The sequence below is a fragment of the Perca flavescens genome, chromosome 1 (genome assembly GCF_004354835.1).
Source record: "Perca flavescens isolate YP-PL-M2 chromosome 1, PFLA_1.0, whole genome shotgun sequence".
In the NCBI taxonomy this organism is placed as follows: domain Eukaryota; kingdom Metazoa; phylum Chordata; class Actinopteri; order Perciformes; family Percidae; genus Perca; species Perca flavescens.
Window position 1 is genome coordinate 24,853,786 of NC_041331.1, and position 487,587 is coordinate 25,341,372.

The 487,587-nt window shown below is 40.0% G+C and overlaps 16 protein-coding genes and 1 long non-coding RNA gene across 34 annotated transcripts; 6 read left to right on the forward strand and 11 right to left on the reverse strand.

Annotated features, from left to right (window-relative positions):
* Positions 1–258: 258 nt before the first annotated feature.
* LOC114559139 (uncharacterized) lies at positions 259–21,117 on the reverse strand. 2 transcript variants are annotated; one of them, XR_003693016.1, is made up of 5 exons: positions 21,006–21,117; positions 19,707–19,833; positions 15,175–15,266; positions 1,966–1,998; positions 259–745 (listed from the first exon to the last, which is right to left on the reverse strand). It is a non-coding gene; the product is annotated as an uncharacterized LOC114559139 (long non-coding RNA). The 2 variants fall into 2 exon arrangements; XR_003693017.1 differs by lacking the exon at positions 19,707–19,833.
* A 36,812-nt stretch (positions 21,118–57,929) lies between these two features.
* crispld2 (cysteine-rich secretory protein LCCL domain containing 2) lies at positions 57,930–74,698 on the reverse strand. The gene is made up of 15 exons (XM_028575932.1): positions 74,456–74,698; positions 71,960–72,313; positions 70,664–70,782; positions 68,039–68,171; positions 66,133–66,248; positions 64,955–65,055; positions 64,685–64,867; positions 64,542–64,602; positions 64,368–64,434; positions 64,143–64,273; positions 63,942–63,985; positions 63,753–63,825; positions 63,293–63,368; positions 61,804–61,934; positions 57,930–59,281 (listed from the first exon to the last, which is right to left on the reverse strand). Exons 2-15 carry the CDS (start codon positions 72,233–72,235, stop codon positions 59,230–59,232), a joined length of 1,563 nt encoding a protein of 520 aa, XP_028431733.1. The 5' UTR covers positions 72,236–72,313; positions 74,456–74,698; the 3' UTR covers positions 57,930–59,229.
* Positions 74,699–92,347: 17,649 nt separating this feature from the next.
* Positions 92,348–123,344, reverse strand: usp10 (ubiquitin specific peptidase 10). Of its 4 annotated transcripts, none has more exons than XM_028566329.1 (15): positions 123,049–123,344; positions 110,987–111,055; positions 110,437–110,482; positions 109,978–110,037; positions 106,932–108,194; positions 105,110–105,201; positions 104,500–104,609; positions 104,353–104,411; positions 104,160–104,263; positions 103,589–103,688; positions 102,302–102,482; positions 98,977–99,142; positions 97,612–97,756; positions 96,728–96,793; positions 92,348–95,415 (listed from the first exon to the last, which is right to left on the reverse strand). In XM_028566329.1, exons 1-15 carry the CDS (start codon positions 123,067–123,069, stop codon positions 95,228–95,230), a joined length of 2,670 nt encoding a protein of 889 aa, XP_028422130.1. In that variant the 5' UTR covers positions 123,070–123,344; the 3' UTR covers positions 92,348–95,227. The 4 variants fall into 4 exon arrangements, with proteins under 4 accessions (XP_028422130.1, XP_028422196.1, XP_028422333.1 ...); XM_028566395.1 differs by having other exon boundaries at positions 95,228–95,415; positions 106,932–108,191; XM_028566532.1 differs by lacking the exon at positions 109,978–110,037 and having other exon boundaries at positions 95,228–95,415; positions 106,932–108,191.
* Positions 123,004–127,335, forward strand: marveld3 (MARVEL domain containing 3). 2 transcript variants are annotated; one of them, XM_028566651.1, is made up of 4 exons: positions 123,004–123,133; positions 125,587–125,853; positions 126,014–126,111; positions 126,448–127,335. In XM_028566651.1, the coding sequence occupies exons 1-4, from the start codon at positions 123,105–123,107 to the stop codon at positions 127,050–127,052; spliced, it is 999 nt and encodes a 332-aa protein (XP_028422452.1). In that variant the 5' UTR covers positions 123,004–123,104; the 3' UTR covers positions 127,053–127,335. The 2 variants fall into 2 exon arrangements, with proteins under 2 accessions (XP_028422452.1, XP_028422527.1); XM_028566726.1 differs by lacking the exon at positions 123,004–123,133 and adding an exon at positions 124,947–125,120.
* A 5,482-nt stretch (positions 127,336–132,817) lies between these two features.
* phlpp2 (PH domain and leucine rich repeat protein phosphatase 2) lies at positions 132,818–179,304 on the reverse strand. Its single transcript, XM_028573169.1, has 20 exons — positions 179,219–179,304; positions 178,013–178,356; positions 168,471–168,751; positions 163,216–163,349; positions 152,730–152,920; positions 150,613–150,738; positions 146,862–147,016; positions 145,033–145,179; positions 143,056–143,286; positions 140,883–141,085; positions 140,662–140,722; positions 139,323–139,418; positions 138,555–138,710; positions 136,669–136,869; positions 136,142–136,304; positions 135,925–136,055; positions 135,334–135,447; positions 134,650–134,844; positions 134,256–134,487; positions 132,818–134,104 (listed from the first exon to the last, which is right to left on the reverse strand). Exons 2-20 carry the CDS (start codon positions 178,223–178,225, stop codon positions 132,818–132,820), a joined length of 4,317 nt encoding a protein of 1,438 aa, XP_028428970.1. The 5' UTR covers positions 178,226–178,356; positions 179,219–179,304.
* A 2,459-nt stretch (positions 179,305–181,763) lies between these two features.
* ap1g1 (adaptor related protein complex 1 subunit gamma 1) lies at positions 181,764–204,088 on the reverse strand. 4 transcript variants are annotated; one of them, XM_028595988.1, is made up of 24 exons: positions 203,234–203,316; positions 197,642–197,845; positions 197,381–197,505; positions 196,995–197,136; positions 196,717–196,813; positions 194,407–194,483; positions 193,989–193,997; positions 192,654–192,749; positions 192,169–192,249; positions 191,980–192,078; positions 191,840–191,895; positions 191,627–191,740; positions 191,382–191,522; positions 190,288–190,342; positions 189,872–189,994; positions 189,659–189,748; positions 189,412–189,536; positions 189,173–189,277; positions 188,881–189,022; positions 187,967–188,093; positions 187,676–187,780; positions 187,350–187,510; positions 186,504–186,602; positions 181,764–186,340 (listed from the first exon to the last, which is right to left on the reverse strand). In XM_028595988.1, the coding sequence occupies exons 1-24, from the start codon at positions 203,234–203,236 to the stop codon at positions 186,239–186,241; spliced, it is 2,478 nt and encodes an 825-aa protein (XP_028451789.1). In that variant the 5' UTR covers positions 203,237–203,316; the 3' UTR covers positions 181,764–186,238. The 4 variants fall into 4 exon arrangements, with proteins under 4 accessions (XP_028451789.1, XP_028452027.1, XP_028451948.1 ...); XM_028596147.1 differs by lacking the exon at positions 203,234–203,316 and adding an exon at positions 204,012–204,088 and having other exon boundaries at positions 186,239–186,340; XM_028596070.1 differs by lacking the exon at positions 203,234–203,316 and adding an exon at positions 203,402–203,708 and having other exon boundaries at positions 186,239–186,340.
* On the forward strand, positions 203,445–220,375 carry znf821 (zinc finger protein 821). Of its 4 annotated transcripts, none has more exons than XM_028596500.1 (6): positions 203,445–203,707; positions 212,804–212,935; positions 213,077–213,195; positions 214,483–214,581; positions 217,356–217,522; positions 219,422–220,375. In XM_028596500.1, the coding sequence occupies exons 1-6, from the start codon at positions 203,704–203,706 to the stop codon at positions 220,368–220,370; spliced, it is 1,470 nt and encodes a 489-aa protein (XP_028452301.1). In that variant the 5' UTR covers positions 203,445–203,703; the 3' UTR covers positions 220,371–220,375. The 4 variants fall into 4 exon arrangements, with proteins under 4 accessions (XP_028452301.1, XP_028452226.1, XP_028452149.1 ...); XM_028596425.1 differs by lacking the exon at positions 203,445–203,707 and adding an exon at positions 207,046–207,248 and having other exon boundaries at positions 213,080–213,195; XM_028596348.1 differs by lacking the exon at positions 203,445–203,707 and adding an exon at positions 207,047–207,248.
* A 4,490-nt stretch (positions 220,376–224,865) lies between these two features.
* On the reverse strand, positions 224,866–237,772 carry atxn1l (ataxin 1-like). Its single transcript, XM_028580122.1, has 3 exons — positions 237,657–237,772; positions 233,426–234,612; positions 224,866–231,689 (listed from the first exon to the last, which is right to left on the reverse strand). The coding sequence occupies exons 2-3, from the start codon at positions 234,488–234,490 to the stop codon at positions 230,244–230,246; spliced, it is 2,511 nt and encodes an 836-aa protein (XP_028435923.1). The 5' UTR covers positions 234,491–234,612; positions 237,657–237,772; the 3' UTR covers positions 224,866–230,243.
* A 3,662-nt stretch (positions 237,773–241,434) lies between these two features.
* mtmr10 (myotubularin related protein 10) lies at positions 241,435–268,605 on the reverse strand. 2 transcript variants are annotated; one of them, XM_028574285.1, is made up of 16 exons: positions 267,844–268,605; positions 257,926–257,986; positions 255,040–255,176; positions 254,401–254,473; positions 252,798–252,940; positions 250,696–250,789; positions 250,459–250,606; positions 250,036–250,123; positions 249,722–249,810; positions 249,312–249,442; positions 248,845–248,914; positions 248,255–248,325; positions 247,744–247,916; positions 247,478–247,648; positions 245,654–245,836; positions 241,435–244,731 (listed from the first exon to the last, which is right to left on the reverse strand). In XM_028574285.1, the coding sequence occupies exons 1-16, from the start codon at positions 267,898–267,900 to the stop codon at positions 244,135–244,137; spliced, it is 2,286 nt and encodes a 761-aa protein (XP_028430086.1). In that variant the 5' UTR covers positions 267,901–268,605; the 3' UTR covers positions 241,435–244,134. The 2 variants fall into 2 exon arrangements, with proteins under 2 accessions (XP_028430086.1, XP_028430075.1); XM_028574274.1 differs by having other exon boundaries at positions 241,435–244,734.
* Positions 268,606–271,089: 2,484 nt separating this feature from the next.
* Positions 271,090–323,759, forward strand: myo1ea (myosin IEa). 2 transcript variants are annotated; one of them, XM_028574426.1, is made up of 29 exons: positions 271,090–271,422; positions 286,602–286,745; positions 289,920–290,009; positions 290,873–290,967; positions 294,496–294,583; positions 296,275–296,364; positions 297,797–297,928; positions 298,247–298,381; positions 298,671–298,803; positions 302,340–302,536; positions 302,651–302,731; positions 303,127–303,213; positions 303,305–303,388; positions 305,212–305,379; positions 306,420–306,505; positions 309,261–309,342; positions 309,604–309,710; positions 310,769–310,867; positions 311,292–311,436; positions 315,036–315,150; positions 315,240–315,409; positions 315,497–315,642; positions 317,436–317,582; positions 317,906–318,063; positions 319,158–319,247; positions 319,364–319,562; positions 320,586–320,621; positions 321,929–322,098; positions 322,238–323,759. In XM_028574426.1, exons 1-29 carry the CDS (start codon positions 271,420–271,422, stop codon positions 322,312–322,314), a joined length of 3,354 nt encoding a protein of 1,117 aa, XP_028430227.1. In that variant the 5' UTR covers positions 271,090–271,419; the 3' UTR covers positions 322,315–323,759. The 2 variants fall into 2 exon arrangements, with proteins under 2 accessions (XP_028430227.1, XP_028430235.1); XM_028574434.1 differs by lacking the exon at positions 320,586–320,621.
* A 2,824-nt stretch (positions 323,760–326,583) lies between these two features.
* On the reverse strand, positions 326,584–362,592 carry rnf111 (ring finger protein 111). 3 transcript variants are annotated; one of them, XM_028578737.1, is made up of 16 exons: positions 362,465–362,592; positions 362,064–362,126; positions 357,975–358,934; positions 353,522–353,654; positions 343,453–343,604; positions 341,806–342,000; positions 339,922–340,301; positions 336,808–337,060; positions 334,874–335,237; positions 334,643–334,768; positions 334,378–334,495; positions 332,987–333,067; positions 331,976–332,071; positions 331,618–331,704; positions 331,077–331,180; positions 326,584–327,988 (listed from the first exon to the last, which is right to left on the reverse strand). In XM_028578737.1, the coding sequence occupies exons 3-16, from the start codon at positions 358,849–358,851 to the stop codon at positions 327,871–327,873; spliced, it is 3,084 nt and encodes a 1,027-aa protein (XP_028434538.1). In that variant the 5' UTR covers positions 358,852–358,934; positions 362,064–362,126; positions 362,465–362,592; the 3' UTR covers positions 326,584–327,870. The 3 variants fall into 3 exon arrangements, with proteins under 3 accessions (XP_028434538.1, XP_028434547.1, XP_028434556.1); XM_028578746.1 differs by lacking the exon at positions 362,064–362,126; XM_028578755.1 differs by lacking the exon at positions 331,618–331,704.
* A 2,150-nt stretch (positions 362,593–364,742) lies between these two features.
* Positions 364,743–377,151, forward strand: sltm (SAFB-like, transcription modulator). Of its 2 annotated transcripts, none has more exons than XM_028589686.1 (20): positions 364,743–364,889; positions 366,051–366,144; positions 366,232–366,287; positions 366,996–367,023; positions 368,401–369,145; positions 369,738–369,781; positions 369,908–370,017; positions 370,434–370,583; positions 370,689–370,801; positions 370,880–371,040; positions 371,145–371,245; positions 371,344–371,400; positions 371,500–371,639; positions 371,741–371,921; positions 372,931–373,055; positions 373,354–373,527; positions 374,534–374,845; positions 374,933–375,083; positions 375,483–375,637; positions 376,397–377,151. In XM_028589686.1, the coding sequence occupies exons 1-20, from the start codon at positions 364,755–364,757 to the stop codon at positions 376,506–376,508; spliced, it is 3,144 nt and encodes a 1,047-aa protein (XP_028445487.1). In that variant the 5' UTR covers positions 364,743–364,754; the 3' UTR covers positions 376,509–377,151. The 2 variants fall into 2 exon arrangements, with proteins under 2 accessions (XP_028445487.1, XP_028445405.1); XM_028589604.1 differs by having other exon boundaries at positions 364,748–364,889; positions 366,051–366,123.
* A 1,291-nt stretch (positions 377,152–378,442) lies between these two features.
* On the reverse strand, positions 378,443–398,946 carry mindy2 (MINDY lysine 48 deubiquitinase 2). Of its 2 annotated transcripts, none has more exons than XM_028589879.1 (9): positions 397,932–398,946; positions 397,432–397,489; positions 395,126–395,190; positions 388,014–388,172; positions 386,654–386,756; positions 384,840–384,982; positions 383,800–383,973; positions 382,650–382,841; positions 378,443–381,801 (listed from the first exon to the last, which is right to left on the reverse strand). In XM_028589879.1, exons 1-9 carry the CDS (start codon positions 398,826–398,828, stop codon positions 381,616–381,618), a joined length of 1,977 nt encoding a protein of 658 aa, XP_028445680.1. In that variant the 5' UTR covers positions 398,829–398,946; the 3' UTR covers positions 378,443–381,615. The 2 variants fall into 2 exon arrangements, with proteins under 2 accessions (XP_028445680.1, XP_028445604.1); XM_028589803.1 differs by having other exon boundaries at positions 378,443–381,804.
* Positions 398,947–401,904: 2,958 nt separating this feature from the next.
* Positions 401,905–429,902, forward strand: adam10a (ADAM metallopeptidase domain 10a). Its single transcript, XM_028603024.1, has 16 exons — positions 401,905–402,140; positions 406,167–406,317; positions 415,517–415,635; positions 416,212–416,370; positions 420,255–420,355; positions 420,633–420,794; positions 421,218–421,310; positions 421,456–421,639; positions 424,754–424,917; positions 425,048–425,231; positions 425,317–425,467; positions 425,598–425,784; positions 425,902–426,013; positions 426,146–426,366; positions 426,471–426,597; positions 426,896–429,902. The coding sequence occupies exons 1-16, from the start codon at positions 402,089–402,091 to the stop codon at positions 426,997–426,999; spliced, it is 2,271 nt and encodes a 756-aa protein (XP_028458825.1). The 5' UTR covers positions 401,905–402,088; the 3' UTR covers positions 427,000–429,902.
* A 1,222-nt stretch (positions 429,903–431,124) lies between these two features.
* Positions 431,125–440,481, reverse strand: lipca (lipase, hepatic a). Its single transcript, XM_028603152.1, has 9 exons — positions 440,400–440,481; positions 438,163–438,347; positions 437,662–437,841; positions 437,388–437,505; positions 437,031–437,264; positions 435,196–435,438; positions 434,719–434,833; positions 433,833–434,051; positions 431,125–431,239 (listed from the first exon to the last, which is right to left on the reverse strand). Exons 1-9 carry the CDS (start codon positions 440,479–440,481, stop codon positions 431,125–431,127), a joined length of 1,491 nt encoding a protein of 496 aa, XP_028458953.1.
* A 1,983-nt stretch (positions 440,482–442,464) lies between these two features.
* Positions 442,465–458,597, reverse strand: aqp9b (aquaporin 9b). Its single transcript, XM_028574090.1, has 6 exons — positions 458,385–458,597; positions 457,447–457,573; positions 453,044–453,181; positions 452,555–452,673; positions 451,334–451,551; positions 442,465–444,338 (listed from the first exon to the last, which is right to left on the reverse strand). Exons 1-6 carry the CDS (start codon positions 458,484–458,486, stop codon positions 444,176–444,178), a joined length of 867 nt encoding a protein of 288 aa, XP_028429891.1. The 5' UTR covers positions 458,487–458,597; the 3' UTR covers positions 442,465–444,175.
* A 3,080-nt stretch (positions 458,598–461,677) lies between these two features.
* On the forward strand, positions 461,678–487,297 carry aldh1a2 (aldehyde dehydrogenase 1 family, member A2). The gene is made up of 13 exons (XM_028592688.1): positions 461,678–461,920; positions 470,917–471,021; positions 472,048–472,188; positions 473,523–473,652; positions 476,088–476,149; positions 476,883–477,011; positions 478,468–478,581; positions 481,419–481,521; positions 482,163–482,347; positions 482,471–482,635; positions 484,287–484,444; positions 485,786–485,860; positions 486,098–487,297. Exons 1-13 carry the CDS (start codon positions 461,804–461,806, stop codon positions 486,168–486,170), a joined length of 1,557 nt encoding a protein of 518 aa, XP_028448489.1. The 5' UTR covers positions 461,678–461,803; the 3' UTR covers positions 486,171–487,297.
* Positions 487,298–487,587: the final 290 nt, after the last annotated feature.

Here is a 487,587-nt window from a genome sequence, read left to right on the forward strand (position 1 = left end):
ATTTGTTCATGGCCTTTACAACGTTATATACAAGTGATCTGACGTCCCTAGTGGCAAGATGACATTAATTTACAAATCACTGTTGAAAAAATAACTTTTGTTTTATGATGTCAAAAGAAATTCTGACGCAAAAAATAGTTTTCTTCTCCAAGTTACATAATTTTATCAACTTTATTGTAATGCTATAAGTTTAGGGCCCTAACTACTATAGCATATCCAATTTTAGGAAACTGGATGGATTATATTGATAGTCTAAGGCCTAAGGCGGAGGAGGTCATGTTGACTTGTTTATTTTTATAGAAAATGATCACAAGAGCTGAAAGGCTTGTCTCACATTAAAACATATAAGTCAGACTTTGTAGTTTGTAACAATAACCATAGAGCTTCAATGAATATGAACTGGTAAAGACAAGACAGAAGGGAGGGACAGATGAGGTGCGGCTAATCAACATCACATGGCAAACTAGTGCAAAAAAACATTGGACAGAAAAAGAGAGAAAGAGAGCGAGCGATGCTTGAGCAACTCTGAAATGTCCCTGCCAACTAATACTCCCCAGCTCTCCTCCTGCTGTGGACTAACTTCTCCTCTTCCTTCTTCTGTTTCTGTTCAAAGTCAATGTGGAACTAATGCGTTGTTTATTTCCCCACAAAGCTAGTGTCTGAGGTGTTCTGCTCACGCATTCCATCTTTATCTGTAGACATCCTGGCCCAAGAGTGATGGGAGATGCGGTATGTGGACCAGAGGCTGTAAAATAATGTTTCACACACATTGTCCCAAAACAAAAATGAATTAAGATTAATAAATAATCTTAAATTGTTCTGTATCATAATGTATCCTTCTGCAGTACAGAGTTTGTGCCTTTGTTTTAGTTGATGGAGAAGAAAAGCTGAGCATTTTTGAGACAGGGCCCAGTCGGTTGCTTGAGGCACAGACAGTTTTTTTTTTCATAGGGTGTAATGAATGCTCTTTCATGATTCTCTTGGTGATAAGACGTAATCTAAGATTGCATACACTGATAAAGGTCCTCCTGCACACCCTAGTGGAAACAGAAGGGGATGTTTGAAGTAAGGACATTGGGGATACCGCAGTCCCCTTGTTACTCAGAGCATCAGAAATCTAATCTAGTCCCACCTCCCTTGAACATTCATAAATAAAATATCAAGTAACTGAGACTCTAAGACAATCCCCGCCATGTCACAGTGGCAGAGAAGCAAGCATGGCTGGCCATGAGGAGGGCAGCCAGGGGAGAGTTTGAATCCCAACCGTGTTAGATAGTTATAGTTAATGAATTGAAAGCAGGAGCAGTTTTGCTGGGTCCCTGTGCCCCAGGTTGGCCCCGACTCGACCAGACCCAGCCTTCAGAAAAAAGGTGCTCTGTCTAATCTGGCCTCATTTTATGCCTCTTTAACTATGACCAATGTATTTAAATGGCTGTTTCTTTGACATATGCTCAGTTCAAATTATTCCTAACTGGAAACTTGTAGGGGTGATATTAAATATCCTTCAGGCCAGGCTGCCTAAAGAGAACATAGGAACATCAAAAGGCCAAACACTTCAAAAACTAAAACTAATGATCCTAGCCCACCTCCAGGGAGAAGGAGGTCTTCAACTTTGTCCGACAATCCCCCTGGCCACAAAAAAATATCCTTTTAAATCTCCTTTAAATGGAGATTTGACCATTCCCCCAACCCTACTGCATTTAAAGTGATTTAACATGAGATACATAATGTATATCTCCCTATCACTAAATCCACATGTGGGCAGTTGGGGTGAATTTGCACCATTGTATCGGACACATCTAGCCCTGTCTTTGCTAAATAAAATCTACAATATCCTACAAAATGAGACACTACACCGTTTCTACCCTTTCATCTGTATTGAGTGGACTTTTTGACCATATCTTTAGAGAATTTGAAGAACTTGTTTGCTGAGTCTACAGTCTGGGTTTACAGTAAAGTACTCACCACTGAAGGAGCTTGACCACCACCCTCAGGCCACTGCATGTGGAAATCAAGAAAAGAGAGAAAAAGCCACAGTCAGAAAAGAGAAAAATAATTAGAGAAGGGAAACAGCTGGCAACATTTATCTTAAACCCTGATGGGAGCTGACGGCAGCGATTAGGTAATAATAAACTACCCAACCTGCAGTTGTGAATGGGGTGACTGAACAGACACACCTGGTCAATCGGGGCAGAGGTGTGAAAGAAGTGAAAAGGATTAGAAGCAGCAGGGAGGGTAAAGTTGACACGATGCCATGAGTCCTACATGCACGGGTAGATGTTTAAACACAAAAATGGATTGATTCTGACAAATCAGTTGTGATGGTTACCCCTGTTGTGTTGTGTGTAGTCAAGTATCCAATTTAAAAGATTAAATAGTTTTAGCAGTGCAGAAAAAATAATACAATGTTTGATTTGAGACCGTAAAAGCATTAACATTAAACATGGCACTGCTAAAAGGTAAGTCATCAGGGTTTTACTAGTCTACATCCACGACGTTCCACTTCTGGGATTACTCTTGTTTTGTCGAAAATTCCGTTGGATTTCACTCTTTTCCTCCGCAGCACTGCGGAAGAAGGTCAGGGAAAGCGAGACTAGTGTTTTACTAACATCCAACTATAAAATTCGAAACAACAAATGCAACTTAATTTTAAAAAATCTACTGAAATAGTGCAAACAAAACATCTTGAACATCAGTAAATGGTTTCAGGTTTCCCACATTTCACGTTTCTACCTTTAAAATATAAAACACCAGACTCTGCTAACATGTTAAAACTATTTTCTTTGACAGATTCCAAGAACACGTCATACAGTACTTAGACAGAAAAACTGAAGCATTGCCGTAAAGAATAACCTATGCACATTAGCAGGCGCGGATTAATGCACAGGTTTTTGAGGCTGCAGCCTAGGGGCCCCACGTGTGCAGGGGCCCCGGATTAGCCAGACAATTTAAAATTATTTTGAATTTACTTCAGCGTGAAAAAAAAAAAAGACCCTAATTGGCCCATAAGAAAAAAATATTTTTTAATTGGCCCATTGTTTTTTCAATTGACTCTGGGCTCGCCAAAAAACACTTTAGTCAAAAATATCACATAGAATATTTTTTTCCATACACCCCCTACTTTGAAATTGAAATGGACTAGTTCTTAACGGTGCGCAGCGCGAAAGATAAACACAGCGACAGGAGAGCTGGGAAGTAAAGAAAGAAAGAAAAAAAGACGCCGATAAGTATTTGGCAACGCTGCCGAAGATGACAAACTTTTTTTACGACTACTGTTAGGGATACAGACATGAAGAACAACAGTCCAAAGTGATGAATATGCCGCTACAGCAGCGACTAGCTGTGAAGTGGCGCTAGGTGAGGATAACGTTAACCAAGACAATGAAGAGGGCAGCATATCTTTAAACAGCACCCTCTTTGGGATTTCTGCCTGCATGCAGTTTCAGGTGTGCATCTGCCAGGCTAGAACAGTGATAGAGATCATGGAGAAGAAATGCAAAGGAGGTGCTGAGAAGCTGCGTGAGGAAAAAAACGCTGCCAAATGTCTCAAATGGACAGACATGTTTTGGCCAGTAGCAGGACCTTCATCAGCTCCCGTGGCCGATGATAGCGTTGCTGGTGTCGGCTACAGTGACATGCACAGTGAGGAGGAGACTCAGGAGGAGAGGGACAGAGATGAGGGAGTGAGGCTACAACCGGCTGTGGTAAACACAACTCCCCTTAAAACACTTAACCCCTTGATAAAACTGAGTGGTGGACAAACTGTTGATGATAACACTACAACAATAAAAGAAATAGGCATGCTATACTGTATCATTGCATTAGTTTGGCTACGTGCGCAGGTATCTGAGTCTTGACTGATCATTTTCTCACCGTTTTATTATTAGGCTATATTAGCCTACCTTTCATTCAACAAAGTAGCCTACATCTTAATAATAAGCAAAACACCACCTTAAGGTTCATCAAACCTTAAGCTTGTGCTTGTGCATTTGTGTCCTTAAAGTAGCCAAGATAAACGTTGCGCATTATGCAAGCTTTCTTAATGAGAATTGTAGCTTTTCTATCTGCATTGGCAGACAAAAACTCATGCTAGACATCTTGAAATTAAAGCACAGGGCCTCTTCAGTCGTGAAATGATAAAAAAAAATATATATATATATATATATATATATATATATATATATATATATTTATGATTCATGAGGAGTATACCGTTTTATCATATTAATAAATGGCACTTTTTTTTATTTAAATGTGTCAACTCTCAATGATTCTTGCTTACCCCTTACATGGCGTTAATAGTTTTAAGGACTAGGAGTTGCTATACACATTCAGGGGAGAGCAAGGACAGGGGGGTATTTGTGATCTTACCGGTCTGGGCCAAAATGCCAGGGCCAATTTTTGGTCCCAGTCCCTTCTACTACCTATAACTCGGATCCTGCATCTGAATTCTAAAAAAAAAAATTCTAAAGGCGTGATGATTATGCAACAATATGTAGCCTACATGTTGTGCTGCTGTTTCATTATTGTTGTTAATAACAGTGTTATGTGCTGCTGCTGCTGTTTTTTTATTTTTATTTTATTCACACTTTAGTGTATTGCACAGTGGTTTGTGTCTCAGTAATGATCAGTGGTGGAATGTAACTAAGTACATGTACTCTAGTACTGTACTTGAGTCCAAATGTTGAGGTTCTTGAGGCTTTTCTTTTCATGCTGCTTTCTACTTCTACTCTGCTACATTTCAGAGAGAAATATTGTACTTTTTTCTCCACTACATTGATCTGGTACAGCTTTAGTTACTAGTTACTCCACTACATTGATCTGTTACAGCTTTAGTTACTAGTTACTTTAGTTACTCCACTACATTCATCTGTTACAGCTTTAGTTACTAGTTACGTTAGTTACTCCACTACATTCATCTGTTACAGCTTTAGTTACTAGTTACTTTAGTTACTCCACTACATTTATCTGTTACAGCTTTAGTTACTAGTTACTTTACACATTAAGATTTCTGCACACAAAACATGTAATTTATAAAATGTGATGTTTGATTCTAAACTAAACTAGCCAACAATATAACGGCCTACAAGTCAGCTGAGATGAATAGACCATTAAACACTAGTTGATCTGAATACTTCTTCCACCACTGGTAGTGATGTTGTGATTTTGCCTCAGTAAAACCAGGTGTTCTGCACTGCTGCAGATGCTGTAGCCTACCTGTTGGTTTATAAAGATAAAAGTGATTACCAGCTTGCTGTTGAACTGTGAATCCAGGGAATTCTGCTGCTTTTCTGTTTAGTTACATTTTCATTGTAATTGTTTTGGTGCTGTGGTGGCAGAGGATAATATCTGGTATTCTTTCCACTTACATCTCTGTTGATGTTAGTTTTATGATGTAGTTTTCTCATTTTACCTATGTGGTGTGGTGGTAGTTGGTGTGTGTGTGTGTGTGTGTGTCAGTTAAAATTATTATTATTATTATTATTATTAGCATGTGGACCATGTATGGCACTAAATACATTTTTCCAGTAAAGCACAATGATTAAGGGGGGGCCTCACACAAAGAGCATCCTAGGGGCCCCTGACCACCTTAATCCGCCCCTGCATATTAGTGACATTTTGAAATATTAACAGTGAAATGACTGGGCACCGTATGTTTTGAAGAGTGTTTTTTGTTCTAACAAAGTGCTTTCTTTTCCAGAATATTTTCTTTCTATAAGCAGTGGGGCTAAACAAAAGCAAATGTTAAACTTCATTTCTGTGAAGTTGTGCCTGGCTTTGAAAAACAAAACTTACACTCTCCAGTCTAGAATCACCCACTGCTTCGTGAGTCGGAACGAGTATCTACATGGATTAGTGCAAATAATTTATGACACCACGGTTTTAAACAATACTGACATGTTTTTGTTGCAACAGCCAAAAAGCCAAGAGAGGCAGAGTGTAGAGACTGTAAAATTTCAGGCAGCTATTTCGAATAAACAGAGTGTGGTTGTTTGAAAAGAAGCTAGTGAAGCAAGAACCACACTTGGGCTGCCCAGCCAGTGTGCTAATATTGAGTTAAGGGATGCCACACAGAGACATACTTAACACAATGCATTTCATTTGATAACTCCCAGCCTTCTCATTTCTTACCAATGTCATTGCTGTACTTCATACAATGCCCAGAAAAATAAATACATGAGAATATGTATAATTTTAAAACAATTGAGGCGGTAATTCAAAAAAGGAAAAGTATATTGAATGCATTGTACTATGGCAAATGAAAGCTAGGAATCTACGGTCAGATTTCACCAAAAACAAAAAGGTCTACCAAAGAACAAATTCTTCTATTTCAAGTTCTAAATGCACCAAGTGTCTGCAGGCCATAAAAAGGATCAGGTTGCATTGTGAAATATAACGTTACTTATTATGGAGCAATGCTTTTCTCAATGCTGACCACTTAAGTCGTTTGTTTATTTCACACAACAGAAAGAAATTGCCATAGTTATGCCACGGTGTATCAAGGACAACTTCACAAGCACCATCTGAGGGCACACACAAAGCATCAAGCTACTTCTGCCAATCAACTTCAAGCCTTTTCAGCAATTTAAAGTAGAACCAGTTGGCCCTCATAGACTAAAATGTTTCAGGGCTTTGCCTGAAACATTCTGAGCTCTCTGGGGCCATGAGTCTTTAAGAGTTTGGTTTCATCCAACCATTTAAAGTCTATCAATTCCCACAACCAGTTGTACTCCGTTGCAAATTCCTAGACAATTTTATTTAGGACTCAGACTTGATATGTGTACTGTTGCAAACAACAGTAGCAGACCATAGATATGCAAGAAAACTGAAGTCAGTTTCCCCTGAAGGAAATCCATTTAAAAAAAAAAATCTTAGCTGGCTGGATGTAAACCTGTAAGTATTAACCCGGAACAGCTGTCCTCTAGTCCGCGAGAACTCCAGGGTCCACCATCAGAAGAATAAGCCCCACAGTCCTGTTAGCCACATGCCACATGTATTTAATTTTCAACATCTGCTGGCGTCATGCTTCTATGCTTTCCATTCCCACTGCACATTCTTCACAAATTCAGTAGCTTCCTTCTTCAGCATTTGTAAATGTTGTTGATTGTGGAAACCATCCATGTTTACTTTGACTCCCAGGCCATTCCTGGGCAAGCTCTAATTACCTGCAGCTGTTCACTTTGCTGCTTTCATTGGCTATATTCTTTAAACACAGACTTAGGGGTTTTCAATATAAATTATACATTTCCAACACACTGAATAAAAAAAGTCTTGTTACAAGCATAATCATAGTACTTTTCTGTTATGCTTTGACAATTATCACAATTGGTACACATTCACAAAAGGGCAAAATATTGGGTGAATTAAATGTTCCTATCATTGGGTTTTGCACCCAGCTGTAGATTCTTGGTTGACCTCTTGCTCAGCCATAAATCAGTATAATGACTAAGTGAACTAACACTGTCAGTTTCAATATACAGCACGTACATTACACATGCTTTCATTGCTTGCCAACATCACTGTTCTCTACAGTATAGAAAGTCCCACCCTGGAGACAGTACACTTTGGTATTTTTCTTTCATTATCAGACTCTTGAATAACATGTTTATTTATCCTCTCAAGCCTCTAATGTCTGACTGCAAAGAGGGAAGAGAAAGGTAAAAGAGAAGGAGAGAGAGCGAGAGAGAGAGGAGCAGTCAGCTGCTATTTGCCTGAGGACCTTGTCTGCTCTCACCTGCTCTGTTTGGCAGCAGTGTAACAGCAAATTTTACACCGTCTAGGACACAAATTGGCATTCTGAACTCTGGTTATTCCTCCAGTATAATCTAATTAAAAGACACTGCCAGTGGGGTAGAAATCAGAGCATTATAAAGTTTGATCGACAGACCGACATAAAAGTGTTTGCAATTTCAAAACATACTGGGCACGAGCGTAAAACTTCAGAGCCTTGGCTGGAAGAGGTTTGGGATAACCGAATTAGCCCAACTACACGCTCTGTGGTGAGTATAAGCACAATATTAGGTGCTGAAATAAGATTTTACCGTATTTTCACCTTTGAAGTCCACCCGAAAACTTTGTGACTGACATCAGATATCAAGTTATGAAAGGACTAGTGAACTGGGTGTACCGTGTGCAACAAATGTGTTTTTATTTTCTTTAAAAGCATGGCTAAGTATGGAGTTTCCTGGCCACATTCCAGTTTTGATATTGTGAAGTAAAAACACAGCTGAAAACAAAAAGAGAAATGCACATCATGACAACTTTATATGAAGGAAAAAGCTATAAAAAACGTACAGGTTCAAGTTGAGAGTCTTTTGGAAATCTGCTGCGAATACTACAATCTATTTTTCAAACAATTTACATCCACTTGAGATGCATTCTTGTCTAAAAACATTCCAGTGTTTGTACCCCCGTATTTCTATTCACAAGGTTGCAAAGGCTGGAGCTCATGTGTTAGAGTTAGGGTATGAGCCACAACGTGACATTTTACAGTCAGTTCTGATTGGGACAATCTATAAATAGTCCTAGTAAAACATTGGGACAGCCAATCCAGCCTTAGTCTTGATTCATTGTCTTGTTCTAGTGTCCAATGTTTCAATGAGGAACAAAAATGTGTCCAACCTAGCTAGAAAGCTAAATCCTAATCATAGAAAGTTTTGAGGAAAAACTATTAAGCACTGACTAATAACGAAAAGGCAGGTATTAGCCATGATGATCCTGAATGGTTTTTAAAAATGTATCAACCCAAAAAAAATTTCATCTGTGAAAATAGTGGTTGCAATCAAAATTGTCTCATGTGCTGGAAAAGAGTGTGTGGAGATAATGTGACAGTAGGGTCAGTCTCACAGTTTTTAGCTCTCTTGTCTCTGGCCACGGAAGATATCAATGCTATATCGAATGATGTCCTACAACAACCATACGCCAATACAGAAGTTGTCTCAAATGTCTAATAGGGCAGGTTTATAGTTCCTTTTCACAACTACTCTGTAGGAAAAACTCTGCTGGCAGAAAATGTGGCATTCATTGACCATAATCAAAATTTGTCTCAGCACAACTCATTGTGTAAAAAGGCTTTCAAAACATTTTTTCCCCGAAAGAAATGTTTAACCATTTGACATAATAGTCATAGTCAGTATTGGGGAGTAACGGAATACATGTAACGGCGTTACGTATTCAGAATACAAACTATGAGTAACTGTATTCCGTTACAGTTACAATTTAAATAGTTGGTATTTAGAATACAGTTACATTGTTAAAATCAATGGATTACATGACGATACTTCTGTTTCACAAGTTTATTCACTCTGAATAAATTAAGGCAACTTAATGCATTTTCCAGGAGCCCCAATATGAAATAGAAAAAATAGCTATTTGCGTGATCAGTCACAATGGAGTCGGAACCGGCACTACAGGGCCAGGGCAGCAATAAGTTTCTATCTTGGAAATTCAAACAGCATTTCACATTAAAGAACGAATGGGGAGAATGAAATACAGCTAACTGTGCCGTGCATCCTCTGCTTGCCAGCAACCAGCCTCCTTTCAGTGTCCAAATTACTCCACCTCCAACCTGAAGAAGCATCTTAAACTAAGTTATTTTTTTAATTAGCCAAGGGTAGTCGTCTGCTGTAGTTTTACTGGTCACCTTGCTATTTTAACGCTGACGTGCGACTTTATATTCTCCTAGGTGCTGATTTACTAGCTCCAGAGCCGTTTAAAGACTATAGCCCCGTTTGACATGCTAACTAACGTTAGCTAAAATTAGCTTGTGGTAGCTTAGACCGCGGTTAGATTTTTGTAGTATGCAGTTCGGGACTACCAATACAATAATCTATCTGCTTGTTCAGGTACACATTCAGCTAGTTGGAATAAAAAGAACACACCAGTATAGGCCTGTTTAGTAAGCTGGATGTGATGGTCGCATTCCTACACTTATAAAACGCATTTCAATGTGGAAGTAATCCTGAAGTAATCCAAGTATTCAGAATACGTTACTCGGATTGAGAAACGTAACGGAATATGTTACAAATTACATTTGTGGGCATGTATTCTGTAACGAAATACGTTTTGAAAGTATCCTTCCCAACATTGGTCATAGTCACGCAAGAGATTGATCTAGGGTGTTACGTATGGGGAAGGCTAATCTCAAGTAACAATAAAGCTACCAAACATTCCATCTAATCATCTAGTTACATTACCAAAACTCATTACACAAAGTGGCCCAGAGGCTTATGCAGCTCAAAAAGTAGCATTCAAAAAAATAGTTATGAGTACTTTACCACAACATTAACCACTTTAAGGAAAGTTGTATATCTGCATCTAAAAAAAAAAAAAAAAAAAAAAGAAAAAGAGACTAAATGTATTTTCCCCCTCAAACTCAACATAGACAACATATTATAGCCAAAGCCCACAGCACAATGTGGGACTTTTTAACAGACATAAATAATAAGGCTCTCCAAAATGTCAAGGACAGCTGTGTGAAATGTTAAAGGCAATAGTAAAACAAGGCAAGTAGGCCAAAGACATTTTCTATCGTGGATAAAACACAAAACAGTGTAGTAAGGGAGATGCTTCACAAGAGCAGGATATAGTAAATCCTACTTGTCAGGAAGCATGAGACAAAGGCTGTCAACATAAAGAGGAAAAACCCATCGAATATTTTGCCGTACAAGACAAATGTGACCCCTGAGAATGTCCAAACAATGCCAATACATCACCGCTCCCATTAGCTGTATACAGGCTGAAGGAGGAGCTGTTTAATTCCAATGCTAGCCTTGCAGGCCAACCACATTTGACCTACATATTTAGTGATCTGCACACTATTCTCTTAACCCTGAGGCTTGTAATAGTTGTGAGGCATGACCAAAAAGAGAAAGCATCAAAAAGAGTCCTATAAAGTGAAGGATGGCTGCTACTAACTTAACAGTTCGGAAAGATATTATTATTAGAGGATGTACATCTGAATACATCTCTCTCAATGCAACTTGTATAACACCATGTATAGTCAATGTTTTGACACCGTTTTAATGAATTACATGTTCTCCACAGGCAACTTCTAGGAACTGTGGATTGGACACTTTGTAAATTAGGATTTCTGGTGGACTGAACACTTTCTCAGTCTGGAGTAGTCAGGCTGAGGCCAAAACAACCCACTGGCATCTCTTCCAAAGAAATTCCTTGTGAAATCAGCAAGATATTTATTTTCAGAGAAACCTCCTTCAAGGCCAGTACCAGTTCACCATTCTGATTAGACGGTACAATAATTCCTTGAGCCAATGCAGAGCACACCACTCAAGTGGGGGACAAAGTGAATGTAAAACCAATGAGTATGTGGTACACGGCCAATGCAATACTGGTAGATATGCAGGTTGAAAAAAGAATATCTGATGAGGTTGGGTTTCTTAAGTTTTATTCTCTATCTGTAATGTGCTATATGAATAAATATGCCTTGCCTTCTACCATACAAGTAAGTAGTCTACGTAGTTAAATGGTTTCTTCCATTTAGACCAGTTACAAGCGACATGAATCAAAGATTTGTGGCTGTGTTTTAGTTGTTCAATTATTGTAGTGATGTGGGTGTTTATTTTGACAATTGACCTGATGCTCCAGCAATTCCACTTCCTGCCCGGCCAGTGCAACGTCTCACGGCTCCAGCAAAAATAGACCTAGCGTGTATTTTTAACAGAGCAGAGGAGAGCTGCTTTTGGGATGCGCCGCTCTGCGGCTGGTGGAATCACAAGCATCGTCTTGAGTGGCTGCGGTTCCTCTGTCGGCCTCCAGAATGCAGCACAGACGCGCCTAGTGGAATTTAGGGGTTACTGTACCTGTAGGAATTTCTACAGGCTGTTCCAGAGCCATGACAAAAAAAATGCACTCCCTTTAGTCTTTAGGAGTAGTTAAGAGGTTCCTGCATGAGGCTGCACACAAGCTCACAAAGACTTTAGAAAATAAAGTAGAAAACTTTAAAGTAGCCTGTCCCTTGCTCTCAACTGTATAAACATAAAATTATAAAATACCGTAAGTTAGACGAATAATTATACTACATCTTTACTGATATAGATCAACTTTGTCAAACAAGTTTAGAAATTACAAAAATGTATTACTATACTGTTGGTTTGAGTCATGCCGAAGCTTAACCAAATGTAATTTTAAATAACAATAAGCACATTTAATTTCTGTGAATATGAGTGTGAAAAAAATGAATGTAATTCTGTCTCCATTTAATATCCATCAATATCTTGTAGACATTGTATCCCTTTCTTCTTTTCATAATTCCACATGGTAAATTTCCTGAAACCCTAATGAGAAAAGCAGAGCATGAAAATGGCTACCGGGTCTCCTCGTTCTCCCATTCTTCTCAGTCTATGCTAGCGGAGTTTATTTTTTTATTAATTTTATTTAATTATCCCACAAAGCTCTTTTTTTCTACACTGGGCCATCTCTGTCTGTGTCCTACTCCCACTGTGTGAGCTTTGTAATTTAATAAAGCTTCATTTAAGAGAGAAGTTGATTAAAAAATTAAGCTCCAGTGATCACCACAGCCTCAGCCCTCCCCGTTTTATGAAAAGATCCAATATTTCATATTAAGAACATGTCAGCTAGAAATTATCACCGCAGGACAGGTTAATGCTTTCCATACAATCATATGACAATGACAGCAAACCTCACTACAGACAATGACCCACTAAAATGTGGGGAATTACAGGAGTTTAGACAATTTCACTCCTTTACTTTAGGTCAGGCATTTTTTTCCCCCTTTTCCCCTTGTCCCTGCTGTCCAACACATTCTCACTCCCATCACATCAAAAACCAACGCTTGGTCAGGTACCTTTGGTGTTTGTTATTTATGCAAAAAGTCTCCTTTAGCGTCAAATTTAGATGCGCTTGGTCGAGACTATTGGAGTCAGTTTTTGACGCTCTGGGTCGGGACATACGTTAAACTTACATGCAGCACAAGAACGGGACAGTTTGGTTTAGGAAAAACTGGCCTCCTAGGTGAAAAGCCTGTGTTGTTTGACCCATCCACCACCCCAACCAACCTCCTTACACAGACTTTCGGTCTTTCATATTACTCGCTACCGTTGTCGCATTTAATACTACGTCATCTTACAGTGCTGCGGTCAAGCTGCTGCTCTGCCCGGTGCGTTCCATACAGACGCCAAAGGGCGATTTTTGCGTCAGTATCCGACGCCGAGAGCCACTGACCAAGCGTCAGTATTTTACGACTTGGGAGTGAGAACGGGCTGTGCTGTCATCCTATCATCCACGTGTTCATTTTTCCAGTCATAATTCAAATTTTTCCGCTTCACCTGACAGCAGGTGACTGCCAAAACTTCACACAGGTGTGAATGAGATTTCTTATATTTCTACCTCTTTAGAGCGAATGATGACACTGTGCTGCAATACTGGATTGAGGAGAAGAACAAATTCTACTGCCCTCTGCTTGTTTTCACTGTACAGCATAATTACTTGTACTCATACAAAGTCTTTGAAATACAATCTCCCTAAGTTATCCCATCTGTGCAGCAAAGTGTACACAGGCACACAAAGTCACTAATATAGAAAATGTGCAAGCTGTCAACTCCTATTATAAAAAAGAAAGAAAACTAAATGATAGATCCAATATCTGCACTGCAGCTTAAATGCCCTCTCACTGCTGGAGAAACATAATCCACACAATTAATGCTTGAAAATTATAGCCTGGATCTAGTGGCAGTTTTGAACCATAAGTTATTGATTTGGAAATGAAAACCTGTACTGTTCAAGGTTAAATCCAGTCCACCCTCATTACTGCTCTGTCCTTGAGAGGCCCGCACCAGGGCTGCTGCAAGGAGTAGAGAGGACAGCTTTAATGAAGGTGAATTTAATGGGATTTAATGTAGCTGGGGGCAATGGAGCAGCAGAGATATAGTTTTAACAAAGAGCAAGGGACCAAGGGTACAGCCAAGAGAGCAGCCATTTTCCTTTCTTTTTATTTATTTCACATTTGGCCGAGCAAAGTAAAAGCACACCACATTTTCGTCTGACTCAGCCCCAAGAGACAGTGGTTACACTTCTATAGTCAGGACAATACAGGCCTCTAGCTTTCCATATTTTATAACAGGCCATCATTTTGACAGATTGTAATACTCAGACATTGTGTTGGAATTAGGGATGGACGATGTATTTTGTCAAAAGGATATAAAAATGTCTCCCGTATATATTTTTCTATATCGTTTCTATAGCAATGTTGAAAAACCAGAAACCGAACTGTTACAATATTTATATAATTTGTATGCTTTCATTATGATCCTTGCACATTATGTTCATTTTGCACTCAAGTTCTTAATAAAATATTCAGTACTTTTAGTTTGCACAGGAATATACAAAAACAGGCTTTACCATGTGGTTATTTCATATATATTTATTTATTTAATTAGCAGAAAACATATATTGTGATAATTATCGAGACATGAAATGATCTTTATCGGGATAGAAGATTGTGGCCATGTCACCCAGCCCTAGTTGGAATTACAATGTTTAACACTTATGATCTTTAAATGTTAATCTATTTTTTTGGCGTTTTAGTTTTTTTTCTAAGATGGGACAGCAAACATTTGATCCTCAGTATTAATCTGTTTTAATCCTGCAGAAAGAAAAACACTATTGACCTAATACTGAATATAATGTGATTCAAAATAATGTGATGATGCAGGCAGTATTTCACATTTACGTCATGTGTAAAACATCTTTAAAAAGGAGCCTACACACAACTTACTAAGGTCTATTCTCCCTCTCCTCTTACTGAGCAAGTGTTTGATACACTAAGGCAATTGCATATTTGCATATTGCATATCATGCTTCTCCAGTTCAGCATTGTGTGGGTGACTTAGGCTGCTTAACACAAAGCTTTAGGACAAGTAGTGTTCCTAAAAAAACATTTCCATAACATGGTTCCATTATTAATTGTGTGGAACCCTCACAAATACAGGATGCCATAGTTTGCCTCACGAAGCTTGGCCCCTCAGTTTGCAAGGTCATGATCACATGGCTATCCCCTTAGTCTTTGTGAGCTTGATGTGAACAACGTGTGGTTTCTGCAAATAACATTACATGGCCCGCTCCTACAGTAATGCCACATAAATATGCCAAAATCTTGAAAAGCAAAAAAAAAAAAAAAAAAAAAAACTTTCATACCTGGATTTAAGACCCTTGCACAGTCATTTCTCTTATTTTTTCCTTTCCCTTCTCTTCCCTCTCTGAAGATCTGCAGAAGAGCTGAGAGGGTACTAATTCACATACAGAAAGAGAGCAGGGAAAGAAAAGATGCAATTACAAATGCCAATGCTATGATATAATTCATACAGTGTGTGTTGTTATCAGCAGCAATTCTTAATAATCATTCTGGGCCAACAGCCAAACTCATTACTGATCATTGCCTTGCCTTCCTCTGGAGCTGGATGCAGTATAAAAATTAACTCCACTTCTATCCTTCACTTCTTCCACAGTCTCATCAAAACAAGCAAAAAAAGGTTGTTTTTTTTTAATCTTCTGCTTGAATTGAATAATACCCTTAACTGCATGTTTAATGCTGAATCCCACTGTAGGTTTTTAAAAAGAAAAGCATCTCTGAAAGATCAAATAAGGAGCACATATTTAAAGACATATACCTAAGGTACATGTACCAACTGATTAAGGCATGCTTTTCAAGAACACTAAGCCTGTGCCAGTGTGAATATAATATTTGAGCAGAGGGCACTAAGAAATGAGTAAGGGGCAGAAGGCAGAAGGCCTGAAACGTTTGAGAACATTTGGGGAAGCTACGAGACTTGACTGATAGGGGTACTAAGCCTACATCAAGGGGGCACCAACAATTCACATGCATACAGACAAGATACAGCATAATAACCTGATAAAATGGCCATTATGAGTGTGTTTCCATCCCATACAGAAGTTATTAACTGACCAGATGATATCAAGATGCTGCTTATACACCTGTATGATCATGGTGACTCTTTGTCTAAGTATCATTTTGTTTCAAGTTAAAATGTTCCAAAATAAATGGTCACAAAATAAAATCAGGCCATCTTCCATAAAATAAAAAAACAATACAAAATCATATATGAAATACATGGATTAGTAATGTTCAGGTTTTATTGGGCAGTGATGATAATGTGATTGAAAAGTATCAAATGTTTTCTGAGAAATCTTTAAACTCCGTTGAAGAGCTCCCCTGCTGACCCGCAACCAAGAAACCTCTTCCAGATTTTCCTTTTGCCAAAGAATGTCATGTTTATTTTGAAATGGACTTTAGAAACCACGTCAATGCTAGTTAATTTTTCAAAAAAAGAAAAGAAAAAAAGCTGCGATAGCTATAAAAACGAGCCGCATTGTTCACACATCTGCATTTTCCATTTAATCTTTGACTTTCATTGGTGCCGTCTGTAATCCCTCAAACATGACTAATGGGAAACATCAAGTACAGGTTTGAGAACAACTGTTTTTAATTAAAATGCTGTTTTACAGATGAATACGTTTTTTTTTTTTAAACCATTCCGCACAGTACTATGTATGTTTTTCTTTAATATGTTGTTGTTGTTGTGGACACACTCCGACCTCAAAAATAAAATACGAGCAGGAAGAAAATGATTCAGATTCAACCACAGCTCAGCAAATCAAATCGCATTTTCTCCACTGACACTTTAGAAACAGCAAATATACCGCTTCAAACTAGTATTAACCCTGACACACAAAGCTCCAACGCATCTTAGGATTTTGGGTTTCCTGTTAACATAACCAAAAAAAAAAAAAATGTCCTTAAAACAGATGGGTGGCATATGAAAGCATCTTGAGAAGGCCACGCAATGATTTTCTTTATTAATTGTGACAAGGAAACAGGCAGAAGGGCTTCTCCACTTGAGCCATTCTTTAACATGGGTTTGTAGTGGTTTGTTCAACCCACACATCTCAACTTACCTCATCTACAGCACTCAAGGTCATACTGAGACTTTAAAGGATATAAGGGTCACTAGAACAGCTCTGACTTTGGGAGTTACTACTCAAGCACTGGGCTTTGATGTCACCAACTTGTTTCATCACTATCAAAAAGTGTCAAAAAGTAACTTGAGTCATCAATATTGTTTGTGAGGTTTGTATCTATAACATAATCTGCACTTGTGATTTATACTGGCAAGAGTATACCCTAAGACTATAAATACACTTTCAGAGAATCAGTCTCTGGTGCAGGGAGATGGTGCAGGGCCACGCACAGCTATTCTGTGAGCCCAGTTAAGGAATAGTTTGCCATTTTGTGAAATATGCTTATTTGCTTTCTTGCTGAGCATTAGATGAGATAGATACCACGTATGCCACTTTCATATCTGTAAATATGAAGCCAACAGCCAGTTAGCCTAGATAGCTAAGCATAAAAAACAGAAACATGTTTAAACATCCTATCCTGACTTTGTAACATCTTATGTTGTTTTATGTTGTTTAATCTAGGCTATACTGAAACTGAAGTGTAAAAGCGACAGTTATGTGTCAGAACGTTTCTTGGCCGGACGCAGTGAGTTCCGGACTTCATCACTGTGAGTACTTGTCACCATCAGTACGTTTACATGCACACAAAATATTCTACTATTATTCCAATTGTGACAATATTCCGAATTTGATACAGATCATGTAAACAGCATATTCCGGTTGGATATTCCGAATAAGGCCTTTTTCCGAATATAGCAATTTCTGATTAAGACGTGGGATATTGCGGTAGGCCTATTATTTGGGTTTTAGAGGCATTGTTTGGACATGTATACAGCACATTTGGAATATATGTGTCTCAATCAGGGTTTTTTAAGTTCAACAGTGACTGCCCACTTTTTTAATCGCTCTGACTCCTGAAGTGTTTTTCCCCATTCAATTGTTTCATTGACGTTTCAAAAACTGCTTATATACATATATCGAGTTTTAAGTCTGGAACCAAGCCAACCAGCTTTGAGATGAATAGTGAGCATAACACATTTGATTTGGTGAAAAAAAACATTTTGAAAATGGCAAAAAAGGCAAAAGGTACAAGACAGTGTACAGAAACTATCATAGACTTCAATGGTAGAAGCTCGCTCTAGCTGTTCGCAGTTTCGCGGTACGGTAAACGTTTCAATGGTAAGAGAGAGTTGGACCAATCAGAGACGTTGCTGTTACACTTAGGATTGTGGGTAGTCTAGTTTTTCTCCATAAGATTGCGGATAAAACGTTTTTCTTAAAACAAGGTTGATTTCATACAGACTTCTAGCTTCTACAGGAGCAGAAACTTTCGTTTCACAACTTCGTTGCTCGTGGTCAGTCTACCTTAGATGGTTTAGGCATTATGACTGATATTCTAAATCCTTATGGAGAAAATTAATGGGAAGAAAATCTTGTTTTATGAGGATTTACACGATTTACGACATTGCACTAGCGGTTAGCCAAATTAGCTTTTAGCTATATAAACTAATGTTAGCTTCCCAGTGGAGGCTAACAGCAGACCGCTACAACTACGACCGGACGACAAATCGTGCAGTGTCCAGTATCCTCAGTAAAACCATGTGAGAAACAGGATTACACTGCACGATCTGTACGACGCTTCCGGTCGTTGGTTTAAACATTAGTTTAGCTAGCTAGCTAACAGCTAATTCAGCTAACCGCTAACTGAGACAGCATTTAATAATTTTAAAAGACCCTCAAAATAAAACCTGAAAATAACCGTTATATAAAATATATATATAACAGCTGTAACGTCAGTTCTACTTTACTTGTGCTCATTCATTTGAAATACAATCAATCCATACTTGTCTTTATTGTTATTACTGTAAAGTCTTAATTTAGCTGTTGCCTGCTTTTCCGTGTTTAGCTTGAGTTAACATTATTTTAGACTGAATCAAGCTGTCAGCTAGCTAGCAGTTAGCCAAATTAGCGGTTAGTTTAGTTAAACTAACGTTTAGCTTCCCATGCAGTGTTATCCTGTTTTACACATGGTTTTACAGAGGATACTCAAGAGGATACTGGACACTGCACAATTTGTTCCACGCTTCCGGCCGTAGTTGTAGCGGCCAGCCGTTAGCCTCCACTGGGAAGCTAACGTTAGTTTATATAGCTAACAGCTAATGTCGTAAATCCTTGTTAAACAGGATTTTCATCAGCGCATGCACAGAATGAATCATGCAGGCAGAACGGATCGTGTACCGACAAGCTTCTCCTCGGAACGCGTAGCTCCTATGGCGCCATTTTGATGCTAACAAGCCATCACCTCCCGTTAGCATTCCATTGACTACCATTCATTTTGGCGTCACTTTGACAGCGAATAACTTTACATCTGATACGTTTAAAGATTATTTGTCCATTGTTTATTTCTAAAGAAACACGACAATGTATAAAAAGCTCCATTACCTTGTATCTCACGTTATGGCTCCGTAGCAGACGTTTTTGTAAAAATAAGTTTGCAAAAAAACGATTGTGTCATAACCACGCGACTTACTGTCGCATAGTAGAGGAATTACCGTATAGTACAGGAGAAGCTCGCAGGCAGTTTCGACTTACATTAGCTATTGAAGTTTAATTACTAATGTTAACTAGCATTTTAGTTAGCAATAATTAGCCTGTGCCTATGTTATCTCCTTACATATACCTACACTCTCCGTCTCTGCAAGATTCGGAATGTTTGAGATTTCTCTTGGCACAGCTACCAGAAGACTTACAACTTTCAGACAGGTTGCTCACGTCACATCTACGTCTTCGTCTTCTTCGTGCTCAGTTGGAAGCTGCGCAGTAACGCTCAGCCATCACCGGAAAAGTGCATCTAATATCCGTCCAGAGCAACGGGATCTGTTGGTCCATTTTATATATGTCAATGTGGAGACCCGATAAGGAGAAACACAGCTAAAGTTACTTTTAAACAGTATCAAAGACTTGGATATCAACAGGTTTAGAGGTTACTCACTTTCATCAGCCACGTAAACAGCTTAGTCGGAATATTGTTTTTTTCGGAATTAGGGCAAAAAACTGAATATTATGTGCATGTAAACGTAGTCAGTGACTCACTGTGCCAAAACTAAATAAATTTAGACAGCCCTTATTTTCCAGCACACTCATTGGCCCAAAAAGCATTTATTTGGTGATTTGCTTGCCAAACAATATGTAGACATCTAGGTCACCTGGATTTTAAATTTGGTTGAAAATTTAAATTTGTTATACGTTAACAGCATTTCAATGGCTATATGTAGGTGTCAATATAATACTGTTAGAACATGCTTTACATTGATGTGCAGTCACCTCATGCTGTTGAACAATGGATACAGTACAATGGATAAACGGTTTAGTTACGGAGGAGCAGAGTTAAAAATGTTCTACCTACCTCACCTGTAATCTAATATTAATCCTGACTGAACTGATCTTTTGTTGTCCTCCAAAGCTTTCTAAATCAATACTGAATAACAGAAAACATGGACCCTTTCCGCACAGCACTTTGACTGAAGAGAACGGACTTAAATACTCACTTTCATTTCCCCTGTATACCTATTTGAGCAACTGCTATTCTGTTAGTTTTGTTTTTCTGGCAACTTCATAGTCATAAAAGCTGCGTTAACCAATTTTGACCACTAGAAGACAAAAACGTAAAATACATCAATACAGCCCCTGGTAATACGAGTTTATCAAGACCGTATATATGGCCAACAAGTTAGCTAGAAATAAATTGCCTAATTATCTAACAGACACAAAACATTAACAGTAGCCTATCATCTAATTAATGTTGTGTTTGTGGCCAAATGCTAAATGGAAGTCTGGTTAATTTCTTAGTTAGCTTTAGTCTGGTTTTCTAACTCTTCAGACAAATCTGTTGGTCTTCAACGTTAACTTAAATGTTAGCTTGCTAAATGTTCACCTGTAACGTTAGCCTACCCGGTAACTTACTTGGGTCAAGCATCTGTTTTCTGAAAGAAACGTTAACATTAAAAGCTTACTTTAAAAAAAAACGCGGGTCGTTTGACGGCACTTACTGCTGTTTTGAAGACATTTTTCGGATTTGTTAAAGACGATTCCAGCTGAAACAAGCAGTGTTCCGTATGCTGCGCAATAAACAAGATGTTTGCAAAGTTGCGGCTGTTTCAATTAAGCCAAAGATGACAGCCGGAAGTTACTTTTTTCTTTTTTCTTTTTTTTTGCTTATTGAAAGTGAAGCACGAAATATAGCGATAGGCTGTGGACAAAAATATTGCATAAAATATATCCAACAAACATCTCGAAGTGAATGCTAACAAATATAACAACAATAACAAATGCACCTTGTTAGAAAGAACAAGAAACTCTAACTCATGTTTTATAAATGGTTGTTCATTCTGTATCACATTGTGGAAGGACTTTGAGAATTACACAGGCTACTATAACGACAACTGTAATCACCGTTGAAGGAAAGAATGTCATTAACGATACTTAAAGATAAGAACGTATGTACTATTGTAAATCTCTTTATTTTATTGGGCAAGTTTCACATTCACAAAGCTATAAATGCTCTAAGTCAACCCCATGTTTAAGTCATTCTTAAATGACATTTGTACTTTGAGTCTCTTTAACTTGTAACGAATAAGAAAGGCCTTTCAATAACTACTCAGAACTATTGACTTAAGGAACACCTTCTGTCACCACTTTAAAAAAACCTGTTCATTTATTAAGCTCTCTCTCCTTTTTATTTATTTATATTATGTCGATTCTATAATTTATGTTCATGAACTGGAATGATTTTCTGTAAAATAAATTCTAAATAAACTTATTGAAAAACAACAAACATGGACATTATTGTAGCTACATGGACATAAAAAATGGAAATGAATGTACATAGCCTCAATAATCTGATTGAAATAGCCTACCTTTAGGAATAAATAAATGTAGGAGATGTGTCATACTGTCATATAGGACAGTTTGGTCAGCTTTGATTTCCTAGACAAGCAAATCTGGGAAACTAAATTGTGCAACCCACTGAAGATTGTGATTATATTCAACAAGGACCATAAAACTAAAACACTGGGCTGTTTTTTTTTTGTCTTTTGTGGTGTTTCTTTCTTTGTTTTGTTTTTTGTCGTTGCTGCCTTATGGACACAACTCGATGCAAGCCAAATTGGAGTTATTTTTTGAGAGACATTTGCTATTTCTTGATTAGGGTCAATGTTTTCATTATAATCCCCTGTATTGTAATGTAATCTGAAGTTACCCCAATAAAGCTTCTTCTGTTCCCATTATAGCTGGTTCTGCAGCTCGAAGTCTGGTCCTCTACTTTGCAGTTAACAACATCCATCCCTCAACGCATGCTGTGACAATGGAGTTGCAGAGCGGCAAAGACAAAGCACTCGTCACCCATCTGAGGTCTGTATGTGTCCATCTGGAAAAGACATTGGGACAACAGGTTGTAGGGGCAACTGGAGGCTCCATCACCCTCTCAAAATGCCTCACAGACCTGGTGGTGTCTGTGACAGGCCCTCTCCTGGTGAGCTAGCCTCTATGATGAATGGCCACCTTTCGACTCTTTATCGCCCCACTAAATCATGCGCTTACCATGCTTTTAAGACCAATTTTTGCTGCTTTGTTTTACTCTCCCCCCATTTTTGAATGGAACTCCAAAGGTTTCATTTTTTATACTGTACATCATATTAATCTTAAAGGGTTTATCATTGCATTGGAATTCATGGGGAGAATCTGAGATCTAGCTTTATTAATCAAATTCACTGAGACAAATGTGTCAAACCTTGTTTGGACTGGAGAAATGCTCCACAGAAAATGCTCTTATCTAAAGAGCAGATATTTCCAGAATATTTCATTTTATTTATTTACTGTTTTCTAACCTGTATCTGTTATGCAGCACTCCTGTCTTTTGTTTTCTACGGTAATTCTGGAAAACCATACATTATTTATGTGAGTGAGGGTCAGACTTGGAGCTGGTCAGAGCCAGTCAAAGCCCAGAGATTGCCAGGCAGACAGTATGTCAGGGCAGGGGAGAGGGCCTGAGAAGATGCGTGATAAATTACTAGACAATGCTCTGTTTATGAATGTCCTAGTCTTTATGTGTACCTGCATCTAGCTTTTAAAACTGCATTCTGTGATGAATACAGAACATCTAACTTTGCTGTTTAGGCACATTGCAGGCTTTAATGTTTTCTTTTCACAAAATATAAAACAAAATGAAAATATAATGTTATTTTAGCTTGTAGTTGTGGCAGTGTAGTTTAGTGTGTAGTTATGTGAGTGTAATCATCCCTGTGGTTAGCTTTTTTATTGTAAGGTTAAAAACAAATACCTCTTACTCCTTTAATATAGATGTATAAAAGTCAATAACAAGTCTAAATGATGTGACTTGGAAGTAATCTTGAAAGCTAACAATGTTTCATTTAGGACAAAGAATCATGATTATTCCAACACATCTCTAATATGGTCAATTAATATTACCTAAAGAATGCTGTTGGCCAGATTTGTTGTACTCTCTCTCCCTCTAGTGGACAGAGAAAATCCTGTCTTGTCATTTGTTCTGAATGATTCATCTGTATGACTGATTTCCTCATCCACAGTGAATCAATCAATACAGATGGACAGAATTAAATGTTTTTGTTGCAATTGATTAATACCATATTCAATCAAAACAAATTGTTAAGAGTTTAAAAGCGGAAATGAAAAGTTTAAGAGTTGGAAACATTTGTAGTTAGTTGTAGTACATAGTTCATGGCATCACATATCTTTTATTTTGAAGGTGATGTTTTTAGATTCACAGACAATCAATATTCATGAGCCTTTTTTTTTACCCTTGCCTGTTATAATCTCACAGAGCAGGAAGCCTATTCTGCAGTCCTCATACTGTAGTCTTTGAGGTTCTGAAGACCTATCAATCACCTAGACAAAGCTTGGGTGTGCGAGCCACTGCCAGGGGAGGTCTGACCTGCGGCCTAACGTGACATTCAAGGAAGGAGTTCTACTCACCCAGGAAATCCCATTACACCAAAGTGTGATGGATATCAGTACTGGGAAAGCTCATATGTTGTGTGACATGTAATTTGTTATAATTTGTAAAAAATAAAATAAAAAAAAAAATAAAAAAGAAGAAACAACTATGACCATGTTCAGCTTTATCCCTGTCTTTCACTTTTTTTAAACTCTGCCCCATTACATGCACACTATCTGATATTCTTAAGGTCTAGAACACAATCTTTACATCTTTGTTGTGTTTGAGGTCATATAGGCTACTGAGATAATGAATTGGGAATTTTAATTAAATAAAATGTTAAAAAAAATAATGTTGTAACACTAGATTATTACACAGAAAGTAAACATAGACATCTAGAAATTAACAATGAGATATTTTTTTCTTTCTAAACCTGACCATAATGTACTGCCTTTCACACAAAGAGAATGAATACAAACTACCTATTCATGTTTTCAATGAATGAATAATGAATGCACCATGGTGAATTGTTTACAGTATGTTTTCTGAATGGCATTTCTCAAATGTAACATGGCATTTATAAGAATGCTGAGTGAATAGTTTTGCTGAGCCATAATGGCTTTTCTGGAGATTCAGGTGTGATTGAACAGAAAGCCGAACTATCTTGAATATATGTTATCCGAATCAAAAGGTATTAGATTAGCTTTATTTGTAAACTCCAGTGTTGAACAATAACACCAAAGATATGATGGCATGCTACTTTTGGGCAAAGGTGAAAAATGGATTGAAGTCCCCCTCCATCATAAAAAAGTAAAATATTCTTTATTAACACTATGGAGACCCACAAAAAAAAGTCTACACACTGTAAGCAAATGTCACCTGAACCCCCTGAGATGGTATTGTACAATACACACAATATCACTTACCTTAAAACTAAAGGTAAGGTTAATTAGACATATTCTGTACTCTTATCAAGAGTCTCCCACTGTGTTTGTTTGTGCTTTATCACTCTTCTCTGCCATATTGATTGTCCATGGTAAGAGAATACCATGTAAATCTGTAGCTAAAATTCAATAAGACATCCCAGCATGCAACCTTTGGACTTGTCCTTGTCTTTTTTTAATGACATTTGTCTTCCTAATACAATTAAATAGTCATGAATATATTGTGCAACATATTGTGCAACATTCAAGTCACATCTTTCTTACAGGTCTTCTCGGTTTACCTGTCTCTGAACTCTCCCCGGCCTTTATATGCTTTACTGATAAGAAACACGCAAACAGACACTGGGCCAAATTTCAATACTGGAGAGGACCATCACGGAGCAGCTTTTTAACTCACCACAAAAATGTTAAACGTGGCATTGTGAAGACGTTCAACACCAGAAAAAAACAAAAGCTGCCAAAAACTGTGGAGAAGGAAAGGTATCTACACATGAGATACCTGTGACAAAAAGGAACTGAGCTGAATGCATGATCTGGAAGTCTATGTGAAAATTGGTGGAGTTTTGCATATCAACCTCTCTCGTCTCAAAACCCTTCAAACCACAGAGCTTAATCAGAACCACAAAGCTTACTGGGACTATCCTTAAACTGGAGTACACTCATTGCAGCACAGACACTGAACATTTAAACAGCATGTTGATGATACGACTACAAACAAATAATAAAGTAGTATGTATAATATGATGAGAACAACTTAACTTATATCACTTTTGGATGAGTGTCATCAGCTGTCACTCCATAAAATGCTGACATTGTAGCAATGATTATTCTCAAAAAAATAACCATTTTGGAAATACATCAGTTTAAGGCTGAAACTAATGATTATTTTCATGGATCCACTGATTGATTTCTTTGCTCTCAAACAATGTCAACCTGTCAACCTGTGGTCATTGGTCTACAAAATCTAAGGATAATTTACAATAATATAACAGTTGAGAAACTGGAAACAGGTAATTGTTTGGCATTCTTGCTTAAGAAATCATTTAAACAATAAATCAATTGCACATCAATTTTCTGTCTTTCGACTAATCGTTTCAGCAGTCTACAAGGTTACATTCTGATCTAATTTCCTTCATAATCTTATCCTCTGCCAGCATTATAATTAGGGCTGAGTTGAATCAGGCCCTTCTTCCTTGCCACTTTAAACGAAGCTTTACCAACAGGCTGCTCTTCAAATCCAGATAACTGCAAGGCAAATGTATTCTAATCTCTTAATTCAATCTAACTGATCCTTGACCACGGAAAGCATTTCCCTTGTTAAATTGTAATCCCTAGCTGCTTCATCTCCCTAAACTAAATATGCAATTTACATACATTATAGCCTGCAGTCTGTACAGTGCGAGCAGTGCAGGAACACTGCACCATCAATGTGTATTTTGACGGTCAGTGCTTTTAAGAGAGACAATCCTGCAGGAATCAAACACTGGCAGGATGCAATTTAGAGCAACACGGAAGGAGAATAATTCAAACAGAGAGCCCACTGTAAAATTAATCAGAGGAGCATAGTGGACTTTGGCGTGCCGCAGACCTCTAACTGCTTTAATTAAATGGGGAGTTTCCTCTTCCTCCTGAGTAATAAGTAGCAGTGCTCCTCCGAGGCCCATGGCATTGGCAGCCACATAGAGCAGTGATATCTCTACCTATAACCCTGCTTTTATTATCATCACCACTGCTCCTGCCAGACCTATTAAACAGTGCCCAGCTGTTTCATAAGGGACCGTAAATTCACGATTAACACGTTGTTGCAATGTTTCGTCCATGTACAAGGTTATTTCTGTTCACAGAGGTGGAATACGATTCATTATGTGCCTTTGTTAATGAGAGGGATCATGAGTGATCGTCCCTGTCAAGGTGCCTGTCTGCTCCATACAAAGCTGATGTTCTCTTGGCTACGTGAGCTGTCTCAGATACTTATGGAGCTTATTAGATTACACTCAGAGGTATTTATTTATTCATTAGCAACCAAATAAAAGAGGTCTGTCTGTCTTAAAGGTCATAGAGAATCCCACTCCCTTGCAATGCTAATGTCTTTCACTTGTCACTTATTCAAACTTTTTCCTCAGACATTTTCGCGTATATTTTTTGTGTGTCTACCATCTTTTAATTGACAGACTTGCCAGTGTCAGGACCCACCTCATCACTGTCACAGCCTGATGGGGATATGACTCAGTGTTCCATATGCTTATACAGAGTCATAAACATGATGGTGCATCCAGCTGTGATGGCTGCAAGGGTTTCTTCAGGAGGAGCATTCACAACAGCTACACTTACAGCTGTGAGTTCCAGTATAGATCCTCCTCAATAAAACAGATCAGTATTCAACTACATTGTATTCATTTGATATCTTAATATCCACCTACATATTATAATAAAGTCTTGGTGACAGACAACCCACACCAGGAGCAATAATGGCGTTGAGAATGAAAATAAAGGTGTTTTATTCAAGTTGAAGTGACAAGTTATTCTGTGGTGTGAAAGTTATCACCCATTGTACAGTAGGGTGAGATAGACTTCTCTTACAGTAGTAATAGAAAAGCAACCTGGAGGTCCTAGTCAGTGAGACCAGTCCAGGCATGGAAACAATAACATATTTAATGAAAGAGGACTCTAACACAATGGTGAGATATAGCTGTAGGGTCGTATTTTCCCATGTGAGCAGTTGATTGAGAGTAAATGTAAATGCTCAGGAACACAATATGATTAATTCCTAAACCTCAGAATATTCAACATTCGTAATTTTCTTTTACTGACAAACATTAAATGATTTTGATTTCACCCATCAAAGTCTGTTTACAGGCGTTTGGGGAGTACTACTGCATATGTGAATAAAAGTTGTATAAAGCCTTTTGTGTCTCCAGAGGGAGCTGTGTGAAGTCTGATCAATTGCCTCAAGTGACACAGCGTCAGTTGGGGTTGAAGACTACAAGTTTGAAAATGAAAACAAAATCTGGGAGTGAGGAATTAGAAAGAAGTAAGCTGTAGCCCCAAACAGCAGTCACGTTGCATTGTGGGTAATGTAGTCACCAGGTTTGGGTGGAATAAAAAAGACAATATCTTGGCTCTGCTGCATATATTTTTATAATTTTTTAAAAATGTTTAAAAAAAAAGGTTATTAGAAGAAAAGATATTTTTGTGTCAGTGTTCATTTCCATGTGTGTGTTTATGTGCAGTGTGTACATCGTTATCTTCCATTGACTCCAACAGATAAGCAAGGAGTAAAAGATGCGACCAGAGGAGCCATCAATGGTTTCTACACATAAATAATTAACATGGCTGAGCATACTCAAATATTTGCTCTGCAGTTTTCTTAAAAAGATGTTGCACACAACCCCATGAAGTGAAGGCCAGGGCTATGTTTACTTGACTTATTTTCCTGGTTTGCATAATTATTTTTCAAGTTAAGCCAGGAGTACAGTTATGGCAAAAACACACAAGTAAAGCATTAAACTAGACTCCTCTGGCAGCCAGTCATTTTGCACTTAACTGTTACTTGATGTTCCACAGAAGATTCATTTGGGACATTGTCATGCAGGACCATGTCAGTGAAGCACAGAGGGGGCCTCGTGCTCCCAGTTTGATTAATACGCTCCTGATTGGTTGCTGAGAGGACAGCTGATGACTGATTACTCTGACACTCGTCCTGTTGTCTGACTTTGTAGAGCCATATTGGAATCAGTCTGACTGAGGCCATACAGATTGCTCTGTCTTTAATGACGCTCCTCTACAAAACCTAATCTACACCATCAAGCATCCAGGCAGCCACACCCACTTTTTATTGTCAGCAGCAAATGTAGGAGGCTGCTGTCAACATCAGAATATCAAATCAAGATATATCAAATAAAGATAGGTCTACACAACAGGATTAAAACATAACCTTCTAAAACTTTGTTTGGATGTACTTCATACTTCAAAGGGTGTCTCAGAAAAGGTTTATTCCATATTTGTCTTCTCTCTAAACATCACTTTTTTCAGGGAGAGTCAGAGACAGAGGAGAGAAATAATGTTAAAAAAATGTTCCATCAGTAATATAAATAAAACCTTTGGTCACTATTTGTTTTACTTTTGAGTCATGTTATTTATCAGCCCAATTTACAGCATACAATGTTAAAGGTCCCATGACATTAAAATTTCACTTTATGAGGTTTTTTAACATTAATATGAGTTCCCCCAGCCTGCCTATGGTCCCCCAGTATTTAGAAATGGCGATAGGTGTAAACCGAGCCCTGGGTATCCTGCTCTGCCTTTGAGAAAATGAAAGCTCAGATGGGCCGATCTGGAATCTTGCTCCTTATGAGGTCATAAGGAGCAAGGTTACCTCCCCTTTCTCTGCTTTGTAGAGAGAGAAAATTTGGCCTGCCCATTACTGTACGTACACACTGCCGCCGACTTGAGCTTCTAAAGTTACCGGAAGTCATTCATTTTCAATGGAAGCTGGCTTCTCTCAGCTGCAAGGAGCAGCAAATCTGTCGGCGTCACATTTCTTTCAAGTTTTGAGCGACCATGTTGGCGTGAACAGCAACTTCAATGTCACAAAGAATAGAGGGACCTTGTGGAGGCAAAGAGAAGGTCTTTTCTTTTGGAAGATGTTTACTGCCGATGTGAATAGAAAAGTGGAGAGCAGAGGTGAAGTCAGGAGAAGGCAAGAAACTTCTCTGGTGGTTATTTCCTCTCTTTAATCTCCAGCTGCTCAGAATGAGAGAGACTACAGTCACAGAGCCAAGACCCAGACAGTGGGCACTCTGTCCATCAGTGTGCTTCTGCGGGCAGAGGCCAGTTAACAGGTAACACGCTGTTGTTTAAGATCTCAGATACAAAGTTCTGTAACAGAAATGGATACTTTACATACATAGTTCTCATATATGCAGCCAAAAGATCCATTCCCTATTTTTTGGAAATCATGTAGATGAGAGCCAGAGAGATATGTGGTTTATTTAAGACAGGCAGCCATTCAATTCTGTGGAGGTTCTAGCTGTAGGCTGGATTCAGTTGCTTCTTAGAAATGACAAAATTGCTGAGGGACCCCATCTCATCATAGCCCATTTGATTGCATCAGATCTAGGATTGTGTGCAGATGTTCAATTACCTTCAAATGTATAATAACAACCAGATATACAACCCAGATATCGTACACTTTTCCATGTAAAAGGAACGCACAGAAATATGCAGAGATGATTGGCAAATGAGCCACTACAATATGCTGCTGGGTGTTTGTTTTTTTAAATTGGTCATCATGTGGTCGCCATCCAGCGTTCTTTGCCACTGGTCCATAAAAAACCTTGTCTACCTGCCTTGTCTTGCTTGAATCTTCACAGTTCACCGAGAGCCAAAGCACTCATACACCAAGCAGCATTATCCCTCCACACATACACACTCACACACCTTCTCTAAGGTTCATTCCCACCTTGCAGTATCACCTGAGCCCACTGCAAACTCACATTATGTTTTGCTGTTCTCAGTTCCCAGCTCTGGTCTCACCTGGGAGTCATGACATCAACACCAGACTTCAAGTCCATGAAGCAGCAACTCCTCCTGCTGGCAGAATGGGCAAAACACATCACAAAGTATTGTAGCATCTCGGTAGATGACAGGGTATGAAGGGGACAAATACCTAAGGGAGTTTTTATTTTGTCAATGCAGAATAATGTAACAGCAGCTGACTTTACACTTTGTTTCACAAAGTGTTTACATTTGTCAGTTCAGGTTTATGCCTTGGTTGACTAGTCGTGTGCAGCTGTATGTGACGTATAAGCCTCTGTACGTCTGTGTGCAGGTAACTATGTTATGAACCCCCTCTGCAGAACATCTTATCCTCCGACTTATCCTAGGGGCAGCAAGATGCTCTTTGCCTTATTACATATGGCATATAAAGCCTCCTAGTGGTTGTGTCCTGCTGTAGTTCACTTTTACATTATGTGCCAAGGGGAACTATTTGTTTTAGGTATTGCATATGTCTATCTTCATGTTAAAATTGCATATGAATGTCTATGTTTATGGTTATTGAGCAGGTAATAACTTTGTGAGAGGTGCAGAGATACAGTAGAGGTGTTCAGAGTAGCTTTCAGAATCCAAGAGGAGCTGGTCAAAACTCTCAGAAAGCTGGACATCACAGACAAATGAGTTTGCTCACCTCAGAACCATTTATGTCTTCTTTGCCCCAGGTCAGCCCAGTCAGTCTGTCAGTGCTGTGGAGATATCAGTCTGGCAATGCAAGACTAGTGTAAGGGTGACTGTGGGTTGTAATTTCTGTTATGCTACTTGACCTCATCCATTGCACCAGACAAGGAATACATTTTTTTTATGTTCTCTCTTGGTTTAGTTTATTTTATTGGCCTTTTGCATTTGTAGTTTAGTCTGAGTGTTCTGGCTTCAGGGAGAATACTCTAATAATATCAGGATGTGGTGAGATCCTTGGCAGTCAGGTGGCTGCCTGCTGAATGTAATGGCCCATTTACCTGAGGCAGTAGTACTAGAGGCAGGCTGGAGGACCAGAGGACTGGATAGATTCAACTCTGCCCCACAGCCCAGCAAATTAAGACATCATAGGTTTTGGGATTATCACAGACCTTTTCTTCAAACATATTTTCAATCATCCCCTTAAAAAGTTTGTGTGTGTGTATTGTTTTCTATTATACCCATTATACTTTGCTGTTCTGTATAACTGACATACAAAGTGAGTCTTAAATTAAATAATAAGTTCTGTCAGATACATATTATATGACATGATTAATACATAGTTCACTAAGCTAAAATTGCCCTGGTCTGTTTTCTTACAGTCTGCCAGAAAAGAGCCTGAGTCTTGCTGCCTTGTTTTTTTTCCCTCTTAAATAAAATGCTTGGTTTGGCTAGAAAATGAATTATTATTTTTTAAACAGCAACTTACAGTCTTCAGGAAATACTTTTGCCCATAAAAAGACTGGATGAGGGATGTGAGGGCAGTGTAGAGAATTATAATCTATGATCTCAACAACTCATTACTACATTATCCATCACCTGCTATCTTTTATGGAGAAAAAGATGCCTCACAATGGCATACTGGCAACTGCACAAGACTCTCTCGTAATTGGCTATAGTGACACTCTGATTATTCAAACAATGTAAAACCAAAAATGATGCAATAACAGACACATCTCTGAACTTCTGCACCTGCAAAACTTACACCTACTTTTTGTTGTCTTATGAAATTATATTACAGTGTATTAATTATATTACAGTGTATTAAACCTTATCACTCATTCAACAATCATATTCTTGTCTTACTGATCTTATCTACATCTCATCGCCTTTCTTTCGCTCATTGTTATTGTAAACAATTCCTTGATAAAACTTAACGTAAGTGCATTCACATAGCCTTTTCTTTACAGTGTATGCTCTCCTCTTTAGTGTGTGTCCTCATACCTTCATCTTGCTGACTGTCTGAGTTTGGAGAGTCCTCAGATGGTTTGACATCTGCGTTTTCAGGCCCATCTGCTGCTACAACAAGCAACCTGTGCAGGGGAGGCTTGGGGAGCTCCTGCTGATCCTTTCACCCCTGCAGAGTGTGGCATGGGCCGCCTGGCAAATGGTGGAGACTCTCCACTGGGCGAAAGCAGAATGGACAACATGCTGGATGCTGCTGGGGGAGGGAGCCAAAACAGGACAGGGATTGTGTACAGGTAGGGGACACTGCTGCAGTATTAACTCACGAGACATGTATTTAAATTATACAGTATGCTAAACTTTGAACTGATAAAAATAAAATATACAAGAACAAAATAACAAACATATTCACCTCAGCATTTAGTGGATCTCACCTGACATTTATTTTCATTAAATTGAAATGTATTGATAGCCACTGAACCCCTTATGTACTGTACTATTGCTGATGTCTGTCTGTCTCACACAGCTCTTTCAAGTGGCTTCCCTGCTGCCCCCACAGACTGGCACTGAGGTGTACAGACATGGCGATGCTGCCAATGTGCCCACTGCATACCAGTGGCACCCGTCCTCACCAAGAAACACCTCAACAAGAACAACAACAACTTAACCAAGGAGTCGAGGGATGTTATGAGCTTGAGACAGACAGAACACAGACTAACATATACACACACAGCCACATACATACAGTACACACATGTTACCCACTACTGGGGGAAAAAACTAGTTTTGTTTACTTGGACACACAAGACTAATACTAAAATCATTCTTCATCCAATAATGTACAATATCTTTGAATCCAGTATTGTTCATTTGTCTGATATGGGACATAAATAACAGTCCACAAATCACAAAAGGCACAGTAATAAAACTACTGACATACGGTATGCCAATAGGTTAACATTGCACTGAGCTATAACTAAGCATAACTCACTCATTCCTATCACATCTAATGTGTTTGACTTTTACATAAAGCTGAAGTGAATGTCCCAGAAATTGTCAGCAGAGGGCGCACAAAGCCTGCTCAGAAAAACAGTTGTTGGCCCCTGTGAGGCAAAATGTCAGAATGTAGAAATGGCTATATTTCAAGTAACATGGCCAAGTTGGGCATTGTAGTTATTGCAAGGGTCATTTTACTATAGTGAGGATTTACGCATTTGTATCACAACCATTTTGATGTACAGAACGCTAAGTGACATTAATCATAAGAAAACATTAGCTATCCTCTTTGGGCCTCTTGCTAAAGTCATCTTAATAGTGCAACCTTGATTCAAGAGCACTGGATGTGGATAGAGAGTTCACCTTGACAAGCATGAAGTCACAGCAATGCCATGAGAGATGAGGGTACTCAACAGCACAGAAGATCAGAGGGGCTGCAATGACTCAGTGTAACATGATGACAAAAGTGTGTTCTGCACAATGAAACAATTTCTCTTTCAAGCTACTCTGTCTGTTTTTATATCCATCCATCCATCCATCCATCCATCTTCGTCCGCTTATCCGGTGTCGGGTCGCGGGGGGAGCAGCTCCAGCAGGGGACCCCAAACTTCCCTTTCCCGAGCAACATTAACCAGCTCCGACTGGGGATCCTGAGTTCCCCCAGGCCAGGTTGGAGATATAATCCCTCCACCTAGTCCTGGGTCTTCCCCGAGGCCTCCTCCCAGCTGGACGTGCCTGGAACACCTCCCTAGGGAGGCGCCCAGGGGGCATCCTTACCAGATGCCCGAACCACCTCAACTGGCTCCTTTCGACGCAAAGGAGCAGCGGCTCTACTCCGAGCTCCTCACGGATGACTGAGCTTCTCACCCTATCTCTAAGGGAGACGCCAGCCACCCTCCTGAGGAAACCCATTTCAGCCGCTTGTACCCTGGATCTCGTTCTTTCGGTCATGACCCAGCCTTCATGACCATAGGTGAGGGTAGGAACGAAAAACTGACCGGTAGATCGAGAGCTTTGCCTTCTGGCTAAGCTCTCTTTTCGTCACAACGGTGCGATAGATTGAATGCAATACCGCACCCGCTGCGCCCGATTCTCCCACCAATCTCCCGCCCCATTGTCCCCTCACTCGCGAACACAACCCCAAGGTACTTGAACTCCTTCACTTGGGGTAAGGACTCATTCCCTACCTGGAGAAGGCATTCCATCGGTTTCCTGCTGAGAACCATGGCCTCAGATTTAGAGGTGCTGATCCTCATCCCAACCGCTTCACACTCGGTTGCGAACCGATCCAGTGAGTGCTGAAGGTCGCAGGCCGATGATGCCATCAGGACCACATCATCTGCAAAGAGCAGCGATGAGATCCCCAGCCCACCAAACTGCAACCCCTCCCCACCCCGACTACGCCTCGATATCCTGTCCATAAATACTACAAACAGGATTGGTGACAAAGCGCAGCCCTGGCGGAGGCCAACCCTCACCTGAAAAGAGTCCGACTTACTACCGAGAACCCGGACACAGCTCTCGCTTTGGTTGTACAGAGATTGGATGGCCCTGAGAAGAGACCCCCTCACCCCATACTCCCGCATCACCTCCCACAGTATCTCCCGGGGGACCCGGTCATACGCCTTCTCCAAATCCACAAAACACATGTAGACCGGTTGGGCATACTCCCAGGCTCCCTCCAGGATCCTTGCGAGAGAAGAGCTGGTCCGTTGTTCCACGACCAGGACGGAATCCGCATTGTTCCTCCTCAACCCGAGGTTCGACTATTGGCCGAACCTCCTTTCCAGCACCTTGGAGTAGACTTTACCAGGGAGGCTGAGAAGTGTGATACCCCTATAATTGGCACACACCCTCTGGTCCCCCTTTTAAAAAGGGGAACCACCACCCCAGTCTGCCACTCCTTTGGCACCGTCCCCAGACTTCCACGCAATGTTGAAAAGGCGTGTCAACCAGGACAGCCCCTCCACACCCAGAGCCTTGAGCATTTCTGGACGGATCTCATCAATCCCCGGGGCTTTGCCACTGTGTAGTTGTTTGACTACATCAGTGACTTCCGCCTGGGAAATCGACGACAATCCCCCATTATCCTCCAGCTCTGCCTCTAACATAGTATTAGTCGGATTCAGGAGTTCCTCAAAGTGCTCCTTCCACCGCCCTATTACCTCCTCAGTTGAGGTCAACAGTGTCCCATCCTTACTGTACACAGCTTGGATGGTTCCCCGCTTCCCCCTCCTGAGGTGGCGAACAGTTTTCCAGAAGCACTTTGGTGCCGACCGAAAGTCCTTCTCCATGTCTTCTCCAAACTTCTCCCACACCCGCTGCTTTGCCTCTTTCACGGCAGAGGCTGCAGCCCTTCGGGCCTTCTTCGGTACCCTGCACTGCCTCCGAGTCCTCCGGGATAACATATCCCGGAAAGACTCCTTCTTCAGTCGGACGGCTTCCCTGACCACCGTTGTCCACCACGGTGTTCGTGGGTTACCGCCCCTTGAGGCACCTAAGACCCTAAGACCACAGCTCCTCGCTGCAGCTTCAGCAATGGAAACTTTGAACATTGTCCACTCGGGTTCAATGCCCCCAGCCTCCACAGGGATGCACGAAAAGCTCCGCCGGAGGTGTGAGTTGAAAGTCTGTTGGACAGGGGCCTCCTCCAGACGTTCCCAATTTACCCGCACTACACGTTTGGGCTTACCAGGTCTGTCCAGAGTCTTCCCCACCCTCTGACCCAACTCACCACCAGATGGTGATCGGTTGACAGCTCTGCCCCTCTCTTCACCCGAGTGTCCAAAACATACGGCCTCAGATCAGATGAAACGATTATGAAATCGATCATTGACCTTGGCCTAGGGTGCTCTGGTACCAGGTACACTTATGAGCATCCCTATGTTCGAACATGGTGTTCAAGTATAGACAATCCATGACTAGCACAGAAGTCCAACAACAAACAACCACTCTGGTTTAGATCAGGGAGGCCGTTCCTCCCAATCACGCCTCCAGGTGTCTCCATCATTGCCCACGTGTGCGTTGAAGTCCCCCAGCAGAACAATGGAGTCCCCCACTGGAGCCCCATGCAGGACTCCAGTCAAGGTCTCCAAGAAGGCCGAATACTCCGAACTCCTGTTTGGTGCATATGCACAAACAACAGTCAGAGTTTTCCCCCACAACCCGCAGGCGAGGGGAGGCGACCCTCTCGTCCACCGGGTAAACCCCAACACAGCGCGCCAGCCGGGGCTTGTGAGTATCCCCACACCCGCCCGGCGCCTCACACCCTGGGCAACTCCGGAGAAGAAAAGAGTCCAACCCCTATCCAGGAGTATGGTTCCAGAACCGAGACTGTGCGTGAGGTAAGCCCCACCAGATCTAACCGGTAGCGCCCCACCTCCCGCACCAGTTCCGGCTCCTTCCCCACAGAGAGGTGACGTTCCCACGCCCCCAGAGCCAGCGCCTGCTGCCCGGGTCTGGTCCGTCGAGGCCCCTGACCTTCACTGCCACCCATGTGGCATCGCACCCGACCCCAACGGTTCCTCCCACAGGTGGTGGGCCCATGGAATGGAGAGGGAGTTGCCACGTAGCTTGTTCGGGCTGTGCCCGGCCGGGCTCCGTGGCAAACCCGGCCACCAGGCGCTCGCCGACGAGCCCCCGGGCTTCCTCCGGGCAGGGTCACTCCATCTCTGCTTAGCTTTTTCATTGGGGTTTTTGAACCATTCTTTGTCTGGCCCCTCACCTGAGACCACTTTGCCTTGGGAGACCCTACCAGGAGCACAAAGCTCCAGACAACACAGCCCTCAGGTTCACAGAGACACACAAACCTCTCCACCACGATAAGGTGATGGTTCACGGTTTTTATATCTTAATTACTAAATCCCTAAAATAATAGAGACAGAAATTCATCCTTTATTCTGCCCTGAAGCCGTTGGCAACCACATTGAATACAGTGGGTATAATCTAAACAACATATTGGTTGCCAACTTCCCTCTTTTGAAGATTGAGTATTCATGCTTTCTTAACAAATACTCATGCATCACAGAAATTAGCTAAATAGTGACGTGTTCTCTTTCCATTTGAGACAGTTCTGTGGCATTTAGCCTGAACCCAATCAGTGGAGGACTCTGGTGTTGAAAAAGGTTATATAACATTATATAATCCCATAAAGCTAAGTGGTTCAATGTAATGAGAAGGGGTAACGCTCCTGTACAGATGGTGGAGAGGCTTCTCAAAGTTTACATTTCACTGACTGGCATATATAGTTTTCTTGCTTTGTTTTTTTATGTCAGTTGCATACAGAGCATTAGCTCATATAGACCAGCCAGATTCCACTCAACGGAAGAAAGAAATACTGCTGTGGCAATGGGACACTGCGGAGGACAGCATGGACAGATCAGGTCGAGAGTAATTGTACAGCTACAGCAATTTTAAAGAAAACAGCCACAAGTATGAAAATATGTATATGGGATGCCAATTTATCACAAAGAAAATTTCCAAAAGTTACCCATTTTTTAGCCTTTTCACATGTACAGGTAGTTGGGATATTTTGCCTCTGTTTGTTTTGCTTTCTCTGCTCTCTTTCTGTGCTCTCCGCTTTACTGCTACAACTCAAAGACATGCAATTCAAGTGGATTGTGGACTATAAATAGCCTGTACTCCAGGTGCTATATAAATATGAGACGGATAACTGAATGTTACCTATTTCTTTTTTTTTTAAACTTAGTACAGCTGAACAGTGCATATGCTACAGTAAGTTCACATTAAAAATAGTGTAGCAATTTAAAGTTTGATAGCAGAGAAGCTCTACTTTAAGAACATATGACCTTCACCACAGGACTTATAATATTTGGTATAGTACCTTACAATATTTGTGCGGTGGCCATGAAGTGCAAACCATGGCAGCAAATCCCACAGTGTGACAGAAAATACCACAACACGACAGCAAATGTCACAACATTGTGGCATTTGCTGTCGTGTTGTGGCATTTGCTGTCGCGTTGTGAGATTTGCGGTTGTGTTGTGGGATTTGCTGCCGTGGTTTGCACTTCAGGGCCACCGTAGATTTGTGGATTTATTGTGGCAGGAAACTTTGAAAAGGAGTAGACAGCCTCCTTTCATCTACAGCATCAACAAAATACTGAACTTCCAGTGCCGTTTTTAACTAACAGCAGCACTTATGGGTAACCTTCAAAACACACACGACCGCGACACATGGCAGGGTGCCTTGCCTTATAATCCATCCATGTGTGAGAATTTCCATCTCTAGTCTTGTGATTGACCTTTGACCTGTCATACCAGGTGCTTCCATGCAGCCTATGCATTTGATATAGGCTCCATGCTGTCATGAGCTGAGTGCTATACCTGACAGGCCATATTTTCAATCATAGTTGATATGCATTGTTTACTCATACCAACCATGAAACAGGGATAATTGTATTTTGACATAGTCAGAGCTGTAACCTCTTGTTGTCCTGAACCTTCTTGTCCCATGTGCTACAACACCACAGCTCTGTCTGAGATTTAGGTTAAGAGATCTGTGTTGACCCGCAATAGTCATTAGCAGTAGGGGGTGGAATAAGAGGTCAAATCTTTTTACTATCTCCTCCTGTAGGAGTAAAACTTGGAAACAAAAACAGGACTGGAAGCATGTGCGTGATGGACATTCCTTCTGTACACAAATGTATGCTTCGTGAAATCTCTCTCTCACACTCTCTCTCTATCCCCCTCTTTCCTTTTACTACACAAAAAAGCAAAGCATAAAATGACATTTCAAGCCAGGCCAGTGTTCCTTTGAAAAAATATGTGTAATACCAAATAAGTAAACAAACTAGATATTTACACAGCTTAAACCTGTTAATGTAATCATTATTAAAGGGGGCAGGTTAGGGACTGTACTCGCTCAGTCATATCTATCTGAATTGTGACCTTGCATTGGTTATTATTGGCTAAAAGTTTGGTCTTGAACAAAGGTTGCTGTAAAGTAAGTTCTTGTATCAATTATGTCATTTCTTTCTAGCTTACTACTCCTCAGATCACAGAACAGAACGTACCCACTTACCCACCACTCAAACAGTAATTAGGCTTTCTAAACAGGAACATGAGAAAGTTGCAAATGGGCACCTTGTCATACTCAGGTTTCACTGTTTGTCATTGTTAACAGTGTTTCTGCTGTGATGTTGGTTTCCTTCCCAGAGGCCTGCTGTGCTGGCAGTCTTATTGATCTGTCAAGCTCAGCAGAGAGCACAGTGTTCGGTGTTAAAAACTGAACAGTCACTCTCAACTGTCAATGTCATCCTCCACATCCTGGGCGGAATGAGTCCAAAGGCAGATTCTGTTTGTACTGACGATGTTCTTTTACACAACGACTCTTTTTATTAGTCCCTCTTTCTGCATCAGACCAGCTGTCTGTTGTGAATGTTTGAACCAGGACACTGCCAAACATCTTGGAAGTCTTTGGATATCTGGATATCTCAAGTATAATTATTACACAATCTCCAAATGCTGGCCACAGACCTGCTTGATTCTCTCTACTGAAGGGCATGAATGTTTTAGCTATGCCACAGTATAATTGGATTATGCTAGTGTGGAAAGAGCAGGAAAATACTGACATCATCCAATCTGGGGTCATTAAAATCAAATTTGCTTCTGGCCAAGTGAATGGTAAGCAGTATAGATTACATGAAAAAACATCTTTATAAATATGCTGAGAATAGAACAAAAGAATATTGCGGTCACTAACATTTTCAAAGCAGTATTATTCAGACTCGCTCCCACAGCTCACAATGACAACGGAAAATATTTCAAAGACAGCAGTCGAGTACACCTTGTTGCTATTTTTGCTAAGATTCAAAACTTCACACATCGAAGCTGGAAAACTTACTTTCTATCTCATTTTACTTTGTTTTATTTAGGTAGGGATATAGCAGAAAGGCAGAGTTTCTATCAGTCCCATGAAAAATGCAGTTCCATGTATAATGATTTACTAAAATGATATAAATTAGATAAATGATCAATTTCAGAGCAGCAAGTGACAAACAGTTAGGAAATGGCTCAATTACTATAATACTACAGCCCTAAAGGAGCAGTGTATAGGATTAGGTGGCATCTAGCAGTGAGGTTGCAGATTGTAACCAAGTGAACACCCCTCTACTCACCCCTCGCTTTCCATATGTAAAGAACCTACGGTGGTCTTCAGGTAACGGAAAAACGTCAAAGGCCTTCTCAGTGTTTGGTTTGTCCGTTCTGGGCTACTGTAGAAGCATGGCATGGCAGGCTCTGTGCAGAGGACCCGCTTCCTATGTAGATATGAAGGGCTCATTCTAGGCTAACAAAAACACAATTCTTAGTTTCAGGTGATAATGCAGCATAATTATGAATATTATATTCCATTTCTGCCAATAAATCCCCCTAAATCCTACACACTGGCCCTTTGCATTGAGGGTCACATAGACCAAGAAGTGAGGAAAAAGATGGAACATTATCGTAAGAGAGAAAAGAAGAAGACTGATGAGATGAGTCCACTGCTGTCACTGCTCTGTCCCGTACCCAGAAAGTGGAATGAGACCTGATGCTGCTGAAGCACTGACACAAAGCTTCCGTTCAGTTTAATCAGGGATTTTTTCCATACGAACACTTCCCCTTTCTGGCTGTAGAACTCATATCAAGACAGCTAATTGCTAATGGTCATAAACATTCATCCTATAATAAACACTTTTCTTAGCTAGGAAGGAAAGATAGTATGTGTCTTTCTGCCCAGTCAGGTCAGTGAAGTCCACCTTCCAGATGTTTTCACTGCCCACTCAGGTAGCAGAGACAGACAGCAGTCTTCTTTGTGTTATGGATTTATGACCGGAAACCGGTCCACCTAAATATAGCTGTGCAGAGAGCTGCTTTTACCGTGGTCTGAATTTCAATCAGGGACCCGTGAGGAGAGGTAGCACTTCAAGTTTGAACTTGAATGTTCAACCGTAGGCTAAATTAGTTGAATTGTTCGAGAATGAAAAAGAAATCTTCAAAGGAGAAGTTATATTTTAAAGTACAAGTATTTGCTGTGGCAGAACAATTGGGGAAATATAAGAGCTGCTGTCAAACTCCACAAATCACCCTTTTGAAGAGAAAATATGGTCATTTCTTACCCTTCAATTTTGAAAGTACAGCCAATTATCCCTGGAATGAATTATGATTGTTTGCAGACTTGTAGACTTAATCAGGACGAGAACAAAAGGAATTTCTGCTTTGAGTACTCTTAGAAACTCAAGTGTACTGTCCTGTCCAATAACTTTTGAACCACTTAAGCAATGGAGACAGACAGACACTGGGATGTCAGTACAAATTCAAGCTTCAAACAGTATTCCACTCTTTGATCAGTGAACTATAAAGTTCAACTATAAAGTGATCCTTGCTAAAGCTACGCAAGCTTTGTGGTCCAAATCCAATTTATGAAATGGGCTCAAAGTCCCCTTATCTGGAAAATACAAGAAAACTTTTAAGCACCCTTTTATGAGACAACCGGGTCTCTGCTTTAGGTGTATAAAATTTCACAAGGCTCTTATAAATGTAAAAGGCTTTCCTGGCCACATTATACAACACAGCAAACTGAGAAAAGAGAGTCCTTACGTTACAATGACACCACAATAATTCTATCCAACAGGTTAGTTGTACTGTTAGTAGTAGTGTTGTGCTATGATATATGTTGCTGTGATGACCCAACAGGTTAATAGAGGTCAATTTAGAAAACCACTGATAACAAAGCCTTCAAGACTGTCTCCTCAGGATTAAACTTGAATAACTACACTGGTGAAAGTTTCACATTCTTACTTTTACTACTTCTGACTGAGAAAATTCATCATCTATACATTATGTACAAATGCCAATGGTAAGCCAAACGTCTCTACAGTTCATTTTATCATAAAAAGAAGCACCTGATGCCCCTGTCGGTAGGATGACATCATTTTTCTGTGCCTTCTAAGAAAGTTACACATCACTGTTGAAAAAAGGAATACGTTGTGTAACGTGACAACACTAACAGCTTTAAGGTTTAGTTTGGGCACCAAAACAACTTGGTTAGGTTTCAGGGGAAGATTGTGCTTTGGATTAAAATAAGTACTTTGTTAAGATTAGAGGAACATAAAAGACAATCGCATGAGGCTGGAAAGAAAGATGATGACATCCTACTCATGATCTCACTCTCCATTTACAATTTTCAGGATTTTCACACAGTCTTCGTACAGCTTTCTCTGCATGTAAAAATAAGGAGAAGATGCAAAAGCAGATTTTCTCTGTCCACTGAACCTAAAGTATTTCCTTTCATACAGATGGTTTTACTTTTCAGTTTACATCAATTGAAATGAAACAATGGCTGTTGTATTAGTGTCAAATGTCCCCACTGTGGATTGTGGCCATAGATGTCATTTTTAGCTCCCTTTGTTGTTACATATATCTAGATACAACCAGAAATGACTTGAATATGTTTCTATTATTTCTGCTATGGTATGACCAAAGCATTAAAATCATGATTCAGGAAAATAATATATGTATAATAATAATGAAAAAAAATGTACAGCTTTCCTTTTAAAGCTGCATTTATCAGAGCAACTTTAACATTATGTCATCAAAAACAAGCATTAATAAACACAGCCATAAAAAAACACATGTAAACAGATACTGTCAAGACAGGAGGAAATGATTCAGTCTGACCTTACTTCATTGTTACCTGCACACACAAAATGTGAAATTAATTATGTTATGATTTAACGCTAATTTGTGAGTGACTACTACTGCCTCCTCCTATACATTACTTGTGTTTATAGGCAGTGAATTGTATTATATGATACTGATATCCCTGACAAAAGCATATCAGGCACAGAGCTCACAGAAGGCAGTGCTCACCAGAGTAGCCTTTGAGCTCTAAACTAATAATTGTTCAGCACAGTTGAGCATTAACTGGCCATTGCTGTTGTGTTGACCTACATGATTTGTTTGGCCAAGGGAATACTGGCCAAAAGAGTTCAGACAGAATAGAGGGGTGACGTGGGGACGCAGGACCAGCTGTGTTTGCCAGGACAAGGCAGAGACACATGTTGAGTTTCTTCTCTATATATCTTCCAAAAAGTCCACAATGCAGAATGTTAGTCAGACTTATTGACCCACTTGTGAATGAGTAGAATACACTGGAGTTGTGTGGTGCAGTTTAACAAGTGAAGACTTTTAGGGGTTTTGGCCACCATCACACAGAGGAGTCCTGAGAGCACCTGCTTACTTAGAAACACAGAGACACTCTAAAGAGACCAAACCTCAACACAACCCCTTGCAGATGGGTTTTTCCACTGCAGAGAAGTGGACTGTGAAAAACACTGGTTTAGCATAAAAACATGGAGCAGTTAAGGACGGCACACATCATCTTTCCTACATGACATGTGCCCTTTGGTGTGTAAAGTCTTCCAGCTTGTGCATTAGTTTCCCCCAAATCAACACGTCATGTAAATGTATATCATGGTTTCAGAGGGCTTCCAATCTGGTCACTGGCAGTGGATTTCTTGAATGTCAGATATGACAGAGTGATTGTTAAAATGTTGCAGTCTGGGCTCATCAGGAATACAGCTGGAGAACAGACGTGGAGTTGAACAAGCAGTGGAGTTGTTCTTTCAAATTAATAAGGATTATAAATGCTTTGGAGAAATGAACAAGATATAAAAAGGCTTTCTGATAATGTTGTCCTCTAAGGGAATCTTTTTAGGTTGTTGCTGCTCAATTCTAGCAATACTAGTGTGGATAAGTGATATCATACACAATGTGTTATCCATGTTAACAAACAGTTGTGAAGCAATGGATTTAAAGTCAGATGATTTCCAATATGGCCATTTCAAAGTTTCTGTAAACTTTTCTCTGCCTCAGCAAATATTATGACCTACAGTAAATTTGGATCTGGCTTACCTCTGATAACTCTGTCCTTAAGCAAACATACTGTACACAGTGTACAACCTGATTTGACTATACCCGCCTCCTTTCTACACTTACCAATGCCAGTGTTACCCATGATTCTTGGACACTTAACAAGAAAAATAGAAAAAACAGGAATTTATTAGCTACAGCACACTACACCTTAATCCTATCTGGCACATTTGTTTAACTTGGAGCTACATTTGGCCCAAATCTGTAAACACATGTCTGACCTTTTGCAAGAGAGTGTTTTCTAATCATATAAATAATACAAAAAAAGTGTCATATTCTGTATTCAAGGAACATCTTTTGTGCTAATATAAGGCTGATTAGACAGGGAAACAGATAGTGTTGCAGATAAGGAACATGCTTTATGTACATAACTTGTCTTTTTTGAGCTGGCTCACACAGCTTCAACTTGACTTGAACTTGTCTCTCTAGTGTGGAACAAAAATTTCCATGAAGCTGAATATTAATTGTCAATCAGACGTTTTTTCCACATGGGCCTCAAGGCTCGGGACCATCCAGGAGCTTAGGCTGTCAGAATGCGTCATCTTCTAGGTCTCAGCTTCAAACGGATTTTATAGTCATGTTTACGTGGTGAAACCATTTTATGACTACTGTATTTGGATTGGATATATTATTACTTTATAATTCTATTTTGAATTCACGTCAGCCTTGTTACTCTGTTTTTGATCCGCTGTCATGATTTTATTGTTTTCACTGATTATAAACGTCTCTGAGGGGGCAGTAGCACCAGCAGATGTATCTGTAATAGTAGTAGTAGTTGTAGAAACAGCGGTAGGGGCAGTAGTGGCTATACAGTACAGAGGAGAACAGCACACTCAGTATCATTTAACTGATTGTTGGTAGAAATATAAAAAACACATTTTGCGGGATATAAAACAACATGTTGTCTGGACGGAGCAAAGTCACACCGAGTTGTTTACTACCTTCATTACCGTTTTACATAATGAGAGACTTCAGAGACTCATTCATTCTAAATGGAGGGGATTATATGTGGTACTGTGATAGAGCACATCCAAGACAGCAAAATTCACAAACATCAGAGCTGCCAGAGCAAAAGAAGTTATGTTCTTTTTCCTGGGAAAGACTTAAAGCCGTGAAGCAATGGAAAGACGAATGCAGGAAGACGATGACAAATGTTGAAAAAAACAGAGACATAGTGGATTGACATGAGCAGAAAAATGTGTTCATCATGTGTGCAGGTATGCCTAGTTTACAGTTTTAAAGATCCTTTTTTTCCCATTTACATTCAGAATCAGATGTTTATACAAAAGACAAACATCAGCTAAAATACATGTAATTTTAAGAGACTGACTTGTGTTTCATAAGGTTTGTGGAGGTGTAAAGAAATGAAAGCACAAATGTTGCTTAGGAAAAGACAGAGACATTTGGTCTGTCATTACTTAAAGAAAGTGACACTACAGAAGACTTGACTGTACTCAGACCAACAAAAAAGAGGCGTTGTTTCAGTTTTGAAACTCACAGCTAATTAAAGGGCTGCCTAAAGGGGTTTTGAGATGAAAACAATGGATCGTCGCCCTCTGGGAATAGAACAGCTTCATGACCTCTGGCTGTGAAGGAGACTGGGGAGGAATGAAAACACTGACTGAAGGGGACGAAGCCTTCTTGGTTCTACATAAATTCTCAGAGGAATGCACAGGCTCGTGAGGCCATGTATGAAGATTGACCTATACACTTCACGCAGTGTGATTTCCTGTCACTGCTTACTACTCACTGCAAAGAAATAATGCCTCAATGTGAGTAAGTGAGTAAGTCGGTTAGCTCAGACGTCAAAGTCCAACCACCACTCCCAAAAACATAATTTAGGGTTCTTTCTTCATTCCCCCCTCAGACTTGTCATCTGGACCAGATTTCAAATATAACTGCATTTGTAAATATAGCTATCCACCCACTATCATAATTAGTGACTATAAATGACAGAATGGAAAAAAAAGAAACACTTCTGGTTTATGTTTTATAACATGATAACATACTGGATGGCTCTGTTAACAAGAAACAGTGCATGTCAAATGAAGTCCAGATACAGCTAGAGAAACATTCCTTTAGAGTGAAAGCTGTTCATACAAAATCATGCATAATTACACAGACAAACGCAAACGTGACATACATTCATCACAGCTGTCTGGCTCTTTTGTGTAAACCTAAATGCAAGTCGCTATGAGCCTTAAATAGGAAAACTAATTGAAATTAATCGACAATGGCCCACATACTCACAAGCTCTGGAGTTGTTCACAGTTTGTGTAAAAGGTAATAAAATGCAGGAATTTGTTAAATAAATTGTTAATAAAACAAATGAGGGTAGTTTCTTTGCAGCTCCCACTAGTCAGCTGTTCAAACCTCCAAGGAAAAGGCCACCATCAAGTCTAGAAAACCTGTCTCACACTCAATGTAGCCTTTTCTGTCTGGGAACCAAGCCTTTCCCAGAGCCCCTACGCTGCCGCTGCGTAGATAGGCAACTTGCAAAGGATTTTCAAAGTCTGGTATAATAAACTCACAACCACAAGCTGGGACTTGGGCAGGGAGGCCCAGGCTGGGATTTGTCTTGGCATACGTAGTCATTGCCAACGTTAGTGAAGATAGTCCACTGACATCAGTAACATGGGAAAAGTGGCCTCACGGCACTCATTGAGATGCTGATTCCATTTGGCTCTATGAGAACCCATATTAATAACATAGGACTGGCAATGAACCTTGTTTACAATGTTGCAGCTGCAGAGGATTTGTGTAAAGTGGAAGCCCTTTTCAGCCCTGTCATAACTGACTGATTCAAATGTTGCAGCTACTTATGCATAGTTTTACTACATGGAAATAAATAACACATCCTACAAATATATAAAGCAGGTGCTGAAGCAAACATGAAAATTTAAAATTAAGTTGGCACACAGAATTCGCCCAATGCAAAAACTGCTTATTATCACCACAAATGAGTGATGTTTGATCATACAGCTCTTTCTCAGACTAATCCAAACCCAGTCTGATGAAGAGAAGTGTACTCGTACCTTACTCAGTCTTGTAGCAGTCTATATCCATGACATTCCACTTCTGGGAATGCTCCATTGCTGACAGAAATTCTGCCCGATTTCACCCATTTAGGCCGGCTATCACCCATTTAGGCCGGCTATCCGATCGATTTATGAGTTTTCTGTTGCACTACTAAAACAACCTTTGAACGTACACATGTTCCACCAAAACAAGTTCTTTACCGAGGCTATTTTGCAGAGGTGCCGTTGCTCCCTATGGCGCTTAGCACCGCCCAAGGCAATTGTAATTGGTTTAAAGAAATGCCAATAAACCAGAGCATGTTTTTCTCCCATCCCGGAATGCTGTGTGGACTCGCCAGACCCTCCTCCTCAGCGCTGTGGAGGAAGGTCTGGCAATGCAAGACTAATCTTGTAGTAATACTAAAAAGAATTTGCATTAGTAGCTTTTAGTGTGTAAACTGTACTGTTCTAGTTTATGTTGCATGAAAAGATTTGAAAAATAGGTCTATCTTATCACCTCTCACCACTCCATTTTGTGTCAAAAGGTGACCATCATCATCTCTGTGTATAAAATATTGACACCTAAAAATCACAATTTGATGACATGCAAACAAAAAAGATGTCCCTTACTCAGTATAGTATTAGTAGCAAAATTCATCATTCTAATCAGACAACAGGTCCACAAAGTCCAGTATTGTTGCCTTATGATTAGCGGCGGTCTAACCAGTTCATTCATTAAGCCATATCTGGAGAAATGTGCCAGTAAAAGAGATCACTGTGTCATTAGATCATTGGGCTGTATGCATAACACATCTAAGCATTGTCTGTTATATAACAAGTCAAACATAATTTAGAGTCTTCTTCTGCAAGTGTGATGGATGTATCACATCTGCGCTGCATGCTCTATTGAGAATACCCTATAATTAATGGCCACTGCATTAGGTTAAGGTTAGCATTTACAGATAGGGAATCCATTTTTCTCAGAATTTGAAAAGGTCAAATTAATCTGGGGTTCACTTTCCAAAGTTGGTGAAGACCAAGCTACTAGAGCTCTTCCTTTTTAAAGTGTTTTTGTCTAGAACCTAACGGAGACATGGGGTGATTTATCACCTCTTCCAAGATCCAACACATTCTGTACTCTGCAGTACATGGCTAACACGGAGTGAGAGGCAGTGGTTTTATATAAGGCAAAGGGAAACAAAACTGACAAAATACTGTAAGAACACCTGACCTAACCCTTATGTTGTCTTCCCGTCGATCATGCAATCTGCGTTTTTTTTATGACATTTTTGTTGTTTTTTCCCCACGTTTTTTAAGCTTTTTTCCGACATTTTTGTCACTTTTTTCAACATTCTTTTATCATTTTTTTTTTTTCAAATGCTATAAAATAAAAAAAAAAAACCCAAATTCAATGAAAGTAATGAAGTGATTATTTATTTTACTTGTGAAGACTGTTGTATGGAACTACCCATGTTATTTATTTTGGCAGTTTGGTTGAAAGAAACCCAAATTTCTGACATAGAAACGTTTTGAAAATGGGTTAAATTTGACCTGAGGACAACACAGAGGTTAAATGTGATAAATGTGTCACCATGTTAAAAACAAATATTCTGCATTATACACTACTCTCCATGTCCTTTAATTTCTTTCCATAAATTATTTTTTTTAGTAACATTTTTATCGTAAATGTTTAAACAGAAATGTTGTCATGGCACCATGGCATTCTTCTTACATTTATTTTTTTAAAAGGAATAATTCAATTCAATTCAATTTTAGTATCAAATCATAACAGAGTTATTTCAAGACAGAGTAGGTCTAGACCATACTCTATAAATTACAAAACCCCAACAATTACAATTAATTAATTCCCTCACACAGCATTAGCTGTGGCTGTTGCAACAGTGGCAAGGAAAAACTCCCTTTTAGGAAGAAACCTAGACCCAGACTCTTGGTAGGTGGTGTCTGACGGGGCCAGTTGGGGGTGTGATGAACAGTGGCAAATAATAGTCACATTAAAGATAATGGAATTAGGTAATTGTGGAAGTCCATGTCATAGCAGGGCACATTGTGTCATACTGAGTAGTGTAGTCTCCAATACCGGATTCTGACTACTCTGTGCGTATGAACATCACAGCAGGGCGTTGCAGATGTAATGTGGCGCTGCAGAGCATGGGTGGATGCGGCGGACGCAGCAGGACACAGCAAGACGCGGCAGGATGCAGCAGGACGCAGCAGGACGCAGCAAGACGCAGCAGGACGCAGCAAGACGCAGCAGGACGCAGCAAGACGCGGCCGGGAGTAAACTCCCCAGAGCTAGGTTAGTAACAAGCATTTCTGGGAAGGAACTTCCCCGGCAGTCTAGAATTATAATAGCATAGCTAAGAGAGGCAGGTTAGCTTAGAATAATTGCTTTCAAGTGACATTCAGATTATCACCACTGTTGTTGCACCCTGCCTCACTTCTATATTAGCTGAGGGTAAATGTTCATGCATTGATTTGATCATTGCTGTCAGGACATCAGACTGATTGGAAAAACTAAGTGCCCATAGAAGGTTGGGGTCAGTTTCTTCCAAACTCTCAGAGAGCCTCTCACAAACAGAAGACTTCAACAAACTTTGCCGAAGTCTTATTCCTTCTTTTTCTGTGTGTATAAAGCTATTTAAGCAGACAATAACACTGGCCCCTCAAGCCTTGTTTACTTCAGCTTAACTTTCCACTTGTGTCACTGCTCCACTCAGAACTCTTCTGCCACTCGTTGGATTCATATGTTCACCATGCAGGGCAATAACTGGCAGAGGAGGTACAAAAGAAGCAGCCAACCATTCTCAGCACGTGATCATGCGTCGGCTCCATTGTGTGACGCTGGGAAACAAAACTGGGCTATGAGTGTGATCTTTGTTATAACGTCTATAACAAGGGTCTTCATATTTAGACTGCTTTACTGACAGCAGGTTTATGAAACACTTTTTCATGCACCCATTATTAGCCAAATATTGGAATAATGGGAATCCTTAGAGGAAAGTCATGTGGAGGAGAGAATGAGACCTCATCATTTAGGACTCTGTCATTGTGAAAAGCAACGGTAGAGGAAAGAAAACAGCTTTCAGGGCCTTCTCTGTCCCCAGGAAATATTGAGAGATATGTTAAGGTGTTTTGTGTTTATGAAAAGGCAAAATATAATAAAATGTTAGAACTGCTCACTACTGCATTTAATGTGGATGTATACACTGTACAATATGTATGATACAATTTTAAACAAATCAATACCAATGACCTGACATTCATGGTCGTTCATAATCCCCAGAGGATGAATCTGAAAACACTGGCTGGTTGGTGAGCCCCTCACTCTTCTTATAGCGCCACCATGAGATTGACATTTGTGGTTTGTAGTAAAATGTCTCAACACTATGGGATTGAATTTGGTACAGATATCCATTGATCCCAAAGGCTAACTGAGAACAACTTTTGTGATCCTTGGATTTTTCATCTTGCAGAACCAGCAGGCAATTTTTCTTTCTCTTATCCAGTGAAATATCTCAACACAAAACATCTACAACATCAATGGTATACATTTTATACAGACATTCATTGTTCCCAGACGACAAATTCTAACAACTTTGGTGATCATCTGACATTTCCTCTCGTGCCACCATGAGGTTGACTTGTTGATTTGTGTTTTTTAGTGAAATGTCTAGATGACTATTGGTTACATTGCCATGACATTTGGTACGCACATTTGTCCAATACTTTGGTTGATAACCAATGTATTTAATATGTTATCATGCACGCTAATCTAAGGTGGATAACATACTAAACATGACAAACATCAGCATGTTAACATTGTCATTGTTAGCATGTTAGCATGCTGCTGTTAGCATTTACTGTAGTTAAAGCACCTCTGTGATTCAGTACAGTCTCACAGAGCCACAAGCATGGCTTATTAACATTAACATGTATCAGTAATAATCACATTTACCTACAGCTTATGTAAAACTGAACTATGTCACTATCCGTAACAAATGGGTTCTAAAACTGGAGATTAAAGTTGAACTCCTAATCTTAACCTTAAAATCAGTGCATGCACAATGTCAAAAGCCAAAGAAAACCTGAACAATTGGGCCCAGCATAAGTGATTTAATTACAAAAACTTGCAGTAAACACTAGGTGTGCCTATTTCTTCGATGAGGGCTTTCTGTTGGAAGAGGGTTTGATTCTTTAAAAAAGCATGTCTTATGGTTTACACCACAAAACGCTAGCTGTTGAGTGAGGCAAATGTGCACACACTTTGGTGTTTGATCATTGGGCTGTGAATCTTCAGCACACTCTTCCCAGAATGGAAGTGCGTCACGAGGGAGAAAGAAAAACTTGACCGAGATCACTGAGGTCTCATCGTTTCAGACTAATACGTGGAGCCTATAGATGTACCAACGAGGCTTTGTTTAACTGCTCCAGTCCACATTGGTTGACTACACACCATCACCACAGATTCCTCATCATCTCTCTGACAAACAGCCTTTGTTCTCTCGCTTGGGATTGCCTCCCTGTTGGCCAAAATTCACACTGAGTCCCGAGGGAACGCAGCCAGGGATTCACTGCGGTGGCTCTCAAGCTGAGAAAAAACGCAGAAGACCAAACCAAATAAAATAGTGATGGGGAGACATTACTTAGGAAAGCATCATCGCATGAATTTCCCTGAGTGGTTTGGCGGCACTAGTGCTGGATGTTGTCACTTATAACTCTGTGTTTAATGGCTTTGCAAAAGTAATAAAAAAGTTAAACATTCAGTATTAACTGACAGAAGGATTAGTTATTACCATTTACATTATGTAGAGTTCTGTATGAACAGATTCTCCTCGTCCACTACAGCATTCCTACTGTAATATTAAATGTACAAGTGAATGGGTTATGACAGAGAGTGGAAACAAGAGATATATGAACAAGACTAAAAGAGTCTACAGCATGGAATACAGCAGTCTGTGAGGCTGTACTTAACAGCAGCGCTAAATGCTAATATCTGACATTTGAAAAGTATAATGTTTACCATGTCAGTTTATATTAATTTGCTATTAGCACTAAACACAAAGTACAGGTGAGGTTGATGGACACCATCACCCTTGTGTTCCGTTTGGTCATCACTATGTGACAGAAACAGAGGCCATGTAAAACATTGCCTGAAATGCTCTCATGACTGGATGTAACTACTTTGTATTTAACAGTGAAAAATGATGAGTAGCCAGGAACCTAACCTACAGTATGTCTGCACTATAACCTTTAGATTACATAAAAATGTTATGATTAGAAAACATTTTAACCTATCAATTCCAAATACATACAAATGCTCCCTTTAGATAGATGGCCTCCTTTCTATCTACCAATCTTACCACAGTCTTAAGATGAACACGCAAGTCCTGTCATGACAACATCAGACACATCTCTGCTTCACCTCTTTTGAAAGATGTTGCCTCTATTTCCCGTGTCTCTAAATCTGAAATTCCTCCACATAAGCTGGCCAACTGGCTGTCTTGCTGTGAAATTATGTGCTGTACTATACGGCCTCTCTGTACAGACGAATATCACAATCATATAATTTGGACTCTACAACTTATTTCGGTCCAGTGATCCAGATCCTGCCTGGAGGTCCTGTGAACTAAACTGCAATAAGCTTTTGTGCTATCTTCCAAACCCCCATTAATAAAATTCCCAATAATAAATTCTAATAATAATACCATTAGCACAGCCACACACATGGCTGCCCCACTGTAACCATGTAAAATTGCACATGAGAGCACAGAACAGGCCTCTTTGTGGTTCAAATTGAACGGTGCCTTTGAGTGCCATGTGTTACTCTGAATTCATCCAATACATGCAAATCTTCTCAACAAAATGAAATCCCTGATATCATATTTAGAAGATCTCTGACTGAAAGATTGCTAAATTAAATAGATTTTTGCAGAGACTTGTGTGCGGATGCTTTTGTTCTCAATAATCCCTGATATTTAAAAGTCATCTTATTGTAAAACACTGCATGATTCAGTGACTGTCATCTAATTTCTGTGTTACCCTGTTGTTCAGCTATAGTCAGCAATGTATGCAAGGGTGAGTCAAAGCTGTCCCAATGCACTCTGACCTAACACTAATAATAACTAGAAGGGAACTCGGAGAGCACAGACCTCCACCAAGTCCATGCTCTATCTCACAATGTTGACAAAAGTGAAAAATGATTTGTGTTTCTGCCCCGTGATTTGGATCAGCTCCAAAATTGAATGGGTTCTTCCTTGGCCCAAGCTACACCCTTTCACCGAGTTTCATGGAAATCGGGCCAGTAGTTTTCCATAATGCTGCTGACAAACAAACTGAAACAAAAAAATAACCTCCTTGGCAGAGGTAACAATTAAAGCTTATATGTACACCTTAATGAAAAAGCTGCAGAAATGCTTGAAAACCATTGCTCACCGCCAGACACAGTGCTTCAGCATCCTTCCCTTTGAACTCGTGACTTTTTACACGTGGCAGCTGGTCCATAAAGCTGTAGAGTTTCACTATGGTACAACATAGATGCTGAAGCGGCTTTTTCTTCTCTAAAAGCCATGTGGTGGAGTCTCAGTGCTCAGATCACTAGAGAGAATCACTTCCAGGTCCTTTATGGTTCAGTAGATAGTTGGAAACACGTGGCGATCTCTTCACATTCAATTCATTTCATGGATTCATCTCAGCTCAAGTTCACCAGTGCAGCTGAAAGAGTTTTGACACTTCATAGACTTTAAAGACAATAATAAAACAAAAACACTTTAATGCTACTACCCTTTGAGTCCTATATGATGCAGTCATTGTAGAACCAATACAACATGTTGTGCCACGCACATTTAAGGACTAGAAAGTTAGACTGAGCCCCTGAGATTTGAGAGGGGTCTGGGGATTTACAGGCTGAGTACAAATCTTTATCTCCATTGACAGTGGGAGTAAAAAAAGTCATCACACAAGCCAGTTGCAGTTGTTTATTAGTAAGGTGTCTAGGGCCCTGTCCAACCAGGGCTTAACTGAAACTGAACATCTGCCTCTCATAAGCCCTGGAGGTTGCTCTGATCATCTCTCTTCTTTCCTCTTCCCATGTCTCTCCCCCTTTCTTAGGTTTTTAAGAATAGGTTTATAGGTTATATAATGGCATATATACAGTGATCTTACTGTATCATCTCAGTGAGCTTGTCACAAACATCTGTTAAGTGACAAATGAGAACTTCAGCCCAGAGTGTGAAATGAAGGTCGTGAACATTTAGCCGAGTCCACAGAGTTTCTGTCTTTTTTCTGAAATCATTCCACCATAAGTAAATCCCTATTGGCAGATTATGTATGTGGTCCTTGAGTAAAAGTGATTGCTTCAATTTATTGTTCCGCTTGTGTGTGTCCGCAAGAACCAGAGCCAGGTTATGAACATGGTCAGTGATATTCTTCCAAAGATGATGGACAAATCCTGGGTGGCCTGCGTCTAAATTTCATTCATAATGCATGACGCACAGATTTTAGGTTGATGCGCTGGTCAAAGTAGATTTAATAAGGTTGTGAGATCATATAACAGTCATATTGTATTTCTCATAATTTCTCACTCATTACCCTGAGGATACAGTAATCCACATACAGTATGTACTACAATTACTCTTGACATTTTATAATCCATGAAGTTATAACCTCATGTAGGTCAAAGTAAAACACTAGGTATCCTGGTTAGTTGATTTGCCTGTTTAGGCTTTGCTAAACATGACCAGTCAGTTCCCTCTGCACCTGCTATTAATTGGCAGAACTTAACTGAAGTATATTAGAACCATCAAACACTTATACAAAAAAACAAAAGAAAAAGAAACCCAGAAAAGATATTTTCTGGGTGTGCATAAATATACCCCTATATTGGCGATAGTGGGAGACATGGGATGGGAATCATGTGAGGCTCGCTGGAAGATATGTATGGCCCAGTTATGGAATTGCCTATTAGATATGGACGCAAATAGGTTGACAAGGAAAATATTTCTCTGGAATAAACACATTCTTGGTCTTTGGTCTAACGAGATATGCAAATAGTTTTGTAATTATGGTTTTGGGGATTTGTTTCTTAATAATGAAAAGCTGAATATCGGTTTGTTTAAAGAATCTGTGTTTGCTAAAGACAAAATTGCGTATTTTTGTAATGATAAAACCAGAATATGGCACTGAGAATTATGTTGTATATAATTTGTCAAAAAGGTAAAGATCCTTATGTGCTCAAGTGAGATCTGGTGTTTGCCTTTGACTATTGAAACAGGACGATATGTTAATGTAGAAGAGGAAAAACGGATCTGTCCTATGTGTTGTTTGAGTGATATAGAAAATTAGTTCCATTTTGTTTTCTATTGTCCTTTTTATTATGAACAGCGTGATTTTTTGTTTTGTAGGATAAAAGCAGAGATTGATTTGGTAAATATGGATGATGCTCAAAGATTGAGATGGCTGTTCACATATGAAACATATAAATTAGCCAATTATTTAGATAAATCTTGGGAGAAGAGGAAAAAAGCTTGTTATCGAGATGAAGTGTAGATGAGAATTTGTTGTTTGTGTACGTGTATATACATATGTGTATGTGTATATGTATATATTTGTATTCATATATTTCTCCGAATGATTTTGTACAAATAAGTAAATTTGTGGTGTCTTGTAATCCCATGTGGGATGGGCCAAAATGTTTGGCATGACACAGAAATAAAACATAACTAACTAACTAACTAACTATACCAACCATCATTCAAAAAGAATCTTTAGATTCATCATCTCAAAATGCCACTGTGGCCCAAAGTATGTGCTAAATACACAAAATAATCATGTATTCAATAGACACATCCTTACTGAAAACAGAAACGGGTGTTGTAGAATTTGTAAGACATACTTTATTTCCAAATTGTGCAAAACAATATAAAACCCATCCTACACCTGTATAAAAACAAATTCACATATTTTAATGTTATCTTAATGCAAAAAGGATTATTCAAAATAAAATGAAAAAGCATAGTATTTACATTTCCCATAACTTTACAAAACATTTAGCATTTCCCATAAAAATTCCCATATAGATAAGACTTGCGTAGCGATAGGACTGAGGTAGAATAAAGAGATAAAGATTTGTTCTTGGCCAGGTATTTGTGATATGTTTTACAACCTTGTCTTTTACTTTGAAAATACTCTCTGATGCATGTTTTGTATGCTCATGGAAACAAGCAAATAGAGTTTCAAGGCTTAAAGGAGAATTCCGGCCAATTTTTACGTTAATCTTGCTCGCTATAAATATGCAAGTACTTTCGATTGAAAAAAAACCCGACCTGGATCGGTCCTAGCAAACTGGAGTTGCTGCAGCTACCTCTACAAGCTTCCACTCAGCTAAAACGTCAGTTGTCGGGGCAGGTTTTAGAGTGCTTTTGTGCCTCTTAACAGATACAGCTAGCTGCTAGCTGTTAGCTGCTAGCTGCCATCCATGATAAGTGTGTTCAACCAGGCTTCTGTGATAATCATCACGCAGCAGTTCCGTGTGTATTTGTAGCTCATCCATTTTGTGTGTGATCGATCTGGTGTTGGTGAGTAGGAGGCTTGGCATTGTCAATCTGCGTGGTAGTTCCCTTAGCCGCCGCGCTAGCAGGCCCGACTGGGATCCTTGCTTCTCCTCGCTTTTGTCGTTTCCCGCTCCCGAAAACAATCCAGTGAGTGCCCGGTGGTCTGGCTATGTCCCCCAGAGGACAGGTCATGTCTTCGCGATGAAAACTTGAAGTTTATTCCCCCTCAAAAATAGGTAATTGAGCACTGTAGTGGTTATGACCATATCAGTGACTGTGTAACTACATGGAAACGGGCCAAATGATGTCTGTGGCTTGCACAGTGATAGCATTAGAGAAGGCTAGCTCTAGTCTCGTGCTGAAGTCCCGGTGTAGCAGGAAAAGGTAAACAGTGTGCAGATCGCTCTGAGAAGCAAGGATGGCGGTCGGGCCTGCTAGTGCGGCTAAGGGAACTACCACACAGATCGACACTGCCAAGCCTCCTAAACACCAGATCGATCACACACAAAATGGATGAGCTACAAATACACACAGAACTGCTGCGTGATGATTTTCACAGTAGCCTGGCTGAACACACTTATCACGGATGGCAGCTAGCAGCTAACAGGGCGAGCTACCTAAGATCAAGACAGGGTAGGTGAATTTAAACAATGTCCGAGTTAAAAACGCATCTTGTTGTCACGTAAGGGCCCTTTTCATGTTGCGCAGACATTTTAATTGCATTTTGTGTCTGTTAAGAGACAAAAAAGCACTCTAAAACTTGCCCCGACAACTGCCGTTTTAGCTCAGTGGAAGCTTGTAAAGGTACAGTAGCTGCAGCAACTCCAGTTTGCTAGGACTGATTAAGGTCGGATTTTTTTCAATCGAAAGTACTTGCATATTTATAACAATCAAGACTAATGTAAAAATCGGCCGGAATTCTCATTTAATGGTATAATTGGACACCCCAGTCCTAAAGCACAAATTGGACTCTACATTTGTCTCATCAGCAAATGAGGGATGCTAACTTACAACTTACTTAATATTTTTTTTATGTGATTTTAAGAGACACAGCAGAAACACCAGGTACCAGGTACCAAAGTTAAAGTGTAAAAAGAGAAAAAAAATAACAAGCTAAAAGTCAATAAAATGGGACATTGCTTTAATTAAGGCAACAGTGCCTTAATTCAGTATAGTGATATAATGTATATATCACAGGTGTCTGTATCCTGCCTGCACTGCATAGTGTAAATTGTTCCAAAGTGCATAAACTGCAGTTTGATGATGAGAATCTTAAACACATTCACACACACCTCAACATATGGTCTAGTTTCTACACATAAGACTCTCTCTGTACCTGAAATGTGACACATTCATTAGGCCTTGGTGGGGAGGGGACAAATTTAGCATTTTCATATATCTTACAGAAACAAGAGAGATGAGGAAAGCACTAAGCAATAATAAATATAAAATGAAAAATGACTGCTTGTTATCTTTAACATGTCTACTGTCTGTGATTGTTATTTAATACATCTACAATATTGCCACCATTGTGAGGAGCCATCTACACCAGCTATCTATACTCTACATAGTGAACTTAGCAACGCAACACCTTCACTAAATCACCTCCACATGTCTGGCACTAAAGTGAGACCATGCTTCATAAGGGAAACATAATCTCTCTACAGCAGTGCCTGCTGCCTGCATACACTTCCATTTACCACACTGTTTCCTCTCCTTTTGTAACTGCCTGATGAGTTCTGGTCTACCCAGCCAACAAAACATCCTCATTCACAATGAGCGCACACCACTTAAGTTATAAATACAATTTAGACTTAGATTTGGTATCACAGGCTAAATACTTAAGAGCAAAAAGCAAAGATTATTCACATGAGCAGAAAAGGCAATACAATAAAATGTTAAATCAGAACAGACATAAAAATGTTAATATATGTTACTCCATTTTTAAAACAAACAAAATATCATATATTCTGTACACGGTGATTAAATACAGTGTGATCAGTATACACTCCTGTGTATGAAAACCAATTTGAATTTGTAATAAGAACATCAATGTAAACATAATACTTTCTGTAAAGCTAGTCAAACTCAAAACTTCCAGCACCAGCTGTTCAATTCATCATAATACATAAAAAAACATTCTGTATTCACAGATTAGGTAAATATGAAAAAAATATCTGTATTTGGATTTAAAAGTTAAGAAAACAATAACAGTCTTTCAAAATATTGGACAACTTTTACTGGGTGGCTATTGTTTATTAATAAAGAGGGGAAACGTGTAAATCTGCTGGGACGTTCTTTTTCCACTGAAGGCACAGAGACAGAGACAGATGAACAGCCATGGTATCCAACCTGTGGGCACTTCCTGCTCTTCAAGAGCAGCTGAGGTGACTCTGTTGGTCTCTGGACTTCTGATCCTAAGTCTCACTCCCTCACAGCAAAGATTCGAAAAGAGCCACCCTCTGCGCTGCTCTTGCTGCAAATAGGCAATACAGAAAACATGTTACATTTGGCACCCACTAATACAGATGCAACACAGGGCACTCTAGCAATTTAGTATGTTAACTTCTATAAATAGATTGGAGAGAACTGATCAAAATTGAAGCAGCAGAGGCCAAGTTATCCGGAATGTAAATCCTTAGTGTGGGTTAAGCTCCAAAAACACTGGATCCCTGATGTAAACAGTAGCTTTGTTTTGAGTCTCAGACTTTACAAAGCTCCCTGCGGAGCCTAAGAAGACATTATACTGTACAAGTGTGGTCACAGGCAGAGTAGTACCTCCCGTGACGAGTAAAAGTGTGTAAAATCATCGCCATTTAAGTCAAATAAATACATCTTTTGTTTGTTTTAGTGATAGTTGGAAGTCTGCTTTTTAGTATTGTCCGAGTCCTCCCGGCAGCCAAGTCCTTTAAAAAGTACAATCGTGGTGTTCATGACATCTTTGGAAACGGCACGTTGGCAGTATGACTCATTGTCGGCCTATTTCTGAATCTGACCTTTTCCAGCTACCACATGTGTTAAACTTGATGGAGTCACCTTGAAGCTCTGCCATGATCAATAATCCTGATAGGCTTGTGCGATTGGTATCAGATCACACATAATTGTCCGTATAGGAAAGCACTAAATGGCTGACAGCATTTCCATCCTCGAGTAATCAGATAGTCTGTGATTACTTCCCCAGCAACAGTCTAGTCCAAACTGCCCTCCCTGCCATGATGTTGGCACATGGCACAGACTCTCTCTCAGCCGTTTATTGACCTCCTATCCCAGTGCCCTGAGTAGGGCCTTCGCAGTTTTGCATTAGATTTCATAGCAGTCAGACTTGGATTATTTTGGCGATTCAGCACTTTGCACACTCAATTGAAATGCCTGAGTAAAGTAAGCAAAGATCCCATGTGTGGCCCATCCACACACCAAACCACACCATTACTCTTACAACCCTACATGCCAGCAGAACTGCCCACAAGTGCTTTCTTGCCTAAGCGTAGTCCACTGGAGCCGGCCACAGCCATGAGAGTGATGTGAGAAACATGGTGTGCATGCAGGGAACCCCCTACATGCAGTATTACAGTAGACATAAATCAAGGTAGGGTATAGTGAATAAAAGCACCTTTCCTCAGACAATAATCTTTAGGTTTCCTTTACCACACTCCCATTGTTTAAATATAAAAGCCTGAGCTGAGCAAAGCATTGAAGATAAATATTATTCTCTATCTACACAAATATATAACCTCCAACATAAAATTCAGTCTTAAATTTACTTTAATCAAATTTTCATTCTTTTTTTTAAACCTTTCCCTTTAGCACTTACCCAACTTGCATGATTATTGTGAACTTAGTTAAACCTAGAGATCTGGTTCTGATTTACCACCCATATCTCCAATTTGTTTAGCAATTTAAATGGGTTTGGTGCTGTGTCCACTGAAGGCTGTTAACTCCAATAAGAGAAACTTTGACTAATTTGAGTTTAGTAGGCGCAGGATTAAGAATGGGGATGTCATCTTCCTACATACGTAGCTACAAATGGCAGTGAGATTGACGCCGCTGTACAAGTAATTCAACATACATAAATAACTGTAAAGTCAAGTATTTGATCAGCATGAAAAATGTTGAGTTAGCTGCTCGTAACCGCTACAGCAGCTTCTGTGTCATCTACAAAGGTATTTAGCATGGTAGATCTGTCACTCGCTAAACTAAATAGGAAATTGGCTAGCATCAGGCTGAATGAAACAAAATGGCTTTTCAGTCTGATATCTCTTTAAAGCTCCTCCACCAACTGCCCATTTACACTGGTGTTCTCAATCTTGCCTGATTAGAACTCTTCTTAGGACTGTGTGGTTGTGTTCAGAATTGACTCGCCTGTGAGCTTTGTTGCACCTGTTAGCCACCTTTTATTTTTTTATCATGCTTGTTAGTGCAGTCAGTTTGCTGGCCTTGCATAAATCCCAGCATAATTCTGGTTAAGAGACTTTGATCCATTTATTGCAAAACTCATGTGGCTAGTGGTTTGGGAAAATGTCATGACATTATTTGGGGATCTTAACCACCAAACCATACTACCTGACTGCTATGAGACAAATTACATGTTGTACTCCTCGACCTGCAGTGGCAGATTTGTATTGTGCTTATAAAATAACAAATTCTCACACTTCCCCAGGCTTTAATACTTAACTTATAGCTTTCATTACAACTAAGGAGGCTTCACAGTTTCACAGCTGCCAAATGGTTGCTTGTTGATGAAAGCTGCCACATGTCTAAACATGAATGGTTGTTCTCATTTTTAGACAAAAGAAAGCTTCTCTATACTCTACAGCCAGACTGCTCAGAGCCAAATCTAAAAATATAGATCTCAGGAACTCAGACTATCTCTAATGTCGCTGTTGTAACCTTCAACTATTTGACATGGTGCCTGACCCATCTATCTTCGTACCTTTCAATCCTCATCTGGGAAAGATAATTACAATAAAAATAGTTGACGACAAAAAAATTGAATAGTACCTCTCAGACTGGATGCCATTTTTCAGGATTCCAGCATAGTGCTTTCTCTTGTCCAGTGGCAGAACATCCACAAAACCACCGTCTGCTTTGATTGCCCCTGCATGGATGGCTGCTTTACAAATACTGGAGCTCTGTGAGGAGAAAGTGTGGCAAAGAGGAGAAATGCTTTTACAAGATGGTAAACAATTTCTTTCACTGCATGCATATCTTTGTAATTCTTTTATTATCAAATACAGTACAAAATATGATGCAATCATTTACAGACACAAGCAAAACAGACCAAAAGCTCTTATCAACAGTCTAGAGCAGAATCATTCATTTCTAGTCTAAACACAGATCACACTGTCCATACACCGCTACAGCATTTCTCACCAGATGGTTTATGTCCCATGTTTAACCAACATCCAGCTTCTACACCACTGTAGAAACACATTAGGGTGCCTGAGATTGCAAAACATTTTTGGACACATTTGTTATGAGCCTCACTGCTGCCTTATTCTGTGACTGGTGTAAGGACGTTCAAGATCTCTGGGAAACTAAGAATCACAGAGTCACCAGTGTAATGAATTAAGTCTTTATCCCGATCATCTCCCTTATATACAAAGTGGGAAATCACAGAAAAGACAGTAGTCCCTGTGCCAGACAGGAGACCATTTGAGCCATGCATATTACATTTGAGTTATTTCTGGAATCACAAGTCATGTTAATGTACTTCACATCCCTTTGTTGTGTAGAAAGCAAACGCCCTCCTAGTGTGATGTCTCCTGACGATTTGTATCGAGAAAACTAACCCTTGTTCTTATGTCTCTCAACTAAAATCCCTCAGACTAATGTAAAAATCTTTAATCTGAAATATTCATTTCTCACACTAATCTACTCTAAACATGATTTAAGTGACTTCTAAGTGATGATGTAAACCAGTTTTTATGAAACCATTTCTGTCTATATATCTCCTAAATCTGAACCACAAGCACATATCCCTTTGCATTATCTTATACATAGGAAGATTTTCGGTGGTAGGACGAAAACCGGAGCAGAGGAAACCCACGCAAACAAGGGGAGAACATACAAACTCCACACAGAAAGGCCCTGGGTAAAGAGATTATTTTGCACTCAGCATCCCTGGGATTAAACTCCACTCAGCAGTGCCTACTTGCTGTGAGGCAACAGTGCTAACCACTGAGCCACCGTGCCACCCCACTTGAATACACCTCTGAGTGGTCATGCCCCATGCTGGGTAATACATCCCTGGCGGTTTCTGGCATTACTCCTATTATCCATGAGCCATATATATACTGTGATTCAATGGCTTTCCTTAGCTACCGTGCATAGCCTGCAAAGTCACTCTAAATTAACCATGCTGCAGATCCAGATATAGTTTTCACTCCGGAGAAATTTTTTTCTGGAGGACCTTGATCTTTGCTGTGATTCATGAACAATTTGTAGCAGTTCATTTAGAACATGCACATATAAAACAGTGTTTACTTACATCTGTGTAGATGTTGTTTCCAAACACAGGTGACCAATAGGAAGGCTGAGTCTTACAGTTTGTCGGACAGAAGATTCTGAGAAACAAATTTGACATTAGTATGAATTTGCTGCTATAGATAAGTGTCACATTAAAGGAAATAAATGTATAACACCCTATTTAACATGTATAAGCACTATATAATTTTTGAATGGTTTATAACATAGTATAATAGGGTTGTAAGAAGATATAAGGATAAATTTAGTGTTTAATAATGTACAGTGTTTGTAATAATTATAATGTCTCCTATGAAGACATATTTCATATAATAAAAAACTGTATTTGACTATATTGTCATTCTTTATCAGATTATACACCAGCCTCCTCTTATAGGTACCCACAGGTGGAGTTAAGTAACACCTTTAAGTGACTATTACATCATGCTTTAGAGAATGATAAGATGGTGGATGTGAGGAAGCACCTTGGACAGTGAGAGTCAGGCTTTTTGTAAGGGCAGATTTCAGCCACTGTGGTGTAGCAGTCAGCAGTTATTTCTGTCACAGAGAGAGAAGAGAAAAACACTTAATATACCCAATATGTGTTGGCGGAGTGTGTGAATCTACATGCAAGCATGGGTCAAAGCTCTTCTTAAAAACTGTGCCTAACTTACCTTCCACTTTGGCCACCACAAAGGCATTACTGGGTTTATATTTACTGTAGAATACATTATAGTGTTTAGAAATCAGAAAAGCAAATGGTTCTCAGAAAATTCCATTATTGCACAACATGTGAATCATAGAAGCAGGGAAATGTGTTGCATCAGCAAATGTGATTTCAACCTATTTGGGAATAAAATTGACCAAACATCTACCTGTAGGACTCTATGCCATTCTTAGTGGCTCTGACAAAGAATGGCAACTTGTCCTTCCTTGTGACTTCAACCAATCCTCCATTGTTGTCGATGACACCAAAGTGGATAGCAGCTCGGCAAATACTTGATTGCTGAAACAATTAAAAATGAACACTTATAAATATGCATTTACAGTATAAATTGTTGCATGAGGCAAGATGTTTGTTTCATGTTGGACCGACTCACCACATCGTAAAAGATAGTTCCCCAGACTTTCCCTTTCTTATTTAGACAATTAGCAGGACAATTATATCTGCAGAGTCAGAAAATGAGATGGAGACAAGAGTGAGTTGATATTGTGTAAGGTAATCAGAATAAATGAGACATACTTTATGCACATCCGAAAAAAGATATCCTGACCTGTTGCAGGTTCTGCCTCTACACTTATCTCGGAGTCTAGTCTCACACTTAATGTTCTGAGCTGCAAGAACAAGAATACAATAATTAAATAAAAGTATAAAACATTAGAGTTCACGGTTATTTTTAATCATTCTTGTAGCTACCGAGAAAGGTGTTGCTGGGAGTCTTTGAAGATGGTGTCCTGTGTGTGGTGGGCTTAGGAATGGAGGGTTTAGATGCTGATTTCTTCGGTGGAGACGGTTTAGGTTTGGCTGTGGTAAGAGGTGGCAGGGGAACCTGAGGTTTCTCCACCTCGTTCATGTCCTCTGTCTCTGAGCGCTGTGAGTCTATAGATAGACAAACAGATATGCGTTCAGGTTGGTAACATGGTTATTTTTAACATCTCTGAATGCAAGCCATGTGGGTTTGCTCACCTTTGTAGCACAGGTTATTCCTACATCCTCCTCCAAAGCTGGGAGGGCACTGGGAGCAAGGGCGGCCATGCTGGTATGGAGCCTCGCCGATCCAGTTGCCCCTGCAGAAATGAACAGTGGACAGCTTGACTAAGGTGGCAATGAATCATCAGTCTAGCCTCAATGGGCTCATGGCCTTGTAATTACGTCAGCACTCTTTGTCCATGGCCAACGCTCCTAAAAGTCATTAATCCCACAAACTAATAAAAACACTCCTCGTTGTCTCTCAGGCAATTACATCTTATGGGCTGTCTGGAAAACAAGTGCCTGCTCTGCTCTTATTTTTCTTTCCCTGTGCTTCATTATTATTTTTCTATTCTGACTTCTGCAGGAATTTTAATGGCTCCAATATGTCAATACAATACAATACAAATGTTTCAGACAACTAGTGCTACATATCTGCAGTGCAGTTATATCCTCCTGAGAACCGAGGAAAATTTTGTTTTTCCTAATCAGATTTTTTTGTGATTCCATACCTGTTTAAAATTAAAAAAACATCTTACAATTTAAATTTTTTTATTTTTATTTATTTAAAGAATGTCCACTGTAGTGGACAACAGGATCATTTGAGTACAAAAAAAGACAAATTTGGTAGATGTGGAGTCATTATTTACATGAAGATAGTCCTGATGTCCACTATAATTGACATTCATAAAATGCCAATTTTTCAAAAGATACATAATGTAGTTTCTATCAGAACTCAATATATGATTCCTAACACACCTTAATGAACAAGAAAATATATGATTATCATAGTAACAAAACCATAGACAAATAATATTTGACTCATCTCTTATCTTTCCATAAAATGTGCTTGTTCCTATGCTGTCCATTTTGGATTGAAAGAAAGAGGCGGTTCCCGGCCTCCCAGCCAATCAAATAACACATCACTGAAAAGCCCAGGATGTCCTCTGTACAGTACAGCAGGAATTAAGAGACTTGCACAAACGATTCCAAGGAGAGGAATGAAACTCAAATGTCCACTACAGTGGACATAAGTCAATGGGCTGGGTCTCAGGAGGATATTAGGGAACCACATTGTAGCAATTGTCAGCAATGTAAGGACGAATAATGCAAACAGGAGTGAAGAGAGCAGTGGTGTTGATGAACAGTGGAACATGGAGGAATATTGATCTTACTTTGGGGAATAGTTGCACACAAGGTAAACGGAGTTCTCCCATGTTTCTCCCCACACGTTCATCCTTGGACACACGTGCACAGCGCAGCCCACTCGGCTAGTGGTTGCCCAGACCAGCTGTAAAGACAGAAATAAAAGAATGGCCAAAGTAAGCACAAACAATTGCTGAATGAACAGACACATAATAGAATAAACTTTTGAGCTTGTAGCCTAGATTTCCTGTCTCACATTTCCAGATTGGCCATTACTATTAATGGGGCCACTGGGACTTCCAGGAGTGCTGAGTGTTCCGGTCTTGTTATTCTGCCTCAGTCAGATGCATGTCTTGTGTGAACCCAGTTTGCCCTCTGTGACACAATAATGATCATTTTCATCATCCTGATAGAAGTGTGATAATGGCAGTTTTTGTTTTTTTAAGATTTTGTTTTTTCGGGCTTTTCCCTTTATTAAGTAGTGACAGTGGATAGACATGAAAGGGGGAGAGAGATGGGGGATGACACGCAGGAAAGGGTAGCAGGTCGGATTCGGTAGACGCTCTTACTGGGTAAGCTAGAGGTCGCCCAAGTTTTTAATATCTTAACTCTAAAGAAACCAGAAGTCAGCGTGGGCTCAAAACTGTCCAAAGTAGAATAAAATGCTTTATTAAACAGAAAGCTGCTGCAGTGGTGTTTCAGATGAATGATGTGCCATTTGACGGCAAATACAACACAGCATGTTCCATAACTCCTCCTTACTTTCCTCCCAAACTCTGAAACATGTGCACTCTCCCTCCTCAGGAATGTTCATCTTTTTCCTGGTACAGTTAGAAGCCACTGGAAGCAGTGAGTCAGCACACAGACTGATGTGTGCTGAGTGCTGGTAGTTCAGCTCAATGAACTCTCTAACTCCAGAGGGTCTAGCATTTATATGCAGAGGTAGTTATGGAGTAGGACTGCCTAGACTGCAGGTACATCAACACTTTCAGCAAATGAAGGACAGAGACAAGGTGGTGATGATGCTTAGATTTGGCACTGTCTCCTCCCTGCAGCATCTTCAGAAGAATCCAGGTCAAGCAGTGAGGGGTGTCTGGTGTGGTCTGGAAATGACTACCAGATGGCAGTGATCAGGTTTCAGAGTAAAGGCAGAGAGGACTATGGATGTTTCTGTAAACTCATCCCAGCAGCTACAAAGTAAAGTCTAGGGGAAGAGGTGGCCAGCTCACCCTTTTCTGTTTTCTTTTGATTGATTTTTTGATTTTCACATCCACTCTTCAACTCCTCTTTCTGTCTACTTGCATCTGATTTTCTATTTATCCTTCACTGTCTACAAGTTACTATATTCATGCCTGTCATTTAACCCCTCAGTCGCTCCACAACTCTGCCCATAAATACTGTGAAATATGTTGTAACCCAGCAACACCTGTCAAGTAAAATATGTTCGAAATTACAGCTAAAATAAGGCGCATGACTTGATGCTAAACATATTTCATAATGAATATAGCAGACATTACAGTATACGCTTCAAAAGGAAGTTAAAAAATACACTTTAAACAAAAATAACACCTACCACATTGGGTGCCTAATATTTCAACTTCTTGCAGTAACTGATCAGCTCGAGAGTAAGCGTATAGCTCACAGCCAAGTGGTTTAAGGGAGTACAACACCGATTTAACATTGCACTTCTATAAAATTGTCTGATTCACGATGGATATCACAAAATACAATGCAGCACAACCAGAGTTATCATCTTTTTTTATTCCATGCATATTTGATTTTGATTTTGATTCATATTTGTAGTCTTCAGCCCCCACTGACACTGCGTCAAGTTTATCCCTTTAACCTATTTTAATCTTAAATTTTCTCCTGAACTCTTTCATCTTAACTTGCTCTACCGTGTTTGTTTTTTTTTGGTTTTTTAATTCATCTCACCTGGGTGTAATGGGTGCACATGGGCCCGGAGCAGTGATCTGGACACCAGGGATTGCACTCCTGGGGGTAGGGATAGGTGTAGTCTTTCACCTCATCGTACCAGGCCTGGACATGGAAGGCAGGAGAGCGGTATCTGTAGGGCCCACACACACACACACACACACACACACACACGCATGCGCACGCACACGCACACGCACACGCACGCGCGCGCACACACACACACACACACACACACAAACAGTAGGATCAGTCACAGGCCATCCAGGTACCAGGGGCAAAAGGGAAATATCTGAGGGAGCTGCCAGCTGCTTTGGCTAGACATGAGAAACACTGCATGAACCTCACTGCCCCTCCTCCTCCCTTCAGGCCTCAAATGATGAGTCTGAATTTGACCTGGCACACAGAACAGCAGTCTGTTCCCCCGTCATAACAGGGGAAATCAAATCAGGTTGGAAAAAAAAGAATCAGTGCAAACCTAAACATGGCTCCACAGCCCAACAAATCAGTTCAAGCTCTTGTTATAAACATCTCTTTTTACGGTATTGAAAAGTGCTGAGCTTATAAATGGAGAGAGTAGAGGGGGAGTGGAAAAAATACATATCAGGGTTTGCTGGCACAGAAAGAAAAGAAGGGAATGTGGAGGGAGGAATTTGGTTGTAAAGAGGGACAGATTACTGGAAGGACACCTGCTGGGACAGCGATACACTGTCATGCTCAGAGGCCTACTGTGTCTAGTAGTCCACAATGGAAATAAGTCTTGGACTTCATTGTGTTTTCATTCTTGATTGTATTTGATGTCCTTTTATCATGTGTAAGGCACTCTCTTACAATTAAATAAATCAAATCAAATAGTATCGACTCGGACCCACAAACACACTCATTAACACAGAAATCAACCTTAATTTGCTAGCGCTGACTAGCGCTGCCCATGCTTGTGCTTTACAGATATTAATGTACCAAGATTTGTTTTAAAGGTTGTTTTTTTTACCATTTACCACCACCATCAATTCCAAGTATTCTTTTTGGCTTGAAATTTTACATTTGCATTCACATGAACTGGGGTAGACGCTCCATATTCATGCGCCATCTTGAAATACGTTAGCCGGTATGACATACAGGACATACTGTTCCGCCTTTCGCGTTTTCAATGTCACGTGATAAACTCACTAGTGCTGCTAATGCTGCTAACGGGTATTGTAGCTTCCCAGACCCAGCAAGTTTGAAGAAGGAAACATGGAGGACCATATGTATTCAAAATCCAAATTTCAGGAACAGGAGTCTTCTTCTTCGCCCAGAAAAAGAATATTGAAAAGAGCAAGAGACCGTCTTTTTGAAGCGTGAAGGCTATCGTAGCTGTAATACGTACTTTGAACTGCGTGGCGCGAGAGAGTTGATTGCGATATATGATCTCAACGCTAGATTGGAGAAATTCCTACACATTGGACCTTTAAAGGAGCAGTACTAATCACTGTAGTTTACAGGAAACAACTTCCTATGCAGCATTGACAGCTCAGAAAATATAGAAATAGGGAATAAAGAAAGAAAGAAGTACATAGAAAGTCTGTATGACTTGCTGATTATGGGACAGAATAACTCCAAACTTTGTGTAGCCTGGGTATCAAAACTTAATACTTTTTGGTACCGAAATCTGTATGTAGCATTGAGTATCAAAAACGTGTGGCATCGCCTTTTGTCTTGGCCAAAAATTAGCACTGGAACACACCGCAGAGACTACAGCCGACAGCCAAGTACCACGTACGTTCTGCGCATGCGTGCAAGGAAATAACTCTTCTTCGTCTGTACTCGTCGTTCAAAACAGGGGAAAACGGAAGCCCGACAGGAATGCGGCTATATAAACTGTTGTTGTGATCCGTGAAGACAATTTTCTCACTGCGTGTAATTTCGATTCCTGTAATCGAGAAAAATGTCTGATAAAAACTTGTAAATGGTACTGGCATTGGGAGCCCTTGGTCTTTTGTTGGTGGATGAAGAAAAGAAGAAGTGGATTGCCATGCCATCGGCTCTGTAAGGCTGTACTTGGGCACAGCGGTGCTTTGAGTTACGGTAAATGCTTATGTCAACATGGGTTATGGTGAAAATGCTAACATGCTTATGGCTAAGCATGTTTAACATGTCCCCATCCCCATATCACCTTCTGCAAAAGGGCTGCAGGGGATCTGGACCAGAATCTATTAATTATCAGCTTATTAAGCATTTACCAATGAATTTCATAACTGCAGTTATATCAACTAAAAGGGACTAAGACTGTGGTCTTATAATCATATGTCTTTTAACTAACATGTAAAGCATTAGTAAATTATTTATTAACCAATAATAAAGCTATTTGCTACTGTTGAAATTTATGAACCCTTTATAAATAAACAAAAGTGCGATAGAGTGATAAATAAATTAAAATGTTTTCTGAAAAAACATGTTTATATTTCCCAAAAAATATGTTTTGATTTTGGTACCGAATTAATAAAAGCCCTAGTACCAGTAATGGTATTTATCAAATCTGATTTCATTTTCACCCGCTATTAATAATAAAAAAAAACACGGATAAAGTCTCAGTTTTTTAATGCATAACATAGCTCACAGACGATGTGTGTTATTGGATCTCACCTTCCCCAGTGAACAGCCAGGTTTTGTCCAATAGACATGAGCAGGTCCTGAGGTCCATGGTCCCACTGACACTGCTCTGCCCAGTGAGTGGCGGACCGCTCCAACTCATCATCCCAAACCTGCACACATAAAGTAAAACGAGTTTTTAACAAGGAATTCACTGATTTTTAGACACCAATGGGAAGACTTTGCGACAATCACCTGCTGCGTCTGCCACAATATAAAGCATTATAATCCACATCTTGTTCTGACTCTGACTGAGTAGATACCTAACCGCAACTTGTTTAAGGCCTCTACTCCTGCACTTCCTTCCTTCCCACTCCAGTGAGCTGAAACCGAGTACTGAAGTACAACATTAACCTTTGACGGTGACATTTGAGTAGGGCAGCTGGCGCTTGGCACTGGTCCACTACAAATCTCCAGCTATCCCAGCTGAATTATCCACATTTCCTGAGTCGGTTTCTTTACAGTGTTGGAGAGGAGGGTGGAAAGCGGAGAAGACACCTGACTCTTGCCGTGGAGGGGGCGCTATGAAGGGAGGGAGGTACTACATACAGCACGGCCCCTCAAAGCACATCTCCTCAGTAAATTTCCAGCCTTTTGGTGGTCGCTAAAACATGCACACACAGACACCACTGTAACCCCAAACACCCATACACTAGCACAAACACACACTGCCTGTTCACTGGAATTTGAGAGAGCACTGGGCAGAGTAAATCTTCAGACACTTTCCTTCCCGGCTATAACCGCACTCCAGAGAAACACAGGCCATACATCACTGCCTCTTTCAACTTTATGGAGCTCGTGGTTTTCAGTAACCTCCTGTGCATCTCAACAATAATCCCTCTCCTACTTTACCCATTTATGTTCCACGTCGTCCCATGATTTTCCCTTTCTATCCTATCCTTCTCTTCTCTCTGTCCTCCTTTGACCCAGCCCTCCTTCACTCGCCTGTCTTGTCTGAGCTGTTTGCAGGTATACCAGAGTCAGGATTATTACCCTCCTTGTAAAAGAGCAGCACAGCAGGCTGGCAACAGCTCACCATCATTACTGCATGTTTCCAGCAAATAGAAAAGGCTTTTTTTTTTTTTTTTTACAGCAAAGCTGCTTTTCTAGGCAGAATACCACTTTAAACGCTAATCACCAGCCCCATTTCAGAGGTTGCTGACACATTAAAATGACGTTCTTTCTGAGGTAAAGCCAAAGATTATAGTTGATACCTTTTATAATAATCTTAGAATAACTTTTAGGGAATAATAGAACAATGCGTAATTGGGGTGATGGGACATGTCTCACCATGTACTCCATGTTCGAGGCAGTGGGGTAGACCGCGCCCCTCAGCTTGTTGTGCAGCTGAAGGATCTCTTCGCGGTCCGACCAGCGGATGGCTCGTCGGTTCCTGTTGCTAGCTGTGTTGTTGGTGCTGTTCTGGTCCACTTTCTCCTTGTAGCGGCTCAGCAGCTGCCTGAACTCATTGGAGTCGGGCAGGAAGAGGGAAGCTGAGTACCTGACGTACAACAGCAGGAGGGAGAGGGAGAGGACAGGGATCCAGGTCATGGCAGCACAGGTCATTCTGACACTTCAGCTGTCAGGGTTTCGACTTTCAGACTGCAGCAGACAGCAGATTGTGTGTGAAGTCCCAGACACAACCTGCAGTGAGGAAACATTTATTAAGTCTTTCCCCACTGTGTGAGTCAACACAGCAGAGTACAGATTACAAAATATAGGTGTACAACATTACTAAACTAATGTAGGAGTCACTTTCTATAACCATGTTTGTGGGATAAAATATTGACATGGAAATGTATAATTCTTTATTCTTCCACTTGTATTGTGTGATGTTGTAACTGATACTGGCACACAGTCTGTTGTGATGCTGAGGCTCAACTCAACTCATCCCTCAACTCTGAACTTTTTACTCTCAGCTGTTCTCATTTCTGTCAATTCAGCCGATTTGTGGCTGTTGCATAAAAACTATTAGTTGTTAATCAGGCACACTAACAGAACTAGAACAACTGCCTTGCACTAAGTCCTTCCCTTGAGAAGTTTTGCATGTTCAGCATTGTTTACACTGAGGTGTTAGCAATTCATGTGTCTGGTCATTTGCGAGGCTGTATGGGGGATGTTGTATTGGAGTGAATCATATTGTTATTATAAGTTATTAAGAAGTATGTTTTCCTCTTTCTCTACACAGATACTGTGATGTGCCACAGATGATTGTCTTGCAATATATTGTGCATCCCAAAACTGACTACATCACGATACTGTCAGTATATTGTGCAACATATTGTGACATACTACTTTGTGAGTGATCCTCACAAATACCGACCAAAATTTCCGAGTGTGCAACTCTGCAATTATCTTATTTTGAACAGTGTCAAATATTTTTGCACGGACACAAAAAACAACATGAACTGTACCACAATGAACCAACCAGTTGGCTTCTGCATCCAAGAGATAAACTTTGTCAGGACTGAGTTTAGTTAACCCTCGCAGCCTGATTAGCATCGTTTCATTCAGAGTCTCTCTACCCAGTAATAATATAGCTTTAATAGTACCTGTTATAAAGAGCATGTACGCTTTATCAGAAAATATTACACTGACTCGCATTGGGCTTGCTGCACCTTAGTTAAACTGAGAAATACTATCTACCTATCTGCCCGTCTTCTGACTGATTATTTTCTAGACAAAGTGAGCAGCAGGGCGGGACACTGAGGAGGGAGACAAGCTCTCACCTTGCTGAACACTGCATTCCTGACCCATCCAGGGGCAATATTCTGTAACTGACCGTACATCTGACCTCCCTCTGAAACCAAATATCAGAGTCACAAAGTTTTATAAAGAGAGAAGAGCAGTCAGTGTGATCGAAGAAGAAAGACAAAATAAACCAAGGTCTAGCTCGCACTGGTTGCTCTCCTCCTTGAATCACTTCACCTTTTTCCCTCTGGCTGAAAAGACGGCTTGAGGTCTGGCACCGGCTCTGTGTCAACCTGCTGTGCCAGCTCTGGGCACTGTGAGACAGGGCAGCTCAGGCACCACACCCTTCTCCTCTCCCTGTGCCCCCCCCACTCCCCATTTTCACACTGAACCTCTACCAACTAGTCTGTCTGGGCCCTTCTCATGGCTCTCATGAATTTTATATGAAAGTGACAGACAAAGCAGATGACTAGGACACACACAAACTATCTACATGTTGTCTATGGGGACTCAAAGAGTGGCTGACCTCCTCTCCACCTCACCACGAGGTTGAATGTAAACACAACTCATGGCACCATATAAATTGTCTGATTTATATCTACACAGTACATTTTCATAGATAATCGCTCGCTTGTTCATGCCCTTTAAAGATTGGCACTACAGTAGTGGTTTGACCCTAGAACTCTAAATTTTGTTTTTTGTGATGTATGGGTTTTTATTGTATTAATAACTTCAAATCTAGCATTACATTTTGAAATACTTTGCTCATAAGCTTACTGCCTGTATATTTATATTTTTCATCATTGTAGCTACTGCTCTCCCATTCGCATTTGCTCAGTGAAGCTGCAGACTCACAATGAATGGCAGTCTTGCCAACAGGTTTGTATGGTTCGTAACGCAGAACTGAAATTATCAGAGAAGTGCTCGTGTCATAAGTTCATAATGTCAAAATAAAAAAAATAAAATGTATTTATATTTTTGTTGGTGGAACCTGAGATCAGTCAGAGCCCATCTACAGTAAAATCCCTGGTACCACAGCGTACCTGAAACACAATACATTGCAAATACATGTGTGTAATGTCTTATCTTGCTCACCTCGATCTTTCTCACTTTGTATCCAGTTGAATATTTCAGAGCAGTTTCCTCTGCGCGCCGGAGAGCTGTAGGTATTATTCCCTTGTGAGAGGAGCGAGCTGCTGCTTGTTGGCGGTGTTCCTGGAGCACACAGGAGCTGTGGAACTCCTGAGCAGCTCCCAGTGCCTTATATAGGCTAGAGAAGGAGACCCCTCAGGACTAGAGGAAAAAATGACTGTCTCCTAACGCCCCCACTCACCAGCATGCTATGTTCTTGGCATGGCGCGCGCAGTGTGCGCACGCTGACGGGCAGCCTAATAGGAAGAAAACTACCAATACTGTAAATCAGCGGGCTGTCAGACGACTCAGCGGCAGCCAGTTAGATTACCATCTCTGAATCACGTTTAAGTGACAGTAGATGTATATCTTCACAACAACCAGCTACAGACGCTTCGAACATCACAACAGACTGAACAGGGAGAACTCAAATCACTCGTACATTTAAAGAAATGGTATACTGTTCATAACAGTGGACATTATCACTCAAAACCCATTGTCCAGGCAATATTTGGGTTCCACTTTTTCATTTGTAGAGGGCTCAATAAGTTCAATATTAATGGTTAATAAATAATTTGCTAATGCTAGGCTAAGCCATGAAAGAATTAGGGAATTTATCATTTCTATTTGGTAATAATGCACTTATAAAATGTTGGTAATACATTATTAAAGGCTCATGGGTTTCTTGTGTTCTAATAATAATAATTGTGTTGTCTTCACCGTCGTCCCTGAATTTGTTAGCCTGGAAAAACCCTGACGAACTTCCGGCAAATTTGAGATTTGCTCTGCAAGTCAGTCTGGCCAAGAGCCATAGACCGTAGGCTATATAAGAAGCCACACATTCAAGCCCATTTCCAATTTTTCCAAATCGAGGCACCAATCACAACTGTTGAGGCGGGCTTTACACGATGACGATAGCGTTTTGTTTACATGTTCTCTTAATACTCCCCCCCTCCCCAGTGTTCTCTTAATACGTCCATGCGCCAAACCCGTTGATGTTCTCTTACATCCATGCGTTGATGCCGCTGTCGCTGCTACGTCATCCGGATCGTTGGTCTGATTGGTTGAAGGACTATCCAATTGCGCCCAGAGGCATTTGAGCGGCGTCCGTTGGTGACGCCCCTTTGGAAATAAACTTTCCCTAGACCCACTCTCAGTTGCAACTGAGAAGGGTCTGGTGTCAACCAGGCAATGAACTTGTCATTCCAGGTCAAAATTGAAAAACGCGCTTTGTTTGGAACTTTTTCTGACTTTTTTATGCTTTTTTCAACGTTTTTATCCCTCTTTTAAATGCTTTTTTTTTACTTCATGGTCAATAAACCTAATAAAATGGCATTATAGGGCCTACCTATATATATTATTCATTATTTTGACTAATATAATAGTTAAAGGTCCCATGGCATGAAAATTTCACTTTATGAGGTTTTTTAACATAAATAGGCTATGCGTTCCCCCAGCCTGCCTATAGTCACCCTGTGGCTAGAAATTAACCTGACTCCACCAGATGGATTGCTTCGCATTTGCTCATATCCATCTGGGAACTTTCCGCGAAAATACTGGTTAGCTGATTGGATAAACCGTCTATCGCCACCTTTGTTGGTGATAGACAGGCCAAATCAACCAATCAGATCAAACTCTTGCCGAAACCAGTCAGGAGAAGAGCAAAAACATGTTTTCCTCCGAGAAAAGCCTCCAATGCCGTTTTTTGCTCTTCTTTCAATGAAGGAATACTTTCTAATTTGGATAAAACTTGCACGATAGCTAAGCTCATCTCATCCGTGGAAGCTGCCGTGTTGTTTAGACTAATGCGTCTCAAAACCAACGCTGATTGGTCGGTCGTTTGGCGAACGGCTCCAAATGTTCTCAATTTTCTCAATCTCATGATGCCAGAATGATCTGCGAGTAGAAAACTGGAGCTCGCGAGATCAGGACGGTCTCACGAGGCTAGCTAGAAATGGTGATAGGTGTAAACCGAGCCCTGGGTATCCTGCTCTGCCTTTGAGAAAATGAAAGCTCAGATGGGCCGATCTGGAATCTTGCTCCTTATGAGGTCATAAGGAGCAAGGTTACCTCCCCTTTCTCTGCTTTGCCCGCTCAGAGAATTTAGCCCACCCATGAGAGAGAGACATCATGGCTTTCAAACGAGCAAAGTGGCAGTTGGTCAAGGCCACACCCCCCATGGATGCTGTTTTGAAAACATTTAAACTTTTCTTTTTTTTTCAAAAGCCATGAAATTTAATAAATCGACCAAAATTCAATGGAAGTAATCAATAATTTTACCTGCGAAGAACATGGATGCATGAATGTATATGTTGTATGGGTTCCATACAACGTACATGCATGCATCCAAGTTATTTTGGGGCAATTTGGTTGTAAGAACCCCATATTTCTGATATAAAAACTTTGAAAATGGGTCAAATTTGACCCGAGGACAACACAAGTCATTAAAGCAACACTAGAGCACTTTTCCCGCTTTGGTCCCCCTATAGGTTGGAAGCGGAATTGTCCATTACCGCGGTCGTAATATCTCATTATGTCTCATTCGAACTACAGATCCGCTACCCGATCTGGCAAACTTGTATAATGTAATGTAATGGACAATTCCACTTCCAACCTGTAGGGGGGACCAAAGCGGGAAAAGTGCTCTAGTGTTGCATAAAGGCCCAGACACACCGACCAGACGGCCGACCCTCGGCAGAAAAGGCAGTTGGACTGATCAGTCTCCCCGAGTTGGTCAAAAAAGTGCTTCGGAACACATCAAAACGACGAGACGTAATACGTCTCCATAACAGCAATCGGCGCTAATCTGTATTGTCGCCCAAAACTTCAAAAGACAGAAATTCAAAGACAGACTGTCATGGCGGCTTGTTCAGAATACAATCTCATATTTATGGAGTTATATTACTGCCATTAGTCAAGAGGGCATTATTTCAATTTGAGAGCATTTCTCACTGATATTATGTTCAGATTTCTTGCTCTCACACTCAAATAGTCACTGCTCGTGCTTGGATTTGCTCTGCTTGTGCTCAAACTTTCTGCTTAGACTCAGATATGTTGTTGTTTGGACAGATTTCCTGCTCTCAGCTTTGAACCTTCTCCTCGCACTCAGGCTGATTCTGCTCGCTTGCAAATTTTCTGCTCTCGGATCTCTCCTGCACGCTTGGATTTTTTTGTGTTATAACCCTGCCAAAAGTCAACAACCAATAGAATGCCAGCTGTAGTGTTGACCAATGAAATGATCCCTGCCCCGTTGAGGGTGCGTTCACTTTACGTTAGAACGTCTGTTGAGGGCGGCTGCACTGTAACCGATAACTGTAACCAAGTTTATATACCCCCGCGCCGTTCATTGCTTTATTATAAGTATATGTCAACAATGTGCACAGAATGGTCGACGCACTTTCACCTGCACCCATCAGGAAACGGGAGATAGCTTTGAAGTGGGACGTATGAAGTTATGTCCACAACTACGAGGGTGAGTAACATAACTTAAGCACCTAGCTAGCTAGCTAACATATGGCGCTAGCATATAGCCTAGCTTGATGTCCATAAACAAATAGATTTTCTTTATTGTATAGCTAGATTGAACGACATATGACGGACTGTATGTGTATATGTGATGACCTCACTTTGTATTTTTTCCTCGTTTGGTTAACCATGTTCCTGGGGATTTGGCTAATTTCATGTTAGAGCCAGTAGTAAAACCTAAACTGTAATATAACTGAAAGAACACAAGAAACTGGATTGTTTGTGTCAGTTTTTGCTTCACTGAATTTAGTCTTCATTCCTTCATATAGCATTAGTCTGAAAATGATGAATTCATATCAGTCTGTTTAAAAAGTTGTAACATTAAGTACAATTTCACCACTATAATAAAAACAAATCTAGAAATGATATGCTATTTCTTATTTGCTCCTTAAATAGCAGTTATTTGTTTAATTAATACAAAGCAAACTGAACTGAAAAAACAAGTATTTTGTTTCACGTTCTTTTCATCCAGGTGGGGCTGAGGGGCTCGACCCCTGTTGATCTGTGTGTGTCATATCACCAACCCATGATAGCTAGAATTCACCCTGCTGCTCCAAATCTACCTACTGTATGTCTGACTACAGACTACAACCATCTGCTCCAGATCTACCTACTGTATGGCTGACTACAGACTACAACCATCTGGTCCAGATCTACCTACTGTATGGCTGACTACAGACTACAACCATCTGGTCCAGATCTACCTACTGTATGGCTGACTACAGACTACAACCATCTGCTCCAGATCTACCTACTGTATGGCTGACTACAGACTACAACCATCTGGTCCAGATCTACCTACGGTATGGCTGACTACAGACTACAACCATCTGCAAGTTTTGTTTGTAGTGAACATCAACAGCTGCACTAAAAGTCTCTTGGGTTCATATGGGACTTGGTTGTTCTCCATACTGCATCACACACTATATTATATTAGTATATTTTTTGTTTTGTTATATTAGTACAAACAACAGTAAGTATCATTACTTAACCACAGTATATATTATTCTGGTGTACACTATTGACTTGACTCTAATACAGACAACAATAAGTATCATTACTTAACCACAGTATATATTATTCTGGTGTACACTGTTGACTTGACTCCATGCTATTGATTATACGTCACTTTAGCTTACCACTACCTTATAACTTAACCTTAATTGCTCTTGTATAGTTCATTTATTTTCTAATAGTTGTATATACCTCCTATTTAATTGAATTATTATTAATTTGTGTTGCAATAATTGAATCATCCCTCTTGTGAACACTAGGCTTATCTTATCTTTATTCATAACCCTGCTCATAAACTCACCTTAACCTGGGTCATCTGTTTGCCAATATCAATGTTCCTGCTACAGTAAATCCTATAGGCAAATTGTTCTGCTTTCACCGTAGTATGAACCATACACTTTTAAGGTTTTGTGTCAAATATTGTGCAATTTGTTATGAATTACTCATTGTTTTGACAAGGTAAATTAAAGCTATTTACCAAGTGTCAGCTCTGGTCAATTTAATTGTACTGTTTTTTTTTTATAAATGTTATGGAAAATGAAAAAAACAATTTGCCTTGATCAGGGTTTTAATTTGTTGCAAATATGAACATGGTTTTAATAATCTGTATCTTATTGCTCTGAAAAACTACAATGATTTAAGAAATATCAGTGATACTTATCAACATTTATTGAGTTGATTGAATATATTGGCAGACATTACAGGCACCTATTCATGTCAACAGAGAAAACAGTTTGTTCTCTCTTTGATTATGCAGGTGATGGTGCAGAAAGAGGGGTGAAGTCCTTGTAGATCTCTGGCACTTTGAGGACAGAAAGATCCAGCAACTCTCCACTGTTGTCTTTGTATAGTGTGCTCCTATTAAAGACAAATTCATAGACATCAACACATAAGATATTAGGTCTACATAGCTTTCTTTAACATCATTACTATATATACAGTGGGGGAAATAAGTATTTGACCCCTTGCTGATTTTGCAGGTTTGCCCACTTACAAAGAATGCAAAAATCTACAATTGTAATCATATGTACATTCTAACAGTGAAAGACAGAATCCCAAAGAAAATTCCAGAAAATCACATCATATGAATTTATTAAAATTGATAACCATCTGATGAGGAAAAACAAGTATTTGACCCCCTGGACAAACAGCAAGTATTCTGGCTCCTACAAGCCAGTTAGTCTTTCTTTAAGACACAGCCCCAATCCGAACCAATTATCTACATCAAATACACCTGCCTCACCTCGTTACCTGTATAAAAGACACCTGTCAACACCCAAACAACCAGCATCCAACATCACCACCATGGGCAAGACCAAAGAGCTTTCTACGGACATCAGGGACAAGATTGTTGATCTGCACAAGGCTGGGATGGGCTACAAGAGAATCGGAAAGCAACTTGGAGAGAAAAGATCAACTGTCGGTGCAGTTATCAGGAAATGGAAGAAGCACCACACCACCGCCAACCTCCCTCGGTCTGGGCCTCCACACAAGATCTTGCCTCGTGGGGTGTCCCTGATCATGCGAACGGTGAGGAATCATCCCAAAACCACAAGGGGGGAACTGATGAATCAACTGAAGGCAGCTGGGACCACAGTTACAAAAGAAACGGTTGGTAACACACTACGCCGTCATGGATTTCCTGATAACTGCACCGACAGTTGATCTTTTCTCTCCAAATTGCTTTCCGATTCTCTTGTAGCCCATCCCAGCCTTGTGCAGATCAACAATCTTGTCCCTGATGACCGTAGAAAGCTCTTTGGTCTTGCCCATGGTGGTGATGTTGGATGCTGGTTGTTTGGGTGTTGACAGGTGTCTTTTATACAGGTAACGAGGTGAGGCAGGTGTATTTGATGTAGATAATTGGTTCGGATTGGGGCTGTGTCTTAAAGAAAGACTAACTGGCTTGTAGGAGCCAGAATACTTGCTGTTTGTCCAGGGGGTCAAATACTTGTTTTTCCTCATCAGATGGTTATCAATTTTAATAAATTCATATGATGTGATTTTCTGGAATTTTCTTTGGGATTCTGTCTTTCACTGTTAGAATGTACATATGATTAAAATTGTAGATTTTTGCATTCTTTGTAAGTGGGCAAACCTGCAAAATCAGCAAGGGGTCAAATACTTATTTCCCCCACTATATATATATATATATATATATATATATATATATATATACACCTTACCTTATCTGATTTGGTTTTGTGGATATCAGTAATTTTCTTTCCCAGGCCTGGTTGTGCACCCTGTGAATTTAAGCAAGAAACATAAATGATAAGTGTATGTAACATGATTTTACTATTATATTACAACAAGGGTACTTCAGTCACACCTAGGAGAAACAAACAAACAAAACACTTGTTCTTTTCTGCTCAGTTTGCTTTGTATTAATTAAAAAAATAACATATTTAAGTTGCAAATAAAGCATATCATTTCTAGATCTGTTTTATTATAGTGGTGAAATTGTACTTAACAGACTGGGTCCGTGTACTTTTTCGTTCATTCGATTTTAATTTCATAAACAGGTATTATAAAACAAAAAACAAATGGTTATTTGATTTTCTTTTTAAAATACGAAATTTGAAATTGAAATACAAGGCGTTTTTTCCTTTTCATGGTCAAAAGGGGATTGGAGAAATTTAAAATATTCTGTGATTTTCATTTTCTATTTCATATGACAAAAAAAAAAACACTCGAAAATAGAAATGAAAACAGGCCTGTTTTTTCATATTCAGAGACCAGATGTTGTCATTTCCAAGGCAACAGCGCCAGCCTAGCCTACCAGTGTTGCTTTCAGCCCAGGCTAAAATTACTTTGGAAACCTATACTCCGTATACACCTGCTCTCCGTGAACCATCACCTTATCGTGGTGGAGAGGTTTGTGTGTCTCTGTGAACCTGAGGGCTGTGTTGTCTGGAGCTTTGTGCTCCTGGTAGGGTCTCCCAAGGCAAAGTGGTCTCAGGTGAGGGGCCAGACAAAGAATGGTTCAAAAACCCCAATGAAAAAGCTAAGCAGAGATGGAGTGACCCTGCCCGGAGGAAGCCCGGGGCCCCCGTCTGGAGCCAGGCCCAGACGGTGGGCTCGTCGGCGAGCACCTGGTGGCCGGGTTTGCCACGGAGCCCAGCCGGGCACAGCCCGAACAAGCTACGTGGCAACTCCCTCTCCATCCCATGGGCCCACCACCTGTGGGAGGAACCGTTGGGGTCGGGTGCGATGCCACATGGGTGGCAGTGAAGGTCAGGGGCCTCGACGGACCAGACCCGGGCAGCAGACGCTGGCTCTGGGGACGTGGAACGTCACCTCTCTGTGGGGAAGGAGCCGAACTGGTGCGGGAGGTGGAGCGCTACCGGTTAGATCTGGTGGGGCTTACCTCTACGCACAGTCTTGGTTCTGGAACCATACTCCTGGATAGGGGTTGGACTCTTTTCTTCTCCGGAGTTGCCCAGGGTGTGAGGCGCCGGGCGGGTGTGGGGATACTCACAAGCCCCGGCTGGCGCCGCTGTGTTGGAGTTTACCCCGTGGACGAGAGGGTCGCCTCCCTCGCCTGCGGGTTGTGGGGGAAAACTCTGACTGTTGTTTGTGCATATGCACCAAACAGGAGTTCGGAGTATTCGGCCTTCTTGAGACCTTGACTGGAGTCCTGCATGGGGCTCCAGTGGGGACTCCATTGTTCTGCTGGGGGACTTCAACGCACACGTGGGCAATGATGGAGACACCTGGAGGCGTGATTGGGAGGAACGGCCTCCCTGATCTAAACCAGAGTGGTTGTTTGTTGTTGGACTTCTGTGCTAGTCATGGATTGTCTATAACGAACACCATGTTCGAACATAGGGATGCTCATAAGTGTACCTGGTACCAGAGCACCCTAGGCCGAAGGTCAATGATCGATTTCATAATCGTTTCATCTGATCTGAGGCCGTATGTTTTGGACACTTTCGGGTGAAGAGAGGGGCAGAGCTGTCAACCGATCACCATCTGGTGGTGAGTTGGGTCAGAGGGTGGGGAAGACTCTGGACAGACCTGGTAAGCCCAAACGTGTAGTGCGGGTAAATTGGGAACGCGTCTGGAGGAGGCCCCTGTCCAACAGACTTTCAACTCACACCTCCGGGCGGAGCTTTTCGTGCATCCCTGTGGAGGCTGGGGGCATTGAACCCGAGTGGACAATGTTCAAAGTTTCCATTGCTGAAGCTGCAGCGAGGAGCTGTGGTCTTAGGGTCTTAGGTGCCTCAAGGGGCGGTAACCCACGAACACCGTGGTGGACAACGGTGGTCAGGGAAGCCGTCCGACTGAAGAAGGAGTCTTTCCGGGATATGTTATCCCGGAGGACTCGGAGGCAGTTGCAGGGTACCGAAGGGCCCGAAGGGCTGCAGCCTCTGCCGTGAAAGAGGCAAAGCAGCGGGTGTGGGAGAAGTTTGGAGAAGACATGGAGAAGGACTTTCGGTCGGCACCAAAGTGCTTCTGGAAAACTGTTCGCCACCTCAGGAGGGGGGGGAAACCATCCAAGCTGTGTACAGTAAGGATGGGACACTGTTGACCTCAACTGAGGAGGTAATAGGGCGGTGGAAGGAGCACTTTGAGGAACTCCTGAATCAGACTAATACTATGTTAGAGGCAGAGCTGGAGGATAATGGGGGATTGTCGTCGATTTCCCAGGCGGAAGTCACTGATGTAGTCAAACAACTACACAGTGGCAAAGCCCGAGGGATTGATGAGATCCGTCCAGAAATGCTCAAGGCTCTGGGTGTGGAGGGGCTGTCCTGGTTGACACGCCTTTTCAACATTGCGTGGAAGTCTGGGACGGTGCCAAAGGAGTGGCAGACTGGGGTGGTGGTTCCCCTTTTTAAAAAGGGGGACCAGAGGGTGTGTGCCAATTATAGGGGTATCACACTTCTCAGCCTCCCTGGTAAAGTCTACTCCAAGGTGCTGGAAAGGAGGGTTCGCCAATAGTCGAACCTCGGGTTGAGGAGGAACAATGCGGATTCCGTCCTGGTCGTGGAACAACGGACCAGCTCTTCACTCTCAAAGGATCCTGGAGGGAGCCTGGGAGTATGCCCAACCGGGTCTACATGTGTTTTGTGGATTTGGAGAAGGCGTATGACCGGGTCCCCGGGAGATACTGTGGGAGGTGCTGCGGGAGTATGGGGTGAGGGGGTCTTCTCAGGGCCATCCAATCTCTGTACAACCAAAGCGAGAGCTGTGTCCGGGTTCTCGGTAGTAAGTCGGACTCGTTTCAGGTGAGGGTTGGCCTCCGCCAGGGCTGCGCTTTGTCACCAATCCTGTTTGTAGTATTTATGGACAGGATATCGAGGCGTGTCGGGGTGGGGAGGGGTTGCAGTTTGGTGGGCTGGGGATCTCATCGCTGCTCTTTGCAGATGATGTGGTCCTGATGGCATCATCGGCCTGCGACCTTCAGCACTCACTGGATCGGGTTCGCAACCGAGTGTGAAGCGGTTGGGATGAGGATCAGCACCTCTAAATCTGAGGCCATGGTTCTCAGCAGGAAACCGATGGAATGCCTTCTCCAGGTAGGGAATGAGTCCTTACCCCAAGTGAAGGAGTTCAAGTACCTTGGGGTTGTGTTCGCGAGTGAGGGACAATGGAGCGGGAGATTGGTCGGAGAATCGGGCGCAGCGGGTGCGGTATTGCATTCAATCTATCGCACCGTTGTGGACGAAAAGAGAGCTTAGCCAGAAGGCAAAGCTCTCGATCTACCGGTCAGTTTTCGTTCCTACCCTCACCTATGGTCATGAAGGCTGGGTCATGACCGAAAGAACGAGATCCAGGGTACAAGCGGCTGAAATGGGTTTCCTCAGGAGGGTGGCTGGCGTCTCCCTTAGAGATAGGGTGAGAAGCTCACTCATCCGTGAGGAGCTCGGAGTAGAGCCGCTGCTCCTTTGCGTCGAAAGGAGCCAGTTGAGGTGGTTCGGGCATCTGGTAAGGATGCCCCCTGGGCGCCTCCCTAGGGAGGTGTTCCAGGCACGTCCAGCTGGGAGGAGGCCTCGGGGAAGACCCAGGACTAGGTGGAGGGATTATATCTCCAACCTGGCCTGGGAACGCCTCGGGATCCCCCAGTCGGAGCTGGTTAATGTTGCTCGGGAAAGGGAAGTTTGGGGTCCCCTGCTGGAGCTGCTCCCCCCGCGACCCGACACCGGATAAGCGGACGAAGATGGACCTATACTCTTGATAATGCTCCCTCTGACTCTCTGTCTCTTCCCGCCGCAGACAACTTCGCCCAAAGAGAGTCGAACCAGCTGACTGAGGAAACAGAATTTCAGTTCACGGCTGTAACGGTACCGTTACGCCACCGTTAACAATCCCAGCAAACTTTCTGTTGCTGCCGTTAAACTTGCTGATCTGGCAGAGAGTCACAGGCGGTTCAGGATCAGATCATGGGGATCAGACCTCCGGTGCTGGGTCTAATATTCTAATATTAGCTGCTGCTGCTGCAGCTAGCTAGCAGCTAGCCACCAGCCCTGCGACCTCGGTCCCTGCGGTTCGCTGGCGTTACCCGTTCTAGCTGAGCTGGGAATCTGCCGCGCTTGTGATTTATTCATATTTTCTTTTCTTTGCAGTGATATGCTATGATGCACTGTTGTCAGGCAGGCTTGCTGCTGCTTTTAGTCAGAGTCTGTGAGATAACAAAACTAATAGACGGAATAAATAAAAGTTCCCGGAAATAAATATAAGTAAAACATATGTATTTAGGCTATTGAACTATAATGACTAGATAATGCCTATATATGTATTGCCTCATTTATGTATTTCATGTTCTATTTCATAGCCATATTTATTATGTAAAGGGTGGCAAAAAACAGATGATCAGTCGCTTAGGAAGTTATAGGCTACAGTTTCCCTCAACTGCAGCTGGGAAATTCTAACACTTAACGTGGTTTAATGTAACTAAACAGTCAGTTATCAGTCACATAACGTCCATAATAATTGGACTTTGGTTTAGATTTTTTGACAGTTTTCAATGGTTATGAGGAGCAATATGAGAGAGAAATTTGGTAAACATTGATCATTGCTTAGGTACATTAAACCACATTAAGCTTTTTCACGTTAAGAGTTAGAATGTCCTGGCTGCAGTGTTTTTTAATACCTGTTTATGAAATGAAAATCGAATGAACGAAAAAGTACACAGACCAGACTGATATGAATTCATCATTTTCAGACTAATGCTATATGAAGGAATGAAGACTAAATTCTGATGAACAACACAACAGTGATGCAAAAACTGACACAAACAATCCATTTTCCTGTGTTCTTTCAGTTATATTACAGTTTAGGTTCTACTACTGGCTCTAACATGAAATCAGCCAAATCCCCAGGAACATGGTTAACCAAACGAAGAAAAAATACAAAGTGAGGTCATCACATATACACATACAGTCCGTCATATGTCGTTCAATCTAGCTATACAATAAAGAAAATCTATTTGTTTATGGACATCAAGCTAGGCTATATGCTAGCGCCATATGTTAGCTAGCTAGCTAGGTGCTTAAGTTATGTTATTACTCACCCTCGTAGTTGTGGACATAACTTCATACGTCCCACTTCAAAGCTTTCTCCCGTTTCCTGATGGGTGCAGGTGAAAGTGCGTCGACCATTCTGTGCACATTGTTGACATATACTTATAATAAAGCAATGAACGGCGCGGGGGTATATAAACTTGGTTACAGTTATCGGTTACAGTGCAGCCGCCCTCAACAGACGTTCTGACGTAAAGTGAACGCACCCTCAACGGGGCAGGGATCATTTCATTGGTCAACACTACAGCTGGCATTCTATTGGTTGTTGACTTTTGGCAGGGTTATAACACAAAAAAATCCAAGCGTGCAGGAGAGATCCGAGAGCAGAAACTTTGCAAGCGAGCAGAATCAGCCTGAGTGCGAGGAGAAGGTTCAAAGCTGAGAGCAGGAAATCTGTCCAAACAGCAACATATCTGAGTCTAAGCAGAAAGTTTGAGCACAAGCAGAGCAAATCCAAGCACGAGCAGTGACTATTTGAGTGTGAGAGCAAGAAATCTGAACGTAATATCAGTAAGAAATGCTCTCAAATTGAAATAATGCGCTCTTGACTAATGGCAGTAATATAACTCCATAAATATTGTACTAAAATAGTTCACCGAAACGTGTTTCTGAAAACATTTTAAGCAAGAAATAGGCCATGCAGTTGCTGAATCTGTCTTCATTTCAGATCGACAAAGGTCAGTTTAAAAGATTTTCGTCAGATTTTGAGAGACTCTAGTCATGCTCATTCCGCTCCTCGTTTCTGGGTTAGCACTCTACCAATCAGATGTGTCATTTGAGTCCTATTGCCGGCAGTGCCCGCCCCGTTGATTATACATGTCAAATTGGCCAAAATGAAGGCCGACGGCCCCTCGGACAGACGACGGCACGGAACACACCGAACAGACTCGAGTCACTGACCTCGCCAGACTGTCCAACGGCCGATTATCGGCTTGGTGCGTCTTGGGCTTTAAGGGTTGTAATCATCAAATCTGAGGTTGTAAGTGTTACTAGGAGGTTAATAATAACTAATCTAGAAAAAAATAGTAAATGGTTTATTAACTAATAATAATAAAGCCATTTGTTAACGCTTTACAACTTTACAAAGGGTGCCTTATTTGAAAGTGGTACGGATATTTGAAATTTAGGGGACAAAATAGTGTTGATACACTCAAAAGATCAATCAAGCAGTTAGGCCATTTCTGTCACAATGTAATCAGATTTTTGTCCAGCTTTTCATTCCAACCAAACCCAACAATGCAGTTACACAACAAAGTAATCAGATCCTGATGGGTTTTGAGTTGGTTGCAGCTTGATTATCTAAACATAAACCATCCACATGGAAATAAGATAACACCACTTTGCATCTTACATAAATTCTGTAGACTTAAATGTCACTGGTTGTAGATGTGCTATTCAAATCAGCTTTTATAGGTTTTCTGGAGCAAACCCTGCAAAAACTTGTCCTGCATGACATATTTTACATCATGTGTCGATCAAACTTGAAAGTCACCATTGATATGTTTTAGGGAACGTGGTATAAAAAACATTTTTAGATCTACTAACTAGACATTACTTTTATCACATGAAAGTGTTATCAGTATGTACAATATTAAAACACTTCACATGATTACAGGATAGAGAGGACAAAGAGGCAAACAAGCCTCTCCTTTGAAAACATGGTTCATCACGTGTTACAATGGGTGTTTTATTACCCAAATAGTTTTACATTTCTTTCCATCATGAACTTGATTTCTGTCTGTAACATCTCAGATATTTGTAAGAGCACGGTCACTCAGAAGGAATGCTAGTTTGAGTGCAGTTATGGTTCTGCACTCAGTCAAAATACATGTTTAACAGGATTCTGGCCCATCATGCATCCGCTCGCTTTCTTAAATGTCCTGCAGAGATGGTAGCAATAGTGGCTTCGCTCTGAAGCAAGAAGTTCACAGGAAAATGTCATTTTTGAGACACAAGAAAAGATAAAGATCAAGTTCATAGAATGACCTCCATCTATGTTATAAAGCACACTGCCTGGAAGTATTTTATAGTCTACTGGCTTCCCTCTGCTAAAAAGGGCCTTTTCTGTATGGGATTGCAGGGATAGTGATGTACCAATCTAGAGCTATGGGGATATTTTAATCTAGTGAATGATATTGTGATTCATCCAGATGTCTAATGCTGCCAGGGGCATTTTCTTTAAACAATATGAGAATATATATATATATATAAGGGCTGTCAATCGATTAAAAAAAATTAACTAATTAATTGCACAATTTGCTGTAATTAATCGAGATTAATCGCTTTTTTAAATTGAGACTGAAGCTTATAATAATGGATATTTAAATGCTAAATCACTTAACTTTGCAAATATGAAAAAAAACGAAAACAAAGAAAGGTTCTGCTAAGTTCAGAATGTTTAATATCTTTCAGAACAACAGCAGCAACAATTTGGCTTAGTCCTGCTGAAGGCTGCTGGAAACGACTAGAAACTGTCTGACTTGAGAGCAGAGCAGAGAGAGCAGATTTTTGTCACCGTCCCCGGCTGCTGTCGCCTGCTCTCGTCTACTTTACAGGCGAGGCGCAGTTCATCTCCAACGAGCCTATGTTCAGTCGCCGGCAGGGCAGTCGGGACTCACCCGGAAATGGCGAGCAGGATGAGGTGACTAGAGTCTCTCAAAATCTGACGAAAATCTTCTAAACTGACCTTTGTTGAGCTGAAATGAAGACAGATTCAGCAACTGCACGGCCTATTTCTCGCTTAAAATGTTTTCAGAAACATGTTTCAGTGAACTATTTTAGTACAATATGAGATCGTATTCTAAACGGCCGCCATGACAGTCTGGCTTTGGATTTCGGAGAAAACAAACCCATGTGACGCTTAATCCAATCAGCTGCGGTTTTCATTACTTGGGCAACAATACAGAGTAGCGCCGCCTGCTGTTATGGAGGCGTCTTACGTTTCTCAGCCGCCACATGAAGTAAACAAACACAGCTGCGTTAATTTCGTTAATTTTTTTTAAAGAGTTAAATATTATAAAATTAACACAAAAATTAACGCGTTAATTTTGAAAGCCCTAATATATATATATATATATATATATATATATATATATATATATATATATATATATATATATATATGGCAAGTGTTCTCCAGAATTGACAAATAGCCATTGCCTCAGTAATTCCGCATTAGAATTGGCTGCAGCTACCATTACAGATCGATAATCCAAACATGAACCCATCCAGATTTAGGTGGTAAATGTGATATAATTTTACCCTTTACACAAAATTCTGTTTTCAGACATTTACAAGAAACATAAGCAGCCTTGTTCTTTATGTCCCTGTGTATACATGATCATCACAGAATCCAGGTTTCTGATCATCTGATTGCAGATGTGCCTTGATTATTTAATATCCCAGCCACTTTTTTCTGTACTGCCTGAGTTTGGCTCTCTGAACTATGCCATTCAACTTATTAACATCCTGTCTTACTGATGTACACTGTAAATCAGAATCACAAGTACATTTTTACCTTTCTTGTACTAATATTGTGACTTAAGTGGAGTTTCAGAAATCTTTAAGATACTCTAACAACAAAATCTCAATCTGCTTTTCCTGATTCTGAGCAGCCCCTTGTCACAAAGGTTTGTTAATGTGTTACTCACATCTGGTGACTGCATTTAAATGTCCAAGGGATGAGGGTTTTCTTCTCAGAAGTGTTATTCAGCTGCATCAACCCAGATACATAATTCATAGCAGGCCAAATGCAAACTGGAAACTCACAACTCTGCGTTAGTCTCAGTTGAAGAAGACAGAAGGATTACACAATTCAAACATCCTCTTCTTGTTTACTTTTTGACAGTCTATAATCTTAAGCAGGTGGGACCCTAGTTTTTTCTTTTTGAAGCTCAAGGGGAACCCCCATGTCCCCATGTCCCCCCCCACACACACACACACACACACACACACACACAGTTCTTCATACACAAAACCGAGAGCTGGTTTATTTGGACAGGGGACTTATGGAGGGCCTTGAAACTCTGGTTGCTATGTTTACTTTCCTTAGAAACTGGAGTTCTGGTGGACCTCTAAACAAGACGCACGAAAACAGATAGAGAAGGAAAAACTGGGGGAAGACTAAATGAAGAGGCCATATGGTGTACGAGGCGGATTATAAAAACAAACCAGCGGGTGGACCGTAAATGATCAGGAAATGCGCAAAGATCACTCCTATGAGGATAAAGAGGTGGTGGAAGGCCAGATCAAGTCAAACGTAAGCACACACGACGAGAACCCTGCAAAGTCCATTGTAGCTTTAGTGGTTTGTAACATCTTGAATGGAGGACTGGCACAGACTGAGTACATGCCAGGCATTCCAGCTTCAAGGCCAGTTGTTTTCACCAAGAAACTTCCGAGCCAACAGTCATTGCAAAAGTAACAGCAATTTATGGCACGCAGATGGAAAGAGTCAGTAATGTATATCAGTAACACTGTTTAAGCCTTTTTATCCCCTTAACACAGTGGCTCCTGAGCTTTTTTGGTTGGCGACCTGTTAAAATAAAGCAATACTGCATCTTCTTGTGACCCGTTTAGACAGAAGCAGCAAGGAGTGATTTTTCCTTCCTACGTCGTTTAATCTAAATAATTTGTACAGACCTTAACAGGTTAAAGCGTTCAGTATTTCACACGGGGAAAATAAGCAAAAATGAGAATTGAGTCCGATAGAAATAATTTCAAGTAAATACCATCAATGTAATCATCTTGTGACCATTCATATTTATCTTGGGCCACATTTAGGTGTGAACCACTTCACGGAAAAAGAATGATTTAGTTTCCACTAAAAACTAAATAGGGTAAAAATTCTATTATTGACTTTGTTTTTTAATCTGCACTGATCAGCCATTAGCTGGATCTCAAGGCTCCACCACGCTATGGTCTCATAATTAAGGTATAGTTTCTTCTGCTTGGTTAGGTACAGGGATTAATGGCCGTCTCCGGTCTATTAAAACACCACTCATACTGGTTGTGGCGCAGATAGGCACACAGATGTGCCAAGACCCTATTGTTCTCATCTGCTGCTGCATGTGCTTCGACTTTGCTGGGGTTGGTCATCTCCACTTGATATTTTAATTATGGCACTTCAAGTATCTAAACGGCACAATAACAAGCTCATATTGCAGAAAAGTAATCCCATCTGTTGTTTGATCTATGTCCCTGTAGATGCTGCAATACTATGGCCATTATAATTACTTGCTTGTGTTGAAAAATGTCCTACGCACTTAAACTACTCAAGAGCCTTAAAAAAAAAGGCCCATGGGGAGAATACCGAGAGACAGACACACACACACACACGCTGAAGGACACACTTGCGAGTATAGGTGGTCTATCAGTGGGTGTTCAAACATGTAATTTACCCTTCAGGCTGTGGGCCTGTAAAAAAAGATCTCTTGTAGTTGCCTTCTGACATTAACAAGGAAAATACTACGTTGATTGTGAGTTTGAGAGCAAAGCCACATTTCAGTGGACGACTGAGCTATAGTAAGGAAGGAATAAATAGTAAGGAATACTAAAGGGCAGAAAAACCTTACACAGCAATTTTTTCAATGATGGGTTCTGCTTCCCATTAAAGCAAACAGAGGCGAGCTCAGCCACGGCCCTAAAGAGAGCAGTGTGGGCACTGAGGCAGCCAGCTTGACCACAGGTAGGGGAGATACAACATACTACAAATACTACACATAGTATATGTTGACATGCAGGAACAAGAGACCAATTAACAGTGTGTGGTAGACCAAGACTCAGTGGATCGTTTTGTTGTTTTGGTTTATTGTGCACATTGTTCTGTTGGCCAGTCCAGGGCAGAGAGACTGCAGATGTTTTCAGTATTTACTGTATTATAAGAAAGCCAAGTAGTCTTCTGACTACACTTCATTAGCAAACTGCTTTTTGCACAATCCTTTATTTGAACAATTAACAAAATAGAATGCTGGAGGCTTAAAATTAAAAGACAGTAGAGATTTTTTTTTTTTAAGGTCAATATCGCAACAATTCCCAGCAGACAATAGTGTTAGGATCACACACTGAAAAGAGAGACATTATTGAAGCATTTCACCAGCACATTTCCTGACCAGCCATGACAGACTGAGATAAAACTGTACAACAGAAAGCTCAGGGTGTCCGTTCAAAGTCCAAACATTCTTCAAAAAGGGGAAAGAAAATCAACAATGTCACAATTTGTGCAGAAATGACTACAAAGTCAGCAGCACAACTGATCATTTAAGTCAGAAGATGTATTGACCGTCTAAACGACATGCCTCAGTTTCCTGTGTGGAATGAGTTGTGTACATGGCAACAAGACCTCAAAATGGAGAAGGCAAAAGAAAGTCTGAATATATATTGGAGGAAAGGCAGTAGGGCCTATATTGTTTCCTTTGGTTTACCTGTGGAAGGTTTCGGACTTTGAAACCCACAAGTCAATTGAGACTATGCACCACATAATGATGTTATATTACATAGAGGCTAAACATAATTTTAATCCAATGTGAAATTATAAAATTTAGTAAAATAGACTTAAAATTTGATTTCAAATTGAAAGACCAAATCAGTCTTTGTAAACTTACAATCAAGTACCATTCTGAAGCAGGAAAATGTGGGACAACCACCTTCTCACCTGTGTACCTTGTTTTAATTAACTATGTGGGAGACAAAAAGGAGGACTTGTGGGTTATAGTACACAGGACTAAATCATGTAGAAATACTTGAGCTGATTACATTTTGTGAAGTTGTAATACTGAGATTCTGACACTGGTGGTTGGAATGAAATGGGTCTCGAGTGGAGGAAAAAAAATATAAAAAGAAAAAATGACAAAAATGGAAATAAATATCAAGCAAAGAACTAGTTAAATTTTATTCATTGTTGTGCTTTAGCCTGTGTAATTTCTTTTCAAACACCAATTCAAATGCAAGCATATTTTTTTCTGAAGGGAGCAAGAGCATGGGAACATCCAATAAATGATCAATGACAAAAAAAGAAAAAAACTAACATCTTTTAGTAACTCAAACAAAAATCATCACAATCAATTAATGATCAAAAAAAAAAAAAAAAAAAATCTATATCTTCAACAAAAGCAAACACTATCTCCTTTTGTGCACATGTCCAGGGATTTTATGCAGAGCTTAGCACAGATGTAGTCCCACTTCCCTCAACACTCAGTTTCCCTCGACTAGGAGGAAATGCTGAGCCACAAAAGAGTAAATACATAGGTGTCAGGTACATTTCCCTAACTCTTCAGACATTAGACTTGCTGTTGGCGCCTGATTAGGGTTAGACTTGTACACCGAGTGGAAAAACATTGAACCTAAGGCAGCCCCCGCTTTCTGCTGAGTTGGGGGGGGTAAGAGGGGTGGTGTGGCTCAAAACTACACTGATAAGCCACCTATACACAGGTGGAACCTTTAGACAAGACAAAAAAAAACAAATGGATAGAGAAGAAAATTTACAAAGTAAACAAGGGAAGGTTTTGCGGTGGAATCTGTCTTGATTGGTTGCCATCTCTCCAGTGCAATAACTGAATCCAAAAACTATCAGTCCATTAGGACCCAAACAAGTTCTCGGTCAGATTTTATATTTTTAGTTTTTTCTTTCTTACATTTTAATCTAAATATTTGCAAAATATGCATTTGCCTGTCATATCGTAATCATTTATCAGTTTATACTTTGTGCACAGAAGCATATTTGTTATTAAATTCTAAAGCGCATTAATATTTTTTTTTTTTAGATAGTCTTTCTAAATCTAAACCCATAAACCATAACAAGGATCTCTCAAACAAGGAAGGTGTTCGGTTCTGTGTACCACTTTTCTTTTTTTTCCTGTTGATGGCTCAAGTTGTACCTAGATTTAAAAGCATCGTAAAAGTGAGGACATGGAGGAGTTGTTTGTGTTGGTGGCAAAGCAGACAATCTGGCATTGGGAGGAGAGACTCATGATAATGCTGGTGCTGGGCCTTTTCAATGCACAAGGGCAAATTCAAATAGGCTTTTAAACTGCTTCCAATTCATTAGGCCAACAGTACTCCTTTACTAAAAGGCAAACACTGATATTTCTAGGTAATTTCCTTAAAAAAGGTAATTCAAGCAAGAGAAATTACCCCGACGGTCCACTTGCAGCCTGTGGTAGATAGTTCTTCCTGTGCGTAGAGTCCACCGTTTGCTATCCGAGCCGTGGGCTCAGTCAGAGGTGAGTCTCAGGTCCTAACGTGTAACCCCAACCCCACCTCTGTCTATTCAACAGTCCTTTACTCGCTGCTTTAAAAGTAAAAAGAAAAAAAAAAGGGGACGAAACAAAACAAACAGCAGTGGTGCACAGAGAAGAGAGAGCAGTCACAGGGAAATCTTGGTGAATGCAGCTTGTTTCTCTTCCTCCAAAAAGATAAAAAGAGAAAGAAAAAGGTGTTGGAAAAGCTGGTTCTCAGGAAAGCAGGGACAGGAGGGAAGAGGAGGAAAATCTCGCAAGAGAACAAGTTGGGCAGTGTTCCTGTTCATTAGTTTTATGTGTGTTTGTGTCATGTGTCGATGTAATGTCCTGTCAACGAGTGCATTTGGAGCATGTGTGTTGTGTGCGCGTTTGGGAATATATTCGGGTAATCTTGCGCGTATGTTGGGATGTGTGTGTGTATGTGTGTGTGTCTACAGCAGGTCGACGCGGCGGTAGTACAGCAGGTAGGCGGTGCGCTCTGCAGTCTGCTTCACCACCTGGTACTGGTTGATGACCTTCACTGCCTGGTCGTCAATGCGCAGCCAGCCGTTAAGACCAATGTGGAAGACATCTGTGGTGTAATGACCGCCTGTCGCGCTGTTCCCATGGTGATAGACAACTGGTTAAGAGAGGGGGGGGGGGGGTGAAGAGACATTATTTAAGTCATTATCATTCATTACTTCAATGTTGGGCACAGCAGTGTCAGTGGTTTCATTTTTTTTTTTTTTTTACTATGAGCCGTTTTTAAATTGACCTACAATGCTGTACAATGTAGCTTACATAATGGATGCCTAGAAAAATTATTCTTTAAATGATTCTATAAACCAAAATAAAATTGTCTTGCCCGAGTTGACTCATGTGAATCAAACCAGTGTACTGTGAACAGTAGGAGTCCTACTCATGACTACAGGTCTCTTCAGACTCACTGGGTGTCACCCACTTGCTGGTGATGCTTGAGGGATAGAACTCAATTGTTGATTCATTGATTTATTACTAACAGCTTTTGCTCCAGCTGGATGAACTATTTCTCGGAAAACACAAACTTATTCCAGGATATACTCTAGAGTATATCCTGTTTTTTTAAATAAAAGGACTACTTTCAACCAGATGTATTTACACAGAAAAGAACAGCCGTTCTTAAATTACTCAGCATCATTATTTTGGGCTAGGGCTGAACGACTGAATCGCAATTTGAAAGAATTTGATTAGCTCATCGTGAAGAGCGCGATTAATGGAGGGCGCAATATTTAGATCAATGTTTGGTGTAACATTTGGTTTTACATTTTATATTCCTTTTTTCATTGTTTTACATAAGGTAAATACTGGAACAATCTTAAATATTACAGGTTAACAGAAATGTCCTATTTTCAGATTTTTCATAATTGTTTTTATTCCTTTAACAATAATCGTAGAAGGTGCAATATGTACATGCGGCTATTGAACTGAGGCATATCAGAAATGTAAGTTTACAGGACAGTACTGATATTTATTAGTATTGTTTTATTATTATAACTTTAGGTTTTGTTATAAATGTTTTGTTTGATTGTTCAATGTTCCATGCTTAGTAAAAGAAAACCACTTATTGATGGCAATTCATAAATACGTTCTCATCCTTGCATACAAAAACAGAGCATTTTTTGCTGGTGTCTCATATCGTTAAAATGCTCCATGACATGTTTTATCTGTTATACATCAGTTAAACTTTTAATAATAATAATAAAAATCAAATCGTTATCGCAATATCTGGCAGAAAAATTGCAAGTAGATTTTTTCCCCCCCAAATCGTTCAGCCCTATTTTGGGCCACATCATGGTGGATGAATAATTCCCACAGTGACAATAGGTTACACAAAACCAACAAAATTACAACCTTGCTTGAAGCAGATGTAACAATGTGACTGAAACTAAACAAACAACAAAACACAAACACACCTGCAAAGAGCCGGTAAGTTCTTTGGCCTTTCACAACTTTGCCCCGCACTCCAGAGGACAAGAGATCTGAAAGGAAATCACAGTTAGGAAAATCCACTAATTAGATCAACAAGTTGTAAAGCATTGCTGAAATGATAAATACAGAATGTGTTGCACTAATGTTCTGCTGCCGGGCAAGTGTAATGTACATCATAACAGAATAGATTTTCGTTTTTTTACAAAAATTGACAAAATCCGTTTACAAACTTCACTGCAACATTGTTCTCTTGATTCATTCTGAAACCCGATCCCTCCAAGGATGTCTACAGCCATGATAATGATTTTGCAACCTGATTCGATCAGTCACAATGTTGTGTCATTTTCATGAGTCACTCCCACAAGTTGAGCAGACAGACCGTTCCCTTTGAGAAAAAAAAGACACACCATTCTGTCTTTTTTAATATCAAAAAGATTAGTCTCTCTCTGGGAAAGCAATTTTTTTTCAGACTCAAGGTTAATTTGGCCAACTCATCCAATTAATCATCTACAGCTAAAACTGAGTAACATGTTGATGCATGTTTTATAGCTTTGTCCCTTTTCAAGGAATCCTGTATAAATGTGTCTTAAATGCAATAGGGCTGTGATGATTAGGTGACATCAAATTAACAAAAGCTATCTTTTCATATGTTTTTTAAATATGATTGCCCGCTGCATGCAAACGCATGTACGTAACAATACTTAAGAAGTCTACGTTGTATGTCTTTGGTCAGTGCTGGTAAATTGGATCATCAATTTCTATACACAAGCACTGTGCATGAACGTGGTGCACACATTACACATCTGTAAACACCAAAAAGTCCACGGTCAAGTTAAAGGTCTGGTAGTAGTAGAGTGTGGGTCCATACCTTTGCTGATTTCCAGGTCAACGGGGTAATCAATGTTCTTTGTCAGTTTCTGGCAGCCTCCAGTCTTTTCAAAAACAAATCTCTTGAGATGGAGCACCAGCACAGGAGGCAGCTCTTCCAGAGTCACCCTCCGACTGATCTCAATCTGAAAACGAGGACAAAAAGATGTCTGCAGTCAGAAAAGGTTCTGTGATAGTTATACAATATTATTCAAGGGAAAAGAAAGTTACATTTTCAAAGACTCTCAAGAGTTTATTTGTAAGTGTAGACTTAAGATAAAACCCTATAAACCTATTCTCAAAACAGGAAGGAACAAAACAAGTACAGAACAAGCGGTTATCATTTTCTTGAAAATGGAACAGCTGGCTGGGCACTTCAAGTATTGACTCATCAATCATCTGGTTTTGGGGCTTTAAAAGTACAAAAGACAAGAGTTAGGCTGTACACAAAGTTAACTGTCTCTGAAATTACAAAGACCAGAACAATATATATATATATATATAACTAACTAACTTTATAGTTACAAAAACAAAAATTACAAAGACAAAAATGTCAAAACAAAAAGATGCCCAGCTGTCTAGCAGATGTTTCCTGCACCAGTTCCAACTTACTGAACAAAGGGTTTTCTTCACTAGTTGTGATGTGTTGTGTACTCCTATGAAATAACTAGAATATTTGTGAAGAAAATTCACAAATTCGATTTATTTTTTATTTTAAATAACATGTATGCCTTTTTTTATTATTAAGATTTATGCCTTTTATCATGTGTAGCCAACATTACTCTTAGTCTTTATGTAAAACCATCAGTGCATACTTTCTATGACAGTAACTCAAATCTGAAATCTATTTCAAGACCTAATATTTCTGCACACCAGGGCTGGGTACCGAATTCAATACTTTTTAGGCCCCGACCGAATTGCCTCTCAAGTATTGAGTATTGAAAAATGCCTCGTCATTCAATACCCAGTTTCAATACCTAAGGAGCAAATATCATCAGTGTCAGTGAGCCAATAAGAATGGAGCATGCTTCTACCAAGATCAAATAATGATGATTGGCTGTTTAATGGTACACATCGTAGACACAGGCAGGAAAAACTGTTAGGCACAGAGACGGGGCTCACGTAGTAGGAGCTGAAAAATAAAAAGATTTGTGCCGTAATGTATGTGCAATAATGTTTTTGTTTTATAAAATTCGTATCGAAAATCTTTGAAGGACACCAGCCCTACTGCACACTCCCAAATATAACTTTAAAAAAACACAAAATACTAGTATACAAAAATAGTATCCCTCATTTTTTTGTGTAATGTAATAACATGCAACACTAACAAACTAAAACATAGCCTGAAAGTTTGCTTTATTCATACCTCCTGCTTGGTTTTAGAGGTGTAACCCTGGACTGACTCTCGTGCCACCAAGGTTTCTAGAGCCTCCTGGACAGTGCGGATCTTCTCCGACTGGATGTCCAGCTGCAGAGTAAAGAAAGGCTGCAGAGTGGCCGACTCTTTAGAGTTTTGTTGATACACCACCGATCTGACAAAGAAACAAAACACCAGGTTAGATATTAGTAGAAACAACAAATGAGGTTATAAGGAATACTCATTAGGTTATATCGAAATAATTCAATATACTTATATTTCCAGAACTTTCATTGCTCACTGTAAACACGTTTTTGCTACAAATTAATTAGTGAAGTGCTACTTGTTTTAGTGAAGTACTACTAGTTATACAAATAGTATTAATATAATTGCATCTGTATCTTCTCAAGATTAAACCGTCAACACTGGTATCATTACATTTTGTAAGTGTATCCTGACTGCAACATCTGACCTGGAATATTTGAAAGGAAAAAATCTAAATCTAATATTCTGGCTGCTTCTGATGGCCGAATGCTTACGCCATAAAGACTATAATTAGGAGAATTAACTTTCAAATAGTAACACTAATTCACAAAGCAAACACACCGACAGTGCCCAGAAAGCCCAAGGGTTATTATAGCAAAGCTCAGTGGGCGTGCACACCACACTCTGAAAACATACACTGCTGTATTCCATTTCTCTGGTTGCAACCATTTCTGAGAAAATAATCCTTTAAGACATTGTGTGCCCAGTGTAAACCAGGACTGTGCCAGACCAGAACCTCATAGAATATGTTATTTAGGCAGGCTACACCCGCACAGGTTCTTTCCGATTTGTCTGAAAGTTAAGACCTTTGTTTGTGAACGTGTGCCCCATGCCATGCTGTCGAGACTTCTGACCACAATCGGCCCACAATGGCTGTTATTCTGAAGGACTGTGGTGCTAGCAGGACAAAAGCTGGAGCTGGCTGGCAGCAAACCGATTTGTGATGCCACAGTGAACAGAGATCAAAAACGTTTAGTCAGAACCTGCGTAACAAACACAGGGTGCACAGATCAAGATGACACTTTTATCTTCTGAGGTTGGTGTATTAAGTGGGAGCAGAAGCCATAACCAAAAAGATAAAGCGGTTATGACATTTCTAAGAAACTATGCAAAAGAAAAATAAACAACTCCACCAAAAAAATTATATTTCTAAGTGCGTACTTTCAGTCATTCAAACTGGGACAGAGTAATGGATATTATAGTTGATCATTTCCTAAATCAAATGTTTCTTCTTCTATTCCTGCCTCTTGTGACAAAAGCACAAGAGACTGTCTGAATAAGAGCAAGAACTTACTGTACCACGCCTAGGAAGGGAGACTGTCATTCAGTAACACAGCTCCCATGGTAACGTGGACATACATTTATAAATAATGCATCTAATGACATATACATTTGACAACACAAATAGATCATTGGTTCGTTCAAACATGTGCATCTTTTACTTCTTACACAATTTGTCTTTTGTAAATTTATGTAGTGCAATGCTTAACACTAGAGCAGACTAAACACTGTCAAATGAACACATTTAAATATAAACTGCTTAAATGCACAGTATTCAAAACAGTGGTGCATCTTTGCCCCTGTATTTACATAACATGTACTTACATGCTTTGCAAAAACACATTGCATTATCAGAGAAGGCCAATCTCTGGCAGGCTGATTAGTGAGCTCACTTTACACTGGGACCAGTTTTAAACAGGCCATTTCTCTTTTGTAAATGTATGTAGCCCTGTTAATCATAACCTATCTTATTATGCCAGTGCTTAGATTTTTGTTGTTAATTAAGGGTTATTAAACATATCCCAAGGTGACGCGGTATTAGCGCAAAAAAGAAAAATAGCAAGTATTTAAAGGTGCAATATGTAATATTGTGTGTAATACTGGCAGCTAGCGGTTAAAATAGTTACTGCACTACCAATTCAAAATACTGAAGAGTTGTTTCCCCCGCCCCCTCCTGCCCAGACTTGAAGTTCACGGGGGTTGCCAGGCTGAGACCGCAGCATTCACAACAACATTGCTAGACGCTTTTCTCACATAGCCAGACGTTACTCCACAGCACAGCGGAGTAGCTAACGGTAGATGCTGGCTATATTGACAGTCATAAAAGCCCGTGCTCACGCAGAGCTCTGTAACCAACTGACAGACACTTTTTCAGCTTAAAATTACAGTATGAACCGCTAAAAACACAACAACCTCACTGTCCTCTCCACGCCAGTCAGGCACACTTCCTCGGCTTAGAATTACAATACGAAACGCTAAAAATACCACTACCTTGCCGACGGAACACACTTCATTGGCATACAGCCCTCCTCTCGTGGCTTAAAATAACTCACCGTTGTCAGCTCAAGCCGCTGAACTACACGTTGTAAACAGCCATGGGCTGCTTCCTCTGGTAACGTTAGCAGGGTTAGCATGGCGGCGTTAGCCAGGACCAGTCGGGATCACTTTACTGGCTATGTCTCAATTGTTTTTGCGAGTAACCAACTCGGGTACTCTAGCTATATAATTCAATGTGAGTACACAAATGTTGAAATGACAAAAAAATGCCATCCCTAGTAGCTGTGATAAATTAGCCTGAAGCTAATGCTTACCTGTTCAGGAGAAAATAAGCCAACTCCGCGTCCTTTTGGGATCTAAGCTGTCTCCATCTTTCAAATACATCTCCAATATTTACCAGGGGGTTGTTACGTCTCTGGTCACGCAACTTTTAGAAACATGCTGTTTTCTTTTTTTAGGTCATGTAGAATCTATCTCCGTTGATCCTGTTCGTTTGTGTGCTGCTTTCATGGCTGTACTACCGTTACGTTTTTACAGGTATATCTGGCAACCCGGCCTGCCTGTCAAACTGGGCCGTTGACACACAGATCAAAACATAAATTCCGTCACGGAATGTAAATTACAAAAAGAAAAAATACTGACATTAGCATTGTTGTCAGAAAACATAGTATTTCAGTTTAACAGGTTTCCTTAATATCTGATAAGGCACTGGTGTCATTTTTGGATTTATTACAGTACAAATATTACATATTGGACCTTTAAAAACAAAAAGTGACACTGGATTTTAGTGACACGCAAAACCTTTAACCGCCTCTCTTGTAGTAGAAAAGTTGTACTGTACTGGGAAATCCAACCTGAGTACAGCATCATGGAGTGCTGTACTCAAGTGAGGAAAAATTAAACACTCAAAAAAAACCAGCCTTCAGAATACCTTCCTATACATATGGCTCATTGTTTCTACTTCAGATAAAAATGAATTTCTGAATCACATCACAATGAACTGTCAACGTACCGGATGTGTCCACCAAATATGTCAGTGATGGGTGTGCGGACAAAGTCAGCTTGGCGAGTGATGGAAGTCTTGTTTCTGGGGCCAACTTGCTCCCATTCATCCTCACTACCTTCTTCCTCCTTATCAGCAACATCTTCCTCCACACCGGGCTGGGATTCTGGCCCGTTGGGTGTGGGAGGTTCTGTTCAAAAAACACAAAAGAAAATATCCTTTAGAGAATAAATGATGAAAGTACTTCAAATGGCCTTGAAGTAAGTAACATGAACTCCTCTATTGAATCTCATGTCAGTTTACATGTTTCAGGAAGTTCAATAGCACTTCAACTGATGAGTTTCATTTTAAACTTGTGAATTATTCATTAAAGCTGAAATTTGGATTTGTGTGGTAGAGTGAATATTTATTGAAGATTGAGGCACTGTTAAGAAATGTTAGGTTTGTCAGTTCACACCTGTTCAGTTGCAATGGCATCTTTATCACTTTAGTAAATATTAGGGCTATCAATCGATTAAAAAAAATTAATTAATTGCACAATTTGCTGTAATTAATCACGATTAATCACTTTTTTAAATTGAGACTGAAGCTTATAATAATGGATATTTAAATGCTAAATTACTTAACTTTGCAAATATGAAGAAAAAAAACAAACAAAGAAAGGTTCTGCTAAGTTCAGAATGTTTAATATCTTTCAGAACAGCAGCAACAATTTGGCTTAGTCCCGCTAAAGGCTGCTGGAAACGACTAGAAACTGTCTGACTTGAGAGCAGATTTTTGTCACCGTCCCCGGCTGCTGTCGCCTGCTCTCGTCTACTTTACAGGCGAGGCGCAGTTCATCTCCAACGAGCCTATGTTCAGTCGCCGGCAGGGCAGTCGGGACTCACCTGGAAATGGCGAGCAGGGTGAGGTGACTAGAGTCTCTCAAAATCTGACGAAAATCTTCTAAACTGACCTTTGTTGAGCTGAAATGAAGACAGATTCAGCAACTGCACGGCCTATTTCTCGCTTAAAATGTTTTCAGAAACATGTTTCAGTGAACTATTTTAGTACAATATGAGATCGTATTCTGAACGGCCGCCATGACAGTCTGGCTTTGGATTTCCGGAGAAAACAAACCCATGTGACGCGTTAGTTAGAAGTTAGATTATGCAGAAAGTAATGCAATTCATCTTCAACTTACAACGCAGAGAAGAGCAATCATATGCAAACATGAATTCATTTAAACAATTTCTGTAATGATCTCATCTTTCTTGGGATATGGTTTTGATACGATAGAAAAAAACAAGTGCTTACTCTCTTCCTGAGGCGAGATTAGTTTTTTCAAAGCCAGCATTTCCTCATGCAGTCCGTTGAGAGTGAAGCCAAGATACTCCTCCGCATCCTCTTGTCGACCCTGCGAGCCGAGCACCAGGACATCAGCACCAATTAGAACACTCTACCAAGAATGCTTACTGTCAAATAAAACAGTGTGCACGCATAAATGTGCAAACACAGTCGTTCATTAAGGTACACAGACAGGGACGCATGTTTTACAAGTGAAACAGGATGAGTGTAAGCCTCATTAAAAATAAAAAAAGATAACCATTTCATTCAGAGTGTTTCCATAATCTCATTCATTAAAACTGAATCAGAAGAGACTCAGCATGGGAAACGCATGAACTGCCTTTATTCAGACAAGTTGTCAAATTCTAAACTGAAAAATGTGTATTGAAAAGAAAAACAAGGACATTCCCTTTAAGCACTTTCTGTTCCAGAGGATGTGTATTCAGAGTGTGATCATAAAAAAAAAAATTTAATTAAAATAAAAACCTGACCCATTGCTTTGCAGTGAATATGGTTTTGACCCAGAGGCAGCATAGTTTACCTTCTCAGAGAGACTTGACTTGATGAGAGTGAGGAGTCTATAAATGTAGGTTGGTTCAAAAGGTACACCGGGGCGAACGTCTTTCATGACCTTATCACCAACAGCTGTGGACACAGTTACAAATCCTACAACATCAGAGATGCGGACAGAAAAATATACCAAATGTCTTTGGAAATGCTGTCTAACATCTCACCTTGCTGTTTGGCTTTAGATGGCACAGGCATGTTGTTGAACTCGTTCACCAGCCTTACACTGTCAGGGACGAAGAAATATATAGGGGATATATCTTTGCAAAACCAATTTAAGCAATTTGATATCAGCTTGCAGAAATACTACTTACAAGTTGTCCATCATGGGTGTGGAGGTACATGGTCTCTGCGTTTCAGTATGCAGAGGAATGGACTTCATCAGGTGATACATGGGAGGGCATGCTATCAGGGCCTGTAGGGTCTGAATGTTCAAAGTCAGGGAGGAACACAGCGTGTAGGAAAAATTAAATGACAAGCTGCTGTTATACATTTCAAATTTGATACAAATGGATGAATAAGTTCTGAGTTGATGAAAGCTCTGGTGTCAATTTAGATTTCTAGTTGTTTTTCCCAATCAAACTAAATCAAATTTTGAATCAGTTTCCATAAAACACCAACGGGATTAGTCATTGATAGCATGTTTTAAGCTTTCCTTAAAAAAAGAAAAATTGCATTTTCCTGGCTTCAGAGGAAATTTCCAGGCACAGCTGAAACTCACTTCTCAGCAAGTGTCAGCCAAAGACAAAAAAAATAGATTTCCCAATGGCAGTATTTTTAAAACACTTAACCCCATTTGTCCTTGGTGCTATTTTGCTTAGCTGCAATATAGGAGCTAGTTATATTACCCACAGCAAAGCATATACATGTGTTCAGTGTTGAAGGGTTAAAATAGGTGCAGCAAAAAGCAGAGTGAAAGGATACAGCGTTGATATAGCACCAGTTTCCCTTGTTGATCAGTCCTCTCGGCTGCAAAGACACTGGTTTATGTATCAACTTCACATTCTCAATAAGTTCTGGGGATTCAAACAGACACAATGTTCTTAAACATGTAGCCCTGTACAACTCTGACAATGAATGAATGAATGAAAGAGAAAAAGAGAGAGAGAGAGAGAGAGAGAGAGAGAGAGAGAGAGAGAGAGAGAGAGAGAGAGAGAGAGAGAGAGAGAGAGAGAGAGATAATATTTTTGTGAGCACATATTTCCAGTGATTAACACTTTGATACAGTGGTGAATATTATAGCAGATCATTCTTGAATCACAAGTAGTAAATATTCATTTTTACACAATAAATGTTCCTTCTTCTATTCCTGCCTCTTGTGACAAAAGCACAAGAGACTGTCTGAATAAGAGCAAGAACTTACTGTACCACGCCTAGGAAGGGAGACTGTCATTCAGTAACACAGCTCCCATGGTAACGTGGACATGTTTTACACAATTGATTTATAAATAATGCATATCAATAGCACTTTAGACAATACAAATTGATCACTAGTATGTTCAAACTTGTGCATCTTTTCACCATTTCTTAAATGTATGTAGCATAACATTTGAGCAGACTTAACACATTCAAATAAAAACCGCTTAAAAGCACAGTATTCACAGCAGTGGGGACATATTTCCATTTTCCAATTTCAGAATACAGTATATATAGTCTTACTATGTTGCATCATTCCCCAACAGAAATAAATTGAGTCTAGAGGGTCAATATGACCCACTGGTGCTTATCAATATATGTAATTCCAGCAGTTCTAGTATTTTAAAATATCTGGAATTGACTGTTCTGCAGATAAAAAACAGCCACAAGGTTTTCTGGTTCATAAGCATGCATAAGTAAAATTTTACATCTCAAAAGGGAACACATTGATGAGAGTAAAAAGAATACTTTACGTATCAAATTACACCCAATAAGGACTGGGCACCAGAAAAGACAGTGTACTGACTAAACAGGATTGATTTCAAACTAACTCAAACCATAGTGTTTGGGATGACCGACACAAATGAAGTCTCTGGTACATTTGCAAACCCTTCTGAGAGAACTACTGTACAACAGCCTCAACATGTACAATCCATACATGCAGCAGAATCAGGTTCAACTAAACAGACAAATCTCAAATACTGCACACTGCTTTTAAGACACAGAAAGCCCCATTGATAGAGATAAAAAAAAACTGCAGAATGAAGTGGCACAGCAAAATACTTAATATATTGTATCTGTTTGCAAGTTTCTAAATAAATGAACCTAGAAGTGATCTCAAATCACTAAACTGTGCTTGTTTGTGTGTTTACTCCAATTGACCCAGGCTTACTTATAATAGTGTTAGTTAATGAGATAAAGTGAGTTACACAAATGACTTAACTGACAGCTATTCTGGATGTAGTACCACCATCTAGTGTTCATTTCTTGAACTTTTTGAACATGAGAGTAACATTTACCTGTGGCAAAACGTTATTGAGCAAATTGAGTAGCTCTATATAAATATATAGGATAATCAACAGCAGATTATGATTTGGTCACTTATCCTTTATACTCTTCTAAAACATCAAATGCTTAAAACCTTAAACTCACATAGGAACACAAAGAGGAAAAAGGAACAGTACAATTGTCTCAACATTGCCACCAAGTGGAGGGGGAAAGAATTTAGCAGCAATGCACCCCTCTTGCAGCAAAACCGTTAAGCAGACACAACATGAAACCAGTACGATGGGCTATTTTTAAGAATATACAATGCATCTTTATATAATACCTGCAAGTTTAGGGGCCATAGGATCCTCTGAAACGTGGACAGGGCACTCTTTGACCTCCCCAACTTTCTCAGGCTGCTCTGGCGTAGCGAGGGAGAGAGACACAACTTCCACAACATTCTTTACCTCAACAAAGGCCTGAGGGCCCCCAGGCAGAGGCTTGGAGTTGTGAAAGAGGCTAGCCCAAGACTTTGGGAGGTTGGCAGCAGGTACAGCTGGAATTGCAGGCGAATGGACCTGCTCTGTCACTACCGACTGGGCAACAGAGTCTAAGGAGACATGCTGAGCCTGCCCCCCACTCTCACAGTCTTCTTTGTGTTCATCTGCACCGATGGGAGTATCAGGCTCTGCCTCCAACCCATTGGCCACCCCACTGTCTGCTAGCTCCTGTCCCTCCAGTTCAGTAGTCGTAATGGAAGTGGTGACACAGGGGGTGGCCACAGCAGCTGATGGAGGAAGAGGGGATTTGGAGCAGGGACTGTGTGGAGTATCTGAAAGTTCTGGGCTCTGTAGAGCCAAATGATCTGGCTGCTGATCTGCAGTCCTCGGTCCCTCTGTCATCCCTCTGCTTTGAGAGGAGGATGAAGAGGAGGAAGTTGCATTGCCATCTGATAAAGAGGCAGCTCCACTTGTTAAGTCCAAAGAAGAGTCATCAGGGCTATCACAAGTCCTCTGATTGGCAGTGGATGTGGGGGCAAACTTGGCTGCTACAACAGCAGCTGTTGATGTTGCCATGGAGACCGGTCCAGGGGTGGAAAGTTCAGCCCCCGACGATGCCTTACTGTCCACATCTTCAGCACTGTGGAGTGGGCCACCCATTGCATGTCCGTTCACAAGTGCTGTCACAGACGTCCCATCTGCTGCACTGCTGCTGCTGTTGTTGCTGCTGCTGCTACTGCTGCTGCTGCTGCCAGTTAACGGGTCCAGGTAGTTGTAATACCCCGGCGGCCGCTTTTTCTTTTTCTTCCTCTCTCGCTGTCCCAGGCTGCCAGGGAGTCCGTCCATGTCCTGGCAGGCCTGGTGATTGTCCAGGGCTGAGGCCTCCGAGTCAGGGCCATCCAGCGAGTTGAAGTCAGTTCCATCAGGGACATCAGCTGCTGGAGGAGCCATCTGTTGGGCCTTCTGGGCCGACTGGCAGCCCAGGATGAACTCTGGAGCTTGGGGGTTGAGGGTGCTCGACACCTTGAATAAAGGATCGTTCACTCCAACAGGCTTGGAATCCATCACCTCGTCAACACCAAACTCAATGCGCTGATAGTCTTCTGCTGCAGAAACATTTCAATCAATTAGAAACAAAGTTTTGCCTTTTAAACACAGCCTAAACATAAAAAACAGACTGCTGTATTTACTCTCCGCTGAAGTTTGTTATAAAATCCTTATTTCTGAACAACTAAGCCAACATAAAAGGGGTCGTGGGAGCTCTCTGACAGGATCAGACATTATATACACACCACTAAAAAGACAATCCTGCTGGACCTATTTTTAGCTTCAACAACTGCTGTTGTGTCTATGCTCAACTAAACCACATTCGTTCTGGGCTTATGTGGATCCTCTGAATGTTGCTAACATATCCAAAAGTGGGGTGATTCAACAGTTAACATCCAATGAGGCAGAGTCTCTAGCAATCTAGTCTTGGGGTTTGTTTGTTTTCCTAATCCAGCTCAAACGGCAAGACTTGGAAAGCTGTGAAACAAGTGTATGTGGTCCTGGGTTTGTTAATTGGCCTGATTTCTGCTAAATTAAATGTGGACATTATTCATTAATTATTTTAAACTGTCCATTTGCAAAGTTTTGTTATTCAAAAATGCAAGAATTAGGATTCAATTTAATCAATCAATTTAAATGTATAATATTTAACTGTTTTGCATAGGTCAACATCTTTGTACTGTTTGGGCTAAACTGCCACAAAAGCAAGACATTCAACATTTTTTTAATCTGTTTCTATATAGTAATTCTGACTAGAGGGGAAAATGACAGCAACAAGGAACAGGGGGTTTAGTGTTACTCTTCACTATAATAATTAGATCTAAAATCGCTTGAAGGTAGGCTTACGTTTAAATAATTATAGATTAAAGTGAGGCAATATAGTGCGAAAAAACAGAACAAGACAAACGGCATACTAGAAGACATAACAGGCCTACCTTACACATTCCTGCATGGCATTACACACCTTAAAATATTAATGGAGTTTTATACAATATTCTTTTATAGATGGCCAAAAGGCTGTGACAGCACAATGACAATAATGTCTGATTTGAAACCTCAAAGGACACTCAATGACTATTTCCATAATGGACTGCACATCAATGATGTACATCAATACGGATCATTTCTTAAAAACAAAATACTTTTCCAAATTCCATTTTAAAAGTGTCTCAATGTGTAGGTCATCATTACAAAACTTCATTTTTTAGTTAAAATGTGTTGCATGGCATCTTAAATAGTACATTATTAAGCAGAGGCGCAAAGTGAAAAAAAGGTGAACAAATAGGAAACAGTAAGTGCAAATAAGAAAAATCATTAAAGTGGCTTTTATCATGTCACAGCTGACTGGTCACCCAGACGGTTAACCCTGATGTTCTGCAGGGGTTAAGAGGGTATGAAAACAGCAATTACTGTACTTCCTCTACTGGGATTAGAAGATCTTCTGTTAGTGTTACTGAAATCGCACTTCATGACTGTAAAATGCATTCAGTAATAAACCATAACAATGCAAGGCTACATATGAACACACATGTTAGCAATCACATAAAACCATCAATATGCCCTTAGTAAATAAGCTGCGATTGTTAAATCATATGTAAATTCAATCTGATTTTAATTAATCTTGGAGCCCTGCAGTGGTGAAAATGCATGATATGCAAGAGAAGATAAGATACCTAAAAGTATCTTGAGCATGCAAAGCTCTACAGATTTTACCAACAGGCAAGAGAAAGAATACAGGCGCAAGGTTTAGAAAGCCACCAGTTTTTGAAACCTGGATTTTGAGTTTTACAGCAAACGTACAACAGCTAGTCAAGGCACAGGGTGTCAGACTCCTCAACTCACCGCAAACCTGCAGTCCCATAGACTCCATAATATAAGGTACAGCAGGAGTGCAGTAACTTCCTAAATAATCAATACAAATCAAGGTAAGGCAAATGTCATATGCAAACGGGTACCATTTCAAAGACAGGTGGCTGCTATTACATTTTTTATTTGGTGGCTCGAAATTTAAAGAATGAAAATAATAAAATGGTTAAGATCTACTGGGATATGTAATCCATTCTAAACAATATGAACTGTATGCATAAATATATGCACAAATAATCACATGAAAAGCATCTCCCTGCCAGGCAAGTCAGGTCAGCCTGGGCTTCTATCTTACATTATTAAGACCTGCTTTGAAAAACTAGAGTGATGTCAACTAAGACCATGAGAATAGTCTTTTGATGCTAAAAGATTTTAAAAAAGAAAAGGGAAAATAATATATTATCTAGCAATCTAGTTTGTGTGAAATGTACATACCAGAAGACTGACTGACGCACGGGACTTTGTCATTGAACGGAGGAAGCTGTGTGGAGGCAAAATGCAACATTAGGAGTTTAAAAAAAAAAAAATACCACTAGTATTGAGAAATGAAATTGTTTAGCATCATGAAGCATTAACTACCCACAGTTAAATATGTTAGATATTTATCTAGACCATTTGAAATGGAATTACCCATAAATTACAGATTTCTCGTATGCAATAACAGTCATTTTAGGCTTAGTGTTCATTTTAAATAAAGGAGCTACACAGAGCATTAAAAAATAACATTGTCACTTAATGGTGGTACCTATGTAATAACAACCTGGAGCCTCAGTTCCAAAGTAGTGTATCAGGACTAGTGTTTGTCAAGATTTTAATTCATTTCCCATGAACCCTGTTACTTTCTGTTAAAGTAGATCCTGCTGACCAGTAGAGACGACCAGATCTTGTAGAAAGGTCAACCGTTATGGCAACCCATGTAACAATAATCTAACAATGTAAAAAAAAAAAAAAAAAAAAAAAAACGGAATGTAATCCGGCTCCTTACCTCGACATAACATCGTGGTGTCACAAAAAACTGATTGATCTCATCAGGGCTGAATTCCCCAAAGATGTACTGTGGGAAGGAATCAATATAACCATTAGTTTAAAAGAAAAGCACAATGTTGTAAAAATCCATTTCTCAATTTCTTTTTTTTTTTTATTCATTGCTGTGATGAAAATTCTAAATTGGTCATGTGGTTTTAGCATATACATTTCTGGCATCCAGACTAACCTTTTTTACTAGGAGCACTGTAACCTCTAACTAAAAAGAATTTAGGGGCATAGGCAGAAAATGTATGGGCACACACCTTAAATCAACCTGCAATGACATTTTTCACATTTCCCCCCATTTTAACTGTATTACTGATATATCCTTTGGTAATAAATACATAAACTACAATCTGCTGTATTATTTTAGTTCCCAGTCACATTTTAATTGAATGGCACTTACCAGATGCACATTCAGAAATGTAAACAAATAATTATTACGGTCAATGTACCATATTGCGTCCAACTCATACAGGCTCTCCCTCCCTCCTCTCAGTCTTTTTTTAGACACTGAAATAGCAATCATATCTAAGGTGATTCAACTTCCATGGAAACGGGAGTATCTAATTATTTAACACCCAGTGTGGGAAATATTGAGTGATGATGGAGCCAGAGACAGATGAGCTCACGACACTCACACAAGCTCTATTTGTTTTAAAGTTTTTTTGTGGCATTTTAGGCCTTTATTGGATAGGCAGGCTTACACATGAAGGGGGAGAGAGAGGGGGAATGACATGCAGCAAAGGGCCACTGCGTCAAGGACTGAGCCTCTGTACATGGGTGCGCACTCCACCAGGTGAGCTACCCAGGCGCCCAGCACTATGCGTTTTTACGAGGTAAATAGTTATATATTTAGCAGCCTATATATGCATTTTTTTCTTTTTCATAGAAGCGGTCACCGCTCTCTGCTTTCACCTTGCTACCTTAACCTCGTACCGCAGCATGGGGCAAATGTCGGAGCTGACATTAGCATTGATGTAAAATGCAAATAAATATGTGAATGCAAGGGCAATTAAGTGATATCCCGCAGTTGTAAAATCCCGTCCATTTTGTCTGAAACCAAGATAAAAATGCGGTCGATTCTGTGACGAGACCGAATTCTACAACACTGCCAAGGTCTATCAACACAGTTCTGCCAACCGGAAATGCATGCAAGCTGGGTTGAGATTAGGGCTGCATGATAGGAGAAAAATAGGCGTTGTTGAATATTGCGACAACGCTATTACTTGCAATAAATAAAACAGATATTAAAGTGTCCTCAGTTAAAATACAAATTGCTTGTTGAATTTAAAACAAATTAAAAGGAAATAATTTCCAACATTTTATTGAATAAATTGAACATTGAATTAAATATAAAAGGCAGCACTAAAAAAAGCATGACAGATACATTTTAAAGTGCATTTTCTACTATTTTTATTCAACTAGCACAACAAATCTCGGTGTGTTTTTAGCAATATATTTCAGCCTTTCAAAATGTGTTTATTGTGCCAATTGATAACACAATGACAATAAAAAAGAAAAAGAAAACAATATACTGTGCAGCCCTAGTTGAGACGGTAAACAAAGTGGGGGGAAGAGAGGAGGGCTAACGTTAGGCTAAGGCTAACTCCTTATTGGCTATCACTACGCAGCATTTTCCTTGCCAATGTACAATCTTTACTAAACAAAACGGATAATCTTCGGCCTCGGATCACCACTCGTGAACGTATTATGGACTGCAACATCATGATTTTCACGGAAACATGGTAACAACATTGCTGTGCAACAGCATGTGCGGATGAGTTTAACACCATGAAAGCGAGACACAAGTATGGATCACAGTGTTGTGCAGTTGACTAACCACTCACAGATCTTCCCCCTCTCACACACACATTGCCCTCTCCTCCTTTTTCAACATGAAATAAATTAAGTCATCAAATTTTGAGGTTGCAAATGCACGAGTAACACTCGCACTCTCATTAAAATCACTAATCGGTTAGGGTTAAGCTGGAGCAGTGTGGAGCCCTGCACTTACGTCCTCGTGATTTTAGAAACTACAGGGATCCAGACAGAGCTTATTAGTTCTCCTGTCAGCTGGACATCTGAAGCAGTAAACTGTCAATAATTTAATGATTAATTAATCACTCAAGATAACAGCATTGGTGACTTTCTTGAGATAGTTTGAGATATCTGTTTAGTTACACCACAAATAAAACTACTGACTGCAGGGGTGCTATATAGTGTTTTAACACTTCGTAAACCATGTGCATTAATGTAGGAATAATCTGCTTTATGACAATAATTAACATACACAATATAAGAGCAACTATAATTAACTTGCACAACAATTGTACTAATTGAGTTTCCTTTAATACCTGACCAAGAGCACAACTACATTTCTCCTGGTAGGTCACGGTTAGGGCTGCACAATGTTTTGTTTCATCGTCTAAATCGCGATGTGCGCATGTGCAATAGTCACATCGCAGGACGTTGTGATGTTGGCGCAAAACATTTTTTGCTGCTTGATAGAACAGTAAACTTTCACCGTTCTCCTTTTACACGATTGTTGCCGGCTGACTTGTTCCCTCTAAGACAGGTAGTCATGTGGGCAACGTGTTAACGTGACGTAACATTAGTCAGTTTGTTACGGGAAGTGAGGCTCGCCCGTGTGTAGAAAAGTACCGTAAGTGGCTGCTGACACATTGATGCACATGCTTTTCCATACGTAGTGAAGCTACAGTAGTCAGTGTTTTATGTACGCTGCAAAGACGAACTAAATCACCCGATTAATGCAACGTAATCATGACATCTCCCCCAGACAGGCTTGAGCTTAAAGAAACAAGGTGTCTGGCTCAACTAACGTTACGGTTCGGAGCTGCGACGCTGGAAACGTAACACTGATCTAGACATCTAACAGAAGTCTGTGCCTGATGTAGGGCTGTCAAAATTGCACAAAAATGACGTTGGAATATTCCCTCTAAATTAACACAGAATATTCGAACATCTGGTTGTGCATGCATCCAAGGTGGCGCGCGACACCGTGACGTCAAAATTATGCAATGTCCCGAGGTCGCGCACGGCTCTCTTTTCAGCGGCGCGCGACAAAGCGGAAACAGGAGCCTGAATGAGTTTGCCAACAACGTGCTGCCAGGACTCCCAGAGTGACTGCAGGTCTCTCTGGTAAACTTACTGGGTTAAGAGGAGTTCTTTTATGGTGAATGAAAGTCTTGATCCGATGAAGTAGGTCAGTGAATCACATCGAAGCATTGACGGCAATGCTGCTGCCAGTTCTGCCGTTGTTTACCTTTTTCTTCTTCTAGTCCGTAGAAAGAGCAGCGTCGGTAGCATTTGCTCATTAGCGCCACCGCTGTTCAAGAGAAGATTGCAGCTAGTGTCGCGACCACCAGTGCAGGTATAAATAGTCACGGCGATCTCATGATGTCACATTTGTATGCGCCAGCTGGGCTGCGTCCGGTATGCAACGGCTTTCAGGCGCGCTAGCGAAGCAGACAGCCAGACAGCCTCTGCTACCGCGAGCGTTTTTTTCCACTAAACCACCAATCACAATCAATGTTGATCAATTTAACAAACAAGCCGGCCGCGCTACTCGACCACAACCTGAAATTTAGAGAAAGCAACATGAATGCATTATTAAATATCATTCACTGTAACCTGGATTTATAGTATTATATGAATACAATGGTGTCATGTCAGTGAACCAGTGTATTTCTACCCAATTTCCTTCACCAAAATCACCTCAGAAGAGCAGTCACAGCGCTTACTTGCTTTGGTGTTTGTAAAGCATTAAAGTTAATAAAGAATGGTTCACATTAGAAAAGTTCCTTTTTCTATCATTTTCTATGTAGATGCACTACCCTACAAAATCACCCCAGTAGTCTAGAATGCTTTATTATTTCCAAATAGAGCTATTCATGTTATCTTGTAAAGATTTGTCTTAATCGCAATATACATGTCAAGTTTTTATCCAATATCGTGCAGGCCTAGTCAGGGTAATACCAGCAGACAAACCGGTAAGGTAACAATTCTAGCCAAAAACCACTGCAGTGTTTGCCTACATAGCACAAATGCCACAGATTTGCCACATCAAGTATACAATCTTAAATTGACTTAATTGAGGAAACAATCTGATGTTACAGATATCGGTTTGAAGGGCTTTGATGAGGATTTTTAAGTTTGTGTACGTATGTAGGACTATATCATGAAAAAGCTATTAATTTATTATTATTCAGGAACAAGTAAAGAGAGGTGACCTACATGCATGATAGATCACTCACATGTAGCCAACAATACAACAAACCATTTAATTAGCTTATGGGCTCTCCTAAAGGTTAACCCCCAAACATACGGGCCTCAAATTAAGACTTGGTGCTCGTATCCAGCAAGTTTAACCAGAAAGTTCTACCACTGCACACAACACTGTATAGAATTTGCACTTGATGGTGTCTGTGTGGACAACCTTCATTACTGGAGTACCAACAAGTCGATACAGGCATTGGCAGTGTAATTAATAGTGAGATAAGAAGGAAGAATTACAAAAAGGTGAGCTTTGGCCAGAACTGAAATAAATAATTCCCTCATAGCAGGATGCAATATTGCTCCACCCTCATCTCTGATAATTTACCATATTCGTGCAAAACATTGTATTTCACAGTTATTACTCAATTATATGATAGTTATTAAATAGGTCTTATTTTATTATCTGTTATAGTGCCACACCCCTGACAGATGACCCTTACACCTTCAGGGGAAACACGGCACCACCCAAGTGTCTACATGTGCATGCAAAACACAAAGCAACAGAGAAAAGGTAAAATGATCTCACTAGCCATGCGGTTAATCCTCTCAGTGCAATAAACAGAGGGACGTGAAAGGGAAGGCACAGAGAAAAGAAAGTGCAGCTCAAGCATATGTAACTCTTTGCAAACGAGGCCCCACATTGCTGAAATGGCACTACAAGAGACAAACAGCCAGCCATAATCCAAAGGCCTCAGGATGGCTAATACAATCACAACAGAAAGAATGTCCCTTTGCTTCTCTCTGCAGGCGTGCCACACGTACCACACTAAGCTTCCATTGCTGTTCGTTTGGACTGAGGATTACAACAAATTAGCCATCTGTATGATTTCAACACAGTTTAACACACACACACACACACACACACACACACACACACACACACACACACACAACTGTAACTGGTATCTACATATGTGAGCCAGTGGAAATCATCCGTCAAATAAAAACTTGCTACCAGCTTTTTACAAAACACACATGAACCCCCTAAAACTGACTCTAGGGGCACAAGTGTGACATCTGTTATCACCAACACACGACACCTGATGCACAAAGCAATTCACTTTTTATCTGCATCCCAATCACACAGGTGGTATTTCAAAATACCATTAAGTTAAACAGAAACAGGTATACCGTATTTCCTCAAATAAAAAACGGTAGTCAATTAAAAGCCGGGCCTCGGATAGTGGCCGGGGGCGTGGTCAACACGGACAAATAAAGGCCGGTCTCAAATTAAGGCTGGGGGAAAAATAGTGTGGATAATCTCCTAAATGCCTTTCATATATTATTAAGTCAAAATAAAATTCAAGTTCATTGTAATGTACATTTCTACCAATTTAATTTAACAATATATTCAAGTTTTTTTCCACACTTTGTTTTTCTGGATTATTGTCAGCCAAGTTTAGTTTGCAGTAACGTACAGGTGCCAATAGATGGCAGTAGCTAGATTGGATGCAACACGGGTCTCATTTAATGCTAGCAGAGAATGACGGGCTCTGGTGCTATTGACAGACTTTTCTACAACAAAACAAAAAGAGTTTTAAAGTATGCGGAGGAAAACTCGAGTGAAAAAGCTGCGAGACATTTCGACATTGACCGCAGGAGAATCCGATACTGGAAGAAACAGAAGGATGAGCTGACAAGATTAGCTGACAAGAGCAGAGCACAGCTAGCTAGCTGGAGGTGGGAGGAAACAAGTTAGCCTGGTGCTAGAAACAAAGCTAGCTAGCTACCGTCTGTAACGTTAATCAGATACCGGTGTGCTGCAAACCAGCAACTACTGTATGCTCTTATTGTAATATACTAGGGCTTTTGCCCAAAAATCATATTTGAAGTTTGTTTGTTTATTAATATTCGAATATTTATTAATACTATTTTGACCATTAAATGCCTTCAGTAAGACCTATATTGGTATCAAACTTAAGTTTTTTTTTATTATTATTAAAAGTCAGACCCTGGATTAAACAAACACTATGCTGACGAAGGGAAGTTCGGAGCTTTCACCGTAGCCTACGTAAGTTGTCTGATGTTTATACTTGTGTCCGTCAAGCTGGCGTGTGTGTCTGCCATGTGTGGGCAGTGTTGCCAACTTAGCGACTTTTCAGACCCCCTTAGCGACTTTTTTTTCACAAAAGTGACTAGCGACAAATCTGGAGACTTTCTGTAAAAAATAAATAAATAAAAAAGTCGCTAGTATTGTCCAGCGAGCACACAAGGTATTTCTCTCCTGTGGCTGCCAAAACAGTCACCTCTCTCTTCTGTTCTGTGACTGAGGAGCAGCGCCGCCCCAAGCAAACACATTTACAAAAAATAATGTTCGAATATTAAGGGCTGCCTAATATTCGTTCGAATATCACTATTTCGGAGTCAAAGCCCTATAATATACCAGCAATACATAGTACCTGTATTTGAAATAAATACCCAGTACATTTAATACCCGGTACATTTAAAGTGTTCGCCCTTCTGGCTGTTGTATATGGTTGTATATGTTTCTTAAAAAAATGAATGATCGCTATCCACTAGAACGCTATGGTTTTTCATTTAAAACAGTTTATTTAAAATAATTATACTTAAACAGATGGAATTAGAAATAAAGGCCTGCCTCTAATAAAAGCCTGCTTCAAATACAAGCCTGGTACCTTCTGCAGTTCAGGTAAATAAAGGCCCCGGCTTTTATTTGAGGAAATACGGTAAACACTTGATTTCCTAAGTGGTCGGACTACACATTATACAAACCACTTCTTTTCTAGTATAACCTGACCATAATACCCCAAAAAGATGAATGCTGCTGAACAGTCTGTGTACTCTAACCAAAACAGAGGATACAGCCAGCACTACTTTGCTTGTACTCATAAATTGGTATGCAGTTATTAATGGACAACTTGGCTGAGCATTAAATTGCTGCAGCGCCACTACAAAGAAGGTCAGACAAGTTTTCAATGAATCTCTGGAGCATGCTTGAGCCTGCACATTGGTGTGATGTAGTAATACGGTGACATACGATTACAATGCATGAAATATAGTATGACAGCTGAAGAAAGGAATCCTTGTCATTTATTCTGCTAGAAGACAGGCACTATCAAACTAAACAAAACTTTACAGTAATGCAGCCTTTAAAACCAGAAAAGAATACGTGTCATATTAAGATATTCAAAATGTAATATCTAGTCTCATATTTCAATACCCAGCTTAGGTGTAAACCTTCATTTATTGAAGAGATGCAAGAAGGTAAAAGGTGTGTGTATTATTAGCTGCAACCACCAGCTCTAAAGCTCGCTCTGTCAGTCCATAAAAACTTTGACGAACTAACGGAACCGCTATAGCCTGGTTGACACCAGACCCTTCTCAGTTGTAACTGCTAGGTTGGAACGGCAAAGTTCATTCACAGCTCATTTCCAAAGGGGCGTCACCAACGGACCCCGCTCAAATGCTTCTGGGCGCAATTGGATATTCCTTCAACCAATCAGACCAATGATCCGGGTGACGTAGCAGTGACAGCAACGGGTTGCTGCACTTCGGTGGCAGTCATGTTGAATGTAAACAAAAAGCTGCTTGCCGTCGCTGCGCTATTGTCATCGTGTAAAGCCCGCCTCAACAGTTGCGATTGGTGCCTCGATTTGGAAAAATTGGAAATGGGCTTGAATGTGCTCTTGGCCAGACTTACTTGCAGAGCAAATCTCAAATTTGCCAGAAGTTCGTCAGGGTTTTCCCAGGCTAGAACCACTAGTGTCCAACAGCAATTTATTGCAGAGCCAAGCGGCCATGACGGCCATCACATTTTAGTAGCGATTGGAGGGGCAACGGCGCATGTTGTGTTGTGGCAAGTTCATGTGTTTTCTGGGGTGACGAGACAATATATGGCATTCTCAAAGAAAATTAAAGCTGCGCTGCTGATATGGAAAGAGGTGAGCTGAAAAAGACAAAGTGTAAACACTAGGGGTGGAACAGTTCACAAAATTCATGGTTCAGTTCATATCACATTTTGGGGTCACGGTTTTTGGTTGTTGCTTACGGTTTGCCTTCATACAATTCTTACATAAGAAACAAACTTAATGATCAAATCTTTATTAAAAGGAATAGGTTTTGCCTGGGTCTGATATGGTCGGTTTCCTAACTGCCGTTAGCATCGTTAAGTGCTAGCCAGATTTGGATTGCTATAATGATAGTGGTTTGCTACTAGCTGGCTGGGGGCTAACTGTAACTATATGTCCCGGGGCTGTTGTTAGCTCTCATTCCAACTTTAGTCTCTTAGCACCACGGGAGTGATGTAGACAGACAGGGGTGTGCTAGCTGGCTAAATTAGCATCATATTAGTTGTCTATCTATAGGTTACTGGTGAATTTATTTGTGGTTTAGCCCAGTGCTGTTAACCTTGGTCAAAACAATCATACTAAAAATAACTGAGCGTGTTGAACGATGTTGTAACCTTATAATGTTACACACCAAGCATTAGCTGCTTGTCAACCAGCACATTGTAGTAGCTCAACATTAAGTTGGATCGATTGATATTGAAATCAATCCATATCAATAAAGGTCTCTGCTGTATTACTGTGTTGCAAAGTGGCATGTAATCAAGGAAAAGATGATGCCATGTGGCAGAAAAACACATTACGGTTACTGACTATAACTCTGACATCGTATGATCTAAAATTACTCTCAAACGTATCATGTGGGTGCCCGGGTTTAGATGGAAGTTAGAGTAACCAGAGGGTTATATGACACCACTGACAGGCAACTAAATGAAACGTCCTGTGTCAAAAAAAAAGGAAACATTTGGGATAGTCTAAGGACACAACAAAATGTAACAGATATAGTCATTTTTAGAGATTTTAATGCAAACTTGTTACATAATTGTACCTTTAAGTAACATGACTAGAGTAAAGTAATGCTATTCAATTCGTAGCTACACTTCTAGTGCATTTACATTCTGTGTGCATCTGACTAAGCTAAACCTTTGGGCTATTTGTTTGTGCATACAGTGTGTAGTTTTCCCAAGTGGGATGGTGAGGATTACAATCCCACTCAAAGATTTATGCCTCTGCAAAACATTGGGCTGAACTAGACAAAGAAATTAGAAAAATAAGGAAGATGTCGCAATAGTTTAAAGTTGCTAAAGCGCTTACCGGTACAAGTAACTCCATTCCCATGATTGACGTCTTCCTTATTACAATGAAAACAGTCAAAGTGGTCTGAAAATTCAATGCCTGCCTTTTTAGAGAGTAAATCCATGTCAGCCAGACATCAATGTGCATGCCCTGGGAAGAAGTTCTCTGTTCACACTGCTTTACGAATTTGATGAGTTGAGAAGAATAAAACTAGTTTGCCATGTTCAGTGTAATAAAGTAGTGTCACCCAATTGAAATGTATGGTTCCTTTGTGTGTGTTTAATGGTTTTTAAAAGACAACCCATGTCTGTGGCATAAGCTATAACATGTTGTAGCTACAAAGGCAACCAATGCCACTGCATCTAGATGCCTGAACTAAACCAATAAGCCTAAATGTCAATGAGGACACTAAGTTGGTGATGACAACTTTAGAAAAGCCTAACATCCATACCTACATCTACAGTGGTTCACTACAAATTACTGATAAACGGTTTCATAATTCTGTCAAAACTAAACAACCGAAGTGAACAAATAACTTGTCATGCATACGTTTAAATTTGACATTTACATGCCAATTTTAAAGAAGAGTTTTTTTCATTTTTCTTGTCTTCTTAAAATCCTGCAATGGCCTTCTTGAATGTCAGCAAACATATTGAGTGTTGCCTAAATTTATATATATATATATATATATATATATATATATATATATATATATATATATATATATATATATATATATATATATATATATTGTAATCTCACAGTGGCATAGCTTTAAAAATTAGACAAAATATAATAACAGTGGTTACTTTTAGGTGACAAATTTGCAAAACAATGCACTAGCAGGATAAAAAAAAAATGTATATGCAGATACAGAACAGTATTGATAAGTATTTCCAGAATGGCCTGTTTTGCCAAGTTCATACTCGAGCTGTTGCCCTTTTTGTTGCGGGTGTGTCTTTGATGCCTTTGATTATTTGGCTGCGCCACCTGTTTATCAACTTTTCTTTCGTTGGGATTTGGTTGTCTTGATACTGCGGTTTAATATTACTCTTTTGGATGTTTGAATTTTTAGGTCTTCGGTCATTTCTCATGTGACAGCAACACTTTCATATTGTATTTTACAAAGAGGATGAGCAATTAAAAATTAGTTTTAGTAACACTGGAAACATGGTTGCCAAATGGGGCAACCAGACCAAACGAAATAGTTGACAGGGGTCCAACTCTGGTTGCCCTAGGAAACTGGCCAACTGTTAATGTAGAGCCCTTTCTGTCAATACTTAATTTATGCTATTTACAAACCTGTATATGTTATGCTATTCATTCTTTGCCATTTATACAGTTCATAACAATAAATGCCCCATCATAGAAGGATAATTCAATATTAATGTTCATGTATGTATGATTTACGAGGCAAAAGACATATACACACTGGAGGAAGCTTAAGTGGGTTATCTCCTCAAGCTTTTATTTTGCTTAACAGTGAGCCAATAGAAACACTCAATTTTGAGGCCAGGAAGAAGTGTGAAAGCATGGAGAATTAAGTCTTCAGCGAGGTTTCCCTTCACTATGGTCGTTAGTTGTGTTCCAGTTCTTGAACTGTCAGCCAGATATTAAGCCGGTGAAGCATAATTTAAGCGTCATTTTCATTGTGTGGATTTTTGTCTTTAATCTAGTCAGTAACTATAAACTCGAGACCTGCCATGTCTCTGCATGCAAAGCTAGACTTCAAAATGGGCCTTCCCACATGATAGCTAACGTTAACTTATTCAGAAATGACACCATACTTGCCAAGTTATTTAACAATCTAAGTCACACGGAGACTAACGGTGCAGCAACTCACTCGCCTCGCAGCTCAATCCTGTCTTATAACTGTTTCCATCTCAATAAATCTTCGCTATCAACGAAGGCCCACACTGTCGCATTTGAATTTAGCTAACCAGCTAGCGGACTGACTGCAAAGTGTAACGTTAACCACACTATTCGTACAAAGCTGTTCAGCAAGACATTGTTGTAGCGTGGCTCACAACTTTTTTAAAACTGCAAATTATCACACGCAAAACCGGTATTATGCTTCCTAACTGCCCAGAGCGAAACTAATTTACAGATATGAAAATGTGCGCTTGGTGAAGGCCTGTCGCAGCACTGAGCAGGTGGGCCATGCATACACGCAGCAGTTTTAAGTGTCGCTTTTGACATGGTAAATAACACGTGTCACTAATGGGATTTCATAACAAAGTGCCACTAAGATTAGATTAAGCACACTTTCATGTCGTTCAGCTAAACTTGACTGTCATATCCTTAAACAACTGCTGCAAATAGTACCGCTGTCTCATTTGAATGGAGGGAACTAGGGCCTGTTAGCTACCATGCTGGTGGTGTTTCAATGAGGCTTAGGGGGGCATTAGCAAGCACTTTTCAGTTCTTACATTTTCAATGACACGACTAGCCAGATGTTTCAAATAACAACACGGAGCTGACTAAATTGCTACAAGTAATGCACTATTTTAGGTCAGAAAGGTTGTACAAATGAGGGGCGGTCGCGAGTCTATAAATAACGTTCCACGGCGTGAAGCAGGAGTTGTTTTGCAGGCTAACGTTAGCAAGCTAGCTTAGCTACCTGGTTGCTGTAAGAAGCCATGCTCCCGGTGAGATTTCCTCTCCTCCACTGACAAGATGAAAATTCTCCCGGGAAGGTGTTGTAGGTTTGTAATGGCCGTTACCAAAGGCGTCCTACTTCGACGTCATTGTCATTTTCACAACGGTGTCCTGGCAGTCGTAAGTTTTGATCCATGTAATGCATCAGCACTTCATGCTGTTCGCCTTGCCGTCACCGCCATTTCTGTCTGGTCGCTTGCTAGCCAACCCAGCGCTCGGTCGTAGGTCGTGGTGGCAGCGTGAGCTCAAGGAGTAGCGATAAACACTTCCGGTGGTGGTTTGCTCCCGGACTTCAAAATAAAAGTCGTCATCTTTAACCATAGACCGCATAAAAAGATTCAAATATACAGTCATTGTCTTTAACCTTAGATAATCCCCTTCAGTGATGTACTATGAGCATGTGACCTCTGGGGCACATATGGAACAACACATATCAGACCTTTTATTATCACATCACATTATCATTTGTTTCTTTCTATTCGCACAGGCATGGGTAGTGTGAAGCTGTGGGATCTGTTGTGTATGAGTTTTATGAATCACATTAATTAAGGAATATGCTAAATATAACCACAAATTGAAATAATCTTGACACAGGTTCCCTTCCTTAATACATGGCTTCAAGATCAGACGAAAAGCAGCACCTGACTCTATTATCTGACCTATGATGTCAGTTGAAATTGTTGGTCATATTCCCAAAAATAATTTGACAGCCCAGAGCTCTCGGGCCCTTAGACCATGGGTCAATTGCCGGTTTTGACTGTAAATCCAGCCTTGTTGCTGCTGCAAAAAAGTTCCATTCAGTAGGGGTTATTTGACTGCTGGTAATATATTCGTTGCTGGATGTAAGATTGAGCTCTTTACTTGACAAGGACAATCCATTCTTGTATCAGAGAATTGCGTACATACACAAACACGTATGTGCTTACTGCTTGTGTGCTTTTATTTGTGCTTATGAGCTTTGTCTGTGTTTATGTGCTTTTATGCTTTTTGTCTGTGCTTATGTGTTCACTCTCTATTGTGTTATCAACCTGCCCTGGACTGCAGGTGAAAATTAGCACGTATGGCTAAATCTGGCACATTTAGGCTACATGTTGGACTCAAGTGCTTGTGTTAAATAATGTGCATTGTCCCTTCTTTAAAAAAAAACATAACATCCATAAGTATCTGGCTCGTGTAAATACAGGGTGTTAAGAATTACCTCATTGACATGGTCACAACTTTAAGTTACGTTTATTGTGAAATATATCTATGTTTCGGCGGAAACGCTGAAAGCAATGTCGTGCCGCGAACTTCGTGATTGAAGCGTGACCGCGTGCGCCGTCTGCGTTTACGTCCGGGTTGGGGCATGAATCGCAAAAATGTTGTTTTTGGAAGTTGAGCACGACTGAAAACCAACAATTTTATAGGCTACTTTCCGGTTTCTGTTCCGGTTAACACTAGTGAAGCTGCATATGTTGTCTTGTAATATTTGGATCAAACTAACCAGAAATTAAATAGTTGTCTGGTTTAGTCATATAAAAAATAAATATAATACAGTACAATGCTGTACAATCATACATATAATGTATACACCCAACACGCTGTAAACTACTATAAATTGGGGAAAGAAACCTAACATTAAAAGTAATTTCACAAATGAGTTGTACTCTAGTGGGCGTGGCACAACCTTTGACATATAGGGCACAACACAGGTGAGTGGCAGGAGGTGGAACTCAAACACAGGAAGCTGAGAAAGTTGTCTGGTTTAGTCATATAAAAAATAAATATAATACAGTACAATGCTGTACAATCATACATATAATGTATACACCCAACACGCTGTAAACTACTATAAACTGGGGAAAGAAACCTAACATTAAAAGTAATTTCACAAATGAGTTGTACTCTAGTGGGCGTCGCACAACCTTTGACATATAGGGCACAACACAGGTGAGTGGCAGGAGGTGGAACTCAAACACAGGAAGCTGAGAAAGTTCGGCTGTTTTCTTCCCGATATAAACGAAAACAAGATCACATTGTTTACGGAGTCCAAAGGTAATAACTAATTATGTTGTGTCTTTGTATTATTCACGAGCCTAGAACCATTTACTTTACGTTAAAACGTGAAACACGGATGAACTTCGCAACAAGTTAGTAGCCTAAGGAGCACTTCTCGAATTGTGGACCTCTCGCAATAATATGCTAGGCTCCCATGTTGAAATAATGTAGACGTCTGATTTAGTTTGCTGACTATTCTCATGTAGGTATGATAAAATGCATTTGTACTACTGGAATTTCTGTGGGTCCCGAAATCATCACCACCTTTCTAGCCACTTTACAAATGAAGAAACCTCTCTGTCTTTGGTCCTTCACCTCACCCAGCCTTTAATCATCATTAAATAATCCTTCATGCTGCTTTACTGTCCACTGTGGCAGTTACTGAGATAAAAGCCAACTATCCACTTTGTTTATGAGGGTCTAGGCCTATAGTACAATTCATGTCCATATTCGTCCTTTTTAGGCAGAGGAACATGCCAGAGAGGGGAAGACACCACCAGAGGAGTGACGTGTATGATGAGTACAAGAGCAGGGACAGGGAATACTCGCACAATGGAGACCACGCTTCATATGATGGCAGAGGCCGCAACCAGAAGCCGAGAGACATGGACGAGGGAGGCTCTGCTGGTGACAGAAGGGCCAAACAAAACAGACAGAGTGACATGACAACTACCTCTCACAATGAGACACCGGTTTACAGAGACCAGGACCATGAAGCACCCTCAAGACTGTAAGGGACCGTATACTTTCTATTCACAAGACCCTGCACTCCCTGTCATGTCTTCCGCACACACTTTGCACCATCTGTGGCGGGGTTATTTATTTACATTTGTATGTAAAATGGCATGTTTTGTAAAGATATAATTGATTCTGTGGTATTGTCCTTGTAGGGCCAATGAGACTGCAGGGTATCACCTTGAAGGGGAGTATAATGAACCACAACACAGACAAGCTCTTTACAATCTCAGATACATCTTAACCAGCAGAGGCAAGTATATTTATTCTAGAATTCTTCTGTGAAATGTTGGTTACAGTCAGAGCGCGTGCTCATCAGCGTTTACAATTTCTAGAATTTGTTAGGTGGCCCCCAAATATAGTAGACAATATAACATGCAATATGATTTTTTTTATTATATCCTATTTTTAATCACCCATTAAACATGCTTTATAAGTGCAAATTAAAAGTGGAAATTAAATTAAGACCAGCAAATTTATTAATTTCTTTGCTTGGTAAAATATGTATTTTTCTGTTGATCAATTGATCAATCACTTGCCATGTTGCTATACATTAATGTCAGTATTGTGTTTATCCCGTGTCTCCCAGGTCTCTGCCAGCTTATGGAGCTGTTTGTGAATCTGCTTATTGTCATCTGTGCCGGAGTGCCCTACAGCAACAACGGGGGTTACCGTGACCTGGCCAGCCTCGGTGGACTCTACTATTATCACTTTGGTGGAGCCAACGCCTTCAGTGGAGCCGATGCTGACAGGGTGAAGGAGCTGGACCGGCTGTTCCATCAGCTCTCGCGGCCTCCGTACGTCTTCACCATGGCCTGCGGTGGGGTTTTAATGATCTACGCCTGTGCCATGCTTGCCCTGGGGATTTTCAGGGTCCCTTACCGCTGGCCCCCCGTGCTGCTGGGAGAGGCTCTGCTGAACCTCCTGATTGGCCTGGGCTACATCCCTGCGCTGGCCTTCTACTTTATTAAGCTGCAAGGAACCTACAACGACCCCATCTGTATGGAGAGAGAGCAGATGTACAAGAGCAAAGGGCACAATGGCTTTCAGTGCCAGTTCAACGGTGCAGATATCGCAGGAGGTCTCTTTGGGGTGGTGGGGGTGTTTGTTTTCATCTTTGGTGCAGTGTTAGCTGTCAGAGCTTTCAGGTCAGTGCGGGAGCTAAAGAAGCAAAAGATGAATGAGAATTTTTAAGGCTTTTCTCCTGGGCATATTTGAACAAAAGTGGAATTGATTACAAATCCCTGTGACAAGAAAAAAAAAATGGAAGGTTTTTTGTCATTAGGTTTCGTGTATTCACTCTTGTTGAATGTGATCTGTAAATCAGCTTTATTTTAATCCAATTTATACTTTCAAGTTTTAAAATTTTAATTTGTTTAAGACATTTTATACCCACCACAGTTCAAGTTTATACATGTGTCTTGTCTCTTTCACTGTTTCTATAAATGTGTAGATATAATAAATTACTCAAATGGTGTATTTTTCATTGTACATTTCATTAATTTTGTGCCTACAAATACACACAAATGAAAAGGTGGATAGAAAAACAGTTTGATTGCGATAAATACTCCTAGATACTATTTATCATTCTTTCTAGAAGAGTCAGTTGTGTGGCAGAGACAAACAGCAACTTACAGCTAGAGTACATTTCCTTGGGAGGAAATAATTTGTGTTCCAGATCGAAATGATTGTGCATTCTTTCGATCTCAGAGTTTTTTGACTATTTATTGAAACTTCTCTTGAAAAGAAAATATGCAGCTAACAGTAGTCAAATGTCTTTCCTGCATCACGAGAGACAAGGGCAGCAAAGCTTCCTCTGCTTTGAACGTTGTTTTAGGACTTGACACTTTTCTATTGATAAAAGCCTAAAATATCCATAGTATTTCTAAGGAATAAGTGATATGATGGCTCCTCCATAGACTACTTGAAATGTCAAAGAGTTAGACTTTGTTCCTCCCTAAAGGTCTTACATCACTTACAAGTAAAACAATGGCTACCTTGGCTTACACATTTGAGAATTTTTTTTCAACCATTATACTATGTTCAGGGTGTCATTCTGAGCTTCACCAATAGATGGCAGTTCTACTGTGAACTCAGTTTCTTCTGATTCATTTTATTGATTTGAGCTTGCTTCTGTGCATTTAGGCTGATTGAATAGAGAAAACGTCCATGGAAACCAAGGTAAATATATCAATAACCTCATTACATTATGACAAAATAAAACTGTAGACATATCTTATGCTGACCAAAAAGAGTCCTTTTGATGCTATTTATTGGCATGAAATCATCATAAAAACGGTGAGCAAAATGGATACTCGACAAAAAAATTCACAGTAAAAAGTTTTATTGCTACTTGGCTTAAAGTTAATTTAAAAACAGCTTCTCTGCTCAAAACTAATGATAGCAGCATTTCAAATAAAAATAGCAACCATCTTCCACTCTCAAAGTTCAAGGGGAGTACAATTCTGTCTTATACACAGCAAAAGTGCTCATTGTTAGACCTTTTCCTAAATAAATCTTTTCATTAATAAACGTAAAACTCAATTTTAGCATTAATCTGCATGCTAGAATAAAAACCTCAAAATATTAGATATGTTCCATTTTGTAGAAATAATTAACATTTTGTATGTACTCTATGCTTTTATGTTGATTTATATTTAGGGCATGCTTTCAACATTAAATACAGCTTGAATTAGTACCTGCAAACAAAGTACCATAATAAGTGACCGTGTTCTGCAGAATCCCAATCACTTTAAATTCTGTAGTGGAGAGGGAAATATAAATTTGTATGGAACAATGAAGTACAAAAATAAACATCAGCTTCTTGGCATCGAGAAAAAAATATTCAAGCATTTCTAGAAAATAATGTACAGAAATGAACCGTGAGATTAAACAATGGCTACTTTGGTCACATGTTAAACAACTGGAGCATCTTGGATCAGTTTCATTCACCATACCCACACAGAATTACAGTCAATCCATTATTCACACGGGCATGCATACACTTGAACATGTGCGCTTAAACTTCATTTTAGACACAAACACAGACACTTTGCAACAGAGTTGTACAGGGAGCATGTTAAATTGTGCAAAGAGGAAATTATCCCTTATACTTAAGAAATTAATCAGCAGTTTAAAAAAAAAAAAAAAGACACTGTAGCCTACTCAAATGCATATACCCTCTTTTTTTGGTGCACAAAGGGGATTATGAGCATTTCACTACTGGACCCTCTCCACTAAAGAATTAAAGGGAATATCTTATGCCAATGCACTGTACCTTGTGCTCCCTCTTGCTGTATCTACGCATACAGTTGGCATATGTTCACGCACACTGATTAATCTACTGATGGATCATTATTCATTATACTTCAAGTTGGAAATGTATATTGGACAGGACAGTGGGTGAATATATGGTGTCAACCAGGAGACAGACAGAATGAATGTACAACTGTATAAAAAACTGACCAAGATGATTTGATATGAAGAGCACTAAATGTAGCAGTGCAATGCAATCCAAACTAATAAAACTACACTGCAAATGAGCCAAAGGAAGAGATGCACTCCGAAAACAATTAAAGAGCAATGCAATTTACACAGACAATCCCAAATTACACACATCATACATACATCAGTCATTATTCATTTTCAGACATATTGAGAAATATGATTCTTGTAGTTTTAGGTAATGGGAAATGAAGCCCCGATATACATGAATATATATTTACACTTTGCATATTTGTATGAGCGAATTCCCACCATAAATTCAATATCTCCTCTCCAAACTTGCTTATCAGTTCAGTCTTCCAACTTGTTTCAGATGTGTACCAATATTATTCACAATCATAATCTGTCTTATAGCTTTTCTAGCTCCTCCTGTGGCAGGTATACCAGTAGTGCCCATCCATGTTTTACTGCCTGACACCATGTGTGAGTCCAAGTTTGTTTGGCATCTCAGACACTGCACAGTCTGATCAATAAAGTGACTGGAAACAAATAATTAGCCACATCGTCATCATAAAATATAGTTTCCCATTCTTAATTTTAATAAACGTGGAAATCATTAAATTCCAAATAAGGGTAGTAAGGACAATACCGGCTCTTTGATGTGGATTATAGTAATTATAATCTTAGACTAATGTTTTCATTACATGTAATCAATGAATTATTTAAAAAAAACAACATTTTTAGGTATGCCAGATGTTTAGGAATCAATTATCACAATGTTTCAACCAAATAATGATACTGGGTATATTATTTATACCCAGTATCAGCCAGGAGGGGGCCCATTCATTTGTATTAATATAGAAGAAGAGAAATGTTGGCAGATAGTGTTAGAGTACTTAAGAACATATATGATGCTGTTTGTGTTGCAAATGTTAAAACTTTAAATATTGTTCTGTAAAATTCAGATGTAATTGAAAACAAACAAAAATAACCTTTCATAAAATAAATCATGTCAAGTCATAGGTCATATTAAAAACACACCAAAAAGGGAATGTTGTAAATGAACCGTCATTATGTAATTTCTGTTGGCTATGTATTCTTAGACAAGAGGTGATATGTTGGACTGAGGGAAGCCACAATAACCCCAGTACACTGTGTTGAACAATATCTCATATATTAAACTCAAATATATACAACTCTTATATCACTATTTTCTATGTACAAAGTGCTTTTAACTGTGTGAGACAAAAACTTGCAAAAAACATGAAAAGATTCAGACTCACACATCAATTAAGGCTTTATCACTGACTTATCACTCATTCCTGTGGAGCAAAGTAAGGATAGAGGAGCTGCTTTAACAAACAACACCCCCAGAGCCTCAGTCCCAAACAGAACATGAGTGGGATGAAACAAAGGGCTTCTCCCCTTAAAGAAATACTGAGTAGTGTTTACTTTAAGGCTAAAAGGGAACACTGAAAGGTCCAGTTATGCAACAGCTGTAGAATGCCAGAAGTGCACCACTACGGACTTGGAGTGGCAACTAAAAATATACACCTAATGTAGTAATCACTGACATAGGCAATTACCCAACTTTGGCCTTCTTATAACCACAGCAGCCTGGGCAGAGCTACTTTCTCTTTTGGCACAAGGTGGGAAGGGTTTGGAATCGTCAAACTGAGGTTTCCAGGGCAACTTACTTTAGGTAAATATGATTGGTCCTACACATATTAGAAAAAAAACTGATTGTGAACTGATGATACCAACTGCTGAAACACTGTATGTAACCTAATGGGAAAATCGCATTACTTGCTTATAATAAGGGACTGAACCAGTGCGTTCTTATTGCAGTACCTTGCAGTATACTGCTGCTGCTGCTGCACTGATAATCCTTTATTATATCAACTGTGTGATCTGAACTCTACAAAAGCATTGCCCCCTGATCAGGTAATGGCATATATGCAATATGTAGGAGTGAAAAAGAGAACTATATTAAATTATAGCACAACATTATTTGTTCCTATGTCCCAAATTTCTGCACGCACTTGTAGAACTGTGGGTCAAACTACGTGACATCTTGTGTATACAGACCAGATCGCACAAAATACAAAAATATAGGGTTTCGGTTCTGTTTGTAATGGACCAAAATAACACATCCTGGAAGTCATCTGGATGTGTGGGCAGTGCATTCACGAGCAAAGTTGAGTTTGCTAAGATGTACAAATGTCAATAACTGAATCTTCCTGCAAGGAGATGAATTAATGTTTACACATTTAAAAGAGTAGCAGCCTCCAACATTTGGATACATGTACAATCTTAGTACCAGTGGACATATCATACAGTACATAAAAATACTGCTTCCATCCTTCATCTCTTGTACACTGGTTAATTGCCTTGACTGGTTTGTTCAAATGAAAAAATTATATCCAAACATCCTGGAGTCCACTATCCTAAATTAAGTAAATTTTCCTTTTTTATTTTCCTATTTAGATTTTAAGGAGACTATTTGCTCATGCACTGTCACAGATTATACTTTTATAAGGATTTTTGAACTCTACAACACGTCCACTCTGTACAGTTGAATGACTTTAAAATTATTTCATTTTACAGCTATTCAAAATGAATTACTCTAAATAGCAATACTTTTTAATCTAGGTGTGTCAGCAGCTCAAGCACACCACGTCAGTTGGCTGCTAGTTGTGAGTGTGTACTATACTGTATAGAATTCATTTATCCTATATAGAAGATTCCATACATATTGTGTGGGAATGTTAAAAATAAAACCCAAGCATTACGTTTCTGGCGTTGTAAATGCAGTTATTTTGTCTTCACATCTTCTAGTCCTATGGGCCTTACAAGCATTTATACTCTGATATCTGATATCCTTTGTAAGCCAAAGGACGAGGAGGAGAGCAGAAGCTGTGCCAGTGCTGGTCTCTTGGAGAACCTGTCACTCCTCCAAATTTAACTAACAAGCTCACATTCCCAAACACAGCCTGGATAAGGGAGGAGCTCTAGGCTGAGTTGTCTGCAGTAGGCACTTTTCAAGTTTCAGTCACAGGGCTTCTCTCCAGGACCTGAGAGACCACAGAGACCCTGGAGAGGAGATTTGACCGCACTAAACATAATCTCCCGTACAAACCCTATAGATTGCTTGCTTTCCAAGTAAAGGGAAATGTTGCTGACATGTTTTAACACATGAGGTATCCCATTTTAAGTCAGGCTTGTTTTGGTCTATGATAGCCTTTTCACAACGTCATGTTATGAACTGGGATTTTGGTCGCCGCAATCTTCTTGGATACTCAGAACGTGCACAGAAACCCTTTTTTTTTCAACCTCACTTTAATGGCGCAGCATCACTTAGTGACTATCGAGGTCCCACAGGTTTGTCTTGCAAAAAGATCTGAATGTCAACTTGAATTGGAATTTCTTCCATGCATGAGAAAAATCTTCTCTTCTTTCCTGGAATGGCACAATCACAGAATTCCAGCCGCATGGCGCTGTCCTGTGTCCCCCTTCTAGAGGGCCGTATCGTAGACTTCCTGCTGTAGGATGGGGGCCGGTCCTGGACCTGGGACCAGGTTGGAGGCAAATGCAGGGGGGTGGGGATGATCCCACACTGGGTCTTTTAAGGAAGGGGGTATGGATGGTAAGGGGGGTGCTGAGACTAGAAGGCTCTGGCCTCTTAGCTGCTCCCTGACTTCCTGCTCCAGACTCGGAGGCACAATGAGCTGGTCCTCGGGGTCCTGCTGTGCTGGGGCAGTGAAGTATCCAGATTTCTTCTTAGGAGCCTCCAGGGCCACCTCAATGAGATTATGACTGTCCTCTGGGGCTACCACAGAGCCATTGGACAGCTTCTTCCCAAACAGGCTGCATGTGGAAGGAGACTTTTTGAGGTCTGCAATCTCTCTCCCACATACAGCCAGCAGGCAGCCATTTGTAGCAGAAACCACCACACTGTTCTGTCTGCGCATTTTGCCATTGGGATAGTCAGAGCCTCGCTTTTCAAGGTCCAACTCTTTGGGGCTCTCAGGGGCCCCTGACCGTAGTTGGAAAGCACAGCAGTGAATGTCTACCTCCACTTCTAGCTTGCTGCCATTGGAGATTACTCCCTCAAGCGGAGCTTCATCATCACTGTCCAAGCCGTTGTCAGAGTGGTTACTCGAGAACGTAGCACAGGAGGGCTGTCGCTGGAATAGGCCTGGGTGGGTTCCTGCCCCAACTGAGCCTGGCACCATAATCCCACACAGTGTAGTAGCAGGGTGTAGGCTACAGCGTCTCTCTGGGCGGGATGCAGGGACAGAGGATGGGTGCTCGTCTGAAGCGGTGGACCCCGCCTCACTGCCCACCTCTGAGGCTGATGTCTCACTGTTAAACTCAGAGACAATACCACTGCTGGATGAAAGGGTGGCTGGGTCACTGGGGCCTGGGGTCACGGTCACAGGCACAGGGGCGGGAGGGGGACCCCGTGGTTCAGTGGTGGAGACAGGTGGCTCACAGGTACAGCTGTCTTCAGCAATATGCAGGGATATCACTGCAGCCTCAATGTTGTCTTTGCAACCATAACTCTGAGCAAGTGAACATAGCTTCTTGGCAGCAGCGCGAGGATTTCGCACAGCCTGTACAGTGCATACGGCCTCCTGGTAGGAGACTCGTTCAAACAGCGCTCGATTCCCCAGGATCAAGAACTCATCCTGGGAACAGAGAGGCTTAGTGTGCACCCAGGGCTTTGGAAGCACCCAGGGAGACAGATAAGAGCAGCCCAGCAGGCGAGAGCAGCATGTCACTCCACTCACTTTGTTATCCTACAAAACAGAAGCCATTAGAATTGTAGATGGAAATAAAATATACACCACTGAATATGAAGCTGCACATTAACACTAGATCAAAAGTTCTACATACTGTAATGGCTTGAGTGTAAAAACAAGAACCTAACATACTTAGAATGTGCGTTACCTCTGTGATAATGGCTTTACTGAGTTTAACTCTCTCCATCTCCTCAGTGCAGCTCTCCAAGCTGTAAACCTTAGAGAGAGGTATCGGTCGGCCATCCCGGCACAACACTGCCTGGCAGGTGCCCACATTGGCCACAGTGAGGCTGAAGTAGCCTCCTGGATCTGAAGGCTCATGGTGAATATAACACAGCAAGGCAGAAGCACCCAGTTTCTGGCCAGCCATTCCTAGTTTCCTGTCCAATACAAAAACAAGCAAAACTGCTGACAAACTCTTGAAGTCACTGGTTTTAGCCTACAAAACTGCAGTAAGAGTGCAATTATTTATTTATTTTCAAGTACCAAAAGAGGTATTAACAAAGACTAACATTTAAAGTTTACAACATTTACAGTCTTACCTGTGTGAGGTGAGGAAGGTGTTGCACATATACACATTGTCAATACTGGAGTGCTGCAGTTCTTCGCACAGCACATCTCCCATGGTGCACTGCAGCAGCCGAGGCACTTCCTCATTGCGGTCGCCGTCAAAGATGCCATAACATGCTTCCACACCGTCTCCAAACCGGTCTACAGCCAGCACAGACACACACAACCTGTCCCAAACAATAGATCCACATTAACAAACAGTTGACATACAGGCCCTGACACACCAAGCCGACGGCCAGGGACTAGTGGTGACAAAGGCCGATTGTGGCGTCGCCTCGCGTCGGCCGTCGTCGCCTTTGTCTAAAATGTATTAGCACTGGAACACACCGCAGAGACTACAGCCGACGGCCAAGAACCACATACGTTCTGCGCCTGCGTGAGAGGAAATAACTCTCCATACCAGCAGACGGCGGTAATCCATTGTCATTCATCAAGAGAAACCGGATAACGTTGCTATGATACCCACAACAAACAGCGCTTGCTCGATCAGCGGCAGAACCAAACAGAGCCTAAAGACAGCAGACACCGGGAGATGGCTAACCAGACTGTGCCTCTCCCAGGCTTTCATCCGTTCTCTTGGCAAAGAAGTCCTCCTACAGGGGGGAAAATGAAGCGCCTTATTTTTTTTTACAAACGAAACACAAAGCAGTACTGACTTGTTTCTTTGGCCGCTCATTTCAGAGTAACCGTGGTTCCATGGAGGGGAGGCACTCTGAGAGTCTCCTGCTGTCGTGGTAGATTTCTGGTCCAACTTTAGGGTGGTGATGTGACTAAAAAAGGAGAAGAAATATAGTAGAATGAATTGTAGAAGAAGGTATACATATGTACGTGCATTATTTCCTTAAACAGCCACAAACTTCATCCGGAAAAAACACTGTTAGGAGAGTGTCACCGTTCAAGGTTAAGGTCTTTCTCTCTCGAAGGCCGCTGTGATCTATGCCAAGAAGGACAGAGCATAACCTGACCGCATTCTGATAAGTTATTAGTCCAGGTAGAGTGAGCTAATGCTGACAGGAAGAGAGAGGCGATATAACTACAGCCAGTTCAATACACTCAAAGTGATGATCTTTTTCACAGCTATATTATTATCTTTTCATTGCTTATGTTTTACATAAAATAGTGATGCCATAACCCTCCAGTATGTGTCCAGACAACTACACAATCTAAAGAGTTTATATTTCATGCTTGACAAATTTCAGTGAGATACCTGTAACTATTTCTAAACTGGTCTGGGTTTTATGACTCACCTGAAGAGGTTGAGGGTTTTGTGTTCCAACATCAGGCTGCTGTTGCCTGTCAGGTCCAGCTCTTGCAGAGTGGCAGGCAGCGAGTCAGGCAGCTGGATCTCAGTCAGCTCATTACAGCTTAGATCTACAAGCTACAAACGTAACAAAACACACATGAGCTGACAGGCTGAACATAATCATACACTGGTTAGGCAAATAAAACCAAAACCAGTCTGACCTTGATCTCAGGCAGGTTGAGGATCTCTGGGAAGACAGTGATGTGGTTGGAGTGTGCTATGAGGGTGTGCAGTCTCTTACAGCTGGACACAGTGGAGGGGATGGTCTTTAGCTTGTTGCCACTTAGATTTAGCTCCTCCAGCAGTTCCAGCTTACTCAGCTTACTAAAGACACACAAACATGACAGTGGAACAATCCTGTGAGCTTAAAGCTTTAGTGCGTAACTTTTTTGATATTAATGAACGTCTGTTACATTCAAGCCATCGCCAAATGAGTTGCTACAAAGCTAATTAAGACTATCAGCTCCACACAACTCTCTCTGTATTTCTCAGTATGGCTATGTTCAGAAGATTGTGGCGTCCGGTGACTTTCCCGTGAAGAAACTTGAGTGGAGATAATTTCATGTTTTTTTTTAATCCTCCGTATCCTCCTTGGCTAGTAGCAACTGCGTGGAGGAGCACTATAGCTTTAATAAGTAGAATACAAAATATTATTAACACTGATCAACAGTAAGCCAAGATAACACACCTGGCAGGGAAGGAGAGCAACTGGTTGTAGGCGATGTGAAGGACCCGCAGGTTCTGGTGTCCAACTAATAATGCACCACAGTTTTCATTCAGGTTGTTCCCCGTCAGGTAGAGCTCCTGGAGTGTGCTGAGGCTTTCCTCTGATGGGCTGCTGGGAGGAATACTTTCCAGAGCATTGGCTGACACATTTAAGTATTTTAGGCTGTGAGCAAAGACAAATAAAAACAACAGATACATGAGTTTAAAAAAGTGTATGTGAATATCCACCCTGCCCATTATTTTACAGCCAGGATTGCATCCAACGACCTTTTTACACCCAATCCTGTCTCATTTACAGTGGATTTGGAGAAGCTCAGGCTAAACGTTTGAGTTCCCTGACCGAGGCATCATTGTAATTGGTTATATTTATGTCCTGGGTTCAGGGAAATACATATTTTGTACAAAATAATTTTGTACAAAATAATACATACAAACATCATCAGATGTAACTTTCTGATTTAACCCTGTCTGTACAAGCAAGGAGGCCCTTCCCCTCCCCATGATCTCCCCCAATGCAAAATATATACAAACAGCTAACATTTGGGGTCAGAAATGAATTGTGAGAAAATGGAACGTCCAGATCAATCCAACAGTTTGTTTTGGTCTATGTAGTTTTTTCTTTTATATATACTGGGGACAATTACATTTTACTAAAATATCACGTATACTTTACTGTAACCAAGTGAATCATAAAACAACTATTTGAGTATTTTGCCTTTGTGCTTTAATTTAGTTTGAAGTACTTCAGGACTATGACTAAGAGCAGGTATAGGGGGTTAAAAACTACAACTTGCTATATACATATCAGTAAGCAAAACATATTTCCAATTAAGATGATATTCGGTAAAGTAGTATGTAGCAGCATGATTTATATTATTATAAATCATTATTATTCTAACAATAGTTGCAGCTACAGTATTGGTAGTATTATAACAATTTAATGTGCAAGTATGTAAGTGCAAGCCACCTATTATGTGCAGAATATAGGCCATACCGTAATTTAAGTACAGGGATATGTAGATTGTTAAGGTGTGGCTTTAAGGTTGATTTTTTTTCATTCTCATTGTACTAAAGAAGATACTGCTAAACACAGAATGTTAATTTATGCCTTCAAGTGGAGCATTGATTTACCTGAACCTGCGCTGAGAGGAGGGACAGTAATTTGAGCTCCACTGGTCCTGTGTAATTGATGTTGTTAAGTCATTGCCTGTGCGTATAACATAGTGAACAGTAATAAACCCTGTACTCCTGACACGTGAAGAAGTGAACCTTGTCATGCTGTTGTTTTAAAACAACAGCATGACAAGCCAGTCTTACTGGCCTTGTGGCCTTTTGGAATTCAGTGTCTACACAAATCTGAATATGTGAAAAGTGTCCTTATCAACCTTGTTTCTATAGCCATATATAATTTCCATCAGAGTGTAACTGCTTTCTCTTGTAAACTGTGCAGCTCTTTAGACAACATATCAGGAAACCCATCATGCACAAAGCAGTCTCTGCCATTACGCCTCAGGATTAGAGACAGTAAAGTACATTAAGGCATTTGAATTGCTAATGGGTGTTAAGTGATTTACCACACAGGAAATAGGACGGCAAATTAAACTCCAGCTAGGATTTAGAATGCGCCATTGATCTTGACCACAATCCCTAAACAATATAAACTTCATCTCCAAAACAATTAGATGTGATACAATAACTGTCAACTGCAACCTAACAGGGAACACACTCCAGGTAAATGTTTCAAAGCAGAGCTGCTAAAGGACTCAAGTAATATCATACATAGTTTTAAGGAAAGGATGAAGAAGGAACCAGAAAGATCTGTAGAGAGAAGAGGGTTGAGATACTCACTTTAAGGCCTTGTAAAACAGACTCTCAGGGAGCTCAGCTAGTTTGTTGTGCTGGAGGTCTAGGGCTTCCAGAGGGATGTGGTCAAGTAGGTCAGACACTCTCTGCAAACGATTGTTCCCCGCCAGGAGCTTTCTTAAACTCAAGCTGTTGAGCAGTCTGTCGGAGGCCAGAAGAGACATTAGAGAGCCAGATTAGGACAAGAAAAAAGAACAGACCAACAAAAAAGGAAACAAATTAAAGAACATTGTCTCCCTGTGCAGACTTGACTACTGGATGACCTTTTAGCTTGGCTGCCTAAACTGACTTTTTGTGCTCTCCTGAAACATCACATTATGAGTGGGTACCGTGGATAGAGGATTATCTCATTTGAAAAAGCTTTTCTGATTTCTCATTCAAATGCAAATGCCTGTGCTGAAAGCTGGCTGTAAATGATGGTAACTCTGAGCCAAGCACTTTATACAAAGGCCATATTTTACAGTTTTACACAGAGAGACTGATACCAGATGTTATTTGTGCCTTGTTATTTCCATTGTTTCACTACTATAATAAATGTTTAAGATGGACAATATGAAAAGCAGTTTGTCAATAGAGTGAGCAGTTAAAAAGCATGACCATGTGTAATGTGACACCTGATCTCCTATTTCTGGACACGATAGATATCTGTTTATTATATGAGCTGAATCCATTTCAATTATGCAATTATGCAACATAAAAGATCAAGTTTAAGCAGATATGGTTCGGGATTAGTGACAGAATAAGGTCAGTAACCTGGAAGGAAGCTCAGACAGGAGGTTGTGCGTGACGTCCAGCATCTCAATTTTTCTGCAGTCACACACCCAGTCCGGAAGGTACTCCAAAAGGTTCCTGTCTCAACACACACACAGTCATACACATAGAAAGACACACACACAAACACTCAAACTGAGCGGAGTTGGCATTTGGCTTTTAGTAGTACAGATGAGTAAACAGTGGTAAACAGGAGGCCATAATAATAGCCAAAACAATATCCTTGAGGGTTATTTAAGCATGCAAATGATCTCGATGGGCATTTTAATAAAAACAGTTAGTGTCCGCAGTCAGTACTGGAGGTCAACTAGAAAAAATAATTGGTGCAGATGTGTCCACTGGCAGGTGGTTCAGAAACACAAGATAACTTATTTGACCCCTGACATACAGTGATGTTTACTGTGCATAATCAGGCCTACAGCAAGCTGATTATGAACATGCATCACAAAAATTAAGTAGAGTAAAATATGTGATTTGTTATATTATATATGTGATGTATAGGCCAAATGTGTAAGAGGTTCAATAGCTTAATGGGATAGTTTTTTTTTTTTTTAGTGGGGTTATACAGGGTACTTATCCATAGTTGTGTATAGTTTTATCACCTACAGTAAATGGCGGTCAGCACCCAGTTTGGATAAGCAGGCAGGAGTATCGGCAAGGAAGCTAAGCAATGTGCTGCTGTGGATGGGGGCAGCAGGAAAATGTGTTTTAGCCACCTAAAAAAAGAACAGCTTCAGTTCAACTTAAACAGGACTGTTTGATGGCAAGGTAAAGCTGTGAAAATATTCTAAATATAGCGTACACTTAAACTAGGATTGATTTTTCTTTAGGTGGGCCTTTTTTTTTAGATGGCTAAAATATGTTTAGCTGCTGCCCCCATCCACAGCAGTACATTGCTTAGCTTCCATGCCTATCCTCCTGCCTGCTCTTTCAAACTCGGGGCATGCCAATTTCCATCTACTGTAGGTAATACACGGACTATGAATAAGTGCCACATACAACACCACTTCAAAAAATCTTAACTATCCCTTTAAAATGTTTTTTTTTTTTAATTGTCAAATCTTTTACTGATGCAGCATTAAGAATATTGTGTTAGGGGCTCTTTGCATTTGTTTAGCGTCTTTGCCTTATACACACATACAAGCTTCACATGGTAGATTCCACAGAATATTTGCTTTTGTTGGGTATTGATTATCCATTTCAGTATTCAAATTAATTTACACCTTAAGATAAAGATACTATTTTTAGACACCAGAGCCTCTGTTTAAAAATATGTGAACACAGAGACCACAGCCATTTCTTTTTCCCAGCCAGAACTCACTGTGATAGGTCCATGTGTGTCAGCTGGTTAGGGACTGGATAGATGTTGACTGTTGTAAGGCCTGTGGGCAGATAAAAGCAGTAATCAGCAGCTAAACATTTGGCCCGTTCATACGTGTGCTTATAAGATGAATGTATCACTTGGGACAAGGGCCTGAACATACAGACAACAGCAGCCAGCGAGGCAATAATAGCAGCTAGTTGACGCTCTGTTTGACTCACGGTTGCTGCTGGCATGAAGCATGCGCAGTGTGAAACCGCTGAGTGTGAGTGTCCCCAGCTGGTTGCGCTGGCAATGCAGAGTCTCCAGGTTGCACACAGAGCTCAGGTCTAGTGAGTCCAAGTAATTGTCCCGTAAATCCAGCTGGGTCACCTGGCTCACTGCCTCTAGACTAACACTTTTCAACCAGTGCAGCCCATTTAATCTGCATTACAGATCACAAGAGATGAAATATCACAGGTTATTCCTACAGGAGCAAAAACATTAAGGTGAGTCATCAGTCATCAAATAAAATGCTTGATACAGAGAATAAAATTAAATTTCATACTTGCTAAAATTAAGATAGTAGTAGTAGTATGGTATTTAGGGTTGTTGAAAAATTAGCTCACTAATAAAAAAAAAAATATTCCAGCAGTGGCTATTTTATTTTACAGTGACAGATGCTTAGCATAGGTTACTTGGAGAATGTCACAAGTATTGTGGCATATAGAAATGAATAATAGCAGTAACCATGTGTCCTCAACATTTTTCACACTGTAATATGTCACAGCAGTTTCACCTTTGGAAAGAAAAGAGGAGTAATACAAAATAAATATTGTAGCAATTGTTAAGGTCAATCAATGTGAATTTGAAAGTGATAAATGAAACACACCTCAGGTTTTATTAAAAATCTAACATTGGCATCCAAGATATTGTCTTTGTTGGAAGACACACTGGAACCACTCCACTGACTCTCCCTTTGTTTCACTAGGGGACAACTTCTATAAAACATTTTTGTCAGAATTGTCTACCCATATTTAGTATCCTAACTTTTATGACAAGGTGGACAACAAAACAATAAAAAAATGTTGAGATCATGGCTGTCAGGTAAGGCACTGTGCTGAGATCCAGGCTCTCCTTTACCCCATCCATCCTGTTAATAAACAACAATTCCTCTTTTATGAGAGCTGCCAGCCCGCTGATCCACCACAGGTGCACCTTGCACTTTTAAATATTGTCTGCCATTGCCAAGCTGCAACTTCACTCCCAAGGTTGAATTATTAGCTGGCTGTGGGTGGAGCAGTGGTTGCTGGTTTGATCCTCATACTGGTAGGAAAATCAATAAGTAGCTTTCCTATCCCTCATTAACCACCACAGAGGTCCCCAATGCGAAAGACACTTAACCCCCCCACTGTTCCTTGTGGAGCTGCTAAGAGGCAAACAAATACGTATGACTGTAGTTCTAGGCAGATTCCAGGTGTGAAGCGAGGCAATGCAGAAAAAAACGGCATTTGTGCTTAGCAAACATGGCATCTATAAATAAATGTTTTACTACAATTACCGCCTTGCAGGTGTATGCTTCTGCATACCAGTCAAGTTGCCATTTACATCTGTGTCTGTCCAGACTATATATATATATATATATATATATATATATATATATATATATATATATATATATATATATATATATATATATATATATATATGTAGTGAAGACTTTAAAGCAATTTAATAAAAAGCTATTAAGTATATTTGTTTAATGGCAAAACATGGATATTTCACATACATTTTCAACCCGGCTGCACAGACGATCTAAACAATCACCACAGTTTCACGGTGGGCACTTAAAATTAGTGTCACCAACTCAGTATCTGACCAAATGTCTCCTCTTCTCTTCCTGAGTTATGGTGTTCTATAATGGCCAGAAAGTGTTTTTGCAGAACAATATGATGTCACAGTAAAGTTGACCTTTGGGATGTAAAATGTCATCACTTCATCATTTTATCATATCCTATCATATTTGTGTGACACATCATAATTAGCGTAGGAATTCTTGAGTTATGGCCAAAAATGTGTTTTGTAAGGTTACAGTGACCTTGACCTTTGACCACCGAAATCTAATCAGTTCATCCATGAGTCCAAGTGGACGTTTGTGCTAAATTTGAAGGTATTCCCTCCAGGGGGTTCTGAGATATCACGTTCACAAGAATGGGAACGGCCAACCCAAAAACATTATAAAAATGGTGAAATAAAAAAAAAAATGACTCATGCCTACTGAATGATTGACAGTGTTTGGGGGGAGTCCCCTTCACATTGCATATTACATTTTCCATATTGATCCAACAGAGAAAGAAGAGAGGGAAGAGACGAAGAGAGGAAATGCAGAGGCTGAGCGCTGTTTATTCCTCTTACCGGAGGTCGATGTTTTTAAGGTGGCTCATTCTGGCCAAAGTACACAACTCCAGACTCTCCACTCTGTTCCCAGCCATGGCCAGCTTGTCCACTGCACTCAACCTCTCCAGCACAGCAGGGATGTGAGAGAAGTTGTTGAAGGAGAGCCCCAGGCTGTTGAGCTGGGAAAGGCCACCCAGCTCTTCAGGCAGGGAGCTGAGATGGTTCCCATCCAAAAACAGTGTCTGCAGGCTACAAGATGGAAAGGAGAAAAGTCATGTTTACTTCAAAGAGTGGTCAAAAGAAGATCTGCTTGTGTCCATTGTATTTACATTGCCATTGTTTACTGAGCAGCATCCTACATTAAAGTGAGCAGGTCCACAGGATGAAAAGTGCCTCAGCTTCCTGACTTAATTTGATTGCATAACAAAATATTTTAATTTAATGCATTTCACTGAATCTATTTAAACCTCAATCCAATGAGAGAAACATTATTATGTGCACTAAAAGGTGCAAACCCCAACAACGTTGGTAAAAACAAAAGCAAAAATTGAATGACAATATACACCACACGACAGAAAGCATATTACAGAGAATGTATTTATTTATTTATTTTAGAGCCGGGACTTTAACGCGTTAATTACGATTAATTAATTACAGACTTTAATGCGTTAATTAATTACACAAAAAATAACACGTTAAACATTTTTTACGCATTTTAATCACACTTATTTTTGCACCGCATGAACGAAGAAGCTGACGAGACCGCTTTGGTTGGACCCGTGGATGGGAAATTTTGTTATAAAAAACGAACGGATGGAAGCGTCGATTAGAGCATGGTTGTGTGCAAGCTATGCAACAAGGAATTCGCATATCACCGCAGCACATCGAGCCTCAAGTATCACCTCGACGCAAAACATTTAGCAGCTAGCGTGGACGTTAGCCCGACTCCGAGTACAAGGACCCACACCCAACCTACACTCCACCAGATGACTGGTTTAAGGACCAGGGTAACTAAGTCTGAATGTACTTGAAAGTATTGTGTTTTACTTAAAAAAACATAGTTTACAGAAGGTCTACCTACCTATAGGCTACCTGAATTTCTGAAATGTACTATATTTCTAAATATGGTATTGCTACACTTAATGGCAAAAATCGCACTGGTCTGCTGGACTTGGTTGAACAAAAATAAACAATATTGTGTTGCTTAAGCTTATGTATTCAGTCATTATTCAATGGTATACTAAAAAATGTGAAAAAAATTACTTCTCACTGTTCTCAGGTCAAATATTTATGGAATTAAAATGCGATTAATTTCGATTAATTAATTACAAAGCCTGTAATTAATTAGATTAATTTTTTTTAATCGAGTCTCGGCCCTAATTTATTTATTTATTTATTTATTTATTTATATGTATCCTGCTACACTAAATGGTTAAGCATTATTTATACTAGTGGATACTAGTATACTATAGTTTTATAATTCAGTTGTACAGCATTATTTATATTTATATTGATATTGTTGTTCAGTTAAAACCCCCTTCATTGGAACATAATGCCACTGTTTTACTCTTTCGTATTTTTGTGTTTATGTTGCATTTTTGTGTATTTTTGTGTTAGCATCTTGGGATTTTGGAAATTACATCTTGTTTCCAAATACTTTGTATGTGGAAATAACATATATAAAAAATAAACCTTAAAATATCTTGGTGTTTTTGCTTTCTGATTTTTCTGATATACACAGGAATTGTTGTCTCCTTTAAAGCTGACCTAAATTGCAATTAGTGCATGATTTCACTATGTGGTTGTGTTTGGGATTTACTTCTTATAGAATTAATTGGTGTGCTTTTTAATGTGCTGCTGAAATTACCTCATGCAGTTCAAATAGAATTTTGTGTGTACCGTTTGTTGATGCATATCCTAACTATTGTATTCATGGACTGTGTGTAATCTACTGTATGTATGTAGTGCATGTACATGCGTGTTACTGTTTCACACCTTTGAAGGTTGCCTATCTGCACAGGGACGGTGTGGAGATTATTACAGGAGAGGTTGAGTTCAGTCAGGGTGAGGATCTCACACATACATTCAGGGAACACACCCAGACGGTTGTGAGACAGGTTCAGGCTCTTCAGCTGAGAAAACCTAAAGAAAGAACAGAACAGCATGGAGGACCTTGCTTACCGTATACATTTGCCCAGATAATTCGCACAAATATCATGAGATAACAGATGTGTTGTAGCAGTGAGTGAACACCAACATACTGGGGTGTACCTGGATGTGTCTCCACCCAGTGTCTGACATCACTTTACTATGATCTAGCAGCACTGTTCCAGTACCAGAGAAAATGTACATTAAAAAAAAGAGAGTGCTTGCATTTCATCAACAAATCAGCAATCAAAGCCTGCGGTTTAAACTAAGAGGGACATCATAGTTTTTGTTTGTTGTTGCTTTCATATGGGTAACAGAAGGTGACTGTGATGTTGAGAAAGAGCAATAGCTACAGACACAGAAATGGCACATCCTAAGGAAAGCTCATTGTGGGACTGGCTCTAGTGGCTTTAATTCTGCACCAATGCTGAATTTCGGGAAAGAGACTTCAGATACAGTATTAGGGGACCACTAAGGCCTATATAAAAGCATCCAAATGTCATGGGACCTTTAAAAATTGGTGCCTTAGTTTTACCAGTGTCTGATTTTACCAGATTTAGATTGGCCAGTCATACAATGTCTACATTTGATGAAGAAGGCATCTGCTGGCTGTTTCAAATAGAAATACATCTAAAGCCTCTTGTCTGATGTGTGTTTGTGTACACATTAGCAAAATGTGTGGGCTGTGATGGATAAAGTGGTGCCATGCGGGTGCAGAACAGATCTTCCATATTAACTCCACCTTCCTTTTTGTTCTCCACAAGTCACAACACTGGTCAGAGTATGGACTATTTCCCTTTTATCCATGCATCCTCTTTTCTAAATATACATACAAAAAGGCTGCAGCAGCACAATGTGCACATAGAGAATTTAATGCACTTCATGTTCACCAGATTTAGATTACTGCATACATTTCTCGCAAGTATTATCTCCTGTGCTCAAAGAAAATAAACAGGGCTGTCAATCAGTTCAAATATTTAATCGCAAGATTGTCCATAGTTAACTCGCGATGAATCGCAAATGAATCACAATTTTTTTTATCTGTTCTAATCAACATGGGAGCAGACAAATATGGTTGCTTTATGCAAATGTTTATTATTATTGCAACAATCCAAAACATTTTCTCCAGAACAACCTCAAAGGTACAGTATGCTCCAAAAATATGCTGAAAGAATAATATGGCAAACTCAAGCCCATCAAGGAACAGATGGGCATATTTACCTGAATGTAACATTACTTGTGTTATAACCAAGTAATGGTTATACTAATACAATGTAGTGTCCCACTTTACACTTCCAACGGTTAACTAAACATCCCTTTTCTTTAAAGCAGCTATGTTTCAATATGCTTAAAAGCCTGGCACTTTCTGGGGGTCTGGAGTGCAGCGGTGCAGCATCACTTTCTGATTTCCCAAATTACGAAGCGGCTGGAGTCCCAAATCACAGAACGTGCGTGTATTAATCGTGCATCAAACTATGAAACATAGTGAATGAACTGTGGCCAGAGCACAAGGTCAATTACAGAATAGCGCCCAGAAATGCAGTAGAGACCTATTTTAGCGAGGCAGATACTTTCAGCTGCAAGGCCATGATCGTAAAGAACTAAAGAACCGTCTCCTACATTTCTCTGTTAGCAAATGTTGTGCAGAATTCTTCAGGTTAAGAATGTATGATTACCTGGGGAGGTTGAGCAGGCCTCCGGGCCCCTGAAGACTCATGAAGTTGTGTCTCAGGTTGAGGTGGGTGACATCCTGACTGTAAAATAGATATTCAGGCACTGCTTCCAGACTGTAGCAGGACAGATCCACCAGGCTGACTGTCTGAGACACCACCTATACACGCACGCGCACGCGCACACGCACACGCACACGCACACGCACACGCACACGCACACACACACACACACACACACACACACACACACACACACACACACACACACACACACACACACACACACACACAAAAGAAGGGAAACTTTTAGTGAGAGTACTACTATTTTTAGTTTGGCATGTCAGCATCACATCTTTCATATCACAACAAGTAGCTCATACATTAGCAAACCTGAAACTTGTATCCAAATGCCCTGTCAACATATATACTGAGCTGCCTTTTGCTCCAGCGCAGGCAAAGAAAATCATAATCAAGATGAAATCCATCTGGTATTTATTTTTTATTTTTTTTAAATAACACTATTATCAGAAGTGGTGCAACAACACAGTTAAATAATAATAAAACTAATTTCCTTCTTGCTGCCTTGCAATCCTAAGAGCATTTGATCAACACTCTAACTCCAAATACATCCAACAGCAGGCTGCACTATTTAAAGAGTGTTTACCTTAAGTGAGCTGGGACAATGGACAGTGGAAGCAACTACATGGGCCTCAGATTATGTAAGCAGCCAGCTGCCTTGCCAAAACATTACTTCAGACAGACAATGCCCTAGTTTCCAGTTCAATTAGGCTTTTTTCCCTTCTTCCAGGGAAACCCAGTCATGAATCAAGAGAGTAATCGAGTAACTTCAATATGAGGCAGTTACAGTAAGACCATAGCAAATATTTGTAGACATACACTGAGTTGCAGGTTTATTAAGTACACCTATTTAAAACTAATGCCGTCCAATACAACAGCCTGCAATAAATCCTACCTTCATTAAGGTTATAACGTTTAGTCTTTGCTGAAACCTTTTCAAGGTGTTGATTCAACTTTATGGTCAATGTAGGCGTTTTTTGTGGTGCTGTTGAATTGAACTTTGTTAGAAAAAAGAAATCCCCCAGAGAATCAATGCGAGACACACAATATTTTTACAAGTAGCAAAACTATTGTAACGTGTGTGAGTGTCAAGGAGTGTGTGATTGCTTCTACATGTGCGCTTTTGTGCTTATTTAAGCATAGTTTAAATCTTAGTCTACTCTTGCTGCTGTCAGTACAGATACACAGCGTTGTCTCACATTTTTCTTGTACAAAATGTAGCTGCACCATCTCAGAGATGATTGTTCACAGGCCAGCCATCATTGTCCAGCAACCCAGCACAGTGCTCATCCAGTCCAGTCTCCTCCATTAACTACAGGGCTGCACGCTGTGCAGTAACCCAGAAAATGGGACGGCTGCTCAGCAGAGCGTGAAATCACGTCACTGCTTTTAAAGATGACAAAAACAAAACTGCTCATCTCCTACAAAACTAATCATCTGCCTGCCACCTAAAAATCAACAACTTCTCTTTAAAAAGAGTCATTAAACGATGGGAGAGTAGGATGATGGACACAGATTGACAGAGAATTAAAGAGGGGTAGAAAGAAAAGATTTACTGAGAGATTTATTATTTAAGGTGATTTGCATAGTAATTAAAACATTGTGACTGTGAAACATGGTAAAGCAATGTGATAGATGAAGAAGACAAGGAAAGAAGACACTAAAAGGAGACCGCTGTTTTGGAAGGGAATTAAAACTTCAGAGCATGAAAGGAGGAACTGTGGTCCTTGATCAAGTCCTACACATCAATTCAATCATTATTACATGCAATCAGATAATTTCCTTTTCAGCTTAGGAACCAGGAAACACTTTTGTGTGGTTAATCAACTTGTCCTGCTAGCACAGCTGACCACAACTAAACATATCACATCTCTGACCATTTGCCTATTTGACTACTTTAATATGATATTCGAAATCCTTAAAAATATGTTTACACCACAGCTCAAAAACTGCTTGTCATTTCTTCAGGAATATCCAGTCCAGTCAGTCACCTTGGCTGTCACACTTCAGATCTCATGATGCCAGTGGCAGAAACAAGATGGTGCAGTAGTTGAGCCTCCTCTGTGTAGATCTGGCTTTTTAAAAACTGTGGAGGGTGTCCTTATTTTTGTGTGACGATTACTGAATAATGAGTTACACAATAAATATCATCCACTGAATTAATTAACTGCACACACAATTTAACTGATGTGTAGTCAGAGCTACGCTTTTAATGCAGTTTGTACAATAACAAGTAATACATCGCGTAAAATTGTTATTGGCAGGAGATTATTGACGCCATTTATGTTCTTGTATACAGAATCTCCACCAAAGATATAGCCTGTCAGCAAAAGAGGACACAAATTGCAAAATTAGAACGCAATTAACTTCATATAATAGCTGTTTATTAATTGCACAATTGCTTAAGACCATAAATAAAGTATGTACACAGCAGTCATGAGTCACTTTTCCCTTGTATTTAAGAGAAACCTTTTTTTGCAGTGACTGTCATATAGGAAACCATACATTTCTTTTGATAATATATTAAAATGTCAGTTCCTCTCAATTGTAAAACTGCACCAATTGGTAATTAGCTATAAAATTAGTACATCATTAGTTAAAAATGTAACTAATCTGCAATATATTTCACCAATTCTGGCTTGCTATGAATGAAGAAATATACATTACAATAATAAATACAAATAAAAAAAATTATGATATTCTGTCCTATAATGTATCCCTACACTCCAGTATTCAGTCCTGTCCTGCAAGCGCATTTTGCAAGCACAAATGTACTTGCTGACTCCCTCTCTCGCACACACCTGCGCACGCACACACACACACACACACACACACACACACACATTTATGCAATGTAGCATAAACACTGGCCCAAATTCACCAAAAACCTTCATCAGTCATCATCCCTAGTCTCCACAGAAAGTCTAAGTCTCAGCCTAAATACAATGCACTAACAGGCTACTCTAACCCAGTAATCCATACCACCATGGTAGAGAAAGATCCTGGACTTAGCATCAGTCTACAACTAATTGGATTTTGTTTCTTTTTTTCTGTTGGCTTTGGCTTTCTCCTTCCATGGCTAATTGTATGCTGGCGCTGCCTCAGTGGAGGCTCTCACAGAGGCTGTTCAGCTCCAGGAAGGAGCTGCAGTACAATAGCCATTAATTAGGATATTAGAGACAAAGTAAGCTGAGCAGAACAGAAACAATGATTATTTTATAGACCTCGCAAGATATTCTGAAAGAAACACTGTATATAACATAAATACAAAAATGGGTTTGGGTCATTTACCATCCTATAATCCACAGTGACTAGCATAACAAAAGCTCTACTGGTGAGGGCCTTTTTGTAAAAAAAAAAAAGAACTCAATAGAAGTGCCCTCTGATGGAAGTTTAAATGATAAACTATGTGAATAGAGGTATGCTGTTCAATCGATGCCAGACACCGCTGAGGGTCTGCCTCTATGGAGCCAATCAGACGCACTCAGAGAGGCAGTTTCTGATTGGACAAGTCAGCATGCAGAAGGAAACTGTAGTCCAAACATCTAATCTCTGCTTTAAGTACAAGCCCAGAGGGACTAACTGGAAACAAACAACTGCTGCTAAAAGAAAACATAGATAGACACATATTGTGTCCTGCACACACAGCAACACACACCCTTTGTCTCATGCTTACTTTTGAGGCCTGCCGATGCCATCGCTGGTAGTCTGCGAGCGTGTCAAAGTTGACAAAGTATGTCTGGGCCTGTGATCCGGCTGAGCTGAACATCAGACAGTGCTGCCTCCGCTTCACCTCCTCCACCTCAATACAAAGACAATACACAGATACGATGAGGAGGAACACTGGGAGAGAAAACACAAACGGAAAATGATGATTATCATTACTCATTATTGCAATGATATTGGTAAAAGAATAACTCAATTTTCAGTTATCTTAACCAGGGCTTGACATTAACTTTTTTGCTCATGAGCCTCTGTGGCTAGCGGTTTTTCAAAAGCTACTAGCCACTCAGCATCTTCACTAGCCGCTATTTTGTGGAAAATTACATTTCATGTGAAATATGGTTAAAGATGGTTTGCTACAATTAACTTGAAGAACCAGATTTACAACCCTTATAAATGTAAATGAGCACTGTAAACACCTAAAATCAAGACTACATAAAATATAACACTGCAATCATCAAATATTCAGCTCTGATAATGTGTGTAAAGATCCTTTTTGTATGAAAACATGCCATCAAATAAGACACACAGACATAAAAGAGTAGCTTCTTATGCATAGGGTAGGTGGTGCAGGGGTGTAGAAGATTAGTTGAAAGTAGTTGAAAGTGATTTGGAGCGCTCTTGTGTCACTAAACAGCCGGCATGAGCGCACAGACCAGATGTCCTGCTAAATTGTCCTGCTGCAAGCTCTCTCTGTTACTTCTTCTACAAACCTATACCTTATACAGTCTATGACCTGTACAGACGCAACTGTTGCCTCGCCTTGCCATTTCCCGCATGTGCCCGCTGAACGGAGCTCTGGGGGATATTTTAAAAGGTCCCATGGCATGAAAATTTCCCTTTATGAGGTTTTTTAAAATTAATATGCATTCCCCCAGCCTGCCCAGTGGCTAGAAATGGCGATGGGTGTAAACTTATGAGGTCATAAGGAGCAAGGTTACCTCCCCTTTCTCTGCTTTGCCCACCCATAGAATTTGGCCCACTCATGAGAGAGAGACATCATGGCTTTCAAACAAGCAAAGTGACAGTTGGTCAAGGCCACACCCCTCCTCCTCAATAGCTACAGACACAGAAATGGCACATACTAAGTAAAGTTCATTGTGGGACTGGCTCTAGTGGCTGTAATTCTGCACCAAGGCTGAATTTTGGGAAAGAGACTTCAGATACAGTATTAGGGGACCACTAAGGCCTATATAAAAGCATCCAAAGAGCACCATGTCATGGGACCTTTAAGGAATCGCAGCAGCTTGCTGGTCTGGTGTGCCATACGGGCCACTGTACTCCGACCTGGGGGCTGCCGCTGCACACTGGGTCACAGCTGTGTTCCTGTGTCAGGCACAGTAGGCTACTCCAGCCAACAGTGTTACACTATAAAAGGCATGCCACCCACCAAAGTGGCTAGTGAAAGTGACTGTGTTACCCGCCACTGCCGAAATCTACCCGCTTTGGCGGGTTGCTGGGTGCTAATGTCAAGCCCTGATCTCAACACAGTTATATATCATTCAGTGTAGTTCATCTTACTGTTTTTCAATGAATAAATACTTAGATTTGCTAAAAGACCCCCTACATTACGGCCACACCTGTACCCTTCAGCTGTGTGGCTGTAATAATTATATAGCATGCACCTACCAGGCTGTCAGGCTTTTCTTTTTCAAAGATTTTAAAGCATTTTATGGTGGATTTCTTTTAATTTCAGTGTACATATTGTAATGCGTACAAATAATCTGCACTGTCTATAGCTTCTAAACTTGAGAAGGCCAGCTGTATAATGACTTGAATTCCAACAAAAAGCATATTTTATTGGTTTCCTGTCTGTGGTTCAAGATTAAAGTAAAATCAGCTGTATTGTCTTTAGTTGAATATATTCTTTGGCCTACACAGCACACACAGTTGAGAACCATTGTACAGCGGTGCGTCATCGTTTTAACTGATCAGCTCTATGCAGCCGTCCAACCCAGCTGTGTTGTTACAGTGTATCTACACTTAGCCTGGAGTGTGAGCTCTACCCTGGGGACAGGGAAAGGTTAACACCCCTTCAGGTTATCTGATCCCCAAACATTGAACTCTCACCTTTCCCCCCACCAGGGGCAGGATGTGCATCTTCCCAGTCAGGCTGTCTTTGACAGAGGCCACGATTAGACAGGTGCCGCAGAGAATGACCTGTCGCTCTGCCCACTTGTGCAGCTGCGTCTTGCCCTTCCTGACGCTGAATACGCCTTTCAGCAGGGTCCGCTCCTGCTGGTCTGCATTCACTGGACGCTCTGGAGGGAAAAGCCCACACACAGTGTTTAGTGTAGATCTACAGACATTGACATTAATGCCGCAAGACCCCCCCCAAGCCTTCTGTGCTAAACAAATTCAGTTAATTAATTGCAAATGTTCTGCAGTTACACAGAGGATGGAGGCTTCCAGAAAATGAAGTCATATAGACACTCACATGTCAGTATGATATCACCTATAGATGAGTCAGCTTCTTGGCTTAGTACTGTAATTCCAGGAACAGATCTTACATCAGCACTTCAGATGGACACTGCCCTATTATCTCATATACTGTAATATGATTAGATCTCACTACACGATCATAAGTTTTATCTTATGTAGAGTAAGGGTGAGGAAATTAAACTCCATTATTATATATAAATAATAAATTAAAGAAGTAGGAGAATTCTGTTGTGACAGGAACCAATGCAAAACCCCATACTTAGTTGGGAACTGTGGGATATGGGTTGGGTCTGGGTTTGTTTAAAGAGACCTTTTATACTACTTATCTGGTCTGGTTTTTGATTCAGGACTCCTATAGAGCAGCCTGACATGATTCCCTGCACACTAAACGATGTAGCTCGTCGTGAAACTCTTCCCGTCCTCTGCGCACTTTCTGCAGCTCTTCTGAAAGCTGGGTTTAGGTTCCTCCTCCTCCTTGCCCCCCCTCCAGCAAAGCCCACTGCGTGACCTGTGAACGGTCATCTTCCGGAAGAGCAGCATGACCATGTAGGGAAGTCTGTTTCATTGACGAAAACAAATCCAAGAAATTAAAAGAGCCCACTGAGACCCAATGAGATCCGAGCGTTCAGAGCTGGGCAGAGCTAACCCAAGCTGCCTGCAGGGCTTACGTATAAACGCATTTACCTGATTATTTGACAATTTGTTATCATACATACAGGTCAAAATAGATGAAAATTCCAACGTACTAAGGATATTATCTCTTATTTCTCCCTGTCTGTACCAATTATCTGTATTTGTCATGTGTTCCAAGTAGGCACAAAATGCTCAGTGAGCAGTTGGAAAGAGACAGTCAGGAAGAGGTTAAATAAAGCAAAAATGTAGCTTTGGATCCAGAGTTGGGTTTAGGTCTAGTTTGGCAGTACCAATCAGGTTTAGTCAGGTTGGATCCTGAAGATGTGGGAATGGGCAGATGTCAGTTTTAGGCCTAAACATAACTCTAAGCCATAGCATCTCAATAAAAGATGCAGATGCGGGCCAAGTTCAGGTCTCAGTTTAAGGCCAGTGCAGAACTCTAAGCCATAGCATCTCAATTTATCCTTGCAATTAAAGATCCATCTCTTCTCTTTTTCCTCCTTCATATAATTCCTCCTCCCTCTCTTTCAGGGATGCACCGAGTCCAGAATTCAGCTTCGGATTCAACCGAATATTGAGCTTTTTGAAGGGGTTCGAACCCTACGCTTGCACTACACGCACAATGACGCCGCCGTTGATTATGGGATGGTGTTTACATATGTGGACCATTCAATGCAGTAGGCTGTGAGAAAGTGAAAGTGTTGTTTGGCAGTACTTTCAGTCAAAAGAAGGCGATTCAAGTTGAGCTACATGTTCAATTTGCAATGCCGATTTGTCTCATGGTGGCAAGGACCCTAAACAATACACAACATCGCCGCTGTTAAAACATTTGAGTATGAAACATCCGAAAGAATACGAGTTGTGCATGAAGGAATCTACAGACAGCAGCCAAAAATGCAGCAATTCCAGGTACGACAGTCACAGCTGAAAACTTGTGTTAACCAGACGACCATTACCAGCTTTGCTAGCCCTACACCGAACAAACAATGGGGGTAGCCTACTTTATGGGATTATAAATTTAAAAGGCTAATATTTTGGATATTGATTGGATCTTGAGATAAGGTAAACGGCCTGTGGTAATTGTCAAAATAGTTTTTCCCACTTGTCTTTCTGGCATGATGTTGCCTATTCTTTTTTTGTTTTTGTTTTTTTTACAATTAAAATAAAATAAAATGAAAAATACACTGCTGTGGACATTGTTTACTTCAGTAATGTGTTTACTGTGTTAATGGACAGAGGATGGGAGTAGGATTCGGTATTTGGTTTCGGATTCGGCAGAATCTTAACCAGTGGATTCTGTATTCGGCTGAACCCCAAAAATTTGGATTCAGTGCATCCCTACTCTCTTTATAGATCAAATTTGGAACACACCAGTAAACGCATTAGAACTAAGGTGCAGCTAAATTGTCAATGTGTCCTGTAAATGTAGTATGAATATGTCCCTATCTATCCCTTCCTCTTTTCTCTTCCTCTTTTGCTGTCCTAACCCAGCAGAAGCATAAGTTATATTGATGAATGAGTCAGGGTTTTGTCACATTAAATTTAGCTCTTTTCAATTAAATTGTGCCAACTTGCACAACAGGCAGTTTTAGGTGGCCAGTGCTGAAGGACATGTAAGACAGCAGTGCTGTTGTCTCTGTCAGGCTTCAAGTACACTCAGGTTAATGGCAGGTCAAATAAGCACAGAGGAGACACTACCTCAGTCTCTTGTCCTCTGTGGTTACATGTTTCCTTAAACCAACTTGTGCTGCCTCCCAATCTGCGCTCTCTCCTTCGTTCTGTCTGACTCGCTCTTCCTCTCCACCTTCCCATTCACTTCACAAGGTCATTCAAATGAAATGAAAGGCTGCTCATGTTTTTCTTTGCCAGGGAAACTGATAATGAACAAGCCAAGTGCTTCTGACAACAAATTGACTGCCTGGCAGATCAATAGCAGTGACTGTGTGATCCTTGGGCGTCCCCTCATTTAACGAGATAATTAGAGACACAAACCATCACAGGGTCAGATATGGGTTGTATGTGAAAGGGGGAAAACACCTGGACATGGAGTTGGATATCGAACCACAATGCTTTTTTGGCACAGACCGCAATGTGTCCGGAGCACAGAATGTTGGAAATCGGCATTGAATGTATGCTCAGATTGTTACTTTTCTTTACTTACTTTGACGAGACACTGAATTTAAATCCTAGTTTTGGACTGTTTTTAGTTTTAGATTGTATTAAGGAAAGGTTTTGCATGGGTGCTTGTGTTTAGACTATTTAACTCATTTAACATTTTAGAAGCTTATTTAGGTTAATGAAAAAATAGTTTTATTTATATTCCTCCAAGAAAGGCATCAAAAATACATTATTCTGATATTGGAACTGAAACTCAGGTATCATATTGGCATGGCACTAGTATCCAAACATTACCCAGCCCTATTGGACAATTAGAAACAAAAAATATTTTGGTGTCATTGTCCTTTCCTGTGTATCACTGTATGAAGACAAGGAATTACTCTCATGGACTGACACCTGAATCCATGCAAGGAATCCATACACAAATCCCTTCTCTGTATGCCAAATACTAAAAGAATTTCATCACATACCTAATTATAGTATTTGTAATAGTAGTTTACTGTCAACAACAACAAAGGTTTACAGAATCCAGCTGACAGCAGACAGAGTAAGTTAGAATTAACTAAAAATAATATATTCATTAAAACAAGTAATTAAGCAAAACATCAATAAGCTTGTCATCACGCACACAGACATGTTGACAAGGTACTCTCATTTGCTTCACAGTATATCACCAGAAACAAGCACACTTAGCTTTGTTATGCTGTCAGGGGGCTATACCCTTAAGAGCACTACCTGCAGGATGCTAACACACATTCTGGTCAATGCTCTGAACAGTATATATCGCAGGAAAATAATTCTTAAAACAACCCTAAGCCCCGGCAAAATGTTGTTTGGTTGAAGATTTCCAAAGTGACCTTGCATTTTATCACAAGTAATATCTTAATTTACAAGCTATAATCACCTGTACCGTCGTCCTTTAAAAAAAAAAAAAAAAAAAGATTCTAAAGCATTTCTGGATTTGTATGACACTGGTGATCTAACAAAGACTGATGCAGAACATCAAGTATTTGTGCTTCTGTGCGATTACAACTATACAACATCACAAACTCCCAACTAGAGTAGAAGCACCTTTGGCTAAATCTATCGACAGAAAATGAATCGGCAACTATTCATTTAAGCCATTCATAAAGCTACAGTGTTTGTTCTTGCTCCTAAAATGTAAGAATTTGCAGATTTTTGCAACAATTTTCAACAAGTAAAATAATACCTCTATTTAATTAGTTGTCTGCTGGAGCTGTGGGTGACAATTACACATAATATGCATACATGAATTCACGGTGTGAGCATACAGGCATCCATTAATCCATCAACATAATGCTTCCTGCACTTCCATATTAATACAACCACCCATCTGAAAACCATTGGCCTTACGCAATATCAAACGTCCCCACCATAAAGAGCCAACTTTTAAAACAAACACACATGCTATCCCTCAAGGTCTGTGGGGCTATTAGTTGCTAGGGAAACAGGTTGTTCACAAAATCAAAGTCCAATCTGAGTTGGTAAACCTCCATACTGTCTCCAGCAACCTCTGGCTGCTCTGTGTAAAACCGGGCAAATCAATCCCCTCCCACTGATGACGAATAATGTTGACCATTCCCAGCGGCTCCAGAGGGGTTTGGTGACATAGTTGTAGACATTGTGCAACACTGTTTTCTGTTGCAGGATGGTTTTGTCCAAGCTAAGGGAGACCGAAGGAGCAGGGCCACAGAGGGGCCCGTGCTGCCGCCACTAAACTAATCATCAATGTGTCAAGCGGCCTCCTTGGAGAAGCTGCCAAACCACAGGGACAGTGTGACAAATGACAGATCAGAGAGTCGACTGTATGACTTCTTATCTCTCCTCTGTTCATCTCAAGTGTTGCTGTGGCCTTCACTCGCCAGCAAACTTAGTGACATCTCACTTCCCATGACATGCCAGATGAGCGACGAGGTCAGATTCTGCTCTCTTGTCACTGAAGAATAAAAATGGAGAGAAAAACAGATGGGAAGAGGGATATGAGGGAAGAGAGAGGTGACAGAGAGAAAGTAGAAAAAGAGAACTGAGAGGGATATGAAAGGTGTAAGATAGGATGTGATTGGGTGATCAATAATAAGAGCAGAAGTGAACTGAGGAACTAGAACAGGATGGAGGGCTTGAAAAATGTGTAATTTATAGTAATATTTGTCAAAAAGCTCCTTACAAAAGATTAAAATTGGGGTAACTGCTTGCCTTCATATCTATTATTATTACTATGAACTGCTACATTAATAGTGATACATCTATTATTGAGTATTAGAAATCGGGACAATTAATACATTATTCAATAAGCTGATTGACAGAAAATGTATCTGCAACTATTTCATAAATGAAGTAATCATTTAGGTTGTTTTTCAAGCACAAATGCCAAACATTTAATGGTCCCAGTCTCTAAAATATTAGAATATCTTAAACAAAAATGGCCTCCAAAATTATCTATAAACTGCATCTCTTTGCTTTTTGACTGTTGGCCAACAAAACAAGACATTTGTGGCACTACTTTGGGCTACAGTATAGGAAACTGTGATGAACATTCACACTGTTTCCTGATGTTTTATAGACCAAACAATTAATTTGCTGATCAACTGATTATGAAAATAATTGTTGGTTGCAGCCCAAATTTGAACGATAAACAAGAGTAGTGATGTATCATTCAGAACAGCTGTTGATTAACTGGATGACAGCATACATTATGTATGTTAGTTCACTAAGTATCTGGCACCACTCTGACTTTAACCAAAGTATCTGCTCTCTTGTAAACATCTTTAAGACTTTAAGACTAAATGAACATCGCAAAATGCTTCATTTAAAATGCTCCATCATTGTAAGAGGGTTAAGGAAAATTAAATGTACCCAAAATAGGTAAAGTGGCCATTCTTTCTATTTTATGGTCAAAACACAAAAGTCATTGTGCCAATTTTTAGTCTGTAGCTCCTGATCTTGTTCTGGAGGGTGTTTATACAGTACGTTTTTGCAACTGAACCACATGATTTCAATAGAACTGTCGAGCACTCAGTTGAACACAATACTCCCTGTATCCCAGAGCTTTTTTGTCTTGCTCAAGATTGCATAGATTGTGTTAGCATGCAGTAGGGGGTCAGTGGAGGCGGAAACACAGTCTGATTTGACTCAGAACAGCAAGATCTTTTTGGCAGTAAATTCAGATTCAACCCACCACCCAGATGCCTCCTCTTGGTGATCTGTGTTTACCTCTATTTATAAAACTCTTATTTCAACTTTGTGCAAGAAATTCAACTCTAATAACAAATAAAGTAAGCCTGCACTGTGCCGAACACAGGTGGAAGACACACAGCTCAATACTACTTTTGAATGCAGATGACATCAAAAGAGACCATTAAAATGTTGGATATTTTCAGCAGCAGTAAGCCATCTGAATTGAAAACTAACCAAGAGTCTTAGATGAAAGACTGCAGGTTTCAAATAAGAAAGAAGAAATCCACAGTAGAAACGGAGCTCAATCATAAAAACAGCATGTTACGAGGAGCTGTCAGGAAACAACGGAGAGCTTGCTCTCTGCAGACCTCTTTTGCTCGGGGCAAGTCTGTGGGAACCTGGATCTGAGTTTCATTTTTCTCTTAAATCACAGTCTGAGTGCTTCTCCACTTTTTTTCTCTGTAAACCAATTATTTCTGCGTTTATACCATAAAATGAAGAAGCAACCTTGTGCTTGGTTTTCCAGTGTGGTTTTAGCCTTTCTTTTCCTCCAGGACATGCTTATTATGACTCAGTGATAAACCACTGGGCCTCAGAGTTTCAGACACTGGTTCACCATCAATGTCATCCCAGTTTAGGCATGCACTGTCTTCATTTAGGTATAATTTCCATTAGTAAACCAGCACCAGCCAAATCAACAACTTATTAGCTGAGTTCCCACCAAGTTTATTATAGTTTTGAATTTTCAATTAGTTTTTAGTTTTGACTTTTCGATTTCATATTAGTTGAGTTTAAGTTAGTTTTCAGAGTGTGTTTACTAGTTTTAGTTTAGTTTCAGTTTTTCAAAAAGGTAAAGTTTTTATATATTTGGTTTTACAGTAATTTTAGTTTGTTATTGTTAGTGCCAGGTATAATGTCTCAGAAGTATGTAGCAACATATACATACAAAATACATGGTTGAAGAACTGTATAGGAATGGCCGTGATGTTTAATGTTGGCGCTGCTTTAGTGTCTGATGTGAAGCAATTGCTGCACAGCATCATCTCCTGCAATACAAGTCTGTTTAATTTCAGTGGTTCAATGTTACGAGAGTTGACGGTAACTCCATGCATTTTCAGTCGTGAAATATTATAGCTAAAAAACTAAAACTGAAATGATTTACGTTCATTTTATTTTATTTGTATTAGTTGTATAACCTGGCAATATAGTTTCAGTTTAGTTTTAGTTTGTCTTGAATGTTTTAGTTAAATATTTTTCATTTCTTATTTTCTTTTAGTTTTAGTTAACTATAATGTGGTTGACATGGTTTACAGTGCTCGCAGATGACTTATTTCCTTCTGCTCTGACACTGAGCCTGACCTGTGCACAGCAGCTTCAGGTCTCTAAGCTCAAAGATGTAAGACAGAGATCACCCAGGCAGAGGTGGAACAGGTCTCAGTGGAGCTTACAGCAGGCCTTGTCTATGCTGCAGCTGCAAGGGCCGACACAGAGAATCACTGGCCCTCGGGTCTCTGTAGTTGTTTTCACTAGGAGCTTTTTTTTATTAAGTCAGCATTTAGAAATGTTTACTCCCCTGTCCATGTTTGTTTTCATCTCATCTGTGCACCACAGCAGGAGGGTGTGTGTGTGTGTGGGTGTGTAGAGGGAGAAGAAGGTTCGAGATGAGTTTCATGAACAAATAAGAGGATGGTAATATGGTGAAGTTTAATAAATTACCTGCTAGACTATCTGCACTTTGAAACACATTAGTGGCTTGAAGGAAAATAAGGCCATAAACAGACAAATACACATGCCAATGAGCAAATGTGCACACCTACATATAAAATAAAAGCAGGCCCTTCTATTTGCATGTAGATTATGGACTTGTTATAACAGACCAATGTCTACATGTAATCCTGTGCCTCTAGCTAAATGTCTATGAACCAAGAGTTTTAACCAAAGACTAAATTCCTTCCTCAGACTGATTCATTTGAATGCTTTGTAGAGGCCTGAAGTAATAAACCTATTTCATAAGGAAAAAAGATGGGAGAAAGATCAAAACATTCCATAGCAGAAGTATGTTTTTTCTCCTACTTTGCAATATTGTTACAGGGTCAGTTCACCCAAATTGCAAAAAAAAAACATACAGTATGTCCCGCTATCAACTGTTTTGGGAGCATTTCTTTGGCAGAAGAAATCCCAGTGAAGACAAATGTGGTCTGTGAATTATACAAATTATTTAGAGTAACCATGACATTTATTCTTCAGAAATAAATGCATTGAGCACCATAAACAAAACCCCATTCAACTGTGGTGGTGACAGAAATCTTAGAGACAGTTATCTCAATACATACCACATACAACCACACAACTAACTGCATGGCTAGATACCCTTTAATCAGCTTGCAATCCCTAAGGCTGCTTTCAGGTTGGGAATCAGTAAGGCAGACTCTCAAAGGCTATTGAATGCAGAGCTGACACACGCAGTACACCACATCAGGTGGTTCTGTAGCGACTGTAGTCTTAACTGATGGACCACAATTTCCCTCATCTGCTTAGTCAGATCATTACCCCTGACAACAGCTGTGAGAGAGCAAACACCTGGGAGAGGGATCTCAGAACAAGGCTGTTGTGTGTTTCAGCAATGCATCACAGCCCACCTACAACACACCACTGTGGGTGGGAATGAAAACCAGGTTTACCTTGTGCCAGCCAAAAAGTGAGCTCTACTGGTGAAGCTGTATGACTGGAGAGCTCCTGAAAGTTCTACTCCAAAACAGTTACTTCTCACTACCTCCCCAGTTCTACAGTTAGGGCAGCAAATGGCCAAATGAAGTTGTGCTCTCAGCCTTGCCACTGTATCAAGAGTGCAGAGTACCAGTCATGCCTGGTCTCTGGTTCTCTTTTCCCATGAGTTGACAAAAGGAGGCAGGAAGTCTCCAAGAGGCCTGGCTAGACTCTGACCAATGTGGCCTGACTACTGATAGTAGCCAAGATCCGACCAGTTTTCATGTTGGCAAGGGGCGAACAACAGTAAAGCTTCCACTGGACACATAGGGACTAAGAATAAGACTACAGTGATTTTAAGATCTGACAGCTAAACAAATGATCGGTTGTATTACAAGGCAGATAGAAAGAGACATTTGTATTCATTCTAAAGTGCCTAGCTATGTCAGAAAACATAACACTGCTGATTATAACCCAAATTTTGTGCTGATGAGTGATTATTATCAAGCAAGGTTCCCATGATATCTTATACTACATGAAAGTCTAGGATTCAAATTTTAAGCTTAAACTGAGCATCAAAAATGTCTCAGATCCCTCACAATTATACCCAACATGTTATGGGGCCTTTCTGTGACTTTCTTATTCAGTGTGACAGCACTGCATTTCATTGTAGGGAGGGTTGTGTACTTTATGTGGGAGTAATTACATGTGAGCCCTTTAGATGCTATTTGCTCAGTCTTCCTGTTTCTCTGGCACAGCAGCATGTGAGCATTTCAAACCCCAAACATAGGAGTTCTACTGACTCAACTGGAACATCAGTCGGTTAAATGCATTACAGAACATCGTTCACCATTTACCCTTAATGGCTAATCCCTTAATTGCTGCTATTGTAAGAGTATCATTAGACCAATGCACAGACTCAAACATGGAGAGCTAGAGATGTCCACGGGTTTATGTGATCTGTATTAACATGACACATGCAGGTATACAAGAGTCACATCCATTCTGTCACTGAATTAATATATCACACTGACACAGGGATACTTAGTCACTCCAGTCCTGGGGTCATGGAAGCATGTTGACAGCAGCAGGTGAAACATGGGGATGGAGAATCACCACAGGATGAAGGATGGTCACTAACTTATCATGAGGCTGTGATGGGTGTGTGTTTGTGTTATCCCTGGCTATATTGGATACTAGAGACAGATTCAGAAAGGAATCACTCTCAGGGATCTTCAAAAAACAACTGGCTTGACTTTGTCCTTGCTGAAAGCACACACACTTTCATGTGCACACACAGACACAAGATCAAGATCAAGAGGATGAAAAAAACATTTTGGAACGTTTGACCTGCTGCAGTCTGTTTTTAGGCCTTCAGGTCCGTTTTCCTCCTGCCAAGTCCCACTGAGCAGCAGCAGATAGTGAAGATTGGGGATGATGGCCCCTGTGGGTCAGTACTCACCACTGTAGAAACGAATCAAACAGCTGAGGTCTGAGTTGGCTGCTTCTTGCTGCACTCGTATAGGTTCTGTGTAGCCCATGGCAGCCAGGTAGTCATACAGCATCTGGAGTGGACGCTCAGAGGGGTCCAGCCTCCTACAGGACAAAAGAAAAGAAAGATGGTGTAACAATGCCAGACACAAATTAGTTACACCAGTTTATTTTACTCAGTGTGGGGGACACATACACTGAAGCATTAACATCAAACTAAAGGTGGACCGTTTCTTTATCCCTGGTAAAAACAGCAGAGAGTTTTTTTAATGGGATAGCAGAAGAGTCCAGAGAGAGTCCAACTCCTAAGAGAAAACTCTTCTTGTTCAGGACGCAAAGATTTTAAAGGTGTAAATACGCAGCACATCAAATATGAATATACAGCACTACAAATTTCAAAAGCTTCAACGGCAGATGACATGTACAAGCTGAAAGCACCACTGCCAGGCACTGAACCATGGTTCTTGTGGTGATAAATGCAGTTTTTGGTGTTTTTTTAAAAGAAAAAAGGTTTGACAGAGCTTTGGATAGTCATTTGGAGCCACAAACTTAAAGATATAATATGTAATGTTTCTGCATTGAAATGTCTAAAACGACTACACCTACGTTATATATTTTGTTGAGTTGTGTACTTACTTATGTGTACATTATCCCAAATGTTTCCAACAATGTTTAAACCCAAAGAAATCTGTAACCTGAATATAAAAGTACTAAAAGTAATAAATACACAAATGAATACTCTACATGCACTCTTAACATACACTCGTTCACTTTCATACCAGGCAAAAATATATGAACAAGCATTTTAAAAGCATGGAGACAGTATTGCATGGGTTGTATTTTTGCACTTATATTTCATGACACCAAGGTGAGGAAATGTTTGAATTTTGTTCAGTTCAATAAGGACTCTTCCCGCTGATACCTAACAGGATGAATGTCAACCCTAAAATCCGGTACCTCTAGCCTGATTCAAGCAGCCTTTCACATAAATGCTTACTGTTTGGTGGCATGATGGAGGTCTTTTAAGCACGACCGCAAATGCAACTCACACTTTCGCTTTTAACCTAATCAGCTGGAAATGGTCCAAACAAAGGCCTGGGGATTACTCATGCTCACTCATTTACTGAACAGCCTATCATTACTTAGACTTGTTTTGCCTGATAGTCTGAGCCATCCACTTTTATGACTTCAAATGCATTTTCAATTTTCAGTTCTACTTAATAAGGCGTTAAGCCATGAAGACGATGAGTTGATGTCTGGAAAGTTTTAGTTTTGCCAGTTGATCATTTTGAAAAATACATCAGTATCTGGATATATAATGAATGAAAGAATAAAAATCATCATGACATCCCCTAAGCACAGTAGGCAAACAAATATCAATTCTCATTCCCAACTCAAAGGCCACTTCCCTCTGTCAGCCTATATGATTTGCATTATCATGTTATTTGATTTCAGACAGCTGTGGCCCCAACACCTCAATGCAGGATTTAGGCAGCTTCCAGCAGGCAGCGAGAGGATCACTGACAGTCCCTGTTGTCCATTCATACTGATGCTTACACTTTACAGAGATATGCCTCATTTATTCACAAATCCTCCAACCTTGGGCAATGCAGCAAGAAGTTGTTAAATCTCTGTCAAATACCACCCGATGGGTTCATCTGTCCTTAGGGTGGAAGGTAAATTATGCAGAAAACTATGGAAATATGTCTCTCTATTTACAGTAAATAGGTAGGTAGAGATAGGTGGGGTTTACAGAAACAACGGTGTATGCACGCAGGTGTTTTCACTTATTTTGGCTAATTAGACCTCTCTGGACAGTGTGGGTGTTTACAGACAGTGGTTGATTGACATTTTCTTTACGCCTTTACAATTATTATTATTAGTTTGTGCTGGTAATTCCCAGCATGGTTCCACTCAACATCAACAAAAGAGTTCTAATCAGCCAAAATAATTGAAAATGGGTGTGCAAGGTGTGCATTACAAAGAAGTTAGGAGAAGTGTGTTTTAATTTCATCAGGGTGTATTTTACATTATTATTAGCTGGCAAAAGATTTGATGCCTCAGCAATCATAGATGATTTAGCAAGGTTTCAGATTCTTACCATAGAGACTGAGTGCTGAGAGAAGGAGGTTGTTGTTCACAAAAGAAGCAGAACCTGCATCTAACCAATGAATTGCTCTCTCTCAATGAATATTCACTAATTATAGGGGGAGACATGAATGCAGTGCTAGATTTAAATCAGGATAGATCAGGGGGCAACCACACAAAGGCCCAAAAACACACATCAGATATGTTTACAGCAGTTATGGAATCCCACCATCTTACAGATATATGGAGGATGCACAATCCTACTAGCAAGGATTACACCTTTTTTTCCGCACGTCATCACACCCACTCCTGCATTGATTACATTTTGTGTTCTAGTGAGCTCAAAGCAATGTTCCACACTATAGCAATACAACCAGCAATTCTGTCTGATCACAATGCGCTGATAACCACATTCCACTGTGATATGTTAGGAGAAAGATCTAGAAAGTGGCAATTTACTAACTCCCTTCTCCAGAACACAGCTTTTGATGTAGAGTTTAGAGCTAAACTGGCTGAGTTTATATCCATCAGTCATCAATACTGACTCCGTTTCGGACCCAGCATTCATTTGGCAAGCAACTAAAGGATTTATTAGAGATTTCACATCTTCCTTTGCGGTCAATTTGAAGAGAAAAAGGGAAGCAAGGATTGCAGAGTTGGAAGAACGTTGTAGATCTCTAGAGCAGTCTCTAGAGGCAGAAGAACTGGGTCAACCTATAATGTTCATTATTAAAAACAGTTAAAAAAAAAAGGGAAAACGCCGGGGTTGGATGGAATTCCATCAGAACTTATTCTACAGTACTTTGACATTAGGACCTATCATTATACAAACTTTAACCTCGGCCATAGAGATTGGTACTTTTCACCAACAAACCAACACATTAATTTGTGTTCTACCCAAAAAGGGCAAAGATCTTACAGAGTGCTCAAATTACAGGCCCATCAGCCTCATTGGGACCGATATTAAGCTCTATTCCAAAGTCTTGGTACTCCGCTTAGAACGCTTTATTGAGAGGCTAGTCCACCCTGACCAATCCGGTTTCATATCAAAGCGTCAAGCTGCAGACAGTGTACGAAGATTATTTCATGTAATAGAAGAAGCCAGAAACCTTCCAACAACGGCAGCAGTTTTATCAGTGAACGCAGAAAAGGCTTTTGACCGCCTAGAGTGGAATTACTTGTGGCAAGTAATGGAGAGGCTTGGTTTGGGGGCCAAATTCATTGACATGGTGCGTATTTTATATGTGAATCCCACAGCCATAGTCTCAACCAATGGCTAGCATTCTCAGCGATTTCCCATCGAGCGGGGCTCTCGACAGGGATGCCCGCTTTCTCCCATGCTGTTTGCAATCTCTCTTGAACCGTTAGCCCAAGCCATAAAGCAAAATAACATCTGTAATGTCCAAATTAAATCCAATAGCAGCTCAATATCATTATTTGCAGATTATATTTTGTTGTACATCTCTGATATTGAGGACTCTATTCCAAAAATTCTTAAGATCTTCAACGAATTTGGCTCAATCTGCAGCTATAAAATTAACTGGAATAAATCTAATCTTCTTTTATTGAACAACAGGCATGTGACATCAGCCCTTAGTGTTACAATACCAACCCAAAGCAAAATTACATATTTGGGCATCATCATACACGCATCGATACAGCGAGTTGTCCAGGACAACTATGAAACTATATTAAGTAAGGTTCAAAGGGATCTGGCCAACTGGTCTGCGCTGCCGGTAGTGTGGGGAAAGTTCACTTTCTACATGAACTAGTTAAAAGTTCAGTTCACAAATTTTAAAATGAACTAGTTCATTCAACTAAGTTCACAGTAGTGTTAATTTTGTCACCTATTTTTAATTTAGTCTTAGTCTTGTGCCAAATGTCCTTGTTAGTTTTAGTCATATTTAGTCATTCACATATCTTTTTTTGTTAGTCAAGTTTTCGTCAACTAAATGTCTCATCATTTTAGTCTAGTTTTAGTCAAAAGAGAACTCAAGGTATCTTAGTCAAGTTTTAGTTGACTAAAAGTCTCGTCATTTTAGTCTAGTTTTAGTCAAAAGAGAATTCAATATATCTTAGTCAAGTTTTAGTCAAAACATGTTAGTCTTTTTTTTAAATAGCAAATTATTTCTGAGATTATTTCTGATAACCATTTCAGTCAAATGGTTATATAAAAATAAATTATATAAAGTTATATAAATATCGAGCCTTTTGACTCTTTTCCTGCTTCCAACGTTAGCTACATTTTCATTGTGATATTCTGTGATTACATTCTGAATCTGCAACGTTCTCTGTCAGGTAAATATAGTTGTACAATGTCTTCCTCTGATGTACTGTAAATGTAGCCTACACTGTAAGTCAGTAGTAGGCTATACAGTGGAGTTGCATATTAAGTGGTTTGGGGTCCTACTGTAAGTAATTTTGGGGTACAATTTGGTTTTGAAGCAATCTACAAGCAGCAATAACACAGGCCAAGCAATCGGCACATTTTCAACAGGCACTGTACTAGTCATATAAATAAGGAAGAGATGTGGACATTTACAGTATTTAGCTATTTACATTGCTTCTAAACTGCTTTTGTTAGATGTTATGTCATTATACCTAGTTCTGCTGTGTTTCTGTGTGTCTGATGGAAGAGATGTGCTTCAGTTGACCTTCTGTGCAGCTGTCTAAACAAGTTGTACAACATCTTATGTTTAACTTGCACTATTCACATAACTGCAACCCAAAGCATCTTTTTTACGCTTCAAGTCATTTTTTATTTCTTTCACTTTTTTTTTGTTCGTACATAATTATACATTGAGCTGTGAGCTGTCAGATGCTTCGGAGGGCACAGCAGTACTGTCATGTATAGATCCAATTAAGACATTGCACTGCACTGAAAGACTGCAGCTGTTGGATGCATGTGCTGGCCAATTTTGAGTAACTGAGGCAGGTTTTAACCACATCACTGTGTTACTCCTGGCATGGCCCTTGACCAAGGAAGAATAAGCCTCTGAACTACAGTTGGTCTCTGGGCAGCCATCCTAAATTTTTAGGATATTTTATGCCAAATGACTCAAATGCAGAGGACACATTTGCCCACAGGAAATGATAAATTATAACTTTATTTTGATAACTTAACTAGTGTGTATTTACCTGACTAGGTCCCCATGCAGCTGAACATAGAGTCCCTGTCCGTCCCTTTGAGCACACAGCTCCTCCACTGTGGTACTGGTGGAGCAGAGCACCAACTGCAGGTCTGTCTGAGGGGTGGAGGAGGCCTGTGGGCCAGAGGCAGGTAGCTGTGGGTCCACTGTGCCCCCATACAGACACACACAGCCCCGCTGGGTGTCCCCCTTTAGCCAGTCCCGCTCTCTTGATCCAAATCTGGTCTTTCTTGTCACACAGCCACGACTCCCATTCCGCTTCATGTTGCGCTGTTGACACAGAAAGAGTTATTTTAACACACATATTGACATCAGATACATATAAGCATTTTTAACAGCCACGGAGTGCCTAAATAGCTCGAGGTTGGTTCAACATGTACTGCTGACTCTCCCAGAGGTGCTGTGGGCTTGTGCTGGTAGTTACCAATTGGATAATATCAATGATTTTTTTTTTTAACCCAAAAGTAACTTAAATCACTTTCACCCCCCACCACCACACCACTCCTCCGTGTGGTGGGTAAAAAAAGAAAAATGTACACTACGGTCAAAAGTTTTAGAACACCAGGTTCTTCCAGGTTTTAATTGAAATTCATGCAGTTCAATGTCTTATTGTACTCTGAAATGAAAGAATAGAACAAATGAACAATTTAAGTTAAAAAAGAAATCATGGAATCAATTTATAAACCAAAATGTTGTCTAAATTTTTGCCATATTTTGGCAGATATAACAGCTGAACACACACTCGTGGCATTCTTTCTACAATGGAAATCAAATATTCTTCAGAAAGTTCTTCCAACTCTGTTGCAGAAGTTTCCATAAATGTGTGCCACTTGTAGGTTGCTTTGCTTTCACTTTTCTGTCCAGTTCATCCCAAACCAGCTCAATGGGGTTTAAGTCTGGGGACTGTGCTGGCCACTCCATGTTTTTAAGCTTACCATCTTGTTCTTTTTCGCTAAGGTAGTTCTGGCATAGCTTGGACTTATGTTTTGGGTCATTATCTTTCTGTAGGATGAACCCCTGACCAACTGGCGCAGTGGCGCATACCAGAGGGTACTGCATGGCGCTGCAAAATGCTGTGGTAGCCGTTTTGGTTCAGGGTGCCTTTCACTCTGTACAAATCACCGACCCTGGATCCAGCAAAACAGCCCCAGACCATCACGCTTCCTCCTCCATGTTTGACAGTTGATGTCACACACTGAGGAATCATCCTTTCGCCTACTCGACAGCGTACAAAAATCCTGCGTGATGAACCAAAGATTTCAAATGTTGATTCATCAGTCCATAGCACCTTCTTCCAGTCTTCAGTGGTCCATTGACAAAGTTTCTTGGCCCAGGCAAGCCTCTTTTTCTTATTCTGACGTCTTAGCAATGGCTTTCTCGCTGCAACTCAACCTATCAAACCTGCAGCTCCAAGTCTTTTCTTTACAGTTGAAACTGAGACTTGCTTATTACGACCACTATTAAACTGTGCTTGAAGCTGTTGTCCTGTGAGCCGCCTATCACGCAAGCTGTTGACTCTCAGAAACTTGTCTTCTGATTCTGTTGTGGCTTTGGGTCTGCCAGAACTCTTCCTGTCAGAGTTTCCCCCAGTTTCTAAGTGCCTTTTGATGGTGAAGAATACTGTACTCACTGACACCTTGACTTTCTTTGCAATTTCTCCGTAGGAAAGACCAACATTCTTAAGTGTTATGATGGTCTGTCTCTCTTCCATTGTTAATTTTCTTTTTCCCGCCATTTTTATAGCAACACTACTTTCTGCAGTACAATACTGTTCATACAATGCTCACGAGGGTACAGTACCACAGTGTGTTCCACCAATATTTTTATACAAACAGAGGGGGTTGTAAGTAATCCAGACAAGTTGGAACACCTATGGGAATTGGTAGCACCAACTTTCAAAGCTTGATCAACCTCCATTGCTGCAGAAGAGCTTTACATTGTTAACCCATTTCTTGTTCCCTGAAAAAGGCCTTTTTGTAAAATTCGGAACACATTATTTTTCAGTTTTGAGTAACCTTATTTTTTTAACCTCAAGCAGTTCACTACTTACCTTTGGACCATTTCAAGCTATTAATTGGACTTGAACTGCTAAAATTTCAATAAAAAAACTAAAAAGATTGGGTGTTCTAAAACCTTTGACCGGTAGTGTATATTACAGCACAAATGTCTTATTCTCAGACACATGCTCAATGTCATTTTATGGGGGTGTTAAAAGATTAGAAAGATTTCTAATACATGACAAAGGCCAACAATGTGAGTGTATTAAGAGAGGATGACATTGTTGGATTAGCTTGAGGAAAAAGTACACTCCAAATGCAATTTTGATCATGAGTCATATTGTTGTAAAACAAGAAATTTGCCCCATTTGCTGTAAAAACTTAAGAGATGGCTCTTATGTGGTAGAGGTTCATCAGAAGGGAGCTGATGGACAGAAACCATCAACACTAGGCAATACAATATGAGAAATATGCAATTACTTAAGGGAAATTTTATTATTAAATTGTAATTGTATTTGCCCTTATTTTTCGCATAAATATGCTTGTAATATATATATATATATATATATATATATATATATATATATATATATATATATATATATATATATATATATATATAAAATTGTGCTTGTAATCAGTTATTTATCATACAAATATGCTAATTAGATTATTAAATGGCCAAAACATGTATAAGGTACCAGTATTCATGGTGTAGCAGGAATACAAAGGAGTCATGGTCTTTTTAAGGACCTGGCCATTTTGAAAATGGGGCCTTTCTTGAAGTCAAACTTTGGTAAACTTTTAGTATGTTTTTAAGTACATCTGATACTACTGTAAACCACTGAAAAATCTTTTGTTAGAATTTTTTTGGGGTCAAGCCATATTTGCAGCTGACTATATGTTCAAATTTGAATCATTCAATAAATTATTATTTTTTTGTCTTAAATCCACCAGCCATTTTCATATTATACCAACATTTGCAGCATCCTGAGCCATTTTGGTAAGGTTACTAGGAAAACTCAGCCCAGAGTAATTTTATTCTCTGTCCTAAATTTAGGTCATCGTGTATGTCTCATCTCCGGTTTTTCCTGCATCCACCGTGTGGGTTTGTGTGTGTGTGTGTGTGTGTGTGTGTGTGTGTGTGTGTGTGTGTGTGTGTGTGTGTGTGTGTGTGTGTGTGTGTGTGTGTGTTTGTGTGTTTGTGTGTGCGCGTGTCAGACGCGGGGGGAACGGAGCAGCAGCCCCGCCCGCTGCAGAGACAGGATTGAAAGGGCAGCACTTTCAGAAATCTTTTTATTAAAAAGTAAAGTTTTTAAAATGTGCAAATATAACATAAAGGTCACTTCATATCGTCTTGCAGCAGTGCTCTTCTGAATGAAAATGTTTCATTCTCTGGGCTGCTTGTTGGTGTAGGTGTGTATTGTTCAGGTTGGTATACAGGTCCTTACCAACTGTTACCTGGCATCAACCTCCTCAACATACAACACACTCTACAGTAAATTGAGAGAAACAGATTAAACAGGCTGATTCAGATAAAGCCATAGAGTGTGAGCATAAGGGGTCCGTAAACAGAATCTATTTATGTATGTCTTGTTTTGCCAGCAGATCTCAAGTCTACGGCCTTAAAGTGGGACTGTTCCTCATCCTGCAACTGTAAAAGCATTAAAGTGGTACCAAACAAAAGTTACTGTATGCTCATAGCTTCAGTGGACATCATGTCAAAATGTCTCAGTACATTATTTATGGTTTAAAGCTGTGAGTGAGACAGCGTGTGTTACAGCTTGTTTTTTTGGTTTCATGAGTCAGTTGGCATGTTTACATATAGATGAAAATGCAGGTTTTATCTACCACAGTAACATGTTACTGTGTGTAAATTAGATGATTTGCTGCTTTTTCTATTGCTTTACTGTATATATTTGTGAATTTATCTATTGACTGCTTTGTCAAACCTTGGGCTTCGGGAAGTTATAATGTAAATTTTTCACAATATTTTGACATTTTATAGACTAAACAATTACTTATTAAAAAAGCCAGATTACCAACACTCTACTGTTTGCTCTTGTCTTGACAACTAAAATAGCAACATATTAACCTGATGGTGATATGTCCCAGTAATATTATGACCAGCAACAACTTTTCAGTTTTCACTCCTGGTTCTATTCAGATTGAGTCAACTTTCACTACTATGTTTTCAGCCACACACACACACACAGTTTTTAAAATGTGCAAATACAACATAAAGGTCACTCCACATCGTCTTGCAGCAGTGCTCTTCTGAATAAAAACGTTTCATTCTCTGGGCTGCGTGTTGGTGTAGGTGTGGTGTTGAATGAATATATGATGGCGGGTACCCATGGAATTGTCCGCTACTGCTGGGGGTTGGGGTTGGGGTTAACAATTCCCTCATCAGGGAAAAGCCATCCTGTATGGTGCTGGTTATATTTGCAATGTCCGTGTTGATCTGCGTCAGTTGGTACCTGATTGACTGGCTCGTCCCACCTCGTTGGGGGATTGGCCTCACCTGCTGGCTGGGAGTCTATAAAACTAGGTGATTCTATGAGGTTTGGTCTCACTCTCCTTACTGAAAGGCTGGTGCCTTGCTGACACCCAACTTGGTTTTGTTTGGTTTGATTGTGTTTAATTTATCCTTTGTTCTTGTTTATGAAAGTTAGGTGAACATTTACACTTCCATAGCACCCAACACCTAGCCTGGATGCCCCACGTACAAGATTCGATTTAAGGTCGGGAAGTTTGACTAGAATCTGAGTATGACGACGTCAGGCTACCCAACACCCACAATACACTACTAATTACTGATGTTACACACAGTAGTTTACTTTAGTTGTCTTTAATAAATGTACTTCGTTGTTGTGTGGACCTCCCTTCTTTGTTCTTTGTCTCTTAAATGAGCTGGGCATAACAGTATTCAAACTAAAAATGGGGCAACCATGAAACGTGCTGAAACAGTGTCCATGGGGCCTATATATATATACAGTCATTTCCAGCAGAGGGTCTGCAACCACATTTCCTGATATCCACTAGGATACTCTGAGAAACTATGCTTTAACAGTGCTGTTGCTGTAGACCTTTCTATCTGTATGCACCTGAAATGAGAATGATGCTGTGGAATTAAGTAAAGGTGACATTGATGGAAATTGTCGCAGTTGTATTTGTAGTGAAGGAGCACTCCTCCGCCCACATTGTAATCAATGGTCTATAATCAATATTTAGTTATAAGTACATGGTGAGTAATTTCAGTCATCCAGTCAATTTGTTTCCTTGGTAGACTCAACTCCACTGAACTCTAAGTAAATTTCCTGGGTAGCATATGTCTGTTGCAGCAGCACTGCTCATAATGTTAAAAATAATCTTTAATGTTTTTTCATTCAATTACCTTTCTTGCTCAGGATTGACTCTGTTACTAACAGGAACCAGAATATCATGTTGTTGTTTGCTCCTGTCCTAATCACTTGCGGTGATGTTAGCCGGATGTGCAGTGGCATAATGTTTATCCAGAAAATTATGTAACGCTAGACTTTGAATTTGACATTAATATGGACTTATGTGCTAAAATGATAAAATGTCAGTAACATCAGCTGCTCTTGAAAATCTACCAGTCACAACAAAGGCATTACAGCATGCCACTTGGTTCAAGAGGTATACACACACACACACACACACACACACACACACACACACACACACACACACACACCTTGACCCCATATTCCATTCAGAAGATTCATAGACAGGATATGATATATATATTAAAGCACAAGTTTGGAGAGCATATAGTTTGGTGACTTAAAGGTGTCCTAAAATTTGTTGGGAAATGTTGTGATCTTCGCCTCATTTCTGCTGCTGAGTGTGAAGGAAGAGTACCTCAAAATAAATCCAAGGGTCTCACTGGAAAATGTCAAAAGAAGAGTAGTTCATTGAGTAAAGGAAAACGTCTGCTGGACCACTAGTTACAGTGGCTGCAGTAGCGTGGGCTTGATACTGGACTGGAGAGCTGAGCCACAGATGGAGATCAACCACCCGCCAAAAAACACACACACACACACACACACACACACACACACACACACACACACACACACACACACACACACACTGATGCAACATATAATCACACATAATGCACACTGTTTTCAGTGTGCATTACGACTTATTTCACCAAACTATAACAGCAACACAAGTTCAGACATCAACTCTGTCTGTCTATCTCTATTATCATTATGATTATTTTTGTGTAACTTAAAACTTAAAAATAATAACAAATCTTGGTCGCAACTTCTCAGAGCCTAGTGATGTTTTAAAATTTTTTTACCAACTGTCAAAAACCCAATTTAGCTGTAAATGGACTGTTCTTATATAGCGCTTTTCTAGTCTCAACGACTACTCAAAGCACTTTAACGTTGTACAGGAACCATTCACCATTCACACACTGTGGCCGAGGCTGCTGTACAAGGTGCCACCTGCTCATCAGATAATCAGTCACACACATTTACACTCCGATGTACAGCAGCGGGGGCAACTCAGGGTTCAGTGTCTTGCCCAAGGACACTTCGACATGGGACTGCAGGACCAAGGATCAAACCACCAACTTTGGGATTGGCAGGCAACCGCTCTACCACTGAGCCACAGCTGCCCTGTAGCAAATGAATATATGGTATTATATTATTACTTGATCATTTATTTAATAATAAGTTTCTTATCAAAATAGCTTTCAATTAATAATCACTTATAATACTATGATTTATAATTGTTACACTAAATTAATTGGGAAATCCCTTTAGTTGCAGTATTTGATGTCGAACAGAAAATGTATTTAGTTTTAAATATATAAAAAAAAATGGTTTACCACTTTCACATTAGTTGCCAAAATTGATATACACTAGTGCAGTGCCTGCTTGGAAAGGGCCGATTGCTTGGCCTGTGGTATTGTGGCTTGTAGAATTCATCAAAACCAAATTGTACCCCAAAATTACTTAGAGAAGGACCCCAAACCACTTCATATGCAACTCTCCTGTATACCCTACTACTAACTTACTGATTTACCTGACAGAGAATGTTGCAGATTCAGAATGTAATCACAAAATATCACAATGAAAATGTGGAGCAATCAGACATTAGCGTCATGGACTTGTGGCAGTGCGCTACCCACCCGGCCCATTATGAGAGCCAATCAGCACATATCTGCGTTCATCAACCACCAGAACCGGACTCTGTGTGTGTGTGTGTGTGTGTGTGCGAGTAGAGAGAGAGAGAGAGAGAGAGAGAGAGAGAGAGAGAGAGAGAGAGAGAAAGAGAGAGAGAGAAAGAAAGAAAGAGAGAGATTGTTAACGAATTTAACATTTCAGCAGAGGGGTTAATTTCCATACAGTTAACGGTGAAGTAGGGGATTTGATTCACGTGGGTATTTTGGCAACGGTAATGTTATTAGTTAGCAGTAGACTTAGGAAAAGAGTCAAAAACAGTGTCTGGTAGCCCGCCTATAAGTGGCATCAAGTTCTGTCTGCCACTTGTTGTCTGTAGCTGGTTGTGCTTTGCATGTGCGGGATTGTGAAACGTCCTTAAATTTGGGAATTGACGTTTGTTTATTCAAAGTCAAAGACAGTCCAAAGTAGTGCTACTTCACACATTTTTGTGGGTCTGAGGTGTATAGTATGTCACATTTTAGCTGCAAAAGCTCAGCTGCTTTCTTCGACCCTCTCTGTGTGAGAGGGGGAGTGGCCAGTGGCTAGAGCAGCAAAAGCCAATGTGTGCTTCTTTTACCAATATATATTTAACGATATATTTTACATTTCTAATCCAAACAACGTCAAACTTGGCATCGCACTTACTCGTGCCCGTAGAAAGACACCTGTCAAGTTTGAAATCCATCAGGCTAACGGTTCTAGAGATATGCGCATAACACAAACACACACACACACACACACGTTCCTGCAATTTATAGATAGATGTATTTTAATAACATGATTTTGAAATACCTTTCTAATGTTGTGGCCTTTTAAAATGAAAAAAACAGCAAAGTTTAGGTCAAATAATGGATGATTACAAAAAAAGATTTAATTTGTTAACTTTTTAATTAAACTTCTCAATTTCTGTTAATAGAGAATCATCTCCTTCTACTGCATATCATTGTCTTCATCAACAAATGCTCAATCAAGCTAGTAATTGAATCTTGAGTTAAGATTGTTTTGTTTTGATATTTAGTTTTACTATTTCCAAGGTCAAGAATAAACTTTCACTTATTAAATAGGTCATAAAGAGCAGCATTATTTCAGAGGTTAAAAAGGCGTGAATATAACCGGACAGAGGTTAGTTTAAATTCTACACCTGTTGAAAAAACTGTGGCGACAATGAAAGTAAGCTGCCATACCCGTTCATCAGCTACTGTCAAGGTGAAGCCTCAGTGGTCAGCCCAGTCAACTACATTACTGGGATGCTCCCAGGTTAGGATATGTGTCACTGTTTGAATGTGGAGAAGGGCTGCACTGAATAAGAGCATGCATGTTCAGTTGTGCTGAGTCAGAAAGGAGTAGATAATAAATACACTGTATATGAAATGAAATAATGACTGAGATTTATCAATGAATGATGGCTGACCTGGCTAGTCCCTTGTAGACTTCATATTGATGTTGATTTGTAACTGTATCTTGTGCTTAAGCAAATCAACAAACATGGATGTTTATTTTAATAAAGACAGGCAGGCAAGTAGGGTTTGGATGTGGCCCTTGATTTTATTAACACACCAGAGCGCATTTCTTTACGGACACTCAGAAACGTTGAATTATGGGTGAATGGTTTCACAGCCAATATCTGTTAACAGAAATATTGCAGGACTTTATCAAATCTGAAGAAAAAACAACATTTTGCTTATGGTATTATCAGGGTGACCTACTGTATATTATTTTATGATATTGATTATATTATTTTATGTGTGCCTTTTCTTCAAATACAATACCTGAGTAATGCATTCACATTTATTGAATAGCTCTGAGATTCTGTGTGTGTTTGTGGTGTGTGTGTGTGTGTGTGTGCGTGTGTGTGCGTATGTGTGTTGCCTTGTGAGCAGCTTCCTCAGAGACTTATACTGTATGTCATTACACATCATGTGTCCTTCTCTAAAATGTCAGAAGAACTGTTTAGCAGTGGGCCTTCCTATAAAAGCATCAACAGCCTACAGTCAGTGTCTGTGTGTGTGTGTGTGTGTGTGTGTGTGTGTGTGTGTGTGTGTGTGTGGTTTGTGGATGGTAATTGGCTCTGGTATATTCCTCACTGAGTGACAATCATCCACAGATCAATCATCAACCAGAGAATATCAATCACTGATATCACAGCCATTACATAATATTACAAGGATGCGTTTTCATTCTCATGCACTTTGCCCCGTTTGAATCACCAACTGCAATGTAAGAAAACCCTTGACATGTAACACAGTATAGAGAGATAGCCTATTTGTCGAACACTTTGTTTGAATCACCTACTGCATCACAAGAACATAAATCCTCTGGTTATGACTTGCCTTTAGCACTCGGATCCCCGTCGCAGCATGAGCTCCCGGACCACTGCGGCTGCCGCGACCTGCAGTCTGATTCAGCCCCGCTTGGTGTACTACCGTGTCCGGCTGCCTGTCTATGCAAGCCCCGTCATCTCCGACATCACCTCCTTTCTTGATGCCCGGTTGGGTGTTCGTCGCCACGACCGCTGTATTATTATCCTCGTCCTCCATCGCCATGTATGATCCCTATTAACAACGACAGAAACCCAAAAGTGCCGTCCCGATACGCGACTGGCAAATTCCCACGGAGAGGTAAAAATTCATCCCGTGTCGGTGCAGCGACGCCATATCCAGACTGAATCTGACTGCTGATCAATAAACATTAAATGGGCGGGTTTAGGGTATGTATTATTCAGCCACTGCCCCTTTCTGAGAGGAGAGGCGTTTTACATTAATCGTGACTGTCTTTTTACTACTTGATGCAATTCATCACGAAAAATCACGATATGCCCTTGGAGGGATCAGTGGTAACTCAGTTTTAACCTACTGAATTACCGTAGTAGACTGTACTGTACAGGCCTAGTTATGCACTATTAGGCTACATTAATGTCATAAACCTGCAAACTAGATTAATTAATAACGTTTTGTTTATGTAACATGTTGTAGCTATTTACACAATAAAGTTAATGAAAAAAATAACTCAAATAATTCCATGACTTGCAACCAGAGACTAATTGCCGGTGTTCTGACGGAACACCATACCCATCAGTAACCCAAAAGCTAGCTGGTTCTTTACAATACTAGAAAGCATTAAGCTAACTATTTATTTACCATTAATAAAGCCGCCTATATAATGTTACCGGTTTAAAGAGTTTTACGAACTTAAAATTGTACGCTATCCTTTAAATTAGTTATTAAAGGTGAAATGTTAGAGCTAAAATATGCATATATCCAAATATGGCAGCGGCTGCATCGATCATATTGCTCCAATACCGTATAGGCTATATAAAAAAAGATCCTGTATAACCAGAGAGGGTTTAGAACCATATTTATAGAGGATGGCGCTAATTAGCCTTCTTTTTGCATTCCTTTACAGAGACACAGGTTTCATTGTAGCCTATGCAACAACCAACCATAAGCAACTAGCAACATTAACATAATACAAGCTAATATATGTAGCCTAGACTTAATTGAGCTGAAATGCAGGTGGGTGTGTCAGAGATGTCATACCCAGTTAGCAGCAACGTGTATGTAAACTCTTGCAGTGTGCTTGCGCACACAGCAGGGTGTTCAGCGCACGGAAATTTGGCTTTTTAACATTAATATGAGTTCCCCCAGCCTGCCTATGGTGCCCCAGTGGCTAGAAATGGCGATAGGTGTAAACCGAGCCCTGGATATCCTGCTCTGCCTTTGAGAAAATGAAAGCTCAGATGGGCCGATCTGGAATCTTCTCCTTATGAGGTCATAAGGAGCAAGGTTACCTCCCCTTTCTCTGCTTTGCCCGCCCAGAGAATTTGGCCCACCCATGAGAGAGAGAGACATCATGGCTTTCAAACGAGCAAAGTGGCAGTTGGTCAAGGCCACACCCCCACCCTCCTCCATTAATTAAACTTCAATAGCTAATGTGAGTCGAAACAGCCTGCGAGCTTCTCCTGTACTATACAGTAATTCCTCTACTATGCGACACTAAGTCACGTGGTTATGACACAATCGTTAGCCTATTTTTACAAAAACATCTGCTAAGGAGCCATAACATGAGATACAAGGTAATGGAGCCTTTTATACATTGTCGTGTTTCTTTAGAAATAAACAATGGACAAATAAAGTCTTCAAACGCTTCAGATGTAAAGTTATTCGCTGTCAAAGTGACGTCAAAATTAATGGCAGTCAATGGAATGCTAACGGCGGGTGAGCGTTTGGTAGCATCAAAATGGCACCATCGGAGGTTCGCGTTCTGAAGCGAAGCTTACCCCCTTGTGTAGGCTGCTGTTCGTTCAAAACAACAATGGTGGATGTGATAGACAGATGCTTCATCCAATCACCTGCCAGGTATTTTTTTTTAAAGTGCCTGCCCTTTCCGAAACAGTTTCCAATGACTTATCAGATGGTTATGGTTCAAACCGTCTGGCGCTAGGTTAGCAATTTACAAAACACATTTGCAACTAATTAAATCACCACAAAGGCCACTCAGTGAACCAAGTGGTTGGGGCCACGCACCAGGTTGGTTGTCCAACCTTGATAATCCTCTGACATGCTATCTACAGTAGATATGCACCTGTATTTCTGCCTGGATGTCTTCAGTAGTTGTTTCCCCCAAATGATTTAACGTTACCCATCTAACAGGAAAATGGACACCCTCAAACATGATTTTGGCTAGATTATTAGCCTCATTGGAGCCAAGTGTAACAAAGGTAAATAAAAGAAATTCATTAAAGCAATGTTACCAATTTGTAAGTAGGTCTTCCCTACTAACACACCCACCAAATGAGAGAAAACGTACCCCAAAACCCGTTGTTTAAGTGTCCCAGTAAGCCGTGACAGTGAGCAGTAATACCAGGAGCCTGAAAACAGCTAAATGGAATGCAGCCATTATTCATTCTATTACTTGGCTGTGCTTTTCTCACTATGTGCCAAAATTACTTTTTTCGGCTGGATGTCCGTTACCTTCTGCTTTCTTTGTGTCGAAATTTTAAACTCTAGGGCGCCTGGTTAGCTCACCTGGTAGAGCGGGCGCCCATATAGAGGTTTACTCCTGCGGCCCTTTGCTGCATGTCATTCCCCCCCTCTCTCTCCCCTTTCAAGTTTAAGCTGTCCTGTAGAAATAAAGGCCAAAATTATCTTTAAAAAAAGAAATTTTAAACTCTGGTTGATTTATGAGGTCTATGGTTAACTACTCCTCAGATCTCTGCAAGGTAAATTGAGACAGCTAGCTAGACTATGTGTCCAATCTGAGTTTTCTGTTATATGACTAAAATAACTTCTGAAAGTACACGTTCCTATTTTGCAGCGGCACCATGGCTCTGTCCGGCGCCGCCCATGAGGATTGTGATTGGTTTAAAGAAATGCCAATAAACCAGAGCACGTTTTTCTTCTATCCCGGGATTCTGTGTGGACTTGCCAGACCTTCTTTAGCAGTGCTGTGGAGGAAGGTCTGGCAAAGCGACGCTACACCCTCTGTAAGTACACACAATAAGGTGAGTAAGGATTGAGTCCCACAGGGCCCTTCATGCTCCACTCTTGTGACATTGTTAGACGTAGTTAATAAAAGCAGCTCCACGGCTGCCAGTTGCTCATTTAACATTTTTTAAATTTAGTCCCTGATATAGGGTACCGACATTTTATGATCAATTAATAGTAATCTTGAAATAAATATACAGTATAATAATTATTGTGTGGTGATTTGTTTAAAGAGAGGTATAGGATTTAGTCTATCATGTAACAAATATATATTGAGCTAGGGGTGGGCAATATATATATATTTTTTTAATAAAATCTATATATTTTTTTAATAAAATCTATCTATCTATCTATCTATATATATATATATATATATATCTATCTATCTATCTATCTAATGGAGTACATTTAATACCTAACAAATGAAGGTCCATCACATTGATGCAAAAATGATAAAAATGCAATGACGCCCAAGCAAGGGGTCCTGTTCCAATTTGCAACAACCAAGAAAACAAACTACCAAAGTTCAACTAGATTTTTATTTGACTTTTTATTCGCTTGATCATTTTCTCCAACCCAAAAGACAAGAATACACAGCATAAATTGAAAATATCCCATTTAATAGTTTACAACTTTTCATCTTTAATCATCATTTCATACTTTCAGTCTGACATTCACACTCACCTTGAAGCCATGGAACTGGGATTCAGTTCAACATTTCAAACTTTACTGGAAAAAGTGAACCTCATGCCTCCACCCTTCCCCAACAAAATCAGACACCATATAGTTTTACAGTCAGGACAGATCCGGGGGGGTTACAAACCGATTGTTTCTGAAATACAATGGATGCATTTTTTTTTTTTTATTCAACAGGGAAAGTGAACATGGGTGGCAATCAGATGTTCTTCCAAGCCCTACACACTGAATTCACCGTAACAAAAAAACTAAATCAATTATCCAATTAATCCAAATGACAGATGTGGACTTCCATCACTCTTCAAAACATTAACAGTATTGTACGCACTATCTGAACAACTTCCTTTCGTACATATTAGTACTGACCTATGAAGGTGGTGTGACAGAGTTTATAACTGAACTTTTCTTGCATTTCAAAGAGTCTCAAGTCAAGAGTAGAAATTACATTATTTACACTGGTTTTCACATGCAGCTCAGAAGCTGAAAGTTGAAATTGCAGCCAAAAATCATGTCCTATCTAGATAAAAGACATGTTGCACACCATCACGCTCTCTCAAGCATGATTATTTTCCGTCTTACTCTCTCTCACTCACTCTCTCACACACACACACACACACACACACCTGATGGGTATTTGTTTCTGTTTCTTTTCTTCCTTTTAAGTTACAGTGTCCAAAGCACTTATGTTGGGTTCATTTTCATTTGTACATTTAAAACTGCATGAATTTATGGTATCATTGAAAGAACTGATCAGATGTGATTAACAAGGGTACATACTGGTTGAATGAGACAATACAAACAAACACCAACCAAAACATTCAGGAATAGATTTATGAAACTTCCTTTCCCATCCCGTCAGCCTTCCGTTTTGCACAGCTCCCCCTTGTGGTTATCAGCTTGTAGCACAGGCTTGTCTCAGTTTTGCTTGGGCTTATAAAGCAGCACTCCACAAACAAAATCAAAAATGTCCTAACAGGAAAAACAAAAACAAACTTCCATTGCATTCCTCCCTTATATCCTGCCATGTAAAGTTGAATTTAAAAACAGTGAGGGCTCAGATGAATTTGACGTGATGCGCTACAGCCCCGCCTCTTGTATTGGTGACTACAGAGAGAAACCGAAAGATGTGCCACGCAGAGGCAAACATCAGCGATAAGAGACCAAGGAAGCCGAAAGAAAGCCCTGTACTGTTCAGAACAAAGAAAAGGACACTGCTGCTCCAACATACATATCTGGAACCACTTAGCACATAATAAAACTTCTAGCAGCTCTCGTCCAGACAAAATTCGATTCTAATTTAAACCCACGGATCATACTGGGAAAAATAAAATCACAGTGAAGTTCAAAATCTCCAAAAGTAGTGGACTTGCTTAGTTGAGACATGATGCTTTTAAGAAGGTGCTACGTGGCAGACAAAAAAAAAAGGTAACCAGGCAACCATGAGAGGTACTGTGTCAAGACCCTTAGGCATCATTTCACGAAGCAAATTGTAGGTGGAAGGGAGTTTAATAGATCAAATTGTCAAGAGTGCAGAACACTAAACAACATGAGGCCAGAGTTACATCGTGGCAAGAAGCCTGCTCCTCTTCGATGGAGGGCATGGATACATGAGGCGTTTGAGGGGCAGAGAAGCAAGGTGCCACTTCTGCTGCGCAGCACTGTGCTTAGGTTTCTCAGTAGTACAGTACATCTATTAGACATCTGTTAAGATGGCTCCAACCCTTATTTTTCTACATCATAAGGAACCCCGACAAGTAGCCTACCATATTTGTAAAAGAAGTAAAGATGACACACCCGATCATGAAGAATAGTAAATCAAATGCAGCTCAATTGCATCCTTTTAAAAGGTTCTTTTTGTACATATATGCATACAATTATACGTCCTAGCTACTCTTTTATCTCCATGTGGCATTATTTAATTTGATCAGCTTTTGTTTGTTTTACAACTATATACAATGTACAGGCAGCAGATCATATATCGTTTACAATGAATGAGTGATCATACAGGGGTCTTTATAGACTGATGTTGACTCGATCTATTTAGACAACACACATTGTGAATAATAGGAATTTTTAGAAAATGGTATCTAAAAAAATGATGAAAGATAGTACAAGAGACAAAATTATAAAAGCCCTCAATATGTACAGAAAAAAAGCCAATATAGCATTTGTCAAGAACAGAAAAAAGTTAAACTGAAATAATTTTCTCCATATACACATATTGTAGCTCAAAAATATTTCCAAAGCCAATAGTCTCTCTGATTTGGTCACAGAAGTTAGAAGACAGTGAAGCATAGTGAAAAGAAGTATACAGCCGGATTAAACATCTGAGGATCTCAACACAGCATCGCAGGACTGCTAAGCTTGTTAAGTAATGAGATGTACAAACTACCATTAGTTTCTCTCATGCAGATGCTCCCCTTGCTTGCAATTCATGACTAAACAAATTTGTCAATCTACTGCAACTGAACGTTAACAGAAAGAGAGAACATTGTGAGGTATTAAGGTTACTATCCCCGACAGCATGGTCAGAATTCTGATTTAGAGAAGACGAGAGCCAAGAAACCATACTAACAGTCAGCACAGAACAACCCCTCCCAGTACCTCACTAAGTGATCCAAACTCACACTTTGTTTGTTGACAGGAGGGGGTGGGGGGGAAATCTTAACTATATTTCATTTTAGTACAATTTATACTGTTTAAAACACTTGAAACCTTGATGCCAGCCTATGGAATATCTATTAGCTGCCATAACATTTGAGATTTGCTGTTTTAGGACTTGTTATTAATAACATCCAACAGGTATTTTTACTGGAAAGTCTGCCACACAATATATAGGGAAAGAAAGGATATAGCTAAAAATATTTTTTGTCAAAATGAAGACAAAAAGACATTGCTGTGGACATCCAGGCAGGCCGGTATTAGTGCGTGAATGATTATTAACTTCTGAGATATAGAAGTGAAAAGTTTAACTTATTAAATGAAGTGATATACCAATTCAAATCCATCAAGGTCATTTCCCTCCGATTGAAAACACGATCAGCACACAAGCACACTTACAAACGAAGCTCATACAGAACTCAATAGTTCAGGGGCTTTTATCTAGCCAAGTCAGAAAGGCACATCACTTTGATATCAGGCATAAATAATTAAGTCAAATTACTGCAGAAATAAAACATACTTTCACAAAAATAGTGCCAATAAGATGAGCATCCCCATCAAAGAAGACAGCTATGAGAGAGAGACTTGTGGGGCAAAAAAAGCATTCAGTGCATGTAACTACATTCATAACAAGCGTCATTTACATGTATGTGCATGGTGACTAGGTTCAACCAGGTTAAACAAATCTGAAATGTATATTTTAAATTCCTAGCTCGACTGTGAAGACACAGATGCAGGAAAACTTTAAACGCAGATCTCCAACACAAATGTAATCAGCTTATCTTCAGATAACTTTCAGGCCTGGATTATATCCATCCTAATGAATGAACCTATTCAAGCTATGCAAAGCAATTAACTGTTGAATTTATTATACAGATCTACCAACTACAGATGACATGATTTTAGGAGAGCTGTGCGGGAAATCTCTGAAAGCAGCCACAGATGATCAAACTGGGCATACTACCAGAACCAGAAATTCCCCTCCGAGCTTGAGTCGGGGTGTGATTGTGATCCTATCAATGCTCAAACATGCTTTAAGCAAATTAATGTAATTCAAAATGAATACAACTCTCTGACAAGTTATATCACTCATTATGCAGAGTCAAAAAAGGAGGTATCCAAGAAGTTTATGACTGCACTAAATAGACCTTTCAAAGCTTTTTCTGCTGCCATCAAACAAAAGGTTCATATCAAAAAAACTGAATGCAAAGCCAATCATAAATATTGATGGAGCAAGTGTTTCAACTGCATTTTAGCTTAATTATAAATCAGAATAAAACTATGGTTACTGCAGTGCTCATAGTGGGCAACACTTTTTTTTCCTCTACAATGACTTGAGAGGGTAAGTGTGCCACAGTAAATGGTGTGAGTTATGTGCTTTTGTGGGTGGTAATGGTGCTGGGTGGAGGGTGTATGTGGAAAATAGTACTACTACACAAAAGACATCATGGAAACCAATTAAGAAAGAAAAGAGAAAGTTCATTGATTGATATGTTTTCCCAATTATTCTGGTGATGTCAATAGTCAATAGGGTCTTCGTAACATCTGCATTTTTCTCCTGTGTTAAGATGCTCTGCTGCTTCCCATGCAACTCGAGGGCAGCGGACTGCAGTGACGTCACAGGGGGATCCGTTGGAAGAAAGGAGGGAGGTGAAAGGAAAATCGTTTTCATAGTTCCCTTGGTGGGGGGCTTTTAAGAGCAACAGAAGCAGCTCATCACTGCCAGGACTGAGGGGGGAAGTTATTAACCTCAGCCAGGTCTTGCACAGGCGAGCCTTTGAGGGTGTACGTCAGCTTGATCCTCATTCGTAGCTGTTGCTGAAAATTGTGTGAGGATGATCATGTTTATAAAAAGAGGAAATTCTTGCAAATCATTTGAGACTGCACAGGTCTTAAATGTAGGCTATTATATGTGTGCTTCAAAAAGGACAAAATAATAAAAATCCAAAACTATTTGGCCAACTCAAAAGGGCAAACTCACCTTCTGTGGGTTGAGGACTCTGATGACCTGTGTGACAGTTCCCTGGTTGAGTGCTGGGACGACATTACTGCTAGGGGAGAGGAGCTGCAGCTGGAATGTCTGACAAAGAGAAAGGAGACACTATGTTAGATGAAAATTTGATGGTACTCAATATTTTCCCTCGGTTTGTGGAAGATTTAGGTGCGCGTATCTGGTGGGGGGTTTTGGGGTCCTCCTTCAAGAAAATGTTACGTTTTTCAATAAAAATAAAAAAATGAAATTTCCCCATAAATTTTGTCTCTGTGTGTTTTTGCTTCTCTTTGTAATCGTGTTATTAAATTCTAGACTACAGAAAGAACGGCTGAGTAGACTTGCGGTGAGCAGTAAAATAGCATATTACTTTTAAAATCTGTAGCTATTAGTATAGATAAACACTTTATTTTTGAGTAGTTGAGCCCAACTTTCGGAATAACACGTATAACAAACATGAGATGAAAAGGGGTGGCCTTTAAAGCATCTCTTGCACAGGAGATTTAAAAACAGCAACAAAAAAAATAAAATAAAAATGGACCAAGAGCTTTGAATTGGTTTTGTTCCCAAAAGTCAAAGCATTCCTAAAATAAATTAGAATTAACAGAAACAGTTAAAGCTACTGTAGACAGTAGAAATTAGCATATCAAAGACATGAAACAGACAGGATATACACATCAGTGGCACTGCACGTTATTAAATCTGCAGTGCAAAACTGTAGGACATTATCATTGTAATACAACACAGGAAACGTATTGGTAATGAACACTATTATGCATGATTAGGACATAGTGAAATTCAGCCACTTAATTTGATTGTCAGATTGTGCCTGCTTACCTTTGGTACTGCAGCCTGAAAAACAAAGTCTGTCATATCTGCCTCTGTTGAGTTGGAAGCATGGATAGTGATGACGGCAATGTTCGGATTGGGATTAGCTCTCTCAAATGTGAAGTCTATTTTCAGACCATTTTTGTTGTATGCCGTCATGGGAGGAATAGCTATAAAGAGAGTTAAAGTTAAAGATAGCTAACATTTCATAGGATGGGTCATGGTAATCAAAGAAGAGAAAAACACAATGACCAAGTGCTTTAATACATTAGGACAATACCACAAATTACTATATATTTGGGAGCAGATGATCAGGGGGATCAACAGACTCTCACCTGCAGCTGCAATGTCATTAAACAGGGGCTGTGAGGAGAGGCCATCCATGAGGAAAGAGGGTTGGGAAGTGGGCACAGAGGAAGCAGGAGCAGGGGCTGGGCCGCCTGGCAATAGGGGACAGCGACATACAAGGGTTTCTGTTCACTTTTTCATGCCAACACCACATTACTGCTGAACAGGAGCAGGCACAGGTTGGACATCACATTCACACTGGTGGCAAACACGTTTATACCAGGTCCTTGCTTTGCTTTAAAAAGGGGCCATAGAGAGCTTTAAGGAGAGCATCCTACCACTTAGTGAGAGGTCGCCCAGCAGATCAAGCAGCTCTCCTCCAGCTGAGGCAGGCTTGGTGGGCATCGTGTTCTGGATTACTGGTACCACATCATTACCACCCAGTAGGTCTAACAAATCATTAGCCTGGGGAACGAGGAAAAAATGTAAACATGATAAAATACCTGCAATATCTATGTATACATATAATAATATACAACTGTATTGCCTGTGCATTCGCTACTTTATTTGCATTTTACACACAAACGCTAGTGCCAATATTTTACACACGCCACCGCTTCCCTCACCGTTTTTATGAAGAAAAATAAAAAAACAAAACACATAAAGGCTGCTTTGACTGGCCATAAGCAAACTTAATAGTAATTTTGAGTTTATATACACAGTTGCTGATCAAATATATAACTTTTTACCTCGTCAAAACAAACTTGTGTGTTTTGAGTGTTGTGAGCTTCTCTTTCTCTGGTTAGCGCATCACTCAATCTTTACGACATTTTTTTACCCCTTTTCGTGAAAGTTTAAATCACCTTAAAAGATGATTGTTATTTCAATGTTAAAAAAAACAAAACAGAAAAGACAAAGAAAAGTGTAAGAGCTTGTATGAGGCAGAGGCACGAGGACGTGGAAAAAGATAGACTGAAGTAAGAGACTCTGAGACAATATATATTCAATTTGAATTAATAATTATATATTTTTATTCTGTTAGTCTTTCCATTTATTGAAGTGTTACAGTTAAGGAAGGCTGTGTTAAGTTGCCTTTTCTGTATTGTTTTTATATTACATGTGGGCCATCCAAAATGTACTTGGCCACATAAATTAGGGGCTTTGTGGCCCATACGGTCAGTTCTTAAAAATAATAGCGTCTATCTCTGCTATGGTCTTTCATTTCTTCACAATAAAGTAAAACTGTCCTCACCTGGTTAACTGGCTGGGTGACAGGTGGTAGATGTTTTGGCTCCACCACAGAGGGTTCTGTCTCCCCATTTGTCTGTACAATCTCTGTGGGGCCATTAGAAGCACTTTTCTCCATAATGGGCATTCGCTCTAGGAGAGCTGGCCTGAAGTCCGGGAACAAGCAAGGAATAAGGAGGGAGACAAAAGAGGACCCAAACTCAGCCACTGGAGGAAACGTTTTTATCTACCAACTGGTACAATGTGATCTGAATAATGTGATTGTAATTTTTTAGTAGAGTGTAATGCAGTTTCACCTCATGTGGTCGTATTTCTTGAAAAGTGCGTTGTACTCCACAGCTCTCTGCTGAAGCTCCACATCGATGCTACTGCCATAAATCGAAACCACCTTCTTGATTCGGCTAAAACAAAATTTGCAGGTTAGAAAAGGGGGAAAAAGTACCATTGGTAATGGCTAGTAAACGTTATCACCTTAGCAGCCAAATGTTTGCAAAGCTTTAAACGTATAGGATGGGTCTAAAAGGCCATTACTAACTTAACACCGCTGAACCGAGTGGACAGCTTCATGATGGCGGTAAGGGAATAACCCCGGGTCACAGGTGTGGACAGGTTGGACACCAGGAGGCCTTCCAGCACGTCCAGAACTTCATCCTCAGTCACCTTAGATCAAAAAGAAGAAATGAAAATTAATGACCTAGTGTTTCTCTCAGGATTGAGATTTGCGCATTGTGTGGTCTTCAATTTGTGTCCATGGTGTTTGGCTGGGATTCTTCCAGGTGTACCTGGATGGGCTCCTCCTCCTCACACTGTCCGGATACTAGCAGGTCCCCGTACTCTCCTATGCACCAGGACGCCACCTGCACTAGAGGTTGCTACAGAACACAGAGAGAGAAACACAAGTCCACTGTGAGCAACTTTTAAGCTAGTATGACTGTATGCTTCAAAGACAGAGATGTCCCAAATCTAGTCATGACCCAAACCAGAACTGCTCTGACCTGCGAGATGTCATCCAGGAGTGCTTTGTATAGTCTCTGTACTGTGTAGGCATGCATGTCCACACTGTTGGTGATGAGCTGGATGAGGTTGGGAACAGAATCGTCTCGCACATAGCTCCCTGCCTGTAAGGATGAGCAGAGATGTCGATGAGAAATGCTAATTAATCTCAAATATTTATTTGTACATTTCCAGTAAAACTAAAGCAGTGTTGGCTTCGAAGGTTTAATACCAGGTTTGATCAGATCAGAGGTTCTCAAGGTAATACATGTTGTTGTTGTTGTTGTTGTTATTATTATTATTATTATTATTATTATTATTATTATTATTATTATTATTATTATTCACACTGAGAATTAATTCCAACCTACAAGCAAAAGGCATTAGAGGCACTGGAGTGTTTCTGTTATATACGTACTGTTGTCAGGACTCTCATAATGGTGTCTATGTGCCATCTTTTCGACGGGGCATACCTGTAACACGATACATTGATTAGTGCCAGCAGTGGACTGAAGAAGAATCATTAACATGCTAACCCCTCTATTCCACCGGGACCCCAGGGAGCAATCGTGGCCATTTAAGTCAATGCTTGATATTCCACCAGCCACGACGCGGCACGCCTAGAAGCGTGATGGAAGCAGCTCTCCGCTCCATTAAAGATACGCGTCAGGTCTATTTTCACATGAGCCGCAGGGCGCTAGGACAGCCGGACAGGAAGTGAAACAGCGAGAGCATCCAGACACCCCCCCCAATATTGTATATGTCTCCTCTACAACACCATGGGCAACGAAAGACTCATCTTGGAGGAAACACACAGTAGACATCACAAATCCTTTTTATGAGGATGACGCGAGAAAAGAGAAAGCATTGAGCTTAATTGTAATGGAGTGCTTGGAACGGAAGGTAGATACCAGCTAATAAACATGCGATTGTTCTTTCAAGTCCTTGTAGAGAAAATACAATCTGCGAGTCAGGCAGGCAAGACGCGCCACTCCAGGTGTGGTATGGCGCGTGGCGGAGGATGGAACAAAACCGTGGCGCAGCCGGAACGCGTCCAGTGGAAAATCAGGGTAAGTTATCTGAACACTTTACAGCCGGGAGACAAAAGCTGTCAGAAAATAAATGGTATCATCATGGTCTGTCAGACGATGGATCACTCATTTTATCATCATTCAGCATTTCAATGTTCGCCATCCCGTCCACTGTGGTACCACAAATAAACCTTTAGCTTGATGCATGTCAGAGTATGTTGTATACTGTTCTCTGTAACACCACAGGGTGATTTATTCCCTCTTCACAAGCTGAAATTAAGTCTACATGTATATAATTCATGCAGATAGTTACTTTTAACAGGTTCTTGCAACTTTGTTTGTGCTAAGAGAAATATGAAAAGCTGAAAGACTATTTAAGAGTCTTGCACACGACAAGGTCACACAGGATGTGTATCAAATGATTACAAAGCAGCTGAGCACAGGTGTAATGTGTAGTGAAGTGTATGTGTCAGTGTCATACTTCTCTGCAGCTAGAAAGACTCCTGATGCACAGTCTGCTTTGAATTCTGGGTCACAGGAGTCCAGGAAGTAGAGCAGCTCTTTCATCATGCCTCTGATGTTGTTGCCATTCACCAGGGCGAAGCTCAGTTCCATTGCACGTCTACACAACAATGAAAAGTAGACATGGACAGGTTAGAAACAATACGGCTAAATAGTAAGGAAATTGAAATTGTAGTTTAAGTAATGCGTGCACTTGTGATTCACCTCTTAATGGACACATCCAGGTCTTTTAAACAATCCACAATGGTGCTCCGATGCCTCTGCACTGCATTGTGGTCTGTCTGTACCGTCTTTAGTAGAGATGTCAATGCCACGTATCTGGAGTTGTGAGTTTAATTAATGTTACCATCAGGAATTAATAAGAAAGATTTTGGATGACAACGTGTAAAAGGTCAAGTACTGTAAGCAAATAATTACCTTATATTTTTGTCATTGTTAAGAAGGAAGCGACCGAGTATGTTAATGGCCAAGACCTGTAAGTTAAAAAGGCATTTAGGCAAGAAAAAGAAAAGAAAATCAATCAGACCAAATGTTTTCTTTGTATTAAATTAACTCACCCTCAGTCCACTTTCAGACTTGATGTCCATTATAGTCAGCACAGTCTCGTAGAGAATTGCATTGCCTACATTTTTACTCGTCTCTGTGTTCGTTGCAACCTGTAAGCACAAATACAATGCATTTGTTTGAAAATTACACTCATGCAAAGAAGCTTTTAGCTAAAAACAGTGATTATGTTTAATTCTAACCTGTGCAAGAATGTCATTCATTGCTTCACTGGAGTCATCATCACTCTTGCCTAAAATTCGCAGTAGTCTCAAAATCCGCACCTAAGGAAAGAAACAGTCCAGTCAGTTGACTTGACAAGTATGATGGAGTTTATTGACCCCCACAGGTCAATTCTGGTTTCTCTTGCCGCACTCTTTGTTTGCTGCCAGTCTGATGTCATTTTGGTCCTTTTTTAATGGCACAACTTCAGCCTGTTTTACCTGTAGATGTGCCATTTAATACTTCAATTGTTTGTTAATCTGACTGTTAACTTCCCCTTTTTTTTAATGACAAAACAGCTTTAAATATACCTTTCATTTCTTTTGATATTTCTGTTCTGATGAAATGCAGTGCCAATATCACAAGTTCTAATCATGGTTGGTACGGTACAGCACAAAAATCAAGCCAAATCAAAATCTGCACTTACAATAGAGGGTACTTGCATCAAAAAAAGAAGGAGATTTACCTGCAGGAAAGGGTCACTTATGCCAGACACATCATGTTCAGGAGAGTATCCAGACATGATTAGGTTCTTCAGGATTCTCACCAACTGTGGAACCAGCTACAAAAAGACCAACAACAGAACAGAAAAGGAGAGGTGTCACAGTACTTTGTGTAGACCTCTCACATTTTCTACTTTTCCTCTTCAACATTTATATAACATTGTTCTTCATTAACTTTTAAACTTATTACTTTCTCATTTACAGTGGCAGCCGGCCAGGTAGGGATTATTGAGGTAGAGTAATATGGTTAAAAGTTGGGTGATTGAATTGCCAAATTTTTGAAGTTGTGAAATCAAATCCTTGATCGTACAAAAAAATATTAGGTTAAGGCATTTGGCTTTCAGAGAAAAAAAAAAATCTGCATTCAAACTTTTGAACGTTGCTAAATAAACAGATGTATATTTCAAACTAAAGTTTAATTCAATGCCAACAAAAATGGAATTATAGTAAGATAGGAAACATCTCTCATCACAAGAAAAAAAAAAAAAAAAAAAAAAAAAAAAAAAAAGTCATGTGTAATTTTCATCTCTCTTCTAAAACTGGTAATCAAAATGTAACCTTAGAGAAACACTCAACACTTTGGGAAACAGTTTGATGTCTTATCCAGCATTAAATTAGAAGATTGGGCATTGTTTTCATTCCAGAACAGAGAAAAGTGTAAGATGCATTAAGCCTAAATAACAAAAAGACTGCTGCAGAGAAACTGCTAGCCCAGTCCTGGAAAATTCTATGTTGGTCACTAGCTTACAGATGCAGCAGATCTTAGAAGGCTTACTTCTGTTACACCAGACTGAACACGTTTCAGACCAGATTACTTTACAGGATGCGCAGAGATTCAATTAATATAAATCTTCTCTGCTGTGGGTATGACAACAAGCAAGCAACCCAAAATACCAGAGTGGGGACCTAAGACAGTAACATAACAAATAAGCTACCCTCTAACAGTGAAACAGATACAGTGGAAATCATCTGTTCCTGGTGAAAACACCTGTGGCAATCATGTGAAAACACACCCACCCAACTGCTTTTAAATAGTGATCGAATGAGCTGCATATTGAGCAAAAATGACACTCAAAAGTAGTAAGAAATGTATCTGACAAATGGACCATAAGGTTATTATATACAGTAAAATCCAAAACACTGGTAATGATCACTGTACAAGTTAAGGAAATTAAAAGTATAAATTAAAACACAACATGAGATTACTCAACACAAATTTGGTTACGTCTGAGGTGAGTGTAAGAAGTGATTACTATTTACAGCATGCACCAGCTATGAGATTCAGAATGTACTCTTACCTTCTCATTCTAACACAATGCAGGAATTGTAACCAAGACAAATGACAGAAAAAATATGAGGTAGATGTTAGGGAGGGGAAACTGGAAATCATTCACTTTCAGAGAGCTTAAAATAATATTTAGATCATGAGTATGAGTGGTGGTGCTTCTGGCACAGTTTTACACCTAGAGAAGGAGAGGTACAGCAGCAGTTGAAATACAAGAGGAAAAGACAGTGGTAGGAGATAAGAGATTGAGACATACTTTGAATGTAAAGCAAACCTGTAGCGCAATCCAGTTTAACATGTTTGTCTAAGCTTAGCTATACTAAAAGGAAATGTGTACGCAAAAGGAGAATGAAGTGTGACGTGAGCTTAAGACAAATGCATAAATAACTACTGTAAGAGCCTTTATGAGCCGTATGATAATCTGTTTGTACCTTTCTGAAGTGTGCCAGCATGTCAGGACTTCTTTCACACATCTCAGTGAGGAGGACAACTGATGTATGGAGAACACCTGGGGGAAAGGGACAAAGTAAAGGTTAAATGAATATTTTTTTGAGTTTGTCTAGTTTTGTTCTCTACGTCACCCAATTGTTACTGGGCATTTAGACCTAAAAAAGGACTATGATGGTGGGTGCCACTGTTTTAGGGAGCTTTCACACCTGCCTCATGTAGTTCGATTGAATCGCACTACAGTTCGTTTTTTCCCCTTGGTGCGGTTCGTTTGGGCAAGTGTGAATGCACCGTGACCTTCTTGAAGAGGTGGTCTCGGTACACTGCAGTGTTTCCTTTAGGATTTGTTTTTAGCAGTGGGGGCAGGTCTGTCTGAACAACAACCCCCCCCCACACCAAATGTTTTACGTATGAAACGGAACTGACACTTGGCTGCAACACAAACTAATATATTTATTCACCTCTATTCACACAAAACAAGCCATATTTTCAGTTGTGATTTTTTTTTTTTATTTATATATATATATATATATATATATATATATATATATATAAGCGAACGTTTTGACAATAAACTACATCAACAGAACAGTATGTGGAGTTAAACTGGACGGGCCCAATAATCTCTGAATAGTTCTACTAAAAGGCAACTGCGACTAAATTTTTTGTGCAGCCCTATTTCCGATACCGTGGTGGCAGAAATTTTGCCATGGTGGGCCGCCACTATAAAATCACCATAGAGGAAACACTGCACTTTCAAACCAACTCTGGAGAGGTTTGTTTACGGGGAGAACGTGACGGGACCTCAAACCAACTGCCCCAACTACTGTATGTGTACTCCACAAGTCTGAGCTAAATGTCTCCTGTAGTCAGATGTGCATTGCAATCTGTGATGCGGCAGAACATGCAAACTGTAGCAGCTTGCAAGGTTTCTCACACAGAAATAGACTGCGGTCAAGCTTGCCGTCACTCGCATTTCCATGGTCAAACCAGCCGGGGCTAAAGTTGGAGACAGACGCAGGCAGAGCAGAGCGAAGTCTTGGTGAGCAGAGCTGACGTAGTAATGTCGCTCGTGAAACAATGTCTGAAAAATTATTTTAATGAAATGAGCTGGACCATGGAGATGCAAGAAATATGCAACAGAACACAGGACCTTTTTCCTGTATTTACTTTCTTGTTCCCGCCCCAAACACATCTGACCCATAAGGGCTAGTTGTGATGCATTTTGGTAAGCTTGGATTTTTCTCTGTGTGAAACAAAACCGAACCAATGGGAAAACGCTCCAAGTTTACAAACCCACAACATCGATGTACTACATATACCAAATCACAGACAAGAGGTAATCGGCCATGCATCAAAATGTGTTTCACACACATTAAAAAACATGCATCAATATCTAGGCTGACCAATCGCACAGAAGCCAAAGTCAGATGTCAAAAATATAATGTACTAGCATACATATGATTAACCACAGGGGACATCAGGTGACCGCATCATAAATCTGAAGATTATCACATAGGCTAATCATTTCAGAGTGACCTGATCTGAATGTTTACAAGGTCGAATAATCGTCATCATTTGAGCGACAGCAGTGGTGGCGAGCGTCGAAGCCACACTACAGAGTCATAGATATGTTATATTCTAACATAATCTTTAAAATCCGTAGTGGCTTTTGAAGTAATCAATCTGTAATTAATTTTTTACGTTTAAGAGTTTGTATAAAAGTGAATGTACATTATTCATAACAGGGTACATGGTCTAGTTACAATAACATGATTACTAATCGAACATTTCTTTTGATTTTTTATTATCAGTTTGAAGTCCAGATACCAATTCAGGACAATGCTTGGTGCATATTTGTGTTTCTTATGGCCATGTTGCACCATCTTCCATTTACTATATACATTATTCCATGGTGTACATTGCAGGACAGACAATAATGATCTACAAAAATAGCAAACATTTTCAAATTGTTTTATCTGAAGCTTTTACTACTGCATTGCTGCACAATGTCAGAGAAGATCAAGTTATTTCAGCAAAAATAAAAACAAATCTCTTTCTGTGACATACTGTGTCTCTTCTAAGTGGGGTACACATAGACCCAGAGTTTATGACAGACTCATTAATTCCACTCACCTCTGCAAAGGACATCACAAAAAAGGACATGTGCTGCCCAGCTGTTCTGAGCAAAGCACTCTAAGTGGCAGGAAATAGGACAAAGTCTGCATTTGTGTAGGACAGGCACACTTCCCCACGAGCCAACAACTGCATCCTGACAAACTGTTTAGACTTACCATGGTTTTTCTCGCTCAGCAGGTTTTTTGTTGCTGGAAGGAACATTTCCATAAGTTCTGGAACCTTCCTGATGACATGAACTGCACACAACGCCGCCTATCAACAAATATTTAAAAATAAGACACTCAATGAGGAAACGGGCCAACCTTTAACACAATAGTTTACTTTTGAGTACAACTGTTCAGCACACGGGCCTACATTTTGAATAGTCCACCACATATTTAAAAGCCTTCCAAGTCATTTATTCATGTAAACGTGCCAACAATGAGGCTTACTTTTTTTTTCTCAAGTAGGAGTTGGATGTTTTGAGCAGCTTCTCGACCTCCCCAGCCAAGTCACGACACATTTCTGAGGAACCCATGCAGCCCAAAGTACACAAGGCCAGGCCCTGGACGTATTGTGTGCTGTGATTCAAGTCACTGTGTCGGGAGAAAAGCGTTAAATGAGCCATGGAAACACAGAAATATAGATACAAGAAACATTTTGGATGACAGTTACAGTAGCAGGTAAGGTAGATATTGGGGATCCAAATTGCCATCACATCATAACTTAAATCACAGGTCATGGATTTTCATCAAGATTAAATTGCTGTGCATTGCAAAAAAGCAACATCTTTAAAGCAAAACGTTAAATATATTCACTGAGGATCTTGCCTCCACTTACTTCTTAATGCAATTTGTCATTAGTAGGTGGACGTCCTGCCTCTCGTCCAACAGCAGCATGGCTCCCAAATAACCTATTCGTTTGTCGGTGAACTTCTGGGACGCAATCAGCTTCAGGCACTCCAGCTGGAAAACAAGTCATCATGTCACAAAACTGTCCATGGCTGTAAGCTTTGTAATAATTATGTCACTGGAAATCCAAATAGCTTCTCCTATTAATTTTTCCCATTTCCAGTCATCTTCCCAACATCACCAAACATACCTGCCCAAAGTGGGCCGGGTAGCCCAACATGTGCATATAAAGTAGCTTTGCCACATTTCTGCAACGGTATGTATTGTCTTCCTCTCTAAAGGAAGAGCGGATAGCAGCGCACTCTTTCTGGATCATCTCGCGCTCCTCTGCCTGGGTCCGTGCTGTCCGGATAGTCCGGATCAGCTCCCGCAGTCTGATCGGAGCTGGCATTCTCTGAAAAACATTAAGAAAAAGAAACAGATTGGCACTCATTGCCTTAGGGATGGCACTAGACTACCATAACAGAAAACCGAAAAGCTACACTTCTAATGAGGAAAATATAATAAAAAATAGCCTTGGTTCAAGAATATGGTAGTAGGTATAAAAGAAATGTGTTTGCTGACAAGCTGCACTTAAATGTAAATGTTACAGTTATAAAATCATTGCAGTGCATGTAAACACATTCTCTGGTTTCTAGCCTTAACAAGGAATTGCCCATTGAGGATAAATAAACTTTTTTCTTATGTGCAGGTAAAACGTACTTCAACTAAAAAATTTAAATTAAACCTAAAAAGTATTACGTGATTTTTGGGAGACAACCCAACTCCTAAAAACACCACTGGCAAAAGATATGATTAATATTTGTTTTTAAGGAGGCAAATAGATGACTATTCCTTTTAGAGTTTGCAAATAGTATTAAAAGTGCAGCAGGAAAGGAGAGCGGCGGGTGAAATTCTATTCCCTCGCGGAGAAGTTTCTGAGATCACACAGGCTTTAAGCCACAGGGAGAAGTTTAAATATTTATAAGCACATGCTTAGTTGTGAGATCAAATTGTGTTTACAACTTTACATGTCCTGTATATGTACAAACATATAAATACATTACCAAACAGTCACTATGCTTACTTGTTCTAAACAGGCAACACAGGTATTCTTAAGTAATATTTAAGAAACCTGTTATTCACAGAATTTAAAATAAATAAACTCTCTAATGGAGCAAGGCGAGGCGTTTTTCTATAAGGGAGTGTATCAGCAACTCTTAAGTAGCCTACCAAGCTAGTATGAATATAGGAAATAAGGCAGGACTGTGGGGAACAATGAGACAGCACTTTATAAATATGTGATTTATATAATGGAATCTATGCATATAAATTCCCTGTGCCAAACAGGAAGAAGCTTCATTTAGGTCCTCTTTGGTTTTGTTGAACAACCTCTGTAGCGCTGTCATTTGTTACCTGTGTACCAAGATGTTGACATGCAGGTTCTCAACATCTCAATTTCACTTCTAATCCAACTGGAAAGTTATTAATGGTGGCCCCACTACTTAGGAAAAAGTACACTGTGTCTCCCATCTCATGAAGCCTTTTATCTGGTAGCATGCAGTACATAATTAAGCTGCTACAGCAACAGAAACTATGGTAATTACTTGTCGAGCAAATCCATTTTCTCCATCTAACTAGTGCTGAAGTGGACAGAAACATAAAAGGCATTGAATAGAGCACAGCATATATCCTAAAACCCTAAATTACCCTGAAAAGATCTTATGATGTCAAAATGATGCTGATATACAACCTCTCGTAATGTAATTATTTTAAATGTGAGACTGCATTGATAAGTAGCTACTTTATAAACCCTTCCAAGGTACATGATTTTGCCTTAATAATGTATTTTTATATTTTTGTTTTGTAGTTGAGCAAGTAATTCCTCCAGCTGACTTGCTGTCATGCTAAGCATCATCGAACACTTCCAAAAGGGGAGATAAGATGCTTTCTATTAGCCTGCTGATTTTCCACCTACGATTTTTAACTGCAGCGTAACACCAAAGACAGCTACATCAAAACTGTGTCGTAAGCATTTGTCTTATCAAGAAATTATGCTGCTATTGTTCTCACTAGAGCCCAGTCAGAAGTCTTATACAAATCTTACTAGGTCCTGAGCTGGCTAACTGCCAAAGAGCCTCTCATGAAAAATCAACTCCAGCTCCCACATGAGTCATGACATCAACTCCGAAAATTTCCTAAGCATTTATAGATTAAAGTGACAAAAAACAAAACAAACTTTTTTTTAATTTTGTCTTAGTAATACTGGGTCCCCCGACTCTTTTTAGACCTGTATACTGTGGATTTGCAATATTTTTAACTGAGTGGGAAAAGCGAAAAATCACCATACCTTTTCTTATCATTAACTATCACTATCAAGATCAAATGGAATTCTTTGTAACTATGCCAGTTGACTGAGAAAAACAAGCATTCAGACATGGAGCGAATGAGGGCATCCTTTGTTGCATAAGGTGGTGGTTTGTAGCGAATCTAAGAATTTACTGCGATCAAAGAGGAATGGGGAGGGTGGTCAGACAAGACCACACTTTAATAAAGGCAGAGATCTACTGTCTGTTTTAATACCATTTAAATTACCTGAGCTGAGTGGACCTAGTGTTGGGCTCCATAAATCACGACTCCTTCTCTCTTGCTGTGCTTATGAATAAATGTGTACTGTACATTAAAGAAGGTAAATCCAGCATTAGTTAAGAGCTGACTGAATTAAGTTCTTGCAGTTGCAGTACAACGGCACATTCTTCTACAATCAAGACACATTATATTTCTTATAATCCATAATTGCCATTACTTTTTAATGCCGTTACCATTTCTGGGAAGTGGAACAGTATATTTAGTTTAAAAGACAAAACTTAAAAAGGAGGGATTGAACACATTGCACGTGGATTAGAAAGACCACAGGACGGGGAGTCTTGAGCTTATTCAATAGATTGGCAGCAACAACCCCGGGTTCACTTACCAAGGTCAGCTTTACTCAACCTTACTACAGAGACAAAAAGTGAAGTGCTCTGCTGTACAGCCATATTACCTATACAATTTTCCTATGGGTGTACTTTGCATGTATTATGAGAGTTCATAACAAGCTTTTACTCTAGAGAGTTGGAGAGCCAGCCCAGATTAGCTTACAGGGCCTGACAACCAGCAACAAAGCAAAAAGCATGCCACGCCTCCTTTATATCATAGGGAGCAATCAAACTGAAGTCTGAGACATCATACTAGAAGCATTAAGAGATACAACATTGTTTTACATATGAATATTGAACACCATGAGGAATTTGTTAGAAAGTGAAAACACAGATTCAATATCCACTACTACCTTGGGAAAAAAAGAGTTGCAGTTAAACTAGACAAAAAGACCATCAGACGGATGCAAGATAAAGATACAGAGCCAACACTGGGGAGAAGCATTTTCCCTACTCAATTTGCCAAGCTATTGTTACCTGCACTTCGTCTCTTTACTCTCCCTCGGTTTCTTAGCTGCGCACTCAGATGTTAGAAATGAAATAACATCAACAGGGACCGCTCTATTCCTTCTTAAATTACCAACTCCATGTTATCAGCTGTGCAGACTGCAGAGCAATACAGGACTGATAATTCCACATACATGCACAACAAGGAAGAAATAAAAATAAAAATGAAATAAAAAAATCTGTATTGTGTAAGTTTGAACATGTTTTTATACCCTGCTTCCAACATGCACAGTCAAAGGTTGGGTCCTGTACCTTTGTAGAGAATAACACGTATTTGATAGTCAAAATATTATGAACAATGTTTCACATTTTTTTGGGTAGTCCACGCCAAATAAAGTAGTAAGCTTGTGAATACAACAATCCACCTTCCACTTCCTACGAAGGTCGACACATAAATTCTCAGACTGTTGAAGACACTATTAAATGTAGGCCTATGTGATTTAACTTGAAGTATATGTGCAAATCCTGGTGCTCATTAGAGACAGCCGAGAGCCATTAGTGAGCTTAATACTAACTTTTTAGCTGGACCGATATGGGCTCTGCAGTTGCTCAACAGATCTCAAACCAACAACTGAATGCATCATGGAGTTCGAAGGAAGAACTAGTTGTGTGCAAAAAAGGATTTGTGTCCTTAGCACCAGCCATCATTTCTGTACTTCCAAGATGTAGGCTCAGTTAACCTATACAAATATTATTTATTTGGCTGTTAGGTTGCACTAGTCAGCTGGCAAATCAAGCAAAGCAACAAACACTAGGGCTGAAAAACAACTACTAATGCTATCTCCTACAGTATTTTCTCCAACACTGACTTTGTGGGTCTGCTGGCACTATGAGGGACTAAACAATACATTACAAATGTGTGAGATTAACAATAAACTATTGTGCAAGTCAAATGTATTATCAAGACAGTGACAAAGCTCACGATATACTATGATTTGCTATCTAGCCTACTGACAATATTGAAATGCAGTTAAAAAAGATAAGTTCAAACAAATCAAATAATACAAAGAACTCTTTGGTTGTTAACATACTTCAGTCTTTTTGAGAACCTTCAGACAAACCTAGGAGTTAATTCAATTCACAGTGAGACTGATTTGTAAGCACAGTGGCAATGCAAAGTATGAATGTGATGCTGTATTGTCTGATTAATAACTGCTACAGTAAAATAAAACTATACTTATTGCACATGCTCAAGTAGGTAGTATGCCACCAAAGTTAGTCACAAAGGCAAAAAAACAAAAGGTAGGTGGTTTTAATTAAGGTCATATCTGTCCTGTTTCAAGCAGCAGTCATTCTGTTATTACACTGAATTATTTAACATCAAACGGACAACTTTGGATTCTGTTGAATCCTGGATATTATTTCACCATTGGTTAATATTAAACTGTATCCCGTCAGTGTTTTTTGGAATAGCACTTCATAAGTCTTTCAAAGCTATCAGAAAGGGATGTGACAAAAATGTACAGGAATCACCCAAACTGCACGTCATACTCATTTGATCACTTCCTACTTACAGCTGACTTCCTTAACGTGAACCCGCACGTTATTTTTATGAAAACTGGTCTTCCTCAGACGATGTATAGGCATTATTAAAAAAGGGTGTATATTAATGTTACCTTCTTATTTAAAGTCGTTGTCAACACCCAGTAACAAACTTATGAAACTAGAGCATAAAAGGAGTCCACGTCCATGCTAGCTAAACTAGCTATTGTTAGCTTCCTGGATATGTAAATGCAACGTTGACTTATTGTCTACTTAAAAAGGTTAGGAAAGTCTGATTCCATTACAAAGCTTTGAGGCAAACGTCAAATGCGTAATGTTAACAAGCTAACAACAAGCTAACACGAGTATTTCAGTGAAAGGCAACGTATTAGGTTGACACTACAGCAGTAGCTTCACCTTGGCTGACATTATTCGTTAAACGGAGGTTTATATCAACAGCATTAGAGAATATTGTCGAACTGAGACGATAGGCCACTACAGGCTGGGCATGACACCTGAATCTGATCGCCGATTGATCAGGACATGATGCAGTTAAGGCCTTCTTGAAGCATTTGGATCCTTGAGTCCTCTATGGCGTTAGCTAGCTAATTCACCTGACCACTTATTTGCTTCTCTAGTACCTAGTCCGAATACTACGTTGTCTGAACTAAATGGCAAACAATAAGTAGGTAGCTAGGAAGATATAAAACATAAAGTTGACATTACGTGTTGTCACGATGATTTGTGGACAACCACTCCAAATAAATGGCTATTGAGCTTCACATCCCTAGCCCAGCAGGTAGTTAGCAAGGCTGCAGCTATAAGGCTATACTAACCATGCTAGCTATCTTAGCTGCTGACAGGCACAACCCCGGTGCACTGAGGGCTGCAACTTCCCATGCAGCGCCACAGTGAGAGTTGTCAACCAAACCACTGACGATTACTCACACGTAAAGACATTTACATATATTTCTGCCGACATATTATTCTTAGAATATACTTACTAGCCGTAATGATGCCAGAAAATAACTGGAATCGTCTCTATTAGCAATGGAGGGAGGAACACACTAGACATGCAAAATGGTGGCTATTCCAGCCTCAGCACATCTACCGCAGGCGGAGGGTTACACTGACATATCCCAGAGGTTTGTGAAAGAAGCGCGGACTGGCTCCCGGCGGCGCACAGAGCCGAAGTTTATCATCACCGTTCAGTAACGTTAGCTTCTAGCTTCTAGTAGAGGACTTCTTCACAGTCTGTGCCTCTGCCAGAGACTCCCACCTGATATGCCAGTGCTCACTGGACACCATGGGTAATCGTTAAATTATGTCTTCATGATGATGAGAGATGTATGGTTGCTGTCTAGCTAGTAAGCTTCTTCTCGTCCATCGTTCTCGCATTGACTATAAAGGGGTTCGGTTTGTTATCTTAAGCCAGCTAGCTAACGTTATTTCATTGATCTCATAAACTGACTGACTCCAAGTAATTTTGTGTAACGTAGATTACAGTTTGAGCATTATGGCATATCTCACTTGGTATACAAACGCCCTAAATTTCATGACACGAGATTATTTTTTTGAGATGGCATATTTTCTCTTAACCCTGCGGAAGAATACCTTTTTACCCCGTCAATGTCGTGCTGCGGTCCGTTTACTCGTGGCAGTCAGTGATGACGACTACATGAAATGTTGTGACATTAGCAGTTCAGTGGTTTGGAGTGCCACCTAGTGTTGTTACTGTGCTATCCAAGAAATTATTCTGTAGGTAGGTTGGGCTTGATCAGAATCCCAATCAGAATCAGAAAGGGCTTTATTAATTGATTAATAGTTTAATAAACGTTATAATGTCTGGCCTGAGGTTTGGTCTTAAGGGTCGTTTTCATTGATACAGATTGTATTTAAACGTATTATAGGGTAAAATAAGGTCAAGTTGGTTAGTTTTAGAGTTCATTGTGATCAAACACAAGATTAACATTAAGTGATTCAAATTGTGAAATTACATTTTTTTTACACTCTGTTGCTAGTTATTACACACCCAGGACCTAAACATGCACTAATGGAGAGATGCCATGTCAGAGTGAGGGGGCTGCCCATTAACTGCCCAAGCAGTTGGGGATTTATGCCTTGCACAAGGGCACATTGGAGGTGCCCAGGAGGTGAACTGGCACCTCTCCAGCTCCCAGTCCACACTCCGTACTTGGTCCGCACGGGGAGTCACTTGAACCGGCGACCCTCCAGTTCCCAAGCCAAGTCCCTATACGGACTGAGATACTGCCACCCCCAAGTCAGATAGAAGTAGCATACCAGTTAGCTGTCATCACTGATAAAGTAACAACAGAAACAATCAAATGGGTGTGACCAAAAGCACTGGTTAAAAAATGATTTAGAAGGTCATTTTTATGATCCTATTTATTTATGAGATTAATTGCAGTGATTGTAATATCATGTGAAGACAGGTTGAGCCTGTTGTCCATGTGTTCGCAACCTGTGTTCAATTATTATAAAACTGTCTGAGTAAACAGAGAATATGCTGAATGGGGAATCAGAGGTGGAAATAAGCTTATTATAAGCCTATACTTCCAATAGTTTTCACATCTCATAAAAAAACATTTGTGTATTAATCAAATGACATTTCTAGTCATTCGATCTGCCTTTTTCCAATTTGCTTGAAGATACAAACTTGTAGTTTTTAGAATTCTCGAAGCTTCTCTAGTAAAAAGTGATTTTTAAAGCCTATTTACCCAATTACAGCACAAAGTATTGCTATGAAATAAGGATTGTCGGACGTGTTAAATGTATGGTTTGCAGTGAAAAATGTTAGATGTCATTAATCTTAGTTTTCAGATAAATATTCAGAAACTTGGGGTTGGGGCCTCGGTTTCTGTGATTTGCTACTTGAAGACATTGTAGAAATTAATTCATACATTGATAATACTTATTCCTATTCAGGCTCAAGGAGGGCAGGGAGCTATCCCAGCATACACCAGGTGAAAGATAGACACCTTGATCAGGTCACTAGTTCATCACAGTGCTACTTAACTTAACAAATTAATTAATTAATTTAATGTGGCCATTCCTTTTGTCTAGCCTCAAGACATTTTATGAATTGTATGCAGCACTGGCAGTCTTACTGTAGACTTCAGAGTGAATGAATCAACACTTTGCCAGTGTTTATACAAGTGCACACCCATCAGTCACCTTTTCATATTTTTGACCTGCCAGCCCAGAGGGTTATCATCTGGGTGGACAAACAACACTCCTATCACCATTCATCCACTGTAGAGGCCTGTATCACACAGCAGGAATACGCAGTTGCCCTGTGCCTTTGCTGTGTCAAATCTAGAACATTGTTTAAAGGGTTGGTTCGACCAAATTACATATAATATTTTATCCGTTATCTGTTGTGGTATACAGTATACCCATGCTGATGGTGTTGGATTAATGTGTCCAGGTTTTGAGATATCTGAGATTTTTGTTGCTTTGAATATTAAAAAGAAATCACTTAAAATGTTCACCAGCAAGGTGAAACAATGTTCTGGTTACTGTGGCTAATCTATGCTATCAACAGTTTTCATTGAATTGAAGACACTAGAGCCCTCATTTTATCTGCTGATATTAGTTTATCACAGATACAGTAAATCAGACAGTATCTGTCTAGGTTTTGGCCGATAAGTAGTCTTGCAATGACAGACCTATCTCCATAGCGCTGTAGCCGATAAGTGACAAAATAAATTCAACGACAGAAATGACAATAGTTGTGATTGTGGTCATTTAGAAAAAGTGTCACCATTGCGCTGTTTGTCCACCAGAGAGCACTGACGAGTGTAAAATGCCCTGCTCATAACTTGGTCACAATTAATGAATAGACCAAGATAAGTTAAGAGATCATTATCAGAAGTCTTTGAGTTAAGCACTGGTTTTAGGTTTTAGCACTTTCAACCACCTTGAAAAATGTAGTTTAACAAAACGGTGCACTTACTATTACTATTATCCATTTACTATTAGTTACCCATCTACTTCTACTTAATGTAATATATTTGAAAATATACCAAAACAGACATCTTAATTGGCATTAATTTATTCTGATTATTTTGGACAAAAAATTAATTAACATCAAATGTTGTTCCTCTCACAAATATCATACATATGCAAGTATGGCAAAGCAACATTTAGATATATTTTGAATTTATACCGCTTTTAGATTTGCCTTATCTCTTAAAGAAAAAAAAAAAAAAAAAAAAAGGTAGGCCTACTGTAGGATGTGGAAATGTGATTTTATTTATTTATTTTTTTACACCGTCGCTTTTACTCCCACACGACGTGAACGCACCATGGTATGTTTAGCATCAACCATAGACAGAACTCCCCAACGGCCCTGCATATCCCACAATCCTGTTCGGTGTAGCTTCGCTGCTTTGGCTTTTACGTTAGAGAGATCAGCTGAGCTCGTGCGTCGCTGCAGTGAGTGCACGGATGCCAGCGGCTCGGGATCGGAGCAGCTCGGGGCCGCTCGGTGTCTCTCTGGTCGGGCTTGGACATCATTTTACACCCCCGGATCGACTGGAGAATGTTTTTTTTTTTTTATTAACCGCTGCAAGAATGTGACTCTTTTATGTATCCGTTTTTTTTTTTTTTTTTTTTTTATGGTCCCGACTCTACTGATCGAGTAGACGATTTGATCACATTTTTTTAATTATTATTATTCTTTCGTTCACCATCTGTGCCCTCAGTGCGGAAAACACCTGGACTGGTCTCAGGGTAACCGTGCGGGGTTTGGAGGAGAGTCCAGGTTTTTACCGGGAGTGGGCAATAATATGTCCAGGCGAAAACAGACCAACCCCTTCAAAGTTAACTGTAGGTATTCCAGGTATCGTCTTATGCTATTTCATGCAGTATTTATCCTTGTCACGTCCATTATACGTGGATACTTTGTCTGTTTGACAAGAGTGTGTTGAATTATTGTTGTTTCTGTAGCGACCTGTATTAACGGCGTGTCGGTTGCTTTCCTTGGTGCCCGCTGTAGCTTGTAATAGATTCATGTAGATGTGTTAAACCAAAGACAGGATTTTGTCATGACATACCATCACATACTATATTATATATCCGGAGTATTATGTCAGCAGCTGACATTTCAATATAGTAGAATTTTCTGTTTGAGTTTTAATACAAAAACCGTTTTCCTGTCAGAGTGATAATGGATATCTCACTTTCATTTTAGTTTGTAGTTTGTATGAGGATACAGCATAAGACTTTATTGGCTGATTGATGATCCCCCCCACAATGGCCCCTTAAGTAGTTGTATTGACATAATTACATGTACGAAAACTGAATTCAGACTGAATAAAGTAAGTGCAACAAACATGCAAATGAGCACATCTCTGGTAAATATTCAATAGTTACTTAAAAGTAGCTGTCATTTTGACAAACTGAAATTACTTTATTGATCATGTGTAATGTTCCTCATCACCTCGACATATGTATGTAAACCTCTTTCCTTTGGAATTGATAATGTGTGCAAACTTTTAGTTGCATGTTGGGTTGACCAGGAATTTATATCACTATTTGTGTGGTTTAGACTGATTCACAAGAAGCCTTGTGATAGTATCTTCTTGTAGTAAGCCTATATGACAGGGCATTTGGTTAACCATGTTTGTGGTTTATGGGTTACGTTTTAAAGTGTCATTTCTGTCGATTAATTTAGCAGAAACATCTCAGGTGTTAAGAAGGAATCAGACCGAGAGTCTCATCACAACAGTAGCATATTGTTAAACGGTGCTCAAAGGGGACAAGCCTTTCTTTTACACACTGTGCAGGCCATAGTTTGCACTGACCCATCAGTTCCAGTAAAAGATAATAACAAGAAAGCGGTATAGAGCAGAAGAGTTGAAACATTCAGTTAATGAATCGATTAGTGGATTGACAGAAAAGAAATGCGCAACTATTTTGATAATTATCTAGTCAGCCCCACAGAGCACATAATCGGCAAAAACAAAGTAAAGCCTCAGTTCTTCAAAATATTGTCATCTGACCGTTGTTGTTGAATGTTTCTGTTGTCTCTTTTTCTCCCTTTTTTTAGCATGAGATAACTATAACTATTACTTGCTAAAATAAGTATTCATACACATTTTCTCATATTGAGGGTTTTCTGAGTGGAATATTGTCCTCAAGCATCCTTTTGTGTATGCATGGCTTTCCTATGTATCATCAATGGCACTACACTATTGTGAATTGTAGCATCCCATATTGATTTAATATTCTAATGAAATATTGGTATACAAAATTAACTTTATTGAAACTAAGGAATACTGGGGAGACCCATGGTGTAAATTTACTATTGATGTCCTTCTGTGTGCTTTGGCTTTTGGCCTTCTTCCCCCCCCTAGGATCTCCTTTGTGGTGGTTGACCTCCTTAAACATGGTTCAGTCCACAGAAGGGGATTGCCCACTGTAATCTGCTGAAGTTATGCATGCTGCAGCCCGCCTTTCTAAACATAGTTTGTTTAAACTGCTGTTGAAATGCATCTTGCACTTGAGACTGCAATAATCCCTGCGAACTAATGAGCTCATTTGTTGCTCTGTAACACTTCTACAAGAGTCCAAGCTAGTGGGAGCTAAAAACCCTCAGGTGGGCCTGAGACAATGTAATGTTGGCATGCGTTGGTGCACTTCATGCTGGGACAAATGCCAAGACATTTTTTAGACTTGACAAGCCATACCTCCCGCAGTGTCACTGGAGTGTGAGTTCAGGCACTGTGTTTTGTACCTTTTGATTTTCCTCTGCGGTGCCTTGATCGTTTTACTTGTCTTTTCTTGTGAGGTATAAATTCCAAACACAGAGCTGTCCCTCCTGAGAGGGTCAGACCAGACAGACAGACTGACCGACCAGACAGACAGGGAGACAGTCTGACAGGCAGGCAGGCAGGCAGGCAGGCAGGCAGGCAGGCAGGCAGGCAGGCAGGCAGGCACACACACACACACACACACACACACACACACACACACACACACACACACACACACACACACACAGAGGGAATTCCAGACAATAACACAAAAGTGCAGTCTGTCTAGCTTTGTGTTCCTCCTTGAGTTTAATGCACAACAACAGCAAGAAGAACAGCATTATATAAAAGTGATCTAGAGTTGGAGGTGTTACTGTAAAAAAATCATTTCTTGGAGAGTCGGCTATAATAAATACTTTGCAGGTTATTTCAGAACTTATAAATATTTGAGTAAGTGTACATATGTGCTAGTACAGAAGCTACTATTTTTGTTAATTGGACTTACATTTCATCTAATATGAAACGTGCTTACTTCTGTTTCTGTCACGCATTGGAACTTTGTTTTGAAAGAGCTATAATTAAGATGTTTTCTCCGAATGTTCTCCCAAATTAGCTCAGCACAAATGTTTCTTGATTATCTGTTGAAATTATCAATGAGGAGCAGGTTAATTTCAGGTGCCAAATTAACCAGAGAAAGTCTTAGGTCATAACCTTCTTTGCAATATTAGGTCAGAGTGAGTATTGATCAGATGTTTGGCCCACTGTGTGTGTGTGTGTGTGTGTGTGTGTGTGTGTGTGTGTGTGTGTGTGTGTGTGTGTGTGTGTGTGTGTGTGTGTGTGTGTGTGTGTGTGTGTGTGTGTGTGTGTGTGTGTGTGTGTGTGTGTGTGTGTGTGTGTGTGTGTGTGTGTGTGTGTCAGGGGGCCATAACTTCCTGCAGATTCAGATGGTGTTGTGTGTCTGTGTGTGTTTTTTGAGGGGATGACGGCTGAGAAGGAGGGGGCTTTGAATTCAACAGGACCCCCATTGCTTGGTGTTTGAGTAGAGTTTTGGCATTCAATCTTTTGTCTGTTTTGTTTTGCATGCTACCCCCCCACCCCCCTGCCCCCCCTCCCTCTCCCTCTTCTATGTGTCTGTTGGCTGATGAGTTTGTCTCTTTGTCTGGATTCAGTCAGACACTGCGTCACCTCCTGCCTACAGACACACAGACTCAGAGATAACATCACAGTGGCAGAGACTGAGGGAGGGAGGATGGGGGAGGGAGGGAGCTAGGAGAGACAGATGTACAGACACAGCCCTAGAAGTGGGGGGATGGGTATCTCTCACACATCAATCATTGGCTATGTGCCGTGAAGCCAGCTTGTTGTAGTAGTTCATAGTTCAATACTCCGACCCACTCTACCAGTGTTAATGAATGCTTTGATTTCTATGGGAAAAGTGCCCAAACTGCGTTCACATACTAACTTCTTGACAGTAGCTAAACAGTAGAATGACAAACCTCAGACACTCAGAGAGGTGTGTGTGTGTGTGTGTGTGTGTGTGTGTGCACCCGCGCGCAATACCTCAGGATTGTGACAAGGGCTGTAATTACTTCTGTCAGTCTCAGGTAACTGAAGTCAGGATCTCTCTCCCATCTGTGATCTGTGTTAATGAAGAGAGAGCCCACAATGGAAGAAAATTGGATTTTAAGCTATCATTCATTTTAGTGATCTGAAGTGGGATGTTCTTGTGTGTGAATGCAAGACAAGTTTTCAACAAAACTGTCTCCAGTGAAGCAGTGTTGGCAGTTAAATACAGGTTTGCAGGCTCAAGTGTGGTGATAATAAGAAAAGTGAAGGGATTTTGCAGAATCCTGCAACCAAGCAATAAAACAAAGAGTGGCATCACAAGGCGTTAAATGAGCCACATATTGGCTGTCATGGTATGAAGCTTTATCCTCCCCCTCAGAGCTGATGGTATAGAAATGGAAGTAGTCAGAGCTACATACAAGCCGGGAGGACAGAGGGCGAGCCAGGCTGTTCAGCGTGTGGGTGGTACTGAGAGAGAGAGAAACACACTGAGTAGCAAGGCAGTTAGCTAGAGGAAAAGAGTGCAGGCTGTATCCCCCGTGGGACTGCAGCATGGCTGTCGACAGAGCTAGCATGTATCTGTTAGTGTATATGTGTGTGAAAAAGTGGGGGTTGGGATGCAAATTAAGTTTGTGTGTGTGTGTGTGCGCGTGTACGTTTGCCTTGCTGGCTTAGCATTCATTATGTTTCAGTGTCGGATGGTTCAAATAAAAGCATGGAAAGCTATAGTCTGCACACTCCCATGAACATATATTTAATTAACACCAAGTGACGTTTAAGCGTCAAGCTTGACGCTCGAAACGCCATTTGATTGTAATTAAATATATGTTCATACCAGCATTATCTAGTGTCTGTATTCTATTTTTCCGTTTTTTTTTTGTTTTTTTTACATGTTCTTATGTCCAGCACCTAGTATTTATTGTCTGAATGTGCAGCCTAACCACCAAAGGTGTTCTTGTGGTCCACATCTAGAGTGGAGCCCAGTCAAATTCGAACAGCCAAATGAAGAATTATATAAATAATTTACTATCTGGGACTGTTTTCTTTTTTTCAGTGGACTGCTGTTCTGATAATAGGTTTAACTTTTTTTCACATATTTTATGTGTGTGGATAAAACAGAACTCTAAGCTATAAACTAATGCACCGTGTTGAAATATTCATACCTTCTCTTGGTATGCTTTGACAGTAGATGCTGGTTTTATGTTGCTATGGAGATAAAGCACTCATATGCTGGATACAATATATTGGTAAAAAGTGGCTTCTGTATTAAAACAGACTTAATTGATTGACCTGTTTACAAATTATGAATCAACATATTTAAAACAAAAACAAAAAAACCATGTCATTTGTAAAAATCAATCCCTCAACGGGAGGTCCTGCCACAATGGTGCAAGGCCATATTGCTGTCTGTCTGTAGACACACTTATCTTCTTCCTGAATGGTTCATGGTATGAAAGAAATTGTGCCCCACACCTTTTTATGCAACTGCAAACATAAAATTCCTGGATTATTTGCAAACTTCACTTGTAGTTCTTAAAATTGTACATTGATTAATAGATTAATTCATTTATTGTAATATCAACAACCAATACTAGGGATTTTCTTAAACAATGATACAAAGGATTTGAACCATAGAACTCTACTATATCGTCATCATATGATTTGAGTAATAAATAAGGGTGCCATATAGACGTAATATATTTTCCGGAAAATCAAATGGATTGTTAATGGATAAAACAGATAGGAATGTCTGTTTTTGGTAAATCCAGCTAGCATTGCCATAATTGGTCTAATATACCCAGAGATGTTAAATGATAGATACCACATAATGACAAAATCTTTGATGTTAGGCAAATTTACACTGTATATCATCATATTACCCACCCACTCCAGTCAGAGCAGGTCATTGTTTTGATTATTGTTTTGAGATTTGATTATCTCAATGGGACATCACCTGGTAAAATAAAGGATAAATTTAAAAAAAAAAAAAAAAAAAAAAAAAAAAAAAATTGTGCTCACTGGAAACACTCATATTGACTGCTACTGTCTTTCTATCTCCAGGGCCTTTCCACACTTTAGGCATTACAGGACTTCAGCACACTATTAACATGGATGGCAGGGACGAATTCACCGAAGACAGTGAATGCTGCAGCAACAACTCCCAGGAAGTACAAGAGCAGGATAGCATCTCAGGTACAGGATGGAGGGACTGGACAGGGGAGGACGGGATGGGCTCTGTGGGACGTCCTCGGACTGAGGGGTGTTAATGAGAGTAAGCCCTGCTCTGTGTTCTGTTGTCTGTCTGTATTGATAGGGCTGTGTTTGCCTCCATAGAAGACAGTGATAGTGACCTTAACAACCACGGTGAGGACTCGTCCTCCAACGCCTCCGCCGGCGACCACATGAGCACCAAGAGAACGCAGTGCCGCCTACAAGGAGCGGGAGTCAAAGAGGTGAGAGATTGTGCCACCTTTTGTTCATAGTGGTATTGTTTATTTCTTTGACAATATTTTGCCTCATCTTTAATAAGTTGAAGTACTGCCTATATGATATAGGCCACTGTACTGTGAAGTTGGTGGTGGGGCATGAACAAACAAACAAGACATGAATTATTGACATGGATCTGCCCTGCGTCATTGTGTAGGTGCCCAGTTTCAGTTTGAGATATGTGGTACATCACATGTGGCAAGACTTAGGCAGTAAAAATGATAAACGTAATAGCCAGAGTTTTTTTTTCTTCAACTCTCATCCACCAGTTGTGCGTGAAACAGCAGTTGATGTGAATATTAATTTGGATGTAGATGTCCACTCTGTATAGGAACCTATGCCACTGTAGTACAGTATATGCTGCAGTTTTAACAGGTTTAACCTCAGTTACTGTATTGTACTTACTGTGAATTCACAGTTAATGAGTTGCACATGCGAGAAATAGCAGATCATTTAGACTGAATTACTGTGAGGGTTCAACAGGAAGTACTGATATATGTTATATCTGATATGTTCACAGTGTTTTCTTTTCATGATAACTAGTTGTATTGCAGTGCACATACAGTATATATCTAACATTTATATGGTCACCTTTTTTGTTTGTCTAGATTCAAATTTGTATTCGTTAAACTTCTTAAAAATCTATTTTGAAGATTTTACTATCTTGAGATTTATGTCAAATCAGTAAAATTGGTAGATAAAAGTGATTTTCACTTTGCGGCAAAAATATCTTAGAATGTCGTATAATCACTGAGCACTTCTGTGGGATGTTAACCAAAATATACCCCTACGCAATTAAGAAAAAAAGACAAGCACTTAAATTGAATGGACTTCAACAGAACACCCCTGGTATCAGCCAATATGTTTTGTGCCAGGACATTCTGTTTGAAAATATTCAGTATTTCAGCTTGTGTGTGAGTCACATCTGTGACAGCACACAGCATCATGTCACTGTTAATGAGTTGCACACTCAACACATCACCAGATACCACTTGCAGAAATGTTCCAGCTGGAAATGTGAAGTGAGTAGTGACTCCACAAAGGCCCAGCAAGAAATAAAAAAAATATAGTTACAGTGTCAAGTGTTATTCTTTACATGAAATCTTCTAAATAAATAGATATGTTTGTCTATGTTTACTTTTAGAATTGTTGTCAAAATGGACATGAAATCCAAGCACATTGCTATGTCTTGCTTTGCATACAGCACTGGTTTTGCTTCTGAAAGGGATTTTAATGGTGCTTGGTTTCCTCAGGAGAGCGAGGAAGGGGCAGACCACGGCATCAACTTTGTTTGTCCTCTCTGCACGCTGGATTTCAGCAGCCCTGAGAAGCTCATCTCCCATGTCTACCAGGTGAGAACAACATTGTCTCGCCTGTCCTAATCTAGACCAGAACCATGAAAACAAAGCAGCTTTAGATCCTTTTATTGCAGTTGGTTTCCAATAAGCTAGAGGTGGGTCATCACCTTTAACGCCCTTAAGTAGCTTTCATCATCAGTACTTTAGTGAAATGCTGGTTAAGAGGGAGAAGGTGTGCCACATATCTTGACAATTATTATATATTTGCTGATGGCTCTTAAGAATTTTGCAGTTGCAGGTTCACCTCTTCTGCCAGGTTCTGTATCTATCATATTACAGTAATCCACACTTTCACTCTCATTGTATGTGTTCACCAATGGCTGTGAGGCTTCACTTCACATTCAGGAGCTGATTTATACTTCAGCATTTGCACAATCAACACTGTACATGTTTTTTTTGTTTTTGCAAATGTCAGGCAGTTTGTGCTTGTTACACTTAAAGTTGTTGAAAGATGAGTGTGCATTCTGTTACTATAATGTTGAGCAATTACAACAGTGTCTGCCCGTTAACTGGTGTGGAACGTATGGACAGTGGCAATTGCCACTGTTACAGTAGTAATTCATTCTTAGACTAGTTCTCGGCACTTAGGACCACATTTGAATGCTGCTCAAATTATTTGTAAATATGTGAAATGTCCTGTATTTTTTTTTTATTTGTACTTATAGACTTTATTTTCAAAACATTTAGAGCATTAAATAAGGAAGCATATTGTGAACACCACCTGCTTTTTCTATAACATGATAAAATGATTATTATTTTTATTATTATTAACTAACTTGACATGTATGTTCAGTACTGTGCATTACGTCCACACCATCAATTATGATTTTTATTTTTTAGCCATCATTAAATTAGATGTGTGTGTGTGTGTGTGTGTGTGTGTGTGTGTGTGTGTGTGTGTGTGTGTGTGTGTGTGTGTGTGTGTGTGTGTGTGTGTGTGTGTGTGTGTGTGTGTGTGTGTGTGTGTGTGTGTGTGTGTGTGTGTGTGTGTGTGTGTGTGTGTGTGTGTGTGTGTGTGTGTGTGGTCTGTCTTTGAAATATCTCATGAACCATTCATCCAATCTACATCACACTTGGTTTCCTGGGTACCCAATGATCGGGGGGTTGGAATTTGGAGTAATTTGGACAGTATTGGATATTAAAAACTGTGAATAAAACTAAACGGCAGAACAATAAAGGTTGAGGGAAAAATTGACTTTAAAAAAATAAATAAAATGAAACCTGCTGACACAGCGTGTCAACAGCATGCTGCGCGGCCGTTGACATGCTCCGTACAGCAGCGGGCGTGGGGGTGGGGGGCTCTCCGGCATTGACTCACCGGTCACTTTTTGCTGCTTCCAACGTTACATGATTGCTGGATATAGGCTACCAAGCTAACTTTTCTTCACTTCCCTGGAGCACGAGCAGGTAGCTGACAGGAACATTGCAACTGTTGTGTTGAAGAAGGTTGAGTCGCACATGCGCAGTAAGCACTGCTAGCCAGTCAGAAGCAGAGTATGAGGGCGTGCCACGCTAGCAGCTAGGCGATCATTATAACGTGTGTTACAAAGTGACGCACGTTCGTCACAGAAGTAAAGGCCGGACTACAATAGAGCTGTTTGGAGCAGTTTGTGAACAGTGTTTTCTCTGGAAGATGGTAAGTCCCTTTGGGTGGACTTTGGGCTTTTTCACTTTGTAAACCTATAATGTGCACAAAAAGATATATAACACAATAAAGGAAAGGGGAAAAGCCAAAAAGCATAATATGAGCACTTTAAAATATATTGCTCCTGATAATAAAGTAAAATTCCTTTAGGAGTAGTTCAAGAAACCTTATTGAAATGATTTGATGACAAACCCCATCAAATCCCCCGTTCATCTGTCATTCTAAAGTGGATTAATTCACACAGTTAAACACTTTTTCTAAACATAAGGGCTTTACTGTCTTCCTTGTCAGCAGCCTAAATGTTGAAAGAGCGCCAACTGCCCATTGACCCCTTGCTGTGGCTGAAAATGGTAATGCAGCTTTTTTCCCTCTGTCTCGTGGCGCGTTAGATGAGGGTTCGATTCCACGCGAGGAGAGGCCACATTAAAAATAACAAAACATGATGGGCTTGTATTTCCAGCAGACAGAACAACTAAACAGTACTACAGTGGCAGCTGTGGCTAGAGGAAATGTGATTTAGCTTACAGCCAACCTCCCCATCAGCATATACCTGATTAAAGATTCCACTTCATGTCTAAACTGTTTTAAATTAGGGTTAGCCTAACTTGGAGTTATTTTAAGTAATTTTGGGGTAGTATTTGGTTCTGGAGAATGCTACAAGCAGCAATACCACAGGCCAAGCAATCGGCCCCTTCCAAACAGGCACATTTTGAACGGGCACTGTACTAGTACAAATAACCAAACGTTTTTCAATATTTGATTATTTTGAATATTTGAAAATCGTCAGCTGGGTATGATGTATGAGTTCATTGATATATATTTTAAATGTTTGTGGTGTACTTTAAATGTGTCCTTTTTGGATGCCCAGATAGCTCGGTTGGTAGAGCGTGCGCCCATACATAGAGGTTTACTCCTCGACACAGCGGGCCTGGGTTCGACTCCGACCTGCGGCCCTTTGCTGCATGTCGTTCCACCTCTCTCTCCCCCCCTTTCATGTCTTCAGCTGTCCTGTCAAATGAAGGCCTAAAATGCCCAAAAAAGAATGGAAAAAATAAATAAAAAAGAAGTGTCCTTTTTATCCAGTTTCTTGTTCTAAACCTGTTTTACTTTTTGTCTTTAACAGCACACGACTATGATGAGCAATAGCAAGAGCTACGTGTGCCCAGTGTGTGGGCGAGCCCTGAGTTCGCCTGGCTCGCTTGGACGGCATCTTCTCATCCACTCTGAGGACCGCCTGTCCAACTGCGCTGTCTGTGGCGCACGCTTCACAGACACCAACAACTTTAACAGGTTCGCTCTACTGTAGCTCTTGTCTCGGGTCTTTAATGCATATTGCTTTCATCTTTTTAAAGGAATAAGTGTACATATATTTTGGATGCAATGTTATAGATGTAGATGCGTAATTGTAACCCCAAAGTTTCTCTGTTTTACTTCAAAAGAATAGCATATCTATAATTAAGCAGTTGAATTATGTCAAAAAATGTTTTCAAGTAGATGAGACAAATAAATCATAATAAATTAATAATATAAAATACATTGTTTACCTCACAGTGTTTTACTATTTAGCTGCTGCTGTTTTTTTTAAATTAATCTTTAAACATTTCAAACAAGAGCTAAGGGTTCAGTGACCCTTCAACAGATCCCTTTATCAGCATATGACAAAGGCAGCAGACATCACTGATTCAGCAGGAGAAACAATTGTAAATAGTGCAGTGAATGAATTAAAAAATAATGTCAAAAGACATATTTAGATTGACTGTTTTTTTTATTTGTACACCTTGTTAGAACAAGGTAGTCAAATCTATGAAAAGTACATTCTGGAAAATGAATTGTGAAAATATGTCTTTAATACAGCACACTGGAACACTATGGAGCAGTGGTTCTCAAAGTATGAGATAATGCAGAACATGAGCGATGAATAAAATTAGTACTGCAATGACAGATTTAATGGAAATAAACGTGCATGTTGCCTAGCAACTACCATTACGTTTCAGATATAAACACTGCAAGCACTGGCAAGGTCAGGACACATAGTAGAAGGACAAATATAGTGAGAAACATTTATGTAAAAGTAGAGAAAAAAAATCACGAGTTATAATAATTAGTCAGGTGGTTCTATTAGTAAAACAGCATACAGTAAGTATGTGTAAACTGAGCACAGATGTACAAAAGCTGCATCTTAGTTGTGTGTGATAACCTTAACCCTAATTAACTGTGAATAAAGTAACTTTTAAAGCACCTGGCATACAGATGTATTGTTCCAAAAGTGTTATCCTGTCACCTTCGCTTGAAATGTTAAGAGTGTGCTAAACTCCTCTCACACAGTGTCCTGCTTATCTCTGACACAACATAGCTGAGGAAATGAGTAAGATCAAATGAGTCACCATTTCCCCCACTGTCAATCGTCAATCATAGGATCTTGATAGATGAAGTCAGCATTAAAGTTAAATTGTAAATTGTAAATTGTCACCATACGGAATGGGTTGTGGTTAGAAGCTACAAGCTGTTGGCTAGTGGCAAATACAAGGCAACTGGAAGTGTTAATTGCCACGTTTATCGGTGTTTTTTGCCCCCAACGGTGCCCTCCAGGCAGCGCTGCCTGGAAGGCACTGTTGGGAGGCACTGGTTATTGTTAGGGTTAGGGTTAGGGTTAGGGTTCGGTGCCTTGAAGGCAGCGGTCGCAGCGCTGCCTGGAAGGAGCAGTTGGGGGCAAAAAAACACCATTGAGCGATTGTCATGCATATGTCTGCGGTGTACCCTTCACTGTCATTATTATGCTAGCCGTCATACAACAAATTGATGTAATTATTAGCCTTTGATGCAGACTGGTGATTGTAGCTAGGACACGATGTGCAACTCCTTCATTAAGTGTGGACCTGTAAGATTTTAATTGATCAAAGAATGCAGGAGATGACTGGTTGTGCCCAGATGTGTGTCCTGAGAGCTAAACATAAATCTAAACAAAGAAAATTTAAGCATGAAAATAAAGTTAAAATAAGCAATAACATTCACCTTTTTAAGCAGTTTTAGAATTGTGTCTTACTAAGGCCAGTGAAGAGAATCGCACATACACAAAGGGATGTGGAGATCAGGAGGTCTATCAGGGGAATAATGCTGCTAATTAAGACTCCAGACGTGAATAAGGGGATGTATTTCTTTGACCAGCTATTTAATATTGTCTTTTCTTAGGGAGAAGCTTAAAGATGTCCTCGACACAACCATGATGGATGTCCCCGATGGAAGTGACACCTGTTCCATGTCCCTCTCTAGCAGCCCCATGACCAGCCCGGGCCACAGCACTTGCTCCTGCCACGGACCAGGCCCCAGTTCATGTCAGGGCCCTCACCCCTGTCAAGCACCTGACCCCAACCCCAATCTACATCAGGCCCATCGTACCTGCCAGGGACCAGGCCACGTCCTGAGCCAGTGTCAAGGCCCCAGACCATGTCACGGCCCAGGACCATGCGCAGTCTCTGACCAAGGACCCTCCTTTCCCTCATTGCCCGACAGCCTTCTCTCCGAAGGGCCATCATTGGCATCTATCCCCGATGCTCTTAACTCCTCCTCCTCAGGCTTTCCTCCCATCCCTGACATCTTGAGCCCTATGACGGTGTATCCTGCCGGAGTGCTGCTGGTGTGCAACAGCTGCATGGCCTATCAGCAGTTAGTGGAGGCCCAGTCGCCGCTGCGAAAATGGGCCCTGCGTAGAAAGAACGAACCCTTGGAGGCCCGCATGCAGCGTCTAGAGCGCGAGCGCACCGCAAAGAAGAACAAGCGAGCGTGTGAGACGGAAGATGAGAGGGAACTGAGGAGGCTGCGGGACCGCGAGGCCAAGCGCATGCAGAGGATGCAGGAATCCGAGGAGCAGCGGGCACGCAGGCTGCAGAGGGACAGGGAGGCCATGCGTATGAAGAGGGCCAACGAGACGCCAGAGAAGAGGCAGGCCAGGCTGATCCGCGAGAGGGAGGCGAAGAGGATCAAGCGACGGCTGGAGAAGATCGACCCTGCTCTGAGGACACAGATAGAGCACGATCCTGCTGCCATGGCTGCCCTCACAGCAGACATGAGCCTCTTTCAGTTCCCCTGCCCTATGCCTGTCCCTTCCATTGATAATGGTCTGTACATGAAGCTGCCCTAAAGGGGCCAGGCCACTGGGGTGGGGGGGGGGGGCAACTGGCACCATTAACCTCTGCACTCTGCCATCAGGCTGCCATGGTCACAGTGAACCATTCCTAGCTGCTTTACCTCCAGCTTCTCCTCCCATGTGGAACAGCTTCAAAGACAAACGGCTTTGTTAAATACAGCAAAAACTACTTCAATTTGTAATTTATTACAGTTTAGAAAACCTTGGGAACAGGGTGGAGAATGTTTCATATTGTATGGATGATGACATAAAAGCATGTTGTAAAGAGATTTATCTGTTCGTCTGTGTGCTAGCAGATTTAACAGTTTGTTCTAGTAGGAGCAGTTATACTTCCTTTGAGGGGAAACGAACATATTTTTTGCACATGGACCTTCAGTGACAGGAGCGGGGACTTTGTAGCCCCCCCAACCCCCCCCTCCACCCCCATCTCTCCCTTCTGGTCCACTCTGCCACCCCAGTGACTCGGGTTTACCGGTAGCTACACCTCTCTCTTCAAGCTGCCACCATGGGTCCCTGGGAAGTTCATATTCAAGTCAAACTCTACTACCTCAGCTGGCGCCATGGTCGCACACTCTTGTCTCGTGGCTAACTGCGTTCCAACTCCAAGCTTCCAAAGCTCTACATGTACTGTACACTGCTACAGAGGATGCGGGTGGTTTCCCACAATTTGTGTTTGCATTTATCACTCAGGCACTTTTAATAGGGCACAAACATTCACAGGAGCAACTGATTTACAAACCCACCAGTTCCACTTTGATTATAATGTTTCCTAACGGATAAACTCTGAACGTTTTGTCCTATTGAACACGGCCAGTGTTGAGCAGCATTCACCTTCTGAGTTGTACAACTTCATGCATTCACCTCTTTACTTCCTCTTTGCCAATATTTCTTTTCCCTACATCGTTACACACAAATATTTTGCCAATGTACATATTTTTTTTTTATTTTACTTTTTGTTACAGAGCTGTCTGTGCTGCTGTTACTGTACTGTACAATACATTAGTTACCTCGTATATATTTGGGCTCATCACATTAAGGGATATTGTGCTAAAATGTTCCATTTAGTGGTCACAATGAAACAGTTCCTAATATGATACTTTACTTGAATTCTGCTGCAAAGACACATTTGTTTTACTCATGAGTAAATTACGACATGAAAGTGTTATTATTAATATTATTATTATTATTATTAAGAGGATCATACATAGATAATACATCCTCTGCATCCAATTTGTGTAGCATTCACATGCTTTGTAAAGCTGCAGTATGCGTGACCTGTACCATTTAAAGGGGCTGTACTCAATATTCAGAATATTAATAATATAGCTGCAATCAACTATTTTCTATGTTAAGATGTAGTGGAGTGATGTCATCCTGAGCAGAGGTGTGTGTGTGTGTGTGTGTGTGTGTGTGTGTGTGTGTGTGTGTGTGTGTGTGTGTGTGTGTGTGTGGTGTGTGTGTGTGTGTGTGTGTGTGTGTGTGTGTGTGTGTGTGTGTGTGTGTGTGTGTGTGTGTGTGTGTGTGTGTGTGTGTGTGTGTGTGTGTGTGTGTGTGTGTGTGTGTGTGTGTGTGTGTGTGTGTGTGTGTGTGTGTGTGTGTGTGTGTGTGTGTGTGTGTGTGTGTGTGTGTGTGTGTGTGTGTGTGTGTGTGTGTGTGTGTGTGTGTGTGTGTGTGTGTATGTGTATGTGTATGTGTATGTGTATATATGTATGTGTATGTGTGTGTGTGTGTGTGTGTGTGTGTGTGTGTGTGTGTGTGGGTCGTGAGAAAACGTCAGTATTTCACGAGTTGGGGGGGAACGGTCTGAATATCGAGTACAGCACCCTGAAATTGGGGTTAATTTAAATCCATTGTTAGCAGAATTAATGAAAGATATTTATTGATTCATATGACAGAGGAACTGATTTTAAACTCATGTACCTGTCTTTATTTTATTTTTTTATCCCCATCCGTTACTGAGCACTGGGGCTCATTTCATGAAACATACAGCCCATACTGGGAGAGAGATTTTATTAATCTATATTCATTAACCTCATTCCAGCACATATTTATGCAATATGATGTGAATATATTTTTCTTGTGAACATGTTTTGGGTTATTTTGTTACCGTCAGTGGTATAAAATTGTTGTAATGTTTAAATTAGAGGCCATGTCTGGATATCCCTTGTTTAATTTCCTGCTTTTAAGGTTACCTCCAGTTTTTCTTGTCTTCACTCCTCCAGATGCAAACATTTTACAGTGTCAATAAGCAGTTTCTGAAATATTCTTCAAAGAATATCAGAGACACGGACAAGTACTGGTTCAGTTTGAGTCACTCCTAGATGAAAGTCAATCTACCTGGCTGTTTTTTTACAGCAAATTTAACAAATGAAATCCTCGGAGGCTTTCTAGGAGTGCATCAAACCTCTATGCAACAGATGTGTTCTTTATTCCAAGGGAAATTAATTCACTTTTCACTGAAACTATGCAGAATGCGACTTTAATTTAAACGGACTTCAATGTAAAGAGTTTAGCTTCTCAGGCAATTTAACTCAGTGAGAGGGCTCAAAGCCTAGAGACATCACCCTGGTCCATTATAATCATTTATAGATCTATCATTAAATGTGATAGCAACAGTCTTGGGCAGTTGTGTGGCTTTTCTAGAGACACTTTGTCTTCAGAGATGTGTTTTGCTAGTTCAGCACATGAAAGCAACAGGGTCTCACTGCCATCCTATTCATGACCTACTGTACTGAGGGCAGATCAGTGTTCTCAACAGAGGCTTCAGGTGTCATTTATTTCTCTCTTCTCTCAGACTATGAATACTGGGTATTCTCAGAGGTTGCTTTTTGAAATTGCTGTGATCCCCTTTGGCCTACAGCAGACCAGTGTGATAGAAAACCGTGGCGTCTGTGGTCTGACATACTATTGCAAAGGAAGTACTCTGAACTCTGAAGTGATGCTGGTCTTTAACGAGCAGCACTTTCAGTATGGATTAGATAAGCACTGCATGTTGTGAAACTGCACTTGTCCTAGAATGGTTCTATATGAGCTTGTGTTCTGTTAGTTTATGCCTGCCTGTTTTTTTATAATTTAATCAAATGAAAAAAAAGTAAAAAAAAAAAAAGAAAAGTTGGCCTTTCTATATTAATTCTATCAGGATTTTCTCTCAATGTCCATGTTTACAAAACAAATCTCTCTGAACAAGGCCAAATGAATGAGCTTAATGGCTAATGAGAACATTCATGCTTGCTGCGATATCAATGCATTCTGATGGGACGGCACTTTGAGGATGCCGTCCTCTGTTACAGGATTAACAGATGTACAGACCATGCTGAAACCTGGTAAAGAATGTGGAAATAAACGTTGACTTTACTAGAATGGTAGTGTCTAGTTTCACATCTCTCCTCCTTTGTTTTAGACACACAAATAACACATTTGTGTCACATGCCTTTCTTTAACAGTGACAGATCTCTTAAAATGAAATAAAGTGTAGTTGGAGTTTTAACATAAAATATTTAAGAACTATGGCCTTTGTGTTTGTTGGAGGTATGCAGAGGCAGTGTGGTGTGTTATCCTTTGTACTTGTAATGGGATATTTCAGCTTTTTACTTCTACTCAACTACATTTAAAATAAATACAGAAATATTGCAGGTTTTAGGGAAGCAAATAATAGCAATACTGCAGGTTTTAGGGAAGCAAATAATAGCAATACAAGTTTGAAACATGACTTAATACCTTAATGTGAAATTAAGTCACTACCAAATACATAGTTGAAATGTAAATACCACTGAATGTACAGTATAGCAGTTCCTCATAGTATAATTATCTTAAGAGATATTACTTGTAGACAGTTTCAAGGGCTCCAGCCAAAAATCAAGTTTTTGAAATCCCATCACTTTAAATATAGATGATTCATATTTCATTGCTATATACTTCACATCATATTCAGTTGCTTGGAAGACTCAAATTATGTCTATCATTGGCTTCCATAGATTTACTGCATTTGCCAGCTGTACTTTAAAAGATCTGTAAAGATCAAGATTTGACATTTAAAACCTGTGATTGACTTGTAAAATAAGATACAGTAATACATTACATAAACTATCAAACCATAGTTAAATTTGTCATAAAGTTGTTTAGTAATGAGTCAGTGATAATAAACCAATTATGGGTTGGTAATTAAGGTGTTTTACTCTGAGGTATTGTTACTTTCACTTTAGTAAAAGATCTCAAAACTTCTTTCACCACTTACTCTCTAAATGCCACAAAAGAGAAGAAAACAAATATATACATCAATTCAACTAAAGAAACACGTTACACAAGTTGGATAATAGTTTATATTTATATATATATATATATATTGTGTTTACTTAACAAACATGATAAATGCAAAGTCTCCAAGTTAGCTGTAACAATAAAAATACAATATCTTTGTGTCCTTAAAGTACATAGAATTAAAACCGCAAAACAAAAAACGCCCTAAGTAGTTCACAGAGAGGTACAAATATACAGTACAAATTTATTTTATTCAAAAACGGTACAAATAAAAATGCAACAAAATAGAGATATTAATGCTTTGTTAAAGTCAGGTAGGTGTAGGGTAATCTAAGGGAGCACTTTCGGTCAACAACTGTAAGGCTTCTGATAAAGATCAATACATATTGGTACGGCCATAAGATATTAAAACTCACTATACAAAGTTCATACAACCTGGATTATACTTGAGGATTGAATGTTACATTTACATCATTGCATATATTTTGCAGATTTAGGCATTTAAAAAAAGAAAAGAAAAAAGATGCTGTTTTTGTGTTTTTTGATAGTTGCACGTCACATAAAAAGCAGTCACCTTGTGCCGAAAAAGTACAATATCAAATCTGAAAATACAGACTTCTTTAAAACTTTTTAACCGTTCTTGTTTCTCCTGATTAAATTGGACATCAGCAACACTAAAATCATCCTAAATTCACCTTTGCAGTTCAATATGGGACCAAAAAGGAAGTAGTTCACATAGGGAGTAAAAATCCCCGCTGCCAACATCACAAAACATGATAAACCATTACATTACCACCAATGGAAAGCTATCTGATTAATGCAGCCCGTCTGTCTCCATTTATTCAAACAGAGATTCTGTTGACCAGAAACTGTGGCACAGCACAAGACACCAAACACAATCCATTAATGCTAGGGATTTAAAAAAAAAAAATTAAATAAAACTTACTGATCTTGTGCAACAATAAAAACTACAGATGTGTGCATGTGTGTGCGCAAAGAAGAGTTTCCATTTACTTCCCTTCCACACATTTAAAAAAACAGGAAAACAAAAAAGGTAGGTATGAGCGTAAAGAGTGTATTAAAAATGTAACCGGTAAAATGAACCAAAAAAACTAAAACAAAAAACACCACACAAACGTGCAGATTTCATGGTTGAACCGTCTGAAAGAGAATAGACTGTCACCCTTTGAGAAATATGAATTTCTGCTCATAAGCACGACAAGAGTGTCAAAGCTTTGACATTTCTGATTTGCTCTTGTACAGCCTGAAAAGGTAACACCAAGTATACCAGAATTATTCATTATTCCATTTTTTAAATTTCACACATTGTACAAAGCAGAATTTAAGGCATTATTGACAAGCACCATCAAAGCTATCTACACACACAAAAAAAAACATCTATCTACAGAAACACACAACCTGTGATTTTGTGTGCTTTACATTTTGAAACTCTTCAATTTACCAACAGTTTTAAGTTCAAAACATTGTAAAAGGGCATTTAGTGCAATTACTTACAGCAACAGACTACCAGTGATGTGAGAGATTCATCGGACATTTTGGTAAAAGAAGTAGAGCTTCTCCTGCTTAACGCGCTGCTCAAAGCAGAGGGGGGAAAACAAAAAGGCTCATGGGCAGCGAAGGATGGTCTTGCTGTGAGAATCGACCGGAGGTAAAGTCACAGGCGGCACTGCTTGCACCATTTAAATCCCATCAAATGCAATGTGACCCAAAATACAATGTCAAAGTGGCTTGGTAATTGCGCCAAAATAATGCTAGGCAAACGCTTTGAGATTTGAGTGACAGTAATCTCAGCTGATTAGGCTCCGACCGTGTGGCATCGTGAGAAGACAATAAAAGTTAACCGATCTGTGAGTCAGCAGCGTGCTATACACAGGGAGATGGGGACAAAGATCCTAGAACCAGACATCAGCGGAAAATAACTGCATCAACCCAACCTGCGCCTACTGCTTCGGAGAGCTGCACTTAAGACTACAAAGAGTACAATACTGAGTTTACTGCATAGAAAATGCCAAGACTACATGAAATGTTTTCAGTTATTATGTATATTGCTTACAGCGTGAAAAAGACTCCATGTGGTGAGCTTCTGATGGTAAGAAGTATTATCTTCTGAAACTCTGATTGCAAAGTATTTTAAAAGGACAGGTTCACATTTTTTCAAGTATCTTAATACAATACTAATTCCATATGTACACTGAAAAAGTTAAACTCCACCAAGGAGGTAATGTTCTCATTTCGGTTTGTCAGCAGAATTGCAAAAAAAAACTACTGGCCTGATTTTCATGAAACTTGGTGGAAGGGTGTAGCATGGGCCAAGGAAGAACACATTACATTTTGTAGCGGAATAGATTATGAATTTTTTTTTTTTAACTTTCATTAACATTGTAAGATAGGGCAGTCCTTTTGTCCATACTGGCCGTTAAGAGATCCCTTTTTAATGTGATTACAGTTATGTGACGGGATGGGGAACAAAATGTTTGACACTGGAATAGCATCAGGAGGGAATCTTTATACGACCAGGATGGACAAGAGGAATGATTACAGCGACCAATAACCGTTTATGGGCACGTGAGAATTGTTTTAAGACAGACTTGAAAAAAAAATGTTAAACCATCCTTTAAAGCTGCTCATAATGACAGTACCAGAGGATGAGAGTCTACTGGGCCCAGTTCAGGTGACTCTGTGACAGAGGGTCAGGCTGTAGACTCCGTGAACTAGAAAAGTTAAGAGAGTTGAAAAGGACAAATAGACACACAACGGTGTCTGGGGCTGAGGGACAGCACCAGCACATTAGTCGGACACAACAATTGAAAAACTGATCATCCTGTCTGAGCGCAAGAAAATATAACAGGTAATGCATGAAATATTCAAAAGTGATCAAATGTTTTGTCCAAAGATTTTTCTTTTTTTTTTTTTTTAACTGGTGCTGTGTGATTTACATGTTTCAATGGGAATGTCTGCTTAAGGAATGTTGTCTGATTAGAAACCTCTGAATGATTTTATGTGTGGTCTAATTGCACTTATTTTCAATTTCACCCTTTTGATGTTTTATTTTGAGTAACCAGGATGAAAATCTGTTAGGACAAAACTGCAGCATTCATCTTGGCTAATTTGTAAACAGAGTTAAAAATGCAAGTCGAATTTTTTTCTCTCTTATCACAAAACAACAATAACACTTCAAACATATTCCCTTCATATAAAAGAAAAAAACAACATCTACTGTACTGTGATTCAGTCAGTGTGAAATCAATGACATTTTCTATGTGCAAGACAATTAAAAGATCCACTGGATAAAGTATATCCTAGTACAAAAGCAAAGGACCGTACATGGTCAAACAAAAGAAAGAACAGAAGGTGACTTGATAACGTAATTAGAGTCAAGCCTTTCTTGGAGATGCACTTGAGTAAAAGATGAAATAATATCAGTGAGATGGAGAATCAAAGAGACGCGGTTACATCTACAATGATTTCTTGAGAAATTTATCATGCGTCGCTTGTGTAGAAATACTGAAGAATCAATGAAATAAACACCCAAATAGTGCATCACCTTTAAAGGTCAGGGTCAAAAGAGGGTCAAGATCTCACACCTCGGAGATATAAAACAGCCGACGACGAGAGACTCCTGGGGGAGAGCAGTACAGCCGCATGCTGTGAAAAGAACTATTGCTTTAATTTGGTAACGGAGCAGAAAGTAACAAGGACAAAGAGAACACCTGGTCACTGACTCGCTCACACGCAGGGTTTCTCTCTACAAGGCAAACAACAAGGCCATTCCACTCCTCTGGGGCTTTAAGGCTCTGACACACCAACCCGATTATCGGCTCATCGGACAGTCTGGCGAGGTCAGTGACTCGAGTCTGTTCGGTGTGTTCCGTGCCGTCGGCAGTCGGAGGAGCCGCCGGCATCCATTTTGGCAAATTTGACTTGCTGAATCGGCCAGTGGGCAGTCGGACTCAATGACCAATCAGATTGGTGGAGTGCTAGCCCTTAGACTAGCGAATCAGTGCTTCTTCCACAAGAAGAAGCCCGAGAGCTGACAACGGCAGTATCTTCTTATTACTAGCCATTGTATTTTCTTCCGTTCAGCGAGTAATGAAAACAACGATCCTTCTTGACTACTATCAACATGATGAAAACAATGACTGACGACAGCGGGCTCCGTTTTTACTAGGTCTAGAGAGATGTTCCGTCATTTCCGGTTTTAATTTTTTGGGGCGACAATACAGATTAGCGCCGCCTGCTATTGTGGAGACGTATTATGTCTCGCGCACGTGCAGAACATACGCTCAAGTCGGCGTCGCTTTGGAGTGTTCCGAGGCACTTTTTTGAGAGACAGGAGCCGACTGATTGGTCCGACTGCCTTTTCTGCCGACGGTCAGCCGTCAGGTTGGTGTGTCAGAGCCTTTAGGCTAAATTGCCCTGCATCCGCTGATGTGAGAGGGTAATGTCTCATTCCCACAGGTAGCTTTTATGATGACCAGCCAGTGCGTCCTGTTAATTAAATCGTTTAAAATTGCATTAAAAGTCGCCAGTCTGGTCAGGAAAGCTCTGAGGTATAGTGAGGAAGAGGGAGGGTGTCGCTCAGGATGAAGTGATTCTCTAAAGGACAAAAAAATTAAACAGAAAGCAATGGATATTCCCACTGATGATACTAGAATGCAAGAAATCTCTAGTTATAGAGAACAAAGCATTATTCCAATCATGTATGCAAACACACTCACACACGTTAGGGCCCTCAGCCTAAACCAAAGGGCATGAGCAGATATTTTTTTTCTGTGGAAACTAATTGCTGAACAGACACACTGATTGATTTATCACTATTTTGATTGTTGAAGACAAGTGGGACGTGCCACACCTGGCCTGAGAGAGGATTCCATTCTTTGCAGACCGGCCTCCTGAAAAGGAATGAGGGGAGAGAGTATCCCTGCTGACAGCAGAAGACTCCTGCCAGAGAAGCATAATGTAAAATACACCGACAGTTAGCGCCAAAAGTGCCAACATCACCACAGGAGCCGCTGATGTCAGCGACTTCACTCTTTTTTGGGCAAATGCTTTTGAAGGAAACAGGATCTTAGGAATGGGGGAGATAAAAGACCACTGGCTGGGATCTTTTAAATACATCAGAACCTGCAGAGGTGGTAGCTTCACTGTGCTACAAACACATTCTTCTTCAGTCCTTGGTCTTTCAAAGAGATGGTTTGGTCAAAAAGGAAGCAAGAGTGTTCTGAATGTGATGGTAACCTCCAAGCATAGGTATGAGGAAGTGGCGACAAAGGAGGGAGGGAGGAAGAGAAATGCAGTGTGCAAGGACTATAGTAGGCATTTCATCCGCTACATACTTTCTATTCAGCTGTCCCTGTCAGACCTCAGCTGGCTGTGAATCCACAGGCTTGTATTCTTTGGCTGAGTGACAACCAAACCAAACCTTCTCACCAGATAGACAAAGATCTTGTATTTTTGTTTATTTTAGGTGTGCAAAATCTCATACATTCTGAGGCTACATTCGCACTCTTTTTTTTCTCCTCTTTCTCTCCTTGTCAGACTCATTCTTACTCGTGGCAGTCTATTCTATAGTTGCTACCAAATGTGATGCTACTTCCCTGCATTAGAGCGCCCCTCAATGGACAGTTTGACCTCCTGGGGGATGAAAGAGGGCCTTGTGTGGCCGGAGGTGCTTAATTGAGGGCGTGGCCCTTCGTCTCCCTTCATACTGTATCTTTGGAGGCCAGGTGAGGACCAGCGCCTCTGAGAAGCACTTAGCGCAGCCTGCATTGCTCCCGTCCCTGCCCCTGCAAAAGCAGAGCCCTCTGTGTGCAAGTGGTAACTGCTCTGGCTCCTTGGATGCTCTGCTGAGGTCCTACTTGGTCTGATGGGCATCTCAGGGTGGCCAGCAACCCCAAAATGTGTGGCTTCCTCCTTATCGACTGCATCTTTTTCCCCATCCCTTTGTCTCTCTCTGTGGATGCGGTCTAGCCTGAAATGAGACGGAGGCCGTGACTGCTGAGGGGCAGGGGGCCCCATGAGCTGGTGACCAGGTCCTGGTGTAGCGTTGGTTTTGCTTAAAGTCCTGGACAGGTTCTGCTGCTGTTGTTGTTGCTGCTGCTGTGAATGATGGTGCTGTGGTTGTTTCTGCTGCTGTGGCTGAAGCTGCTGTTGCTGCTGCAGGGTGATGGACACACACACGTCTCCTACTTGCAGATGATGGCAGGCCAAGCCGTAGAGCTGGGCTGTGCGCTCAGGGCTGCAGGACGACCAGCCCTGCCCGAACACAAAAAAGGGGTGCTCCGGGGGCACATCGATGGTCACTTTGCTCTGCTGCTCCCCCACAGTGAAGTGAAGCGACACAAGGCCTGGTCTTTGCTGGCTGGCACGGATGTCCACCACCATGCTGGAGTCAATCTTGAGCCCCCCACTCACCTCAGCGCTCCGCACAAAGTCCTGAGTTTGCAGATCCTCCACACGCTTCAGTTCCCCAGTGGCCAGCTGGATAATGGCTCCCTTCATGAAGTGTGACGGGTTGGAGGGAGTCGAGGCAGGAGCGAGGCTTGAAGCTAATGCCTGAGTCACATCTGCTGTAGGCTGGTGAGGAGGCTGCTGAGGGAGCTGCTGCTGAGCTGTGGTCAACTCCGCCCTTTCAAGGAGGCACACTCTGGCTGAAGAGTCAGAGGCTTTAAAGCTTGGGTTAGGGGAGGCCATGGTGGTAGAGGCATGGCTGGCTGAGGCATCATTAGCCTGTCCTGGGTAGTGTTGCTGTGGCGGTTGGGGCTGATGCTGCAGGTGATACTCAAAGGGAATAAGAACTGGTTGTCCGTTGGCAAGCATGACAGCATGGCCTGGTTGTCCTGTTTGCTGCTGGAGACTGGACACTCTGGGATCATTGTAACTCACGGTCTGGGCCGTGTATGCAGTCCGGTCGGACTCTCCATGGACATCTCTGGTTCTCTGGGCCCCCTGAGAGAGGTTCAAGGGAGCAAAGGACACCTCTTTCCGCACTCCACCTTGGCTAGAGGAAGCAAAACGACCAACCACATGCTGCACCTGGAAGTTGATTAAAGGAATTAAGTGTTAAACTTTGAATTTTGCTGAAACACACAAAATGTATAAATGGCATGTGACACGTTCCAACCAGACAATGTTTTCCCACAGCAGCAGCCTGAATTACAGCACGCAAGTATGAAATATCTGTGTAGCTCAGTAAATAAATACATTTGAACCATCTCATCCTTTGAGCCTCCAACGGACAATTTCTAATGATGCGTGATATGCCTTAACATCACTCTTCTCATCAGCTTTGGTATTGTTAGCATTTCTCCCTATTTGGTTGATTGAAATAAGTACTTTGCCGTTAATCATGCCAGCCAGCACAAAACAATTTGACTTATTTCGGAATCAAGATTCTTCATTTCCCTTCACACCATCACAAAAGAAGTACTGATGGCTTCAATGAGCTTCTCCGTGCAACCACAGATAATAGCTTTGGCACTAAGTGGCAATTGTGGCTGTGATTGTGGCTATGAGTGATGCCCAATTACCTACAGACCCACAGCACACAAAGGAAGGAAGCTAAATCTAAAATTAACAAGTAAAATGTAGTCTTACAAATACTGCCACAGACACTGAAATTTATAAAAACAAACTCAGATTATTAAAACACTAATACAATGCATTTGATAATAGTTACTTATTTATTTTTCATTGTGTTGAAGCATTTCTATCTCTATAAATGCTATAAAGATATTTTATTCCTTAATCAACATGAGGATTGCAAAACTTGCCCTTTAGTGATGCTGCTGCTTGCATTGTTGAATGATGATGATTTTCTTTGTATCTATTGATACTTATTCCCTTATCTGGGGTATTTCCATTTACATGTGCACACTCGAAAAATGTTTAAGAAAATAAACTAACTCCGGATTTCCACTAGATGCGTAACGGTTGCGGACCGGCTCTGCTGAGTGTCTGCTGCGTGCTCTGCCGTCCGTCAATACCCACTAGGTCCAGATTTGTTGCGGCACGGCTGCGGCCATGACTGACAGCTGTAGTCACGAGGTAGAATTCAGGTAGAATAGAACCACAAAACCAACAACAGTTAGTTTCCATCCAGAGGAGTAGAGGGGAAACTACTCTGTGCTGTGTTTTCAAGGTGTAGGTGCAGGAAAATATGATCCGCCGTGAGCACGGTGCATTTTATTTTGAAAATTAACCGGATGTTTATTTTGCTTCTTTGCTCGACTTCCTGTCCCGCATTTGCCGTGTGCCGAATTGCTGCGGAGCTCTCCAGCGTCCGGCAAAAATAGAAGCTCTGCGTATCTGCTCCAGAGGTCTGCGGACCGCCGGAGCTGTGCTGGAGTCGGAACGCAGCCGTTATGCAGCCAGTGGACATACACACATTGACTTTAATGGAAACCTAATGACTCCGCCGCCGTTGCGCAGCAGTTACATATCTAGTGGAAATCCGGGGTTAGGGTATAAATGAACAAGTAATCTGGTTTCTCCATCTCAAATTTCAAAATTGTTCACAAAACATGAGCTGCAATATGTAACAATATTATAAACATTCCATGATTGAAAAGGAGCAGAGTGAAGGCAAATTGTATATATTACCTGCCCCTTGTGTATTGGTTGTGTTAATTGGGTTGTTTTTAATCCCTTACCAAGAAAAAGGGTTTTGCATTTATAGGTTTCTATCACCCGTTTACGGCTAAAAATGAGAATTTGGGAATAGAGATACCAGGAGTCAAAAGTCAAATTAGGAGGCCATCAGTGTGCCTTACCTCCAGGTCGCTGTCTGGGGTGCTGCGCTGGCCAGGTGAGCTCCTCTCTTCCAGTCTTCGGTTCAGCAGGCCTCTGTCTTGGCTATATTCCTGGGCTGCACAGTTGGATGCTACCTGCAGCAGACGTGTATTTCTGGCAGTGTAGGCTGAATCAAGTACAACCTCCCTAGCTCCCTGCTCTTTATCGCCTCCATTCATCTCTGGTTCATTCTCCTGCTGGGCACTGTGTGGGTCTCTGGAGGCAGCCCTGGCACCCTGAGGGTGATAGAAGACAGACAACCCTCGAGAGCTGAGCTCTGTTGTGGACATGACTCCTAGTGTACCAAGGTGCTGCTGGGCAGCTTGCTCTGAAGGCAGCATCAGCGGGACACCGCTGGATACTGCAACTTTGGCAAAGGTATGAGCAGCTACCTGGGCCTGGGGAGGTGGGGAAACAACACCTTCCTGTATGACCGATGGATAGGGAACAAGGTGGGACACAGCATGGGGCTGAGGAATGGTGCCTGAGGGAGAGATTAATGATCCCGGGACAAAGCCAGGGGTTAGAGCGTAAGGTACCGCTGCATAAGGGGAACTAACAAACTGGAGAGAGGAATGAGGGATCTGGGCATACCCAAGAGGAGGATAGGGAAGGCCTGGATGCTGCAGGAGAGGAGAGTGTACAGTGTAGGCTGGAGAGATGTGGCTTAACACTGGGTGAAGACTAGTAGGCGAGTAGGTAACAGATGGAAGAGCCACTTTGTAGAGCATACCGTACTGGTCAACTGGCACTGCTGGTATGCCATCAGAATTATCCACTCCATAATGAAGCCCTGGCTGAGCGCGCAGCCACTCTCCAGATGGGGTCCCTCCCTGAGTGTCACTGTTGGCCGCAGAGTTCTGGATGGACACCACTTCATCTTCTCCAATACCACCACCAGCACTACTGCCACCACCACCACTACTACTACTACCACCACCTCCTCCAACTCCTACCGTCCCTCCAGCTCCACTGCTGTTACTAACTAGGAGGTCCCTCTTCTTAGGAGGCAGGCACTCCTGGTTCCGCTCCTGAGCTTGTTTCATTGCAATCCTCTGACCAAGCGAGTGGCTTTACTGTACTGCACAGGAACTGAAACTTACGAGCCAGTCGGCCCGCACAGGAACCAGTTGTAAAATCACCTGGCTGACCTTGTCTGCCAATTCTCCTGGAACAAAGAACAAAAATCAAAGGATCATTAAGCGCAATTCAATTTTGTATCCCTAGGTTGCATATTTTCCCATCACAAAATTATTAATACATATGTCGAGATAGATGAAAACAATAAAATGATACGATCAATAGTTTCAGGATGGAAAGCATTAAAGCTATAGTGCGTGACTATTTCATAGTTATAAATGTCTGTTACATTCAAGCCATTGCCAAATGAGTTGATACAATAATACTACTACTATAATACTTTCTGTATTTCTCAGTATGGCTATGTTTACAAAATGGTACAGTCCGGCGACATTCGCGCACAGCAGCTTGAGTGATGCGTTTTAAGTCCCCACTGAGAAAGGACAACAGCGTTCAGCTTTGGAGACGAAGAGGACATAAAAATTACAAGCTAATTACCTCTTCTGAAGAATCCATGTTTTGTTTTTTTTATCCTCCGTGTCCTCCTTGATTTGACGAGATAAACGCAACTAGCAACTGCCTGGAGGTGGTGCACGATCACCGAAGGCTTGCATCATGTGGAAGCACCGACAGTGTTGTTGTCATTACTTAGAATTGTTCATGGGGGCGACAGAAACTACGCACTATAGCTTTAATGGTGCCGCTACACTTATCTGTCACTGTAAAGACAGAAATTGATGGAGAATGTTGTTACAGGTTTTTTTGAAAATAAACCATTAGACAGGCCCTAATACAAACCTCACCTGCCCGAGATATAAGATACTTCGAACGATCCTCATTTTGTCTTGTTAGTCCGTGTCCCTTTACAGAACATACTTGAACACTGAAATGTTCTGCTTTTTGGCCGTTCGACATTTGACTGATGGTTCCCTGAGAGAGGTTCAAGGCAGCAAGAAGTTTATGTTGCCAAGTGTGAAAACTCTGACTACATGCACTTTAGCACACACCATGTCATTACAGCCGCCTCTCAAACTGAAAGAACGCCATTAAACCGTTATGACAATGTGTGATTTATTGCTTTGTTTTCCCTATAGTTACACTGAATAATATATATTGTGGAAAAATTCTTGCAATATAACACATATTGCAGAATTCCCTGTGCAGTGATTCAATTGTAATCAAGGGCAACATTTTGTCATAGTATCATATGAGTCAGCCATCAGACCTGTGATTCCTACCCATCATTCACATACCTTGACTCCTTTAAATCCAGTAGTTTCTTTTTATTTGGGAGGTTGGAAAAACCTTATTTCACACTGACAGTATCATTATTTAGGAGTTTGACCAACTCTTATTTTTCTATTCTATCAAATTTAAAATTCAGACATAGGCCTATTTGGTGTATTCGAAAACTTTAAAGTCTTAACTAAGATTTAATTTAATTTCTGGAGTTTTAACTTGAAAGTCTTAAATTGGAGAGCATGAGTTTAAATGACATGCCCACCGGAGGTTTAAACACCATGGGCAGCATGCTTCATAAGACCCCAATGTGCATGTCTGCTTTTCCTTATGCAATGTAAAAAGCTAAGATGTGGTTAATCATGAAATTCTAGTAAAAAATGTACACCCAAGAAAGTAGTAGGTACAAGTAAACTGCATATTAGTTACACTGAACTCACACAGAGTATGTAGATCCACACATCCACTGCAATAGCACCCTACAACCATCTAGCAAAATCATGTCTGACCACTGACACCATTACTTCTTGGTTTTGCATAACATTAATTTTAATAAAAATGAAAAAACATGATGCAGTACAACTGCGACTGATCTACTAAGTCCTGTCAACCTTTCTTTTTTCAACGACAAAGAGTTAAGGTTGTGGTGCCACTTCATCCAACAGAAGTAAATAGAAACATAGATTAATCTTAAGGTAATTTATTGGACACGTTTCAAGAAGCAGGTTTGCTTATTTATCATAAATTAAACTTGGAACAATCAAAATCAAATCAAAACATGCTGCATTACTGGCTCCAGTTGCTTCCAGTACTGGACATTTTATTCTGTGTCGGCACAGCTTTTATTTTGTTATATTTTCTATTTTGACCGTTTTTATCCTTAATTAGACATCTACAGGCTTGCTCCAAACAACATATCATTGTACAGTACAGTCACAATTAAAGTATCTAGTATCTCTCTTTGGTTTATAAAGCACTGAATGGCTTAGGGCCAAAATGTATTTTTGATCTTCTGCTAGATTATGAACCATCCAGACCTCTCAGGTCATCTGGTTTTCATGCACCACATATCTGAAAAAAACTCCCAGAAAACTGCAGGTCCGCTGCAACTCAGTTCCTTTAAATCCAGACTGAGGACTTATTTGACGCAGCCATTTTTTTTCTTCATTTCTTACACTGCACTGTAACTTGGCTCTTGTATTTTATACCTGTCCTATTTTATTTAGCTTGTTTTTATTTTCTATGTTTTTTTTTTTAATTGCCATTTCATGTTTTTATCTAAATCACTTTAAAAACTACCCTGTTGTTGAAATGTGCCTCTCAGTCCATGATACCGACTCGAGTGGGTTCCTGGTTTCACTAAGCACGGTTGTCCAGAAAAGTCAGTAAAGCTGCTTCCTGAAACAACCCCCTGAATAGTACTAGGTATGAACTCTCTGCTTTATAAATGTAGTTATAAGTCAGAGTTTTCTTCCAGTTGACACTACACTTCACTTCAGAGTAACCCATATACTGTAAAATGTGTTTAAAAAAAGTGTTTACCGTTAGCTAGCTAGATAGCTTAGTGGCTGACTTGGCTAAAGTTAGCTCGCAACTTGGAGTGATCATTTTCCCGTAAACACAGGAAAGTGACAGCATGACACTTCACATATTAACACTAAACGTAGATGGGGAATTCAAATGAGAGATAATGGTTTATGCGGCAATTTAATTATCACTATAATTTATCACTGGGCACCAGCCCAGAGGTTCCGGCTAGTTAGCCAAACGGCTAACACAGTTAGCTAGCTACATGTACTGACTCAAGTCCTGCTCGTCTCACATCTGCTTACAAACAACTTGGAAATGCGCAGAAATGCGTCTATCAAAGATAGCTCTGCTTTGTGGACTTACCTCCAAATGTCATCGCGAACAGGCGTTTCTTAATTAAAAAAAAGTTGATATGCGGAGGGACAATTGAAGAAATCAAGGCTAAGGAGTCGAGCCCATTTCGAAGGCCAGCAGAGGCGCTCACCAATGACGTCACGACGTTTATTCAATTTCCTGTTTGTTTTTTTCATGCATGATGCACAAATGTCCCCCACGGATCCGTTCTCTTAATACATCCTTGCACGTACCATGGATGTATAATAAGAACGGCACGTACACCAAGATGTATATCAGCAAAATACGGTTACGCTTTACTTTTTTGTCCAACCTACATTCAACTAAACACAAATAATACGGATTTCTTATCAACACATCATCGCAGCATTGATCGGATATCACACTCTCGATGCCATTTTTAACAGAAACTCTCAGGACATTTCTGGCAGAAAGATAGTAGCCTATAAAAATAACAGTAAAACAAAATTAGAAAAAAAAAAAACATGGAGTTTGTTTAAATGCATAAAATGTACATTCTGAAATGTTGTACAGTAGGGGAAGCTGGAGCCGTGTGCACTAAAGGGATTATATGACGTGGTTCATACAGCTGCATATTTAGCCTTCTTCTGTAAATTTGCTTGAAAAAACACACACAAAAAAAAATATTTCTGAAAACCTCCTGGTGTTATCTTTTTAATTACGATAAAATCGTATCCCCTGCAGATTGACTTAGCATTTCATGTTTGTAGCCTTTTTGTACATAACCATTTAATTCGTTCTGACATCTTTAGTTGCAGTAAAAAGCTGACTACAGACATGACAGGTCACTTTAGACACACAAAACTTTGGCTGGATTAACGTAGGGAGCCCATATCGACCCCAATTTCTGTTTCAAATATTTTTATTAGAAGCATTAATGCAAAATAAACTGACAGAATAGGAAACTGCTTCAATTTTTTCACTAGGCTTATTTCCCAAAAAAGAAGAAAGAAGAGGATATGTAACGTCAAACAACCCATTCACCCACCCACTTTGTTACTTTTGGGTTTATGTTCAATTTGTGTTCAAGAAAAGAAATAAATCGGGGCCATGTGTATTTTTTTTAAATTATAAATTCAGTTTCAAGATAACTCTAATTCTCTCTAGGTGTAATGTGTCAGTTATGTGAACCACAGCTTCACTAGGGGGACTTTTGCTGCTATTAGCCCACATATTGACCACAATTTCTATAGGCTACAGCATTCCAATGCTGAATTAACATTACCTGGCTTCAAGCGTGTCGATTTCTCTGTGGTAGTGTGATCAAACAAACTTTCTTTAGGAATGTGCACCATGTGAGTACAACATAAGCTAAAATAATAAAGTCTTAAAAGTAGATTTTGCTTGTACTTGAGTGGAGAAAATTAATCAAATTGCCAAGAACAATTGACATGCAGTCACATGGTGAGATCTTTGACAAACAAAAAGCTTCTGACCATATGGTTAAAAGGGCAGGTGTTGGGGCGGACTCTCGCGCCCCATGTAGGCTTAGTCCTCGCCAGCGGCCCAGGTTCGGGTCTGGCTCGGGGCCCTTTACTGCGTGTCGTTCCCCCCCCTCTCTTTCTCCCATTTCCTGTCTCTCTCCAGCTGTTCTAAATAAAGGGAAAAAAAACTAAAAAAAATATCAAAAGGGAAGGTGTTGATACAGTAACTAAAAACACCTGGAAAAGGTCAGGGTCGGTTCAAGGCCTTTGGGGGCCCTAAGCAGAACAGTAGGCCCTTTTCATGTGTCATAGCAGGAAAAGCACACGTAATTCATTACATTATGTTTGCATCACATTTAGGTGCTCCCTAATCTTATCAGAAATCGGTGCCTATGAAGTTAAATTTAGGTTAAGGTCTTGTTTTACTTAATGTTTTATTAAATAAGATTTGGTTACATTAACATCCTACAATAATGCTATATTTTACGGATGAAGTTCTTATACCACAAGAAGGAACTAAATGTTATACTTACCCTCGGCACCTGTGTTAAACACTCAGGTAATGGGATCGTCCTTCAACCACAAGATTAGCGGTTCGATCCCCGGCTCCTCTGGCCACATGTCTCAAGTGTCCTTGAGCAAGACACTGAACCACAAGTTTCCCCGGTGCTGCTATGTGGCTGTCCACTGCTCCTAATGCTTAGGGTGGGTTAAATGCAGAGACATTTCACTACATTGTACTGTGTAGGAAAGCTTTTTTGCACACCTATTTTGTCGGGCAGGTGCGTAGGATATGATCAAAAATAGCAGATCAGAAGCTTAGAGACAGTCAATTGCTTGCGTAATGGTCAGTGTGCGGGACTTTCTCTAAACTACATTGTACTGTACAACTGTAGGTGTCTTCTTCATTCAAGTGAGATAATGATTCACCTTGCATAGTTAGACTTGAAATCACTTACAAACCAACAGAAAACACTTCACATCAATTTCACTTAAAATTGGGTCAGTAGCGTGTAGTAGAGTGTATAAGCAAGCTTGTTGAGCCTGATTGCCATGATGTGAAGTTGTGTTCCATCCATGGTTCAGCCAACACTGGGGAGGTCCTCAGAAATTAAAGGTTTTAAATTCAAAACAATACACGTGTAGCTGGCTTGGAAGGTGCAGACTTTCAATAGTAAGTATATATACATGAAGTATGACGCTGTGAAAAAAAACGGCATTAGGTGTCATTAGATTAGGCGTCACTCAAGTGAATTCTTTACAGTTTTGATCGGTGTTTGAAATGAGTGATCGGTCACAAAGACCCCTAAAAAAAGTGAGCTAACTCAGAGACTTCTTGTAAGTAGCTGAAAACACCACCAATAGGTGTACGGTGGGCGACAGGGGAAAACGCCCTGCAACTTAAGAGAACACATTCATTAATTTGACAAAACATTTAGCAAAACGTGCTGCAAATACACACAACACAACCAAATACATAAACGCGCTGCAAACATAGAAATGAACGATGCAAAATGAAAAGTACACAAAACCCGAAAACAAATGCAACAGAAAAACACTGCATCCAGTTTACACAACGAAAGGCAAGGTTATGTCAGAGAGAGTGGATAATTTCTTTTCCTAATTTTTTAATTTGATTTTTAATAAGTGTTCTACTTTTCAGTAACATATATGGGCTAACTAGTGTTTACGTTAACTAGCATGTTCTTGTAGAAGTCAGTCTAACACGGTAGCAAACCTGTTGCTCTTTTATAATACTGTGAAAGACTAGGGCCAAAAATGAATATGCACTTTATGGTGCCTCTTTACTACATCTCTCTCTGCATATTATATGTGTATAAGCATGTAGGCTCATCTATATTTAAGAATTATTGGGGTGCTGGGGTGGTTCCTTGTAGCTGCCTTTTAGGTTGGGTGTTTTTTTTCCCTCTTAATTGACTGAATCCCATTATATCACATCTGTATCATCCGTATTTTTGTATAAAGTTAATGTTTAAAATGAATAAAATTTAAATGAAAAAAAATACTGTAAATTGCTAGGACAAACTCTTGGCACATAGGATTTATATATATCGTTGAGTATAATCGTCAGCAGGAATTTTTGTGAATACGTTTATGTTATGAGCTGGGCTGGGCTGGGAACCAACAGTTGTGTTTTCTTAACTTCGCAGTAATGAAATGTTACCCATCCTCTCTAATCGTACAACCATTATTGAAAGTCCTTTTGGCACATTGTTCATGTAGTTTGTGATAAATGGGAGGGGGGTTTACACTGTCTGACGTTAATAGACAAAAAAAACACAAAAGCAAAAACACATTGAAATAAAAGCCAGTACACAAACTCATTTGAAAAATAATGTAATGGTTTGTTACTGGTACACCTTTGAGCCTTATTTTCTGTTAGGAAAAACAGCTTCAGTGCAGTACTACTGTATTTAACTAGATTTAAAGAATTGAAAACTAAAATAAGTCAACAGATATAGAATATAGTTACAAAAATGGTCAATCTTCCCAAAAAGGCACAGGGGATGTACAGTAGCACTTGCATCCCTCTTAAGGAACATTTGCATAACTGAATAAATACATCTGCTGCTCATCAATATCAAACTGTGCCACAGTGGAAGCACGGTCATCATGCAATTACAGCAGAGTGCAACATTGTGAATTAGTGGAAGAACACAGCATATAAATATCTCTCCAGAAAATATTAAGACTAAAACAATGATAAGAGTTATTAAGTACCATTAATCAAAACTATGAATTACAAGATTTCAAGCATATACAGTATTTATATTTGCAAAAATTATATTCAACAACCACATTAAACCAAACTATCCTATATGTTGAGTAACATGTGCAATTAATAGCATTTGGGAGAGCAGGTTCTGCACTCACACTATACACATCTATATCAAAAGACACCTGAACTAGTTATTGCCAAAGAGTTAATCTGAATATCATTGGAAACTGGTAATTCTAGCATCCAAGATCGATGCTTCTGTGTGATAGGACAGATGTTGAGTCTGTCCAGTGGTCGTATATTTAAAATTACAAAAGGGCTTGGATATTAAATGCTTATACTGTTATTTTAGGACATTAGGATATTACACAGTGCTAGTTCCTCGCCAGTTTTAAATAGACACTGGATGACAGATCCATTTCCCCCTGATGTGTCTCAAACCACTCTCTAGTTCAGCAGGTGGTAAACTTCCCAGGCAGACATTTTTAAGAGTCTCCAAATAAAGTCTTTGCAGCGCATTGGAAGTTTAGCTTGCCAGAAAATTCTCTGATTGCACGATAAAATCCTGTTAATCTTAATGCATTAATCTCACCATCGCAATCCTGACTGGAAGTACAGTAACCTTATCGCTTCACTGTTTCCTATTATATTATTCCTCTAAGCAGAGTAGCATTAGCTGGAAACAGGAACACATGTTTTTTACAAAATGTATTACAAAGTATTGTTATTGGTACAGTAGGTTTAACTTTTCCCTATGTACAAATATCAGGCTTTTCTTTAAACAGCCTGTATGGACTGTCGTTATAGTTGCCAACTATGTCATTTTTTATTCTAAAATGTCAAAATTAGACACACACAGTGTATTTATGACACTTGCTATCCAGATGATTTATTGCTGATATTTTCCTTGTCTGTCCCTTTGCTTTCAAATATTTATCCATTCAGCTACAGTTAATATGAATAGTTTCTCCTCAGTGCCTTACCAGAAGGCCTCTATAAAAGTTTAATAAAACCCCTTCAAAAAAAGAGAAGAGGAAATATCTACCACAGATTGAAGTCCTCACAGCTCGACTAAAAATATAGGCCCTTTTCTCTGCTTTAAAAATAGAGTAAATCTACAAAGTAAGACCCTGAACTTGCACTATTTGTAGCTTACAGTGAAACGCCAACACAGCCATTAAATAAAATATGGGCACTTGGATCACATAGCAGTTTGTGCAAAGAAAAAAAAAAAAGGAAGAAAAGAAACGCCTCATTACATTCAACCAGGCCAGATCTTTGTTTTTACCACATAGTAAAATACTTAGCAGTGTTATTTTCTGTTCCTCTTTCTGAAAAATATAATAAAATCTAGGTAAAATATTATAATTACTTTTCCTGGAAGGTATAAACAAATTGAGTACGTTGAAATCCACAAAAGAGGATTAGAGCCACATGTGAGAAAATTAATTTGAGTTCCAAGTTTAAAGTCAGAAATCTGACATTTTTTTATTTATTTTTTAACTTAAAAAGAAAACTAACTTTAAACTCAGAACTTGAATAACATTTTCACATGTGGCCCTAATCCTCTTTAGTATAAATCCATGTTCAGTGAAATGCATCATTGCTGCTGCAGAAAACACGGGCATTTTCTAATTTCAAGCATTACTTTTTAGATTACATTTATCCAAGTCCATTACAGTGGGGAAGTCTTACTGACAAACGAGAATTCAACAAAAGGACAACTAAACTGATGGCATTGCTACACACACATTCTTAGTTCAAGTTTAATTATTACTTTAAAATGTGCATTAAATCACAAGTAAATCTTGGAGAGGAAGCTCTCAACTTGAAAAATTAAATATCCAAAAGTCTTCTTGTGTGGGTACACTAAGCAAAAAACAGAGCACTTTTCTTTTCTTAAATCTTGAGGAAGACCTAAGCTGAAGTAGACACATCTATTATACAAATGCATTGAGTATGATGAGCTTTCACAGTCAGAAGAGACCTCACAGTAACAACTCACTGGCCAATGAGGAGGATGTGCTTTGGTTAATCTGAATTCCTCAACTGTAACAATAACTGGACAATAATGATTCAGTCCTAAAGAGAGAGACACTTCAGTTTAGAAATTACCTCAGAATTCAATGCAGCATCAACGGTGCAAATTCTAGCTTATAAATTATTACAAATCAGAAGTCCAAAGTTAGTTTTTTCCATTTCTCATTTTCCTTTTTAAGAAAGAGGTAATAGAAAATAAGATGATAATTGTTACACAAACCTGTACTGAGCACAGAAAGGTGAGCCCTAAAGCACTGTGTGTTCAGAGAGAGTCATTAGCAAGAGTCTCTGTAGAGAGCCAAATCTTCGCCCCGTTTAGAAATTTGCTAATGGGGGTCCCTTGAAAACTGCGGCGACATAGGTTTCCCATTGGGGTGAAAGGAAAGGAGGAGGTAAGAAAGTCTGGAGGTGTAGGGGAAGTGGCCTTAAAATACATCCTCCTTTGGTCTGACAAGGGCCTACTTGGGTTGGGGAGTGGCATGCTGCCACTGGGTCCCTTATACTGCCTGAGCTTGCTCTGCAGTATCTCAATTTCATCGACCAGTTGGGAAAGCTTGTGGTAGGCAGTGATGGGGCCTCCTTTGGGAATGCAGGCTTCAGGAACCCAGCGTAGAAAGTAAAGCTTCCAGAGAGCCATGTGTGAGGGCAAGAGCAGGGGAATCAGGAGGCCCTGCTGGTCAGCAGCTCGAGAGAACCAGTCTCGGAAGAAGCGCTCCGACGGGCTTTCGTCTTTCACCGGTGAAAAATCAGGCTTCAGCTCCGACACCAGAGAGCCCCGTCGGGTCAATGAATCCTCTCCAATCTTCAGTCCATTGCGCAGAGATGCAGGCGTTCCTCGCAATGTGGAACTGTAGGTTTTCTGCTGAAGGAAGGACACACATGCTTAGTGAGAATGAATTCTAACCAAAGCTCACTCAATTAGTACATCTCCACCTGCGTGCATGACTAGGGTTGGGCATCATTTGGGTTTTTTCCTATACCGGTGCTAAAACAATACTTTTAAAAACGGTGTGTAATAATTCACGTTCTGTGCGTTTTCAGAAGTTGCTGATGACACGAAAACAAAACTGTGCCCATAAAATCTCAGCAGCAATAATTAAAACTGCTGACTGGATGGATTAGTCAAGTTAAACATTTACGCCCATCAGAAACTTTGTGCATTTCAGCAAAATTCATACAGTATGAAAATAGTAACACCTACCACCTTGAGGTAACTGTAAGGAGGTCAGAGGATTGAGGTGACCCATTTCGAAAATACCTACACATCATTATAGATCCTAGTCTGATCTTGAAAATACAAAGGCTATTGTGCGGCGAGCACCTTTAAACTACTTAGAAATCACAGTCACAGAGGAAGCTACACTGTATTTACACTCTATGATATCGACCTTGCAAAACAAAAAGGAAAGGACAACCTCTAATAACCAACTTCAAAAAATACTACATATTTCTTCTTATTTCTTCTATTCCTGAGGAAAAAAAAGGAAATTAAACTGCGGTAAGAAGTACTTGTGCATTAACCAATACGAAAAGAAAGTACAAGGACAAGAGTGTAATACTTGGTATATTGATGGTTTTGGGTGCAGCCGTGTAACTAGCACCAAAAATAGGCTACATGACTGTAAACGGGAAAACCATTAAACTAAAGGTTGAAAGTCTACTCTGAAATTCCAGCGTTTGTCATATATCCAGGGTAGTAAAAGAAGTTAGCATACAACTACTACTGCTGCTGCTACCAGCTACTACCCCTAGAAACATGTAGAGCTCAGTGTGTTATATACCTTTGTGCGTCTGAAGGTTTTCACTTCTCCATTCTGAACACAGGCCGCTCCTTTGCCTACGTACATGGGGTTGTTAAAGAGGGTCTGGTCTTTGGTGGAGAACTGCTGCGACCAGTCCCAAACAGGAGGGAAATACACAGCCTGCTCTTCTCCTTGAGGGATGGCTTTATTCTTGGCAAAGTCCTGTAGAGTAAACACAAGGTTATTTATACTTTGGAAGATTTTCAGTGTGTATAATAATGTTTTCGGTATAATACTGTGTACAGACTTGAGAGAACAATCCATGTACGTAAACAAAAAACACAACTGCCATAATTTGCTTTTGTCAATTCATTTAGTTACTTTCCAGACCACAGCTAAATGTGTGCTCGTCTGTGTGCATTACGTAGCACTGTTTCCTGTCAGTTATCTGACACACACAGAAGGAAATTATAGTCTTTGACATGAGAGGATACCACAAAAACATATTGCTTTTTTTACACACCATCACCTGGAATTATAACATGCGTTTTTTTATTCTTCTTGGACTACTGACACAGACATGGCATTTTCACATATGAACACATTCTGACTTTTAAGCAAGCACAAATCAAATCATGAGTTGTTTTTTTTGTTGTGTAAAGATTTGGGTTTGTTGTAATTTAAAGCTGTAGTGCATAACTTTTTGATTTGTTACATTCAAGCCATTCCCAAATGAGTTGCTACAAAGCCCTACACAACTCTCTCTGTATTTCTCAGTACGACGGTTCAGAAAATGTGTCGTCCGGCGACTTTCGCACACACGCACTCAAGTGAAGATAATTACCTCTTCTGAAGAGTCCATCATGGATTTATATCATCCCGGCTTGATTACTGCAACTCCATTTTCACTTGTCTTAGCAAGTCGTCCCAGGATCGCCTACAACTAGTCCAGAACTCTGCTGCTAGGCTGTTGACCAGGTCCAGCAGGATGTCGCACATCACTCCAATTTTATACTCATTACATTGGCTTCCGATCAAGTTGCGGATCCAATTTAAAGTTCTTGTTCTGGCTTATAATGCTTTGCATGGTCTGGCACCTGTTTATATCTCAGACCTGCTGCATCTGTACACTACTAACGTCCCTCAGGTCTTCTAACCAAGGATTACTGGTGGTCCCACGCACTCGTTTAAAAACTAAAAGGTGACCGTTCCTTAGAAGCAGTGGCTCCAAACCTGTGGAACGCCCTTCCTGCTGTCTTATGTTCTGCCGTCTCTGTTGAAGATTTTAAAAAGCAGCTGAAGACATTTGTTTAAATTCGCTTTTGACTCTTGTTTGTAAACTTTGGGTTTTAGGTTTTAATTGTTGAAATGATTTTCATTGGTCTTTCAATAATTATTTTCTTTTTTCCCTTGTTTATTTTCTGTTGGATTGTTCTGTATTTTTACAAATGTTTATCATGTGAAGCACTTTGGGACTTTGTCTGTAAAAAGGTGCTATATCAAATAAACTTATATCTATCTATAATGTTTTATTTTTTTATCCTCTGTGTCCTCCTTGGCTACTAGTAACTGCGTGGAGGGTTGGGGGTGTTGCGTGATCACGCAAGGTTTGTATCATGTGGACACACCGACAGTTTTGTCTTCATTACTTAGAATTCCTCATGGAGGCAACAGAAAACTATGTACTATAGCTTTAAAACAACAAAATGTTCTCATTTAATTGATTTAAACATATTAAGGATTATGGTGGAATATGTTGCATTTGGTGCACAGCATTGTTCACTGTGGTATTTCCATGTATAAATATATTTATTAAACTCAACTAAATAAATTAATATGCAATCGTGTGTGTGTTTATCTCACTATCAAGTGCTGAGCTCGTTGTTGGGGAGAATTGAAGAGAAAAGTACTGAAGAGTGGGATCCACATGCTGTCACTCAGTACTGTCAGATAGGCCTCTGTGAACTCGAATGCTGCTGGGTACTGGTTCATCATTTGCCACACGCAGTCCAGGAACAGCAGGAACAGTGGGGACTAGACCGAGAGAACAGAGAAAAACAACAAGAAGCACTAAAGTCTTAGCATTTCTATTAGATCTAGGAGTGGGTTATTTACTGTCAGTCAAATACCTCCTCTTTTTCATTCTTCTTTAAGTGGTTGCATCTGTCCAAGAAGCGATGGCCAGCCATCACCCACTCCTTCTGCACCAAACTCTGAAAGCCAATGAGGCTGCGATAATGAGGGTCCAACATGAGCTGCACCAAGGAGGACACTACACAGTTCAGGTCTCGGTCTTCCTCCTCTGTACAAGTAGATCAAAAGAGAAACAAAAATCTTAAACAAGCGGTTTGCAAGGAAAGCACTTCCGAGGACACTGATGGCTATAATATGGTAATGATTGGAATTTGACCACAATATTTTAAATGTACTTTGGCTGGTGTGCATGTGTTTGAAGTCAAGCATTGGTACACTATCACAAATAATGGTATAAGAAAATCAAAAGTTAAGTTCACCGTCATGTACAATGCAGTAAAGTAAAGAATAAAGAAATGCTGTAGCTGTGTAAAACCCTGGCTTGAAACTGTGAGGCTTGCACTCAAAATAACATGGGGACTAATATTACAAAAGAAAGAGTGTTACCTTGAAGAATGACTGAAGCATTTTTTCCATCCAAGTTGTACACTATATCAGCTGAATGTTTCAGGAAAGCCCTTGAGTCACAAACGGAGCATAAGTGTTTTAAAACAGATTTTGAAAAACATGTAGTACTATTTTCTAAGTTACCAGCTTTGTACGGTGTACCAAAGAAAAACATCAGTGTCTTGGCAAGATATAAACTTCATAAGTTTCAAGTCATATTTTGTGCTTGTGCTACTAATGGCCCAGGCAAGCAGAACATTGATTTTGAGGCAGAATAATCATGCTGCAACTAATCTCATGAGTGTAAATTTATACAAAACAGCATAGAAATATACATACAATGTACTTCCATAGATACATTATTGGATGTGTAATGAATGTAATGAGTGTAAATGCATCTCATACGACAATACAAAAAAAATAAAAAGATGTTTATGCAGGTATGTTTTGTTCTACAAGGGTAACAGAAATGTCGTGAAGGCCAGCAAAACCTTTTAATTTTGGCACTTAATTTTCACCACATAAACTACACTGTTTATAACAATATAGTTTATAAAGAGCCATCATACAGCTTTAGGTTGTTTACATACCTGACGTACTCCAGCCATCGTGAGTTTTCAATTGATGAGAGCCACCGCTCTTCTGACTCCTCAAAAGGATCTGCACGAAATCAAAAAAGTTAAACAGTGGCCGGGTTGGGTCAGTGGTACAGCAGGCGCACATATACTGAGAGGTTTATGCCTCGACGCAGAGGTCCAGGGTTTTAATCCGACCTGTGACAATTTCCTGCAAGTCATCCCCCTCTCTACCATTTCTCACCTAGCTGTCCTGTCAAAAATTAAAGATGGAAAAGCCCAAAAAAATAATCTTTAGAGAAGAAAAAAAAAAAAAATAGTTAAAAACCTTGTACGCCTATAAAATTATACAAAGCATGTCAAGAAATCCTTTCCATTTTCACTTAAAATAAATGTGCATTGAGATATATTTCACACAAAAGGTGTATGGATAATTGCAGAGGTTATCAACAGTTACTATTGAAAGTGGCATTGAGGCTCACCTATGACACAGATCTGCCTGACTTTAACAAAGGCACTCTGGATGTCCTGGATGTTAGGCAGCAACTTGTCTAGATCATACCGGATGACTTCACTGCGCTGTGGGTGGCTTTTTGTGATGGCAGTGAAGACCCTACCACAACACAAAACATCGATGACTGGGTTAAGGAGGTCTTAAAAACAGCTGAAGCAACATCTTACCAATACATCATTTGTATATTCAGAACATTAGCATAACCCGTTTATTACCAAAAAACTGTATACTGAATTGTATCAAATCTCAATATTTTATTATTCCTCTGCTGTAGTTGAACATCTGTTGGTGGTTATTGAATTACAGTGTGAAACAGAGTAGAAACAACACATTTATTCCATGTTCTGAATCTGAATAAAGTAGAGGAGTTTAGTATACTTTTGATCGATCTTCTTTTGTTGCAATGGATCACTTATGTTGGCCATGCGGACAAGAGCACTTCCATTTGGGTGATTCCAGCACCAGAGCTACAAGGTAGAATGGACATAAAATCAGTGCTCTGATCAATCAAACTGGAAGGTACTTGGAACTGACAGATAATGATTACAAATAACTCTATTGGTGACCCTCGTATGTGCTAATAAAATTACATTATAGGCCTAATAATAAATAACGGAAAGGAATAAAGGAAGTATTCCTAAGCAAAGCTAGACAACCAGCACACTGTTAAATGGAGATATCAGAAAACTCACCGGGATGCGCTGATCAGTGAAGAATATGGAGTACTGCTTTAGATCCTGATCTGCCAGAGAAACTGGGACCACAATGTACTCTGGAAGACTAAAAAGAAGAATGAGTGAAAGACTGGTGTTACACAGAAATCAAAAACAGGACACCACTAAAATAAAACGAAACAGAAAACAGGAAAATATATCTAAGAAAAAGTATTTTCATGTTTCCCACAACCTCCAATCTTAGTCAGAAAATAAAGGACATCCTAATGTAGAAAATTAACATTTAGGCTATATAGTATATTGTATCACTTATCTATGCCCATCTTTTTCATATGAATAAGTGTGTTGCTTCATGGGTCTGTAACAACTAAGGCCAAGTGAAGGTGCTACAGACATACTCCGCCTACGACAACTATCATAAAACAAACAAGAGATGAAAACCTTTGTGAGATGACATAACTCTCGTTGATGGAGCACACCCTCCACTCTGATGCCCCAGTTCTCTTGATCTCGCGATCCCAGTCTGATGGAAGGTCAAAAATGGGGGTCCTTAATCCTCCTCGAGGGGCGGAACCATTGACGTGCTTTTCTGGAAATAGATACACTGAGATTACTTCTGGTGCATAACGTGGAGAAATTAAACATGGATAGTCAAATTTGAAATTGATATATACATACCTTTAGATGCATGGTATCGCCGCCCTTGATACTCAAAGCCAAACAGCAGTTGAAGATCAGCTGGATGTGAATAGTGGGCAATAGCAAGGCAAACCTAGAATAGCAGAACATTACTTTTATGGGACATACAGTACAATACATTAGATGTTCAGCTGAATTGAGGAATCAATTAAAAATGATCAAGGCAGATTAGGTTTCATCACAACCATTCAGCTTTCAAACTCTGGTACACTCATAGTGCTAAAATGAGGTACATTCTTTAACCATACAATCACAAGAATAGGTGAAACCTGGGAAAGCAAATATTTAAAAGAAATCCTACTGCTCTGGTTTTACAGGACTGAATCTTCCTGTGGCTCCACTAGAGTCACACAAAGCAGTCCATTCAGTAGTAAAGCTGTGAATAACATGAGGACACAGAAAAGGCGCGTGCGTGCGTGTGTCTGCTCCCAACTCTGTAATTTCCTATGGCAAAATAACCTATTATCGGTTGGGTTAATTCCATATGTCACAAAGAAAAAAAGAACTGCGCCTCGTTTTAGGTTCACACTGTAATTACATGCAGGAGTGAGGGAGGGAAGAATCATTTCTAGTTTGAGTGCTCTATACAGTACATAATCATTCTTCCATATTCTGTTGTAAGTACTAGAATACATAAAATAAGGGGAATAGTGCATTTTGAAAAAAATTAAATTGAGACTTAACACTGGTCGTGGTCATGAGACTGTCCAATGCAGTGCCATACTTTAATGCGGTTTAATCCAAATGCATGTGCTATGGAGCTGCAAGTCCTCCAAAACCTACTCACAACCGCTCCCAGATGACATGGGAGATCAGACGTGCAACTATGTACATTCACATTTATGTCCATTTCATTGGCACACTGTAGAGATTAGAGATATACAGCTGCCTTACTCTTGTGGGTCATGTAGAGAGGCTGCAGGGAGCCAAGTGCTCCTGAAGACCTTTGTGCACATAATTCACAAATACATGTCTATTTCCAGGCCTTCTACAACTTCAGATACCACAATGATTTTAATTCCACATCTGTGCTTAGAGAGCGTGAGAGTGCTGAATGTTTGTTTTGTTACTGTTGGCTGTGTTTTCAGTTGGTTAAGTATAACTATCAAGCAATCACATGTTCCCAGGGCAAGTTCTGTCGAAGGTGACAACTTCCAGGTTTGATTTTTGCCTTAAAAAAAAAAGGGGCTTTTAAGTCTTCGTAAATTCAGTCAAAGCCGGAGTTGCTGCTAGTTACCACAACAGTTCAACCCACTACACAACTGACAACCTGGCCTTTAAGGCTGCATGACAGTTGGCCACAATTTCTGTTCTTATTAAATTATTTTAGCTGGATTTAAAATGAAAGCCTACCAAGAGCCTGGGTATGTCCGAGGTTTCTTCCTAAAAAGGGAGTTTAATCAATCTACACTGGTATTGAGAATAATTTGTTAGTTGAATGGCTACTAATATGTTGCTGATTTACAGGTCCCTCAACTACACTCTAATCTGAAGAATGAAACATCTGTCCATCTAATCTCTCTGTGCAGGAGAGGAGTCAGAGTCACGCTGCCAGCTGATCCTACAATCAGGATCATTCTTAGTTTCTTTGCCTTGAATAAGCATTGTTCTCATTGTGTCTTATTCACAGTTTGGCTAATGGCCACACTGAAAATGCCTTTTAAGTAGTTAGTTGTTCTAGTCAGATGGAGGGTGTGAAAGTGACACATCAAAGTTGGTATGGTATACATATCCTTGTTGCTGAGGAAGTGGTCATAGCACTGAAACTGATTGTGTATATGTAGTAGGCTTACACAGTCAGGAAAGGAAAAGTTGGTCAGCAACAAGTAACAGTGAAATGGACAGGGGGAACTGAGAAAAAAGGGAATAAATGGTTAATACTAACCAATTATTCATTTGAAGGTTACAGACAGGTTGTTTTTGGCATTTCATATACAGTATTTGGCCATTTTCATTTAGTCAGCTCAAGACCCACCTAGACCTAAAGTCGATACGAGTCTGACAAGGATTATTCTGATACTTTAAAAAGACCAGCATAACATTACTGGATTTTATATAAAACTCATTTCAGTATCACTCACCTTTTTGGCACTCTCAGGCCCAGCCTCATCAAAGCAGAACCTAATGATGCGCAAGTCTTTGCAATAGAGGATGAGCTCTGTCGGGTTGAACTTCAGCTTCTGGTTTGACCCCAATACTTTCTTCTTCCCCTTTGTATCATTTGCTGAGAGGAACAAACAAAAAAATATGACTAGAACTTCCTGCAGATGTGAATGCTAAGCTTGGCTAGCATGACATGGTTGCTACCAATGGATGTCTTGAGATGTAATCTTCATATATTATCAAGATCTTCAGTCTAGCTTTAAAAGGTCCCATCACATGGTGTTCTTTGGATGCTTTTATATAGACCTTAGTGGTCCCCTAATACTGTATCTGAAGTCTCTTTCCCGAAATTCAGCCTTGGTGCAGAATTACAGCCATTAGAGCCAGTCCCACGATGAGCTTTTCTTAGTATGTGCCATTTATGTGTCTGTAGCTATTAAGGAGGAGAGAGGGAGGAGCAAGGTGGAGGGTGGGGGTGTGGCCTTGACCAACTGCCTCTTTGCTCGTTTGAAAGCCATGATGTCTCTCTCTCATGGGTGAGCCAAATTCTCTGGGCGGGCAAAGCAGAGAAAGGGGAGGTAACCTTGCTCCTTATGACCTCATAAGGAGCAAGATTCCAGATCGGCCCATCTGAGCTTTCATTTTCTCAAAAGGCAGAGCAGGATACCCAGGGCTTGGTTTACACCTATCACCATTTCTAACCACTGGGGGACCATAGGCAGGCTGGGGGAACACCTATTAATGTTAAAAACATGTAATGTTTTCATGCCATGGGACCTTTAAAATGGAGCTACAGCTTGTTAAAGACCATAACATTGGCCAAGATTGCCGGCGGTCCCGCGCTTCTCTTAGGGTTAAAAGATCAATCTCTGTATTTTATGAATCATTATCGGATCATTCAAATGAAGATCAATTTGAATTGGAAAATCAATTTTTGGCCCTAATTATTAAGATTTATTAGTATTAATAATAATGAGAATGTTGTCTTCAGTAACCCAGACAGGTCAAAAACAAGCTTGATAAAACAAAGCCTCATGCTTCATCACTGTAACACAACAGACCTTGCTCTGGGCAGTTGGCCATGCAGGGTCAGCAATCGACAGCAATGAGATCTATAAACACGGCTAATCCCGGCCAGGCTGCACTGCCACTAAACACTGCCTTAGCTGTTCCATCACTTGTTATCACATTGCTGACCAGGAAAGACCAACAAATGAGACCAGTCACCCAAGCTGTCAAAGATTAATTGGGGGGCCCATCTAACTTTAACTCTGATTGTAGCTCACTTTTGTAAAATGACAGTAGGAAGGATGCTAAATGTTTGTTCTGAAACAGGCGATTTAGTAAGAGACTAAGCAAAATGCTAACATTAGCTTGCTTCTTAATACCATTAGGAAAGTTATAGTTGGGGTATTCTGGCTACTGATTAGACAAAATGATACATTTTGAAATAAAATTTGGGTTCTGGTAACAAGAAATGCACATGGAAATCAGTAGGTGAATGTCAAACATGACAATAGCAAACCTGCAGAAAAAAAAAGTTAAGGTTTTGCCATGAATGTTATGTAACACCAAATGTACCGGTTACTACTTGCTCCAGACAGGTGAGGGGGATGTCGTGTTCTCCAAGCAGAAGGTGGGACAACTGGGACTTCTGTGGTAAAGGCAAACAACAAAAAGTATGTGTGACATTATGTAGACATTATTTTACACCCATAACTCACTGAAATATTATCTAAAATACTGGTGGGTAGACAGAGCTTATCCGCTCAGACTGAGTAATGATCAAGTTCTGTTTATTATGGGAACACATTCCGCATAGCTGGAAATGACGTCTGTTCTTTTACTTCTTGTGCGATATCACCAACAATGTAGTGCAGGAAAGTACACACGTTTTCCTTCCTCCTTGCCAGCTGCACTGCACTGCACATACAAACATGGCTATAGAAATACAAGTATTGAAGCTATACAGCAGTATGCTGGTTCCACCAATAGATTTCCCAAATATAAAAGATAAAACCGTATCCATAGGAGGCCATTCTTAGTATGAAGCCTGATAAAACCGACACTTTAAAGAAGTGCATGAGGAAGTTACAAAACATTGATTTTGACAGTCTGTCATGGCATCAGACCAACAGCCTTATATGTTTTACTTTTAAGAATGACTAAATATCCAAAACAGCACATTTTGACTGATTTAAAGTCAGACTACACAAATACCTGTTTAGAAGGGGCATCTTGAGGGATGAAGGAGACCTTAAAGTTGGTGCATATCAACTTCCCCCAAAGGTCATCCTGGCTGCTTTCAGCGCTGATGCATTTCCTCACAAAATTCACCTCATTAACTACTATCTCCCCTGGAGACAAACAAATGAGAGAAAAAGATGTGAGTGTAAAACCTACAGTCTACCACTACAGTTTAAGGAAGAATACATAAAGTGAAAATTACAAAGTAAATAAGATTAAGATTAATTGGCTTAGCTTTGAGTTTCTGAACATACCAGTAGTTGACATTCTACTAAGCTATGTGCAATCCTTTACTAAATTCCTCAGACTCAAACAAGAAATAAAGCTCATTAAAGCTATTTATTAGTTTGTTATCAAAATAATGAAATTTTATCCAATCATTACTAATTTGTATAAATTGTAATAAAATATCTAATATTTTCAGAGAAAGAAATGTGTAATAGTAAAAGTACCTATAATTTCTTTTTTGCCGTTATAACAGTGACCACAAAGTTATCTTACGTTTTTTACATTGCTTTCTTACAGTAATTGTCCTCCATCCACCTCTTTCTACCCTCACCTTTTCTGTTGTTCCTTCGTACATTTACAAAAATTTGCACATTTATAATATAATGAAATTGACAATAATTCTGAGTCTGTAAATAATGTTGATAATGTGTTGTTTTTTTAATCTACTGTGTATGTGCACTGTTTGTTGGAAAGCAATGACCTACATTTTGTTACATATGTGCCTGCTGCACATTGTGTCAATGACAATAAAATTGAATTGAAACATTTAACCATGTACACTAGAGGACGGATACCCGGCCCGGCTTCGGACACATATTTAGAAATGATGTTCGGGTTCGGGTAGGGCTTGGTCACATCAGCGCGATAAGGCATTGAACATTTTAAATTTAAAACAGCTTATTATGTAGGAAGCCAACTGTGCACCTGTGTTAACGTGCGCTTGTTTCCCCGTGTGCGCTGATGCGCTCATCTATTGACATTTCCAAATGCCTTCCTACAGTTGCTTAATAAAAGCGGGCTGTCCACATAAACAAACGTACAGGTGTCATTAGTATGAGAAAAAAAAAAAAGATTTTAACTGTGTCGGGCTCTGGTCAGGCTCGGACATAAATATCTTAATGCCTGTCGGGCCCACGTCGGGTTCGGTTACTGCTCTGTTGGACACGGGCCGGACTCGGACAATCAAGCAGGATTGTGAGGTCACTTACAAATATCTCATCTGTCGCCAGTGCTTTTCTATAAGAGTAGCATGGTTGTTAAAGGCTATTTTTCAAAAACAAAAGCTAAATTATTTTAAAAAGCTAAAGCTACTATACCCAAAGCCAAAATGCCCTGCACAAAGTGCCACATGCAAGCACAAGGCATATTTTCATATCTCTTATGAGTAACATGACCCTTATCGCTTAACATGACTACAAATCATTAATGTTGCTATAAAAAGTTGCCCCAGGGATATTGAAAAGATGACAGCCGGGGCAGCGGTGGAGTCGTACAGACGCATTCAGATCAAAGGACTGCCTCAGAGCAGCATGTAGCAAATGCACAGTATGTTAAAAACAAGTAGGCTGAAACCAACATGAAACCTGTTTTTATGTCCCGCTCCAAAATCAAGATGGGAAAGCAACGACAACCCCTAAGTGGTAAATGCTGCTTTGGAATGGATGTCAAGTTTGTTTGTTTTACCAGCCCTTTAGCAGGTACTCAATAAAAATTCTCATGTCAACCTCAACCTTAGCAAAAGTACAGCAGGTTTGCAAATGTAGATTCTTTTTTAAGAGTACTTCAAGGACCTTTAAAAAGATATTGATAATTGACAAACAACTAATGAGACTTCTCTCTCTTTTAGACTGTTTTTACTCCAAATAACACACAATGTAACACAATACAAAGGGTGTGTTGAGCCACTCCCATGAGGCTCCCAAATCAACTGCTCAGACCAGAATCAGAGTAAAACATTGAAATGAAGGCTTTCCTGCTGCTCCAGTTTTTTATCTCACTACACGGATTGGCACAGCTTGAGAGAATTAGGAACTCCATACTTAAAACCAATTTTAAGAGTTATAAAGCAATTGTTTCTGGTAAAAAAAACTTTCCACAACTGAGAGGTGGAAACGATGTAAAGATATAGTGGGGTAATGGCGCCCTGAGCCGATAATTAAGTCACACTCCCTCAGCGTGTGGTGTAAATTCGAGCTTGTCTGTTCTTTTTATTGATAGCCAGTCTGGCCACGCATGCATTTTCGTGCATGTGGCCGTGACAAAAATATGTCACATATTTGTGAACAGTCTGCGAGAGCCGTGTGGGGAAACTATTTATTTTTAGTATTTCAAGTACAGCCACTTTTAAAGCTATAGTGCGTAGTTTCTGCGTCCCCCATGAGGAATTCTAAGTAATAACAAAACTGTTGGCGCGTCACATGATACAAGCCTCACGTGACCGTGCACTGCCCCGCCTCCTCCGCCACGCAGTTACTAGTAGCAAAGGATGGACACGGATGATTAAAAAAACACGATGGACTCTTCAGAAGAGGTAATTATCTTCACTCGAGTTTCCGCGTGGGAAAGTCACCTAACAACAATCTTTTGAACCTAGCCATACTGAGAAATACAGAGTTTTGTGGAGTTGATAGTCTTAATTAGCTTTGTAGCAACTCATTTGGCAATGGCTTGAATGTAACAGACGTTTATTAATATCAAAAAGTTACGCACTAAGCAAACAAGTGAGATGTCTAAGATATCTAAAAGTGATAATGACAGAAACTGAACAAGCATCTGATTATGTATCAAGCAATAAGTAAACATTTTTTGTGAATACAAATATTCTCAGGATAATGCAGAAGATAGACTTACCTTGAATTAACTTGGGCTCCAACTTTTTAATAGGCGGTTCAATAGTTTTCTTCACATCAGTCTAGAGAAAAAGCAGATGTCACATTAGAGTTAGTTAAACACTAGTGTGGCATTGTCAGACCTTCCCTCCACAGGGCTGGAAGGTCTAGCTAGTCCACACAACATTGCGGGATAAGAGAAAAACATGCTCTGGTTTATTGGCATTTCTTTTAAACCAATCACAATCGTCTTGGGCGGTGCTAATCGTCTTGGGCGGTGCTAATCGCCGGACGGAGCAATGGTGCCTCTGTTCCTCCAACTTGTTTTGGTGGAACATGTGTACGTTCAAAAGTTGTTTTAGTTGTGCCAACTAAAACAGCACCTGAACAATCCCGTAAATGAAACGTTGTCAATATAGACTAGTTAAACGCTAGCTTGTCGAATGGTTAATGAATAATGGCAAAAATGTGTCATTTCAAGGTGGGTTGTAAACACAATTTGAAATAATAATTGCCTTTAAAGCTATATAGTGCGTAGTTTCTGCCGCCCCCATGAAGAATTCTAAGTAATGACAACAAAACTGTCTGCGCGGCCACATGATCAGCGCGTCCCCTCCTCCACGCAGTTGCTAGTATGATGAACTCTTCAGAAGCGGTAATTATCTTCACTTGAGTTTCTGCTCGGGAAAGTCACCGGACGACAATCTTCTGAACATAGCCATACTGAGAAATACAGAGAGAGTTGTGTGGAGCTGATAGTCTTAATTAGCTTTGTAGCAACTCATTTGGCACTGGCTTGAATGTAACGGACGTTCATTAATATCAAAAAGTTACGCACTAAAGCATTAAGTGTAGAACTGATTTTTTTTTTTTTTTTAAAAAGGAGACTTGTAATATGGCTTGCAAATTCCAAACACTCTTAAAATTCATGGTCGCCATAGACCATGTTGAACATCCTGAGAGCTGTTATGATTTGTTTTTTTGAATTCATGTTACAAAAACAGTTACAACATGTAGTAAGCAACTGGTGCAATCTGTTTATAGAACTAGAAGAACCAAAGATACACAGCAGTCAACTATCAATCAATTTAATTTGACACATTAAATCGTACAGAGAGAAAAAGCTGTTACCCAGGTGGTTTGGATCTTCCTTTTTCTTGCAATGCCTGGTGTAAATATCCTTTAGGCAGGGTAGGGCACCGCCTATTGTGTGTTCAGCAAAACAAACCACTCTATGCTCCAAGACCCTCGTGATGTACTTTAAACTGTCCACCCTCTCCACCAAAGACCTTTTGATATTAAGGGGGGCGTAGTTCCTTCCCTGCTTCTTACCAAAGTCTATTATCACCTCTTTGGTCTTGCTGACATTCATGAGTACTATGTTGTTGTCCTGAAACCAGCAGGTCAGGCCCTGATCAGCAAACTTGATGATGGTATATAATAATAATAATAATAATAATAATAATAATAATAATAATGCTATAAATCCTCAAATACTGCGCACACTTGCAGATACAGTGACAGCCTATAAGTGTTTGGACATTCATGTGTTTTTCATTGTTCCCTCTACTCCAGAACGCGTATTTCCAATAAATGAATGACTAGGAGGTTAAAGTGCTGACTTTCAGCTATAAGAGTGTATGGGGTGAAAGAGTACAGAATCACAGCATTTTTTACACTTTAGGTTATGTATAAAAGGGCGACAGTTTTGAATCTAGTTCATTAGATGTTTGTGTAAATATTTTTAAATTAAAACTAAAAGTTAGCACTTAAACCGCAAAGGTATTGCTTTATTTAAAATCCAATGTGTTGGAGTACACAGCTAAAACAAACCCAAATACTAGGACTGCATTGTTCATGAAAAAACATATTGAAATGGTCAGAGCATATTTTGTTAAATAAGCCAAGTGCTGGAACTTCCCAACATAAAATTAGAGATGGTCCGATACAATTTTTTGCTTCCGATTCTGATACCTGAACTTGCGTACCAATCCAATACCAGTGGGTCATATATTTTATTATGTTTTAACAACTGTATACTACTATCCCTGTATGGATGTGATATGATTAATATCTTTGTTGTCTGTCTGGCTCTGAAACATGAACAAACAAACAATGAATGCCACAGAAGTTTCTTTTATTATCCAGTTTGACAGTCAGTTATAACGGAAAAAGAACATAAATAAACTACTTTAACGTAATTTCCTTTAGGGCTTTATTACGTGGTATCGAATCGGTGCATAAACTCCAGTACTTACCGATACCAGCGTTTTAGACAGTATCGGAGGCGATACCGATAACATTTCGACATAAAATGCATCCCCTCAGAGTGTAAAGGCCATTCATGAAAACTGAATCAGCATTTAGTGCAGCATTAATATTCTCTGATTAATGTGCAATATTTTCAGTGCATTTAATCCTCGATTTGAAGCTTTTACCTATATAGGCAATTAGTATATTTTTAGTATATTTTAGTTTGCAATTTGTATGTGGTTATTACCAAGACCGGAGCATGCCCACGACTATATAATGATGTTAAACTCGAATACATACATTGACGCATTATTGCTTTTAAATAAAAATGGCAATAGAATTTTTTTTTTATCTTAATACAAAACACTTCCCAACACTAGTCTTGACTTTGCCAGTACAAACACAGTAGTAATATCATAGTCATGTTTGGGTTGTTGCACTAGCGTCTTTAGGCAAACGCTTTGATTTGCGGTCTCGAGAAGTACATACTGGCAAGCCTACTTATTCTCCTTTTAAAAACGAAATAAGATTCTCCATACAAGTCTCACTTCTCCAAATTTGATTTGGAAATTCTAACCAGTGTTAACCTTTCCTGATTGCTTCTTTTCCCGACCGTAGTCAGGAAAACCAGGGGAGACTCGTTACCTCCAGGGCCGACGTTACAAGGTAAATAACGTCGGGGTTAAAATCCCGTTACTGGTGAGCGAAAGAATGAGCTTGGCTTTTAGTCTGGAGTTTTATTTTGAACTCATACACTGTGTACAAAACTTAACTTATTTAACCAACTCTGCTCCGGTCGCATTCCCCGTCTGCTTTCTTCCTTCCTTTTTTTTTCTCTGCCCCCTCTTTTGTTTACACATGCACGGAGCTCTCTTAAAGGAGCCGCAGCACCATTTTACAACACTACCCCCCCCACTCTGGATGGATATTACAACTTAATTCCACTCCAGTAAAATAACACCTTTCTGTAACAGGTATACAGCCCTCGTTTGCAATAAGTCCACCTCAGTGGGTCAGTATAGGCCTAATCAGTATTTCACAGTCCATTACTACGGGCAATAGTCACTGGTGGCGTTTCTCAATGGACAGAGGCAATCCTTCTAGCGGCGTAAACATGTTGTGGTAGGGCATGCATATTACACAAGTCACAAGGTAACCTAAATAATATAGGCGATCAAGCATCTAAATGATAAAAAGAAATAACTGGATGGACCCAATAACTCCTAAGTTTTTTTTTTAGCATGAACACATGTAAAAAAAACAACTGTTAGCTACAAGCAATATAAAAATTCACCCTCATAACTTTTTTTTAACTGAAAAGTTATCCTTATTTTTTTAAATTGTCCATGAGTCCAATGAACTTAGTGAGACACCCACTCTCCAAACCTGGCTGGGGGTCTTTGTTGACGACCTGGCCTTTGAGAACGAAACCTGTTGAGATGGTTCCAGTCCGCCACCCCACTATCCTGAGGGTCCTCAGCGGAATGACGGGTGGGGGACAGTGGGGTTACCAGCCGGTGTGTCCCCTGCTTGGTTCAGGATGCCACAAGAAGTCTCCTCCACGCTTCGTCTTGGAGAACAGTCCGACGAGGTCTGGGTCTGCAGTATCTGTGTCCAAGGCTGGGGGTGACACCTCCACAGGTGTCCAGCCTTGAGCAAGCTCCTTGGCCCAAGAGTTGTCCAGTGAGTCACGGCTGCGATAAGGTTTCAACTGGTCATGATGAACCACTTTCGCTTTGGTCTTTGGCCCTTTTTGAATGCGATAGACTAGGTCATCCAGCTGCCCTAGGATGAAGAATGGCCCCTCATATGATGGGAGGAACTTCCTGACTTTATTTTTTACTTTCCTTGTACCCTTGATGAGATACCACACAGTATCTCCAACTTGATATTGCGTGCGGCAACAGTTCTTGTCATACTGTCTCTTTGCACGCCCGCAGACTACGCCGAGCGCATCCCTGGCGATCTGATGTGCCAGCTCCAACCGTTCACGCAGGTGCTGGACATACTGGGGCCGTGGGGACAGTGTCAGAGTCAGGGGCAGGCCGGTTACCAGGTCCACCGGTTCGCTGACTTCCCTGCGAACATCATGTAGTTTGGGCTGAAACCAGTAGCACTGTGCCTTGTTGCTCTGTAGGCCATGACTGCATAAGGAATCATGAGATCCCAGTCCCAGTGACAGCGCTCAGCTGTTGTGGCTAAGATCTTCTGCAAGGTGGAATTGAACCGCTCCACCTGGCCATCAGACTGTGGTCGGAACGGTGTAGTGTGTGTTTTTTCAATGCCAAACAGTGTGCACATTTTCTGGAATACTTGGGATTCAAATTCCGACCTTGGTCGCTGTGCAACGCCTGCGGTGCTCCATAACGGCACACCCACTCCGAGGCAAGCACTCCAGCTACACTTTCGGCCTTATCATTTGGCAGGGGAAACGCCTCTACCCATTTTGTGAAGTAATCCTGTATCACAAGCACATAGCCGTTGTGACGCTCTGTCTCATTCAGTGGCCCCATAATGTCCAAAGCGACCCGCTCCATGGGGGCTCCCTACCCTGATGGTCCCCATAGGGGCCTGCGGTGTCTTGCGGGGTCTGGCTTTAGACGCACAGCTGGTGCAGGTCCGACACCAGAGAGTGACATCCTCCCTCATCCGGTACCAGTAGAATCGAGTTTGAAGCCGTATACGGCACGCTCAACACCAAAATGTCCACCAATTGGTCCATCATGCATCTGCCTCATGACATCAGGTTGGAGGACACGTGGTAGCACAATTTGTGGATAAAACTGGGTGTCATCCAGACAATAGAACCGCCTGACAAGGATTCCATTTCGGATGTAGAGCCGCCTCCACTGGCTCCAATATGTCTTTGTGGCTGGACTGCATGGTGAGACTGCAACCCATGTGGGCCGCTCTCCACCAGCCTCCATCCAAGCCCTGATAGGTGCAATGTCAATATCAGCTTCCTGTGCCTGCTGCAGCTCCTCCGGGGACCAACCACAGAAAAATGCAGCCTCACTGGTCTTAGCCACATTAATCTTCTCTTGGGGTTTGAAATTTACCCCCACTGGACTCTCCATTGTCGGGGCTAACGAGCCCTCTACCCCACTGGACTCTCCATTGTCGGGGCTAACGAGCCCTCTACCCCCACTGGACTCTGACTCGCCTGGCTGATGACAGAGTCCAACTCACATTGCACCGCTTGGTGGCAGACGGTCTTTTTGGATAAAGGGGGTCCTGGAAGCTTACATGGGCAGGATTGGCGACACGGCTGCCTGGAGAGGCTGTCGGCATTGTTGTGCAAGCGGCCTGGATGATGGATGATCTCAAAGTCGTATTCACCCAGTTTCTCCAACCATCTGGCAAGCTGACCTTCCGGCTCCTTCATCTTTGTCAGCCAACGGAGACTGCTATGGTCCGTACGCACCCTAAAAGGACGCCCCAGGAGGTACTGTCGAAAATGTGATGTGAACTCCACTACGGCTAACAGTTCGCGCCTTTGTGGTACAGTAGTTCTGTTCAGTTTTGGACAATTTGCGGCTCCCGTCGCCAGCACACGCCCCTGCCCTGCTGAGCTTGAGACAGGACAGCACCAATGCCAACGTCACTTGCATCAGTGTCCAGTATCATGTGTCCCTGGTCTAAAGGGTAGCCCAGAACTGGCGCGGTGGTTAGCAGATGCTTGAGTCTGTCAAATGCCTCTTGACACTCCGTCGTCCACTGGAACCGAGCATATTTCTTGGTCAGGGCGTGGAGGGGCTCAGCTACCGTGGCAAAATCCCTCACGAATCGTCGGTAGTATGATGCCAGGCCGATGAATTGACGGACCTCCTGGACTGATGTGGGTGTAGGCCACTCCTGAACCTTCTGTACTTTGGTGGGGTCCGTGACCACCCCTGTTCTGAAACTATGTGACCCAGATAGGCCACTTCACGGCGGAAGAGGCAGCATTTTGCCGGCTTCAACTTCAGGTTGGCTTGCTGCAACCTTTCAAAAACTTGGTCAAGACGCTGAAGCATCTCCGACACATCCCGACCCAGTACAATTATGTCGTCCAAGTACACAAGGCACGTCTCCCACTGCAGGCCAGCCAACACCACGGTCCATCAGCCGTTGGAATGTAGCTGGGCGTTACATAATCCAAACGGCATGACATTCCATTCAAACAGCCCGTTCCTGGTGCAGAAAGCAGCTGCTCGGCGGGCTCGGGGGGTCAGCTCAACTTGCCAGTATCCAGAAGCAAGGTCCAGCGTACTGAACCATTTGGCAGTGGAGAGGGTGTCCAATGTGTCCTGGATACGGGGCAGCGGATAAGCATCCTTTATTGTGCAGTCGTTAAGTGCTCTGTAGTCCACACAGAGACGGTATGCGTTCCATCCTTTTACGCACCATCACGATGGGTGAAGCCCAGCTGCTGTTGCTACAACGGACCCTCCCAGCTTCCAGGCTCTGCTCCACTTGTTGGTCAGCATCCTGCTGCTTTTCCCATGCCATTCGACGTGGTGGCTGCTTGACAGCAGCTCCTGGCCGTGTCATGATGTCATGCTGCACCAGGCTCGTGCGGCCAAGATCGCTAGGTCCAGTCGAGAATACACCGCCGTAGGTGCACAGCAGCTGGGCTAGCTGGAGCCGCTCCTCTCGGTCGAGCTCTGCTGCACTCTGGTTGTAGAGCTCGTGCAGGTGCTGGGGAACAGTAGGGTGCTCTGACTGCCTGGCCTTGGCTGTAATGTTGGCCGGCTGAATGGCTTCTGCAGGTTGAAGGAAACCCACAATAACTCCCGCTTTATGGTTACAGCTGTATTCCCAGGATTGAAGATGCGGAGAGGCACGCTCTTAAAAGGTTGAGCTTCCACCAGCACCGGGCGACTAGCACTTTGTGTTTCTCTACAAAGCCTTTGGTGGGGCTCAGCATCACTTCCCCTTGTAGGTGTTCTTTAATATGGGTGTTACCTCTTATAACATACTCCAATCCAGCCTCGACCACCACAGTCCGGGCGACTCTCACCGCGTGCGGCATCCTTGGTCTGCTCATGGCGTGGAAATATGGCACCTCTTCCCCAAACAGTACGATGCGGGTTATTTCCAAAATCAAGGCGTGCTTGGGCCTGAACGAGGAATGGATGGCGAGGAGGGCCTCTTCACCAGCAATGTCCGCCACCAGGAAAAGCACGCCACCTGTCGGTTGTTGATCTGGACGGGAATGTACGCCTCCCCAATGACAGGAACATCACCAGGCCCAACCCCAGCAGTGTCTTTACAGTCGATGGCTGAAGTGATGGTCGAGCATTTGAGTGGATGGCGTTATAATGGTGCAGGGGCAAAACGCTCCTCCGCCCACTATCCAGAACAGCACAGATCTCCAGTTCCTGAATTGTCAGATGAATGCTCATTTCCTGACTATGCGCTTTAACGTGGAGCACAGTGGGCTCTGAGCTCTCATGGGAAACTGTTGGGGCTGACCTCTGGTGGTCTTCCTTGGTGAAGGGCAATTCCTCTTGATGTGACCGATGCCTGAGCAGTTGTGACAGTGAATTTCTTCCCATTTAATGTCCTTATAGTTTTTACGCTGGGGCTGGTGTGCGTTGAAATCCACAGTGTGCGTTGTTGTTAGTCACAACGGCACCTGTCACCCCACGCTCAGCTCCTTCCCTGACCATAGCAGTGCGTGGTTTCTGCTCTACCAGGCTGTGTAGCCCTGAATGCATGAGGCTGGTGACATGTGATGCTGCTCGCCTAGTGGTCTCATAGCGACGGGCAATGTCGTAAGCTTGAGCTAGTGTGTGGGGCCGCTTTTCCAACAACTTCTGCACAATCTCTCTATCCCCTATTGCATGAGTGAAGATTTCAACACCGATGGCATCCTGCTCTTTCTCGGTCCTGTCGCTGTAAGCCACTGACACTTTGCCGTATATGTCATCTCGTAACTCATGGAGAGCCTCGTCTGGCATGCGAACGCGCTGTCTCAGTTCAATAGCCACTGCAGCAGCATGCTCTGAAGAGGGGCCATAAGCAGTTTCGACTTCCTCCACCAGGCGGCTGTAGTCCCACTGATGTGACCGTGGATTCCTGTGGACGATTGCCCCTGCTGCACCAACTAGGCAAAACTTTAATTGGACAGCCCTAGTCTTTTCAGTCCAGTTATTTGCCTTGGCACAGCTCTCAAATCGGTGTAGGAACTCCTTCCACGGTGTGGTGCCATCATACTGGCCGGGACGTAGAGTGGGGACTCTTTCTCTGTAATCGTAGTCATCCTCACTCTCAGATGAAGGCTGACGTGTAGGATTGGGCCAGCAAACACGTGATTTACGCTGTTCACACTTGGGGAGAGGGGCTCAATCTGTATTCCTGGATTATCATTTTGCTGCAATGTATCACCAGGGTCATTGTCTTTGAGTGCATTACAGCCAGGTGTGTGCCACTGTGAGCCTGAAAGGCATGGGGGATGACAGGAGACAGGAGTGCTATGAATGAAACTCCCTGGGTGAGCAGGGCCAAAGGGGTTTGTACTGGGCATTGCAACAGTTGCTGCTAATGGCACTGCCGGCTGCCTACAAACTTCATCCGTATGCACGTGTGAGCATGGGTCTCTGCAGCGCACGTCTGTCCCACAGTCTCTTAACACATCATTTTTGAATGGATTAGTGTCTGATAACTTCAATGGTTGAATGGGGATATAGCTTATTTCACTTGCATTCTGTGTTAATGTATCAGTCTCTTCCTCAAGAAAGAATGGGTTATTTTGTCTTCTTTTTTTGGTCGAATATTCGGTTTTTATTTCCACTTCATCCACGGCAGTCAGTGACATGGAAGGGTTGGAGTAGCTGGTCATTTCCCTGAACATGTGTTTACTTTCAGCCGCAAGACGCTGACTGGAGCCTGCCATCTTGGCTATCTTCTCATCAGTGTAAGAGAAGCAGGCACGGTTATGCTAACTCCTCCGGTTTATCTCACCGGTTATTTTCAGTGTATGCTCACCACTGCTGCTCTTGTTGTACTTTTGTCGGTCCCTTCGTGGTCGCCAGTGTTAACCTTTCCTGATTGCTTCTTTTCCCGACCGTAGTCAGGAAAACCAGGGGAGACTCGTTACCTCCAGGGCCGACGTTACAAGGTAAATAACGTCGGGGTTAAAATCCCGTTACTGGTGAGCGAAAGAATGAGCTTGGCTTTTAGTCTGGAGTTTTATTTTGAACTCATACACTGTGTACAAAACTTAACTTATTTAACCAACTCTGCTCCGGTCGCATTCCCCCGTCTGCTTTCTTCCTTCCTTTTTTTTCTCTGCCCCCCTCTTTTGTTTACACATGCACGGAGCTCTCTTAAAGGAGCCGCAGCACCATTTTACAACACCAGTAACATTTCCAATCTGTTTCAGTTTCTGCATTTTCTTTGCGGCGGTGCACCGTTTCAAACTCTAAATATTAAAACTTGATTTTAGAGTTTAATTATTCCGACCACCACAGCAGCAAGTCAGTAGGGCTGCATACAGACTGTGCTTCTTTTTCGGTCTATATCTTTTTTTAATCTTGACCACAGTTCAAATATCAACTTTCCTTCCTCCACACCAATCACGAGTAACGACAACTTCAGCCTAAATTAATTCAAATTATTGGACACTGGTATCGTATCTGCACCATCCACCGTGAAAAGTTACATTTGCTGTTATCAGTCGCAATAAAATAACATTACATACCTGTACAGGGGGAAGATAACACTTGAAGGTTGGTTTCATGGGTTTGACAGAAAACATTGTTTATGTTCTCCCTTCCAGGGCGCTTGGCTGTTGCCAGTGGGGGAAAAACAACCGTCAATAAAGTTTAGGTCAGCCCTTAGCTGAGTATATCCGACACTTCCGTGTGTAACGTTAAAATATTCATCGAGGCAGCCTGCGAGCGACGGTACTCCTCCACTTCGATAAACAGTCAAGTAGCAGATTACGCTAGCTGGATAAAAAAAAGTTGACAGAAGTTAACGTTGAGATGTCTGCGTTAGCTTGGTTAGCTAGCTAGCATAAAGTACTACATTAAGTTTATAAATGCCGTTTCCACGCAAAGATAAAACAATGAAAAATAATGTAGAGGCGCCCGTTGTGTGTCTACATTTTCTTTCCACCTGTTACTGTATTAGTTTCCCTCAGTGACTTCCCGAATGTCTAACTAATTCAGCCAAACGCAGAACCTGATGCTGTAAAGAACTTAACGGCCATGTTTATAAAGAGCCGAGGTCCAGCCCTACTTCCGGGCTCCACTGTTGAGCTATATTTTTGTACCGAGAAATTCTTTTATCAAACTTTCTGAAAAGCGGAAACAGTACAGTGGGGTATTCTGCACATATTCTTAGCCAAATTGGTATATACTACTATACGTTATCGTGAACATTGTTAGCTTTGTCATTTAAAATATAAAAAGACGATTATTTTGTTAGCTTTCATCAAGTACGCCACACATGGACTACAACTCCCATGAGACATCGACAGATTTAGAGGCTTACGGGCGGCAAGATTACGAATCCCACTATGGCCACGCCAAGACCCGCCCTACGAAGCTGCTCGATTGGTTGCGGTTAGGCATTTCACCTCGAGTGGTTAAGGTTAGGGTTAGGGGATTGGTCAGGGGATAGGACCTGTACATGTAATATCGCTTACGGGCGTGACCATAGACAGTATATAGAAGGGCGTGACAGGCTTCGGTGTTTTTTTTACGGTAACTTTATTTCACAAAATTTACAAACTTCAAAACAACAAAATCGCATTTATAAAACTATGATTATGTATTTCATTATTTGACAGATTATCCAGATACAAATACCATACACAGTCAAACACAATGCGTAAAACAAACGGTAGCCTACCCTAAACTAACTATTACGACAGAGCAATAGTAAAGGAAGGGCCCCAACGTGGGCACATAAAAAAAAATAAAAAATACATTAGGCCTATATAACGAGAATCTATATGTGTAAGCATATCTATCTATCTATCTATCTATCTATCTATCTATCTATCTATCTATCTATCTATCTATTTATAGGCTAATCAAACCCAAACCCAAAAAGAAAAATCAACCCAACACAAATTTTAAAATAAGGTGCCAAAAACAAAATGTGTTAACTTTATGCTGATATTTCAGACACAAATATCACCTCATCATTTACAACAGGATGTTTTAGTTTATGCAACAGAAATACATTTAATTTACTAGATTACATATTGCACTAGATGGCACTATTGGCTTATTAGAGCTATTGGGCTGTATACTGAATAAGGTATGGTGCTAGCTCTTACATATATATATATATATATATATATATATATATATATATATATATATATATATATATATATATACATGTATATGTGCCTACCACAGGAAACTAAGTTTAACCAACTTTCTTGCATTTAATTTTTTCACACACTCAGAAAGCAGTCTCAGGAGACAGATACAATCGACTAGTCTTGTCTACTCAGGATCAATGGCAGGCAACTTGATGGTCTGGCAGAGCAGAAAGTGGCTGGCATGTATACTGGGACTTGGTAAAGTAATAAGAAACGTGTGCTGGCAGAGACAGGTGATGGACAGAGCAGGGTGCTTGGTGGACACATGGTTAATGGAATAGGCCTTTTTCACAAAATAAATTTTGACTTTTCACAGAAGGGAAAGCTCAGGTGTAAATGATGAAATGATGATGGCTGAATTACATTAAGAACAATGTTCTGGCCAATATTCAAAGTTTTTCATATTTTCTGCCTTGTCCTACAATGTCCACTGGGTGGTGACAAAACATTGCATCAACGGTATCACAAAAGCTGAATCATACCTTATTTTTGATTGATTATTCATACATCATTCAAACAGCTCTCTCTGTTTGCTTGTGTTACTTACCATATCTATTACTGTCTGGCAAATTCCTTGTATGTGAAAACCTTCTTGGTAATATAGCCTACCCCTCTGATACAAGTGGAAACACTGTTTTTATTCAAGTTCAGATGACAAATACTGGGGCAATACTATTTAATAATACAAGTGAGTCCTCAATATGTTGTGGTAAGCATTTCAAATGTACTGTAAAGGTATATTTAGAATACCACTTGATATGACTACAACACACACACACACACACACACACACACACACACACACACACACACACACACACACACACACACACACACACACACACACACACACACACACACACACTATGTGTCTACTGTACAGAGGCAGCCTGTTAGACAGGTTCCACCCAGAGAGTCGAGCCTCAGTCTGGTGGATACCAGTGCCACCCATGGATGCATTTCAAAAGAGAAGTCCTTTGAGTTGCATTCTGTATTTGTCTGAGGAGGGACTGAATTACTGTTTTAAATTTGGGGACTACCTTTGAAAGAAAGTAATTTTTTAATAGATCATTTAAAGTCAGACAGGAGATAAACACTGTTATAAAACAAAGGACATTAACTGGACCTATTCCCTATTCCACATGCAACATATAAAAAGAAAAATGTCCTCTAATATTTTTCTTTCACAGTATCAATATTGCATATTATCAGTTGCACTTAAACATGACTCCTGTTGGTCACTGCTCAACCTGTTACCTGACAGAAGCTAAAAGGCTTAATTGACAACATATACATTAAATCTTAAAGCAAACAAAAAGGCAAATGTGCAATAAAGTTTTGATAATTGTTGCTATGCACAACAAGAGAGAAAAGCCTGTGAAACAGCAAATACTATTAAAGGAAATCGCAATGTAACCTACATTAATGCACTTAGGATGTAGGCCAGCTGGAGCTGACAGCATAGAAAGTTCAGATTGTATTGTATTTGAGTCTTTTGTTATGAAGTCCGAAAGTTGCGCATGCCCAGTTGTTCCTCTCCCAGTACCTAATGAATATTTAAGCATATTCCGCGTCCAGCGCCCTTTGATTGGACCTTCTGGCTCCGTTTCCTGTGTTATGTTTTAGAGCCGAGTTTCGAGGGCACTGCTCTCTTCGCAAATTACCATCTAGCTCTGGGTTTGAACACTGCTCCGCGGCTGTCAGTGTAGGACTCAGATCTGTCTGCACGATGGACGGAGGACACCGCTGAGGATCCGTACATCCATGCCTACTGGAGTTTATCTGGAATATCTTCTGTAAACTTGGACTTTACCCACTAGAGGTTTTTTTTTTTTTTTTTTTTAAAACAGTGTGAACTTCACTAAGGTTCGCACAAATACTTGATCGCAGGAAATACGACTGAGAAGACTGCGACTGTTGTGTTGAAGGCAGAGGATGGTGAGTAATAGGCTATTTACACTGGCTGATATATTATAACACGAAGTAGGCTAAAGCCAATATAACCAGCCAATATAATCCAAAAAATCATCACAGTGGCTCTGTTGCATCCTTTATTTCCAGGTAGCTTTGATACATGTGATAGCATATAGCCTATACTGTAGTTTATTCAAATGATCAAGTCCCAAAATGAAACAAATAGTGCCAGCTCTGTTATCTCTATCCAGTGTTATCCCTTCACCATTGACCAAATCTAAAATTATACTCAACTCCAGTTTATTTGATTTTACTTGACAAATTGCTTTGCTGTTGTTGTTGTTGTTGTTGTTGTGAGAAAATCTAGGTGATACTTGTTGATATTAAGTGTTTAAGGTATTTCTGGCACTATTCTGCCCATCTTTATCATCAATCCACAATAAGTAAAAGTCACCTCAGTCTGTCTCTGACTCTCTCTGTCTCCATCCTGACAGTCCTGACAGTAGATTTTTTTATAGTCTAGAGTGAAAGTAATTAGACAGCAGCACTGACCCAGAGCTGTTGAATTTGACTTGTCAGAGTGACAGAGAGATGTCACTTTAAAACATTATCTAAATGAATTGGGTGCAGCCCTTTCTTTAAAACGGGTTAGTCTTGGAAGAAGAAAACACAGCCGGGGAGCATGTGTCAGGTGGAATATGTGGGTGTGTATGTGTGTGTGCATTACATGGAGACAGGTTTTTCCTGGTTACTGAATACCATTCCTGCAGCAGACACGCCTAGAGCTAAGTTATGGAGGAGGTTGCGTGGCCTCGTCATTGTGTTTTGACAACAATTTCTCAAGCCACAGTCTTCTGTAGCACAATTCCCACTTTGGCTGTTGGACATAATAAGACAGCTATGATGCAGCCTTTTAGCACATTTGTATGTCTTTGACAATACGTCTGCATCTTTGTTATTGGAGACATCATTTTTAACTAAAGGTGTTGTAATTTCCCTCAAGAACACAACATATACGTTTCTTTTGGATTTAAAGTTGCCTTCAGGAATATAAAGAAAAATAGCCTTTATGTAAACAGAATGAGCAAACATCCTTCAAGTTATGGGCGTCTTGTCCTTGTACTGTATGTGTCATGCATCATGGCAGCTTCAAACCTGTTGCTTTGTTCACATACTATATTTAAAAAAGGTAGGACCAAACCTGTTAGCATTCTGCTATCCAAAGTTTTGTATTGAGCCCGTAGGTCGGGTTGCACAGGGAAAAACAAAGACAAAGGTTGCATAATATGCCGTCAGCATAATAGAGCTTTTGCATATAGTTGGAATTGTGCCTTAATTTAAAAAAAGAATGAACAGTCAGCAGATAACTTGAAATACTCTCCAGCTATAACAGAGTCATGAATATAACAGTGTTGAAGGCTAAAACCTCACATTTAAATTTAAAAGAAAAGGAAATTTCAAAAAAGGCTTCTACGATGTGGTCAAAATAAGTGAAAACCTATTGTAGATTTTTTCATCAGTTTTATTTGTTTAGAAGTGGTCAAGGATAATATCAGCTCATGTAAAAAGTAGAAGAAAAAGAAAATGGTCTGATTGTCATCCTAACTGTCTGGAATAGCAGACACCAGCATCACTCACTGGTTCCTTCTCTGCCAGATGCTGAATAGCAAGTCGGTATGACAGCAGATGGTTTGCATTAGTTTCTCCTACAGGGAGGTGCGTACTGAGTAACCCCCATCTACCTTTGTTTCAAAGCTGGCGCTCCATTTTCAAACCGATCACTGCTGTAGAGATTTGCTCAGGAATTCAAGCCCTCTCCCCGAAAACAGGACGAACAGCCATTCTGTGGACCTGGGAAACTCGTTAGGCCTGTCGCTGTGGTTCAGTACACTCACACACTCTTGATCAGTTCCATACGTCTTTGTTACAAAGCTGCAACTATGTTTTCAATGCTTTGCTGTTTGTGATGACGGGCCTCATGAGGGTTGACTTCTTCAACTGTTGCACTGAAAATTCATTCTTGATAAGGGAAGCATATAAATTGCACATTGTAAATTCAAGTTGTCGACTACAAAGTTTGTGAGCTTTTCACTTTGTGTGAGTCTGCACTGAATGAGTCAAATCTGGTTTTTGCTTCTTTTTGCAACTCATGTTTTTTTCTATTTTCAATGAAAGCAGATGTTGTACTATTTTTTTTCCTGCTTTAGATTTTGTTGTCCATGGGCACATCCAGTGTTGAAAACAAAAACCTTCTATAGTCTTATACTGTGGAGATGGATGCCACACTCACATTGGTTTAATCCATCAATTACCTCATCTTTGGCCAACATATCTTGTTGTATCTTATCAACCCAGGCATGGATCCATATTCTACTCTGGAACATTTTACAGTTGATTTGATTTATTGAAATCCTAAATTGAATATTAAAGTGCTATATTTTCCTGCACAATTCATCTGTACACATGATGCAAGAGGCTGGATTACTGACAAAAATAGTTGGAGTCATTTCTTCTTTTTTTGTGTTGTTGTACAGTAGCTGTTAGCTCTGCCAAATGAAACACACACAAGACAAGGCTGGATGACACCTTTTGGTTTGGATTTTGTTCTTTCCAAAACTAGTTAAATGAATTAATAAATCATAATCAATAAATCATAAAGGATGACTATGCATTATTTCCACAGAAACCAAAGGCTCATTAGGTGTCATCACTTACAATAGAAGCATATTTTTATATTCATGTTTTATTAGTAAGTTACCCAGTGGTGACATCAAGGCCTCTAGTATTCTTGTAAATGAGAAACATGATATTGAATCCTGGAAGTGGTGAGGTGAGGAGCACCCAACGGTTCTCGTGACTTGTTTACTGTGTCCCCTGAGCAGTGTGAGCTACCCCTCCTGTGGCCAAGAGTACAGAGTAGCTGCTAGGGGTGGGAATCACTAGAGGCCTCACGATACTATATCACCACAATACTTATGTCACAATACGATATTATTGCGATTTTAAACATATTGCAATATTCTGCGACATATTGCAATTTATTACCTTTTTTCCAACTTCAACTTTTTTCCAATTTCAAATTATGTCCCCAAACACAAACTTTGTCAACATCTGTTTTATCTAAAAAGATCAATTTCTTTTGTTTATCTCAATTCAATTTTATTGCTGCAAAATGGGATTGTCAAGCAAACAAACTGATCAACACATATATAATAAAAGATTGATACTTGGCGTCTGTGTATCAATACAGTATTGCCACGGAAAATATCGCGATACTATGCTGTATAGATTTTTTTCCCCCACCCTTGTAGCTGCACAGTGTGGCTCTATATGTTATGTATGCCTCAGCCTTGTTTTCAATGACAACCAACCAAGGACCCCTTGTTGTACCCTTTACTTTACTCGTTAGACTGCTGTAGTTCTGGTTCTGTTGTCTCAGCCACTATATTTACACTGTGAATGATGGGGAGAGGATGCAGCTACTTCAGCTAATTCCCCAAAAGGTCAACAAAGCAACTGAACAGAGCGCTGTTAGTGTGTAATATTTTCTCAGAGATCATCTGGACTTGGCCAATATCTGCTGATGATGATGATGATGACAGTGATCACATTTTTAGCATTGCTAGTGTTGTCACTTTATGAAAGGCAATGTTGGTCGGTCACTTCACCACCTTTAGTTCAGACTGAAATGGGTCAATCCTCATAACTTTTGTGATGCCGTAACATTTCATCTAGCTCCACCATTAAGTTGGCATTTGTGATTTTAAGTTAAATGTCTCAACAAAAAAATTGCTGTCCCAATTTCAAGTGGAAGGGTGTAGCATGGGTCAAGGAAGAACCAATTACATTTTGGAGTGGATCCGATTTAAGGTGCGGACATTAACTATTTTTCACTTTCTGTAACATTGCAAGATAGCATGGCCTTAGCTAAGGCCTGCGCTCTTCAAAGGCCCTTTGAGTTCTGTTTGTATTTCAGTTTTTTCAGTTTGAATATAGCAGCTGTATCTGCAGCTGTTCTGGGTTTGTGTTAACTCACCGTTGACATGACACATGCCCATCATACTAGTAGGAGTGAAGTAGATGGAATTGTTTGATTGATTGAGTTGATAATTAATTGATAACTAAATTGTCTTGCTCAGCTGTTACTAGACCATTCTTCGGTAACTCAACCTGAACAGATCAGTTCTTTTTTACTTTAAGATATAAAAGTAAAGAACAAATTAACTTTGTTATAAATGCTCTTATCTGTGTCAACATAATGCTGTAAGTACTGTTCATTGCGACGTCCTTTAATGCTTGTTGTTTGTTTTCCTTGTTTTTAGATCATAAACCAAGCCGTGTCCATATAGCCGCCTATTATTTGCATGTATGACTTCCCTCATTGTGGAAAGGGTACAAGTTCAGACTCTTGCAGCTGTGCTCCGGTTATTTGCTCTGATAGCTTCCCATCGTCACATGCAAGCCAGTGTTCGGCCTCTTAGTCAGTGGTGGCCCTCTTACTCTGTCCAGTAGAAACCTCATTTGTCTTTATGTTGTCAGTTGCTGTCGGTTTGGCCTGTAGATTGTTATTTTTTTAACCTTACTTCCTTACAGAGACACTGTGCCGGCTCAGTTCAAAAGGGGCCTTTATTTATTCAAGGGCAGTTGTAAGGTGTTCAAATGAATATCTTACAATGATATCCACAAAATATGAAGTTGTACATGTATATTCTTGGCACAAACCATGTTCAAAACATGGTAGCCAGAACAAGAACTGAGTCAAGCTTTTAAAAAGCTTGTCAGCTGTTGTGTTTCCTCAGAGGGACATTAAGTAACTGACTGGAAACAAAGTCAAATTTAGCTGGTTTGAATTAGTTGTCTTTTTTTGGCACATGATTTTTTTCTGAAACAGTGCATTTCTCACTGGGGAGACATGCAGTGACAGGACTGTCAGAATAGTATCCTCTTGAACTTGAGGTTATTTTCATCCGTAAACACTGGTTTATACAGTGTACTATACATACTATACTGTACTATGTTAAGCTTAATATAATACTAAGTTACTTACAGCAGCAATAACATTCATTTGTTCCTTTTACCCTGCTTTTCTTATCATCATACAGTACAATGTACTTCTGATGGAATCCAGCTTTTCCATTTCTGCATTCAGAAAACTTGTTGTTGTTCATAAAAGACGAGGAAGCCAATCAAGCTGAAGGCAAACTTTTATGCACTTGTTTTAAGTCACCACCTATAATTTATCAAAGTAGCACATATTTCTCGCCCTCTTTTTTTAGATACTCAGGATGAACACATCTGTAAGTGCATTGTGTATTTCTGTTTAACACTTTAGCACTGCTCTTTAATTAGGAGAGTTACAGTATGCATCATCAACCAGTGCTGGCTGGTGCTCCGTTCACCACATACTGGGAAGCAGCGCAGTGATTTTCTGTACCATCAGTGCAAGCATTAAACAGCTGAGTCATTCTTTAAGCTACATCATGACTGTATCCACTTTGGTGGAGTCAAGTCAACGTCATTAAACTCCCATTCGTCATCTGTGTGCTCCACACCCCTTCACCCAATGAACCTGCAGTAGAAAACACTAATGCACTTGTCGTCACCGTTATAAATATGCAGCCCAAAGCTTTTTTTAGTTTCACTCCACCAGCAAGTTATAGTGTTGTCATGCATATTAAAGTTTATATAGTGTGAAGATACTACAATATTCATGCATTGCCAGACCTATGTCCACAGCGTTGTGTCAGCACTGGAGTATGGTCTGACTAAACCGACAATCTATTCTGGGATAGGGGAAAAAAAGGGGGAGGGTACATCCGGCACGTGAGAGATCGCCGGATGTCAGGCTTTATCCCAGCAATGTACATCCGTTGAGCAACACTAAAGTCTGTAGAGCAAACAAAAAAACTCTGGAGAACAAGCGTTGCTTACTGAAACCATGTAATGTCTGGAAAATGCATTCTTGCTCTTAGGTTAAAGCACAAGGTTTATCTGACCTTAGGTGACCTTTCTCACAGTAACGTGAGGCACGTTTGACCGATGTCAGCCTTTCAGCACTGTACTGAAGACCCAAATCGTTTTAGCACCGAGTGAAATAATTTCTATAATTTGGTGGGTTTTTCAGAGATATACCTCTGTTCTGCAGGTCTGTTTCAAGGTTATCTGTTATAATAATGTCTAGAAAAAACCGAAGCGAGTCTTGTGTTCTGAAATACAACTGCTCTGATTCAGCAGGAGGCTCTCTTTGAGACCTTTTGTAGCCTTTGACTTTAGTCATTTTCTTCTCTCCTGGCAGCAAAGTGAGCTGCCACTATAGCTTCTTAGTGCTGATCCTAGAGGGCATTTCTGTCCTCGGTGCATTATGAAATGCACCGTGCAATAAAAAAAATTATCTAGGAACAACACATGTAGTCAACATAAACATAAACAACATAAAAATCTGGGTTATTGATCACATCAAAGCCATCTTTAGCGAAATGTCCGTTTCTGCTCAATTTATTGGAGTCCATGATTTTTCTTTTACATTTGATGAATAATAAAAAATAATTAGGAGTTGCAGGAAACACAGAAAACCTTGGCATGTTTGGTGGCGTTTTACCAAACCAACGATTCACTCTGTCAAGCTTCTTCTTAGTTTCAGACCCAAAGAGTCTGCAATTTGTGTCTAACATTTATTTGCATGTATTCAGTTGCTACGAGGGAAGATAGTGGTTTGGATTTTGTTGATTGAAACTTTAGACTCCAGCCCTGTTGTGGCACAAGGCATGGCTATGAATGAGTTTCCACTGTAGATGGTTTGTTTACGTTCAACCACTACTGAGGCCGCTTCAAAAAGAAAATACAGTGCTTTGTGACATGTCTCTTGTCTAGAATTTCAGCTGAATTTCACTCAACACCACAATGTTTTATTAGCAGCCTTGTTGCTGTTGTCATCCTCTTAAGAGACTGAAATGTGTGCAATCAGCAGCTCTCAAGTTTCCAAAGTTTTACTCTACTTGGATGAAGTAAATTGCTGCCACTGTGGAGCTCAAACTGTATAGTTCAGTCTGAGATGTGTTCAAAGTCGTCCAGTATCTGTTTACACTTGATCATTATGTCCTCTTTCTCTGGGAGGGGCAGTGCTCAGCCCTGCCCTGCAGGCACAGCATTATAACATCATCACAACCATTCAGTGCTCATTTTACCAAATCCTAGCAGAATAATATATTTAATTTCATTCTTCCCTTGTGTGTGTGACCTGGAGCAGCTCCGATCCATAACAGCGTGAGCAATCTAGACATGGGAACAGAGAACGAGGCTCGTTGGTCTGCATTATTTATACTGCTGTCCCAATTACACACAAGTGACCATAGTGGAATGCAAAGATGGTTTCTGCTCCCCAATGTCTCTACTTTGTGTGCAGGCATGATCACTTACAGTAGGAAAAAAGTTGTAATTCATTATTGCTCATATTTTCATACAGTATATTTCACATTTGCCATATAGGCACCATTTCCTGTAACTTTGGCTCCAAGCCTTTGCATTCATAGGAGATTATTGTTACCCGTAGATGACAATAATTACCAGGTCAGAGCTGCTTTGATAGAAGTCTGATAATTCTTGGTTGGATCACTGCAGCGGCTGTGTGTTTGGAAGTGACCCGGGCGAGGGCCACTGGCATTGTGACTGTACTGTCGGTCAACTGACTGATAACTAATACAGTGAGATGTTTAAAAAGAGAGACCGTGTATCATCAGAGTTTTATATTTAAGGCTGCAGGCTATATATTTCTCCATATAATCAGAACACCCCTTACAAACATCCTTTCCACAACAGGTTGCTTTCTTTCTTAATCCTCTGTATGGTGTAGAACCAAATGTGACTGCATGTTGGTTACAGTAACACAACGTGGATTTGCTTCTACGCACCGCTTTAGTCATCAAGCTTTCATTTGTCTTTGACTTTGAGAAATCAAAGCAGCACCACAACTTGGATATCTTGAACTTGGGCAGGTATTATTAAAAGTTGAATCTTGTTGGGGTGTCATGCACTTTTAGTGTTGTTTTGTCTATTTTGAGCATTGTGAAAAAAAAACAATGTCAGTTGTTGAGGGACATGGCTAAAATTTAAAAAATCTACACCGTTTTACCGTCTTCCGTGTATTTATCAACCGCTTCAGTTTAGAGAGAGTCGTGCAGCAACAGTTTTCTGCTCTGTGTAATTCAGTGTGGATTTACTCTTTAATCAAGTCTGGAGTTTACAGCATCACTTTAGAGGAAGATCCTGTGTGTGTGTGTTTGTGTGTGTGTTTGTGTGTGTGTGTGTGTTGAGGGTGCAGTGTGACCTAATGAGGTCATGACATCCCATCCCTCAGAAGTTCAGACCGGATTAGACTGCTCCACACTGGGTCATGTCTTCTCTGAAACCACACACACACACTCTCTCTCTCTCTCTCTCTCTCTCTCTCTCTCTCTCTCTCTCTCTCTCTCTCTCTCTGCTTTTGTTTATCTTCTTCCTCTACGTTGGAAAGGCCAACCATCTCTGTCAGCACTTTAATCTGCATCTGGTCTGATTATTCGCAGTGAGTAATCTTGGACAAAGTGCAAACGCAAGCAACAGTGACCAGGTGGAAATGCTGTTTAGAGAGTAATACCTCCTTAAGCTCTGTTTAGTTTAGATCAGACCAAATATGTTTTGGATTCCAGCAAGGACTAGGGGAAACAATCAGTCAGAATCAACCCACACATTACTGGTGTAAATGTGTGTTAGAGCTATTCCCTGACCTATTGATATTTAAGTAGTTTGAAATAGTGTCCTGTAATAATAGACTAAAAGAATGACTGACAATTTACTGTGTGTATATATATAAATATATAATGATTACTGTTTGAGAAGTGTTTTGTTTGTTTCAGACAGTTTAGTTTTTCTTTGCAAATTATATACAGTTCTTTACAGGATACCATTTTCTGAAGCATACCATATTTTCTGAGATTGCCCTCGCTTAATTTTGGTGTAGCAATGAACTTGCAGAGGTTTCAGACTTTCTTGAGATAGGTAATCTATCAAAACAGACATTTGGGTGCCTTTTTTGTTACAATAGATACAATGTGGCTGTCTGATAATAACACATTGTGAGCATGGACTGTTACGAAAGTAGTACTTGTTGATGCATTCAACAAAGCTCAGAATTCTGATAATTCAAAAAGCATTCTATTCACAGGGTTTTCAACTTTTAGGATTGTTGGAAAAGTAAAGCCAAGGAGATAAAGAATAAGTGAACAAGATCATCATGTTTCCATGAGCAATGTGAATTTGATTGTCCTAAGGTTGGAGGACAACGTTTCCCAGAAATGTTTGAACCTATCAATGAGGATCATTGAATCAGTTTTCCAAACAAATCTCTCACAGCTACAGAACATAACTGTGTAAAAGTGTTCATAATGATGGATTGTCTATCACAAGCAAGTTTTAAGTCTCTGTATATTGATTAAAGGAACTGCTTAAGTGTAAGACATTAATAAAAGAGTTTATGATATACTTAAAATAGTTGTCAGTAGCATAAAGAATACATGATTTGCAGTTAATAGGCTATAACACGCAAAACCGCTAGTATGGTACTTGAAGTGTACTGCCTGCTTGCTGCATTAAGGCTAAATATTTGTTGGATGTCACGCCATTCCGTGAACTCCAACATGCATCAGGGAATAACTGTTTTGTGATGTAAAAAAAAATTAGCTGAGCAAACCATGACAAGTCTACCTGTTGTAAATCAAAATGATCAGGCAAATACCATCATCAGAGCATTTCCCCTTCATTCATGTCTCCACTTAGAAGAGAAGAGCTTTTACTGTGATTATAGATGCTAAAATCAACATATTCTTCTAATGGAGAGGCAACCCTTATCTACATTTGGACCCCAGATTGGGCCATTTATAATAAAAATAAAAAATAAAAAAACTTTGCAAAATGTAGGTATGCATTAGAACATGTATACAAATCCTTAGGTCACAATAACAAAACAAAACAACGAATTAATTTCATAGGACGGAGAGTGTTTGGGAAACCCCTCCATGACTGGAATTTTCTGTGCTTTAATTTGTGACCCGTTTACAAAATTAGATTACTTGGGTCTTTGTCCTCGGCTCTTTGCCCAGTAGCCTTTTCATCACACAGTCATTGGTGAGTACTGATAATAATTTGGAAATAGCCATCGGATCTGAATCACTGCTGTTGGCGAGTTAGTCACCCTTCTTCCACGAAACGGACCACAAGTTGCTCTTTAACTTTTCTAAAGAAAAACAATTAGGCTAACGGCAGATATGCTAGGGTATCTGAGAAATAGATAACCCGTATGTGAGGTCTGATTTTTAAGTTTATTGAGGTGACAATTTTTTTCTTTTACAGTCAACTATAAAGAAATGTACTGTATATATACTGTGTATTGTCAAAGCTATAATTTTTGAAAATTGGAACTGTTTTGGAACATGACATTTTAAGATGACATTGACTCTAGAAATGAGGTCAAGTACGCTGGTACATGGTGGCACTACTAATCTTGTACATGAGGGCTTATCAGACATGGGGTCTCTCCTAAAGTAGTCCGCTCCAAGCCAAAGTTAAAGTCCCATCCACTGAAATGCTTTGGGCATTTTCCTGTAGTTGCGTTCAGCTATAAGTCCGCCTTGTAGCACTATGAAGGCTGTGTTCTTAAGCAAGATTTAACTTCAGAGGCTTCAACTAACATGTCCTGCAGTTACTCTGCTTCATTAAAAATGCCTTTTACTAATCTGATGATGACAACCAGGAGGCTCAGCCTGGTCCTGTGCAGAAACTAATATTTGACCAGTATTCGATTTACCTTCACCACATGTCAGTTTACATATTTCTCCTCAGACGTTTGCTTGTATTGGAGGTGTGCCATTTATCCAGATTTACAGAGTACAGAGAAACAACTTTAGTTGATTCTTATTTTAGAACAGAGGAATTTGTTCTCATGGCTTTCATCCAGATTTGCCTCAGAGGGCAGAGCAGAAACGTAATCCTAACACATGGTGGACTGTGTGTCAGATCCTGGTGTGGAAAAGGAGAACGGCACAGAAGGGAGAAATGAGGGGAAAAGTGGCGCTTATGAATCTGAATCAAACCCAGCCATTTCCTGTACCCTGAACGAGAGCTGCTCGGCACTCTCCATATATGGTAATGGTATTTGCATGAAGGGAAAGCCTGGGCTTATGGATCAGGACTGGTATTGAAATTCCTTTGTATTTAACGTCTGAGAAAAAAGGTCCGGTCCCATACTTGGTTTTGGATGATCTGAATATTTTGATTATCAAAGGGAAAACTAACCAAGTCAAAACTGTCTTACACTTTCATTGATAACTGTTGTTACAGTACATGTTAAAAAAAATCATATATTCTAATCAAACTAGAGCTGGAGGGGGCAATTGATTAGTTGACTAATCGGTTGTTTTTGGTCTTAGTCGACTAGTCATTTTTTATCCTTTTTTTATGCTGAATGGCTTATTTCCAAGAAACTTATGAGCACATCTCTGGTAAACACAAGATTTAAAGTGGCGCTTTTGCATGATTCTTGTAGAGAAACTCAGTTTTAAAGATCTGTCGATTAAATCAACGTGTTAGTCAACTAAGAATTTCTTTACTTGAGGACAGCTGTACATCAAACTGCTTCTAAACACAATATAGCAGTAATGTCTTGCTTTAATGAGTCTGTGCTCAGAAGTCTGTCGTTCCATGGAGATGGTGTTGTTATGGCCACCATTGTTGTTGTGTGTGTGTGTGTGTGTGTGTGTGTGTGTGTGTGTGTGTGTGTGTGTGTGTGTGTGTGTGTGTGTGTGTGTGTGTGTGTTATTTGTTTTTTGAGTATTACTGGTTTGAATGAATGGACTTTGGTTCTTTTTGTAACAAGTAACCCAAATACTTCATCTACTTGGGCACATGTTTGTGAGCGAACCTCCAATTTAACATTAATTAAATTCAATTTTATTTATAGTATCAAATCATAACAAGAGTTATCTTGAGACACTTTACAGATAGAGTAGGTTTAGACAACACTCTATAATTTACAAAGCCCCAACAATTCCAATAATTCCGCCAAGAGCAAGCATTAGCAGTGGCTATTGCGACAGTGGCGAGGAGAAACTCCCTTTTAGGAAGAAACCTCGGCAGGCCCAGACTCTTGGTAGGCGGTGTCTGACGGTGCCGGTTGGGGTTACATTTATCATTCTTAACTGTAACTTAATGTACAGTACATGTGTACGTGTGCGTTGTTGGGTGCTGTACTGCCTAAACAAATAGCTCCAATTCCCCTTGGAAGTATTAATAAAGTTGTGTTGTATGCATATACAACGTCTGCAAACTTCAGTAACATCACAGTGTTAATTTATTCTATAGTCTAGAGTTAGTGAGCAGCCACTAGCTATTTGTTTGATTACAGTGTCAGGCACATGGACAAGAAAATCCAGAAATCAGTAAAACATTTAGGAAAAGGGTAATATCTTCATCATTTGCCAGAAACATAAAAGTACAATTTATAATGTGAAGAAGCATTTTCATGAATAGTTACTGGTTTAAAACTTGGTACACAACAGAAATCTTTGTAGGGGAAGTGACCCTCAACCTGTACTACAGTTGCTTGAGTAGAACAACCCTCAACCCCTAACAGCTCTACTATAGTGCTGCTCAGCAGAGGAGAGTGGTTGTTTCAGGCAACTCCCAGAAGTCTTAGTGTGTATAAAGGCTGCCCCCCTTCCCTGTGCAGCTACTCCCTTAATTCATTGCTGTAAGTAAGAACATTTTCTTGGTCCTCTTGCCATATTAAACAAGGCCGAAGTCAAAACAGATGAAACAATCTTGACGTTTACCTCCTACGTCTCCAACTTATTACCTCTCCCATCTTTCATTCCAGACATAGCAGAGAGATGTTAAATATAGCATGTTCAATTGTTTTCACTCTGTGGTCTGGCCAGCACTCTCTCTTAACGTCTGCTTTTAGAAAAAAGGGTTTTATCTGCCAATGTACTACTTTTAATACTACTTTAGGTGGCAGCAAAATGATAGCTAGCTGCCCTGAATGAAAAGAGCATTCAAGTTTAAGAGTGATACAAAGAACAGTGAATACAGACTCAAAGTCTACAGTCTTCAGTCCAAACACTTTTGCATTTTGCTTGAAACTCTCTTACATTTAATATTACCCTTATATTATACGTGATGTATTTACATCTACTTCTGTCTACGCTGTATACACGGCACCTAATTGAATGTCTGTTCATGCTGAAAGATGGGTTTCTTCTCTGTAGCTCTTCTTGTGGTTTCTCCCTTTACACTTTTTTTTGAGTTTTTCCTTCACTCAATCTAGTGTTTTATGTGTCGTAATTTGTACAGATTGTAAAGGTCTCAAAGACAAATTTTTGGGGTTACAAAAGCTACTCTACTATCTCTGTATGTTTACCCTTTCTTCCCAACATGAATTAGCTTCTTAAACTCCTATCAAATGTTCCCCCTCTCCTTTCACTCATTGTCAGGAGGTGTTTTTGTCCCTGAGAGTGACATCAGCCTGTCGTCGTTGCTAATAAAGAAAGGAACAGCATCACCCTCTGCCACACCTAAAAGGCAGTAAAACATGTTAATGGGTGTGATCTGGAGAATAATCAAGCTTTAATTCGCTGCTTCTCTCCTGAGGGGAAAACACCCATTGAATTAGGAAGAAAAGCTGTTAACATTCCTCGCCATCTCCCATGCTATGACCGAGTCTGTAAAGTGGTTTTAATTTTACTGTTGTAAATGTATTAAAAGCTTGCAGGCCCACTTCCTTGGCTAAGTAATTTAAAGTTAATTACTAAATGCAAAATAAGTTTCCACTGGTTATTTTTATACTGTGGTGTAATTGTGGGGACCAGGGTTTTGCTCTCAGCTGTTATTGTGTCATCTACTTAATATCTGTGAGAGCAACATCTATATTATTATTTTACTCATAGTTTTGGTGTTTTTAAAGTAATTGTTTAGTTTTTTCTAGTCAGTCGAAGTTCTTGCATTGTATGATATTATACTGTATGTACTGTAAAATATAAAAATCTGCAAGACTACATCCTCTGAAAGTGAAAACATAAAGTAGGAAACACAATACAGTTGAAGTTGTTCATTGTTGTTCATTCTTGACCTTGGAAACAACAGTTATGAAAAACAAATCTCACCACAGTGTCATTTTAGGATCTGTTCTGGATCATTTTACTAAAAGCCAAACATCAACCTCCTGGTGGCACTAGAGGAAAAGTCAGAGGATCACCAAAGTCAGTAGGATTCATCCTCTGAGCACCATGAATATCTGTACACAATTTCATAGCAATCCATCCAGTAGTTGAGATATTTCAGTCTGGACCAAAGTGCTGGACTGACCGACTAACATTGCCAACCAAAGAGCCTTTACTATAGCTTGGCTCACACTATAATATGATATCAAAAGAATATATTATCCACACACTTCTGCTACATAAAGAACAGTATTTTGCTGTTGAAGTATAACTGAATGAATGATTCTTTTTTTTTTTTTTTTTTAGCCCTGACGCTAATGTTTAGATTGCCACTCTGCTCCTTCCTCTCCCCATACTTCCTCACTAAAGAGGGAGGAAGTCAAGAGTTAACTTGTGTGTTGACTAATGTTCTGAATGCTCTTTGCGGCTTTGAGTGGTTCTCCGTCCAGGATAAAGAGACTCACTCCTTGTAGCACATTGTGAACTCTTCATCCACAGTAGCCAGACAACACTGACTCATAGCGCATGATGAATGACCTCAGTTCTCCGAGACTCACTCAGCTAACAAAAACAGGAATGTAGGGAGAAACCATATTGTTACGATGTGGATAAAAGTTGGGTCAGAGCATCTTTAACACTTGGACAAATAACACCAAGCACTTCTAGGATTCTGACCTTGCACTGTTTCAAAGTAAACACAGCTCATTGTGCTGCTGGTAACAGAAAATATGCACACTCTGACTTTTTGTTGCTGTTATAATAACCATTTTCCCTTGGCTTTCATTTGTATGATAAAACCACACTAACTCAGCCTCTGAGTGAGCTGTAAAACCTCAATTAATTCATGTAACAGTGCGTCTGTGTCACCTTGATGTCAGACTCTCGATTAGTCCACGCTATCTCATTGTGTCTCTCTCGGCGAACTAACAATTGGACATTGTATGTGTTTTGTTGCAGGGGAGCCGGGGGCACTACCGGTACCACTGGCAGAGCCACAATGTCAAACACAGCGGAGTGGATGACATGGTGCTGCTCAGCAAGATCAATGAGGACGCCATCGTGGACAACCTCAAGAAGAGATACATGGATGACTACATCTTTGTATCCTTTGCTCACATTCGCGGTTCACACCCCGGCGAGAAATAGCTGAGTCCCGTCTCATCCCTGCTATTCCCAGAACAGCTGAATGGTCATTCACAGTCTTATTGTAGTAATAGGTCAGTGTTGGGAGGTAACGCCTTCCTCCTGTGCAAGGGGGCAAAGAGTCTCTCTGTACGTACCTCCACCCAGACCTCTAACTCCTGCTCCTTCAAAAAAGTCAGACTTAGACTCTAGTTTTATCTCACTGTGGTGTCAAATGTGAACAAAATGGTGTGAGAACTAGCAGATTGCATGTACTTTCTTTTTGATTCAGAGCATTGCTGCTATCTTTTTTGAGTAGCCATAATTTTATGATTGTGGTGGGGATTTAAAATGGTGAGCTGTCATTTTCATACAGTTTGTCACACAGATAGTAGGTTTAGGTTTCTAAAGTGCAGCTTTGGCAACACACACATCAGCTGTTCATGACGTGAAATGAGTCGATGAGTAAATGAATAACCCCTTTGAAAAGCAATGTTGAGCAGCTCATTACATAAACTTCATCCACACTCTGGCAGTGCACACAGGATTATGAAGTTTAGTAATTGCTAACTGTGAGGTCTCCTCGCCAAGCCTGTAGGTCACTGTAGGCCACCCACAATAGCAGCTTTATTTGCCTTGAACTGCGTTTTGGCTTCAGGGCATAAAACCTCACAGTGTTACATGGTCGGTCCATTCTCTGTCCTTTGTAAGCACTGGACTACTTATTTAGCCTCAGGCCCGATCACCAAATACTCCACTGCTGCACTCTCTTGACATCATGGCACCCTTAGATTAAGTCATTTCTCGCCTTTACAATTTTATAATCTCTTTGTAAAAATGTTATACAGATGTTTTGTCATTAAAGAGGAATGTTTAACAATGTTTTACACAACTTTTACACTTCCAGGTGATTTTTTTTATTTACTCTTTTTTTTTAAACCTTTATTTATCCAGGTAAACTGTTTGAGAACAACTTCTCATTTACAAACATGACATGGCCAAGAGGCTACAGAAATAAATGGTAACATACTCCACAATGATACATATACATGTCATACACATAACACAGAACAAACAATTAAAAAATAAAAAAATAGACCGCAAAGAAAAAAAAATAAAAATAAAATGCTTAAGTATATGTGTATAAATATGATTCATGTTTATCAACATGAACAGGAATCGACTATATTGTTTTGTAGGTTAAGCTTAAAGGTGGAAATTGGGATTAGAGACGTAAGTTTCAGAGTATTTTGTAGTGCGTTCCAATCATGTATTGCTGCAAAGTGGAAAGCATTTCGTCCAAAGGTAGTAGAAGTAGGGGGGGTACTAAACTTAATAAAATTGATCTTGTATAATGGATGTTATGAGCAACATGAAAAAAAGATGACAGATAGAGAGGTGTCTTGCCCATGATTGTCTTGTATATGAAGCAAAACCAATGATGGAGCCGCCGTGTATGAAGGGAGGGCCAGCCCACCAGTTTATACAAATCACAGTGATGAGTATGAAAAGGTGCATTAGTGGCGAAACGGATGGCTGAATGATAGAGTGTATCAAGTTTTTTTAGGACTGTATTTGGGGCTATTCTGTAAATAGTATCGCCATAGTCCAAAATTGGCAGTACTGTCATCTTAACAAGGATGCATTTGGTAGCATGAGTAAAGGAAGCTTTATTGCGGAAAAGAAAAGCTAGTCTAGCTTTAACTTTAGTTTGAAGGTTCTTGATGTGTGTAATAAATGACAAAGATGAATCCAACCAGATACCTAGATATTTATGTTTCGACATACTCTATAGCCATACTCATGCAGGTGATTGTAGGTGGAGTTTCAGTAACAGGTTTTCGGCTAAAAATTATACATTTTGTCTTACTAATATTAATACAGAGGTGAAGATTATCAAAGAACTGTTCTATTGAGGTGAAGCTTAATTTAAGATTGGAAGCTGCAGAGGTGAGAGAAGAACCAACTGAGTACAAAATGGTGTCATCTGCATAAAGGTGAATTCGTGAGGTGCCAGCAGCTCTGGCTATGTCATTAATGTAAATAGAAAAAAGGATTGGGCCCAAGATGGAACCTTGAGGCACCCCTTTAAAGATGGTAAGTAGATCTGACATGATGGTTTCAGCCTTCAATTGCTGAACACGGTTGGTGAGATAACTTGCAAACCAATCACAGGCAGAGGTGGACAGACCAATACTGGAAAGTCTATGTAAAAGTATCCTATGGTCGACGGAATCAAAGGCCTTAGTGAGGTCTATAAAGGTGGCAATACAGATCTGCTTACTGTCTAATGCTGTAATTACATCATCAAGCACCTTAGTGGTGGCTGTTATGCACCCATGTCCCATCCGGAAACCAGATTGCATATCGAATAATATATGATTATTACCCAAAAAATCATTTAGCTGTTTATGGAAGAGCTTCTCAAGAACTTTGGCAAGGCATGGTAAGATAGAAATTGGACAATAACAATTTGAGTTAGATTTAGAGCCCCCTTTGAAGAGGGGAAAAATTATGGCTGATTTCCAATCAGTGGGGAACTCAGAGAGCTGTGTGGACATATTAAATAATCTTGTGACAGGAGCGGCAATAAAGCGGACTGCTGCTTTTAAAAACATGGGATCAAGACCATCAAGGCCAGCAGATTTGTTTGTATTCAGCCTGATAAGTTCATCCTGGACTTGAGAGGTGGAAAAAGGCATAAAGGAAAAACCACTGTTACTTGGTGGGGAAAATTGTAAATCGGCTGAAATTATAGCTGAAGTGTCCATTGAGACTGGATTAGGATTTGAAGTTGACACTGTATGTGTTGCATTAATAAAGTGATGGTTTAAAAGTGATGGCATCCGAGACTTTTCAGTGATAATATTGTCATTAAATAACATAGAAGTTGGTAAATTGGAGGAAACAACTTTATTTTCCATTACCTTGACTGTTTTCCATTCCCACATGTGGTGAGTTTCTTTTTAAAATAAGAGATTTTGGCATTTCTGATAGCCTGTGTTGCTTTATTTCTGCATTGACGGAAGGCCAACCAGTCAACTGGAAATTGGGTGGAGCGGGCCTTTCTCCATTATAATGTGGTATTATTTGTTTGTTTTTTGCTGATTTGTTTGTCTTCCTTGTATGATCTTTAATACATAACCTCATCAGACATATATTGGTCCTGTGCTCATCTCCGTCAACCCTTTCAAGCAGATGCCATACTTTGGGGAAAAAGAAGTTGAGATGTATCAGGGCTCAGTAAGTAGGATACTATGTGATCTATGAACACATTTTAAATGGCTTCTGTTGTCTGAAAGACTCGAACCGGAAAACTCACTTCATATTGTGAAAGTAAGTACTGATGTGTCTGGGGGTTTAAGATTGCAACAATCTGAAGGACAAAGGCTTTGAAATGAACTGGGTTAGTTGCAGTGCAAAGTTTCCAGCGGGCTGGCGCAGATGTTTGCTGTCAGAAACTTGACTCAACCATTAAGAAGGCTTGGCAGTACCTTCACAGAACAGCCTGTTCAAGTCTGCCCCCTCTCTTGGCTGGCCTGCTAAGGAACACACTGAAAGACTTCTAATATCCTAACCGACTGTGAAAACACTCAGCAACATATGCCGAATTTAACAGTTTGGCAGATTACAGTTAAGTGCACTGGGTTCAGGTTTGTGTTATCAACTCAAACTACAGGATAAAGTTCAGATTTGTTCAGAATTTTTTGAAACAATCATGAAAGCGCCAACAGATCATAACCATAACCTGTCCTATTTTGTGCAGATCAGTGCAGTCTTTTCACAAGCCATCAAGGCCAAAGTGGGGTTAATATATAAATTATTCTTATTTCAACAAATCCAACAAAAAGACCAAAACCAACCGTATGTCAATCAATCTCTCAATACTTCCGGTTTCCCTACCTGTCTGTCTCTTTAAAAAGGCTCAGTAATTTCCTAAAACAGCTGGACACTGTACTTTTTAGCAAATGTTATACAAACAGGAGTAAATAGTGCATATGTTGAGGACTATTTTCAATGGCGGATTAATACACATTTGGTATTACAAAGTCTTACAAAAGCAGTTTGATCATTGATTCTAACTAAATTCTTTTGTCAACTCTCAGGCTCAGTATGAGAACCCTCCTCACATCTACGCTCTGGCAGATAATATGTACAGAAACATGATGATTGACAGTGAGAACCAATGTGTCATCATCAGGTAAGACTTATACTCACATATCATTATCTGCCTCCTTTACACACCATGAACTAATGGCATGTGACAACCAAAATAGATCTTTAGGTTTTCATTTTGTTACCTCATCCCTCATGAGTCAAATCTCTAAACGCCCAGAATGGGAGTGAGACAAAGACTGGAGATAGTGATCTGTACAATGTGATTTGTCAAGTGTTACCAAGGCTGAGCTGCCGCTGAACCTCTGCAGGTCGTGATAATGGTTGGGAGGTGAACAAAGGAGAACAGAACAGGTTCAACCACATCATTTGGTACAGCTGATTGACTGAGAGTGCCATGTTTCTTCTGTGTTTTTTCCATCATAATCACTTTTCCAGCACTTTCGGCTTCAGTGAAATGCAAATTGAGGGAAACAAAAGCACTAATACCAAAGTATGAAAACAATGAACAGTTAACAGCTGGCTCTGGCTTCAATTCAGGATGTGAGATGAAAACAAAACAGCACTTATTGCAGCTATTTTTGAAGAACTTCCTGGTTTAAAAAGAAAAACACCTGCATGGTCCTTGACCCACAATCACTCTTTCCCGAGATTTAGGTTTTTTTAGGTACTTTTACAGACTGTTTAAGTTTGTCTGTGACTGTTTTTGAGCTATAAAGCTGTGGAGAGAAAAGTGTAGTGTCATGATTGGGGCTTTATCCCATTGGCCCAGTCACCTGAGCAACGCGGTTGCTATAGTGCTTACCTCATGATGAATGACCCCTGCTTCAGCACTTTAGCCCGTTGTTTACACAGCCAGCAGTTGCTAGTTCAGTTTCCCCACATAAAGACACTGCAAACAAAAGCATGGAAGTGGTTTTATGATGAACCAGGTCTCCGCAAACAAAGGCTGCTGTGTGAACTGCTGGCCCGGCAGTGTGGTCTGCATTGGCCTGCGTTAGCACTTTTCCACATTTACTAAAAAATTTGTGAATTAGCCATAAGGGGAATTCAGGATGAAGGGGTAGAGCAGTTTTGTTTTTTTGTTGAGAAATTGTGACTTATTTTATCTATATGCCAGCATGTGACTGATGTAGCTCAACATCTAGATCAGATATGAACGGAACGAATTGGAGCAGGTTGGTGTTATCAGTTTGGCACTCCCCACCAAACTATTAGATGAAATCAGAGCCGTCACCTGAGGACCAACCGCTTCACATCTGTTCCACACAGTTTAGAACAGATTAGCTTCAACAGAGAGCCATGCTTTTCTGCTCCTCTAAGCAGGCTTAAAAGTCTGTTTATGTCTTTCAGTCAACATGTCACATAAGCAACAGCTCTTTAAACCTAATCCTACAAGAAAGCAGGTTTGTTTTGGCTGCCTTATTTCCAGGATTATTTTCTTTCTTTTTTTAATGACCATCCAAGACGTCTTGATCCTCCTTCAACTGTCAACTGACTCTCTACTTGTCGATGGTTTTGATCCCATCCCAGTAGATGCTGTGACTGGTTTTACAGACAGCTGATCTTATCTACTTGCAGTGTTCATTTAGCCTTTTGTCCAGAGGCCTTGCCAATTCACTGATATAGTGTTCCCCACAGCTGTTGCACATGATGTCATACACCACTCCAGTGTTTTTCTCTTTCCTCTCCAAGGAACTGAGGGCAGCAAATGAATTATTTTAGGTTAAATGGACAATCGATTGCACTGCTTTGAAGTGGCCCGCTCAACAGTTCAGACATTGTAATTTACCAATACTGTTCTCATCGTGTTGGTACTCCATTTTTATCATTTTTACACTGCTTCAAGCAATCTGTTTACTTTCTTTCATAATATCTGCTTCACTGGTCCATAGAAATTAATCACAACCTCTTTTGGTCGATTGGTTGTTTGTCATTTCCAGTATTGTTCATCAATTTGAAAAAGATCCAATTCCTTGACTCCATTCTCTGCTACTGGACTGTAATTGGGCCTTAAAACAGATTAACACAGGCCCTCGTAGCTTGATTACAAATAGAAGTTGATATTTTTAGGGCCCTCGGAATAAAACGCTCTCGCATTATCATATAGGAAATCCAAAGAGTCTACTTGAGCAGAATGTACATGCAACTAGTTCTGTGTGAATGCAGTGCAATTAGATTTCAAACCGCCAAAACTAGAACTCAGTGTTGACTGTGCATCCTTCTCATAGCTGATGGCAATAAGATTTATGAAAGTTAATGCTTAAACCTCAGTGCCTCTGCATTGCATTGTTTAGCTCATGTCCTTGTTTGGTTAATAAATCTTTGCGGAAGTTAACAATGCCTTCAGCATTTCAGCGCCACAATAATAAGACTCGCCCATTTTAGAGGCTAAAAATGGGACTCCAACTCTTGCTGCTGCTTGTGTTAAAATTAGCTCCTGGGAGAATAACTTTTAAGAGGAAGAACAATGCTCTCAGATAAAGCTTGAGCAGTAAGTGTGCAGCGAGGTAGCCCAGACAATGCTAAAGGATTTGGGAGAAACTTTGGAGGTATAAAGGCAGAGGGTTACAACCATATAGAGACTGCTGTGTAATAGAGTGGCTCCCATGACTTCCTCTGGCAGCATTTAACAGTCTGCAGCTGTGTTTCTCACAGAGGCATTACCAACCTGACTCTACTTTAAGCGCAGATAGTAAAAACTGACTCCACTGTCATCCACTGCCAAACCACATATGTCAAAATAAGTATGACACTGGCAAAGTGAAAGGCAAGGAGGAAAATGGACAAGTGTAGGGTGAGGGGGAAAGAAATGAGGGGAAAAAATGTGAATGTGACAAAACAGAATTAATGTCCTTGTTGCTGCAGTATTTATCTGGCCAGATGTGCTGCGCGTGCGGTCCAACACACATTAAGCCTCTGAATTGAAATTTGCTTTAGTTAGACAAAACACAATTTGGTTTGTACAGTACACAGATTGTGTACACATGAAAGCAGGAGTTGGGATTTCACCTGTTTATTCAGATGGTTCAGCATACAGTAACTGATGGGTTAAATAGGTAATCTTTGCTTAGGTGGAGACAAAAGTGCAGACATGCACACCAATACATACATACTAAAGTGTGTTAAGTGTAAATGTTTGCGGTGTCTTAAAACATTTTGAATACAATCAATAGTTGTGATTTAACCATGTTAATAAAGAATATGTACATATACTGTACATTCTTGGTTGGTGGGACCTGGAATCATTACAATGTGTACCACATACACAGTAGCTCAATCCTGCTGCTGTGCATTCAGACAAAACATATGTAAACAAACCACCGGCAGCTTAAAAAACTATTATTTCCCTCAGGCTTTTGAAACATTGTGTGAGAGACTGAAAATAATAGCAGCATGAACATGCACAGGTATTTGCTCAAAGCACATAACTCCACATCGAATGGTTAAAATACCAAAGAACCACCCAGGTTTGCATGAATCACTGACATCTGAGCATAAACTTAGATGTCACATGTTATTAGTTATTGCATTAAGTTGATTTAAAGTTGACTCAGAAGCTCATATTGCATGTATGCGAAAGCACATGCTTACTTTTGTATCTGTTTTTCAGTGGAGAGAGCGGAGCAGGGAAGACTGTGGCAGCCAAATATATCATGAGCTACATCTCCAGAGTGTCAGGGGGCGGACCCAAAGTACAGGTGAAAAGAGCTGCTTTTTTTTCTTTGAGGACGGTATGTAATAGATGCATGAGATTTTTTGAGATGTTGAGCTACATAGATGGAATGAAAACTTGGCAATCATTTTTTTTCAAAGAAGTATTATGAGATCACTGCTCACAAAATAAAAGCTTGTTGGACATGCTGGAACTGAAACTTAAGGTTAAATGTTGGGAATTGCATCCACAGATATATTCAGTGGAGTGGAGATGAATTATATTATGTAATATTTTCAAATGAATGGGCATCCTTTCCACATCAATCATAAATATTGTATTTTCTTGATTGTTTTTTGCCCATCCTACTTATTCACAAATTGAGCAAATTCCGTAATGTCACTGCACACTTGTATGAAATCAAACAACCTGTTGCTGCTTCATTCCTGCACTTATTCCTCTCCTTAGACCCAAATCTTCATATTATCATCCTCCTCCTTTTACCACATAATCAGCCAATCAGCAGCCTCTTCACCCAGCCCCTTTCAGCCATCTGGCAGCCCCCCAAACCAGCAGATGTCCAGTTCCTAAGCTCGATAAAGATCTAAAGTTTGATGAGGAAATGCCTGCACCATGATGCCAGTGGGGTTTTTATATTTAATCCACTCTGCTTCTGCCAAGGCAACGTGATAAATCATCTTTAAGCTTTAAATTTAACAGTAGAGCTGGTAGTCTGACCAAATACCATGTGCTGTACTTATATAGCATTATTATTGTCGTGGGTGTTCAGTTGCACGTTACATTATACATGTACAATTCTAAAGCTAGTTATGGAAATAACTCTCTTGGTCTTGTTTGTTTAAACAAATATGGCCTTTACAACACACTTATGTCTCCACCTCTTCCAGCTGCTGTTCAGCATCACCTCCCTTTCACATAGTTCCCTTTAGTTTGAACACATTGTGCAGTATACTCTGTACAGCCCATGCTTTTTTTATGCAATGTATTTACGTATAGTGTGTGCTCACGTGTGTGAGAATAGTTTTGAATAGATAAAAACTTACTGCCAGTAGCGTATCTGTTCATCTGTCTGAGCATTGTCATCTTCACAATCATATCTATTAATATTCATTCATGATTAATACATGTGTTCTCACTTTAGGTTGTTATTCCTTGGGCAGTGTGTTTTGAAGCTCAATAAATAAATCATGTCAAGTCAAAATTTAAAAGATATTAGTGTACAGTAGGAAGAACATTATCATGGGCTGCCTTGGAAATATGATAATAACTAGTAACTTTGTGACTAAATTTAGAAATGAAAAGATTTCCAAGAAATTACTTCCATTCAACCTTTGTGTACTATAATGGAAATGCTCTGTCTGCTGTACCGATTTAAAAGTCATGTGTTTCTGACATGCCGATGGCTCACAGGAAAGATAATGTCCTCCAGACTGTGTGTGTGTGTGTGTGTGTGTGTGTGTGTGTGTGTGTGTGTGTGTGTGTGTGTGTGTGTGTGTGTGTGTGTGTGTGTGTGTGTGTGTGTGTGTGTGTGTGTGTGTGTGTGTGTGTGTGTGTGCGTGTGTGCGTGTGTGCGTGTGTGTGTGTGCTCATATTTGAGTGGAAAGTTCCAGAGACATACACACCAGCCTGTCAGTGAGGGTGTGAAGTGTGTGGTATACCTGCTGTAGAGTCTGTCTGTGACGTAGGTAATGGCTCATTACATCTGTCTCCTCCCAGCACGTCAAAGACATCATCCTGCAGTCCAACCCGCTGCTAGAGGCCTTCGGGAACGCCAAGACCTTGAGGAACAACAACTCCAGCAGATTTGTAAGCCTTCTGTGTGTGTGTGTGTGTGTGTGTGTGTGTGTGTGTGTGTGTGTGTGTGTGTGTGCGTGTGTGTGTGCGTGTGCGTGTGCACGTGCGCGTGCACATGCGTGGCAAAGCTGATTTGCAGTGTAAGTGACGACAACTCTGGGAAACAGACAAAATTAGAATAGCCAACTCACATTGCAAATCCTGCAAAAAACTGAGTTGCTCCGAGATAAATACATGCAGTAGGTAGTACTTACCCCAGAATAATTTGAGGACTCAACTTTTCTGTGGCGCACCTTTGAAACCAAGCTGAGACTTTTGGAAACAAAGATTTGCAGCAACAGCTTTTCTGTTTTACTGCATGAGGAGGCCACCCTCTAGTGCAGTGGTTCCCAACCTGGGGTCCGGGCACCCCCAGGGGGGGCGGCAAAGATCTCAGGGGGGGCGCGAGTCTTTATCTGGTTTGAGGTTGAGGTAAAAAAAGAAATATTTGCACGTTAAACAAATTATGGTAATACACTAGCATATATAATGTATACAAAAGTCTGTATGAAAACTATATATTTTGTTGTATCCTCGTTTTTCCTGCCGCCACGGCATCACTATTTTATGAATGAAACATGGCGGAGAAACGTAACAGTGCTGATAACTGCTCTGTATCAAAAAGGAAAGTAAGGCTTCATCTCGAGAGTTACCTCAACTTTGGTTTAGGGGGGGGCTCAGCTTTTCTTAGACATGAGTAGGGGGGGCCAAGGAAAAAAGGTTGGGAACCACTGCTCTAGTGTGTCCTGGTTAACCAGAGCTGTTCTGTAAGGACACAATGCACAGAAACACATACATGGAGAACCACTGAAGCACATCCTCCACTGCTTACAAGAAACTCATTTAACAAGGGCTTAAAATTAAGGCAAAGCACATTATAGAAAACGTTTATTGGCTAAGTGTTTAGGTTAGCATACAAAGCAGTATTGTCTTAGTAGTCGGGATATTTTTCGATCCAATTATGGGGAAATGAGTTTGATTTGGCACTAATGGCCTGAGATCATTACTTTGAGGTACTGTCTTTGAATAAATAGTGTCTCTGTTCACTTTTGGGCCTGGAACAGATATTACAGTATAGGCTTGTCTGGACAAGAGAGCAAGACAAAAAGCAGGATCCAATTTTTATAAAAATGTACACACACACACACACACACACACACACACACACACACACACACACACACACACACACACACACCTAGCAACCGTAAAACAACCAGGTACCAGATCTTATGTACATATGTGTTCAATTGTTTTATGCCTTTGTGTTATTTATGTGTTCTTTTGATTGTGCTTTGAGGCCATGTTTAATGGTGATTTTACACTTAAAATAAAATGTGATTATAGCTCTGGCTTTATACATCATTGCAGTAACTGAAAAAAAAAACATGCTTTGATCCATCAGGGGAAATATTTTGAGATCCAGTTCAGCTCCGGTGGCGAACCAGACGGAGGGAAAATCTCCAACTTCCTTCTAGAGAAGTCACGTGTCGTCATGAGGAATCCTGGAGAGAGGAGTTTCCATATCTTCTACCAAGTGAGGCTTATTTATTGAGCCAGAGAGTGAACGGAACACATTTGGCTCGTGAAGAGGGTCTGTGAGGGAATTTCAGGACACGTTGGGTTAGACGTGCCATTAGGCTGCAGGAAGAGGGTCAGTCTGTTTTCATTGTGGATAGCTTGAGGTTCTTGGAAGAGGGAGTTCAGTCTTACCATAGTGCAGTTTTCTTCACATGCAAAGTGGAGCATAGCATATAAATATGGGCCTGAAAATGTATAAAAATGACACTCCACACAGGTTTTGTGCAAAAACATGACTTACATCCACAATACACTATTAATTTGTGCTTTGTAGTTGATAGAAGGAGCTAGTGGCGAGCAGAAGAGCAGCCTGGGAATCACAAGCTTGGATTACTACACTTACCTCAATCAGTCTGGTTCCTACAAAGTGGACGACATCAACGACAAGAGTGACTTCCAGGAAACGATGGTACGGTCAGATTCCTTCTGTTCGGTCAATACCGGGCAATAACTTCACACCTTTAGTGGTGTTTTGTGTGTATGAATCTCATACCAGCATTCATGTGGCTCACAGCCTTCACTTTACATTCCTCTCTGTCTCCCTACCAGTCCTCTTTTGTTTTCTTTCCCAATGATCTCCTCCTGTTTTTGAGACCACAACAGGAGTAATTAGAGGACATGAGCTAAGTACCACAGGAGTGAGTAAACCCACACTGTGGCCCTCATTTAGCATGCTCTTTTCCTTTTGCTTTTCCCAGCATGCTATGGATGTGATTGGCATATCAGCGGAGGACAGGTCCATGGTGCTTCAGATTGTGGCCGGAGTCCTGCACCTGGGAAATATCACTTTCAAAGAAGCAGGCAACTACGCTGCTGTTGAGAGTGAAGAGTGTAAGTAACACACTCACTATCAGTTAACTGGGAAAATGAGTTCACTATTATTCAATGTTCAACACTCAACAATGTCTCACTCCCTTTCAAAACAGTGATGTTGTTGTTCAACCTGATCAGACTCTGAGAGAAACTTTTTAAGTTGTAGGCAGGTATCAATTTTTAAGGAATATAAGGCATTACAATAAATTATGTATCAAGTTATAGCTAAACAAGAGTAAAAGTGTACAGCTATCATGGTGAACATTGGCTCGGAAGCTGTACTTGGGCACAGATGTGCTTTTAGATAAAAGCTAATGCTAGCATGCTAACATTCTCATAATGACAATGCTAACATTCTGATGGTTAGTGGTTCTAACTTTGACCTGCCGTTGACGGTAGAGGAAAGGTCAGGGGACCACCAAAGTCATTAGGATTCATCCTCTGGGGAACAAGAATGTACAAATACACATTGTAATCTATATAATAGTTGCTGCATTACTTCAGTCTGGACCAAAGAGGTGGATGAGCAACATTGCCATCCATAGAGTCACGTTGCTAGTGTGGCTAAAAAGACACAGATACAGTTCTCTGGTTACTGAGGTGGATAAAGAAAATGGTGCCGATGCTCAGGTTGTGACTGAGTTGTGGTGAATCTTTTTCTTCTTATAACATTCTTGCTTTTCTGAATGTCTCTCCTTTCCTCAGTGTCCTGAGCTGCCATTCTCTGGTTGGTTTTGGAGGATTTTTCTCTCTCACCACTTTCACTCTCTAAAGTTTAATTGTGTTAATGCAGGGCTGCAGCCAACTGTCTGGAGTAATCCAGGCCATTCTGGATTACCAGAAAATAAAACACTATTATTGAAGGTCTGGACATATTTTGCCAGAGACTAAAAATGACATGGAAGAATACTTTTCCTTCTGTCCTCTTCCCTTTTGCCTTCTCCTGCCTTGTTTTATTCTTTTCTGCTTTTTTCTTTTTCTTCCCCCTTCCTCCTCATGCTGTGTCTGTATGATGCAGATGAGGGTGCAGTTGCCAGTGTACAAAGCCTTGGTCTGTTCTGTGCAGACGTAACAGCGGCACTCCATAATCTCTGCCTTTCCTGTTTCCTCCAGTCTCACTTACTGTGGGCTTTGACTGCAGTCCGTTGCACATATGAAACTTCACCAGCCAAGTTCACATCAAGTTTGCACTCGGCAACAAGAGTCAGTGCGTCATCTGTTGTTGAAAGAAATGTTGAAACTTCTTGTACAAATTATTTGGACATACTGTAATTTTGGCTGGTTGGGACTTTATTTAGTTCAAAGTAACTTGATCCTGACAGTGACGTGCAGTTTTGTAAAAATGACTATTTTAGGATCTTATGCTTTCCAATAGGATTTTTTTTTTTTTTGGCTTTGGGATTATGTGTCGTCAGCAAAAATGTTTTTAGACTTCATGTGAACCCTTACCTCACAACACTGCATATGCTGCACATTTTGTATTTGCTGCTTGTAACATTGCCTTCTCAAAGCTGTATATTGAGTAAAATATTTAAATCCAAGATGTCATTTTTTATGGCTACATCATTCAACATGCACCTTTCAACACATACCTTTGGTTACGTGCTTACCTTTTAGCTTAGCACAAAGAGGTCACTGCGCCCAGTTGCAAAATAGTCCCGCACATAACCCCCCGGATAAAACTACAACATGGCGTTTTTTACACTGATTTTGTACAGATTAAACAAACAAGATATAACGTGTTAAATAGTGAGCTTTAGAGGTGCTGGTTGGTGGACTTTGTTACCTTTGGACCAGACTCACTTTGCCAGACCCTCCTCCAAAGCGCGCTGGAGGAGAGTCTGGCTACTCCACATAGCCTTCAGGGATGGGAAGAAAACGTGCTCTGGTTTATTGGCATTTCTTTAAACCATTCACACTCATCTTGGGCGGTGCTAAACACCGGAGAAAAGCTGCGGTGCCGCTGCAAAATAGGCTCGGAAGGAACTTGTTTTGGTGGAACACTTTTACGTTTAAAAGTTGTTTTAGTCGTGCAACAGAAAACTCAGATTGGACAGATAGTGTAGCTAGCTGTCTGGATTTACCCTGCAGAGATCTGAGAAAAGGTTAACCATAGTCCTCATATTTCGACCAGAGTTTAAAATGCCAACACAAAGGAAGCCCAAGGCAACGGATATCCGGCCTAAATGAGTGAAATCCGGCGGATTTTCCGGCGGCAACGGAGCAATCCTGGAAGTGGAACATCAAGGATATAGACTACCTTTGGACAGAGCCAGGCTAACTGTCTCCCCCTGTTTTGAGTCTTTGTACTATGCTAAGCTAAGCTGCTGGCTACATATTTATATTTAGTGTATAAATAAAAATATTTTGGTATTAATCTTCTCCTCTAACTTTTGTCAAAAATGCAAATCTTTTCTGTGAATGTGGAACTATTCCTTTAAAAACTGCTGTGGCACCCAGGCTCAGAAAATGTCACTGCAGATGGAACTCTTAGCAGGCTGCTAAAGATTTCCTGTTAAATGTTTGCTTTGTTCCTTTATTCTGCACCACCGTGATTAAAGAAAAAGTCTCATACCTGAACTTAAACATGCAAAGTAGGCAGAGTCAATGTTGTAGAAATGAAGCATTGAGTGACAGGATCATTGTATGTGTCACATCTGATGGGATGTGACACACTCCCTTCTATTCCTTTCATTATTCACTGACACATTGACTGACACATTTCCTGCAGACAAACATGTGCTTATATGAGCATTGTTCCTAAAATTCACATACTGCACACAGCCTTTGTATACAATCCATACTTTTCCTGCCGAAATATACAAATGACTTTTCCTCCTGATTTAAGCAGGCGTATGGTCAGTCACACCCTTACGTCCCATAAGGGGAGCTACTGATGCATTCCCAGACGCAGTGAGTCTGCAGGCCTGAGAGCCATTTCCTTTTCGGGGAAGTGAGTCACTGTAATAAGGCAGGGAGGGGCTCTCAGGGGAGAATATCAATGCCAGGTCGGGACAAATGATCTGTGGTGTGTTCTCAACAATCTTTTTTTCCTTTTTTAGCCCAATACTGTTGTTCTAGTTCTCATAAAGCTATTATTCAAAGCACTTCTGCTCTGAATTTTCTCCAGAAGATGTCTTGTGTCAGCGGTTTAGCCACAGAATCGCCCCAATTTTGTGGCTTTACACCACAATTGCGTGTGTTGTGATTATCAGTGGATGCTTTTCTGATCCGTGAGACTTTCATCACCGATTGATAAGGTATATTGGAGCACTGGATTTGCAGTAGTTTTCTCTGTTATGCAAAGTTTACATGAGGTTGCCTTTCCAACGAATGCATTACTTGGTGCTGATTTGCATACTGTTTTTGTTTTAGAGAAATGTCTCTTTGCTGTTTCAGAGCAGGAACCTTTTAACATGCTGCTTTATTTCTCAGTGTATCATAACATAACCGCAACAGCATATATACATTTAAATAAATATATACATTAAAATGCTATAAATAATATATATAACTCCGTCTTCTCCTGTCCTTTCTCTTCTGTCTTTTAACAGTTCTAGCCTTTCCTGCATTTCTGCTTGGAATCGACCAGAACCGTCTGAAGGAGAAACTGACGAGCCGTAAGATGGACAGCAAGTGGGGAAATGCAGTGGAGTCCATTGATGTGACGCTGAACGTGGAGCAGGCATGTTACACACGTGATGCCCTCTCCAAAGCCCTGCATTCACGGGTGTTCGACTTCCTGGTCGAGGTATGATTGCATGTTTGTGCAGTTTTAGAGTTCAGTATTCAATTGTCATAAGTAACAAAGCTGTGATAATCTATAATAAAGCTTTATTTTGGTAACACAATCCTTTGATTTCAGTCCATCAACAAAGCCGTGGTGAAAGATCATCAGGAGTTTAATATCGGAGTGTTGGACATTTATGGATTTGAAATTTTCCAAGTAAGTATTTTTGGCCTTTTCACAGGCTGACACATCAGCACGCACATAAATTAGTTAACAGGTATTAACTTTGAGCATTTAAACAGATTAAATACAAAGGATAAAACTAATTTATCAAGAATGTGGATTAAGTTCTATCTCCTGATTAAGACAGCAGACCTCAACATGCTTTTCTAATCTGATTACTTGTTTGTTTAGTTTTCTTAATGAGAAGTCCTGGACTTTTTGATAGGATTGGACCAACTAAATTGATGTGTTTTTGTATTATTTTGGTTTGCAAAAGCTCTTAGATTACTAATATCAAGTACAGGAACTCAGAGGATATCTGTACTCATACTCAGCTCATACTTTTTTTAGTCCATATGGATTTATTAACTGTTATGTCTCTTCACCAGAAAAATGGATTTGAACAGTTTTGCATCAACTTTGTGAATGAGAAACTGCAGCAGATATTTATTGAGCTGACTCTGAAGGCAGAGCAGGTAAACTTCCTCCACATTTGTTTTTTTATTTCCTCCCTCATTAGATGTTTTATATTGTGACTCTGAACTCGGTTCATGTCTCTCTTTGTAGGAGGAGTATGTGCAGGAGGGCATCAAGTGGAACCCGATAGACTACTTCAACAACAAGATCGTCTGTGATCTCATCGAGAGCAAAGTAAATAAATCATACATAAATAATAAAGTAAACAAACTAGTACGTGGCACTCTTAGCGGGAGTGGTCAACTCTAACCAAAGGTACACAATCCTCAAAATGTTTATTTGATAATAGAAAATCTGCATTTGGATCTTGAATTTCGTAAAAAAATACAGTAAAAATAGTTGTAGACAATTATGGATAGAGCTGAAAAATGGATTAATGAATTATTTGAGCGTCAGAAAATTTTAAATTAAAAGTTATTTTTCAAACCAAATATGAAATATTCCATATGTTCCAGCTTCTCAAACATGAGGATTTGCATGTTTTCTGTGTCTGATGTGATCGTAAACTGAGTACCTTCAGGTTTTGGACTGTTGGTCCGACAAAATAAGGGATTTGAAGATGCCACCTTGGGCTTTTAGGAAATTGTGATGGACATTCTAGAACTATTTTCTGACCTTTTATAGAGATTTATTGGTTAGTCAAGAAAGTAATCGGCAGAGTAATCAATAAATTAAATAACCGTTAGTTGCAGCTCCTAATCATGGGATACACGTGCTAGATTCTTTTATAGTATAGCTGTTTTTTATTTTATTTTATTGACATAAACAACATACACAAAACACATGTGCAATTATTCACAAAACAAAATCAAAATACACAGATTCAAGATTCAGATGTCCCTCTAAATAGCGAACAGGGCTAAAAATACAAGCTTCTTGGTGGAGTTAATAAACTTAATCAATTTATTGAAAGCTTGTTCATGTAAAAACACAGTACTGTTATTCCCTAAATTAAATGTATCACAGCAAACTTGGATGTGATTTTTAATAATAAACAATAACAAACATTGTTAGTTTTATTGGCCTCATTATTTAAACTGAGTTGCAAGCTCCTGCCAAGTTTCTGCTCTGTTGCCGTGACTTGCAGTTTAATATCCTGAAACGTGCCGACATGCCTCTTAATTTGATTTATCTGTCCCACTGAGAGGTCTAATCCATGAAATCTACAACAAGGGCTTTAAAACAAGCCTCCATCTGAGTGGAGCAGGGGATCTGTATCAGTGCCTGACACTTCAGCTCTTCACCAGACCCACTTTAGTTAATCCAGTGACAACTTTACATGTGTCTTTTTAACAGAGGCTTGTGTTCTCTCAGTTAGAAACACTGTTACCACTGTGCAATCTGAAGGCCTAATGGAGCCAAATAGGGCAGTGTGTGAAAGGGAGGCCGTGCTAAAGCTGCTCAATATTTACAGCTTACACAATATATGGCTTTTGTAGTTTTCACATCTTTAGGTGCTTAGTTGGTGTTAAAGAATTAATGTGTTGCATGATGAAATGTTATATGAAGATAAAGTTTAATACATTAACCTCACTGTGACATTTCATTATGTGAAAAGATTCATAATATTTGCTATTGATTAGCAATTTCTAATGGCACATATTAGGGCTACAACTAACTATTTACTAATTATTTTCATTATTGAATAATCAATTATTAAATGAATTAATAAAAAATTATAAAATGTCAGAAAATAGTGGGAAAAGTCCAGGGTGACGTCTTCAAATGTCTTGTCTGGTTCGAACTCCAAAGATATCCAGTCTGTTTACTATCATAAATGACGCATGATCCCAAGTGGAGAAGCTGGAACCAGTTAATGTTGGGCATTTTTGCTTGATAAATGACCCTTAGAGTCACCATATTCCAAATGGACCTACAAATCAAAACCTCAAAAATAAATTGAACTTCAAAATATATAACATCCAAGCTTGAAACTTCTTGGTGAGTTTTAGAACAGGTGATGATACAAATGTGAAAAGTTTTCCTTGTGATTCCAGAATCCTCCTGGCATCATGTGCATCCTGGATGATGTATGCGCCACCATGCATGCGGTGGGCGAGGGAGCCGACCAGACCATGCTGCAGAAGCTCAGAGTCCAGATCAACACCCACGAACACTTCAACAGCTGGAATCAGGGCTTCATCATCCACCACTACGCTGGCAAGGTCAGTCCGAGCGCTCTCATTTAACTTGCATCATCTTGTTTTTTTTACAAACAACACTTTGAATAGGAAGTCATCCATATATTATATAAAGTTTGGAGATAAACACTTAAATACTGGCATACTGGTGAGTTATATACACACAAGTAGTGTGTAACTGTTTTTCTTGCAAACACAGAAAAACTGTCATGTGTGCCTTGGTTGGAAAAACCGAAAGATTACAACTTTCCTTATATGGTTTACAGCAACCTCCATATGATTGTCTTTGCCATTGTATAAACTGTTATGTGTTATGCATACAGTCATCAGCAGGGAGCTGACAGCAACTTCTAGAAATAGAAAGTTATTAAAATGTGCTTTTTTATGGTGTTGTATGATCTGTCATAAATACCAGTTATGCAGCTGGTACTTTAATATTGGAGTTGATGTCGTCATCTTCTCCCTTTTGAAGTTTTTCCTGTCTAAACTAACGCCTCCTTTCTCTCTTCTCTGTCTACTTATGGTTAAAGTCCCTCTCCTTATGTAACAGTGTCTAACAACGTCCCACATCTTAATCAGCCTTATTCAATTCGCACAATACACTTCACCAGGTCGTCTTTTTTTCTGCATTTATTTTTCATACTGGTGGTCTGGGCCGAGGTGGTCCCGTGTCATTCTCCAGATGTGCGGTGGCCTCAGCCTGGCACACATGCCGCAGGCTTAATGAGCCGTGCCATAAAGACTTGAGGGGCTCCCATGACCGGGCTCAAAACATTCCTCCAGTCTCAGGCTACAGTATAGCAGAAATAACAGTTTAATTTATACACTTTTAAACCGCTGCTGGTTTTATAAGGAAGCTAATCCTAGGGAGGTGTAAAGGTTGGATCTGCAACCCTCATTTTCTTTTCCCATAAAATTCAAGCCATTGATTTAAGCCAGAATATCAGTCCCAATTTTAAATTTTTCACACAGGTATCATCTTTCATTTTGTTGGAGGTGTCAAACACTCGACCTCTTTCATAATTATGACTTTTTAGAAATCCCTCCGTTTGTCTCTCCTCCAGGTGTCCTACGATGCAGATGGTTTCTGTGAGAGGAACCGAGACGTCCTTTTTACTGACCTCATTGAGCTGATGCAGAGCAGTGAAATGTAAGGAACTCCTATTTGCACATTGCACCAGCATGTGGTGAGAATTTCTACGGTGCTCACTTAAAGGGAGTCTTCTATTGTGATGCATATGGTTATAATTGAATACATCTGAATCAGAGTTTCAGACGTTCCACACAAGTATGCAGGGCCGGGCGCCCATATTTAGAGGTTTACTCCTCAACGCAGCGGGCCCGGGTTCGACTCCGACCTGCGGCCCTTTGCTGCATGTCATTCCCCCTCTCTCTCTCCCCCTTTCATGTGTTCAGCTGTCTTATCAAATAACGAAAACGCCTGAACAAAAATTAAATAATAAAGTGTGCAGGACCGGGTTATGTCATTCCCTCTGCCCTGAATCATGTCTAGCTGCTGCTCCCAGATATGAGGCTTTTGGGGTCTACCCAGTCTAGCCTTACAAATGCAGTCTCCCTGCGGGGCTGCATTAAAGAGTCTGGTCCTGTTGTGTTTTGGTTTCTTGGCCTTCTTTGTGTAAAAGTGGCCATCTGTGCAAACTGCCTGTATTGTCTGTGTAACCCCTGCAGGCCTCAACCACTGCTCGACCCCTTTGTGTGCATGTTTTGTGAGGCATGAAAGGAGGTTATATCAAAATGCCATCAGACACGTGCTGCAAAATATATACATGCACATTACATCACATACAGTACAGGCATATAAACATATATATTTATATATATAGTTTGGCCAAGTCATACATAAAGGAAGCCTGAGAAGGAAGGAAGCAGACCTCATTCCTTCGAGCAGCAGGTCTGAGTCGAGAAGAAAGGACAGACCAGTATTGTCAGCTGTACAGTATTAACAGACCTCTGATGTTTTTGTACACACAACCTGCTGATCCTTTCTTCTTTGTCCATAGCTTTGAGCCAGAAGTTTAAAACAAAGAAATACCAATGTAGGAGAAAGCCAAAAAGGGGATGGGATTTAAAAAAAAGCACTGAGAAAATAATTAATTGATAAACACCAAAGGTGGCAACATAAGCCAACTGAAATAAGTTGAATGCTAAGCAGCAGTACCTGTCAACTCAGATAATCTGGGCAAGCGGATGGAATGTGTAGCTTGTAAATAAGTCATTAGAAAGTGTTGATTTTACAGCATTACTGCTAAGAAAAACTACACAACATCATCGTTAATTTCCAGTTACGGATCGGACTAAAACGTTGGCATCAGTCAATCTCAAGGGAGAGCTTCTACTCCGTCTTTAAAAGTGGCTGTAGCACTTTTCCATAATATAGGAACTTGCTGATACACAAGCATGTGAGACTTAAAGGAACACGCTGGCTTATTGGGACTTTAGCTTATTCACCGTAACCCCCAGAGTTAGACAAGTCGATACATACCCTTCTCATCTCCGTGTGTGTTGTAACTCTGTCTGACGCCCCCAGCGCTAGCTAAGCCTAGCACAGATCCTGGAGGTAACCGGTTCCAACTAGCCTACTGCTCCGAATAAGTAACAAAATAACGCCAATGTGTTCCTGTTTACATGTACGTGTACAAATAACAAGGTCACTATGTTTTTACTATCTATTAATTGTTGACTCTGTTACTCCAACTATGTGTGAACTCCAGGCAAACTCACTGCTCCTCACCACAGGGCTTCAGGTGCTGCTAGCAAATCACTCTGCCCATGTAGCAGAAGTAGCAGTGCTTCGCCTTTCTGAGAATATAGTTCCCAGTTTGTATATGGTCATATAACCTGACTATACAAATCACAACTTGTAAACGGGAACATGTGCTAGGCTTAGCTAGCGCTGGGGGCGTCAGACAGAGTTACAACACACACGGAGATGAGAAGGGTATGTATCGGCTTGTCTAACTCTGGGGGTTACTGTGAATAAGCTAAAGTCCCAATAAGTCGGCGTGTTCCTTTTAAGTAAGAACTAAAAAGTCACAATTGATACTAAATATTTTTCATGAATGGCAACAATGTGGCTCATTCCATAGTTGCAGATGGCACACAATTAAACCACTTTCCTCTCTTTTACCGCTTACTCCTTAAACCACAAACCTGAGCTACTTTCCTTTAAGATATTATTGAAATTGAGTGTCTTCAATTGAGAGAAACCTGAGGATATGGAAACTTTACACATAACTGCTACATTCTGACCAGCAGCAACACGTCATAGTGTAGTCATGATGTTATAAAAAATAAAACACATCTATAAAGATTTAGACCAAAATTGTATTCCTTAAAATGTAAATGAACTGGCCCCAATCTTGCTGGAAAGGAGTGTAGAACAGCACCTGTTGACCAAACCCACATATGCTGTTATTGTCTATAGTTTCAGCCTTTTGGAAGAAAGTTAACTATCTACTTTTTTTTTCTTTAATAGTGCAAAAGGCCAAATTTTGATTAGACGTAATTTTTTATTTTTATTTCGCCAAGCATCAAATAATAGCATACATTCCTCTATAAAGCAGTGGCCCTGGTGAGATCTGCTCCACAGAGAGGTGTTTGTACAAATAAAGCACAGTACACACACACACACACACACACACACACACACACACACCTCTTGTTTTCCCACCCGCCCCCAACTCAGATCTTCCCAAGTAGTTCAGGAATTTAAGCCAGTGACCTTAGTCAAAGGTCCTTGGTTCTTAAATCATTAACTGCATTTTTTTTGGTTTTGGCTGCCAGGGAAACTTAACATTTTTAACACTTAGTTTTTGTTGATTCAAGCCAGGATGATACCAGCCTTTCTGTATCAGTCCTAACTCCTCACTTTTGTCCTCTAACAGCACCTTCATCAGAGCACTGTTTCAAGAAAATCTCAACGCTGAAAAGAAAGGACGACCCACAACTGCAGGCAGCAAAATAAAGGTGTGTGTGTGTGTGTGTGTGTGTGTGTGTGTGTGTGTGTGTGTGTGTGTGTGTGTGTGTGTGCGTGTGTGCGTGCGTACAGTATGTACCTGTCCCTCTTCTTTATCAGGGTCACTGTGGGAAAGGGCACGATAATGTGTGTGTTTGCTGTTCTCAGTGGAGTGTCTTTCAGCAGTCAGTCAGAGTTCAGTCACAGCATTTTGGGTTTGACATCATTATGATCATCAGTCTCATCATCACCTCTCTCACTCCACCCTTCAGAAACAAGCCAACGATTTGGTGAGCACACTGATGAAATGTACTCCACACTACATCCGCTGCATCAAACCTAATGAAACCAAGAAGCCCAGAGACTGGGAAGAGAGCCGGTAAGTGACGCCTGTCGCCCTCACAGTCTCGCATGGCTCCAACCATCCAGAGCCCATAAAATTGATTTCTGATAATAGACACGTTCATCAGGTGGCAATGATGTTTTGTACAATCTCTCTTTCATTTAAGTACTAAGTCTTACTTTTGGCAGTTTGATAAGTGCAGGCCCGGGTCTATTCTCACATAAAAGGTAAACACTGGATGATTGTTCTGATCCGTTTTGCCCCTAGCGGTTTTATTTTTTAGATGTTTTCTGTCTTTCTGAAGACCAAGTCATGTGAGATGACCCCCCTTATCCCTTTGTTTCAGTTTCCCCGCTTTTTTTCCCCTGCTCACAGGCTTTGGGCATTACATGTTCAGATGCAGAGTGCTGTTGTATTGTTCAGAGCCTATGACCTTCCTGCTCTGAGTCGGGCGCAGGGTGGCTCATTAATTAGCACCGGATCTGCTGTTTTCACAGGAAGTCTGAGTGTACTAAGTAGTGCTAAGGTCTTTGTTTGAGGGAAAAATTCGCAAAACGCAGCTGTTTTGCATACAATGACCTGTGATTATCGCTTCCGCGAGTGGAGCAGGAGCTTCATGCGCCATAGACCTGTTAAAAGATGTTTGGGTTAAAGTTGATAGCTGATAACTCAAAGCACTAATAGTAAAGTGCAAGCTCTTTGTGGTTAGAAATCAAAGTAAATAACATTAGGATGTTTTTGTCTTTTTGTTTCTGGACTTTTTTGTCTTCTGCTATTAACTACTTTATTCTCATCTTTCATAATTACATGCAACACAAAAATATAACAATGTCAAAAGTATAGAACAAAAGGCTGGAAGGAAGGGAAGGGGAAAACCCAGCAGGGGTAAACTTCCATCAATACAATACCACATTCAGATGGCTCAGTGGTCAGCACGTATGAGTATATATTGTGTTTTACTTCAATTTAAAGCTGAAACTATCAGTCGATTGACATGAATTTCATCTGCAACCATTTTGACAACTAATTAATTAAAGAACAGAAAGAAGTTTGTAAGTTGTATACTAATGTTAGGTCTTTTTTTCTGTCTTAAGAGTAAAGCACCAAGTGGAGTACCTGGGTCTGAAGGAAAACATCAGGGTGAGGCGTGCTGGCTACGCCTACCGCAGAGTCTTCAGGAAGTTCCTCAACAGGTATCCCGCCTCAGACTCCCAGTGATGTCATACTACTTTTTGACTGTGATTTATTTTGTTTTTAAAAGGTGTGCTCCTGTTAGGTATGTATAATACTGACCTTATCAAGCAGAATGGGCATCAATCATGACCTGTTTCTACTTTCATTTACATTCATTCACTCATGGTTTTAGTGCCATCTCTGGCCTCTTGTTACCTTCCACAGTTTACAGTGACGTAAAAAGGTTTTTAATTTTGGAAAAAAGAGGACCCTGCTATCTGATTAAGTTTAGGTATTGAAATCATAAGAGAGAAATTGTTGGATTAGTACAACATCAACATTTACATCTTGGATCTGGTATATTTTGTAAATGACCCTCCATCCAAACCTACACAGCCACAAATGTAAAATGCTTTTATCTTTAATAAACCTCCTGGTCCTCAGGTACGCCATCCTGACCAAAGAGTCCTGGCCAACATGGAGAGGAGACGAGAAACAAGGCGTCCTTCATCTCTTACGGTCTGTCAACATGGACCAGGATCAGTTCCAGCTTGGTAGCACCAAGATCTTCGTTAAAGCCCCTGAGTCGGTATGTTTGACATCTGCCTCGCCTTCAGACGGTCACAGCCTGTTTTTCTGCTTAGTCTTTGCCCTTTATGATACCACGTCTCTATAAGAATGCAATCCAGGAAAATGTACTACAAAGCAAAAACATTTGTTATCGTTGTACAGACATAGAACTCAAATCACTTGTCAGAGTGTCTGCTGGCATTAAAAAAGGCCTTTTTGTCAGCAGAGGAAACATTTCAACACACCATTTTACACTAAATACCATAAAAGGGCACTAGTGTCCCAAATCATGTTTGAATCCTTGATGTAGGGGAGGAGATTGAACCTGACCCTTATACCACGTCAGCACTGAGTCAACACCGCTCTGGAACTAAAACACAAGCACAGGCTGTGGTTGCCGAGTTTTTTTTGGGGGGGGGACATCGTAAAGGCTTGTCTTTTTCCACCATAACTACTTTTTTTCATGATTCCTATGAAAGCAGCACTTGTGCAAAGCCCATGCTCTCACTTATTAACATTTGTACACATCGTGCACGAAGGAGCATGCACGTGCACACACACAAAAAGATGTTTAGGAGCTAATACACAGACATCTTAGTTTTAATTCAGGCCTTACAGCTGATCCTGAATGCCTTTACTTATTCACTGCAGCCGTGCATGCCAAGAGTCCCCCATCCCCCACACTGCCAGACTGAGAGACCCAAGTCATTGAGGTGTGCTTGTGAAACGCAAATATCACACAGGGTGGACCGCTGAAATGAGCTGCCAGGCTTCTCCAAACAAGCCTCTCTGTCTGATAAGACACTGACACCAGTTAATTAGTTGTATGACTGAAGCGTTTTTTTTTTTTTTTTGGATATAATAAGTAAAGTTTGTTTGACGCCACGCCAGATGTTTGAGAAGAGTTCAGGGGTTGATGGATGAGCGGTGGCTTACTGTCTGTCAAAGGTCTTACATGTGCTGCGTTGTCAATTCATTTAGTGAATTATTATGATCTATTTTTGCCATTTACAACTCCAAGGAAACTTATTTAATGTTTTCTGTTTGTCCGTTATGATAATTATGAGGGCTGAAAAGATTTTTCAATTAGCGGATCATCAGAAATAAATTAGCAACAATTCTGTGATCAAGCAATTAATTGTTATGGTTATTTTTTCAAAGAATATTGTTAAATATTTTACTTTTCCGTTTCTCTTCCGGACTCTTTAACCAAACAAGTTGTTTGAAGACGTCATTCATTTTATAGATCCAATGGTAATTTATGATTTATAAGCAGTATACAAACACTTAATAATGGCTCATCATAACACACTATAATTTAGTTGTAAGTGGCTATAAGGACATTTTTTATGTTTATAAATATACACAGTATTTGTAAACAATTATAACTTCTCCTATGGAGACATTTTTTATACTATTACACCTATGTTTTACTATATTGTCATTCATTATCTGTTTATTAGGGGTGGGAATCTCTTGACACAATTCGATTCCAATTCAAAGGCCAACAATTCAATTCTAAACCAGTTATCGATGCATCTCGATGCAACAATTGTTGTATGTTCATTTCCATGCGTGATTTAAAAAAAAATATTGTATATATAAATCTGAGTTGTTGTCCATTATCCCATCCTCTGTTTTCTGATTTGTACTTGTCTGGAGACAGTACTTTTTTTTTTTTTTTGATTATGAATTTATCAGAATCGAGCATCGAATCATTCTAGAGAGAATCGCGATGCATCTAAGAATTAATTATTTTTCTCACCCCTACTTTTTATACAGCAGCATCCACGTATGGGTGCCCACAGAAGGATAGGGGGCCAAAAGTAAAATGGTGCTGTCTAACTGAATAATAAATGAATGGCATTATTACTATGATTCATTTATAATGAGAATAATTGTTATTTGCAGTACTAATAATGATTGTTTTAAGTTCATCACAGAGAAATATAAACAAAAAACCCACCAGATGTCTTTTGTTGGATTTGTCACTTGGGAAGTTTAATCCCTCGTCTGGTTAAAAACACTGAAGTCTCAGCGATTACGTGGTGCTACTGTCTCAATCAATGACTCAGTGCATTTTGTTGTTTGTGGTTTGTTCCTGTCCCGTCACACTGCAGCCTGTGGCGGCCGTGTCGATGCCAGGCCTGTTACAGCAGTGGGCTGCAGGATGTTTAGTCTGGGAGGGCGAGAGGGCAGAGAGTGTGATTGCGTGTCTAGAGGCCCATCAGGAAATGACATAGACTGGCAGGAAGACCGGTGGTCTGTTGGCACAGAGTCAGCTCCTTGTGCAGGAAGTGGTGAACTTACTTAAGAATAAAATAATGTGTTTAATGTGTAAGCATTGTACGTAATCATACTGAACAATATAGAAATATGTTGAACAAATTTGAAATTGGAAACTTATCAAACATTTTGCAGTATTCCAGTAAACCTAATACAAAGTATCAATAAGTTATTTAACTGTATTAAAGGTTCACATTTGTTCAAGTCAGTCTTAAAATGTACTCGTAATGATTCCTCCTGTTCAGACTGGCCAGTTGAATCCCTTCCTAACACATTAGAAGATAGATAGATATATATCTGGCGCTGACACACTAAGCCGATAATCGACCATTGGACAGTCTGGCGAGGTCAGTGACTCGAGTCTGTTCGGTGTGTTCCGTGCCGTCGTCTGTCCGAGGGGCCGTCGGCCTTCATTTTGGCCAATTTGACATGTATAATCGGCAGGGCGGACACGGCCGGCAGTCGGACTCAAATGACCCATCTGATTGGTAGAGTGCTAACCCAGAAACGAAGAGCGGAATGAACTAGACTAGAGTCTCTCAAAATCTGACGAAAATCTTTTAAACTGACCTTTGTCGATGAAGACAGATTCAGCAACTGCATGACCTATTTCTCGCTTAAAATGTTTTCAGAAACACGTTTCAGTGAACTATTTTAATACAATATGAGATCGTATTCTGAACAAGCCGCCATGACAGTCTGGCTTTGAATTTCCGGAGAAACCAGACCCACGTGCCGCGTTCGTCCAATCAGCTGGCGGTTTTCATTTTTGGGCGACAATACAGATTAGTGCCGCCTGCTGTTACGTATTACGTCTCGTCGCTTTGGTGTGTTCTGAGGCACTTTTTTTGACCAACTCGGGGAGACTGATCCTGATCAACTGCCTTTTCTGCCGAGGGTCGGCCGTCTGGTCGGTGTGTCTGGGCCTTAGATAGATCTCTAGCTTTACAATGAAGTTTGATTAAACAAGGACTAAGTAGCATTGGAGTAACCCTTGGTTTGAAATGCTCTGCTCTGCAAGTATCCAGGTATTACAACAAAGCAATTCAACATTAGGCATGTATAACTTAGAGACAGGAATTGTCTACTGTTCTGACAACAAAAACACAAAATCAATGTTGTAGTAAGCAAAGTAAGCTCTTTTTTTACACACCATTTTTAGTTTGTTCATTGTTGCTCTTCAGCTCTTTTTTTTTATCAATGACAGGAGAGATTTGACACGTTCAGTATATATGTGCAATCATTCCTTCTACTCAGTGTGTTTATGGGTGTCTGTGTTTGGGTTTGTGCAGGTATGTATGTCGTGCTGATTCTCTTTGTTTGCGTTCACAGCTCTTTCTGCTGGAAGAGACGAGGGAGCGCAAGTTTGACGGCTACGCCAGGACCATCCAAAAAGCCTGGAGGAAATACCTGGCCCGCAAGAAGTATGTCCAGATGAGGGAAGAAGGTGAGTAAGAGTAAGATCTTAAAGCTTTATTTTATCTGTCCATGCCCCTCTGTCTCCATCTTTCACTCTCTTTCTCTGGGGTTATTTAGCTTCTGACCTGCTGTTGAACCGGAAGGAGAGGCGGCGACACAGCCTCAACAGAAACTTTGTCGGTGACTACCTGGGTATGGATGAAAGGCCTGAGCTCCGGCAGTTCCTGGGCAAGAGAGAAAAGATCGACTTTGCAGACAAAGTCACAAAATATGACCGCCGCTTTAAGGTTGGTCTCTTTCAGTCTGTAGCCTGTATCTGTTTCTAAACAACTCACAAAACATTAACGGAGTTCTTCTGTTTCTGCTGTTTTTAGGGAATTAAGAGGGACTTGATCCTGACCCCAAAGTCTGTGTACCTGATTGGAAGAGAAAAGGTGAAACAGGGACCAGAGAAAGGGCAGGTGACAGAGGTGATGAAGAGACGGATTGATGTGGAGAAGATCTTGGCAGTGTCTCTCAGGTACATCTCCCTCAAATCTGGGAGAAACTGGATTGTAATATTTTAAGTAATATAACATCTGTATCAGATATCAACTCCCTGGCTACAGTTGGAATACATGTTCCTACAGCTTTTCATTGTTACTTTCAGTTGCTTCTTTCAAGACATAATTCTGTTCAAGCATTTTAAAATCCTTTAGGTGGTTTTAATGGAGAGTCACTGTAGTTCAAGCAGAAATGAGGTTCCCCCATACTGTTCATGCATTTATGAGCACAACATGAAAACCTGTCCATATGAAAATATTTGGTGCTTATTCTATCTACGTATATCAACTTTAAGCTACACTGCCAATTTAGATCCTGCTGCATTTGCATTTAGGTTTATTTCAATACTTTTTCAGCTGTTATTATCTTATTTCACGGGGGGTTTCAGCTCAGGGAAAGTCTTTGTCAAGCTGTCAAGCTTACACAGATTAGGTAAGGAATATTAGGGTTAAAACGTTGACACGAGGGTCCTGAATGAAAGAGCATATAGTAGGGAAAACTATATAACATATGTATAGAAATAAATTAAATGAAACCAACAAAAAACAGTGCCTGTGTACCAAGACTTGCGTTACCTGGCAATTAGTATGGCTTACCTGATTTACAGTGCTGGGATAAAGCCTGACGTTCCGGATGTTCCTTCCCTTCCACTTGCTGCATCCGGGGCTAAGAGCCGCCCAGAATCGTTGTGATTGGTTGAAACAAATACAAACAAGCCAGAGCTTTTTTTTTTCCTCTATCCCAGAATGATTAGCCAGACCCAGAGCCATATTCTCTATCACTCTGGCCAGACCATACTCCAGCACTGACACAGCGCTGTGGAGATAGGTCTGGCTATGCAAGACTACCTGGCAAAATACTCTTGTGTAGTTGTTTTATTGATATTTTACCTGAACTTGCCTATGCCCTTATTTTAAAAGGGCATATGCCCTTATTTTAAAAGGGCATAGGCAGGGCACACATTTTTCTGAAATGTGCTGTTGTGAAAAGTACAGGAAGATACCAGTAGGTAATAAGTTGTTTCCAAAACAAGACAATGGCGGCTGAACATGCAGGGCCCACCATATAATCTGTACCCTGCTGAAAGTCATGAATCTAGTTCAAAGCCACAATCTGGATTTCCAATCACACAAGTTCCCATGTTCCTGTAAATGTCACACAAGGGACATTGAAAACATGTGGAGTATATTAAACCTGCCTCCTGTATATACTGTATGTCTGTGTGTCTGTCCCTTTGTGTGTGCAGACCTGAAATGTTGCTAAAATCATATGCAGTCAAAAACATTCTCATGGAAGAATGTCGGCTAGTTTACTACAAAGAAAAGAAAAATAATAATAAAAAAAATAACTGCAAGACCTGTGGGCCCTTTGTTGTTGATGGGAACACTGTACGACTTGTTTTAGAGGTAGAAATCACAGAGCTGTTGGTGCGAGCATGTGGCTTTTGAGTCAGTGGGGTAATATGGACCAGGTGGCGCAATGAGCAAAAGCAGGAGTTGTAAAAAGCTCATCAGAGAAAAACTCCACCTCACTGGGAGCAACAAAGTGTCTTTGTGTGGGTTATGGGCACAAGCTGTCTTCCCTCTTCAGATGTGAGCCGCCCCACACCCCCACCCTCCCTCTGTGTTTATGCAAATGAGAAAGATGATTCTAACTCTCCATCTTAACTTCCATCAAAGCAGAACGGTAGTGAGATTTGTTTCATGTCACAGCTGGTACAAGGGTTCTACGTTTTGGATCTCAATAAGCGTTATCTTTCATGTTTTTCAGTACAATGCAGGATGATTTAATTATCCTGCACGAGCAGGAGTACGACAGCCTGCTGGAGTGTGTCTTTAAAACCGAGTTCATCAGCCTACTGGCCCGCAGGTTTGAGGAGAAAACCCAGAGGAAGCTACCACTCAAGTTTAATAACACGTAAGTAAACGCAGGCAAAATAAATCCTGAACCAAAGAGGGAGTTCAGACAGTAAATCACACATCAACCACAGTCAGTAATGTAACTTATTGTTGTTTTAAAGGACATACCATCCTTGTGTGTTCATTCACACCTCTAAAATGTTAAATGAATTAGACTTTAAATCATTGAACCTTCATTGTTAATGAGTCAGCATTTTAAAACCGCTTGTTAAGCAGGATTAGACTCCTTAAAATAATGTCCTAATGAAGTCATAGGGACCATTTAAAAAGACGTTCTTTTTGGCTTGAGCTCTACAAAACTTTATTTGTTTTGTCCCTCAGACTGGACCTGAAGTTGAAGAAGGAGAACTGGGGCTTCTTGAGTGGGGGCGGCTCCCGGCAGGTCTTGTTCGTTGGGGGTCAGGGAGACATGCCTGTACTGAAGCCTTCGAGCAAATCTCTGCAGGTCAGCATTGGCCCAGGGCTTCCGAAGAACACGCGTGAGTATTAACAGACCCAAAAATACAGAAATGACCTGTTCTCGCTATGAGCTGTGATAACGTAAACCTGTGGTGTGGACTCAAGTCACACGATGTACGTGATGAAGTGGAGTCATGAATTTGACTGTTGGTCTTGGCAGCATATTCAAAGACAGCACAGACATCCCAGTGTTCACAATATAAACCTATAGAAGTATAGGTAACACTTTACTTGAAGGTATCTACGTAAGAGTGACATGAACACATCACGCTGTCATGATGATACAGTCATGACACATGAACCCTAACCATAACCATAACCAGTCATGACAAAAACCGAATGACACTTACTAAAAGAAGCGTTATGTCATAAACGTTTATGACTTGTTTATAATGTTTGACACATTCATGACAGTGTCATGTCACTCTTATGTAAATACCTTCAAGTAAAGTGTAACTGAAGTATATAACCTAAAAAAGATCAGCAATTCTTATTTAGATATGCTTTTACGTGAATGAATGCAATACCATAATACTCTAGTTTGTAGAGAGAGAGGGGCAGAGAGAAAAGAGAAAGGGGGACTGTGAGAGCCAACAATATTGATACACTTAATATGAATGAAAATAGACAAAATCTCAGTTGTTTTTGCAGAAGTTATTTTATTGAGTTTAAAATAGCCTCATTTTATATATTTGTGCACTGTTTTTTGTAACACAAAGCATTTCAAAGCATTTATGATTGGTAACACTTAACAATAAGGTACACAAAATGATTTTCATTATTCTCAATGTTCTTAATCTGTTCTTGGTTAAAATTGAAAAAGCGTTACATTTGATGATGAACTCATTGAAACCCAACTTTTTCAACTTCAATATCAGAACGTTTTTTTTGTGTTATTAAATAATATAAAACTGTATAAAATTGAAGTGCAACAGGAAACAATATGTAATAACATGTGACTGGATATGAAAGCACTACAATAAAGTATTAAAAAAAAAAACTTTCACTGACTTTCACAATCTCTAATGTATAAACATCTATTTCAGATACAGCCGCAAAATATTAATGTATTACATTACCTCCGCCCTCTTCTCTTCATTTCTTTCCTCCTCAGGCCCCACCAGGAAGAGCTTCTCTCAGGTTCGCTCCAATGGGTCCAGAACTCACCAGAACATCCCGTCGAGGGCTGCACCGGGACCTCCAGGTGCAGCATTTACATCAACCATCTCACAGGATTTGAACAGGTTTCTCTGACATCCATGTGGACTGTCTAAAACTCTTCTTCTAAAAATTCTTCTTTTTTTTTTTTTTTTTTTGCAGTTGCTCACCAGAATGGTGGCCCTAGAAACCACGTAGCCAATCAGAGGAACTCCCACCACCACAACCAGAGGAATCCCTCGCCTGGCAACGCAACACGCCCTTTCCTGCCCAGCAACGCCAACCAGCTGAAGGAACAAGGCGGCAGCCGGCTGAAGCCCAACCTGGACTGTCTGAAAGTCCCTGATCAAGGAGCCGCAGGGTGAGACACTGACACAACACACAGTAAATTAAAACACACAAACTACACAGTACATACAGGAGTAGAGAAAAACACACACACACACACACACACACACACACACACACACACACACACACACACACACACACACACACACACACACACACACACACACAGATAACATAGACTTAAACTGCTGCTACTATACAGGTGGATCATATTAAACTGAATGCAGTTTGAGTATTTGTCAACCCTTCATCCTGTGTCTTCCTAACTGTCTCTGTTTAGTGTACACTTTGATGTCCCGCTTTTGGAGACTTCTTCCTTTAACATATTAAATAGTTTTGCAGTTTTGTCATAATCTATGTGCAGGTGAATTGGCCTCTTTGGAGCTGTTTTTGATATCTTGTGTAAAAAAAACAAAACAACAACTCATATTTTACCCACCAGAATCACATGTTCGTGTCTTGAAATCTTACTGCTTAGAAATGGAAAATCTCAGTGTCACACAACGAAAGAAAACTAAAAATGTGTGATTTGAGTGATACAAATGCTGTTTTTCTACACCAGAACTGAGTTTTTTGGTTCTGTGGTGATGCAATTTGAACTCTAGTCATAAAAATGTTGATTGTCCATTTCCCAAAAGGCAAGATCCTCTTTTCTATTTCCATTACAGGGAATTTGAAAAGTATGACTCACACATTTATGTGCTGACGCCACTTTAATAGCTGATGTAATGCTAATTATCATTCAGCCTAATATGACTCAACTATGTAGCATTTAGTTTACACTTAAAGCCCTCTCCCATTAAGTTTCTTACATTCCAGTGTCTACTCTGTATACATGTATTAACACACATAAAATCATTTATATTTATATATATAAATATATATAAAAAACTGCTAAATGTGATGTGATAAGGTTTTTATGTCTCACGTCACATTGCACACACAAATTTTTATATTTCCACAGGTACCATACACTTATGCACGTTTGTATTTCTGTAATTTGGCATAATTTGGATAATTTATTCTTTTGTAGCAATGGAGACAGACGGCCAACTTCAAATGGAGGAATGTGAGTTGGAGTGTTTGCAGTGTTCTGGGTGGTGGTTCAGGACTAGAAAAGCTTTCAGCAGCAGGATATGTTGATGCTTCTCCTCTTGTACATTTGTTCTTTTTTTTTTTTAAACTGCAACTTTTTAAAGGAGCCAGCTGTAGTCCGCAACTAATATTTCATTCTCTGCTGCTGCTCAATTTCTTTGATATCAAAAGGGAATTCTTCTACAATTCATTTTAATACGGTAGATCTTTCATTTTGTGCAATGAAAGACTCTTGAAAGCGTTTTTGTAATGAAAGAATCCCTGCTGTGCACCTCTTTTAATACCTCATTTTAATCAGGGATCTATTTGTATTGAATAGATGAACATTGAGGATGAGGAGGCCTAAACATTTTTACTCCATAAATGCATATATTGCAGATGTATAAACTAACTATTACCACTTCAACTATTCAGAATAGTTTGATCCTCAGTTAGTTGGAACAGTTGACTCAAGTTGTTCACTCTCATTCTTAGGTATTACATTTGGCATTGTGTTAAAAACTAATTTGAAAAGAGAATTGACTGTGTGTACAGTATACATACGGGGTTTTCCAAGTAAATTAACCCAGCCATTATAAACAGAAATCTTAAAGATACCACTTACTCTGGATCAACACTCTGCTCTGAAAGGTTTCCTCAAATTTTGTGAAAGATAAAGTGTGTACTCAATCACCATCTTGTGGCTGATTTGTGAACAGCAACAGCTTGTTCAAATGAAGCAGTAAGCATTATCTATGGTGTATTTATCCAGGAGGGTTTACAGTTGATAGACCTTTTTCACGGCAGACATGTTGACATGTCATAGAAGGTAAAGCATGGGTTCAAAACCATTAATGATGGCTGCATTCCACTTAGGAGAGGCCCTGGTGTTGTGCATGCTGACTCACTGAAATAGCTCACTGGGACACTTTTGAATTGAGCCATCGTTAAGATCGTTGCTTTTCCTACTATGACAAGTCAAAAATTTCTGCTGTGAAAAAGGTCCATTACAGCTTGATCACAATGTGGTTCTGACAGCTGTGGAAAAATCTAATTGGAGTCAAAATGTTTTTACCTAACAAGATGGTGATTATGCACACATGTAGTATTTTTGAGATGTACTTTGTTAAAGTGTAATATTCCATTAAAAACACCACCTAAAAACAGCTTGTTTTGACTTAACTTCACAGCCAACTGCAGCACAGTGAACTGAACTTTTCACGCACTGTAGCGCCCTTCTGCAAAGGTTGACAGTTGTGTGGTTTTCCTTATTTATTTTATTTTTTTTATAATATGACTCAGAGCCCACAGACCGTCAGCCAGCAGGCCTGCGCCGGGAGGAGGACGACCCAAACCTGCACCCAAACCCAAACCCCAGGTGCCCCAGTGCAAAGCTTTGTACGCCTACGACGCTCAGGACACAGACGAGCTCAGCTTCAATGCTGACGACGTTATCGACATCATCAAAGAGGGTAAGATTGCTTGCTCTTTTTTTTATTTATTTTTTTAATCCTTTTTTGTGATATTGTAATGTACTTCAATGTTTGTGAAGATCTCAGTCAGATGTTGGCTTGAAATGGGCCACTAATTTCATTATGTCTGTCGGTTTAGATGCATCTGGGTGGTGGACAGGACGACTTCGTGGAAAGCAGGGACTTTTCCCCAACAACTATGTCACCAAGATCTAGGAGCTGCCGGTTTACAGCTCGAGGATGAGAGCCTGCTGCGTCCTCGCTGATCCTCTCAGAGGACGGGATGGAGGTTACAGTCAGAGAGAGAAGCACTGTGAGAGTCCTCAAGGAGAGAAACTCACACTTCCTCCACTGCTGCCTTGTAGTGAATGAATGTAACTCGGTTACACCACAAGACCAAAAGACCGTCAGGCTTGAAATGAGGTTTTGCTTTAAAGACAAAAAGACTGTTTGACCCTGGGGTCTGTTTTCCTCCACAGTCCCTTTTTGAGTACTGAACAAAACTATTTATTGTATTTATAGCTTTCTGTGTTCTTCTTACTGTCATTTATCTCTTGCTGAGGATTTGAGCTCAACCGTTTTTGAAGCATTGGAATGAGGTATGCTTAATCTTTGGGACCAGGCTGTGATTTTTATTTTCAAATGAAGGTTTTATATCTGAATCAAAGGTGATCGTCTCAGTGGCACAACTGAAGCGACTGCTGCTTTACCAGGAATATTTATTATGTTGCAAAACTGTAACTACTTACAGGGAACGGCATTTCAGTAAATCATCACACTGGGATTTTTAATGATTTTAAATACCAAAGCAATTACAATTTTAATAGATCTGTTCCACATGTGCAAAACAAAATTCAATGCAGTCAAATGGTGAATCACCTGGAGAATTATTGTAATCTTTAATTTGTTGTTGTTTTTGTTTTCCTATCACACCAGTATATTATAGACACAGAGTAGAGGCCATGTATACTGTAACCTAAGCATGTTGTCTGTGGTGTATTAGCACTTTATTGGTACAGGTACTACCTTGGACACAGACATCTTCACTCGTTCATGCGGTAAGTGAAGTGTATAAAAGACAGGTCGCAAAGCGAGCTGTAAGCTGACATACGGAGGAGTATCATTTGTTTACATTAAATGATAAAACAGGCATTTTAGATCTGATTCTGTATATGTGTTCATATTTTAGGAGTACGCCTGTTATTGGTTAGAATTTAAATTAATGTTTTTGTATTTTTTCTGAAGGATCTCTCTGCTTTTGATACTCACAGGGCTGCTGTATTTCCAGTTCACAGCTTCCCAGCTACACATATATAATAAGGGTTATCACAGATTAGGGTGAATGGATTTTTGTTTGTGCAAATGTTGTTTTAGGTGAAAGAATTTTGTTGACATTTTCCCGTAGCACTACAAAGAATTCCTTTTGCTTCTGCAAATCTTTTGCATTGCTGTTGCATTACTTACACATTCCTTAGTATATATATTTTTTCAATCAAGTAACCACATTATGCTCTAGTCAGTAAAAGAACAGCTGGGATTTTTGTCATAGATCTTGTGCATCATCAAATACTGTATGGTTTGATCTTGGATGATTGACATCCTTGTGCAATACAAAACAGTAGCTGAGTCTTTTAATAAAGCATGTAATATTGTACATGTAACTGCTTTGTTTTGTTTTATTATCAGAGAGCACATTACAGCACATAAACAATGATGATCAATCAGATGTTTGTTTATTACCATATTTACCTGGACTGCAGTCCCAAGATTTTACAAATACTGAGATCGTTAGTTTGTTAGGCTACTCCAACAGACCAGACCCCACTAAATAATCTGCCGGGTTTTTGCTTAGCTGTTTTTTCACATTTAATAAATTAATTTAACTGTTCACATATATAGTTTTTGGTGAACGTAATTGTTTATATAGAAGCATGTTTCTTTAGATGATTGGTCTGAAAATCTTTACCTTCTTACATTTTTTTAAGTGCCGAATTGTATTTTTTTTATAATGTATACATTTCATCCATTTTCTTTTTTTTACTAAAATGGACAAATTTAAGAACTGTATAAATTGAAATTGTATCAAGCAAAATCATGACTGAATACATTTTTATCTAACTTTATGTGACACTTTTCATTAAGATGATAAAGGCTTTTTTTCTCCAGTGAACACAAGCAGATCTTTTTCATGGACGCATTTTGAAATGCCACAGCAGAAAAGCACAGGTGTAAATAATCAAATGAACTGACGACTGTCTCACCGTCATTAGAGACACCTGCCCTGAAGAGCCATCGTTAATAATATTAGTAACACCTGTGCTTTACCTACTATGACCTACTCTGAAAAAGGGACCTTTTTCACAGCAAAGCAAAGCATTTTCAAGAGTTTGACTTGTCATAGTAGGAAAAGCACAGCTGAAAATGATAACCTTAACGATGGCTCAATTTCATCAAGTGTCCCAGTAAGCTATTTCAGTGAGTCAGGATGCACAATAGACCTTTTTTCACGGCAGACATGTTGACATGCCATAGAAGAAAAAGCAAAGGTCTATTCAAAACCATTAATGATGGCTGCATTCCACTTAGGAGAGGCCGTGGTATTGTTCATGCTGACTCACTGAGATAGCTCACTGGGACACTTGATGGAATTGAGCCATCGTTAAGGTTATCATTTTCAGCTGTGCTTTTCCTACTATGACAAGTCAAAAATGTCTGCTGTGAAAAAGGTCCATACCAGGGCCTCTCCTAAGTGGAATGCAGCCATCATTAATGGTTTTGAATACACCTGTGCTTTTCCTACTATGACATGTCAACATGTCTGCTGTGAAAAAGGTCTATTGAAGCAAAAGTCATTTGGATTATTAATTTTGGGTGATTACCTGGAGAGAAACCTTAAAATTTAAAGAACAAAATATGCTGTTAAGGGCAGCACATCAGGCGGTATCCTAGACTGTAATATACAGTCTATGGGCGGTATGTATTTGCATAGTCTCGGTTTTCTTTTATAGTTCATTCATTGTCACATCATTGGTGGTGTATGGTCATCTTGTGGTGGCAGCAGGTACTGCACTTGATCTTGATTTTACTTTGATGCTTTAAACTTCAGGTTTCCCTTGAATTCCTCACTCTGTGTTTAGGTATTCTCTTTGAACACCAGAGTTGGACTGTGAACACAACCTATATTTCATTACAGAAAACTGACCTCATTGGGCTTCAAAGTCTCCAATGTCCAGTGATTAAAATTGCTACAGATTAAATGAAACATTTGATCAGTTCTTTTTTACCTTAACTATATTTTAGACCATCATTCAGTTTTGTTGTTACATATTGTGTTATGAGCCATACTGTTCTAAAGTACAGTTGGTGAATCTTTCTCTGTTGCCTTTTCTCTCTCCCAGATTATCTCAGTATGTCGGTTACAGTGTGTGGTTTTTTTTTTTTTTTTTTACCCTGAAAATAAAGGATTAAGATGATTTATTTAATTTATACAGGCTCATCCTTAACACCTGGTTCATAATCAGGGCTTTGTTCAAACAAATATTCTGCTATAGGTGCTTTATCTATTGATAAAAGGGAGAAACCAATCATCAAAATAAAGTCAATAGGGGCACCTTTTTTTTTTACAAAAAAATAAAATAAAATCTAGAGCATGTAAATAATCATTTTAATGTACTCATTTCGTTGACATTTTGATTGTTTATGGGGAAAACAGAAAATTTATTTTTAGACTAAATTTGAGAAACCGAAAGAAGGGTGACAAAGGCAGTGGTTCCCAACATGTGGGGCATGACACCCACAAAGGGCCCCAAGATGAATCGAAGGGGTTGCATGATGATTACCACAAGAGAGCAGGAAAAAAACATTTCTAATAAAGTTATGCTTTTCCTCTAATCTTTGTTTTTTTCTAGTAAATCGCTGAATGTTTTTCTTCAGGACTCCAAATAACACAAGGAATGAAAATTGGTTGAACTGGAAACAACTGGCAGACGATGGCAACCTGTGCTGAAAAGGATTGACCGCGGTGATGAAAACTTGCACTGAACTAAAAGAGGAATTTACAATCCTGTATATTTGGATAGTTTTTGTGCATTAGTGCCAACATATGAAATTTGGCTGCCAAATCAATAAATCTTTTCAACCAAAGTAAAATAAATATAAACTAGAACTGAAACTGTGTTTTTTTAACTCTAAAAACTCTTATTGCAACAAGCTTGTTTTAAAGATTACACTATCTTTAAACTCTAGATTTGGTATTTGACATACATGATCTTTGAAGACATACGTTCCATGAAATGTTTCATCAAGAACTAAACATTTACTCAAACATCTGGTTTTCAAAGAGGACACCAAGGAAAGGACTCAATTAAGAGTTATCCAAGTTTATTAATATTTTTTAAAACTAATATAAATCCCACAGAATATGATCCTGGTGCCATTAAGTCAATGAATGCATGGATACCTGCTTTAAGTACTGCATTTCAACACTCCATTCAAAATATTTTTTATTTTTATTTTCCTCTTTAAATATTCATCAGAGTGGAAATACATGGCCTTAGTGCACTGTCATATTCACTACTATTCTCCTACCTTTTTCTCTCTTGTGCAAGTCTATGCGAGTGAGTTAGTCAACAGTATTAGTGTTTTTCTTTCTGCAGCAGCCAAAATGGACACTGCTGCTCAACTACAGAGAGACAAAAGGGAGGGTGGATAAAATGGTATGAAGTGTGAGAACAAACAGTAAATATTGAGCTGTGTATTTCCCTCTGAACACACACACACACACGAGGAGTTAAACACCACTGCCGGTATCAAATTGACAAAATGATCCCAGGTTGCAGGCTCACGTGAAATGTCTTACACACATGTAGACCTGAGATCATCTTACAGAAACCAGGTTAACCAGCACAGGCCCATCTGCAGGGAGGAACCCCCCAACAAAATGAAGAAAAGATTCACAGCAGGTTCCAACAATTGCTCAGTTTAGAAAGAACAGTCAAGAGAGGGATGTGACATTCTTTTTTCTTGTTCTCTAAAATACATCAGATGATGGTGCTAACGGTGTTTTTAGTCAAATGAAGGTGCTGGAGGGAGGTGTAATCGTAGCAAAGCATGTGCATATTCTGGGAGGTGAGGTGAACATTGGAGTTTATTTCCACTCTAGAAATACTGGGTGTGCACTAATACAGCAGCTGATCTGTTAACATATTTCCCTAGTTAGGAATGTCTTGATTTACTTAAAAAACATATTTCACTAACAATCCACATCTTCTAAACAAACTAATCAATACAATGATTGGTAAAATGAATCCTGCAATGTTTTGTTTTTTTAAACTGGAGGGTGACATTCTAGTAAAGCAAGGCATTAGGTTTACAGAAATGCATCTTTACTAGAGCAGCTATCCTCACCTGCGAGTTGTTAGGCTATGTTAAGCCCACGTTATATGTGCAAAGAAATGCATTGCAAGGAAACATGCAGAGAAACAAAACAAAAAAATGACACTTGAGGAAACAATCAAAAGCTACATAAAAGCTTTATAAATACAATAAAATCTTAAACCCTTAAGGGAGAATTCTAGCCGTTGTAGTAATGTGCGATAGCTGGCACTCTAGGCTCAATGCTTTTTTGCAGGTGTTTTTTTTTTATTTTCTCAAAAGTAGAGCTGCGCAGGTAATTCATGCCATCTTTGGTTGACTGCAGTACTGAAGAGAAAATGAATATGATCTCAAAATAAATTTTCAACAAAAGGGGTTGTTAAAAAAAAACAAACAGCATCAACTCTCAGCAGACAGCTGCGCCTCAATGTCCACTCTGCAGATGGGGCACTTCTTATTGGTGAGGAGCCACTGATCCACACACAGCTGATGGAAGAGGTGCATACATGGTAGGCGCCTGGTGGGGAAACACAGAGGCAAAGAGTCAAACCAACAATAAATGGTGGGCAGTGGTGGCCTAAAGGTTAAAGAAGAAGCAAGCTTGTGGCCGGGAGGTCGCCGGTTCAATCCCCAGACCGGCAGAATAAAATCTGGGTGGGGAAAGACCAGCGCTTGTCCCTCCCTCATTACCACCACTGAGGTGCCCTTGAGCAAGGCCCTTAATCTCAAACTGCTCCAGTGGAGCTGCTCAGTGGCCAGCAGATCAGGCTGTGGTTGTACTGGGCAGCTTCCAGGTATGAATGTGTAACTGTGTGAATCGACTTACCTGGATAAATAAAGGTTAAATAAAAAAATGGACCCTACTAACAAGTATTGTCTATGTAGAGAGATGAGCCAGAGACTGACATAGCCTCGTCATGTGTGCCGTAGAGCTCCATTGTTGTCCAGAAACTATTAAAATGACGATGGCCACTGTGGTTTATTTTGATCAATCTCTGTCCTTCGGCTGTAAATACTTAACCTGACTCCGCGGCATATCCGTCTGGGAACTTTCCATTGGAGAACTTTTGGGAATGTTGGTGATAGATGGGCCAACTCAACCAATCAGATCAAACTCTTGCCGAAACCAGTTGGGAGAAGAGCAAAAACATCTTTTCCTCCAAGAAAAGCCTCCAGTGCCGTTTTTTGCTCTTCTTTCAATGAAGGAATACTTTCTAATTTGGATAAAACTTGCGCGATAGCTACGCTCATCTCATCCGTGGAAGCTGCCATGTTGTTTAGACTAACAGTCGCTTCTCGTTGCGTCACACCTAAACCCGCCTCAAAACCAACGCTGATTGGTCGGTCGTTTGGCGAACGGCAAATTTTCTCTATCTCAAGATGCCAGACTGATCTGCGAGTGGAAAACTGGAGCTCGCGAGATCAGGACGGTCTCACGAGGCTAGTAAATACTTACTATAGCACCAAATCCATGGCTGTAAACAGTCCCCAATAAAATACACTATTTTTTTTTACACATATTGTATGACCAAATTTGTATCTGTATGTATGTAATCTGTATTTTAAGTTCATTAAAAGTTATTGTAGGTATATAGATTTATTTTTTATTTGGAGTGGTACTTGAGAAGCTTTGGAAAAGTTTCATGCCTTCATAACCTTAAGAAAGGAATCCATTTTATTTTATGTTATGATCCGGAATGCATTTCTATTTTGGATGCTAAAGTGAAAAAAGAGGGGACCTATTTACACACCGAAGTGTACATGTAGTAAAGCTACGGAGCATTAGATGCACATGCAGTTCTGATTAATCTTTTGAGTCACAAGCCAAAGTGATGTGTGATCACTTCAGAGTGAGGTGATATTGGGAGGAATCACTGGACAATCATCTCAATAATATACGCTCGGGAGCAGGTTATGTTGGAGATTAGAGGTGTAAAAGCACCGCCTACTGACCAATCAATACTCGATTGATAACGGCGTCACCGTTCTTAGAAGAAACGGTGGAGCTCGGTGCGCGGAGAGAGAGAGAGAGGCACGCTCATAAAAGTTCAAACATTTAGAGACCGACAACCCTGTTAACATTCCCTGATGGGTATTTTTGTGGAAGATATAGATTTTCAGCGGAGGGAATTACGTATAGGCTATTTGTCGGCTTCTTGAGCCGTGTGTTGCCAATGCGCACATCGGTTTGAATTATGTTTTTTTTATTTGCTCTTATGATCGCTTACCACTGCCAGGGTTGCAAATGAAATAATAGGCTAAAGCAACGAAAGTTTATGGAAAGTACAAGTGTAATTATGGTCAGATCTTGGTCCTGACTAATAATAACAATAATAAATTGAATTTGAATGGGTTGATGATAAGCATTGTAATTTATGCATTTACAGCGTAAGCTATTTTTTTTGCCAGCTTTCCTTCCTGTTTTAGGAAGCAGCGACTGTATTGCATTTTGCCTCTAAAATCGTGTCTGTGTTCATATTTATGTAGAATTATAGTTTGCTTTTCTTATATAAAATATGCGGCTCTCGTAGATGTTTGTGATTGGTCATGCTGTGCAAACATCAACTCTTTTATGTGAACGCGCGCGTCGCTGGACTGGGAAACCCTGGGTTGATTGAACTAGTTGTTAACCACCGTCGTGACACAGCTTATGCGGGACCGTGGTTGTTAGGTTTGGTGAAGCCAGAAAAAAAAAAGAAAAGCTCAAATGATTTGTGTCCATTTAAATTTACTTTTGATTTTTCTGGTTGGTTTCTTAGGCCTGGTAATGCAGTTTTATTTTGGTTTTAGTTTTTCTTGAAGATTTTAGTTTTATTCAGTTTCAGATACCAAAATTCTTTTTTCACTGCTTATTTAGGTTTTGGTTTGTGGATTGGTTGTGGCTCCCTCCGCTGGGATTGATGGGCCAGATGCAGAGGATTGACTCCACCTGAGCAGTACTGGTTGTATAATTAAACCAACCTGTGTGTGGAGTACTGGTTGTAATGGCCCGTGTACATGCTGAGAAGGGGCGCTGCCCCAAACTTCCGTTATGTGGCAATAAATAAATCAAACTGGAGCGCTGTCCTAGTAGCTTTATTTAGGATTATTCCCTTTTAGGATCCAGCACCCAGCCTTCAAAGCTTTCTAAGTACCTACGTGAGTTGAACGCATCCTGTCCTATTTTTTTTATAGGGGATTGTAAATAATTTAGCAAAAACCTCAATTATTTTTAAAACTTCAATTTGTTTAGAAAAAGAAAAATAATTATTCTGAATTATAATAATTTCCTTTTATACCAACAGAGGGCAGAAAATCCTCTTAAAAAAACCTGAGTGAGTGCCAAAAAAACAGTTCCATTAGGGCCGGTAATTTTAAGGCACTCTGGGGTTTTCTGTTGATTACTATACCTTAGAGAGGGGGAGAGAGGGGGAGAGAGGGGGAGAGAGTGAGGGGGAGGGGGAGGGAGAGAGAGAGAGAGAGAGAGAGAGAGAGAGAGAGAGAGAGAGAGTGGAACAACTACACCTGCCATCCCACTTGTCACACCCCTGAAAGCATAATTGAACACACTAAGCAAAAACTGTAAGCAACAAACGGCACAAACACCCAGGAGGGGAGCTATTTACCTGACGTCCTCCCCCTCCTCCAGTATTGACAGACAGATGGTGCATTTTTCTTCTGTGTCTTCATCTGCCCCCTCATCTTCATCTTGCTTACCATGCAGCTTTCTCTGTTTGTGAGAAACATTTGGAATCATGATTTTTTTTTATATGCAGCATCGACCGGTAGCTGCCTCATTACATAATATCCTATTAATCCACTCTCTGTGTAACACATTAAACTGCTCAACTTAAACACTTTGGTAACATTACAAGTACATCTTACGTTTGTTTAAAAACATAATATTGCCTATAAAGAGGTTTCAATATTTAGAACAAACATTTCATCAGAAAACATTAAAAATTCCCTTGGGGACAGAGAGAATGGTCATTTTGTCCTGAAAACAGAAAAACTTTTTATCTGTTGTCTCTATGCTAAACAAATACAAATTATCCAAATCAAAGTTACTCTAGAGCCGAATTCCCTGGCCCCCAAGACTAATACTAACATCTACAGTACATGTGAGCAGAGACATGTTTCCAAATTGATTTGTTCATTATTTCTCACCGATTCTGGGGTTGCGTGCATATTTTTCCCAATAGATGCCCAAGCTTCAGGGGTTAACTGTTGGTCAATGTCTCTCTCCAACACCTTCTGTATTGGGTGGCAGGGTGTTAGATTGCTTGTTTAGATACATTTAGAAACTTCTAAGGAAACTTTTCCTCATCAATGTCTTCACAGCTGCAATCTAAAACACACTACAGTATTTGGCTAAACATCAGACGTTTGAAATGAGCACAAAAGACCACTGTGCACTCTGTCCCAGAATAAACTGTAACAGACATGCACAACTATTTACAGTATCTGCAAAATTCAATAAACAATATACACATAGCTACACACACACACATTCGTAAGTCCTCACCTTTTTGTACTTGTGTGGGTAAGTGCACCTCTCTATGGTTCCCTGAGAGGCTCCTCGGTTCACAGTCCCCAATCTTTCCTCTAAATGCAGCAGGTCCTGAGTGGATGCAGTATAAACAACCCGCTATGAGAATCAAGATTATGATCAACAGCCCATCTGCTCTACCTAATGGGTGACCGCTGTCTCGAGTTAAACAAGACATTGAACTGAGCAAACTTTATCCACTGATGAAGATCTTGAGATGTGGTTGAACACAGCTAGTAAGTGGACCTTGAGTTAGGGCTGTCCAATTTCTTTTCTTTTTTTTTTTTTTTTAAAAGATTATTTTTTGGGGCTTTTCCCTTTATTTTGAAAGTGGATAGAGATGAAAGGGGGAGAGAGATGGGCTATGACGCGCAGCAAAGGGCAGCAGGCCGGACCCGAACCCTGCGCCGCCGCAGGACTCAGCCAACATGGGGCAAACGCTCCCACTGGGTGAGCTAGAGGTCGCCCCAGGGCTGTCCAATTTTGATCGTGATTTTGATTTTGGCTCCTCACGATCAAAAACAACATAACAATGTAATGTTTGCCCATTACATTTTACCAATAAACTCTTATTTTGTCTTGTGTTCTGAAAGAAAAACAAACGTTCAAACAGGTAAAGTATTAAGGGAAATTACACAGTGCAAGGTGTTTTCACTGTTGATTTGTTTCATTGTTTCATTGCTTTTTAAGTTTAATTAAATATGCACTTCCACTACAGCATTATATCCTACTTTCCCTATGACAGCTGGGGACTGTGTATTTTGAAAACAAATTAACTATAATGTGTATACTGTTATAATGTGTCCTCATTATAACAGCATGAAAATAGTGATCAGTCATGCGGCGTTGAGTCAAGCAATTACAAAGTTAATATTAATGATGGCAGTGATGAATGAAACGGTAATTCATTTACTCTTTCAGTGCTCAAGTTGTGTCAGGACTGATAAAAACAAATTTAGCAACTGTAAAATATAAAACAGTCCTCACCTCATAGGTTCTTCCAAAGCCAGTCATTCTAGATGAGATGTACCGAATGTGCGGGTAGGTCACTTCAGATATGCCAGTGTGCTGTGGGGGAACAGAAGATTTTGTTTAACTTTGGGAAACATTTTATTTTAATAATCTCAGCATGTCCGTTTCATAAACTAATGCACTTCTGTGAGTGAGAAAGGGAGGGAGCTCCCCGGAAAAAGAGAAGTCGAAGCCTTGCCCAGACAGGCTCCAAGATAACTTATCTTCTGCCATCTGCTAAGAAGTAAAAGTACAAGTAAAAGCAAATTCATACAATACAGTTTCTGTCTTTTATTTGATATCTAGTGTGGGCAAAAAAAAATATGCTGTTGCACATTTTGAATCCGTCGGTAGCGTAGTTAGCACGCACTAGTTAGGAGGGCTAACTTGACTTGTTTACGATATTAAGCGGACATTTTTGTCACCCTGAACATCCCGCCGAACCCTGTTAAAATATCTGGCAGTTACATAAAGCGTCGCTTCATAGTCTATTTGGGAGGGGGGATTGAATATTCATATTAAACTGCCAAATCTGATTTGCCTGACAAAAGTCTGAGTCGGGTACAGCCTTAGAATCAAAACAGTAAAGTTGAGAGTCAGACAGCTTAACAAGCTGAAACTCACTATAAAGCTCTGTAAAGCTGAGAGGAGCTGCAGATTGGAATGTTAACTCTTTGTAGGTTCATTTTCGCATATAGAAATATAGATCATCATCATATTAACTATACCCTGTGTAAGCTGTAAGTGGTAATGGCAGTTCTAAAATTAAACTAAAGTTGAGTTTTAACAAGATCATCTATTTTAAAAGCAAATTAGAGGGGCCCTTTGAATGTGTTCACGTGGCAAATATGTAATGATGAAGGTCATGGATGTATACAAATTAAAACTAATGAACTCTGCCTAGACTTATCAAAAATTCACTTGCATATCCTTTGGTTCTACTTCTCTACCCCCTAATTCTGAGCATGCATGCTGTGATGAAATGTGGATATGCTCAAAGCACTTGCAAAACAGCATCCTGACTTTATGTGCACTTGCATCGATGCTACAGAGGAGAACTGATTGTAGAAGACGACTTATGTTTGGAAGTTTGAGGGTGACCAAGAAAAAAAGCAATAACATCAGGAAACTGTCGACTACATTTGCGCAGGATCTGTCTCAAGGCTTGTGGATTTGTTGAGTTTGCACTTGAAATGCCTGATGAGATACTATTAATTGCTAATACATTATTCATGTGCTTCACTAAACCATCCTTGAAATAACTGATGTTATAAATAAGGGGCCAACACCATTAATCACACTTCATTTAAAAGTAATTCTTTCCCATTTATGCTAATGTATGCATGTGTGCCGAGAGGTTCTCTCACCATGAAGGGGATGGGGAAGTGGTGCAGTCTGGGGGGAGGGTGGTAGTGGGGCAGGTGGGAGTGCAGGTGCCCTGAAGGGTACGGTGCCACGGTTACTCCAGCCTCAATGCCAAGCTCCCTGTTGACAAACACATAAGAAGTGAACGGTCATCATTACATCAAAACTTTCTCTAGATCTTGATCTGAACAGAACACCAAGGAACCGGACAGCTGACATTAAAATCAAACCAGCCATCTGCCAAACCTCAATGCCTCTGATACTGACCATGCTGTTCTCTGCTCAGGCTGGCGAGGGTGGGAAGACATAGTTTGTGGCACGTGGATGTGGTGTCCATGGCCGTAGTTGGGGTGCATTCTGTGGGGGTGTGGAGGTGGACGCTCATGCGCTCGTCTGCACGGAAAGGAGAATTCAGGTTCACTGCTGGAGTTGTATCTTTTATGCTAATAGGAATACTCAGCATGAGGAAAACACCAGATGGGTGATGGAGGTACTCACGTCGGGTGCTGCATCATTCTGCGCCTCTGGACCTCCATCCTCTGCAGCATCTCGTGCTGATGGAGCCTCTGCACCGACGCCCCCAGCGCCGGCATATGGTGCGGCAGGGACTGGTGATCCGTAGGCAGGTGCTGGGCCAGTGGGGCACTTGAACCAGAGAGGTGGTGGGTAGACAGAGGAGGGGGAGGGGCAGGGGGCACGGCGTGGCCTGAGGGGTGAGACGGCAGTGGCGGATGAAAGGTGACAGTGTGGGGAATGACATAATCGCCTTGTGGAGGGGGCTGAGGTGTAAGTTGGGGGTTCCCATGGGAATGAGGACAGGCAGAGGAGGGCTGATGATGCAGTGAGCGTGCTAGAGAGCCATCTAGGTTTGAGCAAAGAGAAAAGGAAAAAAATTAAGCAAAACATCTTTAAATTCTAAAAGGATGCTCTATGTTTTTGTTATCGTTAACAAAATGGCATGGAAAGACCAAATCCAACAATGTGTGAGTCTCTCTCAATATTTTTCCAGCCTGTCTGTGGCACTCAGCCCCAAGTCTATTCATTCTTACTGAAGGAAGGCATAGATAAAAACTGGCCACACATATTTACTTTCATTTTTACAAAAGGCATTAGTGAGTATTTACAGCAGCAGGAAGGTGCATTGCAGTGCCCGAGTTCAATGTAATAAAGAAACATGTCAGCTAGTACAATAACTTATTAATTTCTGGATTCACAGCTTCCTCTTTTTGTCTTGTGTTAAGTGTGATGTTTTTTTTTCTTGGACAACAATGGAGCTCTACAGCACAGAGGATTAAGCTACATCAGGCTTTGGCTACACAGGAAATACTTGCTTAATAGGATCAATCTGTTTTTTTTTGGTGTTGCTAATTTTGTGGCATTTCTTATCATTAATATAGAAGGTCACCAGACAGATCCTTGTTTATTTAATTACAAAAACTACAGAGTTCTACATTTGTACTTTATGCCAGCAGACAAACATCTCGGCTCATCATGTTAAAGATAATGCCTTTGTAGCATTTGATGTTGTTGTTGACAACACAAACCTTCTCTGTTCTCTGGCAAAGACAAAACGATTCGAGTTCACTACTGTGAGTCATCCACTTAATACATATTAATTTATTCTTTTGTTTTTACTCTTCTTGGTGCAGACTTCCTTGCTACTTGTCCAAGCAGCAGTACAATGAGGAGGAAAGGCAGGCAAGAGAGAGGTGAACGTGGGCACCAGCAGCAACTAACTCTCTTACTACATCCCCTCCAGAGAACCTGGTCACACCGCTTTACTCTCCATACTGAGCTATTCTGAGTAGAATGAGCAATTAACTACTTCTGCTTGCTGGTACAGTTCCCACAGCACATAGCACATTAACCACCAGGCTCCGTTAATTACTATTAGCATTAGGTTTTAGAAGTGCAGCTGTCTGCCAATTTTCACAAGTACTATGGCACTGCAAATGAGTGAATTTTTTTTTTGTTTAAATGCAGTACCTGAACCTTGAAAGTCCAACTGAAATTAAATTGCACTGTATTTGTCTGCTACATCATACATACTGTATCTGCTCTTTAAAGGCCTTTTCCTTTGTTCTCCTTCGAGAGATAAATCAGAAACCAAAACGGAGAAATTTGTATTTTATATTTTTTGGTTTCACTCAACGGAATACCGTCCAGCATCTGCCTTGTAAGTGATGGAGACCTTATTTTGATGCAGGCAATCAAAACTTGATAAAGCAGTAATGTCAGTGCGTTATCTAGCGGTCACACAACAGCCACACATTTTAAAACAGAAAACAATACATTTAATCAACACGTTGACATTATCTTTTACTACAAAAAGGGATACAAAATGTGATAAAATAAATAACTAAATAATTCTGATTTGAAAAACTAGTGGTGAATGTCAGGTTTCCTATACTGCATAAAGGTGGTATACTCACAGGAGGGGTGCATGTAATGTCTGCAGGGCTGGGGTTGTGTTTGTGGCTGTGGCTGAGCCACCATGGAGGAGCTGAACGAGTCCACCACAGCTGGCTGGCTGGGCCCAGGGGTGGCCTGGGAAACGTAAGCAGGAGGCCGTGAGGTGGAGCCTGGGCAGCACGGGTCAAAGGCTGAGGTGCTGCCATGGAAACTAGCCCCATTGTTTCCTCCGCTCCGAACACTGCTGTTGCTCAGGTCCACTGGCAGAGTTTGCTGTGGAAGGAAGGCGGAGAAGTTATAAAAAGAAGAGGGACACATTTCTACTGTGGAATGCTAAATGAGTCATGCACAAGCCATACACAATTCAAGCCATACAGTACTATATACTATATGTAATTGTCTTTTCGCTGTTGCATTTCTCTTTCTGAGTGAAAAAAAAATATATATGAGGGACCTTTGTGTATTCCGTTTTCCCTCAGTAACAAGCTAGATTGCTGTGTTCCAAGAAAGGTAATAAAACGGCATGCTAGTCAGAACCCGTGGTACAATGCGGATGTGAATAGGAAAATGCAACAGCGGGCCGTGGCTTTTAAATCTGGTAACGCCGCTGCTCATAAGCTGTCCAGATATTCTTTGGAGCGGTCCATAAAAGCTGCTAAACGAGCTTATGGAGCTAAGATAGAGGGTCATTTCATGGAGGGGGACCCACGACGTATATGGCAAGGATTAAATTCTATCACTGCTTGGAAACCTAAAGGAGGATCTATCATTAATGTTGATCCATCCTTGCCAAATGAATTAAATGAGTTTTATTGTCGTTTTGAAATCGGAAATGTTGAACCTGCTGTTTTTCCTATTTGTAATAAGCAGAGTTTTAACATCATTCAAGAAGATGTCCAGAGGGTTTTGGCCAGGACGAAGGTTAGGAAGGCACCTGGACCAGATTGTATTCCTCCTCGTGCCCTTAAACTGTGCTCCGAGCAACTTGCTCCTGTTCTGACAGATCTTTTCAACATGTCACTGAAGAAGTGCACTGTTCCAGCTAGCTTTAAAAGATCAATTATAACTCCAGTGCCCAAGAAGACACCTGTGACGTGTCTGAATGACTATCGGCCCGTGGCCCTCACATCTGTCCTGATGAAAACCTTTGAGCGGTTGGTGTTGGATTTTATCAGAGATCAAATCCCTGTGTCTGTGGACCCACTACAATTTGCATACAGGAAGAACAGAAGTGTTGAGGACGCCATTTCTTTTGCTTTAAACTCTGTCTATAAGCATCTAGATGCACATAAATCATATGCTAGAATGCTATTTATAGACTACAGTTCAGCTTTTAACTCAATGGTCCCAACAAAGCTCATTCATAAATTGAAATGTCTTGGACTTGATGATGGCATTTGTAAATGGATTTTAAATTTTTTGACTTGTCGACCACAAAGGGTCAAAATCAATGGTTGTATCTCAGATGAGCTCTATGTTAGCACTGGTTCACCGCAGGGGTGTATTCTGAGCCCCCTGCTGTTTACATTGTATACTCATGACCTCGCAGCATCTCATGATAATAATGTCATAATCAAATACGCCGACGATACAACTATCATTGGGCTGATCAGCTCAAACGATGAATCTCATTATCGCGCGGAGGTGGAGAATGTTGTTCAATGGAGTAAAGAAAACAACTTGCTTTTGAACACTTCAAAAACGTGTGAACTTGTTATTGATTTTTGTCACAATAGGAATCAGTTGCCTATTACTATTCATGATTCTGATGTGCAGATTATTGAGAAATGTACATTTTTAGGTGTGACTCTTTCTCATGACTTGAATTGGAGCTCTAATACGACTAATATTGCTAAGAAAGCCAGACAGCGCCTTTTCTTTTTACGTAGACTTCGAGAGTTTACTCAAAATACTAAGATTTTATTGAATTTTTACTATTGTGTAATTGAGAGTGTCCTAACCAGTTGTATTACTGTGTGGTTTGGTAATCTCACTCAAAAAGAGAAGAAGGCTTTGAATAAAGTGGTTCGCTCAGCCAGCAGAATTATTGGCTGCACTTTTCCGCTCCTGGAGTTCACATATAAAGCTAGACTCTTGAATCGAGCTTTACAACTGGCTAATGATGCCTCAGGTCATCCAGCAGGGGCTTTCTTTGAGATGCTTCCCTCAGGGAGAAGGTATCGTTCTGCCAAATGTTCTACTGATCGCCATTTACACAGTTTCTTTCCACAAGCTGTGATTGCTTTGAACAAAGCATCTTAAACTAGGCACTTTAAATTTATGTATGGATTTCATTGTATAGTATTTTTATACTGAGCATTTTTAATATTGAGGCTTCATGTGGCTTTGTTTGTCTGTTTTGATGTTTGTGTCCTCTGATGTGTTGACTTTGCACTTTTGAGCTACTTGCACATTTTTTTCCAATGCAGGTTACACTGCAAATGGCTAATAAAGTGAATCTGAATCTGAAATGCTCTTTCAAGATACAGTGTGCACCATCACCAATGCTGGACCATGACCTTCACTAACGAGGGGGTGGAGGGGAGGATGATGCATAGTGAAGCTTTGACAAAGGAGTAAGTTAGCACAGTATGAAATCATGGCTGCAAGACCATTTAAAACCCTTTAAAACGTGATCTTCTCACCTCATTTATACAGTTTTCATATTTGAAGTGAGACACAAGGCATTAATTCAATTACTACTTGTCCTAGATTCATTTTGTTGGGCTTTCAACACTACTTCTTGATCTTAATATTTGCCTCGAAAACAACAGACATTTATCTTTACAGAGAGGAATAGTCTTTCTCAGGAACGCCCTGTTCATGCTCACAGTTACACGCATTCACACCTGGAAGCTGCCCAGTACAGCACACAGTCGGATCTGAGCCGCTCCACTGGAGCAGTTGGGGGTTAAGGTCCACAGATTTTACTTTCCTCACCAAGATTTGTCCCGACAGTCCACAGATTGGACCGGCAACCTTCCATTCACAAGCCTACACTATACTAAACTTAAGTTTACATTTAATTAATTTGGTGGCCAAGGATACCACAGTAAAGTAGACCACACAAACGGCAATAATTAAAAAAACTATTGTATAACAACAGTATGTTGTTGAATGCAGCATGGTCATACCTGGTCGTGGTAGTGGGCTGTGTTGCTACTACCACTAGTGTTGCTGCTGCTGCCGACTCCGGCGCAGGATGCGGGCAGAGCACTGGGTCGCTCCACGGGGCAGCTCGGCTCTTGAAAGGGCAGGGTGCCCGGGGGCTGTGGTGCTGGGTGATGGACATGGTGGATGAAGTGGTGAGCGTTGCTGTGGCTGTGACCGTGCTGAGAGCCACTGGTCTGCTGAGAGGACGACGCCTGCAAGCAGCTTGAATGGGAGTGGCTCAGGGACAGGTGACTGGGGGAGGGGCCTCCACACGGGGAGTGCTGCTGACAGCAGGATGGGAGTCTGGGCATAGCCGTGCCGGCGGTTTCTCCTGTACCTGACAAACCTGGTCTGCTGTCATCTGATGAGAGTAAGATATATAAAAAATATACGATGAGACAGCAGGCTAGCATTTTAAAAGGGCAAAGAAAAAATTACTACATAATATAGACCATTTCACAGTTTAACATACAGTGGTGCTCATAAGTTTATGAACCCATGCTAAAGTTGACTAAAAAGAGGAATACAAAAATCATCTTCTGGAAATTGATCTTAATGCCTTAATTAAAAAAAATAAAATTAATAATGTATTGTAAATAAATAAAAGTTCTTCCTTAAAATACAGGGGGCATAAATATACACACCCATATGTTAAAAGGAACACCCCGACTTATTGGGAATTTAGCTTATTCACCGTAACCCCCAAAGTTAGCCAAGTCGATACATACCCTTCTCATCTCCGTGCGTGCTGTAATGCTGTCTGACGGCTCCAGCGGCATCAGGCCAGCACAGAACATGCAGGTGAATGGTTCCAGTAATCCTACTGCTCCGAATAAGCGACAAAATAACGCCAACATGTTCCTATTTACATGTAGTGATTTATAGAGTCACAGCGTGTACAAAAAACAACGTAACATGAGACACAGCCGTCTTCTAACTGTAAACAAACCAGGAACTATATTCTCAGGCGGAAGAATATAGTACTTGGGCAGAGTTATATGCTCGCAGCAAGCCTGTCTGAGAATATAGTTCCCGGTTTGTTTACTGTCAGAAGACAGCTGTGTCTCATGTTACATTGTTTTTTGTACACGCTGTGACTCTACAAACCTCAACATGTAAATAGGAACATGTTGGCGTTATTTTGTCACTTTTGTCACAATTTGGAGCAGTAGGCTAGTTGGAACCAGTTACCTGCAGGATCTGTGCTGGGCTAAGCTAAAGCTGGAACCATCAGACAGTGTTACAGCACGCACGGAGATGAGAAGGGTATGTATCAACTTGTCTTACTCTGGGGGTTACGGTGAATAAGCTAAATTCCCAATAAGTCGGCGTGTTCCTTTAAATTCCCATAGAGGCAGGCAGATTTTTATTTTTAATTTCATGGATTGGCATAGCCATAAAATCATCTCTCAATGCAAATCAAACCAGCTATTACGCTAACTGAAATACAACCATGCAAATCTCTAGATATGGTGAAGGCTACGTGATGATGTGGGGATTTTAATTCTAAAGGCCATGGGAATTTTATCAGGATGCATAGTATCCTGGATCCATGAAATAACTGGCCTTTAAAAATAAAAATCTGCCTGCCTCTATGGGAATTTAACATAGGGGTGTCCTTTAAAGGTTGGATTTTTCCTAATTATTTTAATTAAGGCATTAAGACCAATTTCCAAAAGATGATTTTTTTTATTTCTCTTTTTAGTAAATTTTAGCATGGGTTCATAAACGTATGAGCACCACTGTATAAACATTGTAGGTAATATCAGCAGCTTAAAGGAAGTCATTTTGAACCCTCAGAGCAAAAAGAGATAAAATGAAATGGTGTACAGCAGCTGGTTTCAACATGCCATATCCTGGCTTACCCTCTGTGGCTGTGCGAGTAGAGCCACTTGGCCTCTGTGTGTGCATACTTTCAGGTATCGAGCCTGGGCAGCTAGTGGAAGGGCCGGGGGCATCATTGAGCTCTGAGGTAGAGGCATGATGGGAAGATGATGAAGAGGACGATCTGACTGTTTGAGGGTGAATGCTGCCAGAGGTTGTTGGCACAACTGAGAGATCTGTGGAGAAAAAAAAAGGTCGGTGATACTTTAGAAAAGGAGGATTCATGACAACAGTGCTCAGAGGGAGAGCATTTAAAAAAGGAGAGAAATAAAAGAGCAGAGAACTCCTTGACGAAACAACTCGTCTTTCATTTCTCGGGTTACTGACAGAAATGAGAATTTCCGATACTAAAATGTTTCATTTATAAATATTTCATAATTAAATCTAAAAGGAGATGGGTCTGTATGTATATGTGTGCGTTTTGTTTGTCAAATCATCCTGCTGTTAATGAAATGTCTTTTATGCTACATTAGTTTTCAAATACATACAATACATATTATTATAATAAATATTTACAATAATAGTTAACAAAAACTATGAATTTATTTTGACAACATTTGTAGACATTATTTGTAGATTAATAGGCATGCTTTTCACAAATTATGTCACAATCTAAAATCCAACTTTGTCTGGAAGAAATAACCCCAGCGTGGACTGTAGTATGTGTGTATTTGTCTGCAGAGGCTCAGCAGCCGAGAAGAAGAGCAGACCTTATTAGCATTCCAGTGTGTGCACTACATCTGCTTTTCATATTCACAAATTAATTTCCCCTCCTTTTCCTAAGAAATGCAAAGGCTCTAATACTCCGTGCTTTACCATTTTACTATCCATCATGGGCATGGGCTGATAAAGAGTCACACAAATGCCTAAGGTTACAAAGCAGCGTCCTTTTACAAAAAAAAAAAAAAAAAAAGTAAAAGGTGGTTAATGTTAGTGGCTTATCACCGAGTGGTTAATTGATGCACATTAGAGTTAATATTTAAAAGCATAATAACAACCCTTTTTTTGCTAGTTGATTTAAACTACTTAGGTACTAAGATATCAGGATATAAAATATTAGTTTTGCTAACAGCTATCGCACATTTGTAAAACTATATTTTACTATGTCTTTGGCATGGCATCTTAGGAGCTAAGGTATTTTCCCCATTTTTAGTGTAAACACTTAATCTTGCAAACCGTTTGTATGACATTTTTTTCAAATGCTGCTACTTTTGCCATCTCACAAGCCCATTCTTGGATTGAAGGTACCCCTTCGTTCCCCCATACTCTCAGAAGAATCTGTCTGGCTATCAGTGAACTAGTTTGGACCCTACTTATTGTGTGCTCATCTATCCCGCTTAAAATAGACCCATCTCCCAGAACAAATAATCTTGGGCTGAATGGAACCTTGGTCCCTGCGGTCCGACATAGATTATCATGCATCCTTGTCCAAAACTCCTGGACCTTATCACAGGACCGTAGGACACGGAGCAATTGCCCGTCCTCCGTCTTACATTTCCAACAATTTGGTGTGTCTCTGAATCCAAGTCTAAACAATTTGGAGGGAGTCCAATAGAATAATCTTATAATAATAACCTTAAACGGAATGAGGCGGACCCTGACATCACGTGACACAGTTTTATTCTTACCATCTTCATCGACAGTGAGGTCCACCACCTCCCCAGCATTCTGACGCAGTGGTTGGATGACAGTGGATAGTCTGTGACGTCCACGTGGCTCCTGGAGACGATTCTGGGAGCAACTACTAGCCCAAATCCTGCCTAGACCCACTGACCGTGACCTGTGGACACAAAAAAAACTACGGTATTACAGCCAACTGCAGTAGAGGAACGCTGGTCCTATCAGGAATATTTGCCAGAGCCAGACTCTCAAGCTCAGTTCCAGGAACGCGGCTGCTTTGACAAAAGCCTGCTGGTGCAAAGGTAGGCGAGGAAGCAACAGTGGACAATTCTAACAAAGGCATTTAGATCTGGTTTTATTACCTAGTGAGTGTGTGAATATATATATGTATGTATGTATGTATGTATGTATGTATGTATGTATGTGTATAGTTTAATTTCAGTCTTTTAAACTCCGGTCGATTTCTGAGGACTATGGTTAACTGCTCCTCAGATCTCTGCAGGGTAAATCCAGACAGCTAGCTAGACTGTCTAATTTGAGTTTTTTGTTGTACGACAGCAGCTCCATAGCTTTTCCCGGTGTTTAGCGCCGCCCACGACGATTGTGATTGATTTAAATAAATGCCAATAAATCAGAGCACGTTTCTCTCCCATCCCGGAATGCTGTGTGGACTAGCCAGACCTTCCTCCACAGCACCGCGGTGGAGGAAGGTCTGGCAAAGCGAGACTAGCATATTGGTGACGTCGTCGCACATTCATTTACAGTCAGAAGACAATGAGCCGACGCCCGGTCCAGATGCTCTCAACATTGTTTTTATGTCCATACGGAGGCGCAGCACAAAAACCTTTTAGACCCTTCAAATGTTGGGAGCTAACATGGTGATCAATCCTCATATGATCAGTGTGGTCTGTAGTCAAAACAGATTTTTCTGTTAAGTGAGTATAAAATCAGCCTGGCTTTGTGAGTTGCTGGAAAGCATGGTAGGACTATATAGACTCACTAGGTACACAAATTGTGGCACACAAGTTGACTCAAAACTATTAGCACATAATCAAAATATTGTACACTATAAATGTTTTGATCGCATCTGTTAATAAGCTCTATCAGAAACTACAGATGGCTTGTTCTCTCTGGACTGCTATCATGGAGCTCTGCATCTACAACCACCCCACCACTTCCATCTAAATCTCACCATTCTTTCCACCCACCTTCCTTTTTCCTATATCTCGCTACAATGCTCTGTACCTCTTTTGCCCTGCCTTCAGCCCTTTCTCTTTTCTTCCTTTTAATTTTCTCTTTCAAAGGCTGCTGTCGCTCTACCCCTTGCTCTCTGAGACTGGAGCGAGTGGCCAGGGAATAGCCTCATTTCCACCCACAGTGCCGTAAAGCCAGGTGATCAGAGGGAGGAGGGATCAGCCCAAAGGACAAGATACTAGAAACTATATGGGTGTGCCGTAAATCTGGATACCATGGAGCTTTGTGGCTAGGGGATTTCACTGCTATTCCCTTGCAGCGTTTAAAAGATGCACAGGAGCAGAGGGAAAAGGCTGTGTATTGAGTGCCAAAAGCTCTTGGTGTCAATGTATATGTAACGTAATGTGTCTCTCTTTTTCTTAGCCCTCTCTATGCACTTGATAAATTTAGCAATAAATAAAAAAACTAAAACTGAAAATTGAAAAAATGTACAGTACTGGCCAAAAGTTTGGACACCTTCTCATTCAATGCGTTTCCTTTTTATTTTCATGACTATTTACATTGTAGATTCTCACTGAAGGCAACAAAACTATGAATGAACACATATGGAATTATGTACTTAACAAAAAAGTGTGAAATAACTGAAAACATGTCTTATATTTTAGATTCTTCAAAGTAGCCACCCTTTGCTTTTTTATTAATAAGGGAAAAAATTCCACTAATTAACCCTGACAAGGCACACCTGTGAAGTGAAAACTGTTTCAGGTGACTACCTCATGAAGCTCATTGAGAGAACACCAAGGGTTTGCAGAGTTATCAAAAAAAGCAAAGGGTGGCTACTTTGAAGAATCTAAAACATAAGACATGTTTTCAGTTATTTCACACTTTTTTGTTAAGTACATAATTCCATATGTGTTCATTCATAGTTTTGATACCTTCAGTGAGAATCTACAATGTAAATAGTCATGAAAATAAAGAAACACATTGAATGACAAGGTGTGTCCAAACTTTTGGCCTGTACTGTATATAGTATGAATGCTTCATTTTTTGGTTCTGCTTTTTTTAAATCTAAGTTATTAGTAACACTTTTTAAAAGATGATTTTTGGGGGAGGGGCTTTCTCTTGCACTCAGCCTACATTGGGCGCACGCTAGTTTGTGGTTTTTTTGTAATTTTATTTGTAATTTTCTATTTTAAAGTTATTTCAACGAGTGCAGCGCCCGTTTTGGAGCTCATGCCTGTTTGGAACAGGCCGATTGCTTGGTTCCCAGTCATTTTTTTCCGTTATCGAACTATACGTTATCGAACTATAAGCGCAGTGCAATCAGGCGCGTCTCGGCTGCATCCAGGTAGCGATGTGGCCCGGGTGGGGGAAGCAGGGAGCCCGGCTCTGCCTGCTGGGGAAGACCGTCCAGCGCGCAGAACGCCCGGAGAAATGTGCACAACCGCCAAGCAACAAAGCAATGTGCTGGAGAGCCAAGAGCCTTGTGAGAGGTTGTGTATGATTCATTTCATCATTTTTAGGGTAGACAGCAATCACTTTTTGGCACATCACTGGTAGCCCACTGCGAAGACATTCTTGACTCAGAGCATGGATGTATAGACTGATACGAGAGGCGATCCCGCTGTCTCTTGTCTCCGCTAGAGGCAGGCCGCCGGCCCAGCCCGGGTTTTGATCACATTCCTCAGATGTGTTTTAACACAGGAAATGCCTTTCACACTGCTGTTTGTGATAAGGGGGATTCCCATCAGCTTGTATGGTCTGCTTCCAATTCAATTTCCTGTGAGACATGCTGCACAATGCAAGAAGTGGAATAGAGGAGGAAGCTTATTAACTTTCATAGTTCACAAATTGCTAAAGCAAAGTTGTGCACACAGTTGCAACTACCCACAAGACACACAGCAATGAGGCTGGTATCCAGAGAGGGGCACATGGTGGTTGTGTCGGTGTATCAATTGGCCAGGCTCCTCAGCTCTGGGTTGATCCCAGGGAGCAGGACTAGCCACTAGGGAGGGGTTCCTAATTAAGTAGACCTGGGATTATTTTGTAAATATCTGTTTACCACCAAGATCTCCTGGGGGTGGGAGGGGGAAAGGGGGGAGGTAAACAGTACATCGTAAACATGAACACTATGGGAATGGGTGGCTTGGCAAAGCTGAGGTTGTGCCAAGCCAAGGTGATGTGGGACACATGCCCCAGGGATCAGAGGAGGGCACTGCAGTAAAACTACTGGCTTGGAATAAAACTGGTAAACAATTTGAGGAATCAAGCTTTGCAATGATGAAAGTATCAAGTTTGTCTTCAAAATGAGAGTATGCTTACGTCACTTTCTAACTGAGCACTCCCAGTAGAGAACTGGCAGATATAATGAGTACTGATGCTTATCCCTTCACCTTAAATAAAGAAAATATATCATTGTAATTACAGAGCGGCATTGCCAGCTCTTGACATTTGCCCATCCTTTTCAATGTACAAACAAAAAATATACATAATTACATAAGTATATTATACTATCCAGCTTTTATTTAAGCAACGTTTTGCTCAAGTTAAATTTGGGCAAGTAGACTTAAAGCTGCAATATGTATATATATATATATATATATATATATATATATATATATATATATATATATATGGATATATAATATATATATATATATATATATATATATATAGGGATCTACACTGGAATCCTAATGGCAGTATGTGCTGTAGTCACAGAAAGTCTAATGACATTCAAAACGTTTTGTGACCCAATTACTATGCATGTCCTGGGCTGATATGCAGAATCAGGGCAGAGGCTGATTTTTATCCATATCAGCTACATAATCCTTGTTTATTGTAATCCACTGCGCTCTAGGTAAATCGCTGCCAAACTCGCCCCACAGTGCACTGTTAAAACACTGGAATGTTCTCCTACTGCACTGCTTCGCAAGTGAGTGAACTGTGGAGCGACACAAACAAATAAAGAACAGCCCGCAAGTTATTCAAATTAAACATACAGTATCCATATACTGACAGCATGTCAATGGGCAATGTGAGGAGAGCAGGTTTGGGATCAAAATGGTTGCTTTGCCCTGATTTCAGTTACATTTTGCACCATGTCCCTAACGTGCTGCTGTTGGTTGAAAACTGTATTTGGACATTTTGTTTAAGCTGGGATGAAGAGAGTAGACTGTCCAAATCCTGTCCACAAGTTACAGACACTCCTCTCTCCACAGATTGCTCTGTAGGGTTGGGTATCGTTTGGTTTTTTTTCGATTCCGGTGCTAAATCGATACTTTTAAAACGGTGCCAGTGCCTAAACGGTGCCTGAACCGGTACTTTTCAATAAAGTAAAAAAAAAAGAAGAAGAAAAAAAATAAGTGTAGTAAACAACAGTCAGTGACTTGTTTATTGCTAAGGCCATGGTCAAAATTAAAGATTTAATAATAATGTAATAACTATAACAATAACTTATTTCACCAGTAAATTGCTGTTGAACCCCAGATGGGAAAAGGGTATTTTACAATTACTGTGAATGCACCACAAGGCTACCTGTTTTAAGTGAATCTGTGTTGTTTAATTCCGACAATGGCAGCTGCAAGTGAACGCACCGTCTGTGTTGTTTAATTCCGACAACGGCAGCTGCGAGTGAACGCACCGTCTGTGTTGTTTAATTCCGACCATATAAACATACTGTATATGTATGAATTGCGACAACGGCAGCTGCTGCGCTGCAGTGCAGACTGTTACATCCCGCTGTTGAAGTCCTCCACAGTGAAATACAGTCACACTTTACACTGTTTAACGTTAGCGGTCAGCATTTTAACCGTGATTAATCCAGCTGCTAGCTAAAGGTAGGCTAACGTTACATGCTGTCAGGTGTAGTGTAAAGTCGAGCACCGAAATGAGGCACCGAAACTTTCGTTCTTATTCGGTTTCGTTACTACCATTTACGTCGGCACCGGTTCCCTATTGGCACAGAGTTTCGGTACCCAACCCTACTCCTCTGTCCTCTGTCCATAATTTCTTGTCCATGACAAGAAATGATATTAGACACTATACAAAACACCAAAGGAAAGGAGAAAATGATCTTTATCAATGTAGGCCTACTTGAGGCTACATGTGCATTGTGCAGCTGAATTATAGGACAACGTACACTCAGTTGCCAGATTATTAGGTACACTTAGCTAATACTAATGCAGTCTAATTATTACAGTCCTGCAATACATCCTACCTCCATCAGAAATTATAATGTCCACTTTTGGTTGAAACTGTGTTGATTCAACTTTATGATCTTTTTGGAGGATAGTTTGTGGTGTTGCTGAACTGTATTGTATGAAAATAAAGTTGAACCTCTCTAAAAACAGTTTCAACAAAAAACGTTCTAAAAATTATAACCTTCATGAAGGTCAGTAAATATCATAACGGACTTGCTATTTCTTACACAAACCAAATCAATAAGTGGGATCAGGGGGAATCAATCAATCAAAAAACGATAAATACTTAATTGAGTTATTTTCAACACACTATTAAACTACCAAAAAAGCCTGGGCCATGATATATTGTTTCTATGTGTTTCTGTAAGCGTGCACATGTATTGTTCCAAAATTGACATAAACTGCACACAAGCAGACGCTCACAAATCGGACCACTGGCGGTGTCAACAAAGCTTTCATTGCTCATTCTGTTGGCCTTGGGTTTGGCCCGCCCTCCTGCGCTCCTGTTGCCCATCCCCCCCTTCAGGGAAGCTCATCCCTGCATTCTCTAGCGAGCCAGGACATCTTTGACAGTCAGGAAAACAGGAAGATTAGACAAGCAATAGCATTCCAAGCTTGGCACATTCACATCTAGAAACAATTTTCAATAAAAAAAAAAGAAGGAAAGATACTGTGTCGGAAAAGATTAAAAAGGGATACAGATAGAGGTTAACAAAAAGGCAGAGGTTTGTGAATTTAGCTGCATAATGGCCTACATGAGGAATTAGTGGAGTATTGAGACAGGAAGTGATATAATGAGAATAGAAAAATAAAATTCTCAATGGAGTGAGGAAAATGGAGCGTGCTGCAGAGAATGACACTGGGAGCCATTTATCTAATATATTACTCTTACAATGTAAATATTTAGTAGTTCTAAGAGAAACCGAGTGCCACGTTCTGCATATTTCTTAAAGCCTTATTAACTACCCTATTTACCCAACTACCCTACCCCATTTCACTAGTAAGGGGTAGGCGGTATATATGATGATATGGTAGCCAGGATATGGATTTAGGTATACATTTTGTTGGTATAGATCTGGTATAGAATGTATTTTAAGTTACTCACAGGTAGTGACTGATGGACGTTAGCTATGTTCTCATCTTGTCGTCAGAGATATCTCAGTAAGCAAGTAGCTTGTCAGACATTTTCGTCTTCCACCTCTCTGTATCATAGAATTATCTGTGCATGCATCGGTCATTACCGGTAAAAACAGTCATGTCTACTTAAAATCATAGTTAACATTTTTTGACAATATCTTCTTTTACACAGAGATTCCACAATACTGCCATAAAGTAAGTAAGTGAGCGTAGTGAGTGTAGTGAGTGAGTGAGTGTGCGTATACAGGACTCAGTTACTACCTATACGACTCTGTCCCCCCCCAGTCCCTGTCTGTGCCTTTTATACAGAACGCGAGGCGGACTAACGTCACAACATTCCTGCCTTAAACAGGCTGTGTGAAACGGGCTTATGTTTACTGAAAAGGATTATCTACCTCACGCATGTTTCAAGCCTGTACAAACTGATATTCACACATTGTAGAAATTGATTAAAATCAAGGCTGGCAGGAATACAAAGTATACCTGATTTCTAGTAAATGTCCTAGAGTACCCGAAAAGACTATAGTTATTTTATCTAAAAATAATAAATATCAAATGTGTTTCACTTTCTCTGGCACTATCACTGTTAGTGCTGATTACTTAGTAATAAACTAACAATGGTAACATATGGTTTTAATATGTAAGTGGCATAAAAGTCAAAGAGACATTTTTGCACTGCTTCTCAAGCGGTCCACCCATGACACCGCCTGCTTATGAACCTTTATTCATACAAGCAGTTAAGTTTGTGCCATTTCTAAGTAAGAATTAAATAACATGGGCATTGAGCAGGTCCCTTCAGCGTGATATGCTTTTGTTTCTATAAACAAAAAGGCACGCAGCCTACTTTCTCTGGGAAATGTAAGCTATGGAATCTATGAGCAAAGCACTGGAATACACTGTACCCAACCCCCCCTCTGCTCTTTCTTCCAAAGAACCATACAGATCTTTAAACACCAGCAATCAGAAAACTGCATTTACTCCCTTTCCTATTCTGTCATCTTGGTTATTCCTACATGCAATCACTAACACATTATGTGGTTAAGGCCTTAATCGAGTTAAAAGGCCTTTACTCAAGCATTTCATTTACAATTGAGCGTCCATGTGGCTATTGATGAACAAGAAAATCCATAGTGACAGAACCTACCATGACCAACAGCTCCCATCATTAATAGAAAGGTACTTCAAGAAAAACAACTGTGAAAGGAGTAAGGCGTGATTTACACTTCTGCGTAAATTCCACGTCGCGGCTACGTACGTAGGTACGTGGAGACACGAACCTACGCCGGACCCTACGCCGTAGCCTGACGTGCACCTCTCGAAAAATGTAACTACATGTCACGGCGATGCACGTCGCTCGGCCATGGCTTGGTAGCGTTGCATTTCCCCATACTCATTTCCTGGTTCTCCTTCTCCATAAACAACATGATATCTAGGAGAAGGTTAACTTTTCCTACTGCTGATTTCCGACCGTAGTCAGAAAGCACAGGGATGAGACTTAGTTTCTCCCACTATGACTCTAGAGTTGATACTCGCTCCGAAGCTAATCGCCGTCACTCTCTCACTGAGTCCCCACACATGCCGGCCCTGCTATTCTCTTAAACAGATCAACGCAAACACCAACACCAACGAACTTACGTAGGCTAAGGCGAAAGATCTGCGTGGAGCCTCCGCACAACCATAAATCAAGCTTAAGACTTAAGATAACGATAACATCAATATTGCAATAAGCTGGGTACATCAGATGATTTATTTCATAATTTTGGAATTAACTTAATTATTTTTAAGTTGGAATTTAAGTTATGGTGTTTATTAAAAGGACAATTCCGGCACAAAATGAACCTAGGGGTTAATAACATATGTGTACCGAGTCATCAGTCGCCATTTTGGAAAACAGTCATTAGCAGTCGAATCATGAACGCTTGTCGTTTCCAAGATGGCGCCCGCATGTAAACATGAACGCTACTGTCTTTATAATATATCTTTTTAATAAACTGTCTGTACAATTACAAAGTTCTGAATGCTTCAGTTTACATGTAGGGACCCTCATTATGCTACTGTTGAAGTGTGGTGCTATTTTGAGCCTTGTTACTGGTATAAAATAGCGATTTACCATCTGCCACACGAAAGCTAGCGTTAGGAGCTAACCACCGGTTTGCGGCAGCTTGTTTAAAGCTAGAGACACATTTGATCCGCATGAAAACAGATCCCAGAGAACGTTCGACTTGGTACACATATGTTATTAACCCCTAGGTTCATTTTGCACCGGAATTGTCCTTTAAGTTATACTCAACCTTAACTTAAGAGTATATTTTTGGTATCAAAGATTTACACACTGTAGGCTTAAAAGGCAGTTTCCATGGTCCTATTGAAGGAATCTAAGTAAAAAATATATTCTAATTAAGAAAGGTTTAATTGGGAAAAAAAGAAATCGAAAGGTCCATATAAACTTAAAACTGTTGCAGTATCATCCACTTCTCCACTGTCCGTCTTAATGCGGTTTCTTCCAAAGTCATTGGTTTGCCAGAATATTGCCATATTCACCACTTCCGTTTGTTCGTGTGACAGGCTTATGAACACTAATACCACCAATACACTGCTGCTCCGTTATAGTCTCTGCTAGAGACACTACTGACTATAATCCAAGTTCACATATAGAACCACACCAAAAGCAGACATCAGTAATAAAACGTTGCAACTTATTGTTATAAAAACACAAAAGACTACACTAGTAAACAACACATAAATAGCACAACCAGCCACGCAGGGAAAGGAGGTTCTTCATGCTCTAAAGAAAGAGGAACAACACCACATGACCAGTCATGCAAAATATACTGAGATGCTTGTCCTCAGAAGATTACTCACAAGAGAACAACGCTCTGAAAATTCCTAACAAACAATAACATTTCTGAAACGTTTTGATCTGGCTAAATATTGATTTACAGGTCTGCATCAATCTGCTGTTTTTGATTTTAGTTCTACCGGATCCCAAAACCACATTGGGTTCCAGCATAAAAAATGATTAGACCATTACAGAAGCAGGTAGCACTTTGCTCATATCCAACCTTTTTGATATATAAAAAAAAACAAAAGGCGAGTTTAATACCTCATTTGGTAATTATACTTGTGGTTTACCAGGGTTCAATATTAGGGTCCTAAACCTTTTAGTCTGTAGGAAAACTAAAAGTTGTTATCATAAATACTTGGGCTTTTCTCTTGCCAATAAGGTTGGCTGTCCACACTTACAACTCACAAATGGCCTCAAACATGTTTATCTTGTCTGCTGACATATACTGCATATTGGTAAAAGTATTCCTAGGATTAATATGTTCTAGAACCATCCTGAAGGCCTTGTGACCTAACATAAAAAAATATACAAGATACTATTTTACATCAGTAGGGATAGAGAGCCCCATACCCTAAGGTTATCAACTAAACAAGGCTGACATTTAGCTTAGTGGTTAACCAGACAAGTGAGGGGAACTTACCGTAAATGACAGGATCAAAACATTATTTCAATGCCGGCTGAAAAAGCTGAGGTGCATACCTGAAACCATCTCCGACCGTGACGATCTCCACCTCACTGTCTGTTGAGGTGACATTGATCTCCTCGCTTGCAGGGACAGCAGGAGCTGGAGCTGGAGTTGCCTCAATCACCACCACATCTTCATCCAGGCCACCTGAGCACACCAGTTGAATTTAGTATAGTACAAACGCACAATCAGACAAAAGGCAAAGAAAGCATTCAACTACAATACAATTCGGGCTTGTTGTCGCACGATTTCCCGAATCGATTGTATTCCGATTCACAAGGTCCCGATTTAATTACATTTCTGATTCGATTCTATACTTCATATTCTATATTTCAGTGACAATACCAATTTTGCTTGGAAATTAAATAGATTCTCAGAGAACTTCTGCTGTAAATTGTACAAGCAAGAAGCAACCCTCATTTTTTTTATAATGCACCAGGTTGATGTTTACATTAAGAATTGAACCCCAAAAAGTTTGTTTAAAGTAGTTTTTACTTACACATGCATGGTAAAAAGGCATATATTAAAAGATTGATTTCTGGATTTTATGAATCAATATCGGATCACTTGAACAAAAATCGATTTTAATTGGAGAATCAATTATTTTAATCCAGCCCTAAATACAATTAACAGAAAATACATACTTGAAATGAAAACTTGTAGCCCGACTACGCTTCATGACACTTTACGTCTATTAATCAGGAATTTTTCACATTAAAGTTGGGTACAAATAAATGAACAAACACATTTAAGTGTGTGCAGGCTGTCACACGCGTCTATTCTTATAAAGCATAGACATGTACTTTCCTGCTTTTAGTTTCAAAAAGCCTGTACCCCTTCTTTAATGGCTTAGTCTAACACCAAGCAAGTTGTGTAAGTGGCCAGATAGTATTTCTACAGTTTCATCATGCTAACAGCAGTATCATCAGGCTCAACAGTTTCACAGGAGAAATGTAGGTCATCAGTGCTCACTGGGATTGGCTTTCTTCCTTCACCGTTCCCAAATGTGCCCTGTGATTGGTTCCCTGTGCACTAGATCTCACTTCATCTTTGCCTGGACTAAATACCATGAAAGCCCCCTCAGGTGTGTTCACTAGAAGTAGATGGTTGCAATAAGAGATCAGAAAGAAGATGAGGATAGTTAATATCTCAATGACAATAATTTAAGACTACATTTTTTTAACCTTTTTAGTTTGAAATTATTAAAATTTTCATAAAGCAAGCACTCCTTGTTTTTAAAAACTTATATCAATCATGAATCCTAAAGGCCGCAACATTCACAGACACAATCACGAAAATGCATATTCGTATCACCTACTGCTTTTCCATATGGTTTGCGAAATGAGATAGATGTTATCTATATTTTAAAATTACATTGACCACATTATGCACACAAAGATCCTGGTCATACTTCATCGCCAGAGGTGATGCATGTGTATCAATGCCACCTACATTGCACACAAGGAGCCTAGTTCATCACAGGCACTGCTCAAACAAGTTAAAGTCATGGCACACTAATTTGGGACAAATGCATCATTCTCCTCAGTCTTCTTAATGGAGCCACTGCCAAAACCATGGGAGAGCAATGGTGGCATTGCCTTCTTAAATAGATTCTATGTTGTGTTTTTTTTTTTTTTTCACAAGTGAACACAGATTAATCTACTGGTTAATTTTAAGGTTTAAGACCAGGCATATATTTATCCCAATTCCCAGTGTAAGTGAGAGTTGCTGACTCATGCATCTGGTGCATCAAGGTTACAAATTATCTCCTACATTCTTAAGCATTAAATGTAAATCTTCAGTCAACCATTTATGGCACACAGTAGATGTCATCTATATATATATTTCAATCAATACAAGGACAGAACATTAAGATATGTCTGTTCAGATTTACCAGTGCAGTGACTGTGAGCAAAACAGTTTACTGAAGTATATCAACAGCTGAATTCAATGCACTGGAGGTTTTAAAATAACAAAACTTTTTGAGTTAACTGCTTCATTACTCGTATGACTGATTAACAAAGTAATAAAATTCTATGCTGCAGAAGTGCATACTGTGTTTTCGTGCACATCGCTAAGTGCCTTGCCATAATTCCCCAGTGTGATTTCTATTCCAATTGTCTCCCGAGAACTGCTGCTTAGCACCCTCTGGAAGACTAGCTGCCTGGCACTCTGGTGAAGCCTTCATGTGGTTACATAAACAACACCACCTTGCTTACAACTTGTAGAGAATTGTAACCAATGATTGCAGTGTTTGACTAGGTAAAGAAATACCTACTACTACTAGACCTAACATGTCTATATGACAAACTCTGGAACAAAAAATGTCAAAAGCCCAAGTGACGACTTAGTGAAGTTCAACCAGCCACTTCAGTTCGATCGGTTGGTGGTAAGATGACGTGCAATGGGCTTAAGCCTGAATAATCAGCCTTTGTAACCGCTATTGACAATGCCAACAATGTAGTGTGACAAATCATCGGATGACGTGTGCATAAGGGAATTTGTAGAATTTGATTTGATCTAAAAATGACAATCCAGGTGTGACCTGCATTCAAAGTGATTTTTAGATGTTGTTCATTCAAATTTAAAGATGTTGTTCATTCAAATTTAATATATTCTGTTTACCTCAGGTTAGAGGTAGGATTAAACGGTTTCCTGGCTACATCACACACCTGCTCCAACTCTGGACATTTAGAAGGCAGCTTTCATCACTTGCCTTCATGCTTTCCCCTGCTGTAAACACATGCCTTGTTTTTCCTGCGAGACCTGCTGTTACTATGCAAAGCCCGTAACTAAACAGTGCTTGAGTTTTCTCCCACCTGCCTCCCATAGAGGCACAACAACTAACTTTCCATTCTCCCCTAAGGCCACAACAGCAGAAATATTGCTGAGGCTAAATGGCTACATGAGGATAACAATGAACCAAGGTAGAGGTGGGGCTTTTTAAAGGATATACTGACTCCTGTTGTAAATGGAAGGCGACTTTCATATGCACATTGGGCTGTGCCACTTTGCTGAGAATGAGAGCAGAAAGCTATGGTTTAGATTTTGGATATAAACCTGTTGTTCCAACAAGTACAGAGGGCTGCAGTTTCCATTACAGCATGCCAGGTGTGTGGGGCCATGAAAAGCAGAGGAGAGTAGCTATTAATCAGATGTGCCCAAGCCATTACAAAGACATAAAGACAATATACAATTTCTTACATTGTTCACCTAGTTTTTAACGTAGACTTGGGACACACTAAAGCAGCAATAGGCTGCCATGTGGAGGGTAAGAGCTATTTGTGAGCATATTTTTACAACAGCCAAACAGGATATGCAATGCTGTCTACTTCCCCTTGTCTGGTTGAGAGCTAGGATGAAATCACCTGGTGCAGAATTAAAACCTGTAGACTTGTGATCCTGCTTCTGTAAACAGTGAGCTTGTTACCATTATCACACTTCTGCAATAGCCAATTCATTTCTGATTGTACAGTGAAGGGAACTGGATGTCTATGGTTTAACTCTTGTGTTGTCTTCCCGTCAACCTTGAAACCTTTGACGCCTTTTTTTCTTCTTTTTCCAGTGTTTTAAATTGTTAAATTTTTCTTCTACACATTTTTAGCACTTATTTCTATGTCCCATATTTTCTGATATAAAACAAAAATTGAAAACAGGTCAATTTGACCCAAAGTCAACACAAGGGTTAAAAGTGTGATACATTCTAACAATACATGCCTATGAGGGTTATTTAAATTATTTAAAAATATGTTGACAAAATAACAACCTTTTTTGTGATCTAGCTCCTATTTTAAGTTGCAAAACACCTGTTGACCTCTTCTCTGGAACCAGCCATTTCTGTTTTTGTGTTCTAGTTTTTTTTAGTGCATATTAATTCACATTGCATCAGTGTACTTTTTTTTTTAAACAAAATTTTAATTCATGCTGGACTGTGGGTTTTTTTCTGCAATGTTAGATATCCTTGTGCCTCGGAGCTTTAGGAGACATAATTCCCATTATACTGTTACAACGGTCATGGTACCCATCTTTGCCTTTTCAAATAATCAATCAAATAAATATGTCCACATTGTGGTGTAGCATTTTGCCTGTTGATGTTTATTAAACCCATGTTGTCTAATAAGAGCAAAAGGCCCTGATATACTGTATAAGCCATCTAAAGTTTATTTATTGACTGTTAATCAATTAAATGGATATATAAATACATTAACACTAACATCTTTGATAGCCCTAAAAATACAAACAAATAATGACTGATCCTGATTGCATAGTCTGGCCTGTGTAGTCCACGATGTTATGGTGATCACACAGTATTACTCTACGTAAGCTTTCCCTGTTAGTTTATGCTTTTAACCACATGATATAACCTACGTAACATACCTCATGCTGTGAAACAAGATATGTTAGATACAATACAGAGATGCAACAACTGTAATAGACAACTGTAATAGAGTAATGGTTTGTAATTACCTGTGGCTACAGTAGCACTGTTGGGCTGGCTGCTAGTGCTACTGACATCTACATACAGCTCATCTTCTGCTTCGGTAGAAGAAGGGGTAGAAGAGTCACTACTTAGCTCCTCGCTGGAACTACTGGTGCTATGGAGTAGAGCATACTTCCTACGTGCTATCACTTCACGTTTCTTTCTTTGCAGTAGTAGTCGCTCCTTTTGCTTCTGAGTACGCTGCCCCCCGGCAGGAGCTGTTTTCACAAAGCGTTTCCTATGTAGAGGCCGCCGGCTGCTCAGACACGGCCGCTTCAGCAGAACTGGCTCAGCTTCAGACCGCACCCACTTATGAGAGCGATTCCCCCGAGTTCGACCCAGAACAGGGCGCAGGGCAACTCCAGCGGCTCCTCCTGTTGTTAGGGCAGGAGCCTTGTGTTGGCCCCCTGTTGCTCCAGCTTCCCCCTCCTCCTCTGAGCTGAGAGTGTCCGAGTCCCCGAATCGCAGACTAGAGGAGGGGGAGGAAGCACAGTCACTAAAAGAGGACTCGTGATTATGTTCATCCTCACTTGGGTGCTGTAAAAGTTCTACCCTGGGACGCTGAGGGGCCAGTGAACTCTCACTGATGTGGCCCTCCTTCAGTGAGCAATCTGATGGCCCTGCCTGTTGGCCTTTTCTTTTTCTGCGCCCAGGGAGGGTCCGTTCTGAGTCTCTGTGTGTTCCTGTGTCCCTCAGGGGCCGATGCCTGGACTCACACAGGGTTTCAAATTCGCTGCCTGCCTTTCCAATCACCTCCATGTTGTTAGGAAAGCTCTTGGCTGCCTCCATGGGCTCTGGGTTCACCAGTGGCTCCTTCAGATGCTCCTGTCTGCTGGGGGCCTCAGATGGCACCTCACTCTTCATGGCGGCAGGTCCGTCCTCAGAGGGCAAACAGTAAGTGCACTCGCATCAGTTCCTAGGCATCTATCCGCTGCATCTCACAAAACCTGAAAAAAAGAAGAAAGGAAAAGAGTTACAGGTGCACAAGCCGCTTTGTGCTGCATGATTGCAAAAGGACAGATCATTATGTCCGTGACAGGATTAAGACGCTTCAAGGTTTCTGGAAAATAAAGACCAATTTCAGAACCAACAATAAAAAGCAAAACATCACATCTAAATTTGAGTCTGACCAATGAGCTAAAAATGTTCTATGCTCTCAGTCATCCACGAAATGCATAGCTAAAATAAACTGTTAGGTTAATCAATTAAAAGCAAGTCACCAATGGCCTGTAAGACAATCCGATTAGATCTGTTTGATCAGAGGACACAGCTAGTTAGCTGCTTCAATGTGTTATAAATATGACTAAATCTTAAAATTATGGACTTCTAATAATACTACCTATCCCTTCGGTACCAATTACAAGGACTTTTAAAAGGTTGCAAGGGAAATGAATAAAAATAGAAAAGCCAATGCAAAAGCTAGGTAAAAAGAAATATAAAAAAATGCACGGAGCATAAAAGAGGCAAAAATCTGAAAAACAAAATGTGTAATCTATCTTAAATGTTTTCCATGATGCAGGCCTCATGATAATTGTAGTTCTCATTATACTATCTTCACTAAATTGTTCAACACTATAGCTTACAGAAGAGCATAGCAGACTTGCTTTTAACTTAAAATGTTATTACAGATTATTTCCAAGCATTTCACTGATAAATCAACAGCACACAGGCCTAAAAACAAACATTAATATCCCCATGACAATACTTCATGGTGTTCAATGCGAGGCAATACATTCATTCATTCTGGTTTTAGTACAAATTAAGGCAGCAGGACCCAAGGCTGCTGATTGAAGATGAAAATAAATACCCAGAGGCTGACTCAAAAGTAATGGCTGAGTCAATACTGATGTGTTTGCTTTATTGTTGATTGCAGGCAATGCATCAATCAGATTAAATGAAATGGGATTCTGTCTATGTTTGTGTACACCAACAAATAACTCCCAAGAGAAAGGGACTCTTTAGGTATGTTGCAGTGGAAATATTTTCACAGCGGTGTAAGGTCTACCAGAGCAATGCCAAATTCCAGCATAGCTAAAATGCAGGCTACTTCATGAATACAATAAAAAAATGTGTGTCTCTGTTAAGAGTCACTCCATGTGTATTTTCAGATAGCACGTGGCTTACTACACCCTCAGCCAGCCAACAGTGGTGTTAGCGTTGACAAGGATTACAATTCTGGGGAACAGGTTTTCAAATTGGCAAGAAAGAAAAAAGTATCTATGCCTGAGCTGTCAAACTCAAAAGCTCCTTTTAATGCAATGAATAAATGTAATATACCATATTACTGATTGCTTCTTTTAGGAAAACTGTGATAGTTTAGTTGTCAACTCTCCTCACAGATACACAGATATTCTGATGTAAAGTATGTAGTTTTCTTGCAATATATCACATAGTCAATATCACCCGACCAAGTTCAGGCTTTATATAGCTAACACTTATCCATTAATACTTTGATTTGCCCCAATACCGATCCAGATCAGTTTGAACATCCCGGATGTGTATTTTAGGCAAAAGCATGCACACGCACAGCCACAGACATAAAGAATATATTCAAAAAAATTTCAAAGCAGAAAATTGATTAAATATGATCACTCCTTAATCACAAAGGGTGTTACATATGACTGATGAATTGTATTTTAACATTAGGGACAGTGTGAAGAAAATTGCAGGCTTATGCACTATAAGCAAGTGGTGATATCACCCACAGCAACAAGCCAACCACACTTCTTGATATGATGTAATCAGAAAACAAAATCATGGAGCTACTATTTCAGCAAGTGATTAAGGAACATATTGTACTGATCCTGTCTATGAGGCCATCTGGAAGTACAAGTGATGTTACACAACGCAAGAAAATGAAACAAATGTTTTGCTAGTGCCATCCACATTGTTTGCTGGGACTACACAATTCACAACATTAAGAAATGTAGATGTCTTGAGTCAGTCAACAGCCCTATGTCATTTTATCTTCAACATCCAACTACCTTGTTTAAGACATTGTAAGAAATGTTATCGTGGGACAGATGTTAGCAAATTCAAGAGTCATCTAGACTTTTTAAGAGGACACAGCTACAAAAACTTCTATAGAGTTTACTTTCCATCTCTCTGGCACCAGTCTCAGCAAAAATGTAACACCACAGCATTCCTGGTAGGGTTTGCTGCAGGGTATTTGTATTGGACTGCATTAGATTGTACAGGTGTTCATGATGTTCCTGTGAGTTGCACTGCATTAGATAGTCTGCTACAGACTCTAAGCAATGTCAGTTTATTATTCATTCACAACTCATTTCATAGAAACATATTAGTTGTCACTAACCCGAGGCTGCAACTTTTGTGAAATAGGGCTGATGAGTTTGACGGTGCACAGCGCTCTTTCTGCTTTTATATACAACTCGCTGATAAGTGAGAGTCCTTCGGATGCCACAGAGTGAGTTGCTCAATGACATGCATGAATTCAGGGGCCTCAGAGGACAGCCCTGAATGAAAAACCCCCATGCACTAAGGCTGAATGATTTAAATTTCTCATAAAGAGGCCTAAATAACGATACGTAAGATATACTGCAGTTAATGTTTAATGAATCAGTCGCAGCTACTTGCTACCAGAAAATGTATGGTGTAACAGAAATGGCAACAGTAAACCAATTCAACCAATTCAAGATGTACGGCTGAGACAGGACTGCTGAGCTGCTGCTAACGATACCCACGGTGCTTTCGGTCTGTGAAACGACTACCAACCACTCCGACTAGGCAATCAAAAACAGAGCTACATAGATGTATTTAGCTTGACAGAATCGAGCCTGAAACTGGGGCTAAGATTAGTTTTATAACGCTTAATAATTACAATAGGCTCGGCTGCTGTCTGTCTGTATCCCACAAACGCTGCTGAAGTGACTGGGGCCAGATAAACTCGAGTTAATAGAGAATAACTAAAATAGGAATATTTAACGTTAGTAACTTATGTTGAGATTATTACGATAACGAATCGAGAGGAACCAAAGTGGACAGCTAACCACCTAGCCTGACACATAGTTAACGTCAACTTACTCCAGACAGAAGACAACAAAGACAACACGTACCTGGGTCTAAGTCCTTTTTTCAAAATGTGTCACCGTCTTTTTTGTAACATGTGAAGTTAAATCCTGTAGGAAAGAATGACAAGCGTTGAAAACGAGCATATATCTAAATGTTAACCCTAACAGCAACTAGGCAGGCCTACATAGAAATCGCGATCCGAGTACGTTAGCGGCTGGGATTGTGAAATTGACAACACAGTCCCGAGCTGAGCCGAGAAGCAAAATCGAAGGCAATGGGCCCTGGATGGCTACGAGCTAAGCTAACGTAAAGGCTAGTTCCATTTCACTCAGCAAATACCCGATTATACTCAGCCATTTTAACTCACAAATGAATCATATCGAATCTTAAAATGTAGTACGACCTATCTAATATGTTTCTGTTTGACAAAATACAAATGTCTCACTATAAGCCCTCGACGAAGTTGCCATTCCTCCCTTTCGATGCATCCACTCTTGTTTACCCAGCAGGTCGTCTGTTCGCTGGCTACGGATACAACAGTCGTTGCTCTCATTGCCGCATGGGGGCGCCAGATCGTGGCCAGCCGTCAGCTACTTTACGACACTTTGCGACTGCTTGATTTAATCCCTTTCAAAATATAACGTGTCAGATAAAAATACTCTCGAGAGGACACTCTCTCCTCGCCCCGTTTCGTTCCACAAAAGAGCATGAGAATCTCTGTGTAATAATAGAAATGTACGCTCATGTACAAGATGATAACAGAAGTTCATGCATTGGTTTGCATATCGCCTTCCTAAATCCTCGATTACAAATACTGGCGCGCCCACTAACGGATATAAATTGGAGATGTCGAAACGAAATTAAAGCCATACATTTTTTTTTTTTATCACGGGCTCTAGTTTTATTTTATTATTTAATATATATTACTTTATTTACATTTAATTATGTTTATATTTTAGTCCTATAATTCAACTGATTAAGTATAATTATATAATTCACAAAACCATACTCTGACCTTTTTCACTACCGCGAATGTTCACACAATGCAAAACTAATATTTAAATTGAACATCCTAGACCATATAAACGCAATTGACAGGGTGGATTTCCCCCCTATTTATGATGAATAGGCTACATAGTCTTTACAATGTTAGTGAATAACATGAAGCCACGTCTACTTGTGACCCTTTTTTGCAGCTCAATCAGAGGGCGGTTTTCCCTTCACAGTTTAATTTGAATATTTGTTAGATGGCTAAAGAGGTAAATTGTGCAGAATTTCATGAGAAAATGGCATAAAATTCCAGAAAATATCCATAATTTAAAATGGAATACATTTCTTATCCCAGTAGTTATCTTGTGACACCTTTGTAGGCCTACATGCATGTGCTGACTGATGGAATTGAAATGTAGAGAAATATGACATCCAATTCGCACATGAACATTAACAGAGATAAACCTGATCACACATAAACATGTAGTTATTTTTGTAAAATATATAGGTTTTGTAATGTTTATGATTATGTTTTAGTTAGATGTCAAGTATTAGGGTGCTACTGTATTTGGTGTGCATGTGAGATTTAGTGGGATTGCAGCTCTTGTGTGTGTGTTAAATTATGGATTTAAAATGGAGTTGTGTCTCTGATTGGTCTTTAACATGACAGCAGATGTTTCAGTATTGTCAACTATCGTCACTATTATAAGGAATAAGTGGGACATATATGTTGCATTAGAATTATATTATCTATAGTAATGACATTTTAGGATCCCTATAGTTATTAGAAACATTATTGAATCCATGTCTGAACTGGTGTGTGCCTCACACTTGACCAGAGACCTAAGGTGCAGATTTCACAGCTAAAATGGAGCTGAAGAAGATCTAAGGAGCCTGCTTCCTGCAGAAGAGAGAAAGGTAAACTGCTGACTCTGACAGAAAATGACAAGGGAAGCAATTCTGTAGGTGTAGGTTTTACCAAGCAAATTTACACATACAGCTGATTAAATAGCTTGAAGAGTTGTATACAATAGGGACAAAAATACATATATAAAGCAGAGGATTGACAAAGTACAGGGGCAAGAAAACACAAACCAAGATCTTGCGTGTATGGTGCAGAACACTAGTTTGTGAGAGCATAGCCTACATTTACAGGGGTTGTAGCACAACATTCTGGACTCTATACATATTCTCTATGGGCCCCTCTTTTGCATTCAATACTATTCATATTATAGGTATTTGTGGGCTCTCCTAACATGAGAGCCCTAGTCTTTTTTTCTCCCCCAGTTCTACGCCCTGCCTGCAAGTGTCAGAGGCTGGCGTGGCAAGTTTAGGATTGGGTCTAGAGGAGAGCCTAAATGTTTTTGAGACCAACAAGAGAAGCAGCTGAATATAGTAACCATCAACAGCTAGGCTACATGTTTGCACTAAACATATCCAGGGCTGAAAAAAGCAGGAAACATTGGCGGTCACTTTGAACTGAACATTTTCACTAGCCTACTTTCCTACGGTTTCCCCTACTTTTATTTCCACTGAATTAGGGAATGGACGCGTGGATGAATACAATGGATTTCATTTAAACCATTTTGTTCCTGAAATATGTTATGGGACACCGATTTGTTTTCATTTATTCATTCACTACAGTAGGTAGCGATGCGGCATTGAAAGACAACAAAACAAGACAACGAAGAAGAAGCTGGGAAAAACGGTCTGCGCGCGCACGATTCAGTTCATCTTGAGGTAAAATGGCGACGGCTGCCATTTCCACGGAGTTCAAGAAAATATCGGATTTAAGAGTTGTTGATCTTAAATCCGAGCTCAAACGAAGGAATTTGGACACTTCTGGTATAAAGAGCGTTCTCCTCGCAAGATTGAGACAGGTAACTAAAAAAAAGCTACTTTGTTCAAAGAAGGGTGACCAAGGTTGGTATGCGTTAGAGGGATGCTAAGGCTAATGTTAGCTAGGCTAAACGGTTGAAATGCCTGCTGGCTCTGTTTATCTTTGGCTATGTAGCTAACTACACACTAGGTAAACAGCTAATATTAGCTATACATATACACTTGTTGGAAAAAGTGAAACGCTACACGCATTATTTATGATCTAATGTTAACTTTAGCAGTAGCTAAATCAAGGGGTGCACAACAAACACGAAAGGCCTGGGTAGGCTGTCTGTGCTTCAAAAAGATGTGTGAAAATGGCTTTCTGAATCTTTAAAGCGCCACGATGCCAAATTAGTTAACACTTAGCGTCAATATGTACTGGACCTCTATCTAGCTCTGGTAGAATCTGACACCCTTTGATGCATGTCGTGTTGTGGTTTACATTAGTCAGTATTGAATTCCGTGAATCTAAATAGTTTTGGTTTAGGTTTTAAACAATTTTATGTTACAGGCATGACTGGCTGAACTTGACATTTAAAGTTAAAATGTAGCAATCATTTCACATCTTAGTGTGCTTATACATCATATTCACTACCCAAAGCCGTACATAAGATAACCTCACATTTGACACCTTTTTTATTTGAATCCACACTACACCTCAATGTACATGTATTCCCAAGATCTATAATCAGCTTTTGCTGCCTGATGAAAAGGCAGAAACAATTCAATGTTGAATGGTAGCCATACAATGTTTGTGTATGCCAGTGGACTCTGGGCTGATTTAAAATAACTAAATAAAATGGCTTAAATAAGTGCTACAGTCTTAAGCACAATTTGTGCACCATCAGTAGTAGCACTAATTCAGTGGCATTACTTACTGATATCCTTGGCCTGAATATTACGGTAGCGCCAAGCATAACACAACTCACTTGGTCATCACTTAACTTGAGTGGGATTAATGACCAAATGGGGCAAACAAAATTAATTGTTTTTTCTCAATTTTAATATTTTATCATATCTAGCTAACTGTTTATTCTGTCTTATCAGGCAGATGGCTTTGTGGTTGACTAGACAATTGTTGATTGATGAAACAATCATGAACATTAAGGATATTGAGTGTTGTTGGAAAATATTTGAAACTGGTTTTTATCTTTTTTAAGGCGCTTGAGGATGAAGATGGTGACACAGAAAACATTCAAATCCAGCTTTCAACTGACGCATCAACTCGGAAAGGTGGGAAAGCTAAAGGACAAGGTAATCTTGCTATTGGTTTAGCCCAATCTATATGACAGGGTGGCAAAGCAAGTAGATTTTTCATGGTCTATGTATTTCACCTTTCAGGTAAAAAAGTGGATTCAGATGGGGACACCACATGGGAAGAAGATGTGTCTTCCAAGGTGACTGTGGAATTAATAAAATAAAGTTTTTTTTTTTTTTTGCCCCTCTTGCCAAAATGTCTAGATACTAATATAAGACTTTCTCACAATGATCATTAAAATGGCATATTATACCATCTTTATAGAGTTGTTGTGCATAAACGGCAGCAATTGTTTTGAACCAAGCCTGATCACAATAATGACAGCTGTTTACATGGTTTATGTGAAGCCAAACCTGAATTTATTTAAAAGTTTGGGTCACCAATGGAGGCCACATAAACATCCATCCAACGAGCCTTCCAGTGGCTGCCAGGAAGTTAAGAGTCTGAAAAAGTGTAAAAAAAAAAATATGTATGACAAAAAGTAGTTTAGATACTCACCATGCTTAGAAATATTGTTTACAAAGTTCTCACACACAATTCAGAACTTACTCTTTCCCATTTAACACCTTAACTGATTCCAAACCCCAAACTTAATTCACACTAGCTGAAACATAGCCAATGTGTTTGTCAGCACTTAGTTTAAAGCTACAGCATGTAGTTTTCAGATATAATTTACAACCTTTAGAAAGTCTAAAGGGCAAAGTCTTGTAAGATTTGATTAATGCTTCAGGGATTTATACAATATAAGCATATACTTGAACAACTGCAATTCATTCTGTACACTTGGTTATATCAATCTTTTGTTGCATTGAAATATTTGTCAGCTCATCTCTGTTTTCTTTTCTAGGAAACTGAAGAGTATGGATCAGAAAAAGGTATGTGCATGGTGCACTAATGCCCAGTTCTAACATTAGGTTGTTTGTTCTTTAAGCTAACATGTATGATGACAAGAAACTCCTGATTGATAATTAATTATTAGTTATTGATTCATAACCTACATTTAGTGGTATGTTATGCTTCTGCTAGCTACTACACTGTCTAGGTCACAATGTGCTAAAAGGAGCATCAAGGATATGCTAAATGAAGACATTTCTGAAGACCAATCCAGTTTTTTTATTTTATATAATTGGTACAAAAATGAACCATTGGATGTGATTTCCGTGGATTACTAAAAATACATTGAGGAAAAGTTCTGTTTTCTTCTGTGGATTTCCGTTGCCTCTGGCATTCAACTTCACATATTCCGCAGGGAAACAAAGAGTTAAGGTTCACAAACAAGCTGACACTTGATTATGTCCGATGAATTAAAGGAATCAACAACTTACAGAACTAGACGATAATTGCACTTTCCTGTTGACATTTTGATCGACAACATTGGTGGACAGACAAGAGCACTGGGCACATCTGAATACTTCGCTCCCTTTCCCACAGGAATCAGACACCTTATTACAGGTTTAGTCAGGTGACTGCCTGTAAATGAGGTTGGGATTGGGTAGCTCTAGGACAGCTGGACTCCTCTTATACACTCAAGATGCAGAGACCTTGAGTCAGGAGGCAACTGAAAGATAAAGAGACTTTGTATATTGCAGACAATGTCCATCAAAAATGCACATATTCCTGCCAGCTGGCCTCAGCAGGGTGTGTGCAGTGAAGAGAACTGACATACAGCATGGCCTGGGACTGGAAGGATAGACTTTTGTGACCAAAGGGACATGGTTTGCGTACAGTTGACTGGACTCATTACAGCCGTTTGGATTTGATGATGAAACTTTTTCAGAGTGCTCTGAAATCTGCTGATAAAACATTGATGACATTGGTTATTGGAGAAATATTGGAAGATATTGAAGATTTCCTAATACTCAGATGACTTGCCATGGACTGACCAGCTTGGGATGCATTTTGCAAAATGGAAGAAAACTGAAGCATGAACTGATGAGTTGTTACTCCTCATTTGAACTTTGTCACAAGAGTCCTACCTGGAGAACTGCCACACATTGTAGGAGCCATCTGGAATTGCAGATTCAGTATGAATTATGGCTCAAGTACTTTACATGTGTCAAGAAATGAAGAGCACTGAATCATCCCCCATTTTCAGTGAAGAGTGTGTGTTTTTGTGTCTTCCAGTGGTGTCTACGCCCTCGATGACCATTAACACTAAATGTGCTTTCTATTCTACTTTTTAGGTGAAGTAACATGCAACATGTCAATGTTAAAAGTTGTTTTGCCATGTTTATCCTTGTTAAATCCCTCAGATGTAACTGATACAGATGATGGTACTCGTGAAAATTCTAAGCCTGCCCCCTGTGAGGACAGCCTCGCTGAGGCTGAGGCCCTGGTTGAGGCTGAACCAGAGTCAGAAGCTGTAGCGGCTGATTCAGAGCCTGACCCAGAGGTGGATGCTGAGCCAGATGTCCATGCAGATGCAGAGCCAGAGGTGGATGAGGAGGCTGAGCCAGAGGTCGATGCAGATGACGGGCCAGAGGTAGATGAGGAGGCTGAGCCAGAGGTTGATGCAGATGCTGAGCCAGAGGTGGATGAGGACGCCGACCCAGAGGTGGATGGGGAGGCTGAGCCAGAGGTGGAGACCGAGCCAGAGGTGGAGACCGAACTGGCTGAGATGGATGCTGAAGCCATGAATTCCTCTAAAGAAGCTGAGGATGATCACCTGTCTGTCTCAATCCCAAATGAAGACGCCATCACCCTAGATGTTGATGGTGATGATCTCCTGGAAACAGGTAAACATATGAGACTTCCAGATCCAGAGGCCGAGAAGGGCACTGATGAGCCAGAGGCCTCTGCTGAGATGGGCCCAGATGACGACAAGAAGGTGGAAGAGACCGAGGGCCACAAAGATGGTAAGAAAGATGATGGATCCAGGGGTGAGCCCACGAAGAAAGACAGCAGAGAGGCCCTGAAGAAAGCTGAAACGGGAGACAAAGAAAAGGATTCTGGGAAGAAAGGCCCCTCCGCTACTGGGGCATCAGGTCAAGCAAAGAGGTTGGTCTTTCTATGTCAGTTCTTTGATACTACTACCAAGTCCAGCTCACTAAGAACGCAACATTGTGGGTAGCCTCAAGATTTTTTATTTTTTTTTGCCATAAGGGAAATGTTCACTGATGTACCTAACCCTGCCATTTACTACTTTGATTTATTTTTCTGAAGTTGGTTAAATTTTGACATTAACCAGGAGCTGAGAAAACCTCTTATTTGTTACTTTGACCTTTCCAGCAGTTTTAAAGCCATTTCCAGTTTCTACCAAGGCATTGTAAAAGAGCATTAGTACCCGTGATGGCAGGGTTGTTTTTTTTTGGTTTTTTTTCTTTTTGGTCAAATGATTCACTGTGAAGTTGAACAAACCTCCGAAGATTTCATTGGTCCAGGGAATAAATTGGCTGTCAACCTGACCCGTCTCACCACTGGAAAAGCAATGAAGCCTGTGAGACATTGGTTCAGATCCACGCCTTGCCCACAGGATTTTTTTTCCTGAAAAGTACAAAATAAGGTGTTTTATTCCACTAGATGCTTATCACTTTACACAGGTAAATTTACATTCACTCACTTCCTGTTTGTTGCAACATTTGCTTTGTAGCTCTTCAAGAGACAGAGATGGAAAAGCTGCAAAAGATGAAAAGGGTAAGAATTGTTTAAATGTTGTTGAAATGGAAACCCAGTGAATCACTTTTCCCATTTCTTTAACTTGATGCAATATATTTCTTACCCAATGACTGCTGAATGTGTTCTGGAAAACATCTTTATCAGGAGTCATCAGCAGTAGCAACAACAGCTCTTCTCGTAACATATGGGTGAGCGGCCTGTCTTCAAACACCAAAGCAGCTGATCTAAAGAACCTGTTTGGCAAATATGGAAAGGTAAATAACGTGTGCAGTTTTGCTTTTGGAACAAGTGGTTGCTTATTTTCAATGAGGGAGATGCAAACGTGTCACCTTTTGGCAAAAAGCTCCGCTTTGTATCCCAAATGGGGTCATTTGTGTAGATTCAATAAGTTTTTGATATTTTGGAGGGGGGGGTGGCGGACTGGGGTGGCGGACTGGGTCTGCGAGTACAGAGTTCCGGTGAATGAAATGCCTCAAGGTTAGAATCTCGTACAGTAGCGTTATGGTAACCTTAATTGGTTTATATGACAGTATGGTAAGCTTGGGACTGTTAATCAGCCTGATAAGGTTGTTGTTTTAGTTTAGCGAATGGTAGCCATCACAATTTGGATGTTATGTTAGGTGTAAGGCTAACGCGATCATTTTTACTAGCTAAAATTTGTTGCCAACAGGTTTTAAGCGCCAAGGTGGTTACAAATGCTCGCAGTCCTGGTTCTAAGTGTTATGGCTTGGTGACGATGTCTTCCAGTACAGAGGTGACGCGCTGTGTCTCCCACCTTGACTGTACAGAGCTCCACGGACAGCAGATATACGTTGAAAGGGTAAGTTAGGAAGCGGCTGTAGAGTCCAAATAGTATGAGACCTTGATTGGTCTGATGCAACTCTTTTTGTGGAAAATTTATATTTTGCTGTTGGATGTTTTTCAGGCCAAAAATGATCCGTTCAAAAAAGAAGGCTCAAAAAAGGAAGCAGAGGACATTGCAAGTTCCAGCAAATCAAGTGATAAGCGCAGTTCCACAGGAATAAAACCAACTAACAAGTGGGTGACAGGAAAAAGTTGAAAAGCTAATTTGTTGATTGAAAGCACATTTAACCTATTTGTTGTCCTTTCGTATAGAGCACAGCCATCTTACAAAAAAGAGGACAAGAAATTGGATAAACTCTCAGAAAAGGAAAAAGATTTATCCAAGAAACAGGAGGCCAGAAGTGGAAAATCTGAGTCTGTTTCATCTAACTCAGGGCAAGATTCTTCGAAAAAAGATGACAGAAAGCATGGGTGTAGGTTTTACTCCTCTTCATCTGTATTTGAGAGAATCCCATTGAGTTTATCAATAAGTATATGTATGTCCTCTCTGATTTATATATATTTTCTTTTGTTCTAGGGACAAAGAGCCCAGGCAAGATGGTGGTGGCACATTATCCCAAAGGAGATTCTAATTTTGGCAAAATGAGACCTTTCAGAAGGGGAAGGTATTTTGATAAAGTAAGACCTTTGTTTATTTGATTGAATATTATATATAAATAAGCTTATTTAAAATTAGCCATCAGATGTTAATGATATTCTGTTCAAAACCTTTTCAGCCCTTTGTCAACATGAATGTTCAAAGACGGCCAAAATGGTTAATTTCTCCCGAAGAGGTAAAAGTCTTGATGGACGTATAGCTTTCTATTTGCTTTTAACATGCTTTAGCTATTGAGCTTTTTTTTTAAACTTTAATTTGTATTTTACCCTTCCAGTTAGAGATGATGAGAGACAAACAGCGACCTTTTATTAACAAGGGGGAAGACATCCTGCCTTTTGAGAAGATGAAGGAGCAGAGGATGCGTGAACGGATGGCTCGACTGGAGCGTGTCCGTAGAGCCATAGAGTTGCGCAGGTGCACATTTAGTAGATGTAAAATGAATTATTATTTATTTTTAACTATTGATGATTCATTGTCTGAAAGTTCTAAGACAAATTGTGTGTTTTTGTTTTTAGGCGGCGTGAAATTGCCGAACAAGAACGCCGGGAGCGTGAGCGCGTCCGTCTGTTACGGGAGCGTGAAGAACGGGAGAACCTTCTTCGGGAGCGCCAGAGACTTGAGATGGAAAGACAAAAACTAGAAAGGGAGCGCTTGGAGAGGGAGAGGCTTGAAAGGGAAAGAATCCGTATAGAGCAGGTACAGTGAGCATGAACAAATTAAGTACTCGGGCCTGGTACCCGATTTCTGGCGTGTGACTATTTTAGAAAAATAAATAAATTTAAAAGTCCACATGGGATTTGTTTTGATGCGCTGGATTTAACCAATTATCGAACTTCCACCTACCAATGAAACGAGTTCTAGCCAATCAGATGCAAAGTAGGGTGGGTCTTTGCCGAAATGTGAGTGCAGTGCCGGTGTGGTCTCCGTGGTAACGCGGCTAAAAAAAAAAAAAAATGGAGGCAAAGTTTATTAAACTTGGAGCATGTGGATACAGGCAGCTTTAGTTGAGAATAAATGGTGCTGGGCATGAATAGAAGACAAGCGGAAAAGGGTGGAGACAGGAAGCCGTTTAGCACTTGCCAGTCAAATTAACTTTAATGAGTGCATATTGAAATATTACACTGTTGGTTGGCAAAAAATGCATCTCAAAATGCATCAGATTGATGCTTTAAAATATGGAATATTTAAAATTTTCTTCCATGGGAGCAGTACCCTTTTCCCATCTGGTGCTTGTTTTTTTTGTTTACCAGCAATTTACTGGTGAAATAAGTCATTGTTATGAGTTATTGTTATTACATTATTAATCAATCATTTAATTGTGACCATATGGCCATAGCAATAAACAAGCCGTTCTTTAATGTCGCCAACTGTTTTTGTGCTCCCTTTTTTTTTTTTTTTTTTATATACATTACAAATATATTTCGGTTCAGGCACTGTTTAGACACCGGCACCGTTTTAAAAGTATTGATTTACCACAGGTATCGGGGGGGACCCAAACGATACCCAACCCTATAGACAGCTGTGTTCATAGGCAAGAATAAGTTTGCTTGTGTAATTTACCACTTGTTTTTCAATGCTTCCAAATTGTTTTTAGAAAGTTGTTCATCCCACTCAGACTGGGATTTTCTTACTGCTTATAAGCATATAGCGGTTTCACGTCTCTCAGTAATTCTTTTTAATTGAGGCTTTCTATTACCTCCTTCAGGAACGACGTAAAGAGGCAGAACGCATGGCACGTGAACGTGAGGAGCTGCGGAGGCAGCAGGAGCAGCTCCGTTATGACCAAGAAAAGAGAAACAACCTCAAAAGGGGCCGGGAAGTGGAACATGGGTATATACACTATTTGAATTGTTGTCCCTCAGCAGTTTCATGGTGTGATTATGATTAAAGTTCTTGGACATAAGTGAGGACTCAAACGTAGATATTTTAGCATTTTATCTGCAGCCATAAGGGTTTGTTTAGCTGCTCAGTGGCTTTGAGGGAGGTTTTACCTGGTGAAATTTACATCAACCTCTTTAAGCAAACACAATGCTGTGTTCAAATGTTGCATTAACGATACCGAAGTATTAAATACTTGACCTATCCAAGCTAATTACTCATGTGGTACGTTTTGTATTTAATGTCTTAGCCGGAGAGATGATTCCTATTGGAATGGCAACAAGAAGATGCAGTCTGACTCTGATGTCCGTTTGAACCAAGGCTCCAACTACAACCGGCAGCAGAACCGCTTTTCAAACTTCACTCCCCGGGAAAGGGGTCGCTTTCCAGAGGCTGCTGCCGACCAGCCTAACACGTTTGACAGGTACAAGTGGTGAAACCAAAGGAATTGAAGTAGTCATTGTGGGAACATTATTCGTAACGAGGCCTTTTTTACAGAAGATATTACGACTAGGGCTGTCAAAATAATGCGATAACGCAAATTCCTTTAACGCCACTAAGTTTTGTGAAAGTGCAATTACCGCATGCACGTTCTGGGATTTTAGGGCCTCGGCCTGCTCCGTAGCTCGGGAAATCGGGAAGCGATGCAGCAGTAATGCGTGCCGTAACGTTGTGGATGGCTAGCAGAAACCGTAAAGTGCTCCGTGATAACATCCAGGGGATCACCAAATACCCATCTGGCTCGATGCAGCGGAGTGAAGCGCATTTCTGGTCTAATCTACAAGGAGACTCGCGTTGTGCTCAAGGTGTTCCTGGAGAACATAATTCGCAATGCCGCCACCTAACACCGAGCACGCCAAGAGGAAGACGGTGACCGCCATGGCTATGGTGTACGCTCGAAGAGTCAGGGCCTCAGAGGTTAAACCTGATCCTGAATCACAAACAAAAGGCTCTTTAAAGAGAGACTTCCCATTCTGAGTAACAGGCCTTATTACTTACATTTTTAACTAAATTGGAGATCCTTATAAAGCAATTCTCTCGATGAGGAGAAATGGATAAAGAAAATGCTCTTTTGAATGGCAAGTTAAGTTTCAAAGCCCAGTGGTTCCCTCGACAAGACTTAAATTATTTGCTTGTACTGTCGATACGAATTGAGTTACCACCAGAATATGTCGAGTCTCAAATACCACTTGAGCATTAAAAGTTGAAAAATATAATTTTTAAAGTTTTAAAGAAATTGCGATTAATCACGAGTTAACTGTGGACGATCATGCGATATAATCACAATTAAAATATTTTAATCGATTGACAGCCCTAACTTTGACATGTCACCGTAGGAAAGAACCCGGTTATCTGTTTTATGTTGCTTTTTGCTAATTTGACTTTTTGTGATGTGACTAATCCAATTTTGGTTCTCGTTTTGTTGCAAGACGTAACCGGTTCGACGGTGAGCCAGAGGTTAAGAAGAGTCGCCCTGCTCCTCACAGAGAGAGCTCTGGCTTTGAGCGCTTCCCAAAGAACTTTGAAACGGTCCGCAGAGCTGAGCCGCCGCCTCCTCAGCGCACCGAACTCCGGGACACCGACCGCAGGGACAGGGATGAGAGGCGGCCTGTGCCCATGCAGGATCGCCCTATGGGAGCCAGAGCTACAATGCCTGGCATGTCGCACAACCGCTCACCCAGGGATGGAGGGCATGGATGGAAGAATGATGGTGGCATAAACGCGAACAAGGGAGATATGCGGTAAAAAAGATTCAGATTTTGAACATGAAGCATCGTCCCCCCTATCAGTGACAGCTAATTTCTTTGTTTTAAATTTCTCGTCTGCAGTAATGCTGGGTTAAACAGAGGACCTATGCGCATGCGTGCAGAGCGATCGGGCAGAGATGTCCCTGTACTTAGAGGTGGCTCCTCGGCCAGCCGCGGAAGGAGCAGCTTCAATGATCGGGATGAAGGGAGACCCATGGTCATGAGTGGTCAGGTCAGCCTGCCTTCTAAGAGTTTGAGTGCATTTCTTAGGTCCCTTGTACTAATAGTACAGGATATTGACAGGTCATGCAAAAATGGAATAGTCAATCTACAGAAATGGAATTAACTTAGTGATTGAAATGCAAAAAGAACTTTACTAATTTACCAATAAACAAGGAATAATAAAAATCCTTAGCACTCTACTCAGCTGTAGAAATGAACATTTTTAGTGTACTAGTGTTGATGAAATGTTAGTCCAGTCTTGCAGTTTTTCACTTGAAAATAGTCATATTTTACTACATCTGGAGTTTTTAACAACAAAGGTTCGGTCTCAAGCTGTAGTCCATGTGTACATTTAAAAATTCATAGAAGACTGGCTCCAGACTCCAAATCTCTTTGTCTGTCTCTGCAGCCATTCAGCTCTGGTCGCCAGGTCGTGGTGGAGCGTCACAGCAGGGATCAGGGACTGAGGAAGGAGTGGCACGGTGGATCTAGCTCCCAGGGCAGGGGCTACCCTGATAATCGCAGAATGGGAGCCAGCCGGGGTAGCATGATGGCTGCTTCAAGGTATACCAGGGTCCACGCGGGTCCTTTTTTAAAAAGTCTTAAATAAAACTTTAGATTTTTAAGGCCTGGAAAGGTCTTAAAATCTGGACTTTATGATAAGGAGGTCTTAAGGCGTTAGTTTTTTTAAGAATTCACCAACACTGCGAAACATTTCGGCACAGAGCTTTCCTGTTGCTGTATTCGGTGGTTTTCGTAGGCTACTTCGATTCAATTAAGGTGCTTTTAATTGAGCATTTTGATTTTCTCCTACTTATTAGGCAACTTCTAGTCCACCACAATTCAGAGTCAAGTAGGCTATTGTACATTTTGCTTAACTATTTAGTTTATAGCTTTAGTTACTTTGCAGCTTCAGATTAATAATACTAAATAATGTAAATAAATTATGATGTATTAATATTAAAGTGGATAAAGATAAGACTTTGTTGATCCCGTGGTGAAATTCATAATAGCTACATGCCAAGTCATACTTCTGGTGCTGTGCTACGCTTCGCCACACCATTCTGTGTTGTGCTGAACTTTTTCGTTTTTTTTTTATGTATATGTGTGTGTGTGTGTGTATATATATATATATATATATATATATATATATATATATATATATATATATATATATATATATATATATATATATATATATATATATATATATATATATATATATATATATATATATATATATATAAAAGAGGTCATTAAATAAACTAAACTGTATGATCCCTTTTCTCTCCTTACACCTGGGACTTGTTTTTCTGTGTGCAGTCACTCTTCGTCTGGAATGAACCGAATTGTACAGATCACCAACAACTCCATTCCCAGTGGTGGCAACGTGGGTGGATTCAAGCCCTTCAAAGGAACACCGCGGCCGTTCTAACTGCAACCAAATTCTGTCACTTTAAAGCACCTCAAATTTGAAGACTCTTTTTTTTTTTTTTTTTTTTTTTTTTTTTTTTTTTTTTTAAAAAGAGTATCACCTGTTTTAGGTGGCACATTTGTAGGCATGAGGTTGATCACTATTTTATTTTGTATAGACAAGTGTTTACCTCGGTGTAGGGTTTTCCTGACAGTTCAGCTGTTAACATTTAACAACCCTGTGCACACGTTTTACTTATATTTACAGTAGATATTGTACAGCCCCTAGGTCTTTGGAACACGTTTTCAAGTGTTACCAACTTCTCCTGAGTGTCGTATGTACATTTTCATTAGCCTAATGTCCCACTCAGTTTTCCTGTGTAATATTTCTTATTTTAGTGTATTATAGAGCTCATGAAGTGTAAGGGATCATTCACCTATTTGGATGTTTCTCTATGAGGAAACAGATGACATTGGAGTCCTTTTTTTTTTTTTTTTTTTTAAGTCATACTTGCTGTGGATGTCCTGTTTTGTAAAGAGTAGTTGGATTTGCTAAAACAATGTCAAACTGTAAGCTACCCTGCATTGTAGCAAAATACCTCTCTTATGCCAGTTGAATAACTTAAAGGCCTGTCTGAAATAAAATTTGACTTTCAAATCTGTCACTGCAGAGCATTCAATGGTGTCCGAGTGCCTGAAAGGACCATAACCCCTAGTTCATTTTTTATTTATTTTTTTCATGGATTTATTGACAGAAGTTAAAGCAACTAAAGGGGTCAACGGTTATATGATGCCATCCACAGGCGACCAAGTAACCCGCTGTGTGGTTGAATAAAATTACAGATTTCTCTGGGTTTGAACATTGTTGGAAACATTTGGGATAATGTAAATGCACAACTCAAATGTATAACATGGATATAGTTATTTGTAAACTGTTGATAAGCCTTTCTTTTAAGAACTGTTAGTTTTTTGTTTTTTTAGTAGTTGGACCAACACGACCAGCTCTGCACTGCATGTACTTAGATTGTCGCACACTTTCCCCTACACACGGCTCAGAAGTGGTTGGTAAAGCTTGATCAAACTGCAGGAAACTGATGAGCAGGATGATATGTGCGGATTGTCGTCAAAGCCTAATGGTTTCCCCTATGACCAGGGCCAGATCAACCCGGGGTCAAAATTTGATGTGATTTATTGAGCGCCCTACCCAATCGCTGACCCTGAAGTTTATGCTCAATACATAACTTCGAAGATTCATCTGATCAAACCTATCAAAACGTATCAGGTTGTCCTATCCTCAAAGTGATCAGGGCTCATTACAAACAACAAAGCAACTATTGAACTTAGTCTTTTAATATCCAGGTACTTTTAATCAGGTTGAATGTCCCTCGTCTATAAGGCATTTTGTTATATATATGTTTATATATATTTATCACCATATACATTATGTGACTGTGAAAGGCTACATACATTATTTGGTCATTTATGTAAATAGATGAACATTGAAATCAACACAAATGAGTAACCTCCCATATTCACAAACACCTTCCTTTTGCATGTATGTTTTATGTGAAATATAAACATAATGGGCCGTACGATGGAAATTATATTCCTGGGGTTGTTAATAATAAAGTTTTACTCTGCCTAACTTTTCAGTCCACAAAGTACAGTCTGGGAGTTTGATATTGCATTAAAGAAAACGTCTCCCTTTAGATTGTTCAGCACTCTGGATGTGTGTCTCATGCAACAAGAATGAACATTTCCCTCTGCTACAAAGATGACAACATTGAAGCCTTAAAAAGCACCCTTTTCCCCTTTTTTGTTTGTCAAAGTTTGAGTGTATTTGTGAAAAGTTGTGTAGTTAAATGATGGACTCTGGACTGGAAAAATAACTACCTGAATTAGGGATGCACCTCCACCATTTTTTGCTGATTGAGTCAAGTACCAGTGTTGTCTACATATTTTCTTCTGTACTTTGAGAAAAACTGCTTCCGTTAGACCAATCAAATGACAGCATCTATCGTTGTAATTCACATCTTCCTCATCTGTGTGCTGGTACTCAGGCCTTTGTACTGGTAGCCTTTTGCCTGGTTTAGGTGTACCACTAACCTGAATATATCAAATTGCAGCAAGTTCTATTGAAGTGGTACTATTTTTTTTAACAAATGTACTTTCATTTTAAGCCCAAAAAATGTAACAGCCCTTTCATACTTTTACAAATTAATATTATTTAGCTGGTTTAAGATACCGCTACCATGTTGTTAAAATAATTCTTTTGGCCATTATTCAGTTTTCAAAAGGTACCCAAAGGACAATAGCACTCTTGCACAATTTATGTTCTGTATAAAATGAGGTATGTTTCTCTTCTGTTAGTGCATATCAATGTAACAGTGCAAAACCAATTACGACGACTACTTGTTCAACGACCACCTTGTCAAAACACTAAGATTACAGCATTTACCCCACCATCACTTTTACAAGGCATACAATAAAAACCACTTTGAGACATTGAACACACAATATCCTTCTGATCAATTTGTCTTAGGAACTAGGGTGAAACAAACATTACAACAAAAATATCAAATTCTGGTAGTAATGACTAGGGATAGCAAGCTAATGCACAATAGTAAATCTGAAATAATAAAAATGTGTGGCATGTGTCACTCCGCACTCTTTTTACTTATACAAACATCAACCAACATAACAAATTTTCATATAAATTCAAACTGCCCTCAGTGAAGTTACATTTTTTAAACTTCCACTGGAATGTTTAATCAGCATGTTCACTTGATGGACCGAGATGGAAATGAGGTGTAATTCAGAAGACGGACAAAAAAAGAAAAAGCACAATGTTGTTGAAAGCTTCCCCTCTGCCTTCTTGCATTTACCTTATGATTGTATGTGTTATTTGTTTTAACTGCATGGAAAAAAAGATGCTAAGGAGTCAATGAAAAGTGTACATAATTCATGTTTCTTGACCCTGTCCAAGGTTTTTATTTTCTATCAGGTAGTCCAAGTTAACACAACAGGAGCAGCTTAATTCATAGTTTTTTAGTATTAAGTTCAACAATGAGGGTCTTAAATAATATAGTGTTAAAGTCCTTCAAAGTGTCAAAATAGTTGTGTGTATACATAAGCGGATACCTAAAGTTGCGACTGAGAAAGTGACTACAGGCCAAGGAACATAAAAGACACTGGAGGATATGTCCCTTCACAAAAGGCCTGAGAGTATTTCTGATGTTCATGTGAAAAAAAATGCATGGATTGTCTCGTTCTGGTAATGCGCCAGTTTCCTTTCCTACATGTATATATCCTATATGTCCTATAAAATATGTTGTAAGGCGTTATATATATATACAAAACACAGCCTTGTTTGGGCCAAACAAACATGGAGCTCAAACTCCAGCCATCACATGAAGCCCATAAGAAAGGGTTCCCACACAGCAGGAAGCCTTCTGCCTCAGTGTAATCGTCCTGTCTGGATAGTGAATTTATTTTCACTGAACACTGAGCTTTCACTGTCTCCCTCAGTCTGTAACAGAAGGCTCGAGTCAAGGCATCCACTTGGAATGTATAGATAGAAAAGTCTCTCAGGAGGCAGTCCCATGGTAGCCTACAATAATGGCACAAACCACTAGCTAAATCTATTATAAGAACGCATTAGGTAAATATGTACATCATGTGTTTGCACGCTGAAGTGAAATGCACACAAGTTAAAGGTGATACCACAGAATTCCGATGTATATCCTATGCCCCCCAGGACAGCGGTTTGATTATTTGGCCTTATGTTCCACAAAAACAACTGATGAATTTACATCCCTCTGAATTTCACATTGGTGAATTTCTACACAGAAGGTGGCTAAAAAAAATTGACTTTGAATTAAACCCACGGAAGAAAATATCTACTCAACACAGCTACAGCAGGAAACAAGTCAGGTTCCCAACAATGTAACTGCAGTTGAAACTAATGTGATGGGTCACGTCACAGATTTTGGGGTTTGGATTCAGGTTTGTGGAAAAGAATATTACATGTAGTACAATATCACATATATTATTTGAACTTCCTAGTTTAGAAGAATATTATATCATGGAAATTACTGAATTCTGCAGTATTTCTTAGTCTCACACACACACACACACACACACACACACACACACAAACATAGAATCGGAACATAAAAGACGAGACAAATTTGTAGCTGAACTAATACAACGTAAAAGATTTGGCTTTTCCCAAATTGTAACTTGTTACATCAGCGGTGCTCGGTAAATGAGACAAGGATTCCGCACGTGTACTGTACATAGCAAACGCATGAAAACAAACACACATTCACATTCAAACAGAGCAGAACACAACACTGCCATACTCTGGTAAGGCAAATCTGAACAGGGCTAGCTGTGATGAATATTGAATATCCGTAGCTACAGTGTCTGGCAGCTATCTGGCATTAATTAACCCTTAGGTACATAGTGTTTCGGAGGGGACAAATAGTGTTACACTGATTTCCAACAGGCAACATTATGAGCAAATCCCTCTCAGTTTGCAGAAAAAAATAAAACCTCTCCCAAAAGATACCTCTTACACAGATAAATAAATAAAATGTGAATCTTGGCATCAACTTAAAAAACGCACGTCTGTCTATATACGTTTTGTGAATATTGATACGTACAAAAAAAAGTTTATGAGCTGCAGTAATGAAAAATGAGTGAAATTAATGATACTTTCTTTTTGGAAAAGAAAATGGTGCAAGGGTGACATTTTGTTTCTTCAGATTATATCTTTTGCAATAAAATATACCACCCCAATCAACTTGACTCCACATCACAAATATAGTGCACTGTGCAACTTGTAACAAAGTTTGGCCGACTCTATGAAAGACCAGGGGTAGTCGTCGTTGTAGTGTCCTTTCCTCGGATGTCCAAGTTCCACTGAGGATAGAGGATAGCAGGCACCAGTGGTTTGGGAACAGCAAACCCTCTCTTAGTCTCTCCTCAAAACGTCTCCTTCCCTTGTTTGTCATCAAGTGGGGGCTGGGCGTTGTGTGTCCAGTCCGTGGAGAAACAAATGCTGTCCCCTTATCACAGATAAGCAAATGCATAAAACACTCACACTCACACAGACACGCTGTATGTTACAAAATAACACATTTGTCTTTATCCTTCGCTTCTTTCTTGGCTTTGCGCTCCCCGCTAGAGGACTGTTTTTTCTCTGGGCTGGGTGTGGCTCCGGCTGCTGCCGTCCCAGTACCGGCTGCTGCTCCGCCTGCTCCTGCACCGCATCTGTCCGCCTCGTCTCCCTCGGCAGGCTCCTGCTGGCCCTGCTGAACAAACAGGACCGGAAGGGCAAGAGTATAAATTAATAGATCTGTGTATATTACAAGCAAAGCTACTTGTTGCTCTGAACTGGATTAAAGTGATATATCAATGTCTGGGTTAAAGAAATATTGCATATAAGTGGAGTGTTAATGAAGAAATCTGGAAACCATTTCATCTTTATTTAAGACACTGTGATGTTGGAAATCTCCTCATGAATTGGGTATTGGGTCATGTTTGAATAGGAATATAAATAGCATTACTTATAGTCTTATAAGAAGTGAAATGCACGCTCCGTTATTTGTTTAGTTTATACTTTTACATGTATTTTTTGGGGGGGATTTTGTATGTGTCAGTGACATTATTTAGGTGTATTTAAAAAGAGATAAGAAGAAACGGGAGGGGAGGTTTTAGTTTCCACATTCAGATGTATATGCTGTTCAAAAATATATGATGAAAAAAGGCATGCATATTTATTAAAAGAATTAACTAACAAAACAACAAGAAACAAGAGCTTGTTAAAAAAAAGTGCAATGCCACATTGGTTGTGATTATGCCATATAAATGAATCAATATACTGTATTAGGAGGGGTAATGACGTAAGCAGCAGCAGGGGCAATGCCGGAGTTTTGACCTCACAGTGAAAGAAGGAATCATTACAAGAAAAAAGGGACTATCACCGTCTCTTGTCATCTTCAATTCTTTCTTCATAGCTCAAACTCTCTGGTGCAGACATCCGTCTGTCTCCAGCAACTTCCCTCTATGCTACATGAAATGCCCCACATTTGTACAAAGCCCTACTTCTCCTCCCTCTCCCACATGCTTCTATCTCCTTCCGCCCCTCCCTGCCCACCTGCGCTGCTGCTGCCGCCGCCGCCGCCGCCTGCTCCTGCTCTTGCTCCTGGTAGTACTGGGAGGCTCGTCGGTCCTCCTCCTCCTGAAGCTTTTTTGCCAGCTCTAGGTCGCTGATGCCCTCAGGGAGCTGCTCCCACTGTAGATCCTGGCTTTGCTGCTCCTGCTGCAGGGACAGCGCCATCAGATAGTCCTGACACACACGAACATGCACAAAGAGAGGGAAAGACTCGATGATTTAGGAGCAACGCTGTTGGTGTGACTGAGCCATTTGTGTCTATCCATCATTCATTTTAATTTGCTGTACTATCTTCATTATACTTGTTCTAGTAATTAGCTGTGGTGCAGTTTACAAAACATCCTTCTCGCTGGTGTTATCCGTTTTATTATATTCGGCATCTTCTGTTATGTCATCTACGTCGTCACGGACAAAGACCCAATTACCCCACTGGGATCATTACAAGTTTTCTCCAATCTAACGGAATTTATTATGAGTGCAGACGATTGCCTGAATGGATTTTTCTCGCCAACCTCCTCTTGGAGATAAGGAGGGGCTGGGCCTGAGTAAGCAAGGAGAATAAAAAGTAATAGCCCCCATGCTTTTGTCTAGTCTGTGTGTGTGGGAGAAAAAGCAGACAATTTGTCAGTGAGCTCTGCATTTTGACAGCTCTGGATGACCAATGAGCAGACAGCTGTGAAACCAGTTAGAGTGCCTAGGGAGACACAAACCCGATGCATTAGGGGCCGGTGTGGTACAGCAAAGCATGGTTAAGAACGGAGGTGGGCGCAATGCAACCCTGACATTTGCTTCTTAGGATGTCCTGTGTGTTTAAAAAGCCGGTATGGCAAGTTATAACACATCTATTATTGAGGAACTTTCCCTTATTTTTTGTTGCCTGGGATGGTACAAAGTTTAGTTTCCTGAGATGTGATGTCACCATGTGTTTTGTTTTGTGTTTGTCTCTCCTTGTCTCTATTTGTCTCCCATTTCCTCCAGTGTTTCTCTTATTTCTGTTAAGAAGTACAGTCAAGACCAGTATGACCTTACTGGTCTTGTATTTGTGTCTTGGCACATCATGATTAAGCACAATCATGGTTTTGGATTGGATAATTGCTGGATCTGCTAGTCTTGCCTGCATCAGTGCTCAGACCTGGTCTATCTGATCCTGCTGGCCGCGGTACACAGTCTCTGGATCGGAGGGAGGCCGCAACCGGAACTCGGAATCACAAAAGTTGCCGTCTCCGTCGACGTTGTGCAGACTCTCCCAGACGATCTTCTCCTCGGTCAGGAAACCTTGGTCTGTAACCAGGAGGTACAGCTGGCCCTAGGAAACAACCACACACACACACACACACATTACATACACACATCTTACCAGTGTTACACTATATGCAGACATACAGGACTGCATGGTTTATTCTGTAAGTACACCACTGCACAATCTGTTTATGGTTGTTTATCATGTGCGATTGGATGTACATGTACAAGTGCAGCTAAGTGATTGCAAGAGGGCTTACTGCCATGATGCTTTGTCTGGCGGTTATCGGTGTTACACACAGTTTTGCTTACATTGGCAACGATAGAGTACTATTCAAAATGAAAGTAAGCAGGCTCTACTTCCCCTCCTGCAGATAACAGGAACAATCTGTCCAAGCTGCAGTGATATGTCCAGCTAGCTGTGGGCAGGGGCTGTTAGAGATGGGATGCAGACCTCTTAAAAGGGTCATTATTATTGGTCTCATATTGTACATCTGTTACACATAAATACGTAGCTGTCATCAGTTTGAAAAACATGTCATGGCAAGTCTGTGCGGTGAACACTACGGTAAAATACTGAGGAGCTTTAGCGGAACGGGAACAGGGTGCTTCCGAATTTGCTAACAGGTAGATAGCAACAATTGATATCTGGATGAACATAAGCAATGAAAGAAATAACTCAACCTTTAAGAGGTGGAGGCTTCTGTCAAAATACTCATTAAAATATGACATAGAAAACACAGTAATAGTCCTGTAAAAGTAAAGGGCTTCAAGGCGCTTGTCAGTGACTGGAAGGAACAGTTCATAACACATCCTGACATTTAAAGTGCTGCAATTTCTTAAAGTAAGCTCCACATGTGATTCTCAATCTAACTCGTGCAAATAATGCCAATGCTTACGGTAAACGTGTTGTCAGTACTTTTTAGTGTTTACCTTGTATCTGATCATGGTGCTGAAGTGGTTATTCCTAAAGAAGACACAGAGCTCTCCCTCCTGTACGGTGGAGGTGAGCTCACATAAGCCGTGGTACGTAAGCTGAGTGGCTGTGCTGCTCAGAAACTGCTCTGCAACGATGCCTAGGGCGAGAGAAGGGGGAGGGGAGGGGGGAAACATACAGGAAAAAACAAAAAAGAAGAGGTTGAATTTTTGTTTGATGAGCAAATGCATGAACACGGATGAGTCCTACTTGAATACGTTATTGTATCTTTGTTTATGCTTTTAGTCTGTGGGTTTTGCAGAATATACAGACAGAATTGACTTGAAACTGAGTGGTTATGTTAATTATGATGCTTTTATTTTGATAAGCTTCACATGTTGACCGGTGAGCGACTAAAGTAGTTTTGAAGGTACTCAATTATTTAGCTTAGGAGGGAGCACAACTTTCATATGTTACCTGTAAATGAACTCTTTTTGATTTACAAATATTTTCATTAATAGACCGCAGACCACTGGATGAGTCATCCGCACAATCAAGCAATCCTTACTCATTCATAGATCACTATTTGGAAAGCATATTGGAAAACCTGCTATAATGTCTGTAGTAGCTATTTGCACATTCTGACTGTGCTGTGCTGCTGGAAGTGGTCACAGTAACTATAGTGAACTCAATATAGGCTGAGAGGCAGCTGGTGAGTGACATCTGTAAGACAGAGCGGCATTCAATGTGGAGCAAACACAGACAAACTCAGTGTGATACACAAACAGACAGAAAACCGTACCCTAGAATGAGCCACAACCTTTAGAGACTTGCGTAAAAGAACTATTAAATACTTCCTATGAAATATTTAAGTATATTAAAGCATGGCAACAAAACACAGAGATGTTTAGTTTTCTGAGAGTTATATCAGTGCATTTAAAGTGGTTGAAAGCTCATCTCTTCGAGCGGCGATGAGGAGCATCAGCATCAAACCATTTCAATCAAGCCCTCATAGGAATTTCTCAGCTACAAATGCAGAAATACAACAGAAAGGAGTGAATCTCCCATTTCAAACCATCATTAACTAAAGGCTTCCATGTGTTGACTACTCAGGCAGCTCAGTGTTGAATAAGCGAATGTTTTTAGTTGAGAATACGTTACGGACAGCTTGTGAGAAAAGTGGAAGCTGTGGAAGTAGGTCATTTCATGAGGATGTCCTGGTTTCATTTGAACTTGGTCTGTGGTTTTGGGCAGAATGTGTTTGCACTGGACAGTCCAGTAAACATATCTCATGTAATCAATGTGCCACTGAATTAATGTTAAGCCTCACACGGTTGTTCCTGTACAATGTTGTACTTGTGACGCTTTATGAAACTAAGATTAATAGACAAACTTATTAAAAAAATTAATAGAAAGAGGTTTTTTTTTGTTGTTTTTTTAAATCAAAATGTTGAATCTCTTTTTGCCCAGAAGATCAACTTTTTTAAAAGATAATTTTTGGGCATTTTAGCCTTTAATAGACGGGACAGCTGTAGACAGGAAAGTGTGGAGAGAGAGGGGGGAAGGCATGCAACGAATGGCCGCAGGCCGGACTCAAACCCTGAGCCGCTGCGTCGAGGACTGAGCCTCTGCATATTGGCGCCTGCTCTACCAGGTGAGCTACTCAGGCGCCCAGAAGATCAACTTTTTTAACTTTAAATTTTGCCCAAAAATGCATGACTTTGTGTCTTTTTCTCCACCTCCAGGTACACAGGGGGGAAGAGAGGAGAGGAGACAGTAGGGGAGTCAGGCAGGTCAGAACATAGAGAGGGAGTAAAGAGAAAGCACTCACCTTCTCCTGCCAGCTCGCTGTTGTCTGACTGTTTGCAGGATATTATCTTCTCTACCAGCTGGTTGTAGCTGCAGTTGCCCACTGCCTTGACAATGTCTTGCATCTGCAAACAAAAACAACAAAAACTGTTGGAAAGGACATTCACCAAGCTATGATGCGGTTTTACTAAACGGTAGATTTATAAAAAAATGTATAACCGAGAGAAACATTCTGGTGACAAGGGGTTCACGCTGAAAGTACTAACACTGCGTAAATGTGAACCATTTTTTGGTACATTTAACTGAACTCTGGTGCATTAACCTGTTAATTATCTTTATTTAGGGTGGTGTTAACGCTGTAAATTGAATTCGATAAAACAACTGCACACAGAACACTTTAATGATTATTTTTTGGGGTTTTCACACCTTTCATTGATAGGACAGCTAGGTGAGAAAGGGGAGAGAGAGGGGTGAAGACATGCAGGAAATCGTCACAGGTCGGACTCGAACCCTGGACCTCTGCGTTGAGGCATAAACCTCTAAGTATACGTGCGCCTGCTCTACGCACTGAACCAACCCGGCCACGACACAGACCACTTTAAAAGAAGGTGGTCTGCTTCGAAGAGAACTCTGGAGGTTTTAGTTTGTAGCAGGAACGGAAACAGGGCCAACCACACGACTGTGTAGTAGTAGATATGACATTAATATGAATTCAAAAGCTAAACTACTATTACATGCAGGGGCGTAGCACAAAATTATGGGCCCTCTAGAAAGGCATTTTCTTTGGGCCCCTCCCCGCATCCACAGCTATTCATTCTAGCATCTTTTTGGGCCCTCCTCACATGAGGACCCTGGGTACTCAGTCCCTGATTACATGTATGCAACTCATCTGCTGATTGTCAAGGAAGTGATCTCCTGTTGGTAACTATTATAACATGTATGCCTGGCAGTCAAGTGAGCAAAATGTAGAGACCACATTTTTACAGCAACTGTGTATCCACCCCATATAATAATAATAATAATAATAATAATAATAATAATAATAATAATAAAAATTTATTTTATAAAGCGCTTTCAAAGATACTCTATGGTGCAAGGCGTCAGGTTTAAATTTCAGTAAAGCTCAGTCCTGTGGGTTGACGTCATGAACACACCTCTTGGTTCATTAGACGTTAGAGTTGATACAAAACAGACAAAATCTAGGTGGCAACAATGAGCCGAACTACAAGTGTAAAAGTGACCTCAGACAAACTGCAAGAATTGGCAGGTAGAGGAGAATATTGCATTACTTGTAGTGAATTTGAAAGAGAAGTGTCAAGAATAGAGAGGAGGACAATAAGACAAGTTTGTGTCTGAGAGGTAAAGAGTAAAGTCAATCTCACCTGGGGGTCAACCAGCCAGCCGTGGTAGAGAGGGATGTCGAGCAGATCAAACACAATGCATTCTGGGGTGTACTCGAAGACTCGCACCCCTGTGAACTTCACGTTCACATCCAGACCTGTCTGCAGCTTGTGCAACACTGCCATGGCATCACTCATGTTCTAGGAAACAAGGAGATTTTTGTTAGGAACTGTGTGATAACAATGCTGGGATTCAGCAATGTGAACAACAAACAAATCTCTTTGAAAAAGACATGTTTGCATCTTTATGTGTACACATTACACAGAACCCGATGCTGTGTCCAATCCAGCTATTTTTATGTGCTGTAAGCTGTCTTTATCTGTTACATTATTTATTGTTGCCTGCACAGTCAGCAGAGCTGGAGCTATCAGGGATTGATTTTTCTACATTTACAAGAAGCCATTAGCTGCCATTTACTTCTGTGCGATACAAAACAGCTTCCACATTTTCACACCTTAATTTGGTTTTGTTAAATATTCTGGCTTCATAGTTACTTCACTGTGACTATGTTGAGTCTGTTTTTAATATGTTCTGTACTTATTAGGTTTTGCTCTGCTTACTGTCAATCAACTTACAACTGCAGGAAGAAATGGAAGACGCTGCCAGGAAACCAATTGATATTACATTTCTGAGTTAGCTCTCAGGCTCATCATTGTGAGACATGCCATTTCCCTTTGATAATATTGTCAAGGGGTGGACAAAATATCAAAAACACTTGACGAGATAATGCAATCGATTAGACCTGCAATAAACACAGCCTTTGTTGTATTTTTGGGGTAATTTAAACTTTATTTCTGATAGTGGACAGTAGAGACATGACAGGATGACCTACCATCGTGTTGATAGTCAGTAGACCTTCTCAACAAAAAAAACATTTATAAATGTAAAATTTGTAAAATGGATGGTTTACACATTATTCACTTCTTTTGGTAAGTTATGAAACATCAACTTTAACTTTGTTAGCTTTAACTAAATACATTGTCTTTTTGTCCAGATGATGGGAGACGACTCACTGTAGCAGAAGGTATTGACATTACTTTTTCACATGATACCAACCCCCCTCAATATGAACAGACTGGAAAAAACTCAAGACCCCGGGAAACAGACTCCTGGACCTATTTTAAAGCAGCAGCCAGGTTGACAAATTGTTGTTGACAGTTTCAAATAAAACTGTGTGCTTGCTTTGTTAATGTTACACAGACCTGTGAAAGTATTGCTTCACTTCTCTTTGGCCTTCAGCGGTCTGTAAGAACTTCTGCCTGAATTCTTTCTAAATCTGTGCAACCATTTCTTTAACAGTTTTTCCACAGCTTACCAGTGTTTTCTATGTGTTACCCAGGTGAATGCACAATGACAAATGCTGATTGTTGCAATTGTGATTTCCCCAAAACATTATTCTATTTAAAGAAATATCCTGTTGTTTTAAATATTTTATTATGAAGCTTCATTAAAAAAAAAAAAAAATTACAAAATTGTTATTACAGTGCTTCTTTTTTATATAAACAAAAATAATAAATAAAAAAAAAAAAAAAAAAAACTTACCAAATATCCTACTTCAGGTTTTTCTTTTCTTTTTTAATTGAATTTGTCTTCTCCAGTATTCATGTGGCACAAACAGAGCTGAGAATAATAACTTTACATGCTGCTGTTTGCTTTTCACACGATAAAAAAAACTATGGTTTGACTTTGAAATTATGTTTTGGTAGTAGAGGACACGGTTTTAAAGGCTGCCAAAAATATACACATGTAAATGTAAATGAACAATTGAGTGGAAGCAACTGTTTCCATTATGACTACCATTCATCCTTACATTTTGAGTTAGGATGTAATTAGCACAATAACCGTTTACTGCAGGGTGTGAACACTAGTGACTTTATATACACATCACATCATATATATGCCATATACTGTATGTGACTCATATGTATGCATCCACACACCTGAGAACCCAACGAAACAGACTAATTCTTTCCCAGCTGGCTCTACACCTATGCTGCCATAAGCCTGGGATCAAGATAAGCCTGGCAGCTGAGCCCTACAACTCGGTTGTGAGTGAGTGAGTTCCATTTAATTTGAACTCATTTACAATAAACTACTAGAGATGGTAGAGATACAGGAAAAATGACCTGAACGCAAAGCCAATTACTTTACAGATACCAGAACAGTAAACCTGAGTCTACAAACTGCAGATATTTGCAGTTAACCAGCTTTGAAACAGTGCTGGATGATAATTCAATACCACCGTCCATACCGACTTTCAGCAGTATGGTATTGTAATCATAGATATAAAATTATGTCATCATGTTGTATTGTCATTTTAGTTTTCTGGAGGGCTCCTAATGTACTGTGGAGAGGCATATACTATGTGCTTATTGTTTTGTCATATATATATAAAACAATTATTTGGTTTACAGCTGTCTATTTTGTTATTGTTATATTATTGTATTATATTGGATATTATGGTTATTATTTTTAGTTTGTCTTAATTTTTGTATAATGAAGTGGTGATGACGAGTGTGTGTGTGTGTGTGTGTGTGTGTGTGTGTGTGTGTGTGTGTGTGTGTGTGGGGGGTTCAAGGAGGAGGGATTGTGTTCATGGTGTGAGTTGTATGTTCTGCATTTTGGGTTTGTTATTATAAATAAAAATAAAAACTGTTAATCCAAAAAGAATGTGAATCTTTATTTTCCATTATGTATTGTAAACCTTTTGTGTGTGTAGTATTACAAAATGTCACGCTGACTTAAAATGTTCAAGTGAACTGTTTCAAAGGCTTCTAAATGAATTATCTTTTAACCGTCTTTCATGTTCAGTGAGGAGTATAACGGCTCTCAAATTTTTAATTAACTAATTAATTTTTGCAAAAGTTCACAGTATAGTGTGCAGACTCTATTTTTAGGTTTACCGTAAAGTAGTCTCGCTTTGCCAGACCATCCACACGCTGCGAAGCAGAGGAGGGTCTGGCTACTCCACATAGCATTCGGAGATAGGAGAAAAACGTGCTCTGGTTTATTGGCATTTCTTTAAACCAATCACAATGGTCATGAGCGGTACTCAACTCCGCACGGAGCCGCTGCAGAATAGTCGTGCGAGAGAAAACTCAGATTGGACAGATAGTCTAGCTAGCTGTCTCAATTTACCCTGCAGAGATCTGATGAGCAGTTAACCATAGTCATCATAAATCCACCGGAGTTTAAAATTCCAACACAAAGAAAGCAGAAGGAAACGCACATCTGCAAAAACACATGCATCTGGCGGAATTTCCTGCGGCACTGGAGCAATCCCGGAAGTGGAACGTCAAGGATATAGACTAACCATAAAGATACTGTACTTCCCATGAACGCTGAGCTACTTCAGCTATGATGCTCGGCGCGGAGAGCTGAGGTGAAAAGCCTTCAGCTGGCTCATCTGAGTGTTTGGATTAGGACGTTTATGAACAGCAAGGATGACAGGATTAGCAGAGCTGTGTAATGGACCACATCTCTTCACTTTAGGGCAGAGGGCTCCAACAGCAGATGAGCGCTTGGAGATCAGATGATTAGCAAAGCATCACTCGCATTCATCTGCGCTTGTGTTGCATGCACTTTCACAGTATAACATCAGCACAGTACTCTGCCGAGGCCTTTCTGTATTTTTACTTTCACTCCTTAGTCTAGGTGTTTAAGGGAAGGCTTCTCTGCTTAACTCACTCTGTTGACTTTCACCAAAAATGTACCTAAAAACTAAATCCTGAGTAGACTAAGCCTATCTAACTGGTAGTTGACAGAATATGGCATTACAGTGCCAAGATGAGGGAGTTGGTTCCTACTAAGCTTTCATTTCTTAACATGAATCTAAATTGATAATGGCTGCGTGGCCGTTAAAACATACTATAGTCAACAAACTATAATCAAGCCTCACTCTATAAAAATATATAAAAAACTATATTGGACGATGGGCTGTTTTCCTCATGTTGCATTTTGAGTTTAAAAGCGCCAAGCAACACAATTGAGCAACAGCTTTGGGTTTAGAAAAACATACCAAGGTTGATACAGTAATCAAATGTTCTGTCATTGCTAAATCAAAAAACATCTTTTTCTTAAATGCAACTATCAGATATTTGTCATGTGCATGCATGTTGATGCAAACTTTATGAGTCTGTCTGCATTGATGTAAATCTTTAAAAATATACACAGATGAGATCAGCAGATCTATGAACCGAAAAAAGAAAATTACATCAAATCACTGGAGGACAAAAGTAAACCATTACATAACACCATGGCCCATCAGTGGGAGCTGTAAATAATGAACAGTTTACAAGACTGTAATGTCCCACAATGTGGGTCATACTTTTATGAATCCTGGCACACACCAGCAGCTGTCACTGCTCTACATTTCTGTTGGATGTATCATCGAGCTAATCTAACATTTCTAACGTTTGTCAGGCCCCATTTACATACATAAGGAGGACAGAGCACCTCTCAACATAAAGTGATTATAACCTTCACAAAGATACATGCTTGTGCGTTGTAATGGATCCACAAAACAATCTGATAACCCTGTGTATAGCTTAATCTCTGATCTTATAATTTTTTATGGATCCTGCTAGAATTAAATCGGTGTCCAACACCGCGACCTGTACAACTGATAGCACAGTCTCTACCTTCACTCCCGTTATGACCTTTTATGATTCCAAACCATTTTTTCTTCACCATCAGTAATCATCTCATCATGTTTTCGTCTTACTTAATGTCTCTGCTTACTCAATTAGAGATAGATTCCTTTTCAGATGGCCTTTCATTTGATGAAAAAATAACATTAATTCATCATCAAAAAGTACAGTTAAAGACATATGCAAGATCCGAGAGGAATGTTTTTGGAATCCTGCGTTGGGATTTTATCTGCTAAAATAACTAAGAACAAAAGAAAGGTTTAAGAAACATTTGTGAACAAGGCCCATTGCTGTGAATCACACCAAATTAATTAAAACAAAAGAGGCTTCTTAAACATGATAACTCATTTCCTCCAATGGTGGAACAGTGATCGTGGATAAATTGCCTTGTAAGAGTGCTGTTGAGCTGGGTCCACTGAGACAAAAGCAGAGCAAAACTACACTCTCACTTACACAGCTCCTCCGAGTAAATATTTAACAATAGCTAAAGAGCAGCCGTGCAACTGCTATTTTAATCCTTATACACTCCTGTGGCAGATGATGTTTTTTAAGCTGAATTTATAAATAGAACTACTTCTGCTATGAACTCCTACACCTCTTTGCAAAGTCAGGGTGGCTTCAGTTGTATTGTATAACAATCCAATAAGCAATTAAAGCACATCTCTGCAAGATATAATGAAGAGGACACCTTTTGTTTGACATGCACATAAACACATTTCATACTTTCTTAGATACCAAAGCTCTGCCCACTGTAGTCTCGACATGCTGTATCAACCACAGCACACGGACATGAGGACACCCCCAGTGCAAAAGAGCTCTCCGGCCAGTGTCTAGGATTAGACTGCCATAATAACTATGCAACACAAACTCTTACCACTCCCTTACTTTAACTGTGCATGCTGAGGACACCACTGATTTATTTAAGAGGTTGTATTTCAACTCTACTTAAATTTAGAAAGACGGTTGCAGTGAGCTTCTATGAGGAGACTGCACATTATTTTTTCTCCTCTTTGAACGAGGGACAAGTGTGGCTTCAAATCATTCACAGATGTGCTGGTACTCTGCCACGCAAGAGGAGGAGAGGCAGGGCCTCTCCCACACTGTAGGCATGCAACGGAGATGGGAGGAAGCAGGGGAGCTGGACGTCCATCTCCAAGGGCCCTCTTATGGTGAGGCACGCACACGCGCACGCACACACACACACACACACACACACAGCCTCAGTAATAGCCAGGAGCTGAACCTAGCCATGCATCGCTAAGCATTCACAGCCATGTGAAACAACATAATCTGACACTCCTGACCCCTGTTGTTCCCTGGGCCTTGCAAGACACATCTTATGTAACCTATAGTGAAGTGGGTTAAAAAGCTAAACTGCAGTTTTATGTGGTTTGTAATCAACTTCTATATTCAATTTCTATATTATGGAACATCTACTGACCTTCTCTGTTACCTCAATGCAAAAATGCAAACCTGTTTTGGTGTAAGCATAGTCTGGATCAACGGAAGTTCATTTCCAGGATAAAGGCTGACATCCGGCGTAATGTCAGGCTTTGCCCCTCACCTTCCACTCTCTGTGTGTTGCCGTTCTCAAAATCCCTTTGCTACGGGAAACAACAAACTTCGAACTAGCAGGCTACACTCTGAAAATGGCAAGTTTTGAAGAAAATTTGGATTGTGCAATAAGGCAGGCCTGCTTGGTTCTTTCAGTGAATGATTTAAAGATTTACAAAGAATATGTTTACAGCGTTTACTATCCAACTGGGAAGTTTTAGGACCGATGGGCGGGATTGCTGTGGACAAAGTGGACATGACACGGCGATACACTGGTAAGAGCTAATTATTTTTAACCATGTATCCAGCTAACGTGACTGTATTGTGTGAACAGTTAACTTCATTTAATATTGTATGTGGCGTTTTCGTATGTTCACCAAAACAAGTTCCTTTCCGACATTATTTTGCAGAGCCACCGTCACTGCGTCCGGAGCTTAGCGCCGCCCAAGACGATTGTGATTTGTTTAAAGAAATTCAAACCACCCAGAGCATTTTTTCACCTATCCTAGAATGTATCGGTCGTGTCCTTACTCCACAGTGCTGTGGAGATCGGTCTGGCAATGCGAGCCTAGTTCAAGCATGCAGCTACTGAATGCACATGCACATCAGAGCAGTGTGCACCCTACTTTGTATACTGTGAGGAAAATATATCAATAACAGCGGCGACAACAGCTGAGGTATTTTAAGTGTGTCGATGAGAGAAAGTAAGAGCTCATGTTCAACTTGCACAATTAGGTTTTAACACAGAGAGGAAGAGGGAGTGAGTTCATCCCAAAAGCCCTGCGCTCTTTAAGTACCAAGAACAGTCAGCAGCTTACTAATGCACACACATAAGCAAAAACACATGCCCGTTTAACAATAATATTCCGCAGCGTTCTGGCAGGCCTTACCTGCTCATAGTTTAGCCGCTGAGCCTCCGATATCTCTTTAGGTTTGGTTTCCAGAATGTAGTCTCCTGCAGAGTGACAGGGGGGAAAGAGATGTTTGCAGATATCTTGACTTGTATTGTATCGACAGAGCAAAACAATCACTACTTTTACTGATTATCACAATGGCTTCATAGTTTAAGCGTTGGTATAGAAGACAGTGACAGTATGTTGTTAGAGGTTTTAAAGAGCCATTAGGAGGGTTTAGCACTGGCCAACTGTTTCCCAAGCAAAGGCTGTGCCAAACATGTAGCATTAGTTGAGTCCCTGTCCACTGCGGTGTCACTTGAGAGCTCTTGTCGACTCAAGCAGAGAGCGCAGACTGGCAGCTGTCCGGCTCCAAAGCTGTGCAGCCTGATCAGCGCTACAAACGGATTTCTTATCATTAACACAGAAAACCAAATCTAGACTTAACACTAGATCAAGTGTAGGTGGTTATTTTTCAAAGCATGCCATATAGATAGCTAACCACGACACCTGAAACCACATGTTTGTTTGTGTTGAAGTTTGCCTTTCTCTTGAATACTATATTGCTTGTACAATGTTTTTAGTTCCTTATGTTTTTAGAAAACATTTTCACTATTTCACATAGATTTAATGGCAATATATATTCTTGTTATTGCTGTCAAAACTCTTGCGTAAGTGTTTTTTTCAAAACGCCTCACAGAAAACCATTGATTTATTAGGAACTGGTGAGAGTATCATTCTGCACTGTCAACACATACTTTGGAAGAGAAATGCCATCAACTCTTGTCATCAACAGCTACATTAAGTAAAAACAGTTACACATGGAGAACATGGAGGATTCTTGTAATTTGTGCCTAGAAAGGCACAATGATTTCTACATGTGCATGCTGTATGTAATAACTGTCCAATCCGCAACTAGCCTATCTATGATCAAACTTACTGTATATTTGTTTTTATTATATATGTTAAAAGTCTTGAAAATATATGTTGTTTTTATTTGTTGTTTGTATACCTGGAGTGGTAACAAAAATAATTAAGTATTTCTGATTCTGATTCTGAAAAGGTGTTTAGACACAACAAAAGACTAACTGCCGGTTGCAGTTTAAAAAAAACTCTTCCAACTTGATTTCATGCAGTCACCCTAGATGAAGATTTAAGTGCAAGTCAAGATTTTTTTACTACAGCATGTGTGCCTCTGTGCATCTGGATCACTGGCATTGCTACATTGTGTACTGCTGAGCGACGACCAACACCTACTTTAAACACCACATCTGAACTACGTCACCCATCATCACCCTTGGTGTTTGTGTCAATGTGTTATGACAAACTGAGTGCTGAGTTTAGAACTTATCCAGCAGCCCCTGAACATGATACAAGATTAACTGTGTATACTGTTATTAGATGCAAGCACAAGGTGAACTCATCCTCCCAAATACAAACTGGGCACTTTTGGAGACAAAGAATGCACGGAGTGATAATAACACCGCGAAATTCCATTATTATTTAACTGTGATTTATAGGAGATGAGAGCACACTTTGAGCCATGGACACAAACAAGTTCAATAATCACAGTAAGGGGAAAATCTACCATAAAAGAGTTTACACACAGTCTACTAATGGAGGTGGATACTGAAGGTCCTGACAGAGCTGAGAGGAGACACTAGTGAAGACTGGCTCTACCTCTAAAGAACCCCTGCTGTAATCAGAAACTATTGAAGAGTCATTTTAGTTATGAAGGGCATGCGACAGCCAGAAAAAAAGAGATACTGTAGCTCCTGTTTCCTTTGCAACAGGAAAAGATTTAATCATGGGGGATTCCCCTGTTCTGGTCTCTTCCTAGGTTCACTCTTAAATAAATAAATAAATAAATAAATAAATAAATACATATATACATACATACATACATACATACATACATACATACATACATACACACACACACATATATATATATATATATATATATATATATATATATGACCTTAAAGTATGTTACGGCTAAAATGTGGGAGCATGTGAAACATGAGAATGTTTACTAGGCTGTTGAAACTCAATGCCTTTATGGGCTAGTGTGTTTACAAGTGTGAACTCATGGGTAACACTGTAAAAAGCAGGCCAACATTAGTGTTGAAGTAAGCTACTTTATAAATGGGTTATCTTCTGAAAGTTACAAAACAGGTTATTATTCTCACCATCAAGCCAGGTGAAAAAAGCAGAAGAGGGCCATATTCACTGATGTTTCCCTTTGATCGATGTGAAATAAACTTGCTCAATAAATAGGTTTAATAGCTTCAAACACTCACCAAGATACTCCATCAGTTGCTCAGCAGTTATAATTTCCATCATAGGTGGCATCTTAACCTGCAACAGAGAGACATGGACACCCATTGTTCATTGATTAAGTACACATTTATAAAAAAAAAAATCACCACAACACAATTACAAAGACAAAACTATTACTGTTGGGACCCATGTGCTACAGTTTGTAGACACCTTATACACTACAGTATGTTAGCATTCAACATGCACCAACATGCTGATATTAAATTATACCTAATGCTAAAATTGAAAAAGCATATGAACATGTCATTTTGTAAGAGGAAGTGCTGAGAAACAGAGAGACACTAGGACTTAGTGGTCAGTGCAGGCTATGTTAACCATTTGCAAATCTGAATGTTAACACATTTTTCCCATTGTAATTACATTACTGCTGACACAGCTCTAGGCTACCTTATAATTTCGCCTATTTGTATTAAATTAGAACGGAGTTTCTATTAATCTAAGCTCATCTCAGAGCCTTTACCTTCCATGCAAGCAGTAGGACATTCATAATTGCCAGTAATGGACAGGGGCCGTTCTCGTTCTGGGTGATGATCGGCGTATTCTCCTCCCTCCACTTGATCCACTTAATGTGGTATATGGACTGGCCGGCAGCCCGGTCCTTAGCACACGAAGTCTTTGTCCCATCAGCCCCGTACTCGCCCTGCAGGGCCAGGGCCAGTCCTCTGTCCTCCAGTCCCTCACTGTTCAGGTCGGAGCTGGGGCAGGAGTTGAGGTTGGAGAAGGACTCGAGTGAATCTATGCTTCGGGACTCTACACCGAGGCTGTGATCGGGGTCACTCCCACTCGGCAATCCCTCCGATAAGGTGTGATCACCGGACAACCCCGGCTTGACATTTGCTGCGATTGCATTGTCCGGACACAGATTAGTCGGTTTGGCAAGTTTTGTCGGTTTACTTTCTTCACAAGCCACGACCACAGCCTGCACATCTGTGCCCTCCTTAGCGGGAGGTGATGACGGGCCGTCGATTTTGTTGTTTACTAACTTTGGGGCACCACCCTCGCTATCTTCTGCAGCCAGCACCGAGTCATTCTCCATCCCGTTACTGATCTGATCCCCGAACCCGCTCGTGTTGGTGTTCTTTGTATCCTCCTGCACTGGGAGGACTTGGATCACTTCTGGTACGCGAGACTTTCCAGCACTGGAAATTGCATTATCGGCGCTGGGAGCACTAACATTTGTGGTGCTGATATTACAACTAACGTTAACCAAAGTACTGAGAGGAGCCTCACTATTCTTGCATTTCTCGGCTGTTCCTTTCACACCGCCGACAGCCGTAACATCGCCCATCTCTCCCGCAATCGTGGCACACAAAGAGCTCCCGTCAGTGTCTCGATGCAGGTTTGCATTTTTCTCCATTTCGATTTACAGACTGTCGACAGATTTTAGCTCAGTTGCAGCAGCAGCAGCTTCAATCCCAAAGACGCCATGACAACTCTGCGAGTGACGTCATCAGAGTGAATCGCTTTCAGGCCGAGCAAAGGGGGCGGTAGAAAACCGACTGCCAAGCGGTGATATGTTTGCGTGGACTCGTATACTTCAGATTCTAATCTAAAGTTTATCACTCAGGGTCTGACCGTTCTCTTAATACATCCATGGTCTACATACATATACGAGTCGTTAAAAAAGCCGAATGTGTAATATTTTCCTCAAAATAAACGTTATCTTCAAGATGTCAGTGTTTTCATTTGACAGCTTATATTTCTTACAATGCTTGGACAATGAATTGCCAATCTTTGAATTAATAGGCACTTCCCACAGACGCAACAGTAGGCTAGCCTATTGTAAATATTGTTTGTCCTTAAGCATAACATCCCTTAATTGTCCTCAGCAAGTAACAAAATACAATATATAAAAAAAAAGCTTAAAATATTTTCACTGGCCCAAAACTTTGTAGAAAAGTGCCTACTTTTACGAGGACTCCTGAATGTACTGAACTGAACCTGCCGATGCCCTGATCGTCTTACTCACGAGTGCTCGCGCATTTGTGAAACCAAACATCTCGCGTTGCCTTTGGAAATTATAAGGCAGTGCATTTGAACCACATTCATTGTTCTTTTTTACAGATTATGGTTTGCACACACATGAAAAAACGACATTTTTTCTTTAGTCGGGTGCAAAACCAGACCATCCTTCAACCAAGCTTGTGTATGGATTATAAATTATTTCAGCATAATAATAATGGTATAACTGTATTTGTTTAGCACCTTTAAAAACAATAGTTTACCAAGTCCTTTGACAGGGTGTTGCAGCATACTGTATCACTGCCCTTTTCTAATAATTTAACCACCAATTTTCTTAATAGTTTGTAATCTATATGGCAAGAAACCCCATATGCTATTGTACACAGGGTAAATTCTTATTTTGACAGGTCTGATCAATTCTATTCACGTGTACTAACCATGTACAGTCGCTAGATGGCAGCAATTACTCGCCCGAGCAGAATGGGATCATTATCCCTCTTCCCTTAAAGCGTAATAGGTTGATATTACTTTACTATACAGCCTGTATAAAAACCCTTCCTCCATCCCAAACCCAAAGAAACCATGATAACCCATAACCTAAAACATTGTAGTGGTAGAGATGTTGTTAGAAACACCACGGCAGTGCAGAGAAAGTGCTTCCAAGGAGAAATGTGTTTCATTTTATTTTATTTTTTAGAAAAGGGATAGGTATGTCTCCTGGCTGTCAATGTGTATCTCAAGGTATATGTTTTTGACAAGGATTGATGAGATTTGTGTTAAACTGCGCAGTTTAATATAAAGCTTCTTCATTTCAAATACCTGTTTTTTTACTGTTTACGTTTATTTCACACGTCATCATTGTATCATTAAACACAATATCAGAAGGCACAATGATCATATGTAAGCTACGTGAAATGGGGAACCCCAAATAAACTAAAAGCTTTTCAGAGGGGGCCCGATAACAATAAACATACAACAGATAATACAGACACCAAAAACTCAATTTACAACAGACACAACATAGACAAATACAACAGAATACAGACACTTATAAATAAAAATAAAAAAGCTGTTATGTTAGCCATGATTAAATTGAGCTCTCAATCAATGTGATGATTTAATAAAAAAAAAACTATTTTAGTACATTTAAATCCAGATTAATTTTGAAATAAAGAATTTGTTTCCAAGTAGGCAAATGGGCTACCTGTATGCAGGCCATCGGGGCACCAGTCACAAAGCACCTGTGGGTGCAGAAAGACAGTACAACATTTATTTATTTTATCAGCTGATGTCATAGCTTATCACATAAAGACAATGGAGACATCCTTAACATGCAATACTGTTTTTGTTCAAAGATTATTTTGTTGAAGCGGAAAAGACTTGATGTAACTTTGTGGCTAACAAAGGAAACAAAACCAGGCTAAACATGTTGCTGGTGTCAGCAGGATGTCCTTATGCTTATAACCTTTTTCATTTTTTCTTCATTGTTTTTTCTATTTACTGGTGTGTGTGTGTGTGTGTGTGTGTGTGTGTGTTGTCTGTGTTACAGTATTGTGAGCTTGCATACATAATTGCCCCTATTGGTGGAAAAAGTAGCTTTTAGTTGCCTAAATGTATATAATATGTAAACAAAACCACAAACAGTATGAACTTTTTAACAGAGTCAGCTCTCTAATCACTGACTCTAATTATACCATACAAATTATATAAAAGCTTGGAGTCATTAGCTTTTGAAAACACCACTGTTGCTACCACATGCCCGATGACAGAATCAAGTCCAGCTAATCTTTCAATGTATTGTATAGATGTATATATTTAAATTTATATATTTATACCATTGTACATGTATTTCTTAATGGTGTCGTCATTTCTATATTATCATTGTTTTTATTTTCTCATAAGTAGTGTTTTGTCTTACCACTATGAAAAACCCGAAAGTCATGATTCTTGTTTCTAATCACTTGTTGACCAGCTACCACTATACTACCAGCTAATCCTTCAATTTATTTTATGGACATAAATATTTAAATGTAGCCTATATCTTTATACCATTGTACATGTATTTATACATTTTGTTGACGTTTTTACGTATTATACTTTTCTTTTTATATTTTCATAAGTAGGATTTTGTCCTCCATTAGCTCCATATCACCTCACAACTATGAAAAACCCTCGAAAAACAGTTGGTAAACCAACCTTCAAATCGTGACCTCCTTGTGGTGAACCCGGAAGTCATGATTTGCGGAAGTAAACAAATTGCAGAATGATCAATAACCTTATATACTGTCTATGTCAATAACAAGCAACACTTTTCATGTTTTCAGGCTGGTAGTCTTGACATTTACACCGCGATGTTTTGTTGTCCATGTATTAATAAACTGAATGGTGGTTTAGAGGTGATTTATTTAGTCCCTCGACCTTTGACCACATAGAGGGATGGGTGTGTCCCATATGACTCTCTTGGCAAAACACACCGGAAGGGAGGAGGGTCTGTCTGTCTGTCTAACTGTCTAACGTTGGGGGTGTTTGTGATGGTAGAGCTAGCTCACTAGGAAAGGCGGCTATACCTTTAAGTGAAAGAAAACGAAACAAGTAGCAATCAGCGGTATTGCTGGGTCGCATAGCTAGTTTACTGGACCTACAGGGAATTTCGATATGATTTTTGTTAATCTAATTGTCATGTTTTGCTGCCTACGAGATATTACAGGTAAGTTTGCAACTGAGTAACACGGAAAGGAAAGTGTTCAGTGTTCGTCAGTGGAGCTACCGCTAAATCGGATCAGGCAGTTGTTCTCTGGCTGCTAGCTCGTTGGCTAGTGTTAATGCTAACTATAGTATTTGGGGCTGCTAACCGGTGTTTACTCGTTAGAGTGCGTACATTGGCCAGTTAGCCAGCAGCCCGTATTAGTTGGGTATCAAGTTAATTACGTTTGGGTGGTAACGTTACAGGTTGAGTAACGTTACTCTCACAGAAAAACAGACTGTTTTTTGACAGTTACTGTGGGCTAACATTACAGTGCTAGCGTACAACAAACAAACCATTGATATATTAATTTCAAACAGACTAGCTATTTGAATGGCGAGGATGTGATATAACGTAGGGCTGGGCGATATGGACCAAAAGTCATATCCCGATATATTTTGGCTGAATATCGATATACGATATATATCCCGATATTTTTTCCGCAAAGTGAGAGCAAATGTTCAGTCAAAGTCAAAGCCAAATATGACATTGTCGCATGTAGTTTCATAGAAACCGGCTATTTCAGTGAACAGTTGCAAAATCAAAGGAATAAATAATAAACAGGTTTCTTCACCTGGTTCAATGCTCAGCTGTTCAAATAACAATAAAATGTAAACAAATGTACAAATAAATACTGTATAACAACAGGAATACCTTTTTTGAAATCAAAGCTCCATAAGGTTTGTTTTAGTTTTTTCCAACGTTTTAAATTGTTAAATTTTTCTTCCACACATTTTCAGCGCTTATTTCTACATCCCATATTTTCTGATATAGGGCTGGGCGATATAGATAAAATCAGATATCCTGATATTCTTGACCAAATACCTCGATATCGATATTGCGGCGATATATTCTAGAGTTGACAGTTGGTGCTCTCGCAAAATATCTTCACACTTAGATTTTAGATAAATAATCATTAATAATAGAACAGCTAGAACAGTCTGGTAAGTTCAGAAAAGTACATCACTTCACTGTAATGCAGCCTTTAAAACCAGGAAAAGACCCTTATGTCATATCATGATATTACGATATCCAAAATCTAAGACGATATCTAGTCTCATATCACGATATCGATATAATATCGATATATCGCCCAGCCCTAATATAACGTATAGCTAGCTAATACACTCGGAAGTTACAGACATGTTGTCAGTTGTTAGAATAATTTCAAAACAACTAGCGCTAGCTTAACATTAAGTTTAGCTGCGATGGCAAATAAATAACAACTTGCTAGTATCTGAGCTATAACGTAGATATATGATATGATCAAAATGACGCATGTTGGAAAACCTGTGTGGTTAAATGTGGATTGTGAATTTTGTGAAAATGTCTGAGTAACTCAATGTATCAGATAAACCAGGTTATCTCACTTATGACACAACTGCTGTTACATGGCCTGCTTACAGTGATGGTACATTGTAGAGAATTTTCTTGAGAAATGTAGCATGGAATTTAATCCACCATGGAGTTTTGTATTGGACAATCTTGGTCAGACTTGATGCTTGAAGGTTACAACCAACCCTCTCACTGTTTTTTTTTTCTAGTAAAAGGGTTATTTTTCCAGTACTGTTTGATACACAAGTTGACAACATTTGGCTTGCCTTGAGCTGTGGGGTGTCTGATGTGTCGTGGTAGCTGGCCTGGCCTGCCATCACCCAGCATGCATGGTAATGCAAGGCTCAGATCAGTTTTGATTCATGCTGTTACCACCCCCTCTGTTCCTGTCAGCAGTTTCCTCTCTGTCAGGAATTGCACTTCACTGATTCTCTTAAGGCTGAAACGATTGCACTGACATCATGTTGACATAACTTTTACAATGAAATCAACAGCCATATTTTTCTCAGCTTTTGTTGTCTTTTAGACAACATTTTAGCCACTACCTCTTAGTGAAGTAATGTGTTCAGGCCCAAAAAAATAGGATTGTTAAGTCTAGTCATTATTTTGTATATTTTCTTTTCAGTACAGTATTAACCAAGGGTGCCTAAGAATGAGGGGTTAGTGTAATAGGAATTAATATTAAATAATAAAGTATTATTTTTCTAAATATTTTTAATTAATCCATTTTGGTGAGTTTTAAATCGATATGTTGCAATTGCAATGACTGATTTATCAGTTAATTAAATAATGACACAAAGAACAAATGGATTCTATCAGTGATACATTTTTTAAGCAGTGTCAGTTTGAAAAAAGTTTCGAACATGATTACTTTTTATATGTGATGTGTGAGTTTTGACTTAACAGATCTGGCATAGGAAAAAAACACTTTTGTTTGTATTTCTTTAAAGCAATCACAACTGTCCGGGTTGGCGCTAAGCCCCATATGAAGCAATGGTTACCTTGCAAAATAGATTGCGGAGATAGCGGAAGGGGAGGGACATGTGGTGTGTGTGAGTGATGCGCCGAATGTCAGGCTTTATGCCAGTACTATACATCCTATGCCAGACTAACTTGAGTGAAAGCAGTTTTAAATTCTTCGTCGTTGTAAAAAAGTGTCTTTTGTTTGAAACAGCTATAGAGGAGCTGCCTGTATTTATGAGAATGTTTTTAGGAACTCTGGTTTCCTAGTTTTCAAAAGATTACAGATGGAACAGAGAGTAACCTGGTTATTTAGATGCTTGACAAGTTGCTACTGGCCATGTACAGCCACTCCCTGCTTGGGGAGTTGTGACTGCCGCTTACCAAGAGCCAGGGTCTGTCCCAGGTTTCTGCCTGTAAAAATGAAGTTTTTCCTAGCCATTGTTGCACAAAATGCTTGCTCTTGGGGGGAATTGGGGAAAATTGTTGGGTCTTTGTAAAATATAGAGTGTGGTCTAGACATCCTCTATCTGTAAAGCCCTATAGTAAATTAACAAAAAAGTTAACAAATACAGGCAATATGGAACACCTATCCCTTTTGGCCTGTTGGAGTCTCTTAGCAATGTGTGTTTTTCTACTATTTTTCTTTCATAACAAAAGGTTAGAGCGGAGTGTCAGTCCTAGCATTTTAAATGGAGCCCTTGCTAATGAACTAATTTCCAAAGGCTGCGTTTGTAGGTCACAACAGAACATTTCCTGTCATGACCCAAAACTTCAGATATTTAGTTAGAAGCATTCTGTGTTGCCTTAGGAGTGTAAAATAGCATTTAAATAGCCTGCAGCCAATTCTGTTGTCACTGCTCTTGCACAGTGACATACAGTAATACTGAAACAGGACCACGGTCACCTGATATGCATCATGTGCTCCTCATTTGCGCGTTAAAATTACTTTCTTTGTCTTTGTGAAAAGAACAAAGAAATAGTCAGTATGAAAGCCGGCAGGATTACCTCTGTGGTATCACATCAATAAGCTGAATAAGCCTGTTAAGCACATCTCGTGAGTGAGACAGCTTTGCATGATAGCTGGCCACTGTAAGAGATTCATCCCTGTTTTACCAACCTCCCTCCATAGGCCTTTTTTCATAAAAGACAGGTTGACAACTCACAGTTGGAAAGGCGCAGGTAAATAAGATTAATGATGGCTAAATTCCATTTAGCTGTTTAAGTTTCAGGGTTCTGGTGTTGTACATGCTGGCTCCCTGTCATGGCTTACTGGGACACTTGAATAGAACAGAGCCATTGTTAATATTATTAGTTAAAACTTGTGCTTTTTTCCTACTGTGACAAGTCAAAATGTCTGTGAAATGTGCAGAGATGTGCAATGCCTTGTGGATCTTATTGTAGATGTCCCAGTGTGGTTGTTTTGCTGTTGATTGCATAATGTGTCCTTTAGGAAAAAGAGCTCATTGCTGAAATATATGCTTTGATGAATGAAATGTTAGCACTTTTGTTAGTCCATAACAAGATTCACCAAACTTTCAAAACATGAAGTGATTATTTTAACTGCTGTGTCAGTCAACTTCTATATAAAATTGATGAATAACCAAGAATCATAGTAACATATGAAAGCAAAATGTTGCCCTTGCAGAAAATGTTTGTTGACAAATGTTGATGAGCCACTGAACTCTCTTTCAGGTCAGTTTGGGAACCCCTTGGATAAATATATTCGCCATTATGAGGGTTTATCATATGACACAGAAGCCCTGCACAACAGTCACCAGAGAGCCAAGAGGGCACTCTCTCCTCAAGACAGGACCGTGCACCTGGACTTCCATGCACATGGAAGGTCAGTTTAATCACACACACACAAACACACACACACACACACACACACATACATACATACATACATATATACACACACACACACACACACACACACTCACTCACACTCTCTGTCTTCCTCACTCACACTCTCTGTCTTCCTCACTCATTCACTCTCTTCTTCTGACTTTTAACCTCATACTGTGCTGCTTGAATTTTTTTTTTGTGTGCTTACTCTATGCACTTTAGTTGTGAGCACATGCTGTAATCATTTTATTAAATAGACTTACAAATAAATAATTTTTTACTTTAATTTAAAAACAATATAAAGTACCATTGGTTTAAATTACATTATCTCATCATATGGTCTTTTCATCACCACGAGAATATAAAACCTCATTTGCAAAAATAATTGGCAGGCAATGCATTGGAATGTAATAAGGATATGGAAATGTTCATTCTGTTCCCTGCGTGCCATTAGATGTGGCATATTATATTATTTATGACTTGGTTATACTAATACCTTAATGAACCATCTGGTCATAGAAAGAACTGTAGCCAAAGACAAAATACATGTTACCATAATACTGGGCAGTTTTTTTTTTAAAAATCTTTTATACCTGGTATAAAAGACACCTGCCAGTACCATGTACCAGTTCCATGCTTCTCCGAGAGCAACGGCAGCCTCATTGTGGTTACTTAAATCTCTGAAAAGACCAGACTAATCACATGAGTACAACCTGAAATCAAATCCTTCCCCTTTTTCCCTCTGACAGTGAACTCCCCTTGTATTCTTAACCACCTCATTCTGAATCTGTTTTAAATGACATGCAATTCAAGATGAGTCCTTGTCAAGGCCAAATTGTCTGATTACAGTGGTGCCACCCCTGTTTTGTAAACAGATTATTTTAGGCAGTAACACCGTTTAAATGTTCTCAGATTTGTATCAGCTGAGTTCACTTGGTATAAAGTGATAGTGGGCTGCAGCAGATTGCGTGTGAGTAAAGCATTTGGAAGAAATGTCATAAATGGCTTGCAATAGTGAACGAGTGGTGAACAAGAAATGGATCAAAATGTTCAGTGACCTGGTCGGTGATTTTGTTTTCTAGGTATGTCTTTGTGAGCCTGGGGGTTTCATTTCTACCAAATAAAGTAGAACATTTTAACTCACATTTCTGAGTCAAAAAAAGTAGAGATGCTGCATGGATCCAATGATATGGCTTAAATACATTTCTTATGTCTTTTGAGATCAAGGATATGCTACAACTCCAAGGATACATGGAGTCGTGTTTGCCTTTTTCTTACTAGACCCCAGTTTTAAGACTGCATAGTGGCTCAACACATGGCATAGAAATGTGGTCTAGCTGGCTTCCGTTGACAAACTAACAAAAGAAGGTTGTTTTACCTGCTGCCTTTAATTTGCACATGAATATCAGGTCTTTACTATCTACACACAGTAAAGAACCATTTGTCTGTTTCATTCTCATTCCTATCTGCATTTCTCTTTTACTTTTTAAATTTTTGCCACGTTAAGGAGCGTAACAATAATTTACCTCAGCAACACTGTTTTTTCAGCAAGCTCCCCCTTCTTTCCTCTTCACTTGTCTGTTGTGGGTTATCAAGGCTCTGTCACACAGATCCTTTTCCTGTGTTTTTGTGCTCTTTCCTGTCTTTTCTGGCCTGGGAGAGACAGCTGGTGCTGCTTGTATTGGTGGGGTAACCACTGCGTCATACAGCATGATCATTTGTCCACTGTAGTCTCTAAAGAGGACATAAACAATTTTGTAAAGGGGGGCAAATTAGAGATAGTTTGTAGTATAATGCAGACTCTTGGCCAAATGGACCTTCAGTGTATTTACTGTAAACAAACTCTCATGGGTGCTCTAAGTAGCAGAGGAAAGAGTAGGCGTATTGCACAAACCATGACATGTAGAAGAGCAGGCCAGATATTTTCAATGTAGAGTTCTCAAGTCCACTGAACAGGAAAAGAGTGCACAGTTAGAGATTTATTAGCAGTTAAGACAACCTGTATGAGGACCATAGACAGTATATAATGGACCATTAGACCCCATTGCTCTGGACGGAGACCAGTGAAGGCTATTAGAAGCACTTTTCCAGTGATCTCTTGCTTTACTGCGCAGCCTCCAACTGAGAGAGACAACGTAAATGTGACGTGAGCAACGTGTCTGAAAGTTGTAAGTCTTCTGGTAGCTGTGCCAAGAGAAATCTCAATCATTCCCAATCTTGCAGAGACGGAGAGCGTAGGTATATGTAAGAAGATAACATGGGCACAGGCTAATTATTGCTAACTAAAATGCTAGTTAACATTAGTAATTAAACCTAAACAGCTCATGTAAGTCGAAACTGCCTGCAAGCTTCTCCTGTACTATACGGTAATTCCTCTACTATGTGACACAATCATTAGCCTATTTTTACAAAAACGTCTGCTACGGAGCCATAGCGTGAGGTACAAGGTAATGGAGCCTTTTATACATTTTCGTGTTTCTTTAGAAATAAACAATGGACAAATAGTCTTTAAACGCTTCAGATGTAAAGTTATTTGCTGTCAAGTGACGTCAAAATGAATGCTAGTCAGTGGAATGCTAACGGGAGGTGATTGCTTTATAGCATCAAAATGGCGCCATAGGAGGTTCGAGTTCTGAAGCGAAGCTTACCCCCTTGATGAGAACAGAATAATGAGGAAGTGTCAAACTATTGCTAGTTACATAGTTATATAATAATCCCTCTGGCTGTTACATGACATTTATGACAAATATTTGGATTTTCATTGCTGTGTGTTGACGTTGACCGGGAGGGAAAGGAGGAAGTTTAGCTTCACATTATTGGCTCCAGTTATGAATGGTCCAGTTCTCTGCAGCATCACAAGGTGGACACAAGCACAGTACACAGTAGCATAGTCTTGGAACAAATGTCACCTGTGTGATGTGTTTTTTTTATTGTGTCAGAGAGACTTTGTCATCTGTTGTGTTGACTGACATCATATTGTTAGGGCTGCAAGATATGAGAAAAATGTGATATACTACCTGCGATAAAAAAACTGATATTAAAGTGTACTCAGTTCACAACAAATTGCTTGTTGAATTTAAAACAAAACAAAAGGAAATTATTTCTAACATTCTTTTATTGAACAAATTTAACATTGAATTGAATATAAAAGGCACCACTAAAAAAAAGAGTTTTTTCATTTGAAAGTTTTCTGCTGATATTTTTTTTCTACTATCAAAAAAATCTTCAGTGTCTTTTGCAATATGCTGCAGCCTTTTGCGATTACAGTATGTATATTGCGCCAGTTGATATTGCGATGACGATAAAAAACGGTGTATTCTGCAGCTCTACATACTATGCATTTTTGTTGTCCATTATAGTGATAAAGTTGGTTTTAAGATAAACCGAAGCAAGCCAGTGGTCATAAAGCTAGTATATTATACTTATATACTCACTGAATTAATGTGCAACATGTGCAAACACAGACAGACACTTTCCCCTCTACCCCAGGGCAGGGCTGTGTGGCACTATAGAGGTTTGTTGTAACAAGAGAAAAGCTTTTTTGTGTATGCCAACTCACATGATTATTTGTAGCTGGATCAGGTGATGGAACAAGGCAGGGCAGACAGTTGTCTCTGTGGAGGGCTTCTTTACAAAGAGAGATGCCAAAATGTAGTCTAGCATTGACTATGATACAATGCTGGGGGGGAAGTGACACAGTTGATAGTTCAGTTTAGTGTCCAGCTTTCCAGGAATAAGACTAATTTGTGAGATGTATTTTACCTCTTTTGTAATACATCAAGATATTTGCAATAAGAAGAGTAGGGATTGACCAATACTGTTTTTTTCAAGACACTTTAACCGATTATTAGTAGTTAATGAAACTAATAACCAATATTTAGAACCAATATGCATTCATTACACTGAAAATGAAAATCTTTAAGTCAAAATTAAGATTTTGGGATGTTACAAACTCCAACACAAAACTTTGTTTAAATGCTTTGAGCAATGATTTAACGTTATACACAGTAAAAGATAGTCAGATAGTGTTGTGGGCGGGACATTAAGTCAGACTCAGTAACGAGTGAAACCAAAGCAGAGGGACAGACACAGAGCTGTAGCAGAGCCAAAGCAGCACACTTTTTGATAAATTAACTTTATCTGTTATCAGGCAAGTAATATGCCGATACAGATAATCTGCAAACTGCCAAAAAATGGCCCGATAATCGTCCAGGACCGATATTCGGTCTATCCCTAAAGAAGAGCTCGGTAGTGTTCAGAGGCCCATCTGCTCTCTAATGTGATCATAGTTCATGTTGAGAGTAGATGCGGTGAGTAGTCGTGAGCAGATATTAACACTCAGGATGCGACCAAGATGATGTGAAAAACGATGGGCTTTTATTGTGAATGATCCAATTAAGGCCCACAGGCAAATATGATAATAGAAAAAATTAACAAAATTCAGGAAAGTAACTAAAAAGCACTTTCAAGAAAAAATAAATTAAAATTGACTTACGAGTCATAACGAGCAAACAACTTGAACTTAAACAATTGTATAAAAATGGACCTTAATTCAAGTCTCAGCACTGAGGATATACCACAGACTTAAGTCTTACTTCCTCAGTGCGCACTTCAGCTCTCTCTCTCTCTCTCTCTCTCTCAAATACCATGGCCACCTTATATAGCCTGACGCCAACCACTCAAATTGGAACATACCAACATACACAATACAGGGGTGGCTCAGGTGAGTACACCCATAAGGCTTAATACAGCCAAAATACATATAGCTAAAAATCTAGACAGACACAACATATAATTCATACAATTGTCAATGCAATTTACCACAGCCACAAGACATCTTTGTGGCTGTCAAATATAATACATAACATGTCGGTAAACTTCCTGTTAACCTGGAAGTCACAGACCCATCCAAACTCAAGGACAGCAGCAAACTTTACATAATAACAAAGAGCACATGGTAAGCACAAACCATTTTACACTCTATACTTTTACACTCAATAAACAAACATTAGTTAGCAAAGACTTAAGTGTTGTGGTGGTTCTTATAACAGGTGATGTTTGTGACAAACTGTACAGTTGTAAACAATAAATGATGTATAGATGAATATAACTAGGCCTAGATAACAAATCACCGCAGTATTAGATGTTAAAAATGGTGCACAAAACTACGGGATTAATATGGGCAATTTGACAAATGATATACAACCAATATACAAACCAAACATATAAACTCGTCAAACAAACATATGGGCAACCTCTTCACTCAGTCTTTGTAATAAAAAATAGGTAGCGTATTGCTTCCGTGACGGCAGCCACGCGCCCCGTCACAGTTCAGTTCTGTGGTATTTAAACACCGCTAATTCAAATCAGGGTAAACCTGTGTGCTTCTTTCAGTGGTGAAAGTTCAGTGCCCACGTGGTGAGCAGACCAAAAGCACCAATAGATATATAGTTATAAGTTGTGAAGTATAGTTGATATTTAAGAGATACAATACTGTTTTAAATATACATATATCGTGTAAATATTGGCCTTTTTGTAGGCATACCGTCTCTGTAGACATGGCTTGGGGCACACTTCTTTGAGCCGTGGTGCTTACTGAGCAAAGTGTATGACTGTCAGGTGCTTGAGTCAGTATGTTCAGCATTTGGGATATGTCTAAATAATTTATCAGTCAGCTGCCTGTGTGAGATGAGCATCGCGGACTTCATCCACAGCCTCTCCTCTTCCTGTTTGTTACAAATCATGTTTATTTGTCTGTAGTTTTTTTTTGTCTGGAACAGCATGCAGTGATTTTAGTTAGTAAAACCATTGACCATTTGGATTTTGTTTTTTGTTTTTTTACTGTTCAGTGATTTCTTGATGGGAATTTATTAATGTCAATTATTTCCCTTTTATATATTTTCCTAATTTTAATCCACTTTCTCATTTTTATTCTTACTTATACGTTTTGCATTCCCTCTGATCCATTGAGAAAGACTAATCTGATATGATATATGATAAGGGATGATATGGCTTAGGCTGTTGCTGTCGCTGTGATTGCTCTAGCAATTGCTGTGCCTAGGCTGTTATAATTATGGCTGTGACACATTAGTTTATAATGAGTGTAACACTAACTACAGTAGCCATATCCGTTGCATCATAGATTCAACTACAAATGCAGCCATAGTCTGAGCAATAACCATATCCACTGCGATAGCTTCACCTACCACAGCCAGGCCGAGCAGCTGTGCTCACAGCCAGTGGCTGTATACTGTTGGAGCTCAGCCTTTTGAAAGAAGTAATGAGCAATACATTCAGAATTTAAAGTGTCATGTCATCTCTCCTTTCTGTAGTATCTGCAGAGTGTTTGCCTAAACTGGCAGTGTATAACTGGATGGGACCAACACTAAATGTCCATATGGTTTAGGGGGTATTCAATATATTATTATATTATTTTATTCTTTATATTTGTATATATTTTTAAATATATGTGTAAACTTAATGCAAGGCAGAATGCATTGCAACACAGAAGTAGTTCAGAAAGAAAGATCTGTGAACCTTTGGGGGCTCCGTAAATTTGTGTTTTTCCCGAGAGGAAAAATTATTTGCGTAATGAGACTGTACATTTATTCATTGGTAATCACCCTTACACACAAAATAAAGAAGCCAGTCTGTCTTTGTGACCTAGCCCCTTTGTGTGTCAGGGGATATGCAGGGTACTTATTGTGGTTTGGTTCAAAAGGTATGTTGTAGACTGGGCGCAGTCTAAAACCGAGTCAGAGGAGATGGATTTTGATGGATGACCTCATGGACAGCGTAATAATCACTGCAGATCCCTGTTAATGCAGATTAAATTTGATATTAAAAACGGAATAATCTACTTATGGATTGATCTGTGTCTGTGACCAGCATGCCATGTAGGGCTGCCACCTCTTAGTCGATTAGTCGACTAATTGGTCGTTTTGGTTTTAGTCGACTAAGATTTCTTTAGTCGATTAGTCATTTTTTATGCTTATTCATGCTTAATTACTTATTTCCAAGAAACTTCTGAGCACATTTATGGTAAACACAAGATTTAAAGTGGTGCTTTTGCAGGATTAATTGTGGAAAAACTCAGTTTTACAGATGGTTAATTAACTACATTTATATTGTGCTTTTCTAGTCTTAACCACCTCTCAAAGCGCACAGCTCTGTCAATTAAATCAACTAATCGATTAGTCGACAAAATCGTACAATTGTTAGTCGACTTAGAATATCTTTAGTCGAGGACAGCCCTAATGCCATGGTGCTTTTGATGGGACATTGATGAAGTCATGAGGTCATATTGATTGTTGTAGTGGCCATTAATAAGAGGGGAAGAGGCCCAGAACCGTAATGGGTGTGACAGGATGAATAACAAGCAGAGGAATTTATACTAAATCTATTGCCAGATGAACTCTGTGTCACAATACTGACTTCAAAGAGTAGGTCATATTGCAGTCTCTTTTTTTTTTGTTTGAAATTTGTTTCTTCTCTTTTTTTCTTTCTGTTGCCCTTCTATTGGCTTCAGTTGAAATGATCGTCTGACAGCCGATTCCCAGTTCAGAATACATATTTTGATAGCATCAATATAGTAATTTACTTAGTTACAGAATACACATTAGGCCCAAACATTAGGCTGCTTCATGAATAATCATTTAGTGTAAGTATGTGAAGGGAACCACTGAATGGAAGATAAGTGTATAAAGTGTAGGCCAAGTGTCATAAGTGTAGCAAAAAGTTGTTTGTGTGAGCTGAGAACAGGAGTTATGAAGGAAAAAACTGAATGCTGGGGTAAGTCAATAAATCATCCTGTTCAGGGATATCCTGGACTGTGTCTGACCTTTTCAACATTATCTGCTATCTCACTTTCCCAAATATTTTCTGTTCCACTCCTCCTCACATTTTACTGTCTGTCTCTTGTGCTCAGTTTCTCTTGGTTTTACTCTATTAATGTTTTCATGAACTCATTCCTGCAGTGTAGTAAGTCTGCCTTTACATCCTTAGCCCTTTTTCTCCTCCTCAATACACTTGCTTCTGCAAAACATCTGTTTAAGTAGACCTTAAAGGTGTGCCATGTCCTGAGCTGCTTGGAGGGAAATAACCCTCTACATTTGCCACACAGACCTTAATGGGGCATTCACTGATTTTTACATAAAGGCTAGTTTACTTGTCATGGGGAGTGCTCCTCAGCCTGTGACTTTCCAAAGTCTGAAAAAATAACCTTGTTGATGACATAACATTATCTTATGTTGGGCTTTGAGAGAAAATGTCTAACCGATAGCTTATGTTACCAACTGGAGGAGTTTAAATGACATGGGCCTTTACCAGGCAGCAAAATGTACTATTGGTTGTGGGAAGGACTGTGTGTAGGACTCAGTGTTTTGTAGCTTGACCCATACTATGGATTAAAAACAATACATAAATGATTAAAAACAGACGGCGACTACACTTGTATGCTTCTTAAAAAATTATTCCTGCCTAACAATGCCTAATCTCAGGTTATATGAGGCTACAACCTGCCCATTAAAGGACAGGTGATTAAAAGAGCTCCAGACCACTTAAAAAACATTTAGACAGTTGACAGTTCATCTACAAATTTCCCTAAAATGTGTTTTGCCTTGTTGCGAATTGTGCTAATGTAAGAAAACAAAAATGGTGCAATCCATAAAGGGTTCAGTATGAGGTAGCGATGTGAACACCATTTGAGTCCTCTGGAGGAAGCTTCACAGCTTGAGACCAAGCCATGTGATTACTAAAGAGAGTCCTGGTGAAGAATATTCCTCTGAAATACTCCCTACAATGCCTGAGGTTTCTGGGAAGCTAGTGGCTCATGTGCACCTCATGTGATGCTTGTCTTTTTGTCTTTGACATCATGGTTATGTTAATGAGAAGATTATTTATAAAAAAGAAAAAGTAGTAAGGCTGTGCTTTCCCTCATGGCACAATTCTTCTAACTCACTGAGCACAGCAATACTGAGCAACAACCAGTACAGCAGTATTGTGAAGCTCAGTAAAATTGCGTGAAAGATGCTGCTTTTTCTGCTAAATTCCTTGTGTGCTGTCTCAGCTTTCCAGTGTGTCATCCTTTTTATATTAAAACTTTATGGTGAGAACATGACATTAACAGTGCCAGGGTTAAGGGTGTGTCAAGTGTTTAATGCTAATTACACATGTTCTCCTATTCTTCTCTTTAGACATTTTAACTTGCGGATGAAGAGAGATACAACTCTATTTTCACCAGATCTCATCATTGAGGTATCAGGAGAGGTGGAACCCATTGATACATCACATATTTACAGTGGAGAAATATTTGGTAAGTCCAGCTGTCACACACCACATCCTGCGGCAGAAGCGCAGTTCTTTTCTAAGGAAATGTCTCTAATATAATTACGGTGCTTTTATTTTTCTGCATAATCATTTTTCTTTGTATCATCCCTACGCAATCCCTTATATCATCTCGTGAGTGACTTCTCAAACATTTCAACTGAGGAGACAATGTTTCCATCTACAGCATTATGGAACATTGTATGTGTGAGAGGAAAAGGTTGTTTTTGGCCAGTATTTATCACATCACAAACGAATACACACAGGACATACTTTGACTTTTTATCCAGTTTTTCCCTTCTGCTCTTAATCCCTTCCCTTCCTGGACGTCTTCCTGCTGCCCTCCAGCAGAGTTTAAATAAACAAGAGAAAAAACTGTTTGGTTTGTCCTGTTTTGATCAGTGTTTGTGAAACAAAGGGAAAGGGGACCTAAAGTATTCTTCAGATCAGATGTGTTTCATTGTTTATTGGGTTTGGAAGGATTTTACTTTGATCTTCAGTTTCTTTACAGACAAATACTATGGTTTTTCTACCTCTGCTCATCCTCATCCTCTTTGTGCTTCAGGTGAAAAGGGCACTCTGACCCATGGCTCCGTGGTTGATGGGCGCTTTGAGGGCTTCATTAAAACCCACCAAGGAGTGTACTATGTTGAACCCTCGGAGAGATACCTAAAGAACAAGAATGTGCCCTTCCACTCCGTCATCTATCACGAGGATGATATCCGTAAGTACCTGCCATTGCACTTGCTTCACTGAAAGACACTATGTGGTCTAAAGGTAGTTCATGTCCACATAATAAGCACACCTGTCGGGAAAGATGCAACTTTCTTTCCTTTAGATATGCCACAAACATGTGGCTTGTTCGTTGTAGTACAAGTACTTTTTAACAGGAACCTTTTTGAAATGCATCATTGTAGGAATGTGTTTGCTGAAGATTTTTACCTGACTTGTTCTATGTAAAAATTAATGGTATATTAAAAGAAAAATAATGTTGGGGAGAAGGTTATGTTTAACAGGCTGGTATCAGCAGGATTTGGCTCTGGGTCCTGGCCATGGTAGCCTGACAAGCCAGACCCACATCAAGATGTTGGGTCTGGGAACTCACCATTGACGGAGCTCAATCTGAGGGGCGGGATAAACGGTTGTCTTTCAAATTCCCTCTGCACGCAATAGGATAGTGCTACAACCAGGCAGAGCAACGAAGAAGGTAGCGAAGCTAGTTGATAGATTAAACTTTTGCCGTATCCGTTCGGCAAAACTCAGAACACATCTTCCTTTTTTAAGAATGATTTCAGTGTCGTTCTTTTCTCAAAGAAAAGCTTAACTCCAAGTCTTTCAGAAGACCACTGTTCCCAGCAGCAGCCACAAGCCCGCCCACCGACTCTATACACGATGTGATTGGCCTGACTAGAGTTTGTTTTTTCCAGCTCGCAAGTCAACGGAGAGTGCCTAGACCCCCCTGGCTGCAAATTAAATTTGCTGCCACTAGGGTGTATCTAGATTTCTAGGCTAGGGCCACGTACAAGTTGTTCCAGTATTGGAGCACGATACAACAAAGGTATGACTTATATCCGTTAATGTCAGACTACAACCAATTGATAGATGCTCAGACAGGCAAGGTGGGGTTGTGGGTAAAAACAATCCAGCGAGTTGAGAGTCATGATTCCAGCTCAAAGAACCACATTTAGCAGACAGGCAGTAAGTCTGATATGAACCCCGCCCTGGTTTTGGGCTGGCTGATACACTGCACTCTGTCCTGCTGAGTGCTTCTCTGGAAAACACACACACGCACACGCATAAACACAAACATAGGCAGATCCTCTTGAACTGCTGAAGGACATTTAAGCAAATGTATTTGCAAATTAGCATAGATATGGGGAAGTCATCCACCCACAGCATGTCATTCTGTCAGTAGTGACGGAGAAGAAGCTGGTTGGACGGAGCAAAAGGTTGCAGGTGAAATTGAGGAAAAGTCAAACCCACTAGATAAAGACATTTTTTGTTTGTTTTTCTTTTATAACTTGGGTCATTTCATTCCTGCCTTTTATTTTCCCAGTCAGTTCTGATTTGGCAAGATGTGTCTGCTTATCACTGCTGAGTACGGGTGGAATGTGGTGCACACTTACAAACTTGTTTGTAATTATTAAATTACAAGTTCATACCATCCCACATGCACCTTAATGCACAGTGACAGTGGGGTTTTCAGGTGGCCCCTCCTCACATCTACATTAAGTAAATGGTCACAGACAGAAGAAAAAGACACACTGTGCACTGTTATTTTGATATCCTAGTGAAATGAACTGAAAATAATTGCTGAAAAATGCATTTATTAACATAAAGACCTATTCTCTACACCTCTGCTTTAAAAAATATTCAGGTCTTTTAAGATGGTTGAAATGCATCCTAACTTTAGACTATTTTAAAGTGTTCATATTATGCTTTTTGGCTTTTTCCCTTTATTATGTTATATATCTTTTTGTGCACGTTATAGGTTAAAAAAGTGAAAAAGACCAAAGTCCACCCCAAAGGGACACTGTTCACAAACTGCTTCTAACAGCTATATTGTAGTCCAGCCTTTACTTCATTTTAAGCAAGTATTTAATAAATTAGAAACTTTCAACATAATACACAGTAAAAGAGGTGAAGCTGTAGTGGAGCCAAAGTAGCTTACTTTTTAATTAATTAACTTTATTGTTATCGGTCAAATAAAACGGCGATACATATCTGCAAACTGCCAAAAAACAGCCGGATAATCGGTCTATCCCTCATTGAAACCTACATCATCAGAGCACATTGATTTTTTTTTTTTTTTCATATAACAGTCTCTTAAAATGATGTAAAACACTTGCACACTATTGCGACACCGCATTGTTTATTATTGTTCAAGTAATTTGGAGTTTTGGCTGCTGACCCTCAATAAACTTAATACTTCATGGCACATTCAATAAACATGATCTATTCCTCGTTATTAGTCTGTTTGTTCATACCTCCTTTATCTGAAATAACCTTCTTAGAGATGTAGGGAAACTTTGAATCATACTTTCTTTGACGTGGGATTGCCATATGGGTGTGGCCAGTAGTGAACTGTGTTGTGGTTATCAGCAGAGTAGGTGATTGTATATTGTAAGACTGATCCCACCTTGTTTTTGTGATCCAGTAAAGACAGCTGCTGAAGCCAGATGGCAATGCTGTAGTGGGACACAGATTCATATGTTGTTGCTGAAATGTGTATTGTTTATATGAAACAAGCAGTGACTTGGTACACTGTGCGCAGTCTGGGTATGAATGCCGTGGAGATTGTAATTGTGTGAAAATACTGTGAGAATTCCCTTAGTAGTCTATTAATGTAACACGGCAGCGTTGTTTGACATTTGTTGATCTGAACTGGTTGAACCAAAAGACTGGAAATTATATTCATATTGTAGGACATAGAGTTAGTTTCGAAGCCCCATCCCATTTGCCCTTCAAAATTCAATGCAGTGTGTGTACTAGCTTGGAGAAAACGTTTTACACAGCAGTTGTAAATTGGAATAAGGCTGGATTGAACAGAGAAGCAATGTTTTCAGTTGGTAGAAGCAGAGAAAAGTGATATTGCTCAAGCTTTTTATTCAATGCAGCTACTCTTACACCCTGACTCACTGTGATTTAGGTCTTTGACTCCTAACTTCGTTATTTGAATATAATTTGAATATTTTAAAAATTAATGATATTCGAACAAATATTAGCCAGCCCTTAATATTCGAACCAGTTATGGGCATTATTTTTTGTAAATGTGTTTGCTTGTAAACGTTTTCAATTCAGATTCCGAGGCTTTTTCATGCATTTCAAAATGTAACTACACGTCGCGGCGACGCACGTCGCTCGGCCGTGGCTTGCATTTCCCCCGACTCATTTCCTGGTTCTCCTTCTCCATAAACAACGTGAAATCAAGGAGAGGGTTAACTGTTCCTGCTACAGATGTCTCACCGTGAAACAGAAAGAACAGGGGAGACGCTTTGTTCCTCTCACTATGACTCTAGAGTCAGTACTCACTCTGAAGCTACCGGTCAATCACCGTCCGTCTCTCACTCTAACACACACACACACACACACACACACACACACACACACACACACACACACACACACACACACACACACACACACACACACACACACACACACACACACGCCAGCTCGACGCACACACCAGCGCACAAGTAGAAACATCAGACCACTTACGTAGGCTAGGGTGAAAGCTCCGAACTTGTCGAACCTGTCGAAAGCATACTGTTTGTGTTTAATCCAGGGTCTGACTTTACATTTTTTTTTAAAACAGTCATGGAAGTGTGTTTTTCTTCTGAAAACATCATTGCCTGCCGTTGACTGATACACTGCCCTCTGGTGGACAGAACATCTAGGTCTTACTGAAGGCATTTAATGGTCAAAATATTATTAATAAATATTCTAATATATTCAAATATTAATAAACAAACAAACTTTGAATATGATTTTTGGGCAAAAGTTAAAGCCCTACTGTGATTCACCTTTTCCAGTCCACCACACATGGTTCCATGATGCAGTGTAAGCCCTTCACAACCATTCCTTTATCTCCTCCTTATCTGCCAGATTATCCTCATAAGTATGGCTCAGAGGGCGGCTGCGCTGACCACTCAGTGCTTGAGAGGATGAGGAAGTACCAGGCATCTGTAGTAGAGGAGCCACTCAAAGTAAGTGCCTGCATCATAACAAAGCCCCCTCCTTTCAGCTCATAATTAAGCACACAGATGGATAAGGCTTGTGGGATTAAAACGATTTTACCTCATATGGAACCTACCTTACACTACCAGTAAGAGCATGTGTATATATTTAGTACCAGTGTACACGCCTTCCATCTAACACCTGATTATTTGCAATGTTGAAGCCAGGCTCAACTTTTTAAATACGGCAATGTGTCCCGACTCCATCTCCCTTCCGTTTGATCCTGATGGGGGTTTTTTTGTACAGGGGGTGAACAGTGTGTCGGAGGAGGAGGAGAGCTCCCAGGGTCCTGTTATTCTGAGGAGAAAGAGGGCAGCGGCGAAAGAGAAAAACACTTGCCAGCTCTTCATCCAGACTGACCACCTCTTCTTCAAATACTATGGCACAAGAGAGGCTGTCATTGCCCAGGTAAGCACACAGTGTGTACACACTAAAGTCTGGAGGCCTCTTGCTGGCACCCAGGGTGCAAAATTATCTTTATTGTTCACCAGCCAAATGGCTAGTGAATGTTCAAATTTTTCAAGGCACTCAGTAGATTATCATTGTTTTTTTGGCTGGTGAGTGAAGCAGATCTACCAGCCACTTGCATATTTTACCAGCATTTGGCTGGTCAGGTGCTAATTTTGTACCCTGCTGGTATCAAATCTAAGAATTACTTAAAAATCTAATTAGCAGACATGTCACAGAGTCACCCTTTTTGTCAGAAATGGCAGCCTCTGGAAATGTGACAAAGCTAAGTGTCATATATATGCATAAATGCATGATATGTTGCTTTTTCCACTGCTGCATAGTCCTTACTCCACTGTCACTTCACCTTCACTTTCTTTGCAGATATCCAGCCATGTAAAGGCTATTGACTCAATTTACCAGGCCACAGACTTCCTGGGCATCCGAAACATCAGCTTCATGGTAAAAAGGATCAGGGTGAGTTGAATCTCAGTGCTGCAGAATCAGTTTATACATCAGCTGGCCGGAAAGGAATCAAGCTGCTAATATGAGTGAAGAAGTCTGCTTTATCTGTTAATCTGTCAGTGTAAGGGTGTCTTGTGTCCAACTCTCCTTTATTCAGATAAATACTACCAACGATGAAAAAGACAAAACCAATCCGTTTCGCTTTGCCAACATCGGAGTGGAGAAGTTTTTGGAGCTTAACTCTGAGCAGAACCACGATGACTATTGCCTAGCCTATGTCTTCTCTGACCGGGACTTTGATGATGGGGTTCTTGGCTTGGCTTGGGTTGGGGCACCTTCAGGTTGGTACACAACATAAACACACACACACACACACACACACACACACACACACACACACACACACACACACACACACACACTCAAATTTTTGAGAGCGAAGTAAGGCCTTTATTAGGAAAGGAAAAATCATTAACGCACTAATCTTCTGCATTACCAAGGTACATCACAAGGTATCAACCTAAATATAACATTTACCTTTCACAAAAAGGCTTCCAAAGCAATTGGTATAGCAACACAAACATTCTGGTCAGTCTGGTCATTGAAGAAAGAATTGATTAGAACGTGTTTTTGTTATAGTCATTAATAACCTGCTAATATGTTGAGACTTGGGTGCAGGGGTCAAAGGGGAACTTTAATGACCTGAACAAAATACAGCTTGGACTGGCCATGTGCTGCTGCAATACTTAGCTAAAGTGGATAAAAGTGGCTGAAATTGAACACACATTACCTCATAGTGACAATCACTTGGGTCAGTCACTCATTAAATGTGTATCTCCTAATGTGAAACAAGGTAGAAATGGGGCATGGAGGAAATTGTGTTATAGGAGTAACTGGTTAGTATCCGAGTTTAATTGAACACATTCTGATACTTTATATATCGTGAATGATACTAAATAAATCTAATATTAGATTATATTTGTATGTGGTAATGAATGCCAGGTGCAATGCGACCTCTGTCAGGATTCATAATATGTTCTTCCCACAAAAATATATAAACGGATTCTTTCCTCACAGGCACAACATGTATGAATGGTAGTAATGGTGGGTTCTCCTTCCTATTCCTTTTGAATAAGTTCAGACACCACCATTTCAACATGATACAGCAACAAACGCAGACAATCAATATGGGCAAATTGGCAATGCTGTAAGCTGAAAGAATCGATTGAGGACAAGAGATGGAGAGGAGAATGGGCTGCAGTGAGCTGTGGTGTGATTATTTGAACAAAGAGAGGCTAGAACGAGCAGCCATCAGGGATACTGAGCTACACAAGACCACACACACACACACACACACACACACACACACACACACACACACACACACACACACACACACACACACACACACACACACACACACACACACACATATACATGCAGTGAACAAACGTATAATGTGCAGCCATAATACATACTGCACTTGCACATAATGGATACATTGTTTATTGCTTTGTTTCTGTGCGGCTAAAAGCTGAAGTTTCCTCCTTATGACTGGGTTTATGGATGATGGAAAAAACAGAATCACTGCTTATTTTTTTAAGTGGTTTCCAGGGTTTTTTCAAGTTGATCTTATTTTTGCCATTTTCATAATTCAGTTTACAGAAAAAGCAGGAAATTCATCACATTTAAATTCATAGTTTTGTGGTTTTTAAAGGGGCTGTACTCGACATTCAGAACATTAATATACTCGTAAACAAATTATGCTATGTAAAGATAAAGTGGAGTAATGGCGTCCTGAGCTCTGTGTCTGTTGTAATCCGAGCTTCTCTGTTCTTTGTTTTGATAGCGGTCTGTGGGAGCTGTTTTTCAGTATTTTGAGTACCTTTAAAAAAACATTATTATTCTTTACAATATGTATCTTAATTTCCTTCATTACATATATTCGTATGAGGCAATGCATTGGGGCAGTTATAACAGGCATGTAAGGTTATACATTTTCAAATCACTTGGCTTACTTTTCACTTTTTTGTTTACCTTTTGGTTAGTTTATACATGACCATACAGACTTGTAGGTGTATAACCTGTACATCAATGATTATGTTTTACTTGTTAAAACCTAAGTGGGGCTCATAATCCTCAGTGATAAAGTTGTGTCTAATTGTTTCAGAATCTTTACATGGATGAAAAATTATAATATTGTTATTGGAGTGACCATTTTAAATATATCTCTCTTTCTCTGTTACATATTGTTCTTCTGCTGATGCAGTTGGTCTGTGTTTGGCATATAATATTTTAATGGTTCCTGTTCCTCATTATTGAAGTTGATGTTTTTGTGACCAATTTATCTTTAGTTCAGGCACCAAGCTTTTGGCTACTTTATAACTTTGGCTCACATTTTCTAAAAGAGAAAGATCATTTTAGTAAGACGTAACGTGCGTGTGCGTGTGCGTGTGCGTGTGCGTGCGTGTTACCTGCTAGGGTAGCTGGCTGCAGGATTCAAAGGATCACTTCACCTAACTCTTAACACCATGCCCCTCAGGAACAAACATGTATGGGATTGAAGCCAATTTAACCTATTTGATGATTGTTAACTTCAGTCTGCGACAGTAAAATAACCCAGTGTTAAAATTAGGGTTGGGCAACGATTAAAAGTTTTAATTGCATGATTTCCCTGATTAATCGCAATTAATCACATTGTTATACGCAAAATCCAGTAATTAATTCAAAAGTAGTGTATAGCGCAATTTTATTTTAAATGTTGTGCCATATGAACAAAAGTGCCATAAGATTTGTTCTGCAAACACTTAGCACTCATCATTTTGTTAATACAGTAGCAGATAAATAAAATATTTAGTGTAAATCTCAACTTAAACAATGTAATCAAAGCAAATGCAAAATTAAAGCTTATTGCCACTGTTTGTTATAAAAAACTGCCCACAAAATCCTGAGCCACAATTATAACATTAAAACTGTAACTCCGAGGTAATTATGGTTACCCAGTGATGTCCAGTAGTCCCCAGTGAGAGTAACAGCGGGTGCACGTTGTAAAGTTGTCACTTTTGGAGTCCTCTCCTTTTCATACAACTCTTGTATTCTGCTTGTGATGGTGCGAGGGAATTTCATGCCTGCTGTCATTTGTTGCGATTCTTGGAATGTTTCTCTTTTTTGATTCTTTTCTTTTCCGGTTCCTGTAAGCGCGGCAGCAGTCAGCACAGACTTTTAAAAAATAAAAGCCTGTGAGCAACAGACTTTTACAATAATAAAAGCGTTAATGCGCAATAAAATAATTGTCGGCGTTAATTAATTAATGAGTTAACGCGATAATAACGCGTTAACTTGCCCAGCCCTAGTTAAAATACGAATAATTGTCTCTGTGAAATGTTGTCTAGTATTTAAATTGTACATCAATCCATTCTGCTCATAAATATATATTTTTTATTCGCCTGCCACAGGAAGCTCTGGGGGCATCTGTGAAAAGAGCAGACTGTACTCTGATGGAAAGAGGAAGTCTCTGAACACTGGTATCATCACTGTGCAGAACTACGCCTCCCACGTCCCTCCCAAGGTGTCACACATTACCTTTGCTCATGAGGTTGGGCACAACTTTGGCTCTCCAGTAAGTACTGTGATTTAAAACAATGGCTTTTTTTTGCAAGTACACTTCTTTCTCTTGTCAAGTTCTGCAATCTATTATATGAATCTGTCTCTCAAGTCTCTCTGCCCTTTACTTGCCTACTGTTTTACAGCATGACTCAGGGATTGAATGCACCCCTGGAGAGTCTAAATTGCAGAACCAAAAGGAGCAGGGAAACTACATCATGTATGCCAGAGCCACATCAGGGGATAAACTCAACAATAACAAGTTCTCAATCTGCAGCATTCGCAATATAAGCGCTGTTCTGACGAAGAAGAGAAATGACTGTTTTGTTGGTAAATTCTCTCTTATGAACATATCTGTTCCTGTCTGTGTTGTGTGTGAGAGATTATGTCTTCATGCTGTTGTCTGTGTGTACAGAGTCTGGCCAGCCTATCTGTGGTAATGGACTAGTGGAAACTGGAGAAGAGTGTGACTGCGGCTACAGTGATCAGTGTAAAGACATCTGCTGCTATAGTGCCAACGAAGGGGAGGGCCTAAAGTGCAAACTCAAACCTGGAAAAATCTGCAGGTCAGATGTGATTAGCATGCCTTTCTTCAGTCCTGTAATTTGTGAAATAATTATTTAGCAAACATATTTCTGTTAATAGCATAGTATTTGTTTGACTTGTGATTACATATTTGTAATTCTTATTCTGCAGTCCCAGCCAAGGCCCATGTTGCACACAAGAGTGTACTTTCAAGGGCGCGAATGAGAGTCCGTGCAGACTGGAGTCTGAGTGCGCCCAAGAGGGCAAGTGCAATGGAGCTACTGCTCTGTGTCCTGCCTCAGAACCAAAGGCAAACTTCACCTCTTGCCATTCTGAAACACAAGTCTGCCTTAATGGGGTATGTTACTATTAGTTGCCCTCTTGCTGTTCCGTGTGTGGTATGTACTGTTTTGTGAGCTTGTGTTTGTATAAAAGGTTTTGAAAAGTAAAATTTTTTTTTACTTGTTTGGACCAGGTATGCTCTGGTTCCATTTGTGAGAAGTATGGTATGGAGGTATGCACCTGTGCCAGCCAAGAGGGCAAGGATGAGGCAGCTGAGCTGTGCCACGTGTGCTGCATGGAGAAAAGTGAGTGACTGGCTGCAAAACACACAATCTCAGTAGTAATATTAAGCTAGAATGATGTGATGACATCAATAGTTGTCAGGACTGAGTTATTGTCAGTATCTCAAAGGTCACTCCCTCTCCTTCTGCCCTCAGTGAAGCCCAACACCTGCAGCAGTACAGGCTCAGAGAAATGGGCCCAATTTTTCAACAAGAAAACCACAACCCTGCAGCCTGGCTCACCCTGCAATGACTTTAAGGGCTACTGTGATGTGTTCATGAGGTGTCGTCTGGTGGACGCCGACGGGCCTCTGGCAAGGCTTAAGAAAGCCATCTTTAATGCAGAACTCTATGAGAATATTGCAGAGTGGATAGTGGTGAGTGTCTTAGTACAAAGCAAAGATCCATCAACACAATGGCACACATACATATAGAAACTATTTCTATTCAGATACCCTTTAATATATCCTCTGTTACCCAGGCTCACTGGTGGGCAGTGCTGTTGATGGGCATCGCTCTTATTATGCTAATGGCCGGCTTCATCAAGATTTGCAGCGTCCACACCCCCAGCAGCAACCCCAAACTGCCCCCACCAAAGCCACTGCCAGGTACAGTACATCATATGTGTCTATCTTGACATGTATGTTCACATGCACCCACTTTAGATGGATAATTTAGTGCAGATTTAGACGATCAATGTTACATGTTGATAGACTTTGTTGTTGTTTGTGATGGGGGGGTCTTGAAATGTGACTATTCTGTTTTAGGATTTCACATGTTATTGCTATGTTTGCCTCATCTTCTACTGTGGGCACCTTTCTGATGGTGTAGAAAAGGTGCAGCATTAGTTTCTAGTGTTCATTGTCCTTTTTCTTTGAGCCTCACCGAGATGTTGATGTCCCGTAGGTACACTGAAACGGAGGCAGCAGCAAGCAAACCAACAGGCACAGGGCCAGCGCCTCCCCCGTCAGAACAGAGAGAACTATCAAATGGGACAGGTGAGACGCTGAGACGCTGGCCTTCTCTTTGCCTTGGTCTTCCTAGTGCCTACAATGGGAGCACTTCACTCCAAAGAGTTACCTTTACCACATATTGCGAAATTCAAAGAACTTGCAACTGGATTGATTTCAATGGACAAAGCCCAAAGTGGTTTTTTTTGGGCCTAACAAACTCACTCAGCACCTCTGCTCTGAGAGCCAGATTAGCAGAGGTTCACACAGCTTTTATAAGAAATAAATAACTTTTCCAAGGAAAGACAGGAGGAGAAATTCACTGATCTCATGTGGTCTTAATCTTTGAATGCTTTTTTTTTTTTTATATATATATACAAGAATGGAGGTGAGAGAAGCAGCTTTGTGTTAGAGTCACCCTTCTCTGTCCTTTATCTTTGCTACCTTTTTCTTTTCCTGTTCTTCCTCTTTGAAGTGCTGCCATCATCAGCACGATGGCAGGACTGCAAGTCACATAGGTATTTCAATTTTCAATCAAAATCCTGCATTGAGACATTGAGTTGGAAGAAAACTCATTTTTTTGCCAATGTTATTAGATTGTTTTAAATCAAAGCACCATCAAAAGCTTGTTATTTCTAAATCATGTTCTTTTAGTGTTTAATTACAGATGTTCCGGTAGGTTTTTTTCTGTTTTAAATTAAATAGATTTTCTTTATGATGAAGATTATTTACTATTTAATTCACTTTCTCAGGATTAATAAAACAACGGCAAACAAGTGTATTGAGTGGAAAAGTTGGCTGCATGCTTATTTTATGGTAAAATCCCTCCTGGTTGAAACCTGCACAGAAGGTATGACCCTAGCTGCCGTGGGATGACCGGTTGTATGAAATTAATGTAGATAAATGAGCTTAATAAGATTATTGTGTCATCTGTTATCAGATGGAGGGCCTGTGGAGGGGAGGTTGATCATCTGGATATGTATTGTTATTTGGTTTCGCAGCTGTTTACATATAGAGATATAGTCTGGGGATGAAATAAATGGTGAGATAATAGCTTTTTATCAACCTGATTGTATCACGCTTTTCTTCTGTCATAGCTGTTTTTCCCTCACTTGTTGCTTTGGCACTGATTTGTGACACTGACACATTTAAAACAACCACTTTGTGCCACAGAGTGCGTCTTCACGTTTAGAGTAAGCAAAACTTAACTGTGGGGTCGAAGAAGCCTGCCTATAATATGAGAAGTTATTACAGAAAAGAAGTGTCCTCTTGTGATTGTTCTGCCCACATTTTCACTTGTGTTCTGTCCATTTTTTGAATTTCACACACTGGCAGTTGTTTAAGAAATGACACAATCTGTTAAAACCACTCAAAAGCAGTTTGATCCTCTCTGCCACTGTAGCCAGATGAGGAACATTTCTGGTTTAAATGTGATATTGATTTTACTTGCAGTTCAGATTATTTGTACATTGTATGTCGTTGAATTGAATCAATTGAGGAAAACTAAAGCTTCTCATTTTAGCGTTGCTTTGTTGCTGCTGTTAACAGATATTTACCAGAGCGAACAATCACTATGTGTCAGCCATCCACCGCTGTTCTGTCCTTTCTTTTTCTCACGGGATTTTCTCAAGGAACTTTGTTCCCATGTTACAACCTCCTAGTTTGTGTGATTTCATTTAAAATGTGCCTACTCAGAGCAGTGTGACTGAGGTTGGTGTACTAGTGTGTATCTGATCTTTACCAAGGCTGAAAGCATTCATGAGCTGGCAGTTTTTCCAAGCACCGTGATCAGTTTGGACTGCTGAAATTGGAAATGTATTGGAAAGGATGTGGTTCAGGACTTGGCAATGTTTAATAATCATCTTAAATGTAAGTGATGATTGATATGTCAAAGTCAAATATTATAAATTTTCATATTATAAGCCACAATTTGTTTCAGATTTTTTTGCAAGATTATAATTAGTGTTTACTGTGTATAATATTCTTATTTTGCCCGGCTCTAATTTGGCTTAACTTGAGTTTTCAGTCGTCTCCAACCAGATTAAATTTGGGTCAACTTCACTGACAGGTGGATGAGAGTGCAGAAGAGTTACTGGCAGAATATAAAAATATAAATATGTACAGTTTCTTAAAATTATTTTAGGAGGGAACTGTGTGGAGCAAAGACAGACTTATTTTTTTTTTCCTTACCCTTCCAAAAGAGTTGTATGGAGCACAACTCAGCATTGTTTTCTGTGAAAGGTGTAAGGATGTTGCGTCATCGATCAGATAGATTCTATGCAGAGTATCACATAGCTTAACGGCAAACAAGTTAGCCTCTTCACAGAGAAATGCCTTCAATGTTTTCTCTTAAATGGGTACATGGAATATTCTCTTGTGTTTTCATGACAAAATAGTTACTCATGTGTATGTGTTGCAGCAAAGTTTCTGAACAGACAAAAATGCAATCCTCTGTTGCTTCTTTTACTGATTTTGTTTGGCTTTCTGGTGCTACTGGTAGTGCTTTTTCTTGGGTCGGAGCTTAAAGTGTATTTTTCATTATCTTGGGCACATTTTAAAGGTGTGTGTGTGTGTGTGTGTGCGTGCGTGTGTGTGTGTGATCATCCTTAACTATTTTTGTAGATCTGGTAAGATATGGACAATACTGGGTGTGTGAGGAGATAATACTTAATGGGAAATGTTTCTGTCTTTCACATGTGTTGCTAAGTTGTTGAGAAAATGTGCACTCAAATGTAAGTGGTGTAAACGGAGAATGCAAAAATGGTAACGTTTCAGTACTACTGTCTGATTTTAATGTCTCTTGTGTTTTATACAGTGTCTCCGATGGTCTTTTTTTTGTTTTGATTTACTTTGTTCCATTTCCCTTTCTGCTTGAAAATCTGACTAAATTTGCAAAGGTATGTGCAAAAATATAATTTCTTTTGAACTACTTGAAATGCATTAATAAATCAGAGTTGATCAAATGTTTGTTTTCACTGTTTGTACGTAAAAGCTAGTATTATGATTGTTCAACAGGTTTGAGTGCTTTTTTTCATTACACAATCAAAGTCAAACATTCAGATGTCAGATTTTGGAACATGATGGTCTGAACTGAGCTTGTGTTTACTCACGGCTCTCTGTGATTAAACCCGCTTCTGAGTTTACAGATGTAAAATCTACCAACCACAAAACAGAAGTGAAGAAGAGTGTATATTTATTGCTCTGGTTCAAGTTTGATTAACAAGTGTATTAATATAATGTTATTGGCATGACTAATATAGGTTTTTAAATGATGAGATTGATCATTTTACATAACCTTTACAAAAAAATAAATTTTTCATCCTTTGGAATTAATGTCACCAAATGGTCATTAAACGTCTGACTCTGTGTTCAATGTTTGTTCATTGCCACATATTTCAGACAATTTCGAACTTTCATTTAAATTACCAATCTAAGTTCTTAAGGGGGGAAAAAAAACATTATTTCACAATAATAGCACCAAAAAAGGGGGGTAGATCATTTCTTCTATTCAGCTAGACACAGAATAGCCAGTGTCCGTCTCTGCACAAAAACATTCTTTTCAATTTGCAATTGTGTAGTCATTTCTATCATTATGTACACCTGTCTCGGTCTCTTACTCCATTGTTCCTCTGTAGGGGGTTCATTTTGCAACCAAGAAATAGTTATCATTTTCCTTGAAGTTAACAATACCTGAAGATATACAAATTATCCCCATAGAGTTGGTATACGTCCCATATAATACAGCAGATTTAAAGGTAAGTCAACATTGTATCTTGGGAATTATCTAATTGTAAGGTTTTATACATTTTGGATATATGCTTTCTTTCCACAATTTTCTGTAATGTAAATAAAGTACCATTCCACGCCTGTTGGAGGTCCATTGATTGCTTCCCATTCGCTGAGTCATTACATAATGCCTTATTCGAAAGTATCTAAACAGGTCTTTTGAAGGCAACTCAAAACATTGCTGCAGCTGTGCCAAAGATTTCAAATGATCTCATTCCAATATTGAATTAATGGTAGCCAGGCCCGACTCCAGCCACCTTTTAAATATACATGTCATTTTTTAATTTATTGCCTAAATCTGTGCGCTTCACTTTGAGGAGTTTACAGACTTTGATCCAGTTGTGAACTTCTAGGCCATCCATCAGAGATCTTCAGATTAAGGAACCCACACGGCTCTTATTAGTTGTGCGGTCTTCTGTGCTGTTTTGATTTGTCTTCTTTACAGCGCACAAACACTTTATCTTGCGACACTTCAACACGCTGCCCATCATTTGTCGTGGCACAAAAAAATGTCCTACAAAACAGAAACAATGTAGTTGACATGGTGCTGTTAGCAGTGGTGGAATGTAACTAAGCACATTTATTCAAGTACTGTACTTAAAGGTCTCATGGAATGAACATTTCACTTTATGAGTTTTTTTTTAATATTATGAGTTCCCCCAGCCTGCCTATGGTCCCCTAGTGGCTAGAAATGGTGATAGGTGTAAACCAAGCCCTGGGTATCCTGCTCTGCCTTTGAGAAAATGAAAGCTCAGATGGGCCGATCTGGAATCTTGCTCCTTATGAGGTCATAAGGAGCAAGGTTACCTCCCCTTTCTCTGCTGTGCCCGCCCAGAGAATTTGGCCCACCCATGAGAGAGAGACATCATGGCTTTCAAACGAGCAAAGTGGCAATTGGTCAAGGCCACACCCCCACCCTCCACCTTGCCCCTCCCTCTCTCCTCCTCAGTAGCTACAGACACAGAAATGGCACATATTAAGGAAAGCTCATTGTGGGACTGGCTCTAGTGGCTGTAATTCTGCACCAAGGCTGAATTTCGGGAAAGATACTTCAGACACCGTATTAGGGGACCACTAAGGTCTATATAAAAGCATCCAAAGAGCACCATGTCATGGGACCTTTAAGTACAAATTTGAGGTACTTGTACTTTACTTGAGTCTTTTCTTTTCATACCACTTTCTACTTCTCCGCTTCATTTCAAAGAGAAATATTGTACTTTTTACTCCACTACATTAATATTACTAGTTACTTTGCAACTTAAGATTTTTGCACACAAAACACAGCTGAAATGATTAGACGATTAAACACAGTTGGTTGAAAGAACTGTTTTGATCGTTTCAGTTTCTTTTCTGCATTGAGTACTTTTACTTTTAATACGTTGAGTACATTTTCCTGATGATACTTGCGTAACATTTTCAATACAGGACTTTTACTTGTAACATAGTGATTTTACAGTGTGGTATTACTACTTTTACTTAAGTAAAGGATCTGAAAACGTCCTCCACCACTGGCTGTGTGAACAGTGAAGTGTAGCAGAGAGCGGTCAGTCCATCATGATGAATGAGTCTGGTTCTTTGTGTGCAAAACAATCCACTAGGTGGTGTCAAAAGTCTGTGATGGTGTAAATGTATAAGGTTTTTTCTGCTGTCAGGAGTGGGACACTGCAACATGTTATTGGATCTGCAAATGAGTAGCCTACATTTATTTGTCCAATGTGTATTTTATGTAATTAGTAAGATGTATAACTTGATAAAACATGATATGAAAGCTACTTTAAATATATACATTTAATCAGTGGTGCAGTGTAACTAAGTACATTTACTCAAGTACTGTACTTAAGTACAATTTTGAAGTGCTTGAATAGTTCCATTTTGTGCTACTTTATACTTCTACTTTACATTTTGGAGGCAAAATTGTATTTTTTACTCTACTACATTTATTTGATAACTTTAGTTACTTTTCAGAATTTGATTATTAATACAAAATATAATCAAATAATCAATAATTTATGATGTGTTTTTAAGCTACCCAGCAGTATGTAAAGTAATTAAAATAAGCCTCACCTTTACCATCTGCCAACATTAAAGTAATTCAGTAATATAAAATAGATGAATTTGAAATGGGCCATTGTGCATAATTATACTTTTACTTTTGGCACTTAAAGTATATTTTGATGCTAGGACTTTCACTTGTAACAGAGTATATTTTACAATATAGTATTGCTACTTTCACTTAAGTCAATGATCTGAATACTTTTACCACTGCATTTAATAGTAATACTCAGGTAGTAATAATCCTCTAATACTACAGTACAGTGGATTTACTTATTTACTAAGTACAGTTTTAATATACTTCTCTTGACTATTTCCATTCAAAGGTACTCTATACATCTGCTCCACTACATCACATAGTAGTAATATGGTACTTTTTCCTCCACTACATGTATATGACGGCTAGTTACTTTGCAGAGTAAGATTGTTCATACAAAAAGTATGACCGGCTTCTAAAATACGATGCACAACCATCTCTTCAAAGCAGTTAGCTACTATAAAAGATGAAAAGAACATTTTTTAATGTTGCTTGTATTTGGTGTTTGTAGTATTTATTAATACATTACTAATTGATGGATTATATAAAAAGAAAGTAGAAACAACCTGAGATACTGCCCCAATTAGGACAAGCAGACAGCATTTGGGGAATAAAGCATGGCATGTTGCAGAAGAGCTGTGCAATGTGTTTAATTTAGATGAACTTCTGTCTAAGCGCCTACTGGTCTGCACTTTGCTGTGTGTGCACTCTCAAAAAAGAAAATGATATATTAAACTACCAAAAGTATATAAATTCATGAAAATTACCTCAATTTTTACCAGCTACGACATTTAAATGCTGCAGCTTACATCTTAATGCAACAGTATGGAATATATTATATATAGTGAAAATATGGAAGGGGCCATTCTGCATTAAGGCTACTTTGACTTTTGATAGTTTTTTACTTTTTGTTGATGATACTTCTGAACCTGTGCCGTTTTTCAACGTAGTGCATAATGTAATGAACTTCTAGAACTGTACATTGACGTATTACTACTTTAAAATGCTAGATCTGTACCTCTCCTGCGTCTCCCCTGCTTTGATGCTGATCTTGCCCACAGTCAGCAGTGGGTTTCTCTCCCGGCCACCCCAGGGAATGATGTTCTGCATCCGGTTCCACACGTTCTTCCACAGAGCCGATCCCTCCCAGCGCAATTTGAGCAACATCAGATCCCCTAAGTCTCTGTCCAGGGTGATCAGGAAGTTGTAGGTCTTATTACCTGAAATCCTTTCAGTGCTGTTAGAGTTTAAAAAGGAATACACAAAAACAAGACAAAGTAAGATTATTACAGCAGAGAACATCTTGCAACAGGCTGTCACATTTCTTTATTAGAAAACAATGCGATGGTCTGCAACTAAAGCAAGAGAGTACTTGAGATTTTCTCTTCTCATACTGGTTTGCCTATAGAATCAGAATCAGAATCAAAAAGGGTTTTTATTGCCAAGAACGTTTTTTAACACATACAAGGAATTTGTTTTGGTGTTGTTGGTGCACATCACACATTCTCTAAATGTAATAAACAATATAAGTATAGGTATAAACAATATAAGTATAAGTATATGTACACAGTATGTATTAAATTAAGAATAAAGATAGAAATAAAATAAAATAAAATAAATAAATAAAGAGCAAAGAGCATTACAGCTCTTTGGTACACAGAACCAGAAGGATAATATAGTTAGGGAATAGTGTCTTTGAGTAAATTATTCACTCCATCATCTCCATTTATAGTTCCCTTTCATGCAGCAGCTCCAGTTGTTTCCATGTGTGTCAGCTGCTCTCCCTAACTTTCTTTCTTTATAGAGCTGAGCGCACAGCTGCATATTGCATGTGTCAAAGACCGAGTACACCGAACGTAGATGTGATGTAAAGTAAGCCTGTTGGGAGGTGGTACAGTACTCACATAGTGATGGGTAGCTCTCCGCTCTCCTCCTTTGTTCCAGTGAGGGAGATGGTGAGAAGGGGCTCGATCCCCTCCATCTGGTTGACAAACTGGATCCTGAACTGATAATGGTAGACTGCAGCGAAGGAACCAGAAACAAAAGAAGAAGAAACAGAAGAAGAGATGAAGACAGAAAAGCCAACATAGAATATCTATTGGTAGTTTTGGTATTTTCATGGGATTTGTAGAAGGAAAATATAGTACATCACCAGAGTTAATTGAATATTAAATATGATGATATAATTATTTGGCTTAAAACAAATTCTAAAATATGTAATCAGCTTGTGCTTCCATCTCAGATGATCAGTCTAGACTAGGCTACAGTATTGTGGAATCCTTGAATTTCCATTAAAGACACGCAGCACTGTTGGTCTATAAACTTATATACTGTAAATGTATCTTATCTGTTTGGTTGAAATGGAAAGGACGACCACATACGTTTGTAAGGCATCCGAGAGCGTGTTTTCAGGTAGAGCCTCTTGCTGGTGCCACTGCGAACCTTCTTGATATTGTAGCCCAGTGTGTTGCAACGATTCTTCCGACAGTCCAGACAGACGCCTTTGTCAAAAGCACTTGTGTCACTGCACCTGTAGGCCATGCTCTGCTTGTCTTTATTCTGCACAGAGTCAATGAATAGATGGACGGACCGCTCATGTGCACATTTTACTGTCTGCTCGAAACCTATGGGAGGAAGTAAAATTGATGGAGCACATTTAAAAGTGAGACATTGATTATGTTTTTTTTTAAACAACCTTGATCTGCTTTTCACCACATCATCTCCACACAAAAAAAAATCTTTTGTGGATTGAGAGGCTGTGGAGTACCTTAATCATAGTGTCTGACCATTATCTGTGGATTGACTTCATTATCACCAAAGCCTGACATCTGTCAGACTGTCCTTCTGACACATCTCCTAAAAGCATCTCATTATGTCTGATGCTGGTCTGCTCTGAAGGCCTTTTCTCTGAGTAGACTCTTGTAGCCTGGAGGCAGCTCAGCTCAGAGGGATGGACCGAGCGGAGGAAGGCACATGTTGCTAATTAACTCCCGAGGATGACAGATGCTTTAATGTGGCTCTCACTGTCATATTATGCGGATGTGTTTTGGATTGAGGAGCACCATAAATCCCAGAGCCATTTGTGTTAGACTGGAGGGAATACATTTCATCTGCCTGAACACAGAATGAGAAACTGTCAACAAGCAAAAAAAAAGAATTGGTGCCCAAGATATTCCTTCTGAACTTTTATGGTGGCAAGACCAATTAAGAAGAAAAAAAATGTTATGATAGAGCAGAGGAAGATGCAAACCAGTAAGCGGTTAAGCAGCAGAACACATTGTTATGATTTGAGTTCTGCATTTTCTTCACAGATGCAGGCTTGTAAATGGCACACAGGGACAAGAGCAGAGCACTCTTAAATCTCACAAACAAACACCAAGACCTTAAAAACACAAAATTGTGTCCCTGAAGAAGTAACTGTAATATTTGTATAATATTATGTTTGGTCGGGATTTCTTTCAGAAAAGATGGGGAAATGTTTAAATATTTAGGTTTAGTCTTATCACAATGTTCTTTTTAAGATGGCATACCAAAATCAATGCAACCTAAATGTCTTTTTCAAGGAACCTAAATCTCCAAATGTTCCACTCCTGTTCTGCATGACTTTTTCTAAAGCCAGAACTGTAACAGTGGGTTACAGTATAAATTTGTCAATTGGGACATCGACTTGCTAGATTGCCAGTGATTGTTCAAAGTTCCCAGAGGTTTAATACTGATGTTTCTGGTACCTGTTCTTACACCACCATCAGGCAAAAAAAAAAGTCATATCAAATCGTAAAATGTACTCATGACATTTGTAAGCTTTCTCCTGTCACCATCCTTAACTCAAAAGTCAGTGTTTCTACTAAAGATATTGCAAAACAAATAGCTGACTTTTCAAGAGACACCCTGACCTTTTTATAGCATCACCATGAGGCCAAATCTTTCAATTTGTACACAAGAAATATAACATCATGAACATTTCGAGCATATTCATTGTCCCCAGAAGATAAACCTTATTTATTTTCACAGGTTTTTGGGCCTTTCCTTTAACCTCACTAATGCAATAAAAAGAGCAGGTAGTTCTTTCAGTACAACACTTTGGTATTTTAGGGTGTAATAAACTCAAAAAAGCTCTGCAACACACACTTGCAGAGTTTTTTGATCCCAAGAGGACATATATATTTATGTATATATTTTCATTTTCTAAGGTGTTGTAGTGTGTTCTTTATCATACCGAGGAGTCCATACTGGCTTATGTGCTCGTAAATGCTATGCAGGTCACATCCTGGTTGGAAGTCTCCTCCGTTGGGGTAAAAGTCATAATGTGCCACAGCTTGCTTGATGCCCACACTGAGGCCCAAATGTTTCTTGGTGAAGGTGTGGATGGCATCCACAAATTCAGCATCATCAGGGGACAGTCTGTCTGTGGGAGACATGCCTTCAAACAGTGGCCCCGCTGGATCGAGACCTGGACAGACACAATATGCAATCAAGAACCGTAATGTAATGTATACTTTTGCTAACTATATTCATTTTTTTCCAGCGGATTTAGAAAGTACAATTATTACCCTAACCCAGTCGAAAAACTCACCGGTAATTCTTCCAATTTTCTCCGAACCTTCCAGATAGCTTCCAGCAAATCCAGAGATGTGAGCGCCAAGGCTGTAGCCAATCAAATGAACCTTTCTAACTGGGTACTGGTAGTGTATCTGTTGGGGTTTATATTATGACATCTTAATTCTAGTAGCTGCATGGTGTTTTAGGCTGCATCTTCAGTATAGAAACGCACCAATATCACATTTTACTCTATTATACATATTGACTCTGAAAATGAAGTGGCCTTCAGTAGAGAAATTTCCCCTGACCTGAAGTGACTGCAGCAGGTGAGCTATGTCTTTTCCAACAGTGCGGGTGCTCTGTGCAGCTGTGGCATAGTGCTGTTGAGCCAGGGACAGCCAGTCGTTAATCACTACGTTGATGTCTATTAGATTTGTCTTCAGGGTTGTGGCTAACCTGAACACCCAGCCCTCCATCATACCATCCACCTTAGAAATAAACAAGACACAGTATAACTCCGAATTATAAACCTTATCCATTTTAACTGCACCCAGTGATGTGAAAGAAAGTTAAAACATTGATGTGTAACTTAATTGACCTCAGTTTTAATTGACTCAAAGTCTTTGCAGGCGTTTCAGAGAGTTTCTGCGTGCTTACTTTATGTTTTGTGATTTCAGTGTATCTCAGGGATTTATATGCAACATTTACATCTGGAAATATGCCAGCAGCAATTCCTCCATACTGGCCCAAGTTCCATGTTTTGTATGCAGTGGTTCAAGTCAGTGAAGTGGAAGAAAAGTTGACCTTACCGACCACCCGTGAGTGATGATGATGAGGGGATTACTGCTGTTGAAGCCACAGGAGGTGAGAGTGTGCAGCTGCAGAGGGTTCAGTATGCAGTTGTCCTCACCTTCTAAAAACATCCTGAAGACTGAACTGCTGACATACGGCTCTTTCATCCTCCGGACTACCCTCTGCTCTGTGTCCACTGCACCTCGGAAATCAAACAGCAGAAGAGTTATCTGTTTGTTCTTTACTCTGCATATCAGAACATGCTGAGGTACTGGATGTGTTTACTTTGAGGTAAATGATTACAAATAACGCATGACAATTTACTTTATCTGTCCACTCGAGAGCAGAAGAAATGTTAATTTATGTATTGATACAATTATCTGAGAGTTAACAGGAAGACAATTCCTTTTGGGGCCCATTTGGACTGCAGGCTGACTAACGCCCTTTCAAAAGCACTTTGCTGTGTTTCCAGGTCCTGCATTCATCTTTGGCAGATGCACACAGATAACACTTCACAAGAAGTCCCATCAAGTGAATCTCTGCCAGACTCTCCTCGTAATTTCTTATATAAACTCCTCCTCCCTTAACATGTTTAAAACCACAGGGCCACAGTCACTCACACACTTTATAGATCCTTCTCCAAAGAAATCTATCATTACATTTCCTTTATGGTTCGTCATTCATTCATATCCAGCATATTTATTATTCTAACATTTTAATGTTAATAATTCTAGAAAGCCAGGCGCCTAAATGCTCAGTGATACAGTTGACATCCGATGAGCTCTGGTTGCTGATATGATGGAAACATTTCCACAGTAAAAAGTAATGAAAAGTAATTATCCATCCATCATTCATCATCCACCCCTCAGCACATTAAATCCCACATTTTCCTTGGTGTGTCTCTTCCCTATTATTGCTGTTTATCTATAAGAACACAGAGAGCAATTAAAAACAGTCTGACTCATTAGAAACAGAGCGCAAATGTGTACTTTATAAATCTCAGGGTGTAATTAGTTTAAAACGGTTTCTACAATAATGTTGAAGGATTTAAAAAACAAAAAGTGTGTTTGCATGCACTGTGGCCTAGAGACAGATTTACTATCGACTATATTATGTGTTAATTCACCATATCAAATGATTATTTTACAATTATTGTGAACAAATGCAGCAACAAACAGTTTAAGCTGATTTAAGAAAAAAAATGCCAATATATAAGAAACTTTAAATAAGACAGCTAATGCCCAGCAATATTTCCCAACTGTGTGGTTGTTGTATCCCAAAGGAATAAAATGTCTATGCTGTATTCTCTATATTTTCAGAAACAGCCTATACATTATGTATAGTGGTGTAACAATCAAGTCACCATTCAATTCAAAACATTATGGTGTCACAATTCAAAAATATTTTCAATACAGAATACAAGTGCCGAATTCCATTTCCATTCCAGTTGTTTAAAAGATTAAAAAAAACGCAGAATTGTCAATGTAGTTTTGCCTGACCCCAAAAAGTATTATTAAACAAATTTGTATAAATAAAACAAAACAAGTGTTTTGCAATCTAACAGGAACAAGATGTGAAGAAATCTGGAAATAAGCTCAGCTTGACACACAGCTCTGTGTTGTTCAGTAGAACAGGAGAACTGCAGGGCTGTGGTGCTCTGAGGTTCCAGCTGGAGGCTTCATCTTTACAAACACATGTTGCGAAGCTACTTTGCCCAAACACACACAGATGTTTATTTTAAATTCTAGAGTAGAGAACATCCCAACATTTCCAGCAATACATTTTGGTAACATGTGTTTAAAATGATTCACAATACAACTTGGATATTCCGTGTCAGGTAATGGTTAGGCTGTAAAACATTGATGTCTTATTGTAAATACTTTACTCAGCATCATATAGTTTCAGATAATGTGATAATGAATATGCAATATTTTTTACAGTACATGTATTATCAGTGTAAATTGTGAATTTAAATAAACTTCTGGGAAAATATGGGAGGAAAAAAAATCCAGTTTTAAAGGTAAAATAAACTATTTTTAAACTGCCGTTTGAAAACTGTCACCAGGAGCTTGATATTGCATACATAATTTGTTGCTTCGAATATGTGAACTGACAGTATGACATGACTGACTGGGAGTTGTACAGTGGTACAAATACAAATATTTAGGGTGTCCGTTAATAAAGGCAGTTGAACCTATGCAACCAATATCTTTTAACACACTTTTTTGGGATCATTTAAACACATTTCACTCACCTGCTCTGTTTTCTTTGATTTTCTTCCCCTCATTGAGGTGATACGTTAGCAGCAAACAGCACAGGATTTTGAGCACAGACATGGTGTCGCGCAGACACTTTGGTAATTCCTTTGAACCAACACTTCTATCACAGGTGATGCCTCAAATCTTTAGTGGGGGAAATAGACGTTGTGTACAGTCTGGTGGTGAGATCCTTTAGTCTGCAGGTGTTGAAGCTCTTTTAAAGAAGCCTCATTTCTGTCAGAGTTGTAAACACATGGTACACTGTACTGTACAGAAAGAGAGGGGACACCAGGCGTGTGAATGGTTCATGGTTAAGGGGAGATTTGGTCCTATCCTGACCAGCTGGGGGCTGGGCCTTGTTGATCGAACACATTGTGAAAGAGCAAAGGTATGAACGGGAAAGGGGATCTTGTGCACTGATAGTGACTGAGAGGAATGACCCCAGAGATCCTTCATTCAGACCCTCTCTATGTTCCACCAATACGTGCAAGAACTGTCCTTATGTATGTAGTTTTTAGAGAACTACCAGTTTTAAGCCAAAATGTAGTCGCTGGAAAAAACATGAGTGACTAAAGACATCCAAAAATTAGATGTGGAATTTTCCTGCATTGCTGCAATACATGTTTGAACAGGTGAGTAATAGGACTTCATGTAGGCCTACCCAGTGTACTCAGTCTAACAACATATTGTCTTAATATCAGCTTTTATGATAAAAGGTAATATTTGTTATCCAGCGGCTTTAAATGCATTTACACCGACAACATTTATTTTTTAATCCGAAAGGGCTTTGAATTACTATATTTTTAATTTGAGATGTATTTATGAAATATGCCAGTAAATAACTGTCCCACATCAGATTAGTATTCACTAGAGCTGGGAAATATAGCAATATATTGATATTATATTGATATCGTGATATGAGACTACATATTTCATTGTGTAAATATTTTGTGAAAGCACCAATAGTCAACACTACAATATCGTTGCGGTATTGATATCGATGTATTTGGTCAAAAATATTGTGATATTTGATTTTCTCCATATCGCCCAGCCCTAGCATTCACACACACACACACACACACACACACACACACACAGTTTCTGTTCAGACTTCAGTGAGTGTCCAGTGAGTGAGTTTAACCAGTTCAGACAAAAAAAATACTAATAGGCTACTATAAAGAATGAGAATTAATCAAGGCTGCTACAAAAAAAAACTGAAGGAATAGTTTCATATGAGCAAAGGGGTCATGTACAGTAGCTAGTGTGGTCCATTAATATGTAATGTCAATTCAAAGAGAGGATGCACTCTGGGGAAGAGCTCTGAAACCATTGAACTGCAAAACACACTCTTCATCCATTCTCAATGAAGTTATGTAAGCTTTTCCAGTTGTCTTCTTTTAAATTGTAATGTTTTTCTGCTGCACTCGTATTGATGATTGATGATCATAGATTTACCTGGGTCATTGAGTGCTCTTGTACATCTATCTTTGTGACGACCAATTTTTTGTCCAATTTAGAGTGAGGACATCATCTGAGGGGAGGACATGTTGGCCAGCATGCACAATAACCAGGACCCTGAAACTGAAGTAGGTAAATTGAATTCAGCCATTATTAATTGTATTATTTACACCTGTGCTTTTCTTCTGTGACAAGTCAAAATGTCGCCTATTTCTCTTATTGGATTATAACAATGCTGGCTGAGAATATTTTTTATTTTTGAGAATAAAGTAAAGAGCAAATGTCTTAACTTGATTGGATAACAATTCTCCCTACAAACACCTTAGGTTAACTCAATTATCTTACACAGAAAGTCATTTTTAATTTCTGGCCTTGGACAAGCACACGTTATTAATTTTTAAGAAAATCAGGAGGAAACATTTTCAATACTAGTGGTTATAATTCAAACCCTCTATTTTCTAAATGCAACTTTTGGGAGGCATCATAGTTATGTCATCACATTTTTGTGTGTTTAGTGTTGTTTTTTTTAAATCTACATAAGTATGAACAAACAAATCATTTTTAACAAACTTTATTCAATATTAAGATATACTCGACGGAAAAAGAAAAATAGCTGATTCAGAGAGATAAAGACAAATAATGTTAGGAAACTACCTTTAAAAAAGTAAATAAGCAACAACAACAAAAACAGACATAAATATTTAAATTCTTAAATTTAACCTTCTTGACAGGCTGCCAAGACTGAAGCACTGACATCAAAGTGTGCGTCAGGGAGAGACAAAATACACCATTTCAGTGAACAGCTGAACATTTCAGTGACAACTTTAACTGCTTTTCAAACATGCATACTTTAATTATTCTGATTCAAACATAGGCCACATACAGGGGTTGAAGTATAATGGGCACTCTACACTACTGTTAAAATGGTCAGGACCAAATGATGCACTGCATGTTCAATCTCAGAAAAAACACTCTTTGATGTTTGTGCCTCTGACTTTCTTCAATTTTTCACAAAAGTAAAAGAAATAAAAAAAACTCATTAAGTGATTTAAGTGATTGTCACATTGCCAAACAAGTATAGTGTGTTGTAAAATGATATTTTGTGCAGTGCAATATAATCTCACAATTAGTGTATGTACAAATGAATGTTCAACTGACAGAACAATAACATCAGCATAGGTCTATGAACATCCTGTTGTCTTCCAGGCTAGGTTACAAGTCATATTATTCTATAACATGGCCTGTTGACATTGGGTTTGTCTTTTCAAATTCACATTTCTGTGCACACAGGATACATAGCATTATGAATCACAAAAACACAATTAATAAAGGACAGTATATTTTACATTTCCAAGCAGTATTGTTCCTTTGTTATTGGAACCAAACCTAAACCGCCACAAAATAAGTGCTTTATTACAAATTTGACTTTAGCTCATCGAGGATTTCAGTGACATTTGCAAAAGCTTCAAAAGCATATGGCTTTTCAATATCAACGGTGTCTGTATCGAGTAAATCTTTAATCCACAGCAATATAACACAAGTCTGTGTGCCGCGAAATTATGGAGATGAGAAATGAAAAAGTAAGCAAAGCCAGTAAAATCATTTAAGGCTGGATTTCTACATAACATAACAACACATACATCTTATAAAAACGAACGCTGTAAGCAAGATAAAGCAATCAATCACACTTGTTTTATACACATGCAAAGGATGAAGTGAAACAGAATAAGGAAGTCACTCCACCAAACACATCATTACTGTAAAACATTGGCTAAAAGTAATATATATTACTACATTTCCACATTAAATCAACTGTTTCCTCAATGCCCCTGTTTGTTTGGTAGACAGTAGTAAAAATAAAAATGCTGTACAGAAACTTGGCAAATATTTCGAACCAGAGGAGAAGGTCCCAGTTAGGAAATAGGATACTATAAAGTACTGCATAGCTACAATGCAGAGGAAATTCTCCATTATAGAGTTCATGGAATGAAAGGAAAAGCTTTATGTCTAAAGAGAATATGTTCATCAAGCAACTTTAATATTTTGGCAGATAAAGCCGAGAACCTATAAATAGACCTGACTTTCTACCAAAAAAGACTTTAAAGACTTCATAAAACATTTGTGCATATTTTAGAAATGACTATGAAATTGTGTAGTCAGATGCATGCTTTGTATTAAACATTAAATGTAAATTTTCTCAGAACTTGTATTGTATAAATGTATAAAGCGGCTTAATCTAAATGAACATTTTTGCCTTCTGAGGGTGAAAAATCAGCTGCATTGTTGCTTCGCTCTGCAACCCTTGTTCTAAATCTTAACTCATAGTTATCATTTCATACTTGTCCTGGACGTTGTTCTCCTCCTGTTTTTCAGGCTCGTGGTGGTGCAACTCAATGAACAGGAAGTAAACGCCGGCTCCTACTGCTCCGCCCACCATGGGCCCTGCCACGGGGATCCACCACCAGCAACCTCCAGCTCTGCAAAGATGACCCATAGACATTAATAACTATGACAAATACAATTTAACAACATTTTTATTATTATTTACACAGCATCCAGCCTGAATTAAACCTTTAAAATCTTAAACCTTTGCCATACTGGGGCACTCCATCAGTGCCTTGTGCATCAGTATCAGATGCAGTGGGCCGTGACAAAGTGTTGGTATTTTTTATTTATTTTTTGGGGCTTTTTTTGCCTTTAATTAATAGGACAGCTGTGGTCAGGAAAGGATGGAAATAGAGGGAGGACGACATGTATCAAAGGGCCGCAGATTGGAATTGACCCTGGGCCGCTGCAGTAAGGATGGAGCCTTGGTACATGGGGTGCACGCTCAACTACGTCAGCTACCAAGGCGCCCTAAAGTGTCGGTATTTGGGGGACGGTCTGTGAGAACAGTGTGGAGGCAATCCCGCCCAAATTTTGTAGTATTTCGAGTACAGCCCCTTTAAAGGAATATTTTTACGTTTTGGGTAATACACCGTTTTGCTTTTTTGTTGCGATTTAGATGAAAAGATTGATAAAACTCTCATGTCTACACGGTAAATATAAGGCTAAGCCAGCTTCCAGTTAGCTTAGGGAAGCACAGACTGGACAGACTGCATATACCACAGACAGTGTGGTTCCTTGCACTCCAGCCTACAGCCACCAGCCACCATTCACAGATGCACCCCTCCTCCCAGTACTCAACAAAGGGACCCCCCTTCCTCCCATTATCACGGCGAATCAGGTCAGAGGAGAGCTGAGTAGACTTCGCCCAAGGAAAGCAGCCGGCCCAGACCGAGTGTGTCCCAGACTGCTCAAAGCCTGTGCTGTGGAACTGGGGGAGCCTCTGCAGCATGTCTTCAACCTGAGCCTCCGACTGGGGAAGGTACCAACACTGTGGAAGACATCATGTCTCATCCCTGTTCCTAAGAAGCCACATCCCAGTGAGCCAAACGACTTTAGGCCTGTTGCTCTAACATCACAAATAATGAAGACAATGGAGCGACTGCTACTTCACATCCTCAGACCCCAAGTCAGCCACTCACTCGACCGGCTACAGTATGCATACCAGGAAAAGGTGGGCGTGGACGATGCCATCATATACCTACTGCATAGAGTGCAATTTCATCTGGACAAGGGGAAAAGTGCTGTGAGAATCATGTTCTTTGATTTCCTTTAACACCATTCAGCCTATCAGATTGGGAGACAAGCTTGTGCAGATGGGAGTTGATGCTCACCTGGTATCCTGGATAACAGACTACCTGACGGAGAGACCACAGTTCATCAGGCTGAAGGACTGTTTCTCAGAGACTGCGATCTGCAGCACCAGAGAGCCTCAGGGGACTGTACTTTCACTGTTCCTGTTTACCCTGTACACTTCTGACTTCAGCTACAACTCTGAGTCATGCCATATACAAGTTTTCGGATGACACTGCAATTGTGGGGTGTATCAAGGATGGACAGGAGGACGAGTACAGGAACCTGGTGGATAACTTTGTGCAATGGTGCAGGCTCAACCATCTGCAGCTGAACGCAACAAAGACCAAGGAGTTGGTGGTGAATTTCAGGAGATCGAAGCCACGTATGCCACCAGTCTCCATTGAAGGGGTCAATGTGGAGGTGGTCAGCACATATAAGTACCTGGGGGCACACATGGACAACAAACCGGACTGGTCAGCCAACACGGATGCGCTGTATCGGAAAGGGCAGAGTCGGCTTTGCTTCCTGAGGAGTCTGAGGTCATTCAATGTCTGCAGTAAGCTCCTCTGGATGTTTTACCAGTCAGTCATTGCCAGTGTCTTGTTTTATGCTGTGGTGTGCTGGGGAGGCAGCATTAAGAAGAGAGACACTGGGCAACTAAACAGGCTGGTAAGGAAAGCTGGCTCTGTTGATGGCATTGAGCTGGAGTCACTCACAACAACTGCAGAGAAACGGACCATGAGTAGGATGCTGGCGATCATGGACAATGACCGCCACCCACTACACAGCACGTTCTTTAAACAGAGGAGCATGTTCAGTGGCAGACTTCTGTCACTGTCATGCTCAACAGACAGGTTGAGGAGGTCCTTTGACCCCAGGGCCATCCAACTCTTCAATACCACACAAAGGGGGAGGAGAGAAATGGACTTTTCAGCATGAGCCTGTCTCTCTCAGCCCCTACCACCATTATATCTCTGTCTGCTGTACACCTGACTGTCTTATAGGCTATATTAGCCCTCCTATACAATCTGGACCCTGGTCATAACATATACATCTTATAACGTATTCCCTGTTATATATTGTTCTTAACGTATATTAAGTATCTGTCAAGCAATTCTAATTCTATTAGGTTTACATTCTTGTCTTTTCATAGTCATAGTTAATATTTAATAATAAGCTATTGCACTGATCAATCCCTACACTGTTCTCTTTTGCACTACCACCATTGCACACAGTCTACCTTTGCACCTCTAACTCTTAAAATTTCTGTGAGTGATTTTTATGTAGGCCTAAGTGAGATATATGTATATGTGTTTGTTGTGTTATGGTTGTCTGATCTACTGGGTGCCTAAAATTGATAGTTTCTATCTATCTATCTATCTATCTATCTATCTATCTATCTATAGACTGGAGACCGAGGGAAAGCCCTAGCCTGAGTCTGTCCAAAGCAGGTGCGTAGTCATAATGGGCCAGGGCGGCACTGGCCTGCCCACTTTACTCACTGGCCCATCCAGCCAAGTTTGATCAAAATATGTTTTGTTATGAAATATATATATATAAATTTAACATATTGTTGACTAGTTGTTTGTGCTTAAAGGTCCCATGACATGGTGCTCTTTGGATGCTTTTATATAGACCTTAGTGGTCCCCTAATACTGTGTCTGAAGTCTCTTTCCCGAAATTCAGCCTTGGTGCAGAATTACAGCCACTAGAGCCAGTCCCACAATGAGCTTTCCTTACGATGTGCCATTTCTGTGTCTGTAGCTATTGAGGAAAGGAGGGGCGGGCAAGGTGGAGGGTTGGGGTGTGGCCTTGACCAACTGCCACTTTGCTCGTTTGAAAGCCATGATGTCTCTCTCTCATGGGTGGGCTAAATTCTCTGGGCGGGCAAAGCAGAGAAAGGGGAGGTAACCTTGCTCCTTATGACCTCATAAGGAGCAAGATTCCAGATTGGCCCATCTGAGCTTTCATTTTCTCAAAGGCAGAGCAGGATACCCAGGGCTCGGTTTACACCTATCGCCATTTCAAACCACTGGGGGACCATAGGCAGGCTGGGGGAACGCATATTAATGTTAAAAAACCTCATAAAGTGAAATTTTCATGCCATGGGACCTTTAATGTGTCTTGTGATTAAAACGGAAGTGTTGAAACAAGTTGTAGGAAACCTACTGTTTGGTCTCTCACAGTAACTTCCAGAAGTCTCCGCTCTTTGTGCTAAGCTAAACTAAGCTAATCGGATGCTGTCCTTAGCGTTATGTTTACTGTATTGACATGAGGTTCTCATAATCTGATCATACTTTCGGCAATAAGCATATTTCCCAAAATGTCGACCTATTCTTTTACCTAATTACCTTGAATGGTAGATTTTGGCTGACAGGAGGCATCCATGTTGGTTTGGTTTCAGACACTTGTACTGACCTTTAAACAGTCTATGGTACATAATATCATTTATTAAGTACCAGGTAAGATATATATCAGAGCTTTCACATAAATTATCCAATCATAATTACAACTTGGACGTAAAACTCGTAATTATGGTTACTCTTATATGAAATAATGAAGGACTATTGGGTTGCATTATGGAAAGTGTAGGATCCAGACACTAAAGGTCAGGATACTTTGACCTGTGCTTCACTTTTAACCATTCTTTTTTAATCTGTCTCTAGCAAGTTCCCAATTTTATAGAAATAATGCTGCAGTACTCTTTTGAATGATATAATGTACACTGCCTTTCCAATCTGTATGTATCATCCTACCAGAGGCGAGTTATACTGTAGTTATCCCAGATTACAGTAAAGTCTTAAGGAGCTCTGTGTATTAGACCTACTGCATGTTTCCTCATCCTCACTCTGACCGACCTCAGACAGAGCGGGAGGGAGATTAGAGTCCTGCTGGTCAATGTGGCTGTTAGGAGCCTTTACTGCAGGTGAAAGGGCTTCAGTTAACAGAGCTAACGCACCGGCCTAGTAAACAAGCATCTGATCGGGTCATCTCTCTTGTGTAGGCGTTCAGGAAATAGATGGGAGGCGACTGGATTATAGACTTTAATCTATGGCCACAGCTAAGATGATAAGGCCAGGAGACAGTGGGTCACATTGACGCCATGTGGACATAATATGGAGCCAAGTGCCGCCCTCTAATGGATCTGACTGCATTTGAAGCTGTTGTATTTATGTCAGAAATGTAAAAGATTATGTCAGATTTAGAACACACTTCATGCATCAAATGAACCTGATAGTACCAAGGGCTTATATGTGCATTAAAACAATCTTGCTTTATATCTATAAAGTTATATGAGCCATCTGGTGATAGTTACAACTGCGGCATAGAGACTGAGAGAAACAGTATCTGTCCCATAGCAAGCCTTTAGACTGCCTTCAATCACTTTATATTATGGTCAAATAAGGTAAAGCAAGAACTACTTTCTTTAAAACCCTCCAAGCTGTACCTTATCCAAGCTGTATTTTGTACTGAGTTTGATGGCCACATATTCTCCATTCTTAATGCATTTCAGCAGGGATATGCACAGATACTTTTGAGGGCAGGGGTTAAAAACAAAGGACCAGGGCAGGGCCAGTGGCAAACAGGGCACTGAGGGCAAAGACAAACAACATGAGTGAAAGAGAAGCTTTGATTTACTAGTTAAAAGGCAAATAAGGCAGTGAATGCTATAGAAATAAGGCTTCAGAGACCCATCATCAAGCCAAAAAGGTTGCAATTTCTAAGGTTGTATGTCTGTGAAAGCCCCAGTATAGAGTTTGAGAGGCTACAAAGAACATCTGTTGAGCACCTCAAAGATATTCTGGTAAACCGCTCGTCATCTCTGTAGAAAACAGGACTATATGTTCTCAGCAAGGACAGCACTGACTTCATCTGGGGAAACTGGTGAAAAGAAAAACTTTGAGAAACTAAACGTGACCTGGGAAGATCTGGAAGCTCTGAGCCGACAGTATCTCATTGGCAGAGTTCATCGATTAGTGAGAAAGCTCCTCTGTGGAAAAGTACCAGGGGTGAATGGGATCAATGGATGCCCTGTCAGTGTCACAGAGATTTGGGGAAAAATAGCCTCAGAACGGGCACAAGAGTCAGACCAACTCACAGAGTCACCGACCAACCAATGTTGTTATCCTTGGAGCCTGATAAAGACAACCACAAGATTGCGTTCCAACTTTCAAAGGTACACATATAGATACATACAGATAATTAACCATCTGAGGTCTAAGGGCATTTTACATGTCTTTTTAAATTCACCTTTTAAGGGTATTTGCATATAACTGATCCCTGTGTGTTTCATACCAAAATGTTCAGAACAAACTCAGCTTTCTGTAAAGCGAGGCCATTATTTGTTCCAGAGCAATGTGTAAAGAGATATTTTGGCCCTAAAGCTGAAAAGTTGGGGTTCACTTTTTGAAATTTCTATAATCTCTTGAGAAATCATACTTTACACTCAATTATTTTGGTGCTTGAAATGAGTTCACAAAAGTCTTGGGTTCACAAAAGTAGCTTAATATATTAATAAAATAGTCAATAAATGTCTGAAATTAAATTTTGTATTATCGCTTTTTGAGTAGGACTGTTGTCAAACATCGCTTGGACTCGCCGGTGCGTCTTTTGTCCTCAAAGGGTTAAAACATAAATCAAGATACTGGAAAATAGACTTGACTTCAGAGAGAACTTATTATGTCCATGTCACAGAATAGTGCAACAACATTTAGCCTTTTCTTATCCAGCCTATATGTGTTTGTAGATTAAGGAAATGTTCCAGGAGGTATCCTGTAGGAGCACAGTATACAGAGTATGCTGTCGTGAGCCATTAAGTATACATGTAACGCAATGGTGTCAAACTCATTTCAGTTCATGGGCCACATACAGCCCAATTTCATCTCAAATGGGCCAAAACAGTAAAACCATTGCAATGATGATAATGAAGCATACCAAGCACTGGATTTCCATTTGGACCCTTTGGCGGGCCGGTTCTGACCTTAGGGCCGTATGTTTGACACCTCTGATGTAACATTCAGCTTTGTTTGCATTCTTGACAAAGTCCAAATTGAAAGTCAAAGTCCCCTGTGAGTCAGGGATGTACCTTGTCCCCTCTCGTGTTTGCAACATGCAGACAGTATCTGAAATGTACAGCTTGTGACATGGCTCCTTCGCTGTGTGATGATAAAACGCTTTTTTTTTTTTTTTTGCAGTGGTTGAAGTGATCAAGCGTATCCGGATGTCTCTCGGTAAAATATGACACTTTAATTATACTGTATATAAAACTAAATAACTTAAATAACTGGTTAGATACATTTAAAACTGTAAGTATGCACAATAGAGATAGAGAATAAAAAGAACAAAAAAAAGACTGAAGATCATACAATTGTGCCACTTCAGTAATGAAGCAATGAATATTTCATATTTATGTGCATGGAATCTCTCACTGTTCACTCAAATCCCAGAGCCCTTTTTCAAAATGCAGGAAATCCACAAATGGTCTTTAAAATATTAATTTAAATTGTCACGAGAGCCGAGATGGAGCAGCCACTTGGTTAAACCCAAAGTTTCTTACATAACACATCTACTACGTCTCAGGCACTGGTGATAGTGAGAGCATCAGTAAATAATGGACTTCTAGTTCTCTCAGGCAGGCGACAAAACTGTCTTCCATCTTTCTGATAATAATCCCAACATAGCCCTGGATATTAGAAACTTTTAAACTCTCTCTTTCATGTTTGCATTTTTCAAACATTGTACTTTATGAGTAATGACAGGCACGTTTTTGTTCCTTTATCAGTGAAATTACCTGAATACGTCCATCCCCCACCCGGCCACAGCCGTGAAGAACCGTGGGCCAAGGTCTCGTGCCGGGTTGATTGGATAGCCGCAGTTCAGACCCATAGACACTCCGATGGCCAGGATGATCAGGCCGATGCACAGAGGCTCCATGCCTTTTGGAGCACCAATATTCTTCCTGTCAGTGATGGCTAGGATGCACAGGATCAGCGCAGCAGTTGCAATTACCTTAAAAACAAAAGCATCAGTCAATTAGTATTAATATTCACCAAATTCAAGACTACATACAGTTCTTTGATAAAAATAAAAGAAAATAACATATTACTCTTTAAGTTGTTTTTGAGTTACTTTGTCTGTTGTGGTGACCTCTGCCCTATGTGATTTTGTCTAAGCTTATTATGGGGCTTCCCCTTTCCTGTCTGTCTAAGGCAGCTTTACTACACAGCCCCATATGGCTCTATATTTCACATTATAAACATATTATTAAAATATATATATTTTGTCTAATTTTACTGATTTGACCATTTAAAGACAAACAATCTTTATTCCAAATGCCCATTACCAAATATCACTATTAATTTGCTATTACTCTCAAATGCATTGACAGGTCTAGTCATATCTCTACATAACAGCTGAAAGTGAATTATAAAGTTTCTGATGGTGTAGCTGCTTTCTTTACATCAGTAATGAATTGTAAATGTTGGGGTAAACCATGACTTTATTTAGAAATATAACAGGTTAAAGGCATACTATGCAGGGATTGTCATTAAAGTCATCTAAAACACAATCTCTTATGAATGTGAATGTACCTAAAATGTGTATGATCAAAAGAGAAAAAATACTGATTAGACCTTTAATGTCTTCACAAATACATAAACAAACATGTGTATCTCGCCTACACATCCAGAACAGATGCTAGTTATTCTCAGAATTGGAGCAGAATTGTTCATACATCAGCAAACAACTCTCATGTCTATTTATGCTTACTATCATCCATGACTGCACTAAATGCACGCTCACATGCATCTCTGTATGCTCTAGTGGCTTCCATATACACAGAATCATGTTGGAAAATCCCATTGGCATCAATAATTCCATATAAAAAGGGGGCAAACGCCCTCCAAAGCTTTTACTTTCATGTTATCAGGCAGTTTGTATAAACTGGTCAAAGTATTATCATATCATAGTATTTTTCAAGGGAAATTACTCGCAGGTTAGTCTTAAGCCCCACCTGATCAACAAACCCATTTAGGACTGAGAGATGTTTTGCAGGATAGGATGCAAATATGTTGGCTGTAGCATTTGCACCAGTAACAGCAAATTCTCCATTGGTATATTCCATCAAAGCATCTGTGGAACATAAAATACAACAAAGATAATCAACGGTTTATGCAAGTAGGCTATCACTAACAATCTAATAAATCAGACATAAAAACAGTATCCAGATCAAATAGGGAAAACTCTTTGCAGAGGCATATATATATATATATATATATATATATATATATATATATATATATATATATATATATATATATATATATATATATATATAACAATACAGGGGGTTCTCTCATGAAGCAGGATTAGTAAATTAGCCAAATAATCTCACTTCAGTCAATGTTTCAGACTTGATGGGGTTCTAGGTTATCTAGATAACCTAGTAATCCTTTCTGAGACAGTTTTCTGGTAGTGATGACATTTACACATTTACACCCACCATAATAAAACCCATAGACAGCACAGGATCCAGCAAAAGCCCCCAGGAATTGTGCCACCACATACACAGGAAACTTCTTCAGAGGAAGCTTCCCCAGGATTACCATGGCCAGAGAGACTGCAGGGTTCACGTGGGCTCCTGGAACAATGCAACAAAAAATATCAACAACATTTAGTATCAACAACAACAAATGGAAGCAACAACTCCTCCAAACCATACAACGATATAGGTTGTTATAAAATGTCAGAAAATGATTAAAAAAGCTCATCACAACTTCCTAAAGCCCTGTCTGACCTACAGTTCCAAAAACGGTTTATTAATTTATTTATTTTATCACATAAGACAAAGAAAAGCAGAGAATTGTCACATTTGAGAAGTTGGATTTAGAAAATGTTCCTTATTTTTGCTTGATAAATGATTTATAGGAGTACTCCAACAATTTAGCATTGGACTGCTATAACACTGTTGGACTCACAGTGGCTAACAATCAAGTCTGCAAAATCCAGAGATCTTTTCCACATACCTTTCTTTCTTCCTGTTTCAGATGTGTTATGCTAGTACCTTGAAGCAGAGCCGCTAGACTCAAGCAGAGATGAGGAGCGGAGTTCTTGTAGGCTCACCTCTTTCTAATTCCTCATTTTCAAAGTTGTAGTCTTAAACCTCAATGTCGCTAACTTGCAACCGACACCGAATTAAATAAAATTGCCTCAAGTGACATCACTTGTTCACACATGCAGTAGTACTCCCCAATAATTTAATGTGTAAAATTTATGTTTTTCTTTTAATAATAATTGATTATCAAAATAGTTGCCAATTATTTTTCCGTCGTTTGATTAATTCACTAATCATTTCACCTCTAAATCAAATGTCAAACATTTGGGGCCAAGCATTTCAAACGTCTCTTGTGTCTTCTCTTAGACACTTAGACAAGTCTCTTAGACAAGTAAGCTAAATTCAGTGGATTGAAACACAGGCTGTCTGATCATTTAATGCCTGTGTTCAAACCCTCTAGAGCTCATTCTTTCAAAACTTGCAGGATAACTTCAAACAAAGACCACTGGGTTCATGTGTCGCCAGAGTCGGCCTGTTTTACTATATTCTACATTGTCCAAGGCGTGTTTGAACACATTCCAGCCAAATGTTACTGGGCTGTGATGACAGTGTGGGGTCATTTATTTAACACTCTGGGATCTTGGCTTTGACCTCTCTGTGGTAACACCACTGGGGGTATCAGCCATGCGCCCATTGTTAATCTCCCCATCCTGTTCACAAACACTGACCAAGACAACCAGCCAGACCGGCCTGTCTGAATTGCATCTGACATAATCTGCCTGAATCTGCTTAAGGCACACGTAGACTGCAGGTCATTAGAGTGACCATGATGTGTCACACTTACGGTACACTGTCAGCTAAAATCTGTGACTACAAAGTGAAAACAATTGTGTTTTCTTCTCCTATGGGGCCGCCCTGCCAGGGAAGCCTAGTAAGCCAAGCTTGTCACACCTGACCCCCTCCTCTCCAGAGACCCATGCCCCAGTAAAGCTCATTAGTCCAATACCTATGATCATCTTCAGAGATGTCGTTGGACAGAAGCTTCCCACTGAGCTGTGGACCCCGGGGCTGAATGGCCCAGTCATGCAGCAAAAGCTCTCCATATATTAACCTCCTTGTCCTCTGGCTTTTCTGCTATTCCTCTGAAGTTACAACTCTTCTCATTAAACATGTAGCACAAGTAACACTGTAACACTATCAGAACCACAACAGCCATCCTAAACGAGATAGAGATGAAAAGCCTGTTTCACTCTGTTTTTTCCTCCCTCTCTCTCTCTCTCTCTCTCTCTCTCTCTCTCTCTCTCTCTCTCTCTCTCTCTCTCTCTCTCTCTCTTCTCACTGATTCATTTTAAATCTCTCTAAATACACAAAATATATTAGTTCCCCAAAATCACTTATGGACTAAAACATATGGCACAGAAGACTTTGTGTCATCCCAAAACTGTTTAGTTACATATGGCATGGACTTTTTAAGGTTTTAAAGCGCATATACACGTATTTGCTTTCTTGCAGAGATTTAGATGAGAAGATTGAATCCACTATTATGTCTGTAAATATGTAGCTTGGGCCAGGAGCTGGTTAGCTTAGCTTAGTACAAAGACTGGAAACAAGGAGAATCAGCTTGCCTGTCTCTGTCCAAAGGTAACAAAATCCACCTACCATCACCTCTGAAGCTCACTAACTAACAAGTTAGATCTTTTTTTTTAATCTTTACAAAAACCAAAGTGCAAAAAATTCTCTAAACATCTCTTGGTGGTAATACATGAATGAGCTTTAGAGGTGCTGGTAGGTGTAGCTGTTTCCCCCTGTTTCAGTCTTTCTGCTAAGCTAAGCTAAATGTCAACTGGCTGTACCTAAAAGGTCCAATTTATAATACATTAACTGTATTAAATCAAAAAATGATCACAATGTGTCATCAGATATTAAGGAAACATGCTAAGTTGAAATACTATCTTCTTTGACAACAATGCTAAAGCCAATATTTTCTTCCTTGAAATTTTCATTCCAGGATGGAATGTCTGTTTTTGTTTTGGTCTGTGTGTTGTTGTCTGCTTTTTTTTTTTTTTTTTACACCTGGGTTGCCAGACATGAAACGCAAAAACAACGTGCTGCAGCCGTAGCAGCAACCAAACACTGGATTACCAGAGATAGATTCATTCTACCCGACCTAAAAAACAATCAGCATCTTTCTAAACAGTTGCATGTCCAGAGATGTGGTAAAACACGATGGAGGCAGCTTGGCTCCAAATGGACGCCGAGTTAGATAATTTCTTTCTTAACAGCTTAACTAAACATTGAGCTTTTCACGGCTATTAGTAGGGATGGACATTTTCAGTAATTTCAACATTTGTTTGCTCGCATTAAATTATATAGAGTACTCAGGTTAATTACTCGCGGTGAAGTCATCCTGACTAGTGCTAACACGATAACTGCTAATGTTACCAGAGGACCGGGCGGGCGGGCCACAGTTACCGTGACAGACATGTGACAGAAACCGCAAGTTGACTTCCTAATAATGGAAACATCCAATTTAACTTTGGCAAAACAACCGTGTAGCTTGAATTGTTGAAGCGGGACACAGCTTACGTACTCTATGGTCGCTCTGCATTGTATATTATGGAATATTATTGTGGCTAACATTACCATTGCCAGCTTCACAGTTATGATATCTTGGACAGTAAGATGATTCCCACTTTGTTACAAACTGACATGCAACCATAATATGTAATGTACAGTGTATAAACAAGCTGCTTTTAGTACCTTATTTTGTAGATCATGCAAACAAACAAATATATTTATTCATCTATACATAAACTTAGAAAATTATAATCAAGTGGAAGAATGGTTATATGTTTATTTCATTTTTTAAATATAACAGGGTCTGGAAAGTAGTAGAACTGAAAATCTCCCCCTGCCCAAATTCTTCCCCTGCTTCTGTTCAGCGGCCGTAGACGACAAACTGTGACTATGACCTGGGTACAGACGGCTGAAAGGCCGCTGTCTTTTAGCAATTGTTGCAGTAATTTCAAGCTAAAATGTCAAACTGTGTATCTATCTATTTATCGATCTAACTCCATGAAGCCTACTCAACGCAATCTTCGACATAATGGATCCCTTCATTGCTGATAAATGTACACTCACCATTTTGGCTCAGCAAGCCCATGAGAAGCACTGTGACATTTAACTATTCTTCCTGTCCCTATCATTGCTGGCAAAGCACAGAGGCCTCTTCTTGCTGTAATCCTGGAGGAACGTATCCAATGTCCCATTTGTACATTAGGACACAATATCTCCAGAACTTAAGCACACTGACTGAAAAATCAGCCCATTAGAGAGCGTAATTACAACATAGTCTAATCTCCAAAAAAACACACTCCATTAGTTTCAGTAATTCTTTTCTTCTAGACAAGAAAAGAGGTTACTATATGTTGAATGCTTTCCATTATGTAACACTGCAAGTCCATAATAAAGGTCTACACTGGTCTTCATAGGCCATTACTTTATCTAGATCAGTAGGCAATGTTCTCAATCTTTGTTGTACTGTAAGAGCAAAGAGACAGCCAGACATCCACGACCAAAGATCGCATCTCCACCACAGACAAACAGAGTGACGACCTTTGTTACCAGCCCGAGTTTGTAGCTTTTTACAGGCCCAAATATCAAATACTTCCAATGCCTTGGAAACTGGCATTTTTTGTTTTTTATCATTTTCTGACATTTTAGTGTCCGATTAATCGGCAGAATAATTGATAATGGAAATAATCATTAGTTGCAAGAGTTGAGAAAGTGAATGATATAATATTGTAAAGAATGTGAGCTGTGTGTCCATACAACATGTGGGCAACTTTTACCTGACACTCCCCCTGCAATGTAGACAGCCATCATGACTCCCAGAGTGAAACCAACATGGATTGTTAAGGGCTCCCCGAGAGCCCCTTTACTCAGCACCGTCTGGGCCACTGAACCACATCCAAAGAGCTGGGACATAGACAAGAACAAAAACACAAAGGGTGGAGGTAGAAAGACTCATTGTTTTTAATTATTCCAATTATACCCGCCATTAACACTAGCCCTCTTGTCCACCAACAGCCTCCGACTGCCACAGACAATTTGTCCTACTTGGAGCCTGGAAATAAAATAATGAATCCCCCACTTATTAGGTGAAATGCAGAAGTAATTCAGACCACAAAAAAAGTGTTGGGAGGAGAGCAGTCATCCCAAAAAAAAAAAAAAAAAAAGGGCTGTTGTGGAAGCTGCATCACTCCTCTGTTACGGCATGACATGCATTAAGGTGGACTCAGCAGGGTGACAGGTGGAGGCAAGAGCAGTCCAGATTAGGAACACATAATAACTGAAAAGCAGGCAACTCTTTTAGGAATGATCAGGAAACAGAAAAAACAATGATACAACTCTGTACTGCAAAGTGAGCTGATCATTTGCCATAATCAATTTAATCCCATGTTTTTTTCTCCCATAACCTCATAATTGAGAGACAATGACTTATTACAGTTATAATGATTCATATTTTATGTTACATTGCAGAAGTTGTGAAGAAGAAAAACAGTCCCACATCAGTCACATCTTGTTATGATTGTCAGGAGCAAATTACAGCTGTAGCACATCAAAGAGAAGTCTGTTATTCCCAGAATATACTATCTGTTAATAGAGACATATGAGAGACAGCAGCCAGAGTCCCTGGAGACCCAGTTTGACACCTTATTAGCATACTGGTTCAAAGCTTTAAAGCGGCTGTTTAAGCTGGATGACAGGTGCAGAGGGAGGTACTCACTATCAGGACAAATATCCCTAGAAATTCCGCCAGGAACTCCTTAAAGATGTCCCGCCTCAGGGCAAATCTCTCCTTCATCTTCCTCTTGCTCTCATTTTCCATTGCTTTCTTCGGCGCCTTGATGTCTTCCTCCGACCAGAACAAACAGCTAACAACTATGAGGGAGTGTGTGTGATTGTCGGTGCAGGTTGCCGCCTCCCACTCCGTGCGCTCGGGCCGTGCAGGCTGAGAGGCACGTTAAGCTTTCCGCATCTATTTCCCTTTATAACCACAAGGGGTCTACTTTTTATTAGAAATATAGGCTGCAGGCATCCAGACCTAACAGTTGCTGAAAGTAGCCTATTTGTTTGTATTCATATAGGCCTACATTGGAACGTTTTTTTGAGATGCACAAAATAACAGTTTATAATCTTATTTTAGGCCTATATTTCTCCAGTGGGCTACACAGTGGGGAAATATAAGATTTAAAAAACGCCATTATCGCACAATGAATTGGAAAATGCATAAATAACAGGCTGCTTCACTTTGAAAGATAAGATAAGATAAAACATACTCGTCCGGAAGGATATTTTAGTAGATTACTAAACTCACAGTCAGGTTTGATGGCTCTAAAGTCTCAAGTGTAACCATTATCACCAACAGTTATATTGCCTTTACAATTGCAAACCAATAGTCACTTTTGTAATCACACAATTTGGTTCTAAATGTTAAGTCTATAGCTGCTAAAGCCTACCTTTATTACTGACACACTGCAGTGAAAATATATATTATAGTGGATTTCTTTCATTGGCCATTTAGAATTTCAACAAACAATTTAGGATGATGAAGAAGTTTTAAAATCTAAACTTGGCTCAGTGCAAATAAAAAAAAATTGTGAAAAACTTGAGGTCAATGAAAAGTAAATTTTTTTAGAACGCCAGTCTTTGTATTTTTGAACAGATCTTCATGTGAATAATATTCATTTTACTGAATTACAGATAATTGATGATTGTCTTAAAACAAATTATAACTTTAAACTACTTCTTAGTTTTAGCTGATAATACATTTATAAATTGGAAATGATGCATAGTTGCCTCATTTTGGCATTTAAAACATTTCAGTTAAAAAACGAACAATTCGCTGCCGGCATGAAAGTCCCACGATCATTTTTAAATAATGATGGTAAAATGTATTGCTGAATGCCAACAGAAAAACTATTTCGCCAGAGTGATGTAGGCTATAGAAAATCCATAGATGTATATTTTAGACTTAATGTGAGGGAGTGCCAGTTTTCACACGCTTTGTCTGCCATGAGGCAATTGTTCCAGCCGGAGAATTATTGCTATTATATTTATAGATTACAACAAAGTGGCCTAAAGGCTATGTGAGAAAATCTGAAAGAAAACAACTGCGCTATAGGCTACTTTACAAGACGTCCTTAAAATGACATCCTATCTGCGTAAATTGGATCTGTTGTTTAGATATTTAATCTCTTTATAGAATTTTAGTTGATAAAAAAAACAAATTATAACGAAATTCCAACTGTTTTAAAAACTTCACATTCACGGAATCCTCTTACTTTTCATATTATTATTTGTCGGGAAATAAACTTATACTTCCCAGAGCTCGTTTTATCTTTGGCACTTTTTCTTTTAGTCATATCACAGTTTTAACACTTACCTTTCCCCGTGCAGCTACTGTGGTTCCACGTGTCAGTCATATTCATCTTGTCTGCTCCTTCCTTGTTGTTAAAATGAACATCCCATTTATCTAATCAAACCGCTCTTTGTAAATAGCCTACTGTTAAAACTTTAAATATGTGAGTGTGACTCTGAAGTGTCCGAGGCCCGCTCCATCCAACAGAGGGAGCTCCATGAATACATTTGAACTGCCGGCTCTAAAGTTGTCCCAATGTCTCCTCCGGTATGTCTTATCTTCCGTTCACTGTGCTTTGTAAAAAGGTGAGGCGACAGGCTGAGGATGGGATGTTTTGAATGCATTAATCAATGTCACCGTTTCAGGCACGTCCTCTTTGATGTGAAACAGACACTTTGAGAGTGTCGCCCATGCTGTGAAAAAAGGGTTATGTGCTGATGGAGAAACAGCATCCTCCGGGGATTTGCAAACGATTGGCCTGCATCTGTCTCCACACTCCTTTGTCCTGTCAAGAGGCTTAGATTATGAAATGTAAAATTTAAAGGCCCTTCCGCTGCTTGGGGACTACTCCTGCGCATGTTTTAAAACTATTGTTATTTCACTGAGCACTCTTTTTCTCGGGATTCATCTTGAATCCACAGTCTAAACCACATATAAACTTCTGATTTGCCTTCTCACTGTTACCTGTGGCTTCATGAATGTGCGAGGAAATGCAGATGTTGTGGATGTGTTAATACATGCGTGGATTTGTTTTAATTCCCTTAGTTTTCGGAGACAGGCTCCCTCACAGCTAATTGGTGGATGTTTATTGGGAGGTTTAAAGGAGGCGCTGAAAAGGAATTATCACCTGCAGGACAAATATCTGCCAACAACACCCCGGCAAGTAGCAGCAATCCCTCTAGTCTACATTTACATAACATCTTCTGCCGTGGGGAGGTTGTGTTAAGCAAATAAAGACCACAGGGTGATAGTGAGCCAAAGAAAGTAGTTTGACACCTTTATGTCACTTAGGAAATGGTTAATGATGGTGTAAGAATGTGTAAAGAAAAGGAAATACTAAATATGCCTTTATATGTAGGATAACTTGTTTGTTAACTATTTATTAGGCTATATATTTCAATATTAACTCGTATGCACAACATGGAGGACATTTGAATTGAATTAAATTGAACAGGAACTGATGAAGATCGTGATAAAGTCAAGAACAGGTAATACATATTGTGGTGAGCTCGTTTTGCCAGAAAAATGTGCAGACTTATTAGTGCTGCAGTAAGTTTGTGTAACTAAAGTCTGTTTCACCGAAGGGGCCCATCTATATAAACCCTTATAAATAGGTACAATGTAGCCTATGGTCTAATTTAAAACTTACAGCCTTATATTGAGTTCAGATAACATTATAGGCCTACCTGTGATTAACATACTTATCAATTCCAAACTCTTTTAATAATGCATGGCACTGTGTTTTTTTGTGTTATAAAACTATGAATTACTGTAGAAAACAGTCGGCTGTCGGAGGGTGAAAGCAGTGAAAACTAAGTGTACCGGGGGTGTGAGGTGGGTGGTGGATGTGTTTCTCCTCCTTAACACGCATGGCTGAGGTCGTTTAGCCTATGTAAATGCGTGGATTTAATTTTCAAAAGGACAGCCCTTTTCGTTGCCCAATGAAAATGAACCGCGGCTGACACCTGGCTATAAACCCAGGAAGAAACCCAAAGTCCTAATCAGAAATCTGTTGAAAAAACCCCGAGAGGCGCAGCAGGCAGACTAGTGGAGAGACGGCCGCGATGACTTCCAGTAAGATCGAGATCCCCGGAGAGGTGAAGAGCGACCCCGCTACTCTCATGGCATCCCTCCAGCTGATGCCTTCACCGGTGCCCAACCCGGAGATCAAGTACACCAAGGTCTGTTTCTCTCCACACTCTTGCCGCAGACCGACTCGCTTTGAGCGCATTACGACTCAGCTGCTGCTCGTAGCCTACATGTCTGCTCATGTTTGTATCTTTAACCAAAACTTTAAAAAACTTTTCGTGTGTCGGCAACTGAAGCTTAAGTAGCCTATCAGACCGTGTAGCTCACTCAGAGCTGGAACTGATAAACTTTTCCGGACTAAACTTTCTAACAGACCTGATACACTGACAATTCAAGTCACGATGAGTCTCTTCTCCGTCCACGTGCTGAGTGTTGCTCTGAATTAATTACTCAATAACCTCTGGACAAGATCATTTAAACTAAAGAAGTAAATAACGGACATAAGAAATTTCATTTTTTTTTTGTGTCACACTTTACTTGATTCATAAAAAGGAGATTTTAACATTTTCAAATTTGAGTCATTGCATAAACCTGTTATTATGATAAAGACTGATAATTGATTTTGCAGATAATTTTAGCCAGTTATAAGTGCCACAAAATAGAAAATAGTGTTTTTATCAGGAGGCTAAATAACGTATTAATAAGGGTGTGTCATAGTTTGAACTTGTTTAGGAAAGTGTCTTAAAATTGATGTAACACTGAGTGGACAACTTTATTTAACTATTATTATAAAATGTTGTATTGTTTTTCACACTGCACCTGACCAACATCCTTTCAGGTTATTGCATGGAAAACCAATTGATAAAATATATTTTTTTCAATTAAAGTCGCCTAACAAAGGGATATAAAAGTAATTAAAAGGAAAGGATACTTATACAAATGTGAATATTACAATATTGGAACAAAATCCTATTTCTTTCATTGTTTTTGCATTATGATTGTAACGTTTCACTTCAGCTTGGTTGTGGTATATAAAGAGTCATGCAGTTCTTAATTTAATTAATCTTTGATTGCTCACAATGATTTGAAGTAGCCTATCAGTGGCAAAGGCTGAGTTTGTGTATAAACAACACAACCCAAATTCATTCTTTATTTTTAATGAAGTATTTTCTTTCACTGACATCAGTAATTACAGCATTAAATCAGGCATTGTCTCATTATTTTATGACAGCATGTTTGTTTAGCAAAAAAATGGTTTAATACTAAAATGCTCACAGAACAAATGTGTTATCAGAGCAGATACAGATCGTCCTTTAGTTGGAAGTGTGTGGGTGGGAGAAAAGGGTTGCAGAAACAGCTGGAGAAAGCAGCTTGAGTCAAACAAAGAACTTCATTTGAGTCATGAAACAAATCATGTTGCAGATATGACTAAAAATATGCTTTCAGAGAGACCATCTGGTGAGGAAACTGTATGTAAGTCATATATTCTGGTTAAATGCTTCAACATTTTCTCACAATAAAAAAACATAGCAGTATACTATTATATAATTGAAGCAATCATCAATCAGTAAATCACATGCTCCTATTTCTCATTAAAGTGTTTGAGCCTTCACTTTGAATGTGAGTTTTGACCCATCACAAGTCTTGAATCAGTTACACACATGTTGAAAATAGCGCTCATATAAAATGCCTGTTTGGAAACATCTCTGCAATGTCTGCACACATTGGGACACCTCGAAACAAATGTAAGTCATAAGTTAGGGGTTCCTAATGCGTACTGATTCATTTTGTTTTGAGGTGTCATCTTCAGCCTTAGCAGCTAGGATGTAGCCTGCTGCAGTTCTGTTGCTACTGAATGAGTCTTTTAGCTGCAGAACAAGTGTTTTTATGATTACCAAGATGAAAGGGCACATCTTACAGTGGTCAGATTGATGATAGCCTGGTGTAAGTTCAGCTGGAGCCAGGGCCGGTTTTTAGCCTGCTATATTAGCGTCGGCTTGTAGAAATATAATGTTGGCAACTTTGGTGGTTAGTAGCCCAGAGGTTAGAAAATGGGACTAGTAGCCCAAAGGTTACCAGTTCAAAACTCTGTTGAGATGGCTCAAAAATTTGGCAGAATGACACCTGGCTTGGCAACCCAAAGGCATATAGTAGGTTTTGTTTCAACATTGGTGGAGATACATATAAAGTTGTGGGTCTGGTGGTCCTCCCCCAGAAACACTTAATTTCCTCCATTCTGCTGAATTTGTATACATCAATTTCTGTCTTCTTCTACATCAATTAATTAATGGTGGAAATGCCTTTGTTTAGCCTATGTAAAGACACAGAGCCCGTTTCAGACTCTTGTCTCTGGATGAGACTAGCTTAGGGAAGCGGCTGTACGCTGCTCTTCATCAGAGATGGAAAACCCAAACTACGGCCGAAATACATGGAGAGACAGGTCTGCTGCAGCCGAGCGCATCCATTAAAATCAACTGAAGCTGCTAAACTGACCACGGAAGCCGCGCTGCTCACCTTTATTTTTACAGAGACAGTTAGACACAGAGCTATAGACGGGTGTGCTTCAGAGCTCTGTGTGTTTGTGCCTGAACACAAAGAGAAGACGGGGTGAGCAGTGGGTGACTTTGGAGGCGGGCTGTAGGCTGCCCACCCAATTTGAAGTTAGAAACGGTACTTATTTTCTGTGCTATTTACATATTTTCATAACTTTTGATTGGGTAGGCAAGATGCACATTTGGGTGGGCTAAGCCCACCCCTACCCCTGGCTACCACCGGCCTTGGTCAGTGCTATAATAATTGCTCTGTGTTAACATATACCTCAGTGTTTTAAGTGCAAAGGGCACACGCTGCTGGTGCACCATAAAGAGGACAGTACATGTTGTATAGGCTCTGTCGTGTTAGTGCAGAGTGTTAGTTAAAGGGTTGGACACAACAGTGTACAGAGGAAATTTAGGGAGCGACTTGGTGAATTAACCTCAAGGAATTTGGTTCATCAAGTCCCTGTTGGTTTGGTGGACATAGGGGGCTGAAGGGCCCTGATTTATGGGAACCCCTGGCGTGGGCTCTGCTCACACCCTGTTCCTGTTCTCCACCCCACTGACTGCAGGGGAAACAACCAACACTGTTCGCTGGTCTGTAGGGCGTGTGGATGGAGCTGCAAGCTTCCAGACACAGATTCTTTTCTAAGATATTGTTTTTACACTAATACATTTATTTTTCTGCAACATGAAGGCAATGATAAGCTTTTCCTAACTTACATTTAAAAAAAAAGAAATAACAGAAATCTTTGTTTTGCAATGCAAAGATTACATATGAGCGACCCTGGAGACAGAGATATGGCTGTTACAGTATTATTACTTAACAGGTTTGCTTCTATAACATGACCATGTCATAAAAATGGGTTATTGCAGTCAAGGGTTGCTCCTTGTCCTTTTCACCGAGTCATGAACTTCTCACCGTCAACGACACACTGATAGTATCAGTAAAGCTATCTTCCCTTTTGTGTGCATCTGTATAAGATTGGAGTTCTTTTATTGGTCTATTGATATCGACATTAACAGAATTGGTAGTCTTCATACACCCTTTCTCTTTTAGCTAAAAGCTTGAGTAGGAAAGCTGTCTCTCGATTGTCCTGTCCCCTACCCCCACATTTCTATCGCTAGAAGGCTCCAACAGCTGGCTTACAAGACAGAAATAGTTTAAAGGTTGATAGGACCATGAAGGAAGCCATAAATAAGAGAGCCATGATAGATATTTATTGATGTTTTCTACTTGTGGTAGAAGAAGAAGAGAGACTCTGATTTATGAATAATTAAAACAAACAGAGAAACTTTTTCTGCGCTTTTTTAGTGGGTGATAATTCTGGCCTTTGTGGTTTTTCACACCATTCAGTGATAATGACTTGTTAAACCAGACACTTAGTGGGACAAATTTAACTGGGAATGGAAATAACTCTGCTGTTTTACTTAGAAGGATCAGTCTGTAAAATGTTTTTCTTTGTGTAGTAAAAAAACAGCCCGTTGTTTTTTGCCCTTGAAAGTTTCCACATTGACAAATGATTGCAGTTTAGCTGACTGATAAGAATGTGTAATAAAAACAAATCTGCTGTTTGTAGTTCCAGTTTAGTTTTACTGTTCTTTAATATAATTATATTCTTTAATAGGGTAATAACGTGGAAAATAGTGCTACAAATATACAAAACTTACAAAGACCAGATTGAGGGATCAAATTCAGTGGCCTTGTGCATTGTCTGAGTCACAGATCTCTTAATCTTATCAACAGTTATACATTTTCTTTGTTTCTTTGCTCAACTTTTGCAAAACCTGTCTGCTGAAGACCCGAGTATTTGTAAAGCAGTCTATGCAGAGACATCCACTCAGTTTGGATGAATAAGAGGCTCCATCAATCTGTCACTGATTGAGATAGCACAGATGGAGGCTCGGGGCTCCCCGATGCTAGGTGCTGTCCACCGGGGTGTAAATTATGACCCTGTCTCACTGTGTGGGTTAGTGGCCCTGCCTCGCCAGAGCCTGACCTGCAGTTCTGGAGTTTTTCACTTCAAAACCACCATCTTACTGCGATCAAGATCAAACAGAGCCAAAGTTAGGGGATACTGTGCAACTAAATGATTTATCACAACGAGCACAGCAAGAACTCTTCCCCCTCCTCCTCTGCCTTTGCTTACACAATCTCCTTGTTCGCACATACATGGCCACATACTCTCTAAAACACATCTCTTTGATTGTGACAGGGTAAGTGTGCACTGCCATTAATATGTCCATTGGTGTGAAATGCCTACTTGTGCTGCAAGTATAAATTATCATCATAGCAGACACGTCAACATCATGTCCCCTGTCTCTTAATCACTGTTTAAGGAAGAGCAGTGACAGCGAGGTTACCCTGTTAACTTCCCATACCTTCAGTCTGTGGCCCTCTTGACAAGGAACGTGTAAATCCTTACGGTGTCATTATGAAAAACACTTGGCTTCATAAATCTGTTGGAGTATAGGCTCTTTTCACCAGCGAGCACAAGACATAGCAGAGACAAAAGTGATTTTCTAGATGTTTATTTGTCTGTGGAAAAGCATCACATTAAAAAAAAAAAAAAAAAAAAAAAAAGACTTCCTTTTTGTCCACTGATCCCATGAGTAAAACAACTGTTCTTTAAAAATGTCCTTAACCTGAGATTTAGAGATAATAAGTACAAAGGAAACTTTCAAACCTCAGATGTTCCAAGAAAAAAAAAAAAACAATAGAGAGAGGAAGTCAATTTTTATTGTTCATTCATGAAAATCAAACTGTGTATCACTGTTGCCTGTTAGCAATTTGGACATTTCATCAAGATTGTAGATTAGGTTTGGATATATTTTGTGTACTTCATTTTATTTTTATTAAAGCTGAAAGGTGATATGTTTTTGATGAATGATAAGATTGTTTTCTGGCATTTTGCTCAGATATTTGAAAATGGAGGTTTTGGGATTGATGGACGCCGATTGGATAAGTTACTGACTTAATTACTGACGTAAAATATGCCTTTATGGATAAGAACCTGCTCAAAAACTTTGTCAAACTGTTGTATTCAGCTGTAAAAGCTTAATATCCCCTTTGGGGTTTTAAAAAGGTATTAATAAAGTAGCATCTATAGGCCTGGAAAAGGTTTTAATCTAAACGGTCTGATATTCCAGTGTTCAGTCTCTTTGACTACTGGTAGAAGTGCATTTCATGGGTGCATCAACAGAAAAAAGTGAATAAGAAGTTGTTTGCAATTACAGCCTTCTGTTAAATTACTGTTTCTCACATAACTTCTGAGTCAGAATGAACAACTTTAACCACTTTACCACACAGTCAGACGAGACAAAGACGTTTGCCAGTTAGTGACAGCGAGGTTGCCCTCGCCAAACCTAGAAGCGCAGGGTGGCATTGTCTGTGGGGGTGTGAATGAAAAACACGAAGGCTCCATGGTGTCAGACATGTGGAGAGGAGTAGGAGAAAAAAACACCAGCTGGTCTCCACTTTCACATGCTCTCCACTCACTTGTAACAGTAGTAATTATAAAACTTTTGAAACCCATCCAGAGAGGAAATAGAGGTCCTGTGATAGGGGAGGATATGAAACTTCCTGCGCAGACGAGTGTTGCAGGTGCCCGGGTAGGGTTTGTCTGGCTGTGGAATCTTGGCACGCGCACACACACACACACACACACACACACACACACACACACACACACACACACACACACACAATCACACACACACACACACACACACACACACACACACACACACACACACACACACACAATAAACCCTTACACTCCCCCTAAAACCCCTCTCATACCAACTCAACCCACCTCTCATTCCCCCCAAAGAACTGAGTAGCATTACATATTCATTCAGCCGTTAGCATTTGAGCTGTGAGAAGAAGCAAAGAGCCAAACAGATGTTTTGTTGGCTGCAGAAAGTATTTTGGCATTTCTTACTTCCTGTTACAGTACACTCCTAAAAAATGAATTATCCCCAAAAAATCACGCAAAGTTTTTTTAACATGAAAAAAATAAAGGACAAACATTTTACTCAGTGCATGGTTTACAAATCATAATTTTTAGTTTGTATAAAACGTTTCGTAACGGATGACTAAGATTAAGTCACCTGCATCAAATGGCCAAATTAGCCAACGAACAAAAAAAACTTTAAAACGTTTGTGTACATCCTGTTTCATCTTTTTATTATCCCCATGGTCAGGCTCTCTCTGGATGATGTGATTGACAGCTTTTGCGGAAAAGCCTGGGAGTTGCTAAATGTTTGCAGCTGCCCTGTGGCCCATGCAGTCTTGACCTATATGCTTACTGCTTAGCTCTAATCCACATCAGGCCTCCTCGTTATGCGTCAGGCATCACAGATCACAGCTTTTTGTCCGTTCCGATGCATTTTTTAATTAATGCAGCAGCACTGTTTAAAACTTTTAAAAGTTGTACTTTAAATGGTTTCATTGTGAGAGCAGAAAATAGTTTATTTTGAAAATGTTGCCATCATTTGCAGTTTGAGGACACCAAGTTAGTGCTCATTGACAGTGCAGATTGTAATAAACATGAAATAAACATGTGAATTGATAGTGACGACCCCGCAGGGAATGGGAATGGGAAACACGATTTGTCATTGTAAAATGTGCACCCTTGCACTTGCTTTTCCATTCTTGTGTTCTTTGCCCCTCGTCCAAATGATCCTAAAAGCAATTTTAAGAAACCTCGAGAGTTGATTTACGACTCAGCACTGTCATCTTAATCAAGTCTCTCAAAGGAACGAGACAAAAGTCTAACACCAGTCCGAGCCCAGAGAGAGGGCCGAGCCAAACGGCGGCTGACAGTTGTCCTTTTCTGGCCGTGATTTAGGTGGCGGCCTGCTCCACTGTTCTCGTGCTTCATCCGTTCTCCTTTAGCAGCGTCTTGTGAGAGGGGTTACGCCATGCATAAAGCTACCCATGGTCTGCATTCTTGCTAGGACTGTTGAGGCTGTCAGGGGGCTCCTGTGATTTAGGGTGCCCCAGTTCAGTGGCCCCTATAAATTTAAAAACTAATTCAGTGCTCTACAGGACTTTCTGTTTTTGTAGCTGGCCCTCTGCTCCTTATCGTTACTGACAATTTTATGAAGTGCTCTTAATGAGCGTCAGATTAAAGGTGACCTCTGATGGAAGGCGCCTAAGAACACTGTGCGGGGAGAAAGAAGCCACTCAGGCCTTGTCTATCTGTGTATGTGTGTGTGTGTGTGTGTGTGTGTGTGTGTGTGTGTGTGTGTGTGTGTGTGTGTGTGTGTGTGTGTGTGTGTGTGTGTGTGTGTGTGTGTGTGTGTGTGTGTGTGTGTGTGTGTGTGCGCGTGGGGGGTGACCAGTGCAAAGGAAACGTAGAGGAATGAGTCTGTAACGTATGGTTCTGTGGGGTGGTACACACAGATACTGAACATCTTAAATGTCTGCATGTGAGTTATTCATACACAGAGACCACATCATGAGCCTCCGAGCCGTGGGAATGAAGAGGAGGAGGGAGGTAGAGTGATGTGTTTGCTGCGGGTCCAACAGTTTTCAGACTCCCTGGCATTTTATACCAACCCAAAAGTAAACACGGGTAACAGTTTACAGCCAATTAAATAGTGCTTAAAGCCCCGCGTTTATGGAGGTAAACATGTTGGAGAGTTTAGGGAGGCTTAGGCCAGTGGGATACTTGAACCCTGCTCTCAGGTTTGCTCTCAGTGCATCTGAAGTCCTCTAAAGTAGAAAGACGGTAAGAGCATATGTATACACAGGGATTTGTGCCAGCAGATGTTCTCTTTCCACTCTATCTATCAGGCATACTGACAGCCACTAAAACAGTGTGTGAGTAGTCTTCCTAATGGATCTAAACATGTCAGCTTTTTCTTATGACTTAACTTGCGTAAGATATATTTGCCAATTTCAAATCACACCTTGCTTACCAGCGTATGAAGGGTTTGCTTTTATTTGTTTGCGACATAATTCTCAGCTTTGTCACTCTGTAAACATTTACTTTTCTTTTGGTCTTAATAGATGTTGAATATGTCCTGTTTGGAATCCCAGGCGGTTGTTTAACGGAAGACTTGCTTTAACGCATCACAGAAACCAAGCACGGCACGTGTTTTATGATCTTGTAAACGAGCAGCGATGTTGTGAAACGTGTGTCTGTGCGCTTGGGGGTGGGTTGGTGGGGGTCTGGTGTCTGATAGGGATTTATCTGCACCCCCCACCCCTTTGTCTCGATGGTGGAGCACTCCCCAGAGAGCAATGCAGGACAGGCTGGAATCTCTGTCCAGATTTCCAGAGATTCTCCCATATCCCTTACACAAGAGCCTGGAAGAGCTGGGACTGTTAGTCTTTCACAGCCTCAACTACAAGCATGTGATGAAATGATTACTTAACATAGCATAAATATTTAAAAAACAAAAAAGTTAGTCATTCTCTCACTCACATCCCACTCAAGCTCGTTTGCAAATTGTATCTTTGCAGTCAAATTAAGTCCGTTTGAGTAAGATTTTAATAATAAATTAGTACATTTTGAATTAAATTCATACAAAGGAAATAGCATTTATAATGTTGCATTCAGATCTTTCATTGCATCTGTTTACTAAAAAAAAATTTCCCGCAGATTTTCATCAACAATGAGTGGCATGACTCTGTTAGTGGGAAGGTCTTTCCTGCCTACAACCCAGCTACTGGAGAGCAGATCTGTGAGGTCCAGGAAGCAGAGAAGGTAAATACTCGACAGCATGGCAACTTAGGTCCGTCTTTTTCAATGAAAACAGGGTTATCTCACGTATAAGTATCAATACAACACTATATAAATATTCCAGATAAAAGTCTTGCTTTGCTTTCAAAATTTTACTCAAGTAGAAGTATTAGTAACAAACTGTACTTAAAATATCAAAAATAAGTACTTGTTATACAGAATTCCCCCTATCAGTGTTATATTATTTTATTATTGGATCATTATTATTGAGACATTAACATGTAAGCAGTACTTTAATTTATAGTTGGTAAACATGGAGCACATTTTAACTACTTCATATACTGCTGAGTAGTTTAATCAATAACAATGCATCATATTTTGTAAACTGATTATATGTTTTGTGTGCAAGATCTCAATCTGAAAAGTAAATAATTGTAGTGAGATAAAAAGTACATCTCCCTCTGAAATGTAGTGGAGTAGAAGTAGAAGTATAAAATAATCTTAATTGTACTAAGAATACACTGATTGAGCAAATGCATTTACTTTCCACCCCTAGATAGTTTGATATAGGGCTGGGCGATATGGAGAAAATCAAATATCACGATATTTTTGACCAAATATCAAGATATCGATACAGCAACGATATTGTAGTGTTGACTAATGGAGCTTTCACAAAATATTTACACAATGATATTTTTGATAAATAATCATCAGTAATGTTGATATAATGACTAAGTGGGTAAAGGCAAATAATAGAACACTTACAACAGTCTGGTAACTTCAGAAAATGACATAACTCTACTGTAATGCAGCCTCTAAAACCAGGAAAACACTTATGTCATATCATGATATTATGATAACCAAAATCTAGTCTCATATCACGATATTGATATAATATCGATATATTACCCAGCTCTAGTTTGATAATGAGATTAAAAAAAGGAAAAGTAGGCTAAATGAAGTTATAAAAAAATAACATTGTAGAAAATATTCACATATGCCACTGGCATCTGGATCAGGTTAGATAATTAATGTTTCTTTTTTTCATAGGCTGATGTTGATAAAGCAGTGCAGGCGGCTCGCCTTGCCTTTTCTTTGGGCTCCGTATGGCGAAGGATGGACGCATCTGAGAGGGGGCGTCTTCTGTCCAAACTGGCTGACCTGGTGGAGAGAGACAGTGTCAATCTAGCAGTAAGTTATATTGCTATGTCTCTGAATTAATTAGTCAAAGTAAATAACTTTTGAGTGAGGCTATTTGCACCCCTGGTACAATTAACAGTGTATGCTAGCACCCCTGGTACAATTAACAGTGTATGCTATTTGTACCCTGGTGCAAATAGAAGTGCTATTCGTACCCTGGTGCAATTATAAATTAATGCTATTCGTACCCTGCCGGTGCACACAGCAATGTGTTCTATTAATACCCCGTCTGGTACAAATATCAATGTATGCTATTTGCACCCCTGTGCATTTACAGTACCTTGGCATATATTTACACACAGTTATCCATACTACTCATGTATTACACCTTTTTGGAATATTATTGCCCTGACATTCTTACCCTAACCATAACCAATCCCACTCCTCTTGCCTAAACCTAACCAACCCAACCAGAGCAGGCATATTCATGAGTCTTCCCCTACCACCCTGCAAAAAAAAAAAAAATTTGCGTTCGCGGGCCCTGACTTGCGCATTTGCATGCAAATTATCCAATCCAAATTAAAAAAAATAAGATCACCACACAGGGGAATTGAACTCCAAACTCCCATACCAAAGGTAAGCATCCTAACCACTCACCTAGCAGTTCTTTCAGGAAGTAGAACAACTGTTTACCACTTGGTTTCTTCAAGCCTCGGTTGCTAGGTAACCATGCTGTATACAAAAAAATAGCTACTAACTAACAAACCAACGGTTGTATGCTTTCACTGAAGACAGAAAGCGCAACTGTAGTATCCATTTTCCACTAGAACAGCACTGTAACTGCAGATAAACTGTATAACAATTATTCCTTTGTCTCTTTATTTCATTTTACACCACTTGCCCCTGTGTTTGAAAATACTCACAAACTTGCTTTGTATGGGGCAATTATTGTAGCAAAACTATTTACAAATGTGTGTGTAGAGTTGTGTAACTATATCTCAATCTGTAAGTGCGTACTCTGTTTTGTCTACACATTTACAGATTTATGTACACATTTACAAATCTTAATACACTTGCAAATGTAAATACAGATTTTTTGATTTTTTTTTAACGCATTTACAAATCTGATTACGCACAAACAGGTTGAGATACAGATGCACAACTCTCCACACACATTTGCAAATAGTTTTGCTACAAAAATGGCCCCATAGATTTGCCTTAAAGAGAACATAACTGTTACTTAGGGACTGTATTTGTAGTTTAGTGTTATCTTAGTGTCAAATTTCACCCACGGGAGAGTGTAAAGAGTGGAACAGTATGGAATTATGTGAGGATCACAAGGTTATATCACATATTTTTTAAACCTCTCCCCCGTCTCTCTTCAGACTATTGAGTCACTGAACAGTGGGAAGCCTTTCCTGCCCACCCTGTTTGTGGACCTCCAAGGAACCATAAAGACACTGAGATACTTTGCTGGATATGCAGACAAGATCCACGGCACTTCAATTCCAATGGGTAAGATCCCTCTTTGAGAGTTTGAGACAGCAGAGTTTAAGTGAAATGGACAAAGGGCAGAGTGGTGTTGGGAGCTAGCTCGTTATTAGTTGGGCTGGGTATCAAACCAAAATACTTTGAGAATCGACTTAATTGTGTCTTCACTAAGTATTAAAAATGATAGTACCAAAAGTTCGTTTCTTGGTCAGATTTTGACGATCATGTGCCTTGATTTAAATAATAGTTTTGTAAATTTTTCACAGACACATTCCTTGTACAACAGTTTGTTATAATCGTGTATTAACATGCTCCAGGGATGGTACCATTTCCCGAGTTGGGAAGTTGGGAAGTTGTTCTTCCGACTTTGGTGTGTTCATAAGCTTTAAGTTGTAATGTGGAAACAACATGGACGCTAAAAAGTGGTTGTGTTGTATTTTATTGCTCAGAGCGTTAAAACAGCATCTTGATAGCTGTTTCCAGTATTTATTTCCTGTTTAAAGCTTTATATAGGTGATTTGTCCCAGATTTGTTGCTGCACCAGTACATTTCTTAAAACCACTAAAATATTGCTTTACCTGACTTGTTATCATGGTTAATGCTAATAAATAACTTTTCTAACTAATCTAGGTCACTTTATGTGGACAGCAACTTGACGTGGACGTGACTTAATAAAAACTTTCTTCTATCAACCTAACATTTACTTTTTTACTACGAAAATTGTGTACCATTTTCGCCAACTTTCCGAATTGTTCACGGAACCTTTTCCAGTTGGGAAATTTTTTTTGCAATTATTCTGACACCACATGAATGCAGCATTAGACAAACGCAGATATGTGCATTTTAAACCTGTATAACTGTTGTTGTTTTTTGCCTCTTAGGGGCAGTGGAAACAAGCTTTAATATCCCCTTTTACGTTGATATGCCAACTTGGTAGCAAACCGTTGCTTATTAACACATGCAGCAGTTATGGAGCATCATTAGTATTTGGAGTTGTGTTTCTGTCCACCTAAAGAATGTGAGTCCAGTATTCACTCTCTTTTAGCTCTGTTTTGGTATCAACTTCTGAGGGGGAAATCTGACTCTTTAGCTGCTAAATGCTCCACTATCACTAACTAGTTACTAACTGTGTCTGTCTGGCATATTTAGTTGAATGAAAAAAAAAAAAACACACTTTAGTCAGCAAAGTAAAGTATAAAATTGGTGATCAATCCAAACACTAACCATTATTGCCTCAGTAAGGCAGTTGAATTTGGGAGGGAGGAAGAGGGGAAAGTTGGCTGCCTGTTTCAACTGGAAGCACAAAAAATCACAATAAGGGAGAGGACATGGGAAACCTCCTGATACCACCGTATTGTCTCTCTTAAAGCTTCTCTTGTACGCTGCTGCCAAACCAACCGCAGTGTGCATTTTGCCAGGGTTTTGGTTTAAGCTTTATTGCTCTAGTAGACTTTCGGAGGAAAGAGGAAATAAACAAGGGTATTCCTGTGGTCCTGTAGGCTGTCTGTGAGTGAACGTGTTGGTTCACCTGTCAGGATGAAGTGCAGGATATTTATCATCAACAGCCCCTCAGCATCTACCCGTCTTGCACGGTATGCTGATATTATTGTGTTAAATTTGGATCACAGACAGTGTGAAATGAATGGGGAGTGACATTATGTGGAGCACCTTTGGCTACACAGTTTGGTATAGTTTACACTGCTGGTTCCAAATTGAAATATAAGTCATATTGCTTTCAAACAAACCTTGCAGATACTTGAGCTTCTCCTAAAAATCTCATGTCTAATAGGTTTATAGTTTCATTCTCCAAACAATAACAGTTTTGAAAGACCCAACATCCACTTTGGAATTAAGGAAAAAGTTTGACTTATGAGAATCTGTACTGCAGTTTTGCGTCCACTGTCATACTTCTGCTGCATCCCAATGAAATTATTATCTTGGCTTGTCATCTACCATTGGTCATTTCAGTCCAAATGGAACATGAGGCAATGTTTCAGCAGCTGACGACTGTTGTAACAAATCTATATACACATTTCTCAATATCAATTGTTTTTGTGGAGAATGAAAAAGCATGGCACACCCTCACTAAGTACCTCCTTTTACTTAAGTAACACAAGAGGAATGAGCAAACATTTCCAGCATAACACCCATCTCTATGACCCAAAACAGTTACACACATGCCTGTGCTGTAGGAGGCTTGAAACAAAATGTAATCTCTCACTGGGGTAAAGCACCAGGAATGTTGCGTGTGGATTCATTTACAAATTAACATGTTGAGTCAACAACACTGGGGGTATCAGGTGGTAACATTTTTCATCTGTGTATTTCAGCCATTTTACAAGCTTTAAAAAGCCAGAAATAAATTACCCTGTTTTCTTTTTGTGTGTGTGTGTGTGTGTGTGTGTGTGTGTGTGTGTGTGTGTGTGTGTGTGTGTGTGTGTACGTGTGTTCTTCCACAGATGGAGAGTATCTGACATTTACCAGACATGAGCCCATTGGAGTTTGTGGACAAATTATCCCAGTGAGTATAACCCTTCCTACATGTGACATGCATGATGGATACAAGTGGACATAAAAGCTTGGAGGGGAAAAAAAAACAGATAACAATTAATTGGCTGAGTTTAAAAGAGATGTCATTGGTTGTTAGTCTGGCCTGTTTGTAGAATTACAATCTGGATTTTCCAGTAATTTCCTAACAGTCACTGTTTATATGTGTGAATCCTGCTGGTAAGCCCACAAAATGACGATGCTAGTGAGAGTGACTAATAGAGAACAAGAAGTGAGATGCAGAAGAGCGAGCTGAGGGATTTAACATAGTGGGTTTGAGGAAAAGAGATTGGTGAGAAAAGAGGAAAAGATCAAGGAGAAAGAGACACTGTTGATTGTGCAAGAGTTCAGAAAGCGTGTGGTTCTGTGTTGAGCCCCATGGGCTCCTGTGTAAAGCAGAAATAACACAGGCCTGTGTTTTTTACAGTGATATGGGTCTATTGCACATGTGTTGCAATTTCCCGGCTTTCTCAGAATACTGTGGGAAGAGAAAAAATACTGTACAAGTGCCGAGAACATTTTCTCACTTGACTATGTTTAGACAGAGTGAAAATGAGAGTAAGTGACTTAAGAGCGATGAGTTATTGAGCTTGACTTGTGACCACCCAGTGTGTCAGTCAGATGCATGATGTCTTTTTCCTGTGTGTGTGTGTGTGTGTGTGTGTGTGTGTGTGTGTGTTTTGTGTGTGTATGTGTGTCACGCACAGTGGAACTTCCCTCTGATGATGACCGCATGGAAGCTGGGTCCAGCAATCGCATGTGGAAACACTGTTGTCCTTAAACCTGCTGAGCAGACACCACTCACCTGCCTCTACATAGCAGCTCTCATCAAGGAGGTAAATGACAGAATCTCTTTGCCAACCACACATGTGTTCACGAGGCAGTATGCCAACATTTTGTTTGGGTAGTCCAAAGTTTATTTGAAAGGAATTTGGTTAACTCGTCATTATCGCATTTTGATAGCCTTACAGACAACACATTTGTAATAGTTAAAGGGTCAGTTCAAATCTAATATTAAAACTAATTCAATCAATTCAGATAATTATATTGGGGCTATACAGTCTTTGTTTATATCTAGTTTCAACCAGCTGCTACAAATACGTAACACAAAAAGTAGCTAAAAGTTAGCACAATGGCTAACACCTTATAAAGCTTAATCATAATATAATCCTAAAATAGTGCTTATAGTGCTTATATGGGTCTGGTTTAGTGCCAAACTGAACATTTTAAACCAGGCACAGACTACTTAACTGCTGAATGAGTTGAATGGTGATGTGAAAAAAGTGAACAAGCTACTTAGTCAGTGACTTAGAATCTTTAACTGGCCCAAACAAAACATTTGGAATCAGCAAAGTTTAAAGTCAATAGGAAGATAAATATCACTGCATACACATTTCAAAAGAGTAATGACACACAAAGCCCAGGACGAAATATAACTGTCATATAAGCACATGAAATACGATTTTAGGTAGCTTAAAGATTTGATTATTTCAATGCTCTGTCAAACCCACTCTCCCTTGACGGAGCTCAATCCGAGGGGTGGGATAAATGGTTGTCTTTCAAATTCCCTCTGCACGCAATAGGATAGCGCTACAACCAGGCAGAGCAAGGAAGAAGGTAGAGAAGCTAGTTGATAGATTAAACTTTTGCCGTATCCGGTCGGCAAAATTCCGAACACATCTTCCTTTTTTAAGAATGACTTCAGTGCCGTTCTTTGTTCTTTTCTCAAAGAAAAGCTTAACTCCAAGTCTTCCAGAAGACCACTGTTCCCAGCAGCAGCAGACATAAGCCCGCCCACCGACTCTATACACGATGTGATTGGCCTGACCAGAGTTTGGTTTTTCCAGCTCGCAAGTCAACGGAGAGTGCCTAGACCCCCCCCTGGCTGCAAATTAAATTTGCTGCTGCTAGGGTGCGTCTAGAATTCTAGGCTAGGAGTTCTGTGTAGCAGTGCATTGTCAATGTCAGTAGCATGAGGGTTAGCGAGTTGTGTAAAATACGGGTAAACACATGAGTAAGTTAAACAATATAGGAACAATGCGGCATGTTAATGTAAAAAATAAACTAATCACGTTGTACAAATCTCAGTCTACACATCCTCCCTGTCTCCCCACTGCCCTCTCTGTCCTCGCCTCTTTCTGGAGACTATCTGTCCGTCGCCTTTGTCTTTTTGATGTTCTCTGCTGGTAGGGAGGTTGGGTTGGGTCTGGATTCCCCCACACTGCCTGTGGTTTTGCTTGGCTCTGCTGTCATCTCCACTAAAGCTGGTTTCCTCTCATATTGTTTTGACAGGCCGGGTTTCCACCGGGAGTCATCAATATTTTGCCAGGATTCGGGCCAACGGCAGGAGCTGCGATTGCTTCGCACATGGGCATAGACAAAGTGGCTTTCACAGGATCAACCGAGGTACTTTTCTCTAATAGCGTGGCTCAGATCAACAGCTGCCTACTGCTCTTGCTTTGCTTTTGTCAGCTAACACAGTGACACAGTGACCAACATGTGCAGAGCATAAGAGCAGGCTGGGTAATTAGGGGACGTTGTGTGCCTGTATTGAAGTCTAAATGACAAACAAATGGGGTCTTACATAAACTGTGTGCCCTGTCATTACTTCTCATGACAGGGGGCTCTGATTTTATCTGGCACACATGCACATATTTGCGCTGTCAAGAGTAAAAAAACACATCTCTGTGAAAACACTGCCGCATTTTCCTTCTGCTCTTTGCTGTATTAATTCACCTTCTCAGCCATTGAACTTACTACCAGGATAAACCCTTGTAACTTTGCAGAACACGGGAGCCGTTAATGGAAAGCTAAAGCATCAAGAACCTACCATGTTAGGTGTTGAGCGCTTGGAGGTGTTGCGGTCTGAACACATTCCTCAGGCAAGAGGGAACAGCCAGAGTGACAGCAGATTAGTTTTTACTGCAGATCATTTATAAACATCTTTTATTTCTAACTGCAAGCTAACCCCTCTGCTTAAACTATTTACATTAGAATTTATGTTTCGATGTGACCAGCCTGTATTTCACATGTATCTTTAGTAAATGAGCCAGGTTTATGTAATGTTCGGATTAGCCTTGTGGTTTATGGAGATGTCTGTTTTGTCTCTGATGGTGTGTTGGAGAGGCAGTGTGTATATGTTGTGAGCAACCTCCGATAAGCCCACACAGGTATAGACATCACAGATTACTGTCCCTGATGAGCCAAACAGACACCGTAACAAAAGCAAAATTAGACAGCATGATTAGAAATATATATTTATCCTGTGTATGAATGGCACTAACATTATGTCTTTATGATTTTCCAGCACAGTATAACCTAAAACATACATTTTCCTATTCCAATCTCACACACACAGACAAACCCAATCAGTGTGTGCACGCGAGCTTGCATAAATGCACCTTCTAACACAAACATCTTCTTTGTTTTATCATCTCGTCTTGATTGATCATTTCCTTTGTGAGTGGCCCATTTTTTTTTTTTTACTAGTTTTCCTGTTATTTCATGTGATCTGGAGTCAATTACTGAGAGAATGAGCCAGTGCTGTAAGAGACTTCTGATGCCCAGACAGTGAGTCACCACACTGTAGTAGCAGTGGTGGGGGAATACTAGCCACCACAACATCTCCTCACAGGGTGGAAGGTGGTGTATCTACAGGTGGATTTTAGGACCACAACTCATTCTCAAACTCACTCACATGTGGCTGTGACTCCACATGGAGGAGTCTCACAGCCCAGCGTGTTTCCTTTACCCATGAATAAACACACGCTAACCTCCCCTTAGTCAACCGCTTTGTGTTTCTCATCAAAGACAGACAAAACACATTGAAGCCAAGTATTGTGTTGTTTTCATTCAGCTTCGGTACCAGCCACAGCACAGCATTTGATTCTGTTCTATTCTGTTCTGTGTGTCTTAGACACAAGATAAGATGGAAGATGAGTCTTTTCCATGTTGGAGGTGGGGGCTTTTCGGTTGAACACCGAGAGGGTATTTTTCCACTTTGGCTTGTCAGTTCTCTCGGAAAATAGGAATAGGAACAGGAAGGTGAACACTTTGTTTAGGGTGTAAGGTTAAGAGGGAGGTGTGTAAGATTTCTCAGGCTTGTTATCTTTGGAGTTAATACAATATTTCACAACATGAAAAAATATCAGTTAAAGCAGCTGATTAGTTCCACTGTTGAGACTCAGTAGTAACTCATGAGAACATTTTTGAGAAAATATCAGAGAAAATATCTTGAATGAATGCAAATTACGATGAATGATGAATAAGGGTGGACTTATAATGATCACATCATTACCAAGACTACCATATTCTATCAATTTTAAAGTCAAAATTCAGCAAATCTATTTGACTCCTGAAACATTGTTGAGTTGTATTATTAATTACAGTGAACCTCACGTCTGCTTTCACTTTTGTTACTGTTACTTCAACGTTCTAACACATTGACATTGTGTGGAAACAAAATACATACTTTTCTGCTCTTACACTGCCTCATTATCATGACAATGTCATAACATTGTAATGAAGAAAAAATGAATGCAGATGTGATGTTCACTGGGATTGATTGCACAATATAAACAAGTCAGCTAATTTATTTTCATACCATAAGAAAAATAATGAAAATCAAAGGCTACCAGGAACAGTAGAAAAAATACCTAAAACAATCTAAAACGTTATAGGATGTGTTTGAAAATGGTCAGCAAAAATGTAAAGTATACTTGATTTACAGTAAAGGAGTTAAAATTTGCAAAAACACGTATGGTCCTTTTAAAATGAGTTGTGATTCCTTTTAGTGACCTTAGCAAGCAATGCTGTTCTTAAATGTTTTATTTATTAGTCTTCATTTGCTTACGTCATATTAAGTAGAAATAGGGATGATAAGAAAAACCACAGAAAATCTCTTTTCGTCTTAAATATTGACACACCAGACTGGATTTCATACCGCCATCAGATAGTTACATCCCCACCCACCCACCTTGTGGTTGCTTCTTCCTGCCCGTCATTAGACATCAGATGCTGTTCCCGGCTGAAACATCATTTTTTGCTGTTGCTGTCTCCAAAATCCTGTAATAGATATTCATTCTGTGTGTTTGCACAACTCATGTTTCAGCTGGCCCACCGGTGCATTCCCTGTTTGGAGCTAACCAACCTCTTTAAGCTATTTAAGGGCTCCAGCTGATTTACTGATCTGGCTGCAGGTCTGCATTTCTGTGAGTAAACCCCAGATCTGTTTCCTTAACTAGGTCGGCAAGCTGATCCAAGAAGCAGCTGGGAAGAGTAACCTAAAGAGAGTGACGCTGGAGCTGGGAGGAAAGAACCCCAACATCATCTTTGCAGATGCTGATTGTAAGTTTTCACGTAGCCTAATGTTTTATTCAGTGCTCCATTTACCCATCATCCTCACTAGGTTGTCCAACACTATCAATGTTTTGTTTTTCCATGTGTCCCATTCTGAGGACCTCCAGTCTGTGGATAAACACACATGGACTGAGATTCTTAAAATGCTTAGAAGCTTTGTAGTGCTATGAAAACCTGTGGATGGATGGGTTTCATATGTATTCTAAGTGGCTCACCAAACGGGGGGTACCAAGGCTTTCAAATGCTTTCAGCAGCCATGAGAGGGGCTCCTAAAGGCCTGTAAATCAGGAGAATGGACCCTGACTCAGTCGGGTGCTTCAACCGAGACCCATAAATCACAGGGGTCCGTTAACCCTTCGTGCACAACAGCAGGGTCCTGTCTCTCAGGTGTCAGATATCAGTTTTGCACAGGATAGCTCCAATAAATATTTGGGCAAATTTTGTAAGAATATACTACACACACATTTTTTCACAAAATGAAGTTTTTGCATGTAGATGTGATAATTTCCGTTGACATTCAATTGTGACTCATTTCACTTTTAAGAAAAAGTTAATATTTCTTATTTAATAATTAACCTTTAAAAACCATTTTATCTAACTATTGATTTACTAAAATCTCTTTTCCCCAGTGGATTTAGCTGTAGAACAGGCCCATCAGGGCGTGTTTTTCAACGCAGGCCAGTGCTGCACGGCAGGCTCTCGCATCTTTGTGGAGGAGCCCATATATGATGAGTTTGTTCGGAGGAGTGTGGAGAGAGCCAAGAGGAGGATAGTTGGCAGTCCCTTTGATCCCACCACTGAGCAGGGTCCACAGGTGAGGTCAACAGATCTATAGCTGTACCCCCCTTTTTCTTTTACTTTCAAAATTTCTCTATCTTTTTTATTTGTCTTCTCTTGTCCTGGCCTCCCATATAATGTCCGTCCTCCACCTCCACAGATCAGTCGGGAGCAGCAGAATCGTGTGTTGGAATTTATCCAGAGTGGTATCAGTGAAGGAGCCAAGATGGAGTGTGGAGGCAAAGCTCTGGGCTTGAAAGGGTTCTACATTGAGCCCACTGTTTTCTCTAACGTGAGGGATGACATGCGCATTGCCAGAGAGGAGGTATGATTATAATAAAAGAACACGGGATTTTGAAAACTAATACCTGTGTGAAAAGCAGTGGTGGAAGAAGTACTCAAGTAAAAGATATAAAAATATAACTATATAGCTATATATCTATATAAATATATAGATATAAAAATACTCCATTCAAGTCAATATCCTGCATTTAAAACTTTAAAGTATTATCAGCAAAATATACTTAAAGTATCAAAAGTAAAATTACTCGTTATGTAGAACCCATTTAATTTTATTGTTTACATATAGCCCCTAAGCAGCCGTTAATGATGTAGCTGGTCGAGGTGGCGTGAATTTTAACCACATACTAAGCTGTTGGGTCTTTTAATAGCCCATAAAAATGCATCATATTTTATTTGTTGATCTTATGTATTGTATAATCTGGACATGCAGGGTAACTAGTAACTACAGCTGTCAAATACATGTGACAGTACAGTAATTCACTCTGAAATAATGTTTGTGAAGTAAGAAGTAGCATGGAATTGCTATCCCCCACGCGGTATCTCCCACGTGCCGGATGTCCCTTTCGTTATCAGAGCTATCGAATCTATCGGATCTGTTAGAGCTTAGATACATAGATAGATAGATGGATGGACTTTATTAATCCCAAACCGCCCACGATGGCTGTGATTGTTTTAAAGAAATACAAACAAGCCTGAGCTTTTTTCACTAATCCCAAAATAGAGTCAGACCATGCTGCAGCACTGATACAGCGCTATCGAGATAGGTCTGGCAATGCGAGATTACCCTATCTTTAACCCTTCACACCTCTTTATATGTGACCAGTAGGGTTGGGTATCGGTTGGGTTTTATCCATTACCGGTGCTTACTCTGTATTTTTTAAACGGTTCCGGTGCTTAAACGGTTCTCGCACCGGTACTTAAAAAAACAAAATGAATGGCAACGCTGTTTACCAGCCTACTTGATATGCAAGATTTGCAGTTAGCATTAAATTACTAGACTTACCTGAAGAGGAACGGCTGTTGTCATCATCATCATCATCATCTGTGATGTCCACCACCACCACACTGGCATGGCGTGGACTCTCTTCAATTTGTCCGGTGAGGCCGACACTGGCTGCTGCTGTTGAAGTGCTTGGCCTTGCGTCACGTAGGTTATCAAACACGGTGTATTGTTCGGCTTTTAAATAAACTCCATGTGTCGCCAGATGATTCATCAAATTCGACGTGTTACCTCCCTTGCATGACATTGGTTTAAGGCATCTGTTGCATGTCGCAGAGTTTGCATCCTTAGATGTGAAATGCAGCCAAACCTTGGAGCGTTTTGCCTTTGGCATCTTCATTGATGCTCTCACTATCAGTTCTAATCAACAAGTGTGCTGAGTAGCAGCACTGACGTCACTAAAGTTGACGCCGGAGCACCAGGGGGCGTTAAAAAAAAGTCAGGCACCGAAATGAGGCACTGGAATTTTCGTTGTTATTCGGTCTACTACCATTTATGTCGGAACTGGTGCCCTATTGGCACCACGTTTCAGTACCCAACCCTAGTGACTGGTAATATATAAATATATATTTGTATATATATATATATATATATATATATATATATATATATATATATATATATATACAAATAAAGTAAATTAATTAACCTGCATATACCTATCTGTTTACAGATTTTTGGTCCAGTCCAGCAGATAATGAAGTTCAAAACTATCGAGGAAGTGATAGAAAAAGCCAACAACACAGATTACGGTTTGGTTGCTGCTGTATTCACCAACGACATCAACAAAGCCATGACCATATCCACAGCCGTGCAGGCTGGCACTGTCTGGTAAGTTTCGTGCTGTGTTTCTTTAGCTGCAATCAATAATATTTTTCATGTGGGACGTATCAACCATTTCAGACTCTGGCATCCAGAAACTGTAAATTGGCAATGTGCCACTTCACTATCATTACACAAGCCACAAAGACATGTTTTCCTTCCTTTTTTTCCACTTCTTTCCCTCAGCTCAGACATTTGAGATATAAAAATACCGAAAGCAACATGCCAGTGCAAGACAACAGCGCAAAATGTAAATTGTAAATGTAAACTGACACCCTAATTTTATAATTTGTATAAATGAAATGATCGTTAAGTGTTAGTTCTTGAGTTCACCTAAACTTGTTTTGTTTCTTTTGTAATTATCTGCAGATGGCTATGAGTATGGATAGAGTTATAGCTAACATACAGCATCTGCCAAGAATGTTTCACCACTTGTCATACTTGACTGCAATCTTCTAGCTGAAGAAACATTTCTCTACCTTGTCCTTCATTCTTGATGCCGCCCAATCACCACCCCACTTCTCTTCCTCTGTCGAGGGTTTTGTTTGGACTTTGAGAAGGACCAAACCTCTTTTTTCACTGTTTTTCTTCCTAGACAAGAGGAAATTATGATTCCCTCACAGCTGATACTGACCACAGTAATGTAAAGATATTTGGCATTGACTTCAGACTACCAGGAGTCGTCTCCTGATCTTATAGATATGACTTCCATGACGTCTGTTGATGGCAGCCTCATGGCGATGACAAGACTCCAGGAAGTTACTAGTCCCAGCCAAGAAATGGTCCGGCACTTAACTCCCTGTAACACAGCAACATGTTGTTTTTACACTTACTACACATATGTCGAACAATTCCTTTAATCCATCAATGAGTAAAAAGGTTGAATCTCAATGTTTCAATACAAAGCACCACATTTTCTCTCTTCCATCTCCTCCATGACCTGACCTCAAAAAGCTACATTTACTTAGTTAGAATCTTTGTTCCTCTAATTTTTTCAGACTGAAAAATCTTTGTCTTCAGGCTGCACCTTTCCAATTCCTTTGATCCCAACATTGTCCTACTTCTACTCTACCTCAGCTTCAATCTTCTTAGCATCCATTTACTCTTTCCTTCCCAGGCTTCTGCAGCTAGTAAATTCACAAATATACAACCTTTCAGCTGTGTTTTCTAAACAAAAATGGAATTTTGTTGTTAAATCCAGAGGGTTTCAAGAATAGCAACAATGATAACAATGAATCAGCCTACTGAATGCAGCTTTAATACTTTGGGACAAAATTAAGCAGCATTTTACAATATCAAAACACAGGAGTCAAACGTACAAGAGTGATCGATGTTTTGTGTATTTCCCAGGATAAACTGCTTCAATGCTCTCAGCACACAGTGTCCATTTGGAGGATATAAAATGTCTGGCAATGGACGTGAATTGTAAGTATGACTTCACTGCATGCCCCCTGAATATAACTTAACCACAATATTACTTATATTGACTTTGTGTTTTGAAAACCTATTTTCCAAAATTGCTTAACATTCCATAACTCTGTCTAAGAGGATATTGCAATATTTTTGCCTCAAGCAGTGTTTACACTATATTTCAATGCTGCTGTCAGCGTAATAGTTTAAACAAAATAGGCAGCGTTGTAATTTCCTGTTTTTTGTTTTTAGGGGAGAAAGCGGCTTGAAGGAGTACTCAGAAGTGAAGACCATCACGATGAAGATGGTCGCCAAGAACTCTTAAGGTAGCCACAATTTCTTGGGGAGGAGGTAGCGTCTTCCTCATCACTGACCCGCCTCTTGTCAGTCCGTCCACGGTGGCAAACGACAATTACTATCAAAACTAGTTATCTCCACGGTAACTACAGGCTGTGTGTGACCACTCACTGCCCTCCCAGTTCCTCCATCAACTCTGCAATGCTCACAACGGACAGTCAGCTAATCCCTGTCCAGCTATCTCCACCTGCCTTGAGTTTGTGGACTCTCTCCAGTCTAACTGAGTACCACTGAACTAGCCCCATAATGTATACCTCCTCCACTAACTACACTAAAGCACTCACAGAGACGATGGGGAGGCTGTTCTGACTGCAAACCCCAATAACAACACCCCCCCCCACCCCACCCCCGAGATGCTGGATGCTCAGAGACTCAGTCGCCCGCACTTGCAATCAACCCTTTACTAGCAACTTGTCATGTGTTGGGAGGCAGTTATTCTTTGTACTGTGCAGTATGATTGTCAAAAAAACCTCATGTTTCATTTTCTTGGTAGAATTTATGCAAGCATGTCAGCTCATTCAAGAACACTGATGTTGTCAGCCTCAGATATGAATGGATGAAATGTTTATTCAGAATTAAAATGGATTTCTAATTGTCTTTGTTTATATTTTAGCTTGTATGACTTAACACTGTATGTCAACCTTTGACTGATGTAAACGTGAAGATTTTAACCTCTTAAAAGCATTTTACTCTCACCTGCTAAAAGAGGAGTAGATGTATTTTCAACATTATGTAACTGATTTTCATTGATGTCCATCTATGTTTATGTTTATACTATCATATGCTATAAAATTATAAAATGACCATAGTTTTTTTTTTTCAGTAAAAGCTTTTTTACTGGAAAATAGCTTTTTGTTTACTACATTATTAGAATTTTCTCTCAAGAGGTCACACAATTTAAAGTTTCATTCATGACCGAGATCTTATTCTACACATCTGATATTAATCAGTTGGGAGCTAAAAAAAAAGTGTGCTGCTGAACCTTACAGACCTGGGTCAAACACATTAATTATTTAATTTGTTGTTTTTGAAAATGCTTGTATTGATGCATCTCGTTTGGAAACCAACTGACCCAAAGAAATGATTTAATTGAAATATTAGTCCACGTTGAGCATATTATTTTACATTACATTTTAATTTCTGAAGTAGTACTGAAATACATATTTAAAAAAATAAGTGGTTATTAATTCTCAGACAGTATTGGCTCCACCTACTGGGCAGGTAGACTCATGACACTAAGGTGATATGCCTTTTATACAGAAGCCATTTTGACATGTAACAGTAGGAAAAGCGTCAATACAAATAATAAAATTAGTGGTGGCCGAATTCCATTTATCTGCTTTGGATTCAGGATCCTGGTATCGTTAATTTTATTAGTAACACCT

Excerpts from the sequence above, each read along its gene's own strand:
- crispld2 (XM_028575932.1), bottom strand. The coding sequence starts at position 72,235 with ATGACCTGTGCTGCCATGACCTGGATCCCTGTCCTCTCCCTCTCCCTC. Across the intron at positions 65,056-66,132 it reads GTGTGCAACTATTCCCCAAA|GGGCAACTGGATCGGCGAGG; the intron begins GTAAGATCAATA and ends TCATTTCTGCAG. Across the intron at positions 61,935-63,292 it reads GAAACAACATCTACACAGAT|AGCTCCAGTATTTGTAAAGC; the intron begins GTAAGTAAACAC and ends TTCTCCTCACAG.
- usp10 (XM_028566329.1), bottom strand. The coding sequence starts at position 123,069 with ATGGCTTCTTACAGCAACCAG. Across the intron at positions 104,610-105,109 it reads ACTGGTGCTATATCAACGCT|ACCCTACAGGCCCTGATAGC; the intron begins GTATCCTTTCAC and ends TTGAACATTCAG. Across the intron at positions 104,264-104,352 it reads ATCTAAAGCCAAACAGCAAG|CTGTTGGTGATAAGGTCATG; the intron begins GTGAGATGTTAG and ends CTGTGTCCACAG.
- marveld3 (XM_028566651.1), top strand. The coding sequence starts at position 123,105 with ATGAAAATTCTCCCGGGAAGGTGTTGTAG. Across the intron at positions 125,854-126,013 it reads CATGAAGCACCCTCAAGACT|GGCCAATGAGACTGCAGGGT; the intron begins GTAAGGGACCGT and ends TTGTCCTTGTAG. Across the intron at positions 126,112-126,447 it reads ATACATCTTAACCAGCAGAG|GTCTCTGCCAGCTTATGGAG; the intron begins GCAAGTATATTT and ends CGTGTCTCCCAG.
- phlpp2 (XM_028573169.1), bottom strand. The coding sequence starts at position 178,225 with ATGGCGATGGAGGACGAGGATAATAATACAGCGGTCGTGGCGACGAAC. Across the intron at positions 136,056-136,141 it reads TCAACCTGCCTGAGATCAAG|CTTGTAGATCTAAGCTGTAA; the intron begins GTCAGACTGGTT and ends TTACGTTTGTAG. Across the intron at positions 134,105-134,255 it reads GTAAAGCCATTATCACAGAG|GATAACAAAGTGAGTGGAGT; the intron begins GTAACGCACATT and ends TCTGTTTTGTAG.
- ap1g1 (XM_028595988.1), bottom strand. Across the intron at positions 197,137-197,380 it reads ATGACAAATTGCATTAAGAA|TGACTTGAATCACAGCACAC; the intron begins GTAAGTGGAGGC and ends CTCCCGACACAG. Across the intron at positions 191,523-191,626 it reads CTGGATGTGTCCATTAAGAG|ACGTGCAATGGAACTGAGCT; the intron begins GTGAATCACAAG and ends ATTGTTGTGTAG.
- znf821 (XM_028596348.1), top strand. The coding sequence starts at position 207,209 with ATGTCCAGGCGAAAACAGACCAACCCCTTCAAAGTTAACT. Across the intron at positions 212,936-213,076 it reads AGAGCAGGATAGCATCTCAG|AAGACAGTGATAGTGACCTT; the intron begins GTACAGGATGGA and ends TTGCCTCCATAG. Across the intron at positions 214,582-217,355 it reads TCATCTCCCATGTCTACCAG|CACACGACTATGATGAGCAA; the intron begins GTGAGAACAACA and ends TGTCTTTAACAG.
- atxn1l (XM_028580122.1), bottom strand. The coding sequence starts at position 234,490 with ATGAAACAAGCTCAGGAGCGGAACCAGGAGTGCCTGCCTCCTAAGAAG. Across the intron at positions 231,690-233,425 it reads CCCCAGACAGCGACCTGGAG|GTGCAGCATGTGGTTGGTCG; the intron begins GTAAGGCACACT and ends ATCAACTTCCAG.
- mtmr10 (XM_028574274.1), bottom strand. The coding sequence starts at position 267,900 with ATGTTTTCTGTCAAACCCATGAAACCAACCTTCAAGTGTTATCTTCCC. Across the intron at positions 250,790-252,797 it reads GGCCTGAGAGTGCCAAAAAG|GTTTGCCTTGCTATTGCCCA; the intron begins GTGAGTGATACT and ends CTGCTATTCTAG. Across the intron at positions 249,443-249,721 it reads CAAAAGAAGATCGATCAAAA|GGTCTTCACTGCCATCACAA; the intron begins GTATACTAAACT and ends GTGTTGTGGTAG.
- myo1ea (XM_028574426.1), top strand. Across the intron at positions 302,537-302,650 it reads TGTTCGACTTCCTGGTCGAG|TCCATCAACAAAGCCGTGGT; the intron begins GTATGATTGCAT and ends CTTTGATTTCAG. Across the intron at positions 322,099-322,237 it reads TATCGACATCATCAAAGAGG|ATGCATCTGGGTGGTGGACA; the intron begins GTAAGATTGCTT and ends CTGTCGGTTTAG.
- rnf111 (XM_028578746.1), bottom strand. The coding sequence starts at position 358,851 with ATGAAGAGTGAGGTGCCATCTGAGGCCCCCAGCAGACAGGAGCATCTG. Across the intron at positions 340,302-341,805 it reads TACTCGCACAGCCACAGAGG|ATGACAGCAGACCAGGTTTG; the intron begins GTAAGCCAGGAT and ends TACTCTCATCAG. Across the intron at positions 335,238-336,807 it reads ACATTACATGCACCCCTCCT|ATGGCTCTCTAGCACGCTCA; the intron begins GTGAGTATACCA and ends GCTCAAACCTAG.
- sltm (XM_028589686.1), top strand. The coding sequence starts at position 364,755 with ATGGCGACGGCTGCCATTTCCACGGAGTTCAAGAAAATATCGGATTTA. Across the intron at positions 369,782-369,907 it reads AGCTGCAAAAGATGAAAAGG|GAGTCATCAGCAGTAGCAAC; the intron begins GTAAGAATTGTT and ends CATCTTTATCAG. Across the intron at positions 370,802-370,879 it reads GGAATAAAACCAACTAACAA|AGCACAGCCATCTTACAAAA; the intron begins GTGGGTGACAGG and ends CCTTTCGTATAG.
- mindy2 (XM_028589803.1), bottom strand. The coding sequence starts at position 398,828 with ATGGAGAAAAATGCAAACCTGCATCGAGACACTGACGGGAGCTCTTTG. Across the intron at positions 388,173-395,125 it reads AGCGGCTAAACTATGAGCAG|AACATGAGTGATGCCATGGC; the intron begins GTAAGGCCTGCC and ends CTTGTTTCCTAG. Across the intron at positions 382,842-383,799 it reads AGCAGGATCAGATAGACCAG|GACTATCTGATGGCGCTGTC; the intron begins GTCTGAGCACTG and ends CGTGTGTGTCAG.
- adam10a (XM_028603024.1), top strand. The coding sequence starts at position 402,089 with ATGATTTTTGTTAATCTAATTGTCATGTTTTGCTGCCTACGAGATATT. Across the intron at positions 425,785-425,901 it reads CACAAGTCTGCCTTAATGGG|GTATGCTCTGGTTCCATTTG; the intron begins GTATGTTACTAT and ends TGTTTGGACCAG. Across the intron at positions 426,598-426,895 it reads CCCACCAAAGCCACTGCCAG|GTACACTGAAACGGAGGCAG; the intron begins GTACAGTACATC and ends GATGTCCCGTAG.
- lipca (XM_028603152.1), bottom strand. The coding sequence starts at position 440,481 with ATGTCTGTGCTCAAAATCCTGTGCTGTTTGCTGCTAACGTATCACCTC. Across the intron at positions 437,506-437,661 it reads ACCTGCTGCAGTCACTTCAG|ATACACTACCAGTACCCAGT; the intron begins GTCAGGGGAAAT and ends AAACCCCAACAG. Across the intron at positions 437,265-437,387 it reads GAAAATTGGAAGAATTACCG|GTCTCGATCCAGCGGGGCCA; the intron begins GTGAGTTTTTCG and ends GTGTCTGTCCAG.
- aqp9b (XM_028574090.1), bottom strand. The coding sequence starts at position 458,486 with ATGGAAAATGAGAGCAAGAGGAAGATGAAGGAGAGATTTGCCCTGAGG. Across the intron at positions 453,182-457,446 it reads CATTGCAGGGGGAGTGTCAG|GAGCCCACGTGAACCCTGCA; the intron begins GTAAAAGTTGCC and ends GCATTGTTCCAG. Across the intron at positions 452,674-453,043 it reads TGTCTATGGGTTTTATTATG|ATGCTTTGATGGAATATACC; the intron begins GTGGGTGTAAAT and ends TATGTTCCACAG.
- aldh1a2 (XM_028592688.1), top strand. The coding sequence starts at position 461,804 with ATGACTTCCAGTAAGATCGAGATCCCCGGAGAGGTGAAGAGCGACCCC. Across the intron at positions 472,189-473,522 it reads GAGACAGTGTCAATCTAGCA|ACTATTGAGTCACTGAACAG; the intron begins GTAAGTTATATT and ends GTCTCTCTTCAG. Across the intron at positions 484,445-485,785 it reads GTGCAGGCTGGCACTGTCTG|GATAAACTGCTTCAATGCTC; the intron begins GTAAGTTTCGTG and ends TGTATTTCCCAG.